Here is a 576716-nt window from a genome sequence, read left to right as displayed (position 1 = left end):
TAGCCTCTCTGTAGTCAGTGAGACTCTTTTGTAATGAGCAATACGCTCTAGGCAGTGTGACTTCCTGCAAGTGCAGGCCCCTCATTGTATCGCATACTTTTTGTAGAAGTATCATCTAATTGTGGGTAGGCTTCCCATCATGGTTTTCCCCTTTCCAGGTTTTCCACATACAAATCATGGTGTTATGTGGTATGGTTGTTTTGCATTGATTATCTGGTTAATTGTTAAGTTGTATTGTTTACTGGTATCTGATCCTACTAGCATCTGTATGTGCTTTACCGATACTTGATTTGTTTAAGGTTGTATTGTGGATTAAAAGTTATAATCTGTTAACAACTGATTCACCACCCCCTCCCTCTCTCAATTTTTCACCAGTTATCCTAACACCTACCAAATAGCTCATTGCTTCAAACTTGGAAATTAATGCACACAACCTTAGGAAATATACAAAATTAGGACTTGCTCTACTAAAAATCACTTCTTTAGGGAAAGATACAAACTTTCACCGAGGGAATCACTATCAATCAGCAACAAAGAAAATAATTGAATTGAAATTGAGAAGGATTATCCTTAAATAACTAGATCAAGTGACCAACATCATTGAAAACATCTCTGATAACTTCTTCTATGACACCACATTGTCTCACTAAATATATCACCTTCAAAGCTCTTCTCAAACTAACTTTTGCACATTCACAATCTCATATCTTCTTGCATACCATTCACATACGCTTCACATACAATTCACTTTTCCATCACTACTCAACTCATCCATTTGTACATCTTAAATATGAGATATTTAACATTGAAAACCTAATTAAGGGTCAGCCAAAATAGAATAGGCAATATTATACAAAATAATCCTCGTGGGCCAAGACTAACAAAATGGTCCACTCAAGGAGACAAAGGGAACCAAAACATATTACAATAAATTCTTCCAAGTTTAATTCAACAAACTACACACAATAATACATTCTCCAAGTCTTTACCAAACTTAACGTGTAGATATAGCAATCAATCAGCGAGAGAACATCTTTTGATGCAAAATATTCTATGCAGATCTCCACACATCAAGGTGAGACCCATAACTATATCCAAGTACAACTTCAAACTCATATCTGAACCAAAATAATATGATCCAACTAAGATAACTTAATTGGACATATTGAGTCACAACATAACTAAGTATATTGAACATAAATCAACAAATCTATTTTGTAGAAAAATGAAATCATCTAAGAAACATACTGACAATATTGTTTATGCCATGAAGAAACATCCATAAAAATGAAACATAATCTACAACATATAAGGAGGGAACCAAAATCTTTTCAGAACACTTTGATAGACACTCTCTGCCAAAGAACAAGGATAACTATCCAAAACAAAATGCCACAACTAACACCAAAAGTACTAAATTCAATCTGCAACACAAAGTACAACTACAACAACCAAAAGAATATTTGGACCAACATCCATCCAAATAACATTTTTTTACATCAATAAAAACTATACAAGCTCATGCTTCCAACAATATCCTCTTTTGTCATTGATGGCAAGATTTGATTACAACTCTTGAACAGCTTGAACAAATCTAGAAAATCTCACAACTCTCTCTGATAATCTCACAACAACTCTCTCCCTCTTTGACAAAAATTACAAAGGGTGTTTCATAACATACTAGCCAACACACACCACTACTCCCCCTGAGAGCAGCAACAACATCAATCGAGGATATAAAGGATAAGCATTAAATCTCCCCATGCAAAGATGCACCACTAAAATGCATCGAGAGGCAATAACTTGTAGCTTCTTCCTAAGATAAGTTTATACTCAAAAGTATCATTTGCCAACACCTTATTAAAAAAAAAATCTACTTGTTCTTTTGTAGAAATGTATTCCAATGTGACTTCTTTCTTTGCAACCTTCTCTCTGAAGAAATAATAACGAATTGAGATATGTTTTGTCTTGAATGCATAACCAGATTCTTTGAAATATTTATAGCACTGGTATTATCACACATAATAGGAATAGCTTCATCATATATCACTTTGATATCCTTAAGAGTTTGCTTCATCCAAATAACCTGAGTACAACAAGATGCTATTGTAATGTATTATACTTTTGTGGTAGATAATGACATTGATTTTTGCTTCTTACTAATCTATAAAACTAATCTATCCCCCAAAAAGAATGCGCCACCACTAGTAGTTTTTATTTCATCAATTCTTATGGCCTAATAAACATATGTATATGCTTTCAACATAAATCTATATCTTCTTTGTACCATAAACTAAAATTTTGAGTTCCTTTCAGACATCTGAAAATCCTCTTCACTGGTTGATCATGAGTGTACTTTAACTCTAATAATGGGAAGGATTAACCTAATATAAATTTATTCCATTTAGGATTGGATCAATGAAATTCCCTTCCCTTAATGTAAGGTTGGTCCCAAGTGAAGTTAGTGATTTTATAAATCTAGACCTAGTGAAGCCCTAATTCCAACATCTTACAATATCCAATGGCATATATAGTATGTATGGTTATCTCATGAGGAAACTTTAAATATGTGTGGATAACCGAAGGAACTACATCCATATAAACCAACCAAGGGATGCCTACTTTCACTTGGAATAAGCTAGACTTGAGAATGACCATAAATGTAGCAAAAACTACCTTGGGTCCTACAAGGACCAACAAGGTAGTGTATCACATAGAGGAATGGAGAGACCATCATGTGTACAAATAGTGGCTTTACACTCATCATATCTCACCTTGTAAAAACAATTAACGAAGAGGGCCTCTTCCATAATCACATTGGCTCTTAAAGAAGGATCAACTATAGCGCCTGTGATGATATACCATTGATCTTAGCCAAGATGTAAAGAGCAGAAGCCCCTCCACAATACAGTGAGTGGCTAGGTATGAATGAGATGTCAATAATTCTAACCTTCTAACTTGGGGGAGAGATTAAAAATGCACCATATTAACGTATGAGAAATTAGTTGGTGGAGAATAAGATGATACATAGATGAAGCTATAATATTGTGGATAAAAAGGATTAGTGTGGATCTACAACTCACTATTAGCTTAAGTGACAAACTTATTAGAATTTCAATTCTTATATCACCAACCTAGATAGTACCATTATCTATGTGATAATGGATGATATATTGCATACACACATAATGCTCAGTTTCATGTCTAGTTACACAATGATACTAAGAAAATTTTGATGCATTATACCAATGAGGGTATGGTATGTTGTCTAGGAGTGGTTAGATCTCCAAAAAGGTTACCAGATTATCTCTTAGTAACTTTTGCAACATAGGTAAGAATTAGATAGTTTGGTAAATGCCTGATCATGTTGAGGCCCCTGTGTGTTATTTTCAGATGCCTAAAGAATATTTATGACATTAACAGGTTCCCTATTTTCATTGGACCCTTTGGAAGAGGATGCAACTCCTAGGTTATCAATATGAGAATTCTAAGTAGAAGTCCACAAGTATGTAACTATTAATGAAATTATAAATATTTTGTGTAAATATTTTAACCTTATATGTCTAGTATTCTTGTAGTGCTCACATTGGATGTTGAATAGGCTAATGTTGGGACTTCAACATTAACAATTGGTAGTGGAGGTGAATGTTAAACTTTTAATTGAGTAAACTTGTCTATTTTTATTCATTGACAGTGTTGTAAAATAATGTTACGTAGTTTCGATAACTGAATAATATTTGTTGTTCCATTTTTAAATGTTGATAATATATACTCCTTGTGTTCATGCTGTAATGGAGCATGGTGTTGCTACAATAGTAGAAACTTTGATTCCTTTGGCAGAGGTATGATGAAGGTTAGTAAATTTCACATTATATTTATTATTTTATCTATCTATTTTTTTTAGAATTTAATGATATTCATTTGTATTTCAATTGTTATCTTGATACTCTTTGTAGAGCTTTGTGACTCTAAATTGTTAATGTTCCCTTGTTGTAGATGAACATAGTGATTATTTGCATACATGTTGTAATCAGTGGAAATAAGGATCCACTAATTTATCTATATAAACAAGGAATCAACCCACTTCCAATTAGAATTACATTAAAAGGGAATGAAAACAAATTTTCCAACCCCAATTATTTGAAAAGGGATAAATGCTTATTCAGTTCCAATCCCTCTTTAATTGAGTTGAAAATGATCCATGGAAATTATTTGGCTTGAATGCAAGATTGAAGGTTAATGATGTAGAATTGATAATAATCAGCATGCACTGACAATTTTAGGCTAGATATGTAGATGTAATGTATAGATCTAGATATAGAAAGAAGAGAGGAACTTGTGTCTAAAATATGGACTCAAAAATGTGGGATAATGGTGCTTGGGTTCCCTTGTCCTGGAGCTTAGATATAGACAACAAAGATATTCTTGGGATTAGGATGCTACTCAGAATCTTTCCTTAGATTTCCATTGGAAAACTGCCAGACAATGGTGCTTGGGTGACCTTGTCCTCCACTTTTTGCCTCTATAAAAGATAGTTATGTGCACCTCTATCTTCTCTTCCCAAATTTGTATATCTTCTCTAGATCATGTCAGCTGCACATACAAAGGAGGAAAATGGTGTTTCTTTATAGTCGTTTTCCTAGGTCAAACCTCAAGTTGGAATTAACCCTTGAATGAAATTCAAAGAAGAGATATGAAGTAAAATATTGAATATTATACCTCAAGCTTGGTGTAATTGATGATGCAATTCTCTTTGAATGTGATCACAAGTGTTAATGTAATGGTATGACATGAAAAGACATAGATGAATCAATCATAAACATGTGTTTGCATGAAGATTGTTCTAACATGTTGCTCCATGATGCTTAGATCTAAAAATGGTTGAAGGATATGGTAGGATGAAATGTTGCCTTGATGCTTGATGAATGTGATGGAATGTGAATGCTTATGATGTGAGTGGATGGATGATCAAAATATATTGAAAGGACACTCTTATATAGGTTTCTCAAGGTATTTCATAAATTAGGCTAACCTCCAATAGTCATATTGATATTTTGGGATCAAGAACCAACTAGTGGTAACTAAGCACCGACATATCCAAAATTGGGCCCATATTAGGGGTACAAGGACACCCAAACAACATTTTCCAACCAAGAAAAAAGGTGAATCAAGTGTGAACTTAATGTATTAAGTCCCAAGATAGAGATTCAAATTACCATATAAACATATGACTTCAGTTTTATACTATAAAGGCTAGAAATACACTTGAAAGAGAGCTAGGGGGAAACTTAATAAGGTAAAAGTACCAAAAAGTAGTGTAAATTTGTAAAGGGTTATAATTTATGATGCTACATTTAGCCCACTTTAGCAAGAGTATGAGAGTACATTCATACTTAGGGTAGAGAGAGAGAGAGGGGGGGAGGGGAGGGGGTTACAAAGAGATAAGAAATCATTAAATTCAAGGGAACAAGCCCCAAATCTTAGGATCTTAATTCACATAATCACATATAAGGACACCCAAAAAAAAGTAAAAACAACAAAGGAAAAAAGACAAAGGCAAAAGACACACAAAAGGGGTTAGAACTAAAAACAAAGACTCCAAGTTAACTAGTTGAAGAGACCTCAATAATCAAAATGTCTCAACCATTAATATCATTCTCAAAGTGATATTTCAAGGGCACAAGTGGTTGCATGAAAAGAGGAACAGCATACATTAATTCATGAGAAAATAAAACATGATCCAATGAATAGAAAAGTGTGTTATGATATGGGTTCATGGGGAAGGACAAAGGAAACAGGTATTCCATAGGCTAGCAAGTTGTGTTATGCTAGGTGATCCATGAAAGAATGAATTCTACGAGACAACCTTTTTTGTATGTTGTACATGATCTGTGTGGAAAAGAAAGGAAGAGTAAAAAGGTCTAGCAAGTTGTGTTATCCTAGTCAACTCATCCTAAATAAAGGGCAAATTTCCAAGAAAATCTTTCTTTTTACAAGGAAATCAATCAGTGCAAAAAGAAGACTCAAAAGGTCTAGAAAGTTGTGTCATGTTAGTCAACTCATCCTAGGATATGGTGCAAGGACATTCAAAAGGTCTAGCAAGTTGTGGTATTCTAGTGAAATCATCCTAAAATGGGAAGGATGCTACCAAGAAAAACTTTCTTTTTACAAGGCAAACAACTGAAAAGGGTGCTATTAGGACATTGAAACAAGAATAACCAAACAAAATATTATGTAAAAAAATACACAAAATAATATAATTGCAAATGAGAAACAAGGAGGTCACATATATGCCTCCCCTTAATATGTAAACATACCTCCATGTTGATGTCTCAAGGTACAAAGAAGCACAAAGATAAACACCTTCACCTTTGTGGAGATATCCTTTAGGAAATAATGCACATATGCTCCAAGCTAAAGAAGGAATAGTTCATTGAAGCAAGGAAGCAATATTTGTAAAAGAGATATCTTGCAATAAATTTAAAGGGGTCATTTCAAGGGATGCATAATGTAAGGAGGTAGAGATATTTGTTCCAAAGACACCTACCTCCAAGAGGAGATATTTTAACGAAAATAACATCTCTGACTAAGGAGAAGAAAGAAAAAATGATTCAATTTCAACACCTAGGAGAGATCATTTATAAAAATGTGGTCAAGCAAGGAAGAGGTCCTAAACCAAGGATACACACCTCCAAAAAAGGGTAAAATCCATGTAAAGGATAAACAATTCTATGTAAGAAAGGCTATGTATGTAAAATATGCTACTTGATAAAGGGAAAAGTATATCCTTGGAAGAGTGAATATTGAAATATTGTCCTTTCCCCCAAATCATGAAGATAAGAATAAGAAGGCTCATGTTTCTAGCCACGTATGATTGCACATGAAATTGTACCTCCATGAATTACAAAGATCCCTCAAAAGGTAAGCTACTAATGTAACATAGTGAGGAGCATCATAATAGGTGAAGGCAGTGCTAATGAACTACTTTCATATTTAGATTGAGAAAATGTATGATATCCAATGTAATATGAATAAGAGCTTTATCATGTAAATATTGAACAAATTATTTGAAAACTCTACAATAAACAAGAGATTGAGAATGAGTGTGATGAAATGGATAATATATATTGTAATTACCTTCCTTGAGACTTTTTTGAAGTTTCTACGAGGGAGCTTAACATTCTTGTCATCTTTAAGTCTTTAATAGATTATTTGTACTATTTCCAATCAATCATCAATAGAAATAGATTTTATCTCTTATAGTAAAATAATTGATAAGGAAGGGGAGGATTTTCCTAATGGAACTCTTCAAAAAAAATTGCTTAAGTAAATTTTGAAGGTTCACTCGGATGAATGGATGAAGGTGGAAGGATCTTACTAGGGAGATTCTTACTCCTATCATCATTATTAATGTGCACTTTTTTAGTTTGGGAGTACTCTCATCATCTAAACCTTCATATTTAATCAAATTAGAAGACATATCATGAACAAAATACATTACATCTTTTTATAACGTTTGAAAAATTTGTTGGCATGACAAAATGAATTGGAGACTTAAAAATTGAGAGAGCCTATTATGGAGGAAACCTAGTGACCCTATAGATTCATACAAAATGTTCCTACATGCCACAAATTCAAATACAAGTTTGATATTTATCAGCACTTAGGGATCTTAAGAGAAAGGGTAATGCCTACCAAAATAACCTAGAGAAATTAACCATATAACATACAAATAGGGATTTAAAAAAAATTAAAAACATTACTTAATGCAACATATTTAGCTAACTTCTTATATGCATTTAACATTCATTTACATGATGAACACATGCCTATCATGAACATAAACATAAAAGCACTATACGCAAGCAAAAATATACACACTCTATATTTAATATTTCCCTAGGGTACCTCAACATCATTACTTGCAACCTCATCAAGATCATATCCATATAAGCATAACATCATATTTACTACCATGATCCAATACATTCAACTCAACTAACCTTCCTCTTCTCATGCATACATAAGTTACCTCACAAGTTAATCTATCATGAATACATCCATTAATAATGCAAATCCCCTTAAACTCCTAAGATTCATTTTAAGAGCACCAATCCAAATGTTCCTAATCCCAATTACTTATTCAACATCCTAGCATCATTACTCCATTTCTAATACTAATTACCACATTACTAATCTATTTCCTTAATCAAAATAGACATTCACATAACACTAAATGCATATCCATAGAACCAATTCCATTAATGAGCATTATCTAAGTTACAACAAGATACAACATTACATTCTCTTACAGGTACTACATATGATCTTGGCCTAATACATCATCTACCATTACATATACATCAACTATTTTACATCAAGGAGCATAGATCTCAACTGCAAATACAATTACATCATGAATTATACACATACATATGCTATATGAATCATATACATCAATCTTCTACAAAAATCCATCCATAGTTGAAGAGATAAGAATCCACATCACACACAAGAACATCCAACTAAGAACATCCCAATGGAAGAAGGCATCAAACCACCCGACCATATGGAACCATTAGGAACCACCCTTCATGCTAGGAGATGACACAAGATCCCACATGCACTCTAGATATAGGTTGACACCTAACAACCAAAGGATAACACTCCATACATCACACGGCTAAATCAAGGCTCAAGAATCATAATACCTCTAGAGGCTTCTCAACAAATCAAGACCCAAGGTGCTAGGACCTACATGAAGGGAAAAAGTGTCATCTCATGCAATCATAATGGGAACCTAGGAACCCATCCCGACATCCATAATGCCCATGTGGAGCCATCTCAACCTTGAAGGAGTAAGGGAGATTAGTTTACCTGAGTCACCAAGGTCTTCCCAATCCTATCTCGGATTACCACCCTTGGGCAAGGCATTGGGGCCACCATAACCATTTCTTATCTTATTATGGTGAATTACTAATACCCAAACTCTCCTAGAATCAATTAATTAAATTATGACCTGATTACAAGGTAATCTCCCAATGAGATATTCTAGGAGTCTAAACCTCAGGTAACCTAATTGTCTACTCCCCATGACCCCAATAACTCACTTGGAAGCCCACTCCCCCTAGCATGCACCTAGACCTTAGGGTGACAACAATGCATATCACATAAATATAGGATCTCAATACATCATAACTGAATAACCAAGGTTATACATCAAATAATAATATCCAAGAACATGAACAACATATGCCAAAAACACAACCTTACATGGGCAACCAAGAATCATCAAACATCAAGAATCTCATTATCAAAATCATCCTATGTGAGCCCAAAGCATAACAAAAAGTCATTTTTCATCTTTCTCAATCCATTGGTGCAATTAATCATCTCAAATCAATAATTCATTCTCTGAAACAACATCAGGAAACTTAGAATAGTCAAAAGGACAACCTCTAGACTAGAAAAACTAAAAGAGTAGAAACCAAGATGACTCAAAATATCAAACACAACAATCTAGCACCTACACAGACTGTCTCAATGCATATAAAAAACAATACAACGCTTATGCTAATAAAAACCATGCTTTTGTTTATCAATTTAGCGCATATGAACAACATTACAGTGCATTCACAAACTTGTGCAGCACATACACAAGACTTTGTGATGCATATACTAATTTAAATAGTACACAAATACTAGACAAGGCAATGCATATACAGTGAAGACTAGTGCATATACCCAACAGGGTAGCACATACAATAGATAGAGTAGCGCATATACAAAAATATTTAGTGCATACAAGTAATACAATAGCACAAATAAGACAGAGCACAAAAAGGTCTCAAAAAGGCCTAGAAACATTCGGCCAAGTCCAAAAAATAAATTAAACACTTAAGCCAAAGTTGGACTTAACAAAAAATGAGGTGTAAATAAGTCAAAACATGAAATAAATTGAATTAACCAAAACAACACCAGCAATTCATCCATCCAAAATTCATGGAAAGCATTTCTAGAAAAGATAATCACAAAATACAATAGTCCCCATAATATATTACTAAACCATATAAATAATTTAATAGCAACATCAATTTCTTATCCTCATAAACAATCTTTTACAAACAATCAATTTCAATAACAAAAGAAGTAGATCTCCAACCTAGTATTAGAATTTATGAAAAAACAACAATCTGATGAAGCCCAATCCCAACTCCAAGCTCCAAAACCAAAAATCCCAAAATCTTCAAACAATGCAGAACTTCTCCAAGCAAGGCCACACCACAACAATCTCATAAAACTAAATAAATAGAATTCCATTCAAAATCCATGGAACATGTTGGCCAATAAAAAATAATTAAAAATATAATATTTCATACCAACCCCTACCCAAATTCGAGGTAAGAAAAAATATAAAATAATATTACTTAACTTACCCAAATATCTCAACCAATAATAAAATAGGGTCGCTAGGGTAAATAATTAAATAATAGATAAATAATTAAACCAAATGGGAAAATAGAAATTAAATAATAATAACCAATTTAAATAAAATATAAAGGCTAAGTAAAATAAGCCCAATAAATTAAAAGGCCCAAATCAAAATAATCCAAAATAATATATTTCTTACCAACCATCTCAAAAATTAAAACAACAATATTATAAAATAATATTATTACAATCTCCAACCTCACAACCAATAATGAGAGAGGGTAGGTAAGATAAATAATAAATAAATAATGGGTAGGAAGAATAAACAATAATAAATAATAAATAAACCCATTAACCAATAAATAAAATAGAAAGGGGTAATATATTTAAAAGTAGCAGTAATTGGCATATCATGGGTGAAAATTCTCACTTTAGGGTTTCTGAGGATAAGTGGCGTTGGGGTGAGGAGGCTCTCTGTGACCCTCTGTCGCCTCGTGATCCTTTCGAGAATCACTTTGGTCATGTCCCATAGTGGGTTTTTTGGAATGGCATTTGGGTGGATGTGTTATCAAGGGTTCATTCAGAGTGGCATCGAGGGCATCCGGGAAGACTGCGTTCTTCATATTTTAAGGGTTTCTTTGGGTCGCGGCAAAATTTTTTGAGGCATGCTAAGTCTCGTAGGATTGGAGGGTCTGGAAAAAATCCTCGGCTAAATCTTCACCATAGCCCTCAAAGAAACCCTGCTCACGTGGTTCGACCAAAATTTATTGCCCTTACTATGGGGAATAAACCTTTAGATAAAGGTTCCTCACCAAAGAAGGTTTGATCACCAATGTCGTGTATTTATGCGACTAATGCCCCATTTGATAAGAAAGCACGGGATTTGCATTCCTTGGTGGTTCTTATTTAGGTTTAGGGAGATAATGTTTTGCTTTTTAAGATCCATCACTAAATTCATTCTCTCTGGTATGGCATGCTATACTTTCAGGTTCTCTCTGCAAACACTTTCCTTGTTATTTTTTATTCTATGGAGGCTAAATAGAAGGCTTTGGAAAAATCATATTTGTGGGTAGGGCGTAATTTAATTTTTGTAGAAGATTGGAAACCTCTTTTTTCTGTATCACAAGATATTGTTAAAGTCACACCCACTTGGTTTTCGTTACCTGGCCTTCCCTATGAATTTTTGGATTTAGATATTTTACAAAAAATAGGGGATTCATTTGGGAAATTCATCCATTCACATTCAGTTTTTGAGGATGGGGTTTTTTTGGTAAAAATTTGTGTTTTGATTGCTTCATCTGTTGTGATTCCTTCTAACTATAATTTGAAGTCAATTGATGGTATTTGGCGTCAGAGTATTGTTTGTGATTCTGCGTGGTTTTCTAAGGCTTTTGTAACCATGGATGTCGGCCTTTTTGTTTCTCTTAGGGGTTTATCTTTTGTAGATAAGGTCTCGCGGCCTGGGAATAATGTTTCAAAATATAAATTTGTTCCTCTCACTTCTAAGGTTGATAAGGTTTGTCGGCCTAATCCCCTTCCTCTGCAAGTTGATGGTGATAACCCTTCAATTTTACAGAAGGATGGGGAAGGTGCAATAATGCTAGGTTTCCCTTCATCTATGTAGGATGGCCCGCTCATCAATTCACCGATAGATGTTGGCCCGATGGCTAATTGTATGGAATTTTTCCTTCTTGATGATGATTTAATTTCTAAAGTCCAGAAAGTGGTTTTTGATCATAACATTACTTTGAATTCAGATGCTACGGATAAAATAGTTGATGCAATTGATCAAGATTTGGTTAATTTAAACTCTTCTTTGGTTATCCCCCCAACTGGAAATCCTTTTGATATTCTATTTGATAAAATTTAGGATGTTGAAGTTGCTTTGGGTTTATCTGGGGATGGAGTTGGGAATGTGGGCTTGGATCCTATGATTAATAAACCCCTGGTCCAATTTCCTTTATCCCCTACTTTACCATCTCCTTCTCCTATGAAGAGGGGTACGAAGCTGAAGAGCTTTTACACACAGTTAGAAATTGATGCTCACATTCATTCTATACTCTTGAGCCCAAAATCAAGGTCTGGTATAAAAAAAAGAAATTAGTCCACCTTTCACTCGATATGTGGCTTCTAAGTGTTGCTTAAAGTCTGAGCTGGAGAATGTTGACTTAGTAATTGAGAAGAGGGGAGAGGATGCCTCCCCTCAAGGGAAATGAAGTTTGTATCTTGGAATGTTAGGGGCTTAAATGCCCCTAAGAAAAGACATCTCATTAAATCTCAATTGGATTTGATGAGGTGTGATGTGTTACTTTTGCAAGAAACTAAGTTAAGTTGTCAAGGTGTTGATTTGTTGTTTTCCAAATGGAAGCCTTGGAATTTTTGTGTATCCCCCTCGATGGGGGCATCTGGGGGTTTGGCCTTCCTTTGGAAGGATATGACTATTGATTTGAAATTGGTTGCTTCTACTCCCTTCTGGATGTTGGCTTTGGTCAGAAGTCATGTTTCGAATGTTAAACTCTGGTTGTTCAATGTTTATGGTCCAATGTCAATTGGGGGTAAGAAAGCTCTTTGGGATTCCTTATCCCTCACTCTTTCCCCCCTACATGGCCAGTTTGAGGTTTTTGGAGGAGACTTTAATGCCATCTCCTCTGATGATGAGAAGTGTGGGGGAATTCTACCTAATAAGCGTATCTTGGAGGATTTCTCTGCTTTCATTTTAAATAATGATTTGGTGGATTATAAAACTTTGAATGGGTCGTTTACTTGGACAAATAGGAGGAAGGATTTCTCACAGATTGCTAAGAGACTTGACCATTTTCTAGTGTCAGACAATTGGATCTCCTCTAATGTGGATGTGGTGGCTTCGATCTTGCCTTATGCTGGCTCAGATCATTTTCCAGTTGTGTTATCCATCTTTGATGACAAAGCCCCTGGTCATACTTATTTTAAGTTTGAACCAATGTGGTTTCATGATCCTTCCTTTTCTTTTCTCTTACAATCCTGGTGGCCGACAGCTCCTTATGTTTAGGGTACTAGGATGTTTCGGTTTGCTAAAAAACTCTCTTATCTTAAGCAAGAAATCAAGAAATGGAATATTTTGCATTTCAAAAATATTTTTTCTGAGAAGGTTAAGATTCAGAAAGAGCTTGAAGCTCTTAATGCTAGGGTTATGAATGGTGGCATGGATTCTGCTACTTTTCAGAAGCATAAGTCTTTCAATTCTCAGTTAGAAGAGATCCTTTCAAGAGAAGAAATCTATTGCCGACAAAAATCCAGAGATTTATGGTTGAGTGATGGGGATCAAAATACCAAATTCTTCCACACTTCAGCCAAGTTGAAACACCAACATTGTAGCATCTCTTATATTTAAAACTCTGATGGGGTTGTTTTCACTGAAGAATCAGAGATTTTTATTGAGGGTGTCCAATTTTTCAAGTCTTTTCTTTTAGAAGAGTCATCTATTTTTAACGATAATTGTGCCTCTTCCATTCCTAAGCTTATAACTGATGAGGATAATGCAATGCTCATGGCTCCTTTTTCCATTCAAGAAGTAAAAGATGTTTTCTTCTCAATGTTGCCTGATAAGGGTCCTGGTCCTGATGGTTTTACTGCTCTCTTCTTTCAAAAATGCTAGTCTTTTCTTGGGGAGGATCTTCGTTTGGTTTTTGAAGAAGCTGGGTGTAATAAGACTATGTTAAGGGAGCTTAACTCAACTTTAATTGCTCTTATTCTGAAATGTGAGAATCCTAAGTCTTTTGTGGATTTTTCCCCAATTGCGTTATGCAACACCTTATATAAAATTATTACTAAGGCTTATTCATTAAGGCTTGCTAAGCTCATTCCTAAAATTATCTCGGGTGAACAGGGGGGTTTTGTCCCTGGTAGGGAGATGGCGGAAGGGGCTATTGTGGCCCATGAGATTCTTCATTTTATCTCTCAGTTATCTATTCTAGCCATGATTCTCAAGTTGGATATGATGAAGGCCTACGACAGGGTAAATTGGCAGGCACTCTTGAATGTGCTCAAGAAATTTGGGTTTGGAATTAAATGGGTCAAATGGGTTCAGGCTTGTATTAGCATGACTAGGTTCTCAGTAATCTTGAATGGTTCTTCATGTGGTTTTTCTTCCCCGTCTAGAGGACTTAGGCAAGGGGATCCATTGTCGCCCTTTTTGTTTATCATTTTGGTTGAAGCCTTGAGTAGAGCAATTTCATGTGCCAGGGAGAGTGGCTTGTGGAAGGGGATTTCCATCCCTCATATGGCCATGAGTCATACTCATTGCCTATTCACAGATGACACATTGTTGTTGGGAAAAGCTATGATGGGGGAATCTCAGGTCATTAACAAGATCATTTTGGATTATTCTTTGTTCTCTGGACAAAAGGTTAATCAGACTAAATCAAAAAATCTCTTCCTTAATGTTTCCCCTCTGGTGTAGACCAGATTGTCTCACTTCTAGGGCTTCTCTGTGGGTCAATTTCCTTGTAAGTATTTAGGGTTGTTGTTTTATACTGGTTCAGAGAAGCATAATTTTTGGGAATGGGTTTCAGGGGTTATCTCCTCCATGATTCTTTCTTGGTCTCACAAGTGGTTAACTTTTTTCGATAAAATTGTGCTTATTAGAGTTGTTTTAAATGCGGTTCCTATCTACCTGATATCCATTTTCAAGGCTCCTAAAAAATATGTGGTTGCTCTTCAATCAATTGTAAGATCTTTTTTATGGAATGATAATGTTAATAAGAAAAATAGGATCTCCCTATTGGCTTGGGATAGGGTTTGTGCTTCTAGGGAAAAAGGAGGTGCTAGGGTTAAGGATCTAGGTAAGCAAAATTTGGCTCTTGGTGCTAAGTTAGGTTAGAAAATTTATAAGCATCCTGCTTCCAAATGGGCATCTATTTTGTCTGCAAAGTACCTAAATAATTTCTCTAGGGAGGCTATCTTTACTGCTTCTTCACTTCCCAAAGGGTCTGTGATCTGGAATTTCATGGTTGAGTGTAGATCTGTCATTTTTCTAGGATTGTCCTGGCTTATCCATAATGGTCATAAGGCTAGGTTTTGGGATGAAGTATGGAATGGCTTCCCTATATTATCTAGTCTTAGGGATTGGTCGCCCCTTATGTCCATCCTTAAATCCTCCTGGGTTATTTTTGTGGCGGATTATTTTTTTGTAGATTCCTCGGGCTCCCTGCCTGTGGCAAGATGGAAGTCAATTGATTCTCTTCCATTGGATCAAGATATTAAGTCTGCATTTTTTGATGAGCTTAATAAATGCCCATTACTCTTCTCTGAGAAGGATGATGATCTCATTTGGACTTAATCAAAATTAGGGGAATACTCAGTCAAATAAGGATACAATTATTTGTCTTTAGATGTTAAAAGGGATGAATTTCCATTTAAGCTATTTTAGCACGCTGCCTATTTGCCCAAAGCAGGTGCGTTTGCTTGGTTGGTTGTTCAAGATAAAATTCTTACTGGCATGAGGCTAGATAGGTTGGTTATTACTATGGTTTTTCCTTGTGTCATGTGTGGTGGGTCCCTTGAATCAGTGGATCATCTCTTCCTGCATTGTCCCTTTTCTCAACATTGCTGGAATTGGCTTTTTAATAAGTTAAATTGGAGGTCTACTCTTAGTAAGGACCTTAGATCTCACTTCATGAGCTAGCCCCTATTATATCCATCTTCATTTTATGCATTTCTTTGGATAATTGCTCCTTCTATTCTAATTTGGAAAATTTGGCTTGAGAGGAATAATAGGATTTTTAAGAAACACCCTTCCCCTCTTCAAGATGTGCTCTTTTGTATAGAGAAGTCTATTTCTGAAACTGTCCTAGCATTCATCTACAAAGGTTCTAGTCTACATAATACTTTCACACCATGGGATAATTGGCTGACCAAACATTGGGCAGCCTTACAATCACTCCCTTTGAGTGGGGAAATTTCTCAACCGCGCCCTTTAATAAATAGAGCAGAAGTGGTCTGTTTGCCTCCTCTGGCTTCAAAGGTTAAATTGAACTTTGATGGAACATCCCATGGTAATCGTGGCAAATTTGCCATTGGTATTGTGGTCTCTGATGACAAGGTTGGTATCATAAAAGCTCAATGTCAATGTATTGCTTATGGGACTAACAATGTGGCTGAACTTCATGCTCTTTCCATGGGTCTTGATTTGCTTCTTCAATACATTTGTTGGATGTTTTTATTGAGGGTGATTCTCGGGTATTTTTTTACATGGTCACTAATTGCTCATCCCACTTCTAGAATTTAAAGTATTGGTTGGATAGGATTCCTGAGCAACTCAATTTTTTTAATTCCTTCACTATGGTTCACTATTTTAAAAAAGCTAATAAGGTGGCAGACTTCCTAGATAATAAAGCATTAGATGATTATATCCAAAGCTTGGTTGAGGTGGCCTCTAGTTATTTACCTCCTCATCTGGTTTAAATGTTTCTAGGTCATTTGCAGAAGCACGGCCTTGTGCCTTGCCTAGTGATTATATTCAGGCATGCAACTTAATGTGGTGGTGTTGGTCTTTTTGGTCCTCATTACTTCGTTATCTCTACATTACTATGTGTAATCTCAGGTTGGGTTTGGTTTTTTGCCTTTCTCGCATTTGGTTGGAACTTGTGGTGTGTGGGAGTGTCTTATTATCATGCTATACACTTTGTTTTTACTCTGTGTTTGTTTGTTCCTAACTCATTTGCAGCAAATTGACCTTGTACCTCGCATGACGATTATATTTAGGCATGCAACAATGTGATGTTGATGTTTCATTATGACTACATTACTATGTAATATCAATCTTGGTACAGGTTTGCCTTTTTTGCAAATTAGCTGGGATTTGTGGTGTGCGGGGGCAATTATATTCTGCACGATTCAAATTTTCCCTACAATTATCATTATTGTCATATGGCATTTGCTTGTTTAATTCTTGATGATGGCACGGATTTCATGTGTTCATCTCATGATGACTATACTCTATCCAGATGGCTTGCTTTCAGTTTTATTGTGTCATTTACCTTCTTCCCAAGTGGTGGTAGATTTTTTGATTTATCTCGTTTCATATGGGAGATTCCGCTCATGTGGATATCTTGGTTTATTGTTTGGCATGTTTTTGATTTATGGCTATGAGCATCGTGTGGATATTGTCATCATTTTTTATAAAGGTGGCGGCTTGTCATTGCATTTTTGCACATATCTTTTTGGGCTTGCTTGAGGTAATATTTATTGCACCATCCTTTGGTGGTTGTGTTGCTCTCTTATTATGACATTTGAGCTCTTTATATTCCCATGCTTTCTCTTGGCTTTGCATTATCTTTTTGATGGAATCACTGGGCTACCGCATTTTGATGCCTCACAAACATTATGATTTCTAAGACTCTTATGCTTTGGATGATGAAAATCTTGGGCATCCGTTTCAAGTTTATTCACTGGATTTTTCTCTGGCTTTTTGCAAGGTTTTGGGAAAGCGATGGCTAGCGGAAAGCTCAGGTTGTTCTCTTTTTGATATTGCATCTCGTTTTCTCACTATCTGTATGAATGTGCTGCTAGATTCTGCTATGGCCAGGGCAATTTTTGATGCATATTTCAACTCCCATTTCTACACTACTGATGATTTGGATAGTGCATTATCTAATTACCATTTGGAATTTGGTGATTTTGAGTATGGTGGTTTTATTTCTCATTCTCAGTTATTATCTTCTAGTTGGCATGGGGAACTTCTTTCAATTTTAAGGAATGGTTTGATATCTAACTCATATGATGATACGTTGTTTGCTATGGTAGCTCTATTAGATCATGTATCACCAGATTGTTTGGTTGCAGCTGTCAATATATCTGCAGGAATTCACTTTCTCTTAGAATCAATGCATGTCATTCGGTCTTCACCAATGTCAGTTTTGCCTATCCAGATGGTGCCTCCTTCTTCTCCTCCATTGGAAGGTTCTAGCACATGGTATTTGAATTCTTTGTCATAAAGACACTTGGCTTTGCAGTATAGTAAAGGAATTATAGAGCAAAAGATAGAAGAAAGATTTTGGTTCACAGGTTTGGAACAGGGCTTTGAAATCGTCTGTCTTCTTCCATTGTTAGCAGCAGAGGAGTTTACTTTTTGAGAATTATCTGATGGGTCTGCTAAGTGCCATATGGCCTTTATGTAAAGTTGATCTTATAGGTGACCACATTTTGAATGTGGCAGATTGTATAAACTATTATGATAGTTTTATAGGTTTACTTTATGAGCTGTGACCAAAGGTTTTCTTTCCAGGGTTCTTTCCTCCAGTATGCTCTTTGAGTCTTGTGTAAAAAAATTTTAAAAAATATATATTAATAAAAAATTTATGGAATATTCCACTTTTATCAAAAAAAATAAAAATAGAAAGGGGTAATAAATAAATCAAAAGCCCAATAAATGTTAAACCATAAAAAATAATATAAATAAATAATATTATCTCACAAACACAACTCCCAAAAAGGTCAATCATCACAAGAGGTAAGTAAATAAATAGATAATAAACAAATAATAACAAATAAATAACCAATAAATAGATAAGCCAATAATAAATAAATAAATACACAATAAACCAATAATTAAATGTATGGATAGATATAAAAATACTCCAGCCAATAAAATTTAAACTCAATACCATTACTATCTCCCATATACATATAAAATATAATAAATAAATAAATAATCTTTCATACATAATTATAAATATCAAAATTATAATCCACAAAATAACATTAATAAATAATAACCCTAAATAATTAATTACACAATTATATTTAAATACCAATGCCATCTAATAATTTAATTTGTTATTAATAAACTATATAAGCTAATTAATTAATTAATAATTTAACTAACCAATAATCACAACTCCTCAAGACAACCCATCATAGGGTAACAAAAATACCACAAGACAACTCTAACCACAAAACTAAGACTGACAGGGTACCAACTTAGACCTAGAGTGTAGAATGGGATTTCATGTCATCTCTAATCAGCTTCCCATTGAGATGAAGACATGCTCAGGCATGCGAAGCCATGTGGAGTCAATGTCTAGTACCTATGAACCTGTCACCACAAATACACATACAACATATATCATGAAATAGGCAGACAAGTGAAGGGGAATCGCAATGTCATATTGTGCTCATGAATGAGTGGTATGACATTGTCCCTATCACAAATGCAGTAGAAGACGGCCACAACAACCAAGCACTATCATAATCATCATCATATCCAATATAATCATGAAATAGGGTTAGTACATAGTATGATATCATAAAATCATCATAAAGTAGACTAATTTATATCAATATGGTTTATTGATGTACAAAAAGGCAAGATGAATCAAGGAGGGACACTATAGAAAGAGTTGACATAGTGTAGTCTAGAATGATTGGGCAAGTTGAAGTGCAAAATAGGACCATTCCTAGTGTAAACTCACCCAATCAAATGTGTTGGCACTGTCAGTTTGGCCCTATAATGCATGAAACAAAATTTATGCTTACCTGCAACTTTTCATTGAATAGAATTGACATTTTTTGTAATGTTTGAAAACTTGTCAACATGACCAAATGGATTGGAGATAAAAAAAAATGAGAGAGGTTATTATGGAGGGACCCGACATGACCTTGTAGGTTTAGAAAGAATGTTCTTAGATGGCATAAATTCTTAGATACAATCTTTCAAAGTTTAGCAATTTTTTGCACTTAGGGCTAGTGTTATCATAGTGTAGCCTAAAACAATCAAAAGAGTTGGGGTGCAAAATAGTACCTTTTTAGTGTAAACCACCCACTTAGACATGTTCACTATCCATTAAACCCCTATGTGACCCTGTAGGTTATTGTGGAGGGACCCTATATGACCCTATAGGTTTAGACATATTAATGTTCATAGGTGCCATGAATTATGTGATACAACTCATCATAGTTTGTATTTTTTTTCACTTGGGGCTCTCAAGAGACTGCATCAGTATATTTTATCTTGGAATGATCAAATATATTTGGGAATGAGTGTAAGCCTTCTTTATAATTCACTTCCATGCCTAGATGCATTGGCATAGCCAATTTTACCATGTCATGACATATGTAACAAAAAAGTATGCTTCCTGCCCCATGATGCATGAAGACAATCAACCTCTAATGCTATTAATGAGCATTTTATAATTATTGTTAGTGGAAAACATATTTTCTATTCAGATTTTACAATGTGCAAACAAAAAAAATTTATGTCTTGTAAGAAAAATACATTTAGTAAATAGCTTGTTAGTGGTAGAATTGCTAGTGGTGGAATCTACAAATTTTGTATTAATATTAGAGTTTGGTTGGTAATGGGAAAAAAAATTTAAATACACATGAATAAATTTTCTTCTCAACAATTTATGTACCTTAATTATTGTATATATATAATAATCTAAGGATGATTAACCATGTAAACCACAAACAATGGAAAAAGGAAAAATCTTATTTTCATTGTTTTCTCTTATTTTATATAACTTAATTGTGCATGCCCAAGTGTAGGACTAGCTTGTAGCATAAGAAGAATGAAAACTATCTAAAATAGGGCAAGGTGTTTGGTATAAGTGTGATAAATTCATTAATAGAGTGCATGTATTTGAGTATGTGTGTATAAGGGTGAATTGGGGGTTAAGTATGTAGTAATATATGTGTATATGGATAAGTAAAGGCTTACACAATGAGCACATAGCATGAGCATAAAAATTTCACCATTACATTTTTATTCTATATTGAGGTAGGAAAAATAATTGCCTACATTGACACATTTACAGGAGTATTTCACTTAAGTATCTCATAAGACATATAAGTGTAGAGAAGGAAAACAAAATTACTCATATAAATATACAAATCAATTATACATATCTTCAAATCAGCTTGATATCACAAAGTTATTTAATTTATAATCAATTCAATGAACTATCCATATCTGATCTGCTATCTACAAATCAGCTTGATATCACAAAGTTATTTAATTTATAATCAATTCAATGAACTATCCATATCCGATCTGCTATTTATTCTGTCAAGTATTTCCTTATAGTCAGACTCATGAACCTTCCACAAGTTCTTGTTCAATGGTCTATACCCTTATTTAATCAAATGAACGTTTGATGAGATAACAAGATTACAATAATAAAGAATCTTTGTATGTTTTTCAAAACCTTTGAACAACCACACATCAAACTTCTTCAATGGGTACCTTCTAAGCCATGTTCTATTAACAACCACTAATCTTGCATAGTGCTTGATTTTTATCCATCTACAAAAGGGCCTCCAATTTCTTTTTGCCTCAACAAAATGACACAAATTGAATAATTTTTTCCTTCATTGTCTTCAACTACAAAATAATTGCATATGCATGCACTGCATTGATATGTGCATTTGATGAGATAAAATATAGTCAAGAATACAAAAAACTACAAAATAGGATAGAACATTAAATTTAATTATATTTGTATGTGCGTAATACCTAGTTCAACTAGATTTGATATATGATCAAATCTAACTAAGGATTCCATCCATGTGAGTTGTAGTGCTATTGGGAGCTAGTATGTCTCAAGTGGGCTTAGTCTTCTTGTACATCATTCATCAACCCACTTTTTTGACTCATACTTATTCCAAAGCTTGATCTGTATATGAAGAACAAAAGTATACCATCTACCATATATGAATATTTGAGGAACCTGCATTAGAGTTTCTAAAAGAGTATTTCTCACTTGATCTTGTCAATGTACAACAATCCTCATATTTTAAAATATTAGTATCAGCTACCAATTGAAAAAGTCTATATGAGCTACAGACTTACCTTCATTACCTACAACCATTGTAGTATTACACCATTTGACAATAACTTTTACATCTATCAAATTTTCATTGTCTCTATACTTCAACTTTTCTTGTGTAAGGCTCTTTTGATAAATGGTACTACACCATCATGCTCCCCATTTCCATGCCCAATCTTACAGAGATTCTACATATGCTAAACACTAGTGATCTTATGCTTCATGTTCAATAAATAGAACCTTTGTGAGTTCTTGATTGTGATTCACAATTATCTAACCATATGATATGTTATCCAAAAGATATGCTTCTACTAGCCAAATCACCAAATAAAATCTAAAAGCAACCTTGCACGAACTCTATAAAACATGTGTGATCACCACTGATATAAAAATGATATTCCCTCAAGATCTTCATATCAACCTCAATATTGCCACATGCATGAATGAACAATATATGCACAAATATAGAAACATGGATAAAATTGTAATACAATGACTGCACCTCATTGTGTGTCTATACTATGTAGTTCTTTGAAAATTCAACAACTAAAATGATTATATCAAGTGGAAACATATTCTTGCATAACTTGAATTGTAATTCTAACCGTTGACTTTGTGTGTATGTCTTGCATACTCATACACTATATTCATGAAAAATAGACATAAATTGATGCACTAAAATATTTTAACTAACCAATTTACACCTTTTTTCTTCTTTGTCATCTTTTAGATTATATGCACTATCTTATATTTGTCAAAACTTACTAGTTCATTTACAATAGCATGTGTATTCTCTATATATGCTTACGAATTGACAAATATTTCAAGCCACTATAATGATCACATATGGTATCCAATCATAAGCTCTTGTAGAATAATTGATTAAACAATCTTTGACATAAAATCTATTGAAGATCATTGGTATGCAAATATACACATATATGTTGAAAAACATCATAATTGTAAGAACAATCAATATATACTCTACAACAAAAAATTGTGAGTGTACATGATTTATTTTAACATAAAAAGCTTTTCCATTTTAAAATAGCTTTGACTAATCTTAATTTGAGGATAAATTTCTTAAAAAGGGAAAAATTGTTTGTCATATCCAAAAAATGCTTTAGATATGGATCATGATTTTGATTACCGATTCTCCTTCATAAAACATATCTTTGACTAGGAGATACCCTTGTGTTATTTTTCCAAAATTATTCAGATAGAGACCTCAAGGCTTGAACAAACTTTGGTTTATCTTTCTATGTAAGTCTACTAAATAATTCTCATAATTCATTACTGTAAGGGTCCTCTACTCTTTGGCACCTTTCCATGGCTCATTATATTTTTCTACTTGTTTAAACAATGCTTGACTTGTCTTTCTAATGACATGAGATTTGTTTGTTTGGTTGCTTACTATTGTTAATGTAATGACATGTCATATGAAATTATAATCCTTGGTGTGTGAGGTGTAACCCACACTCACATGTGAACTCATTATATTTTTTACAATTGATTTTTCCCTTTAAGCATCAAATATTATTAAGCCAAGGCTCTTCATAATGCACCTAAATTTTAGATTTTTAATCGTTTCAACAAACAGTTGACATCTTTTAGTTTCCTTTAACTTCTCAAAAATAAGCTCCATATCCTATTGTCATATCTTTGAGAAGTATGCCTAGGATCTTATCAACCATTGGTTTCAAAAATTTCTCATCAATATCAATGAAATGCATAAGCTTTCTATGCAAAATTCTAGGAGGTTTTCTCAAAGGTATAATTTATTCAATATTATAAATTTAATTAATATTTTATTGAGATTGGATAGATGTAATACCTTAAATTAGAGTTGGAAAAGATGTCATACATTAAAGTTGAGATGGAAAAAATGGTGCATCTCCAGCTTGAGATGTGTAATATGATGTGCCTCCAACTTGAGGTGTGAGTGATGATGTACCTTCAATTTGAGATATGAAAGATGACATTCTTCTAAGTTTACATGTGGTAGATGAGGGTCCTTCAACTTGAGATGTTGAAAATGGCATACCTCCAAGTTGGCATGTGGTAGGTGACACTCCATCTTCAAATATGAAAGATGGAATGCCTTGAACTTGAAGATTTAGTTTCCTCATTTCATGAAGGCTTTTCATTCATTGTCTTTGTTCCACCAATTTAATCTAGCTCTCTTAGCTTGAGTGGATGTTTCATGTTCTTCTTTAATTGGAAACATTTGTATGTCTACTTATAAGGTGTGCAATTTCCTACTTTCACAAAGTTGCTTCATTCCTTCTCTTTACTTTTGTTGTCTCCTTGACATGATGATAAATTATATATCTATTATTATTAAGTCATAGAGATTAATTTCTTCATGGTAATAAAGAGTACAAATCAAACTCATAAATAAATCTCAAAATAATCATATAATTAAAGTGAGTAAATTATTAAATAAAAAATTTAAATAGTTTCATATGATAGTCAAACCCCCCAAAAATAGAGATGTGGTCTCATTAGGGCTTTCATAGGTCTCTTAGGATTGTCATATGTTTCATAGGATAATCATAGGTATATCATAGGTCTCTTAGGACTGCCATAAGTTTCTTAGGATAGTCATAGGTCTACTAGTATTTTCATAAATCTCTCAGGGTCCTACCACAAGTTTCTTAGGAGAATCATAGGCCACATAGGATAGTCATAGGTATCTTCATAGGTTCTTTAGGACTATCATACATCAAATTATGTAAGTGTGTGTTCAATAATTTGTGTATGAATTGTAAATGAACTTGAGAGATGTAAGTAAAGGAGAGTCACCAAGACAATGGTCAAATTGCAATTTGGCAATGACCTTTGATGCTCCAATTGCATGTGGTAGGTGTGGTTAACGAAATGTTGTGATCGAATTCAATTTATTTTCATGTCAAGAGGAAGAAATGTAATGGATCTTTAAACTATATGGTACATGTGATCTAAAACAATTAGTATTTTTCTCTTTATGTTTATTATAAGATGCATAGTAAGGGCATGAGTTTAAAGAGAACAAGGTGGTGACTTGGTAACACTCATGAATAAAAAGAATCTAGGTAACATTCCATCCACTCAATTGAAACCAATGGAAAAAGATAAAATTTAATAGAAAAAGTGCTTGCTCAATAAGTGACCACTTGTGTGAACATGAACCACTTAATGTGTCTTCATATCATTGACATAATTTAACAACAAACATGGTAATATATGCATGCCAACATGGACCAATGTAGGAAAGTGAGACAAAAATACACAATATGTTCACTTCTATCAACATGGACCACTTCAAAAAAATGTGAAAACATACTAAAAATATTCTTAAATTTATATCACTTAGTTTAATCATCATATTACCTAACCTTGACAATTTCGAATACATGATGTGCTATGGATGGGGTGTGTAGTAGTGATCTCAATGATTTGTTTCTTTAAAATTGTTTGTACATGTTAATTATCCAAGTCAAAGATAGGTTGAGTTGTTGTAGGATTCCAAAATGATGGCTTAAGCAAAAAACATTGACTACATGGTGGAAAATCAAGGACAAAGGCTTAATCCCCATATATGCAAAGTATTGTGTAAGGAACATAGCACCAATACATATCTTCTAGTGTGATATTTTGGACAATTATTTCAATTTTCCATAGATGAAACCCAGCCTTATTTCCAAAACATAAGTTATGAGAGGTGTGACATACATATATTATGGTAGTTTTGTAATTATTTTGTTATTGTGCTAGTAGTTTCTAAACCATCTCATTCGCTTGTTAAATGAATTTTTGAAAAAGCCTTCATCTTAGCCACTTCCTTATCCCATGTGTATGACTAAATTCTTGACACAAACTATTAGATGGTATGATGGGGTCCAACTAGCTACAACTGATGGAATTTATAAAATGTATTGTGCCCCATAGAACCCAAGTCAATAGAATAGGTTTGGATCTAGGTTAAGGAAAAATATTTTGGTTTGTGTAGTGTCCCTCTTAGACTTGCATTTTGATTTATGCATCGATAGACATATGTGGACTCTTATGTGATGTTTTGACTCATGATTATGACTCTATTTCTATCTCAGGTGATATTGATGTTGGCATTTTGGCATTAATTTGTCATTGATGTCAACCAGCATGATAACAATTCACATAAGAGTGAGAAGACATAATAAAAACTTACCGGTAAGGCATAAATCAGGATGAAGGTTGTGTGTGTGTTAACATGTTGAGAAATAAAATGGTCTGGAGGTTGGTTTCCTATTTATGATGAAGAGGTAGAATGTTAAAGTTATCACAAACCACTGGAGGTGAAGATGTGTTATTGGTATAGTGTGAAATGCCAGTTAGTAGAAGAAGAAGGCCTTACCAGTAAAGGTGTGTATCGGTATGATTTTTCTGAATGTTCAAGTTTGAACTGACTGTGTGTCAGTGAGTAGAGTGTTTGACCATGATGATGCCATGTGGAGCTGAGGTGGAAAATATGTTGTGGTCGATGAAGCCTCCATCGACACGGTTGGTGAAACTATCAGTCGATATATGTGAAACAACCACAAATCATAGGATTGTAACTAACTGATGCAGCTCGAGGAAGATCAGGGAGTAGTTGGTGCATAGATCAATGCAAAGGAAATATGATCACAAGAAGATCTTGAAAAGGAAACAGCAGTGTTTTATGAGTCAACCAATTTCAAAGTAGGAAATCTTGTATGTGATTGCTATCCTTAGCAAGTATGCATTGGGTAATGGGAAATATGTAAAGATGCATCCCTGGAGTACAGGAGATCAACCCATGATAGACTGGATTAGATCTCATGTAGATTATGTCATAAAAGGAAAACCCTAACCGCTTTGAATTTGAATTACTTTTTGGCGGGAAACCAGGGTATAAAGAGAAGAGCTTGAGACAGAGTAGGTTTGATGTTGCAAAGAAGAGGAAGAGAAAAGAGAGATTAAGTGAAAAAGAATAATTGCTAGAATTAGAAATTATTCTAAGAGAGTTGCAAAGTAAGTGAGCAAGCATACCGGTGAGAGGGTTCTATCGGCAGTGATTGAGTCTGGTATAACTTTAGTTTCATAGTTAAGCTAAACCGGCACGGTGTGGTAGAGTAGGAAGCATCCAAGTGAGACAGTGTGTTGAGAGACTGTGTGTGTGAGAGAGAGAGAGAGAGAGAGAGATAACAGAGGTCAAGAATCAGAGAGTGTAATCTCACAACTGGTAGTGTGAGATTCAGTGAATGAGTAAAGACTGTCAACCAGGAGTAGGATATTTAATCAAGAGTTGCAGAATTGATTTGCAACAAGAAGCCTTAACTATATTCAAATTGTATTTCAATATACATCACCAAGCTAGAGCTTGGTGCAGAGGTTGGTGCTCCTTGGGTTGGTGCTCCTTGGTTTAGTGCCCTAAATCTTTGTAATTCAGTGTTTTACCTATGAGGCTGGATTGGAGCAGTAGTCTCCAGCAGCTTTTCTCATTGAGGTTTTTCCCATATTGGGTTTTCCTCGTACATCTGGTATTGTGAGTTGCATTTGTGTGATTGATCTCTTTGGATTTCCTTCTTTCTTTACCAATTTTATTGTTTAGTGCTTAAGTGGTTAACTGGTATTCTGAAGTTGCATTGAAAGTCAAAAGATTTAGGAACCACTAATTCACCCCCCTCTTAGTGGTACTTTGTGTTCAACAATCGGTATCAGATCCAAGTTCCTAGTTATCATTAAACCTTGGGTAAATTCTAGACTCTAAACACAATGGCAAGAAATGAGTCTGCTTCTTCAAAAGCCCCCATGTTTGATGGTTCTAATTATACCTTCTGGAGCAGAAGAATGGAGATCTACACTTCCTCTCCAAGATTTGATGTGTGGATGTCTATAAAGAATGGTTATGTTGTTCCTAGTATTCCTCCCACTGATCTAGATGCCAAAAAGGAATATGAGAACAATGCAAATGCCAAACATGCTATCTTGAGTGGGCTATCTGATAATGAGTTTGTCAAAGTCATGCACTGTATTTCAAAAAAGGAGATTTGGGATAAATTGCAAAGGTTGTTTGAAGGAGATGCAAAAGTCAAAGAGGCCAAGCTGCAAGCACTAAGGGACCAACTTGAAAGTATCAAGATGAAAGATGATGAAAAGGTTGGAGACTATCTTCACAGATTCAATGAAACTGTGAACACCATCAGAGGACTTGGTGAAGATATTGCAGATGAGACTCTTGTCAAGAAGGTACTTAGGTCTCTCACACCCAAGTATGATAATAAGGTGTCTTCCATAGAAGAAGCCAAGGATTTGAAAACCTTTACAATAGATGAGTTATTTGGATCACTGGTAGCCTATGAGATGCGAACAGTCGGTGACACATCCTCAAGGAAAGAAGTAGAATTCAACATCACCAAAAAGGGGAAAGAAGAAGCTACTCATGAAGAATCGAGTGAAGAATCTGATGCAGAAGTAGAAAACTCTTTCAGGAATCTCAAAAGAGGATTTGGCCGGTATAAAGGAAACCTACCACTTAAATTTTTTAACTGTGGGAAGGCCAGACACTTTGCTGCTAATTGTCCTCACAAGGAAACTGGTGGAGATGAGTCAAGAGAGTTCAAAAAATCTACCAACAAAAATAGAGAAAGAAACAACTACCAGCAAGGAAGGAGAGGCTACCAAAGTCAAAATAGTCTATATATTATTGAGGATGATACAACAGATGAAGAAAATGCATCATAGGATGATTACCATCAGAATGACAGAAAAGTCAATCTCTTCATGGCACTTGGTGAACCAGTTGATGAAGATGAGGAAGAGGAGGACATTGATGCTGAAGTGGACTTGGAGGGTGAGTTTATCAGTGCTCTTGAGGAATTGAGGAAAACAAGAAGAGAACTCAAAAAGGTCAAGTTTGCTACAGTAAATGAACAAGATCTCTTGAAGCAATCCCTAGATGAGTCTGGTCAAGTTATAGCTAGCTTGAAATTGCATCTGGAAGAAAATAAGAGGATTTGTGAAGCTACATCCTCTGATCTGACAAAGAAGGAAAAGGAGCATCAAGAGTTGGAAGTAGAGATAGTGAATCTTGGAAAGGAGCTTGAAGAAAGTAAGGAAGAAATAAAAATAAGGATCAAATATGAAGGCAGTACCGAGGCCTTAGACAAGATGTTGAGAGAACAGAAGCAATCCAAAGACACTGGTGGTTTAGGCTTTGAAGTAGGTCAAAGTTCAACCCACAAAGATAAATCTAGCAAAGAAATAAAGTTTACCTCTTCTTTTGAAGGTGAAGAAAGAAGACATTCACTATAGGCAAGGATACCGACAAAAAGACATATGCAGATGTTGTTGGAAATCGTCACTCAAATCGGTATACAGAAATGAACCGGAGGCCACACTTCTTGTATCAACATGCAGATCCAAGGAGAAATGCAAGGGTTGATCATGAAGGTTTCACCAAATCCAACAACACGAAGGGAAGACCCTCAATGAGGCAGTCCCATTCAGGACCAAGCCTACCTAACGGGTATGTTTCAAACTTTCATGGTTACTGTTACCAATGTACCAAATTTGGGCATAGAATGGCTAACTGTAGATTAATCAACAAGCCCCCTATGAGTTATGAAAGTAGAAATCCATTTAATGCACTCTATGATATGAATGTTGTTTTCTATCAGTGCAATGGATATGGTCATAAGAGTTTTGAATGTAGGAATAATAAACCAGTTTCCCAAAACAATTTTAAGGATGTTCCCTTATATGAAGATGTAAAATGCTATAACTGACAAGAGTTTGGACACATAGCAAAGTTGTGTAAAAACCTGAAGATCGAACAGAAGAAGACAAATCATGATCAAGAACTAATAACTGAATATGTGCACAATATAGCAACTAACAAGAAGAAGGAAACCAAACTGGTTTGGATTGAGAAAGAAAATGAAAAGGCAGAATCAAGTCTCATAATACAAATTGCCTTACATGCTGAAAGAAAAAATCTATGGGTTGTAGATAGTGGTTGCTCAAACCTAATGACTTGTGACAAAAGGAAATTCATCAAACTTGAAGACTAGAATGGTGATTCAGTAAGGTTTGGAGACAACTCTTCCATCAAAACAAAGGGAAAGGGCACTCTAAGTATTGATGGAAAGTTGAAGGCACATGATGTATATTATGTGGAAGGCCTCAAGCACAATCTTTTGAGTGTGAGTCAGATGTGTGACAAAGGTTACAAATTCACCTTTGACTCAACCGATTACCAGATAAAGAAAGACAGTACCAGTCAAGTTGTGGTAGAAGGAAAGAGAACAAATGGAAATGTTTACGATCTGAAGGAGTGCTATGAGTCCCAATGTATGTTAGGACAAGTAGATGAAATTTGGTTGTGGCACCAAAGGTTAGGTCACATAAACTTTGATAACCTAGTTGCAGTAAGCAAAAAGGGGTGTGTGACAAATATTCCACCCATCATCAAACTGGTAAGCACATTTTGTGATGAATGTGTGAAAGGTTAGCAAACTAAAGTAAGCTTCAACACAAAAGAGCACAACACCTTAAGACCACTTGAAATTGTTCATATAGATTTGTGTGGTCCAACTAGGACAAGAGCACTTGCATGTGAGACATACTTTATGCTCTTCATTAATGATTACTCAAGAATGACATGGGTCACCTTCCTGCAAGATAAATCATAAGCATTTGAAAGAGTCAAGATCTTTAGGAAGATGGTGGAGAAAGAAAGTGGGTGTAGGTTAAAATGCCTAAGATCAGACTGGGGTGGAGAGTTTACTTCAAATGAGTTTGAAGATTATTGTGAAAAGCATGGAATTAGAAGGCAATACTTAGCTCCTAGGACACCACAGCAAAATGGTGTGCTAGAAAGGAAGAATGGGACAATCAAGGAGATGGCCAGAACCATGTTAATGAGGCCAGACTACCAAACACATATTGGAAGGAATTTGTTCATACTTTTGCATATACTTTGAACTAGGTTCAATTAAGAACAAACAACAAAATGACACCTTATGAGTTGTGGTATGATCGAAAGCCTTCGGTCAAATACTTCAAAGTATTTGGAAGCAAGTGCTTTATCAAGAAATATATGGATGGTCTAGGAATTTTTGACTCCAGGAGTGATGAAGGAATCTTCCTTGGTTACTCATCTCACACAAGGCCTACAAATGCTACAACAAAAGACTAAGAAGAGTCATTGAGGGTGTGCATGTAAAAGTTGATGAGGATATGCACAAAGGATGTCAACCACAGATCAACTGGTATGATAACTCCAGTGATGAAGATGATGAAGCTCAGTCAAACATTGAACTAGATGAAGCATCCAAGAAGGCCCCTAATCGATATGTACAACTGAATCACCCAGAAGAGAAAATTTTAGGAAATAAGAGTGATGGTGTGCAGACTAGAAGAAGACTTGCTCGGAATGATCAACAAGTCAACCTTTGCCTCATGACTAAAATTGAACCCAAAACATTCAATGAGGCCAGCAAAAGACAAGAATGGATGGATGCCATGGAAGAAGAACTACAACAGATTGAGAAGAACAAGACTTGGGAATTAGTCCCTAGACCGGAAGAAAAGAACATCATTGGCACTAAATGGGTCTACCGGAACAAGATGAATGGAGAAGGTAAGATTGTTAGGCATAAAGCTAGACTAGTGTGCAAAGGATACTCTCAGGTAGAGGGGATTGACATTGAAGAAATATTTGCACCGGTAGCTATATTAGAAGCAATTAGAATGTTTCTAGCCTACTCTACCTACAAGGGTTATAAAGTATACCAAATGGATGTAAAATCAACCTTCCTAAATGGAAATTTGGAAGAAGAAGTGTACATGGAGCAACTGGAATGGTTTTTGTTGCATGATGATGAGACATTTGTCTATCAGTTGGAGGCCTTCTATGGTCTAAAGCAAGCTCCTAAAGCATGTTACTCAAGATTAGATCAGTATCTAAAGGAGCAGGGATTCAAAAAGGGAAGTGCTAATAGAAATTTCTACATAAAGAAAGATGGGAACCACATGATCATTGTGGTTGTGTATGTAGATGACATTATCTTTGGAGGCAACAAGGATACCTTTTGCAAAGTATTTGCTGATCAAATGCAGTCATAATTTGAAATGTCAATGCTTGGTGAATTGACTTACTTCCTTGGTTTGCAGATATTACAAAAAGATAAAGGAATCTTTATCTCACAAATTAAGTATGCAAAGGAGATGTTGAAGAAATTCCAACTGGAAGATTGTAAACCGGTAAGTACCCCCATGGTGACCGACAGTAAATTGAACAAGAATGATGAATCACTAGTGGTGGATCAAACTCTGTACAAATCCATGATAGGCAATCTACTGTATCTAACTACTTCAAGACCAAATATACTTCAGGCAGTATGCATGGTGGCTAGATTGCAAGCTCCACCAAAGCAGTCACATATGAATGTTGTTAGTAGAATATTTAGGTACCTACAAGGGATGCTTAGCTATGGTTTGTGGTATCCTAAACAAGGAGATTTTATCTTGGAAGCATACACTGATGCTGATTGGGTAGGTTGCATTGATGATCAAAAGAGAACAAGTGGTGGTGCATTCTTTCTAGGTGACCGGTTGGTCTCATGGCATAGAAAGAAGCAGGACTCGGTCTCTCTATCTACTACTGAAATTGAATACATTGTTGCTGCTACATGTTTCTCTAAGGTGCTTTGGATGAAGTAGACTCTCAAAGACATATAGGTGGACATCACTAATCCTATTCTCATCTGGTGTGACAATTCGAGTGCAATCAACATAGCAAAGAATCCAGTCATGCATTCCAGAACAAAGCACATTGCTATCAAGTATCACTTTCTCAGAGAGAAGGTTGAAGGACAGGAGGTAAGGATGGATTATGTCCCTACTAGAGAACAAGTAGCAGACATTTTCACCAAATCATTACCAGTAAGAACATTTGAGTACCTCCAACACAAGTTGGGAGTTGTGTCATCTGTCAAGAAAGGCTTTATGTGGTTCAAGGGGAGTTGATAGTTGTCGAAGGGGGAGCTCGGTATGGATCAAAGGGGGAGTGTACAGTACCCTTTGTCATTGTGTCAAAGGGGGAGAAATGTACCAGTATGAAGTGTCTTGTGAGAAGTTGACATCAATGTCAATGGGGGAGATTGTTGGCATTTTGGCATTAAGTGGTCATTGATGTCAACCAGCATGATGGTAATTCACATAAGAGTGAGCAGATAGAATGAAAGCTTACCGGTAAGGCATAAACCAGGATGAAGGTTGTGTGTATGTTAACTTGTTGAGAAATAAACCAGTCTGGAGGTTGGATGCCTATTTATGATGAAGATGAAGAATGTTAAAGTTATCACAAACCGCTAGAGGTGAAGATGTGTTACCGTATAGTGTGCACTGCCAGTTAGCAGAAGAGGAAGGCCTTACCAGTAAAGGCGTGTCCCGATAAGAGTTTGCAGAATGTTCAATTTTGAACTGACTATATGTCGGTGAGTGGAGTGTTTGACCATGGTGATGCCATGTGGAGCTGAGGTGGAAATTATGTTGCGGTCGATGAAGCCTCCATCGACACAGTTGGTGAAACTGTCAGTTGATATAAATAAACCCATCGACCCATGACAGACTGGATCAAATCTCATGTAGATTATATCATGAAAAGGAAACCCTAACCACTCTAAATTTGAATTGTTTTTTGGCGGGAAACCAGGGTATAAAGAGAAGAGCTTGAGATAGATGAAGTTTGATGCTGCAAAGAAGAGGAAGAGAAAAGAGAGATTAAGTGAAAAAGAAAAATTGCTAGAATTAGAAATTATTCTAAGAGAGTTGCAGAGTAAGTGAGCAAGCATACCAGTGAGAGGGTTCTACCAGCAGTGATTGAGTACCGGTATAACTGTAGTTTCACAGTTAAGCTAAACTGGCAAGGTGTGGAAGAGCAAGCAACATCCAAGTGTGACACAATGTATTGAGAGACTGTGTGTGTGTGTGTGTGTGTGAGAGAGAGAGAGAGAGAGAGAGATAATAGAGGTCGAGAATCAGAGAGTGTAATCTCACAACCGGTAGTGTGAGATTCAGTGAAGGAGTAAAGACTGTCAACCGGGAGTAGGATATTTAATCAAGAGTTCCAGAATTGATTTGTAACAAGAAGCCTCAACTGTATTCAAATTGTATTTCAATATACATCACCAAGTTAGAGCTTGGTGCAGGGGTTGTTTCTCCTTGGGTTGGTGCCGTAAAATAGAAGAGGTTGGTGCTCCTTGGTTCAATTCCCTAAATCTTTGTAATTCGGCGTTTTACCTGTGAGGTTGGATTGGAGCAGTAGTCTCCAACAACTTTTCTCACCGAGGTTTTTCCCATATTGGGTTTTCCTCATACATCTGGTGTTGTGAGTTGCATTTGTGTGATTGATCTCTTTGGCTTTCCTTCTTGGTTTACCAATTTTATTGTTTAGTTCTTAAGTGGTTAACTAGTACTCTGAAGTTGCTTTGAAAGTCAAAAGATTTAGGAACCACTGATTCACCCCCCTCTGAGTGGTACTATGTGTTCAATAATTGATGGTACTAGATACTTTATATGGACATATTCTATTTGATGACTTACGTGGATGATTGATACATCTTAGACTATATTGATGATGGACCTATATTTGATGATTTATATGCATTCATTATTCATGTTGGATCATATTTCTTATGGGATTCTATTGATATTATGATTATGCTAACCCTACTCTATGATTATGATGATTGAGTTGATTGTCCGAGGTGAACTCACAATGTTGGTTCCCACTTTTTGGTACATCCTGATTTTTGCTGAAATCATACATTTTTTAGATAATATAATGATTTAATTATTAAGAGGTCCCATTTGAAGCAAATAACTGAAGAGAGTTAGATCAAAGGCTCTTAGAGAAAAATTGCTTGGATAGAACCTCTCTACTTCTAAATCACACTTGCAATGGAGTCTCTGTTGCATCTATCAAATGTTGATAAAAAAACCAATTTTACATTAGCTTTTGGGGGGTCAAATGAATTCATTTATAAGTTTGTTTGTTTTTTTGTATTTAGTCCTTATTATAAGCTTTCCAAATAGTATAATTTTTAATATATTTAATTTCATTAATATATTTTTATTTTATTTCTTATGAATGTAGGTTTTTCACCGAACATGAACTTCTTTGTTCAATGCATTGGGAAAAATAGTAAACTAATTCAAAAAACTTCTAAAAAATATCTATGCAATAGTTATTGATGTCTTCTTTCTAACCAAAAAAATAAAATTGGATTTTGATATATATATATATAGAACAAGTAATGTGTTCAAATGTACAACTATATCTAAATTATAATTAGAACTTCAAAACTTAATAGAATGAAAAATATTCAACATATCAGTATCAAACCAAATGCATGCTATGGATATTGATGTTACAAACCAAAATTCAAAATAATTAAGTTTTTATCATTTATAGAAAAAAAATATGCATTTGGGGATGCACATCACTCTTAAAAAAAGTTGTTTGCTATAAAAAACTACTTTTTTGAGGGAGATGGAAAAATCAATAGAATTTTATTCAAAAAAATTGAAAAAAATTATTATTTAGAATCTACAAACAAGATGCTACAAATCACTACTTTACATCATCTTCAAATTCTTAACAATTTAAAAGTTATAGGTGTCGGAAAGTGAAGGTTTTTTTCAAAATGTTCATCTAAGTGTCAAAGGTGGTCAAAAACTGGGAACCAGTATTGTGAGTTCACCCTTTGATGATTTTGATTGTCTTCTAGTGTCTCAATGATAGGGATGATGTCATACCACTCATTGCAAGCAGGATATGGCATTGTGATTCTTTATCACTTGCATGATCATTTATGATGCATATGTGTTGTATATATGTTGTATTGTGTTTATTGGTGGATGCAGGATTGCAGGTACCAAACATCGACTCCACCTTGTCTCACAAGTCTGAGTGTGTCTCTATCTCAAAGGCAAGTTGTTGGATATGGCATGTGTTTTCCTCTTACACACTAGGCTTAAGTTGTTCACCTTGTCAGTAGTGTCATGGCGCAAGTTGGTGGTTAGAGTCTTGTGTCATTGTTAGACCCTATGTCGGGTTGCTTGATGTGTTGTGAGTGTGTGACTAATATTTAATTGGCATTTGATTAATATAGTATTAATACTATAGTTGATTTATCTAATAGATTGATTGTTTGGATTATTATTTAATAGTTATTTGTGTGGGCTTGATTAATGATTAATTGAGCTTGATTTATTTAATTAAACTGATTTATTGTTTATTGGCTATTATTAATTATTGATTGTTTACTAATGTTTTCTTATGTTGGTCGATTTTATATTTAATTGGATTTTATGGTGTTAGCTTTTTTTATTTAATTTGTTATTTATTAATTTGTTTTGATTTATTATCTATTATTTATTTATTTGGGCCTTTTGGATTATTTAAATTAATTTATATAGAGGCTTTGATATTTATTTGTAATTAAATTATTGAGTTTTTATATATTATTCAACCATAAAGCTTATTTTATGTTTTCAATGTATTAATCCTCTTTTATTTTATTTTTTTTCTATAAAAGTGGATGAACCACTGAAATTATATTAAATCTTTATATTTTTTTTACATGGTGTCTGGTTCAACGAGCACTGAAGGGAAAGAACCAGTAAGAAAACCCTTCAGTATTGCTCAAAAAACAAAATCCTATTTACCCATTACAAAAGCCCATAGGCAACCTAGATACAACCCCTGATTACAATATCAATCACATTAGATATAAAGGAAGCTTGGAAAAAGCTTATAGGAATCAGTGAAGAAGATGGCACCCCAAAATGAGACCACCATGTCCACAAAGTGTCATCACCCAAAAGGGACCAAACTATCTATGCACCGCATGACTCCAAGGCCCTGTAGAGAACAAACCCACAGCTAAAAGGGAACCAAGTAAAAGCAGTCCTGACAACACTAGAATAGTTTACCTACCCTTTTATCTAATTGGACAATTTTGTGGGGGTAAGTACATAAAACCATTTTATAATACTTACCTTAAAACTATGCAAGGTAGGTAAATAATAAATTTTTTAGGAATATTTTAATTGGCGAGTGCATTTGTATAGTTTTGGTTTAATTTTTATGTTTATTGGTTTTTGTTGGGCGTTGTCGAGGTTGGCATTTCTGCAATTATTGCTTGAATATTTTGGATTCTTGATTGCTTGAGCTTAGAATTTGATTGTTTGAATTGTATTAGATTGGTTTGCACTTCTTCAATTTTCATTACCATCACTTCTAGATCTAGGTTGGAGGATCTTAACCTTCTGCAAATTATTTTCTAGAAAAACATTGTTTTATTTGTGTTTGCATTCAATTTGTAGGAATGGGAGGAATAAATTGTATATGGATGTAGTGTCATAAAATTGCAACCCTAGCAATTTTCAACTATATTAGGGTCCTCACGCATGCAAGATCAAATCCTCTAGCCTGATCGAAGACCGGAGACTACTCAACCCTCGGAATCATCTTCTTTCTTGGCCTCCACATCACCCTATTTGCACTCTGCCCTGGAGAAAGGGGTAGGACAGTGGTGTGGAGCCCCTATTCCCATAGGACAGGGGTGTGGTGCCCATTTCCTCCTAGAATAGGGACATAGCACCCCTGTCCCTATCCTATTTTGGGGTAGGACCATTCCTAGGGTTGCATAGAAGGTTGTGCAGTGAGCGGGAAAACTACCCCGATGTCAGCTTGTAACGAAAATCAAATTCAGTAAAATGTATTTAAGGGGAATTCGTCCTCTCATTTGATAAGTTCAACAAGTTGGATGAGTGGGAAGTTTACATGAGATCATGCATTCAAAAGCATTCAAGCATTCAAGCATTCTTTTCCAGCATTGAGCATTCTCAAGTCTCCCTTCAAGGCTAGGTGTTGCATTCAAGTCAAGGATTCAACCATTGAAGAGGAGATTGATTCCAACATTCAATTCCACACAAGCACTTCTATTAATATTGCTATCACAATCTCCCTTGAGGTGATTTATAATTCAGTATTTCTTTTACATCTACTTGCAAGTACTTTCTTTCATTACTTGGTTAATTCTAAAACTGGGGTTTGACCTAAAGGCAAACCCCCAATCCCAACCCATTTTTCTCTCTTTACTGTGTGTAGGTTGCAGGTGTGCAGTTGTAATTTCGGATTCGGGCTCCATATGTAGAGGCGAAAAAACCATTTTTGTTTCATGGATTTTTCAGAGGACCGTGTACTTTTCCTCAAATTTGAAGGGCAACTTCATCTCGACATATTACTAGTAGATCCAGGTGCACAGCTTCATCCCATGTTTCGATATTAATTTCTAATCAGTTCTTTGTCATTTTTGCATAACATATTTCAATAAATTCCTTTCCATTTCAAATAAGGAAGAGGGGATCAACTTATCATTCCCATTTCATTCAGAATTAAATCTTCATCCTTGAAGGTTGAATCTAGTGAATTCTCCTCTCCTCTTCCAATGTAACTAGGTGAAAAGTGTTTGAAGGGAACTCCATAGTGAAACTCGCATCTCTCCTTGGAGGGAAAGGGAAGTTTTTCTCTTGATCTCTCATTCACATTTCACCCACATTACAATGGGAAAGGAATAAGGATATGAATATTTATTTGCAAATATTGAAAGAATTGGGAATTGGTTTTATATATATTTCCATTTGTTTTATTTGCATTGGTTTATGTGTATGAGAATTTTGTTGTGAACAACTCTATGAGCCAATTGTGATTTCCATGATGGTTGGATGTGTATATGGGAAAATGTGGTGATCACAACAAATAAATCAACATCAAATGACCTACATACCAATGAAACTTGTAGTGCAAGTATAAACTAATTTAAACTATAATATAGATGAATGAAACTTGGATATGCATATTAAGGAATGAGAACATATTTATAGGGAAAATATGGAAATGGAGGGTTAATATTGAATAATCTTAACAATGGATAGGATTGAAAGTTACTCAATCCATGTTTACAATATTCATCAATGAAATGGTGGCAATTTTCAACAAGAGGTTGCTTGAGAGTAGATGCAAGAGGCATCAACTGCCTGAGGAAACATGAAAGTTACCTTAGGAGAGAAGGTTATGGTTAGGTTAGGGTCATCCATTGGATAAAGCTTTTACCCAAGGGGTAAACTCTTGTGCAAGGATTAATATGATAACTAGGGTCAAAGCCATGAGTGTTTGATGAGACCCCTGGGTTAGATGAGGGTTAAGTTAGAGAGAAAGTCTCTAACCATGAAGGGAAGGTTGAGTTAACCATTAATGGTTTGGAAGACCTTGAGAACAAATTTGTAAGATTCCTTCCAAATTTGGGGGAACTCAACAAGTTATCTTGTTGAAGAAATAAAGTCTTTAATGCATTTAGAAAACTTTTTTCCAAATTTCAGAAGCGACCTCCTCAAACTTAGGGAAATGACATGATTAGAGGGATTAAGGCTAATTGATTAAGATTAGATGGGTTCTAGAAGAATTATTAGGAGGCAAGTGGGAAATGTAGGAGAGGGCAAGTGCGAGAAAAGGAATTTTAATTAAAATAAAATGTTTTATTTCAACAAAAGTAGATGCAACTTGCATAAATACAAGTGGGGGGATTTTTATAAATAAATTAGATTTATTTATATGCAAGGGTCAATTTAATGAAAAGGAAGAAAGGGAAATTAATTAAATAAAGTGATTTATTTAATTATAGGCTAGAAAAGGTTTAGGTAAATTTAATTAAATAAATTGAATAATTTATTTAATCAAATAGATGAAAATGAAGAAATTAATTAAATAAGATTTAATTAAATAGGGGGGATGGGGTTTAAAATAATATTAAATATTTATTTAAGAAAGTGGTCAGATTTATATGTCTACATTTTGTCCCTCTTTGAAGTGGCGTGTGTGCACATGTTGACTCAAAGAAAATCGCTTGATATTGTTGCCAAAATTTTATCGATATGATGTCGTGTGTCAAAATGTTTGATATGATTCTCTGGATATGAAAAGTTGATTTTGATATGAAGCGTTGATGTGATTTTGTTGATATGAAGTTGATATGAGACCAATATGGAGATTCGATATGATAATGTTGTCGTCAAAATTATCGATATGATGCCTCAGATATGAAGAATTGATTCGATATGAAAAGATGATATGAGACTGGCATCGATATAAAACTAATATGAAATTGATGTCGAGATTCGATATGAAGTTGATATGAGACTCATATTGAGATTTGATATGAAGTTGGTGTCGATATGAAACTGATATGAAATTGATATGGACATTTGATATGATAATGCCCCCTGAGGAGATCGTTCGTGCACTAAAGGCATGAAAGATCTCTCGAAAGAAGAAGAATGTTATTTGAAAGATAGAAGAGTAGATGGTTGATGACATGCATGGGTTTGATAAGATTGATTAGATTGATTAGATTGATAAGATTGGGATTAAGTCTAGTTTTAGGAATGACACCTCCTATATAAGACAAAGATGATTAAAACATCTAGTTTCAGGAACGATATATCTTATATAAGACATTATCAAAACATTTGGTTTCAGGAAAGATACATCCTATATAAGACATGATAGAATAGATCAGATGAAATGGATTGATAGAATTGATAAGATTGGGATCAATATCGATTTCAGGAATGACACCTCTTGTATAAGATAAAGATGATCAAAACATCTGGTTTTGGGAACGATATATCCTGTATAAGACCTAATCAAAACATCTAGTTTCAGGAAAGATACATACTATATTAGACATGATAGAATGGATCAAATGAAATGGATTGATAGAATTGATAAGATTGGGATCAAGTATAGTTTCATGAATGACACCTCCTGTATAAGACAAAGATGATCAAAATGTTTCATTTCAGGAACGATATATCCTATATAAGACCTGATCAAAACATCTGGTTTCAGGAAAGATACATCTTGTATAAGACATGATAGATGAGAGTTGGATGAATGATGAAGATATGAAAGTGAAGAAGGATTCCATGTTGATGTGATAGATATGCATGTGAAGGATGCAATGATGCATGTGACTATATGATGATGATGAGATGTATCTTGAAAATGAGATGTATGATGTGAGATGTATCTTGAAAATTATGTGTATGATGTAAGATGTATCTTGAAAATGATATGTAAATGATAATGATAATTATAATTATATGAGATGTATAAATGCAGCTAAATGAATGGAACTGAGTATGAAATGCCACTAAATGATCATTCTAATCTTGTCATTGTCATTCATGTTAGTGACTTGTTTGTGCTCTTTTTGTCATCATTGAGCTTTTGATATGTTTAAAATTAATACAAGCATCATGGTATAATTAAACCATGATGCCCTGAGTATAACTTACATGATTTTTGGTATTGCAAGATGATACAAGCATCGAAGTATAATTGAACCATGAAAACCTGAATGTTGTTTGCACAGTACACGTTAGAGTTATCTTGTATTAGCTAATAATTATTTATTTAATTGTTAGTCTATTATACTCTACGCTTAAGATAAACTTAGAGTTATCTTGTATTAGCTAATAATTATTTATTTAATTATTAGTCTATTATACTCTACGCTTAAGCCAAACGTAGGCATTTCATAATTATTAAATACTCTTTATCTCTTTAGGGTTACACATTTTTAGGGTTTCTAATTCTCCTGTCAGAAGGATTGTATTGTAACTTTATTTTTCATTCCCTCTCTGAATGATAATCTCTCTTTCAGAGCCTTTTTTGTGTTTAGTCTCCAATCTTCTCTTGTGACAAGTATTCTTGCATACAGATGCTCTTGGGATCTTAGAAGTTGTATTTTCTCAAATTCTTCATGGTATCAGAGTTTTCATCTACTGCTTCTTGTTCTTGATTTCTTTTCAGAAGATTTTTTTCTAGAGGCAAGGGTTTCAGTTCTTTTTCAAAGGTTTTAGTTTGGATCTAGGGTGTCTTTTTTGTTTTTGGGAATTTTGAGCTCAAAAGAACCCCACCATTGAGCTCAAAACACCCAAAAACCCCCATTTTCATATAAAATTTGTCCATTTTGGACAACTTTAGCTCTAGGAAAAAAATATTTGAGTTTGCCCTTTGTAGACACATTTTCTGAGGCAAAAAAAACCCCTAAAAAAAAAATCATTTTTTTGGCAGTTTAATGGGCTGCCAAGGTTGAGTCATCACGTGATAGTCTGTGGAGCGGAAAACGGTCTCCAAGACCACCACCGCCCACTGTCAGTGCCCACCACCGCCCGAAAAGACTAGCCTACGCCACCACTGCTCTCCCTTCTACACCGCCCAACCTGGCCGCCGCCCACCCAAAGCCGCCACCTAGCTAGCGTCCCACCTCCCTGCCACCAGCAGGGGGGCCTTTTTTTTTCCTTGAAGGGTTTTTGACAGCGTATTGGTTTTTTTGCCATAACTTGGGCAAATGGAGTTGGATTTTTGAAAATGAATAGGTACTGAAAATCTCTTTTTGATCTCTACTTAGATCTGGAGGTGAGATTTGCTGATTTTTTTTCATTTAGTACCTGTTTTTGTGTCATCCACGTCAACGCTCTTTTCTACACTCCGGGAGCCATATCTTGGGCAAACGGACTCCGTTTTCAGAAAACGAATAGGCATCGAAAAGGTCTTGGAGAGCTCTTCTCATATTTGGAGTTATCTTTTCCAGAACAATCACTAGGTATGCAAGATAGTGTTTGACGCATTTTCCTTTCTTTTGTCTTCTTTTCTAGCTCTCAGATTGTACTAGTTTTTTGTTTTACATATTGTGGGGGGGTGTTATTTTTTACTATTTTCTGGAATTTAATTCAGAAAATCAGAACACCTAAACTCAAAAAAAAAAAAAGCCCCTTCTACATCTTTAGTCTAGTATGAAAGATCACTTAATTAAAAAAAATCAAGAGCAGGTCTAGGTTCAAGTCCAGGTACACATGACAAATTCTTCAGTTGAGCTTCTTACATCCCAAAACTATCACCTCTGGAAAGCTCATATGATGAGGCTTCTTTGATCAAGGGGGTTGTGGTCATGTTTGGATGTGGATCATTCGATGTTGTAGCGTCCTTTTGAGATTCTTCAGTACCAAAATAAAATGGATGAGGCTATGGGTGTCATTTCCTTACATGTTTCAGACAGCTTTCTTTTTCACCTTTATGGTTTGCTCACTCCTCAGGCTATGTGGTCCAAATTTGAAACTCTCTTTGGTACTATCAATGAGTTCAAAGCATTACAGATTGAGGCAGAGCTCTCTTCCTTGTTACCTGAGTCTTTTCCTCACATTGAGGACTTTCTGAACAAGTTCAAAACTACCAAATCTATCCTACACAGTTGTGGAAAAAATAAGACAAACCCAGAGTGTATCTACCTGTTCTCTCTAAGCTTTGAGGTCCCTATTAGATATTTGCTTTTACCTTTTATTCTACTATGGATGCATTGGATACACGCTTCACCATGCCTACTTTTGATGTGTTATGTGATCACTTGACTCGTGAGCAAGCTCACCTCTCTCAATTGGACACTTTCACAGGATCAAAGCTGAAAGCATTGTTTGCTCAGACCTCTAAAGAGAACAATATGCAGAAACTGAAGCCTGAGAAGGGTTTAGCTAGCAGTGAGCATTCCTCCAAGACACCACCTAAGTCTGGTTACAAACCAAAGTCTTATCCCAAACAAGAGCACTCTTCTAAGTCTAGTGAGTCTTCCTCCAAGACTAAGAAGAAGTCAAATAAACTTTGTAGTTTCTATGGCAAAGAAGGTCATCTAGTTTCTCGTTGTTGGAAACAATTAGAGCCCTTGGAGGCAGCCATGCAGTAGCATCATATTTCTACTCCTCAGCCTCCATCTTCCTCTTCTACTAGGAAAGGACATACTCTTTCTGCACGAGTTATTCCTTCTGCATCCACTCAAATTATTGATTCTAGGGCTTCTCATCACATGACACACTCACCGCAGCTTGTTACCTCACTTGCTCACAGTAATACTTTACAAATTGCAATTGGTGACTTAGCACAACTTTCAATTTCAGGTTCAAGTTTTGTTCTATTGACAAGTGATTGTTTTTGGGATGTTCTTTTGGTTCCTGACATTTCTAAGAACCTCCTCTTTGTTTATCAGATTTGTCATTCTAGCTCTGGTAAAACAGTTGAGTTCTCACCACATGATGTGGTTATTCAAGAGCTCCATGATCTTGATTTGGTTGTGGCTATTGGTAGTGTTGATCCTGATTCTTGGTTATATCAGTTTGATGGCTTTGAGAGTCCAAATGGTTCAGGTGTTTCTCTTATAGCCCATGCAGATTCAGTGAGCAGACTATGGCATGAGAACTTTGGCCATGTCAACTATAGATACTTACAACAGATGAGCACATAGGCACTTGTTATTGGGCTCCCTCAGATATCCTATACTGATGGTGTGTGTCGAGGTTGTGCACTTGGCAAGCATCACCATGATCCTTTTCCTACAGGCAGAGCCACCTATGCTAAGGCACCCTTGGATTTGATCCACAGTGATCTTATGCCATTTACAACTCCATCTTTTTCAGGGTCCAAGTATGTGCTCACTTTCATTGATGACTTCTCCAGACGCACATGGGTGTACTTTATTAAGTACAAGTTTGTCATCTTTGATTCATTTTGAGCCTTTAAGATATTTGTAGAGAAGTAGTCTAGTCTTTCTATAAAGAGTATATGCACAAATAATGGGAGAGAATATGTGAATCAAGCTTTTACAGATTTCTACACAGAGCATGGTTTATAGCATCAGTTATCAGTTCCTCACACTCCTTAGTAGAATGTTGTTGGTGAGAGAAAGAACAAGAAACAATATGAGAGATGGCCAATTGCATGCTTTAGTCATGTTCTATGCGGCCTCCTTTTTCGGCTGAGGCTGTTAATTGTGCCACTTATATTGAGAATCAGATGCCTCATAAGGCATTGTGCTAGTTGACTCCTAAGGAGGTTTGGTCCCATGTCAAGCTTGATGTTTCTTCATTCTGAATTTTTGGTAGTGAGGCTTGGGGATTTATTCCAAATGCTCAGAGGAAAGCCAAGGAGAGGAAGAGCTGACCACTCATTTTTGTTGGCTACTGTGAGGATGTTAAGGTGTACAGGTTGTTTGATCCTGATTCCAGAGAATTCCTGTTTAGGTGGGATGTCCAGTTTGATGAGCACCTTCCTTAGATGGATTCTCCATCAGCAACTGCTTCCTTACTACCTCCTCCTCCCTCTTCATCTTTTGAGGATTCCTTCTTCCTTGAGGATGATATAGATGATGGTCCACCTTGTTGTCGCTGTTTTTTAAATTTGGGTTCTTTCACCATATTTGGCTATGGTTTTTGAAAAGTTTGTATAAGATGTGGCCCCAAATGCTTCAGCCTTATTCTAGACCTAGAGGGTTTAAGGCTTTTCTAAGTTTTGCGCTTTATCTTTTGTTTTGAATCTCCTGGTTTCTATTCCGTCGTTACTTTATTTCACTTAAGTCATGGGTCGCGGGGTCGTAAGAAGTGTTCCCCCCTTTCTATTTCCCTAGGCGGTCATGTTAATTATTTGAAAAATTTTCACCTTTTATTATTTCCTTCTAAAGTGCCGGGCCCAGTAAACACTGATCAACTTGGGGAAAGATCTGATGGTTGGCGCTATTTCGCAAAGGCTAAGTGCTTGCCCTTTAAGGCTGCAAAATAGCGAGGATTAATATCAGCCGTCCATGTGTCATGCGGAGGAAGTGAAGGTTGCGGCTGTCAAGAAGGTGGGGCCCCCTCTACGTGGTTTTCTCTGGCGTATTAGAGGGCAGCACATGGCACAGGCCACCACAGTCAGCATTTTAAGATTAAGGATCAAAGTGGGCCCCAAAGATGAGTCAGCTCACAGGTGGAGGCGACCTGGCAGGGATAGCTCTTACAATTCATTGAGACCCCGTGGCTCCTTCCAGCGAATGAAAAGTTGACAGGTCAGCTTCGAAGATGACAGGGCGCCAGGTGTCCATGATGTGTCCGTGGGCCCACCACCTCTGAGAGCTCCTAACAGGGTTTAAATGCCGAGCAAGTCGAGATAAGATCTAATGGCTCGTGCTATTTTGCAAGGGTAAGATGCTCACACTTTAAGGCTGCGAAATAGCGAAAGTTAACCTCGACCGTCCACGTGTCTTGATGACACGCGGTCTAAAAGGCAGCTGTGGGTCCCTATAGTGTATGTTTGACAAATGAAAAGTTGACAGGTCAGCTTCGAAGGTGACAAGAAGCCAGGTGTCTATGGCGTGTCAGTGGGCCCACCATTCCTGAGGACCTGTTCGAAGGATTAAAAGGTGATTAAATTGAAAGATAATCCAACGGCCCGCGCTATTTTGCAAGGGTTAAGTGCTTACCCTTTAAGGCTGCGAAATAGCGAGGATTAATATCGGCCGTCCACGTGTCATGATGATGACATGGCAAAAAGAGAAAGGCACGGGCCCGCCACAGTATAAAGGGCGACATTCAGCCAGTATCAAAATAGAATGTGAGGGGATTTTCTAAGCCAATGGTCGGATGCCGCGTGGTATTATGTAGCCAATAAAAGACAGGACTTAGACTAAGGACAAAGCCGTCAAAATGAAATTCACAGAGAGACACTTGCAGAAAGACTGCGGCCCGTTGGAGCTAAAATATGAATTCTCGTATGAATTCGATTTTGAAGGGACGGTCGAAGCATGCGGAATCAATGTTACAGTTAAGGCCCAGAGTACAAGCATTTGATTTCCTAACAACCAAGTAAGGATACCTCTTAAAAGGATTTTTGCAGAGGAGGCAAACGCAGAGTTATCTTTTACAAATACAGAGAAGGCGAATTGGTTGCAGAGCGAATTTCTTCGAGCAAGCATCAGGTTTTTTCTTATTTTGCAGCCGTTCTTGTGTTGTGATACATGAAACTGTTCTCGTATAGCAGAAATAGTTTCAGAAGTAATATTTATCTGGTTGTATTGCAAATGGCTCCTAAAAGGGAATTTTCTGGTAAAGTTGATTATCTTGAAAGAAGTGTGTGTGATGACTTCTTAGAGCAGTTGACGCTATCAACCAACCAGGCATCTAAGGCCAAAGAATTAGTACCCAGGGCTCCCCGACTGAGAATTGGAGAAGGATTGTATGATAAGGGTAATTGGTTAAGAGACCCACAGGTTGGGCTGTCTGGGTTGGGGTTATTTAAAATCGGTTTTGGAATGAGGAATTCTCCTGCTCCTCAAAATAACATTTGGGAATTAGATGTTGGGAGATTGGTAGTCCCAGGGGTGTTCATGGATACAGATTTGTTAACCCAAATGGCATTAAATTATGATTCAGTTACCAGGTGTATCCGGGATGTGAATGGAAAAACCCTCGTGGAGATAAATGCAGAAGAGCTGAGAAAAGCGTTTGGGCTTAGTGAGTTTACCAATTTCTTGGAACCTATAAACTTCACACAATTAACTCAGGTATACAGGGCACAAAGGACTCATCTCAGGAATGGGCCTCTCAAAGAACTTTTTCTGAAAGTGGGAGGGTTAGCAGTTGTAGGGCCCAATACACAAGAGCCCTTTTCACTAAGTATGTTTACCTTAAGGGCAAAAGGGATGTACTGGGCACTTTGCCAAGTTCTAGGAGAGGATGCTGAATCTAATATGCCAAATCATTATCTGTTAATGATTGTTCAAATTCTGAATCCTTCTCTTGCTATTACATTTGATTATGCCTCCTATATTGTTGATGCTATCCATGGAGGACTGATGGGGATAAAGAATGGGAAGGTGGATAGGCCATTTGGGTGGTATTCACTATTGATGCACCTCTTCCTCTTCAAAGGTGGAGATTATTTTGCCAGTGGGATGGACCTGGTAAAGGAAAAGGAGAGAGAAAAGATGTCGGTACAATTATGGAGTACCGTATTGTCATGGGATAGAGAGGATGCAAGTTTTCTAAAGTTTGATAAATACTTTGCATCCAAGATAAGGACTCTTCTTTGCTCTGACAATCCACGAGTCCCCAAGATTCTTCTGGAATTCTTAAGACCAAAAGAATTCGCAGAGAATGTCAAGATTGTTCATAACTGGGGTGATATGTATTTATATCCAGTGTCCACAGTGTTTAGGGTTTTTGGTTTCAGAGGCACCCCATTTTTGTTACCATACCAGGTTCCCCTCAAAGTGGGAATAGCTGAGATTCTCAGACAAATTGGTGACTTGCAAGAGGCAGAGTTAACAGGCCGAGGTAAAGGGACTATTTTCCCTACAGCTACAGTAGCCCACCAATTTGTAATCACCAAGGGCGGCTGGAAATGTTTTGAGGATTTCCTCAAACCCTACCATTTGTCCACTGCAGTGTCAAGATGTGCTGATCCGGAGGACTTCTACAATGGTGTATTCCGGAAGAAAGTAGCATGCAGAGGTAGGCCCCATCAATTCCACTTTCCTGAAGACCTCATCAGGAATGAATTTGATTTGGATGAACAGGAGTTGAGGAAGGAAAAATGGGTAGCTTACAGGAAGGCCCTGGATTTTGTGCATCAATTTGATGCTAGCTATGACCCATTGTCTAGCTTCTTCCCATTGGAAGAAAAGATAAAATTTTTGATTATTTGTTTTGAGGATGTGATGCAGACAATAAAGGAGAAAAGGGAAGTTGTAATTAAAAACAACCCTGAGAAAGCAAGAATGATTTTGGGGAAATTAGATCCTATTAAAGCCATCCCTCTTGGTGATTACACCCTGCATAAGAAAGCAGGTTACAGTGTGTTGGTGTCTGCAAGAGGGGAACCCTCTTCATCCAAAGGGAAGAGGAAAGCACATGAAGTCATTCACATACAAGACGGCCCAAAGAAGCAGAGGGTGGGGAAGAAGGTGCAATCAGATACACCCTTATATTCCCCATCCCAATCCCCTCTCCACATTGGAGATGAACAAGCAGCAACTGAATACCTATCTCAGTTGGGCAGTTTGGGGGAGATTGCGTATACATATGATGAAGTGGAAGAGGGGATGCCAGAAGAACCCACTGAAGCACAAATGGACATCACCTCGACTGAACTCAAAGGCCAGGAGTGGGATCCTGAGATAAAGAAGGCCACTAGTGCTTTTCTAGCAGATGATAGTTTTGTGACATCTGAAGCATTCATGCAGTTTATATGGAAACAACATATAGATAAATATAATGCTAGATGTGAAACAAGAAAGGCAGAACAACCAAATAAAGATCCAGCCTCGGTGGAGGAAGAAATAAAACAGGAGATGATGGAAGAATTCAAAACCATCACTCCTGAACAGGGGAGAGATTTAGTAGCACAAGCTGGAGTGCTCATTTTGCCAGAATGGAATATTGCTGATGCTCTGGTGCTGGATGCAGTGAGGAAAGAAACCAAACCCATGGAAGGGGTTACATTCAGTAAAGACAATGCTGCTCTAGTCATGTGGTCCCTTAAGAGAAATGAGGACAAAAAGGGTAAAGACACCACAGGGACAAGTCACATTGGCGGATTGATGGTCAGGAGAGTAGAAAATACAGGGGTAGTAGAGGCTGCTAGCACGGTGTTGGAGACTGCCAAATTTAGTGTTGCAGTAGCTGAGAAGGATGCTAAAGAAAAAGAGGCTCTCCAGCTCAAATTGGAAATAGTCTTGAAGGCTTATGACAGTGCCAAGGAGGAAATAAGAGGCAAGGAGAGTATTATTGCCAGATTGCAGAGCCAATTAGCAGGACAACGTCAACAAGGTGAATCTTCAACATTAATGATCACCTCTTCTCCTGCAAGACCTCCACCTACTAGCCCCATTATTGAGCTCCCACCATCTCCTGCACCTTCCAGCTCTCAGATGATAGAGATAACTCCCCAAGAATTAGAGAGTCTTAAGCAAACTCAGGCCTATTATGCAGGGAAGTATGAAGAAAAGATCAAGGCCACAGTCTCCAGTTTTGCAGACACTATAAATGCTTCACTCCTTCACAATAGTGTAGGAAAAGTCATGGAGATATGGACTGAGTTGATAAGAGATAAAATCATATTGACACCCATTTTTGACAGATGGAGGCCTAGGGAGCAGGATTTGGAGTTCATGTGTGTTTCCTGTGATGAAGCAAGAGCTAACCCTATTATCAAATCCACTTCTGATATCACTAAGAGTTTATTGCAATTGGCGACAGAGGTGGATAATGTGGAAAGAAGGGTTAAATTGCTTAAAAAGGAATACACTGATCAGGTTTGTGAGTTACTTCCAGGAATTTTTGCCAATCCAGATCAGCTGAAAGATAAGCAGATATGGCTCAATGAGATAAATGCTAAATTGTCAGCAAGGGTCAAGGGAATTATTGATCTGGATGATACCTCATTTTTTGTTATAACCATACAGGAAATAGAGAGAATTAAATCACACTACAGTTTTCTTAACTCAGAAGTCAACAAACTGAGGAATTCTTGGAAAGGGTTGACTAAGGTTAAAAGTGATGTGATTAATTTTGTATGGCCGACCGAGGAGACGTATGGTGAGTGGGGAATTAAATATTCCACTCGAGATCCGGAGCAGTTAGAGAACGTCCCTGAAAAGCCAGAGGAGGTTGCAACTGAATAACCCGTCCAACAGACTGCTGAAGAAGCTGAAAAGAGCGCATAACTGAAATTGTAACTTCTTCAATTTTTTGAAGTAATTGTAACAAACTTTCCTCAAAGAAGTCCGAAGCTTTGTGCATCCATATTGTTATAAATGGATACCAGGACTAGAGAGAAAGGGATCACACAATTTTTGTAAGAAAACGCTGCAGAAATGTTATCTGAGCTTTTCCAAAGTTTAATGGAGAATCAGACTTTTGTAAAATCTTTTTTCAAATGAATATCAATATACAGACCATCAGTTTTGAGTAAAGCTCTGTGTCATCTTCAAATTTGTCCTTAATCGTATTTATTCTTTTATTCAGAATAATCTAGGATTTTTCTGTTTGAATGGAATTGTAAGGCAATCTCAGTATGGGTGTTTCTAGCTTTTCTCTTTAGGAGGGAAATTAAACAGGCATGACCACTCTACCAGTAAATACTTCAGGATGAACTTTGAATTTTGAGGACCTTGGCTTATTTTGAAGTGATTAAATTCTTGTTGATGCTAGGCATTTACAGGGATAAATGGAAACCAAGTTGATGGGAAGTATAGAGATGTTTTATTTCAGGAGTTTTATTTGAGTTTGAGTGACTCTGTAGCCTTGGATAAAGCACTGGTACTAATCGAAGCTGTTTATTGCATGCTTTGTTGATCAAATATACTGAAGTTGAATATTGTTTCATTCTTTGTTTTCAGTTGTTTTTTCAAGGTGAATAAACTCACTGGTTTTCTGGACTGGTTTGTTGTGGGTTTGTTGCTTAAGAATGTGAAGTTAATTCACAAAGGGTATACCCGCCTGGGCTTAAGGAAGAGCCCGAAGTGTAGAAGGTCTAACCAAACCTTGTCATATGTTGTCTCTGAAATCCTTTTATCCTTGTTGTCTTCTCGGCACCCATTTTAGATTATATTATTAAAGGCATTGAAGGATAATCAGATTTTGAGACCAACACACCTTCCCCACCACCATCATCACCACCACCACCACCCGTTGATCAGCCTTTGCCCAAGTGGGCCCGGTTTACAGTTGATGCTCCTGGTTCTATGGCAGGTGATCCTACTAACACTCATCGTACTCATGCATAGACATCTGATTCTAGTCTTCTGAGTCATGCCATTTCAGATGATCCTCAAAAAATTTCAAAGGTGACAGATCACCCAGAGTGGAATAGGGCCATGGATGAGGAGTATTCTTCTTTGATGAAGAATCATACTTGGGATCTTTGTACTGTTCTGAAGGGAAGAAAGTTGGTTTGGTGCAAGTGGTTGTACTATACCAAGTATGTTGCAGATAGTTCTATTAATAAGTATAAGGCTCATCTTTTTGCGAAGGGGTTTTCTCAGGTGGAGGGTATTGATTACTCTGAGACCTTTTCTCTTGTCACCAAGATGAATTCTATTTGCTTTGTGCTTTCTCTGGTAGCTTCACGAGGATGGACAGTTTTTTAGATGGATGTGAAGAGTGCTTTCTTACATGGAGACCTTTGTGAGGAGATCTATATGGAGTAGACTCAGGGATTTGTGTAGGATTCCTTTTTGGTTTGCATACTTCAACATTCATTATATGGTCTCAAATAGACTCCTCAAATCTAATATGAGAAGATGGACTCTTTCTTGCTTTCCACACTCTTTACACGTTGTCATTTTGATCCTACAATATATATTCAGCATCAGGGGGATGATATAGTTATTTTTGTGCTCTATGTTGATGATCTTATCATTATCGATAGCTAATCCTCCTTGATTTAGGATATTCAACAAGCCTTGATGGAGCAATTTGAGATGACAGATGTTGGCCTTCTGCACTATTTTTTGGGCCTACGGGTTATTCAGTCTTCCGATGGGATTTCCATACTTCAGCAAAATTATGCTCTTGATATGCTTCACAGATTTGACATGCGTACTTGCAAACCTACACCCACACCATTTTAGTCAGGTGTTATTTTGTCTACCACTTGTTCTACACCTTCTATGGATTCTACCTTATATAGGGAGTTGGTTGGCAACTTGTTGTACCTGACACATAAGCACCCAAATCTTTCTTTTGTGGTTGGTCTTGTCTCTTGGTTCTCCCATGATCCTCATGAGAGCCATGGCAAGTAGCCAAATGTATTTTGAGGTACATCTGGGGCACTACTTAGTTTGGCATTCACTATACTTCACGATCCCCTCACATTGTTGGCTTCACTGACTCAGATTGGGCTGGTGATGCTCAAGATCAAAAGTCTACTTTTGGCTTTGCTTTTTGCCTTAGTTCTGGTCCTATCACATGGTCTTGCAAGAAGAAATCTACTATTGCATTATCATCTACAGAGGCTGAGTATCGAGCAATGGTGTTATCTAGTCAGGAGGTTTTATGGCTTCGGCAGTTGATGACTAAATTTGGGTTCCCTCTTGATAGTCCCACTATTCTTTGGTGTGATAATCAGAGTGCCATTCACCTTTCCCGCAACCCAGTGGAGCACCAGAGGTCTAAACACATTGAGCTTCACATGCACTTCATCAGAGAGTTGATTCAAGATGGCTTTCTCATCTTGGAGTGCATTTCTACAGAGGAGCAGGTTGCTGACATCTTCACTATACCTTTTGCATCTTTGCGTTATCTTTAATTGCACTCTATGATTGGGGTGAAGGAAGTTGTCCTAGGGGGGTGTCATTGAGGCCTTCCTTCCTTCATTTTTTTTCTTTACATTCTTTTTCCCATCTCTTTTTGTAGTAGAGTTTTTTCCCATGTGGTTTTCTCTATTTCTCTGTTTCATAGAGATTTGGTTGTGATTGGGCACCTCATCAGGCCTTGTTGTCAAGACCCAAATTTTGCCATTCTTCCTATAGTTGCATTTTTCCTTTCTTGCGTTTCATTTTTTAGCTACTCCCTAAGTTCATCTTAAGGGGGGTGTTAGAGTTATCTTGTATTAGCTAATAATTATTTATTTAATTATTAGTCTATTATACTCTACGCTTAAGCTAAACTTAGGCATTTAATAATATTGTAGGTATTTAATAATTATTCTAATTATTAAATACTCTTTATCTCTTTAGGGTTTCTAATTCTCCTATCATAAGGATTTTATTGTAACTTTATTTTGTATTCCCTCTTAATGATAATCTCTCTTTCAGAGCCTTTTTGTGTTTAGTCTCCAATCTTCTCTTGTGACAGGTATTCTTGCATATAGATGCTCTTGGGATCTCAAAAGTTTCATTTTCTCAACTTCTTCAGTACGGATGATCGCCTTGCATGTTTCCAATCATGTCTCGAGACAAACTTGCACAGTATAGATGATTGCCTCACAAATAGAAAACCAAAGAAAAAATTAGATTTCTTCATTGCTTCTCTAGCTTAGTGCATCCTTGAGTAGCTCAAGAGATCTGATGATTCAAAAATCAAGATACAAATAGTCAAAAATTTATGCTAAATGTAAACAAATCATAATTCAAAATATATCATCCATCATGTGTGTGTTGTAGTTGGATAATGACCTTGTTTTCTAGTCTGGTGAGTAGTTTTGACATTGGTTTCCTTAGTATGCTACGATCCTTGTTTATTGTCTGAATGTTAAAGCGAGATGAATGTTGCCCCCAGTTATGGACACTTGTCAATGTGGATATACATTTATCATCAAGCCATGGTGGGATATGATATGGATAACTATTTAGATAATCAAGGACAATGACTACGCCAAGTATGTCTGGGATAATGTTGTATGTATAAGTGTTCTGTAGTGGCTATGGGCTTAAATCAGATGGATTAAAGATATGAATTGAGTATTGATAGATAGAGGAGTTGTTCTCTCATAAATAGTGTGTGTTGCTAGGTTTTCATGACTTGTTTTTATTGCACTTTTTGATTTGTTTTTTATTGTTTTTGAAAGATGAAACATGTACTACCATCAATTTGATAAAGATAAGGCTAACTAGGACAAAATTCAGTAGTCATATTGATCTATGTCATTGTTTTGATTTGTTCGATGATTGATAAGAATGTTTGGTTTCAAAGAGTGAGTACCCCATATAAGATTGATCTGTTTGGTTTCAAGTGTACCTATCCCTATATAAGACATTTTTGATGTTGATGTTGATTTTGAGTGATGAATTTATTAACAAGACATGTGATTAGTTTGATTGTATACTTTGAGAGTTTTCCTGTTGTTGATTTGATTTGATCGACGGTCCATGCTTTCATGTTTTGATTTTCAATTTTTATTTGATTTTGTCAATTTTTTTATTTTTAGTTTTTGGATATTTTGATTTTTGGAGTTTTTTGGATTAGAAGAAATATGTATTTGGTTTCCCCAATGTATAGCAAGACAAGGAATATTGTGAATGGATGACTGAACCATTGAGGTGGAAATGGATAGGAGAAAGACGAAGGTAGCTTATGAGGAGACATGTCAAGAGATTTTTGAAAACATGTTTTTGTCCTTAGCTTTGATCAAGATCAAGGATAGAAAAGGGGATATGGATAGAGATAGGATATGGATAGGAGAAACAAGATCATATATAGCATTGGATGATGGAAGCAATGAATAAGTAGGATAGATGGTATAGATAAAGTGAATAAAGATCATAGATAGCGTTGGATGATGGAAGAAATGAATAGGTAGGATAGATGGTATGGATAAAGTGAAGAAACATCATAGATAGTGATGGATTTAAATAGGGTAATGGATATTGGAGGAAGGATAATGGGAGATATGGTATGAAGAATAGAGTGGATGAACTTTTCCCCCAAGCATAGAGGTTTTCATTTGTAAAAAGGCAATATGTAAGATTGTCACAACATCTAGCACCACCCAAATAAGTATTCTTGAACTTTTCAAAGATAGAGACCCAACCCACACTTAGAACCCCCAGAAAAATTCAACCGAACATATCTAGCGACTAGGAAGCATACTCAAAAGGGAAGAAGAATCCCAAACTGGATCAAGGTATTTTGTCTTTCATTACCCATGTGTGTGCAAGTGGGCTCATTCTGGCTCATATGATCATTGTAATCTTTAGAATCCAACGTGGCTAGCTACATGAGTTACCCTGACTTCAAAAGTATCCTAGATAGAGCCTCACTGCCAACAAGCATCCGTAGCCCTGATGAGGTTATTGTTGTAATCTCACAAATATTTCTCCATTGCCAACCAGATGTCCATAGCCCCGATGGAGTTACTCGCATGTTCCCATAGCCAAGAATTTTGATATTTCATTTTATTGCATTTTTCTTTTCTTCATATTTATTTTCTTTCTCTTGCTTTTGATATTTTGATATTGACTTTTTGCTCTTTTTTTTTTCTTGCATTGGCTTTTGAGTGATGAAACTTACATAAATCTAATAATTACAATGGAGCTGAAGCAAAAAAATTTATTTTTCACTAGCCATGTCTTCGACTAAGAGATCACAATGATTTAGAGCAATTGATTATGTGAGATATAGTAATCAAAAGATGTCGATACCAAGATACGATAAGTGGTTCTTTTCTGGATTGAGTGTGTATCCCAACCAAAAGAAAATGATAAAGGGAAACAACCACAAATTCTAAAGCATTTCATGAATAGATATCTAGGAAAAGAACTGGACATGAGATTCAAGAATGGTCAAGCATGTGATAAAATGACACCAATTCCTATTTCACAGAAGAAGGATTCATGCAAAGGATTGAATGGGAGAGATGGAAGGATGGAAAATAGGCGTCGGATAATAAATAAATGTTTGAAGATTTGTGCGATGATAGATGGAAATGTATTCAAGATGAGTGTTGGTACACAACCTGAGAGGTGATGAAGTGATGGAGGAAAATTGCATTTTGGGACATAAGGACCCAAAATAGATAGAGGAAATGAAGGAAGAATAGATTTGGAAAGTGGGAGATATTTAGATAGATGGTTGAAGGAATCTTTTGGAATAAGTCTAGATGCCAATTTTGATTGTTCTTTGGATTATAATGCTTTTATGGGCATCCACATTGATTTTGATTTTTCTTTTTGCTTGAAAGGTTTTTGTAGCCTTTTCGATATTGATTTTTTCTTTTGGATTAGATTTTTCTTTGATTTGACATGTCTTTTAGATTGAACATGTATTTTTTTGGATGTGTGTGGATATTTAAACTTGTGGATTTTATTCTTGACATCCAAATTTCTTCCAAAAGAAATGGGATTCATGGATTGGTGGGAATGATATGGAGGTATTTTAGATGGGTGGATGTAAGGTCCTAATATGGATAGAAGGAAGGAAGGCTTTGACTTTGGAATGAAAGGACCTAAAATGGATTTTGATGATGAAGGGATACCTTGATCTTGACTTGGAATAGGATCATTTGTGCTTTTTTCTATATTTTCAATTAGATCAGTGGAGGATATAGAAGGGATATCATGCTCTTTCTTAGGAGGTGGATGTTGAATGGGACTGTGCTCTTGAGATGAAAGGGGATCATCATGGATGGAATGCCAAAAGATTAGGGGATCATCATAAGATTCTTGGCAGGTGGGATCTTGATCGAAGATGGGATTAGATTGGAAATTCATGATATTGTGATCTGGATTTATAATAGGAATCATTTCCTTTGGCTGAGTTTTGTTTTTTCTCATCTTGATAATGAATGGTCATACGAATGATCAAAGTTGAAGTTTTTGAAAGGTTGACTTCATAACAAATACCTTGTTTTGGACACCAAAGCTTACTAAGTCAAATAGAGGGTTTGATATTCCCCTATTGATGTGACTAACTACCTCAAATGATATGATACAGTTTCCCAGATATTGGAAACTAAGCTGATTTGACCAACTGTAGAAAACTAACTTGGTATTTTGATGTTTGGATTTGTTGATTTGAAACTTGTGATCACTAACAGATATTGTGTTGATACAATTTCTCCTGTATACATTGGATTTGTTAGAAGACCAAAAAGGGTATCTGATAGTTCTGATACTTAATGTAAGTATAGATCCAATAGCCAACAAGATGAGAGGGGGGGGTGAATCATACAATCTTAATCTTCCATAAAAACATCAGATTCAACCTCGGTAACATATACTTCAGTAATAAAACCAAAACTGTTAAACATGCAAACTCAAAAGCATATAAACATCATAAACCTCATAACACCAGATTTAACGTGGAAACCCAGATAGGGAAAAACCACTATGGGATTTCGGACCCACTAAGAAATATACTCTTCTAGAGTATGCTCGGTTAAAAGCAAATCTTGTTAAACATTACAAACACATTACTAGATGTGACCCGGTTAAGGGATTTCCCTCAGATCTGTTAGGATCTTCACCTTGTTAGAAGTGACGTTATTACAGGATTTCAAACACTCAATCAGAATGTCACCTTACTAGAGGGTTTTACAAATAAGATTGTTAAGTCCACTCGGTTAAGAGATTTCCTATCACTTTCACAAAATAACAGTAATAAAAATCTATCTGCAACTTCACATCTAAAATGCTAAAGCAGATTCCTATTTGTTCAATACAATCTAGACATAGAACTAATCTTGTCCATCTGATGGGCTTCAATACTCTGTTATTCAAATAGGTCTTCAAGCTTCTATGCTCAGTAATCACTATGTAGCATCCCTGTGCACACACTTGCTCGCATACATTGTTTATCAACAGTTTCCTATTTATAAACAATTAGCTAACTGCTTAATCTCCTTGATCACATTTCCCATGATCAATCATAGTCGTCAAATCTTCAATCTTGTCCAGGTTCAATGTATCTTTCGATCTGAAAACATTTTACCCTGCCTTGGAACTTGCATACATTTCTTGGAACTTGTGCCAGGGTATTGCGGTTCAATCTGAGCTATAGATCTTCATGCTGACTTTCCTTTGCCTTAGATTCATTAACAAACTTCATCCATAGCTCACCAATCATTTAATCAGTTCCATCTCATCAGCTTCCTTCATTAAATATCGTATGTAAACATTTAATGCATTCTGTTATAGCTTGGTTACAACTTGGTAACAACTTGGTGAATACTAAACTTCAATCGGTAGACATTCCACCTTCATTAACTGATAGCAATAACCTTAGGGTTTATCGACTAGGTTCCTTAGGGTTTATCGACTAGGTTCCTTGTTTGGTAACATAGTATAGTATTAACCTTTACAATTTACAACATATGTATGATGTTAAAACAATCTAAACATCATGATTTCATCATTATCTGACTTGGTAATAGTTGCCATTGAAATACCTTATTCATCCCCTTATTCATCATATTCTTTTCTATGTCTTTTACCGACATCTTTATAATCTTCAAATCATACTTCTCAAGATATGGCAACATCATACTGAATTAGAAAATCAATTTCTTGATATCAATAACAAAATAATAATATCAAGACAGTAAACATCCTTAATCAATTATATCCATAATCATCAACAACCTTCTTAATATCCTTATTGAAATGTCAACAATCTTTCATTGTCTGTTATAATGCTATATTGCTAACAATTTCCCCCTTTGGCATTGATGGCAAAACCAATTGATTTGACCTTAAAAGATTCGGATTGTTGTGATTCTCAAATTCTCTCCCCCATACATTAGACTTCTCCTCAGTTCTTCAGTCTTCTTTCCAATCTGTAGTCTTCTCAGTCTTCTTTTGGTCTTCTCTCCTGATATTAGTCTTCTCCCCCGATATTAGTCTTCTCCCCCTTTGACAACAATGCCAAAAAGTAAAGAACTAAAACATAATTTCTTTCTATATGAAGTGATTTCCTATTGTTGTGTATCAATTGAGTCACAGTCAAAGCATTTTGTCTATAATTCCTATTCCCTATAATATTTCGTGTACACTTTTAGAAAACATCCTAAAGTGTATAAATCAGCATCAACTCCTAAAAGATATTCGATAGAGTCATCGGATTGATGCTTTCACCGAACTCGGTCAGTGAGTAGAAGATAGGGGTAGGACCCCTAACTTACTTCTGAGATATTCAAAAGTGTCCCTTAGTAGTGGCTTGGTGAAGATATCTGCTATTTGTTCCTTTGTGCTAACATACTTCAACACCACTTTCTTCTCTTGAGCTTCTTCTCTAAGATAATGATATTTGATAGAGATGTACTTTGTCTTAGAGTGCATAACAAGATTTTTTGAAATATTAATGGTACTATTATTGTCACAAAATATAGTTACTGGCTTGGTAACTTTCTCATTTATACCTTCCAATAGTTGTTTGATCCATGCAATGTTGGTACAATTCAGTGTTGCAGCAACATATTCAACTTCTGTTGTTGACTGTTAAACACATCCTTGTTTCTTGCTAAGCCAACTCACTTGTCTTTCTCCTAAAAAGAAAGCTCCTCCACTTGTGCTTTTTCTGTCATCAATGTTGCCTACCCAATCAGCATCAGTATAAACTTTTAAATCAAAATCATTTCCTTTATGATATACTAAACCATAATCCTCTGTGCCTTTCAAGTATCTAAAGATTCTTTTGATTGTTGTCATGTGTGTTTCCTTAGGATCTACAGAGAATCTTGCAACTATACCTACTGCATGTGCTATGTCTGGTCTGTTGTGAACAACATATTGTAGCTTTCCAATCATGGATCGGTAAAGTGTCTCATCAACAGATACAGATTCATCATTCTTTGATAATTTATAGTTGGTAGTCATAAGAGTACTTACTAGTTTCGAATCCTCCATTCCAAATTTCTTCAAGATTTCCTTTATGAACTTGGATTGAGTAATGAAAATCATATTTTTCATTTGCAGTATCTGTAAACCTATAAAATACTTTATCTCACTAATTAATGACATCTCAAATTCTTTGCTCATTTCATTTCCAAAGTTCTTGCATAAAGAGTCATTTCCACAAAATATAATATCATCAACAAATATGGCTGAGATCAGTATTCCATTTTCATCATTCTTCATGTACATGTTGTTGTTCTCACTTGTCCTTATAAAACCAATCTTAATCAAATAAGAGTGCAATCTTTCATACAATGCTCTTGGTGCTTGTTTCAAACCATATAAAGCTTTGTTCAATTTACATACCTGATCTTTATTATTATCTTCAACAAATCCTTCAGGTTGTTCAATAAAAACTTCTTCTTCTAATATTCCATTCAGAAATGCAGATTTGACATCCATTTGATATACCTTGAAATTTTTGAAAGCAGCATATGCCAACAATGTTCTTACTCCTTCAAGTCTAGCAATAGGTGCAAAAGTTTCACCATAATCAATTCCTTCTTCTTGAGCATAACCTTTGCAAACTAGTCTTTCTTTGTTTTGAATGACCTCTCCTTTTTCATTTAGCTTGTTTCTAAAAATCCACTTTGTACCAATTACATTTTTGTCCTTTGGTCTTGGTATTAGTGTCCATGTGTCATTCTTCTTGATTTTATCAATCTCTTATGTCATATCATTTATCCAATCTTCACTGTTAAATGCCTCTTTCACTATTCTCGGTTCAAATTCAGATATCAAACATGTGTTGTGTCTTAGTTTGTTCCTTGTCATCACTGGATCATCCTTATCTCCTATAATATGACTTGATGCATGATGTCTTCTGACATACTTGGCTAATACAGGCTCAACAAGCTCTATATGATCTTCTTCATCACTCGGTAACTAGATATTCTCTTCATTTTCTTCAATAGCCTTCTCGATAAGACTTCTCGGTTGAACATAGACAAATTCATCATAGTCTTCTGGTTCCTTGGAATTTCCTTCATCATTTCTTTCTACAAATTCATCAATTTTCACATTTGCACTTTCCACTATTTTGTTAGATGATTTGATCAGACATTTAAATGCTTTGCTTCTAGAAGAATAACCTAGAAATGTTCCTTCTTCACTTTTCTGATCAAACTTGCCATTTCTATCATCTTTATGAACATAATATCTACTTCCAAAGATTTTAAAATAACTTACATTAGGTTTCTTATCATACCAAATTTCATATGGTGTCTTCAAAGTACCTTTCTTCAATTGAACTTGGTTCAAGGTGTAAACTGTTGTGCTTATTGCTTCTCTCCAAAATGTTTGTGGCACCTTCTTTTCAATCAACAGTGTTCTAGCACAATCCACAATAGATCTGTTTCTTCTCTCAGCTATTCCATTTTGTTGTGGAGTTCTTGGTGCAGAGACTTGTCTTTTAATAACATGATCATTGCAGAATAAGTTGAACTCATTAGATGTGAACTCTCCTCCTCTTTTTGATCTAAGACATTTCAGTTGTCTTCCTGTTTCATTTTCAACTCTTGCCTTGTACCATTTAAACATTTGAAAAGCTTCTGATTTTTCTTTTAGAAACATTACTGACGTCATCCTTGAATAGTCATCCACAAATAATATGAAATATTTATCACCATAATAACTTTGAACTTTCATAGGACCACAAAGATCAGTGTGCACTAGATCTAAAATTCCCTTAGAAGTGTAAGACTTACTTGTAAAGCTTGATCTTGTCATCTTACCCATTTGGCATCCTCGGCACATAGCATTCTCAGGTTTTTCAAGACTCGGTAGACCTCTTACTCGGTGCTTCTTACTTATTTTGTTCAGATTATCAAAATTTAGATGACAAAACCTTTTATGCCTTAACCAGGTATCATCTATCTTTGCATGCAAACAATTATTACAAGTTGAGTCAAGGTGGAATGTGTTATCATTTGTTTGTGTCCCGGTAGCAGCTAACTTTCCATTCTAGTCATGAACTTTGACAATTCCCTTTTGAAATTCTATTGGGTAACCTATGTTGTTTAGCTATGCTACACTTAACAAATTATATTTCAAACCTTCAACCCAATAAACATCATTGCATTTTGCATTATCAAGAAGTGTTATAGATCCTTTACCTCTTACCAGACATAGTGCATCATTACCAAATCTAACATAGCCTCCATCATAATCTTCTAATATAACAAACTTGTGTTTATCTCCTGTATATGATGTGAGCATCCACTATCTATGATCCAAGAATCATTAGTGTTTATGTGAGATATTAGGGCTTTTTCTTCATACTTTTCTTCATCTGATCCATCTTTGATAGCCATATAAACTACTTCCTCTGTATCAGTTTCATCTGTTTTATCATCATTGGATTCTTCATCAGCTATTAAGCATGTCTTTTTATCTCTTCTTCTGAAGTTTTGGTGTCCTCTGTAATGATTATCTTTTTGTCTATCATCTTGGTAATCTCTCTTTTTAGTAGAATCTTTGTCAGGATAGTTAGAAGCCATATGTCCTATCTTATCACAATTGAAACATTTCAAAGGTAGTTTTCCTTTATACTTACCTTTGCCTCTCGGTAACCTTTTGGCTAGTAGTGCTTCAAACTCTTCTTGCTTTCTGATTTCCTCATACAGTTTGTGTACTTCTTCCATGTTCTTACGAAATCTTTCACTTGCTCCACTGTGATCTCCTTCAGAGTACTTATACTTTCTTTCATTGTAATCATTAGATTCATCAAGATGAAAAGAACTAAATGCAGATTCAACTTTATTTACCGAAGATCCACTGTTATCAAAGTTACTTAGCTCAAATGCATGTAGCTTACCAATAGTAGCATCTAAAGAAACTAGCATTTTAGGTACAGACCTCAATTCATTGATTGTAGAGACTCGGATTGCATAAGTTGGTAGAAGGGTTCTTAACAAATTACTTGTTATATCCTTTTCTTCAATAGTTCCACCTGCTGCTTTGATTTGATTGACAATCTCCTTTAGTCTTGTACTATACTGAGTTATGTTCTCACCTTCATTCATCCTCATAGATTCAAGTTGTCCTCTTAGACTATCTACTTTTGCTCTTTCAACATGTTCATCTCCTCCATACACTTATATGAGCTTATCCCACATTGCCTTTGCATCATTGCAGCCTTCTAGATCATTAAACTCTGAGTCGGTCAATGCAGATGTTATTTCAATCATTGCTTGAATATGTTCTTGATTTGTCTTTATCTCTTCCATAATCAATGGATAGGTGCTCAATGTGACAAAATCATTCTCTAGATAGTATACAGCATATTCTCCAACTCCTGATAGATGTAGCTTCATCCTTTTCTGCCATGTAGAGAAACTTGAATTGTTCAGCTTTGGTGCATCCCTCTTATACATCTTCGAATCTTTAACTCAAGTGCCGTTAAAATTTTCTTCCGGAGTCCAAAGCTCTGATACCAATTGATAGTTCTGATACTTAATGTAAGTATAGATCCAATAGCCAACAAGATGAGAGGGGGGGTGAATCATACAATCTTAATCTTCCATAAAAACATCAAATTCAACCTTGGTAACATATACTTCAGTAATAAAACCAAAACTGTTAAACATGCAAACACAAAAGCATATAAACATCATAAACCTCATAACACCAGATTTATCATGGAAACCCAGATAGGGAAAAACCACTATGGGATTTTGGACCCACTAAGAAATATACTCTTCTAGAGTATGCTCGGTTAAAAGCAAATCCTGTTAAAGATTACAAACACATTGCTAGATGTGACCCGGTTAAAGGATTTCCCTCAGATCTGTTAGGATATTCACCTTGTTAGAAGTGACGTTGTTAAAGGATTTCAAACACTCAATCAGAATGTCACCTTGCTAGAGGGTTTTACAAATAAGATTGTTAAGTCCACTCAGTTAAGAGTGTTGGCAATATAGCATTATAGCAGATAATGAAAGATTGTTGGCATTTCATAAGGATATTGAGAAGGTTGTTGATGATTATGGATATAATTGATTAAAGTTGTTTACTGTCTTGATATGATTATTTTTTCATTGATGTCAAGAAATTGATTTTCTAATTCATTATGATGTTGCCATATCTTGAGAAGTATGATTTAAAGAATACAAAGATGTCGGCAAAAGACACAGGAAAGAATATGATGAATAAGGGGATGAATAAGGTATTCAATGGGCAACTATTACCAAGTCAGACAATGATGAAATCATGATGTTTAGATTGTTTTAACATCATACATATGTTGTAAAGTATAAAGGTTAATACTATACTATGTTACCAAACAAGGAACCTAGTCGATAAACCCTAAGGAACCTAGTCGGTAAACCCTAAGGTTATCACTATCAGTTAATGAAGGCGGAATGTCTACCAACTGAAGTTTAGTACTCATCGAGTTGTTACCGAGTTGTAACCAAGCTATAATAGAATGCATTAAATTTTTACATACGATATTTAATGAAGGAAGCTGATGAGCTAGAACTGATTAAATGATTGGTGAGTCATGGATAAAGTTTGTTAATGAATCTAAGGCAAAGGAAAGTCAGCATGAAAATCTACAGCTTAGATTGAACTACAATACTTTGGCACAAGTTCCAAGAAATTTATGCAAGTTCCTAGGTGGGGTAAAATGTTCTCAGATCGAAAGATGCATTGACCCTGGACAAGATTGAAGATCTGATGGCTATGATTGATCATGGGAAATGTGATCAAGGATATTAAGCGGTTACCTAATTGTTTATAAATAGGAAATTGTTGATAAACAATGCATGCAGGCAAGTGTATGCATAGGGATGCTACATAGTGATTACCGAGCACAGAAGATTGAAGACCTGTTTGAATAACAGAGTATAGAAGCCCAGCAGATAGACAAGATTAGTTCTATGTCTAGATTGTATTGAACAAATAGGAATCTGCTTTAGCATTTTAGATGTGAAGTTGCAGATAGATTTTTATTACTGTTATTTTGTGAAAGTGATAGAAAATCTCTTAACTGAGTGGGCTTAACAATCTTATTTGTAAAACCTTCTTGTAAGGTGACATTTTGATTGAGTGTTTGAAATCCTTTAACAACGTCACTTCTAACAAGGTGAAGATCCTAACAGATCTGAGGGAAAACCCTTAATCGAGTCACATCTAGCAATGTGTTTGTAATCTTTAACAGGATTTGCTTTTAACCGAGCATACTCTAGAAGAGTATATTTCTTAGTGGGTCCAAAATCCCACAGTGGTTTTTCCCTGTTTGGGTTTCCACATTAAATCTAGTGTTATGAGGTTTATGATGTTTATATGCTTTTGAGTTTGCATGTTTAATAGTTTGGTTATTACTGAAGTATATGTTATCGGGGTTGAATCTGATGTTTTTATGGATGATTAAGTTTGTATGGTTCACCCCTCCCCCCCCCTCTCATCTTGTTGGCTATTGGATCTATACTTACATTAAGTATCAGAACTATCAAAGAGATTTCTTGTCACTTTTACAAAATAACAGTAATAAAAATCTATCTCCAACTTCACATCTAAAATGCTAAAGCAAATTCCTATTTGTTCAATACAATCCAGACATAGAACTAATCTTGTCCATCTGTTAGGCTTCAATACTCTGTTATTCAAATAGTTCTTCAAGCTTCTATGCTCAGTAATCACTGTGTAGCATCCCTGTGCATACACTTGCCCACATACAGTGTATATCAACAGTTTCCTATTTATAAACAATTAGCTAACCACTTAATATCCTTGATCACATTTCCCATGATCAATCATAGCCATCAGATCTTCAATCTTGTCCAGGTTCAATGTATCTTTCAATCTAAAAATGTTTTACCCTACCTTGGAACTTGTGCCAGGGTATTGCAGTTCAATCTGAGTTGTACATCTTCATGCCGACTTTCCTTTGCCTTAGATTTATTAAAAAACTTCATCCACAGCTCACCAATCATTTAATCAGTTCCAACTCATCAGCTTCCTTCATTAAATATCATATGTAAACATTTAATGCATTTTGTTATAGCTTGGTTACAACTCAGTAACAACTCGGTGAATACTAAACTTTAGTCGATAGACATTCTGCCTTCATTAACCGATAGCGATAACCTTAGGGTTTATCGACTAGGTTCCTTAGGGTTTACCGACTAGGTTCCTTGTTTGGTAACATAGTATAATATTAACCTTTACAATTTACAACATATGTATGATGTTAAAACAATCTAAACATCATGATTTCATCATTGTCTGACTCGGTAATAGTTGCCCATTGAAATACCTTATTCATCCCCTTATTCATCATATTCTTTTCTATGTCTTTTACCGACATCTTTATAATCTTCAAATCATACTTCTCAAGATATGGCAACATCATACTGAATTAGAAAATCAATTTCTTGACATCAATGACAAAATAATAATATCAAGACAGTAAACATCCTTAATCAGTTATATCCATAATCATCAACAACCTTCTCAATATGCTTATTGAAATGCCAACAATCTTTCATTGTCTATTATAATGCTATATTGCCAACAGTATCTAAAACTGGTTATGAAATTTTCAAAAGGTTGATAGATTGCTCTCTATTTTTAACCAATTTTGGTCATGCGCTAAAACAGAGCCCTGATGCACTAAATGATGACCTCAAAATGCTACAGAACATTCCAAATGCGCTTATGATGTCCTTAAATGTGTTATTTCTTAATGTCTACAATCTCAAATCTTGAAAATGTTATGCACTAATATGTCCCTCTGAAGCGCTAATGATTGGTCTAATACGTGATACTATGATTCAGATGTGCTAGTCTGATGTTCCTATGCACTGCAATGATGTTGGCAAGTATTGTCTAAGTTTTCACCAATATTATATTGATGATGTGCTAATGTGAGTGATGGAAGCGCTAATTATTGGTTGAAATGTGCTATTTGATGGTTGATATGTGCTAGGGTATTGCTCCCATGCACTAACTATCTTGATAACTTTGTCTTGATGATTTTGCTGAGATGTTGAAAAATGATTTATGTGTTTGACGGATGATATTTTTTAAAATGACTTGAAAACATAGTAGACAAAGAAGTAACAATTTGCCTATGCAAACAAATAGTGTATGTTCTTTTGAGGATGTTTTCAAATCCTCGATGTTTTCTCTAGTTTGGATACAATAAAAGACATATCAGATAGACTCTTTATTCAAAGGTCATTGACAATATCATATCCCACTAGTCTCAATACTCCATCAGCTCAAATAGCCTTGTCAACCCCTAAGGGGCACCCATTTTTTTGCCTTTGTCCAACAAATAACCCAAATTGAATTGCTTCACAACTGGATAGTTATCTTAGGAGATATATGGTGAGTAATCTTGGGGGTAGATTCTTCCCCACCCTTGCACTATGATATTGCCAATGTTTGGTAACTGGTCGGCTCAAATCTTCTACTTCTATGGATTTTAATCAGGCTTTTGTTTGGTCTTCAGTGATAAATTCCCTCAAGAGGCTTCCCAACCTTTAGAACAAAGGCTTTATGTATCTTAAAGATACTAGAGAAGGCTAATCGCTAAGCAAAACCGTTGGAGGGTATTTTCATCAACCTTCACATTTGATTATAGTGCATTGGAATACTTGGCAATAAATATGTTTCCCACTTGGATTGTACCCTTCACACTAGCCCTTTCGAGGCTTCGGGAAGGTAGGCCCTCTAAAAGATGTAAGATACTTGAAGTAAAGAAAGAATTTAAAGAGTGGATTTGGCTTTTTGATCACCCAGTTAAGGGGAGATCATATGCCTACCACTTTCGAGACATGAAATACATACTTTCTTTTTATCCAATATTGCAGTTGTTTTCTAAAAATCTATCTTGGAGATGTTGCTCCAAAAAGACATGTTGTTCCTTTTAACCCAATATAGAAATATGTGAAGATAGCAAAAAATTTGAACTTTTGAAAGTCAACCCTTGTCAACAAAATGAATCGCCAATATAAACAACAACGATCTTAATTTTGAAAGATTTTAAAATGGAAATGTGAAGGTTTCTTTTAAGCTTCCAAAACAAAGGTGAATTTCATTTTAATAAGCACCAAAGGAATGTGATATTCAATTTTAACTTTGTGCAAAAATTTGAAAAAAAAATTGTTCCTTTTAAAGCCCAAAGAAAGATGATCCTATCTTGCATAAACGGGAAGATTTGAATTTGTTGTTCTTTTTATCCATGCAAGAAAGAGAGATGAGTTTTATTTAGGCACCAAAAGAAAACATGAAGTTCATTTTAAGCATCCAAAAGAAAAGTTGAGATTCATTTTAAAATTTTACAATAAAAGAAAAAGATGAGTTATTTTTACTAACTTGAAAGAAAGAAAAGAAAGATAAACTAATTCCTTCTATTCCTGCACAAAACTTGTTAGAACCTGCACACAGTCGATTAGCAAAAATCTAATTTTTGATGGTGGGCTTCGCAAGCCTAAATTTTGTTTCTGTTACAAATTTTTTGCTCTTTGTTTGGTCTATGCACTAAAAAATGGTGCCTATGTGCTAAAAGATGGGATTGATGCACTAAATAATGGTGCCTATGCGCTAAAAAATGAGCCCTATGTGCTACTCTGGTGCCTAGAAGTGATAATATGATACTCCTATGCGTTGAGATATCAGATAAGGTTATGCGCTAAAAATAAGTTTAAACACACTAAGAGATGGTTCCTATGTGCTAAACAGTTGGATGGGTGCGCTAAATTATACCACAGATGCACTGCAGAAAGTCCGTGATGCGCTAAAAGAGTGTTCCAACGTGATTGCAATCTTTAACCTGCATAAAAATGAATGTAATTTTTTGGGACGTGCCCCACGGTAGGCGCCAAAGATGTATGCAGGAAAATGTGTTGATCAAAATGAATAAATCAAGATCAGATGACCTACATACCAATGAAACTCTTACTGCAAGTATAAACTAATTTAAACTAGTTTAACTTCCCAAGGGGTGTCCCATTGTTCTTTGTTTTTCTCTCAGATCATTGAGCAAATGACTTAGGAATGACAACACCAAGAACTAGTGATATTATGATCTATATGCATGAATGCATTCTATGATCTATATGATATGTTAACATCTATGATGATTAAGTTGAGATGAAGATAGTGATATGATAAAGATATTGATAAATTATCCTAACATGATATACTAGCATGGATATACTATTGATATGAAAATGCTTCTAAATGCTATGATGATATTCTAACAAAGAGGCTAAAAATGCTTTATACAATTAGACTATAATGTAGATGCCTGAAACTTAGATATGGAGAATGAGGAATGAGAGCTCTATTTATAGGAAAAATAGGGCAATTGAGGGTTAAGATTGAATAATCTTAACAATGGCTAGGATTGAAAGTTACTCAATCCATGTTTTATAATTTTCATCAATGAAAAGGCGACAATTGTCAACAAGAGGTTGCTTGAGAGGAGATGCAAGAGGCATTAAATGCCTAAGGAGACATGAAGGTTACCTTAGGAGGTAAGGTTATGGCTAGGTTAGGGTCATCCATTGGATAAAGCTTTTACCCAAGGGGTAAACTCTTGTGCAAGGGTTAATAAGATAACCAAGGTCAAAGCCATGAGTGTTTGATGAGACCCTTAGGTTAGATGAGGGTTAAGTTAGAGAGAAAGTCTCTAACCATGAGGGGAAGGTTGAGCTAACCATTAATGGTTTGGAAGACTTTGGGAACAAATTTGTAAGATTCCTTCCAAATTTGGGGGAACTCAACAAGTTATCTTGTTGAAGAAATAAAGTCTTTAATGCATTTAGAAGACTTTCTTCCAAATTTCAAAAGTGACCTCCTCAAACTTAGGGAAATGATATGATTAGAGGGATTAAGGATAATTGATTAAGATTAGATGGGTTCTAGAAGAATTATTAGGAGGCAAGTGGGAAATGTAAGAGTGGGCAAGTGGGAGAAAAATAATTTTAGTTAAAATAAAATGTTTTATTTCAACAAAAATAGATGCAACTTGCATAAATACAAGTGGGGGGATTTTTATAAATAAATTAGATTTATTTATATGCAAGGTTAAATTTAATTAAATGTAAATTTAATTAAAAGGAAGAAAGGGGACTTAATTAAATAAAGTGATTTATTTAATTAAAGGCTAGAAAAGGTTTAGGTGAATTTAATTAAATAAATAGAATAATTTATTTATTAAAATAGATGAAAATGAAGAAATTAATTAAATAAGATTTAATTAAATAGGGGGGATGGTGTTTAAAATAAATATTAAATATTTATTTACAAAAGTGGTCAGATTTATGTCTACGGGATGCATTGCTTTGGGTCTTGTTGGAGTAAAATTGGATTCTTTCACAATTCCTTATAAGTTTTTAGGAATGGTTGCTTTCTCAATTTGTGATTCCATTTGTTGATTTGGGAGTTCTCTCTCTTTGAGTGTTGTTGGGAGTTCAGTGGTGAAATTCGAATGGATTTTGAGTCTACGAATCAATTGATTGATTTAGTTTTCTACTTGATAAATATGTAATGGATGCCATTGCATCTTTCTGGATGGATTTGGGGTCTAGTTTTATTCCTCAATATTTTTCCTATGTCAGTCGTGAGTTTATCCTTTCTATTTTTTTAGTTTTTAACTCTCTAAGTCATATGCGCAATTATGGGTGTCATATGCGCAATTCTGGATATCATATGCGTTATTTTTTCATATGTGCAATTAAGGGAATCGTATGTGCTAAAGTATGAATTATATGCACTAAATTTTGAAATCATATGCACTAAAAGGTAGGTCATATATGCAAAAAAATAGGTCATATGTGCTAAACTATCTAGTTTTGTTAGTTTTCTCAGTTTGGTCTAGTGAGGTCACTTTTTCGTATTTTATAATTTTACCAGAGGCTTTTTATGAATTCTTTAAAGTTCTCAGAGATGTCTTTGAATTTTTGTTGATCATTTCTTGTTGATTTGAGCTCCTATATGATGGTTTATGCCTTACATTTGAGGGTTTTGTATATGTGTTTGATTAGCTTTACCAAGAGGATGAATACCTTATTGTTGAGAGGTGATTTATGTGAACTCTAGTGAGAGGATTTGCCTCACTATTGAGGATTTGATTGGTTATGTTTGAGTAAAGATAATTCATGCATTCCCTACTCTTTTTTTTTGTTATTCTTTCACTGGTGAAGGCTCTTGTTTGTGTGTTGGCCTTATGGTTCATATGTGCTTCAATATTGTTTCAGCTATGTTATGATTTTGGATTCATCTCTTGTTGAGCCATCATGATGTTGTTGTGATGTTATTGTGTTTCATGTTCACCCTAAGTTCTTGGTCCATGGATAGGGAGAGTGGGCTCTTGCATGTGTAGGACTGAGGTCATGAGCAATCGGCTTGAACTAATAAGTTCCTGGAGTGGATGCTTAGGGTCTAGACTTGTCATGGGACACATGAAGAGTTTATGTTAATTGCACTTGTGATAACCATAATAATTGATTAGTGGGAATGGGTAATTAGGATTCACACAATCAAGATAATGAATAGTTGTTGTGCCCCACTCATAGCCCTTGACGAGATACTCGGGATGGCATTGGGAAGACTATTGCAATGGTAAGCCAAACTCCCTTGATTTCTCATAGGTTGAGATAGCTCCACATGTCTAACAAGGTGTGGTGTGGCCCCTTCTTTATGAGGATAGCATGTGATGACACTCCTTCCCTACATGTGTCCATGATCCTTATGCCTAAATTGTTGATTATGCCTCTAGGATATTGATTTATGATTAGCCTTGTGATGTGATTTGATTGGTTGAACTCTTGGTTGTTAGCTTGTGGATGTCTTGTTGAGTCCCTTGGTTGTTAGGTGTCAGCCTAGATCTTGAGTGTGAGTTAGAACCCCATGTCATCTCCTAGCATGGGGGGTGGTTCCTATTTGGTTCCACATGGTCGGGTGATTTGATGTCTTCTTCCATGGGGATGTTCTTCATTGGTTGCTAGTGTGTGTGGTTGTGGAATATTATCTTCTCTTCATGTGGATGGATCTTTGGAGAATTAATTATGTAAATGAGATTGATATCATGTATTTGTATCATGAGGAAAATTTAATTGTAAGAAAGATCGTGTATCTAATATCTTGTGATCATATGTAATAGGACTTGTAGTAGGTTGAATTCATGATGTGTTGTAATGGATTATAAATATTGCAATTGGATATTTGTTGTATGTGTAATCCTATATTGAAAAGTAAAACCAAATGGATGAGTATTGTTACTATAATTATCTTATGTGCATCTATGATCATGGTGAAAGTGTTAAATGAATATGTTGGTAATAGAAAGTATGTTCTTAATGAAATCTTTAGAATATGGAAATGAGCTAGAGGTGCATTAGGTGATACTTCATATGGAATATGGTAATATCATGTTAGATGGTTTAAAAGGGAATTAGGAACATTTAATTGGTGCTTTTTAAAGAACCTAAGAGTTAATGGGATGTGTTAGGATATGCATTGATAATTAATGATTCTCATGATAAGGAAGATATTGATTGATTGGGAAATGAATGTAATTGAATATAATAGATGTTAATGGTTTATGATATGAATGTGTTATCTAATGGTGATATTAAGTAATGACATTGAAGTACCCTAGGGAACAAATGAGTAGATGAATGTATGTAATAAGAAATAATTTCTATGTTGTTATTTTTGCTTGCATTATATGTTGTTGTGATTATGGTTATGTTCATGATGTTATATGCTTTCATGTAGATGTTATTTTATGATCATGAGTAATGATAGAATATTATGTTGCATTTGTATTTGTTTTTAAAAAATAATTATCTCTATTTGTATCTTAGATGTGTTTAAGTCTCTAGGGTATTTTGGAAGGCATTACAGTTTGAGAGTTTCTCATTTTTTTTAACACTTTGGCCCTATTTTTAGATGTGTAGCATCCAAGATAGAGAGACATATGACATATTTTCAATTAGATGTGGAAACTAAGTCTAGAGTTGCTAAAATTGCAACACTTAGTAGAATCATAACACCAAATAAATATGCTAACATATCATTGACATATTAACTAGGAACATGCTAACATAATAATAAAGTGAAGTAAAGAAATATAAAAAGAATAAAAAGAAAAGAAATTTATTGCAATTAAATAATGGCTATGTGTTCAGGTCAACAATTATATTTCAATGAAGTGAATTGATGCTATAATATATTGAGCATAAAATATATTGACAAGGTGACATGCACAAATGCAAAAATACAAAGAGAACATGCCTTAAACATTGAAATTTGATTGACCAATTGTACATTATGTCTAGTTTAATTTTGGCTTAAAACACCTCAAAAATTTGAGCTTTTTGCCAAGTTCCTTCATATTCAAATTTCAATTCTATATAAATCTAAGAGGATTAGTAAAAACTATGAAAAGAATGAATCTTTATTATCAAAATAAATTAAAGAAAACATGATAATTAGCATTCCAAAACTGCCATATGAAAATATTTAAAGATATCATATAATCAAATTCATTCTAAAAGCATTCAATTTTCTTCTTCTATGTTAACAAAACAAAAATAATTAGTGGAATATATAATAAATTATTTTGGTTTTGTCAACATATTGAAAAATAATGTCTTTCTTGGATAATATATAATATCAAAGCATGTGCACTTGAAACATGAGGTTCACATGAATTTTAACCATGTTTTAGTTCTAAACATGATATGCTCATATTATATCCTCAATGAACACTTATAACAATTGGAGATGGGGATAGCTACTAAAACAAATGAGAGAGAGAGAGAGGATAGGGATGGAAAGAGAGAGAGAGAGAGTGAAGGAAGTCAATCCTCAACCCTAAACTTTATCCCTTAATCCTAGGCCCTAAAACCTATACGCAAAACCCTTAATCCTATACCCTAAAACTTATATTGTATACCCTCAACCCTAAACTATATCCCTCACCCATAGAGCCTAATGCCTATATGAGAAATCCTCAACTCTATACTCTATACCCTAAAACCTATATCGTATACCCTCAATCCTAAAATTAGGTTTTTTGTTGATTTCACTCTCAAGACTACAAATCTACTAAATTCTTGGAGATACTTTTTGGAAAGTGATATCTAGGCTTTACAAAAGAAGAAGAAGAAAGATAAATTATACTTGTAGAAGAAAAAAGAAAAATAAAGAAGTGTATAATACCCTTCTATGTTTGCTTTCTATTTTGCTTTTGTTGGACTCATAGTTGACTCTTTTGTGTGTGGTAGTCTGTTGGATGTGTATGTGGACATACTTATTTAATTCATTTTGATGGACTATTCATGATGTTTCTATGTTTCAGGACATGTTGATGTTTATGATAATTTATGCACATGTTGATGATATTAGGCTTTGATGTTTATGAACTCTTAATGACTATATGTGAGATGATGTATTATTTTAATGATAGATTATGATGTACTATGTTAATGATGGATTATGGTGTACTAACAAATGTTTCAAGTGATTTTGTTTGAGGATTGATTATGGTTACTAATGTTATTGTCAAATGTATACATGGATATATATGTTGTGTAGGTGTTTTTTGTTTTGGTTGATGTAGGTACCAAACATCGACTCCACTTGGCTTCACAAGTCAGAGTGTGTCTAAACCAATCCCTGATGGTGATACATGGAAAAATCATTAATGCCCAAATTCACCTAGCACTAGTCATTGTCTCGAATTACAGTAGTCACCATGGTCTTGAGTTTACCTATTGGGATTTCCATAAGGAAAGGTTTGTAACCCTAAGTTAGCTGGCTTTGGTTGTGTGGTGTTTGATGTTTTAACCTTGGAAATGTTTATGTGCATTTATATGTTATATTTTTAATAATATTTATGTTGTTAGTAATATCATTTATCATGTAAATATTTCCCACCCATACTCCTATTATTATTATTATTATTATCATTATTAAATTATTAATATTATGTGATATAATTATTTATATATAATATTGATTTATTTCCCCTATTGTGAATTTGTGAGCATAATTAATATGTGTACATAGGAAAATGTGGTGATCAAAATGAATAAATTGAGATCAAATGACCTACATACCAATGAGACTCTTAGTGCAAGTATAAACTAATTTACACTAGTTTAACTTCCAAAGGGGTGTCCCATTGTTCTCTATCTCACAAGATCCCTAAATCCAATGTTTTTCTCTCAGATCATTGAGCAAATGACTTAGGATTGATAGATCCAAGAATGAGTGATATTGTGATCTATATGCATGAATGCATTCTAAGATCCATTTGATATGTTAAAATCTATGATGATTAAATTAAGATGAAGATAGTGATATGATAAAGATATTTCTAAATTATCCTAATCATGATATACTAGCATGGATATACAATTGATATGAAAATGAAATGCTTCTAAATGTTCATGATGATATTTTAACAAAGAGAGGCTAAAATGCTTAGTAAATTAGACTATAATGTAGATTCATGAAAACTTGGATCATTATTGAGAATGAAGAATGAGAGCTCTATTTATAGGAAAAATAGGGCAATGGAGGGTTAAGATTGAATAATCTCAACAAGGGCTAAGATTGAAAGTTACTTAATCCATGTTTATAATTTTTACCAATGAAATGGTGATAATTGTCAACAAGAGGTGGCTTGAGAGAAGATGCAAGAGGCATTAAATGCCTGAGAAGACATGAAGGTTACCTTGGGAGGTAATGTTATGGTTAGGTTAGGGTCATCCATTGGATAAATATTTTACCCAAGGGGTAAACTCTTGTGCAAGGGTTAATAGGGTAACCAATGTTAAATCCATGGGTGCTTGATGAGACCCTTGAGTTAGATAAGGGTTGAGTTAGAGAGAGTCTCTAACCATGAAGGGAGATTGAATTAACCATTAATGGTTTGGAAGACTTTGGAGACAAATTTGTAAGAGTCCTTCCAAATTTGGGGGAACTCAGCAAGTTAGCTTGTTGAAGAAATAAAGTCTTTAATGTATTTAGAAGACTTTCTTCCAAATTTGAGAAGTGACTTCCTCAAATTTAGGGAAAGGACATGATTAGGAGTTGATTAGGCCAATTAAGATAGTTTAGAAGAATCTAGAAGGCTCTAGAAGAGGTTTAGGAGGAAAGTGGGAGATGTAGGAAAATGCAAGTGGGAGAAAAAGAATTTTAATTAAAATAAAAATATTTATTTCAACTAAAATAGATGCTACTTGCATAAATACAAGTGGGGGGATTTTTATAAATAAATTATATTTATTTATATGCAAGGGTCAATCTAATTAAATGTAAATTTATTAAAAGGAAGAAAGGGGGATTAATTAAATAAAGTGATTTATTTAATTAAAGGCTAGAAAAGGTTTAGGTGAATTTAATTAAATAATATATTTAATCAAATAGATGAAAATGAAGAAATTAATTAAATAAGATTTAATTAATAGGAGGGATGGGGTTAAAATAAATATTAAATATTTATTTAAGAAAGTGGTCAAATTATACGTCTACATTTTGCCCCTCTTTGAAGTGACGTGTGTGAACATGTTGATTCAAAGAAAATCATTGGATATGTTGCCAAAATTTTATCGATATGATGTTTTGTGTCAAAATGTTTGATATGATGCCCTAGATATGAATATTGATACTTGATATCAAGTCGATATGAAGTTGGTGTTGATATGAGACTGATGATGATGTTGATTCAATATGAAGCTGATATGGAAATTTGGTATGATAATGATGATATGATGCCCCAGATATGAAGAGTTGATTTGATATGAAAAGTCGATATGAAGCTAGTGTCGATATGATACTGATATGAAATTAATGTCAAGATTCGATATGATGCCCCAGATTTGAAGAATTGATTTGATATGAAAAGTCAATATGAAGCTAGTGTCGATATAAGACTGATATGAAATTGATGTCGAGATTCGATATGATAATGCCCCCCTCAGGAGATTGTTCATGCACTAAAGGCATGAATGATCTCTTGAAAGAAGAAGAAACTTATTTGAAAGATAGAAGAGTGGATAGTTGATGACATGCACATGGGTTTGATAAGATTGATCAAATTGATTGGATTGATAAGATTGATAAGATTGAGATTAAGTCTAGTTTCAACAATGACACCTCCTATATAAGACAAAGATGATCAAAATGTCTGGTTTTAGGAATGATATATCATGTATAAGACTTGATCAAAACGTTTGGTTTTGGGAAAGATACATCCTATATAAGACACGATAGATGAGAGTTGGATGAATGATGAAGATATGAAAGTGAAGAAATATTCCATGATGATGCGATAGATATGCATGTGAGGGATGCAATGATGAATGTGACTAGATGATGATGATGAGATGTATCTTGAAAATGAGATGTATGATGTGAGATATATCTTGAAAATGAGATGTAGATGATAATGATAATGATAATGATAATGATATGAGATGTATCTTGAAAATGAGATGTAGATGATAATGATAATGATAATGATATGAGATGTATCTTATCATTCTTGTTAGTCATTTGTTTGTGCTCCTTTTGTCATCATTGAGCTTTTGATATGTTGAAATTTGATACAAGTATCATAGTATAATTAAACTTATGATGACCTGAATATAAATTACATGATTTTTGATATTGCAAGATGACACAAGCATTGAGGTATAATTGAACCAAGACGACCTGAGTGTTGCTTGCGTAAAACAGACAAGAGTTAACCACTTATATGCAAAAAATGGAAAATGTCTTCAATGATATACTTACAATCATGTCTCGAGACAAATTTGCACCATATAAATGATCGCCTCGCAGACAGAAAACCAAATAAAATATCAAATTCCTTCGTTGCTTCTCTAGCTCAGTGCATCCTATTGGTATTTTGGTATGGTTTTGTCATTGATGTCAACACCTACTAAACACTTATCAACTCTGGCACTTTGGAGAATCAACAACATTCACCGGCAAGATATAATGATCACCAGCACTTGGAATGATATGGAAAACACTTGGTTATGTTGAAGACATCGTGTGGACACTTTGTCTTGGAGTTTTATTTATTGGCATATTAGCATTTGCATATTTGTTGTTACCGACAAATAGGCCCAAGGTTACACCGGCAGGTTTATCTTTTCCAGATCAGCACGACATGCTATGGAGATGATTAATTATTGTTGTAAATGCATTAAGCCAACATGTTGAATCGGTTATTGCATCGGATATTGTATTGTTTGTAAAATGCTTTTATTGTAAATATCTTGTAGAGCCGACCTACTAAAATTGGTCTTAGGTTATGGTATAAATGTAAGATCTTATTTGTAAGATCAAATTTGGAATGTGAAAAAGGATTGTGTGAAGGTATATGCGAGAATAAGTAGAGCTATACACGCAGACATCATTTGAAGATTGAAGGAGGGTTTTTGTGAAGACAATCAGAACTACACCGGTACTGAATCCAGCATATGAAGATGCTATTTTGTGCAGTAAATTCTTATTGGATTTAACCATCCAGCTGTAGTCAGTGTGACTCCCATTTTGTGATTGAGCAGTGAGCTCTAGGCGCTTGGCCTTTCTGCATGTGCAGACCCCATTTATGTACACTTACTATCTACAGTAGTATCATCTATTTGTGGGTAAGGTTTCCCACCGTGGTTTTTCCCCTTATAGGGTTTCCACATACAAATATTGGTGTTATGTGTTGTGGATGACTTTGTCTTTATGCTCCATGTACTAATCCTTACCGATATAGCAATTAACTATTAAAACTATCTACCAGCATATTAAACTAGTTTACTGGTATTAAGCATTAAGTTGGTTAAGTTGTTTTTGGTTTGAATTTATTTGACAACTGATTCACCCCCCCCCTCTCAGTTGTCTCTGGGACCTAACACATCCTTGAGTAGCTCAGGAGATCTAATGATTCAGAAATAAAGATACAAAATAGTTAAAAATTATGCCAAATGTAAACAAATCATAATTCAGAAAATATCATCCATCGTGTGTGTGTTGCATTTGTAGTTGGATAATGATCCTGTTTTCGAGTCTGATGAGCAGTTTTGACATTGGTTTCCTTAGTATGTTGTGATCCTTGTTTGTTATTTGAATGCTAAAGCAAGATAAATTATGCCCCCAGTTATGGACACTTGTTGAAATGGATATATACATTGATCACTAAGACATGGTGGGATATGATATGGATACCTGTTTAGAGAATCAAGGACAGTGACTACGCTAAGTATGTCCAGGATAATGTTGTGTGTATAAGTGTTTTATGATGGCTATGGGCTTAGATCAGATGGATTAAAGATATGATATGGGTACCTATAGATAGAGGAGTCGCTATCTCACAAATAGCACCTGTTGCCAGGATTTCACCACTTGTTTTTATTTTTTTTTACTTTTTGATTTTTATGGATTTTTTTTTGTATTTTTTATGTTTTTTTTTTTAAAGATGAAACATTTGTAAAGTTCTGATGCCAATAGCTAACAAGATGAGAGGGGAGGGTGAATCATACAAACTTAATCTTCCATAAAATCAACAGATTCAACCTCAGTAACTTAAACTTCAGCAATATAACCAAAAATTGCTAAACATGCAAACTCATAAACACATATAGCACCAGATTTAATGTGGAAACCCAAATAGGGAAAAACCACTGTGGGATTTTAGACCCACTAAGAAATATACTCTTCTAGAGTATGCTTGGTTAAAAACAAATCCTGTTAAAGATTACAAACACATTGCTATATGTGACCTGGTTAAGGGATTTCCCTCAAATTTGTTAGGACCTTCACTTTGTTATAAGTGACCTTGTTAAAGGATTTTAAACACTCATTTAGAATGTTACCTTGCTAGAGGGTTTACAAATAAGACTATTAAGTCCACTCGATTAAGAGATTTTCTGTCACTTACAAAATAAACAATAGCAATAAATATATCTGCAACTTCACATCTAAAATGCTAAATCAGATTCTTATTTTCTCAAAACAATCTTGTCATAGGACTTATCTTGTCCCTCTGCTAGGCTCCTTACTCTATTATTCAAACAAGTCTTCAAGCTTTTGTGCTCAGTAATCACTATGTAGCATCCCTGTGCTTACACTTGCCCGCATACATTGTTCATCAACAATTTCTTATTTATAAACAATTTGCTAACCGCTGAATCTCCTTGATCACATTTCCCATGATCAATCTTATCCATCAGATCTTCAATCTTGACTAGGTTTAATGCATCTTTCGATCTGAAAATGTTTTACCTTGCCTTGGGACTTGCATTCCTTTCTTGGAACTTGCACAAGATTATTGCGGTTCAATCTACGCTGTAGATCTTCCTACCAATCTTCTATTGCCATAGATCCTTAACAAACTTCATGCATGACATACCAATCATTTATTCATCTCTAGCTCATCAGCATCCTTCATTAAATAATGCTTTTATCCATTCAATGCAATTTGTCATAACTCGGTTGCAACTCGGTAAATACTAAACTTTACTCGGTAGACATTCCACCTTCATTAACCGATATCAATAACCTTAGGGTTTACCGACTAGGTTCTTTGCTTGGTGACATAGTATAGTATTAACCTTACAATCAACAACATATGTAGGATATCAAAACAATCTAAACATCATGATCTCATCATTGTCTAACTCGGTAATAGTTGCCCATTGAATAACTTATTTCTCCCCTTATTCATCACATTCTTTCTGTGTCTTTTATCGACATCTTATTTCTCTTCAAATCAATCTTCTTAAGATATGGTAACATCATACTGAATCAGAAAATCAATTTCTTGACATCAATGAGAAAATAATGTTATAAAGATAGTTATCATCCTTTTTCAGTTGTATCAATAATCTTCAACAACCTTCTCAATATCCTTAATGAATATCAACAATCTCCTTCTATTGAAATGCCAACAAGCTCCCCCTTTGGCATTGATGGCAAAACCAACTTTTAAATGGTAATACCAACAAGATATTCAAATTGATTCGGATTCAGATTGCTGTTAGACTTCTCCTATTATCCCTGAGCTGTTAAAATCTCCTGAAGTCTTCTCCCTTTTTCATTAGGCTTCTGAGTTGTTGTCTTGCATTTAGTCTGCTCCCTTTTGTAATCTTCTCCCCCTATCATTAGTCTTCTATTATCTTCTTCATTTAGGCTTTTACCATTTAGTCTTCTCCCCCTTTGACAACAATGCCAAAAAGTGAAAGAACTAAATCATGATTTCTTCCTCTGTGAAGTGATTTTCCTTGTTGTGTATCATCTCAGTCTCGGTCAGAGAAACTTATCTCTATTCACTATTTCCTGCACACCTTTAGAAAACCTTCTAAAGTGCATAAATTAGCATCAATCCACACATATCATTATGTAGATTTATTGAATTGATGCTTTCACTGAACTCTGTCAGTGAGTAGAAGATAGGGGTAGGACCCCTAACTTACTTCTGAGATACTCAAAAGTGTCCCTTGGCAGTGGCTTTGTGAAGATGTCTGCTAATTGTTCCTTTGAATTAATGTATTCCAGCACAACTTTCTTCTCTTGAACTTCTTCTTTGAGATAATGATACTTTATAGAGATATGTTTTGTCTTAGAGTGCATTAACAGATTCTTTGAAATGTTAATGGCACTAGTATTATCACATAATATAGTTACTGGCTCGGTAACTTTCTCATTTATACCTTCCAATAGTTGTTTGATCCATGTTATATTTGTGTAGTTCAATGCTGTAGCAACATATTCAGCTTCTGTTGTTGACTGTTAAATACATCCTTGTTTCTTGCTAAGCCAACCTACTAGTCTTTCTCCCAAAAAGAAAGCTCCACCACTTGTGTTTTTCCTGTCATCTATGTTGCCTGCCCAATCAGAATCAGTATAAACTTTTAAATCAAAATCATTTCTCTTTTCATATACTAAGCCATAATCTTCAGTGCCTCTCAGGTATCTGAAAATTCTCTTGATTGTTGTCATATGGGTTTCCTTGGGATCTGCAGAGAATCTTGCAACAATACCTATTGCATGTGCTATATCCAGTCTACTACGCACAACATATTGCAACTTCCCAATCATAGATCGATAAAGTGTCTCATCAACAGATGTAGATTCATCATTCTTTGATAGTTTACAGTTAGTAGTCATAGGAGTACTTACTTTTTTAGAATCCTCCATTCCAAAGTTCTTAAAGATTTCCTTTATGTACTTGGATTGAGTAATGAAAATCTCATCTTTCATTTGTAGTATCTGTAAACCTATAAAATACTTTATCTCATCGATTAATGACATCTCAAATTCTTTGCACATTTCATTTCCAAAGTTCTTGCATAAGGAGTCATTACCACAAAAAATAATATCATCAACAAATATGGTTGAGATCAGTATTTCATTGTCCTCATCACTCTTTATGTACATGTTGTTGTTTTCACTTGTCCTTATAAAGCCAATTTTGATCAAATAAGAGTGCAGTCTCTCATACCATGCTCTAGGTTCTTGTTTCAGACCATATAAAGCTTTGTTTAATTTACATACTTGATCTTTACTCTTGTCTTCAACAAATCCTTTAGGTTGTTCACTATAAACTTCTTCTTCTAGTATACCATTCAAAAATGTTGATTTAACATCCATTTGATATACCTTGAAATTTTTGAAAGCAGCATATGCCAACAATGTTCTTACTCCCTCAAGTCTAGCCACAGGTGCAAATGTCTCACCATAATCTATTCCTTCTTCTTGAGCATAACCTTTGCAAACTAGTCTTGCTTTGTTCTGAATGACCTCACCTTTTTCAATTAGCTTGTTTCTAAAAATCTATTTTGTACCGATTACATTTTTATCCTTTGGTCTTGGGATCAGTGTCCATGTGTCATTCTTCTTAATTTGATCAATCTCTTCTATCATAGCATTTACCCAATCTTCACTGTTAAATGCCTCTTTTACTATTCTCGATTCAAATTCAGATATCAGACATGTGTTATGTCTCAGTTTGTTCCTTGTCATCATTGGATCATCCTTATCTGATATAATCTGACTTGATGCATGATGTCTTCTGACATATTTGGCTAATATAGGCTCAGTAGACTCTGTATGATCTTCTTTATCACTCGGTAACTAGACATCATCTTCATTTTCTTCAGCAGCTTTCTCGGTAGGACTTCTCAGTTGAACATAAACAAATTCTTCATAATCTTCGGGTTCTTTGGAATTTCCTTCATCATTTCTTTCTGCAAATTCATCAATTTTCACATTTGCACTTTCTACTATTTTGTTAGATGATTTGATCAGGAATTTAAATGCTTTACTTCTAGAAGAATAACAAAGAAATGTTCCTTCTTCACTTTTCTGATCAAACTTTCCATTTCTGTCATCTTTTTGAACATAGCATCTACTTCCAAAGATTTTAAAATAACTTACATTAGGTTTTTTGTCATACCAGATCTCATATGGTGTCTTCATAGTTCCTTTCTTCAGTTGAACTCGGTTCAGGGTGTAAATAGTAGTGTTGATTGCTTCTCTCTAAAATGTTTGAGGTACCCATTTTTCTATCATCGGGGTTCTAGCACAATCTACAATTGATTTGTTTCTTCTCTTGGCTATCCTATTTTGCTGAGTTGTTCTCGGTGTAGATACTTGCCTTTTTATACCATGATCATTGCAGAATAAGTTAAATTCATTAGAAGTGAACTCTCCTCCTCTATCAGATCTAAGACATTTCAATTGTCTTCCTGTTTCATTTTCAACTCTTGCCTTGTACCATTTAAACATTTGAAAAGCTTTTGATTTTTCTTTTAAAAACATAACTGACATCATCCTTGAGTAATCATCCACAAATAATATGAAATATTTATCACCATAATAACTTTGAACTTTCATGGGACCACAAAGATCAGTGTGTACTAGGTCTATAATTCCTTTGGAAGTGTAGGACTTACTTGTAAAGCTTGATCTTGTCATCTTACCCATCTGGCATCCTCGGCATATAACATTCTCAAGTTTTTCCAAACTTGATAGACCTCTTACTCAGTGCTTCTTACTTATTTTGATCATAATATCAAAATTTACATGACAAAACCTTTTATGCCCTAACCAGGTATCATCTATCTTAGCATAAAGACACTTGTTCCGAGTTGAGTCAAGATGAAATGTATTACCTTTTGTTTGTGTCCCAGTAGCAGCTAACTTTCCATTCTTGTCATCAACTTTGACAATTCCCTTCTGAAATTCTATTCGGTATCCTGTATTGTTTAGTTGTGCTACACTCAACAAATTGTATTTTAAACCTTCAACCTAATATACATCATCACATTTAGCATTGTCAAGAAGTGTTATAGATCCTTTACCTTTCACTTGACATGGTGCATCATTACCAAAACTTACATAGCCTCCATCATAGTCTTCTAATTTAACAAACTTGTGTTTATCACCTGTCATGTGATGTGAGCATCCACTGTCTATGATCCAAGAATCATTATTATTTATGTGAGATATTAGGGCCTTTTCTTCATACCTTTCTTCATCTGATCCATCTTTAATAGCCACATAAACAACTTCCTCGGTATCAGTTTCATCAGATTTATCATCATTGGATTCCTCATTAGCTACTAGGCATGTCTTTTTGTCTCTCCTTCTGAAGTCTCGGTGTCCTCTATATTGGTTGTCTTTATGCCTTTTATCTCGGTATTCTCTCTTTTCACTAGATCCTTTCTCAGGGTAGTTAGAAGCCATATGTCCTATTTTATCACAATTGAAACATTTTAAAGGTAGCTTTCCTTTATACTTACCTTTTCCTCTCGGTAACCTTCTGGCTAATAATGCTTCAAACTCTTCTTGCTTCTTGATTTCCTCATACAATTTGTGCACTTCTTCCATGTTCTTGTGAAATATTTCACTTTCTCCACTGTAATTCCCTTTAGAGTACTTACTCATTCTATCATTGTAATCATCAGATTCACCAAATATGAAAAGAACTGAATACAGATTACCGAAGACCCACTGTTATCAAAATTACTTAACTCAAATGCATGTAGCTTACCAATAGTAGCATCCAAAGACACTGGCAGGTTAGGTACAAACCTCAATTCATTGATTGTAGAGACTCGAATGGCATAAGCAGGTAGAAGGGTTCTAAGCAACTTACTTGTTACATCCTTTTCTTCAATAGTTCCTCCTACTCCTTTAATTTGGTTGACAGTCTCCTTTAACCTTGTACTGTATTGGGTTATGTTCTCACCTTCATTCATTCTCATGGATTCAAGTTGTCATCTTAGACTATCTACTTTTTCTCTTTGGACATGTTCATCACTGCCATACAAAGATATGAGCTTGGTCCACATTGCTTTTGCATCATTATAGCCTTCTAGATCATTATACTCTGAGTCAGTCAATGCTGATGTTATTTCAATCATAGCTTGAATATGTTCTTGCTTTGCCTTTATCTCTTCCAAGGTCATCGGGTTGGTGCTTGGTTGTATGTAATCATTCTCCAAATAATATGTTGCATATTCTCCAATTCCTGATAAATGCAGCTTCATCCTTTTCTGCCATGTGGAGAAACTTGACTTCTTCAGCTTTGGTGCATCCCTTTTATACATCTTCGGATCTTTGCCTCAAGTACCTTTAAACTTTTCTTCCGGAGTCCAAAGCTCTGATACCAATTGTAAAGTTCTGATGCCAATAGCTAACAAGATGAGAGGGGGGGGTGAATCATACAAACTTAATCTTCCATAAAATCAACAGATTCAACCTCGGTAACTTAAACTTCAACAATATAACCAAAAACTGCTAAACATGCAAACTCATAAACACATAATCATCATAACACATATAACACCAAATTTAACATGGAAACCCAAAAAGGGAAAAACCACTGTGGGATTTCAAACCCACTAAGAAATATATTCTTCTAGAGTATGCTCAGTTAAAAGAAAATCCTATTAAAGATTACAAACACATTGCTAGATGTGACCCGGTTAAGGGATTTCCCTTAGATCTGTTAGGATCTTCACTTTTTTAGAAGTGACCTTGTTAAAGGATTTCAAACACTCATTTAGAATGTTACCTTGCTAGAGGGTTTACAAATAAGACTATTAAGTCCACTCGGTTAAGAGATTTTCTATCACTTACAAAATAAACAACAGTAATAAATATATCTGCAACTTCACATCTAAAATGCTAAAGCAGATTCCTATTTGCTCAAAACAATCTTGTCATAGGACTTATCTTGTCCCTCTGTTGGGCTCCTTTATTATTCAAATAGGTCTTCAAGCTTCTGTGCTTGGTAATCACTATGTAGCATCCTTGTGCATACACTTGCCCGCATACATTGTTCATCAACAATTTCTTATTTATAAACAATTTGCTAACCGTTGAATCTCCTTGATCACATTTCCCATGATCAATCTTAGCCATCAGATCTTCAATCTTGACTAGGTTCAATGCATCTTTCAATCTGAAAATGTTTTACCTTGCCTTGGGACTTGTATTCCTTTCTTGGAACTTGCACAAGGTTATTGCAGTTCAATCTGCGTTGTAGATCTTCCTGCCGATCTTCTATTGGCATAGATCCTTAACAAACTTCATGCACGACATTCCAATCATTTATTCATCTCTAGCTCATCAGCGTCCTTCATTAAATAATGCTTCTATCCATCCAATGTGATCTATCATAACTCAATTGCAACTTGGTAAATACTAAACTTTACTCGGTAGACATTCCGCCTTCATTAACCGATATCGATAACCTTAGGGTTTATCGACTAGGTTCCTTAGTGTTTACCGACTAGGTTCTTTGCTTGGTGACATAGTATAGTATTAACCTTACAATCAACAACATATGTAGGATATCAAAACAATCTAAACATCATGATCTCATCATTGTCTAACTTGGTAATAGTTGCCCATTGAATAACTTATTTCTCCCCTTATTCATCACATTCTTTATGTGTCTTTTACCGACATTTTAATTCTCTTCAAATCAATCTTCTCAAGATATGGCAACATCATACTGAATCAAAAAATCAATTTCTTGACATCAATGACAAAATAATGTTATAAATATAGTTATCATCCTTTTTCAGTTATATCAATAATCTTCAACAATGTTCTCAATATCCTTAATGAATATCAACAATCTCCTTCAATTGAAATGCCAACAACATGTAATGCCATCAATTTGATAAAGATGAGGCTAACTAGGAAAAAATCCAGTAGTCATACTGATCTATGTCATTGTTTTGATTAGTCGATGGTTGATAGGAATGTCTAGTTTCAAAGAGTGAGTACCTCATATAAGATCGATCTGTTTGGTTTTGAGTGTACCTTTCCCTGTATAAGACATGTTGATGTTGATAGATTTTGAGTGATGAATTGATTAACAATACATGTGATCATTTTGATTGCAAACTTTGAGATTTTTTATTAAAAATAAATATTGAAGAAGTGAGGAAGACTAATGTGGGTATAGTGCGTACATGCCCCACACGTCCATCGAGGTTGTGTTTGTATGAATCATGATTGTTGATATGGGTCAATAGGTCAATATGGGTCTTGATTCAATATAAGTTCTAATTTGATATGGGTCCTGATTCGATATGGGTCGTGACTATTGATATGGGTCTTGATTCGATATGGGTCTTGATTGTCGATATGGGTCCTAATTTTGTTATGATGCTTGATTTTGATATATTTTTGGATTTCGATATAATTCTTGATTGATTTGAATGATCTTTGATATGATACTTGTGTGAATGATATGAAATGTAATTTCATTATGGGTCATTGATTGTGATATGATACTGAACTTCGATATGTTGCTTGATTTTGATATGGGACTCTGGTTGATTGATATGGTACTTTATTTTCGATATGAGTCATGATATGATGCTTGGTTTTGATATTTTTCTTGTTCTGGTTTGTGATGGGACTGATTGATTGAGTCTTGATATGAAGCTTGGTTTTGATATGGTTCCTCTTGTCGGTTTGATGGATGGGCCATGTGTTCATGCTTTGATTTTCAATTTTTTCCTCAATTTTTTTTATTTTTAGTTTTTGAGACATTTATTATTTTTGAAGTTTTTTTGGATTATAAGAAAGATATATTTGGTTGCCCCAATGTATAGCAGGATAAGGAATATTATGAATGGATGACTAAATTATTGAGGTGGAAATGGATAGGAGAAAGATGAAACTAGCTTATGAGGAGACACCTCAAGAGATTTTTGAAATCATGTTTTTGTCCTTAGTTTTGATCAAGATCGAGGATGGAAAAGGGGATATGGATAGAAGAAACAAGATCATAGATAGTGATAGATGATGGAAGAAATGAATCGTTAGGATAGATGGTATGGATGAGAGGGTATGGATAAGGTGAAGCAAGGTCATAGATAGCACTGGATGATGGAAGCAATGAATACATAGGATAGATGTGTAGTATTATAAAATTGCAACCCTATCAATTTTTGACTGCATTAGGGTCCTCACACATGCACACATGCAAGTTTGAATCCTCTAGCATGATCAAAGATTGAAGATTGCTCAACTTGCAGAAACAACTTCTTCCTTGGCCTCTGCATCACCTCGTTCACACTCTTCTCTGGAGAAAGGGGTAGGAAAGGGGTGTGGAATCACTGTCCCCCCTTGGACAAGGGCGTGGCACCATTGTCCCCCCTTGGATAGGGGTGTGGCACCCTTTTACTCCTAGGACAGGGGCGTGGCAACCCTGTCCCTACCCTATTCTGGGGCAGGCCCCTTCCTAGGGTTGCATTATTGGTTGTGCATAAGGTGGGAAACTCCCTCAATGTCAGCCCATGATGAAAATTAGATCCACTAACATGTATTTAAGGGGAATTAGTCCTCTCATTTGCATAATTTGAATTTTGATAAGTTAAAGTTCAATAAGCTGGATGAGTGGGAAATTCACAAGTGATCAAGCATTCAAGAGCATTCAAGCATTATTTTCCAGCATTGAGAATTCTCAAGTCTCCCTTCAAGGATAGGTGTTGCATTCAAGTCAAGGATTCAACCATTGAAGAGGAGATTTATTTCAACATTTAATTCCACACAAGCATTTCTATCAAAATTGCTACTACAACCTCCCTTGAGGTGATTTACAATTCAGTCTTTCATTTACATCTACTTGCAAGTACTTTCTTTCATTACTTGATTAATTCCAAAACTGTGGTTTGACCTAAAGACAAACCCCCAATCCCAACCCATTTTCCTCTCTTTTATGTGTGTAGGTTGCAAGTGCGGAGCTGTACTTTTGGATTTGGTCTCTATTTGTAGAGGTGGAAAAAACCTTTTCGTTTCGTGGATTTTTCAGAGGACCATGTACATTCCTACCATGGTCCGAGTAACTTTTCCTCAAATTTGTAGGGCAACTTCATCTCGACATTTTACTACCATATCCAGGTGCAAAGCTTCATCCCATATTCTGATCTCAATTTATAATCAATTATTTGTCACTTTTGGACTACATAATTCAATCAATTTCCTTTCCATTTCAAACAAGGAAGAGGGGATCAACTTATCATTCCCATTACATTCAGAATTCAATCTACCATCTTCATGTGGAGAAATTGGATCTAGTGAATTATCCTCTCTTCTTCCTAATGTAACATGGTGAAAAGTGTGTGAATGGTAACCAATAGTGAAAATCTCATCTCTCTCTAAGGGAAAGGGTAGTTTCCTTCTTGATCTATCATTCACCATTTTACCACATTACAAGATGATATGGATAAAGTGAAGCAAGATCGTAGATAGGATAGATGGTATGGATAAAGTGAAGCAAGATAATAGATAGGATAGATGGTATGGATAAAGTGAAGAAATATTGTAGATAGCATTGGATGATAGAAGCAATGAATAGATATGATAGATGGTATAGATAAGAGGGTATGGATAAAGTGAAGCAAGATCGTAGATAGGATAGATGGTATGGATAAGACGGTATAGATAAGGTGAAGCAAGATAGAAAAAAGGTAATGGATATTGAAGGAAGGATAATGGGAGATATGGATAGGAAGAATAGAGTGGATGAACTTTGCCCCCAAGCATAGAGGTTTCTATTTGCAAAGAGGTGATATGTAAGATTGTCACAACATCTAGCACCACCTGAATAAGTGTTCCTAAACTTTTTAAATATAGAGACCCAACCCACAATTAGAACCTCCAAAACAATTCAACCAAACATATCTAGCAACTAGGAAGCATACTCAAAAGGGAAGAAGAATCCAAAACTAGATCAATGTATTTATTCTTTGATTACCCATGTGTGTGCAAGTGGGTTCATTCTGGCTCATATGATCATTGTAATCTTTAGAATCCAGTGTCGCTAGCTACATGAGTCACCCTGACTTCAAAAGCATCCTGGATAGAGCCTCGCTGCCAACAAGCATCCATATCCCCGATGAGGTTATCAGTGTAATCTCACAAATATTGCTCCATTTCCAGTCGGGCATCCATAGCCCCGATGGAGTTACTTGCATGTTCCCATAGCCAAGCATTTTGATATTGCATTTTTTTTCTTTTCTTGATATTTCCTTTTTTTTGCTCATGCTTTTGATATTCTTATTTTTCTTGCATTGGCTTGTAAGTGATGAAACTTACATGGGTTTGATCATAACAGTGGCGCTAAAGAAAGATTTTAGATTTTTCATTAGCTATGTCTTCAACTAAGAGATCACAATGATTTAGAGAAATTGACTAAGTGTATGAGATATAGTTATCAAAAGATGTCGATACCAAGATACAATAAGTGGTTATTTTCTGGATTGAGTGTGCATCCCAACCAAAAGATAATGTTAAAGAGGAACAACCTCAAATTTTGAAGTGTTTCATGAATAGATATCTAGGAAAAGGACTGAACATGAGATTCGAACATGGGAAAGAATGTGACAAAATGACACCAATGCCTATTTCACAGATGGAGGATTTATGCAAAGGATGAATGAAAGGAGTGGAAGAATGGAAAAGAGGTGTTGGATAATAGATAGGATATTTGAAGATTTGTGAAAGGATAGATGGAAATGTATTCAATATGAGCATTGGTACACAACTTGAGAGGTGATTAAGTGATGGAGTAAAATTGAATTTTGGGATATAAGGACCCAAAATAGATAGAGGAAATGATGGAAGAATAGTTTTGGAAACTGGGAGATGTTTAGATACATGGTTGAAGAAAGCTTTTGGAACAACAAGTTTACATGCCAATTTTGATTGTTCTTTGGATTGTAATGCTTTTATGGGCATCCTCATTGATTTTGATTTTTCTTCTTTCTTAAAGGGTTTTTGTAGCCTTTTGGACATTGATTTTTTCTTTTTGATCATTTTTTTCTTTGATTTGACATGCCTTTTAGATTGAACATGTTGGTCTTTGGATGCATGTGGATATTTAGAGTTATGGACTTTATTCTCGATATCCAAATTTCTTCCAAAAGGAACGTGATTCATGGATGGGTAAGAATGATATGGAGTTATTTTGGATGGGTTGATGTAAGGTCCTAAGATGGATAGAAGGAAGGAAGGCTTTGACTTTGGAATGAAAGGACCTAAAATGGATTCGAAGGATGAAAGGGGATGTTTATGTGGGGGTTTAGAAGAAGGGATACCTTGATCTTGACTTGGAATAGGATCATTTGTGTTTTTTTCTTGATTTTTAATTAGATGAGTGGAGGATATGGAAGGGATATCATGCTCTCACTTAGGAGATGGATGTTGAATGGGACTCTTCTCTTGAGATGAAAGGGGATCATCGTGGATGGAATACCAAAACATTAGGGGATCATCATAAGATTCTTGATAGGTGGGATCTTGATCAAAGATGGGATCAGATTGGAAAGTCATGATATCTTGATATTGATTTATGCTAGGACTCATTTCCTTTGAATAAGCTTCTTCTTTTTCAAGCGACAAGGGATAGTCACATGAGTGATCAAAGATTCATTTTGAATAGGTTGATGTTTTTGACTTGATGGATACTTCATTTTAGATACTCAAGCTTACTAAGTTGAATAGAGGGTTTGTTCAATAGGCCCCTATGACAAAGCACGTCAAATGATATGGATAAAGTCTCTCGATATGGAAACTTGATTTGACTAACTTGAATACCTAGCTAGGTATTATTTTGATAAGATTTGTTGGATGATGGAACCTGTGATCACTCTATCTGATACTCCTTAATCTTGTTGGATGAAATCTGATCTTAAGATGGTTGAAGATTTGATATCCCTTTCCAAGTGTACTTAGTTGGATTTGGAAATTTTCTCACTTATGATCCCTCCTTGTTTGCTACAATTTTTCCTATTTGTGTTGGATTTGTCAAAAGACCTAAAAGGGTATACAAAATTGTTGATAAAATTTTCAAAAGGTTGTTGGATTCCTCTCTGTTCTTTTGCCAGTTTTGATAATGTACTAAATAAGAGCCCTGATGCGCTAAAAGACAACCCCAAAGTGCTACAAAACTTTCCAGATGCACTATGTTCTCCCTCAAATGTGCTATTTATTACTATCTGATAACACAAAAGTTGAATATGTTATGCGCTAGTATGTCCTTTAGAAGTGCTAATATTTGATCCATATGCGCTATCTTATGGTTGAGATGCATTAGGTTGATGCTCTGATGTGTAGTACCCCTACCTTGTTCAGACCCTTTTTGGCCTCGTTGACCAAGGTTGACTTTTGAATGGCTTATGTGGATGGTTGATTTATTGTGATTTTAATGTGTATTTTGGTATTACGCTTTGGAGTATGTTTGGTGAATATTATTATACATTATAGTTCATTGAGGAATAGATATTAAATATACATTATTTCTTATTGATGAGTAGTTGTTAACTCTGCTTCTACATTGTATTTTATTAATGATGAAATGTTAAGTTTATTTATGTCTTACTAATGATGGAATAACACATTTACTTTATGTACGAGTTGCTTCATGTATATGTTTTCATGTTGTATGGAAGTGTATGGGGTGAGAGGAAATGATTTTCTATCACTCATTTTGGTGAGACATGGAACATCACGATTCTCCTTCACTAGTGTGTTTATCGTGTTTGTGTATATATATGTATGTGTGGTTCAGTGATGCATCGAATTGAAAGTACAAGTTTGTTAAATTTTGGATCAGATTAGTTTTGTGAGTATTTTTTTTATTTTTTTTAATACCTGGTTCACACTAAACTATATGACAATGAACTCTTGAGTGCAAGTTGTTTCTTATGTGAAGGGAACACAACTTAATGCATAATGTATTTACAAGACTGCTAAATGAAGGAGGTCGATATCTAGAGGCTTGCACTTTTGATTACTGTAATTACCTATTAGAATCAAACTCCATCAAAATATATACCTTACGGTATAGGCACATCAATGGACAGACATGCCTCTACGTACGTGGAGACATGTTGATGAATAGACATGCCTCCACGTACATGGAGACATGTCTCTTCATTGAGATGCCTCTTAACATACCGAAAGTAATAATCCGATTTGCAAGACAACGGTTCTCCTAATCATTTGTTATCAATTTAACAATAGACAATGATTCTCCTAATCGTTTCTTATCGATTAACAATAGATAATGATTCTCATAATCGTTGGTTATCACTATTATCTACAAGTAATGATTCTCATAATCATTTTTGAAATGAGATCGACTATTGTCGATATACACAGCGATAAATGATATCGAACTATAAATGTGGAGAATCAATTTATATTGATCATTTTATTTGATCAATATAATCGATACTCATATAGATACGGTGCTCATATTCGATTTAGTATAAACAATATGATTAATGTAAATTATGTATATATAAATATTCATATATATAATAATAATAATAATAACACTTATTATTATTACATATATTAATATGTATATATTCATATTAACTATAATCAGCATTACTTATATGATTTTATGAGACTACTCTGACCAAAGCTATAAATCATCAACACTCCCTCTTAGCTAGGGAGGAGGATCACAAGGTACTCATAGAAGAACTACAAATAGTGTAGTAGATATCATTATATGATATCAAGAGCAATGGTCTACAAGTATCAACACCTATGATACTCACCAGAAATCAACATATCCATTATGTTATGTGCACTAGAATCAACCATATGATGCCTACCATAGGAATGTATAAAAATCATGGCATACTCACAGATATTAAGCACTTAATATCCACCATGACATATCTCAACAATTAAAGATATCAACCTTATGATATATAGTTGAAATTGTTTTAAGAGATATGCACTATCATGACATGTTCACAGATATCAACCATGTGATATCTATCATGATAGACTGTAGAGTTATTATAAAGTTGTCACCTTCCAATAACTAATAGAAGTGCAAGTGATTATCATTCAGAAGTCATCACTTCTTAATGATGTACACAGGTGCCCATAAAGTCATGTAATGACAAAAAGAGTTTATATTAAATATCTTTAGAATGTATTAGTACAATAATAATGTTGAGACTTAAAACTCAGAACTTACATTTCAATCATACCAAGCTTACCTCTGAAGTGTTCTACCTTTGTTTTCATGAGAGGCTTGGTGAGAATGTTTGTTGTTTGATTTTCAGTACTAATATACCTCAATTGAATTACCTTTCTCTCCACCATGTCTCTAACATAGTGATAAGGTATTTCAATATGTTGGGATCTGTCATGAAATACTGGGTTTACGAAAAGCTTTATACAACTCTGGTTATCACAATGGATGACAGTAGGATCTAAGGATTGTCCAAACAATCCTACAAGGAGTTTTCTTAACTATACTACTTCTTGTGCTCCCATATATGTCGCAGTGTACTATCCTCCTATGGAGCTCTGAGAAACTGAAGATTTATTTCTGCTAAACCAAGATATCATAGTTGATCCTAAACTGAAGCAGCACCTTGATGTTCTTTTACGATCCATTACACATCCAGCCCAATCTGATTTTGTATATCCATATCAGTTTAGATCTACATCTTTATACATTAAGCCATATCCAATTGTTCCATGAAGATATCCTCAAGATGTGTTTTGCTGCAACTATATGTAACTACTTTGGTTCACACATGAACTGATTGAGTGCATTCATGGCATAACAAATATCATCTGTTGATTCAGAACTTGCAGTTCCTCTCTTAACTTGTGTAAGTTTGTTTCCATGGGAGTGGACATAGACTTACAATCCATCATTCCAAACCTTTTTAGAATTTCAATAGTGTATTTCCCTTGATTTAGAATAATCCCATCAGTCTGCTGCCATACTTCTAAATTGAGAAAATAGTGTAGAAGCCCTAAGTCCTTCATGTCAAATTCGGCTGCAAGGTCTTGTTTACATTGTATGATGAGATGTTCTTCACCTCTTATTAACAAGTCATCAACATAAAGGATATGAATTAACAAATCTCCATTTATTACCTTGAAGTAAAGGTTCAGATTTGCATCATTCTTTGAGAACCCAAGTCCTGGTAGATAGTGATCTATCCTTTCATACCAAGCCCGAGGAGCCTGTTTGAGCACATATAAGGATTTCTTCAATTTGTAAACATGAAAATGTTGTCCATGCACTACAAATCCTTTAGGTTGTTCTAGATATACTTCCTCATCTATTACACCATTTAGAAATGCAGTTTTTGCATCCATTTGATGGATTTTCCATCCTTTTGATGCAGCAATAGCAATCACAGCTCTAACATAAGTGTATCAGGAAACAAGAGAAAATGTTTCTTCATAATCAATTCCCTCTTTCTGAGAGAAACCTATGGCGGCAAACCTTGCTTTGTATTTTTTAATACTTCCATCTGCAACATGTTTGATTTTGAAAAGCCACTTAGAAGACACTGCTGATTTGTTCTTAGGCCTAGGCACAATGTCCCAGACATCATTCTTGAGAATAGACTTATACTCTTATGTCATGGCTTCTTTCCAGGCTTGATGTTGGAAGGATTCCTCAATAGTAGAAGGCTATGAATTTATGATTTCACTCATTAGAGTAATATAGTTGGAGAATCCATTAGGTCTTTTACTTTCCCTGAAAGTTCCTTTTGGAGCTACATAATTTTCAGCCTCCTTAATTATCTTCATGGCCCATAGTGGTCTTTTCTTAGTCACATTAGTGTCCCTAGGTTCAACCATATAGTCCATAGGTTCAATGTGATTTTTGCCTTCAATTGATTCATGAGTCTCACTTGGAATCTCTGAGGAGTAATCATTTTCACTGTATTGAGGGGATTCATCCTCTGTTTCATTAACATCCTTAGATCTTTTGAATGCAACATCCTCTTCAAATATTACATCCCTCCTTAGTTCAATTTGTTTTTGACCTTGAATATAGACCCTATAGGCTTTATAAGTTTCACTATACCCAACAAAGATTCCCTTTTCCCAAAGGGTTCTAATTTAGATCTTTTCTCCTTAGGGATGTGAATGTAAATAGGACAACCAAAAATTCTTAAGTGACCTATGTCAGATTTGATTCATGTGAATGTTTCTTCAAGAGTTTTGTTATCAAGAAAAGAATGTGAACATCTATTTTGGATATACACAGTAGCACTAGAGGCTTCAACCCAAAATGAGGTATGAAGGTTTTGGTCATGCATCATGGCTTTGGCTACTTCTACTATAGTTCCATTTTTCCTTTCTGCTACCCCATTTTGTTGAGGGTTGTAAGGAAAAATGAACTCCCTCTTAATCCCAACATTATTACAAAAAAAATTAAAGTTTTCAGAGATGTATTCCCCTCCATTATCTGATTAAGGGTCTTTATACTTTTACTTGATATATTTTCTACTAAAGCCTTGAATTCCTTAAACCTTTTAAGGAATTCATCATACTCTTTACACTTTAGAAAATATATCCATGTCTTCCTCGAATAATCATATACAAAAATAACATAATACAAAAATCCTCCTAAGGAGGGTACTGACATAGGTCCACATAAATCAAAATAAACAATTTCTAATCCATTTTTGGATTTACTTTCACTATTATGAAATGTGCCCTTGGTATTTTTGCCTAAGGTATACCCTTTGCAGATTCCATCATGTTCTTGAGTCGGCTTAGGTATCCCTATCACCATTTTCTCTATAGAGGGTAGAGCATGAAAATGAAGATGCCCTAATCTTCTATGCCATAATTCACAAGTGTTAGAAGATTCATGAATAAGTTCTTGTGAAGGAGAGATGCAAAGTTTGTACAAGAACCCATGTCAAACTCCAATGGTGTGTTCCTTCTTGATGTTTGAGTTCTTACGCCAGGCTAAGATTTTTCAATCCATGAAGGTGATTCTATATCCTTTATCTTCAAGAGTTGATATGGAAATTAGGTTGTGTTTGATGCCTGGCACAAATAGTACACCTGTTAATTGAAGGCCAATGCCTAATTTTAGTTGAATGGTATAGGTTTCAATCCCATTCACTAGGTAGTTTGAATCATCCCCAATTGTGACTTCCTCATTAGACTTTTCTATCACAATGTCTAAGTGCTATTTGAATCATGTTATATGCCGAGATGCCCCACTATCTATTACCCAGTTGTTAAGGCTAGCTGATACTTGACTGGATAGAGCTGAGTAGAATACAAGTCTTTCAGAGCTAGTGTTGGCCTCACTGACTTTAGCAATCGAGGCTTGAGTTTTAGGTCTGTCATGACACTTTATAGCAATGTGACCATATTTATCACATCTAAAGCATTGTACTTTAGATAGGTCCTTCTTCCTTTTGAATGATTGCTTCCTAGTTGAGTCCTTACCTCTCCTCTTCTTGGAGTTATTCCTCTTTCCTCTTTTGTGAGACTGAGAGTTTAGGGCTTGTATATCTTCATTTTGGGAGTTAATTCTAGTCCCTCTAGTGATCAATCTGGATTCTTCATGTATACAATCAGTCTTCAGCCGATCAAATTTGGGGAGTTTGGATCGAGCACTAATTCCTTGAATAAACGATTCCAAAGAAGTAGGAAGTCCATTGAGTGTCAGCATAGTCAACTCCTTGCTATCGAATGTGTGACCAATAGTAGATAATTGGTTTCTTATCTCCATTATCCTCATGAAATATGAAGTGATGGTTTCACTTTGGTTCATTTTGATGTGGTGTAGTTGTTGTTTTAGAGCAAGAACCCTACTAGTGTTATTTATCTCAAACATGTTCTCTAGTGTTGAAAACATTAGATAAGCAGTATCTAATTTTGAGATAATAGGAACAAAATGATCTTTTACTCCATCCACCAATAGTTTCATATCTTTATTATTATTTCTTGTCCATAGGAGTTTTTCGTCTTCTTCGTCGGGCATGGGTAAGGCCTTTTCTACAAGAGTGTTTAATTCATGTTCCTTTAATGCGAGCATCATTCTAAACTTCCAAGATACAAAATTTGTAGCTCCTTCAAGTCGGTCCTCAAGTCTAACTCCATTCACCATTTTGTCGAATATAGAATTCTATAACTTTTAATGGAGATTGGTTGTTTCCCTTTTACAAATCTAATTGGATCTTTTCTTCAAACTAGCTCTGGATACCATGTTAAAGTTTGGATCAGATTAGATATGTGAGTAGTTTTTATTTTTTCTAATACTTGGTTCACAATAAACTATATGACAATGAAATCTTGAGTGTAGGCTGCTGCTTATGTGAAGGGAACACAACTTAAAGCATAACGTATTTGCAATACTGCTAAATGAAGGAGATCGATATATAAAGGATTTCACTTTCGATTACTATACTTACCTATTAGAATCGAACTCCATCATAATATATACCTTACGGTATAGGCATGTCAATGGACAGACATGCCTCTACGTACGTGGAGACATGTCACTAAATAGACATGCCTCCACGTACCTAGAGACATGTCTCTTCATTGAGATGCCTCTTAACATACCAAAAGTAATAATCTGATTTGCAAGACAATGATTCTCCTAATCATTTGTTATCGGTTTAACAATAGACAATGATTCTCATGATCGTTTGTTATCAATTAACAATAGATAATTATTCTCATAATCGTTGGTTATCACTGTTATTTGCAAGTAATGATTCTCATAATCATTTTTGGAAGGAGATCGACTATTGTCGATATAGATAGCGATAAATGATATCGAACTATAAATGTGGAGAATCAATTTATATTGATCATTTTATTTGATCAATATAATCGATACTTATATAGATACGGTGCTCATATTTGATTTGGTATAAACAATATGATTAAAGTAAATTATGTATATATAAATATTCATATATATAATAATAATAAGAAAACTTATTATTATTACATATATTAATATGTATATATTCATATCAACTATAATCAGCATTACTTATATGATTTTATGAGGCTACTCCGACCAAAGCTATAAATCATCAACAAAGGTATCGTCTCCACCTAGCTCCATAGGTCTGAGTGTACCTAATTAGCCTAATGGAAGTGGATGAGGCAGTTCTAAGGTCCTAATTTCATCCCTAGCCTTACTCAATTATGAGTGTCGCCAATCTTTTGTTTTCCCTATTGGTTCACCAAGTAGGCCACTTTTTCGACATTGGTATGTGGGTCATGTTCTATTTTGGTTTCAGTTGAGTGTTGTGTGTGATGTGTTTTGTGTGTTTAATTATTCTGTTCTTGAGTAGTTAATGAGAATTTAATATGTGACGTGTTGATTAAAGAGAATTAAGAATAAATTATATTAGAATCATTTTTGTGGTTAATTAATTAATCGATTATTTTTAATTGTCTAAGTTAGAGTGAATATTGAATTATTAGTCAAAGTTAAATTATATTTGGCTTGAGTAATTGTTTAAAAAATAATAATAATAAGACCATTGTTTTTATAAATTGATAATTCAAATTCTATTAAGCTGGAAAAATTAGAGTATTTATTTATAACCATATGGTGGAATTAAATATGTGTTATGCATTTTGAACAATTAGTATTATTTTCCAAATTTTGGAGATTTCCAACCCTACAATGGATTTTGAAATTTTGATTGGGAAGGATTTGTTGGCATTTGCATGAAGATTGCATTAATGATATGTTATGTTGTCATTGATGTCAATTAACCAGTAATGATATTATTGATATTGTTGTAATATTATTTTGTAACCAGTAGGAAGAATTTGTGGAGTAAGCCGGTATTGCTATATATTGGAGAGTTGAACCAGTATCCGATAAACCCTACCTGTTGTTTTTTATAAACCCTAACTGATTAAGTTTGGTAAATTGGTTATATTGGTTTACAATCTGATGATGAGTGGCAATGATTATGACATATATGATTATTGTAAGACGACAATTTCAAGTGATTTTGGCGAGTTGGTGTAACGGTTTTTGTCTAGGGAATGAGAAAGTATATTGCATATAATGCAAAGCGTGTGATGAGTTACTAAGTTCGATGAAGCGGTGATCAAGGAGCGATCGAGGCTTTCTTGATTGATGTGCAGAGTTTTCTATGGAATCTAACGGTCATACTTGAATCGACTTGCTTGTAATCTCTATGAGATTTAGGTTTTTTGTTGTGTTACCGACCTAATTGATTTGTTTATAAGGTCGATGAGTTGTCTAGTTTAAGAGTTGGCAAAGATCAGTTGAGTGTGTGGTTGCTGAACCGGATGATGTATCTACAGTTTGAGTAAAGGCAAATAGGAGCATGAAAAGGATCTAAACAAGAAAGTGTAGTGTTATTCAAACAGATCAGCAAACTCCTATTGTTTTCTAACAATTATAGCATAATTGAAATCCCCTAATTGGGTAAGCTCTAACAAGGTGATCCATTAGCTTGGATTTTCAAATCCTCTACTGGGGTTACTCCTTACAAGGTATTGCTTCTAACAAGGCATTCTGGTCAATCCCTTAACCAGGTGGTCCCTAATAGGATATGTTCTTAACATGACTTTTGTAAAGCTTTAATAGGCTAGGCTCCTAATAGGGCGAACTTCAGAAGAGTTCAGATAGTTATCTTGTGATTCTCATCTCACCATGGTTTTTCCCATTTGGGTTTCCATGTCAAAAATATTTGTGTCAAGTGGTGAATGCTTTTGTGGTTATGTTCTTATGGTTGATTTACTTAACTACTTTGATAAGTCATGATAAACAGAAGCATTGAGAAATGAAGTCTGTTGACATATGAAAAAACATTTGGATGTTAATGAGTTTGAAGTTGTTTACTATTAATTTGTTGTAATAGTCAACCGATTTATCTTATGAGTTTTTATCTTGACAGTGGTATTATATTGATAGTTCTAAGTTTACATTGAGAGATTGATTTTGAGATTGGTGAAGTTAGTATCAGTTTTTCTATCTACTGATTCACCCCCCCCCCCCTCGATAGTTGACCAGATACTTATTCTTTCATCATACCATCAATTGGTATTAGAGAATATCAGGTTCTCTAAGGTCTAAGCCTTACAGCTTGAGGTAAAGCTCTTGCAGAACATGATGAAGAAGGAAGGTCCGAAGTTTAATAGAAAGAACTATAGGATATGGAGTGACAGAATGAAAATTTATATCAAGAGTCTAGGAATCCAGTATTGGGAACATGTCAATACTCAATATTTTGCACCTATTGGGATGTTGACTGATGATCAGAAGAAAGAGCAACAAGACAATCATCAAGCATTAGAGGCCATTATCAATTCTTTGTCTGATTCAGAGTATGTAGATGTTCATGGTCTAGAGACTGCATATGAGGTATGGAAAAAACTTGAAGAGATTTATAGCAGTGATTTTCATGTTAAGATTGCTAAAGAAGAGAGTCTAAGACGAAAGTTTGATGACATGTGGATGGTTGAAGGTGAGGTTATCCAACGCTATGGTCAAAGGATAAAAGAGATAGCCAGTGAAATTAAGAGTGCATGAGGTAAAGTGGAAGATGCCACAATGATCAGTAAGGTACTGAGAACCCTACTATCAGTCTACGCTATTCGAGTTGCATCCATTCTAGAGCTAAAGTCCATTGACAAAACTAAGGTAACTCTTGACTCCATCATTGGCAAGCTTACTGCTTTTAAATTAAATGGTTATGATGGTAGTGTACAGAAATCTGAGTCTACATTTAGAGTTTTTTTTTCTAACCCATCTGTGAGGAAAAGTAGAGATGCCTGTCATAGTTATGAATCTAGATCCAATAGAGAAGCTGATGATAAAGACAATTTAGTTGAGCTTGAAGCATTGTTGGTCAAGCGGTTGCCCAGAGGCATAGGTGAATATAGAGGTAAATTACCTTTGAAATGTTTTGCATGCAACAATATTAGACACATAGCTACTAACTATCCTAATGGTGATAATAAGCACAAACGAGAGAAATTCAAGAAGTATAAGGGTAAAGGCAAAAGAGATTGTCTTATTTCTATTGATGGTAGTATCACTGATGAGGAATCTGATGGTGGTGCTAATGAAGATATTGTGTTTGTAGCCATTAAAGAAGAGATATCAGACTAGAAGGCATTAGTATCTAGGATGGATAACTTTGATGATTGGATCAATGATAGTGGTTGTTCAGATAGCATGGTTGGTGATCGGAGAAAATTTATTTCTTTGAATGAATTTGATGGCGGAGTCGTAAGATTTGGTAATGACTCACCCTGCATGGTTAAAGGTAAGGGAACTATTTCTCTTAATGGAAAGAGCAATGCAAATGATGTCTATTGGGTTGAAGGTTTAAAGAATAATCTTTTGAGTGTGGCACAACTCAATGACAGAGGATACCCATTGGAATTTAAGAACGGTATATGTAAAGTCTATGGCAGAAAAGGTGAACTAATTCAAACCGGGAAGCAAACCAAAGGTAACCTGTTTCACCTTAATCCTAAAGTCAGCAATTGTTTAATTATAAAGATAGATGATAGTTGGCTTTGGCATAGGAGATTTTGTCATATAAACTTTGATAACATTGTTAAAGTGAGTAAGTCCAAGACAGTCAGAGGTTTGCATCAGTTGGAAAAACCAATTAATGCTCTATGTAAAGGATGTTAGCTGGGAAAGATGACATCCTTAACTTTCAAGAGAAAATCTTTTTCAGCGGAATATTTGTTAGGTTTGGTTCATAGAGATCTTTGTGGACCAATAAGGACAAAAAGTATTCAAGGTGACAAATCTTTTATGATCTTCACTGATGATTACTCAAGGATTATGTGGGTCACATTCTTGAAGGATAAGACTGAAGCTTTTGGTAAGTTCAAGGCATTCAGGGCCTTAGCTAAGAAGGAGAGTGGTAAGAAGATAAAGTGTTTGAGGACAGATCAAGGCGGTGAATTTACTTTTGAGGAATTTACTAGGTATTGTGAAGAAAATGGTATCAAACAACATCTTTATGCACCGAGGACACCACAACAGAAAGGTATCACAGAGAGAAACAACCAGTTAGTTGTTGAAGCTGCTAGGACGATGTTGATACAAGGAGGTGTAGCGAAAAAATTTTGGAGAGAAGCTATCAGCACAGCTATCTACACTATGAACTGGATTCTGGTGAAAAGAGGTAAGGACAAGACTCCTTATGAATACTAGTATGGAAGATCACCTGATGTTAGTCATTTCAAGATATTTGGTAGCAAATGTTTTATTAAGAGAGGTGATTATATCAGCAAATTTGAAGCTAAAAGTGATGAAGGTATATTTCTTGGCTATTCCACCAAGAGTAAGGCCTACAAGTGTTTTAACAACCAGACACGGAGAATTATTGAGAGCGTTGATGTTCTAGTGGATGAATATCCTGAAGTATCAGAGGGAACCAGTTTGGAGAAAAAGGATGAAGATCCTTGCATTTTGTTTTTGGAACCAGAAACTGTGAAATCTGAAACTGGTAGAGCAAATACTGTTGTACCAATTCAACCGGAACAGATAAATTCAAAAGAAGATGATGAGAATGAAGAAGCTGAACCTGAAGATAATGATCATGTTATTCCAAGATATGTGAGACTGGATCACAATCCTGAATAGATTATTGGGGATACGGATGCTGGAGTACTAACCAAAAGAATAATTAGAGAGAATTCTTGCATGATCTCCACTATTGAACCAAGAACTGCTAAGGAAGCATTTGGTGATGATCATTGGGTTAAAGATATGTAGGAGGAATTATATCAAATTGAGAAGAACAACACATGGACCCTAGTACCCCGACTGGTAAATAAAAATGTGATAGGTACTAAGTGGGTATTCAGGAAATGAAGATGGTGTTGTAGTTTGCAACAAAGTTAGGTTGATTTGCAAAGGTTATGCACAAGAGGAAGGAGAAGATTATGGTGAGACTTTTGCACCAATGGCAAGACTGGAAGGTGTCAGAACTTTACTTGCATTTGCAACACATAAGTAATTCAAGGTATACCAAATGGATGTTAAGTCAACATTTTTGAATGGGATACTGGAAGAAGAAGTATACATTGGGCAACCAGATGGTTATGTTTTGACTGATGAGAAAGACATGGTATGCAAATTGCATAAGGATTTATATGGATTAAAGTAGGCACCAAGAGCATGGTATGAAAGACTTCATACACATCTGATGAAGATAGGATTTATGAGAACCAGTGATGATAGTAACATGTATCTCAAATCTAAAGGAGATAAAATATTGGTCAACAAAGTTTTTGTAGATGATATCATACTTGGAGGTAATGATGACATGAGCAATAGTTTTGTAGATGAAATGAAAAATGAGTTTGAAATGTCTCTAGTGGGAGAAATAAAAAATTTCATAGGATTGCAAATACAACAAATGAAGAATGGTATTTTCATCACACAGTCTAATTATGTGAAATAGGTCTTGGAGACATTTGACATGAGTGACTATAAACTAGTTGGGACACCAATGGTTATAGGTTGTAAGTTGTCTAAGAAAGATGAATCCATATATGTTGATGAGAAGGAATACAAGTCAATGATTGGAAAATTGCACTATGTTGTTCACAGCAGATTGGATATAGCTCATGCAGTTAGGCTAGTTGGTAGATTCTAGAAGAATCCTAAGGAAACACATCTAATAGAAACCAAGAGGATTTTTAGATATTTGAAAGGTACTGTTGACTATGGATTGTGGTATCCATATGAAGGAAATTTTGACTTGAAGGTGTACATAGATGCAAATTGGGCAGGAAATGTTGATGGTCGAAAAAGTACAATCGGTGGAGCATTTTTTCTTGGAGGAAGAATTGTTCCATGGAGTAGTAAGAAGAAAAGTTGTACTTCACAATCTAGTGTTGAAGCTAAGTATGTTGCAGCATACATGAATTGTACTCAGGCTGTCTAGAAGAGGCACATTTTGCAAGGTTTTAAGATGAAGATTTCAAAACCTATAAAGATCTTATCTGATAATACAAGTGTCATAAATATTTCCAAGAACCCTGTTTTGCACGCATGAACCAACCATATTGAATTGAAGTATCATTTCTTAAGGGAAAAAGTGCAGAGTACAGATGTGATCTTGGAGCATGTTTCTACCAAGGAGCAGCTTGCAGAAATCTTTACTAAACCTCTACCTAAGACTACTTTTGAGTATCTTAGAAGTCAACTAGGGGTTGTACCTCTTCATGAGGTCAGTTAAGCATGATGTAGATTACATCAGTCTCGGAGCTACATGCAAAATTTTACAGAAGGATTGGTGTAGAAGTGGAGTTATTCCACAAGGGGAGCATCAAGTTGCAAGTTGTTGATGTTGCATAGTGAAATTTGACATTACATGTTTTACTTTCAATTTGGCATTGTTGTCAAAGGGGGAGAAGAATTATGTGATTATGGGGAGAAGAACCAATGACAAGCTGAAGACATGGAGAGCATGGTGAATACTTGGTAATGTAAACCAGGATTCCTATTCACAATCACAGTCGTAATCAATGGTATTGATATTTGTATTACCATCAATGCCAAAGGGGGAGATTGGTGGCATTTGCATGAAGATTGCATTAATGATATGTTTTGTTGTCATTGATGTCAATTAACCGGTAACGATATTGTTGATATTGTTGTAATATTGTTTTGTAACTGGTAGGAAGAATTTGTGGATTAAACTGGTATTGCTATATATTGGAGAGTTGAACCGATAACCGGTAAACCCTACCTGTTGTTTTTTATAAACCCTAACCAATTGTTTGGTGAATTGGTTATATTGGTCTAAAATCTGATGATGAGTGGCAATGATTATGACACATATGATTATTGTATGAAGACAGTTTCAAGTGATTTTGGTGAGTTGATGTAACGGTTTTTGTCTAGGGAATGAGCAAGTATATTGCATATAATGCAAAGCACGTGATGAGTTACTAAGTTTGATGAAACGATGATCAAGGAGCAATCGAGGTTTTCTTGATTGATGTGCAGAGATTGCTATGAAATATAACGATCATACTTGAACCAACTTGTTTGTAATCTCTATGAGAATTAGGTTTTTTGTTGTGTTACCGACCTAATTGATTTTTTTATAAGGTCGATGATTTGTTTAGTTTAAGAGTTGGCAAACAGTTGGCAAAGATCATTTGAGTGTGTGGTTGTCGAACCGGATGATGTATTTGTAGTTTGAGTAAAGGCAGATAGGAGCATAAAAGGATCTGAACAAGCAAGTGTAGTTCTATTCAAATAGATCAGCGAACTCTTGTTGTTTTCTAACAATTACATCATAATTGAAATCCCCTAACCGGGTAAGCTCTAACAAGATTGGTACTATTCAAATCCTCTAACAAGGTGATCCATTACTCTACTGAGGTTACTCCTTATAGGGTATTGCTTCTAACAAGGTATTGTAGTCAATCCCTTAACCAGGTGGTCCCTAACAGGATATTTTCTTAATAGGACTTTTGTAAAGCTTTAATAGGCTAGGCTCCTAACAAGGCAAACTTCAGAAGAGTTCTGATAGTTATCTTGTGAGTCTCATCTCACCATGGTTTTTCCCATTTGGGTTTCCACATCAAAAATATTTGTGTCAAGTGGTGAATGTTTTTGTGGTTGATTTACTTAACTACTTTGATAAGTCATGATAACCAGAAGCATTGAGAAATGAAGTTTGTTGACATATGAAAAAGCATTTGGATGTTTATGAGTTTGAAGTTGTTTACTGTTAATTTGTTGTAACAATCAACTAGTTTATCTTATGAGTTTTTATCTTGACAATGGTATTGCATTGATAGTTCTAAGTTTACTTTGAGAGATTGATTTTGAGATTGGTGAAGTTAGTATCAGTTTTTTTGTATACTGATTCACCCCCCCACCCCCCTCTCAGTAGTTGACCGAATACTTATTCTTTTATCATACCATTAGGGTTTTCTTGGAGATATTTTTTGGGTAGGAGCTTGTTGGATTCGAGTGGGAAAACTCTTGTTGCTACTCGGTTTTCATGAGTTCTTTCAGAGTCTTTGGCTCCATGTTTCATTTTGAAATTCTTCAACTTGAAGGTGAGTTTTATTTGATTTCTCCCTTGATTCTTTATGAAATTGTGTAATTCTTGTTGAAAATAGATAGTAAATGGATTTAGAACCTTTCTCCAACTTGAATTTTGGATTTTAGTTTAGATATGTATTTGTATGTTTCAATTTTTTTAAATGAGAGTTGCTTTAGGGAATTGCTGGCCAAATTTTTATGTATGCCCAGAAAGTGAATTTTATTTCAAAAGTGTGATGTTGTTCACCCATCAACCAATGGGTTTTAAAAAAATTTTGATTTGGCAAGTTATAATTTTTTTGAGTTTTTTGAGGTCCATCAATGGTGGATGGCCTCCAAAACCTAGTTATTGGTCTCCTTAGACTTTTTTGAAAACTGTAAATCTGATGTTTTATATGTAAAATTATTATGTGGAATAATGATAATATATATGAAATTTTCATTTGTGGATTGAATTAGATCCATTCTCTTAGCGTTAGGGCCAATTGAGTAATTGAATACATGTGCTAGAAATGCATTGTTGCCATGAGTTATTTGTGTGGGCCAATTGAGTAATTGAATACATGTGTTAGAAATGCATTGTTGCCATGAGTTATTTGTGTGAATTTAAAAAACAACTCAATCAATACAAAATCACAGTAAATGTTATTTCCTGTGCAATGAACAATATATATATATATACATACATACATACATACATACATACATGTATGTATGTATGTATGTATGTATATATATGCATATATACATAAATATACATACATATGTATATGCATAAATATACATACATATGTATGTATATACATATATATGTATGTACATATATATGTATATACATACATATATATATGTATGTATATTTATGTATGCATATACATATACGTGTGTTTATATATATATATATATATATATATATATAATTTGTAAATTTGTAATTTTTATTTGGAATATAGTGTTAGATGAAATTCGATTTTAAAAAAGAATTATCTGTTTAGTAATCAATATATATATATATATATTTATTTATACTATGTATTTTGAATTTACTATATGAAGAAAATGTTAAATTTCATTATCTTGATTTGAAATTCAAGTGATATTTGTTATAGCCAAATTGGCTTAAATTGAAATTATTATATATTTGTTTTTAAATGATGTGTCGTTCCCTAATGTAGATTTTATTATCGTGAAAGAGTCAGTTATTGAAATAGCTGCAATTGGAGGTTGTTAGTTTTAAGTATATTTTGAGTGATTGTTTTGATTTCTTAAAATGGATGAATTTAGAGTGCAAGTAGATTTGTTTGAGTGTTTACTCTGATTGGTGAATTTTTGGTGTTGATTTGGTAAAGTCATTCTCATGTCATGATGGCATTTTGTCGAATATCAGCTTATTGTGCAAGTTGATTTGGTTAAGTTTCGGTTGTCGCCATACATGATTTATTGTGGTTTTGGTCTTGTTTTGTTGATAGACCAGTTATTTGTTTCACACCTCCAATTGGTTTAACCATGGTAGAAGGTTTGTTTAATCATATTGTCCTTCAGTTTTGTTTTGTTTTTAACTCCTTATGTTAGTTGGCTTTTGTGTTTTGCCTTGGGGTTCTTTGGAGGTTGTGTAGTGTCATAAGGAAGAGTGGCTTTCGAGTGGGGGCCACGCCCAAAGAGGTAGTAGGGTAACCCATCAAAAGTTGAGTAATGAGTGATAACTTAATTAAAAAATAGGGGGTTGGGTTTTACAAACACTAATCAAGATAAAGTGTGCCTCGCTCATGGTTGAGTGCTAGTACAAAATCAGGATGCAGTGGGAAGGCCTCGAATGAAAAAATAACTACCTTATCCTCACAAAAGGTTTGTTGGGTCCGCATGAGACATGGATGGGGGCCAGAGGTTCGGGAGAGGCTACCAGGATAACCCAGGATTGGGGCTGAGGCCTATGGAGGCCTTCCAGGGTAACCCATACCAACTATGCGATGACACTCTTCCCTTATGTTCACTAGTGTGTAGTCATGTGTTGGATTTTCTTAGAGCACTCTTGTGAGAGGCATGCTTGTATGCTTATGTCTTGTGTAAGTACCTGATGTTCAGGTGAGACCATGTGATGCTTTGTTGTGGCTTGATTGAGGGCCTTAGTACTATCTCCTAACATAGAGGGGTGGTTCCTTATTGGGCGACATGGTTGGGTGGTAGTGCCACTTTCCATTGGGTATTTTGTTTGTGCCTTCTTGTGATGGATTAGCTTCACAAGTGCTCTAGATGTTTCTCTTGGATTCATTTCATTTGGTTGTTCCAGTTGGATCCTATTTGATGCCTTAGATCATATTTGTATATCTTGGACCCTTATGTGGTCGGTTGTATCATTTGTTTATGTACGCCTTGATGGAATGTTGTAATTGATGTAAACCTTATGTATTTTTCATCTTTTATTTTATAGAATGGTCTTGCACTTGAAGCAGACCTAGAGACATAGCCCATTAGGGGTGAACTTTGTTATCAATTGGTGTTGTATGGTGTATGTGTTCATCTAGTTCCTTTTAATTTTGGGTGTATGAATGGTATAATGGTTAAATTGTATAATGTAATTTAGGTGATATTAATCTTAATTGTATGTATGAAGCTATTAATTTAAATGCACTAATATGGATTATGATGAATATAGCTTTAGTGATGTAATGTAACAAATGATAGATGTATATATTAAATCATTCTTATTTTAATCTCTAATGGAGTTTAATTGCTATGTGCATGTGGTAATCATTATATCATGAGTAGGTTTAATCAATCTCATTGTTAATTAGATTAATACACCTTAATGTTCATTGGATTAATCGAGGAATCTTCATTGGAAACCCTTAGGATTTTGTGTTGTCTTCCGCTTGTGCAACTTCTATTTCAATGTATATCTTGTACATTAATGTGTTCTTATTAAAACAAAAATTATTTGCACTCTTTTTTAGTGTTTGTAGTTGTTTTCTTTAGGGTTTCTTGGTGATGCATTACATGATGCGCTAAAATGATGTTTGCAAATGCTATCTAATTTTTACCAATGTTATACGGATCATGCACTAATTTGAGTTATGAAAGCGCTAAGTTTTGGTTTGACCATGCTATCTTATGGTTGAGATGTGCTAGGTTGATGCTCTTATGTGCTAATTGTCCTAATTCCTCTATTTTGATGATTTGGTTGAAATTTTGAGAAATGATTTTTGTGATTGATGGATGATTTTCTAAAAAATGACTTGAAAACATAGTAGATAATAGTAGTAACAATATGCCTATGCTAACAAATAGTGTATGTTCTTGTGCGGATGTTTTCAAGTACCCAATTTTTTCACTGGCTTGGATTACAAAGAAGACATATCAAGCAGACTCTTTATTCAAAGGTCATCAACAATATCATAGCCCACTAGTCTCGATACTCCATCAGCTCAAACAACCTTGTCACCCCCTACAGGGCACCCATTTTTTTGTCTTTTTCCATAAATTTACCCAAAGTGAATTGCTTCACAATTGGGTACTTATCTTGGGAGATATATGGTGAGTAATCTTGGGGGTGGATTCTTCCCCACACTTGCACTATGATATTGCCAATGTTTGGCAACTAACTTGGCTCAAAGTTTTTAATGTTAAGGTTCTTTATCAGGCTTTCATTCGGTTTTCAGTGATAAACTCCATCGGGAGACTTCCCAACCTTTAGAACAAAGGCTTTATGTATCTTAAAGATACTTGGGGGAAGACTAATCATTGAGAAAAACCATTGGAGGGGATTTTCATTAGCCTCCACATTTGATTATAGAGGGTTGGAATACTTGGTGATAAAGTCATTTCCCACTTCAGTCGTACCCTTCACACTAGCTCTTTCGAGGCTTCAGGAAGGCAGGCCCTCTAAAGGTTGTAAATGTTTGAAGTAAAGAAAGCATTAAAGAGTGGATTTGGATTTTTCATCACCCAATTAAGGGGAGAGCCTATACCTACCACTTTCTAGACATGGAGTACACACTTTTTTTATCCCATATTGCAGTTGGTTTCTAAAAGCTATTCAGAAGACATGTGGTTCTTTTATCCTGATATAGCAATGTGTAAAGACTGCCAAAATTTTGAAAAAGAGATCCTAGTCAACTACAGTAAATTCACCAAATGAATAACAACAGTTTTGCAATCTTGAAAGATTAATGATGTGAAGGTTATTTTTAAAACTCCCAAATGAAAAATGAGGTTCTTTTTAATCAACACCAAAGGAAAATGATGTTTAATTTTAGCCCTTTGCAGAAATGGGAACATTTGTTTTGTTCTTTTTAGAGCCCAAAGAAAGATGATCCTATCTTGCATAAAAGGAAAGATTTGATTTTGTTGTTCTTTTTAACCATGCAAGAAAGAAAGATGAATTTTATTTTAGGCACCAAAAGAAATCATGAAGTTCTTTTTAAGTATCCAAAAGGAAAAGTGAGATTCATTTTACTTTTGCAATAAAAGGAAAAGTGGGGTGAGTGCACCAAGATGGTGAACAGAAAAGTGGCCACATACAAAAAATAAATGGAATTTTTCATAATTCGTGCATGTACTATGAAATTCAAAAATGTGCTAGGCTTGGTAACACCAAGCCTAGCCAAAAATAATTAAAAAAACAAAAAGTTCCTCAAAACCCGTACGAGTTTTGAGGAACAATTTCTCATAACCCGTACCGGTTATGCAAAACTAGAAGTTTTGGCCTTAGTTATACACAATCCGTATGGGTTATGTAGAAATAGGAACCAAAGAGGAAGTGGAGAGAGAGAAAGAGAGAAAGAGAGGATGAGAATAGGATTAAGAGAGGGAGAGAGAAGGGGAGAGAGAGAGAGAGAGAGGGGGGGGGGAGAAAGAGAAGGGAGAGAGGGTGATAATAGGGTTGAGAGAGAGAGGTGGATTACAAGAGAGGGAGATAATATGGTAAGGAGAGGGGGAGGGGGAGAGAGAGAGAGAGAGAGTAGGGGGTAGGAAGAGAGGAATAGAATAGGATAAGGAGAGGGGGAGGGAGAGGGAGTTAGAGACAAAGAGAGGAGATAGGAAGAGATTGAGAAAGATAGGGAAAGAAATAGAAGGGAGAGACAGTAAGAATAGGATTGAGAGAGAGAGAGAGAGAGAGAGATAATAGGATAAGGAGAGGGGGATGGAGGGAGAGGGAGAGAGAGGGGGATTGGGAAAAGGAGAGGGGGGGAGGGAGATTGGAGAGAGAGAGAGAGAGAGAGATAATAGGATAAGGAGAGGGGGATGGAGGGAGAGGGAGAGAGAGGGAGATTAGGAAAAGGAGAGGGGGAGAGGGAGATTGGGAAAAGGATAGAGAGAGAGAGAGAGTAGGGGATAGGAAGAGAGGGAGAGAATAGGATAAGTAGAGGGGATTAGAGAGAGAGTAGGGGGAGAGGGGGTAAGAGAGAGAATAGGGGATAAGAAGAGAAGGAGAGAATAGGATAAGGAGAGGGGGAGAGAGAGACAGGGTGAATCTTGGGAGAATAGGATAAAGAGAGGGAGAGAGGGAGAGATAGAGAGAGAGAGAGAGAGAGAGAGAGTAGGGGGAGAGGGGGTAAGATAGAGAACAGGGGATAAGAAGAGAAGGAGAGAATAGGATAAGGAGAGGGGGAGAGAGAGACAGGGTGAATCTTGGGAGAATAGGATAAAGAGAGGGAGAGAGGGGGAGAGAGAGAGAGAGAGAGAGAGAGAGAGAGAGAGAGAGAGAGAGTAGGGGGAGAGGGGGTAAGATAGAGAATAGGGGATAAGAAGAGAGGGAGGGAGAGAGAGAGGGGAGAGAGAGGATATTGGGAGAGAGGGAGAGGGAGAGAGAGAGGGTGAGGGAGAGAGAGGGGAGAGATGGGGAGAATAGGATAAAGAGAGAGAGAGAGAGAGAGGAGGAGAGGGTGAGAGACATGAGGTAGAGAGAGAACAAGAAGGAGAAGAGGATGAGAGACTCGATAGAGAGAGAAGTGTGAGGGTGAGAGAGATGAGATATAACTAAAGGAGGATAATTAGGGCTCAGAATAGACAAAGACAGTGATGGGGGAAGCAAGACAAGATAGAGGAAAAGAAGAGAGACATGCATGTATACAAACATATATACATATATCTATATAAATATATGTATATATAACTATAGATATGCATATATACATACATAAACAAATATTATATATGTATGTCTATACATATGTGTAGTAAATAAGTTACAAGCATACATTTTGATGTCTTCATAGCCCATATGGGTTTTGTGAAACTCAAAATGATGTTTTTCATAACCCGTACTGGTTTTTTGAAACTCAAAATGATGTTTTTTCATAACCCATACGGGTTTTGTGAAACTCAAATTGATGGTTGTAGTTCTACATAACCCGTACGGGTTATGTAGAACTATGAATGGTACTTTTTGTTTTTTAAAAACTGAGCGGGTTATCTTGCACATCAAAACCCATTCGGGTTTTGGCTTGGTAAGAGGGTTGGAAAATGACCCTAAGGCTTGCAAGCTCATTTTCCCTCCATTTTTGTCCCTTTACATGTTTTTTCATCTTCCAACATGATTTCTTGACTTAATCATCATCGGGTTTATAAATGATCAAAAGGGTATCTCTAAAATTACCAACATAATCTCACACGTCTTCTCAGCTTTCTGACCATATAATTTTTTCTATTTTTGGACAACATTAGCATAGTAAACTTTAATTTTCTTTACTAGTGCCTTGACAGTCCTCACAGACATACGTCTATCATTTTTTTAATAACTTTTGATATATTTGACCAAATTCAAAATAAATTACATATTATTGTTCTACACTAGATTATATACAATTTTTAAAAAAAAAAAGTTTTCATTTTCAATTATTTTGATGCAAGTTATGCCCAACACACGAACAGGTACCAAACTTTCAGGATGTTGTCACTTCAAAAATCATAAAAAAAAAATACTCAATGAAAAATTATAAAATAATACACAACTTCTAGATCTCAATCTTACCTATCATCCTACCAAAGGGTTTTGCAAAATACTAAATCTAACTATATACTTTATGCAGCGCATGAAAACAGCTATGTTATGTTTTTCTGAAAAAATCAGGAACAGTTTTTCGTGCGAGAGAGGTTTGAACCTCTTAATCTTATCCAATTTTAAAAAACTTTAATAGTTTAGAAACTAGATTTAGAGTACTACAATTCTCATTCTTTTCTCAACTCCTAGTTTTGAGTGTGTGACCTTCAAATATCTCTTTGAAGTTTAGGTTTACCTATTTTCAAAAAAAAGAAAAAAAAAGTGGCCACTTATACCCCGCTTTTTGTTCACCATCTTGGTGCACTTACCCAGTGAGTTCTTTTTACCAACTTTACAAGAAAGTAAATAAAACTAACTAACTCCTCCTGCTCTTGCACTGAAAAAAGTTAGAACTTGCACATAGCTAGCCAAAAAAATTAAATCACGATGGAGGGCTTCACAAGCCTAAGATTCTAACTCTGTTACAAATTTTCTATCTCTGTCAGAGCTATGCACTAAAATTTCACACCGATGCGCTAAAGTATGGTGCATAAGCGCTAAAACACAACACCTAAGCCCTACTCTGAGGCCTAGATGTGCTAAAATAGTCCTCCTATGCATTGAACAAATAGAAAGGGGTATGCACCAGAAAGATAACAGAATGCACTAAGTTATGGTCTCTATGCACTAAATAGTGCCATGCATGCACTAAAGTTCACCACAAATGTGCCAAAGAAAGTCCCAGACATGCTAGTTTACAATTGTGATGTGATTGTTGTCTTCAACCTGTATGAAAAACCATGTTATTTTTTGGGATGTGCCCCACGATGGGTGCCAAAGATGTATGTAGGGAAATGTGGTGATCAAAATGAATAAATTGAGATCAAATGACCTACACACCAATGAGACTCTTAGTGCAAGTATAAACTAATTTACACTAGTTTAACTTCCCAAGGGGTGTCTCATTGTTCTCTATCTCACAGGATCCCTAAATCCAATGTTTTTCTGTCAGATCATTGAGCAAATGACTTAGGAATGACAACTCCAAGAATGAGTGATATTGTGATCTATATGCATGAATGCATTCTAAGATCCATATGATATGTTAAAATCTATGATGATTAAATTAAGATGAAGATAGTGATATGATAAAGATATTTCTAAATTATCCTAATCATGATATACTAGCATGGATATACTATTGATATGAAAATGAAATGCTTCTAAATGTTCATGATGACATTTTAACAAAGAGAGGCTAAACTGCTTAGTAAATTAGACTATAATGTAGATGCATGAAAACTTGGATCATTATTGAGAATGAAGAATGAGAGCTCTATTTATAGGGAAAATAGGGCAATGGAGGGTTAAGATTGAATAATATCAACAAGGGCTAGGATTGAAAGTTTCTCAATCCATGTTTACAATTTTCACCAATTAAATGGTGACAATTGTCAACAAGAGGTGCCTTGAGAGGAGATGCAAGAGGCATTAAATGTCTAAGGAGACATGAAGCTTACCTTAGGAGGTAAGGTTATGGTTAGGTTAGGCTCATCCATTGGATAAATCTTTTACCCAAGAGGTAAATTCTTGTGAAAGGGTTAATAGGATAACCAAGGTTAAAGTCATGGGTGCTTTATGAGACCCTTGAGTTAGATAAGGGTTAAGTTAGAGAGAAAGTCTCTAACCATGAAGGGAGGTTGAATTAACCATTAATGGGTTGGAAGACTTTGGGGACAAATTTGTAAGAGTCCTTCCAAATTTGGGGGAACTCAACAAGTTAGCTTGTTGAAGAAATAAAGTCTTTAATGCATTTAGAAGACTTTCTTCCAAATTTGAGAAGGGAATTCCTTAAATTTAGGGAAAGGACATGATTAGGAGTTGATTAGGCAATTAAGATAGTTTAGAAGAATCTAGAAGGCTCTAGAAGAGGTTTAGGAGGAAAGTGGGAGATGTAGGAAAATGCAAGTGGGAGAAAAAGAATTTTTATTAAAATAAAATGTTTTATTGCAAATAAAATAGATACAACTTGCATAAATGCAACTGGGGGGATTCTTATAAATAAATTATATTTATTTATATGCAAGGGTCAATTTAATTAAATGTAAAATTAATTAAAAGGAAGAAAGGAGAATTAATTAAATAAAGTGATTTATTTAATTAAAGGCTAGAAAAGGTTTAGATGAATTTAATTAAATAAATTGAATAATTTATTTAATCAAATAGATCTAAATGAATAAATTAATTAAATAGGATTTAATTAATAGGAGGGATGGGGTTAAAATAAATATTAAATATTTATTTAAGAAAGTGGTAAGATTTATACGTCTACAATATGTTTTAATGCATTTATTGTGATGGGTAATTAATAAATAATGCTTTTAACATATGCAATTGCACATGGGTGGTGGTAAATAATATTTATTTGTTGTTATCCATTTGGTGGGAGTTAGTTGAGATTGGGAATTAATTAATTGAATGGTTTATTGAATAATCTTGGGTTTTGTATAGATTTTGATGGTATTGTTTCCCATACAAGTTTTTGGAAGGGAATTATTATTTTTGTTCTTTGGTTTTTGGGAGAGAGTTTACAAATATTGGGATAATATTTTGAGAGGAAGCTTTGAAGTTTTTTTGGAGAGGATTTTTAGAAGGAATTTCTTGCATTATTGAGGGGATTTTCAGATAAGATCTTTGGTGATTGGTTTTGTGTGGTCGATTGAGAATTAGTTATAGTTTTTGTTCGCTACATTTTTCTTATTTTCAAGTTGGAATTCACTATTGTTCATGGGAGTGTTGTTGTGAAAACTTCTCCTTCTTTCTCCTTGTTTTAATAGGATTTGAGGTACGGTTTATTACCCTCCTATTTCATCTTTGGTTATTTGCATTTGAAATGGAACTTAATGTGAATTAGTGTCGTTCATTACATTCTAGAGATGGTTTTCAATTATAATTGTAAATGTTTTTACATTGAAATGCTATTTTTTTCCTTGTCCTTTTTGGGGTTGTTTTTAGGGTTTTAAATCATGTTTTCAATTTTTGAGCCTTGGAATTAAATTGAAGGGTTTTATAGAAGTAAAATAGGCATCCCTCAAATGGGTCTTCTCCAAATTTTTCTTTTAGGGCTTGTTCAATGCCCGATTGTGAGCTTTTTGTTGTCATCTCCAATTACACAGGTTTTGGCTCAATTGTGCAGTAACAATGATCAATTGCATAGATTCAATCCTAAATTATGTATCCTAAGCCCTCAATTGCATAGGTCTCAAGCCAATTATTGTGGGTATTGTGTTTTGGCCCTATTTGGCCTCGTTTGCTCAGTTTGGTTTCCCAGGGTGTTCCAGAGGCTTGGGTTGAGTATCTACTCTATTGTTTATGTGCTTTGAGGTCTGTATGGACTAATTTGGATTGATTCATGTTTACATATGCTTCTCTATGCTTGGATGTGAAAGAATCCTATTTTTGTTGCATTGAGAATGGTTTCATTGATGAATACTTGATGGTTAATGTCAAGAGAGGCCCTGTGTAGTATTATAATTCAATTTTCAAATCATGGATTCATGTATGCTTCATTTGAGATATCTATGTTATTGATGCTTATCATTCCTTTGAATTTAACCTTATGTTAGAGGTATCTAGGTGCAATATACAAAAAGTGGCTCTCAATGGGGAGCAAGGCCCTAAAGAGGTTGCTAGGATAACTTATTGTGAGTTTCTTAATCAAGTGATAATTGAATAAATGAGCTGGGGGGAAAACATGTATTGAGAAGGCCTGGCTATCATAGGGGCATTGATTTGGCATGATTGAACCTCCTTGTCTTCATGAAAGGATTGTTTAGTTCTGCATGAGTTATCAAATGGGGGTCAGGGCCTAGAGAGGCTACCAAGTGTTAGTGAACAGATTTTCTCTTTATTTTTAAATGATTGATCTTAAACTCTGTTACCTTATTCTAAGAACAAATGATTCACTGAACAGTTGGGTAAGTGTTGTTCAAATCACTTCCCTCTGAATTTTTGCATAGGTACAGCTCCCTATCTTGGTTTTTCATGAAATGTGTTTTGTTTTTATCTGAATGAAAGCTTTTAACCAGAAAGCATGTAAGGCTACCTATTTCATTCTTGGATGAAAGGCTGAAATTTTCCACATGTCTCACAAACAATGTAAGTTATTTTCCTTAATTTTTCAATGCATGCAACAACAGCAACTGAAACAAAGTTCAATATACTTTCTTCACCTAAATTAACAAAAGACGAATAGATTCAAGGAAAATAAATCCGCCCTCAATCATGAATCTTTTCTAGAGTAAACAACACATTCAAAGGAAAGAACATCAAAGGAAGAATGAAATACTATAATGAAATGATCAATTACTGTTACTTGATCAGATGAACATATGCAAAGACATGTTATCTATTCGGATTCAAAATACACAGATCTTCCTTCTCCCCAAAAACAATACGATCAGATTTCATATATATATCCTTATGCAACAATGACACAAAAATACATCTGCCAATCTTTTTTCATAACAGATCTCAACCATCTGATTCTTCCTTTGATTAAAAACAGAAAATGCCAAAGCAAAAATTTGAGTCAAAGCTCACAAAATTAGTTACTAAAATCTAACCCTTCTACCATCTGTTTTACTTAATTTATAGTCTAAACGGGGGCGGTCTCCCTGAAAACTCGACCACTCCCCGGTAAAACAGTTACGAAACCAACAAGAAGTATTTTGGGACAGATGTCCTGAAGTCTTTGCATAACTATGAGAAATGTTTTAAAAATAAAGGAAACTAGTCCTAAATTGGTGCATTATGTCATATTCCATCATTGTCATCTTCTCCATCTTCATGGGTGTCATGAGCAGTTGTAAGTTCTTGAACCATGGATTGGCTCGGGACTTTCATTGCATTGAGTTTCACCTTTGCCACCTCTTTATTCCACCTATGTTGCACCATCTTCTCTGAGTGTTTCGGCAGCTGATCATTCCCAATGAAAATCATAGATTCGATTCTAGCCACCTTGGTTATATCCTCCGACGTGAAGCTACCCTTGGCTCTGATCTTCTCCATGTTCAACCAAAAAGATTTGATTGCTTCCTGTGTGCTTGAGTCATAGATTCCTAACTCCCAGTCATGATCAGGATTAACCACCTTATTATCCTTGACTATACTACTTTGCAGATCCTGGAGTTCATAAACAGAGGTCCTTGCATCTATAATTACCGACTAGAAGGTAAGCACTCACCACATGATAGTTTTCTTTAGCACGAAAAGCTGACATTCATCAGCCACCAGCTTAATTGAATGTTCTGTTAGAAACCTGGTAGTCCCATATTCTTCCATTTTGGCAAACAGAGGCAGGACATTCTGCCATTTGTGCTCTTCTTTCTCCCATGACACAAGCTGGTTTTGAATTTCAAAAATAAGGCTCTATATTTCATCACACAATCTCTGGGAGTCAGTAATGTACTTCTCACCATCTTTGATTATTTGTTCAATCCACTTCTGAACCACTTCAACAATGCTCTTAGCCTATTGAACTTGGTTCATCAACCTCTTATTTTTTGGAGAAGTTGGGTCGAATTTCTCAGTGGCATGGGATATTGGAATTGCTCCAAGGCAACCAATACTATCGATGAACTGAGCCAAAACACTTATGTGTCATTTTAGTTCTCTTTTCTCCCATCCATCCTTCTCTAACCTGGTAAGCATTTTCTTTGTTGACACTTGGAAAAAATGGTTGTCTATATCTTTGCTCATTTTTCCCAACTCTACTTTTGTGATCTCAAAATCATCAGGACCAGCCTCTCTATTTTCATCTTTCGATTTGTATGAGGCAATTTCGGCCATCCATTTTCCAGTTTCTTCATCATTGTTTAGGTGAGCGGTGGTCTTGAACCTTTTCAGCTTTGGATTCTTCTCTGTGTACTTAGCAACCATTTCCTGAATCAGAATGGTCATAAGAAGAAAGCTCCTTTTCTTGTTCACTGAGGTTGTTAACCATTTAGGGGTCACAGCGGAATGAGTAGCTCCTTCAATCATCTTTGGTGGTGGCGTCATAGCCATGGTCACTGTTTGGGAGTCCAGAGCACTAGCGACTTCACCATCCAAATCTTCAATTTCAAAAATCTGAGCCTCAAGCATAGCATCCTTTACTCCCATATCCTTAACCTAGTCCATCTTCCTCTGGGCGACACTACGTGATCGAGTATGCCGAGGGGTACTAAAATCCAGAGTTGGACTAGACCTGTGTCTAGGCTGAGATGACTTGGTATCCTTACCTGCATGAACAGGAGCACTGTTAGAAGGATGTTTTTGTGAAGATAGAGGATCCTTATTATTCCTTGCAGAAAGGGACTTGGTGCCTAACTTTATTGCTTTCTTTTTAGCCACCCATGCCATGGTTTTTTCTAGAACTTGTTTGGTCCTCAATTGTATGTCATCATTTTCCTCCTCATCCCAATTAATTGGGGGCATTTCAGTCTTTGCATGAGCTAAATATCCTAGTTCAAACAATTCAAGATAATCCTCTTCAAGCCCTTTAATGTCTAACTTTATTTCCAAAGAGACAACCTGTTCTAGCACCAATCTCATGTTTTCCCTTTTGAAAACTTCAAGTTCATCTATACAATCTTCCCAAAAATCTTCTAACTGTGGCATGGGAAGATAAGGTATTAGGCCAAGGCTTTGAGAAAATCCCTTATTGTCAAACCCTTTCCTTTTAGAATACAAAGACAAATTAAAATTCCTAAGGTCTGCTCCTATACTTAGTGCATCGGACATTGAATTACAAGACAACACTCCCAATTGTATGGGAAAATGACCTTCCCACTTGTCCTTAGGTTGTGCTTTCTTGATCACAGAGGTCAGTTGCCTGCATACTTCTGCTAAAACAAAACAATCAAAATAGAAGTGAGGGAGCTTGAAGGGTTCCTCTTCAAAGCCTCCTACCCGTATATAGCAAAAGCGTGGGAACTGGATGTAAACACTACCAAACTTCTTAATCAAAGTCTATGCATCATCTGAAATCCGTTTAGCTTTTGTACTCTTCAATTCATGACACATATCACCCAAGAATGCATTGTGTATCCTTCTAAAATCTTGTAGGGTGTTGTCTTTTTGTAGCATAGGATAGAACTCATACACGAGAACATCTTCCTCAGTGAGCTGCTTTGGTACACCCGTTAACTCTTTAACACAAGCTAGACAATACAAGAGATATGAGGACATGAAGAAGTTTTGTTGAAACTGCTTGGCTAGACTCAACTGCTCTCTCATTGAATCAGCAATTAACTCTGCCCAATCCAAATATTGTTTTCCTTCTAGAACTAATTGCACATAGAAATAAATCCAATCATCAAAACTAGAAGCTTCGGTGGAACCTTTGGCTTGATGCAACAGAAGCATCACATCATGGATATGTGGCAACATGTGGTTCTTGTTAGGATTTCTGGGTAACCTAGAACCACCTCTCTGAGGGACCTTCAACCAGAATTTCACCACATTATTTCGGTGTCCAGCTCTATCTTCATTGAACTCACTGATTGACTGGGTAGGAGAAAAATTAGAAAACTGGTAATCCGGTATCTTAAAAACTGAAGCAATCACCTCATGATTAATGGAAAGAAGTGTTTCGCCATTATCTCTCTTAATAGTTTCAAATACTGGGTCGTATCTAGCAATACATTCCCAAACTAACTCTGGGCAAGGAATTGTTGGAGGAAAGGCTACGGCTTCTAAAAGTCCACTACTCAAAATCTCTATACAAAAAGACTTATCAATACCCTTGAACACCCTTTCTTTCAACTCTTCAAGGTTCTCTCCTTTCAGGTCAGTATCACTAACTATGGCTTCTGTGGATGCCAAGCTAAAGATGTTTCCAAACAAATGCAGAGAGGACTTCATAACTTCAAAACAAGAAACCTAAATTTTATTGCAGTGAAACCTTCTGTATGAGAGAAAATGCAAGGGAAAACACTGGAGAAAATAAGGAAAGACTCACCTTCACAGTTGTACAATCAGACGACAGTTAGCAGCAAGAAAGACTCCTATCCAGGGATAACATATACAAAGATGCAGTAGCAAGTAACAAATGCGGAACACAAATAATTTTCATACCTTACTGGGAAAGGTAATGATACAAATACATTAAATGCAATGATTTCACAATTTCAGTCTACACGTGGCAAGTTGGCGGATTAGACCTTTGCACGCATGCATTGAATGCATGGTGGCATGCTTTAAGAAATTGCCAGTTACCGAAATGTTTACTTACTTTGAAAAAGTCAAAGAATGACATCACTTTAAGATATGGTTCTGCCTCTCTGTATTTAGCAATGAATGCACTTCCCAAAACATTAGAAACTGCGAGACCCACCAATATTGAACCCATATGAACATCTTGAACCGACTTCTTGAGTGTTCAAGTTGTTCAAGATGTACGTCGCATCAAACTATTGACCACTTGTTGTTTTGAACACGTTGAGCATATTTGAACCCTTTGAACTCAGTTCAATAAGTTCAAATCAAATGCTATATCACCAAACAGAAGGAACTTTTGGAAGAGCCGCTGCAAAACACTTAGAGAAAATGTTAGTACGAGAAACATTTTCTGAACACCTTGGAACCTATGGAACCTAATGAACCTATTGAACCTGTTGAACCTAGTTCAAAATGGTTCGACATGTTCAAAGAGTTAAATCAATTGTCTGAACTTGACTTAAATGACTAGAAAAAGGATTTCAAGACGCATTAAAGACTTGAACCAAGGTAATATAGCATGAATTAGGACTCCAACATAAAAAGGGAAAGATGACCCACTCTTGCCATGAGGAATAAATGACGCGGTAACACCAAGATAACCCTTGTTGATGCTATGTGATGACAACCTTTCCTACTTATACCCTTGAACCTATAGGGGAGGAAATTTATCACCTCCAAGATGATGAATCTTGGAGGACAAACCAATCCACCACTACCTCACTTGAACTAGCGCCAAGGTAAGCTAGCGGATAAAAATGAGAAGCTAAGCTAATAGACTATGGATGAGACTCCTAGACGATTATGTTGAGTCCAAGTCCTTAGGATGAATGTGGAGATATGGGACACCAATGTGGATCTATGACACCAGTGTGGATCTGGAAAACCAGAATAGATCTGGGACACCAGTGCAGTTCTGGGACACCAGCATGGATCCAGGACACCAACGCGGATCAAGGACACCAACGCAGTGCACTGTCATCTAGTATGGAAAAAACACGGAAATCATACAAGGGTAGAAAATAAAATTATAATATTAAATGAACATGGAAAAACAATAAGATAAACTAATAATGCAAAATGAGAAATATTAAAATGAATTAGAGAAAAGGGAAAAGAAGGAAGCTCACATCCGGTCCACGATTGAAGCCTCTTGTTAAATGACCTCCTTCTTATGATTATAAACCTACACACAAGCAAGAAGGAAAATTTTGGGGGTTGTGTTTTGGAGTCTGCCTCATCTAGACCCCCATTTTGGTGTTTCCACCTCCACGGACAACCCAGATAGATATATACATAGAATAAAAGATAAATGCAAGAGAAGATAAATGATAAATGATAGAAGAGGGATGTAATAAATCCCAAGATGCTCAAAGATAGGATAAATAGAGTGATGGAAAGATATTACCAATGAGGCTTGAGAAAGCCAAGAGAGTTACAAGAGATTATTGTGAGAGCTTTAGAGTTTTGTAGCAAACTGGAGACTGTTGTAGCAAGAGTAAGAATAAGAGAAAGTTGTGAGAGCCAAGCGAGAGGCCAAGAGAGTGTAAGAGATTCTGAGAGAGGTTGAATAACCAAGAGAGCTTGTATGGAGAGAAAAGATAGATTTAAAAGAGAGAAGAGGAGGGAAAAGAGGGTTGGTGATTCATTTGAAAGTTTCAGAGCTATTTCCGTTGACATATGCAAGTGACAACTGGAAAGGTGTGCTCAGAACCGTCATTAAAACATTAAGATGTTGTGGGACAAAAATGTTGCACGTAGACATCTACGAGGCATGCTAGTGTCCAAATGAATCACACTCGACAACAACATGAGACAAGGGAGACACGCGACTAACAAGACTGACGCCACGAGGGAGCTACCAAAAAGGGGGATCTCGAGCATCTTGAGAGGGAGAAGGCTGATACAAGGGCTGAAGTGAGCCTACTCAAGTGCTAGGGAAATGGACACCAAAGTGGTTATAAAAGATGTAAGTTGAATTACAAAGGGGTATGTAATTTTCGATACTACATTTTGCCCCCACTTTAGTGGGATTATGAATGAACATGAATATGCACACTAAACGAAATCTATTGAACAAGAAATAATATCATGATACCAAAAGCATACTATACAAGAAGCAGATAAATCTTTGGGTGAAGGAAGCATACCCCCAAGCTGAAGACCTACAAAATGGATGCATTAGATAGAAAAACCTACACGAGAGAACAGGGTTAGAGAATAAGAAAATCCCAAGACAACAGGGTTAGAGAATAAGAAAATCCCAAGACAACAGGGTTAGAACATGATAAAGAAAAAGATGATACACAAACTATGATTTTGAGTCAGCAAAGTGAAAGAGACCTCAATGTAAAAGGTTGTCTCAATACCATCCATCGTCCCCAAAATAGCAAGAAACAACAAATGGAGGAATTATAAAATGAAGAGAAGAAAGTAAGGATTGATCAATTCAAGGAGGAATGCACCCAGAAGCCAGAGAAGCAATCAATGTTGAACATATAGTACATGACCTAGATACTAGTTTGATGCATCACTAGTGATCATGATGATGATAAAAAAGATAGATCTAGCAAATTCTGTTATGCTATATGATCAAAGATAGGTAGCACCAACCTCACTATGAAGTAAGGCCACTACCAAAAGATAAGATAAATAAGATAGTCATGATAGGGAGGCAAATTTTCATTGATCAGACAAGGTTTCCCGTAGTGAAATGAATCTAAGATTTGAAATAGATATTGTTACTCGATACATCACAAACATGCTAGTTCTAGACTAACATGTCAGATGATAGGATAAAGGATAGAGATAAAAGATAGACAAGACAGCATAACAAAAATGAGCCTCACTTTAGAGGAAAGCCCCTTGTTATGAAAAGATACAATATAAGTGGCCGCAATTGGTATGAGATACGCCAGTATGGATAGCAAAGTGCATTATGCTAGATAGCCATATGATAGGGCTATTAGATATGTCGGTATGGATAACCATAAGATGGGTAGTTAGATATGCCAGTATGAATAACCATACAATAGGGAAATGAGATAGATAGGTTTTATCGGCAAGGGTAGAGACACTCTAGATAGCCATGCAATTGGGTGATCAAAGATAGATTTTTTAGCATGGGTAGTGATACACTAGATAGCCATGATATAGGGCAGATGAAGATATATTTGTTGGCATGGCTAGTGACATGCTAGATTGCCATGCGATATGGCAAATGAATTTGGTAAGTAGTAGTTTTCCCTCCATGTAGGAAAGTTTTGGAACAGGTCAAGTGTATTTTTCCCCCACCTAGGCGATCTTGGAAAAGAAAAAGATGAAGTGGTTTGGCCCCCATCAAGGCGATCTTGGAAAAGAAAAAGATGAAGCGGTTTGGCCCCCACCTAGGAGATCTTGAAAAAGAAAAAGATCAAGTGGTTTGGCCCCCACCTAGGAAATCTTGGAAAAGAGAAAGATTGAGTGGTCTGTCCCCACCTAGGCAAACATGAAAAATCAATAAAAGAGATGGTCACCATGACAGGCGAGAGATACAAACATGATAAGAATACAAAGCAAGTTGAAATATGATAAATAACAAGATAGAGATACACCTCAACGTCACTTTCTATGTAAAGAAGAACAAGGAAGCATATTAATACATGAAAGATTGATGACACCTGATTGATGAAGTTGTTGAATCTTGTCCCTCAAGGCCTTACATTCACTAGTGGAATGACCAAGCACTTGATGGTATGCATAGAAATAATGATTCTTAGGAGACTTCTTATGTGTAGGTGGGGGAAGAGAAATCGAGCGAGCTTTAGGAAGCCGCAACAAGAGATGTTATTGCTTAGATAAAGGATGGGGAATAGGAAGCAACCCTTTCTCTTGGGGAGAAGAGTTTGACTACTCACAAGAAGAAGAAGACATAGGAACATTAGAAAATGAAGGGGATGAAGATGAATGAGAAGCTTTGTAACCTAAACCTACTGCAAAAGAGTGTAATTTTGATTCCAAAGGGACCTTAATTCCTTGACCAATGCACCCAAGACCATCTCCTTTGTATCCATACTTGGAAGCAATATTGAACCCTGGACCATAACGTGATTTTGACTCCTTCAAAGGGGGACGATCACCTATAATGTTGTAGCTAATGGTGTTCACATGATCCTACGATACAGAAGAATAATCATCTTTGATAGCGGGTGTGAAGGATGCTTTTAGAAAGTTAAGTTGTATAGGGTCGACTTTATATTATCCAATGAAGGATCTCATAAAGTCTAATGAATGCCAATCATCACCAAGAAATGCGTTCAATTGAGAAGAAGATGAATTTGAAGGAGATAGAGCCTTAGATTGTGCATATGTCTTAAAAGGATTAGGTGAGTCACTTTCAAAAGGAACACCATGAATAGATTTTATCTTCTTTGGAGAAGGACTAGCTGCATTCACATGAATGATTGGTCTCTTAGGCCATTTGAGGGCAACAGAGACATAAATGACATTCAAAGACCCTTCATTTTTTCATGAGGATGTCGTGGAGGATGACTCACCCTTTACATCTCTTTTAGGAGAAGGTACTTTAGGGAAGTCATCCAAGACTTCATCCGACATATCAAAATTATCCTTCGAGAATGCCTTATCAAAGGCATCAAACTCCAAAAGGAAGAGATCCAACATTAGGCATTCACGTCAGGTTCACCAAAAAGTAAGGGAGAAAATTTGTCACCTCCATAATGATGAATCTCAAAAGACAAACCAATCTGCCACTACCTCACTCAAACTAGCGCTAAGGTGAGCCAGGGGATAAAAATGAGAAGCTAAGCTAATAGACTACAGACGAGACTCCTAGACAATTCTATTGAGTCCCTGTCCTCGGGATGAATGTGCGGATCTAGGACACCAATGTGAATCTGGGGAACCAAAGCGGATATGGGACACCAGTGCGGTTCTAGGACATTAGAGCGGCTCTAGTACACCAGTGTGGATCTGGGACACCAGTATGGATCTAGGACACCAGCATGGATCTAGGACACCAACACAAATCTGGGACACCAATGCGGATCTAGGACATTAGAGCAGATTTGGGACACCAGTGCAGATCTAGGACACCAGTGTGAATCTGGGACACCAACGTGGCACACTGTCATTCAGTATGGACAGAACACAAAAATCGTACAGGGGTAGAAAATACATTTATAATATTAAATGAACATGGAAAAATAATAAGATAAACTAATAATGTAGAATGAGAAATATTAGAATGACTTAGAGAAAAGGGAAAAGAAGGAAGTTCACAATCAGTCCACGATTGAAGCCTCCCATTAAATGACCTCCTTCTTATGATTATAAACCTACACACAAGCAAGAAGGAGAATGTTGAGGGTTGTGTTTTGGAGTCTGCCTCAGTCAGACTCTCGTTTTTGGTGTTTCTACCTCTATGGACAACCTAGATGGATAGATAGATAGATAGAATAAAAGATAAATGCAAGAGAAGATAAATGATAAATGACATAAGAGGGATGTAATAATCCCAAGATGTTCAAAGATAGGATAAATAGAGTGATGGAAAGATATTACCAATGAGGCTTGAAAAATCCAAGAGAGTTGCAAGAGATTATTGTGAGAGCTTGAGAGTGTTGTAGCAAACTAGAGACTGTTGTAGCAAGAGCAAGAACAAGAGAAAGTTGTGAGAGCCAAGCGAGAGGCCAAGAGAGTGGAAGAGATTCTGAGAGAGGTTGAATAACCAAGAGAGCTTGAATGGAGAGAAAATATAGATTTAAAAGAGAGAAGAGGAAGGAAAAGAGGGTTGGCAAGCCTTTTGAAAGGTTTGGAATTGTTTCCATCAACATATGCAGCTGACAAGTGGAAAGGCATGCTCAGAACCATCATTTGAACATTAAGATATCATAGGACGAATACATGGTACATAGATGTCTAGGCGGTGTGCTAGTGTCCAAATGAATCATGCTCAACAAAAACAGGAGACAAGGGAGACACGTGGCTAACAAGAATGATGCCACGAGGGAGCTTCCAGAAAGGGGAATCTCGAGCATCTTGAGAGGGAGAAGGCTGATGCAAGGGCTGAACTGAGCCTACTCAAGTTCTAGGGGAATGGACACCAAAGTGGTTACAAAAGATGTAGGTCAAATTACAAAGGGGTATGTAAGTTTCGACACTACAAAGCCCTCTCCTATGTAGTTGCATATAGAAGCATTTTGTGGAACCTTGTTGTGTATTTTACTTATCGTTGTGTATATCATGTTTCCTTCGCATTGGTATTGTGTTTGTAGTTGGCCTAGTTTTCTTGTGTTTTGGGGGCCTTGTGTCTATCTCCTGAGCATGGTTGAGTGGACCTAAGGGTTCCACATGATCGGGCGATCGTTGTCAACCTCCATTGGGGACAGATGCCTTTTTTGTGAGTGTTGGATAGATCTTGTTATCTTCTTTCATGTGCATCTTTATTCAAGATGTAGATTATTTAGTTATTGTATTGGCATATGTCATATATCTTTATGAAGCAATGTAATTGTAATTATTGTTATTATGTTTTTAACACTCCATATAGAGTATAATTTAAATTGGATTAATGTAATTAGTATTCATGTAATCCTAGAGTAGAGTTTACGTGGTTTAGTGTTGGTACTAACTACTCTTATATGGATGGATTATTTATCATATCTTAATGAACATAGTGATAGTTGTAGTTGTTCATGTTTTATGTAATGTTATCATTATCTTAGATATGGTTTATGAATTTTAGATCTTTCTTAAAAGGCTTTGCATAGTAGTGACATTAGGGAACCTATAAGAGGATTTTCTTTCTTTGTATATTTATCTTCCGCTTGTGCATATGTAATGGTTAATTTTGTGATGAGTTTATAGATGTGGTGCATTATTTTATTTTTTTTAATTATTGGTATGTTATTTCAGTTAGTTAGTTGTTAGTCCTTTGAGGTTCCTTAGTGGGATGTTACAACATGTATCAAAGTCCATGTTTCCACACTGGGAAATCTAGTGCATATGCACCCATTATGTTGTATTTATGATTGGTTTCCTTGGATCATGTTTATTGAAGCCTATCTTTCTAAGTCTCTTGCTTTAGTTTGGCCTTTAGTTCTTTACTTATATTATGTTATGCTTGTGTTAGGAGAGATACCTCTTAGGTGTAGGGACCAAGGGTGAGGTAATCATCTAGGAACCCGATAGAACCCGGATCAAGAGGAGTTCTCAAAGTACCATTAGGGGGAATCCCAAGAGAACTATTAGGAAGAGAAACAAGATGATCATCAAAGTGATCAAAGGGGAGAGGATCATAATTATTATTAGAATGATGGGTTAGGAAGTCCTCAAGTGCTTCATCTCTTGCAAGAGATTATTGCTACACTAGGACCTAGGTAGGAGGGATTTGAACATGAGGAGTCTCGTCATTCCCATCATCAAGAAAGGGAGAGGACTTGTACCCCTCCTCAAAGGAGAGACTATGAGTATACTCATTGGAAAGCTATAGTAGAGGATGAGGATACCATTTTGACAGGACACATGAGAGACCTTCTCAATTCTCAACTACCCACTTTTGATGGTTCTAGCAGTGGTTTAGAAGCCAAGACTTGGCTTATTGAATTCCAGATAGGTGCTTTTCTATACACCCTTATGGAAGTAACACTAAGGCCAGATGTACCATCATGCATCTCAGAGGATTGCCTCCACATGGCACATGGAGGAGCAAAAATTCCTTCTTGATATTACTTCCATATCTTGGGAGATGTTTCTAGAGAGGTTTTGAGCCTACTTTCTATCAAATTATTGGAGGAAAATGTCAAACTTGTGTGAATATTATCATTGTTGTCATTGATGTCAAATATGGTTATATAGTTTGGACCGGATGGTGTATGTTGTTGGAGTTACAATTTTTGGTATTGCTAGAAGATAGGTATGTATGAGAAGTATAAGATATGATCTACTAGAGTCATTTTTGGAAGATCTTCATCTCTAGAATCTTGAGTTGTGCTTATTTTGGTTTATATTTTTTCTTGACATCAGTTGTGTGTTCTGACATCAGTCATGTCAGTTATATCGGTTGTATCTATCATATTTTGTGATTCGACATCTCTGGTATATGTGGTATCTATATTTTAGAGTTTAGAGTTGTTGTGCTTGGATTTTTATGCTTATGGGTCAATATCTATGGGTCTAGTTGACCCTTGTTCTATTTCAATAATTAAGGTGCAATAGTAAATGAATTGTGTAAAGGAAACGTGTAGAGATCTTGCAGAGGCCGACTTCGTTATCATGTTTTTGGTTAAGGCTTTATTGGATAATGTGTTGTTCTGACTAGCATATTACTTATTCTTGGCCAACATATTATCCCGGTGTGTAAAATTTCTAGCATATATATGGAGGTATGGATGATGGATGGATGTGTATGTAAGATTTGAGTGAGTGAATGAGAAGTGGCAATCAAGGGTGCAGTGTGTGAAGTGCGAGTTGCAGACAACAAAGCAATTGGAGCAGAGTCAGAGTGTGAACAACATTACAAAATCCTTTACCAGATCTTCTATAAGTGATTGGTTCAATAGAGTAGTGTAGTAATCCTTCATCGAACGTGTTGCATGTGTTTGTGGATAGTGGTATAGAGATCTTTTACTGGATATGATGTAATTTTTGTGGTTTATGATCTGAGCTTAATCTAGAACTAATTTCATGCATTTGGAGATGCAACTTTCTTGAGTCCATTTATATCTATTGCAATGAGCATTCCAGCAATGAGTCATTTTTGTAATTTGGCGATGAGTCATCCGATAGCGAGCCACCCATTTTGTAAACAACATATAACTAGTTATATTATCTTAAGAGTTAATACACTCTGTGGTTTTCCCCATTTGGATTTTAAACATATATAATTCGGTGTTCTATTTGTGGTCATATTTCTTGTTTATTATGCATTTGTTATTTCATGTTGATGAGCTTAATTGATGGATTTGATATATCAATAAAAGGTTTAGATATTGTGAGAAAGTTTTTGGAATTTGTGGGAATGTTGATTCACCCCCTCTATATCAGTATTCCAGTCCATTCAACCAATCCAACAATTGGTATCAGAGCTTTGGTCCCTTGCTTGAAAGCTTAACCACTTGAGGGAGATCCTTGTTGGTTGAATCATGGCACTAATGAGTATGATCGAAGAATTTCAGTTGGATGAGGAATTGCAGACAACTCTTGAAGATCTGGAAAGAGTTGAATCTGAGAATGAGGAATGTAGCATCGTAAATTGTACGCACTTGCTAGGGTGGTACAATTTCACACCTAGTTTAGCACCCGCCTTGGTGCATTTTACATTTTGCATTGCATTTCTCCTTTAGCACTTAATTAATGAAATTAATTAGGTCTAAGGTCCTATTTCATCGTCCTCTACATCATAAAATTGGGCCCTTTCGTTAAAGTGTGCCCTTTTCATTTTATTCCTCCTATACATCACTCAATCAAAAACCCTAATTAAGTCTTATTTTGAACTTGGGGGCTTGGTTTCGGGGGTCAAAACATCTCGAAATCACCTGTAACTTCGGGATTCTCTCTAAAATCATCATATCCGACGGCCTCGAAAATTTGGTGAAAAGTTGTCGGGACCATGGCGCCCGGAGTGCACATGGTCCCGGACATTTTTCCCAAAATTTTAGGAGCACAATCTAATCATAAAATAAAGCTTAACCCCAAGAAATTGGCAGGAAATTCAATCTCTAGGTCGGCCAAAAGATGAAATTACGATCTAGGGTTTCATACATAAGAGCTCTCTTTCTTCATTTGAAAGGATCCGATTTTTGTTTTCAGGAACCTCATATGCAGCGAAAGAGCAGATCTTTTGAAGACTTCAACAAAATTCAACATCCCTCTATCAAGCATTTATCAATTTCATTCATCCATTTAGGGCTTGGAGGACATTGAAGAACAATAGGAGATTACCGACTGAAGATTGGCTTGTACCCCTCCCTTGGGGGTTGAGTATGATTTCATGTTGTTTTCATGTCTTTGCATAAGCTTCAATATATCCTTTATTCATGCTTTAGATCACTTTGCATCTTGATTTAGAGCATTTACATTGTCATTTACAAGCAATTAGGGTTTACTTTCTAGGTTGCTCTAGTTTGCTTGCTTGCATTTTAGGATCTTGCACACACACAAGGTCTGCACACACAATACATTTTACAATACAACTTGGCTATTCGTGGAGGTGGAAATCACCGAAGCGGGGGTTTGACTAAGGCAAAACCCTATATAGCCACCCATACCCTTTTCAGATATAAGTGCAGGTTTCGGGACTCGGACGACGCCGCAGGTTACAGATCCGGGAAAAGAAGGTCGAGACAGCACTTCATACCAAATTGCACTGTATCAGGAGCAGTTTCAGGAGCAGTTTCAGGAGCAATTTTTGGCACTGTATCAGGACAGTGGTACCCACGCCCCCGTCCCGAACATTTTCAATCAGATTTTGACTCTGGGTATGCATCTGCATTCTTATTTCGTCCTTGTATTTACAGTTGTTCATTGTTTAATCTTAATTTTGCAATCTTGTTATTCGTTTGTACATGCATTTTGGGATTAGGACTTGAACTTGCATCATTTTATCTTTCAATTACAACAAAGGAATAGAAATCCTAATAGGTAGCCCATGGCTCTCTCTTTCACAAAAAGAAGTAGCCAATTGTGTGATACCTCTAGGCTCTTTAGTATTCCGTAATGTGTGTCAAAAGGTACGATTAGGGCATGTTAACCTAGTCTCACTTTTTCCCCTACACATTTTGGTGAACCCGACGTGAACCTATCATTGCTTCCTCTTGCATTGAATTTGTTAGATCTAGATCTAGATTTAGTGTGTTTTTCATTTCATTTTCATTAAAAAGAAAAAGAAAAAAAAAGAGTGTGTTTCTTTGCATTGTGTGTTTAAATTTTATGCAACCTTTATTTCAAAATGTCAGATTTTTATTTGCAAAATGTTCATGCTTATGATGATTATTATGAGTATAGCCAAGATGAATTAGATGAAGCTTTAGATGAGTTTTTGAACCCTAAAGATGCCAAACCTTCATTTTACCAAAAACTCATAAACCTTGTTACTATGCCATTTAGGTGTGATGAGAAAGATAAGTTGAATGGTTCCTCTCAAGGGTACATTCCTATCAACTCTTCCACTAAATCTAGTAACATGGTTGTTTTCAATAATCCCCTCTATGAAGAGATATCTCCTTTTGAACCAAAAGATAAACCTTTTGATAGCTATGATCATGCTTTGTTGGATGATGCTCTTGATGACTTTGTGGCTTTATCGAAATCTTTAAACAAGAACAAGACTTCTAAATTGGTTAACATGATAAACTTGAATGAGCATAACAAGCCTCTCTTTGAAGTCCAAGGTGCTTATCCTTCTCCCACCTTTCAAGTTCCTAAATCACCTCTCCTTACTGTCCAAGGAGGGTATGATCATGATTCCTTTTGTACTCCGAATAAACCAATCATCGTTGTGCAAGGAAGAAAACCTATAAGTCCTTATAGTTATGCCAAGCAAATAACTAGAGAGAGTTATCATGCGGTTGCCCATACTTATCACACCAGAAATAATAGGCAGCCTAATCCTCCTCCTATTATTCCAGTTTCTCTTCCTAATCCTCAACCAATTCTTCCACAAGCTCCCCGTATTTCGCAAGTTATGGGTAAGGAATATGATCTCATAGAACAACTTAAAGCTACCCCTGCTAAAATATCCCTCTGGGATTTGATTCAAACTTCTTCCGCTCATCATGGAATGTTACAAGATGCCTTGAAAGATTTGAATGTTCCTCCACCGAATACATCTAGTAATATAGCATCTTTTGTTAACTCTGTGATGAATCCTAAGGCTCAAATTGTGTTTACCCAAGATGAGTTGCCTACTAGTGAAATTCAACATCAATATGATCCCTTGATGATTGTGGTTATCATGAAAGACACTGCTATAAGACGAACACTAGTAGATAATGGCTCTAGCCTTAATGTGTGTAGCATTAATCTATTGCATAAAATGAATGTGGATACATCCCTCATTGAGCCTGACTCTCATCCCATTCAAGGCTTTGACAATGTGGCTAAGACTTCATTAGGTATTATCACCTTACCTCTCACAGTGGGACCTGTTACTTTGCCTACTCCTATCCATGTTATGTCAGGAAATTTAACATACAACTTGTTATTAGGAAGACCTTGGATTCACAGTATGCAAGCTATCCCCTCTACATTGCATAGACAAGTTAAATTTGTTTATAACAATAAGACATATACCTTGATAGGTGATACTAATTTCCAAGCTTGTCTACAAACATCTACTTCTAAAGGGGGTTCTTCTAAGCCATCCTCGTCTAGTGATGACTCTTTAAACAAGATACCTATCAATGAATCCTCGCTCTCTGATGATCAAAATTCTTTTGATGAGTCTGAAGCTCCTGAAGAAGATTCTTCTCGATTTGAATCTACACATAAGAAGGATTTTGATCCTGAGAAGGTTCTCGCAGAAGACGATTGGGGATCTCTTGATTTCAATCCCACCTTTGTAGGTGAATATAAGGTTCCTTCCAGAGAGCTTAAAGTTGAAAAGAAGGAAGAAGCTAAAAATCAATCAATCTTCCCTCAATCTATGAGTAATAATTTTGTGGCCGCTTCTCAAACTTCTTCTTCTCACACCTCTAATTCTGAAGAGTTTGATTCTTTGTCTTATGAAAAACCACCTTCTCTTTCTGAAATGGCTGATCATTATGGTCGTGGTTTTCGCATTGTTGCTAAGCATGGGTATCATGGAAATGGTTGTGGTGCTCATGAACAAGGGATAAAGGTTCCTCTAGAGACTAATTTTCACAATTATGCCTTTGGACTTGGCTATAATCCCTGCAAATGCACTAAAGCTTCTAAAAGACCATGCATTAGTGTTAATGCTATTTCTACATCTCTATCAATGCAACACCCTGAGTATATTGATGGGGATCCTTCGTGTGCCTATGCTTTGGATGTCTTCCCTACCGATGATGCTTTAGCTGAATTCTTGGGAGCATATGACACTCTTCCTCGTTATCATCACAATAGGGGACTGCCTTATTGTTTAAATACTGAAGCCTATTTTGGAAAAGAGATCGATAATGATGAGATTGTGAAAGAATTCCCTCAATTAAAGGGTACTCCTCAACAAAGTAATCTTCTTATAAGTGACACCACTGATGTTAAGATGGATCCTTGCAATAAAGAAAGAGTCATTAAAATTGGAAAATGTTTGGATGAAGAGGAACAAAAACAATATGAAGATTTATTGCACGAATTCCCTGAGATCTTTGCTTGGACATACTCTGACATGCCTGGTATAGATCCTAAGATTGTCACTCATAATATTGTCTTAGTTCCCGATGCTAAGCCCATGAAACAAAAGATTCAAAAAATGAATCCTAAGGTGGCTCTGCTTGTTAAGGCTGAGATTGAAAAGTTATTGGAGGCTGGATTTATCCGCCCTATTGACTATATCCCATGGATTTCAAATATTATTGTTGTGGCTAAACCAGACAACAAAATAAGAATGTGTACCGATTTTTGAGATTTAAATAAGGCTTCCTTGAAAGATGATTTCCCTCTTCCAAACATTGACATGATAGTTGATTCTACGACAGGACATGCCTTGTTATCCTTCATGGATGGTTTTTCAGGATACAATCAAATTTTCATTAACCCTCAAGATCAATTCAAAACCGCTTTCACCACTCCTTGGGGTACGTTTTGTTGGATAATGATGCCTTTTGGACTTAAAAATGCTAGTGCAACTTATCAACGAGCAATGGCCCTTATCTTTCATGATTATATGCATAAGATTTTAGAAGATTATGTTGATGATATTTTGGCCAAATCCATTCTTTGCATAGATCATATTAAAATCCTTCGTCAAATCTTTGAAAGAATTCATAAATATCACATGCGCTTGAATCCCCGAAAATGTGTTTTTGGTGTGGATAGTGGAAAACTATTAGGATTTATAGTTTCGCATCGTGGGATTGAGGTGGACACTAAGAAAATAGATGTTATTGTCAACATGCCACCTCCTAGAAATGTGTCTCAACTTAAAAGCTTACAAGGAAAGATTCAAGCTATTCATAGGTTCGTATCTCAACTTGCGGATCGTACCTTTCCTTTTAATCAACTTCTCAAAAAGAATATCACTTTTCAATGGAACGAAGATTGTCAGCAAGTATTTGAAGATTTAAAAGTGTATCTGGCTAGTCCTCCTATTCTTCAACCTGCCGAACCTTCTAAACCTTTCCTTCTATATACAGCTGCTTCCTCTCATGCTCTCGCAGCATTGTTGGCACAACATGATAAAGATGGTAAGGAATGTCCGGTTTATTACATAAGTCGTACCTTACTCGATTATGAGACCCGATATTCTGCGATAGAAAGACAATGCTTGGCCTCGGTGTTTGCCACTCAGAAATTGAGACATTATCTTTTAAATTCAGAAGTCCACGTCATGGTAAAGTTTGATCCTTTGAAGCATCTTTTCTCTAAAACTGATTTATCAGGATGCTTAGCTAAGTGGGTTATGATGTTAACTGAATTTGACCTTAAATTTGTTTCTCAAAGAGCAATTAAAGGGCAAGCATTGACCGATCACTTAGTTGAGGCCCCTTCACCTTTCTCCTTCCCTAATTCTGAGTCTTTCCTCGATGACTTCATTCTTTCTATAGAGAAAGATGAAACTTGGGAATTATACTTTGATGGTTCTAAGTGTCGTACGAGATCGGGGGCAGGTGTTGTTCTGATTTCTCCTACAAGGAAATCTATTCCCTTATCCTATCGTCTAAATTTTGCGTGTACCAATAACATTGCTGAATATGAGGCTCTTATAGCGGGAATAAAAGCAGCCTTAGCTCTGAATATAAAGCACATACATATTTATGGAGATTCTCAATTGATTATAAGACAAGTAACAGGACTGTATCAAGCAAAACAAGACAAATTATCACAATATAAAGATCTTGCTATCTCTTTATTACAAAAATTTGATTCTTATACCATGGAACCTGTTCCTCGAAAAGATAATCGACATGCGGACGCAATGGTATGTGTGGCTTCTCTTGTATCTTTAGAGGACCCTGTGGTTGATCTTAAATTTGTTATTCACAACCTTATTTCTCCAGCTATCGTAGATGATTCTAGCTTGGTAACATGTTGTGACTTTATAGACTCAGATGAATGGTATTCACATATCGTAAGATATTTGACCGATGGTACCTTTCCTGATTCCACCAATAGGAACACTAGGGCTAGAATCCGCAAGCTGTCTGCTAGGTATATCATTCTTTCTAATGTCCTTTACCGAAGGGGTTATGACGGTCTTCTCCTTCGCTGTCTTAACAAATCGAAAATCCCCATTGCTCTTGAAGAGGCACTTTCAGGTGCCTGTGGGGGGCATTTCGAAGGCAAATCCTTGGTTCAAAGATTGCTTCATATGGGATACAATTGGCAAACTATGCAGAAGGATTCTTTTTCATTTGTTAAGAAATGTCATCAATGTCAACAACACAATAATCTGATTCATGCTCCTGCCCAAGAACTTCGTTCTCAAGTAGCTTCTTGGTCTTTCTCCGCATGGGGTTTGGATCTCATTGGTAAAATCTCTCCTCCTTCATCTCAAGGACACACCTTCATTATAACTGCAACAGATTACTTTACGAAGTGGGTAGAAGCTATTCCCCTTCGCTCTACTACTGCTGAAGTGATTTGTCAATTTCTTCTAGAAAACATCATTTCTCAATTCGGGATACCTTCCACTATAATCTTAGATAATGGGACATCATTTAAGAACAAGGACGTGAAGAAATTCCTCGAGAAGTATCATATCAAACATCGATTTTCTACACCATACTATCCTCAATCAAATGGTCAAGCCGAATCATCCAATAAGATAATTGAACAAATTCTTCTCAAAACCGTGAATAAGCATGGTAAGGATTGGAGTAATCAACTAATCTATGCTCTTTGGGCCTACCGAATGAGTGTACGAATTGCTACAGGAACTACTGCTTAGAATCTTGTTTATGGTGCTGACGCTATTATGCCTTTAGAGTTAGAGATTCCATCACTTAGGGTTTCTCTCAAAGGTATAGTAGATGATGACTCTTATAGAGAACAACGACTTCAACAGCTTGAGATGCTTGATGAATAGCGTATAAATGCTCTTGACAATATTCAAGCGTATCACAAAACTCTACAATGAAGCTATAATGATAAGGTTATTCAACATTCCTTCTCGATAGGTGACTTAGTCCTCTATGAGAAACAGCGCAATGTGAATGCCTTACCTGCAGAAAAGGGAAAATTTAGTCCTAATTGGCTTGGACCATATATCGTTATTGAAGATTATGGATCAGGTGCTTACAAGATAGCGGATGTAGATGGTATGCCTCTTAAAGAACCTATAAATGCTATGCACTTGCGTAGATATTATGCTTAATTCTTCATTCCTTATTTATCTTCTTTTCAGTTCTTCAACATTGGGTAATATGTTAGTATCTCCTAATTAGAGCAAAATAGAATTAAATGTTATGATGTTTAATCTATATTGCTTCGTTCTTGACAAGCGTGTTTCTTTACTTTATAGTTTGTCTTGAATTCATTTATGTAAATTGTAAAAGATTTACATTTCCATTATGCTAGCATATTCCGCAATGTCTTATGCGTTAAGTAGAATCGTATCATGTTGTGTTTAAGTTCAAAATTAAATCACATTAGTTATATGATTCTCAGACTTAATGCATATTTCTTCCCTATCATCAATGTAGTACTTGATTAAATAATTTAATTAAGTCACACATGTATCAATTTAATCATGGAGCATTGAGAAATCAATCACATGGAAATTAAATCCTGAACATACATGTACATCTACCAAATATATTAGATTTAATCAAAGCAAAATATACATTGTTTTAAGAATTAAAGATAACACATTTGCGACAAAAGAGAAGCATGTATATATATATATATGTGTGTGTGTGTGTGTGTGTGTGTGTGTGTGTGTGTGTGTGTGTGTGTGTGGATCGTATACAAATATAGGTCACTGTACATCCAAAATCATCATAAAATCATCTCCTATCCCTAGGGCTGGTGGCTGGAGAGTGATGACTAGATGCTCCCTCCTAATCCGGCCGTGCAGGTGGACCCATAGGTGTGTAGCATGATATAGACCGTGAGTGACTCCGAGAGGAACTCCTACGATCCCTATCCATAAGGATCGCGCGATAGGAGGAAGCCTCGGCCTGAGCTGCTGCTAGATCTCGCTGTGCTCGCTGAAGGTTCTCCGATAGAACTCTCTCTCTCTCCCTCCATATGTCTACCTGTACTCGGAATGGGAAAAACAAGTCCTCATGCCGACCCGCGCTCCCCTGAGGCCTATAAGCAATCTGTGAGGAACTGGGGATCTGTGCCATCGTGGAAATGTCTGTCACTGCTTGCTGAATCAGGGAACGCCACTCCTGCACATTAGCTGTAGCAGTAGAACAGATTTTTGTATTAGTACCATTCTATACCATCAAAACATTAATCAATCAATATAAACCTACTATACCTGGATCTCCCTCACGCCAGTAGGGATCATGGTATGGTAGCATCTGTGACTAGGAACTACTAGGCTCCCCTCACTCGAATAATCTGTGCATGATGGGTGTAGGCTGGATGGTACTAGAAACAGGTCTCTGTATCACCTCGTATTCTCCCTTTTGGGGAATAAGAGGAGGATCCAGAGCTATGGTATCATCTCCTGAATGGTGGGGAGTTGCATCTGACCCCTCCTCATCATCTCTATCCTCCTCCTCCTCCTCCTCCTCCTCCTCGGCACTAGGCTGATCTCCTGTGGGTGGATCAGGATCTCTTGCCTCCTCATGACCCTCTCCCTCCTCTAGCTCCTCTGACCTGGATCCCTGGTCCTCATCTCGGTCTCCATGTCTCCATGGGCCTGGATGGCCTGTCGGGTGATCTGGTGGAAAGATAGGCCCTGGATATGATCTCATAAACCATGAGACATACCTGCGCTATGCTCCAGGCTCTGCAGAGTAATCAGTGACTACATCCTGATCAAATCCCTCTATATCTGTAGTCTCAATGTCATCTATCATCGGCCTCACTACTGCTCTAGGTCTGGGAAGGACTCGTGAGTGTCGAGTATAGATGGGTACATCGGCTGGAACACACTGCTCTAGCCCAAACTACCTCCATACTCGATCGAAGTAGAATGGGACTATGATATGTGAATATCGTCCCCGCAGTAGGCGGTTCCTCTGTAGGCATGCTAACTGTCTCTCCATCCCATCCCATCTATGCATCCATAGATAGGGTCTCCATACGGTCACCTCGGCTGTCAATCTATCAAAAATCACTCTCCAATATAACAGATCTCCAAATCTCCACTTGTTGGTAAGTGGATAAGCAAACACCCTAGGTCGCTCGCTAGCTGTACTCATCGGAAAGCCGACAGGCCTGGTGCATGTGAAGTGCTCAAATATCCACACCTGCAGAAGTGTGCATGTCATCAAGCTGCAACCCTATCCAAACACATACTCCTCAAGGTCGTGATAGAGATGTGCAAGCATACTCCGACCCCAAGCATATACTCTCCTGTGTCTCTCCATAGCTCTGATGCACCATGTGAGACCTCCATGCATGTGCGTGCCTCGCCCATTAGGGCAGACAGCTAGTGCTATGATGGCGATCATAAGACGTCTCATAAGGGGCACCTCTCCTGTAGGATGTAAGAGCCAGCTGACCATGATGCGACCTCTTGTCTCGCTCGACATGACTCTCCCTATGCAATATACCTACTCCCTCTGATGGTCCTTCGCAGACCGATCAGTCGCGTATGTCACAGTAGCTCCTCTGATAGGAAGACGAAGTATGTGGTACACATCCTCAAGTGTAACCGTCAGCTCCCCTACTGGAAGATGGAAGGTGTATGTGTCAGGATCCCATCGCTCCTTCAGTGCCATCAGCATCGCAGGATGGAACCGAATGGCTGGCATGAGGATCGCATACCATAAACCCACGATCGACAATGTGTCTCTCTCTGCCTAAGTTAGCCGCGGAATCTGATCTCGCAAACTACGAAGAATCTGTCCTGCCATATGCTCTCTCATGTATGGGAGACCCTGCAACACAAAAACATAACTATAATCAGTACTCAATCATCAAAATCATTCACGCAAACTGTCGAACATCGTATGCTAACCCTGATGTCTCTCGCCAAGTCCTGATTGGGACCATGGCACCCTGTCAGGGACCATGGTGCCTTGTCAAGGACCATGGCGCCCTGTCAGTGACCATGGCACCCTGAAGGGACCATGGCGCCCTGAAGGGACCATGGCACCCTGGGTGGGACCCATGGTCAGATTCTAGGGCCCGCAAACGATCACAAAGAGTCAAAATGTAGAAAATCAAAAGTCAACGTTCAGCCAACTCACCTCGTCAAGTGGCTCATCGTCGATCACGGCCTGTCGAAGGATCTCAATCCTCGTGGGACGCTCCGGTCGTCGTGAAGGCATGATGATGGCTATGTGGGCTCCGTTGCAATGAACAGTATTTCGAAATCAACAAAGTGACAAATGCAAATGTCACTTTCAAAGTATATACTTTCATTCCTTTACCCTTACTTTCGAAACCCTAATTTTCCTCTATCACTCATTTCATCATAACTTGAGTTTGGGAGATGCGATTTTCGAGCCGTTTGTTGCGTAGGAATCGTATTTTCATTCCCCTACTCTCGGGATGTTCTAAAAAGTGCTCTAATGAAGCCTTTTTAGTGAACATCCCTCATCAATACTCTCTTACACAATTTGTCGTAAGTAAACATGCTACCCTATTTCACCTCCCTAATAAGCAAGTCGAAACAGGGGGGCATATAGCTACTCACAAATTTCATCACTTTCCTTAGTAAGAATTAGGTGATTTTGTGATCTAACGTGTGTTTTGTAGGGTGCAGTTCCTAACTGTGTACTGCAGATACCGCTGTGGGCTTCGTCCGACAACTTATGGATATATCCTTTTTCAAATGATGTTTACTTTTCTGTACTTTAGCTTGCATATGCACGTAGTACTCATATGACCGCTAAAGTGGGGGCTAAATGTAGCATCGTAAATTGTACACACTTGCTAGGGTGGTACGATTTCACACCTAGTTTAGCACCCGCCTTTGTGCATTTTACATTTTGCATTGCATTTCTCCTTTAGCACTTAATTAATCAAATTAATTAGGTCTAAGGTCCTATTTCATCGTCCTCTACATCATAAAGTTGGGCCCTTTCGTTAAAGTGTGCCCTTTTCATTTTATTCCTCCTATACATCACTCAATCAAAAACCCTAATTAAGTCTTATTTTGAACTTGGGGGCTTGGTTTCGGGGGTCAAAACATCTCGAAATCACCTGTAACTTCGGGATTCTCTCTAAAATCATCATATCCGACGGCCCTGAAAATTTGGTGAAAAGTTACCGGGACCGTGGCGCCCTGAGTGCACATGGTCCTAGACATTTTTCCCAAAATTTTAGGAGCACAATCTAATCATAAAATAAAGCTTAACCCCAAGAAATTGGTGGGAAATTCAATCTCTCGGTCGGCCAAAAGACAAAATTACGATCTAGGGTTTCATACATAAGAGCTCTCTTTCTTCATTTGAAAGGATCCGATTTTTGTTTTCAGGAACCTCATATGCAGCGAAAGAGAAGATCTTTTGAAGACTTCAACAACATTCAACATCCCTCTATCAAGCATTTATCAATTTCATTCATCCATTTAGGGCTTGGAGGACATTGAAGAACAATAGGAGATTACCGACTGAAGATTGGCTTGTACCCCTCCCTTGGGGGTTGAGTATGATTTCATGTTGTTTTCATGTCTTTGCATAAGCTTCAATATATCCTTTATTCATGCTTTAGATCACTTTGCATCTTGATTTAGAGCATTTACATCGTCATTTACAAGCAATTAGGGTTTACTTTCTAGGTTGCTCTAGTTTGCTTGCTTGCATTTTAGGATCTTGCACACACACAAGGTCTGCACACACAATACATTTTACAATACAACTTGGCTATTCGTGGAGGTGGAAATCATCGAAGCGGGGGTTTGACTAACGCAAAACCCTATATAGCCACCCATACCCTTTTCAGATATAAGTGCAGGTTTCGGAACTCGGACGACGCCGCAGGTTACAGATCCGAGAAAAGCAGGTCGAGATAGCACTTCATACCAAATTGCAGAGCAAAAGACTTGGACAGGGGCGTGGGGTGCCTTGGTTCTACCAGGACAGGGGCGTTGGGCACCCTGGTCCCTGGGACAAAGGCGCTGGGTTCCCTGGTCCCTGGGACAGAGGCGCTGGGCGCCCTGGTCCTCCTGACAGACAACATTTCCGACAGTTTCCAGAGTGCAAGATAGCAGTTTCAAGAGCAGTTTTCGGCACTGTATGAAGACAGTGGCACCCGCGCCCCCGTCCCGAACATTTTCAATCAGATTTTGACTCCGGGTACGCATTTGCATTCTTATTTCGTCCTTGTATTTACAGCTGTTCATTATTTAATCTCAATTCTGCAATCTTGTTATTCGTTTGTACATGCATTTTGGGATTAGGACTTGAACTTGCATCATTTTATCTTTCAATTACAACAAAGGAATAGAAATCCTAATAGGTAGCCCGTGGCTCTCTCTTTCACAAAAAGAAGTAGCCATTGTGTGATACCTCTAGGCTCTTTCGTATTCCGTAATGTGTGTCAAAAGGTAGGATTAGGGCATGTTAACCTAGTCTCGCTTTTTCCCCTACACAAGGAATTAAAAGAGAATGTGAAGGTAGTGAATGAATGTTTGCAGAAGCTGAGAGAGAAAATCTAGAAATTCAAATGAGGCATAAGGAAGTTTTTAATTAGTTGAAGTAGGTGAATGAAACCGTTAAAGATCTGATGCAAAAAGTAGAGGAAATCCTGAAAGAATCAATCAAGCTGAAGATTGAAGAGTGTGAGAAGCTAGAGCAAGAGGTGAAGAAGTTGAAGGTAGAGAATAAAGTTCTTGATAGCAGTAAGCTCTTGGAAGAATTGATCGATATGTAGAAAGCTCATTTGGACAAGGTTGGACTTGGATTTCAGCCTAATGAATGTTCAAATTAGAATGATAGAGACAAAAGCAAGGAGGTTAAGACAAAAGCAGAGAAGAAATCAGAAGATGTCAGCAAGACCCATAATCAGAGTATTGTTGTGACGTTTTCACACATCTCCCCATTGCAAATGGGGACCCCCACTTTTTTTTTGCTTTCTAGGTTAGCTTTCAAGTCTTTTAGCTATTAGCCTTGCATTTGGAAGAAGTGTAGTATATCACGTGGCTAAGAAGTAATCAAGACGAGTCTCTCTCTTTAGGATGAAATCAAGCACAACACTTCCTTTGCTATCCAAGTTGTTGACCTGCCTCTCCCAGTATTGCATGTGGATACCCAAACCTGATCGCTTCCCATCCATCTCCCCTTTTCATTCCACCTCACCTTCTCCTATTCTCAATCTATCCTATATTTAAAACTTGCATCTCCTTCATCTTCTACCCCTTCCCCCCATTTCAACTCTTCCATTTCGCTTTCCTACCCTTCTCTACCTTCACTTATCATTATCATCTCACCTATCTCCACTATCTTTTCATCTCCCACTTCCCACATTACCCCCTTATTCCCCTATCCTGTCGTCCTATACTTCCTCACTATCATTTAAACACCAACCCCATATTAACCTACTCCCTATGCTCACTAACCTTTTTCTTTAGCCTATCCCTTATACCTCCCAATCTCCCATCACCCACCTTACATCCTACACCCTTACCTTTCCTTACTTTTTATAACCTTCCAACCCCTATACTCCCCCTATCTCCTAACCTCCTTACCACCTATAGCTATCCCTTTAACTACTTCCCCTACCTTTCTACCCTTCACCATCACCCATACCTTCCCATTATACCTCCCAACTTCTCATATCTCTCATATCCTTTTCTTCATTCACATCCCCTTACTTCTTACCACAACACCCCTTTTCACCTTACTACCTAACTCCCACTCCCTTCTACTACCATGCCACATATTATTGGGCCCTCACCACAAAATTCAAACTTGGAGATTTTAAAAGCTTTTTAAAGGCATTATGATTTCCTTCACATCCCCCACATAACATGCTTAGGCCCACAAACTTTAAAGCTAGAAATGGAAATGTTTTTTTAAGGCAAACTCATTGCCTTTGACCCCTTCCTCACCACCATAGCATGTTGACCCCACAAGGTATTATGGAAGAAATTGCAAATGTTTTTTAAGGTATTGATAATGCCACTACAACATAGAGTGAGTAAGAGTCATTTTGTATCAAAAATCAAAAAAAAAATTAAAAATGAAAAATAAAAAAAATTGGCTAAGGCATGAGATGAAGTTGAGATGTTCTTGTCAAGAATCTCGTCCTTCGACCAAACACCCTATCCTTGCTTCAATTAGCTCGTCCAAATAAGACGTTCAAGTCTAGACCTGTGTCTATGCAACACCCATATTGTAGCATTGACCATGTTTTTTAATTAATTAATAATTAAATTTTAACTAATATTTATTTATCAATTAATTATTAAAAATGGTTAATGGTACAATATGGATGCTGAATAGAAGTTGCCAAGTCTAGCGGAACGCGTCCTTTGAACACATGCCTCGTCCTTTGAACAATCAAACTGCTTAAGTAGAGATGCTATTCCTACAAGGCTAAGAACATTAAGTGGTTCCAATACCAACACGTCATCATTTGACCTAAAGACGCATCCTTTGACTTTGATGTTGTTACTATCGATTTTCATGAGCAAGTACAAGTTCGAATTGATGGGTAGAAGGTAGTTGTGCTTTGATCAATACGATGTAAGCCATTCAATGAATATGGTAAATGAAGAGCAGGGTACGTGCAAACTAGACATTTAATAATGCTACTTCAATATTGCATTCAATGCCAAGTTTTAAAACTGGAAGAAGATTACAAGTATCGAGTGCAGAGTTCAAGGGGAATGCATGGCTTTTAATTCAATGGTTTTATGCTCAAGGTCAAATTACAAATGAGTGATTACAATGCATTTACTGAAGAACGCTCGTGTTTAGGAGATAATTTCAAGAGTATCATAATTGGGCGACAAAAGGCAAAATCAATGCAATTCACTCATAATCGACCAAGAGACATTATATGAATGTGACAAGCATGGTAAAGATGAGCTTTCAGCGATTGAATTTAGGGGCCACGATTTTGAAACAGGATATTGAATGAGGGTGACGATGCAATTCTAATTGGAACTCATTTATTATATGATCCCTCATGTATTTTACCGATTAAGGTGGCAACTCAATTTCAATTGAGCAATTTTTTAAAAAAGGCATCATGACTTGATCGAATGATATTAAATGCAAGTGCCCAGCGATTTGAAATATCAAGAATGTCATTAAAAATTTGTGAATTGATATTCGATAAGAGTGGTCGAATTGTTTATCATCCCAATCGAAATTCATTTAATGAAATCATCAAAGGGTTTTGATGGTGTATCGATTATTATAAGCATCAAATTGAACACTTTGTTTGATCAATTTGAAATCGATTTTGTCTCTGTTTATCAACAATTGAACTTCAACAGCAAACAATCAATTCAGCAATCTAATTATGATCAGATTTTGATCAAATCAAGGGGGCGATTCTGATCAGCGATTCATTTTGCACTTATCAGAAATCATTATTAAGTGCAGCAAATTTAGTTCCATGCAGATCCGTCTATACTTCATCCAGCGAACTCCCTTTAATCAGCGAATTGAATACACTTTGGGTAGCAGGGTCGATTTTGTCACTATATCACAACGAGTCCATTTTTTTTGTGTGGTGAATTTGTCACTGATCGATATTATCAGGCCAGTGATTTGATTTGGTCACAAGGAAGCGGCATTATTTGTTCAGAACTACAAACTGAAGCAATCATTATAACAATCTTTGGAGCCAAGATCGATTCTGACAGGAAGCCAATACGCTGAGTGTGTTCAAGGAGTTTGGAAAGAAGATCACTGTGCGCTGAACAAGAGTTTTTCAAGATCAGCAAGCAATCAAAATATATATTTGGTTAGACACACAATTTGATTTAAAAACGCAGAAATATGGATATATTAGCTCGCCTGGGTTAGATTGCAAATCTGAAATAAAGTTTGTCCACACCATTTTTGTGTGGAGTCATGCCTCATGTCTTGACTAATTTGGTTTCTTATTTCATTTGTAAGGGTTTTGTTCATTAGGGTGATAGTGTTCAATCAATGATTAGGAATGCATTTTAAGTTCTTTAGCTTAGGTGATCGATTTTCATGTACAAATCTATTGTCATATCACAAAACTGATTTAGACATCTTTTACAGGGAGAGTATGGCAAGAGCACGATTGACCCTCATCAAGCATTCAAGAGATGAAGATCAGCTCCAGGATCAAGGATGACATTCCATCATGTCAAAGATGAGGTCCGTCCAAGATAAGGATAAGGTGTCCAAGGCAATAACAAGGTTTGATGCAAGCAATCATCATGAGGAGTAATGAAACACAACGTCAAGACAAGTGACAGTTTCAGAAGAGTTAATCAAAGTTAGAAGATTAACGTGAGTGAGATCATCATCACATCGGGAGCTTGATAATGTCGAGTATCAAGAGATATACCTCATTCATCCGATTACAACTTACAAAGGACAAGCTGACGTGGTGCATAGTCATTAGTTATCCAATCATATTATTTCATGATAAGGTGTCCAAATTCAATGAAATTGACTCATCTATCAAGAAGATAACTACCTCACATGGACACAAAGTTCAATGTGCCTACTGGCATCACCTGTTGGTCAAATTTTCTAAGAACATGTGGCCCATCAAATGTAATCACATCATTGGTCAAGCATTAAATGCTTTGCAATGGGTTTAATAAACCCTAATTAGGGTTTCTATCTTTTGATCTTGGTCATTGATCTCAAATTGATCTAAGCCATTGAATGTAATGAAAGCACTATATAAGGCCTCACTTCTTCATTTGTAAAGTTAATAAAATAATAGCGAATAGAGAATAGTAATAGCAAATAGCAATTAGAGTAGAGTAGGAAGAGAAGGCAAAGATTGTTGCCAAGACATGTAAACTTCATTGAAGATATGTTGAAATTGATATGTTGATTCAACAATTTGTATGATCTCTACTTCTCATTTTATTTTTATGTTGTTTAGATGAATGGAAAACTTTGTGTATGATCAATAGTGAAATTCTTATATCCATACTACTAACACCTTGCCCATGGTAAAGTGTCTTGCGTGGTCAATTGGAATCATTCAGCTAAAACTTAACTTCAATTATTGCTTCTTCATTGATATGCAACAACCTAATGGTGTCTATGCTTGTGGTGGTGATTTGAAAACCATAAAGCTATCCTTAGGAGATTGTACTAGCCTTGTGATGATGTTCATAGCATGTCAAAGCAAGACTTAGTTCAATTCCACCAAAGATTGTCCTTTGCTCTTATGTTCTTAGAGTTAGAATAGCCTTCTAAACCCTATCCTTTTTCCCCTTTTTTAATCAAGTGGAATCCTACATGTTCTAGCATCATTCAAGCATTCAGGCATTCAATGTAAGGCTACCTTGTGATACCCAAAAAATCACATCATACACCATTGAAGCTATCCAACAAGCCAAGAACTAGTTCATAAAAGAACCTTGAAGTTATCTCAAGTGATCCTTATGTGAATCTTTAACATTTGAGAGTTTTTATTCAAGAGAGGATAGAGTATTCAATACTTTATTTTGTGTTAGATAGTGCATCCAAACACCATCAACAAGTACTAATGTGAGAAGACTACCAGTTCCTCAACCTAATGCACAAAGGTACCCATCATTTAATGGTTATTGTTTTCAATGTAATAAATTTGGTCATAAGGCTACAAACTATAGAAGCATTCAGTGTTATAATTGCAAGAAGTTTGGCCACAAAGCTAATTACTATTAGAATCACAATTTAGTTGGAGCAAATAAGGTGAACAATGACTTTCATGGATATTGTCATGTATGTAATGGTTATGGTCATAATTCTAAACAATCTAGATCTATGACCCTTCCGGTAAATATAGTAAAGAAGAACATTGGTTGTTACAAGTGCAAGAAATCCATACATTATGCTAATCAGTGCAAAAATGGAAATATGGATAAATCTACTGAAAAGAGTGTAATGAAGGGTAATGGATAAAAGAAAAAATAAATTTTGATTTGGAGAAAGAAGGAAGTGAAAAATGGAAGTGAGCCTTGTATACCGGAAACCGGTTTAGGCACCTCTACCTCTGGTAACTAAGCATATTACTTCAGCTCAAGGGGAGTTCTTGAAAAAAAATCTTTATTTCCCCCCTTTTGATTGGATCATTTCATTGGTCCGACATGACTATGGTAGAGAGGCTATCCAAAAATTAGAGGTTTGTGCTAACATCATTGACAAGATACTTTTTGGCGGCAAAACCCTAAAGGATATTTTTGGCAAGAGGGTAAGTGCAAGAAGTTGTGTCCACTTTTTGGCCAAAAAGTGGAAGTTTTTTCCCTTTTTTTTTCGATTTCGTCCCATTTGACCTAAATATTTGAGGCACTTAAAGAATGAATCTTGAAAAAATTCAGTAATAGAAAATGTAGTGCTCGAAGTCTACTTTCCAAATATGTAATTTATTTTAATACCTAGATCTTATAAATGAAGTTTGAATAGGCATTACTAAAACCTATAGTTTAAAAGTCACTTTTCAGGACCATACCATGCCCGTGTATGGCAAGCATAATTTGACCTATATTAAAAAAAATTTATAAATCCTTTTGGGAAAAGATCTATAACTCACTCACCTTTGATGAGAATATTTTTTTGTAATTTTTTTCTGCATATTTTTTTTTGGTTAATTTTTTATTGGGCATAATCATTGTTTTGAAAAATTCTTGTGTACGGCAAGCATAATTTGACCTAAACTTAACATTTTTTGGTTTTTTTTTTTTTTTAAACTATATAGAATTGTCTCTAGTTTGATGCCATATAATATTTTTTTCAAAAAACTTAGAAACAAAAAAGTTATTAAAAAACAAAAAAACCATGTTATTTTGAGTTTATAGACCTCTTTCATTAGTAATTATTTTAAAAATAAAAATATTGATCAATTTTTTAAAAAAATTACATGTTTAGAATCTAGACAGTCTCTACTATAATGGGTTTTCATTGTTTAAAAAAATTCTGAAAATTTGGTGTTCAGATATATTTTTGAAGTCATTATTTTATATGAAGATTGATTTGGCCTTCAAGTTGCAGGTCAAACCAGGTCCAAGCCTAAGGGTCGGCTTTCCAAGCCATTTACCAAGCCAAAACCGAAGCTACAACCGAACCAAAGTTGAAATACGGGATCCCGTTTTGTTTTTTAAAATAATTTAAAAAGTTTAGCAAACGGGATCCCGTTTCCCTTTTTAAAAAAAAAATGTAAATTTTTTTTTTTTTGTTTTAAAAATTTTTTAATTTAAAAAAAACAAAAAAAACAAACTATATATACATGAAATATTAAATTTAAGTTTAAGTCATATTTCCCTTTGTCTTTTTCCTTTTTTATACTTTAAGTTATATTTTATGTATATATTAGCAGGATGTTTGAGAATGGTTTCAGATCTCTAGGAGTTATAATATACAAATTCTAGATTTTAGAAGATCTTATAAATTGTGACGTAATAGGACCTATAATGTCATAATACAACCTATCATGTCATAATAAGTCCCATTGGTACATAATAGGTCCTAATGTTTCATAATAGGTCATATTATGTCATAATAGGTCCCATTGTGACATAATACGACCTATTACGTCATAATAGGTCCTATTATGTCATAAGACCCCTCAAAGGGACCTATTATGACATTATACCTCTTAATAGGAACTATTATGACTTAAGACCCCTTAGTAAGACCTATTATGTCATAATAGGTCCTATAATGTCATAAGACCCCTTAAGAGGATATGTCATGTCATAATAGCTCCTATTATGTCATAAGACCCCTTAAGAGGATGTATTATTATATTATACCCCTTAGTAGGACCTATTGAAAGGTATTATGTCATAATAGGACTGATTATGACATAATAGGACCTATGATGACATCATAATAGGTCATATTATGTCATCATAGGTTCTATTATGACATCATAGGTCATATTATGTCATAAAATCCCTTAAGAGGAACTATTATGACTTTATACCCCTTAGTAGGACTTGTTAAGAGGTATTATGTCATAACAAGACCTATTATGACATAATAGGACCTATAATGTCATAATACGACCTATTATGTCATAATAGGTCCTTCTGTGACATAATAGGTCATTTTGTGTCATAATACCCCTTAAGAGGACCTATTATGACATTATACCTCTTACTAGGACCTATTATGACATAAGATCCCTTAGTAGGACCTATTATGACATAATAGGATTGATTATCATATAATAGGACCTATTATGTCATATAGGTCCTATAATGTCATAAGACCCCTTAAGAGAACCTGTTATGTCATAATTGGTCCTATTATGTTATAAGACCCTATAAGAGGATCTATTATAACATTATGCCCCTCAGTAGGACCTGTTGAAGGGTATTATGTCATAAAAGGACCAATTATGACATAATATGATCTATGATGATGTAATAGGTCCTATTATGTCATCGTAGGTCCTATTATGACATCATAGGTCATATTATGTCATAAAACCCTTTAAGAGGACTTATTATGACTTTATACCCCTTACTAGGACATGTTAAGGGGTATTATGTCATAATAGGACCTATTGCGATATAATAGGACCTATAATGTCATAATACAACCTATTATGTCATAATAGGTCTCATTGTGACATAATAGGTCCTATTATGACATAATACGACTTATTATGTCATAATACGACTTATTATGTCATAATACGACCTATTATGTCATAATACGACCTATTATATCATAAGACCCCTTAAAAGGACCTATTATGACATAAGACTCTTTAGTAGGACCTATTATGACATATGTAGAGAAAGATAAGTTGGTTAGAAGAGAGAGATGGTATGGGGTGTGTGCACAAAGATGGTGGTCAGAAAAGTGGACACAACCCAAAAAAAACTCAAAAAAACAGGAAGCACGTACACGGTTTTAAAATTTCAAATTCCCGTGCACGCGCTTAGGTTTGTTCTTCCCGAGCCTAGAAAAGGTAGCGCGTATGCACTGAGCTTAGGAAACTTAGCACGTACGCGCTACACCTAGGAAATTAGCGTGTGCGTGCTACTTATAGCAAAATGAGCGCATACGCGCTAATAATCCTAGTAAAACCGTGTACGTGGTGCCTGATGAAAAAAGTTTTAAAAAAAAACTAGGTCCTCATTTACCCGAAAAGCGCATTTTTTAGTTTGTTTTTTTCCCATTTTCTAACCTAAACCATGAACGGGGTGCGAAATTTGTCCTCAAGCTATGGATCAAGGTTAGTTTTTGTTTTTTTTTGTCTTTCTTTCTCGTTTATGCAATTTGTTTTACATTTTGAATTTAATTTCATTAATTTTGATTAAGTTTTTTCATTTTTTGTTTCAAAAACCAGATTCTTCTAATCCAGAACAAGAACAACCAAATGCACCTCTTGAAAACCCACAAGAACAACCAAATGCACCTCCTGAAAACACACAAGAACAACCCCCAATTCCTCCTTTTGAACGCACAGCCGAAACACAGGAAGAATTAATTAATCAGTTAGGGCAAAATACATCCAAAATCAATAGACTGATTGTAAAATTGAAAACTTCTGAACTTGACCATCATCAATCCCTCGCCACTATCCTAGAAACATTAGCTAGTGGTGCCATAGTTGTTTCCACAAAAATTACCAAATGGGGAAGCTTTAGGGATAGGTGTCGTCAATTCTATGCCAATGGGCTATCATACGATGGAGTTAAAAACAAAAATATTTCTAAACAACAAATATGTGCCCTTTTTGTTGACCCCAAAACTAGTCAGTCGTTACCTCCTAATGCAAAGAGGTTTCCCATACATTGGTGTACCAATGTGCAGATGAAGAATCTTTTTTGGCAGAGGTGGCGGATGGTCTTTGACGATCCACCTTGTAATAATTATGAGGTGCCATTATATTTTTTGAGAAAAATATATTGTGAGTTTGTGCTCAATGTGCGCCCAAATTATTTTGACATGAGAGAGTTTCATGGTAGAGGTGGTGGCTTTGCCCAAGATAGACATGGAGCCCGTAGGCGATTAGCTGCGGAGAGTCGCCACCCCCTAGCACCCAAACCCAAGGTGCATTAGGCTATCCCATTAGAGCTGAAAGAGTCTATGGAGCTACAGACTCTTCAGGCGGCCACAGCATTGACTGGTGCCATCATCCAGCATGGGACATCATTACCACACCCTATTGTATTGGATGATGAGCCGTTAGAGGGCGATAGAGAGCCCATCGAGCATATGTGTGTCATTTGCTCAGGGATATGCTCGGGGATAGATGATGTAGCCTGTGCAAATGGATACTCATATCATCTATGCACGATTTGCGGTTTAAATTTCAGGCTCACACGGTTGAGGATGTCGCACTGACAAATGAGTTGATGGACATGGTGTTTGCCCATGAGCCACAGACATAGGTGTGTTGATTTGAATTCATAACATTTTATTTATCAGTCACTTTAATTTTGTAATTACAGAAAAATGTATTTTCATTTATACATCAATTTAAATTGAGACAAATAATATGCATTTTAGGATGCAGCAGCGGTATCCCATACACCTCCCCAGTTACCACAGCTGCAACTTCGACCCCTGAGGTATAAATTTTGTAACATGTTAAAATAGAATAGTACACTTTGAATTCAAAAAAATACAAGATATACTAACTATCTTTAATGCTTGGTCCAATTTCTGGTTTGTAGGTGTTGACAGGGGACAAAATGTCCCAGATTGATGACATCATGCTGTCGGTGATCAATTTTGGCCTACAAGGCTATACGGTATCATATTTTGTACAACTATTTTTATGTATTGTTTTGATGGAATATGCAAGTCATTTCATTTTAGATTTTTTAAATTATGTTTAATTTATTATCTGTACTAATATCTCATGTTAATTTTCTATTTTTAGGGCACCCCCTCCGCGTCAAGGGCTCGTCCGAAGAAAAAGAATATCTTGAAGACGCCAAAACATGTGAAGAAGGTAGTTGAACACATTTTTAGTTGTACAATTGTTTGAAAATGTTGAAATCAAGTATTAGTTGGGGTTTGTAGATTGATTAGTGTTTTTTGTCTATTTTACATGTACAGCGGTCATTGAGCTTTGTGGATATGTTGAATGCACCTGATTCACCCGCGAATCAAGAGAGGGTGGAGGTATGTAGATCTCTACTTTATTTTCTTGATTTCATGATTATATGCACGCGTACATGTGAACTTGTGATATATTATAATCTTATATTTTTTTCATACAAGAAATATCCATACCTATTTCATCAATGGCGAACCCTCCTCCTTGCACTGGAGAAGCATATCAGGATCCGATACACTTTTGTTTGATATGTAAAATTAATTGTTTTCAACCTTCAATACTTATCATTATATTAATTGTATTTAATCTTTGTACATTTTTTGTATAGGTAATAGCGACCGTTTCTACATCAATGGTGAGCCATCCTCAGTCCATTGGAGTAGCATCTGAGGCACAGGTACGTCATTGTTCTCTATATTATAACTTTTAAGTGTTTTTGATATATTTATGTTAGTACATTGTATTAATTGTACATTTAATCTACAATAGACTCCTTCGCGGTACGGCCATTACGTGGATCCATTTAAGTATGTCTTCAAGAAAACTCCTAAGAGTGACAAGGAGAGGAGAGCGAAGACATTATCTCCTGGATCAGCTGATGAGGTAATCTACATTTCAATTGCAAAGGAATTAAATTTAAATGCATAGTTATGTTCTTAATTGTGAACTATTTTCTACAAAATAATTCTAACTTGGCTTTTGAATTGCGGTTTTGCGGCCATCTACAGAGCCGCGTACTATGCCGAAGAGGCTTGATTTTGATGATCCACCAGAAGTTTAGGATCATATAGTGTTATTTTTGGTCATAAAATGACCAATACATGTAGATATATTCTACATTTTTATTGTATATCGATTTGGACATGGCATATGCCACATTTTTGTAATACTTGTATTGACTTGGCAAACATGCCTTTTTTATATATATAAATATCGATATTTGATCCAATAAATGTGTAATGAGTTCATTATTTTGTATTCGTTGTATTTTGTGGTTGTCCTTTTATAATTTTAAATGAATATTTGCATATGTAATCAACAATATGAATATGAACAACAAAAATATATGATATTAAGCATTGTAATCGTGGAATATGATTTGATAAAATTTCTAAAATGTTGAATTAACCCTACAAAACTCCTTGTATTTAGTTCATTATTGTGTATTCGTTGTATTTGGTGGCTGCCCTTTTATAAATTTAAATGAATATTTGCATATGTAATTAACAATATGAATATAAACAACAAAAATCGACAATATGAATTTAAACAACAATGTGTTTGGTGCGAGAGCACCCTCACGCTCATAATGGTCAAATTTTATTCCTCATATGCACAAACCGACATCGCAAGCGCATCTATGTGGGCATGTTTACGCTAGGCATGCCCCTGTCGTGCATCCCAAAGCATCAGAACGTCGAGAGTCATACCCTACCGGTGAGATCTCTCAAGTGCCCTGAGTCCAAAAAATTGTCAAAATTTGACGAACTGTTTCTTCCAATCCACGATACATATGATCGATCTGTTTGATCTCGTGTGGTCGCGTGAGGCTCGTCTACAATGGCCTATCTCGGTTTTCGATGACTCAAAGCCATTTTCAATTAGTAGAATTTTTTCGCCTGCTCAAAAAAACCGTTAGTTGCTTGCAAGGAAAAATTGCAAGATTGGCTAGAATTGATTATGTTTGTTGTGTGCACAAACCGACGTTGCGAGCACATCCGGGTGGGCATGTTTACGCTAGGCATGCCCCTGTCGTGCATCCCAAAGCACCAGAACATCGAGAGTCATACCCTACCAATGAGATCTCTAAAATGCCCTGAGCCCAAAAAATTATCAAAATTTGACGAACTGTTTCATCCAATCCACGACACATACGATCGATCTATTTGATCCCGTGGGGTTGCATGAGGCTCCTCTACAATGGCCTATCTCGGTTTTTGACGACTCGAAGCCATTTTCAATTAGTAGCATTTTTTCGCCTGCTCAAAAAACCGTCAGTTACTTGCAAGGAAAAGTTGCAAGATTGGCTAGAATTGATTATGTTCCTCATGTGCACAAACTGACATCACAAGCACATCTGGGTGGGCATGTTTACACTAGGCATGTCCCTTTTGTGCATCTCAAAGCACCAGAACTTCGAGAGTCATACCCTACCGGTGAGATCTCTAAAGTGCCCTGAGTCCAAAAAATTATCAAAATTTGACGAACTATTTCTTCCAATCCACGACACATATGATCGATCTATTTGATCCCATGGGGTCATGTGAAGCTCCTCTACAATGGCCTATCTTGGTTTTCGATGACTAGAAGCCATTTTCAATTAGTAGCATTTTTTCGCCTGCTCAAAAAACCATTAGTTGCTTGCAAGGAAAAGTTGCAAGATTGGCTAGAATTGATTATGTTCCTCGTGTGCACAAACCAACATCATGAGTGCATATGGGTGGGCATGTTTACGCTATGAATTCCCCTTTCATGCATTCCAAAGCACCAGAATGTCGAGAGTCATACCCTACCGGTGAGATCTCTAAGTGCCCTGAGTTCAAAAAATTGTCAAAATGTTACGAACTGTTTCTTCCAATCCACGACACATACGGTTGATATGTTTGATCCCATGGGGTCGCGTGAGGCTCCTCTACAATGGCCTATCTCAGTTTTTGATGACTTGAAGCCATTTTCAATTAGTAGCATTTTTTCGCCTACTCAAAAAACCATCAGTTGCTTGCAAGGAAAAGTTGCAAGATTGGCTAGAATTGATTATGTTCCTCATGTGCACAAACCGACGTCGTGAGCGTGTCTGGGTGGGCATGTTTACGCTAGGCATGCCCCTATCATGCATTCCAAAGCACCAGAACGTCAAGAGTCATACCCTACCGATGCAATGTAGAAGTTGCTTGACAACTTTTTGACAATTTTTTTAACAACAATGACAATTTTTGTTCAAATTGTATCTAGTCTCAATCTATGACCCCTATGACCCGATAATGACTCAAATAATTATCCATGATTATACAAGAATCAAGAATGCTCATGATTGACCAGGGACACATCACATATACTCAAAACATAGACACAAAACATTGACACACAAAATAGTCACAAAACATTGTCACATATTATTCAAAAAAAATCCTCTAAATATGGTCAAATCAGCTCTTGGCTATTTGATTATACAAAAAATTGTCTTACAAATCATCTCATGGGCTTTTATACAAAATTTGGCATTACAATATGTGTGATTCAGCTCATCGCCATTTTAATATACAAATCATCTCATGGGCTTTTATACAAAATTTGGCATTACAATATGTGCAATTCAGCTCATCGCCATTTTAATATACAAAATTTGGCATGTACATATGTGCAAATCAGCTCATTGCCATTTAAATATACAAAATTATGCCCCTAAACATGTAAAAATCAGCTCATGGGCATTTATATATACAAAAAATGAATATAGAACAATTCGTCGATGATTTATACAAAATTCTCAAAATCATTCTACTCTGAACCGTAGAATCAATCAAGTAAGCCTTCAGGATCGGCTCTAACCCGTATTGTGTCAAGTATTGCCTCGTGGTCAGATTCATGAACTTTTCATAAAATCTTGTTATGAGGTCTACCACGATACTTCATCAAATGAATATTTGTTGCAACAACAAGGTTAGAGAAATGAAGAATATGTCTGTGTGTTTCCAAGTCCTTGAACAACCAAACATCAGAATTCTTGATAGGGTATCTCCGAAGCCATGTTCCTGTCACGACAACAGACCCTATTGGGTACTCAATACCCTCTCTGTCAATGATTGTGGTTGTCAATTTTCTTTTAGGCTCAACACAACGACACAAATAGTAATATGTTCCTTGTTCATTGTTCTCTTCTGCACCAACTGCATACACATTACCTGCATTTTATAAAGTGTTAATTAATACCAAAAATAAAGTATGATATACAACAAAATGAACCAAAAAGAATACTAGCAAAAAAATTAACTCAAAAAATCACCTAAATCCACTAGGTCGGATACATGGTCAAAATCCACTGATGTCTCAATCTAGCTCAATTGTAGTGCTTTGGGAATTTGATATGAACCAATGGGAACAAACGGTCTACAAGACCATTTGTCAACCCACTCTTCTGATTCACATTCTTCCCACAAACAATACATGCATGAAGAGAAAAAACATACAATCTGTCTCATATAAATTACCAGTGAACTTGAATTTGAACTCATAAATGAGTGTATGTCACTCAATCCTACAACTGTACAACAATCTAGATAGTTTTCAATGTTAGATTCAGTGATCAACTAAAAATATCTACAAACTAATGACGTACCTGGATTACCTAGACCCATCGTAGACTTACACCATCGCACAATTATTTCTGCATCTACCAACTCAGTGCCACCTTCGTACTTCAATTCTTCCCTGCTAGGGCTCTTTTCACACATGCTCCTGCACCATCGTGCTCTCCCTTACCATGTCCAACCTCAGTGAAATTCCAAAAATGTTGTACACCACTTGTCACATGCATCCTTGTCAACCAATAAAACATCCTTGCATTCTTGAATTGTGCGGTGCAATTATCTGACCATATTAAGTGTCGGTTGTATCGTATGTTCCTTTCCCTTAAACTATCATAGAAAACTTTAAAGCATCCTTGTACAAACTCTGATGAATGAGTACGATCATCACTTATGTAGAAGTGATACTCTCTTACAACCTTTCTATCCTCCTCTGTGCTATCATCTGCATGCATGAATGCTATGTGTACAAAAATAGAAACTTGTGTAGAGTGATAATACATGGATTGCACTTCATTTTAAAGTTGTAGTGTATAATTTTCAGCGAAATCAATGATAGAGACAATGGTGCCAAGAGGAAATGTGTCCTTACACAACTTGAATTGATCATCTAACCATCGAGCTCTATGTGTATGCATTATGTACTCATAAACTAGTTTCTCTTGAAACATTTTCATAAATTGAGCTACACATATATCATTTTTCACTAGCTCACATCTCTTCAAATCTTTTCCATCTTTAACTCCATATGTGACTGTCTTGTATTTTCCAAAATAAACTAGTTTCGTACCAATTTCATGTGTGCTCTCCAAATGTATGCATCTTGGTAAACATTGCAAACCACCACATATAGCACAAAAACCTTCCAAACAAGGCATCTTATAATAAATGCAACCATCATGTCTATTACATAACACACTTGAAATAAATTCTCTTGCCGACTTAGGAGGTGCTTGTATATTACATTCCTGCAAAACATTGTTAGTGTGCAAAGTAGAACAAATATGACGAAAATTTTCATAATGCATGGAAAATTCAATATGCATCCTACAACAACACGTGGTGCGTACATGATTAATCTTAATATAAAAAGGTTTTGCCATTTCAAAAAATCTTTGAGAAATTTTTATTTGAGGAAACTTTTGAAAGAATCTTTCATAAAATTTAGTTTGAGTCATATCCAAATAGTGTTTCGCATGTGGCTCACGATTTTTAGACCCAATTCACCTTCTAACAACATCTCTTTGGATGGTGGCGATACTCTTGTGTTGTCATGCCAAAAATTTTCAATTAGTATTTTTAGTGTATCTACAACAACCTTGTCTTTGCATGGTAGTCTACCCGAGAATGCCCAAAGAGAATTATTGTTAGGTTCCTCTATTTGTTCTCACCTCTTTAATACTTTACTTAATATTGTTCTACTAACGTTCAATGACTTACTTGTTTTGCTTATCAAAAGATCTTTTTTTATTTTCTTGCTCATTATGGTTGATGTAATGACACATCGAGTAGCATTAGAATCTTTACTACGTGATTTTGAACCAATAGATTGATATGCATCAAATAGATTTCTGACAATAGTTCTTTCACTGTTACTTTCAGATGATCTTAGGCCTAGAACTTTCATTGTCTCTCTAAAATTCAAATTTTTAATCATTTGAACAATTAATTGACATCTTGCGGTTTGATTTAAGTTTTTAAAATAGTTTTGCCATATTCTTTTAACCATTCTCCTACAAGTTCATTCATTCATTTTATTGGCCATTGACTTCAATATATTCTCATCAATGTCAATTAGATACTTTGGTTTCATATGAATGATTCTAGGAGGTGTTAACATCGGTGCATTATGTACATTCAATTCATCAAGTAAAGAAGGTGTAATATGTTCATCATTTAATTAATTATTCAATGCGGTATCTTCTTCAATTGCATTAGGTTCAAACAGTAAATTATCAAATGTTTCTTCTTCAATTGCATTAGGTGCATTATATTCGTTTGGTAAATCTAATTGAGATGTTGAGGTTGACATACCTTCTTCTCCCATTGTTCTAATGTCACGCAATTTCTTCATACGTTGCCTTTGTCTTTCCTTTTGAACCTCTCGTTGTTCCATCGTTCCTTGCTTGTTCTTTCCCATGGTTGAGATCGGTTGACCTAAATAGAATCATATTACATATATATGTAAAGAAAAGTTCAAAAATAAATAAATAACCATAAGTATGCATCTTATCACTATTTTTTGGAATCAAACTATTAAACAATCACAATTTAATCATTTCAAACCATGCAAAAACAAAAAACTAATAAAAACAACAATTTAATCATTTGAAATCATGCAAAAAACAAAAAATTCACTTACTTTTATGTATACAACAGTGATAGAAGTGCAGACACAGTTCCAGTGGGGCCTTCAAAGATGTCAAAAACTTCTTTTGAGGCCGTTGAGGCTCTTGGGCAACTAAAACTATGTCTATAAACCACGTACACGCTACATTGGTAAACGGTATTTTTGGCTGATAAGTAGTGCGTATGCACTAATAAGCCTAAAAATGTTATCCCAGAGTATCGAATAATGGGAATAGTACCCCATACGCGCTTATGAGTAATAAGTACTGCGTACGTGCTACTAAGCCTTTAAAAAGTTATGGAAGGGGTATAGAGGAAGGGAGAGGGAGAGAGGGAGAGAAGAGGGGGGGAAGGGAGAGAGAGGGAGAGGAGAGGGGAGAGGGAGAGAGGGAGAGGAGAGGGGAGAGGGAGAGGGAGAGAGAGGGAGGGAGAGAGGGAGAGGAGAGGGGAGAGGGAGAGAGAGGGAGAGGAGAGGGAGAGAGGGAGAGGTAGAGAGAGGGAGATAGGGAGAGGAGAGAGAGGGGAGAGAGAGGGAGAGAGGGAGAGAAGAGGGGGGAAAGGGAGAGAGAGGGAGAGGAGAGGGGAAAGGGAGAGAGAGGGAGAGAGGGAGAGAGGTAGAGGGAGGGAGAGAGGGAGAGAAGAGTGGGGAGGGAAGGTAGAGAGAGGGAGAGGGGAGGAGAGGGGAGAGGGAGAGAGAGGGGAGAGGGAGGGAGAGGGAGAGAAGAGGTATGTGTAATATTTGTATTTTGGAGTTTAGAGTTGTACTTAGAGTTTTGTGCTTATGGGTTAGTATCTATGGGTTCGGTTGACCCTTGTTCTATTCTGGTAATTAAGGTATATGCATCGATGAATGAATTATGTAAAGGAAGCGTGTAGAGATCTTGTGGAGGAGACCGACTTGGTTATCATATTTTTTGGTTAAGGCTTTATTGGATAACATGTTCTTCTGAGTAGCATATTACTTATGCTTGGCTGGCATATTATCTTGATGTGTTATCTTTCTGGTATATTTATGGAGGTATGGATGATGGATGGATGTGTATGTAAGATGTGAGTGAGTGAATGAGAAGTGGCAGACAAGGGTGCAATGTGTGAAGTATGAGTTGTGAACAACAAAGCAATTGGAGCAAAGTGAGAGTGCAAAGAATATTTCGATAATCCTTTCTCAGATTTGCTACAAGTGATTGGTTCGATAGATCAATACAGTAATCCTTCACCAAATCTGTTGCACATGTTTGTGGATAGTGATATAAAGATCTTATACTGGATCTGCTATAAGTTTTTTGGTTTATGATCTTAACTTAATCTGGAACTAATTTCATGCATTTGGAGAAGCAACTTTCCTCGATTCATTTATATCTATTGTAGCGAGCCGCTTTTGTAATCTAGCAGTGAACCATTTTTGTAATCTCACAGTGAGCCACCCATTTTGTAAACACCATATAACTAGTTATATTATCTTAAGAGCTAAGACTCTTTGTGGTTTTTCCCATTTGGGTTTCCCACACATAAAATCTGGTGTTCCATTTATGGTTGTTTTTCTTGTTTATTATGCATTTGTTATTTCATCTTGATGAGCTTAATTGATGGATTTGATATATCAGTAAAAGGTTTAGATATTGTGAGAAAGTTTTTAGAATATGTGGGAATACTAATTCACCCCCCTCTCAGTATTTTGATCCATTCAATTAATCCAACAGTAGAGAAATATAGATGAGTTCCATGATCTACATCAAATGACCATGTCAAAGGAGTAGTATGAGCACCCATGCTTTGAGCTTAAGCAATATGACAATATCGTAGATGATGAGGCCATATTGGTACAACATTTTGTTAGGGGCCCCAATGTTCGCATTAGTGGAGGAGTTCATGTCTTTGAACCCAAGACCATGGAGGTTGCGATGGAGAAGGAATGGTTGGTTGAGGAATCTAGCCATTTATCTTGGACGTTAGACAAGTGTTTAGATAGGTAGTACCCCTCCCTCAGGATCACTTGCTAGGGGTAATCAGTCTCAAGCAATAGGTTCTTCTAGGAATAACCCAACACCCTCTAAGGGTGGGTAGTAGAAAAAAAGGCACAAGAATACTTAGGGCTATCAGAATTCCTATGGTGGTGGTTCTCAGTCGGGAAAGGATCATAATTAGCATCGCACCAAGAGTAATCATTCTAGCCAACCTACTCAGAGTGAATAATAGAATTATAATAGAGGTAGCTTCCATCAATCCAGTGCACCTTTCGCAGGTAGAGGTTATGGCAGAGGAGGTTGTTATTTTTGTGTCCAGCATGGTCATATCACAATTCAGTGTCCTTAGAGGACTTCATATTGTATGAGGGAAAAGTGGTGCAATGAAACAAAATTTATGAAATCATGACTAGTCCACACACCAATGGGACTCTTGGTGCAAGTTATGGAGCTATATGGAATAGATCAACTTCCCAAAGGATGTTCCATTGTTCTCTATCTCACAAGACCCCTTAAGCCAATGCCTTTGCTCTCAGATCACTGAGAAAAGTGACTTAGGGATGAAAATCATGAGAATGAGGGATGTTTTGATCAATCTAACATGAATGTAATCCTAATGTGCATGATATTAATAAAAAGATGAACTAAACTAGCATGCATATGATGATAAGATGAAAGGATTAGTAACAAAACTATCCTGGCATATCACACTAGTCTACCATGATTATAAATTAAGATGTTGTGATTATTTCTATCAAAGAGAGGCTAAATACTAGATAAAGATGGTTTAAATGCTTAGTAATGGATATGACATGGAGGAATGGGAGCTCTATTTATAGGAAAAATAAGGCAATGGAGGGTAAAGATTGAATGATCTTATCAAGGGTCGGGATTGAAAGTTATCAATCCATGTTTACAATTCTCACCAATGAAATGGTGATAATTGTCAACAAGAGACTGCTTGAGAGGAGATGTAAGAAGCATTAAATGCCTGAGAAGACCTCATGGTTACCTTAGAAGGTAAGGGTTAAGGTTAGGTTAAGATTACCCATTAGATAAAGCTTTTACCCAAATGATAAATTCTTGTGCAAGGGTTAAAGGAATAACTGTGGCCAAAGCAATGACTGCTTGATGAGACCCTATGGTTAGATGAGGGCTGAGTTAGGCAAAAAGTCTCTAACCATGCCAAAAAGGGTTAGCTAACCATTAATGGTTTGGAAGACTTTGGGGATAAATTTGTAAGAGTCCTTCCAAATTTGGGGGAACTCAACAAGTTATCTTGTTGAAGGCATAAAGACTTTAATGCCTTTGGAAGACTTTACTCCAAATGTGAGAAGTGACATCCTCAAAATTAAGGAAAGGGGATAATTTTAAGGGTTTTAGGCTAATTGATTAGGAATAAATGGGTTCTAGAAGAATCTAGAAAGAGGGTTAGGAGGCAAGTGGGAGATGTAGGAGAATGCAAGTGGATGGAGGGTAATTTTAATTAAAATAAATTGCTTTATTTCAACAAAATAGATGCAAGTGGGGGATTTAAATAAATTAGATTTATTTATTTGAAGTGAACAATTTAATTAAAAGGAGAGAGAAGGGGTTTGATTAAATAAAATGATTTATTTAATTAAATGACATGAAAGGCTTAGGTGAATTTAAATAAATAAATTGAATAATTTATTTAATCAGATAGAGGAATGTGGATGATTTAATTAAATTAGATTTAACTAAATAGAGGAATGAGAATAAAATGAACATTAAATATTCATTTAGGAAAGTGATCATTTTTATATGTCTACATTTTGCCCCTCTTTGAAGTGACTTGTGTGCACATGTTAATTCAAAGAAAATTGATGCGTTGCCAAATTTGATCAGTGTGATGTCATGTGTCGAGATGTCAATGTCGTGCCCCAAATATGATAAATGGTATTGATAATGCCCCCTCGGGAGATGAATCAAAAAAATTGGAAATTTGGGTGTTGTTGATAATTGTTGTAGATTTTGTCGCATTTTTAAAATTCCATCTGTGTTTAATGCACGCCAATTGATTCATCTCCCGATAATGATGTTGGGTAGGGTTACAAGTGAGGGCATGAGAAAAATACATGCCCCACCTACTAACCCTAATTTCTTTTTACCCTATAAAAAGGTGAAAAGTGATTTCATTTGTATCATTTGTGCTTTTTGACTTTCGGAGATAGTGACATTTGGAGAGTGACAAAATATCGGTTCCCTATGTTTCACATCTATTCGAGCGCATTCATCAATATTGGAGGCCCGCCACGTATGGTCCACCTGTAAGTCATCTAAATTTTGCCCCTTTTGCTTTTTGTTTGGTCGATTTTGATCACATTTTTTATTTTTGTCGGATTTTCATGGTTTAGCGCATAGGGTCAATTTCGTAGCGCATACGATAAAACCTTTAGCACATAGGGTTAGTGAATTAAGGTAGCATTAGGGGGTTATTGGGTAGCACGTCGCAGGGTTAGGGTAGCGTCTAGGGGTAGGATAGCGCATATGGGTAACAGGATAGCACATAGCGAGAAAAAGGGAGCGTATAGGGTAAGTCTAGTGCGTAGGGGAAAGATGGTGGCACATGGGTGGAACAGGGTAGCGCATAGGGTAAGTCTAGCACTTAGGGTAAATTTTGCAGTGCGTAGCTGAGTTTAGCTAGTGCATAGGTGGCAGCTTAGCGCATAGGGAAGATGTCTTAGCGCGTGGGTAGAAAATGTAGTGATTTAGGAGGAAAATATAATGTTGCAGGGTAAAATTACATGAAGGGAGACAGGTTGGGGTGAGTAGGTGTCTACCAAGTGTTCCTGGATGGGTGTTGTAGCCAATCTTTGTGTCTGTTGTGCTGATGTGTGATTTTTTGATAGATTTTGAAATTGTCTTTGTTGTTGAATTTCCAAGTTGATTGATTGAATGATGATCCTGATTGTCTGTTGGGTTAGATCTTTGATTTTTTTGTTGTGAATATGATGTCTGATATGAGTTTCGATATGGTTCCTAATATGAGTCTTGTGATATGGATTTGATTTCTCGATATGGATTTGAGTTGATTTCTCAATATGGTTTTGATAGATGAAACTTGACTTGATTTGGATTTGTTTCAAGTTGATATGAATTTTGATTTTGATATGGGTTGGATTTTCGATATGAAACTTGTTTGATTTTCATTGTTTCAAGTTGATATGAAATGTTTAATTTTGATATGGGTTTGATTTTTGATATGAAACTTCATTAGATTTTTTATGTTTCAAGTTGATACAAAATTTTTGATTGGATATGGGTTGGATTTTTGATATGAAACTTGATTTGATTTTTGATGTATCAAGTTGATATGAAATTTTTGATTGGATGTAATGGATTTCATGTGGGAACTGATATTTGGACATGTTTTGTTTGTTACAGGAGTGGCTTGGGGTTCTTCAGTCATGACAGCGATTTCCAAGGCCATGGTCTTTGATTCCGCGATTGACACAGGCGGATAGAGATATTATTGAGAGATGTGGGTTGTCCTCTTTGTTGGACATGCCTCGGTATATTATTAACCAGGTTTTACTGACAGCATTGGCAGAGAGGTGGCACAGTGACACCAACACCTTTCACTTGGCTACGGGTGAGATTATAGTCACTCTAGAGGACAGTTATCGGATTCTATGTATCCCTATGGTAGGTGCACTATTGCCTTATGAGCAGACCGAGGAGGGTGGGACAGAGGCACTTCACTGGATTTTTCATGATGATCTGATTTGTGGGTATGAGATCCCTTGGCAGGAGTTCATAGATTTTGATTATGCCCCACTACCATTAGTACTGGCAGGTTTTGTAGGTGGCTTCTTGTGTCTTGACCGTAGTTCAAAGGGACTAGCAGTGGGATGGGGATTGGTTCTTGAGGATATGGTGGCACAGTGTCACCGGTTTGCATGGGGGTTCTGCATGTTGGCCCAATTGTACAAATATTTGCATTAGGTTGTGTACTTAGGATACAATAGTTTATCAGTCAGGGTCACATTATTACAGGTGTGGGCTTGGGAGTACATTCCCGCAGTGAGGCCACTTGCAAATAGGGATAGGCCAGTTGGTAACACTTATGTTTATGGATATACAGGGATAGTTGTCCAACGTAAGTTGGGCAAGCTAGAGCATTGGAGGAGGGTGTTGGATGACATTGATATGGTTATTTGGAGACCATATATGGAGTGTGAGGTGTGGACTAAGGATGGGCTAGAGATGCCCTATGTATATATGTCACGATTCCTAATAGGGCAGATGCCTTTTGTGATCGAGAGGTTCTTGCATAGCCGAGTTCAGTGGCAGTATGGTCTACAGCAGGGTATACCATAGGGAGCATGCTTATATGCTCGTCAGAGGCAGGATGTGCCAGAGTGGAGTCCGACTATTAATAGTGTTGCGGCGGTGGAGGAGTACATGCATTTGGCTAGACAGATATGGGACTATGCCTACGGGGTGGTAGATATGGGGATGACGAAGGTGTTTGCAGTACTCTTCGTGGCCCATATCGTGGCATGGATATTGGATCCAGTGGAGATGATTCTCGCTTTTGATGATGATGAGGATGAGCAGCCTGAGAGGCTAGGGAGACAAAGAGATGCGGGAGAGGAGTTGGAGGAGGGATATGGGGATGGTGGACGAGATGACGGGGGAGATGGTAGGGGAGGAGGTTGAGGGAGATGTGGAGATAGAGGAGGGAGAGGAGATAGAGGAAGGAAAGCAGATAGAGGGATGAGAGGAGATAGAGGGATGAGAGTAGATAGAGTAGTGAGGCGAGCAGTTGATGAGAGAGGGAGGGGAGGTTTGGTGGATGGAGTTGGGGGAGTGGGTGAGATTATAGCAGTTGTGGGTGGGATGGATGAGTTTAGGCAGTTGACCCAAAGGAGGAGATCATATGTGTTACCACCACCGACGCTAAGAACAGGGACAAGGACAGGGGTAGGGGGTACCACGACATAGGTACCCCTCCAGATTCAGATACCCACCCACCGAGAGGATGCATAGATTAGGTCCTTACAATTGTCAGTGCAGTAGTTACAGGCATAGGTATTGGCCCAGCAGCGTCAGATTACGCAGATTATCGTAGAGTAGGATACAGTGTTAGAGCGCTTAGGTCAGGTAGAGGCTCGAGCAGATAACCTGGAGAGAGTGGTGGTTGGTGGTTCTATGAGAGACACATTGAGAGAGATGCAGTATGTAGCCAAGGAAGCTGAGTACTATAGACACTTATATGAGGAGGTGGTTCCTAGAGATCACAGAGCTCCTAGTTATGTTGCGGTGAGATCCAGTCGATCCATGCAGACTCATTCGAGGATGGAGAGTAGAGGTGTGACCGGGCCACCTCGTCATGATCCACCTAGAGATCCAGGTGCTGGGACATCTACTGCGAGACCATCAGCCTCAGAAGATAGTCATACCTAAGAGACTTGCCTCCATTGCATTTTGATCATTGTGTTGTATTTGGACAACATGACATATTTTGTATATTTGACCATTTTTTAGATATATATACAACATTGATTTTCCGATCCACATGTGATGTGCTTTTATGGATGATTATTTATGCATTGATGTGATGGTTCTATGATGACGATGCAATGTTTAGATAAATTCTTTTCATTGGATATTGATTGATATGTTTGGATGATTCATCATGCAATGCTATGATTGGTGAGATGTATCTTGAAAATGAGATGTATGATAATGATATGTTGTGAGATGTATCTTGAAAATGAGATGTATGATAATGATATACTTTGAGATGTATCTTGTATGATAATGATATGCAACTAATTGTAAAATGATATCCAACTAATTGTAAAATGATATGCAACTAATTGATCATCCTCATTCTTTCATTTGTCATTCCTGTATAGTCACGTGTTGTTGCTTCCTTTGTGTTTATCATCATTGAGTTGTTTTGATATGTTGAAAATTTATACAAGCATAATGGTATAATTGAACCATAATGACCTGAGAAAAATTTACATGAATTGTGATATTGCAAGATGGCACAAGCGTCAAGGTATAATTGAACCAAGATGACCTGAGTATTGCTTGTGTAAAAATAGACAAGATTAAACCATTTGTATGCGCAAAGTGGAACAATGTCTTCAGTGATAGGCTTTGAATAACGTCTCGAGACAAGTAGTTGCATAGTAAAAGTGATTGCCTCATAGACAAAAAATTAAAAAATATTGGATTCCCAATCACTTTCTCTAGCACGATGTATTGTTGAGAAAATTTAGGGGATCCAATAGTTCAAAAGAGTTCAAGTGAAAAAACAATCAAAACTTCTTGCAAGATGTAAACAATTTATACTTCAGAAAATCATCCATCACGTGTTGTGAATTTGTTAAGTGGATCAATGTTTTGTTCTCTTTACTGCTTTGAGGTGATTATAGGCATGTTGTCACTTTTCATCTAGAAGTTATAGCTCTTGTAGTCTTTTTACTCGATACTCCTCATCTGGAATGAGGTCTTTCAAAGATACTCTAAGTGAGGGAATTTCTACCTCAAGAGGTAAAATTGCTTCTGATCCATACACCAATGAATATAGCGTAGCTCTTGTAGGTGTCTGGATGCTAGTATTGTATGCCCAAAGTGTCAGATTGAGTTGCACATGCCAATCCTTTCCTACATCATTTACTGTCTTCTTGAGGATTTTCAATATTGTTTTATTTGATACCTCTGCTTGACCATTCCCTTGTGGGTAGTAAGGTGTAGAGAAACGATGTTGGATTTTGAATCGTTCACATAGTTCTCGCACATCTTGGTTTTTGAAGGGACATCCATTATCTATGATGATGGAACTAGGAATGTCATATCTGCAGATCAGATAATTAAGAATAAAAGAGGCAATTTGTTTTCCAGATACTATGGTCATGGGGACTATTTCAATCCATTTTGTGAAATATTCGATTGCAGTGATAATGAACTTGTGTCCATTTGAAGATGAACTAGGGTGTATTTTTCCTACTAAGTCCAACCCCCACTGATAGAAAGGCCAAGATGTTGCAAATGGCTACAATTCCTATGCTAGTGCATGTATAAGATTGCCATGGATTTGGCATTTAGGACATTTCTTTGCAAAATGATAAGAGTCTTTTTCCATTGTCGGCCAGTAATATCCCATTCTTAGAATTTTTTTAGCAAGAGTAGGACCACTTGAATGTGTGCCATAGATACCTTCATGAAGCTCTTGTAAAGCAGAGTCAGGTCCATTACAATCAAGGCAATGAAGAAGAGTACCATCTAGACCTCAATAGTAAAGAGTATCAGCAGTTAGAGTATACCAAGCGGCTTGTCGGATAAAATTGCATTTTTTATTTTGAGATAGGTCAATGGGTAGGGTATTGGTTTTGAGATACTCATATATTGTTCTGTATAATGGAAAGTTTGAACCGGTTAAGGCATAGATAACATGGGATGTGGAATTGTCATAAGCTGGGGAAAATAGTTGCTCTACCAGAAACTCATAACGACTCTGTTGTTCTGGAATTTGTAATAGTGAAGCGATAGTAGCCATTGCATCGAATAATCTATTATCCAACCTTGGTATTTGTTCAAAGGTGATGTGTACAAAATACTATTTGAAATCATTCACCATTCTTTTGTATGGCAGCATCTTGTCATCTTTTGTTTGATAGTCATTATTGATCTAATTTATGACTAGCTGGGAATCTCCATAGGCTTTCAATTATGTGATTCTCCATTCCATGACCATTTTGATTCCTGTAACCAGTGCCTCATATTCAGCAATGCTATTTGTGCATTGAAACATGAGTCTATATGATCTTGGTATGGTGTGTCCTTCAGGAGTGATGAACAAGATGTCGACACCTAAGCCATGTTGAGTGTAGGAACCATCAAAGTACAGGGTCCATTGCTTGGTGGTAACAGTAAGGACATCCTTATCTAGAAATTTGATCTCCATTGGTTGTTTATCTTGTAGTGGTGTGTCACCTAATTGATCTGCAATTACCTGTCCTTTGATAGCTCGATACTCTATGCAGTGGATATCAAATTCACTGAGAATCATAACCCATTTAGCTAGTCTGCCTATGAGAGCTGCTTTGCTGAGTAAATAATTGAGAGGATCAATTTTGGCTACTAGCTTGATTGTGTGAGCTAGCATGTAATGTCAAAACTTTTGAGAAGCTAAGACTACAATTAAGCAAGCTTTCTCAATGAATGTGTAATTGAGCTCATATCCATTTAAGGTTCTGTTGATGTAATAAATAGCTCATTCCTTGCCTTCTTGATCTTCTTGTGCTAATAGTGCCCCCAATGATATGTTTGTTGTTGATATATAGAGAATAATTGGCTTTCCTTCTATTTGTGGTACCAGAACTAGTGGGTTCATTAGATATTGCTTGATTTGATAGAATGTTTCTGCACATTTGGCTTCCCATCTGAATGGTACATTCTTGTGTAGCAAATGATTGAATGGTATACTTTTATCTGCTAGTTGGGTGATGAATCACCTGATTGAATAGAGTCATCCTTGTAGAGATCTGAGTTGGATAATGTTCTTGGGAGGTAGCATTTCCATGATGGCATGTACCTTTGCTGGATCTACTTCAATGCCTTTTTCTGACATGATGTAGCCTAAATATTTGCCTGATGTTACCCCAAAGACACACTTCTTAGGGTTGAGCCTGACTTGGAATTTATCCAATCTTTCAAAAAATTTCTCTAGTATACCCAAATGTTATGCTTGGGTAAATGATTTAGCCAGTAAATCATCCACATAGTCTTCTATGAAGGTATGCATCATATCATGAAAGATTGTTGTCATTGCTTGTTGATAAGTTACCCCAGCATTCTTTAAGCCAAAAGGAATGACATTCCAACAATATGTTCCCTAAGGATAGGTGAACGTTGTTTTATCTTGATCCTCTGAAGCTATCTTGATTTGATTATAGCCAGAAAAACCATCCATTAATGATAGCATTGCATGGCCTATTGTGAGGTCTACAGTTATGTCAATGTTGGGCAAAGGAAAGTTATCCTTTGGACAAGCTTTGTTAACATCCCTAAAATTTGTACATATCCCGATGCTTCCATCTGGCTTTGAAACTGGTACAATGTTTGAAATCCATTCAGCATAGTTGATAGGTCAAATAAATCCGATGTCTAATAGTTTCTTTAGTTTACCTTTGACCATTAATGCCACATGTGGATTCATCTTTCTCAACTTTTTCTTGATTGGCTTAGCTCCTAGAGCAATAGATAAGTGATGCATTATTAAGTGTGGATCAATCCCGGGCATATCTGCATAGGACCAAGCAAAATTGATTTGCTTTTCTTTGAAGAATTTGATAAACTCTGGCTTTTCTGCATCTGTCAGAGATTCTTCTAGGTGTATATTTTTGGTTGTTTCTTTTGTACCAATGTTGATGGATTGAGTGGGCTCAATCAATATGGTCGATCGCTCTTGATAGTGTTCAGGAAGAGTGTCAAGTCTCCCATCCTTAGGTGCCTTAAAAAAGGTTTTCACCCTCATATGCATTCTTTATTTTTACTTTTTTGTGATCTAGTGCTGCCATTGACTGGTTTTTAGTAGTAGATCCTTTATTTCTTTCATTTTTGCGACTGAGAGACTTGGCACTCCCCTAATTGTAGATGTTGTTACTTTGTTCACTAGTAGAGTCTATTTTCAAGTTGACAGTACATAAGTAATGGATAATGGAGCCATCATCTAGGAAAATAGGCATGTCATGGTTTTCAAGTTCATCCCAATCTATGAGATCGAGAAAGATGCGAGATAAAGAGTCATTGGGTGGATCAAGTTCGGTTGCAGTCATTGGGTGGATCAAGTTAAGGTTGGTTGGGATATTGAATAAGTTAATGATATTATCGAGGTCCTCAATGGTATCATCTTCTATGTAGGCTTGCTTGTAATGATGTTGTTCATTTTCTTTGGGTTCATAGATATTTTGTGGATCAAATTCATGTAGTCTAGACTCTGTGCCTTGTCCTTCTTGAGAAAGGGATGTATGACTAGCATTTTCAGGAATCTCTTCAGTAACATTTGAACAACTGCCCTATTCATAGTCATTAGAATCAATCTCAGAAGTATTGTCCCAGAGTTTTTCAGTGTTGCTGACAGGGGTGTTGTAAGGTGAAAAGAGATCTTTGATGATTGATACCAATCTGATAGTTTTCTTTGATTTCGTATCAGATCCTACTTGTACTTTTTGCATTTGTTCATATAATGTTTCCCCTTGGGGAGTAGTGATGTTTTCAAGGGGTGATTCTTCCTTGTTTGGAATAGGTCCTTGAATGTGATATACTTCTGCATAAGATGCTTCCTCTCTTTGAATGGCCAACTCCTCTTGTTGTTTCTCTTTTTCCTAGTGTTCATGTTCCTTTTGTATTGTTTTTGTTGATTCGTGTAGTGCCTCCTGCCATGAGTCCTCCTTGTACTTCTTTTTTGCTTTCCACTGAGGTTTTTTATATTTATTTGGTTTCTTCTTTGGGGGTAGAGTGTGTCCATAGCCCAATCCTATTTTGTCTCAAGAAAACTATGAAGGAGGATCCAATGGTTCTGTGATGCCTTCTTGATGCTTGTCGATAGGTCCTTTGCCATTGTACCCCATTCGTTGCATGATCAGGTAGCCTTTACCATAAATTTGTGTTGGTATAGCTACTTCCATAGTAGTAGCTTTGACTTCTTCCTCATCCTTGTATAGCCAACTAAGGATGTACTTCTATTCTAATTCATGTGCTAGTGTGCCTAATTGGATAAATTTGCCATCAAACTTGGTGATGGGATGTGTTGCTTGATGTGTTAATGCAGAAGGTTGCCCATGATATTTAGGCGATGCTGGTAAGTTGGTTAGACACATAGGTTCCAAAGAGTATTCGCCCATGCCTTGCTCTTTGATTTTCATCTTTTGTTTGAAATCCATGGATAAAGATTTGAGCTTTTCTTGTTGATGATCTGGTGCTGAGGAAGTTTATTTTTCCCTATTATGTGGAACCAATCTGTCTTGGGTTGCCCCCATAGCATTACAATGTTGAAAAGGGTTATTATCTGTTGATATAGAAATCTCCTGCCCATTGTAAGGGAATTTAACACACTGGTGATAAGTCGAGGGTAGTGCTTGCATTTCATGTATCCAAGGTCGACCCAATAAAATATTATATGTGAGGTCTATGTCTAAGACTTGGCACATAGTGTCCCTCTGTATCGGTCCCACTTGAATTGGTAGTGTCATGGTTCCCTTGGATGATCTTTCTTCATCATCATATGCTTTGATAGTGATATTTTTGCATGGATCAATAGACTGCTCAGAGAAGCCTAATGCACAGATAATTTTTAAGGTACAAATATTAAGTCCAGCTCCTCCATCTATTAATACTCTTTTAACTCAATGTTTGAAGACCAAGACTTCAATGTGCAGGGGAGTATTGTGTGGATGGATCAATGAGATATTATCATGCTCAGAAAAGGTGAGATTATGAGGCCCTGTCATGTGAGATACCATGGCTTGAAATTTGTCAATATCCAGATCTTGAGGTACATTTGTTTCCAATAGTGCCTATTCCAAGATGTCTTTATGTTTTAGTGAAAGTTTTAATAACTCAAGTATGGATATTTGAGCAGGAATTCTACGCAGCTGACTTACCAGATCATATTGAGTCTTGGGGATAGTGGTTGTTGTTGATGTATTCCCTTTCAAAACATATTTCTGAGCTCTGGTGGTTACATTGATTGATTCATGTTCGTGTTTGTCCTTGTTTGTAATGACATTTACTTGATTGTTATCTGTTGATATATGATTTATGGTGTTATTGTATATGTGATTGATACGAGCTCCTCGTGTATCATTTGATGATGAAGCTCCATCCTTGTTGTAATTTGGAAGAGGATTTTTAAAGGCGCCATGATCACTATTTGTCTTGAGACCATTGATCGTTAAATCACCTCTATCAATCATGTCTTAAATAATGTTTTTAAGCCTCATGCAATCATTTGTTTGATGTCCTTTGTTTCGATGAAAATCACAAAAGTGTGAGTCATTCCACCAAGGTGGTTTGACATGGGATTCAAAGTCGTTTATAGTTGGTAATGAGATAATTTTGTTTGCTAGGAGTTCTCGGAATGTTGATTCTAATGATTTCCCCAATGGTGTGTAAATGTGTTTATTTGGAAAGTTGTTGGTGTTACCCCTTGAATTTGGATTAGGTCCTTGATTTGTGTTGTTGTTTTGGGTATTGTTGGTGTTGTTTGTATTTGAAGATTCTGGATTGGTATTCAGTGCATAAGTGTTAGTGCCTTGGTTAGCACCCTTTTGATTCTTGGTAGCCCAAGGATTACCTGATAAGGCCAATACGGGTTGTTTGAACTTCACATCATTAGCCTCGTTTCCTCCTTCATTTCCAGTATTTTTGTTTCTAGTCCAGAACCTGGATTTATCTAAGTTGTTGTTGTTGTTCTAGTTGTTGAAATGAGAGTTGGATGAATTAGTTCATTCTTTGAAGAATTTCAACGTTCATTTTTTAATACATGCCTCCTCCACTTGGATTCCATTTTCGATCAACTTGGCAAAAGATGGTATGCATTGGAGCTTGAGTATGTAACTCATCTCACTATTCAAATTGTCAATGAAAATTACCATCTTTTCCTTTTCGGGAACATCCCGAGGATATCTCAAAACCATTTGTCTCCAACGTTGAAGAAACACCATGAATGTTTCATTATTTTTCTGTTTGGTATTGCATACATCTAGCATAGTGATTGCATGTTGAATATTGTAAGAGTATTGAGTGATAAATTTGTTGACTAACTCATCAAAGGATCTAAAAGGAGGTGTAAGTTTGGATAACCACTCCATTGTTTACCCTCCCAAGCTTCTTGGGAATAGCCTCATCAAATAGGTGTCATCATGGGCAAATTCAAGGCTCATGGTACAAAATTCTTGAACATGATCACGAGGATCACTTTTACCATCATATTTGTCAAATTTGGAAATGTCTGAATTCGGAGGAAAATGTATTGTGTTTACCTTCTGTCAAAAGGGTAAGGATAAATTTCATTTAAGGAATACCGTATTGTTGTCCCCTGTTGCATGTCTTGTATTTGTCTTTGCAACATTTGCATTTGTTGTGTGAGAGCAACCAAGGGTGCATTTGTTTTCTGAGGGAAGAGTTCTTCCCTCCCATTATCCCTAGTTTGGGTAGGTGTGTGTTGTGGTATGTCTAGATTAGGTATGTTTTGCTCAAGGTCACATGCTTCTTCTTCTCTTTGTTGTTCCTGATAAGTATAATGTTGAAACCTTGTTCTAAAGGCGTTAGCATCAAAGTCTTTAGGAATCCTAACTCATTTGCTTGTTAGCATGAGTAGGTATTTTTCTTTGTTGGCCTCTATGAGTCTTTCCATGTCTTTGAAATGAGGCACTTTCTTGACATTCTTGGAGGAGTTCCTCAGTAATCTCTATGTCTTCTAGATTTGGATACTGGAAAGGATTTGATAATCTTCGACCCAAACTGGACTCTGGTTGTGGTTCGCTTTGCTTGTTTCGTTGAGAGCGAGTGACAACGGGCATCTAGTAGAAACTTTATGTGACAAAGGGGATGAATTCCTCTTCTATGTTTTTCTTGGGAGTTGGTGTTTCCAATTGAGGTATGATGTAAGTGATGCAAACTTTCAGGAAGAAAGCTGGGTTGATCTTTCCTCCATGATTTAAGCGTTGGCTAAATGCTTCTTTTTGGCAAAATGCTTTACTTCTCAATGGCTCTTTGTCAAATTCGTTTGACTTGTTTTGAAGATATAAGTGCATATGACGGAGAAATGTACAATGAGATTTGAAGAGTTGGCGATTGATGTAGAGAAATCTATTCCTTTTAGCAAGTTTCTGGGAACTAGGTTGTTGTTTCCTTAACTTAGTGTTATGATGAAGACTTTTTCTTCTCAAAAGATGAGGATTAGTCATACACAAGTGATCAATGGTTTCCTTTGATTTGATTGGATTATGACACTTTGTTTGAAAACTTAAGCCTACTTTATCAAGCAGAGGTTTAGATTCGCCCCCATGACAAAGTGTGTCAAATGATATGGAATAAGAGATTTCCCAATATGGAAACTCGATTTGACAACTTAGGTTTAAAGTAGGTATGTTTTGATTATGGAATTTGTTTGATTGGTGGACCTTTTGATAAGTGTGATGATGTAGCCTGATTTTGATAGGAAAAAGTGTTATCTTTAGCTAGTTTAGGATTTTTGACAACTTTTGTTTTAAGAATGACTTGTTGGATTTTTTGGAATAGTTCTAATGTTCTAATTCAAGTTTTTCTTGATGAAGTCAACTGAGGATCCAAAAGGGTGTTTGAAACTGTTGTTTAAAATTTTCAAAAGGTTTTTGTTTTTGCTCTCTATTTTCACAGTTTTATCTATGCGCTAAAGTCTAACTCAAATGCGTTGTTTGACACCACCAATGTGCTAAGCTACCCCTGTGACGCGCTAAAACAATGTTTTGACTTTTGTTGCTTCAGGAATGCTTATACGATAATCTGGTCTAAGTATGCGCCAATGTTTAGACCTAGAGCGCTATTGTTTGCCCCCAATGCGCTAGGCTGATGCTTCAATGCACTAATATGTCCCTAAGAGGCACTACTGTTTAGATGTCAAATGTTGTGATGATTTATGCTCTATTTCTTGGGATGGATGCGTTGATTTTAAGCTCAGACGTGCTAAGATTTGCTTCAGATGCTCTAAGTTTTTCTTCAGATGTGCTAGGATGTTGCTCCTATGCGCTAAACTGCCCTATTTGGTTTGATTTGTGGGTTTTCTTGGAAATTTTAACACTTTCTTAACTTTGATAGATGATTTTCTAAAGTATAAAATGTAAACACGACACGAAAAAGACAACCATTTTTGCCTATTCTAAACAAAGAGTGTATGTTCTGCGAGGATGTGTTCAAATATCAAATGTTTTAACAGGTTTGGATACGAATAATACAAATCAATCAGACTCTTTATTCAAGGGTCATCAACAATATCATAGCCCATTAGTCTCGATACTCCGTTAGCTCAAACAGCCGTGTCACCCCCTAAGGGGCGCCCTTTTTTTTGCCTTTTGCTAGAAATTAACCCAAAGTGAATTGCTTCACAATTGAGTAGCTATCTTGGGAGATATATGGTGAGTATTCTTGGGGGCGGATTCTTCCCCACCCTTGCACTATGATATTGCCAATGTTTGGTGACTGACTTGGCTCAAAGTTTCTAATGCTAAGGTTCATAATCAAGCTTCTTGTTCATCCATCAGTGATAAACTCCCTCAGGAGGCTTCCCAACCTTTAGAACAAAGGTTTTACATATCATAAAGATACTGGGGGAAGGCTAGTCATTGCGCAAAACCATTGAAAGGGACTTTCGTCACCCTCCACTTTTGATTATAGTGGGTTGGAACACTTGGCGATAAAGTCGTTTCCCACTTAGGTCGTTCCCCTCACACCGACCGTAATGGCTTTAAGAGTTTTTAGCTCCTCGGGAGGGCATGCCTGCTAAAGGATTTAAAATGCTTGAAATGAAGAAATCATAAGAGTGGTTTGGCTTTTTGATCACCCAGTTAAGGGGAGAGCATATACCTTCCACTTTCGAGACAAGGCAAATAAGGTTCTTTTTAGCCTTCAAGACAATGATTTGCTAACTTCTATTTGGAGATGTTGCTCCAAAAAGCATGATGTTTATTTTAACTCTCAAATCAATGATTTTTTATAATTTAAGTAAATGAAATCCTGGTCAACAAAGAAAATTTTTCGTTTATGGTCAACAAAATGAATTCGATAAAGGGGAAGGACTTCCCTCTTTTGCTTTGCTTCAAAATTCTTGGAAAAATGAGGTTCTTTAACTTGCAAAGTAAAGTGAATCCTTTTAAACACCAAAGGATGGTGAAGTTCCTTTTAAAATGTTTGCAAAAGTAAAGTTTGTCTTGTTCCTTTTAACCCTCAAAATAAAGTGTTTTCTTCCTAAGAAAGCAAGAAAATAGTTTTTATTTGTTATTCTTTTTAGGTACTCCAAAATGAAAAGTGAGTTCAATTTTACTTAACAGGGAAATGAAGAAAACTTTTAAATGACTAACTTAACAAAATTAGAAATTAAAAATTTAGTCAAAAGCCTAATATTTAGTAAAAGACAATTCTCTCAACCTGCAAACAAGCATTAGTTACCTGCAATAAGAAAAACCTGTTAGTGATAAAAAATTTCACAGTGGACTTCTACAAGTCTAATTCTCTGTCTCGGTTACAACTATGTTTTCTCTCCGTGTTTTCTATGCGCTACAGAATGGAACCTATGCGCTGTAGAATAAGACCGATATGCTAGCCGAAGGCCCAAATGCACTAAGTTGTTTTTTGGATGCGCTAGACTGATGTACTAAAGCGCTAGGACCTATAGGAAATAACATAAATGCTATGCGCTAAAGATAAGTTTTGATGCGCTAAAAGATTGTTTGAACGCGCTAAACAGTCTGCCAGATGCGCCAAAGTAACGACCGAATGCGCTAAAAGATGCTCTCCACGCATTGATTTAAGTTTTCCACGTACCTGCAAAGTTATTCCTGTATCAAAAATGATTTGAGAAATGGGGTTATGCCTCACGGTGGGCGCTAGAAATCTATGTGGGAAAAGTGGTGCAATGAAACAAAATTTACGAAATCATGACTAGTCCACACGCCAATGGGACTCTTGGTGCAAGTTATGCAGCTATATGGAATAGCTCAACTTCCCAAGGAATGTTCCATTGTTCTCTATCTCACAAGACCCCTTAAGCCAATGCCTTTGCTCTTGAATCACTGAGAAAAGTGACTTAGGGATGACAATCATGAGAATGAGGGATGTTTTGATCAATCTAACATGAATGCAATCCTAATGTGCATGATATTAATAAAAAGATGAACTAAACTATCATGCATATGATGATAAGATGAAAGGATTAGTAACAAGACTATCCTAGCATATCACACTAGTCTACCATGATTATAAATAAAGATGTTATGATTATTTCTATCAAAGAGAGGCTAAATGCTAGATAAAGATGATTTAAATGCTTAGTAAAATATCTATAAGTTTGATGCTAAAGACTTGGATATGAAATGGAAGAATGAGAGCTCTATTTATAGGAAAAACAAGGCAATGAAGGGTAAATATTGAATGATCTTATCAAGGGTCAGGATTGAAAGTTATCAATCCATGTTTACAATTCTCACCAATGAAATGGTGACAACTGTCAACAAGAGACTGCTTGAGAGGAGATGTAAGAATCATTAAATGCTTGAGAAGACCTCATGGTTACCTTAGAAGGTAAGGGTTAAGGTTAGGTTAAGATTACCCATTGGATAAAGATTTTACCCAAATGATAAATTCTTGTGCAAGGGTTAAAGGAATAACCATGGTCAAAGCAATGAATGCTTGATGAGACCCTATGGTTAGATGAGGGTTGAGTTAGGAAAAAAGTCTCTAACCATGCCAAAAAGGGTTAGTTAACCATTAATGGTTTGGAAGACTTTGGGGACAAATTTGTAAGAGTCCTTCCAAATTTGGGGGAACTCAACAAGTTATCTTGTTGAAGGCATAAAGACTTTAATGCCTTTGGAAGACTTCACTCCAAATTTGAGAAGTGACATCCTCAAATTTAGGGAAAGGGGATATTTTAAAGGGTTTTAGGTTAATTGGTTAGGGATTAGATGGGTTCTAGAAGAATCTAGAAAGAGGGTTAGGAGGCAAGTGGGAGATGTAGGAGAATGCAAGTGGATGGAGGGTAATTTTAATTAAAATAAATTGCTTTATTTCAACAAAATAGATGCAAGTGGGGGATTTAAATAAATTAGATTTATTTATTTGAAGTGAACAATTTAATTCAATGTAAATTTAATTAAAAGGAGAGAGAAGGGATTAAATTAAATAAAATGATTTATTTAATTAAATGACATGAAAGGCTTAGGTGAATTTAAATAAATAAATTGAATAATTTATTTAATTAAATAGAGGAATGTGGATGATTTAATTAAATTAGATTTAACTAAATAGAGGAATGAGAATAAAATGAACATTAAATATTCATTTAGGAAAGTGGTCATTTTTATACGTCTACACATATATATCTGGTCAGAGGTAGGCTACTTTAGAGCCTGCAGTGGGTGATGTAGGTAGATCTCATAGGGTGTTTGTGGTGATTGATAACCATCAAGAAAATCATCAAGGAACTATGGTTGAGACATCAGGTGTGTTAGGCGGTATTCCTATCTATATCTTGTTTGACTTTAGTGCTTCCAATTCATTTATATCTCCTTCTCTTGTGGAGAAATGCAGGCCTGTGAAGTAATGCAAGTTGATAGGTGGTAGGTTGAGTTGGCTATTGGTTCTAATGTGGTTGTAGATTCCCTTGTTTGTGGTTATGTGTTGGAATTAGGTTCCTTCACCATCATAGTTGACCTTCGTATTCTTCCCTTGGGGTCTTGTAAAGAAGTGTTGGGAATGGATTGGTTGGATGCACATCAATATTACATTGATTGCCAATGTAAGACAGTGGAGTGTTTAGGTGAGTGTGGTGGGAGAGTGGAGTTAGTAGGGGTCCAGAGACCCATCTCCCTTCGTATGATTTTAGTTATGCAGTTGAAGTGGTGTATGTGGTAGGGTTGTCAGTTGTTTCTCATCTTAGTTAATGATCTGGATTAAGGTGTGTGTTGGGAGATTTCTCTTGATAGTCACCCTATCCTTGAAGAGTTTGTAGATGTATTTGTAGTGATATTTTAGGCATGCCACCTAAGCGTGACATTGATTTTTGTATTGATCTTATACCTAGAGAAAAGCCTATTTCTAGAGCACCCTATCATATGACCACTCAAGAGGTGTAGTTGGAAGATTTGATGGCTAAGGGTTTAATTCGCTCTAGTGTTTGCCTATGGGGAGAGCCTATCATTATTGTTAAGAAGAAGGACGGATCCCTCTGCTTGTGCATCAACTATCGATAGTTTAATAAGGTGATGATGAAGAACTAATATCCCTTGACGAGGATTGATGATATTTTTGATCAGATGAAAGAAGCCAAGGTGTTTTCAAAGATTGACCTCAAGTCAAGGTACCATCAACTTTGCATTCATGAGGTGGGCATTCATTGAACAATATTTAGCACTCGTTATGAACATTATGACTTAAAAGTTGTCCCATTCAAGTGAACTAATGCACCTCCATTGTTTATGAGTTTGATGAATGGGGTGTTTTGTACCTATCTTGATCGGTTTGTTCTTGTGTTTGTTGATGATATACTGGTATACTTGAGGACTATGGAGGAACATGAGGACCACTTGCATTAGGTTTTGTAGTGCATTTACGATAATCATCTTTATGGCAACTTGACCAAGTGTGAGTTCTTCCAGATAGAGGTGAATTATTTGGGTCCATGTCATTTCAGGTGAGGGTATCATAGTGGATCTCTCTAAGATTCAAGCTATTATGGATTGGCTAGCGCCAATAATGTCTTTGAGTTTTATAGTTTCATGGGCTTGGTAGGCTATTATCAGTGTTTTGTTCAGGGTTTTTTGAGGATAGCTCATCCTATCACTTCTCTTTAGAGGAAATGGAAGACATTTGTTTGGACAGAGTAGTGTGAAGCAAACTTTTAAGCTCTTAAGTAGCTCTCGACTAATAGGTGACTTTGTGGTGTGTATTGATGCTTCTTTAGAGGGTTTGAGGGTAGTTATTATGCATGGTGGATGTGTGATTACCTATGAGTCTCGAAAAATCAAGGATCACAAGATAAACTGCCCTATCCATGATTTGGAGTTAGAAGCAATTATTCATGCTCTTGTCCATTGGAGGCACTTTCTTTTGGGTCATCAATTTGAGTTGCACAAAGATCATTGTAGTTTGTAGTATATTTTTAGACGATCAAACCTAAATTCTAGGCAACGTCATTGGATGGAGTTCCTTTGTGAGTATAATTTTGATGTACGCTATATTTAGGGTAAGGAGAATGTGGTAGTAGATGCTCTCAGTAGGAGGAGGCATGAGATTTCTATGTTGACTCCTGGTGTTGATTTGTAGAGTCTTGGAGAACTTCCTATGGATACTTGGTATCAAGAGGTGAAAGAATTGGAGGTTAGGTTCTAAGGTTATTCCTTGGAGTCAAATGGTCTTTTGTGCCATGTTTGTTGTATCTATGTTCTAGCCACCAAGGGTCTTCGTACTTTGATTTTGTTGGAGGCCCATCATGCACCCTATTTTGTACATCTCAATGACAAGAAGATGCATGTGGATCTTAGGCAACTGCATTATTAGTCAGGGATGAGGTGTGACTTTGCATACTTTGTTTGTAGGTGTTTGGAGTGTTAGAGGGTGAAGGAAGAGCATTAGCATCTTGTAAGACTTTTGCAATTGAATATAGTTCTAGAATGGAAATGGGACATCATATCGATGGATTTTATAGTGGGGTTATTGATCTCTTCATGTTGACATGATTCTATCATGGTCACCATAGATAGTTTGACCAAGGTGGTACATTTATCACCTATTCGATCATCTTATACTACTATCGTGGTAGAACATGTGTTTGTGGAGGACATTGTATGTTTGCATGGTATTCCTCACAAGATTATTTCATATCAAGATCCTATTTTCACTTTTTCATTGTGGACATCACCTCAAATGCTTTGGGAGCTTAGTTGAATTTTAGTTCAACATACCATCCTCAGATTGATGGATAGACAAAGATATTTAATCATGTGTTGGAGGATATGCTTCGCATGTATGTTATTGATCAATAGTCTCGATGGGAGAACTATTTGTACCTAGTTGAGTTTGCATATAACAATGGGTATTATAGTTCAATTGGTATGTCTCCTTTTCAAGCTTTGTATGGTCATCCATGCCATACTCCTTTGATTTGGGATCATTTAGAGGACTGAGTTCTTTTAGGTCTTGAGATGCTTCAAGAAATGAAGCAGCAAGTGGTTCACATTCGAGAGCATTTAGTTGCAGCATAGGATCATCAGAAGAAATATGAAAATGCTCATAGAGTGGATCACCATTTCTCAGTAGGGGATTGTGTATTTTTTAGAGTGCACACAGGAAAGGGTCCCACCCGTTGTGGAAAGGGTTCTAAGTTGACGCTATAATTTGTTGGACCTTTTGAGATTTTGGAGAGAATTGGTCCCACTTCCTACCATCTTTCTTTTTTGCCAAGCCTATCTCACATCCATGATGTATTTCATGTTTTTGTGCTTAGACATTATATTCCTAATGTGACCCATGCTCTTGATTAGAATTATTTGTAGGTCAAGGATGTGCAACTTTCTTTGGATCCCGTATTCATTCTATAGCATCAGAGGCTAACCCTCAGAGGTTGAGATATTGAGCAGGTAAGGGTCCAATGTGACTTGAATGATGAGGCTTCATTGACGAATCCCTTACGCTTAAGGTCTAGAGAGGCCTTGTGTATGATTACGATTCAATTTTAAGATTATGGATTCATGTATGCTTCACTTGAGATATTTATGCTATTGATGCTTATCATTCCTTGGAATTAAACCCTAGGTTAGAAGTGTCTAGGTGCAATTTAGGGAGAGTGGCTCTTAATGGGGGTTGGGGCCCTAAATAGGTTGCTAGGATAACCCATTGTGAGTATCTTAATCAAGTAATAACTAAATAAATAATCTTGGTGGGGGAAAATGTATATTAAAAAGATGATATGATTCCCCACCCATGGTCTTGAGTGCTCATACAAAATAAGGATAGGATTGGGAAGGCCTGGTTGTCCTAGGGATGTTGATTTGGCATGATCAAACCTCCTTGTCTTCATGAAAGGATTGTTTCTTTCCACATGAGCTGTCAAATAGGGGCAAGGACCTATAGAGGCTACCAAGATAACCCATGTTGAGGCCATGTGATGACACTCTTTCCTACTTGTACCCTAGAACCCTATCCTATGTGGTTGTGTATAGAAGCCTCTGGTCGAACCTTGTTTTGTATCTTACTTATCATTGTGTATATCTTGTTTCCTTGGTATTGGTGTTGTGTTTGTGAATTGGCCTAGTTTGCTTGTGTGTGTTGGTCCTTGTGTTTATCTCCTAAGCATGGTGGGGTAGACCTACAGATTTCTCATGGTCGGGTGGTTGTTGCCAAGCTCCATTGGGGACTAGTGTCTTCTTCATGAGTGTTGGGTGGATCTTGTTGTCTTCTTTCTAGTACCTCTTTATTTAGGATGTAGATTATTTAGTTATTGTATTAGCATATGTCATGTATCTTTATGAAGCAATGCAATTTTAATTATTTTTATTGTATTTTGGAGACTCCATATGAAGGATGATGTAAATTGGATTAATTTAATTAGTATTCATGTAATTTCGTAGTGTAGAGTTTAAGTGGTTTAGTGTTGGTACCAACTATTCTTATGTGGATATATAATTTATCATATCTTATGATAAAAGGTTATCATAGGAACATTTGGTTTGTTGTTTAAAATTAACATAGTGATAGTTGATGTAATTTTATCATTACCTCAGTTATGATTTATTTATTTTAGATCTTGTTTAGGAGTGTTGCATAGTAGCGATGTTAGGGAACCTGTAAGAGGACTTAGTTTCTTTGTATGTTTACCTTCCACTTGTCCATATGTAATGGTTAGTTTTGTGATGAGTTTATAGATGTGATGAATTATGTTAAATTTAAAAAATAATTACTATGTTATGTTAGTTAGTTAGTTGTTAGTCCTCTGGGGTTCCTTAGCTGGGCGTTACGAAGTAGAAGAAAAAGAGTAAGTGAAGAAGAAAAATCAAGAGCAAGCACTAGAGAGAGAAAGAGAAAGAACAAGAGAAAGAACAAGAAGAACAAGAAAAAGAGATGAAGAAGAAAAAGAAAATGTTAGCATTGAGGACAATGATTTTGCAAAGAGGGGGGCAATGTTACGCCCCTAACCCTATAATGTGTATTGGGATATAAGTAATCGACTTATATCTACCTTAACTCTTAAATAAGTTACATAATTATTATTATTATAATAATACACATGTATTTAGGTCATCCTAGGAATCATATTTAAGCATCTAAGTCATCCAAGGTGGTATCCAAGACATAATATGGTATATATATAGGAGATATATGGTATCCAAAACATAAGGATCATTCTGAGTAGAGTCCATGGTGATAAGATGTACCTGGAGAGAACATATGATATCACACCACAGACAATTCATGCAGTCACCAGTTTCTTCAACACAGGGGAAGTGCCAGCCCTAAGGACGGTAAGCAAAACTGAAATGTCCAAGCTCACCAGTTTAGTGAGCGACTCACGAGGCATGATAGTCAATTCTATCAAGGATGATCTGGTTAAGTATGCCTGCATGGTGATAGGCTATCAGACATTCTCGGCCAACAAAATTAACTTTGTATCTGCTACTGCGGTAAATGCCACTTACCGGATGATAAAGGAGGATGCATCATTTGACCTATGCACCGCTATGCAGAGACAACTCCTGTTGAATATGAAGTCGACAAAATAGGATAATGCACTAAGGTTCAAGTTTGGAAAACTACTGGTTGGGTTGTTCTTCTATTTCCAAGGCTACTTTCCAGGAGTAGGAGATGTCTAGTGGTCTGCTGACCAATTGGTGACCAAGCAAATCAAGGAAAGCATTCAAGCAATTAGAATCGGTTACCCTGATGTTCTGAACAAGTATTTTGATGAGTTTAGATGGAAAATGAGCCAAAGAATGAGAATATTAGGTGACATCATCAAGAAATATGAAGACGATATCTGTTTCACCATTAAAGTGGATCAATGCATAATGGATGTTGTTGAGCCCAGAGAAGAAGAAGTGGAGCCAATGGGCTATGAGGTGATGAACGATATGTTGGACGGGTATGCCTCTACCCTTATTGCCTCACCTCTTGATCCTAAGGCAAAGAGGACCGAAACCTATTTGGAAAGGGTTACACCGGTCGAGGAACCCTCTGCAAAGAAAGGAAAAGAACCTGCAGTGAAGAAGGCAAAGGTAGTGCTTGTAGCATCTGCACCAGTTGCAACAGCAAGTTCTAAAGTGACCAAACGGTCACCAGCCAAGAAGAAACCGGAAGCAGCATCGGCTAAAGTCTTCGAAAGGAAAAGGAAGACAAAAAGCAATACACCAGACTTTGAAGAAACTGTGTCTGAGGAACAACCCAAAAAGGCAAGGCAGACAAGAAAGAAGACAAAGAATGAACCGACAACATTTGCACTGGTAAATATAGATATCTCCTCCTACAAACCTTTGACACATTGTCAAAGGACAATAAAGAATATTAATAGAAAATTACTACATGATTTAGTAGATTACTTTGATGATTTTAGTGATGAGGAAAAAGAAGAGGTAGAACAGGAGATCATCAAGTATTTGTGCACCTATGATCGGTCGCCCTCAGAGATCAAATCTCAGACACCGGATTCTTTATACAAGTCATTAGATAATAAATGGTGCATTGCCATAGAGAAGGAACAAGAAATTAGGGAGAAAGTTTTTGCACAATACTTTCTCAACCTATTAAATTCTAAATTATTTGATGTTATTGACCAAAATAAAGGACTCTTCTTCACTAGAAGAAGAAGACTCTGGATGCTAGAAGGAAGAGTTGATGTTGTCGAAAAGGACACTCATAAGTATATGGCAACTGCTATCTAGACTCACAAAGTGCGTCTAGCCAACCGGGAAGCTAAAAATGAACCAGTTATATCCAAACCAGACGAAGCATTTGATGATGAAGGAAACCCAGTTGATGAACCGGTCGACACTATTTATGTCGATGCCCTAGACGAAGAAGATGTTACTTAGGAAACACCATATGAGGCAACATGACAGGAGCAACAGGCTGAACAGGTTGATAAGCAAGCCAAGGATAGACAGGAAGCGACAAAGGAACACGCTGAGAAGAAAAAGAAGGATGAAGAAGAGAAGAAGAAAAAGGATGAAGAAGAGAAGAAAAAAGAAAGATGAAGAAGAGAAAAAGAAGCAAGAAGATGAAAAGAAAAAGAAAGAAGAGGAAGATAAGGAAGCAGAGAGGAAGAAGAAGGAAGAGGAAGATAAGGAACAGGAGAAGAAGAAGGAAGCATAAAAGAAAAAGGCTGAGGAGAACAAAGAAGAGGAGAAGAGAAGAGAAGCGGAGAAGAAGAAAGCTGAAGAGGACAAGGAAAGAGAAGCAGCAAAGAGCACCCAGATGGAGACTCCGAAGGCAACCGACAGTCTAGCCAAACCGGCTGACCTCACTAGTCCTGTCATAACCCCTCTTTGGACATTGGATTATTGTGATTAAATAAATACGATAATTAAAACATTTATTAATTAACATTTAATAATATTGGAAAATCATCTCATTTATGAGACTTCACGATTTTCCTCTAAACTGAGAGGGTTGTCATAACCCCAAATCCTGGAGATGTAATTAATAATAGACTTTGTGATTCTTCATCATAATAATAAATTATCATTTATTATGTAATTAATTATTGATGTTAATAGTAATATTAATCATTCATTAATACAAAAATTAATTAAAATATAGAAGAATAGCTTATGATTAGAAGCCGTCTTGATTAAAAGGACATTACAAAGTGATCTTTTTATGGAAAACAATGATTAATTAATTAATCAAAAAAAAGCATCGATTATAATGGCAAAGGGTGTGATTTAATCAAGACAAGTCAGCAATTTACCAAGACTTCCAAAGGAATGATTTACAAAGGAATTAGTTGGCATACGAGAGGTGCGATTTGCAAAAAATAATGGAGAGTCGCAACCATTCGTATTCATATCCCTTTGAAGCGTATTAAAGAATAAATATATTCACTCATAATAGAATACCTTTGGCCTCCTGGACTCAGACGAATAATAAGAGTGACTTCAAAACATACCCGGTGCCTGGCGTTATCATTATGATAGGGAAACTTGACCAGATATAAGTATAGTCGTCATTGCAAAACCATTGGGGAAATACAGAATCATTATTAAGAAAATTCAATGAAGAATAATGAATGGAATGGTGTGATACTACCCATATAATTATTGGAAAGGGTCGACAGTAGCTAATTGAATATGAAGACATTCGACAACGATTGGAATGTTATTGAGTTATTGATAGACAAGTTAGAGAAGCCTAAATGATGATAGAATGGTTGCCAAACATCATAATTCGATGGCAACATCAATGAAGAAGGGAACAAATATCGGCTAAGGTATTGTATAGACAATTTGCATAGATCGATGTCCGAACTAATACAATCCCAGCTATCAAACGGGTGACAATTAATATCTATATTTGGGGAAGTAAAATATCATCTAAGACAATAACGATCATTAATAACTACTAGGTGCATGTGCGAGCCCAATTAGGATTAAGGCAGCGATTAAGAGAATTATGGAGTGATAGAAGTATAAATGGACATATGATGTGTCTTTCACGAAGTGTCATATCATTCCACAAATAAGTAATAAAAGGAATTCACAATCCCTCAACGGAAGGTGGGGGGGAGTATATAAGAGGAGATATTGGCATTTATAAGGGGGGGAATATACAACAATTCGATTCAATTATGTATTTGTGGTATTGATTCTCCATACATGACATAATGATTAGTTTATATCGGTATACTACTGACTAGTAACACAATGCCGTTTATGATTGTTTAATATAGCCTAATGAATGTGGCTTAATCTGTTCATTACTGATTCGCATTATAATATTGTTTATAGCTGTCTAATATATAAAGGTATAGGATACGTGACACAATATAGGATGTTCTATATATGCTCTGTCTGATTATTATACCCAGACATTGTTGGGCAAATTGGGGAGATAGATAGGAATAGAAAAAAGATCGTTCCAGAGTAGATCAGAACCGTTACAGGCAGTAACATCCTTGTTAACGGCAGTATGCATAGGGGATGTGTTGAATAAAGATTGCTTAATATATATAGCTCAATAATGTTTGTATGTAGAATTTAATAATAATAGTATTAACATAAACTACAATATGTAATACTAATATAAAGGTATTCAAGCTTAATTTCACATATTCTGGCAGACTAGATCTGACACATGTCAGATCTGTCTACCACTACAGCTACTAGGTGGAATAATGATTGGTGTTTACTAAATGGGCAGTGTTAATAATTTATATTATAGGGAATAAAATCTGTTTTATGTACTTATATATATACACATATAAGGGTTGTTCAGTCCAAATAATATTTTATAAGGAACTACTCTGTAGTAAAATGTATAGTGTAATACTATCTGAACTTATACATACATACATATATATATATATATATATATATATATATATATATATATATATATATATATATATATATATATATATATATAGAAACAGTAATTTGAATGAACAAGTAAATGGGAGATTATAAATCTGATTGAATTATCAGTTCAATATCAGGAAGAAGATTATGTTATCACCGATTGAATTTCGGTTAAGATGGTTTTGTCTCCTAATCAATGTAGTTTAAGTCATAAGTATGTTCAAATGGATTAACTATGGTTAAAATAGACCTAAACCTAGTAGGGGACATTACAAGTCCTATCGACCTCCGGTCTGCAAGTGAAATGGAGCTAATGCAAAGCATCAAAGTTGCTCAAGAATGCCTTGAAATCATATAGAGACAAAAGGAGCAAGATGTGATTCAAGTGACTATGGACACTCTTACCAGTTTGATACTCGGTACAAACCTTCCCAGCACTGAATCATCACTGGCTAAACTAAAGCTCCTATGCATAGTAGTAGATGATCAGGTGCAGAGCCTAGAAGAGGCAGCAGAGGCAAATGTCAAGAAGGAACATCAAAAAGCTCTAAATATTACTCTGGTGAAAAAGTTAAATGAGCTCTGGTCTGAACTACAAAAAGCACAAAAGGGTATAAGGGACGCTCCGGATGAGGGGAATTTGCTACTCAGCAAGATCTGCCAACCCCATCTGTTCTAAGATGATGTGCTAGCTTAGAAGCAAAAGCTTCAAATGAACTTGCAGTCCTACATGAGCACATTCAAGCCACCTTATAATTCCTTTACAACTTATGGGCAAACCGTTCACCGATTTCACATCAAATCAACAAAAATGGAGCAAGAGATAAGCACTCGGTCTAGAGATTTGCAGGAGCTACAACTGGTTCTACTTCCATGATTGCAAATTCTTCAGAAGTGCTATCTAAACCTGGATGCCTTAACAGTGACACAGGAGATGAGCACAATCGATGCCATGGAAGAACAGGTTTCCCAGATGCAGACAGAGAAAGAAGTAGCCACCTCCCTACTTGAGTCTTGGTCTTTGTCGATGAAACAGTTCTTACAGGACTTTAAATCTGTTTTTGACAAGTATCATTCCTTATTGTCATAAACTTTTATTATTTCAATATCGAATGAAAATAGGGTTGTTTACTTGTACTTTGTCATTGTTGGCAAAGGGGGAGAAGAATTCTATTTGGGAGAAGTATTTGGTAATCAAAATTTTGATATATGCTCTGAATATCTCAATGTTTATGCTCTTTATGCAAAATTATTATACACTGTATTGACAAAGGGATAGTGTATATGCTTAGGGGGAGCAATTTTGCTAATGGCATGATTTTGTTGTAAAAAACTTAGATGTCAAAATTTTATTTTCCTAAGTGTTGCCATCAATGCCAAAGGGGGAGATTGTTGGCATTTTTGATGTTTATGATGTGATTGTCATTGATGGACACACACTTGCATTGAGATCTCCTTTATATGTATGAGTTAGAGCACAACCGGTATTTGTTCCAACCGGTATGTTGTATTATAGTCTTTAGACTATTGATGTTTTGCAGAATGTGTTTATCGGTCTGAAGCAGCATGTCGACCCCAAGCGGTTCGTGGATTTCAAGCGGTACGAGGGATCAAAGCGGCATAACACATTTTTACCAGTCTTCATTTTTGACAAACCGACAACCGATATTTTGTATGAACCGGTAATACTTTGTGATGAGTTACCAACCGACATTTTGTGATGAGTTACCATCCACCGATTGTTTGACGGTGCCGACACTTTAACGGTGCTTTTGCATTGTGTTACTAGAATATGTCTAGATGCATTGAACCTAGGAAATTGTATTGTAATCCTATTGGACCGACATGAAATCAGATTCCTTTATAAGGACATCATGTCTAGGGTTTTAGGTTGTTGTTGTGGTCAATGCTATTGCTAGGGTTTAAGATGGTTGATGAGATAGAGAGAGTCTAAATGTGTAGAAGACTGAAGTAATGCTAGAGTGCATTAGAAATGAGCTATCAAGGATCTAACCAAGCAGTCTGTGCTATTAGCTAGATCAAACACTTGTTGATTACTCACATCTTTAACAAGTTTGTAGCCCTTAACCGGGTAGGCCCAAAAGCCTTTTGTAAATCCTCTAACAAGGTGGTTCACATCTGTGGATCTAAAATCCTCTAGCAAGGTAGTCTTTAATCGGACTTATCTCCTAATAGAGATTGAGATTCCTAACAAGATCTGTTCTGGTAAAGAACATTGTAAGACCTTAATCGATTTGGTTCCTATTCTGCAAATAGTTACTTGTGAGTTCCATCTCACCATGGTTTTTCCCATTTGGTTTCCACGTCAAAATCTCTTGTGTTATGGTGTTTTTGCTTCTATGGGTGAATGCATTATTAGCTATTTGGTTTGCTTGTGTGTTAACCGGTTTGTCTGCTAAACTGTTTTACCGGTTTACTGTTAGACTAGTAAAGAGTTTTAATGCAAAGATTTTTGGCATACTAATTCACCCCCCCCCCCCCCCCCCCCTCTCTTAGTATTCATCAACTACACCCTCAACCCTAAATCCTATACACTAAACCCTCAACCCTATACACTTATCCCTATACCCTTTACCCTCAACCCTGAACCCTATCCTTCATCTGTAGGCCCTAAAGCCTATACACTCAACCCTCAATCCTAAACCATTTGCCCTCAACCCTAAACTCTATTCCTCAACCCTAGGCCCTAAAGCCTATACGTTAAACCCTCAACCCTATACATTCAACCTTAAACACTAAATCCTATACCCTCAACCCTAAACCTCCCGCTCTAACCTAGGCCCTAAGGCCTATACACTAAACCCTCAACCATATATACTCAACCCTATTTCGTCAAACCTAGGCCCTAAAGTCCATACAGTAAACCCTCAATTGTATACACACTCAGCCATGTACCCTATAACCTCAACCCTATACCATATAAAAGAAGAGTTGACATTATTAGTAGAATAAATAAAATCAACATAAAACACATCATTATGATAACCTTAATAAATAGGTAGTCCTAATGAGAAGATATAATAAAGAGTATCAACAAGCAAAAAATAATCAACAAACACATCACTAGGCTTCTCAAGGAAGAATGTAACAAGAGAAGCATATGTAGGAGAGTCCATAGATACAAGGGAATGACTACCATGATATGTAGAAAGAGTATGCTCATTAGGAGTAAAATCATCACATTAATTAATATCTCTAGATGCATGAATAAAATTTGGAGTTGTATTTGAAGCATAAAAGTTATGAAGAAAATGTGGCTAGGAAGGTAGAAAATTCATCCATAACAAAAGGTTTCACAATGATATACAATGAAAGGCAGAGAAGATGGGTAAGGATAAAAGAAATAGTAAATATATAAAGCTAAACACCTAATAAAAATAAATATAAATCAATGAAGAACAAAGTCAATAGAAATTACATATGAAATACAATATGAAGCATTTAATAAATATGTGGATATAAAATTAGAAACAAAAAGAAGGTAAAAAACTCACCCGGGGTTCAAATGTTGGGTTCATTAATATATAAAAAATAAAACCACCCTATATAAATATACAAGTTAAATAAATGTAAACAAACAATAATAATATATATGAGCTAGGACATAAACCAATATAGTATAAAAATACAATAAAGTAACAATAAATGTGTACCTTGGGTTTAGATACAAGAGGATATTGAAATAATTGTGATATACAACTTAAACCTAAACTTTGGTACTAGATTTTTAGATGAATATGTTGAGTTGAATAAGTTTTACAAGTTTTGAAATAGCATGAAAGCTTGGTTCAATCCCATAGCAATAGAATGATCTCCACGTTTATGAATTTGTCCTTTTATGTGGCATCAACCTTCTATTGGAGGTCTAGCCCTATGATCAAGTGCAAAAAGTATGGTCTTATAACTTGTTGGCGAGGAGGTTGATGCAATTCAAATAACTAACATAAAATGATGCTATGATAATGAGATGATTGATTTTGAGAGGTGTCAATGCTAGAAATGAGTGATTATGAATAATAGAGATTAATCTCAAATGATTAGTGCTGATTCAAAGGATCTTTAAGTGATGTTCTTTTACACTTGTTATAATGCACAATTTTAAAATTAATGGCACAAAAGTTAACACACAATGACTAGTTGAAAGTGAGTTCACTTAGACTCAAAATAAAATTTGAATTTAAAAAATTCATGTTATTTTGATAAATTGCAAAAATGACTTAATCAATTCTACAACTATAGTTTTGAAACATACAAAATAATTACACAATTTAAATTTGAAAATTTTATAAAGAATAATTAAATTTTACTTGTAAAAATCAAATTAAACTAAAAATCAAATTAAACTAAAAACCAATAGAAGTCCCAAACGAGTCAAAATCATGTATTAAAACAATATACATAAAACATTCATATAAAATAATATAAAAACACAAAATGTACATTCTAAATGGTAAACGACATTAATAAAATCTAGTCTCCTAATAAAATAAAATAATTATGTTTTCAAAGGAGAAAGTTAAAGAAGCGGTCCACAGAAGGCTTACATCATTAAGCAAATTAAAAATTGTCTGGATGTCAAATCAAAATTTCCACATTTCGCAGAAAACTCTAAAAAGGTTTATACGTAACTCACATTCACATTACCCTTTCGTGGAAGACACCTGGTCCCAGCAAGGCTTGTGCCTGGATGAGATTCATGAATATGAAGTAAATTGAGAAATCCTCATAGACTTGTTCGATTTCTTCGTGTCAATTTTGTCTTGTGCGGATCCTGTCAACTTCGAGTCAAGGCCGTAATGAATACTTTAACATTGTCCATCGCAGTAACCTGCCACTTCACATTAAATACTTTTCTGCAATTTCGTCGCACAGGACTTTTGAAAAGCACAATACATTTCTCGCATGTATGTCCTTTATGATAAATTGGCAAAGCGGAATTCTCTGTTTTCTTGTCTTCTCAACTGCAGGTCATCTGAATCAGGATGGGAGAAAGGACTTCCCCTGTTAAAGAAGATGTTCTTCAACTGTTGGAGGAATTCAAGGAGGAGCTGAATTCAGTGGAAACAGAGGAGAATTTTGCGTTCACGGATGAGGAATGGCTGTCTCATTTGGAGCTCAAATTCTTTTTACGCGCTCAACGTGTGAGATTGTTACGATCATTTGTGAAAGGATTTGAATCGCTGCACAAGCCGTCTTCCAGAGCTCGCCTGTGAGTTCATATTCCTTCCAGACTTTCAATGCGCGGCTGGTTCACCTTATCTTTATTTTTAATTAGTTGTTACATACTGCAGATGCAATTAACTGGCGGATTATAGTTTAATTTACCAATAGTTCTGCCGTCTTTACATTTTTTCTACATGAACCGGCTGAATTATTATTATGCTTAATCAGTGCATTTTTGCGGCAAAAAGAACAGTTAGTGTCCTCACCCCTCTCCTCAAAAATTGGATGTCAAAAACCCAGCAAACTTCTTATTATATTGATTATTTCCTTTGAAAACCTGTTTTCAAAGTATGGTCTTTGCGCAGAAAATGAGGTTAAGAGAGCGGAATAGCAGGAAGGGTTCAGACCAAAGCACTCTATAATTGACCAAATGCATTATTCTTGCAAGATCGGAGTGATTTTTATGATTGGAAGGGATGAAGGAAAGCATGCTCTATCCGTTGAATATAATTTGGAGAATCAACACAAGATGAAATCAACCCAAAATCAAAAAATCGCTCTTGATCCTCAGAGAGGGCCCACAGCGAGAAACCTAATATGGGAACTTTTCATCCAAGTTTGAGGAAAGACAAGTTTAGGCATGGGTTTGAAACGATGTTTGAAAAGCCTTGAAGTGAAAAGAAATCGTTGAGAATCAAAATTTTGAAGGCAATTACAAAAATCGCTCCGGACCCTCAGAGAGGGCTCATAGCGATTTTCCAGGATTCTCTCCTTGGTTTGAAGAATTGAGATAAAATCTTGCTTGGACAGGAGGAGAACGTGATGTGTTATGCCTTGGAGGTGATTTGAAGATTAAAAGATAAAGGAGTTTGCCTAAAACCAAAAAGTTGCTCTTGACCCTCACTGAAGGTCCAGAGCGAGATTTTCAAAAAATGCATGTTTTCTTCAAAATGGTGCTAAGGCAAGGTTAGGATAAGGAGAAGAGACCTCCAAAAACATGATGAATATTATTTTGCCTTTGAAACTTGATGATTTTGGTTAGAAAATGAAAAATCGCTCCTGACCCTTAGAGAGGGCCCACAGCGAAAAATCGCTCCTGACCCTCAGAGAGGGCCCAGAGCGAAATTATTGAAAATCCTCATTCTACCTTGCAACAACAAAGCGAGTTTGGATGAGATGGATGAAGGAAGAACATTGCCAAGTGATGAATGAAGTTGCAATGAAAAATGGTGGATAATCAAGCTCAAAATAAAAAAATCGCTTCTGACCCTCAAGGAGGGCCCAGAGCGAAAAACACCAAAAACACACCTTTTCCCCAAAATTTGACAAAGCTAAGTTTGCAAGTCAGTGAGGGGGCCTAGTTGAAATGTCTTGAAGAGATTTTGGAGGTTGAAAAATGCTAAATTTAAGCAAAAAATGAAAAATCGCTCCTGACCCTCAGAGAGGGCCCACAGCGAGATTTTGATTTCTTTCATTTTGCAATGAAAAGAGACCAAGTTTTGATCATAAATGGAAAATAAAGGACTTTCTCCACCCGCCTGAAGAAGTCTTGACTAGAAATGATGAAGGACTTTGTTGAAAACAGAAAAATCGCTCCTGACCCTCAGAGAGGGTCCAGAGCGAAATTGCCTCCAAGGACATTATTTCCTTCAAAATTATTGATGAATTAACTTTATAGTGCAAGGAAATGGATTTTGGAAGTGACATTGTGAGTTTAACAAACAAGTTGAGGTGGATTTTAGCTAAAAAATGAAAAATCGCTCTTGACCCTTGCTGGGGGTCCAGGGCGAAATTTACATTTTCACCTATTTTTCCTCATAAAAAATGTCAAATTTGAAGTGCAACGCGTTAACTGGATATCAATTTACCCTCCAGGAGATTTTCAAGTCAAAATGTGAAATATTCAAGGCTAAAATTCAAAAATCGCTCCTGACCCTCAGAGGGGGTCCAGGGCGAAATCATCATGGAGTTTAATCAAGCCTTGTTTTAAAAATTAACATTCTCCAATTTGCATTTTGATCGCCAAAATTGCTAATTTTGAGGCATTTGGAAAATTAAAATTAAATTAGCATTAAATTAAAGGCATTTTGGCATTTAATAAATTGATTTTAAGCCTTAGAAAATCGAACTTTTATTTTGAAGGCATTTAAAATTAATTTTTATTAAATTAAAATTAAATATAAAACGCTCAAGGCACTATTTTGATTTGTTTTGCCAAGTCGACCCCCCTTTTTTGGAATTTTATTTATTTTTAACCTCCATTTTGCCAAGTCGGCCTAGAGGGAGCAAAGGGGTGAGCGCTCTATATATTGGAGGAGTTTTTTCCACATTTCAAATCATTCAATCATTGCCTTAAGTGCGAAATTGGAGAGCTAATTGGAGGTGCAAAATCCAAAAGATTGGGAGCGAATTTCTTTCAAGTGTTGAAGGCTAGAAGGAAGTGGAGTTCATTCTTTTCAAGCTAGAGGAGGTGCAATTCATCCAAGAGAGGGCTTTGATCTACACTTTGCCTAGCGAAATCTATTTTTACATCATTTCTTAGAGTTTAATACTCAAGAGGAGGTATGGCGAAATCATCTTAACACCCTTGTTCAAGGTTTGATTTTTAGACTTTTTTTTTAGAAAAGTCTAAGTATTGCATGGTTAATTAGGAAATGATAACTCTAGATTTATCATGAGGTTTCCTAATTAAAATCTTAAATCTTCCTTTTAAGTCTAAATTCTACACTTCAAAATATATTACTAATTGCGAAATGTTGTGTAGGTGTCAAGATGGCGACTCCAAAGGCAGGAGCATCTACTAGTCGCCCGACTCTCACCAAAGAAGATCAAGCAAGGATAAGGACGGCCTTCTTCGGTCAAGCATCATCATGACTAACCTCTTCCAATCTAGCATTCCAAGGCGAGGTACATCATCATCCTGCACATCAAAGACAAAAGAAGTTAGAGCAAGGGTTTGTTGAAGAAGCAGGTAGTCTCAGAAGAGTTAATTAAAGCTAGCTTCTCAGCAACATCAAATTGGCATCAACCAGGTGTCAGACGAGGTGGCATCCTAGTCATCACTCCTCCAGTCGGATAGGTCCACCTCGACGTGTCCAGATTCAATGTACCTAACTCATGGGAGGTGGCACAAACTTCTATGTACCTACCCCAGCTATCCATTGGTCGATTTTTCCAGAGAAGACGTGTCCTAAAGATGTAATTTTATCATTGGTCAAGCATTAAATGTTATGTAATGGTTGTAACAAACCCTAATTAGGGTTTTCATTATTGAATCTTGGACATTGATCTCAAATTGATCTTAGCCATCGAATTGTAGTATGAGCACTAAGCCCTGACTCTTCATTTGAAAAAGCTAATATAGAAAAGAGGAATAAGAGAAGAAGGAAGAGAAAGTAGTTAGTGAATATTCAGTAGATAGAATAGCAATTAGAGTAGAATAGGAGGACAAGGCAAGAAATTGTTGCCATTGATTGTAAACAAACTCCATTTTCATTGAAGTAATGGTGAAGTGTGTCGTTTCTTGCAATATGCATGGTTTCTTGTTGAATCTTCACTTCTAGATGGTAGATGATTAGATCGAATGAAGGAAATTGTTGAATGCACCTGTGTGGAATCTGTTTAATCCATACCACTAGCCTCTTACTGATTGTAAGGATGCCTTGTGTGGTCAATTGGAATGAAATGAGCTTAATCATAAATCGTTACACGTCTATTGTTTCATGCATTTTCTTGAATGGTGATCATTGTCAAATGATGTACGATTTAAACATATTGGAAGCATCTCTTAGAAGATCGCACTGAGTTGGTGTTGAATTGTTCAGCCTGATGGTGAGACCCAGCCCAATAGGAATCCACCCAGTCGTTCATCCATCTTCTCACATTCTAGGTAGTAGAGTAGACTTCCTGAACCTTGTATCTTTTGCCTTTTGTTTGTCTTCCAGTTAGTTAGTAGGACTTGTGATTCCAGCAAATCAGATGTTCAGTCATTGAGTGTAAGTCCCCTTGTGATTCCAGCAAATCACATCATACCACAGAGAGCTTATCCACACGTAGAGATCCTACATACAAGAACCTTGAAGTCATCCTGATTGATCTTTTTCGCGACATCTTCAGCATTCGGAGGCTTTATTCAAGAGAGGATAAGGTACCTTTAGGTATTTTATTCTGTGTTCGCATGTGCATAAAAAACACATCAACAGGATCTTCTATTGAAGATGGAGAATCAAGGAAATCTTTTGGTCTTTGCATGAGCTGATTGGAGTATTGCCTGGGCTCAGTTGAAATTTATTCATCATAGTATCATGCCCCTGACTAAGCAACTTGGGCAAACTATTTGGAAGGTGGATGATTCATTCCGATAAGACATTTTTTATCATGTACATTTGTGGATAAGTGTGTGAAACAATTTTGGTCTTCAATTTTTGAGGGAGTATTGTAGATAGGGGAGTTGTATATGAATTGTTTGGTTTGTTGTATGAAGACACCTTTGGCTTTGATGTCAAAGGGGGAGTGTTTTTGGTGTTGGCACAAGTGTTTCAATCAATGATAAAGGGGGAGATTGTTGCAAATATGTGCTCTTGTTGTCATTGATGTCAAACTTATTGACCCGGATGAGCATTTTGGTTATATTCTATGGCCTCGATGTGGTATGATTCAATACAGTTACAATGGGATTTCAGCATGGTCATGCGAACATATAGAATCTATTTGTGATGGTTCCAAAAGGCTTAAAATGAAGTATCCTGAAGTCTTTGGAGCTTTGATGTTGGTTTATTGGATCCACAGTTGGTGGATAGTTACATGTGACTACTCCGATGTTAAGTGTATAGGATTGCGTTGCATTAGCTACTAGTACTTTGGTGATGTGGTTCAGTTATTTAGTGTTAGAGGCATAGTTGGACTACTCACAACTCGACTTGACTCGCCAAGCCCCTGGGGAAAAAACTCGAGAAAAACTCGGAAAAACTCGGCGAAAAACTCGACAACTTAAAAACATGCTTAAATTCAATAAAAAAATGCATTTTTTTTGCAAAATTTAATGAGAAGATGCATCCAATGATTCAATAAATGATAACAAAAAAGAAACAAGCTGATTCTAGATATATTTAAATGCAAAGTGTCTACAAAATCGCATCCTCATGAGGAATGTTGATGGCTGGAAGCCTGAAAGCAATATAGTAATTAGTTTTTGTAAAACCAAAAGTAAATACATCATTACAAATTACAATTACAACTTCCTCTTCCCAGCTCTAGCAAAAACTTGGGGAGAGGTAGAACTAGAGGGTCTAGTCCTATAAGTCTGCTGTGGGCGTGACTGTGCCTCCTCGCTTGGTATGGCTGGCTCATCCTCCATCTTGGATGAAGCTATGTCTCCACCTGCTTCTGGCACTGGCAATGAATCCTCATCCTCATCCTCTTCCTCCTCAATGTCATCCAGTGTGAAACCAAATCCACCCCCCTCCTCCTCCATAGCCTGCCTCTCCAAATCAGTGATGTCAGTGTCAGAAAACAATGGAGGCTGCTCCTGTGATGTCCAATCACTGTAAGGATCTATATCATCCAAGTCAATTGGACCACCTTCTAGTTCCTCTACCTTCCTTACGCGCAATCGAAGATTATATTGCACGAAGACAAGGTCATTGAGCCGTTTTTGCGCTAACTTGCTCCTCTTCTTCGTGTGGATTGCTTCAAACAAGCTCCAATTGCGCTCACAATTGGATGAAATGCAAGGCTGACATAAGACTTTGAGGGCAATTTTTTTGAGATGTGGGGTGTTTCCACCCCAATTTTGCCACCAAGCATCTGCAAAGTAAATAAAATGGAAAAGTTAGAAAGCAAAGAGAAAAGAGAAAACATAATTTATCAATCATTTTAGATCCCAAAATCCAAATGGCAAATGTTATACCTGGGGTTTGAGTGGTTTTTCCTCTCCTAGCCAGCTCTGAAGAGAATAGCTTACCCCTTTCTCCCTCATAATTTTGGAGCTCACTCACAATGAGGTCTCTCTCCTCAACATCAGGTACCATCCTCTCAATGCATGTATTGAGGCCCTCCATGACCTCTCCATTCGGTTTAATTGATGAAACTTCAATACATGTACACATCTTAAACCTAATTATTGTCCCTCTTCACGCTATTACCTCTTTGGTGATAATATATTTTTTTTATGCTAAAGTAAAACTGGTAGATTTTTATGCAAAAAATAGAAAATTGCAAGTCTACAAGTGTAATTCTTTAGTTCTTTAAGCTTTTGTCAACCACATGCCTGCATTTTAGTAAAACCTACTGCAATATATATGATGTGTTTGAGAAATATCTATAGGAAGTTTCCCAATTTTCGCAGGATGCTTCTAGGAGACCTATATAAATGGAAGGAAACTTCATTTGAAGTCTCCTATTGTTTGGAGATGTCCCCATTTGGGTCTACGAGATGGGGCATATGTTTCCGAGATAGAAGACAAGTAGTAAGGGTTAGAGTACAAGTCTTTGGATAACAACAATGAACACTGAAGTGTATAGGGTTTGAGTCAGAAGGACTTCATAGGAATGCTGTGTTGGAAGGTGGTGTCCTACTGCATGTCATAGGGTGCAATTTTTTGTATGTATTTGAGTTTGTTGATATAAAAATATCATATTTTGGCAAAAATGCGAGTATATATTTTTTTTCACAAATTTATTGGTAGTTTAAACTAATACAATCTTGAACATTTAGCATATATAAACATTGTGTTTGTTGATTAGGAACTGTGCTTCATATTTTAATTCTGATTTTTATGAAAACATACTGTAAGAGCTTTGACATATTGTTAAGTTATACATACATGTTTTCTTTCTATTTCTGAAATCTATCTTATGTATCATAACAAGTGATTGAATTCATTTCCAGGAAGGAGGCACTTTCATTTGTGCAAGAGTTACTTGAAAAGATTGAAATAAAATCACAGAATCGTATTTTGGCAACTGAGCCTGGGTCAATTCCAATAGTATTGTCTTTAGCTCAGCGGTACAAATTATCAGCCAATGAGACAGATTTGTTCCAACTCCTATTTGTTCGTGGAGCTTCTAAATCTACATTAGTTCGTACTTCAACAGGTTCAGACAATTTACCAGATTAGAAGGATTTTTCTTAGAGGACGAATGAAATCTTATTTCAACTGTTTGAATATACTTTATTCTCCATCTTTATGTTTAGTCAGAAATTGTTGTAAAATATGTAAATTTTTATTCACAGCAGCAATAATTGGAGGGAAAGATGATAAAGAGATGGTCATAAATCTTTGTGGTATGAGCTTCATGGATTTGCAGGACTTTTTGCATGACAAAAGAACTCATATATCGGAGGGAATCATTATACAGGTGTATTTTTGTTGCCATTCGCACATATGGAGAGTTTTGAGTTAGCTTTGTTCACTTCTTGGTGTAATCAAGTTTTGATTTGGCATAAACCAGACACTTTTCATAGCCAGAATGAAATCATTTTATAGTTGTTGAGCTTATAGATTTAAATTCCTCAATGTGATTTCCAAAAGTTTGTGATATTTGTTTCATTATGTGTAGTCAAGGGAAACACCAAGACCTGCATCTGTTTCAAAGAAAATTGTAATTCTGCTCTGGTGAAGATTTTTTTTAACTGCGTAGTATGCCTTCTATGATGTCTACTAAGAAACTGATATTTTTTCTTGACCTTTTAGGATGATTATGATGGGAAGCTAATCATGTCCAATGATGCTATATCTGCATTATTGTTGCGGCCTTTGAAAACGGAACAACGCTTGAAATTGAATAAAACAGAGCTTTTAAATATTTTGGAGTCTAGAAAGGTTTGATTTCTTCTTTTTGGCTCTAACATACACAACAGTTCAATTTGTAGCTATTCTGGAGAGTGATTTTTCCACAGTTAAAAAGCCCTATTTTATTGAAATGTTCTTCACATAGAACTTTCTTTTAAGTTGTGTATTTACCATCCTTAAAAACTCATAATTATGTCTTCCATATGAATTGTGTGTCCACAGCATGCTTGTACAATTTGTTCAAATTAGACTTTCATGATGACCATTTTTTTTGTTGAAAACATTATCTTTAGAATTGAATTAAATTTTGGGATGCTCATTTGAAGTAATATTTCATGATAGCATGCTCTTGTTTAGTCTTTCTTCTTGTGAATTTCCATTTCTGTGCAATTTGCATTCTCAGTAATCACTCACATTAGCATTTACTGCCATTGACAAAACTTCTTGAAGATGAATAATTAGACATGTCAAATCGTCTAATGATATTTTTTTTACAAATGGGAGAAGCAATCTCATTAGCAGTAGCAGTCTTCTATGAAGATTGGCTATAATTTATGCATTTTCCATTAAATGGGAAGACAATTCGGAGTATCCATGAATATATCATTTCTTGTTATCATTGTTGATTTTATGCCCTTTCAATTCTAATTTCCTTAATCTTCTTTGCTTCTATTGCCCTGTTTTGTTTGTGTTTGTATAGAAGCAATTTTACGGGATGATGTATGCAAGTTTGTGGCATAAATTGAGTAAATTCTATTATGCTAAGTATGCTGATATAATAGAGAGAACACAATATAAGTTTAAATATTTGTTTTTTTACCTGATTCTTTGATTTTTTTGACTGTGGAAAATCTTATGTGTCGTGTACATCCTATAAAAATTATGCTATGGCCCTTAACTGACCTAGATTTCATTAAGAGGATCTCAATTGCATTAGCAATCTCATTACTGTTAACATTCTAATTTATCCTTTTTAAAACATCTGAAGTTGGAATAGTATGTATGGTAAAACTCTTTTTTAGATTGTAAGGAGAAGCTTTTTTGAGAGCTAACTAAACTTAAAAGTAACAGAATTTACAAGTATGCACACTGTACACGACATCATGGTTTTTTTTGCTTAAATGTAAATATCTAATTAATTGACTATGTTCTTACTCTAGATGCAAGTGTTGGACTGTTAAAAGTCAATCCTTGCAGCAAGATTTTTAGATTAAGGAGATCAAACTAATTCAAGCACAAATGAGCACGACTTTTTATTGGCTAGAGTAGAGACCAATACTCAATTGCAACATGAATTCAAGGGAAAAACATTGATGAATGCATACTGCGGGCTAAACTAGACACTAGTAAATCTACATCAACAAGAAAGTACTAGACAAGTGAATACCATATGATTTCATGAAGGAAATAGTTAAATTGAATCCAAAGTTACAATTTAAATAGACGGACTTTGCCAATTCAAAGTTTGACTCAAAACAATCTACTTTCAGTTTACCTCAAGAAATTAGAAACATAGATTCAGCGATCACTAAATAATGGCTTTTCTAGTATAAACATGACTTCCACAACATTCATTAACTTTAGAAAAAGTAAAATAACTTGAGTGATAACTTCTGCATCATAGGGTCAATATCAACTATCATTCATTCTCTAATCGAAACACACAAACTTGACTTCACAACTTGAATGAGAATTTTTATAGGATGAGTTTGGCATCAACTCATTATATGTGCTCAAGGCACTTATTTAAAAGATCATTAGAGGAAGCCTTATAGGAATCAAATTATATTAATACAATATTTTCACTAAAGCTATGCTTTAAACCAACCCTAATCTTATCCACTTCAAAGGGGAAATAAATCACTCAAATAACCAGAATAGACTTTCTTTTTCTTAACAACTTTGCTTTCTCCTTAATGTAGTCTGCTTGGTGATAAGGTATAGTTATGTTTCATTGATTTTTGTTTTAAAACACTTGACTTAGTGTTGAAAATCTTAAGTTACTGATTTAAGAAGGATGGCAGAGTTATCATGTGGTGTGCCATCTCAAAATGGCACCTAACTCACTTAAGTTGCTTTTTTTCCTCATTGTTGGGATTTCCATGTGGCTATGCTACTCAAAAAGTGTGAAATTTTTTAATCTTTGCTAGGTGCAATTTTAACATCTTTGCCCTTGGAGTCATCCTTTTGAGTTGGCATTCGCCAAGCAAAAAGTGTGACTACTTGCCTTTGTCTTTAAATCATTTCATGTTGGTTGGTATTTTAATCACCACTTGGCACAATAAGTTACCATTTTCTAATGGCATGACCACTTGAAAGTTGTCATATTCTTGGTCACATTGTTTTATTGGCTTTGCCACCTTAATTGGAGTTTTAGATTAGCATTAACCCCCATTAAGTGTGCCATTTACACTTAGTTGAATGGAATTCTTCCTCATCACACTTTTGCAACACCTATGGCACTTAATTGTGGGTTAAGCCATTGCAAACATGTGCTTTTGTCAGTCATTTGCCATGCTTAGGCAAATATTTTATGTGGTTCAATCACTCTAAAAGTGTGCCACTTTAGCGATGTAATCTCCTCTTCTTAGGTCTAGTCAATGTGGTGACAATTAGCCTATTTCTTGTGTTCTCATAGACTTATTGGTAAGGGAAAGGGGACCCCAAAGTTCTTGGAGGATGCAAGTTTCATATTTTAGGATTTCTATTTATGGCAATGAGCCTAGTTAGTAGTATGGATCGCAATGAGACTTTTAGAAGTGTTTTTGGACTCCTAGGGTGTTCTGCAAATTTTTGGAGAGCACATCTATTTTTGGTAAGTCTCTGAGTTGGCTCTAATCATCTCCCCACTGCTTTTGTAATGTCCTCGATATAATTAAATAGTTCAATTTAAATAAATTATTCTATGGCACTGTACTTAATAATATCTTTTGGGCCCTTTTTATTTATTAGTTAGTTATAAACTTTTTTGTGTCGGCCTATTTGTAACCCTTTGGGAAACTTCCCAGAGCCCATTTATAAGGCCGAGTTCGACATAGTTGTAGGGGGGGTGAATTTGATGTTTTCTTTGTATTTGCGAATTCCAGTTGGAGTTCTGTTTTGTTGCAGTTTTGGAGGTGCAAGATCCTCCCTATTCTGTATTTGTAGTTTCGGTGGGAGTACCACCTCACCCTATTCTACTCGTGGTTTGAATTTGTAATGCCTTCATTTGATGACATGTGTCATCGAGTTCTAGATGAAATACTTGTTCCCAGATCTTTCATTCCGTGCACTAAACTAATATAAATATATATCTGAAGAGTAAGTTGCGTATTCAACATCAAATTCGAAAGTGTTTCCAGAAGATTGCCGTACGCAGGACTTGATAGAACCATTCGCGCAAGGTGATAAGGGTGAACGTACTACCCGTGGTCAGGAGTTGTAACATACGGATACACCGTAGGGAGGTGCAAATAAGACTTCACCGTATGGGTGGAGTGTAGCCACCGTACAGGCTTGTTTGCATAGTCACCGTACGGAACAACACATCACCCGTATGCTGAGTTATTAGCCACTGTGCGGGGTGAGAGTATGGGGTGCCGTACAATTGGGAGAGCCATCGGGACATTACAGTGGTATCAGAGCCTATAATTCTACTAGCCTGTCAGGTAGTGGATGCAGAGCGAGCTCAAAGTATACACGAGAAGGAGATACCGTTTTGTGGATAGAATGAGGGATCCCGATGCTGAAATCATGACATTGTTGAGGGAGCTAGCTAGAAGTCAAGTTGAGCTCAACGAAGCTATGGTCAAAGGGGAACAATGACAAAAACTCATGGAAGGGACATTGCAAAAATTGGCAGAGGGTAGAACAAATGGAGAACACAATGGACATGGCGATAATTCCGGGTCTAACACACAAAGCTCATATTCTCGATCGTTGATGCCGACATTACCCCAAAGAACAGAGTTCCCCACTTTTCAGAAGATGCAAAGGCATTTGAGACAAGATTGGAGAGATGCGGATCTCGGGGGAGATATATCCTTCAAGGATTACATAGACCTACGAATGAAACATTTGGATGGCAGGAGTCGTGGCTACTACAATGATGACATCAAACGAAAAATTGGCAAGATACACTTATCATCCTTTGATGGGATCGGATCAACATTTGCGTGAGCATGGGTACAGAAAGCATATACCTACTTCTAGCTCAACCTGATGCCTAAGGATGAGGTGATCAAGTTTGCAACGCTTCACCTAGAGGGAGTCACTCACAAATGGTGGCATCATGTGATGGTCACCCTTGGTCATGATCAAGTAACTTCATATGTCGATTTCACAAAGAGACTTATAGACCGCTTTGATGGAAAGGATCCAGAGCTCAACTTCAAGGAGTTGGCTCAGTTGAAGCAGTCTAGATCAGTGGATAGTTACATCACAGAGTTTCAAAGACTGTCAGTGTTGGTAATAGACATCTCGAAAAGGAGACTAGTTGTGTTGTTCATGGATGGGCAAATGGAACCCTTGAAGGGTTGGGTCAAAGGTTTCAACCCTAACATGCTCACTGAAGCGATTAAGAAGGCTCGTGACATGGCCACCTCATCTTGTTCCTCCAAGAGTTACTCGCATGACAAACCACCCTTGGCCCCGAAGGAGAAAGACAACAAACCCTACCTGAAGAAGCCATCATTGGATGAGACCACAAGGCAAGAATTCAGGAGAAGGAAACTCTTCTTTACTTGCAAGGAGCCGTGGGAACTAGGGCATCGATGCTTAGGAATTGAAGTGGTGTCTAACAACAAAGAGGAGAATGAGGAAGATGGTCAACAAGGCACGGAGGAGGCTAAAGAAAACATAAATCGTGCAGAGAGAATTTCCATACTTGTTCAGAGGGGAGGTGCCATTGCCGCTCTGACCAACACTCCAGGGTGTAGTGTGTTTCGGGTTCGCGGTACACTCTAGGGGCAACGGGTCGTAGTCATGTTGGACAGCGGGGCCACTTTCAACTCTATCAACTCGTCACTTGTCACTAGGAGGGGTTTGCGTACGAAGGAGCATGAGGGATTCAAAATCAAGGTGGCGGGAGGAAATCTATTGTCGTGTACTCATCTGGCTCCACACCTCATCATCACCATGGGGAACTACACAGTGATAGACAATTTCTTCGTGGTTGATTTGGATGATACAAATGTCATCTTGGGCATTCAATGGATGGAGACCCTCGACCAGTACACACAAAGCTTCAAGAGGATGGAATTCTCATTTGAAGTGGATTGCAAGAAGGTGGTACTAAGAGGAATGTCCAATGGCGGCACGAGGGAAATTTCGACCAGATGGATGGAAGCAATTTTAAGACATGATGACATCGTTTGGGCGACACACTGTGTAATGTCCCCTTCTCAGTAAGGAGTAATCAATGGTCCATTGGCCTATTCTGGAGACCTGTACGCAGTTTGGAAATAGGAATTAGGGTTTCCTATTTTCTAGGAGGATTCTTCACGGTTTTTCAGGGATGTTTTGGTTGGCATTTGGCAGAATGAATTGAGGATTCCTTTTAGGTTTTTCAAGAGCTACATGATGGTTTAACGTGCATTCTGTTTCAAAGTGATTTTTGAACTTACTTTTTTTAGTAAGTTGGTGGCAGCTAACAGGATTTTGAGGTTTTTCTGGGTTTTCCGAGCTCTCTCATAGGGTTCGACGAGCATGTCTTTCGGAGATGTTTTCATGCCTTACTATTTACTAAGTGCCAGTTCAGGTAGTGCTATTTTTGGCAGTCTTAAGAAGAGCTCCAATCTAGTTCAGAATTAGCATCTTTTGCACTCCAGTTCATATGGTTGATTTGGCAACAATCAGTGGGCAACTTATAATTGTTTAATTAAATATTATTACTTTACTCTAAAGTTTAATATTTAATTATTTCGCTGATTATATTTTGAGGAATGACTTAGAGTTAGGAAGGAAAATACTATGTTATTTATCCTAAGTCCAATTATATTTCCTAAGTCAGGTGGGCATCCAAATGAAGTCATTCTACACCTAATATTATTTCCTCAAATATCAAACTTATGCACCTTGTTAAAGTTCGACTAGGGAGGCTGAAAAGGGGACGCCATGTCTTGAGGAGGACATGAAATGATATGAAGTGAGTTTCAAATGTATTTGGGCGACATAATAGGTGAATTTGAGTTTCAAAAATCTATAAATACAAGGGATGGGCTCCTCATTTGGTTATCTTGAGAATTTACACCATTATATTGTCGGAATGGTGAGTGATTGAACTTCAAAGTTGGAAGAGCTTCCTAGTTGCTTCAGTTTCGTAACACAGTACCTAGCTGGATAGTAGATTTTGGTGACGTTTTGGAGTGCTTGATTCAGTTTTCAGTGTGTGTTTTGGAGTTTCTATGTTGCTGGTGCGTACTTGGTTGGAAGTGAGTTTTATTTGTAGCTGCCTGTGTGTTTAGAGCATCGTTCTAGGTATTGGCTCTATCTATCTGTACTCCCTGGGCGATAAGGTCTACAAATTTGTAGATGGAGATTTGGAGATTCAGATTGCATTTTCCAGCTTGGCCGTACCATTTTGGTTGTGCCTCAGTTTGCATGCTAAGTGTTTGTGGTGTTCGTGTGGTTTGTTGAGGTTTGGATCTCATCGTCTATGCTATACCTTCTATTTGCTTCCGTTCTCGTGCAATTAAGAGTTAATTTGTAAGCATATTAGTGTGTCCATAGCTTGTTGGTTTGGTGAGTTTTCTGTGCATTTTCAGAATTTCAGAATTGGTCTTAGTAGTGGTTTTGGCTTGTCATCTCCGTAGTTCTCATTGTAGCGGATTGGGATCATTTCTTTTGATAACATTGAGAATGTAATGCTTCTTGGATGCTAACAGTGTAATGTAGGTACATTTATTGTAAGGCTGATTTCAGTAGTACTGAATAGTCAATTATTCCTACTTTATAGTTGTATTCCCCGCAGAAAAATAGAAGAGGCTGGCTTGCTGCCTACATTGGATAATTGTAATTCTGTCCTCCTGCTGCATAAGTGGTCGAGTGATATTTGTTTGTAATGGTCCTCCCGCTACATAAGTGATTGAGTTGAGCTTTGTTGTTGTGTTCAGTCCTCCCGCTAAAAGCCTAAAACATTGCGGTAGAGTGTGCTCTTGTTGCCTTGGCTGGTTTACCGCCAAGTATCTTGTTTACTCGCTGGATAAGCAGAAGGGGATGGCTTGCCACTCATTATTGTAATCAGTACTTTTAGTAGTTTGCAACTAATGATTCCCTGCTACAGTATGCTCTCACCCTCCCAGTTTGGGCTCTCGGTGATCAAAAGGTGTAGGGTTCCTTTCGGTTGTTTGGATTATATTATTCTAACCCTAACCGGTGATTGGTGTGATTGTGATCTTGTTGTAAAAATAAATAAAAAATTAAGGGGCATATTACACATTGCTTGGTCTCGACTAGACCATTCTATGGGCAACATGCATACTACCATGATGACGAGCTTCAGGTGGTGTTGGGCAAGCACAATTTGGTTTTCACAGACATGCCACTTGGTATTTCCCCACACCGAGGTTTTGAGCACACCATCGAGCTGGAGGAAGGAGCCAAGCTTGTTATCACCATGCCCTATCGCCACCCTAAGAAGTTTAAAGATGAGATAGAGAGGACGATCCAGGAACTCCTCGACAATGGTGTCACGGTTTCTAAGGAACTCCCAGCCATTGATGATGAAGGAAAACATTTTTGGAGCCCACAAAGATCATCGATGTAAGAGAGAAAAAGACGAGGTAATGCACCATCAAGGAGTACCTTGTCCAATGGAAGGACCTGCCGATTGAAGATGCCACATGGGAGAACGAACAAATCTTGGAACATTTGAGTCTGCAATTGTTTGAGGGCAAGCAATTCTTGGGCCAGGAGGACTGTAATGTCCTCGATATAATTAAATAGTTCAATTTAAATAAATTATTATACGGCCTTGTCCTTAATAATATCTTTCGGGCCCTTTTTATTAATTAGTTAGTTATAAACTTTTTTGTATCGACCCGTTTGTAACCCTTCGGGAAACTTCTTGCAGCCCATTTATAAGGCCGAGTTCAACATAGTTGTAGGGGGGCTGAATTTGATGTTTTCTTTGTATTTGTGAATTCCAGTTGGAGTTCCGTTTTGTTGTAGTTTCGGAGGTGCAAGATCCTCCCTATTTTGTATTTGTAGTTTCGGTGGGAGTACCTCCTCACCCTATTCTGCTTGTGGTCCGAATCTGTAATGCCTTCATTTGAAGACACATGTGTCATCGAGTTCTAGATGAAATACATGTTCCCAAAGCTTTCATTCTGTGCACTAAACTAATATAAATATATATATTCGAAGAGTATATTGCGTATTCGACATCAAATTCGAAAGTGTTTCCAGAAGATTGGCGTACGAAGGACTTGGTAGGACCATTCGCACAAGGTGATAAGGGTGACCATACTACCCGTGGTCGGGAGTAGTAACCATACAGATACACCGTACGAAGGTGCAAGTAAGACTTCACTATACGGGTGAAGTATTGGATCCTCTCACCGTACGGGTGGAGTGTAGCCATCGTACATGCCTATTTGCATAGTCACCATACGGAACTATATGGAGTAGCACATCACACCGTGCGCTGAGTTATTAGCCACTGTGCGGGGTGAGAGTAGGGGGTGCCATACGGCTGGGAGAGCCGTCAGGACATACATCTTCAGTTTTATTGCGGTGTAGGTAAAATTGGATTCTGAAGACTTTGCAGTTTTTTCCACAACTCAAATGAATATTTAAAATATCCATTTAAGTTTCTAATGTTAATTGATAAAATGTTTTCTTAAGTGTTATATTTAAATAAATATGTTTATGCACCCCCTCAAAAGTGGATGCCTAGGGAAAAGGAAGGGGGTTTGCACATAAAAAACTATTTTATAATTCAAAATGGTCTTTTGAGGGATAAATGAATTGTTTTAAATTGGTAGTTGGTTATTTTCTTTCCAAAATCTATAAATGAGGTCGAGGGGCCCCATTTGCACATATGCTGATAAATGACACTGTTATGTTGTCGGATTGAACTTGGGTTCTTCCAAAATTATCAGTGGATGAAAACCCTCTTTAGATTTCTAATTTCAGATTTGAGAGATAATTCCTTGCTAGACCAGTGTGGTTTCATTCAGGATTCACCATTGTGCAGATTTAGTTTGTTGTAGCCATCATAGTGATATTGATGGGCTCCTTTGCAAGCTGTACCATTCACTTTTATCTGGTTGTACCTCTTGTTTGGATTAAGAAAACTCATTATTATCATCTATTGACAGTTTCAGCAATTGTTGTGGTGGATTTCCTTCAGGCCATACACTTCCTAGGAGGTATCTGTTGCTGTTTGGATCTGCACTTCACCCCAGTTAGGCTGTACCATGATTTTGAGTGCTTAGAACTAGGCATGTGAACATATTTACCCAAGCACTGCATTTTGAATGTTCTTTCATTGCTGGATGGGGGTGCTTTGACTATTGGAGACCATTTACACCTGTTTTGGGTTGCACTTTGAGTTTTTGAGTGCCTTTTAATGGGTCGTACAACCATTTGTTACCGCTGTACCAGGAAGTTTCAGATTTGCATATGTCTGATATGCTTTTCTAGTGTGACGTTACATACTTTCCATGAGAAAAGTGTGTGTTGGGGCTGATGTTTAGGTGTAAATCTAGCTGGTGATCATTTTAGGTGTGCTGGGTGTGTAGTAGTAAAGATTTTGATTTCTTGATTGTTGTTGAGCTCCATTGCAGCTCATTATCCAGTGTTTTCACACGTTTACCACTGATCTTCATTATCTCTGAGGTACATTTTATCTGCCCAATTTTCGATTCCTTGATTTCCGAGCCTGTCTCTCTTGTTGATTTGCAGTCGGACAAAAGTACCCACTTGCAAATAAGTGAAATTGGCAGTTATGGTTGGATGACAAAGGCCTTGCTTGAGAAATTGTTGATAGAGGGATTGGAGACAATTGACGAGGCTATGAAAGTTCCTCACAAGTTGATAACTGAACATGGTAATATCAAAGAGGAGGAATTTAGGTACATAGATGAAATCACTTCCTGGAAAGATGTCATCCTAGATCTCAACAAAATGTCTGAATTTATTGGAAAATTACCTGTCTCCATGGGAGCTTTCCCAAATAGGGAAGAAAACAACTCTTATGAATAGTATGAAGCAATCAAACTCATGGCGGAGAGTTTAGAATCTAGATTACTTTTTAGCCTCAAATATGCCACATGGCTGCATGTAGTCTTCCCTCCTTTTCTATCAGTATTTATCTTCAAAATTTGGTAATTAAAAAATAATTGAAGTTTATTAATTACTTAAATTTAAGAAAGGCAAAAAATCATGGGAACATTAGCTCCAAAAATATCTTTTAAAAGATTTGAGCAGTGCCTGCTGAATTTTTTTTAGCTAAGTGGCTTCATTGGACCCTGCTGTAAGCACCTTAAGATTCCTTATCTCTGAAACTTTGGAACCTCCTTTTTTGCCCTATTTGATAATAGGGTATTTGGCAAATAAAATTTAATGCTTTTGGAGTTTATGTGCAATTTATTCTCTTTGTAAGTATATCTATGTAATATTTTTTATTTTTTGTTAAAAACAAACCAGTGTTAGTATTAAATATGTTTTCATGAAATTGGAAACTGTGTTTAATTAATCTGGAAGCAATGGCCCATAATTAATATGTAAGGCTGCTAACTATATGCTGAGATCGAAAGTTGAAGTTCTTCAAAGCTGTTTTCAAGAGATAACTAATAGGTTATGCAAATATCATAGTTATTGTGTCAATTTTTTATTCAGTTTCTAATAAGTAGTTTTTCACATGTCCTGTAGTTTTTTTAAGTCAAGCCTGTTACATGGACCTCCTATGTTGATTCACCTACTTGATGACGTCAACTATCTCTGGAGATATGAAGTGGGAATTTGTTTTCACGTACTTGAGGGTTAATAATATTCAAACTTCAATAAAAGATTACAATAAAGGATGTTGAAATGCATTATAGTAAAGGATTTCATTTACATCTTATTAGAGGATAAGCATTATGTCAGATTCTTGAGATGTGTAACTGCACCTTTCACTTCTTAGTAAAATGTTTTGGGTACCCAGGCATATTTCTTAACACAAATTTGATGTTTTTCCTTTCTCATTTTCCTGAAGTAGATTTCTTTCTTTGCAGATTCAAAACAAAATACCTAGGCAAACAATTGAGCATGTTCCACTTGAGGTTCCTGGGATAATGGCAACTAGTCCAGCATCCTTGCCTGGTTCAGAAAATACCAGTAAGAGCATGCCAGATGATAAGGCAACAGGTGAAGTTGCTAACGGATGTCTAACAGAGGATATCGTTTCTGAAGTGGTTGACCCGTATACATTGATCAATCAAATACAAACATCCACCCCTAAAAAAAACCTAGATTTTGTTACCTCTGAAATAAAAGGCCCTGATGTGGCTCACCAGATCAAAAGTTTAGAAAATGGCAAAATTTCTGGATCTTCCTCCACCATTTGCAATGAGAAGGCAAAGGATTCAGATAGTGAGCTTGATCCTTATAGTTCAAGTCTTGAATATTTGGATGATGCATTCCAAGTCTTGTCTCTGAAACTTCGTATTTCAAAGGCACGCCATAAAGAGAATTTGAAAGAAGCATTTAACAATGAGCGTTCTAGGCATCGGTCCTCCCGATTAATCAATGTAAGTTATGAACTAATTCCAGAGTGAAACCTGTTTTGTGCAATGGAAGAAAATTTGAGGCTAGGTCATACTTTGTAATTAGAGTTAGATATTTGTATTATTTCTTTTGAATATCAAACTTTCTGGTCTATATTAATAAAGGATATTTAATATAAACCTTAGATATTTATAAAGGATGTTTATTGTAATTAGAGTTAGATATTTATATTAATTCTTTTAAATATCAACCTTAGATATTAATAAAGGATATTTATTATTTAGTTCAGTTTTGGTCACATTTTGCTCCGGTTCTAGATTGTTATTTGTTCTTAATTTTTCATATTGTAAATAAGGATAAAAGTCTTACAAGGAAAAGAGCATATCTGGATTTCTATTTTTAAAACTTTTGGATTATGTTGTCTTTGTGATTTAACAGAAATTAGTGAATCCCCCAGAACAACTATTAGATTTACTTGGCCAAATCCTGCGATTTTCTCTTGTCAATAAGTACATATGTATTAAAAGAAAAAGAGGATTTCTGGTTTTCTACCTTAAAACTTTTTGATTATGTTGCCTGTTCGAGTTAATAGAAATTATTGAAACCCCCATAACAACTTCTATGTTTACTTGACTAAATCCTGGATTCTGCTGTTACACCCTTTCCATCAAACTCGTTGATATTTATGGAACTAAATTTTCTAAATTAATACATCTTTTTTCTCTTTATACAAGTGTTTCATAATATCATATTAACATGACAGCACACTAAAGAAGTACTGGCCTGCAAAAGTTATACTACTAATAAACAGGTGGCCAACTAGGAATTTGAGAAATTAGAACAGGGAATAACTGTGTGGGAAAAAAATAAATATCAGAATTATATGGTCATCTCCTTAAGATCACCCTTCCCTACTAACAAGAATGTAGCAAACCAATCTTTGAGATGATAAAAGGACAGTTTGTGGATGGCATGTAGAGACAAATGACAAGCCCACAACAGTGCATAAAAAATGTGCTGAAATACCCTTTTTCGAGCTTTAGAAGTATCCTTCACAAGTGTAGGTAACATCTGGACATCATGCAAACTTTAGAATACATATTCAAAGTGATTGGAACTCTTGCATTATGAGCCGGTGAACAAAGTGGATCTCCAGATGCCAAATTCAAAATAGACAAGGCTTCCAATTTTGCCTTATTTCACACAGTGAACAAATATGAATTTTCCTAGACAAAAGGAAACCATTCCTGTAACCATATAAAATCACCTACAACTTTGCAATAATAAAATAGTGAAGGCAAAATTATCAGAGTCACCATCAATGCAATTGAGATAACATGAGAAAATAGAAACCATAGCATTCTTCACTGCAAGAGCATTATAAAAATATCTCTGCTATCCTCTAAAGAATTCATATCTGATCTCTCAACCAGGCTTCACCTTGCTTCAATCTCCACTAGCAACATAAAGATCCCTTACTCTCTTTGGAAAAACACTAATGAAGTTTGACACTGGAAAACATATTGACGAGAGGCAGATTGGAGCTTTGTTTCTCTCCCTCTCAACTTTGACAATTCAACATTTTGAATTAATTTATCTAATACCTGCCTGCCTTTGTTGGTTAAATTGACAGATTTTTTCATTTCTAATTTGTCCCCAAAACTTCACTTCTGGAGCATGCATTAGTTGTTGTTAATTCCTGTCATAGATATATGCCTTTTTCAAGTGGAGCAAGTAATTTTTTCTAACTATACATTCTTTCATGTTATTCATGTTTTTATACAAGGACACGAGTATTCGTGAACTGCATGCAAAGTTAAAGTTTGTGCAAAGTCGACATGAGGAAAGAATCAAACTTACTGAGGAAGCATTCAAACATGGATACACAGAGCTTCCTCGATTGGAAGTATGCTAACATGCTCATTATTCAAATCAAACCCAAACATAGGGTGATTTCAATTGGTAGGTTGTTGATGAAGCTAATTATGGTGGTAACAAGAAGTTGCTGTGGTTTCCAGGTGCTTGCTACAAAGCTTGGATTGGATACATTTGAGAAAGGGGTTATCCTTATGCTCACTGGTAAATAGGAAACTTTTGTTTTAGATGTTTTATGATTCAATGATAACTTACAAATCAAAGGTTCGCATTGCAGCTGTGTCAATATCACCAGTTGTGAAAAGTATTTTTCAAGGTGATGCTGGAGATGGGCTTTATTATTCCAGTAAATGTTTGCAGGCATGTTGCGTCATCTCTTCAAGCTTTCCAACTTATTCTCTAGGTTACTCTGTGAATAAAAAGTTATTAAATTGCTGTACTTTGGGGTTATTTATGTGAATAAGTTTTATCATTAATGTTTACTTTTGTGTTGACTAGGTGAAAGATTTTCTATCAATCTTCTTTGAATCCTTCAAGGAACAGGTACTTTGGGTTCATTTTGAAAACATAGTGGTACATTATTTGATGAATATTGACTTTGAGCACATTAGCAATATGAAATGAAAAAGATGGCTTCTGATTTTAATGTTAATGTTTAAATATTTGAAGAATTTTGTGTATTCATCAGATTAAGATCTCCAACTCGAATGAAATTTAATTCGGAAGCTTCTAAGGAGCACAAATGCTATTGCATATATTGAAAATTAAGTTAAAAAAAGACACTGATATTGTTAGAAATGGCTTTGGACTTAAATTGTAATGGGATGGCTATTTTTCTTTTTTTTGTTTTTGTAATTTTGACAAATATTTGACAAAATGCCAAGATGCGGATTATTTACTTGCTTCAAAATAAGACAAGTGGAATATTAATCAATGTGTGCTCTCTACCATCACCCTGATGATGGATCACAGAGTGTGATCCGAAACATTGATGCAAAAATTCCTACACAATCAAATCCAGAAGCATTAATCAGGTAAACTGGACTATTTTCTCAATACAATTTTCACCAAAACACATTCATCAATTTTCGATATATGAATAGGGTTGAAGCAATATAAATTTTGATTTCATATAAAAATAAAGACTATTCTGAGACTGCTGTTACAAATAGAGATAAATTTGCATCTGTACCTATTTAAATTGTCCATTTTATTTGATACATCTGCTGGAAGAATAATGTAGATGATGAAGACCAAGTTTGCAGCCTGAATTACATAGAGTAATTCAGAACTTGTATGACAGCTGATGTAGAAGGCGCTAGAAACTTAGATCCCCTTAAGAGGCAGCACTTCCTCCTAGAAATCTCATGACTCCCTTCAGATCCTCACGTCACCTTCTCTGAGTAATGAACAGCAATTTGAGTGTTGGTGGCTGGAAAATTGGGGTTCCAAAACCTTCAAAACCTGAGTTGCCTTTCGCCCTGCTCCGCATGTCCCACTCCCAATGGGATTCAAGCTTCATTCCACCTCATATGGGCATCCAGTCAGCATACAATAAATTAATATAATTAGCCACTTTATCTTATCTCGTTCACCCCCTTCTACTTGCATTTGGTCTTTTCAAACTGAAGCGGCCAGATTATGCTAAATGTGCAGGCACTAATGCTTTATTCAAGTAAATGAACTAGAATTTGCTTGCAAACACATTAAATCTCCAATCTTCACTGACTGTTAATCTCCAAGAATCCGGAATAGATACTTTGACACTTCAATGTAAATCTTCACAATCACCATACCCTATTTGTATGCTTGCGAATCCTGTATGATTCCACCTTGAATTAGTTAGGAGGGTTTTCATCCTCAAACCAATCTTGCCATAGGGTTTCTGTCCTAAGGCAGCAGATGAACAATTGGTCACTCTCCAAACTAGGGTTTTACAAAATGATTTGTCAGGAATGAACTTTCTCCACGCAATTCTCCTTTTTGTACACTTTTTGTTCCATAACTTTTTATTTTTCTCAAAAATGAGACTTTATAATTTAACTTTATATTTTGGCCCCATAAAGTTTTACATTTTTAATTGAACGATCCAACTTTATAAAAAATAATTAATTAAATGTAAGTTTGGAAATTTAGACACTTAAATTTTAATTAAGTAATTATTCCATTTTTATGTCCCAAATAGCCTATGAGAATTAAAATAGGCAAAGCGTCTTCACTAGTTTCTTATGTCTGCGAAGGGAACATTACATACCTTGCTCCTTAAAATTGCTTGCCCTCAAGCAATTGTAGATTTGGATGTTGTAATATTTGTTTTTTGTTTACTTCCAAAAGTATCTACTTTATATTACGTAGAGTAAACAGGTATGAAAATATATCACATAACAATATATCATAATAGGAAATAACATCAGATCATGCCCAGAAAGATGTCTTTATTTTCAAAATATGTAATGTGTACAATTTAGAATAGTCCCAGTTTCCAAGACAACCATGAAATATATTGTACTTGGCAGTTGGTTGAGAGTACCAATCGTCGGCAACTACCAACAACTCAGAAACAAATTGCTCATTACATGGCCAATTATTATTAACAAAACATTATTTATTTTTTACGACAGTTTTGCTGACTACATCAGCCCCTCCAAACAAGAAGTTGTCTTCTAGACAACAAAAACAAAATGGAGCTATGCAACACAAAATTACTGAGAAGTAGAAGGGTGTGAGGACGTCCCTGGAAGTACAAAAGATATTGGGGTGGATGGTTGAGAGTGCTGCTGCTGCAAGCGCTGGAGGTGTTGATTCGCCATCAACTCCCTCTTCTGAGACGCCTTGACCATATATGCAACTTCCATCAACTTCTTATGCATCATCTCTAACTCGCCGCCTTTCTCTCCCAACTATGTGGTCAACTGAGTGATTTGCTCATCCCTCTCTGCCAACTGCATGTTCTTTTCTTCCACCCATTGATCTCTCTCAACCAACGGCTGCTCATGTTCTCCCACGATCTTCTTGAGGTAAGTGACTCGAGAGTGCTCTTGGGCCAATCGGTCTCTCGTTTTCTGTACTTGCTTGGTGAGAAGTTGCTGAACATGTTATGCCTGGTGGAGGGTCTGCACCTGTTGTACAACAACCTGAGAGTGTGTGATTGCAAGTCGTTGATGGTATAGGAACAATTCCCTGAAGACAAGTTGCATGCCATAGAGTGCTCAAAGCACCCCACCATGGTGGCCTCATATAGAACGCCTTATATTGGAGACTAAGAAACTCTCGAGTTTTGTCTGAAAGGTACACCGCTCAATTATAAACCTTCCCTATGCTTAGGCCAATCATTAAGGAAATCATCTAGACATTAAGGAAATCATCTAGATGACAATGTGTCATGACCATTGGAAAATGAACTTAGAACATTCATGGAAAACAATGATAGAAAAACTCAAGCTCTAATGGAGCAAAATGAAAAAACAAGTTAGGCTTTGCTTCAAGCCTTACAAGATATGAATACCACCATGAACACTCTTAGAAATCATTCCAATGGCAGAGAAGAAAACTCTAATCATTCTGAAAACACTCATAATACATCTTCCAGCTCCAGAATACAAAAACCCAATTTCCTACCTAGAGAGGGAAATAATAGGGAAGAAACAAATAACTCCTCCATGACTAACACAGAAGAAATAGCCATGGCCTATGCTAAATTAGGGCCAGAAGTAAGAGAGATTGTATCTTTTAGGGAGTTTTGTGAAGCAAAGAAAAATGAGACCCCTAGGAGAAAACCATTCAGCAGGGATCTAAAACACAAAGTAAATAAACTATCAATACCTAACTTTGATGGCTCCGGAAAAATATCAGCCCAAGCATGGATACAAAAACTTAATACATACTTAAATCTCAGCCCCATGACAGAAAATGATGCAGTTCAATTTGCCATTTTACACCTAGAAGGTTTAGCCCATGAGTGGTGGTATCATGGCACCCTCACACAAGGTCATGATGGTATAACTACATATGACGAGTTCACTCAGAAACTCATTAAGAGATTTGAGAGGAAACACCCACAAAAAGATTTCAAAGAATTAACCCTCTTAAGACAAAAGGGAACAGTGGAGGAATACATCACTGAATTTCAAAAAATTCCTGTAAGGGTCTCCGGAGTGGATGAGGACAGGCTCACCTATCTTTTTGTGGAGGGACTCAAAGACTCCATTAAAGGATTGATGAGAGCATTAAAACCTCCTACTCTAGACGATGCCATAGATAAAGCATTGGGCCTAGAAGACACTTCAACTTGGGAGAAACCCTCCAAAACATTCACTAAAAATACACATACTAAAGAATGGCCTAGGAAGGGAAACACCTTTAAAGAAAGGGAAGAGCTTAAGAGAAAGAACGTATGTTACCATTGTCATGAGAAATGGGAATATGGTCACAGTTGCAAAGAAGGAAATGAAATAGATATGCTTAAGAAAAAAAGGCTATGCTTTAAGTGCAAAGAAAAGTGGCAACCGGGTCACATATGTGGGAGGAAGAGCCAAGCCCACAACTTGGAAGCCTTATCTAGTGATGAAGAAGAAGAACTCAATGAACCCCCAAGCAAAAGAGAAAAAATTACTGAAGATGTGCAAGTATCATTAGCCGCAATTTCCGTAGCTTCAAGACACCATCCATTCAGAATCAAAAGTGCGATCAAAGGGCAGAGAGTAATTGCGCTCCTGGATAGCGGGGCTACCCACAACTTTATTGATAAAAGCTTGGTAAAAAGGTTGAAGCTGACAACACAAGAGTTTAAGGGTTTCCAAGTAGCTCTTGCAGACGGATCCACTTCCTCATGTAACAAAAAGATCCCTCAATTAAACATAACATTAGGGAAACACCCTACCAAAGAAGATTTTTATGTGGTAGAGTTAGGGGATTCAGATGTGATCCTAGGAATTCCATGGATACATTCCTTGGGAAGATTCTACCTCGATCACCCCAAATTGGAGTTATGTTTCACTCAAAATGGACAGGAAGTACTAATCCAAGGGTTGCATGATGGCACAACCAGAATGGTAACTTCCAAAAAGATGGAAAGGATTTTTAGACGTAGCCAAGGAGAGTGGGCTGCCCAATGCATGGTACTAGACAAAAATTCAAACCAAGGAGAAGCCATTCATGTTGATATTAAACCCATTATTAAAAAACATAAAAAAGTGTTTGAGGATATCCCAAAAGGACTGCCACCCAAGAGAGGATTTGAACACACTATTGAACTTGAAGAAGGTGCAAAACCAGTAATCACCACCCCTTATCGCCATCCAAGGGGCTATAAGGAAGAAATTGAGAAAGCTATCAAAGAGCTTCTAGAAATGGGGCACATTCAACCTAGCTCCAGCCCTTTCGCCTCCTCTGTTGTATTGGTGAAAAAGAAGGATGGGACCATGCGGATGTGCATTGATTATAGAGCACTCAATAAGAAGACTATAAAGAACCGATACCCTATCCCTAGGGTGGACGAACTTATAGATGAATTACATGGAGCAGTATACTTTTCAAAAATAGATTTGAGATCAGGATACCATCAGATAAGGGTAAGGAAGGAAGATGTTCCCAAAACAGCTTTTCGATGCCACTATGGCCACTTTGAGTTTTTGGTCCTTCCATTTGGCCTTACAAATGCCCCTGCCACCTTCCAGTCATGCATGAATCACATCTTCAGGGGACAGTTGAGGAAGTTCCTGTTAGTATTTTTTGATGATATATTGATTTACAGCAAAACTTGGGAAGCACACTTGAGGCACATAGATGAAATATTGGGCCTACTTGAACAACATTCTCTTTTTGCCAAAATGTCAAAATGTGAGTTTGGGATGGAAGAAATTTTGTATCTTGGTCATAAGATCAGCACCCATGGAGTTAAGGTGGATGAAGAAAAAATTGAAGCCATCAAAAATTGGCCAAGGCCCCGAACCCTCACTCACCTCAGAGGTTTCCTAGGTTTATGCAGTTACTATAGAAGATTTGTTAAAGGATTTTCAAAGCTAACTTCTCCTTTAACCAATTTAACTAAGAAGGGAGCATTCTTATGGTCAGATGAAGCCCAATCCGCATTTGAAAATCTTAAAGAGGTTATGAGTACTTGCCCGGTTTTAGCAATTCCGGACTTTTCAGCACCTTTTGAGCTTTATTGTGATGCCTCAGGAGAAGGCATTGGAGCTGTCTTAATGCAAAAGAAACATCCTATAGCCTTTGAAAGCAGGAAACGTAGAGACACAGAAAGAACCTATTCAGTTTATGATAAAGAAATGCTAGCTATTATGCATGCATTAGAGAAGTTCAGACAATACCTGATATGTGGGAAGTTTATAGTTAAAATTGATCATAACAGTTTGAAGTTTTTTCTCAATCAAAAAGATTTGAATGATAGACAACAGAAATGGGTGAGTAAACTTCAGGCATATAATTTCGACATAGAATATATGAAAGGGAAATATAATGTTGTGGCAGATGCTCTTTCAAGGAAACCTTACTTGGGGTCTTTATCAGTCCTGTCTATAGATTGGAAGACAGCCCTAAGTACTGAATATGCCAAAGACAAATTCTCTAGCAACATCCTAGAGGGAAAAGAAACAGATGAAAATTACCGGGTAATTGATGACCTCATTCTCTACAAAAATAGAATCTATGTTCCATCAGGGTCAAATATGAAAAAAGACATTATAAGGACTTATCATGACCTTCCTTTAGCAGGTCATCAAGGGTATTATAAAACCTACAAGCAGATCAGAGAAAGTTTTTCATGGAAAGGGTTAAAAGAAGATGTACTGAAACACACCCAAGAATGCATGGTGTGTCAAAGAAATAAAGAAGAACACACTTTCCCTTCAGGATTACTCCAACCACTACCAATCCCAAATCAAAAGTGGGAGAGTATATCTATGGACTTCATAACAGGACTTCCAAAAGTACAGAATAAAGACTGCATTTTTGTAGTAGTAGACAGATTAACAAAATATGCACATTTTATGGCCATTCCTTCAAGTTTTGGAGCATCTCACGTAGCCAACATCTTCTTTAAAGAAATCTTCAAGCTACACGGTTTACCCAAAAATATTGTGAGTGACAGAGATAGACGATTTCTTAGCATATTTTGGCAAGAACTATTTAAACTAGCAGGGACAGAGTTAACTCCAAGTACCAGTTATCATCCACAGACCGATGGGCAAACAGAAATAGTAAACAAATGGATAGAAGGTTATCTAAGGAATTATGTTTCAGGTCAGCAGAATGCTTGGGTCAAATGGCTGCATCTTGGGGAGTATTGTTACAACACAACCCATCATATGTCAATTCGAATGAGTCCCTTTAAAGCCCTCTACGGGTATGAAGCAACATCCCTTGGGGATCTCATCCGATCAGAAAGTCATGTACCAGGTGCAAAAGATTTCCTCCAGCAAAATGCAGATATCATGAATGCCCTTAAAGATAATCTTCACCAAGCACAGAACCAACAGAAACTGTATGCGGACAAAAAAAGGATTGAAAGATCATTTGAAGTAGGAGACTTGGTATTCTTGAGACTCCAACCTTATAAGCAGTCATCCATTAAAATCAGTGGAGCTGAGAAATTGAAACCACGATTCTATGGTCCTTATAAAATTTTGAGAAGAATAGGTGAAGTGGCCTATGAATTAGAGCTACCAGATCACAGTAAAATACACAATGTATTTCATGTATCCCGACTAAAAAAGGTTTTAGGTCAACACATTCTCCCTTGTACCGAACTACCCCCAATTGATAATGAAGGGAAGTTGATTTTGGAACCTGAACTTATCCTTGACAAATGAGAAAGAAAATTAAGAAGGAGGACCATAACAGAGTATTTAGTCAAATGGAAGAACCTTCCTAGGGAAGATGCTACATGGGAAGGAGATGAGACCATTAATCATCTCAATCCCAGATTGCTTGAGGACAAGCAATTTTGAGTGGGGAGGGCTGTCATGACCCCACATTTTGTAATTATTTATACCTTCCATTTATAAGAAATGATTCATTATTTAATAATTACGCTCTAATTTTTAAATTAACGTTGCTATAAAATATTATTAAAAATATAATTGTTAATACATAATTTTTATTATATATAATGGGTGCTATAAAATAATAAATATACAATACACAAGACTAATAATTATTATTAAAAATATAATAATAATTATTATTATTAATACATAATCTTTTATTATATAACGGGTGCTATTAAATAATAAAAAATACACAAGACTAATAATTATCACCATGCGATAAAATGCGATATTAACATATTTTAAAAAGGATGTTTATTAAAAAGTTAAGACACATTACAATATCAATAACACCTTAAACTATCGAGTATGGGCAACTCGCGTGGCAAACAACGAAGGGATAAACGGACAACGACGCGTCGTTTTAAGACGCCAAAATGGGTTGCGGGAGAACAAGGGTGACTCCCCGAAAATGCCACCTCACCCTCAGGGGTCGCGACTCTTGGAGGGGTCCACGCGAACCCTCACGTAGGGTATTAAAAGACTAATGCGTGGCGAAAAACAGGAGAGAAGAAAAAGGCGCGGAAAAAGGAACGCAGGCTGAACATGCTACGAGGGTAAATCGGGCGGAAAGGACTGCGCGCAGGAACCAGGTAAGACCCGATAACCACTAAGTTTATTTCATAGTAAAAAAATAAATTTAGAAATGGTAATTCAGATAGAAAGTGTATAGAATGTTAATGATAAATAATAGTATAATGTTTTGTATGTTATATTAAAAGTAGACAAATATGATGGTTAAATAAAAATAATAAATATATATATATATATATATATATATATATATATAAACGTATATATGTTTGCACGAAATGAATAAATCATCATGAATGAAGAAGTTATTAAATAGTTTAATAAGCGAACTAATTAATAAAACCACAACTCCTGACTAAGGAAACAACATCATTATGTAATTAAGGGTTAATAGATATAATATGCATCACTTTAAAATTATGAATAATATGAATAAAGCAATTATAAATTTAAACCTAGTGGGGTAGATGAGGAATTAGGCAACAGGGATAGCAGGAACTAGGCCTTTGTCAGGTAGCCCACCCACTGCAGTTGACAAAGGACTTCTGGCAGGAGGGCCAAGGGGGTATGTACCGTCCTTGGGCCTGATAAGCGCTACGGGCATCCTAAGGTAGCTTATCCCTTTTATTCCACTAGGAATTAAATATGGAGTTGACTTATTGATAACTAATAAACTCAAATGAATTTAGACAAATTATACCCTAGATGAGTTAATCAATCATTAAAAATCATTGTTTACGTGTTTTTCTTAGATTTGCGAAGTTGGGACATTACACAATGTTGGAGGCTTGACTGGCTCCATGAGGTGACTCTTTATCATGTCCGGAATGCATTTCCACTCTGTCGTCACCAAGAAGGTATTCTTGACCCCTCTGTGTCAAGTCATCATGGCATATACCCATTTCAATACATTATCCTTTTGCTCCATTGTCATCTTGCCTCACTGCTTGGCCACCTTGGCACCTCATGATGGGATTTTGAATGCCTGCGTAAACTCGACCGACTAAAAGGACAGTTACATCATATCCATTGTAAGGGATGGTGAACTTGTGTGTGCACCCATTATAACGCACTACCAAAGCCTTTAGGGCTTAAATTCTCGTATATTGAAAAAGGGCATCTGAATTGCCATGTCCACCTCCGCATGCTTGAGGATCATCTTGAGGTTGTAGTTCTCGTCCATCTCCTACCATCATGTGCCTCAATCAATTTTGCTCAAACTCTCCAGGGTGAGAGTATCAGCTATAATCCTGTCATCCCTAATATGAACATGAGGCCTGCTCTTCTTTCTTTTGCTACTGCTGCCTATTGCTGTGTTTGAAATGGATACTAAATGAGGTTTTGGGATTTTATCAGTTGTAGGCTGGTCGTTATTATAACTATCACCTTTCCTTGCTTGCCCGGGGTTTACAAAACTTGTTCGAATCATGTGTGATTGAATGCTATTGTGCGGCTTGGCAGATTTTTCTCCACTGAGGTACTTATGTCTTGTTTCACCGTACAAACTTGTCTCTTTGTGCTTATGTCTTGTATTTGCATACAAACTTTTGTTTTATGGACCTCTTTCTTCTTTCCCTATGTATGGCATTGCTTCCAGTTGTTTGTACGACATTGGCTCCAATCCTCTAACATGTATGGCTGAGTAGTCTAGCTTTGTTGTTTGTATGACCTCGTCCTGTACTGCTTGGTGATGTCCTTTTGCGTACAGCTTATCTAGCTCCCTCGTATATCTTATATGTCCTCCTTACGGTTTGTCTAGCTCACCTATATGGTTTGTAATTCCTTCCTCATATGGCTGACAAGGAAACCTCAAATGATAAATGATTTTATCAAATAAGGCTACCCCAAGGTTTCTTAGTTAGGTCTTGACATGCAAATTGGATAGACTTAGTTGAAATGATGTGATTTGCTGGTATCACAAAGGGACTCACTTTGTGGGAGCTAGAATACTAAACTAACTTCTACCAAACAAAGAAAGATTAAAAGGGATAAAGGGATAGGAAATCTAATCTAAGATCTAAGGACAATGATGATAATGGATAATGCTTTAGATAGACAAATTCCTTATGGAACTACTTTCTACTTGACCAAAGATAGCTCACAATTCCATAGAAAGAGTGCAATCTTCTAAGGTAGTGAAAGATATTCATGTTACAAAAATTCATTCAAATACCCTACCAATGCAATCCAAATGAAACATTGACAACAATTGAGCTATTACCAATTACGAGGTGCAAACTAACCATGCAAAGAAACTTTCAATTAACAAATCACCAATGGTATGAACCAAAGAATTCATCAAACATCTTCACATATCACCATCCTAACCAATGAACTTCAATTAAATTTGAGAAGTAGAAAGAAACGATGCAAAATGTTGAAACAATACATAAAGATCTACCATTTCTTCAATGAAAATCCTGTATCAATTTCACCAAAGTCTTAGCAATAATTTCTTGCCCTCCTACTATTGCTACTGTTTCTAATTATCTCTTATTAACTATCCACTATTAACCTTTACAAATGAGGTCAAGCCTTTTATAGACTTCCCATTACAAATGAAGGGCCTAGATTGATTCTAAATCAATGGCCAAGATTTGGACAACAAAACCCTAATGCGGGGTAGTTGCAACTACCACCACTTTCATTTAATATTGACCAATGAGAGATGAGTAAGGTACAATAAATAATATTTAAATGTGACTGCACATGTTACTCGCTCCTCTTGAAATGAGTCGGGTTAAATGCATTGGACATGTTGAAGTGACACCACTTGATTGGTTGAGAATGATTAGGCGTCACATCAATGTAGATATCTCTTGATACTCAACATAATCCAATTGTTTGATGTGGTGGTTCATATTTCCAAATTGCATCATCTTGATCAAGTCTCTAACTTTGATTAACTCTTTTGGAACTATCTTCTTTCCTTGATCATTCCATTTTCACGTTTGGGAATCCTCCTTGTTGAACATTTCTTGATCTTGTCATTCCTTGGTGTAGTTCCTGAATTCATGTTGTAGAATTCTTTTTGTTCACTATCCTTGACTTTGATTTTCTCATCCTTGTCATGTCTTGAACTTCATTTGTTCGCCATCATTGTGAAGTTTTCTTCATGTCTTGAGCTTGAGGTGTTGATGTCCTCCTTTGCATTGTGAAGTTCCTCTTCATGTTGTTGTGAACTTCCTTTGCATGATTGAATCCTTCATGATGAATTGATCTTCTTTATGTTGTGGTATCTCTCTTCATGTATCATCCTTTGCATCCATCATTCCTGACAAAAGAAGCATAAAACACCTTATATTGTAATTGTAACTGAAATCCAACAAAATTACAAAGGCTATGATGAATGGAAGTTCAAGTCCTGCATTATCAATTCATGTGAAACAATACCAACAACCATCACCGATTCATACAAAATCACTCTACAAATACCTCCCTTCATCCCTCAATGTCAATCCTTCATAATCCGAAAATGACATTTCATGTTTAGAGTTCTTGTTTCAAATCTGGAAATTGCTTCCAATTGATGAGGAGATCAACTTATGTCTGTTTGTGAATGACCAAATTTCCTTTCAAAAACCATCTGTTTCCCTTTTCACCCACTTGACCTGATTTGAAATCTGATTTTCATGCTCAGTTTCATACTTTTCTGCTGTAACTTATTCCCTGATCTGTCTCTTATTTGCTGGTTACATTATTGAATTTGCTCTCCTTGCACAAATTTGCCTTCATGTCATGGAATAAATTAAATAAGTAATAAATATTTATTTAATTAATGGCTAGGATAAGGTGGGATAAAATGATGGGTAATTTAATTAAATAAGTTTGTCCAAGTTGTTGCTGATCACCTTTGCCCAATTCACCATTTTTATTGCATCTATCACCTCCTCAATGAAGTAAAACATCCATGGCTCAAAGATGAATGCCTGTGGACATCCCATGATCCGACTCATCATCAACTCAAGATCACTGTCTCTTGCTTGAAGTCCACGCTAGTGAGCTGCTTGGGCATTTTTGAATGGTGAGGCTTTGGCTTTTGCATCCATTTTCTGTTGATGATTCCTACGCATTCATCAATTCTGGAGTCATAGAGCATGGTCGCTCTTTCCTTTGTCTTGAACACCATGGATTGAAATGTGGGGATTCCAAAAGCCTCAACAATCACCTTGGCTGTGAGGTTCGCCAAGAGTTTTCCATCAGGAGCCACGATTGCTCCTCTCGGAGTTGTAGTGTTTTGCACATTCAATGATTAGCTCTGGGCATTGGATGGCAGGAGGGAAACTAGCTGCCACCACAATTCCACTTCTGGCTATCTTCTTGGCTATGGTTAACAACGGATGTCCATCGTGACCAAATATTCTTTTCTTGAATTCTTCCAACTTGAACGTTCCCGAGTTGGTGTCACCGACTTCCCTCACTTTGAAATGATCTTTAACTCAGGGAGGAATCCTTTTTGTTCATTTTTGATCTACGTTTGCATTGAAGTACTTGCCACCTTGGTTGATTCTGCCATCTAATTTCCTACAAAATAAAATAACTAACATTAAATTAATGCTAAGGAAATTGAAAAATCCGTTATGGGAAGAATTCAATGCAGCATGTTCCAGACTTGGAATAAATAAAACTTTCGAAGATTAGAATTCCTGATTGAAGAAGAACCATGCCTTTGTCACTTTTCATGCCTTGCTTCTAACTTGAATTCTCCAAAATGCATTGTGAAGAATGAACTCTCATGTCTTGTTTAAATAGGAAATTCGTCCATCAAGTTGCCAAGTTGGTACTGGTATAAATTTAGCAACTGCATTAATATTTTCTAAAACACTTTTTCGTGTTTCCATTGTGAGGGGAGATGACTTGTCATTTTGGTGGACCTCGCTTGTCATACTTGACTTCAGAAATAGAAATTTCCATTATGTCTTGAGTTATGCCCCATTAATGGAGAATATTCTTATTTAGGCGTTCAAACTTGCTCTTCTACATCACCTTCTTTCTAGGGCCCATACTAGATAAAAAGGAGGATTCTAGAGTGTTGGTGCCAATTCCATTTTCGGTGGAAGACTTCTTCTTACTAGGGCACATACGAGATAACCAGAAGGATTTTCAAACACTTAGTAACATTTCATCTTTTCCATGCTTGCAAACTGCTTAAGTCCACTTGGAGGGGGAAGGAGGAATTTCTAAACACATGACCATTTTTCATGCCCCTCTGAGACTTGGGCGTATTTTGGAGATAGAGGAGGAACTCTCTGATACTTAACCGTTTTCACACTTTCCAAGACTTGGCATGCTTGGGTGCATTATGGACCTGTTGTGACCATTTCACACATCGCCCCATCGCAAATGGGGACCCCCTCTTTTTGCTTGTCTTTTGTTCGTTTTCGCTTTCGTCTTTAGGATTTTGTTAGTCAGTTACTTGTCTGGATTTAGGGTCAAGCCTTAGGGTTTTATTTTTTTCTTTTCAGGCCAAAATCCAGTCGTTTTTGAGAGCTTTTGAGCTTCCTTTTCTAGGATGCAAATTTTGAATGCAATGAGTTCGCTAGAATGGTCTAATGTTCAATTGGAATGTTGATGCAGAGCTTAAATTTGTCTAAGTGTTGAGAGTGAAGTGTGAATTTTTGTCCGATTGAATATTTTGACTAAATTTTGACCTTTTTGATTTTTGATCCTGGGCATTGGAAATGATTTGTTTTTGCCTTGTGAAGTGTTAAAATGTGAAAAATCATGTTATTTTGGCCTGTAGGAGCAAAATCGCTCCTGTCCCTCAGTGAAGGACGGGAGCTCATTTTCAAATATCTCACTATTCCTGCAGAGTCAAGACGAATTTCAAATTGGAAGTGATGGAGAACGGCGAAATCTTTCCATTGAATATAAATTGAAGATTTTCATGAACACCGAAACGCCTCCAGGAGGAAAATCGCTCCTGTCCCTCAGTGAAGGACCGGAGCTACAAATCAAATTTTGCCTTGTCCTTGTCAAATTTCGACGACTTGATGATTTGAAGAGGTCCAAAGGAAGATGCTTTACCAAATGAATATAATTTGAAGTGCTAACACAAAGGAGAATGGTCCAGAATGCAAAGTTCGCTCCTGTCCCTCTCCAGGGGACCAGGGCGAAGTACCTTATAGCTCCCGTCCCTCTCCCAGGGACCAGAGCGATGTCCTTCATTGGGCAAAATCCAGGCAAAAATCAAGACAAGTTTACGTCCAAAGGCAAGGAAGAGCGTGAGATGAACTCATTGAATACGAATTGAAGATTTTTAAACGTCCACAAGGGTCCCAAAATGTCCAGTTCGCTCCTGTCCCTCAGGAAGGGACCAGAGCGATTTTTGTTATAATTAATTTTCTTGCCAAGTTGCAGACGATATCAAGGTATGGATGAATGGAGTAGAGCATGATGAATCCGTTGAATATAAATTTGGAACCTGACAAAATGAAATGAAGGCCACAAGAGATGGATCGCTCCTGTCCCTCTCCAAGGGACCAGGGCAATACAATGGTTATATTGCCTTTTACTTAAGTTTGAAATCGATCTAAGTCAAGACGAAGGGTGGCAAGAACATCTTAAGGCATCTTCATCGAGCACAAGCACTTAAAGGTCATCACAATGAAGAAATTTGCACCCTAAGACCTAGTTCGCTCCTGTCCCTCAGGAAGGGACCAGGGCGATGTTGGATATATTGGCCATTTCATGCAAGATTTACGTAAGATCAAGGGTTTGCAAGGTCTTAGAGGGTCCATGGTGCCTTTTGAAGGTAACACACAAAGATTTTGAACGTAAAATGATCACCAAGATGTACATAGGGACCATATCGCTCCTGTCCCTCTCCAAGGGACCAGGGCGATTTGCCTTGGACTCTTCGTTTTGTTTCGAGTTCATGCCAAGTCAAATACTCCACAAGATCATACAAGGTTTGAGACATCGTTTGAAGATCACATGCAAGAGTCTTGAACGTCCAAACATCGTCAAACATGCTAAAATGCTCACATCGCTCCTGTCCTTTGAACAAGGACCAAGGCGATCCCATCAAAAGCACTCATAATCCTTCACAGTCAAGGCAAGGCGAAGATGAACAAGGTAAAGGACGACGTTTGGAAGACATCACAACGAAGATTGAAGTTTAAAGTTGGTAAGATTATGGAGAAAGACATGGATCGCTCCTGTCCCTCTCCAAGGGACAAGGGCGATGATCCCTCTAAATGTCCAAACACCACATGCAAACAAATGGAACGAGCATAGAAAGAACGAACAAAGATGTTATTCGCTCTACAATGAAGGATCGAAGATCAAAAATGCAAGGTCTACGTGAAAACATGGAGATCGCTCCTGTCCTTTGGACAAGGACCAGGGCGATGAACACCCAAAGGCACTTATGCGCACATGCAAGGCAATCAAATTCGAAGGACCCATCAAAATGATCGATATTGAACGTGGAAAGGAAGGAGATGAACGTTGAAAACATGACAAAATCATGGATCGCTCCTGTCCCTCTCCAAGGGACCAGGGCGATGAGGTACGTCCCTTTCGTTTTCATAATTTTGGCGCCAAATAAACATTTCAAATTTTCCTTAAATGCTAAGTTCGATAAAATTGAAAATCCTATTTAAATTAGCATTTAATATGGCGTTGATCATTTATTAATTATTTTGCCTTTATTAAAAAATCGAAATTTATAAATTAAAACGAAAGGCATTTAATTAATCATCAATTAATTAATAAAAAAATCGAATTTGAGCGCTCATATATGGAGGTCGGCCTTGCTATTTAATTAAAAAATCATTTTAAAAAATTGTTTTATCTCCAAGTCGGCCTAAGGGCATGGAGAGGTGCAAGCGCTATATATGGAGGGTGAAAACTATTGTTTTCACATCATTATTTTTATCCCTCTACATGCGAATTAAGGAGAAGGAAGGAAGTGCGAAGTGTGGGGTGCGAATTCCATTCAAATCCAAGGTGGCGCTATTACATCAAAGGTGGTGCGATACTTCATTTGAGCGAATTTGAAGACCACGCCAAAGGCGAATTTGAAGACCACGCCAAAGGTGAACTTGAAGATCACGTTCAATCCAAAGGTGGCGAAGTTGATCTTTTGAGGAGATAACTTTGAAGATCATTTATACATCAATTTTGCCTAGGCGATCTTTTGTCTTTTTGCATTCTAGAGCTAGCTCTCTATTGAGGTATGGCGATTTGATTTTATTGCTTTATTTATTCATCGTCATATTTTAAGTTTTGAAGTTTTGAATTTTGAATTTCATTGCTCAATCTTTTGTTTTTAGGAAATGATAACTCTAGAGACTTATCATGAGGTTTCCTAAAAACTTTATCTCTCTAATCAACGTTATTCATTGCAAAATATGGTTCTCATAATGAAATGTTGTGTAGGTATGGCGACCCCAAAGGCGGGAGCATCCACCAGTTGCTCAGCTCTCATGAAAGAAGATCAGAAGACCGAAGAAGTGGAGACCAAGATCGTGTCGAAGTGGAGCAACATTGGAGATACAAACTTGGGGAACTTTAGCACGAAGAAGTTTCGAGAGGTCCCCTACATTGGCAAGCCATCACCTGTCGCCCAGAGAATAATAGAGAGTGGCATCATCAAGGCGGCCAGTTTTTCTCCAGCTATTCAGTGCCACGAGTTGATGATCGAGTGTGCCCGTCGCTACAATCCACAGTCCAGGACAATTGTGTCCAATGAGGGAAACACTTTGGCGTACCTTTCAGAGGAAGCTATAAGTGAAGCTTTCCATCTTCCAGAGCACAGGGACATGATATATAAGAGCATTGAAGGAGCCAGATCAGTGTACGATGATGATCCAGATGCTTGCCTAAGCATAATCAACAAGAACTGGCTACTCAAGAGTCGTCCCCGTCTAAGCAAGGTACCGAACACACCGCACCGGATTGATTTCCAGGAGGAGTACAGAGATTTGATTACTATGCTCAACCGACTTACAGGAGCACCTCATGCCTTCTATTTTGAGAAGTGGATGTTTTACTTCATCCAGGTGATTGTTCAAGGAAAGGGTACGATACATTGGGCTAGGATGATTAGCCATTGCTTAGACGTACAGTTGAGGAGACTCAGGGCTACTAAGTCCTTCCACATGAGTTCATACGTCATCTATGCTTTGATCAGGAGTGTTGAGTACGCAGGACTACCTCACAGAGGAATGATTGGAAGAGGACACGGCGAGGTCAGAGCTTGTGATTCCTATGCCTACTTGCATCATCCGCCAGGGAAAAACTATAAGTTAGTTAATGATACTTTCACGATGAACATCACAAGGACGTTGCAAGGAGGGATTCACAATAGATTATCTCAGGATGCCCAGGAATTCATCAAAAGGTACGGTGCTTGGTTCATTCAGTTTCCCAAGTTCACTTACATTAGAGTGCATGGATGTCCTTTACCTCCATACATGTTGCCGAGGTATCCGACAGACAAAATTGTGTTACTTGAGGTAACAAGGCAGTTGGCAGCATATGTGAAGGCATTCAGACACAGACATCAGAATGGAGTTCAGGTACCTATTATTTTGGGTAATTCAGTTGAGGTATGTCCTAATGTCTTAGCCATGGATGACGCAGAGAAGGAGTTAGCCTTGTATTCTTTTTCATCTTTTGCTTGGAGAAATAGTTTTGATCCACATGGACATTTAGAGGAGACGGTCGGTAGAAGATTTAAACATGAGCACCAAATTGAAGATTTTATGATGAACCTCCTAGATGATCTTGAAGTGAAACGAAAGATACATTCTAGATTGCCTTTGGATTTCATCAGGAAATGCAGGATTTACAGAGTGGCCGACCAAGCTCAGGACAATGGCAGGCACATCCAGTCTTCCTATGATAGAGAAAGCAAAACAATAAGGTTGGATTGGAATGAGCCCGAGGTCGTGGATTTAGATGATTTGATGGCACCAGTCTTGTCTTGTACTCGCAGATGGGTAGACGTTCAGCATCAGAAGTTGAGAGAACAAGGCATAGCTATGTCTTTTACTTTGGAAGAGAAACCAGCCGAAGGTGGAGCAAGTGTGAGTGAAGGCAATCCTAATCCTAGGAATTCAGGTGAAGGTAACCTTCGATGTGCCAGTGAGGGCAATCTCCATCCGAGAGGTTCGAAGAGAAAGGAAAGATCAGAAAAGAAAGAGCCTTCCAAGAAAAAGCAAGGTGCCAACAAAGATCAAACACCAGGTACTTCTTCCAGACCAGAGGATAGAACAATTCGAGTGGAAGAGTCCATGGAGTTGATGGTACATAATGACAGGTAGGAGGAAGGACAGGCACAGCATGTTTCATCAGATGGATCTCTCCAAGACTATGATTTAGAAGAAGATAATGAAATAACATCTCCTCCCAGACAAGAAGAAATAGTACATAAAGAAATTCAAGTTCAAGAGACAAGATCGAATATCCCAGATTGGTTGAAGGAAAGATTGACTAGGGTGATCGTAGTTGAGGACGAGGACAATGCAATTGATTTAGAGAGCCTTGTTGGACGTTCACATGAAGTAACAGAGAAGAAGAAGGCTACCAAGATGTCTAAGATGATTCGAGATGAGACTGGATCTAGGAAATTGCAGATAGCTACACCGGCAGCAGATAAATATGAGGGTGAGATCCTAGCAGAGGATTATGATATACAGACTATTGAGTTAGGACCATCCACAGCAGAGCAAACTTTAGATGATGCCACCAACACATTTGAGGCATTGAAGGACACGCTTAGAGAAGAAGTGGAAAAGAATAGAAAGCTTGAGAGAGAGGTCGGTGCATGGAGGACATATTTCAGTCACATCAATGAACCTTTGGGACGTCAGGATCCAGTTAGATCACCAGTGCAGGCATTGCCCCTTCAATCGATCAATGAAGCAGAAAGATTCAGGAACCTGGTCCAGCGTACATGTAGTTGGATGGATAGATCTCATACAGTGGCCATAGAGTTTGTTACAAGGATAACGAAGATTATTCATCAGGCTATCCAAGTTCTTGAGATAATCCACAGGTTGATGGTAACAGTAGCTGCATTTGCCCATACCAAGGACGTTATCATCCCTGTCTTGAAAGTAATAAGACATACATCCAGAAGAATTTTAGCGCAGGAGAGGATCTTGGAAGGTGATTCTCACAGTTTATTTCAGTGGTCAACCTTACTCCATATAAAGAGTGTTCTCTTCGAGGACATCAGTGTTAGATGTAGTCAAGTTGAGGAGGTGATCAATCCGATCCAGGACAGAGTATTTGAGGTACTTCGTACCATTCTTGGCAGAAGGATCGAGGTCAAGACAGATGTGGATATGCAGGAATTTGAGGATAGAATCAAGATCATCTTTCGCAAGGACGCAGATGTTACAGATGAGCAGTATGATCAGATGTTTGCCACCATGCTCCTGATTGATAGAACGAAGGAACTTGAACCTACTTGGGACGCAGCTCTTCTAGATGCATTCGATCAGGTCATCCACTTAGAAGAGAGTATCAAGAATCTTCCCGAGATTCCAATCACAGAAATCGAAGCAATCGTGACAAAATTCATTGCATATGCTAAGAAAGAGAATTGGAAAGGGAATAAGATTCTAGATGAAAGGTTGTTACAGATGACATGACATCTTATTTCTCATTGGTTGATACCTCCTAGGTTTTTGTGCCGAATTTAGTATTTGGCTATGTATTTAATATTGTTCAGTAAAAAGGAGGTCATTTGTAACAAACCCTAATTAGGGTTTAGGTGTCATGATCTTGTCCGTTGATTTACTTTCAATCTGGACCTTTCATTGTAACTGGGGATGCTATTTATACCCCCATTTTTCATTTCATTGGGTAATAGATAATAGAGTAATAGTCAGATAATAGTCAATAGTTGATGTAAGAGAGATTAGAGTTAGAAGCAATTTTATTTTGTAGCAAGATTGAGTCTTGAAGAGAGAAATTCAAGCAATTGTTGTACATGATGACTTGGAAATCAATAAAATATTGAAGTTATGGTGTTTTGTTGCAAATTTCTTGAGTTATCTTCATGGTTGTTTGATACACTTGAATCGTGCTCAATCGAAGTAGTTTGTTAATTTGAAAGACTAAGTGTGAGATTTGATATTTGGTAGGATTCGTAATCCAAACCACTAGCTTCTTGCTGATTGTAGGAACGCCTTGTGTGGTCGACTGGAGAACACTTTGAGTCCTTAATCTTCAATTATCATTGTGTCTTGGATATGTACCTTCGTAGTAGTGTCCTTGATCTTTGATGCATTGAACACCATTATATTACCTTAGAAGATCGCACTAATTTCAATTGAGTTGTTATCTTATGGCAAAATTGAAGTTGGTTGAGTCTTGCCAAATCTCGTCCATACTAAGTCATTCATAGGGTTAGGCTAGATTAGACCTCTTTAAACCCTATCTTTTTGCTATTTTTTGAAAGTTCCTTTTAGTTTAGTAAAATCTTCGAGCTTTAGAATGCGTAAGACCCCTTGGAGGAAACAGCAAATCACATCATACCACTAAAAAACTTGTCCACACGTAGAGACCCTACTAAAAGAACCTTGGAGTCTACCTAACTGATCCTTTTTGCAGATCTTCAGCAGTTAGAGACTATTTTCTCAAGAGAGGATAAGATGCCTTTAGGTATTTTATTCTGTGTATGATTGTGTATAAAATACACGTCAACAGGACCTAAAGAAGGATTTTTGCGTGCAAGGAACATTCCTCCTTGCCTTGGAATTTGCACCCAAGGAGGTAACCTTGGAGCATTTGAGGAGGCAAGAAGGATTTTTAAAATGAAGGAATAATCCTCCTCTTATTGGGATTTGTGTGAAAACCCTTACTAGATCTGAATGTAAATACATTTGTATTCCCAAAATATAGTGTTGTGCTATTTCATTAAACTGGTTGATTTCGAGTTGTCTATGATTTCTTTCAACAGTTTATTCCATACATCTAAGATTTTCAATCAATCATATATTCCATGCAACTATGATTTTGTCTCAATAGTATGACCCATGCATATAAACTAACTTTCATGCCTTATTTTACCAACATAAACTTGATTAAATAATCAATGTTTTATTTCATATATTTGACACTACAAGTGCACCTGTTGGTTCGCAACTGTATTGCCAGACTTATGCTAAAGTCTCCCCGGAAGCATCACCTCTTGCTCATAGGTTGACAGTGTGTGGAACTCAACACCATTTGTTTCTGCTTCCCTCTGATCCTCAACAATTACGATTTGGTTGCTGGACCCATTCACGTGCTCTGTTTGATGACTTCTGTTATTGCCTTAGGCCACGGGTTCTGATGGTGAAGAAGTCTTCATCTCGTGTTCTGGAAACATTCCGTCACTGCAGTTGATAACCACAAACTCGGGTTATACGGTCTATCTTATTTATATTCTGGAAGCCTTTGGTACTGTTGTCCTCATTTTTGTTTTCAAAAATGAAGGACCATTACATGAAATTTTTGTGAAAAAATGAAAAAAATTTACTCTATGGCACGCTTCCCGAGGCAGAATTTCGACTAATCCTTGGACTGGCTTAATCCTCAGTCCATCCTCGAACTACTTTTCGAATTTCATCAAATTCTGGGTTCGTTTGCTATGTCTTTCCTTCAGTCGGGTTTTAAAACCCCAACTGCAGGTGGAGAATTTTCTTCAAACTGCAAGTTTTAATGATATTCATTGTTTTGGTCTTTATAGGGGAATTTTTGACCAATTACATGTGCACTTTTATTTCAAATATGTTACTTGTAATTTATTTTAAGTTTCCCCTTTGTTGTTTTTATCTTTTTATTGTTTTTTGGTTTTTTTAAGTTAAAATAGGGATTTTTTGGCTCAACTGCAAGTAAACTTGCAGTTTGGTCAAAAAACCCCTACTTTAATGGTTTTCACATGTAATAGGGATTTTAAATCCCCATTACATATGTGCAAGTGTTTCTAACTTGTTATAGGGATTTTATTTCCCTTTTGCAAGTAAACTTGCAGTTTGGTCAAAAAACCCCTACTTTAATGGTTTTTGCATGTAATAGGGATTTTAAATCCCCATTACATATGTGCAAGCAAGTATAACTTGTTGTAGGGATTTTATTTCCCATTTACAAGTATTTAAAACTTGTCATTTGTCCAAAAAATCCCGATTTTGACTTGATAAGTGAAAAAGTAAAAAATAAAACTTGTCATTTGTCTTAAAAAACCCGATTTTGCTCATAAAGTGCATTTTTGACATTTTAAACTTGCTATTTGGCCAAAAAATCCCGAATTTGCCTAACATGTTGAAAAAGTGAAATTTTAAACTTGTCATATCCTCCAAAAAACCCGATTTTCATTGTTTCATACATTTTAAACTTGCTATTTGTTCCAAAAAACCCGAATTGCAAGGAAAAACATGTTTTTTGAAGATTTTTAGCAAATTTTTGTGGAGATTTTTTGGGAGATAGAAGGCGTTTTGGATTCCTCCCTATTTTTATGCATTTTCAAACACCTTTCACGCCACATAGAGGTTAAGATTGCTGGTTTTTAGCTTTATAACAGCAAACACGTTTTTGCCAAAAAACCACGTTTTTCTTCATTAAAAATGCCACGAATCAGCAATGTTATGAATCGTTTTGGCTTGGTATGCTAAGGTATTGAGGTTAGAAAGAGTCTTGGCCATTTTCCATGCCATTTCTCATGCATTTGCTGCCACGTTTTTCAGTTTTGGGCATTTTTTCAAAAACGTGGCTAGGGTTTTGGAATACGGTTAATTTCTTTTTAAGAGATATTCTTCTTTATTTCAAAGATTGATTATCTTTTGGAGAGGCATTTTCACATTGGAGCAAGGTAAGATTTATTTTCTTCTTGTTTCTTTTTTCTTGTTTTCTTGTTTTTCCCTTTCTAGTTGTAAATTTGTAAATGGTTGGTTCTTCCCCAAAAATCAGATTTTGTGAGAGAGAATTTCCCTTTTGTAAAGCAATTTTAGAATTGCATTGTTCTTCCCCATTTTCCCTCTTTACTTGTATTCGGGATTTTAAATTCCGATTACAAGTTGGATGAAAATCATTGTTCTTCCCTTACGGATAAAAGATTTAACCATCTTTTGTTGAAATTCCAAGTTGCAAAGATGAGAAATACCCATCCTTTCAAAATGGGGTTTTTTTTTTTTGAAATTCGGGTTGCAAGTTGAAAGTTCTTCCCGTTTTTGCATTGGCAAAGTTCCAAGTGATCTTCTTGAAATTCATTTTTACCTATCCGCTTCCAATTCCCTCATCCATACATACCATTTCATCCACTCATTTCACACATTCATTCGTTTTCCCCATTTAAAGTCTACTTGCGGTCAGCCATCCAGAACCCGAAATTGGTCCAAAATGCACTCAAAAAACACTTGAAAATGAGTTCTAAAGGTCCAATTACAAGTGCAAACTTGTGTTTACCCATTACACATATGAAGTTGCATGTTTGTTCCCCGCAATTGCAAGTAATGCTCTTGTTTTTCCCACACATGTAATGCAGCTTCCAAAACCCGAAATTCACTTGTGAGCCCATTTTTGCATCAATTTATCCCTTCCCTTGTCAGTCCGGTTTGCACACACGATCTACCAAATCAATGGATTAAGGCATGGGCCTTATTTTGCAAGCAAATTTCAAGAATGGATGACGATACGAAGAAGAGATACAACGATTCATGGTTGAGAGCATGGAATGCTTTCAAGACAAAGATGGTCGTGACGTGAAAAGAGGAAAGCAACCCTTTCCCTCCTGAAAAGATAGTACTACCCCAAGCAAGAAGACAAGGATGCAAGTTCCCGTTCCGGTTCAAGATGTCTTTACCAATCCAGAATGCTTCAAGTTCTTGCATCCCGAAGCAGCATGAAGATCATCACAGTCAAAGGATGATGCAGTTAGAGTCGTGTCTTTAGACACATGGAATAATTTTAGTTATGCATTTGTAATTTTGTTTTGACAAGTTACATGTAAAAGTATTTTTTGTAAAATGCAAGTTACACATTACTTGCACTTTTGTAATTACATGTAAGACAACTACAAGTTGTGTCTGATTAGGACTGTAGTTGGAATAAGTCTTAGTTAGTTGGAGTAACTCTTAGTTAGTTAATGAAGTCTCAGTTAGTTATTGAATGAGTCTTGGTGGTTGAGAGAATCTCTCAAGTTAGTTAGGATCCTCCCACCTTTTTCTCAAGGCTCCTCTTCTATAAATACTGGAGGAGTCTATTGTAATTTATATCTTTTTGGAAAGCAAGCAAAAACTCTGCCAAATTTACAGCAAGAAGTCTTTGAGCTTATGAATGTGAATTGAAGGTTTTGGAAGAATATTAAAGAAGGATTACTCAAGTTTTGAGTCTTTGAGCTACATGTTTGAGTTTGAATCTTTTTATTTCTTCTATGCAAAGTATTTCTAAAGGAGCTTAGTCCAATCTGATTTGAAGTCTTTGAGCTGCAAGTAGAGAAGATTAATTAAAATAGGAAACTCTCTTGTAGGAGCAGCAAGTCTTTGAGCTTGCGTCCATTCTTGAGAAAAATTATTGTTTGATAAGAAATAGCAACAAGTCTTTGAGCTTGCATTAGTTCTTGTCTTTGTGTTAAAAGAATAGATTATTTCAGTCTTTGAGCTGTTATCTTTTATTTGTTGTAAAATTTAGTATAGCAAAGGGTAGATAGGACTTCCAATAGTCAAGTCTTTGAGCTTGATATTGCTGTCCCGTTCCGAAGGAAGTGACGGGAGTCTTTGAGCTTTCAGGAAACTTCATTTCCTTTCTCTCATTTTACTTGAAAGTGGTTACTGCTGTTATTCAATCGCTATCCTTTTCTGTGAAGAGAAAAGGATATTGTCTTTCTTAAAAAAAGAAGGAAGACTGCTGTCCCATCTTGTTTTTATTTCAGTTTTAGTTAAATAGGGGGAGCCTTCCCTTAATTAGGAGAGTTTTTACTCGTGTGCTGTGGTTGAAACCACAATTTTGTATATTTCCTCAAGTGTACAAAATTTTCAACCAACAGGTACGTGTACACGATAATCACAAGTCATATGTATTGTAAACCTTCCTCTCGATACCATAGTAGATGTTCGCACTTGTGCGGAGTTAATTCCCGACGCCGTGCTTTGGTAATGCTCTGTCTCAGACATGGGTTGGTGCAAATCTTCGGAGCCTTTACGCTACTGCAGAGTACTTCGGTATTCGCCTGACGAACTGTACTGCTCACATCTCCCGTCGCCACCAATAGGCCAGGTTGTTCCTGATGAAAGGGGATTCAATCTTCCATGGTTGATATCGTGCAGATAATCAACTCCTATCTTTGGTTTGAAAATGTTTGTAAAATTCTCCTCCCCTCCCCGTGGCTATCATCCATCCTTTTATTACTGTAGGTAGTTGGAATTCCCGTAATAGTTAGACACTATTTATGGTGCTAATCAAAAGATATACGTTAATGTCTTTTACTCAGAGAGCAAGGGTATATTAATTATTTATATAAACGAATGGAAGGATTTATATAATATAATTAATATATTTTTTTATACAATTGTCAATCATTTAGGGTACATGACAATTTGCCCCCAAGGAGGCTATCTTGCTGCATTTGGGGTCCAGAGAAGGATTTTTGCACATATGGATAATTCCTCCTCTCCTTGGGATTCACACCCAAGGAGGTTGTTTGGGCGCACTGGGAGCCTGGAGAAGGATTTTTGGAATGAAGGATAATTCCTCCTTGTCTTGAGATTTGTGCCCAAGAATAGATTTTGTCATGTCATTGCTTCCAAGGAGTATTTCCAAACTTAGCTAAAATTTGATCACTTGCTTGGTCATTCACTTTTTCGGATTTGGAACTAGATGCTTAGGATCTCTTCGTTTGTTGCCAAGGATAGACCTTTTAAAAATAGACTTACTAAAAATAGAAAGTTCTTGCAAACACAAAATTAGGGCAAACGGGGAGACAATGAAACTGACTAAAAATAGACACTGCTAAAAATAGTTTGTCCAAACTCAAAATTAGGCCAATCAAGGCCACATTGAAACTTAGTAAAAGTAGACTTACTAAAAATAGACATTGTTAAAAATAGTGAGTTTGTCCAAACTCAAAATTAGGCCAATCGAGGCCATAGTGAAACTTACTAAAAATATTAAGTTCTCAAAAACAGCTCAAATCATTGGTAGGCCCTTTGAGGGATTCTCTTTTCTACACTTAGCCAAAATTTCACTATGCTCAAGGTTACTGACTTCTTTTCTAAGTCTGTGGGAAAGAAACCTTAAAATAGACAATGATTGCTTCAAGACTTAGCCAAAATTCATCAAAATGCTTCCAGACTTAGCCAAAATTTACCAAAACACTTGGGGACTTGAGGAGATTGAGGAAATTGCTGCTAGACTACCAAAAAACTCACAACCAAAAGACCGAGCGGACAAAAATGTAGGGGTCTTGTTGACGTGTATTTTGTACACTATCAAACACAGAATAAAATACCTAAAGGTACCTTATCCTCTCTTGAGTAAAGTTTCCGAATGCTGAAGATATCGCGAAAAGGATCAATCGGAGAAACTTCAAGGTTCTTCATTGTAGGATCTCTACGTGTGGATAAGCTCTCTGTGGTATGATGTGATTTGCTGGAATCACAAGGGGACTCACATTTGATGATTGAACTTCTGATTTGCTTTGAATATTGCTGGAACACAGGATTTCATTGCCTTAGATTTGAAAAAAGGGAAAAAAGACGAGGGCGAGGAGAGTATCTAATCCTAACACTAAGAATGTAAGAGCAATGAATGATCTTTGATGAAATTCTAACTAAGTCTTGTTTTGACATCGCAGGACCATCTCCACAAGGCTAGTGCGATCTTCGAAGGAAAGCTTTATGATGTTCAAATCATCACTACAGGCATAGACACCATCAGGTTGATGCATATCAATGAAGAAGCGACAAATTGAAGTTGAGCTTAAGCTGAATAATTCCAGTTGACTACACAAGGCAAGTCTGCAATCAACAAACTGCTAGTAGTATGGATATACCAATTTCACCATCAATCAAGCACATTTCTTCCATTCATCTAATAACATGAAATCAAATATGAGAAGTATAGAGACCATGCAAATTGTCGAATCGACCCATAAATTTCACCATTTCTTCAATGAAGTTTTACAAGTCTTTTACAACAACATCTTGGCAACAATCTTTGCCTTCTCTCTCTACTCTACTCTACTTGCTACTCTATCAACTAGCTAATCACCTTCTAACTACTCTCTATCTGTCTTCTAACTGCTTCCAACTGCTATTCTATTCTATTGCCTTTACAAATGAAGAGCCAGGACTTATATAGTGCCCTCAATACAATTCGATGGCTTAGATCAATTCGAGATCAATGGCCAAGATTTTACAATGAAAACCCTAATTAGGGTTTGTTACAACCATTATATAACATTTAATGCTTGACCAATGATAAAATTGTATTGCTTGGACACATGTCCTCTCTTGGAAATTCGACCAATGGATAGCTGGGGTAGGTACATCGAAGTTTGTGTCACCTCCCATGAGTTAGGTACATTGAATCTGGACGTGCTGAGGTGGATCAATCCGACTGGAGGAGTGATGACTGGGATGCCAACTCATCTGACACTTGGTTGATGCCAATTTGATGTTGCTGAGAAGCTAGCTTTAATTAATTCTTCTGGAACTATCTGCTTCTTCAATGAACCCTTTGCTCTAACTTTTTTTTCTTTGATGTGCAGGACGATTGATGTACCTCGCCTTGTAATGCTGGATTGAAGAAGTCGCCCTTGATGACGTTAGTCCAAAGAAGGCCGTCCTTGCTGATGCTAGACTGGAGGAGGTCGCCCTTATCCTTGCTTGATCGTCCTAGAGGAGACTGTCCTTGATCTGGCTTGATTTTCCTTGATGAGAGCCTTTCGACTTGTAGATCCTTCGAGCTTGGGAGTCGCCATCTTGATACCTACACAACATTTCACAATTAATAATATATCTTGAAGTGTAGAAATTAAACTTAAAAGGAAGATTTAAGATTTTAACTAGGAAACTTCATGATAAATCTTGAGTTATCATTTCCTAATTAACTATGCCAAACTTAGAATTTTCAAAAAGCTCAAAATTCAAATCTTCAACAATGGTGTTTAGGTGATTTTGCCATACCTCCTCTTGAGTATTAAACTCTAAGAAATGATGTAAAAAAAATAGATGAATTTTGCTAGGCAAAGTGTAGATCAAAGCTCTCTATTGGATAAAATGCGCCTCCTTTAGCTTGGAAAAGAACTCCACCTTCCACTAGCTTCTTCAAGATCTGGATATTTGCCTTCAAATGTCTTCAAAAATCTGGAAATTATCCTCCAAACTAGCAAGAAATTCGCCTCTCCAATAGCCTTCAAAATTCGCACTTAGGAAAGAATGAATGAATGGTTTGAAATATGAAACAAACCCCTCCAATATATAAAGCGCTCACCCCTCTTCCCTCCAAGGCCGACCTAGCAAATAAAAGGTGAAATAATAAATAAAACCTTAAAAGGAGTAGGCCGACTTGTCAAATAAAGGCAAAATAATGCCTTGTGCGCTCAACTTTTAATTTTTAATTTCACAAAAATTAATTTTAAATGCCTTTATAATAGAAATTTGATTTTTTGAGGCCCAAAATTAATTTATTAAATGCCAATTTAATTAATTTTTTCAAATATTCCAAAGTTAGCAAATTTGGCATCTAATGCAATTTTGGAGGATATCAATGCTCAAATGAGGTAAAAAAATAATGAATGCCATTAACTTCGCTCTGGTCCCTTGGAGAGGGACAGGAGCACTTTTTCATTTTTAGGCTAGGATTCTCAATTTTTTGAAGTCAAACCTTTGTTCACCATGCTTTAGAAGATCTTTCCCATCTCACACAACTTTGCCTGAGCATAATCTTGGAGGGAATTTGTTGTTTCATAAAAAGCGCCCTGGTCCTTTAGTGAGGGACAGGAGCACTTTTGAGTCCATTGCACAAATTCTTGATCACATCAACTTCAAATTACCCTCAAGGCGTAGAATATCACATTTCACTCCATCTTGAGCCTTGGTAATAAAAATATCCTTTCAAAATGCAAGATAAATGGTCATATTTGGAAATTGCACCCTGGTCCCTTGGTGAGGGACGGGAGCACTTTTGCCAGTTTGTCGTCAAAATTTGCAACTCTCACATCTCAATTCCACTTCAAGGCATTTTAAACACTTTTTCAAACTTGCGCCTTGGCCTCAATTTGTCCAAAATTGGTGAGAAAGGCTAGATAACATATTAAGCGCTCTGGTCCTTCAGTGAGGGACGGGAGCACTTTTTCAATTTCAAGCTTATCCGTCCTTTGCTAGCTTTCCAAATTATCTTCAATGGGCTAATTATGTCTTCTTCCATTCGTTTCAATCACAAACTTGCCTTGTCTTTTGCAAGAAATTTGCACTTTCTTGGAAAATTGCTCTGGACCCTTGGAGAGGGACGGGAGCACTTTTTGGAAAATCGCTCTGGTCCCTTGGTGAGGGACGGGAGCACTTTTTACATCTTGGCATACTTCTTTGTTCTTTAAACCTCTCAATTGCGTCCAAGGCATAAAACATCCTTCGTCCTTCCCATCCAAGTCAGGTTTTGCCTCAAAATCTCAAACAAAGAGGAGAATTTTGAAAAAACGCCATGGTCCTTCAGTGAGGGACGGGACCACTTTTTGAAAATCGCTCTGGTCTTTCAATGAGGGACAGGAGCACTTTTGTCATTTGGGTTGATTTCCTCGTTTGCTGACCATTCAAATTATATTCAATGGACAAAACATGCTTCCCTTGATCTCTTCAAATCGTAAAATCATTTTGATCCTGCAAGAACAGTGCAAATTTGAAATTCAAGCTCCGGTCCTTCAGTGAGGGACGGGAGCACTTTTTGCCCTCTAGGCCAAAACGCTTCATCTTTCATTGTTTTTAATCAAGTCAGGATGTTCTATCACGTTCATTTTGCCGTCCACCATGCCTTTGATGTTTCAATTTGACCAAACAAGGCCAGGAATGACTCCGCTAAGCCTTTTCGCTCTGGACCCTTGGTGAGGGACAGGAGCGCTTCGCCTTGGACCCTTGGAGAGGGACAGGAGTGCTTTTCGCTCTGGATCCTCAGTGAAGGACAGGAGCGCCTTTTGACTTTTTGAACTCCCTCTCTTATACTTTAAGTTATATTCCATATATACTTTCAGGATGTTTGAGAGTGGTTTCAAACCTCCAGGAGTTATATTGCAAAATCTAGTTTTTGGAGGTTTTTCAGTTTCCAGACTTAGTCAAATTTCAGGATCAGGACATCACTCACCAACTTGACCTAACTCAAGCAGAACTTGCTATCCAGGTGATCCCCTTGGCGACACTCAAAATGCAAAGGCCAATTGACAAAACCCTAAAAGACCTAGAAAACAAACCCTAAAAAACAAAAGAGTAGGGGTCCCCATTTGCAATGGGGCGATGTGTGAAATGGTCACAACAGGTCCCCATTTGGAGTGGGGTGATGTGTGATTAGGTCACAACAGGACCAAGTTTGATTTGCTGTGCACTCTTCATCATATTTGGCCGTTGAGTTTAGTGATTGAAGCTGCTGGGTAAACTATAATGCAGTAATATCAATCTCAATCTGCAAGTAAAGGTTTTCACTTTTCAGTTGTTAGTATTGATTGCTAATGTCATGTAATGTCCCCTACTAGGTTTAGGCTTGTTTTAACCATAATTAAGCTATTTCAATATATTTATGACTTAAACTAAGTTGATTAGGAGACATATCTATCTTAACATGAATCGAATCGGTGATATTCCATAGTTCAATCGATCAATTTGCTACCAAGTAAATTGTTCATCTACCCCAATGGATAATTAACTCTATCATACTAGATAATTAATTTTATTCTGATTCATTATAAATCATTTACATATTTATTAATTACTAATTGTATGAATTATTATGCATTACTGCAGATTAGTTTCTAAAAAATATTATAATAATTATAATTATTATAGTAATATCTATATTTATAACTATTATATTACTATCTACATTTATATTATTATTAAATTTTGCTTAAGAATATTATTGGACTTCATATATTAAGGAAACATATTAAGCACACCCATGCATACCACCAAGAACAAGGATGTAACTGCATGTAATTAATAATAGTTCTGATTTGATTTGGATAGTTCTTTTGTCTTTTTATTCTGTTGTTCAATTCATTTATTCCTCTGTCTAAATTATATTATTGTTGGTTGAAAATTTTGTACACTTGAAGAAATATACAAAATTGTGGTTTCAACCACAGCATGTGAGTAAAAACTCTCCTAATTAAGGGAAGGCTCCCCCTATCTAACTACAACTTTGAAAATAAAATAGGATGGGACAGCAATCTTTCTTCTTCCTTCAAGAAAGACAATATCCTTTTCTCTTCACGGAAAAGGATAGCGATTGAATATGAACAACAGTAACCACTTTCAAATGAAATGAGAGAAAGGAAATGAAGTTTCCTGAAAGCGCAAAGACTTCCGTCACTTACTTCAGGACGGGACAGCAATATCAAGCTCAAAGACTTGATTATGTGAAGTCCTATCTACCCTTTTTTATAGTAATGCTATAAAGAACAAATTATAACAGCTCAAAGATTGGGATATCTTATTCTTTTCTATTTTAAATAATGGGAAGTAGTATAAGTGCAAAGACTTGCAACTATTTCCCACAAAATCTACTCCTAAATTCTCCTAAGAACAAGTGAAAGCACAAAGACTTGCAGCTTCTCTCAACAAAATATTTATTTTAATCTATATTAAACTCAACTACTTGCAGCACAAAGACTGCAAATTAGATGCGATTAAGCTCTTTAGGAACACTTGCAAGAAAGATAATATAGAACACTAACTCAAGAATGTAGCACAAAGACTCAAAGCTTGAGCAATTTCCTTCAATTCCTTTCAATTCTTGAATTTACACATGAAAGCTCAAAGACTTCTTTGCTGTAAATTTGGCAAAGTTTTTGCTTGCTTTCCAAAAGATAAAAATTACAATAGACCCTCTCAAGTATTTATAGAAGAGGAGCTTTGAGAAAAAGGTGGGAGGATCCTAACTAACTTGAGAGATTCTCTCAACCACCAAGACTCGTTCAATAACTAACTGAGACTTCAATAACTAACTAAGACTTATTCCAACTACAGTCCTAATTGGACACAACTTGTAGTTGCCTTACATGTAATTACAAAAGTGCAAGTAATGTGTAACTTGCGTTTTACAAAAATACTTTTGCATGTAACTTGTCAAAACAAAATTACAACTAAAGATTACAAAAGCGGAAAAATACAACTAAGTGTTGAAAAACACTTAAGTTGCATTACGTGAAGACACGAATTCTCTAAACTTCTGGATGCCCATTTGTAGTTCCTCAGAATTCGGTTAATGGGTGTTCTTGGCAACAACCATGGTCTTCACAATAGTGTCATGACATCGGAGGAGCGCAGAGTTATTTTTATCTAGGATAGACTGGATTTCATGCAAAAAGGCTTGGTGTTTCATCAACGTCTGAATTGAAGCGGCCGTGAATTGTTCGCTCCTCCATTCATCATGAATCCTCATCTGTAAATCAGCAAGAACTTCTTCTTCAGGAATCAACTCTCCATCCTGATTTACTATGTCGCAAGAGGCCCTTTCACAATGTGAGACAAAATCTTGGAAAACTTCACCCCAGAATCTCTTTGCATCATCGATCTCCTCAATGAGGGATTTAAGAACAAGGGTCTTGTTTTCCAGGAGTTCTTCAAATTCCAAGTACATGATCCTAGAAGAGATGATGGCATGCTCTTGCAAAACACTCAGCTATTGGTGGGGCATGGAAGGCCAGATCGTCAAACTTTCTTCAACATTTTCCAGATTCTTCTTGAAAGTATTAGAAGTTTGATCCAATTTCTCCTCAATGGTCTCTAACTTCGACATCATCTGAAAAATGTCTTTCATTACCTGTGCACATAGATCATGAAGCTGATCAACCCAGGAATCTAGTGCTTGTGCCTTCTGAGCAACCCTTTCCACTCCACGAATTGATTCTTGGGAACCAGAAGAACCTATGGAGTTACTTCCTTTTGCAGCAGGTTTTGTAATTTTATAAACGGCTGCCATAAGTTGTCAGTTTTCATCTTCTAGCTTGTTTTTCTTTGCCAGAAGCTCATCACACCTTTGCACCAACGAAGCAACAGAAAACTGAGCATCATGTTTAATGACCTCGTGTGTTTGTTTGCCCAGCTCTATCCTTGTAACCTTATAATCAGCAATTGACATTTCTTCAAGTGGCTTATCTGCAATAGGTTCCACAATTTCAGCTACCTTCATCTTGTTGCTATCAACAGTTACCCTGGAGATAGTCTTGGCCTTCTTAGCAACTTTGGATCTGGACTGTTTCAGTTGCTGATAGTCGAAAGCATTAGGTGAGATTTCTTGCTTTTTCCTTTTCGGGGTAAAAGAACTAAGCCATGGAGGCAAAGTCATCAACTCCCCTCCCGTAGCAGCTGTAGGCAAAGGAGAAGCAGTTTCTGTTTGAATCACCGTGGTCATCCTGGGAGGAATATCTGTTTGGACAGTGACCACGGTTTGTTTAGTTACCAACGGGCATGAAGATTGCCTCATGAATTCATCAAAACCAGAAGTGGAAGTATCAATTTCTGACAGCTGGATGCAAGTAGGAATATCCTCAGGAACTTCCAACACACTTTCTTGTTGATGATCAGGAGATGGCTCATATGCTGAAATGGGAATAGCATTCAGAGGCTCATCCACAAGCAAATTAGGAGGAGAAAGAGGCGTCTCAATGGAAACTGGGGAATGGTCTCATGAGGCGAGTCTGAAACTGGAGACTTACGAGCATCATCAGATTTCTGCCCCTCTTTTGGATTATCTAGATCGATTACTTGAACATGGAATCATGATTTTTCCTTCCCACGAACTGTTGTCTCCTCAGGAGGAAGCACTACTGCACAACTGACTCGCAACTTGATCCTTGTGCTCGAAGATGATGCACCCTCCTTGTTGTCAACCTGAATCTCAGACTTACGTCCAAGAGGTTTTGTAGAATCATCTTCTTTTCCAACCTTGATTTTTATAAGTCTAACAACATTATTTTTCAACCATGCGTTAGTGTTAGCCAAGATAGGCTGAAATCTCTCAAGGATGGATATGCACTCTTTGTGTGCCCATTGGATCAAAGGAAGTGGAGCTTCCTCAACCCTCCAAGAAATGTATTCAGGATTGATGAAATATCCCATACCAATTTTTTCAATTTTTCAATTACAAAAAGTAATGCAACACACATCCGTTAGGGTTAGCACTTAAACCAAAACGATGCGGAATACAACTCTAACCAAGAATGTACACTAGGATCCCGGGTTGGGCAAGGCGTGAGCATATGGACAGAGGGTCTTAAAGCATTCTGAAAGTGACTCTAACCAAGAATGTGCCCAAAATGGACTAACATGTGGTCAGAGGATCTTAGTGCATGCTGAAAGCAACTCTAACCAAGAATGTGCCCAAGATGGACTAACATATGGTCAGAGGATCTTTACAATTACAACTGTTGAAAGGAAAACTTGACACCAAGCATGTGCTTTCAAACCAAGGGTGGGAATGGAGCTACCATATGGCGGAGATGCTAACAACTTAGAAATGGAATTAAATGTAAATAACAAGTGTGAAACGAAAATGAGAAGAAATGTTGCCAGTACTACTGTTCAACTTACAATTTGATAGTGAATGCTTGCCAAGATCATAAGATTAAGACGATACAATGCTGCAACAATATAGAAGACTCTCCTGGGCTTAACAAAAATGATAAGTCAAAGAAATTCTACTCAAGGATCAATCTTAATATTCTGATTTATGACAGACCTGCACTTGAAATGCTTAATCAGCAACACATGGAATCACTAAAATGCTCATTACTCTCTCAATACTAGTCGGAATGACCCAAAACCAAAAGCAATGGCTTCCTATGAAGGAGGTGACCAAACCAATACCAAGAAATCAGACATTAACCCAACAGATTATTTAACACGAACCCCAAGGCAATTCCTAGCAGTGACGCCAGGCAAGAATGGTGATTCTTTTCTATAAAATAAAACACTTCATATTAGAGTCTGCAAATTTGCACAAAGGAGCGCCCAACCAAAACAAGAGGAAATATGCAATACCCAGAATGAATATGTTTTTATTCTGAAATATATGAGTGAAACTACAAATCTGCCTTGCTAACCACGACTCCCGAAAATGAAATGAAATGCAAATAACTGAACTTCCAGCACAACTCGAGCTACAATGCAATCCTCATTACAAACTCTCACAACTACACTAAATCACCACTAGTTGCTATCTTTCAAGCAAGAAGCAATGCCAAGGCTAGGAGGCATTCATTCCTCGAAGCAACCCCAATACCATTCCGGCAGAGTAACACTTCAATAGACATCAGATCCCAAATGAAGGGAAGAGGCCTCCATTTATAAGCTTAACGAGGAATCTCTAGAGGCTTCTAGAAAGTGCGCCCTAATTTCACATTTGAATTTTCCTCCAAAAGATGGCGCCACTTTTAAAAGCTTTAATTAACCTTTATTTTAATTCACTTCTCTTCATAAAGTTGGCACCCCTTTTCATAAGCAAGATTTTAGACCTTAGGAAATATTAAATCCCTTCCATGATGCGTCCACCCTTGAAGACCACTTCTTAAAACAACTTGAAGTGATGAAGCTAGGCCAAGGGGTCAACTTCAAAATATAACATTAAAACATAACATTATTTAAATGAAATGAACTTATCTCTCCAAAAACATCCCAAGGCCAAAAGTGACGAAGCGAACTGAACCAACTGAAGAAGAAAACCAACTGTGTCGAAATAATCAGGATCATTGCCAGAAATAGAATTTACTAAAAATAGTAAATTCCAAAAAGTGCTCAGAACGCAAAGCCGGACATACCACTGTGAAGCCCTCTGAAAACCCAGAAAGAATCCGCGATCCAAACTCTAATTCATGAGCAACAACAACCTCCAAAATTGGAAACCCTAATTTTACCCATTGAGTAGCCTACGGGTCTCCGAAATAGGCCATCGGTCAACTGAAACATCACGCCTGAGAAGGGGATATTATAGTCCGCCCTCCCCAAGATTGCTTGTCCTCAAACAATTGCAAGTTTGGATGCTGCAAAATCTCCTCATTCTCCCAAGTTGCATCCTCCAAGGGCAAATTCTTCCACCTCACCAAGTATTCCTTGATTGTTCTTCTTCTCAAAGAACGTTATCTGGAATCAATACTCTCTTTTGGAATCAAAATCAACTGCCCTTCTTCGTCCAAAGGTGGTAATTGTGAAGAAGCAATAACATTATGTCCAAGTGCCTTGAGGCGAGACACGTGGAAGACATTGTGCACTTTACTACTCGAAGGTAGCTCCTACTCATAAGCTACTGCTCCAACCTTTCTGATGACTTGGAATGGCCCATAGAAACGAGGCTTGAGCTTCTCAGCTCCACTCTTTTTGAGAGTAGACTGTCTGTATGGCTGTAGTCGAAGATAAACCATATCTCCAACCTCAAAAGAGCGCTCAACGCGTCGTTGATCAGCGTACATCTTTTGCTGATTCTGAGCAATCTGCAAGTTGTTCTTCAAGGATTTCAAGATGTCTTGACTTTGCTGCAACAAATCCTTGTCTTGAGGGGCTTTTCTATGACCAAACACCAAATCAGCAAAGCTAGGAGCCTCATAACCATAGAGAGCCATGAAGGGAGACATCCTTATTGACATGTGAAAGGAAGAATTGTAACAATACTCGCCTATGTGGAGCCATTTCACCCATGCTCTTTGCTGCTCTGAAACATAGTTTCTTAGATAGCCTTCCAACCACTTGTTCACTATCTCTGTTTGTCCATCGGTTTGGGGGTGATAACTAGTGCTTGGAGTAACACCGTACCACTCATCCTGAAGACTTCTTGCCAAAAGGTGCTTAGGAACTTGCTGTCCCTATCACTCACAATGTATTTCGGCAACCCATGCAATCTAAACACCTCATGAAAAAACAAATCTGCAACTTGAGCTGCTGAAAAAGAGCTCGTGATGGCAAAGAAGTGAGCAAACTTTGTCAATCTGTCCACTACAACATAGATACAATCTTTGCCTTGGGCCTTTGACAACCCAGTGATGAAGTCCATTGATATGCTTTCCCATTTTTGGTTGGGAATGGGAAGAGGTTGCAGCAGACCAACAGGTAGAGTGTGCTCATTCTTGTTCATCTGACAAGTAGGACATTCCTGGATGTAGCGTTGAACTTCCCCTTTCAGCCCTTTCCAAGCAAATCTTTCCCGAATCTGCCTATATGTCTTGAAGAAACCTTGATGACCAGCAAGTGGAATGTCATGGAATGTCATCAAAATCTTCTTTTTGAGCTTAGAATCAGCCACCACAAAGATTCTACCCTTGTAGTGTATCAGCCTGTCAACCACCTTGTACCTTTCGTCATGAAAAGTACCTTCAATGATGCTGATTGCCAACTGATTTTTGGCATAATCAGCGAGCAACATGTCCTTCCAATCAGCAGTAAGCTCACACAATGAACTCAGATGAGGTCTCCTAGATAGAGCATTAGACACAATATTGTTTTTCCCTTTGACATACTCAATGTCAAAATCGTAAGCTTGAAGCTTACTCACCCACTTTTGTTGTCTCTCGTTCAAATCCTTCTAATGCATGAAGTGCTTGAGACTATTGTGATCAGTCTTGACCATAAATTTGCTCCCCACCAAATACTGTCTGAACTTAGCTAATGCGATTGCAAGCATTTCTTTGTCATAGATGGAGTAGGTCCTTTCAACACCTCTTAATTTTCTGCTCTCAAACACAATGGGATGCTTGTCTTGCATCAAAACAGCCCCAACACCTTCTCCAGATGCATCACACTGTAGCTCGAAGGGCTTGGAGAAATCTGGAATTGCCAAAACCGGACAAGAGCTCATGTTCTTCTTAAACTTATCAAAAGTAGTTTGAGCCTTTTCTGTCCAACAAAAGGCTCCCTTTTTCATGAGGTTAGTAAGAGGAGCAACGTTTTGTGAATAGCCCTTCACAAATCTTATGTAAAAACCACAAAGACCCAAGAACCCTTTCAAATGAGTCAAGTTCTCTGGGGGTGGCCAATCAACTATTGCCTTGATCTTTTCGAGATCAACCTTCACTCCATCAGCACTGATTACGTGACCAAGGTAAAGTAGCTCCTTCATTCCAAATTCAGATTTGGATTCTTTGGCAAACAGACTTTCTGATTCAAGGATGCTAAGCACTTCCTCTACGTGCTTGAGGTGTTCTTCCCATGTCCTTCTGTAGATCAGAATGTCATCAAAAAAGATTAACACGAAGTTCCTCAACTGCTTCTGAAAGACTTTGTTCATACAAGACTGGAAGGTAGCAGGAGCATTAGTCAACCCAAATGGCATGACTAAAAACTCGAAGTGACCATAGTGACATCTAAATGTTGTCTTCTCAACATCAGACCCTCTCATCCGAATTTGGTAGTAGCCCGACCTCAGATCAATCTCTGAGAAGAACTTGGCTCCATGTAGCTCATCTATGAGCTCATCTATCCTTGGAATGGGGTATCGATTTTTGATGGTGCTTTGATTCAAAGCACGATAATCCACACACATGCGAATGGTACCATCCTTCTTCTTCACAAGAACAACTGCTGAAGCGAAAGGACTCTTACTTGGACGAATGAAGCCCATCTCCAAGAGCTTCTTAATGTTTTTCTCAATCTCATCCTTTTGCTTCTTAGGGTATCGATATGGAGTTGTGATAACTGGTTTAGCCCCTTCCTTAAGCTCTATGACATGCTCTGAGCCTCATTCGGGAGGTGGCCCAGGAGGTAAATCAGCAAACACTTTACTCTTCCTGGTGAGTAAGGACTGGATATCAGGAGGGTAGTCCCTCTTTGTTTCAACCGGACTAGCTAGGAGAATCATACATTCCGCAGCCCACTCAACTTGATCATGTCGAATCAACTTTGCCATTCGCTTGAATGACACAATCCGAGGTCCATTGTTAGACATTCCTCTTAACACCACCTTCTTCTCATCGGATTGAAACTTGAACTCCATGGTTTGCAGATTTAGGGAGATCTCTCCAAGTGAACGTAGCCATTGAATGCCTAGGACGACATCTGTATCTCCAATGCTGACTACATAGAAGTCATCCTTGACTTCGTAGTTGCCCAATTGCATAGACATATTTGGGATCTTCTTGGTACAAGAAATGTGAAACCCATCAGCAACCATACCCTTGAAGCCTTCAAAATCTTCTGTTTGCAGCCCTTTCTTTGCCACCACCACTTCATCAATGAAGTTATGCGTTGCTCCAGTATCAATCAAAGCAACTGTTCGCTGCCCCTTAATCATCCCTCGAACCTTGAAGGATTCATTTTTTTGAAAGCTCGAAAGTTGAGCCAAGGTACCCCCACTTCCTTTTTCACCTTCAGATTCTTCGGGAACTCTTTCCACTTCGCTGTCATCACAATCTGATTGCTGGTCTGAAGAATCAGAATTGCTTTCTCCAATTGAATAGTATTCAATTTGATGAATTTTGACTCCCTTTGGGCAAATATGATCTTGGGACCATTTTTCTCTACACCGGAAACATAACCCCTTTCTTCAGAGTTCGTTAAGTGTCTTTGGATCCAGCCTTGTGAAATGAGTGTTATGCTGTTTGAACTTCTTATGGTGAGGTCCCTTTCTTTTATCCTTTTTGTGAAATAATGGCTTGGATTGAATTTTTGCCTTAGGAGTAGCCCACTCCATATTTCTTGCTTTTTTCATTGCCTCTTGTAAGGAGGGTGGATCGAAAGCTTTAATCCAACCCTTGAGTGGTTCCATAAGCCCTTCATTGAATAGGATCACCAACTGCCTCTTGGTGATTCCCGTGACCATTACTGAAAGCCTCTGAAATTCAACTATGTAAGCATCGACTGTGCCATGTTGTCTAAGTTGTGCCAATTCTTTGAAATGCACTTTTGGATCCTTTTTCTCGAATCTCTCTGTGAGCCTATTGGTGAACTCATCATAGGTAGTGATCGACCGATGCCTCAAGGTGACTAGACCATGGTACCACCATTCGTGTGCTACCCCATCTAAATGAAGCGTAGCAAACTTGATTGCCTCCTCTTCTGTCATGGGTCTAAGAGCTAGATAGTTGTCGAACTTCTGTATCCAAGCTCTAGCTGAACTACTGTCACTCCTGTCAAAATGTGGAATCATAACCTTGTTGATTGCTTGATGCAAATCCCTCTGTACTCTTGCTTCCCTATGTTCATGATGTCTCCCATGTCCTTTATTCTTCCTTTTATGATCCACGAAATCATTGTAAGACATGTCTAACTTGATTTCATCAGGAAGAGACTCATACTCAGCACGATCAAGTCTCAACTGTTCCACAAATGATGCATTCTCTCCCGGATCAGGTTGAGGATTCATTGGTGCCAAGAAGGTGGGTTTAAAAGGCCTGGAAGAAATGTTTGTTCTATTTGAGGTATGCGGAGCAGCATGTTCACTATGCTGGTTGGAGCTGTTGTGTTCTCCGGTGTGCCCTTGATTGTTCTATGAATTAGAACTCTGACCCATTTTCCCCATCATGAGAGATACCATATCCATTAAGGCATCCATCTTCCTCTTGAACCTCCTTCCCGGACTTGGTGTTCTTTCCCTTCCTTTTCCACTTTCATCCCGACTGCTTGTAAAGCTCTCAGTACCACCCACTGACCTCTCACTGTCCCCCATTTTTGTTTCCGGAGAAGAATCCAATGAGCCCTCAAAACCTCTGATGTTGTCTGACCTTCAGGAACCTGATACCACTGAAACTGAAACTGACTTGCAGCCTTCTTATCTTCCCTTGCTAAGTATCTTCTTTCTCTGTCACTCATAGAAGGTTTGTTTCATAGGATGGCAGGATGTGAAGCTCTGAGACCACTGAAATATCCCAAACCAATTTTTTCAATTTTTCAATTACAAAAAGTAATGCAACACACATCCGTTAGGGTTAGCACTTAAACCAAAACGATGCGGAATACAACTCTAACCAAGAATGTACACTAGGATCCCGGGTTGGGCAAGGTGTGAGCATATGGTCAGAGGGTCTTAAAGCATTCTGAAAGTGACTCTAACCAAGAATGTGCCCAAAATGGACTAACATATGGTCAAAGGATCTTAGTGCATGCTGAAAGCAACTCTAACCAAGAATGTGCCCAAGATGGACTAACATATGGTCAGAGGATCTTTACAATTACAACTGCTGAAAGGAAAACTCGACACCAAGCATGTGCTTTTAAACCAAGGGTGGGAATGGAGCTACCATATGGCGGAGATGCTAAGAACTTATAAATGGAATTAAATGTAAATAACAAGCGTGAAACGAAAATGAGAAGAAATGCTGTCAGTACTACTGTTCATCTTACAATTTGATAGTGAATGCTTGCCAAGATCATAAGATTAAGACTATACAATGCTGCAACAATATAGAAGACTCTCCCGAGCTTCATAAAAATGATAAGTCCAAGAAATTCTACTCAAGGATCAATCTTAATATTCTGATTTATGACAGACTTGCACTTGAAATGCTTAATCAACAACACATGGAATCACTAAAATGCTCATTACTCTCTTAATACTAGTCCGAATGACCCAAAACCAAAAGCAATGGCTTCCTATGAAGGAGGCGACCAAACCAATATCAAGAAATCATACATTAACCCAACAGATTATTTAACACGAACCCCAAGGCAATTCCCAGCAGTGACGCAAGGCAAGAATGGTGATTCTTCTCTATAAAATAAAACACTTCATATTAGAGTCTGCAAATTTGCACAAAGGAGCGCCCAGCCGAAACAAGAGGAAATATGCAATACCCAGAATGAATATGTTTTTATTCTGAAATATATGAGTGAAACTACAAATCTGCCCTGCTAACCGCGACTCTCGAAAATGAAATGAAATGCAAATAACTGAACTTCCAGCACAACTCGAGCTACAATGCAATCCTCACTACAAACTCTCACAACTACACTAAATCACCACTAGTTGCTATCTTTCAAGCAAGAAGCAATGCCAAGGCTAGGAGGCATTCATTCCTCGAAGCAACCCCAATACCATTCCGGCAGAGTAACACTTCAATAGACATCAGATCCCAAATGAAGGGAAGAGGCCTCCATTTATAAGCTTAACAAGGAATCTCTAGAGGCTTCTAGAAAGTGCGCCCTAATTTCACATTTGAATTTCTCTCCAAGAGATGGCACCACTTTTAAAAGCTATAATTAACCTTTATTTTAATTCACTTCTCTTCATAAAGTTGGCACCCCTTTTCATAAGCAAGATTTTAGACGTTAGGAATAATACAGATGCAAAAGCATATGGATTTCAAAGAAGCGATGTTGTTTAGTTAATCAAGGAGACAAAGCTCCTTTAAATAGAGTTACAAAGACTATGTTTCTAAAATAAACAATCGTTAACTGGAGGCGAAATTAGAAACAACTTAAATGACCATTAATAACACGAAGAGAAAGATATTATTCTAATAGCCTCCCTTAATGGTCATCGTTCTAACTACCAAGAGAAATAACAGAGAAGGTTGCCCCCTTCTTCTCAGAACACGCTGCAACAGAAGACAAGAGCCTGCCACTAACTTTGCCACTTGAGATGAGTCTGCCACCAACCCTCCCAGAAACTGCAGAACTTCTGGAGATACCCAAAACAACACCAACCGTCGAACCTGATGTTGGAGATCTGTCCCTCCTTGTAACTAGAGACACACCAAGAACAACCGTCACGATTTTGAGGAAAAAATCAACAAACCCTCCAAACTATTGCAAATGAGCAAGATGCCCGAAAATAGATTGCAAAAAAGAGACTAGTGCAGATGTTCGCACAACAACTCTAGGTGCGACTAAAAACAAATTGCAGCAAAGTACAATTTTTGAGGAAAAAATCATAAACCCTCCCATGAATTTTTTTTTTACAAGGACAAAAAATATTTAAAATCCCACAGATAATTTTTTTTAGGACAAAATTATTAAAACCCATAGATTTTTTCAAGGGAAAAAGAATACTAAAACCCACCGGATTTTTTTTAGGTAAAAAAATATTAAAAACTGAAACAAACATCGATGCCCATAGGCCATCTTCATGCTTTTCGAGGCACAAAAAACGAGGTACTAAGAAGATGCTAAGTGCACAAAACCTGACTGCCTTCCAACATTAAGTTGGTCAATGATGCCATCTTGCACGTTTCCCAATGCACAGAAAACGAAAAAAATGAGAAGAGGCGTTGGCTCGGAATTCAAAAAATTTGAATCCCAATGCAGAAATAGAGGCAGATGTGGGTACAGACTTCAAAAAATGAAGTACGACAGGCACGAATTTCAAGAAAAAAAATTCCAGCTGACCCAAAAAAATCTGAAGACAACCCAGAAATCCTTGCGAAAAACCCAAAAAGAATTTGCTATCGGAATTTGGATCCGCTGGCTCGAAAATTGAGGCACGAAAATCGAGGCACCCAAAAATGACAATGACCCAGTGGAGATCTCGAAAAACCCACCACAAATCTGTAGTCAGAAAATTTTTTCGATTGAATCTGGAGGGTCAAAACCCTAGCCGAAAATGCAGATTTCTGTCCAAAATTGGCAGAAAAAAAAATCTGTAGGCGGGAAAGTCGCGTGGTTGCGCGAAATGCAGGAGAGATGGGTCGCGGGAGAGGGCAGAAAATAGCGAGAAAACCCTAGTAGCTACAGCCAAAACGAACTGCCATAGTAGCAATTTCGAATAAACAAATAAATTTTTCAAAAAAAACTGTTAATTGAAAAATTATTTCGAAAATAACCAAGGCTCTGATACCATAATACAGATGCAAAAGCATATGGATTTCAAAGAATCGATGTTGTTCAATTAATCAAGTAGACAAAGCTCCTTTAAATAGAGTTACAAAGACTATGTTTCTAAAAGAAACAATCGTTAACTAGAGGCGAAATTAGAAACAACTTAAATGACCATTAATAACATGAAGAGAAAGATATAGGAAATATTAAATCCCTTCCATGATGCGTCCACCCTTGAAGACCACCTTTTAAAACAACTTGAAGTGATGAAGCTAGGCCAAGGGGTCAACTTTAAAATATAACATTAGAACATAACATTATTTAAATGAAAGGAACTTATCTCTCCAAAAACATCTCAAGGCCAAAAGTGACGAAGCCAACTGAACCAACTGAAGAAGAGAACCAACTGTGCCGAAATAATCAGGAGCATTGCCAGAAATAGAATTTACTAAAAATAGTAAATTCCAAAAAGTGCTCGGAATGCAAAGCCGAACATACCACTGCGAAGCCCTCTGAAAACCCAGAAAGATTCCGCGATCCAAACTCTAATTCACGAGCAACAACAACCTCCAAAACTGGAAACCCTAATTTCACCCATTGAGTAGCCTACGGGTCTCTGAAATAGGCCATCGATCAACTGAAACATCACGCCTGAGAAGGGGACATTACAATCAAATATGTGCCCATCATCAATCATCCCTTGTGGGATATCCACCAAGTTCAAATCAACAATTTGCTCAATAGTGAGCTTGCAGTAATCCATCTTCAGAACTTCGGCTTCTGTGCGGAGATCTACCCAGATGTCCTCAATGCGATGCACATGCAGAAAGGATTTCTTGATCTTCTCTTTCATACCCCTGTAATCAAAATCAGCTCTAGGTTTAAACCTTTTGAGCTTGATTTCCTGCATTTCAGTCTCCATGGCCTTAGCCTTTACAGATGTGACAAGGGAATACCGGCCAATTTTCAATGGGTTTGTGGTGGAGATACCCATTCCAACCTTGTGTCTAGCAGACTGAAAAGTGTGGACAGCCATGATCTGTCTTCCCAACTCCATAAGAATGATCTTATCAGTTGGGTATCTGGGAAGCATATATGACTGACCGCCATAACATCCGATCCTCATATAGGTGAAGGTGGGAAACTGCAGAAACAAACATCCATACTCGCACACCCTTGCCCATGCCTCGTCTGATACTCTTTTGTTCCTGAGATTTGTGTCAAATTGACACATGAAATATCCAAAGAATGCATCTTGGACTCTTCTGAAGTGCAGTCTGTTGGGTCTCAACGACAACTGGTCATAATATTCTCAGACTGGTATAAGTGAGTGATCACCCTTGATAGAAAGACCCAGAAAGTGTCTAAGTGATGCTGCCAAATATACCAAATAAGAATTCATGAAGAAGGTCATGGTGGTAGGAACTATTGCAAGTTGTTCGCACAAGGCATCGCTAATGACTTCTCCCTATGAAATGTGATGAGACTGCCTTATGAACATGATGAACTGGTACATCCATGGCTCAAAGACATTGGAATGCTCAAGGCCCATCATCCTATTGAGAAGGGTTATGGTGTCTCCTATCTCCCATTTGAAATCGCAGCGGTACAACTTAGCCCACCTTGAGAAGGAGGCTCGTGGCTCTTGGATCCACCTATTGATGTGTCGTTTGCAATCTTTTTCCCTCTTCACATAATACACTGCTGCACTTTCTTTGGAGATTTCCATATAGACTGGTGCAGGAGGTATTCTGAAGACCTTCTCGATTGTATCTGTATCGAGATGGATTATAGCTTCACCATCATCATTTTTGATGACTCTTGTCTCTTTGTCAAAATGATGGGCGCAGGCAAGAACAAACTCAGGTTCTAGGGCAGCCACCGGGAAAGAAGACGCATGGTGGATATGGCTGTCCAACAGTTGTTGCATGTTATTATCTTGTGGATCTTCCACCCTATTAACAAATTCTGACATATCCACGTTCCCTATTTCCATGTCTCTGATGCGATCCAAAGGAGAAGAAACCTAGGAAGGTGCAACCTCGTTTTGATATTTGTCATATTTGTACTTCATCTTTTTTGAAGCTGGAGATGCTAGCAAATTTGACATTGATTGTGAACCTGGAATACTTTCTTCAAACTGAAAATGCTTCTCCAAAAATGCAACAATCTTTGGAATGAAGAAGACAAACTAACAAATAGAAGCAAACCGCAATCCCCAAACCCTTGCCACGTTTTTGGAAAAACGTTTTTAGTTGCAAAAACGTGGTAATAGATGCAAGTAAATAGGGCCAAATCCTTAGGATAATATCATGCATGAAAGTGTCAAAGCCAAACGCCCAAGGAGGAGATGAAGAAATGGCATTAAATCCTTAAAAAACGCAGCCAAAAGAGGGTCACATGAAAAAAACATGGCAACCAATGCATCTTTGATGGCTTATTGAATGACTGAAAGCTTATCACAAACTCCACGCCTAGGTGAGGTGAAATCGAACTAGGAGATTGCAGCTTGATGAAGTTTTAAACCCCCAAAATGTGGCATTTTGGAAACACGTGGTTGCTGATTTGGAGCAAAAAACCAGTAAATGCAAACCCCAAATGGCGTGACAAGTGGTTTTAAATGTATAAGAATAGGGTAGAAACCAAAACGCCTCTCCTTCCTAGAAGATCTCCACAAAAATCGATTGAAAATTTCCACAAATTTGCTTTCAATTGAAAACTGGGTTTTTTGGAAGATATGACAAGTTCGAATTTGCATATATGTGAAAATCGGGTTTTGTGGAAACAAAGACAAGTTTTAATTTCACTTTTTCCTCATGTTTAGGCAAAATCGGGATTTTTTAGCCAAATAGCAAGTTTTATTTTTCACTTTTTCACTTACAAAGCCAAATCGGGTTTTTGGGAACAAACTGCAAGTTCAAAAATTGTTAAAAATGCACTTTATATGTAAAATCGGGTTTTTGGGAGAGAGATGCAAGTTTTAATTACTTGTAAAAGGGAAATAAAATCCCTACAACAAGTTAGAATTGCTTGCACACATGTAATGGGGGTTTAAAATCCCTATTACATGTAAAAACCATTAAAGTAGGGGTTTTTGGAGAGAACTACAAATTTATTTGTAACTTAACCAAAAAATCCCTATTTTAACTAAAAAAGACCAAAAAACAATAAAAATAATAAAATCAATAAAAGGGAAATTTAAAACAAATTACAAGTAACATCTTTTAATAAAAGTGCACATGTAATAAGCCAAAAATTCCCCTACAAAGACCAAAACAATGGACATCATCAAAACTTGTAGTTTGAAGAAAATTCTCCACCTGCAGTTGGGATTTTAAAACCTGAAATTGAAGGAAAGACATAGCAAACAAACCCAGAATTCGACGAAATTCGAAACGTAGTTCGAGGATGGACTGCGGATTAAGCCAGCCCAAGGATTAGTCGAAATTCTGCCTTGGAAAGCATGCCGTAGAGTAAATTTTTTCATTTTTTCACAAAAATTTTATGTAATGGTCCTTCATTTTTGGAAACAAAAATGAGGACAACAATTATTCTCTATATCCTCCCTTACTTGGGACCGAAATCTGAATGTATACATATACTCTTCCTTACCTTTTCACGAAGAGTCGAGTCCCTTCTAACTTTTCTTTTCATAAATGCATGGCCTCTATTCATAGCTACTAGTAATTAAAAAAAACGATTCATAGAATGATTTGTAATTATTACTGCATAGGAGAAAAGCAACTTCAATCTTATGAGATTTATGTTTTGACCACGATAAGTATATTTCCTTTGTTTTTATTGAAGATCTTAGACTTTGTTTTTTGGTAACCACCGATCTTCAACCAACTTTGACCACGTTAATACTCTTAAGACGTAGCTTTCCACTGTTTCCATGTCAGTTTTGGCAGTCTTTGCATGCACCGTAGAAAGTGAAGAGTAATTACCCACGGACAGTAATATGCGCAAGTTTTTAGATATTCAAATGTCTTATTTATATGAATATCTTTTAAATATTATGAAATATATTATTATTTGTTTTTGTCACCTATATTTATCACTTAGTTTGACCACTGTTTGCTGTTATCATTATACAGTATACTGATTTTATCACTGCATATGTACTTCCAACCTCATGATATATTCTGTGTGCATCTATATTACTGGATATATAGATTACTGTTTTTAGATCACTGTCGTACTGTCTGCATCTATATTTTTAGATTAGGATCACAATCAGACTGCTGCATATGTATGTGTAAGGCATACTAATGTAAGGCATCCTTGGAACATAGTAAGCATACAATCTTCTTTGTCATCAATGACAATTTTTCCATCAAATTATGTTTATAATATAATATTAATTTATTTTTTATTTGAATATTTCAAGATATTACTAGTAATAAACATAAATAAATATTAATTAAATAAATAAATAAATTTCAAATAATCATTATTTGGTAATTATTATATTAATAAATAATAATAATTGATATATATATGACGATCAAGGAGGGGACATGACATGTCAGATATCGGACCTCTTTCCTCTGTATTTCTGTAGCAGCATTTAGAAATAAGAGAATCATGTCATTCTTATATTCTAGTCATTGGATATGAAGTGAATAGTGTGTTTAATGAGCTGGTGTTAAGCATGTATTGGAAACTTCTCAGACCTGTATATGCAATTAAAGGTTAGCATTTGTCTCTCTGTCATGTGAACGATTTCTCTCAGCAGTGATCTACTTTGGAAATGCAAATTTTGATTATCGGATATTTCAAGTTTCTGACATCTATGAATGCAATACAAAATGAATGTTAATGAAGTTAATACAAATAAACCTCAAGCATGCAAACTGTTGGTGTTAATGTTTATTCACTATATTTGGAATAGACATTTACTTGGAAAAGGAAAGCAAAAAAAAATAAAAAAATCATATTTTGGGGTGGGATACTACACAAAACATAATGGGTTGGCTATAATAAAACATTTCTAAATCAATGGTCTACAACTAGAGCACTCTTTAATTGAATATTTATCTTTTTTTAGCCTGAAGCATGATGAGAGAGAATGGGTGTTTGGATACAGTAATAGAGATATACATTGTATTATATAATATCAATATATACACAGTTCTGTTGTAGATATTACGTTTTTTCTATTTTTTTAGTGACATACAAATTTGTTATGAAAAGTCTTGTTTACCATATCTAATAGCATAGTAATATTTTAGACCGATTTAATTTTAAAGTTCTTATGGTTGTTCATTTCGATGTCTGCTACTGTATTGTTAAATGGTGAGTTTTCTCCTAAGTTCAAAACTACTATTGCTTTGATATTGTCTTGTGCCTATATATCCATCAACAGGTTGAGTGATCAAATGTTTTGTAAACAAGATTCAAAATATCTCTGTATTAAAAGGAGATGCATATATGCAGGACTTCAATTTAATTTGAACGCTTATTGTCAAACTTTTTGTTTCTTTGCTTTTGTCCTATAGTCTAAACAAGAGAAAGTTAAAGCTTTTTTTTCCCATTTTCTTTTTCCAGCCTGTTTGAGTAGTGCATACAAAGAAGAACATATATGATAACTTTTCTACAATTTTTCAAGATTCAGTAAGCTGATATAAATATCTTATTTCATATAGTTCTCTCAGTATTTGGCTCACTTTCAAAGATTCATCATAATATTATTTTTTGTAGGTTTTGGCTCGTACACATTTCCATAAATCAAGCATACTTGTTTCAAGAGGAATGATTAGGCTTAGGGCTGTCAATTACACTCGTGGAAGTGGGGATTTGATGGATCAGCAGGTAGATCTAGATCGTCGTATTTTGGATTGGATTGTAGGTCTTGATACTGAAATTGATGAGCTCATTGAAGGAAGCCATTTATACAAGCCCAAGGTATGCCTCATATCTATTGTGCTTATATATATGGCTCTATCATACACATACATTTTGGTACGGATGTGTTACAGTAACATCCTAATAACATATATCTGGTTTTCCAGATGTGTCATTACATGCCCTTGGTGCATATTTTGCAATTGTACAAGATAAAATTTAAACAAAGGCCTAAAGATCAATTCTGTTTTCTTATTTGTACTTCAACAGGTGTCAATGCAACAAGTTGTTCTTCCAGATGAGCAGAAAGAAATGCTGTTGAGGAACATTGACAACTTTTCAAAGTTCAAGAGTTTCAGAAAAGAAGTTGGTCTTGAAGATGTTATCACATATGGTGCAGGATTAGTGATTCTTCTATGTGGTCCATCAGGAACAGGGAAGACTATGACAGTTGATGCTGTTGCTCATCATCTAGGTTTGTGTTACTCTTGACTGTCATGTTCCATGTTATTTTTCCTTAAGTGTTAATAATGGCAGTGGCATGATGTGCAGAATAATGTAGGAGATTATATCAAATATTTGAAATCATATTGAATGAATTTGCATGTGGCCAGGGAAACGTGTTCTTCTTGTAGATTTTCATTCACTTGAATCAGTATTTGGGGGAAGTAAACATGACGATCATTCTGTTGATCTACGTGGACTCTTTCGCGATGTGGATATGAATGATGCAATTATATTTTTTGATGAATGTGAGGCTCTCTTTAAAAAGGTAAAAATGTCAAGAAAGAATTGCTTAAATGATTAGAACTTGCAGGAAATGACGAATTCATTTTAACTTATGTAATTGGTGCTTTATTTGCTAATGAACATGCCATTGTTTGCAGAGAGAAAGAGGTGGTGATAAATTGTTCAATGCATTGCTGACTGAGATGGAACGACATGAAGGGATTATTATGCTAGCCACTAACCGCCCTTTAGACCTTGATGAGGCAATGCATAGACGTATTACGTATATATATATCGTTCCTTTCTCAAACTTCAATTTTCATTATATTGATTTGCTAATGAGGGTTAATTTAGTAAACATTTATTTGATGTTTCCTCTCGTGATTGTACCAATGTGTCATGAGGTTCCTTGAATTTCTGATATTATATATACATAATGATTTGATGTATCTTGTTATCATCAAATCAGTAGTAATATATTGACTTGACATCTTTATATACAGACTTGTGGTCTCAAAGGTTGTTTTATTGATTTTTCTATCATTAAAAAAATCATAGTTACAACTCGGACTCGCCATGGACATGGCAAGCCGATTTTGGACGTAGACCTAGACTTGGTGAACAAAATTGGCAAAAAATTGGTAGAGTGAAAAGCCCAAGAAATTTAGAGATTCTTAAGGATTTAAAACATGTTTCTACACCTATTATTAAATAAACCTTAAAGACACAATAACATCATAAAATAGAAGCTAATTTGATCACATACACAAGTATACATCGATCACACAAGTATAAATGCAATTGTAGCTGAAGGAAATAACACTTAGATATATAAATATTGTCAAATGTATACAAAACTCATGGAATATGAAATCCATGGCATCAAAAGTTCCAAACAAATTCAAAACAAAAACTAGAAGTCTATGGCTCAGAGGATCTTGCATCCTTCCTATGAAGGCATCTAAGGTAGGCCTCAGATGATTTTTTAGCCACAATCTTTGTCTCTATCCACCTGGTCAACCCAATTGAGGTCCTCATCCCTAAAGATAGGATCCTCAACCTCAATGATGCACTTAGATTGTAGATCAACCTCCTCTAGCATGATGGGGATGGAGTCAGTGCCCAAAAATCTGTTTGTGGTGAAGACAAAGGTTGTAATGAACATACTTTAGATGATTTAATATCTCCACGGACAATCTATTCTTCTTCTTGGAGTGTATGAGATCAAACATGCTCCAATTTTGCTCAAAACCCAAAGCACTGCATGGTTTTTTTAATATGCGAATAGCAACTTGTTGACGTGTCTTTTGTACATGACAAAACACAGAATAAAATACCTAAAGGTACCTTATCCTCTCTTGAGCAAAGTTTCCCGACTGCTGAAGATCTTGCCGAAGGATCAGTCGAGACAACTCCAAGGTTCTTGTATGTAGGTTCTCTACTCGTGGATAAGCTCTCTGTGGTATGATGTGATTTTGTTGGAATCACAAGGGGACTTACACTCGATGACTTGAACGTCTGATTTGCTGGAATCGCAAGTCCTATCTACTGGTTGAGATATAAAGAAATATCAAAAGATGAAAGGTTCAGAGCGCCTACTCTAAGACCTAGAATGCGAGAAGATGGATGAACGACTAGGTGGAATCCTACTGGGCTAGGTCTCACCATCAGGCTTGAACAATTCGACACTAACTCAGTGCGATCTTCTAAGGGATGCTTCCAAATATGTCCAAATCGTACACCATCAGATGCTGATCACCATTCAAGATAATGCGTGAACAACATAGGTGCTATGATTCGGAATTAAGCTCGTTTTATGCCAGTTGACCATGCAAGGCGCTCTTATAGTCAGCAAAAGGCTAGTGGTATGGATTAGACGGATTCCACACAGGTGCATTCAACAACTTCTTTCATTCAATTTAATTATCTATCATCTAAAATGAAGATTCAACAAGAGACCATGCATATTGCAACGAAACAACACACTTCACCATAACTTCAATGAAAATGGAGTTTGTTTACAATCACTAGCAACAATTATCAATTTCTTGCCTTGTCCTCCTAATTTGCTCTAATTGCTATTCTATCAGCTGACTATTCACTATTTCTAACTATTCACCCACTATCAACTATTGACTCCCTATCGACTATTAGCTAACTATTAGCCTTTACAAATGAGGAGCCAGGGCTTATATAGTGCCCTCAATACAAATCGATGGCTTAGATCAACTTGAAATCAATGGCCGAGATCTTACAATGAAAACCCTAATTAGGGTTTGTTACAACAAACTCAACTCTGGCCAATGAAATAATTGCATTGTTTGGACACATGTCTTCTCTGGAATATTCGACCAATGGATAACCGGGGTAGGTTCATAGAAGTTTGTGTCATCTTTGATGAGTCAGGTACATTGAATCTGGACATGCTGAGGTGGACCAAACCGACTGGAGGAGTGATGACTGGGATGCCACCTTGTCTGACACTTGCAACTTGGTAGATATTCAATTTGATGATGCTGAGAACCTAACTTTAGTTAACTCTTCTGAAACTGTCTGCTTCTTCAACGAACCCTTGCTTTAACCTCCTTTGTCTTTGATGTGCAGGATGGATGGTGTACCTTTCCTTCAAATGCTGGATTGGAAGAGTTCATCCCTGATGATGCTGAACCGGAGAAGGCCGTCCTTGTTGATGCTGGACTGGAGAAGGTCGTCCTTGTTGATGCTGGACTGGAGAAGGTCGTCCTTGTCTTGGCCTGGTCTCCTTTTAACTGCAAGACAAACCAAAAGATGATTAAGGACATAATAGATTCATTTCAACATAGTATTTCACACCTTAAATCATCAACAAAAGATAATAAAATGAAGCTTGCTCAAGATTTTCCCCAGGGACAGGCCCTATAAGAATTTTGCCCTGGACCCTTTGGAAGGGTCAGGAGCGAAATTTGCTATTTTTCCCAATTTAGACCTCTTTTTAACATTATATCACAATTACCTCCTCGCCTAGCCCCAACAAGGTGAAAAATAGCAGTTTCAAAGGATTTCGCCCTGGACCCTCAGGAAGCTTCAGGAGCGAATTTTGCATTTTTGGACAAATTCCATCATGTCTCTACTCCAAAATGCCTTCTAAGGCAAGCATACGCTATCCTTCTCTTCACCAAAGGCTAGGAATCCACAAGTTGACCTTCCCCATGGGCAAACTAGGTGATTTTGGGAATTTCGCTCTGGACCCTTTGGAAGGGTCAGGAGCGAAATTCACCTTTTAGGTCACAACTCTTCATTTCCTTCACTTTAATTCATCTTGCAGGGCAAAGTAACATCATTTCAACCTCAACTACACCTTAGGACTCCAAGTCTTGACACAAGGAGGAAATAGGTGGATGAAGAATTTCACTCTGGACCCTTTGGAAGGGTTAGGAGCGAAATTCATCTTTTAGCTCAAAATTCACACTTTTGAAGGTCAAATATCTCTCCAAGGCATTCCAAATAGCTCTTCTCACCCTAGTCTAGGCCTGACTTAGCACAAAATTTGGAGGATAAGATGGTTTTTAGGATTTTCGCTCTGGACCCTTTGGAAGGGTCAGGAGCGAAAATCTTATTTTAGGCTCAATTCCTTCACATTTGATAATCATTGATAAGTCAAAGCTATTTCTAAGGACCTCTCCCATCAAAACTCACCTTAGTCAGCACTAGGCTTGGCACAAAATTGGGAAAAAAGGTGGTTTTGAGAAAATTCGCTCTGGACCCTTTGGAAGGGTCAGGAGCGAAATTCTCATTTTGAGCTCATTTCTTCATATTTGATGACTCTTGACAATTCAAGGACATGCCTAAGGACACCTCTAATCTTGACCCACACTAGACTTGGCATAAATTTGAGGGAAAAGATAGGTTTTGCACAATTTCGCCCTGGACCCTTTGGAAGGGTCAGGAGCGATTTTCCTTTCTAGCCCAAAATCATCATTTCTGGAGACAACAATCAATTCAAGGGCAATCTCAAGGGCATCTTTCACCTTGGACTAGGCATGGTTTAGCACAAACTTGAAAGGAATATGTAGATTTTAGGATTTTCACTTTGGACCCTTTGGAAGGTTGAGGAGCGAAAATCTTGTTTTAGGGTTATTTCTCCATCCTTTCAACTTCAAATCACCTCCAAGACTTAGAACACCTTGCCTTATTTCTCTCTAGGCCATAAAAATCAAAATTTTAACTTGGCTTGCAAAGAAAGTAGGTGGACTTGGGATTTTCGCTCTGGACCCTTTGGAAGGGTTAGGAGCGAAAATCTTGACTTGGCTCAATTCCTTCAACTTCAATGGTTTCTAGCAACTTGAAGTCATTCTCAGGGGCAACTCCTTTTTGATTTTACCTTAGCCCACACTTGATCTAGCACAAAGTTGATATCAAAAAGAGATTTTGAGAAAATTCGCTCTAGACCCTTTGGAAGTGTCAGGAGCGAAAATCTCATTCTTGACCAAAAATCATGATTCTTTCAACTTGAAACTTGATTGCAAGGTAAATCTCATCTATCTTCGCCCTAGGAACAAGGTTTTAAGTCCAAGAAAGGTCAAAAAGTAGGCTTGTAAGGAATTTCGCTTCACCCTTTGGAAGGGTCAGGAGCGAAATTTCCTTTCTTGGCTAAAATCTTTCATTTTCATAGCTACCAAACACTCTCAAAGGCAAGATCATGTTCATTCTCCTTCTCATCATGCCTTGGACACCAAATTTTAGCCAAACAAGGAAAGAAATGCATCTTAGGGAGATTTTCGCTTTGGACCCTTTGGAAGGGTCAGGAGCGAAAATCAAGATTTGTGTTAGATTCTTCATTTCTCCAATTCAAAAACCACCTCAAGAGGCAAAGACATGCTATCTCACTTCCATCCACGCCATAACAAACCAAGGATTGGACCTCCTTCAATGGAAAAATAGGTGTTTTTAGGAATTTCGCTGTGGACCCTTTGGAAGGGTCAGGAGCAAAATTCATCTTTTGGTCCAAAATCCTTCACATTTCAATGCTTTCAAACATTTCCAAAGGCCACAAGATGTCTATCCTACCTTTCAAGATACCCTGCAAATCAAGATTTGGTCAAACTGAGGAAATGAGCTTTAGGAGGATTTTTGCTCTGGACCCTTTGGAAGGGTCAGGAGCGAAAATTTCATTCTAGGCTAGATTACTCACTTTTCCAACTTCAAACCACCTCAAGAAGCAAACTTAGATCATTTTCCACCTAAGGAACAAGGTTTCAAGGTCAAACAAGGTAGCAAATGAAGTTTATGATGAATTTCGCTCTGGACCCTTTGGAAGGGTCAGGAGCGAAATTCTCCTTTAGGCCAAAATCTTGTTCTTCAAAATCATCGAACTCCACCTCAAGGCAAAAACATACTAGTTTATCATCCAATGTGCCTTAGAAACCAACACTTAGTCAAAATTAAGAAGGAAATGAGAGCTACAAAGATTTTCGCTTTGGACCCTTTGGAAGGGTCAGGAGCGAAAATCATGTTTTGGGTTTGATCCTTGACTTTTCCAACTCTCACCCTCTTTGGGAGGCAAACATAGATCCTTCCTCATGCATCTCCACTTAGGTCCTGACTCTTGCTGAAGGAAAAATGAGTGTTTTCAAGAATTTCGCTCTGGACCCTTTGGAAGGGTTAGGAGCGAAATTCACATTCTTGGCTAAAATCTTGACCTTATCCACCTTTACTCATCTCCTAAGGTTAGAACATGTCAAGACACCCCCAAACATGCCTAAGGAACTATGAAATTGGTCTTGACAAGTGATAAATTGAGGTGCACAAGGATTTTCGCTTTGGACCCTTTGGAAGGGTCAGGAGTGAAAATCATGTTCTTGGCCAAGATCCTGACTTCATTTTCACATTTCTTCATCCAAACAAGTGTTTTGCCTTCACAAATGCCTAGGAATGAGCTAGTTCATGACTTTGGGCAATGTAGAATGTCTTATGGAGAATTTCGCTTTGGACCCTTTGGAAGGTTCAGGAGTGAAATTCGCTTTGGAGCCTTTGGAAGGGTCAGGAGCGAAATTTGACATTTTGGTCTCTCCGTTAGGATTCATGTATGGAATATAACATTTAAGTATAAGTGAGAGTGGTTTCGGACCTCCAGGAGTTATATTGCAAAATCTAGTTTTTGGAGGATTCTTCAGTTTTCTAGACAGTCAAATTTCAGGATCAGGAAGACATTCCAGACTTAGCCAAATTTCAGGATCAGGACATTCCAAACTTAGCCAAATTTCAGGGCATTTGAAGATCACGATGACATTCCAAACTTCATCACTCACCAACTTGACCTAGCTCGGACCTTCAAGAATGATACTCACCAAGCAAGACACAATTAGCAACAAGAGCAAAACCAGGCCCTAAGGAAGACTTTCAAAGAAACCCTAATTCTGGGGCCCCAAAGACTCACCTCGGCTCAAGCAGAGCCTGCCATCCTAGTGATCCCCCTGGCGACACTTGAAAAGCAAAGGCTAACAGACAAAACACTAGAACCTAGAAAGCAAAACCCCACAAAGCGAAAAAAGTAGGGGTCCCCATTTGCGATGGGGCGATGTGTGAATATGTCACAACACAACCCTCTAAAGGTTTGGTACCTTAGCATCAAACGATATTATTATCCAACTTTAAGTTTTAAAATTTAATAATAATATAAAGAGAAATTTTTTATTGCATATTTAAACTTAAATTATGTCCTTAATATTTTTTACCCGGTTGCAATGTCATCTGATTATCTTTGCACATGTGACAAGAAAAAAGCTCTCTTTGTGCATGACTAAAGGTTTCAATCTCGTGGGCTTTTGTATTGTAACACCAAGCAACATCCGCCCTATCATTGAGTAGAGCCCCTTCAAAAAATCCTCATCCACCTTGAAATCAAAGCAGTATCGGAATCCTGGATTGAGGAAATAAGTGACTACATGTAGGGGCTTATGAAGCTCAAGGTGCTATTGCCTATCAATGATCTCCCAAATGGGACGATACTTACCCTCAACTCTTGCATAGATGGATCTAATGGCCTTCTTGGCTCTATCCATGCCTTGATATATGTAGCCCATTGTGGGTTCTCCCCATTATCAACTTGTAAACTACTAAAGGCTTAGTGAACTGAAATTATTGTGTTACGTTAAGTTAAACAAAAGTGTGAACAAAAATAAGAAAATAACTGAAAAATATGAATAAAAATTAAAACATAACGTAGAATTAGATTTTCATTTACCTTCACAATCTCCACAGTAGGTACCCAAAAGCCTGGCTCATCAAACATGCACCTCAAAGTTCCCTTTGACCAAAGCAAGGATTGTAATGTGATGAAATCTGTAGCAAATCTGGTTATGCCAAGATGAGCCAACTCCTTCTGCCTTGTGTATTGCCTCATTTGGTTGAGGACCTGTGTGTGATTATATACAAATTTACAAATGTTTATGGCCGACTCCACACATGTTTTGATCCATGGAAGCTTGCCAAAATCCTCCAATATGAGGTCAAGGCAATGGGCAACACATGGAGTCCAAATTAATGTTGGGTGCTTCTCCATCAATAGTTTACCTACAGCAACCTAATTTTATGCATAATATGTCACCACTTGCACCACATTCTCTTCACCCATCTCAGCTAGGACTTTCTCTAAAGCTTCACAAAGGAATGTGACTTTTTTTGCATTTCTTGAAGCATCAGTTGATTTGATGAATACGATGCCTCTTGAAAAAGAAACAAAATCAATGATTCAATAAAGCTTAAATTAAAAATATTACTAATTAAACTAATGCATTGAGGGAAGCACATTCACTTGAGGAAGAAACAAGAAAATTCAACAATGTCCTATTTCTTCTATTAGTCCAACCATCAGTCATGATGGTGTAACCCTTCTTCCTCCATATCAACCATTGCTCCTCTATTGTGGCTTTACATCAGCCACCTTTTGTGTCAAAATCGGGCCCTTTATGTTATCTTCACTAAGGGCTTTGAACCCCACCTACAAATAGTAATGGCATCAACCATATTTGCCAATAAGGAGACCTAACACATGTCACAAATAAATTAAATAAAATAAGTATTGTAAAATTTAGAGTTTACATTTGAATTCGACATATGTCTAAATATAAAAATTTAAGAGAAAGAATCAAGCTATAAATTTTAAAATGATCAAACAAAAAAGAATTACTTGTCCGCATGGAATGGAATGGTGCAATAGTACCAAAAGTGACCAATTGCACGTTTAGCTGCATCATGTATGTCCTTGGTCCAACTAATGCTTGCAATCGACTATTGGGAACTAGGAGTAAAGCATGGCAAAAAAGTTGAATCCATCCTATATTTATGGATTCTAGATCCAAGGCTAACATTGTTACCGTCATTGGCACTAGGGTTAGCACCAACACCAGCAATGCCACCAACATTAGCATTACTAGATCTAGCACCTAAAGAAGGACAAAATGGAGGCATGGAAGTAGAATCTCGATTATCACCAGTGCCTTCCATCTCTTATTTTTGCCTCTTTTTCATTCCTTTTTGCAGCTGAAATGTTTCTAATTGCACTTGCACCTCACGAATAACGTTAGCAACCGCTTGTGGGCATTGCATAGCATCATGGGTGGGTATGTGTGCAAGATGGTATTTTAACCTATTAGTGCCTCCTCTTTGATAAATTGTTTTGCAATAAGAATAGTTTACCTCTTGTTTTTTTTCCTAGGGAAATGTTCAATATGTTTCCAACATGGGTCCCTTCTAATTGGTGTGAAAAAGATAAAAATCTCAATGCCGTTGTAGTAACATATAAATACAAAAAAATCAACATTTGTGAATTGTGATTTATAATTATTAAACTACTACAAAAAATGTAGGGTTCGGAACAAGAAAATTAGATTTTTCTCACAAAAAACCCCTGGGGGTTGTTAAAATAAATTCAAAGACACCTAGGGTTCTTTGATCAAGTAAAATAAAATAGAAAGAAGAAATGAAATGCAAATAAAAATGCAATTTTTGGTAAAAAAAAAACAAAAAAACCTTCAAAATTGAAGCTTACCTTTTAGATCAAACTTGAAATCAATTAAGAACTCCTTCCAATTGTTGGTAGACATCTCTTGATGCAGCAAATGATCTACAAAGCTGCCCAAATGCGATTCAACAATGGATTTTTGCTCTACCTCCTTGCTAGTTGCCCTACAATGCATTCTAACTTTTGCTCACAACACTCTCTTCTCCTTCTATTTTGCCTTCAAAATGAAATGATATTGCTTTTAGGGTACAGGGTCAAACATAAGTGAAACAATAGCAACTTAAAACCTTTAATTTTATGCTATGTAACACTTTACTTGTCCCTACCGCATGATAGAGTCTAGGCATCGAGCCTTACCTAGACTTGGCGAGTCTATCGAGCCTCTGGACTATGCGAGTCTTCACAAAACTCAGTCGTGTTTGAGTCTGGGGCCCGTAAATTCACTAACCATGACTTACCGAGTCCAGACAAGTCTTGTTATAGTGATAGAAATATTGTCAAGTTGGTCTTATTGTCTTAGGGTTTTCCTTCTAGTTGTGTATATACAGGTCAAGCCCACCATTTTCTAAGGTGACATGTATAAGTCATGTTGTGAGGTCTTCACACATCGCCCCATCGCAAATGGGGATCCCCACTTTTTCTTGCTTTCTAGGTAGTGTTTGATGTCCTTAGCTATTAGCCTTTGCATTCGAAGGGGAATATATGGTCAGGAAGCCAGGAGTCAGGTGAATAGCCTTGTGTGAAATGTGAAGTAAGCTTGTAAAGTCTAGATATCATGAGAGTCAATCATGAGTGAAGAAAGATTGCTAGTTAGAGGGTCACTTCAAGTACTCTTCTTGAGGAGTGAACTTCAATTCATGCGCATCCGTTGTAGAGTGAACTTCTTATACCTCTCCTATAGAGCAAAAATTCATCCCAAGACTACATGATGAGCATTGCACGATGCATCAAAGTTAAGAGAGTGAGCGAAAGAAAGCAAAGTTGAGTCAGGGCCTTCACTTTAGGAACATGACCTCAATAGCATACTTCATTATCATCACTTTTGGAGCGAATTCCTTTGAAAAGCCTTGTAGTGATTGAATGAAGATAGTGAGCATGGTTTTGATTTGAGATCACCTCTTCTTGGGACCAAAGCAAACTTCACGAGTTCCATGATAGGAGTGAATTTCGCATTCATGAGGAAAATTTGACATGTTTTTGTTAATGAAGACCTAAAAAACCTAAGGATTGAGTTCATGTAGCAATGAAGTGATTGAGAGGAAAGTTCGTTTTAGTTTGAAATTAACTTCATGAGTTGCACTTTTGGAGTGAACTTCATGACTTGCACTTTTGGAGCGAACTTCATGACTTGCACTTTTGGAGCGAACTTTATGACTTGCACTATTGGAGCAAACTTCATGTTTGAAAGATTTGGAGCAAACTTCATGTTGGGGACATTGGAGCGAACTTCATGACTTGGCAATTTGGAGCGAACTTCATGACTTGGCAATTTGGAGCGAACTTCATGAACTGGCAATTTGGAGCGAACTTCATGACTTGGCAATTTGGAGCGAACTTCATGAACTGGGAATTTGGAGCGAACTTCATGACTTGCACTTTTGGAGTGAACTTCATGACTTGCACTTTTGGAGCGAACTTCACCTTCAAGTCTACATGAGAAAAATTGAGAGTAGAGGAGTGAAGGATGTTTGATAGCACTTACCTTGAATGGATTCAATTTGAAATGAACTTCACAAACTCAACAACGCAAGCGAACTTCATGAGTTAAGAAATTGGAGTGAACTTCATGAGTTGAGAAATTGGAGCGAACTTCATGTTTGAGAGATTTGGAGCGAAATTCTTCATGTTGAAAGTGGAAGAATGAGGGAAATTTGAGAGCACTTACTTCACGTTCAAACGTTCAAGGGAAAACTTCATGAGTTTGAAGATTGGAGCGAATTTCATGAATGTGCACACATGAACGAATTTTAATTTCATGAACTGGGAAATTGGAGCGAACTTCATGAGTTGAGCTTTTGGAGCGAACTTCATGAGTTGAGAAATTGGAGCGAATTTCACGAGTTGAACATTTGGAGCGAACTTCATGAGTTTAGGAAATGGAGCGAATTTCATACAAGCGAACTTCATGAGTTGAGAAAGATAAGTGAACTTAATAAGCAAGGTGAGAGAAACAAACTTCATGTGCACGCCACTTATAGTGATCTTCATGCTCAAGCCCACATGAGCGAATATCAACTTCATGAATCAAGCTACATGAGCGAATTTTAACTTCATGTTTGAGATAAGCAAACTTCATGTAGGGGGCTTCAAGGTAAAATTCCAACTTTACAAACCAAGGGATATGAATGAACTTCAAGAATTAAGACATGAGTGAACTTCATGAATTGACCTACATGAGCGAACTTCACAATTTGAAGGATATGAGCGAACTCCACAAATTGAGCTTCAAGAACGAATTTCAAATAAGTGAACTCTACTCCATGTATTCTCAATAGAGGCGAAGTTGCAAGATTTGGAAGAGCCATTTTGAGTTGAGGGAAAATGAAGGAGAACAAGTTCAAAAGACAAGGGCAACTTAATGAACATCAAGGGTGGAGTAAACTTCAAGAACTCCTCTCTAAGAGCGAAAAACAACTTCAAGTGTCCCTTCATGAGGGCGAATTTTCTTTATATGCTGTTATTAAACCTATATATCAATTGTATTTGATACTTGTTTGTTTTGTAGGAGACGAAGAAAGAAATCAAGGAAATCGCATTGGAGAAGGGATGAAACAAATCGCTTGAGGATCAAATTTCAACATCAAAATTAAGATGCAAGGAAGATATCCTCAAGGGAACTTCATAGACAAATACAAGAAAGTGATTACACAAGATGCATTCACTTACATAAAGACATGATCTACAACATCAATGACATGAAGGGAGTCACAAGAGAAGGAATTCCGAAAGAAAAAGACAATGTTGACATCAAGAGTTCGTTCCAAGGCACATCGATACTTCAAAACCAAGATCTATACCTTGCACCTCCATGTTTGAAGCCCTCAAGAGGACAGTTTCAGAAGAGTTAATCAAAGTTAGAAGATCATTGTCATCATCGCTGAAGCTGGATAATGTTGAGCATCAAGAAATTTTCCTTCATGATGATCTATCAAGCTTACAAAGTGTGAGTTGAAGTGGCATCCTAGTCATCATCCCAGTCACCACTTACCAATCAGGGAATGTCTACCTCAGCATGTCTTGATTCAATGTACCTGACTCGCCAGTGATGGCACAAACTCCGAGGCACGTACCCTTGTTATCTATTGGTCATGCCAAAGTGTTGTAATCATTTCATTGGCCAAATTGAGTTTGTTGTAACAAACCCTAATTAGAGTTTTCATTGTAAAATCTTGGCCATTGATGGAGATTCAATCCTAGCCATTCATTGTAAATGAGCTCTCTATAAAAGCTCAGGCTCTTCATTTGTAAAGGTTAATAGATAGCTAATAGTTAATAGCAATAGAAGAATAGATAGTTTTGGAGAATAGAATAACAATTAGAGTAGAGTAGGAGGAGAAGGCAGAAATTGTTGCCTAAGTTGTAAATGAACTCCATTCTCATTGAAGTTATGGTGAAGTGTGTTGTTTCTTTACAATGTGCATGGTTTCTTGTTGGACCTTCATGTTAGATGATAAATAAATTAAATTGAATGGAGGAATTTGTTGAATGTATTCATGTGGAATCCACCTAGTCCATAGCACTAGCCTCTTGCTGATTGTAAGTGTGCCTTGTGTGATCAACTGGAATGATATGAGCTTAAATTCAAATTGTTATGCATCCATTGTTTATGCGTTAACTTGAATGGTGAGCAATGTTTGATGGTAATGATTTGAAAATCTTCGAAATATCCTTAGAAGATTGCATCGAGCTTGTGTCAAATTGTTTAGGTTGATGGCGAGACCTTGCCCAGTAGGATTCCATCTAGTCATTCACTCATCTTCTTACATTCTAGGCTTTAGGAGTAGCGTAGACTTCTCAAACCCCAGCTCTTTTGCTCTTTTTTATCTTCCAATTGAGTAGATAGGACCTAAGTTCTAGCAAATCAAGCATTCAGGCATTGAAATGTAAGGCCCCCTGTGATTCCATCATAATCACATCAACCAACTGAACTTATCCACACGTAGTGACCCTACATTCATGAACCTTGGAGTCTTCTCAAGTGATCCTTAAGCTAATCTTCAACATTTGAGAGATTTTGTTCAAGAGAGGATAAGATACTTTTGGGTATTTTATTCTATGTTCGCATGTGCATAAAAAACACATCAAAACAGCCCTAAGGGTCAGTTATTTGAGACATGGATGTATTATTTCATGGATGAAATCACTTCAGCAACCAAGTTATTCAACTGGTCCCGCATAATCAGTGATAACCTTCATGAACTGTTGATGAACCTAGAAAGGACAAATACATTCCACATGAATTCTTACATAATTTATCTGCTAGCTGCAACCTACAGATATTCAAGATTGATTTGCAAAGGCATAATAGGTGGTGAGAATGAATTCCGATCATATGGTTGTTATCCTCAGCTGCAGCTTAAGGAGAAAAGTTTTCGAGCCTATGACGCATTCCTGATGTACATAACAAGAACACTACAAGGAGGTACTCATAACAGACTTTCTCATGAATCTAAAAGTGTGATCAGCCGATATGGATCCTGGTTTATCCAGTTTCCGATGTTCACCTATATCAAAATCCAAGGTTTCACTGGCCGCCCTTACCGATTGCCAATTTACCCAACCAACAGGATGGTCTTGCTGGAGGTTCTCAGACAATTGGAAACATATCAGAGTTTCAAAAGACTAAGGCAGAAGGCAGCCATATCTTTTCCGTTCTTCATTGGAAATATGGAAGAATCTTGTTCAACTGCACAGGCAGCTGAAAGTACTAGGCTTAAGATGCAGTGGTACCCTTTCACCTTCTACCAATCCAGAACCAATTATGATCCTCACAATAACATCATATCAGTAAAGGAGGAAAGATTCAAACATAAAATAGATATAGAAGATTTCTGGGCAAATGCTGCTGATGAGTATGAAATCAGGAAAAGGTTATATTCCAAGCTATCTGTAAATTTCATCAGAGAAACTCAACCTTTTCTCGTACCAGATCAGTTAGAAGGTAATGGACAACATGCTCAACTTGGTTTTGATGAGCATGCACCTCTTCCTCCTATCAAGTGGTTAGAGCCAGATCATGCAGACTTAACCACCCTAATGCGGCTAGTCATGAAATATACCAGGTGGTGGGTTAATCAGCAGTGTCACAGGCTGAAGAAGAAGAATATAACTTTGACTTATAGTCTAATGGGAGTAGCAGAAGGATATTCTTCAAATGAAGAAGCAACACAAAATGCCAGACCAAGCAAGAATGCTAAAAGGAAGCGGAAGGCAGTTGAGAATGAAGAACCTGCTCAGAAGAAGCAGAGGATAGAACCATCTCGTTCCGCCAAATCAAGGAATGAAAAATACATATTTAATATTGATGAGTCATTGGCTGAAATAGAAATTCCTTCTTTAGTTCACAAAGAAAATGTAGAATCAGTCCATCGGGAAGATGAACAGCCACCATGTCCTACTGACATAGAAATCCTAGAATCAGAGCATGACATAGATATTGAAGAGGAAGATTTTCAAGAAGGGATGATTTCTGCTCTCTGGGGAATTGCACGTGATGTAGAAACAAAGGATGACCAAAAGGTAGAAGGCATCGAGCAGCCCACTGTTTCTGAATGGCTAAAGGAGAGCTTGAAGATGAATACACCAGTAGTAGAAGAACAAGAAGATGATGACATGGCATATTTCTTGGCCAGATTAGAGCAAACTGCTGTGAAGAAGCCAGCCAAGAGATTTTCTATCATCCAGAGAGATGAGATAGGCAACCGCACAGTGCATATAGCTATGGCCAAGGTGAACAAAGCAAAGGGAGACATTGCTCCTCATAAGTTTGAGATCACCACTTTTGACTTAGGTGCAAGCACAAAGGCCCAAGTAAAAGAGGACTTAGACAATTTAGTTGCATCCATGAAGGCAAAACTGGATGAGGAGACAAGAAAAATGAACATCAGAGAGAAGTTGAGCGGTTGGAAGAATATATTCGGTAGCTGGCCACTAAGCCGCTTAATCAAGCCAACCTAGAGGTTCTCTCACTTTTAGATTCGCAGCAGGTAGTCAAAGGTTCCGAAGAGGATATGCAATGACAACCAGAGAAATCAGGGACTAGATAGAAAGTACAAAAGAAGAAGTAGTCAAGTTCATGGAAGGAATATCATTAGCATATGAGCAAGCTTCTTCTTTGCTTTCCAGGATTGACAACATGGCAGAAATGTGGGCTGACTTCCACGATGTCCAAGAAAGAATCATTCTGTGCCTTCGAGAACAAGGAATATCATCCCAAGAGTTGGATGATCAGAAGATAATTGAAGTAGGGGCTGCTTATGATTTCCATAGTTGGCACTGGACATTGGTTGCATGGAATGAGGTCTTGGAAAAGGTGAAGATTGATGCTGATAAAATAGAAGAACAGATAAGGGCCATTCAAGACAAGATTTTCCTTATAGTTGCATAAATACTTGAGAAAGAAACCATCCGAGAAAGGGATATGCAGTTGGAGAATCTGAAGATCAGAACACAAGACATCTTCTTTGCCATCACAGGACTGGTCTTCAAGAGCAACTTGGCTAGAGCATCGAACCTCCTTTCCATCAGAGATGCCTTTCAGAAGCAGCAACTAGATTGGGAATTCACCTTTGCTCTTTGTGCAGATGACTTAGAAGGATTGGAATTCAAGGTCAACCTGTTGCCACATGTCACGATGGAGGAAGTGGACCAAATTGTGTCCAAGTTCAATGAATATCAAAAGAAAGGGATACAATCCTAAAAATAGCATCTTGCACCACTTATCTCTTTAGTAATTAATCTTTGATATTATTTTGGGAAACTCTATCTAGGGTTGGGTTGTTTAGATCTCAGCCGTTGATCTTAGATCAATCTCGGCACCGTTTATTTTTCTTTTAAAACTCTATATAAACCCCCATTCTCTCATTTCATTGGGTGGTAGAGAGATTTATGAAATTGTTGCACGGAGCTATTTGAGTAATAAAATATTCATTATCAGTATCGTTTTGAAATCTTTTTATTGCTAAATGGTTGCATGGTTACATATTCCCTTCAACAATTAGATTAGATTTGCTTAAGTAATTTGTTTTAAAGTTGTTAGATGAATGATAGATCTCAGCCGTTGATCTTAGATCTGATAAGTATTGATTGGTCAAAGTTAGCTTGAGCTTTTAATATGGATGTTTAACTTCTACTTGGAATGATATTGTTCAATTGTTAGTATTCTTTCTAAGTGTGAAAATCTTAAGTATAACCCTAGAAGATTACACTCACTTTGCGTAGTTGTCCTAGTGTGGCGAAACAAAGCGTCATTACCAGTTTCACCCAATCTTTATCGTCTCTTGAGCTCATAGGAATAGCTTAGGAATCACATAGAATCCCTGAACCCTCATCCTTTTTATTTATTTATAATCCTAAACCAAAAAATCCAAAAACATAGAGCATAAATTGTCAAATCTGCCTAAGTTCAACTCGTGAATGATACCAGTTGATAAGCGTAAGTCCCCCTTGATATTTTCAGCAGACACTACCCAAGAAGCTATCCCACTAAAGTCGCTTGTTCGCTGTAATGTCCCCGATATAATTAAATAGTCAATTTAAATAATTTATTGTATGGCTGCGTACTTCATAATATATTTTGGGCCCCTTTTATTAATTAGTTAGTTATAAACTTTTTTGGTGTCAGCTCGTTTGTAACCCTTTGAGAAACTTCGTGGAGCCCATATTTATGGCCGAGTTAGTCATTGTTGTAGGTATGCAAATTTGGTATTTCTCTTGTTTCTGCGAATTCTAGTTGGAGTTCTGTTGTCCACCATTTCGGAGGTGAAAGACCCTCCTATTTGGTATCCTCAGTTTCGGTGGGATTCATCCCTCACCCTATTCTGCTCTATTCTTAGTTCGACATTATTGAAATCTGGTATTATCATTATTAATCTGAAGTGCTATCTTGCCTTGGTTACTTTTTGTTCATCATTTCTTCTCGACGCAACACACCATCTCTGTGACCTTGAACTATATTACTTCTGGCAATTATATTATCGACGAAGGCAAATACGTAGCGAAAGGTTGTGTAGGTGTAAGGCACGTCGAAGAAGGAGAGAAGCCACCGTATGGGTGACCCTAGTCACCGTACGACTACCAGACACGGGTGACCCCAGTCACCATATGAGTGACCCTAGTCACCGTACGGCTACCAAGCCACCGTACAGGTGACCCTAGTCATCGTACGACCCCCAAGACACGGGTGCCCCTAGTCACCGTACGCCCACCCAACACCGTACAAGTGACTCCTAGTCACCGAATGGCCACCCAACCACCGTACGGGTGTCCCTGCCACCATACGGTAGATCAGCCTTTCGGCACCATACAGGTCCAAAACATTACAGTGGTATCAGAGTTAGTGATCTTGCCAGCTTGTCGGGTAGTGGATGCAGGTGTACACCAAAAGGAGGTACCGTTCTGTCGGTAGAATGGGGGAACCACAGGATCCTACCAAGGAAGTTATGGCACTGTTAAGGGAGCTAACTAGAAGCCAAACTCAACTCAATGAAACAATGATCAGAGGGGAACAACGACAAAAAATCATGGAGGATACATTGCGACAATTGGTCGTAGGTAAAACAAATGGAGATCAGGCGATAATTCGATCACTGGAAGGTCAAACCCACAACGCTCCCATTTTCGGCCACTGATGCCGACATTTCCCCGGAGAACAGAAGCACCCCGCGGGGATCTAGAGGCCACTTTCTAGGATCTGCAAGAACAGCTGAATCAAGATTGGAAGGATGTAAATCTCGAGGGAGACATATCCTTCAAGGATTATGTTGAACTCCGGATGAAATACTCGGGCGGTAGAAGTCGTGGCTACTACAACTATGATATCAAACGAAAGGTTGGTAAGATTAATTTGTCATCCTTTGATGGGATCGGAGCAACCTCGGCACAAGCTTGGGTACAAAAAGCAGATACCTACTTCCAGCTCAACCCGATGCCTAAAGATGAAGCTATCAAATTTGCAACACTTCACCTCGAAGGAGTTGCTCACGAATGGTGGCATCATGGAATGGTCACCCTCGGCCATGATCAAATAATTTCATATGCCGAATTCACGGAGAGGCTTATAGACCGTTTTGACGGAAAGGACCCCGAACTCAACTTCAAGGAATTGGCTCAATTAAAGCAATCTAGGCTTGTGGACAGTTACATTGCAGAATTCTAGAGACAATCCATGTTAGTAACGGATATCTCAGAGAGGAGATTGGTGGTTCTATTCATGGATGGATTGATGGAACCACTGAAGGGTTGGGTAAAAGGGTTCAATCCCAACACACTCTCTGAAGCGATTAAGAAGGCGTGTTACATGGCGACCTCATCTTCTTCCTCTGAGAGTTACTCGCATGACAAACCACCCCTAACCCTGAAGAAGCCATCATTAGACGAAGCCACAAGGCAGGAACTCAAGAGAAGGAAACTCTTCTTTACCTGCAAGGAGCCGTCGGGACTAGGGCACCGATGCTTAGCCATTGAAGTGGTGTCCGACAGCGAAGAAGAGAATGAAGAAGAGGGTCAGCAAAGCATGGGGGAGGCTAAAGAAAACGTAGATCGTGTAGAGAGAATATCCACACTGGGTGACCCTAGTCACTGTCAGCCCCTTTGAAACAAATCCGATAAGTCAAAATAGATATTAAAGGATTAATATAAGTTATAGATTGATCAAATGTGTAAGACCAATAGGCCATTCACACATTTGATCTTGTTGAGTCGGCCTGTAGGATTTCTACTGATGCTATATAATCAACACTCCCTCTTAGCTAGGGAGGAATTCTTCTTAATCTCTACAAGTCACATCACCTCATCGTGATGACTAACATAACGACTACTCTCGTGTGAATGAAAGAAGCTTATCACCTCATTGTGATAGCATATCACCTAATCGTGATGTTTGACCACAATGGCTACTCTCAAAGGGTGAATACACACAAATGCTAAGTCATGGAGTCTCTCACATGATATCCACCATACCTACTTGCAGAGGGTGGAACAAGGGCTGACACCTCAAACTTCTCTCACAGAGAAGAATGCACAACAAGGGCTGATACCTCAAACTTCTCTCACATAGAAGAATGCATAACAAGGGCTGAAACCTCAAACATATCTCACAGAGAAGAATGCACAACAAGGGCTGAAACCTCAAACTTCTCTCACAGAGAAGAATGCACAACAAGGGCTGATACCTCAAACTTCTCTCATAGAGAAGAATGCATAACAAGGGCTGATACCTCAAACTTCTCTCACAGAGAAGAATGCATAACAAGGGCTGAAACCTCAAACTTCTCTCAGAGAAAAATGAATTAACAAGGGATTGCACCTCGAACTTCTCCTCACAGAAAAGAACTCATTAACAAGGGATTTCACCTCAAACTTCTCTCTCTCAGAGAAGAACTCATTAACAAGGGATTGCACCTCGAACTTCTCTCTCACAGAGAAGAACTCATTAACAAGGGATTGCACCTCAAACTTCTCTCTCTTAGAAAAGAACTCATTAACAAGGGCTTTCACCTTAAATTTCTCGATCACAGAGAAAAATGCATTAACCACATCTTCATGATGACGTGGCTCCCTCTGAAGCTGAAATGTCAGGCTCCCTTTGAAGCTGAAATGTTTTGCTCCCTTTAAAGCTGAAAAACAAGCTCCCTTTGAAGCAAATATCAACCTTCTAACCTCTTCGTCCAAGGTTACTTCTGACGATATGTTAGACTCCCTCTGAATGCTGATTCTTCCTCTGCAAAGAAATACAAGCAATCTTCCTTCCTTGAATAGATATTCGTCAGTGCCTGATCCTTGGGTAGAGTGACCGCCAATGAAAAGCATAATTCTGGCAGCAGTACCAGACACACAAACCCCAACCAACCCCGCGGCCATGCTGAGAGCAGTGCCAGTGCAACGTGCAGCTCTTGCATCCGTTTGTGCCGCCCATGGATCCTTCTACAACGCTTCTAAAACCAAATTCAAAGTGAATTCACAGTGGGAAGCTGGCAACAAGAATCGGGCAATGCTCTGAGCAGAGAGGCCATCCTTGACGTTGACTACATTGTCAACAAATTTGTAGATAGCGTCAAGCGTTCTATCAATCTGTTGCCGGAAATTAGGATTGGGAGCAATACTAGACATACTGAGCCAATAATGCCCGACCATGCAGCCCTCGTCCGGATTGGCAATCGAACCAGCCTCAAGCCCTTCCAAGGCCTTAAAAGTGCTTTGAAACTTGGGTTCCATCGACTCCACGAATTCATCCGTAAACCCCATTCGGCTGACATCGATATACAATCTGAGCTCCTTGTGCTGATAAAGCCAATCCAAGTACCTATAAGCACATTTCAAAGGATTTTCAATCCTTGCAGTAGATATCAAACCGACAAGCACTGGAGAGGTTCACACAGGCAAAAAGAGCTACATTTGATCAAGTGATTGAGTCTGAGAGGAAGAAGATTAATGAAAAGTTAAAATTGACAGATAATGCATTAAGACGGTGTACTAATATCTACAGAGTATGCTGTAATACAGGTTTGCTCATAGCTGAGACAGATAAAAAGATTAAGGATGTTCAGGAGGAGATTGCAGGTATAGCAAATTCTTTTGATGGATTGAATTCATTAAATACATCTATAGATGGTCAGATTTTGGTTTTGGAAGCCCAAGTTTTTGTTCTTGAGAAAGAAAAAGAAAAAATCATAAGGAGAGCCAGAAGTCGTAGAGGTTTGGTGAGTCCCCGATTGGATTCATTAAGTGTACATAAGGAGTGTATAGATCTGGCTGATAAGCCCACACCGACAGAGCTTAATGGGAAAGAGTCATTTGCCCATATGCTAAATGGACTTGTATCTATTTTTGACACTTTCAAATTAGGTTGGGATACCTATCTTGAGCTATTGGAGAAGGGCTATCCGGATATTTTCAAATACATCCAACTCCGGTAAGGTATATTGAGACATATTCATTGTACAGTCTTTCATTCTTCGTCCCGGTTTTTGGTATTCTTTTTGGTATTTTTGATGGCATTGATGTCAAAGGGGGAGTGATATAGATGTGAAAAAAAAAAAGGGACTTGTATATACATTAGGAGGAGTATAGGTGAAAAATTATGGAGGTATGGAGTATTTTGTATTGATGGATATTCAGCTCAGGGGGAGTAGGCTCAGGATGAAACCGATAGATGGAAACCATGACCATTTTTCACATGAGTGTTGCCATCAATGCCAAAGGGGAGATTGTTGGCAATTGACACTCAATTGGTTGGTTTCACTATGTTGTCATTGATGGCAACATGGCAACTTGTTCCGGCTTCATATTTTGGTTCATTTGTGTACGGACAGGCACTTCATAGAAACTTCACTGACACTGACACCGACAGGTTGGAAGGAATTCTTTGGATACCGACAATGCAGGCCGACATGGTTTAAAATCAGGTTATCGTTATTGGAGGCCAACATCTTTTGGATCCGACATCAGCAATTGTTTTTGATATTCATGTATTTATGCTATTGAGTTAACATGTATATTCATATTGTAATTATATTTGTAAGCGGAGATAAGGCATGATGAATTGTAAAGGGTTATTCCGGTATAGGGTTAAGGGTCTCAAAGCGGAACAGACAGAGCTTAACCGAAATTGTATTCAGGCATAGAAGATGCTATATTTGTAGTTCAATCATTTCTCCGGATTGTAGTCTGGAGTTGTATGTAGTCAGTGAGGCTCCTTTTGTGATTGAGTAGTGTCCTCTAGGCTGTAAGCCTTCTTGCAAGTGTAGGCCCCTATATTTTGTAATATCTTTTCATATGGTCAGTGGATTGATATTGTGGGTCACAAATCCCATTGTGGTTTTTCCTCTTTGAGGTTTTCCACGTATAATTCTGTGTGTTATGGTATTCATTTATGTGATTGGCTTATTGGTTGCTTTACTTCTATCAATTCTATATGTACCGGTATACCGGTTGATGTATGCATGTTTTAATAAGGGTAAAATTGATCATTCTGGTAGAACACTGATTCACCCCCCTTCTCAGTGTTCTTGGATTCCAACATATCTTTCTTCCTGAATCTGACCATCCATAATCTCGCATGCGAACTGATTCTTAGAATACTCAATTAAAAGTTGAGACTTCCGATCTGCTGAAATCTCACTCGTGGAGAAAAGTGTAGCAACTGTAGACCTCTTGGATAATACATGAGCAGCAACGCTGTTCTTCCCTTTGACATACTCAATGTCAAAATCATACGCCTATATTTTGCTGACCCATTTTTGTTGGCACTCATTAATCTCTTTCTGCTTCGAGAAGTATTTCAAACTGTTGTGGTCAGTCCTCACCACAAACTTCCCACCTACCAAGTACTGACGAAACTTCGCCAAAGCATGCATAATGGTGAGCATCTCCCTGTCTTAGGTGGAATGCAATCTCTCAATATCCCTCAATTTCCTTCTCTCATAGGCAATGGGATGATGATTCTGGATAAGAACCGGTCCAATACCCTCTCTTGATGTGTCACACTCTAACACAAAGGGTTGAGATAAGTCTGGAAGAGTTAGAACTGGACAAGTGCTCATGACCTTCTTGAGCCTATCAAATACAATTTGTGCCTTTTCAGTCCATCTAAATGCGCCCTTACATGTGAGATCTGTCAAAGGATCTGCAAGCTATGAATACCTCTTCACGAACCTCCTGTAGTATCCACATAAGTGTAGGAAACCCTGCAAGTCAGTAATGTTCTTAGGAGTGGGTCAATCAAGAATTTCCTGAATCTTCTCCTGATGTACCTTGACCCCATCAATGCCAATCACATGCCCCAAGTACAAGATCTTGGTAAGTCCAAACTCACATTTGGAAATCTTGGCAAATAGAGACCGTACCTCCATAATGCCAAGTACCTCATCCAAATGCCTCATGTGTTCCTCCCAAGTCCTACTGTATATCAATATGTCATCAAAGAACACAAGCACATACAACTATTTATTGAATATATGGTTCATACATGATTGGAATGTGGAAGGTGCGTTAGTAAGGCCAAATGGCATCACCAAGAACTCATAGTGCCCATAATGACAACAAAGTGTTGTCTTATGTATGTCCTCATCACGAACATGTATCTAATGGTACCCCGATTGAAGATCAATCTTCGAGAAATACACTACACCATGAAGCTCATCCAATAACTCATCTATGCGAGAAATAGGATACCTATTCTTGATTGTTTTGTTATTCAATGCATGGTAGTCAATGAACATGCGCTTAGTTCCATCCTTCTTCACCAAAACTACAGAAGAAGCAAAGGGGCTAGAACTACGCCTTATATGTCCCAAATCCAAGAACTCATGAATAGCCTTCTCTATCTCATCCTTAAATGCCTTAGGATGACGATAGGGAGTAGTGATGACGGGCTTGGCACCCTCCTCAAGCTCTATCACATGCTCAAAACCACGATCCGGTGGTCTACTAGGAGGAATATCACCGAATACAACACCATGTTTAGCCAACACTGCTTGGACATCAATATGAAACGGCTTCTCATCAGGTGAAGTAGGTGATTTGGACGAAATGAAACACTGTGCCACCTAAGCAATATCATTATGTCTAAAGAGAGACTCCATCCTATGTGTTGAAACTACCCTAGGCCCTCCATGTGAAAGAGCCTTCAGCACAACCTTCTTGCCATCAGCCATAAACTTTAACTCCATCCTCCTAAAATCCTAAATGTACTTGCCAAGTGACTACAACCATTGGATACCCAACACTGTATCAATCTCACCAATACCAACATAGAAATCATTGGTCAAGGTGTAATCACCCATCTATATACTAATCCGTGGGACCCTCCCGGTGCACCTCATAGTAAAACCATCTGCTATGGTCACACTAAAACTAGGGAAGTCCTCTACATGTAGTTCATGCTTAGCAACCAAACCCTCATCAATAAAATTGTGTGTTGCACCACTGTCAACAAGGCAAGTCACACGTTGTCCCTTAATTACCCCCTTCAAACAAAAGGGATGGTATCTAGGGACTCCTGAAAGAAAGGCAATGGTAACATTGGATGTATCCAATGTATCATTACTACCAAGCTCAACCTATGGAGCATCCAATTCAGCCTCATCATCACTGCCCTAAAAAACTGTATCTTGTATATGCTCATCATCCACATCTAAATAAACCTCAATGAGATGTGCCTTGCCTTTCCCAAGGCATCTGTGTCTAGGCTCCCAAGGCTCCTTATACGTGAAGCATGGCTTCCTCAACTCATTACGTGTCTTTTGAGCCATCCTAGGAGGCGGTGGTGCACTCTTGTGTTGCGTAGAAAACCTCTGAAAAGGCTTGGAGCCCTCGAGAAACTTCCTATTCTTCTGATAAGAAGTAGGTGGTGGTGAAGTGTCAAGGTCTAAGTAGTTTGAATAGCCTCATGTAATGTCTTCGGCTTAAGAGCCTTGACCAAACCTCGTAACCTGTTGTGTAAAACCTCAATGAAAAGCATCACCACACATCTATCTGGCACCATAACAACAATGCGTTGAAACTCATTAATATAAGTTTCAACATGTCCAGTCTATCGCAATTGTGCAAAATCTCTATAGTATAACTGTTGACGTGTATTTTGTACACTATCAAACACAGAATAAAATACCTAAAGGTACCTTATCCTCTCTTGAATAAAGCCTCTAATTGCTGAAGATATCGCGGAAAAGGATCAATCAAGATGACTCCAAGGTTCTTCGTTGTAGGATCTCTACGTGTGGATAAGCTCCAGTGGTATGATGTGATTTGCTGGAATCACAAAGGGACTTACATTTGATGATTGAACTTCTGATTTTCTTTGAATATTGCTGGAACACAGGATTTTACTGCCTTAGATTGGAAAAAAGGAAAAAAGACGAAGGGCGAGGAAAGGATCTAATCCTAATACTAAGAATGTAGGAGCAATGAATGATCTTTGATGAAATTCTAACTAGGTCTTGTTTTGACATCGCAGGACCATCTCCACAAGGCTAGTGTGATCTTCGAAGGAAAGCTTTATGATGTTCAAATCATCACTGCAGGCATAGACACCATCAAGCTGATGCATATCAATGAAGAAGCGACAATTGAAGTTAAGCTTAAGCTGAATGATTCCAGTTGACTACGCAAGGCAAGTTTGCAATCAACAAACTGCTAGTAGTATGGATATACGAATTTCACCATCAATCAAGCACATTTCTTCCACTCATCTAATCATCTACCATCTAGGATTGAAGATTCAACAAGAAACCATGCATATTGCAAGAAACGACACACTTCACCATTACTTCAATGAAAATGGAGTTTGTTTACAATCAATGGCAACAATTTCTTGCCTTGTCCTCCTATTCTACTCTAATTGCTATTCTATCAACTAGCTAATCACCTTCTAACTACTCTCTATCTTCTTTCTAACTGCTTCCTATTGCTTCCTACTGCCTTTACAAAATGAAATGCCAGGGCTTATATAGTGCCCTCACTACAATTCGATGGCTGAGATCAATTTGAGATCAATGGCCAAGATTCAACAATGAAAACCCTAATTAGGGTTTGTTACAACCATTACATAACATTTAATGCTTGACCAATGATAAAATTACATTTTATTGGACACATGTCTTCTCTGGAAAAATCGACCAATGGATAGCTGGGGTAGGTACATCGAAGTTTGTGCCACCTTCCATGATTTAGGTACATTGAATCTGGACATGCTGAGGTGGACCACACTGACTGGAGAAGTGATGACTAGGATGCCACCTCGTCTGACACTTGTAACTTGGTAGATATTCAACTTGATGTTGTTGAGAAGCTAGCTTTAATTAACTCTTCTGAAACTATCTGCTTCGTCAACGAACCCTTGTTCTGACTTCCTTTTCTTTGATGTGCAGGACGATTGATGTACCTCGCCTTGGAATACTGGACTGGAAGAGGTCGCCCTTATCCTAATGATGCTGGATTGAAGAAGGTCATCCTTGTCGATGCTAGGCTGGATGAGGTCGCCCTTGTCCTTGCTTGATCTTCTTGGAGGAGACCGTCCTTGATCTGGCTTGATTTTCCAACTCTGGGATCTCCATTTGATGCCTACACAAAATATTAAAGTTAGTCTTTTGAGCATCAAACCTTAAAGTATGAAATTTAAGACCTTTCAACGGTAAAACTTAAGATATTAATTTGAAAAAAGTCATGATAAATCATGAACTACACATTTTCAAATTAATAATGAATGGAATTTGGATCTTCAAGACTTAGATTTTACAAAATTGCAATGGGATCACAATAAGTCTTGAATGAGATCTTCAAAAAAATAATTCTTCATACCTCCTCCTTTGAGTGTTTAACTTACAAAACCTTGGCAAAAGAAGGAAGAAAACCGGATTTTGATGGACAAGCTTAGATTATAGTCCTCCCTTGGATGAATTATGCCTCCTCTAGCTTGGAAAAGAATAAACTCCACTAGCCTCTTCAAAATCTAGAAATTCGCCTTCAAATGCCTTCAAAAAATCTGGAAATTATCCTCCAATCTAGCAAGAAATTCGCCTCTCCAATAGCCTTCAATATGAATTTCGCTCTCCTTAGTCTCCACACTTGGTAGAAATTCGCTCCACTCCAGCTAGATTTTGCACCTTCAATTAGCTCTCCAAACTCGCACTTGAAATGATGATTGAATGATTTGAATTGTGAAAAAACACCTCCAATATATAGAGCGCTCACCTTCCACTTACCCATGAGGCCGACTTAGCAAATAAAAGGTGAAATAATAAATAAAACCTCAAAAGGAGTAGGCCGACTTGTCAAATAAAGGCAAAATAATGCCTTGTGTGCTCCGTTTTTAATTTTAATTTCACAAAAATTAATTTTAAATGCCTTTATAATAAAAAATTCGATTTTTTGAGGCCCAAAATTAATTTATTAAATGCCAATTTAATTAATTTTTTCAAATATTCCAAAGTTGATAATTTTGGCATTTCATACGATTTGGAGGATATCAACGTTGGGATATGGCAAAAATAAAGAATGCTAATGACTTCGCTCTGGTCCCTTGGTGAGGGACGGGAGCACTTTTTGAAAATCGCTTTGGTCCCTTGGAGAGGGACAGGAGCACTTTTGTCAATTGTCATCAAAATTTGCAACTCTTGTATCTCAATTCCACCTCGAAGCATCATAAACATCATTTCGAACTTTTGCCTTGGTCTAGATTTGTCCAAAATTGGCAAGAAAGACAAGATAACATGTTAAGTGCTCTGGTCCTTCAGTGAGGGACAGGAGCACTTTTTCAACTTCAAGCTTATCCGTCCTTTGCTAGCTTTCCAATTTATCTTCAATGGGCTAATCATGTCCTCTTTCATTCATTTCAACCACGAAACTTGCCTTGCCTTTGCAAGAAATTTGCATTTTTAGAAAATCGCTTTGGTCCTTCAGTGAGGGACGGGAGCACTTTGTCTTGGTCCCTTGGTGAGGGACGGGAGCACTTTTTGACCTTTTGGCATACTTTTTTGCTCTTTAAACCTCTCAATTGCGTCCAAGGCATAAAACATCATTCGTCCTTCCCATCCAAGTCAAGGTTTGCCATAAAATATCAAACAAAGAAGAGAAACTTGAAAAAGTGGCATGGTCCTTCAGTGAGGGACGGGAGCACTTTTTGTCATTTGGGTTGATTTACTCCTTTGTAGACTGCTTAAATTATATTCAATGGACAAAACATGCTTCCCTTAACCTCTTCAAATCATAAAATCACCTTAACCTTGCAAAGATAGTGCAAATTTGAAATTTAGTGCTCGGGTCCTTCAGTGAGGGATGGGAGCACTTTTTGCCCTCTAAGCCAAATTGTCTCACTTTCCACCTCAAAATTCCTTTGCTAGGGAAGATTTCATCTTACTTCATGCTATGAATAGAAGTTAATGTCCAATAAAGGTCTAAAATTGTGCATATAAAGAAAAGTGCTCTGGTCCTTCAGTGAGGGACGGGAGCACTTTTTACCTTCTAGGCAAAAACTTCATCATTTCTTTGCTTTCAATCAAGTCTGGATGGTCTATAATGTTCATTTCGTCCTTCACCATGCCTTTGATGTCTCAATTTGACCAAACAAGGTTAGGAATGACTCCAACAAGCCTTTTCGCTCTGGTCCCTTGGTGAGGGACAGGAGCGCTTCGCCTTGGACCCTTGGAGAGGGACATGAGCGCTTTTCGCTCTGGATCCTCAGTGAAGGACAGGAGCGCCTTTTGACTTTTCGAACTCTCTATCAGGATAATTTTTATGGAATATAACATTTAAGTATAAGAACTTATACTTTAAGTTATATTCCATATATACTTTCAGGATGTTTGAGAGTGGTTTCAGACCTCCAGGAGCTATATTGCAAAATCTAGTTTTTTGAGGTTTTTCAGTTTCCAGACTTAGTCAAATTTCAGGATCAGGACATTCCAGACTTAGCCAAATTTCAGGATCAGGACATCACTTAAGCAGGACCTGCTATCCAGGTGATCCCCTTGGCGACACTCAAAATGCAAAGGCTAACTAACAAAACCCTAAAAAACCTAGAAAACAAACCCTAAAAAGAAAAGAAGTAGGGGTCCCCATTTGCAATGGGGCGATGTGTGAAAATGTCACAACAATAACTCAACATCCTTACAGTCAAATCTGGCAATCAACTGATCTGTAAGAATGAATGAGTCCATGGTTCTGGGTAATCAAACCATGATACCACCAGCCATAAGCCACACCATCCAAATGTAATACTGCAAATTGAATAGCCTCGTCCTCAAGCATTGGCTTAAGTGAAAGGTAGATGTCTAGCTTGTGCACCTAGGTTCATAAACTGATCTTCCCAATACCATCAAAGGAAGATAAATTGAGCTTACGAGTAGCTCACTTGAGGTCACCACTCTACTAATGTCTAGGCCATCGATCACCCCTAGCCCTCAGACTGTCTTTGTGTTGTAGACAATACTAGTGTAGAGGTAAAGCATCCCTAACATGTTGTGGAAGGCATGCCCATTCATCACCAGCCGCCATGACTACATCCTAGAACTCAACGCCCTCTTGTGGGTCTACTGGTGGTGGCACATCTCTAGGAGGAAAATGAGGCTGTGTTGGCCTATTTATTGTCTATGTATGAGTCCTATCACGCCTAGGAGAACCAAGAGCACTATCTATCAATGAAGAAGCTCTACTACTCCCATGGCTGCCTGCAACTGAAACAAACCTATTAACCCTGTCATGTCTACCATGCCTATCCCTAGGCCAGTCCATATCCAATCTATCCAGTGTTCCACTTATCTGCTCTAATGCTCGTGTAATTTGTGGTTGGGTATTAACGAGAGTTGTAAATAACTCCCTGTCAGGGTCTTCCTGCTAAATCTGTCTATTCCTCTATTGAGGACTCCTATTACGATTGTGATGTCCCCATATGGGCAATCGACAAGCCAATACTGATCATAGCTTCAAGATATCAAGCATACATGGAGACAATATAACCAAGGATCCATAGATGTCAATATAACACTGGCAAGTATCAATCAAGAATTAGTGAATCAGAAAAGTATAATAACTATTATCGGATTAGTTTAAACCAAAGACTAGTCATCACGAGTGGATGAAACAGCAGCACATACATAAACTGTTATATATCAAAGATTAATAAGGAATCGATTATGGAAAGAAGCATTTAAAATGAGGATACAACAGTCACCATAATTCGTGATTAAAGGAGGGAGAACTAATCAATAAAGAAGTAATTATAAATTTATAACTAACCACTTAACTACTAAGGGGCACGATTATAACCTTAACAAATAAATCTGTCTCTATCTCCTAATGGGCACATCGGATGGAATGTATGAATTGTTGGCATTGTGTTGTCATTGATGTCAACCGGTATGGGATGACTACCGGTATAAGAGATGTATGTGCAACACTGTCATGAAGGAGTACAAAATGAGATATCTTTGATATCACCTTGTGTTGCAGAACACCGGTAAGGTAAGGAAGAGAATGTCATTCAGAGGAATGATCACTGGTGTCACCGGTACACAAGTTAGTGCCTAACTTGTGTGGATGAAAGGGCAAGGCTATCGGTACAATGTTCCACTGTTTCACCGGTAAGGAAAGGATGTCAACTGATAAGTGTTGTGTTGACAGGATGTAGTTGCCTACTTGCAAGATTATGACCAGTGTACAAGCAGGATGAGCAAGATGCTTGAGCTGTTGTTTGTGATGAAGAAGCAAAATGTTACCTAAATCACATCAACATTGGAGGAGAAGAATGAATAGGTCACCGTTATGCTATAAGGTTGCAGAACTACAGGACTCCCACCGGATGAAGATGCAGTCACCATGAGAAGAGATGACTGCCAGTGAATGTGCCCACACCGGATTGCATGTGCCTAGTTGAAGACATGCTGCACAAATAGGGAAGTCACATGAGTGCATTGTAGGATGCAGATGACATAGGTGTCACTCCACCGGTAAATGGAGCCTATCTCCTATTATGTATAGTGTGCATCATAGGTCTATGAGATAAGGAAGAAGAGGTAAAGGCAGGTATTTGAAGGATCACACCAGATCTACCGGTGAATCAAAGGAATTCCTCAAGTGCATGAAATCGGGGATATGCACTGGATTGACAGAGAAGGCATGTTAAGATGCCGGAATAGATGAGTTGTGATGCGTTGAGATATGGTCTGAACTGATCAGGAAGAAGGCAGGGCTGAGCAAATGCAGACAGAGGAAAATGGCCGGATTGAAGATTGAGTTTGCTGAAGGATTATGACATAATGTCATCAGGATGACTATCGGTAAGCCTGAGAACCGGTAAGGAAGCGAAGAGGCTAAGAGTTGTGACTCCCATCTGATGGAGAATGAGCATGCTATGGATAGACATGTGTGGCGACCGGTTAAAGTGTTCCACCGATAGTTGAGCAATGTGTAGACATGAAGGTTAACCTGTAAAGTGTTAGATACTAGCAGGGTTAGTAAATCGGCAGAAAAGAAGAACTGGTTGAGTGTTTGGTCGGTGATCCTTGAACCGAAACATCAATCCAAGCTGGTAGTTGGTCGACATGTAATATATTTATAAATGTATTACACTCTTCACTTTAAAGTTGGAATTGTCGTCTCAGGACAAACTGAAGGCAAATCCCAAATGGGGACATTACAACCATCCTGCATATCACCCATATCTGCACCAGCTGGAGTACCCGTATCAAAATCTAATTCCACTTGTGCTCTCCTGCGAGTATAATATCTGTGTGGTCCAATCCTTCCAGTCCTTCCAAGAAACATAGGAATAATCACAACACCCTCAGGCTCGCAAGATCATAGCTTTGATACCACAGAAAGATCCCCAACCAAATTTGAGCTAATTTTTTCTAATTCTAACGTTTGCTGATTGGAGGTTTTGGGATTGCTTTTAAGTGTTTTTGTTTGAGTTTTGATGCCAATGTTTGAACAAGGTTTTAACATGAAGTATATGCCAATGAAACAATGCCTTTGAACTTAATTGGTAAAAACATAATTGACTGATTTAAATTTCTGAGTTTTGATTTTTAAGGACAAAAAAAGCAATTATTCAGTATTAAAGAATTGAATCACCAAGAGCAAGATTTTACATACTGTTGACGTGTATTTTGTACACCATCATACACAGAATAAAATACCTATAGGCATCTTATCCTCTTTTGAATAAAGTCTCCAACTGCTGAAGATTCGCATGAAGGATCAGTTAGGGTGACTCCAATGTTCTGGTTAGTAGGGTCTCTACGTGTGGATAAGCTCCAGTGGTATGATGTGATTTGCTGTGTCCTCAAGGGGCCTTACACTCCGAAGTTCCATGCTAAACTAAAGAAGCTTTTCAAAAAATAACAAAAAGATAGGGTTTACAAGAGGTCTAATCTAATCTAACCCTAAGAATGACTTCATGTGGACAAGACTTGGCAAGATTCTACCAACTTCAATTTCGCCATAAAATAACAACTCAATTGAAATTGATGCGATCTTCTAAGGTAACGAAATGATTTTCAACGCATCAAAGATCAAAGACACTACCACGAAGGTACATATCCAAGATACAATAATGATTGAAGGTTAAGTGATTCAAATATCTCCAGTTGACCACGCAAGGCGTTCCTACAATCAGCAAGAAGCTAGTAGTTTTGAAAGCGAATCCTACCAAAGATCAAGTCTCACACTTTGTCCTTCGAATTAACACACTACTTTGATTGAGAATGATTCAAATGAATTGAACAACCATGAAGATAACCAAGAAAGTTGCAACAAAACACCATAACTTCAATATTTCATTGATTTCAAAGTCATCATGTACAACAATTGTTTGAATCCCTTTCCTCAAAACTCAATCTTGCTACAAAAGTAAAATTGCTTCTAACTCTAATCTCTCTAATACATCAAATTCTCTCTCTAATCTCTAATTTTCTGATTACAAAATGAAATGAAAATGAGGGTATAAATAGCATCCTCAATTACAATGAATGGTCCAGATTGAAAGCAGATCAACGATCAAGATCATGACACCTAAACCCTAATTAGGGTTTGTTACAAATGGCCTCCTTTTTTACTGAACAATATTAAATGCATAGCCAAATATTAAATTTGGCACAAAAACCTAGGAGACATAAACCAATGACAATTAAGGTGCCATGTCATCTATAACAACCTCTCATCTAGAATCTTATTCCCTTTCCAATTCTCCTTTTTAGCATATGCAACGAATCTTGATACGATTCCCTCGATCTCAGCAATTGGAATCTCGGGAAGATTCTTCATACTTTCTTCCAAGTGAATGACCTGATCGAATGCATCTAGAAGAGCTGCGTCCCATGTAGATTCAAGTTCCTTAGTTCTTTCAATTAGGAGCATGATGGCAAACATCTGGTCTTGTTGTTCGTTTGTGATATCAGCGTCCTTGCAAAAGATGACCTTGATTCTATCCTCCAATTCCTGCAAATCCACATCTGTCTCGACCTCTATCACAATCACCTTAGTTAATCTTTCCTTCAACCAATCTGTGATGGCCGATCTTGTTTCTTTGACCTGAATCTCCTTATGCACTACTTCTTCTTCTCTGGGAGGAGATGTTATTTCGTTGTCTTCATGTAGCTCATAATCTTGGAGAGATCCATCTGGTGACCCTTGCGGTGCCTGTCCCTCTTCCTGCCTATCATTCTGTACCATAGACTCCATAGATTCTTCTACTTGAAGTGTCCTCTTCTCTGGTCTAGAAGATGTACCGGATGAACGATCTCGATTGGCCCCTTGCTTCTTCTTAGAAGATTCTCTCTTTTCTGGCCTTTCTTTCCTCTTCGAACCTCTTGGATGGAGATTGCCTTCACTGGCACATCGAAGATCGCCTTCACCTGCATTCCTAGGATTAGGATTTCCTTCGCTTACACTAGCTCCACCTTCGGCTGGTTTCTCTTCCAAAGTGAAAGTCATAGCTATGCCTTGCTCTCTCAACTTCTGATGCTGTACGTCAACCCATCTGCGAGTACAAGACAAGACTGGAGCCATCAAAGCATCTAGATCCACGACCTCAGGCTCATTCCAATCTAACCTTACTGATTTGCTCTCTCGATCATAGGATGACTGGATATGTCTGCCACTGTCCTGTGCTTGGTCGGCCACTCTGTAAATCTTGCATTTCCTGATGAAATCCAAAGGCAATCTAGAATGCATTTTTCGTTTCACTTCAAGATCATCTAAAAGATTCATCATAAAATCTTCTATTTGGTACTCATGCTTAAACTTCCTACCGACTGTCTCCTCTAAATGTCCATGTGGATCAAAGCTTTCTCTCAAAGCAAAGGATGAAAAAGAATACAAGGCTAACTCCTTCTCTGCGTCATCCATGGCTAAAGCATTAGGACATACCTCAACTGAATTGCCCAAAATGATAGGTACTGGAACTCCATTCCCATGTCTGTGTCTGAATGCCTTCGCATATGCTGCCAACTGTCTCGTTACTTCAAGTAACACAATTCTGTCTATTGGATATCTCGGCAACATGTATGGAGGTGAAGGACATCCATGTACTCTAATATAAGTGAATTTCGGAAACTGGATAAACCAAGCACCGTACCTCTTTATTAATTCCTGTGCATCCTGAGATAATCTGTTGTGAATCCCACCTTGCAACGTCCTTGTGATGTTCATCGTGAAGGTATCATTAACTAGCTTGTAGTTGCTTCCTGGCGGATGATGCAAGTGGACATAGGAATCACAAACTCTGACCTCGCCGGGTCCTCTTCCAATCACTCCTCTGTGAGGTAGTCTTGCATACTCAAAACTCCTAATTAAGGCATATATGACGTATGAACTCATGTGGAAGGACTTGGTAGCCTTGAGTCTCCTCAACTGTACGTCCAAGCAATGGCTAATCATTCTAGCCCAATGAATTGTTCCTTTCCCTTGAACGATCACCTGGATGAAGTAGAACATCCACTTCTCAAAATAGAAGGCGTGACGGGCTCCTGTAACTCGGTTGAGCATTGTAATCAAATCTCTGTACTCCTCTTGGAAATCAATCCTATGCGGTGTGTTTGGGATCTTGCTCAGGCGAGGACGACTCTTGAGTAACCAGTTCTTGTTGATTATGCTTAGACAAGCATCTGGATCATCTTCGTACATTGACCTGGCTCCTTCTATGCTCTTGTATATCATGTCTCTGTGCTCTGGAAGATGGAAAGCTTCACTTATAGCTTCCTCTGAAAGATACGCCAAAGTGTTTCCTTCATTGGACACGATCGTTCTAGACTGAGGGTCATAATGACGAGCACACTCGATCATCAACTCAAGGCACTGAACTGCTGGAGGAAAGCCGGCCGCCTTAATGATGCCACTCTCGATTATTCTCTGGGCGACAGGTGATGGCTTGCCAATGTAAGGGACCTCTCGAAACTTCTTCGTGCTGAAGTTGCCCAAGTTGGTATCTCCAATGTTGCTCCACTTCGACACGATCTTGGTCTCCACCTCTTCGGTCTTTTGATCTTCCTTCATGAGAGCTGGACGGCCGGTGGATGCTCCCGCCTTCGGGGTCGCCATACCTACACAACATTTCATAATGAGAAACTAGATATTGCAATATATAACATAGATTAGAGAGTAAATTTTAGGAAACTTCATGATAAGTCCTTGAGTTATCATTTCCTAAAAACGATTGAGCTAGGGGAAATCAAAATTTCAAAATTCAAAACTTAAGCTATGATGATCAACATTCAAAATCAAAACAATAAATCCATATCGCCATACCTCTCTTGAGAGCTAACACTAGAATGCAAAACAAATGGATTCGCCTAGGCAAAATTAACGTTTGAAGCCTCTTCTACGTGATCTTCGAGTGAAAGTCTTTCCTATCAATCTCGCCACCTTTGGTGATGTCCTTGACGTGTTTTTCAATGTCCTTGGCAAGTTCGCTCAATATAGAAACTAAGGTTCGCACCTCCTTTGATGATGCTTGCGCCTTCCTCTGCTAAATTCGCACTCTCTAAATACAATTCGCACTTCTCCTTTATGAAATTCGCTTCCTCTTTGTATACTCCAAATCGCATATAAGAGATGATAAATGACGATGTAAAAAAATGAAACTTTGACCCTCCCTTTATAAGCGCTCACCTTCATATTCACCTCTAGGCCGACTTTTATAAAATGAGGCAATTAAAACGATTTTTTAAATAAATAATAAAGGCCGACCTTACAATCCAAGCGCTCCATTTAATTTTTAATTAATTAATAATTAATTAATTAAATGTCTTTGTTTTTTAAATAACAAACTCGATTTTTAAAAGGCAATATTCAATTAATTAATATTTTAGCGCAAATTTTAAATGCTAATTTAATTGAATTTTCAAACTTATCGATTTTTAGCATTTAAATAAATTCAAAAAAATTGTTTGAGCGCCAAAATTGGAGAAGTGGGAAGATTCAAACCTTATCGCTCTGGTCCCTGATTGAGGGATAGGGGCGATCTACCATTTTAGCCTGGAATCTCGTGCTTCTGACGTTCAAAATCTCCATCCTTACGTTTAAATCGGCATTTTTGCTAAGAATTTCAAACTTAACTAACTTGTTTGTGCGAATGAGTGCCTCTTGATGTGATATCGCCCTGGTCCCTTGGAGAGGGACAGGAGCGAACTTCCATTTCTAGCTCAAATTGGTAACATTTTGATGTTCACTTCTTTTGTATCGCCTTCCAAATGATGTTTTAAACCTTTTGCAACTTTGCTTTGACATGATCTTCAAAGGATAATGAGTGGTTTAGCCAATATCGCCCTGGTCCCTTGGAGAGGGACAGGAGCGATCCCCATGTTCTTAGCCAAAATTCTTCGTTCTTAACATCAACTTCTCGTTCATTGCCTTCGGAATGATATCTTTGATCTTGTGGACCTGGTCTTTGACGTGATCTTTGAAGGAAATGAGTGTTTTTAATGAAAATCACTTTGGTCCTTGTCCAAAGGATAGGAGCGATATAGGTTCCTTGGCTCAATTGATGACCCTTTGACGTTTGAAACCTTTGCCTAGCATCTTCTTAAGATCACTTAGACCCTGTGCAACCTTATACAACCTTAACTTGTCGTGTTTTTTGAAGGATTTGAGTGATATGGTAAATATCGCCTTGGTCCCTGACTGAGGGATAGGAGCGATCTTCAATGTTCTGGGCTCATGCTTGCTTTCATCAACTTGCCATTGCTTTCATCGTGTAAAATGAAGTCTTTTGATCCCTCTTGGTCACTTGATACTTGATAAACCTTCAAAATCTAAGCCTTTGTGAAGATTTCGCTCTGGTCCCTGGCTGAGGGACAGGAGCGAACTTGGACATTTGGTGCAAATCCTTCAATTTGGTGGTCTTTGTAACTTTGTTCATCATCGAGATACCTCAAAAATGTCCTCACCACCTTGTACTTCATCTTGGAGTGTCTTAAACTTAGGTAGAAAGCAAAATAATCATCATTTCGCCCTGGTCCCTGACTGAGGGACAGGAGCAAACTTGCTCTTGTAGGCTTCATCTCACTTTGCTAACCTCAAAAATTATCTTCAACGGTCTTGTTGTACCTCCTTTCATTCATCTTTGGCTTGGAAATCATTCAAACTTGGCAAGAAATTCGTCTAAGGCAAAGATCGCTCTGGTCCCTGACTGAGGGACAGGAGCGAACTTGGGCATTTGGGTCCCTTGTTGATGTTTTGTAATCTTCAATTTGTCTTCAACGAGTTCAATTCACCCCCCTTTCTTGCCTTCAAACCTAAAACTTGCTTGTTTTTACTTGAATTTTGCCTTATGAAGAATTTCGCTCTGGTCCCTGGGAGAGGGACGAGAGCTACAATGGATTTCGCCCTGGTCCTTGGCTGAGGGACAGGAGCGATTTTGCATTTTGGTCCACTTTTCTTCATGTTTGTGCCTTCAAATTATATTCAATTGATAAAATGCACTTCTTTGGACCTCTTCAAATCGTCAATTTGTTAAAATCCTGCAAGGACAAAGCAATATTTGATTTTGAGCTCCGGTCCTTCACTGAAGGACAGGGGCGATTTTGCTCCTACAGGCCAAAATATCATGATTTCACAAGTTTAATGACTTCACGAGGCAAAAACAAATCATTTCCAATGCCCGGGATCAAATATCAAAAAACTCAAAATTTGGTCAAAATACTCAATTGGACAAAACTCACAATTTCATCATCAACACTTGGACAAATTTAAACTCTGCATTCAAAATTCCAATTGAAAATAAACCATTCTGGCGAATTCATTTCATTCAAAATTGCATCCTACAAAAGGAAGCTCAAAAAACTCTCAAGACTGACTGGATTCTGGCCTGAAAAGACAGTAACGGAAACCCTAAGGCTTGACCCTAAATCCAGACAACTGACAAACTACCAAAACCCTAAAAAGCAAAGCGAAGAAGAGGCAAAAACGAGCAAAAAAAAAGGGGGTCCCCATTTTAATGGGGCGATGTGTGAAATGGTCACAACATCTGGCGACACCACTGACAAATGTTGAAAAACATTTGGGAATCAATCCTTCTAGAAGAAAACTCAGAAAATCTCCTTCAACAAAACCAGGAGTTAAGAAACACTTACAAGAAGAGATCGTCATATTGAGACAAAGTATCAAGTCCACAGTTACCCATGTGTGTGCAAATGCATTAATTCCCCTCAACAAGACAATCATGATCCTCAGGTTCCCCTGTGACAAGCTACATAGTTTGTCTAGACTCCAAAAGCATCCTGGATAGAGCCTCGCTGCCAGTCAGACGTCCATAGTCCTGACGAGGTTATCGCCGCAAGCTCACGAACATTGCTCCATTGCCAGCCAGGCATCTTATAGCCCCGATGGAGTTACTCGCAAATTCCCTTTAGCCATTTTGATATTTCCTTTTAGCTCAACTTCTTTCATTTTTTCTCTTTCTCATTTTCTCATTTTTTCATCTTTTCTTTTTGATACTGCTTTTCAGTTCCGTCAATTCTTTGGCTTGTGAGTAGTGAAACTCACTAGGGTTTGAGGATTGCGGTGGCGCTGAAGTTAGACTTTAGATTTTTCACTGATCACAGCTTCGCCTGGAAACCATAATGACTCGGAGATTATAAGTGCGAAAAGATATAATAACTGGAGGACAAAAATACGTGAGTTCAATAAGCTAATCTTACTTCAATGTAAATACGTCCTGACTCAAAGCTTTATTAAAAGAAACTCCCTTTGTAATTCTAAAAGGCCTCATGATTTTCCAAATGCAACCAACAACCTAGCGGGAAGTCAGAGCGTTACATAACAAAATCACCCAATATCAAATGGATACCCCTCTGGACAAAACAACTAACCTAAAACAAAACACCTAAACTAAAAAAACGAAAACAAAACAAAAGGCAAACCAAAACGAAAGAAAAACAAACAAACGAGAAAAAACAAAAGCAAACTAAACTAACTATGTACAAGGGAAGGCCCGGGCATTTTAGGATTGGAAATAATGTTTGAGATACCTCCCATTGACAGGCAACGGGATGTCTTCTCCAGTTAAAGTCTGCAACCTAAATGCATTTTCTCCCAATATCTCCGAAATTTGATAAGGGCCCTTCCAAAGCTTATCAAACTTATCATGTTCTCCTCTTTTCTCATGTGCCTTGTCCCAATACAGGACGAGATCTGAAATCCGGAACGCCTTGACTCTTGCTTGTCGATCAAACCATCTCTTCACCACTCCTTGGTGTTTCGCAAAGTTTTCTAATGCTTGATCTCTCTTTTCTTCCAGATTCATTAACTGCGTTAATCTAGCTTGAACAGCATCAGTGTCTTCCATGTATTCCTGAATAAATCTTAAAGTCGGAATCCTGAGTTGCATGGGGAAGACTGGATCTTGGCCATAAGCCAGAAAATAAGGTGAAATGCCTAATGCGTTTTTAGTTCTGATTCTGTCCGCCCATAAAGCAAATCTCAATTGGATGTGCCATTCTCTCGGACTTCTTTCTAGCAATTTCCTGATAACGCTGAGTAAGTTCTTGTTGGTAGACTCAGCTAACCCATTACCCTGAGGATAATAATTTGATGAAAACTTGAGGGTAATTCCATATTCAAAAGCCCAATTCGAGAATCTCAATGATGTGAATGCCGAGCCATTGTCGCAAACCAACGCATAAGGGCATCCAAACCTTGTGATTATGTTTTCCTCTAGGAATTTGATTACAACTTCAGTAGTGCAAACTTTAAGTGCTTGTGCCTCTGACCATCTGGTACAATAATCTGTAGCTGTAATGATGTACTTATGCTGTGCTGAGGATGCGGGATTGATGACCCCAATAAAATCCATTCCCCATTTGGCAAATGGTCTAGCTTCAATTACTGGATTCAGTGGCATGGCAGGATTCCTTTCTCTAAAAGCTGCGACTTGGCATGTGTGGCAAGTCCTGATGTGATTAAATGTATCTTTGAAAAGTGTAGGCCAGTAATATCCTGCTCTTAGGATCTGGTGAGCCGTAGCGAGGTTGGCTCCATGTCCGGTTCCAAACTTGGAATGGAAATGCTCGATTATCTGTTTTGCTTCATCTTTGCCAACACATCTCAGATATACTCCTTCATGATTTCTGCGATATAGAACAGATCCTTGAAGCATGTAATGTTGACACTTCATTCTTAGTGCTCTCTTCTGCGTGGGTGTCATGCGAGCAGGACATCTGTGATTAAGTAAGTATGTCACAATATCTTTGTACCATTCATCATGTGTGACGTCTTCCAATTCATAAATTTGCTGGACTAATCCTGGTCCATCGATTGCCAATGTCTGCGCCAAAACTTGTCCTCGAACAAGTTTCATGGGCTGTATTTCAATATCAAATTCTTGGATAATGGCGACCCACTTACCTCTTCTTTCTCCTAATTCATTTTGCATGAGAAGAGTCTTGACTGCTGCATCAGGCACTATTGCATAAATCTTGGCCCTCAGGAGGTAATGTCTGAATTTCTTAACTGCTTTTACTAGGGCGTATGCTTGCTTTTCAATGTTGGGATATCTGAGTTCTGCATCTTTCAGCGGAGTACTCATGAATGCAATTGGATTTTCATCCCTTTCTTCACTTCTCTGGGTGAGAATAGCGGCACAAATGTAGTCAGAAGCGAAGGAATATAGATAAAAGGGCTTGAGATAATCAGGACTGATTAATACTGGTGCTTCTGTGATTGCGGTTTTTATTTCTTCAAATGCCCTTTTGGCTTGTGGAGTCCATTCAATCTTTGCGTCCTTCTTCAACATTTCATTCAAAGGTCTGACAATCTCGGCAAATCCGGTGATGAATTTTCGGACAAAGTTGATCTTGCCGAAAAATGATTTAAGTTCCTTCTTGCTAGCTGGCAAATTGATAGTGGATATGGCCTTCACTCTTTCAGGATCGATGGATATTCCCTTTTCTGAAATGACATGTCCTAAAAGCTTTCCTTCTGTTACTCCAAATATACATTTCTTTGGATTGAGGGAGACACCAAAGTCCAACCAGAAGAGGACTTTTTATTGAAGAATTCAAAGAAGTCACAGTACAAGAGCATCCAATGTGGTGCAATGGCTCCAACTGACTTTATTTACATCAACCATAATTACCAAAAACAAATATTGACTGAAACAATAGAAATGCTAAGTACCACGCATGGCCTCTAGGCAAGATTATTAAATTTAATTGAATTTCCTCGAAGAACAAACAATCAGAACCACAATTACCCCCAAATGCCTGGTAAAATCACAAAGTCACTACTAATAAACGCTGGTCAAGAGGTCTGTATCAATTCCCAAACCCTTCCTGAGTGGTGCGGCCTGATAGAGCAATTATTTGGCTAAAAGATGGTCTAGCGAGCCCTAGGAAAGGTACGGCTGATCTGAGAGAGTTCCAAACCCTCCAAATCTGCATCTTGGACCCCTGGTAGCAGCTGAAACCAATTTCCCTTAAAGCATTTGTAGAAGATTCTACCGAACAGTGACCAATCGAACTCCTGGAGGCTTAATTTATTGGAGAATTTGCTTGATCTAATGCACCAAATTCTTGATGCTTATTGCTGGAAGGAAAACCTGTAAAAATTGCCTATAACTCATTTAATGGTGCACAAATAGAAACCCTGTATGGCTTTCCCTCAATAGTGAACTGGGTTTCCATCCAATTCACAATCCTCTAAAGGGTTTCGTCCTCAGAAGAATACCTGGCAAAAGTTGTAGGAGAGATCTCTTTGGAAAACAATCTTCATAATCAACATAATGAACAAATAGAATGAAAAGAATCCTTTTAATTAATCGCTAACACCTTGGATCCCAGCCCCACCTTTTGCAATGTTTAATTTTGTTTTGAAATCCATAAGTGGCGTCCAAGAAGGTGTACGCCCAAGTTAGGGGCCATAAAGTAACTTTATTAATATAATAATTTAACAATATAAAGTTACTTTATAATTTTATTTTATATTTGCTTTTCTAACTTTATAACTTAATATTATAAAGTTACTTTATGATTTCATGATTGCTATAAATAGCCACATTAATGAAAAATTACCCGTTTTAGCCATGGGTATTTTTTATTTTAAGCAAAAGGTGACTTAATCATAAAATATCATTATTTGCTCATGAAGAAGTCCACCAACTGATGATCTCTAGCGCATAAAGTCCTCCCATGCCAGGAATAACATCTCCTACCTACTGAATTCACCTACAAAGATGGATAATAGGCAAATCTCGCCTCCTGAGTGATCGTCTAGGAAAGAGGGGACATTACAATGTGAAATACAAAACTCTCAAACCAAGATCAAGAGACTTATCAAACAGTTACTGCTTCCATTCCCTCGCAATCGCTTCATAAATTGTAATTGTGGTGCTTCAAATGTCGGTGGAAGGATTGGGAATGGTTCCCATTTCCCAGATACCTCTTTTCAAAGTTACAAGTCCTCCAAGTGCTAGCTATCCCTGCTTGCTAGCTCTATCCCTACTTGCATATGGTGGATCAAATTAATTTCTACTAGTAGTTGCATTCTTGTGGAATTTGGAGAAAAAGATTCCAGGGTGTTTGGGCTGCTATTCTAGAGCCTAAGTTGTCTCACTCTTCTTGTGTTTGTTGTACCAAGGTCTTCCTATGGGGACTCGTCTCACTCACATGGGCATTCCCACTTCGACTTTGCCCTTTTATTGGAAATGTTGAGTCTATGAATCACCTCTTTTGGTTTTGTCCTTGAGCTCAAGAAGCTTGGAATTGGATCCATGACTTCTTTAGGCCCTTTAGGGCTACTCTGTTCTCATGGCTCATGATTCTTCTTGGAGGCATATCCTCCCTCACAAGTTTACCCAAATATAGGACACTTTTAATGTGGAAATTTTATTTGGCATATGGAAGCATAGAATTGCTGCATTGTTTAATTGTAGTACTACTGATAAAAGTTTTTATTTGTATTCGAAATCTATCATTTTCTCTAATGTTCTCGTGTAGATTTAGGTGTAAGATAGTAAAGTTGCACTTGAAGTTAGGCATCTCCAAGAGTTGTTGGACCAGTGGGGTTCTGCCCTTTGCAGGTTGTTGGGTTCCCTCCCAACTCCACTTCTCATGGGCGTCAGTCTGGACGTAGCCACTCTACCACACATGATAGTCACTGAGATTGTGGGTCTGATTATCGTGGTCTTGTGCCTAAGAGTCATAGGGACTCTGTTGCTCATGGAGGATGGTCTCGGCCCTTGTGTCCAACTTCTTCTTGGTTGGACACTAGCTGATCGGATACTAGAAATTTCCTCGTGTGCCACTTGCCATCTCTCTGGTTCACACTTAGTTGCCTCTGGAGGAGAATGTTAGTGTAAAGCGGAAAATCGCGAGCGAACCCTAAGTGTTCCCCCCACCCCTCCAAGGAGAGAGAAAGGAGGTCACTAGGGTTGACGGTTTTCACTTAGGGGAGACTTTACATTCAAAAGAGGGGTTGAAACCCACAAGATCCAATCCCACACAATGCAAGATTGGATTCTAAATGAGTTTCAAGGGTTGTGACAGCAAGGCTACCCTCTTTTGTAAAGAATGTAGATAGAAGGATTGAGCTAAGAATGCATGAAAAGTGAGAAAGATTCACTTACAAACAAAGATAGGAATATGGGATGAAGCTGTGGACCTGGAATTAGCAGTAAAATGTTGAGACGGTGCTGTCCTGCAAATTTGAGCGAAAGTTGACGGGACGATGACGCCCGGCGTGCACACGGTCCTCCGAAAAATCAGCGAAACGAAAGGGGATCTGTTCGTCTATGCGAAGGTGTAAATGTTGTTGTATGTTGTATGTTGTATATGATCTCCTCTTCAATGGTTGAATCCTTGTCTTGAATGCAACACTTGGCCTTGAATGGAGACTTAGAATGATCAATTGCTTGAAGGAATGCTTGAATGCTTGAATGCTTGAATGTTTGAATGTCGCTTCTGCCTTTTTTTTTCCATCTACCAAAATGGGAGAGGAAATATAGTTTATATACTTGTCAATTAGGGCTGATAGACTGATTTTTCCGACCTTAGGCCGACCAGGAAACATTATTTTCCAATTTGCAAACTTAAAGACCCGAAGCCCCATAAGAGACTGGGCCCAAAATAGGGCCAGGGACCAGGGCGCTGGGCGCCATGGTCCCACCTCCAGGGACAGCAGGGTGCAAGGAGGATCAGGCCAGGGTGCTGAAAAATGCAGTTTTTGATGCTATGAACAAGTTTCGGGGTCTCCATTCAGGTTCAGTGTTGTGTCGCCATCGTGAAGACCCAAATGCAGTCGAAATTGCAAGTGTCGCAATTTTAGGACGCTACATTTAGCCCCCACTTTAGCGGGAGTATAAGCATACGCCTATACTTCCGGTAAAGTACAAGGAAACAACATTGAAAGACTTTCACCACGTCAAGGAGGCAAGACACACCAAGCCCCCAGTGGACTAAGGATCTTACGACTTCGATTGACAAAGTAAAAGGGAAGATCACGAGGGAGAACCATGACTGTCAGTAGTAAGGTTCCCTCACTATGAGTCATGCAAGAGAAATACCAAAATTTTTCAAGGCAAAGCTAAGTTCGCCAAGAAATTTTCGAGTATCCTGAAGGGATAGACGGGGTGTATGCCCCCCTACGTTAAAGCGATCGCACACGTCTCAACGGGGGTGATTGCTTTAAGGTAGTGATACATGTAGAAAATGAGAAGGGAAAGGAGCACGTTATCACAAAGATTTAGCCCCCAAGTGTGAGATAAACCCAAGGATAATAGACACAAAACACAAAGCACGAGGTGACTTCGCTTTCCTCAGGGTCAGTATGCTGTATGATAATTCATGTATATCATATGTATGTATGCATAATTGTTCTTCATTCCCCAATCAAGGAAGGTCACCTAGAAGAAGGGAACACATGTGTCTTTTGAGTCAACATGAGAGAGACCAAAAGAGATCTCAATGCTTTGCATCGTCCTCCAATAGACAACACTAAGGACAACAAATAGAAGAATGAGAATAACACATAGAAGAAGTAACAAAAGAAAGAGAGGAGGAGAGAATCTGCTATGCTAATGAAACTAGTCTAGCACGTCATCTACCCCCCGATCTTGCTGATCAATATTTCGGGAAGACGGGGAGCACGCTAGAGGAGGAACATCCAACACAGCAGATGGAGCTATCACAAGATCCAAACAAGGGCTATGTTCATATTTCAAGCCACATTGTTCTTGTTTAGGAGCTAGGATAAGTGCTTTAGAAAATTCGTTAGATAGATGGTTATCAACATCAACAAATTCATATTCACTATCAGAAGCAAGAGAAGTAACATTTTCATCTATATCATCATCAAGATTTATAAAAATAGGATCTTTAACTCGCACAGGATCAAAACCATCATGCATCTTATGTTTAGGAGATTTTGGCTCAATTTTCGGCTGAGGAGAAAATGGAAGAATACTAGCTGAAGGTGTCTTTGGAGATTGCAAAGTTTGAGAAGCAGCTGCCTGAGCTCTAAGACGACGCTTTCGTCGGCGTTCACGCGCAGAATGATTTTGTCTAGTCTTAGTAGGAAGTGGAGAAGATTGAGGAAGAGGAATGTTCTCATCCTTATCACTTGGGTGTTTAGGTTGTGGTCTCTTAGGCTAGATAATAGGAGAAGAGGAAGGTCTCTTCTCTCCATAAGAGGAAGGAGGAGGAACTGCTCCATATAAAAGAGGAATATTTGGTTTAGGAAGGAGACCAAGTCCATCATGACGAGGAGGTATAGGCCTACTTTTAGAAAGTTTATTAGACATAGACATAGTCACATCCATAGGAATGGGTTGGGAGTCTTCTTGAGGAAAGACATTAGTTTTATCTTTCAAAGGAAGAACTTCCTTCTCAAGAACGAGAGGAATGTCAAGTTTGGGTGTTCTAGGTTCACTTAGAGATAGGATCATATCTGTTTTCCACTTTTGATAAGATTAGAAAAGATGATCACTTCGCGGAGGAAGAGATTGGAATTGTTTAGGCCAAAAATAATCAATAGGAACGCTAGAAGTTCTTTCAGTTGGTTTAAAGAGACTATGATTGACAGTAACAACTTCACCATTATGGGGAAATTTCAAACACTTGTGAATAGGAGAAGCAATAGCTTTCATGGAAGATAGCCAAGGATAGCCTAGCTTCACACGAAATTGTTCGGATGAAGGAATAATAGCAAAGTTCACATCAAGGGATTTGTTATGGACCTCAATAGGTAATGTAATAGAACCAATTGCAAGAGAAGAAAATGCATCAAATAATTTCACAATCACATTTGTTTTGTCATAGATCACTTGATTCAATTGCAAAGTAAAAAGAAATTCTTCAGTAATAACATTAACCATGCAAGCAGGATCAATAAGCACTCCACGGCAAGGTGTATTCTTGACTTTTGCAACTATGTATAAAGGACCATCAGGTGCCCTGATAGTTTCACTACAATCAAATGTGATGGAAGGTTCTTTAGGGTTTTCTTGCTGCTCTACAAAGTTAATCACATTCGGAGTCATAGACACAAGACCATCAGATGAGAAAGAGGAATCATTAGCCTCAATCGCATTAGAGGTATGAGAAGGTAATGGATCAGTAAAAATCTTAAGATTTTGGTTAGGAGGAGCTACAGATGTGTTGCCTTTATCATTCACTCCTGAAACAGAGATAGTATTATTATCAATCAAATCTTGAATTTTACCCTTTAAAGCAAAACATTTTTCAGTATCATGCCCAGGTTGACGATGAAATTGACAAAAAGATTTGTTATCAAAATAGGGTGAATTAATCTTTGTAGGATCGATTTGCTTTATAGGAGGAAGAGTAAGCACATTTTGTTCCAATAACTTATTCATAATACTATGCAATGATTCATTCAAAGGAGTAAACTTTCTTTCTTTCTTGAAAAACTTAGAAATAGGAGGCACACCTGATGCTGCATTCACATTGTTGTTGATGATGTTTTCATTGAACTTAATGGACTCTCTGTTCGGTTTAAACTTCCCAAATGGTTGTTGACTACTATCACCCTTATCACTCGGAGCCATAGGATTTGCTTGTTCCATTTGACTCACAGTCAGTTGATAATTGTGAAGAGTTGCACACAACTGTTGGAAAGAAGTAAACTCAGAAAACAAAAGTTTTTCTCTAATGTCTTTTTGTAAATTAGAAATAAAGATTCTTTGAATATCATTGTCAGGCACTGGAAAAGAAATTTGAGCATACAAATGCTTATATCTACCAATGAAATCAGTCACTTTTTCTTTAACACCTTGTTTACAATGCATTAAATCAATCAAAGTAACTTTAGGACTTGTATTGTTTTGAAATTGTTGAATAAAAGCATTTGCAAGTTGTTCGAAAGAAGTAATAGAATAAGAAGGCAATGAGCAATACCATTGTAGGGCTTTATCTCTTAATGTCCTAGTAAACAGTTTTGCAAGCAACCTTTGGTCATAAGCAAAATCGGTACATATTGTTTGAAAAGTCTTAACATGTGTTAGAGGATCACCTTTACCATTATAAAGCTCGAAATGCGGGATTTCAACATGCTTAGGAGGGATAGCTCGAACAATGTCAAGAGAAAGTGGGATTGCAACATCAAATGTGGGCACACTAAACTTAGATTGATTCATAGAGGCAATTTGTTGTTGTAAAGAAGAGATAGTTTGTGCAAGATTGTTAATGGTTGCTTCAGTCGAAGAGTTCATATTAGACGTGTTAGATTGTGATGGAGGTATTATGTTATTGAAAGAAGGTATTGATTGAGAGTAAGGTGGTGGGACACTATGATAGTTAGTCATAGGAGATGATTGGAAAAGAGGAGCACTACAAGGAGGAATGGAATGGTTGAATGAATTGCCCCCTTGTGTCATGTTCATTTGTGGAGATGTAATAGGGACACTCATTGAAGGAATGAATGAGGAAGTCGGATTGAATGAAGGAAGAGGGTTAATTGAAGAGGAAGGATTGCCCCCATGACTGGTGATCATAGGCGGAATGTCTTGTATAGAAGTAGTCATTATGTTTGATGTAAAGGTAGGTATGCTAGCAATAGAAGTTGTCAAAGGAATAGAATAATTGACTTGAGTGGGAGGTTGTGTATAACCTAAAGTTTTAGCACAACTCTTCATAGGCATCACATTCGAATCCACAATGTGTGCAATACCACGCAAAATATCAATTCCATTCTTATCACTTTGAACCATACGTTTTAGACCCTCAATTAATGAAAGAGCTTGACTATCGGGATACTCTTGAGACATCCATTGCTGAAAATCATCAAATTGGTTATCCAATTTCGAAAGTTGTTCTACAGAAACCTCATGGAGAGCTTCTTCATCATTAGGAGGATTAGAGGAATTACCCGTGTCCTCATTAAAAAGGCTATTCAAATTAGGTTCCATCTCCTCAGTAATTAAACCTTGGAAAGACTTAATTCTAAGGCTTCCTCTAATGGGAATAGTGTAAGTAGGGCTTATTGTTGTAAAACTCATGCACTAGAGAGGGAGAGAATATTTTGAATTTAGAGGTAGCAAATTTCAATAAAATCAGCCAATCTCCTAGATTTAGGTTGTTAAATGCAATCACGATAATCTCCTGAAATTTCGGAAAAAATGTCAGGGACCGTGGCGAACGGAGTGCACACGGTCCTCGCAACTTTTTTCGAAATTTTCAGGGATGAAAGTTATGATGATTTTAAAGCTAATCTGAAAAAATTGAGTGATTTTACGATCTGTAGATAGGCCAAATTAAAGTTGCAATCTCAAAATTGAATCCTACCAAGATTGTTGGAAAATGCAAAATTTGAATTTTGAAAAAGAGATGGAAACTGAAATTTTGAATTTTTATGATTTTAGAGGGAATACTAAGAGCAATGCAAGCTTTGAAATTTAAAAGTTGACTCAATTTCACGCAAAATTCAATTTTGAAAGTGGAAATCAAAGTTGGTGTAATTAAACACTTATTTCAAAAGTCACAAATTGCAAGAATTTGAATAAAGCACTGAAATTTCGAATGAATACCAACACACTTTTCAGATTTAGGACAGTAAGAACACAATTTCGACACAAAATTTCAATTTCAACAATTTTTGAATGATTAGGAGCCTTAATCCAAGCAATCACAAGACCAACTTTGACCTTAATTTTGAAAGTGTTGTAATTGATAAAATCAGCCAAAATTCTGGATTTTAGCAGAAAAATACAGTAAGATCTAGCTCTCGAAATTTCGAAAAAAATGTCGGGGACGATGGCGCTCGGGGTGCACACGGTCCTCGCAACTTTTTTCTAAATTTTTAGGGATGAAAGATATTATGATTTTGTTGCGGAATCCAAAGTTACAACTGATTTGGAGATGTTTTGATCAGTGAAATTGTCGGTCAAAGGTTGAATCAAGAGGGTTTTAAAAATTAGGGTTTTGACACTTAACCACTTAATTTTCAGAATTAAATCACAAATATGAATTGACAATTTGCAGTAGGAAGGTAGATCTGAAACAAGCATTAACAATTAAACATTTCACAAGCTTAATTACTAAAAAGAAAATTTAGGGTTTTTATGCAATTAACCTCTAAAATTTGTAAAAGATCAAACATGGAAATGTAATCAAGGCATCCAATTTTCAGATCTAACCATGAATAATCAGAAAGGATGTTCACGTCGGGTTCACCAAAATGTAAAGCGGAAAATCGCGAGCGAACCCTAAGTGTTCCCCCCACCCCTCCAAGGAGAGAGAAAGGAGGTCACTAGGGTTGACGGTTTTCACTTAAGGGAGACTTTACATTCAAAAGAGGGGTCGAAACCCACAAGATCCAATCCCACACAATGCAAGATTGGATTCTAAATGAGTTTCAAGGGTTGTGATAGCAAGGCTACCCTCTTTTGTAAAGAATGTAGATAGAAGGATTGAGCTAGGAATGCATGAAAAGTGAGAAAGATTCACTTACAAACAAAGATAGGAATATGGGATGAAGCTGTGGACTTGGAATTAGCAGTAAAATGTCGAGACGGTGCTGTCCTGCAAATTTGAGCGAAAGTTGACGGGACGATGACGCCCGGCGTGCACATGGTCCTCCGAAAAATCCACGAAACGAAGGGGGATCTGTTCGTCTATGCGAAGGTGTAAATGTTGTTGTATGTTGTATGTTGTATATGATCTCCTCTTCAATGGTTGAATCCTTGTCTTGAATGCAACACTTGGCCTTGAATGGAGACTTAGAATGATCAATTGCTTGAAGGAATGCTTGAATGCTTGAATGTCGGTTCTGCCTTTTTTTTTCCATCTACCAAAATGGGAGAGGAAATGTAGTTTATATACTTGTCAATTAGGGCTGATAGACTGATTTTTCCGACCTTAGGCCGACCAGGAAACATTATTTTCCAATTTGCAAACTTAAAGACCCGAAGCCCCATAAGAGACCGGGCCCAAAATAGGGCCAGGGACCAGGGCGCTGGGCGCCATGGTCCCACCTCCATGGACAGCAGGGTGCAAAGAGGATCAGGCCAGGGTGCTGAAAAATGCAGTTTTTGATGCCATGAACAAGTTTCGGGGTCTCCATTCAGGTTCAGTGTTGCGTCGCCATCGTGAAGACCCAAATGCAGTCGAAATTGCAAGTGTCGCAATTTTAGGACGCTATAGTTAGAATACAACACTCACTAGTTGGGAGTCAATTGGTGATTTTACCTTGGTAATGTTTCAGGGAAACTTGATGACAATGATCCTCCTCCATTTGACATAGTCACATCTAGCAAGGTTTTTGTGGGCTTGGCCCCTCCTTGTTTTTGTAATGCTTTTTCAGCACTAGGCCCTTATGTGGGACTCATTGGTGTGCCTCTCTACCACTGGCCCCCTTTTTGTGAATATTGTAACTATTTCCTTAAAATTAATGCCAAGTTTAATAGGATATAGACATAAAAAAAAAATTACAAAAAAAACATATCAACTCAAAACAATCTACAACTGGATGTGCAATTTTGTAAGTATTTTGAGTTTCCAAAATATGAATAAACAATAAATAATTGACACTAATTTTTTATTAGAAACTAAAGCTTGTGTTATGGTAAATAAAAATTACAAGACATATAAACTCAAAACAATATAGAACTCAATTTGCTATTTTATATCTATTTGATTATGGAACAACATTAATAATCCACTTATAATAATAGTAGTTTATATAATAGCTGGAGTGAAGATAAGGAAATGTAGAATAAGTAAAAAATTACTGTATATATAAAACTAGAATAATTCACTGATACTATTGTATTTTGAAAACATGACATCATTCTGTTTTATTCTGAGATAGCATATGCTTCTCTTTATGAATTAAACCTTACAATCTTTGTAGTTAGTAATTAAATCTTGTGAATGCAAATATGCTTTTTTCATACACAAACTAACATTGAAATGTTATTGCTTAGACAAGACAATTTCCCTTAAGCTAGCATTACATTTAGAATAAACTGAAATCTCATAGGTAATCAACTGTAATCAGTAGGACTGAAGATGTGTTGATTTATTGAAAGCCCCTTTTCCTGCCCTAAGGTCAAATCTTATTATTAGGGAATCCAACAAAAAACTATTTGACATGTAGCATTTGTTGTCGGGAATAATCATTATGTTATGTTATCGTCGGTAATTATGGGTTACGGCAGTTAGTTAGTCGTCCCGAAGGGCAGTTGGGCGTGACGGTTGGTAGCACCCCTTCGGGTATTATATATTGCATACCTTTCCTTCTTAGTAGCAGCAGGATAGTCGTATCAGATGTGATGTTATAGCACTTGATGTACATGGACTGTTGAATTAATACAGAAACTGGTTATTTTAAAATATTTCCATTATGTTCTGTGTATTTACTTTCTGCGTTTAATCGTTTACCCGTATGTGGCAAACATTTGGCGCCGTTGCTTAAGTAAAAACCTGGGAGCAACGGGGAAAAGGACGTACTACATGGCACACGGATAATGGGACAACCATTACCAGAACGAACGAGTGACCTTGACAAAGAACCCGAAGAATTGTTCGAGGGGGAAAAGACACTCACGAAGGATTTCTCTTGCATCCTACAGGTGGCAATCAAAACACACATACGGAGGGAAGCCACCACCGAAGATGTCCCAGAAGATGCTGTGTGGAGTTTGCTCGGAGTAAGCCCCGCTGTGAATCTGTTGATGAGCAAACTGCCTAACCTTTTGGCACAAGGATTTTTGGCTCTCCAGAACCGTAGGGAAGACATCTACTGAGAGAACCGATGGTAGCAAATTCTATGGGAATTTAGGGAGCGCCAAGAAGATGAGCGCAATACATGAACTCTGACGGTCAGAGAGAATAAATAAGAACACTCCCATTGTAATATGTCAGTGACATACATTATGTACGAGGGATGAAGTAATAAAAGTGTTCTGTTTTTTAATTTGATGTCTTGTTTTAACCCATGAAGAAAGAGTAGAATTAATGCCCAATCAGTTAAATAAAGACAAATACAAAAAGGAATACGTAGGGGACGCGGAAGCTGCCCAACGAGCACTAATTCTTGAGCAACAAGCCGAACGACGGAGAAGATTCAAAAAGGTCGACAAGGAAGGAAGTGGTGAAAGTGGCAGCCATGGTTTTGGCAAGGACTAAGAATCTCTGCTAATCGAAACCATGAGGAAACAGTTGGGGGATTTGTCCCTCACATTGGAAGAGATCGGCGACGAAAGTACGGTGGACACGTACACACCGTTCAGAGGAGACGAGATGAAAACCGAGACCGAAAACAGGGAGACTGAGGGAATCGTTGTGGCTGAAGGTGTCTGGGAGACACAAGGGCACGGTACGAGAAGTAACTTGTTCGGTTCAGAGGCATCAAACCTTGCCAGTCAAAGTAACCCGGGAGGGGTAGGCTCGAGAGGCGGAGGCTTAGTAGGCACAGGTTTGGTAGGCACAGGCGCAGGAGGCTTAGGAGTAGCAAAACCCAAAGGGGGGATGGCAAGTAAACATAAATTGCCAAAGTTCACAGGGGATGACAAGGAAGACCCCGTACGGCACTGCCGTACATGTGAAACTATTTGGTCCGCCAACGGAGTGACGAACCAGGATGATTGGGTACAACAGTTCCCAGCCACGTTACGCAGAGTTGCCATAGATTGGTACTCCGATGTTGACAAGCAAAAAGTGGCCACATGGGCCAATCTACAGAAGGAATTCAAGGAGGAGTTTCGGTTGCTCCGTGATGACAATGAAATCGTAGCCGAGATATACAGTACCAAACAAGGTACCAGGGAGACAGTATGGGCATACGGCCGGAGGCTGAAAGAATTGTTGGAAATGGAAAGCCAACTGACAGATGGATTGAAGAAACGATGGTTCGTTGAAGGGTTGAAATCCTCCTTACGAAAGAAGATGAAAATTGTACCCCCGACGTCATATGACGACCCCTATAATAGGGCGATGGACCTGGAGAGCGAACACAAAACGTCAAAGAAGAAAAGTAATAAATCCTCATCCGACAATGACGAAGACTCTGTCGGGGAAAGCAGCAGTGGTGGCGAATCGAGTAAAAAGGTGCACGCGCTCCAAAAGGATATGGAGCGAATGTTGAAGGAATTCAAAGCCATGAAGGGGAGTACAAGTAAGACTGAAGAAAACGACGCATGGTGTGTTGGCAAATGCACACTCCAATGAGACATTGTAGGTGATTGAAGATTTTGTCATTGATGGCAACCTTGCAATCCTATGACACCAGCAAGACAATTTACCGGCACTAGCAAAGACAGACTCTACACCGGCACAGAGACCACCGGCATTGAAAGGAAGCATACTGGCACAGAAGCCGACAGGAATTTTGTTTATATTATATTTTGTAATTTAGTGTAAAAACAGTGTAATCCTACACTTGGACATTTACAAGAAATTTCTAATGCAAGTTGTAGATGAATTATTGACAGAACTGTTCAAAAGACTTGAAGCTAGAAGGCAAGCTGTTGTAGAGCTTGATAAGAAAATAAAAATTGAAAAACTTCTTGCTGTATATCCTGTCAACTCACCAAAAGAGATAGATGATCTGATCTCTGAGGCTAACCGGTCAGTGTTTTCAACTGCACACCGGCATGTAGCACTTATGGTTGGTAGAGTGAATGAGGTTGCAGAGGAAACTGCTAATGCATGGGACATATTCCTTGTAGAGAAGGAAAAGCAGGAAGAATATAGAAACCCTAAACCCATCAAAGTATATCAAAAGGATAAGGGAAAAGGCAAGGTTGGTGGACCACCTAGCATAAAAATAACAGATAACTTATCCCCACTGCCTCTAGATACTCCACCGGTAGTTACTTCTGACAATAAACTGGCTAGTGAGAGTATGGACAAACCACAGGAGGACACAAATCCTGACTCTGAGGTGTTATATACAGTGGATATTGACACTCAAAAAGTCAATATTGTGGTAGATAAGGATTCAATAGGGAAAACAGATATGGCTAATGAGCCACCGGTAACAGATAGTACAGAAGGTAAACTGGTAGATGATAACACTGAGAAACAAACAGAGCAACAGGCTCACTCAGAGCAACAGGCTCCCTCTCAGCAACAGGTTCATACAGAGAGTGCCATCGGCATCATCTGAGCAATCCAAACCTTTGCTTAAAGAAATGGAAACACAAACTGACCTACCAGAGGTCACCACAAGCAAGGAAATTGCTCCCACCGGTGGAATATAGATTGTTGGTTCATCAAATGCAGAATTCAAACCAACTAATGTGACATAAGTTCTTCTGGATTCCATCTAAAGGATAACAGAGTGTAGCTCACAAGCTTACAAAGCAATAGATGATACCATTCCAATTTTGAAAATGATAGCACCTAAGTGTAATATAGATAATAAAGATTCTTTAGGTCAACTTGACACTTTGTCTAAGTATATTACTGACAACACTGTGACAGTTGAACAAATAAAAGAGGAAGCATTCAAGGAGAGACTACAGAAGGAAAAATACAAATTCTTTGAGGAGGAAATAAAGAAGTGTACAAGACAATTTGACACTCTTTTACCGGAACTGTGTAGTACACTGAAGGAATTTAAAACTTTGTACAGGGATACATGTAAAACTAACTTTTTGACAGTTGATACAGCAAGGTACAGGAGGAAATAAATCAACTAGCTGATAATTTCATAAATTCATCTGGACCACTATCAGTTTTTGAGAAGAAAATAACAGGTTTTGAGGAAGAACTACTAAAGTTAGAAAGAGAAAAGGAAAGGATAAAAAGTAAGGCACAAGATCTAAAATGGAGACTTAGTCTAAAATTGGACTACCTCGCCTCCTTAAGAAAAGAAATATCTGATGCTTTGATTCAAGGACAGAAAACACCGGCAGAGCAAATGCAACACCTCATCGGTACAGTTTAGAGGACTGAGGCCGCAATAAAAGACAGCAAAAAGTTCATTGAGAGCCTGAATCTGGTTTTGGCAGATCTTTTTCAGATTGTAACCAACCGGTTACAAGGATGAAACAGGAAACCACACTCATTGACACTTTGACAACCTTTGTCATTGATGCCAAAGGGGGAGTAGTGGTATGAGAAAAATGATCAACAAATGACTCATCAGCTCAAGGGGAGCACACATTCTTCTGCTACACAATTTTGGTAATTCTGGCAGATTCTTTTTGGATGACATTTTTGGATTTTTCTCATGAGTGTTGCCATCAATGCCAAAGGGGGAAATTGTTGGCAAATGCACACTCCAATGAGACATTGTAGGTGATTGAAGGTTTTGTCATTGATGGCAACCTTGCAATCCTATGACACCGGCAAGACAATTTACTGACACCAGCAAAGACAGACTCTACACCGGCACAGAGACCACTGGCAATGAAAGGAAGCATACCGGCACAGAAGCCGACAGGAATTTTGTTTATATTATATTTTGTAATTTATTGTAAAATCATTGTAAGTCGACTTGGCAAGTTGTAAAATGACTCATATATGTATGAGATCATTATAGAACATTTATAAGGAAGTAGATAGGTGAAATATAAGCGAAATAAGGTAGACCTATTATGCGAATTATAGGTTAAGGGTTTATGTATGAAGCAGAGCCATAAACCGTTACTGGATCTGGCATAGTAGATGCTATTTTGAAGCAGTACAAGACATTGGATTTATATAATCCATTTTGTAAGTTAGTGAGATTTTCCATTTTGTAATTGAGCAGTGAGCTCTAGGCACTTGGCCTTCCTGCATGTGCAGGCCCCTCTTGTAGCAGTAATATTCTCTTATTGGCCAGTAAGTGAATATTGTGGGTCACAAATCCCACCGAGGTTTTTCCCACACTGGGTTTCCTCGTTAAACTACTGTGTTATGGTGTGATTTCTTGTGGATGTTGTTATTCTTGTTTATTGCTTTATTTCTGGTTTACCAGTATACAGTATTGATATGCTTTACATGTTTTAAGTTAAGAAAATCTTACAACCGTTTAGATACTGATTCATCCCCCTCCCCCCCCTCTCAGTATCTATGGGAATCCTAACATGGTGTACGGAGTGTATGAGTGATGGACACACCAAGGGGTCCTACCCCAAGAAGGCTTTCTGCGACATTTGTCAGATTGCCGGACATTTGACAAAGGAATGCCCCTACAATATGAAAACCAGGAGCCAACAAGTTCTCTTCACACAAGAGCAGCCAGCTGTCGAAACTTTGCAAACCGCCAACAATAATGCATCATCTGGTGGATACCGGAACAACCAGCGAGGGCGGAAGACCAATAATAACGATAATAATAAGAGCCGGATCCAGTATGATGCGAAGGCATGACCAATGATCCACTGCCGAGCCTGCAATCAATGGGGCCACTTTGCTAGGGAATGCACCTCAAAAGAAACTCCACAAAAACTATGCAAATGGTGTGGGCCTGGAGACCACGATGATGGAACTTGCCCAAAGTTTGGAGTGAACCTGCTTAACATTGACAGGATGGAGGAACGGGTATTGGCAATCACATGGTCACAGGCAAAGAAGGCCACATACCCGGACCCTCGCACGGAGAAGTAGCGGGCGTTGGAGGCGAAGGCTGAAGTGGTGAAGGAAATGTTGGCACAAGGGAACACTCAGGAAGCGGCAAGTATTTCCTGCTCTGAGGCTAAGGAAAATATCCTGAATCAAATGCTGTAGATTGAAGCACCTGTGAAGATAAAGGACCTCTTGGGAACGATGCCACAATTACGTACGACACTCCTACGTATGGTGCAAGTAACCCCACAGAGTCGGGTGACCTGGAATACGGATGTTCCTGGCAGAACACTAACAGACCCATTGGTCCTGACACTATATAGTGGTCGGCACCCCGCGGTGGTAGAAATGGGAATACTTGGCACCATTTTGACTGACACCATTGTCGACGGGGGGTCGGGAGTGAATGTGCTTCCAGAAGAAACCTGGAAGAAGCTTGGCAAGCCAACACTGTGGCCGTCAACCTTCAACTTACTGGGAGCGGATCAACATGGTATCAAACCTCTTGGAACGCTCATGGCGCAACAAGTTACCATCGAGACACAACCATTTGTCCTCAACTTCGTGGTGATTCCGCTTGCGAAGAAAGGATACGACGCCATTCTTGGCAGAGGGTGGTTGGTGGCGGCCAGAGCAAATCACAACTGGAAGCGTAACATGTTGTCCATGGAGAAAACCGGGCGAAAATTTATTATCGACTTGAAAACACAACTCGTGAGTGAAGAACTCATGTTAGAATCGGAATCGGATGACGAGGGCGGAGTTGACGAAGGAAAGTATGGAAGGGAATCGGATGAGGAAGGCGTCTTGGGAATCCAAGGATGTTCGAAAGATGAGACCGATTCCCTTAATGGGCTCTTCCACTGGCAAATGGAAGACTACGAGCTGTTGTATAAGTGCAACATGTTGTAGGTTGACGAGGAGCCGGATGAAAATGAATTTCCGTCAGCATACGGGGAATACATGGAAGGGGATGCTCCTGTCAACGAGGCACCAGCACATAGGTTTGACATGACGAAACCAATTCGGTATGAAGAGTCTGTAAAACCTACAAACCTTGGCACGGAAGCAGAGTCAAGGAACATCCTGGTTGGCGACGATTGGAATCCAGTCCTGAAACCGCCGCATTTAAAATATTCATGGAATACAAGGATGTATTCGCTTGGACGTACAAGGACCTCAAAGGGGTGCCGCCTGAACTGTGCGTACACCAAATTTCACTCGTACCTGGGGCCATACCTGTACGAAAGAGGCCGTACAAAATGAATAAAAACTATGCTGCGAGAGTGAATGATGAAATCGAACGTATGCTCGAAGCCAAGATTATTTTTAAAGTGCAGACCAGGGAGTGGGTGTCACCCATAGTGATATCCCTTAAAAAGGAGGCAAACCAGATCCGAATTTGTGTGGATTTCAGATGCCTTAATGCGGTCACCATAAAGGACCTGTTTCCAATACCATTCACGGATAGCATCCTGGAGGAAGTGGCCGGTCATGAAATTTATTCATTTATGGATGGATTTTTGGGATACAACCAGATATCCATTGCCGACAAGGACAAATTAAAAACGACTTTCATAGTGGAAGATGGCGTGTACATGTATAACCAAATGTCATTTGGGTTCTACAACGCGCCAGCGACATTCCAACGGATAATCCTTCACATATTTGACAAGATGTCAGTAGGGAACTTCAGGGCGTTCCTTGACGACTGGTCCATCTACAGTAACCAGGATGCACATCTGGCCACACTTGGTGAATGCATGGAGAAATGTAGGTGAGTCCGCCTAGCACTCAATCCCCAAAAATGCAGATTCATGGTGCCTCAAGGGAAGCTGTTAGGACACATAGTGTGTAAGGCTGGACTCAAGACTGACCCGGACAAGATTCGGGTGATATTGGAAATGGAGGCACCGACAGATGTCACGGGAGTCAAATCCTTCCTAGGCCACATAGGGTATTACAAGCGGTTTATCAAAAATTTTGCTCAAGTATCCTGCTGACGAGGAGAGGTGAACAGTACGCATGGAGGACGGCTCAGGAAGAAGCCTTCCAAGAACTGAAGTCACGATTGGTAGGTGCGCCAATCTTGACATATCTGAATTGGGACAAAGAGTTCCATGTACACGTCGACGCATCAAATTTTGCCATAAGGGCCACATTGGCGCAGGTTGGCGATCACGGGCTAGATCACTCGGTGTACTTCGCGAGCAGACTCCTGTTAAAGGCGGAAAAAAACTATAGGACGATAGAGAGGGAAGCCCTGGGGATGGTGTACTTCGTCCAGAAGTTTAGACATTACTTACTGGCCACGCCGTTCACATTCTATGTGGACTACCAGGCGTTAATGTACCTGGTAAATAAGCCTATCATTTAGGGGCGAATCAGCCGATGGCTACTGCTGCTGCAAGAGTTTACATTCAACATTATTGTACGACCTTGGAAAAGCCATGTGATAGCCGACTAGCTATCTAGAATCAAGTTAGGGGAACTAGCGGAAGGAGTAAATGAAGACTTCCCGGACGCCCACTTATTCCACATTGCCGTTCTTCCTACCTGGTACACAAGCATTGGGGAATATGTGTCGACATCACAGTTCCTTAGAGAGATGCCACCAGGGGAGCATAGGAAGCTCGTGCTAAGGAGTAAGACGTTTCAACTCATTAATGGGCTTTTGTATAACATGGGACTTGACTAGGTCCTACGGGGATGTGTCCTGGAGGAAGAAATTCAAGGTGTTTTATGGGAAGCACATGAAGGCCCGGTAGGAGGGCACATGGGGCCCGACACCATGGCCAAAATGTTCTATTGGTAGAGCTATGGTGGCCGACACTGCACAATGATGCTCGGGAGTGGGTGACGAGTTGTGACACGTCCCAACGGGCAGGGAGGCCGTTGAAGAGGGATTTTATGCCCCTCAAGCCGTCCAATGCCCAGGAATTGTTTGAATGATGGGGGTTGGATTTCATCGGACCTTTGAAGGCAAGTTGAGCCCGACGGTGCAGATACATTGTGGTGGCCACAAAATATTTGACCAAGTGGGTCGAGGCACAGGCTCTGCTAGACAATTCGGTCGTTAGTATGACAAGGTTTATCTACGAGCAAATCATTACACGGTACGGGATTCCAATCCAATTGACAAGTGACTGGGGAGGACATTTTGTCAATCACATAATCCGGTTGCTCACGAGGGAGTTAAAGATATTCCACTCCTTATCAAGCCCCTTCTATCCGTGAGCGAACGGGCAAGCCAAGGCGACAAACAAAATAATCGTCTCTGTGATTTACAAGTCTTGTAGAGTGGAGAAGAAAGATTGGGAGGAACGCTTACTGTGGGTATTGTGGGCGTACCGAACGACGTATAAGGTCACCACAGGACAGACCCCCTTCCAGTTAATGTTTGAGCAGGAAGCGGTGGTGCTAGTGGAATTCATGGTGCCGAGTCTTCGGATCGCCATTGACAACAGACTAGGTGACATGGAGAGTCTCCGAGAGCAATTGTACACCTTGAACAAATTGGATGAGTGACAACTGATGGCTCAGTGGGCAACAGAGATGGCACAGCAGAGGCGGAAAACGTGGCACGAGAAACACCTGTGAAGAATGCGGTTTACTCTCAGACAACTTGTGTTGAAGTTTAATGGACGCAATGAAATAAAGCTTGGCAAGTTCAAGGTAAAGTGGCTGGGTCCATTTAAGGTTCGCGAAGTCGGCGCAAACGGAGCCATTAAATTGTGGACGCTTGATGGCAAGGAAATACCTGATGCGGTCAACGACTCGAAATTAAAGGTGTATCGGGAACGACGGGAAGGCCCAGGCCATGGAAATTAAAAAAAATAAAAAAAAAAATAAAAAAAAAAAATATATATGAAAAAAAAAAGTTTGAAAAAAAATAAAAATGAATAAATATATATTTTTTGCAAGTGGTGGTGGGACCACTGTTCGGTGGAACCACCACGACCGACCACCGTGCGGTGCACCACCGTCTGAGGGCGATCCACCATACGACCTTCCCAGCCACCGTACGAGAGACTAATCAATGTACAACACCAAGCTTCTGGTGACCCCAGTCGCCGTATGGCTCAACCACCGTATGACAGACCACCAGATAAACTCTGTACAGGCTCGGGACATTACAGTCCATAGGCCTGAAGGAGAACGGCGGCGGCGGTTTAAACAAGGGTGAAAAGAAAAAACGGCAAGGATAAACGGTGGTGATGGCACGTGAAAAAAAATTAAAAAAACGACGATCAGATTGAAAAATCATTCGATGGAGCTAGGACGCTGAAAAAATGATGTGCGTGAGGGACTTCCATGTGGTGCTGAAGGACCCCGCTGAGGTGCTGCCCCAGACCCCCAGTTTATTTTTGAGCAATACACTTTTGAGTTTGGCGAAGGCATCAAAGAAGCCACGGTAAGTGTTGGGGTTGTTCTGTACTGTGAGAAAGAAGCCTGAAGCTAAGCATTGGTGGGGAAGCCATAAGCCATAGAGGGAGACAGATTTGGAGGTGGCAAACAAACAGAGTTTGAGGGAAGGCATTGCAAGAACACGAAGTCGTATGGCACCAGGGAGTTATTCAATTCAATTATCAGCCTTTGGGGAGTGTGATGGAGGATTTGAGGCGTCTCCTAGCCTTTGTGCCCAAGGGTTGTGGCCACTTCCAGACATGAATGGTACGCTTTGAGGAACTCGAAGTATGTCTTGGCTGGACGTGAGGTTGCCTTGGTGGGTGCACAGAGGGCTCGGGAGGAGCTGACCACCAGGTTGGAGGCAGTAGTAGCGTGAGACTTAGCTCAGCGTACCCAGGAGTTGGATGCCGCGAGGGCAGCGTGGTGGCTATCGTGGACAAATTGGCTAGGGAGACAGTATCATTTGAGTAGCAGTTGGTGGAGGCTGAGACTGAAAAGCATGTTTTGCAGACAAATTTGGTTTAGGCACAGGAGGGCTGTGATGTCAAGGAAAAAAAGAAAGACCTCCTTGCAGAAGCAATAATGGTGAAATCCGCACTTGAGCATTGGATGGTAGCAGAAAAGGGTTTTCATGCGAGGACGCAGTGGGTGTATGAGTTCCAGGCTCGATTGGCGTCAACAGTTCCTGCAGTTCTATACCTTGATTCTATTTGATGTATGAACATCATCTCTATTTTGTATTAAGTCGTCTGGAGACGACTTCTTTTTTGGGTTGGATGATGTTGTCGGGAATAATCATTATGTTATGTTGTCGTTGGTAATTATGGGTTACGACAGTCAGTTAGTCGTCCCGAAGGGCAGTTGGATGCGACGGTTGGTTGCACCCCTTCGGGTATTATATATTGCATACCTTTCCTTCTTAGTAGCAGCAGGATAGTTGTATTAGATGTGATGTTATAGCACTTGATGTACCTGGACTGTTGAATTAATACAGAAACTGGTTCTTTAATATATTTCCATTATGTTCTGTGTATTTACTTTCTGTGTTTAATCGTTTACCTGTATGTGGCAAACAACATTTGTATAACATAATTAAGCAATCATTCATTTTGTTAAAGAATAGGAGAGCCTAGTGGCAAAGGACATGTTTTTATGAATTGTGTTATTCTGATATTTTTTTCATATATTTTTTTTGTTGTAGATGTGTGATTGAATTCTATGCACCAGATCATACACAACGGCACAAGATATGGAAACTTGCATCTGAACGCCTTCCTGTTGAAGAAGACATTGATTGGATGAAGATTTCACTAAGGTGGGGATATAAAAATTGACCCATTTGATGTAATCTTACCCATTTCTACTCTATTTAGACTTTAGACTAATCTATCAATTCATGTTTGAGATGTTCCAATTATCCTAATTATAAGTTTCAGGTATGAGTTGACTGGAGGCTATATAAAAAATGCTTTGGTAAGCTCTTTGCTAATGGCTATTTCACGAGATAGCAATAACCCAAGGATCACAGAAGATGATATTATTTCAGGGTGTCGATTGCAAATGCGTAGTAGCTTGCAGGTATTTTGTCAAATCAACCTTCACGAATATTTTTTTCTACAATTTTTATGTTTATTGAAAAATATTCTAGTTCAATTTCATCCAGGGATTTTGTTTCATGATTTGGATTGATATGACTAGTTGTTACTAAGTACTAAGCTTGTTCGTTCACATTAGTATTGAATCTTTGGAGTTAAAAGACAAAGGTGATTGCAATAAAAAAAAGAAAAGAGTATATACGTCCAACATACCCAACTATTGTATTTATGAAGGAAATTTTGGGAGAACAAAATTTTATAGGTTACATTGAAATAACATTGGAACATATAGATATTCTTAGCTTTTTTACATACATGAGAGTATTCAGGCTTTAATAAATTAAGACCATTTAATCTCTTAGTGTTCTTTATGGACTTCTTCACAACCCGTATTATCTCATTAACTTCAATTTTTTTCACTTTTGAATATAAGTATTTTTTCTAATAATGATTATGTTGTATATGTTAAGGTTTATCATCAAAGTGTTAATTTAGAGTTACTTAATATTGTTTGTTTAGTAATTTATGGTTGTGTTGGGTAGTCAATAGCTGGTTCCCACACAAAATGTGGTTGTAAAAGTTAAAACAGTGAAGGCCTTTATAAAGGTCACGGAATAATGTAATCTATATAAAAAACCCAAACATTATATAGTTTTTGTGTTCTTTTATATTATTTGCCAATGTAATTCTCAAAATTATTTCCATGTTTGATCCTAGAACCAATATTGGTATCAAAGACCTAATGAAAATGGGCTGTGAAAAAATAAAAGGACGTTGAAGAAAGTTTTGTTGGAGCTGCTGTCAACATTTATGTTTTCATTTTACCTCATCCATGTGGAGTCAAAAAGATATTTTGTGAAAAATGGAACTGATCTATCCATCCAAGCTTATTTTTATTGTTTGATGTGTGTGATGTTAGTGGTTGTGTTTTTTTTCAAATATAAAGATGACTTTGAAGATCTGATCCAAATACAAAAGTTAATTATCTGTTGAAGTCATTGAATATTGCCAATTATTATTTAATGCTGGAAGTTGATTTCAGTTCATAGGAATTGAAATTGTTGTTTTTAGCATTAAAAGTCAATAGCATTGGGGAGTGGCAGGAAAAATGGGGTGAGTTTTTGAGATTATTATTGCAGTTAATAAGTCCATAACATAAACAATAAATAGATGTGTTTTTATTTTTAAAGTTACAAATGCTGAAGACTGTCATAATGATAATGTGAGGCACTAAAACTGGTTGGAGGAATGTATTTTTGGAAAATATATTCAGTGTTCGATGGGGATGCATTCCCCTCGAAAAACAATGTGTTTCTGGAACAGGGATGCCCTCGAGATGTGGAGACACCACAAGGACGTCCCTCTACCATCCTGTCACCTCCACCACACCCTCCTTGCCATCCCCAAGACGTCTCTGAGGCATTTCCAAAGGAAACACTTGAAATGGGGATGCTGGGATGTCCTCAAGATGCCCAGATGCCCCTTGAGCCTAGCAGAGATGTGCAGATGTTTCCTGCATCTAGAAGAAAGCTTTTGAGTTTTTTTTTAAAATACAAAATAAAAGAAAATGATTCAGAAGTGCATGACCTAACCCTAATCCGACTCAAACCCCCAAGACCTTCCAAAAAACTTATAAAGAGACATATGGTCTCATTCCAATCACACAAAATGAGTGCAAAGTCTGAAATGTAAGACACTATAGTAGAGAGGTTCAGTTGGAAGGAGAGGGAGAAAGCTAAGAGGGAGATTCTTTATTCTTGCAAGAGGAAGAGGACATCAAGATTCAAGACTAAAGGTAGGCATTTGAAACTTCATTTGTTAATTGTAGCTGTTATGAATGATTGAAAACCCTGCCATTTGAGATTGAAAAGTGAAAACTGCCCCATTTTGTCACAAAATAAAAACAAATTGTAAATCACTAAAAAAACTTGTTGCTATCATTTTGATGATCTTATATCTCAGTTCCTACAAACAACAAGTTCTATTAGGAGTCAAGATTATAATTGCCCTTCTCAAATCCTACAAAAATGGACCAAGAGCTCCTTTGATCTGAAGTCACCTTTAAAACAATTTACATGTAATGTATCAGCAAAGCCTAGGACAATTGAGGGCACTAGGTGTCTTAGTTTTAGTTCTTTCAAGCTTGGCGATAGTTTCTTAGCTTTAGTTCTTTGCTTATGGGAGGGATGGTTCTTGTTAGTCAGAGATAGAGTTTTTTTTGAGTCAAATAGGTGGGATCAAGTTGGGAGGTCTTGTTTCACCTCCAAAATCATGATTAAGTGTCAAGACTTAGAATTGAAGGGTGGGAGGTGAGAGTTGTCAAATTTAAACATATTGCAAAAGCTTGTTGAGTTTGAAAAATTGTTGTTGAAGTTGTCAAAGTGCAGCAAATGTTGCAAAATTGTCAGAGGACAATATATTGTAAGAATTGAAAAATTGAGGTGCTTTGATTATTTTTGGGGTGAAATTGCAATTTCACCCTATATTGCAATACTCTCTGCTTGCCCCTGTCAATTTATGCATGATCTTCATGGTGAAAATCAGACCTTTGCCTTGCAATCAATCCATGACAAGCATCAAAATCTGACCTTGGCTTGATGATATATGCATAATCACTTACCAGACCTGCCCTTTGGCTTTTATTGCACAACTACCTCTAATTTCTGCCTTGCATGTACAGTTTTGTGCATGACAACATGGAATCTCTGCCCTCCTTAATGCATGCACAATAAGAATCCTTACATTGGTTTATGCATGACTCATAATCTCCACCATGCATTGTATGAGCCTTGAACTCCACCTTAAAATTCAAAGGTTGCTCTGATTTCCGCCACACATGCATGCACACACACACACACACACACACACACACACATATAGAAAGGGTGCAAGGAAATTATCAAAATGCGCTGCCTTGAGTGTGTAACAAGATACAAACATGGAGAATATAGCCGACTTGGGCTGATGAAGGGTAAAATGTGTGCAAAAGAGCATGTGAAATGACCACCCCTATTTTCATTTTGAAAGAGACTTGCAAACTACTATGTGATATCAATTAAATTGCTTAATAATCAACAGGCATTTTATCAAACACTTGACAAACATACAACAATATATGCAAAACCCGAAACTTCTTATTTGTTGTTAAATACTGATTTGCAATATCAATGTGCACATTCAACTGCCTTATGGGTTGCGACAATGATTCAGGTTTGTATTCAACAATTACAATGCTTAGTTATGAAAATATGATAGAAAAAACGTGGAATTGAATGTTGTAGTGGTCTGCAGATGTAATGGTAGCCTTCCAAACTTCTAATCAGCAGGAAAAACAAGTAAACTTCATACCAACATTGTTCATGCACTATAGCCGCACTATTCATGGGACTGTAGCATTTTTACTATTCATGTGGCACTGTAGCAAAAACACTATTCACGTGGCATTGTAGCAAAACACTATTCACATGGTACTGTAGCAAAAACACTATTCACGCGGTACTGTAGCAAAATCACTATCTTCAAATCTGCACTTTCAAACCCCTGTAAAAACTTCATGCGAGAGCACCAGATGAAGCCCAATGTGTTTCTTGAATGAAAACACCATTAATCCTCCTGACTGTGTCTCTCAATAGCGAAGAGAATGCTAGCAAAGAGGGATTCCGTCCTCCAAGCCCAATAATCAGATCTCTACGAAATCCAACAGCATAACATTAATCTCATCCAAGCATACCCCAAAAGAGAGCTCTCAACCTCAATTTATATCTTCTTCCTGGATGCAAACACTTCATTTCCTAAATGTGGGATAATACATTTTAGAATAAAATATTATTTCCCACAATGTACACATTAAAGGGAACTTTTAATATTTTAAACATTACTTTATATTCCCAACCTTATAATATAACGATAAAGTTAAATATTTAATTTAACTTTACACTTTATTGTTAAATATTAAAACATTGTTGATAACCCCTTTAAATCATTGTCACCTTCAAATATTTTTTACTGATAATTATACCAACCAGGGAAACACTAAAAATTTCAAGTCACTGCTTGGAGACTAACTTACTATAAATAGTAAGTGTCTAGAAACCCTGTCAGAGCAGCATTGATTGGCCTGAAACTGAAAACACCTAGGCCAAAACACCTCAGGATCCCACCAATGTCCTTGTTAGCCTTCAGGACCGTGTCAGAATAGGCTAACGACACCCATATCATGTTGCCCTAAAAAGGGGATATTACAGTCCGCCCCCCTTGAAATTGCTTGTCCTCAAGCAGATTCGGTCCTGAATGTTGCAATACCTGCTCATCCTCCCATGTAGCATCCTCATCTGGTAGGTCTCTCCATTTCACCAAGTATTCTTTAACGATTCTGTTCCTGAGTGTCCTTTCCCTGACATCCAGAATAGCTTCGGTACTAACACAAACTTCCCCTCCTCATCCAAAGGGGGTAAATCTGCAGAAGGCACTACACTCTGACCAATGGCTTTCTTAAGCCTAGACACATGAAACACATTGTGCACTCGACTGCCCTCTGGAAGCTCAAGCTCATAGGCGACTTCGCCCACTCAGCGAATCACCCTGTAGGGACCATAAAATCTAGGCTTCAACTTTTCAGCTCTGCTCTTCTTGAGTGATGACTGTCTATATGGTTGTAGCCTCAAGTAAACCATATCCCCTACCTCGAAACTGCGCTCTATTCGGTGCTGATTAGTGTACAATTTTTGTTGATTCTGGGCCTGTTGTATATTCTCCTTGAGCACTTTCAGGATGTCCTGACTATCCTGCAATAAGTTTTTGGCTTTGGGCACTTTGCTGTCCCCCAAAACTAAATCCATGAAGCTAGGTGCGTCATAACCATAGAGTGCCATGAAAGGAGTCATCCTGATGGACATATGATAAGTGGTGTTATAACAATACTCTCCCATATGCAACCATCTGACCCAAGCCTTTTGTTGTGCAGTTACATAGTTCCTCAAATATCCCTCCACCCATTTATTCACAATCTCTGTTTGCCCATCTGTCTGCGAATGATAACTAGTGCTAGGTGTAAGATCTGTACCACACATCCTAAACAACTCCTGCCAAAAAACACTCATAAACTTACTATCCCGATCACTGACAATGAATCTGGGCAACCCATGTAACCTGAATATCTCTCTAAAGAAAAGATCTGCCACTTGTGCTGCTGTGTAAATGGACGGAATAGCAAAGAAGTGAGCGAACTTCGTCAAGCAGTCCACCACCACATAGATGCAATCCCTTCCCTGCACTCGTGGTAAACCAGTGATGAAGTCCATCGAAATACTTTCCCATTTCCTATCAGGAATGGGCAAGGGCTGTAATAAACCTGCAGGAAATGTGTGCTCTCCCTTATTCTGTTGACAAACCGCACACTCCCTGACATACCTCTGAACATCATCCTTGAGCCCTCTCCATGAGAACCGCTCTCGGATTTGCCTGTAGGTCTTGAAGATCCCCAGATGCCCAGCTGTGGGTGCATCGTGAAATGCCTTCAGTATCACCTCTCTCAAATGTGATGACGGAATCAAATAAACCTTATCCTGAACTCTGATCAATCCATCTATCACCTCATAGCGATCATCCTGTATAGTACCTAAAATCAATCTAGAAGCCCAAGCATCTCCGACATACTCTGCTATAATCCGATCTCTCCAATCTCCTGAAATCTCTGCCAGAGCACATAAGTGAGGTCTCCGAGATAACGCATCAGCCACCACGTTTTTCTTACCTTTGACAAACTTTATGTCAAAGTCATAAGCCTGCAATTTAGTAACCCATTTCTGTTGCCGGTCATTAAGATCACGCTGGTTCATGAAGTATTTAATACTGTTGTGATCAGTTTTGATCATAAAATGCCCACCTACCAAATATGATCGGAATTTGGCCAATGCATGCATTATGGCCAACATTTCCCGGTCATAGACAAAATAACTCCTCTCAACTCCCCGGAGCTTCCTACTCTCGAATGCAATGGGATGCTTCTCCTGCATCAATACTGCTCCAATCCCATCACCCGATGCATCACAATGAAGCTCAAAAGGCTTCGTGAAATCTGGTAGAGCTAGAACTGGACATGAAGACATTACCTGCTTGAAATGCTCAAAACACCTTTGTGCTGCCCCTGTCCACACGAAGGCCCCCTTCTTGGTGAGATCTGTCAAAGACGTTGCCGTCTGTGAAAAACCCTTAACAAACCTTTTGTAGAATCCGCAAAGACCAAAGAATCCCTTAAGCCGTGTGAGGTTCGTAGGAGTAGGCCAATCAACTATAGCTCTAATCTTTTCAGGGTCTACTCGAACTCCATCTGCACTAATAATATGCCCAAGGTATAGTAATTCTGTCATACCAAACTCACACTTAGACTCCTTGGCATACAAAGACTCTCTCTCTAGGATAGATAATACCTCCTCCAAATGCTGTGAATGTTCCTCCCAGGTCTTACTGAAGACCAAGATGTCATAAAAAAAGATCAAGACAAATCTCCTCAACTGCTCCCTGAATACCTGGTTCATACAACTCTGAAATGTAGCGGGTGCATTGGTTAGTCCAAATGGCATAACCATAAACTCAAAGTGGCCATAGTGACATCGGAAGGCAGTTTTCTCAATGTCCTTTGCCCTCATCCTAACCTGATGGTATCCAGACCGTAAGTCTATTTTGGTGAAAAAGCATGCTCCATGCAATTCATCAATCAACTCATCAATCCGAGGAATGGGATATCTGTTTTTTTAATGTTTTCTTATTCAATGCCCTATAATCGATGCACATGCGCATTGTTCCATCCTTCTTCTTTACCAGAACTACAGCTGAAGCAAAGGGGCTTTTGCTAGGCCTGATGTGCCCCATTTCCAACAACTCCTTAATTGCCTTCTCTATCTCATCTTTATGTTTCTTAGGATGACGATAGGGAGTGATCATCACTGGTTTGGCTCCCTCCTCGAGCTCAATAACATGCTCTGCACCCCTGTCAGGAGGAACCCTGTGAGGAATATCACTGAATACCTTGGCATGTCTGTCAAGAATCTCCTGTATATCTGGTGGATGACTCTTCACTCGAGGCTCCGGTGAAGATGGCATAACTAAGCACTCTGTTGCCCACTCTATGTCATTATGCCGAAAAAGTCTCTCCATTCCCCTCAAAGAGACTACCCTGCAACTCCCATCTGAAAGTCCCCTGAGAACAACAGTCCTACCCTCATGCTGAAACCTCATTTCCAACTTCGCTAGGTTGAAAGTGAACTCAACCAGCGATACCATCCATGTCATATCGAGGATGATGTCGTAATCTCCCATGTCCACAACATAGAAATCATCCTCCAACTCATAGCCATCTCCAAATCTAATGTGAAGATTTGAAACCTTCTGAGTACATAATAGCTTTTGGCCATTAGCCACCATGACTCTAAAACCATCATGCTCCTTTGTCTGTAAGCCTCTCCTGGCTACCAACTGTGTATCTATAAAGTTATGTGTAGCCCCAGTGTCAATGAGAGATATCACTTTCTGCCCCTGGATAGTACCCCTGACCTTAAATGTGATTGCCTTTTGGGCCCTTGTCAAGCGTGCCAACGATCTATCATCCTTAGGAATGCTGCTCTCCTCTTTCGTGTTACCCTCATCTGAATCGGAGTGCTGATCCTCCCCCTCTGACTCTGACTCCTCTGCTGAAAAATACTCCATTTGATTTGCCTTAGCCTTGAGAGGGCATTTATGAGATAAGTCCCAAGGCTCTCTACACTGGAAGCACAGTTTCTTCTTTCGAAGTTCATTCAAGGTTTCACTGTCTAGTCCTTTTGATCCTTCTTTGGGTTTGTTATACTCTTTCTGAAATGGTTTTTTGTCTTTGTCCTTGCGGTAGGAAGAATCTGTTGAATGGTATTTTCCTTTGTATACCGAAGGGGCTAAATCTCGTGCCTTTTTAGTTGCTTCTGCTAAGGTGAGTGGATCATGTCCCTTCACCCAATCACGTAATGGATCAGCAAGCCCATCACAAAATAACACCACCAATCTCCTAGGAGAGATATCAGTAACAAGTACAGACAAACGCTGAAACTCGGCGATGTAAGCATCCACAGAACCTGACTGTTTTAACTGTGCTAGCTCCTTGAAATGTAACTCGGGATCCCTAGTGTCAAATCTCTCAATCAATCTTTCTATGAATTCCTCATAGGATGTAATCTGATTATGCCCCAGAGTCACCATGCCATGATGCCACTATTCATGCGCAACGCTGTCCAAATGCATAGCCGCATACTTGATAGCCTCCTCCTCAGGCATAGGATTTAGCTGCAAGTATGTATCTACCTTCTGCACCCAAGCTCGTGCAGTCATCATCCCTGAAGCATCATAATAAGGCAAGGAAAGTTTTCCAACTTTCTTTCTCAACTCAAAATTCTGATTCCTCCCTCCTGCTCTAGGCATATGTCTCATCCTCAGGTCCATATAATCTCTGAGGGAAATATCTGCCTGAAACTCGGGTCCACTGGCCTCCCAGTCCCTCCTGAACTGACCCTGTAACTCAATAATATGCGGTTCGTTCACTAGTTGAACCGGATCCCTAGGTGGGAAGGTGGGTAGAAGAGGTCTCGAGCTCGCTGTTCGAGCTGGGCGTGCAACGTGTCTAAAGTTATCTGCCTCATTCCCATTGTTGCCATGTCCATTATTACCATTAATGTTATTCTCAGGGCCATTGTTGTTGCCTCAGCCTCCATTATTATCATTGCCCCTATTGTTATCGTTTCCCCCATTGTTATTGTTTCCATTGTTGGCATCACTTGGATTAATATTGACGCCCATCTGTCTAGCCATAAGCTGCAACATCATGTCCATTCGTCTATTTTGCTCCTACTGCATATGTTGCCCTTGCTCTAACGTACCCCGTAACTGTTTGAACATTACCTCCCCCTGATCTGGACCGGTATTCCTATCATCTCGGTCACCCATACTGCTGTCCTGATCAAAGAATATCTCCTCTATGTCTGTATGACTAGATTCTATGTCCACCTTCCACGGATGAACTAGACTGCTCGCTCTGTGAGTTCAAATTTCTGTTTTGTCTTGCTTTGGTATGGCGGAAGTTATAAGGCCCCTGTTGCATGCTTAAACATACATGCTTAGCATGTTTTTTAACTCATTAATTTCTGATTTTAGTGTTTTGATATTTTGTCAAACACTTTTCCCTCTATTCGGCTGTTCCAAAGTCTCTGTAAGACCTCCACAAGATGGCAGGACTTATAGCTTTGATACCACTGAAATGACCACTCGTATTTTCATTTTGAAAGAGACTTGCAAACTACTATGTGATATCAATTAAATTGCTTAATAATCAACATGGCATTTTATCAAACACTTGACAAACATACAACAATATATGCAAAACTCGAAACTTCTTATTTGTTGTTAAATACTGATTTGCAATATCAATGTGCACATTCAACTGCCTTATGGGCTGCGACAATGATTCAGGTTTGTATTCAACAATTACAATGCTTAGTTATGAAAATATGATAGAAAAAACCTGGAATTGAATGTTGTAGTGGTCTGTAGATGTAATGGTAGCCTTCCAAACTTCTAATCAGCAGGAAAAACAAGTAAACTTCATACCAACATTGTTCATGCACTATAGCCTCAGTATTCATGGTACTGTAGCATTTTTACTATTCACGTGGCATTGTAGCAAAGCACTATTCATGCGGTACTGTAGCAAAACCACTATTCACGCGGTACTGTAGCAAAAACACTATTCACGCGGTACTGTAGCAAAATCACTATGTTCAAATCTGCACTTTCAAACCCCTGTAAAAACTTCATGCGAGAGCACCAGATGAAGCCCAATGTGTTTCTTGAATGAAAACACCATTAATCCTCCTGACTGTGTCTTTCAACAGCGAAGAGAATGCTAGCAAAGAGGGATTCCGTCCTCCAAGCCCAATAATCAGATCTCTACGAAATCCAATAGCATAACATTAATCTCATCCAAGCATACCCCAAAAGAGAGCTCTCAACCTCAATTTATATCTTCTTCCTAGATGCAAACACTTCATTTCCTAAATGTGGGATAATACATTTTAGAATAAAATATTATTTCCCACAATGTACACATTAAAGGGAACTTTTAATATTTTAAATATTACTTTATATTCCCAACCTTTTAATATAACGATAAAGTTAAATATTTAATTTAACTTTACACTTTATCATTAAATATTAAAACATTGTTGATAATCCCTTTAAATCATTGTCGCCTTCAAATATTTTTTACTGATAATTATGCCAACCAGGGAAACACTAAAAATTTCAAGTCACTGCTTGGAGACTAACTTACTATAAATAGTAAGTGTCTAGAAACCTTGTTAGAGCAGCACCGATTGGCCTGAAACTGAAAACACCTAGGCCAAAACACCTCAGGATCCGACCAATGTCCTTGTTAGCCTTCGCGACTGTGTCAGAATAGGCTAACGACACCCCATATCATGTTGTGCTAAAAAGGGGACATTACAGCATGAAATAAAACTTAAATGGGAAATGGCAAAGCCGACCTGAAGTTAAGGTAAACTAAAATATGAAAACTAAAATCAAACCTAGGTCGGCCCTTAGTCAAGGAGATTTAATTTTCTTTTGAGCACCTATTCATACAAAGAAGAAAGCAATCATTTTTTCAAAATATTTTGAGGTAATTCAAGTCAATTCAAGGTGAGAGTAAAGGCAAGGTCTGATCAAAATCAGGACCAAACATAGTGTTGAACCTGCCTAAACTCTGCCATCGAACTTGACATAATGCAAAAACTTGACAAAGTTTGATCAACATATTGCAAAAACTTGTCAAAATCTGATCCAAATATTGTAAAACTCATTGCAACTCCGATCCTGTAAAATGCTGATCTTAAACAAACTCCACCCTCACTAAGGCACAAATGCAAAACCTCTCAAAATTCCAAACTGCCATGAGAAACTGCAAAATGGTTACAAACTCCGATCTTGCATAATGCACAACCTATCCAAACTCCGACTTCACATTGCCAAATTGATTAAAAGTCCAACCAGCCAAGGGATAGTGCAAAACATGAGTGAACTCTAATCTTTATAAGTGCACAACTTTTTGAAACTCTGATCCAACAATGTAAAGCTTGTGATCTATATTGAGTGTGTCATTGGAATTTTATAAGTTTCCATAAATTTGCTTTCTAAAATGCAAAAATAGATCTTTCAAATATTTTTATGTTTTTTGGAAAGTCTGTTAAAATTCATTTTATTTTTGTTATATGTATTCTTGGTAATGAGGCCAACAACATTATTTAATGATCGGGTCAAAGCTTGGTCATGTAGATATGATAGAAATGTGATCTATTGATAGAATCTCTTAAAACCCTAGTTTCAATGGGGTCGCCTAATTTTATGGTAGTGTAGATGCATTAGAATTGTGGCCGCAATTTAAAAGGACTTATGGTCGAGATAAATAATGAGAATCATGGTTTGATTAACATTTAAGGGGTCAAGCTAACAATTGGTATGCGCCATTGTGCAAGACATTTCTTCTTTGGATGAGCTAAAACAAGCTTCCTTAGATAGATGGGCATTAAAAGTAATAATAGAAGGATAAGAGAAGAAATAGAAGAGATTGATGAAGAGAAGATAAGGATACAAGTTCATGAACTCTAGCTCCAAAGAAGGAGATTCAGTTCTTCAATTTCATTGATGTATTTAAAAGACAAAGGCTATGTTTTTTTGTAAACTTTGGCATCAAGTATAACTTCATCAGCATGTAATTAGCCAAGGAATTTCAGTACAAGAAAAACAAATCAAAGACAATCAAAGAGAAAGTACAAATATTACAATTTTTGAGCTCTCGATGGATGAATACATTGTTTATACAAATTTTTATTCTTTGGATATGGATGAGTTGGATATTGTTCTTGGTTATCCTTTGTTAGAATCTTTGGGAACAATAAATGTTATTGTGCGAAAGAAGCTAACGAAGTTTTGTTATAGGAGAAAAAAAGTTACAATACAAGATATTAGACACAAAGACCAAAGGAAAGACAAGGTAGATCAAGTTCAAGAAGCTATTAAAGAGTGCGCCAAAGAATCAGAGAATAAACAAGATGAGATGGATATAAAGAAAACAGAGGAAAAATTTGTTACCATTCTTGAGTCAACAAAGCAAACCACATATAGGCATCCACACCATTGTGAGAGGCAATAATCATGGATCAAGTTGTCATGGAGGAATCTGTTGATGTGTCTGAAATCGCATTGCTGCAAACTCCATACGGCCAACGCAGAATAGAATAATCTCGCTGAGCATCCTATCCTCTCTTGAGATAAGGAAATCCCTAATGCTATTTTCTACGTTTGATCAAAGGGGACAACCTCAAGGTTTTGTTTGTTAGGTCTTGACTGCGGGATTGCTCAGTGGTTTGATGTGTTTATGTTGGAAACACAAGGGGGACTTACGGTGAGATAAGCGATTGCTGGATGAGTTCCCCAAAACATTAATGGTCTTGCTTATCAAATGGTTTGAGTTGGGTTGATACTGTCTTCAAAAGGACTGCGGATTCTTCTTGGTAAAAAAAAAGAAAAGGAGGGAAGGATAGGGAGAGAGAGATGTATAAAATATAAATTTTAACTAAGATAGCAGATTTAGTAAACAGACGGACACCTCCAAATAACTAGACTAAGCATCACCAGCTATTTAAGCACAATACTTGCATAAATCTAGTGCAATCTTCAAAGGAAAATAGGATTTTCATGTTATCAAATACAACATTAGAACTTTTACATTCATTCAGTGAGCATTCAATAACCGAACTAAATACATGAAAGGTTCAGATTAACCATACAGAAGGAAGTGCAATCAGCCATTCCTGAATGGTGTGAGTTGCGAGGATTCTATCGGATGTTTATTTGAAAATGCTATATAAAAGAAATAAGCATAACTGAAAAAAATCCTAGATTAATGAAGGAGACCATGCACTCACAAGGAAACTTGGAAACAGTCTTAACTTTGCATTAAATCCTGTAAATTTCGCCAGAGTTATTGCAACAATCCAAGAACTTCTTACAAAAAAGAGGGAAAACCAGTCCCTTTAAATAGGCTCCAAAATTGGATGAATGGCCTAGATCTAATCTAAACAAGTGGCCCAGATTCATCCATAAACATGGCTGCCCATACCCATAAATGGGAGGCAAATATCAACAACCACCCTGTTGATGTGTTTTTTATGCACATGCGAATACAGAATAAAATACCTAAAGGTACCTTATCCTCTCTTGAATAAAGTCTCCGAATGCTGAAGATGTCGCGAAAAGGATCAATCGGGATGACTTCAAGGTTCTTTGTATGTAGGATCTCTACGTGTGGATAAGCTCTCTGTGGTATGATGTGATTTGCTGGAATCACAAGGGGACTTACACTCAATGACTTGAACGTCTGATTTGCTAGAATCACAAGTCCTACTAACTAACTGGAAGACAAATAAATGGCAAAAGATACAAGGTTCAGGAAGTCTACTCTACTACCTAGAATGCGAGAAGATGGATGAATGACTAGGTGGATTCCTACTGGGCTGGGTCTCACCATCAGGCTGAACAATTCAACACCAACTTAGTGCGATCTTCTAAGGGATGCTTCTAATATGTTTAAATCGTACACCATCTGACAATGATCACCATTCAAGAAAATGCATGAAACAATAGACGTGTAACGACTTATGATTAAGCTCATTTCATTCCAGTTGACCACACAAGGCGTCTTTACAATTAGTAAGAGGCTAGTGGTATGGATTAAACGGATTCCACACAGGTGCATTCAACAATTTCCTTCATTCGATCTAATCATCTACCATCTAGAATTGAAGATTCAACAAGAAACCATGCATATTGCAAGAAACGACACACTTCACCATTACTTCAATGAAAATGGAGTTTGTTTACAATCAATGGCAACAATTTCTTGCCTTGTCCTCTTATTCTACTCTAATTGCTACTCTATCAACTGACTATTCACCTTCTAACTACTCTCTATCTATCTTCTATTATTCGCTTCTCCAACTGCCTTTACAAAATGAAGAGTCGGGGCTTATATAGTGCCCTTAATACAATTCGATGGCTAAGATCAATTTGAGATCAATGGCCAAGATTCAATAATGGAAACCCTAATTAGGGTTTGTTACAACCATTACATAACATTTAATGCTTGACCAATGATAAAATTACATCTTTAGGACACATGTCTTCTCTGGAAAAATCGACCAACGGATCGCTGGGGTAGTGTTGTGACCATTTCACACATCGCCCCATTAGAATGGGGACCCTCTCTTTTTCGCTTTTGTTTTGCCTGTTCTTTGCTCTACTTTTAGGGTTTTGAGTGAGTGAGTTGTCTGTTTGGGCTAAGGCTAAACCTTAGGGGTTTCTTCTGATGTTATTCAAGCTGAGTCCAGTCAAATTTTGAAAGTTATTAAGCATCCTCCCGAGGATTGAGATTGTTGAAGTAAGGTGAGCCTGTCAGGAAAGTCAAATAGGTCTCAGGTTAGGTCTAATCAGGGTTTTTTTAAGGAAAAATTCAAATTTTGTCTAAAGTGTTAGCATTTTTGAAAAAGAAATTGTGTTTTTGCCTAGGTAAATTTTGATCAAATTTTGGAGGCAAGATGATGCCTGAAACTAATTGGTTCCTAGCCTTGAAGATGATCTAACTCTGCCTGGTGAAGTGATTGGAAGCTTAAATTTTGGATAGATTAGCCAGAAAGGGTGAAATCGCTCCTGTCCCCCTCCAAGGGACGAAAGCGAAAATATTATTTAATGCATATTTGTCACTGACTTTTCTATTTTGTTTTGTGCAGGGTCTCCAAGAGAGATAATTGGACGTATTTTGATGCTTTTGAAGGTTTGAAGGCATGGAAATGAAGAATTTTGAAGGATTAAGGGAAGAATCGCTCCTGTCCCTCACCAAGGGACTAGGGCGAAATTTTGAATTCCCTCATCTTGCAGTGAAAATAGGCCAAGTGTTGGATATGAATGGAAAACAAGTGATTTTCTCCACCCACCTGAAGGAGTTTTAGCTCGAAATGATGAAGGATTTTGTTTGAATCATCAAAATCGCTCCTGTCCCTCATCAAGGGACCAGGGCTAAAAGGCTTAACACAGTTACTCTTGACCTTGTTTGATCAAATTGAAACATCAAAGGCATGGTGAAGGACGAAATGAACGTGATAGAGCATCCAAACTTGATCAAAGACGATGAAATGATGGAGTTTTTGTCTAGAAAGGTAAAAGCGCTCCTGTCCCTCTCTGAAGGACCAGAGCGATTTTCTTTAGATACATATTTTTAAACCTTTCTTGGGCTTGAACTCTTATTCATGGCATATAACAAGATGATATCTTCCCTAGCAAAGGAATTTCGAGATGAAGGATGAAGCACTTTGGCCTAGAAGGCAAAAAAGCACTCCTGTCCCTCACTGAACGACCGGAGCTTGATTTTCAAATTTGCACTGTTCTTGCAGGATCAAGACAATTTTATGATTTGAAGAGACCAAGGAGAACATGATTTATCCATTGAATATAATTTAAGTGGTCCACAAAGGAGGAAATCAACTCAAATGACAAAAGCACTCCTGTCCCTCACTGAAGGACCATGGCGTTTTTTCAAAATTCTCGTCTTTGTTTGAGATTTTAAGGCAAAACCTGACTTGGATAGGAGGGAGAAATGATGTTTTATGCCTAAGGTGCGATTGAGGGTTTAAAGGACAAAGAAGTATGCCAAGAAGTAAAAAGGCGCTCCTGTCCCTCACCAAGCGACCAGAGCGATTTTCTAAAAAGTGCAAATTTCTTGCAAAGTCAAAACAAGTTTTGTGATTGAAATGAATGGAAGAAGGCATGATTGGCCCATTGAAGATAATTTGGAAGGCTAGCAAAGGACAGACAAGCTTGATTTTACAAAAAGCGCTCCTGTCCCTCTCTGAGGGACCAGGGCGAAAAACATATTATCTAGCCTTTCTCTCCAAGTTTGGACAAATCTAGGCCAAGGTGCAAGTTTGAAAAGATGTTTAAGATGTTTTGAGGTGGAATTGAGATGCAAGAGTTGCAAATTTTGATGACAATTGGCAAAAGTGCTCTTGTCCCTCTCCAAGGGACCAGGGTGAAATCTCCAAGTATGCCCATTTACCTTACATTTTGAGATGCTATTTTTGTTTCCAAGGCTCAAGAAGGAGTGGGGAATGATGTCCTACACTTGGAGGGTAATTTGAAGCTTGAAACAATCAAGAATTTGCACAAGGACTAAAAAGCGCTCTTGTCCCTCACTGAAGGACCAAGGCGATTCTTATAAAATCAACAATTTCCCTCCGAGATTATGCTAAGGCAAAGTTGAGCAAGATTGGAAAGGTCTTCTAAAGCATGGTGAACAAAGATTTGACTTTAAAATTTAAGAATCCTAGCCTAAAATACAAAAGGCGCTCCTGTCCTTCACTGGAGGACTCGGGCGAAAATCTTTAGAACATCAATTTTGCCTTGCAAAAAACGAGCTAAGCATGCATAAAATGAACGAAAGGGATCATTGCTTACCCTACAATGAGAATTGGCAATTAAAAGATGAAGGATTGAGGAGAAAGGGAAAAGGCGCTCTTGTCCCTCTCCAAGGGACCAGGGCGAAAATGTCCTAAGGCACGTTCCTTCTAGAGATCAAGTAAATTAAACTCAAGACTCCTATTGAAAATGCCATTTCAAAATGCCTAGATGAAGTTTTGAATGTGAAAACGAGGAATGCAAGGCTTAAAATACAAGTTCGCTCTTGTCCCTCTCCAAGGGACCAGAGCGAAGTTATTCGCATTCATTATTTTTTACCATACTTAGGTGTTAATATCTTCCAAATCGTATTAGATGCTAGAATTGCCAAATTTTCAAAATATTTGAAAAAGAAAAATTAATTAAATTGGCATTTAATAAAAGACGCATTGGTATTTAATAATTAATTTTAAGCCTTAGAAAATCAATTTTTTATTATTATTAAGGCATTTAAAATTAATTTTTATTAAATTAAAATTGAAAATGGAGCACTCGGAGGTTTATTTTCATTTATTTCATCAAGTCGGCCCCTCTTTTTGCAATTTTATTTATTTTTTTTGGCCTATTTTGCCAAGTCGGCCTATGGGGAAGTGAAGTGGTGAGCGCCCTATATAGTAGGGGTGTTTTGAGCAATTTTAAACAATCATTCACTCATTACTTCAAGTGCGATTTGGAGAGCAAGAGGAAGTGCGAAAGCTGGTCTATTTGGAGCGAATTTATCCCAAGTATTGAAGACTAGAGGTGGTGGAATTAATGCTTGTGAAGACTAAAGAAGGTGCATTTTGCTAAAGGGAGGACTTCGATCTACATTTTGCCTAGCCAAAATTCACGTTATTTTTGCATTATTTCTCAAAATTAATTCTCAAGTGGAGGTATGGCGTAATCACCTTGACACCATTAGTGAAGATTTGAATTTTGTGCTTTGTTTTGAAAATTCTCAGTTTAATGTAGTTAATTAGGAAATGATAACTCAAGATTTATCATGAAGTTTCCTAATTAAAATCTTGAATCTTCCTTTCTACTCTATATTCCTACGCTTCAAAATATGTTACTCATTATGAAATGTTGTGTAGGTGTCAAGATGGCGACCCCAAAAGCAGGAGCATCCATTAGTCGTCCGGCCCTCATGAAGGAAGATCAGAGGAATGAAGAATTGGAGACCAAGATCATGTCCAAGTGGAGCAACATCGGAGATACCAACTTGGGAAACTTCAATGTCAAGAAGTTTCGAGAGGTCCCTTACATTGGAAAACCATCACCTGTCGCAAAGAGAATAATTGAAAGTGGCATCATCAAGGCAGCCGGTTTCCCTCCAGCAGTCCAGTGTCATGAGCTAATGATCGAGTGTGCCCACCATTATGACTCGCAATCGAGATCGATAGTGTCCAAGGAAGGAAACACTTTGGCTTACCTATCAGGAGAGGCTATAAGTGAAGCTTTCCATCTTCTAGAGCATAAAGACATGATTTACAAAAGCCTAGAAGGAGCCAGGTGAATGTATGAAGATGATCCAGACACTTGCTTGAGTATCATCAATAAGAATCGGTTACTCAAAAGTCGTCCTCGCCTGAGTAAGGTTCCCAACACACCACATAGGATCGACTTCCAGGAGGAGTACAAAGATTTGATAACTTTGCTCAATCGAGTTATAGGGGCTCCTCAAGCCTTCTACTTTGAGAAGTGGATGTTCTACTTCATCCAAGTGATAGTTCAAGGGAAAGGAACGATTCATTGGGCTAGAATTATTAGCCATTGCTTGGACGTACAGTTGAGAAGACTAAAGTCTACCAAGTCGTTCCACATTAGCTCATACGTCATATATGCCTTGATCAGGAGTTTCGAATATGCAGGACTACCTCACAGAGGAGTGATCGGAAGAGGACCCAGAGAAGTGAGAGTTTGTGACTCTTATGTTCATTTGCATCATCCACCTGGAAGTGACTACAAGTTAGTCAATGATACCTTCACGATGAATATCACTAGGATCTTGCAAGGCGGGATTCACAATCGACTATCTCTGGATGCCCAAGAGCTTGTAAAGAGGTATGGTGCTTGGTTCATCCAGTTTCCAAAGTTTACATATATCAGAGTTCATGGGTGTCCTTCACCTCCCTACATGTTGTCGAGGTATCTGACAGACAGGATAGTGCTACTTGAGGTGACTAGGCAGTTGGCAGACTATGCGAAGGCATTCAGACACAGGCATAGAAATGGAATTCCCGTGCCCATCATATTGGGGAATTCAGTTGAGGTATGTCCTAATGCTCTAGCCTTGGATGATGCAGAGAGGGAGTTGGCCTCATATTCATTCACGTTCTTTGCCTTAAGGGAGAATTTTGATCCTTATGGGTATATAGAAGAGACATATGGTAGAAAGTACAAGCACGAGTTTCAGGTAGAGGACTTTTGGATGAATCTCTCAAGTGATTTAGAAGTGAAAAGAAAGATGCATTCCAGATTACCTTTAGATTTCATCAGGAAATGCAAAGTTTACAGAGTGGCCGATCAAGCTCAGGACAGTGGCAGACATCTCCAGTCATCCTATGATAGAGAAGACAAAGCAGTAAAGATAGATTGGAACGAGCCTGAGATTTCAGACTTGAGAGCTTTGATGGCCCCAATTTTGTCATGTACTCGCAGATGGGTGGATGTACAACATCAAAAGTTAAGAGAACAGAACGTACCAATGACTTTTACTTTGGAGGAAAGACTAGAAGGCGGAGCAAGCGCAACTGAAGGCAATTCTCATCCTAGAGGCACGAAGAGGAAAGAAAGACCTGAGAAAAGGGAACTCTCCAAGAAGAAGCAAGAGGCCAATCGAGATCGCTCATCAGGTACATCATCCCGACATGAAAAAAGGACAAGTCAAGTTGAAGGACAAGAGAAGACGGTGCCTGAGGTTGATGAATCTATGGAGTCAATAGTACAGAATGATAAACCTGAAAAGGGGAAGGCACCTCAGCATTCATCAAGTCAATCTCCCCAAGTCAATGAGCTACATGAAGAAAGGAATGATAATGAAGTGACATGTCCTCTCCGAGAAGATGAACCATTGCTTAAGGAAATACAAGTTAAAGAGACAAGATCTGCCATTCCAGATTGGTTGAAGGAGAGACTGACAAAGGTGATTGTGATTGATGATGAGGATGATGTAATTGACTTAGAGAGCCTTATAGGAAATTCTCAAGAAGCAGTGGAGAAAAGGAAGGCCACCAAAATGTCCAAGATGATCAGAGAGGAGACAGGGTCCCGGAAATTGCAGATAGCTACACCAGTAGTGGACAAGTATGAAGGTGAAATCCTTGCAGAAGAGTATGATGTAGAAACGTTTGAGCTTGGTCCACTCACTGCTGAGCAGGCACTGGATGAAGCAACCGATTCATTTGAAGTACTTTAAGACAAACTTAAGGAAGAAATGGAAAAGAATAGAAAGCTTGAGAGAGAGGTCGGTGCTTGGAGAGGTTACTTTAGCCATCTCAATCAACCCTTGGGACGTCAGGATCCAGTAGTGTCTCCTGTGCAAGCACTTCCCCTTGAATCAGTTGGCGAGGCAGAGAGAATCAAGAGCTTGGTTCAGCTTATGAGCTCTTGGATTGACAAATCCCACACATTAGCCGTTGAATTTGCAACAAGAATGATGCAGACAATCCACCGAGCTATCCAGGTCCTTGAGATCATCCACAACCTAATGATAACTGTAGCCGCTTTCGCTCATACTAGAGATGTTATCATTCCTGTTCTGCAAGTAATCAGGCAAACACCAAGGAAGATGCTAGCACAAGAAAAGATAATGGATGGAGGAGCTCATAATTTACTTCAGTGGTCGACTCTACTCTAGATGAAACAAGTTCTTTTCGAGGACATCAGCACCAAATGCAATCAAGTTGAGGGCGTCATCCATCCAATTCAGGACAAGGTGTTTGAGGTGTTGTGTACCATTCTTGGCAGGAGGATCGAAGTTAAGACAGATGTAGACCTTCAAGAGTTGGAAGAAAGAGTTAACGTCATCTTTTGCAAAGATGAGAATGTCATCACAGATGAGCAGCGAGATCTAATTTTTACTACTATGCTCTTGATTGAGAAGATCAAAGAACTCGAACCTGGATGGGATACGGCTCTTCTCAAGGCCTTTGATCAGGTTATCCACTTGGAGGAGCGAATGAGGAATCTTCCCGAGATTCCTATTGCTGAGATTGAAGGAATTGTGTCTAGATTCATTGCATATGCTAAGAAAGAACATTGGAAGGGGAATAAGGTTCTAGAAGAGAGGTTGTTATAGAGTGATGTGGCATCTTAATTATCATTGTTCTATGTTCCCTCGAGTTTTGTGCCAATTAAATATTTTGCTATGCATTTAATAATGTTCAACCAAAAAGGGAACTTTTTGTAACAAACCCTAATTAGGGTTTAGGTGTCAGAATCTCAGCCGTTGATCTTCTTTTGATCTGGGCCATTCATTGTAATTGAGGATGCTATATATACCCTCACTCATTTTCATTTTGTCATTAGATATTAGAAATTACCAGTTAGAAATTAGAAGATTAGAGCATTTGGAGGGAAGAAAGTTATTTTGTAGCAAGATTGAGCATTGAAGAGAGAATTTCAAGCAATTGTTGTCTATTTTGGCCTTGAGATCAATAAAATATTGAAGTTATGGTGTTTTATTGCAATTCTTGTGGCTATCTTCATGGTTGTTTAATTTCTTGAATCATTCTCAGTAGTATTTAAGTTTGAAGGACTAAGTGTTGGGCTTGATCTTTGGTGAGATTCACGTTCCAAACCACTAGCTTCTTACTGATTGTAAGGACGCCTTGTGTGGTCAACTGGAGATATTTGGATTGCTTGAACCTTCAATCATTATTGAACTATTGATATGTATCTTCATGGTAGTATCTATAATTCTTGATGATTTGAAAATCATTAAAACACCTTAGAAGATCGCATCAATTTCAGTAGAGTTGTAATTGCTTGGCAATACTGAGATTGGTAGAATCTTACCAAGTTTAGCCTACATTGAGTCATTCTTAGGATTAGATTAGAATCCATCCCTTGCAAACCCTATCTTTTGATCTTTTTGAGAACCTGTTAGTTTTAGGAAAAAATTGTTCCTGCAGTTCGAAAACGTAAGGCCCCTTGAAGAAACAACATTTACAACGACCACTGGTGCTTATCCACACGTAGAGACCCTACAACGAAGAACATTGAAGTCACCCTGATTGATCCTTTCTCGCGATATCTTCAGCATTCAGAGACTTTACTCAAGAGAGGATAAGGTACCCTTAGGTATTTTATTCTGTGTTTGATAGTGTACAAAATACACGTCAACAGGTAGGTACATCGAAGTTTGTGCCACCTTCCATGAGTTAGGTACATTGAATTTGGACACGCTGAGGTGGACCAACCCAATTGGAGGAGTGATGACTGGGATGCCACCTCGTCTGACACTTGGTTGATGCCAATTTGATGTTGCTGCGAAGCTAGCTTTAATTAACTCTTCTGAAACTATCTGCTCCTTCAACGAACCCTTGCTCTGACTTATTTTGTCTTTGATGTGCAGGATGATTGATGTACCTCGCCTTGAAATGCCGGATTGGAAGAAGTTATTCCTGATGATGCTTGACCGAAGAAGGCCATCCTTGTCGATGCTAGACTGGAGGAGGTCGCCCTTATCCTTGCTTGATCTTCTTTGATGATACTGAGCTGGAGGAGATCACCTTTGTCCTGGACCGGATCTTCTTTGATGAGAGCCTGCCGACCTGTAGATCTTCAGCCTTAGGAGTTGCCATCTTGATACTTTTGAGAATTTTGCTCTGGGCCTTCAGAGAGGGTCAGGAGCGATTTTCTCTTTGTTGCCCAAAATTCACCATTTTTCAAACTTTCAAACTTTCAAATGTATCCAGTAACGTCCAATCTTCTCTCTGGGAAACCCTGCACAAAACAAGTTAGCCAAAATTAGCGAGAAATAAACTTGAACAACATTTTTGCCCTGGACCCTCAGCAAGGGTCAGGAGCGAAATTTACAATCTAGGCTAAATTGCTCAATCTTCAAGTTTCAAATCACTTCACAAGGCAAGGTAAGATCGTTTTCAAGGCCAGGAAAAAGGTTTCAAGTTCAATCAAGGTGGCAAACGAAGTTTATAATGAATTTCGCTCTGGACCCTCAGCAAGGGTCAGGAGCGAGATTCGCTTTGGACCTCCTGAGAGGGTCAGGAGCAAAATTCGCTTTGGACCCTCAGGAAGGGTCAGGAGCGAAATTTGACTATTTGAACTCTCCGTCAGGATAATTTTATGGAATATAACATTTCTTATACTTTAAGTTATATTCCATATATACTTTCAGGATGTTTGAGAGTGGTTTCAAACCTCTAGGAGCTGTATTGCAAAATCTAGTTTTTGGAGGTTTTTCAGTTTCCAGACTTAGTCAAATTTCAGGATCAGGACATTCCAGACTTAGCCAAATTTCAGGATTAGGACTTTCCCGCAGGACCTGCTATCCAGGTGATCCCCTTGGCGACACTCAAAATGCAAAGGCTAACTAACAAAACCCCAAAAGACCTAGAAAACAAACCCTAAAAAGAAAAAAGCAGGGGTCCCCATTTGCAATGGGGCGATGTTTGAATACGTCACAACACACCCCAAAATGGGCAATAACTACCCAGAAAAGGTAATTAGAATCTATCCAAAAGAATCCAAAAGGTGCACACATAAAGTTTTACAATTAGTTGACTTGGAAGTCAAACATGACCTTTTGGTCCAAAGTGCACTTTTCAAAATTTAAAAAAGGAAAAGCACTTTAGGAGAGCACTTTTTCTTTTTCAGCTTCACATTCTTTTTCTAGGAACTCATCTTCACCATGCAGATGCTCCTGCCAAAGATCCCGACATGCGGCGCGCTCTCCGCGAACATATTCCTGGAACCTGCGGCACAATTGGAATAGCAGACTGAATGAAGCCATAGGAGGATGACGAATTTTATATTGCATGCCCTCGAGGTACTGGTCTACCTACTTCAAACCATCTCGCCAGCTAGAACGATTACGTTCGAAGCACAACAGATCTAAGTGGAATCGACCGGCAAAGCTTAGGTCCTTAGCAGAATAGGTGATCTTATTCGTTCCCAATCTTTCCTCCCAGTTTGGCTATATCACTTCGTCGGATTGGTCATTTACCCATCTCGAAACCATTGATCGGAGGATTATCCTGCCAAGCTCTTGCATGGTTTTCAGAATTGCCTCGCATGCATTATGTTCTCTATTAATGATTTCCTTCGCATCATTCTTCATGTTAACAGTCCGGTACCACTCTTTGAAAATGCCGATACCATGAGGGTGCAGGATGTCAGAGAGTGCAGGGATCTGGGTTTGGGTCCAGATGAGAGCATTCATGAGGGGGAGAGTAGTGGCAGCTACTTCATGCATTCTAAGTGATTCCCTTTTTACCTCCAACAGCTTGACCAAGGTGGTCTCCCGATGGTGGGCCATCTCTTTTACTTCTTCAAGGATTTGCTCTCCCCTTCCTTTGATGTCCTGTATCCATTCCCTTATGGCCCTTGCACTATCCCGCACTCCTTCAAATTTCGTAGTGGTTCTCTGTGCTAATACTGTCGGGGGAATATGGGATTCAGAAGCATTGTGTAATGGTCTCAGGAGTTGATCGATATATCCTTCGGCCTACTCAGCACGACCTCGATATATATCCTTCTCTGCTGTTATCTCTTCAAGTTGCCAGAGTATGTTCTGCACTGAATCCTTGAATTCCTCCTTTTCCTGTGCCTTAGTGGCTCGTCCGATGGGGATGGTTGTGATGCTATAATCTGCCAGTGTAATGTGATCTGCTGGCTTGTGTACAGGCGGGGTGGCAATGTGAAGAGTGTGGTTCCTTTGCTCATCTTTAGTCATTCTGGAATATGCCTTGGGCTTTTTCTTCCCCTTAGCTTTAGCTTGGTCTATGCATGAGAATATGTCCTCGAGGTTGATAGGTGGTTTGGTGGCGGCCTTGCATTGGGCTCTGGCAATCAACCATTCTTGAGGCACAGTCTGGGCTGACGCTATGGTTATATTTGCACTTTGTTCCTTGATGTTCTTAGCCGTCTCATCACAAATTTGCAATTGTTCAGTTACCGGAGGGGTGGAGGAGGTGCCAAGTTCCTTACTTGCAGTTGAATTTTCTCCCACTTCACTGAACAACTGTCTGATGCCTTCGTGTGATGGTCGCTCTTCAGTCCTTTCGAGCTCGCGGGTCTCCTCTGTCCTTTGCTCTCCTTCAACGGTAGAGTCATCTTTGGTTGTATTATGGAGCAGTAGTTCATGGCGGTTCTGTTGGGTGGGTTCATGCACTTCGATCCCTTGAATGGATGGAATCCCTCCTTCCTCTATTTGGTTACCCGGTTCGGTTGATTCGATGGCCCTTAGCTCAGCTTCTAGCATGTCAGGTGCGGGAGGATCATCAGCTTCAAACGCATCAATGTCACTCTGGGAAGGCGGAGCAGGTATATAATCTAATTCCACTACATCGTCGAACGAACTGGGGTCGTTTGATGATGAAGTGACCTTTGGTCTCCTAATGGGGATTTTTTCCCTTCTTGTTCTTTTGGATGTCCGAGCCCCTCTGCAAGCCTTAGCCTTCTTTCTCTTCTCGGGTTTATCAATTTCTTCTCTGAGTGCACTCGAAGTTCCCTCATCTTCGGAAGACTGAGAATCAAAGCTATTTATTAGGTGGTAGGTGAACTGGACTCCTTCATGGATTAGTCTTTCAATCTACTGATGCAACCATTGGTCTATATATCTTGCTGGAGCTGCCATGACTGCCTCAAAATCAGTGATAGGGTCCTGTGACCAATCTATGCCTGGCAGAAGATGCCTCACTGCCTCAAATTCTTGGACTTGTAAACAATTCCCTGAATCTGTGATCTGATCCGGGACCCGGCGGTATTCAAAGAGTCTCATTTGCTGCACACTCAGCCTAGAATATTCACGCCTCTGGACCTCATAGTCATTAGAGTAGTTTTTCCAATAATCCTCAACTGACTCCTTTGCTCTGTATCACCTGCCATAGGCTCTCTTTGCCAGATTATCGTGATCGAAAATTTTTTGCTTGGAGTCTGGCTTAAGTGGTATGGTATGAGTTATCACTGAAGTGTCATAAGTTTTGAGATCCTCATACCCCCTAGCGATGATATCTGGGAATTCTCTCATGTTCTTGAGGATTCTGTCTCTTTCCTGAGATGTACATACCTTGCCAATCAGCACGTTCTTTTGATTTTCCTGTGTGCCAACATTGATTTTATCGCAGGCGTCTCCTTCAGAAGTACCTTGCTTGCGAGATTTGAGCTAGTCCTAGTCGAAAATCCTTTCCAACTGTACCATACCTCTAGGAATGGTATTTGTCCTGAGATTCAGGACTCCTATGTCGATCTTGGCTTCTTGAGGTTCTTCCTCATCAATAATCTGTGTCGCAAACACATCTGAGCTTGTAATGAAGTCAATGATGTGCTTATCATCATCGAACACCTGAAAATTAGTAACATTGTCCGGAACTGATGGGACTGATGTTAACTCCATTGTGAATTTTTTCAAACTTTGCATTGATAGAGGCTCGAGCGTACTTGCGGCCTGTGCCAATGAATCAACAATGTGATTCTGTGATCTGAATATGGCTTTGATATTGAAAGCATCAAAACTCTCGATTATATCCCACACCCGGTTGTGATAAACACTGAGTCTCTTGTCATGGCAGGTGTATTGTTTTTGAACTTGCCGAACTACCACCTCTGAATCTTCGAAACAGTGCATGATCTGAGCTCCCTTCTTGATGGCTAGTAGCAAACCATGAATCAAAGATTCATACTCTGCTATGTTATTAGTACAGTGAAACTGTAGCCGGTAGGAGGCCAAATAGGTTTCGCCAGTAGGACTTATCAGTTCTACCCCTGCTCCCGCTCCTCGCTTAGACTTTAAACCATCAAACCTTAGAGTCCAAGTCTGATTCAGGTCGAGAAGCTTGCTAGTTGTGGTTCCCGGGCTAATTACTTCGTTTTTTCCTTGTTCAGGGGGTCTTTTTTCAGGAATCTCGGAGAAAGCAGTGTTTTCTGGCCTAAGAGTATGGGCTTCCAGCACCTCTGAATGTCTTTTCCATACTTGATTCAAAGTTGTTTTGCATAATGAACATGTTATTTCTGAATGGGAGGCATTGTGAACTCTATACTAGCCGGTTAAAAGTAGATCTTTGATACAATCTTGATGGTTTAGATGTTGCATGTGTTCCGTGTATTCACAGAAAAACTCTTTAAAGCTGCTGAACAACTCACTTTCCTCTGGTGACGGGATCTCTTTATCGTAATCCTATGCAATTCCTTCGAGATTTTGGATTGGATTTGAGCATTGTACCAACAAAACTTCGTTTGCTGAGTCTGTGCGGGCCTTGTAGGTGCCCATGTCTGATTCTAGGAATAGGGTCTCATTAGCCTGGTTATATTCTATAATCATTAGTTTAAGCCTAGGTTCGGACTCAATCCGGATCTGGTTCGCTGATGTAGAGGTATGGTTCCAACAACTTGAAAATGCTCCAAGTTGCTCACTTGCTCAACTGGCAACCCAATCCCTTTCAATTGGGATTTTCCCAACCAGACCTCACACCTTAACAAGAAACAAATCAATGTCTCATTTCAATTGTTTTCATCCCCATAATTCCCCACTGAAACATTTTACAAAGGTTATCAACTTTGGTTTGTCAACCCCACAGGCAAAGTGCTCAAAAGTTGCTCAAATGGCTCACACCCCTCCAAAATGGTTCTACAAGTCCACAAAGACTCAAATCAAGTTTATTAGGATCCAACAACCTCCAATGATGGTAAACAACCCTCAGATTGGGTTGATCAAGTCTCAAAAGGGTCAAAGTGCAAAATGGCTATTCTAGCCAACTAGCCCTCAAAAGTGACTTTTTGGTTTCTCTCCCAAAAACTACAAAGGACCAAGCAATTTTATTTTATATTCACCATTAACAACCTAGGACAACACTTTTTCCAAAAGGGTTTGATCTAGAACCTTCTACAAATACCATTTCTAGTAAACCCTCAACTAGGCTAAATGGGGCTAAATGAGCACTTTAACAAAGGAACTACCCGTAAAATTGGAAATTTCTCAAGGGCAACAATTGGAACACCTTGGGGAACTCAAAAAAACACCAAATCCAAAGTTACAAGTCTTGGTTTGCATCTGATAAAAAAATTATGGGGAAATGTCAAAGTCTTCTTCACCACCGTATGCCAGTCACATGGGGATGCCTGGCTTCAAACTTGAAGAAAATAATCTCCAACTGCATTCTCCTGGTATGAAACCTCTTGAATATCATAGTACACTCCCAGATCTTCCATCCAACCAAGTTTTAGACTTTTGCCATGATTAGATTGGAAGAAAAGGGAAAGAAAAGATGAAACCCTTGGTTTATGCCCTTTTCACAGGCTGTTTTGGACTGTTACACAATAACTTGCTCAAAACTCCACTTTAGAACCTCTGGTGGACTCAAAAGAAAGGTATTTCACCCCTCTAACTCCCCATGAAAGAATTTTTCAGTTTGGAGGTCGAGAAATTCTGTACCAACGAAAAGAACAGCAAATTTTCTGGAAAATACAGTTTTTTTATTGATTTCAAATGTCAAGTTTCACAAATTTCGACCACACCAACCCCCAAATGAGTTTGTTGAGGCATTTTATAGTTTTCACAACATGTTCAAACTGATTTTAGATGGTTATGAACATTGGTAAACTAATTACAACAACTTTTTGAAAAGTTGCTTTACAAATTGACAACTTTGTCAATTTTTGACAATTTTTGACAATTTTTGTATTTTGCCATTCAAACTAATTTTATCAACTTAGGGACCTAAACACATTGAAATGGATATAAATAGACCAAAACAACCTTGACTCCCTAAATCTACTCATCCTAAGTCGCTTTGACCATAGTTGACCATAGGGTTTATAATGCACCCTAGGCCACTAGGCCTTACAAAATGGACAATTAGGACCTTATTACAAAACAAAACATAAACAAAGGATTCTTTGATCCTTCCCAACACCTTGCTATCAAAAACATTAAGTTTTCAATCAATAAATTATGAAATTGAGGCTTGTGGCCCTGCACCATTCGCTACCCCTCTCCATGGTAGCCATATATGAGTGAAACTAGAATGCAGCCAGCCGTTAAGGATGCGGGTCCAGTCTCGACTAAGCAGCATGCCATATGCTCCCGGTATGTCTACCACTTGGATATCAATATACATCTGGATACGCGGATCTGCTGTCAACTGCATGTGTATATTGTTCAACTCCCCCACTACTGTCACTTCAGTTTTATCTAATTGAGTAACCTTTCGGTTAGTCTTGGTGGGGGTTAGGCCTAGAGCGCTGCACACTGATAGAGGCATAACATTAGCTGAAGCTCCTGAGTCTATTAGAGAATTGTGCAAGTTGTTACCAAAGATTTTGAGAGTTAATAGGAAAGGCAGGGGTTCTAGCTTCTCAGTGAACAAACTAATAGTAGGCTCTGATGGCAGGGTGTCATTGTTCATGATCGAGATGTCTTGAGTTCTTCCTCGTGCATGCATTCCAAAACCAGTTTCCATAGGCTGATCATTTGAGAACTCAGGCGGTGCAGCGTAATTTACTGTTGCACCCCTAGGATTTGTTAGTGCTCTTACTTCGTTGCTGACCTTTTGGGGTTGTCCTGGCGGTGCTCTCTGTCCGGAGTTCTCATCGGTCCCTTTGGACTGAATTTGCAAGGGTTCCCTAAGGCTGCCCAAGACCACGTCCCTGACTTCGGAGACTCTCATCAGTTTAGCAAGGCATAAGCTGACTTTAATCTTCTTGAAATCATTTGCCACCAACTGGCCTAGTTTAGTAATCTCTATATTGCTAGATGGCTTATCGCTGGAGCCCTGAGTTGTGGCAGCGGTCGGCTGATTCTGAGGAGTAAGTATTCTGGGAGGGGCTTTCACCTTTTGCGGCTGACCTTGGCCTGCATACTGTTGTGATGCCCTAGGATAACTTGGGTTGTTGTTGGCATTCTGATCTAGAGGAACTTGAATATCCTTGGGAGGCGTGGAAGTAGTGTAAGGGCCACTATTGTTGTTCTGGTTATTGTTGTTGTAATATCCCCGATTGCCGCATTGGTATTGCTGAAATGCATTCACATCAGTGGGCTGATTTGGGTCTGGCACCTCATTTTCATCCTGATTAGGGAAGAAGAACGGGGGAATGTAGGTTTCTAAGACAAGTGCTGTGTCATACCTTGGTGACGGCACTATTTCAAATCCGGTGGGAGGAAGCATTGGTTGAGGCATTGTGTTTTCCACTTCTCGTTGGAATATATTTGCTGTAACCTGAAACTCGTCACATTGCAGCTCTGAGTGCTGGTTAGTATTATGCAACCTGCACCAATTAGAAAGAGCTGCCTTTGCCAAAAATACCCTATCTGTTGGCCTGTTTTCTGATGCTGGCGGGTTATCAAGTGGAGTGGGGACTCCTCCGTTGTTGCGATGGGTGTTCCACGTCCTTGTGGGTTGTTGATATCCTTGGTTTTGGTATTGACCTTGGTGTTGACCTTGCTGTTGGTTTCTCTGACTATTCTGCAATTGGTTAATCTGATTTCGCAGATAAGTGACTTCAGAGGAAAGCTTCTTCATCTGGTCAGTCAACTCCCGCATCTCATCCTTCTCCTCTTGGGTTCTAGATGACACTGTAGTATTTTGCAGATGTATGGGCTGTTTAGGAGGGATCTGGGATATAGGTGGTCCCGGAGGGAGCACTAGCTGATTGGTAGATTGATGAGGTTGATATGCCAATTGAGGAATCAGATTCATAATAGGCGTTTGGTGAGCCAAAGCCTGGCTGATTTCTTGAATTTGGTTAGGCATAGCAGGAGGTCCTAATTGCACCAATGGTCCGGCGATATTTTGGCCTAGTCCTTTACTGATCTCCATAGCCTTAGCATAGGCTTCAGTTAATGTGGTTGGTGCGGGGTGTGGCTGTCGGACAAACATAGCTGTCAAATAGTCCAGAGCTGAATAGTAGATTTCTCTTGCTGAAGCATCACTTACCACATACGGATCTTGCAATCGGGTAAAGGCTTTATGGAACTTGTTGTTGAAGGAACTGATTGGCTCATGTCCCTGTCTTTTGACTTCTACAAACTATCTGTATAGCTCTGTAGGGGTTATAGGGATACCATACTTTCCTGTGAAAGTTGTCTTCAACTTCTCCTAAGAGTCAATAGAAGATACCAGCAAGTGGATAAACCAGTAAAATGCGTCTTCCCCCAATGAATAAGGGAAAAGTCTACATGCAACGTCTGCATACTCAATTTGTCTATTGCGTAACGCATCTTCAAATATTTTAATATGTTCTTTTGCCGTTCTGTTTGGATCATTTGCATGAAAAATAGAACAGAACCTGTCCAGGCTCTTAGGCATATCATGGTTAGCTAGGAAAATGATGGGTGACGGATTGTCTACCAACCAAGTGGCACCATTTGGAGCGGGTGGATTATGCACCATCTGTTGCTGATTTACTTGAGTTACAATTGGAACTGGAGCTGTAACTGTTGGAGCTGTAAAAACTGTATTTGCTGGGACAACAAACTGCTGATTTGTAGAACTGGACTCACTGAGATCTGCAGCCCGTCGATAACTCTTGCGTTTGTAGAACTGAAATCTAGCAAATCTTTCCCGCTCTGGGCTTGACCTTAGGACTCTTTCGAATCTCTCCGGATAGAAAGATCCAATTCGTTCCAGCGTGAGTTATTTTCAATGTCAATTTTGTGGATGCGGTGCAGGAGCTAGATTAGCCTCTTCTTAATCTCTCTAATTTTGTGCATCGATATGATCAGCAATCTCTTGTTCTTCCTCAAGGATCAAGCACATCCGAGACCAGTTTGGATAATTTCTTTTTACTGACCAGGCCAAGCTATAAAATTCAGTGATAAGGCTTTCTTGTTCGTCACTAAAATCCAAATTTGGTTGTATCACTGGTTCGGGGTCTCTTTCTGGCTGAGGAGGATTAATGGGTAGACCCATTGCTCACCACATTAGCGGACCGGAAAGAAAACTATTGGGTTTCCTTAAGAACTTGCTTATGAAGGGCAGCAATCCTTTGTCTTTCTAAATTTTCCCTGATCACAATCTGTATTTGCAAACCCTTTTCTTCTTCCTGATTAATAGTGCGACTTACTCATCTGAAAAGAGGGTGATCTGCTTCTGATTTCCAAGCCAGAGATCATAGCTGGTCTGCAATATATGACTAGTTCAGTCCTTGATCAGGCTGTTCAAGTGGAAGGTTGGGCGGGAATTCATGCAGCAATACCATATTGCATCATGGCCCTCCTTCTAGCGCCAATTCTGTTGTGCGCGGAGGGTGGTAAAAAAAGCTATAGGGTTACTCTTCACAAATATAGATTGATATGATGCAGATTTAGCTGTTTAGACATTCATCATACTGCCCTCCTAGTGCCAATTCTGTTGATGCGGAGGAGGGTAAAAAAAGCTATAGGGTTACTCTTTACAAATATAGACTGATATGATGCGGACTTAGCTGTTTAGACATTCATCATACTACCCTCCTTCTAGCGCCAATTCTGTTGTGCGTGGAGGAGGGTAAAAAAGGTATAGGGTTACTCTTTACAAATATAGACTGATATGATGCGGATTTAGCTGTTTAGACATTCATCATACTACCCTCCTTCTAGAGCCAATTTTGTTGACGTGTCTGAAATCGCATTGCTGCAAACTCCATACGGCCAACGCAAAATAGAATAAACTCGCTGAGCATCCTATCCTCTCTTGAGATAAGGAAATCCCTAATGCTATTTTCTACGTTTGATCAAAGCGGACAACCTCAAGGTTTCGTTTGTCAGGTCTTGACTACGGGATTGCTCAGTGGTTTGATGTGTTTATGCTGGAAACATAAGGGGGACTTACGGTGAGATAAGCGACTGCTGGATGAGTTCCCCAAAACTTTAATGGTCTTCCTTATCAAATGGTTCGAGTTGGGTTGATACTGTCTTCAAAAGGATTGTGGATTCTTCTCGGTAAAAAAAAAGAAAAGGAGGAAAGGATAGGGAGAGAGAGATGTATAAAATATAAATTTTAACTAAGATAGCAGATTCAGTAAACAGACGGACACCTCCAAATAACTATACTAAGCATCACCAGCTATTTAAGCACAATACTTGCATAAATCTAGTGCGATCTTTAAAGGAAAATAGGATTTTCATGTTATCAAATACAACATTAGAACTTTTACATTCATTCAGTGAGCATTCAATAACCGAACTAAATACATGAAAGGTTCAGATTAACCATACAGAAGGAAGGGCAATTAGCCATTCCCTAATGGTGTGAACTGCGAGGATTCTATCGGATGTTTATTTGAAAATGCTATATAAAGGACTTCCCTCCACTTTTCTTATCAATATAAGCTAGCTATCGACTAACTTCGATTAAAACATAGCTATCCAAAACATACCTGGGTAACCTGAAAGGTTCACCCTGAAAGCTGCCAACTCTAATATATGTGAATTGAGCAAATTGGATAAAGAAGCTACCAAAAATACCAATAAATTCCATTGCTTCCGTTGACAACCTCCTATTTGTGTTTCCCTGCAATTCGTAAACCAATCTTCCTGCAAAAATGTCATTCCATCTCATGAAATTTTCTGCATATCTCTATTCCTGCAAGTGAGGGTGATATTCATATACCCTTATTCCATCAATCCAGGGTTCATGATGCAAGCCATTCCAATCCCGGGTACAAGCAAGCATATAAAACAAATAGGAAGACATAGAAACCACTCATTCCCGCAAATTTGTTTAGACTCTCATGCAATCTCTCTGCAACTTGTCCCCAATCCAGGTAGGCGCTTCCGTTCAGCATGACTTGGATGTAGAAATACATCCAGTCTTCCTAGTAAAAGGCATGGGCATTTCCTTTTAACCTATTCAACAGAACAACCATATCCCGTACCTCTGTTATCAAGTGCTCTATGGTAAGTGGCCTTGGTATTTTGGAACCTCCCTTTTGAATTTTCAATAACCAATTCCGGGCAATCACACTATTATAGGTGCTCTTTTTCTCAGAAAAGAAGGAATATGGAGCACCAATCGTCTAGTCTTCATATGGTTCCTTATGAGGAATACCCATAGCTGCCATTACAGTCTCCCTGTTTATTTTCAACACCACTTCACCATTAATGTTCTTGATACACCTGTGCTCCGCATCATACCGGTTCATACATTCCAAAACTAGCTCCGGGTATGGTGCAGTGATGGGAAATGCAATGGCCTCAACCAAACCACTCTTCACAATTTTCTCCATCATAGAATTTTGAGCTGGGTTTTTAGCTCTCTCAAGAAAATCAGAGAGATCTGCCTGTGCGAGTGAAGTATCCCCCATCTTTGGAAGCGAGGTAACTAAACAAGAAGTGCACCCCAATTTCCGCAGAGTTGGCCTCATGATGGCCCCTCTCATATTTATTAGACAATTTCAGGAATGAAATGAACTCTTCTACACAACAAAGAGAACGAACAATAGCTAGCTTCTAGAACAAGTAAATATAGCAAAAGAGAGAACAATTGAAACTAACCTGGTCTCAACAGCAAATTCTCGAAAATCTTTTGAATGCAGATACAATACCTCCAACTTTCCTCACTTTCATAGCTACTGAGAAGATTCTAGAAACAAATGCTAGCTTTTGCAACAAAAATGGACAAAATCACACTCAAATCTTAGCTAGCTGTACTAATTAAGTAAGCTAGTGTGAGCTGACGCCTGATTTGATGTATAATTGGCATGCATTTAATTTCGGGTCATTTCATCACACGACTCACAAATTATCATGATTACTTAACATAATTTAGAAACTAACATTTTGAAAACCCCGGAATATTCTCTTTTCCCGCCGCCATATTCACTTAATGATGCATGTGTCAATTCTACATGGAACTTCAGACTTTAAGAATTCAATCTTTGAACCTTGAACCAAAAGGTTCAAAGGTTCAAGTTCAATATTGAGAAATAACATAGAGCAACACATAACACAGAACAATGAACGAGCAAAGACATAACCGACGCATGATCGACTTTGAACCTTGAACCTTGAACCAAAAAGGTTCAAAGGTTCAAGTTCAATACAAACTGCAACAAAGCGCTCGCTTTTACCATAAAACAAAGTTGTGAATAAAATTCTTTAAAGTGCGCTTTGAACTTTGAACTTTGAACTTAGAAAAGGTTTAATGACTCGGGTTCAAAGAGAAGAAATACATGACCGAAAGGAAAATAAACATCAAAGAGGCGACCTTTGAATTTGAAATTTTTAATGAAAATAGGGAGGACTAACAAGTAGGGATGGCATTTTATGTACCTAATGACATTATTTTATAATGTATATAAGTTGATAGAGGTGTCAAGATTTGGTGCACATCGTTTCAGTTATAAATATTTTGTAATTAATTATACTAGGTAATTAGGAGGCTTACATGGGTTGAATGGTTTACTCTTCTATTATGTAATTAGGACCTGAGGTCTACGTAAAGAGGGTGAATATCATTGCAAAAATATGTGAAGTTTATGATATGTGTTTGGGATGTCCTAAAGCTATCGTGTGGAATGGCTTCTTCCATAAGGAGTATCATATGGTGTTACACTAATTAAAAGGGTTTATTCTATTTCTGCATATATTGGATATTAGGGGATCTTGACCTACACACATATCTTGTGGTATGTGTGGTCTATCTTCTACATTGTATTATTTTCATTATTATATGTGTGGATTTTACTCGATGAAGAAAGATGTGGCAACAACAATGCACCCATGATATTCGTCGAAGGATTAATTGTTTTCATAGATATACTATGACCATATTGGACCATTGTTCATACTTTGCCCACTTCTTGGAAGTAATTTTCAGATTGATGAACTTAATGTTTCAAGAACTTCACCTTTGCAAATTTCAATATTTATGTAGCAAAGATCTTTCTTAGTGATAGAAGTTGAATTTGATGTGGATGTGATTTTTTCATTGGACAAGATATGATGAAATTCATCTTTTTATTGGTAATTTGGTAATAGTAACTTAAAAGTTCTTATTATAGTTTGACTATCCATGTTTTATTATGACTGACATTGTAAATTTAGATTCACAATTTCAAGCGATTTGATTGTGGACTCTAGCTGCAAATAGATGATTTATTGATTTGAATTGCATTGTTAACATGGAAATGACCTTAAGTGGGTTTCAATATAGTTTGACAAACACCTAGTTGAAGGGAATAAATTATAGGCACATGATTCTTTCATTTGCATCATTATTTGTCTTATAATAGATTTAAAGTTGCTTAGAAATTTGTGATGAAATGTACAGTAGAGATCAATGCGTCCTTACCTTGGGTTGGCACATATTTAGATAATGTGTAATTCCAATTGATAGAAGAGAAAAGTTTAATTGATATTCATTAACACTACAATTCTCAGTCCTTGGACATACATAGGAACTAATATTTGGCACTATTTTCTGCATATTGTGGTAATGGGGGGAAGTCAACATGCAAGGTAACAATCTAATTATAAATGTAATTAAGGATTCAGTGCTGAGAATTAGATGTGGGTCTCTATAGGAAGTTTCACTAATAATATCATGCCCTACACGGAACCATTTCATTCCCTTGTTATTTGAGTATGTAATTCATTCTTGAGAACTATATGACGCCAAATCTTGTCTTGATATATTTCAAGTGTGAAAAGGTAATCCATGTCTTTCTACAAGATTTGAAAAGTGATACTTGAGAAAAAAACATAAATTCTAGTTCTTTGCTACAATATGTTTTAATTTACTAATTTATGTTAAATCATGCATCACTATACTATATAGGTGCAACTTATGTATAGTCTCAATATTTATTTTATAAAATATCTTTACTATAAACCTTGTTGTAATCTATGAGAATGACTTTAGGGAAAGCGTTAATGTCCTTATAAATCTAACTAGGGATTTTTTTGCTTCTTTTTGGGATGGTGAAGCTTTCTTTTAACTTAGGGTCTATCATGTTGTGAAATGAAAAATATTTCTTAAATTAGGCCTATATTGTTGTTTTTGCTTGAAATAATTTATATTTTATTTATTAATTTTGTATTAAAGATTATAAGGAGTTGTATTATTACATATGACATCTTTATCCTTTTGTAATTGAACCATCACTTTCATCATCTTATTATCATGTGTTAGGAAATGCCCTTTCGACCTTAATTTTTGTTCATTTTCAGATGAAATCACTCAAACAAAGGATTGTTCCAAAGACATCTATGGATGAACTTGTACTAAGCACTACTTTGCATGAACGTCTAAATGCTATTGTGGAATTCGAAAAGGCGAGAGCTGTCCTCCTTGGGCAATGGGGGTTCCAACAAGAGAGGCTTGGAGCTACATGCTTTTTTTGGGGTCCTCATGGGGCTGGCAAGTCTTCAGCTGCAGAGGTGAGGGAAAATATGATTATTTCCTAATATTCTACTTTCAAGGGCAACAGTTATAAACTTGTATTCATTCATATATATTTTTTTGTTGTAATTTTTCCATATCCAAATTGTGATTGTCAAATTGATTTAAGTTTTAGCACCATCTATGATATTCAATGCTTTTGTACTCTTACCCAAGCCATTTCATTTGTATCATCTCCCTATTTTAGCAACTTCAAACTTTTACATCTTGAAATCCTATTCCTTGAAGGCATAAGACTACTTGGAAAACAGAAGAAATGACACTCCATCTTATTTTTCTGATATTAATTCAGTGTATTATTATTTACACATTCCTAGTCAATCAAAGGTATGCAATAACTATGTCTTTTGTTGAATGGTCGTTCTTTTCAATCTTTATTTATTTTTGTTGATTGGTAAATTTCTTGTGTGTAGTGTCCTTTGTCTTAGATACCATGACTAAGGGATATCTCTTATATTAAATTCACCTCAGGCTTGACATGTCTTTTTCTGTTGGGGTTTTTCATACCTAAAATTGGATGTGGTAGTGTACTCAATTCAACATTAAACTTTTGTGCATAGTCATGTAACATGTCTCTTATAGATTTGAACAAATAGAGAGTCAAATGAAACATAAATAAACTTTCTTTTTGGGGAGCTCCAAGAATAAAGCCACATTATTCAAATGGGTCATGTAATAGTATAAACATTTGAAAATCATTGATACTCCAAACTGGAGTGACCCACTTTATGCTGACACAACTCTTACCATTGTCTTTTATGTGCAAGTTTATGTTGCACCCCGATACCTGATTACTAAGGGTAGAGCCTAATGGCTCCAATCCTAATGGTCCAGACATTTCTCTCTACCTTTGATTCTGAAATGTCCCAGCCAAGATATTTAGTGATCAATTTCAGATCCAGAACAATTTTCAAAAATCTTTGTTAAATGCTAAAATTTCTTTACAATTTCTTCACACCAATGCAACAAAAATTTGTCAATTCAACTTTTATTTAACTAGAAACTTCACTGAAATTTGTGGACTGATTAATAATATCTATACAGAACATAAAACACCACATCTTGTTGGAAAAATGACAATAAACAATATCCACACAACTGATCATAAATTTTATAATCAATCCTTGCAAAATGTACACAACATTGGCAATCTATGCAAATAGATGAATAGATTTTCCACCCGAAATTGAGGAAATATTTACCAGATTTGTAGCAATGATGATCCTATAGCAAGAAGAGCAGAAAACCAATAACAACAAAATTTCAAAAAAAACCACAAAATCTACTAGCAACAGGGTGTCTCCAATGCCTAATATTCATTAGGGTTGTGCCCTTGGTGAGCTCCTTGTCATGATACAAAGGCAAGCCATCATTTTCAGAGTAAAGTTGCCTCTTCAACAAAATGCATCTTTGAAAGAGAGTTTGTTAACCCTTCTTTCATCTCTTCATCTTTGGAAAGAGGCACTCTCCCAATACTTTGTGCATGCAATTGTAATGTCCTCATTTTTTGGTTATTCTAACACCTTTGACAACTCCAACTTTCTTGGAGAGTGCGGATCAAGAAAGATGAGTTTGTTGATTCTTTTCTGGGGTGGTTTAAACATTTTAGGTGCATTCCAAATTTCTTGGAGGAGTGTTCTATTTTTGGAAAGTATCAATTTTAATTAAGTTGGATCTCTACTGAGCTGCAAAGTATGTTGGCATAATCAGAACTCACTTTTGGGCTATTTTATTATTTTTTTGTAGCTTTGGGTGGATGTGGGGGAAATAATTAAAATAATAGATAATTAATATAAGTTGTGAAAAGGATGAATTTAAGGACAACTTATATAGTGATTTTTAAAGTGACTTTAAGGCTCAAAAGAAAATAATAAAATAAAGTCACTTTTATGGAGCTGAAGGATTATCACTATAATGTGATTTTAAATTATAATTTTTTAGAAAGTTCCAAAAGGGCTTGTAAACGGGAAATTGGAAAAGAAGATGTTCATTTGGAATATTTCATCTTACTCTATTTTCTCTGTGAGGTTGAATGTCGTTCATCTCTTTTACTTTAAATGAAACCTTAAGGTAAGACTGGTATTGGTGGTGAAAGATTCTTCCCTAGCTAATATGGCATGATTCATTTATGATCATAGTTTCGACGGAACATTTTACCATTGGATTTTGTAGCGTTTTGGGTTTAGGAGATTTTGATTTTAGATTTGCAGGGTCTGCAATTTACAAATCCATAGAAGTTGTAGGCAAATAATTATTTTGTTGGGATAGTTGATTTTGGTTTCATGTTATGCCTATCATTTCATTTTACATCTCTATGAAAATTGCTAGCCATTACTGGTAGGAGGATGCTTGGTTGATGTTGAAGATTTTTACAAAAAGATAAATATATATTTGAAGTGATTATTTAACTGCCATAGTTGAATTGTCTTAGCATATTAAAGAAATGTGGCAGTCTCAAATAGCCGTTCACTATTTTTGCTTTTGGGGATGCATAAAAGTAAAAATTAAAGATTCCTATTGATTTTAGGACTAAAGAAACTTGCTGTTAGCCTTGGTCCAAACTGAAGTCAAAGAGTCCTAGTTCCTTTTGGAGACTGTCGTACTTTTAAGTGTTGTGGAGTTTATGGAAAATGCCCAGCAGTTGGAAAGGGGGTAATGTGGGAGTTGAAAAGGTGTAAAATTGAGAGTCCTAGTGAAATAAGAACTACCTTTGTCTCTACCACCAGCTCACAAGGCAAAGGGGCCTGACACATTGAATCGTTGAGTGTAGAAACCCTATCGTGTGAAAACAAGGAGACTCCTATTCCTGTTGGACTCTTCCAAAGCTTATGCCAATGTCAGAATAGGGGTGCGGGGGTTAGGATTGCCAGCTGTCACTTATAATAGAAATCTCATTGATCGCCCAACACTTAGGAGGGATTGGATTTTATGGAAAGAGTTCAGGGGTTATCTGGTCTATTTAATTTACTCACTCAATAAAAAGGTACTTCTTGGAAAGACCTTCTACAATCAGGACTTGTGTCATAACTATTCCAATGGAGACATACAATCATAAAGGTTTGTCGGAAAGGTGTAGAAACTGTAAATTTAACAGTCAGCAAGACAAAACTTTGAGAAGCCTTTTATTAAAGGTTAGAATATTATTTTAGCATTGTAAATCTGAATATTTCCTTCAACACTTTTATGACAAGTGTTTATTAAAGTGTATCTGCATTATTCCATGTATGCAATTTTTTTGTGAGATCGTCTATGCTGATACATGAAATTTGCAGCTGCTCTTTATTCTAAAAGTCAGAGATATCGTCTAGTTTGTAGTTATGTAAAGTTTTTGACGAAATGTCTGCAAACTAAAATTGTGAACTACAAGATTTAGCATAAAATATTCTACGTAGTGTTATTAGTTTATTACAGGCAGTTGCAATTTAGAGAAAAGGTTGCCATATAAAGTGGGATGTTCATGGTGTTTCACTAGTACATAAAATGGGTGGGATAAGCTTCTCATGTAATCCCAAATTAGGATCCTTGTTATGAATTTCTGGCTTTATTTGTCTAAGAATTCTATCAAACATCTTATAAATCTCTCTAACTCTAGGAGAATTTGTATTAGCATATCTAATGACAGTTGCAATACTTGAGATGGAGAAAATATATCTACAAACGAAAATTAAAAAAAGAATAATATTTTAAGACTTGAATGACAAAGAGTGAATGCTAATACAAAAAATGAATGATTATTAAGATACAATTATTAATAAATTAATAATTTAATCAAAATTCTCTTAACTCATAGTGGACTGCCTATTTTCAAATCAAGGATATTTGTTTCACAACTTTTCTTTAGCAGTTCTCACATTAGTCCATTACTTGTAGAGTCTCTTATACCTCACATTAGTCCATCACTTCTAGAGTCTCTTACACCTCAAGCGTCCTATTAAAAAGATGAAGTAATTGACACATCTAGTAACTGACACATCCAGTCTCCAAAGGTTTGACAGATTCCTTCAATGAAAAGTCTCGAAGAGAGGAAGTTGCGGTGTGTAATGTCCCTTTTTGTAAATTCTTTGGAATTAGGGACCATCGACTCACATATCAATTTCAAGAGACTTCTTCTAATTAAAAATCTTATCAAACATGAAATTCCTTAATAAATCTTTTGAGAATGATAATTATGATCTATATAGTTATATCTGATTATATGTTATCAATATCAAAATGATCTTCAGGTATTATTTGATGTGATGAGAGTCTTGACTATTGATATATGAATCTGCAATGTACAACCTTGAATGATTAAGATGGAGTATCTTGCTGGCTCTGATAATTCTTTGAAGATTTATGTGATGGAAAAATCTGATTTGTATGCTACTGCAATCTGCAATTAGAGAGTTATCACTGCTATTCCTGATATGGCGATGTGCAATATGCTGTGAGCCTTCTCCTTGTTATTTGTAGCAATAATGCCATAGTGTTGTTTCTGATTTTGCTATGAATACATGCAAGTGTGATGGTGCTGTTCAGATTTCCGATTTTGAATATATACAACCTTTATCTCCTAAGATCGTGTCCTTTTGGGATAGCTATTTCTCGAAGGGTCATGTATTGTCCTTCAATGACCATTGTGTTGTTAACATAGAAAATTGTCTCAATGATAATCATTAATAATATCACACCCCTTTAGATAATTGTCGTCCATTGTAATGTCTTAGTCATAATTAATATGAACCGATGCTATGTTTGCTTGACTAACAGATCATACAATTGGATTTCCACTTATGGTAACATTGATATGGATTGATATGGTTTTTGCGAGAATTATAATGACAATTGACTTGTATAATGATGATGGTTTCTTCGTTCAATGAGTCTGATGCATAAGGATTCTTTTTTTCTTGTATCGATTTTAGACTATTCAATATTAAGAGATTACATAGATAACCAGATATCAATCCAATATAGACTAAAAATATATGAATGATATCTCTGAAATATACTGGTCTTTATCTGATTTAAGAGTAATGCTTCTCCTAATAGTGCTGTATAAATATGCAAATGGCTCCCTTTGATCAACCCGATTGTTTATTTGATGCGTGTCTTGTGTAATTACGATATACTACTTATTGGTCGATCAATATTAACTGGTATTGCTTTATCACTATGCAAAGATGAACTTGTTTGGGTCTGGTAAGACCTTCCGACTTGTACGAATGGGCCTGATATGCCCGATTATAATGGCAATTCTATGTGATACTATTTCTGAGTTACAACACTAGTATTTGTGTGTCCAAGCCAAAGAGGCTGCTGCTCAACTGGAGTGCTCCATAAATGGATATGAAGTAGAAATAAAATCCCTTCGATATCCCTATTCCTTCCTCACAGTGCCTTTTAATATCTGCGGGGGGGGGGGGGATATGTTGGAGCGCCCCTCCAAGAGTCGTGGCCGCTGAAGAAAGGGTAAGCGGTGGTGATTGTTGGAGCCACCGCTCCCTGTTTGAACCGCAATCACCCTTGGTGTCTTATCTTCCCCGCGTTTTAACTCGATGCTTTTGTTTAACGAGTCATTCGCTCTTCCTTAGTATGATTAAGGAGAGCGTTTAATTTGTAGTCATAAATAGTTTATTTTGTATATAGGTTTCTATCAATGGTATCGTATTAATACGATATTAGTCCAAATAATAAATATAATGTATTTTGACAAATTTATGTTATATTTTATATTTATTTTATATGGTAAGTGTAATATTATATTATATTTTCAATATATCTATTTTATATTTATTTAATTAATAGTATTTTATGGTAAAACTTCTTAATAGTTAATATAATATTAATAACGTTATATTGAAATAAAATAATAAATAATAATCATATCAAATAATAAACATTAATAATCATATATTAGAGGAAAATCGTGAAGTCTCATAAATGAGATGATTTTCCAATATCATTAAATGTTAATTAATAAATGTTTTAATTATCGTATTTATTTAATCCAATGTCCAAAGAGGGGTTATGACACGGTGATTGCAAACGAAAAATTTGATATCTCTAGCTTCTGCCACAATTCTCTTCACCCAATCTATCTTTTCTCTGTCTTTCAATGCATTGTTCAACACATGAACACAACATGGGGTCCAAAAGATGTCCTTTTAAGCATCCTCCACCATCATACCGACTAATTTGTACAACGTTTGAGGCCCAAACCTCCTCTATGGCCTCTTATAAAACTTGAAATTAGAAGTTCACATCCTTGTGTTTCCTTGACTCCATGCCCCCTTTCCAAAATTGAAAGAATTAGTTGAGTTCCCATAGTTTTTTTGTTATTTCTTGTAGGCTAAGGGATAAAATAAGAGAAATAATTTATTATTAATATTTTAACTATGACCTAGCCACTTTATTACCAAAGGACAATTTATATATTATTATTGATTTAGTAAAGTGGCTATCTAAATGAGACATTATAAGGCCTATAAAATATTTTATTTAAAAATGTGTTTTTAAACACTTTGAAGGGGAAAAAGACAATTCAAATTGATGGTCTCAAACAAATTTCTAAAAGGAGGGTGAATTGATCATTTGCATCATCCTTTGTCATTGTTCCCAACTCCATTTTTAGGAATTGTCAAATTGAGCATTCAAAGATGAAAACCTTTGGTATAAGAAATTCGGAGGATTTGTTTTCATTTTTAGATTTAAGGATGAAAGCCTTCTAACCCATATGAGGCAAATTCCATTTGAGGATTGTAAATGTATATCAATTTTCAATTCAAGGTGCAAGTTATATTCAAGGTTATTTTTCTTTTCAAGTATATGTTAATTCACAATATAATAAATCTGATTATTATCTGGTATGTTGCAGATGGGGAAGGAGCATTTATAAATTTCTATGTTCTTCTCACAATCACTGATCGATATATATATATGCCAATAAGGAGGATCAAGCAATACCTTGACCGGTCATGTCTATTAGACATGACCGATCAAGATATTACTTGATCGCACCTCTTCAACCATAATTGCATTTAACCGATACCAATTGGTGTGCATATAATTAACAAGTAAAACCGATACCAATCGGTATTCGGTGCTTTACGATTTGCAACCGATATTAATTGATAGTTAGGCATTGGTTAAGAACCCGAGTTTGATCGGAATTTGCATGCAAGGTTATATATATATATACATTGAAGAATACGATCATAGCAAGATCGTATATATGTGAATATCTATATGATTATTGATATAAGAAAAAACGAACATAACATATCAAAGAATAATCATCAAATAAAAGAATGATAATTGAAGTCTTATCATAGTCTATCGATGAGATAGATGATTGAATGAGAGACTTCATTTATCTCTCATTCAATCATTTATCTTACCGAGGCTATCATGTATCAACACTCCCTCTTAGCTAGGGAAGATAAATGAAAGACATATCTAGCATCACATTTCTCATGATGGTCAATATTCCGTACGTAATCTTACTCTCTAGGAGATCATATCACTTAGACATGTGACATGAAGTATCATCAATCATTTGATACAAGAAATCACATCACCTAAGCACGTGACATGAAGTATCACCTAAACGCGTGATACAAACGTTCATCACATCAACTTGTGATGACAAGATATCACCGAAGCATGTGATATCAGTATTGCCTAAACACGCAATACTTTAAGAATAAGCACATGAGAATAGTTAAATTCTCAACTTATCCAAGTTGTGGTATGTGCACTAACATTTTATCCAAATGTTTTACCACAACACAATCATGGCACATCCATGGCATATCAGAGATCCAACATGATAACTGGTTTGAACATCATAAGATCGTCACCTTATAATGTCTACATACAAGTGTTCATTATCTGAGAGATCGTCACCTCTTAGACATGAACACAGGGGGTTAAACCCATAAAAGTCCTAACATGACAAAGAAGTTTACACATAAAACATATTAATAAGTATAGGAGTACAAAGCAAGTTAAATTTCAATCATACCAAGACCTTTTTTGAAGTGATCAACTTTCACCCTTGAAAGTGGTTTGGTAAGAATATCTGTTGTTTGATCTCCTGTACAAATGTATTCCAACTGGATCACATTCCTATCTACCATGTCTCGTACATAATGATATGGAATCTCAATATGTTTGGATCTATCATGAAACACCGGATTCACTGAAAGTTTTATACAACTTTGGTTGTTGCAATGAATAACTGTAGGCTTCATTGGCTCACCGAATAACCCCACAAGCAGCTTCCTAAGCCATACTGCCTCTCGAGAAGCCATGGAGGCTGCAATGTATTCGGCGTCAGTGGAACTCTGTGCTACTGATGACTGTTTTCTGCTAATCCAGGATATCATGGCTGAACCTAAACTGAAACAACATCCTGAGGTTCTTTTCCTGTCAATTACACTTCCAGCCCAATCTGAATCTTAGAATCTGTGTAAATCTAGTTCAACTCTCTTATATTTGAGACCAAGTTTTAGGGTACCTTGTAGATATCTCATGATATGTTTTACTGCTACCAGGTGTATCTCCTTTGGTTCACACATAAACTGACTCAAGGCATTAACTGCATAACAGATATCTGGTCTCGTATTTACAAGATACATCAGGGACCCAATCATTTGCCTGTATAGAGTAGGATCTGAGGGTTGTGATTCTGCTACTGCTTCCTTAAGTTTATGAAGGTTTGTTTCCATTGGAGAGGTCATGGGTTTGCAGTTTAGCATTCCAAATCTCTTCAAAATGTCCAAGGTGTATTTACCCTGGTTTAGTATAATGCCATCAGAATTCTGCCGTACTTCCAAACTTAGGAAGTAATGAAGGAGTCTCAAGTTCTTCATGTCAAATTCTTTAGCAAGGTCTTTCTTACACTAATCTATGAGTTGATCTTTCCCTGTAATTAACAAGTCATCAACATATAAAATCAATATCAGTATATCACTTTTGTCTTGTTTATAGTATAGATTTGGATCTGCATCATTCTTTGAGAAGCCTAGCCCTGAGAGATAAGGGTCAATTCTTTCATACCAGACCCTAGGAGCTTGTTTAAGCCCATAAAGAGCTTTCTTGAGTTTACATACATGAGATTCTACATCATGAATCTCAAACCCTTCAGGTTGCTCTAGGTATACTTCTTGTGCAATCTCTCCATTAAGAAATGTTGTCTTTACATCCATTTGATGTACTTTCCATCCATTTGTTGCTGCAATGGCTAAGAATGTTCTTACGGAAGTATATCTGGCTATAGGTGCAAAGGTTTGTTCATAGTCAATTCCTTCCTTTTGTGAGAATCCTCTGGCTACAAATCTAGCCTTGTGTTTCTCAATGTTGCCATCTGCAGCATGTTTGATTTTGAAGAGCCATTTGGAGGTGACAACAGATTTTCCAGCTAGCCTAGGAACAATCTCCCAAACATCATTTTTCATAATGGACTGGTATTCCTCAAACATGGCATTCTTCCATACTGTTGGTTGAAAATTTTGTACACTTGGAGAAATATACAAAATTGTGGTCTCAACCACAGCACACGAGTAAAAACTCTCCTAATTAAGGGAAGGCTCCCCCTATCTAACTACAACTTGGAAAATAAAATAGGATGGGACAGCAATCTTTCTTTTTTTTTCAAGAAAGACAATATCCTTTTCTCTTCACAGAAAATGATAGCGATTGAATAATGACAGTAACCACTTTCAAGTGAAATAAGAGAAAGGAAATGAAGTTTCCTGAAAGCGCAAAGACTTCTGTCACTTCTTTCGGGACGGGACAACAATATCAAGCTCAAAGACTTGACTATTGGAAGTCCTATCTACCCTTTGCTATACTAAATTTTACAACGAATAAAAGATAACAGCTCAAAGACTGGAATAATCTATTCTTTCAACACAAGGACAAGAATTAATGCAAGCTCAAAGACTTGCTGCTATTTCTGATCAAACAATAATTTTTCCTCAAGAATAGACGCAAGCTCAAAGACTTGCTGCTCCTTCTAGAGATTTCCTATTTTAATTAATCTTCTCTACTTGCAGTTCAAAGACTTCAAATCAGATTGGACTAAGCTCCTTTAGAAACACTTGGCATAGAAGAAATAAAAGATTCAAACTCAAACATGTAGCTCAAAGACTCAAAACTTGAGTAATCCTTCTTTGTTATTCTTCAAAAACTGTCAATCCACATATATAAGCTCAAAGACTTCTTGCTGTAAATTTGGTAGAGTTTTTGCTTGCTTTCCAAAAGATAAAAATTACAATAGAGCCCTCAAGTATATATAGAAGAGGAGCCTTGAGAAAAAGGTGGGAGGATCCTAACTAACTTGAGAGATTCTCTCAATTGCTAAGACTCATTCAATAACTAACTGAGACTTCATTAACTAACTAAGAGTTACTCCAACTAAGACTTATTCCAACTACAGTCCTAATCGGACACAACTTGTAGTTGTCTTACATGTAATTACAAAAGTGCAAGTAATGTGTAACTTGCATTTTACAAAAAAAACTTTTACATGTAACTTGTCAAAACAAAATTACAACTAAAGATTACAAAAGAGGGAAAATTCAACTGAGTGCTGAAAGACACTTAAGTTGCGTTTTGTGAAGACATGAATCCTTGAAATTTTCAGATGCTCGCTTGTAGTTCCTCGGGATTCGGTTCATGGGTGTTCTTGGGAACAACCATAGTCTTCACAATAGTGTCGTGACAGCGGAGGAGCGTGGAATTGTTTTTATCCAGGATAGACTGGATTTCATGCAAAATGTCTTGGTGTTTCGTCAATGCTTGAATTGAAGCTGCCGAGAATTGTTCGCTCCTCCATTCATTATGAATGCTCATCTGTAAATCAGCAAGAACTTCTTCTTCTAGAATCAACTCTCCATCCTGACTTTATTGCAAGAGGCCCTTTCAAAATGTGAGACAATACCTCGATAAACTTCATCTCGGAATCTCCTTGCATCACCGATCTCCTCAATGAGGGATTTAAGAACACGGGTCTTGTTTTCCATGAGTTCTTCAAATTCCAAGTACATGACCCTGGAAGAGATGATGGCGTGCTCCTGCAAAATACTCAGCTGTTGTTGGGGCATGGTACGCCAAATTGCCAGACTTTTCTCAACACTTTTCAGATTCTTTTTGAAAGTGTTAGAAGTCTGATCTAGTTTCTCCTCAATGGTTTCCAACTTAGACATTATTTGAAAAATGTCTTTCACTACTTGTACACATTGATCATGAAGCTGATCAACCCAGGAATCCAGTGCTTGTACTTTTTGAGCAGCCCTTTCCACTCCACGAATCGATTCTTGGGAACCAGAAGAACCTATGGAGTTACTCCCTTCAGCAGCAGGTTTTGTGATTTTATGAATGGCAGGCATAAGCTGTCGGTTTTCCTCTTCTAGCTTGTCTTTCTTTGCAAGAAGATCGTCACACCTTTGCACCAGTGAAGCAACAGAAAACTGAGCATCATGTTTAATGACCTCATGTGTTTGCTTGCCCAATTCTATCCTTGTAACCTTATAATCAGCAGCTGACATTTCATCAAGTGGCTTATCTGCAATAGGTTCCACAATTTCAGCTACTTTCATTTTGTTGCTATCAACAGTTACCCTAGAGATAGTCTTGGCCTTCTTAGCAACTTTGGATCTGGACTGTTTGAGTTGCTGGTAGTCAAAGGCATCAAGTGAGATCTCTTGCTTCTTCCTTTTCGGGGTGAAAGAGCTAAGCCATGGAGGCAAAGTCATGAACTCACTTCCAGTAGCCGCCGTAGGCAAAGGAGAAGCAGTTTCTGTTTGAATTACCATGGTCACCCTGGGAGGAATATCTGTTTGGACAACAACCATGGTTTGCTCAGTTACCAATGAACATGAAGATTGCGTCATGAATTCTTCAAAACCAAAAGTGGAAGTATCAATTTTTGATAACTGAATGCAAGTGGGATTATCTTCAGGAACTTTCAGCACACTTTCTTGTTGTCGATCAGGAGAAGGCTCATATGCTGAAATGGGAACTGCATTCTGAGGATACTCATCTACGAGCAAATCAGGAGGAGAAAGAGGCGTCTCAATGGAAACTGGAGGAATGACCTCGTGAGGCGAGTCTGAAATTGGAGACTTAGGAGCATCGTCAGATTGCTGCCCCTCTTTTGGATTATCCAGATCGATCCCCTGAACATGGAACTGTGATTTCTCCTTCCCACGAATAGTCGTCTTCTCAGGAGGAAGCACTACTGCACGACTGACTCGTAACTTGATCCTTGTGCCTGAAGATGAAGTACCCTCCTTGTTATCAATCTGAATCTCAGACTTTCGTCCAAGAGGCCCCATGGAATCATCTTCTTTACCAACCTTAATTTGATAAGTCTAACAGCATTACTTTTCAGCCATGCGTTAGTGTTGGCCAAGATAGGCTGAAATTTTTCAAGGATGGAGACCCACTCCTTGTGTGACCATTGGATCAAAGGAAGTGGGGCTTCCTGAACCCTTCGTGAAATGTATTCAGGATCAAGTATATGCCCATAATCAATCATCCGTTGTGGGATATCTGCCAAGTTCAAGTCAACAATTTGCTCAACAGTGAGCCTGCAATAATCCATCTTCAGAATTTCGGCTTCTGTGCGGAGATCTACCCAAATGTCTTCAATGCGATGAACATGCAAAAAGGATTTCTTGATCTTCTCCTTCATACCTCTATAATCAAAATCAGCTCTAGGTTTGAACCTCTTAAGCTTGATTTCCTGCAATTCAGCCTCCATGGCCTTAGCCTTCACAGATGTGATGAGGGAGTATCGACCAATTTTCAATGGGTTTGTGGTAGAAATCCCCATTCCAACCTTGTGTCTAGCAGACTGAAAAGTATTAACAGCCATGATTTGTCTTCCCAACTCCATAAGAATTATCTTATCAGTTGGGTATCTTGGAAGCATGTACGGCTGACTATCATAGCATCCAATCCTCATATAGGTGAAGGTGGGAAATTGCAGGAACAAACACCCATACTCAAACACCTTGACCCATGCCTCATCTGATACTCTTTTGTTCTTGAGATCTATGTCAAACTGACACATGAAATATCCGAAGAATGCATCTTGGACCCTTCTAAAATGCAGTCTGCTGGGTTTCAATGGCAATTGGTCATAATATTCCCAAACTGGTATAAGCGAGCGATCACCCTTGGTAGAAAGACCTGGAAAGTGTCTAAGTGATGCTGCTAAATATACCAAATAAGAATTCATGAAGGTGGTCATGGTGGTAGGAACTGCTGCAAGTTGTTCGCACAAGGCATCATTGATGACTTTACCCCATGAAATGTGATGTGAGTGCCGTATGAACATAATGAATTGATACATCCATGGCTCAAAGACATTGGAATGCTCAAGGCCCATCATCCTGCTGAGAAGAGTGATGGTGTCTCCTATCTCCCATTTGAAATCACAACAGTACAGCTTTGCCCACCTTGAGAAGGAAGGTCATGGCTCTTGGATCCACTGATTGATGTGTCGCTTGTAATCTTTTTCCCTTTTCACATAATACTCTGCTGCGTTGTAATGTTCCTAGTTGGGGATTGGATTATTTGGCGTTCAAGTCCTGCAAACAAACCTTAGTATACAAACAATATGAAAGATAATTAAACATATATATTTATTTGTGCAATTATACAAGAAAGAATGCTCTATGTTGTTCTACATATTTAACAAATAATGTTAATTGATTTATTGTATCTATAAAAAAAGATACAATACTCAGTTGGACCTTACCTGGATTGACCCAACCCTCTATTGAGAAATATTTCTCAGTTAGGAGCAACCCAGGATGTCATCCTCCTAAGGTCTCTATTTGGGATCTCTATTAATGAATGAAATCATTAATGTTCTCAAAGCTTGGCAGAGATCCCACCCCTGCTCAAACTTCTCTATCTCTAACATATGCATATGGTTAACCTCTACAATACAATATATATTGTCTCTAAGAGATTCCCTATGAATCTCTCTCTGGATTCGTCTTGGAATCTTGGCATTCAATTATGCCCTCTGGTCTCTATGGCTCCTTTAAAAGGAGCAATCATCGTAGACATTATCAGGGACTTAAATATAATTCTGCTCTGAAATGCCTCAATGATCCCTAGCTCTGTAAATTGCCTCTGAAGCAATTTCTATTTCCTCTGTTTTAATTCTGAGTGTATCTCTACAATCTTATGGTAATTGTTATTTAATATCACTAATATATCACTATTATATTATAATCCTGAGTGTATCTCCATCTCTAGAAGTGTCATTACAATTCTGAGTGCATCTCTATTATGCTAATTCTGAATGTATCTCTGCAACATTGATTCTAAATGCATCTCTGATATATTAATTTAGAATGTATCTCTGTTATTTACCGGCTATTCTGCTTTAATTTATCTTACGGTATGATTCGAATTCCACGGCATTATTCATGAAGTATTTCCTACGGTTTAGGGCAAACCACTTACCGTTCACTTGCAGGTGGTGTATCTTGGATATGCTAGGTACGCTCTACTCCTTCCACGGTTTTTGCTTCCAACGTGGCTATCACTGTTAGCACTATCCCCCTTTTTTCTTTATATCTCTCAATGTGAGAGAGAGGTCATACCTCTTCATCATGTATGTCCTTTGGCAAGGGACACACCCTTTAGCCATTAACACCCTTTGAAAGTGTGCAACTCCTCATTATTTCTGCCCTTTGAAAGGGACACAACCTTTCACAATCAGACCTGCACTTCTTATTTAAATTAGATCTGCACTTCTGATTTCCTAGTTATCCCCCTCCCAAATGAGGTTCTCTTCTCCCTTTTATATCTTATTGTTGAGGGAGTCACAACTTTTCCTTCCATGTCTTTTAACCATTCATTAACTTAATTAAATTTTAATTAATTATATTCTTTATATTATAATTTAATTTTTAATATTTTAATTTTATTATTATTATTTATTATTAAATTCTATTTCAAAGGGGGGACACTACATGCGCTTTCTTTGGTGATTTCCATATAAATAGGTGCAGGAGGTATTCTGAAAACCTTCTCGATTGTATCCGCATCAAGGCGAATTATAGCTTCACAATCATCATTTTTAATGACTCTTGATTCCTTGTCAAAATGATGGGCACATGCAAGAACGAACTCAGGTTCTAGGGCAGCCACTGGGAAGGAAGATGCATGATGGATATGGCTGTCCAACAGCCGTTGTAAGTTGTTATCCTGTGGATCTTCTACCCTGTTGATGAATTCTGTCATATCAACGTGCCCCATCTCCGTGTCTCTGATGCATTCCAAAGGAGAAGAAACCTGGGAAGGTGCAATCTCATTCTGATATTTGTCATATTTGTATTTCATTTTCTTTGGAGTTGGAGATGCCGACAAATCTGACATTGATTGTGAACCTAGAATGCTGTGATGAAGACTTAAAAGAGTTAAAGCAACATCATAGTCAGCTGCAAATATCATTCTTCCTTCTTCAAATGGGTAAAACTTTGATTCTTGAATTTCACGATTTTGTGAAAGGAAGAGGGGAAATATGTAGAAATGGGAAAATCTTGACTTTGACCAATTTCGGATCTTGGGAGAATTTTCGCAAGTATACAAGTTGGAAAGGACATACATGCAATCGGGATTTTAAAACCCGAATACAAGTACACTTGTAAATTTGAAAAATGGAGAAATGGACGAAAAATGAGATTTTGACTTGCGGGAAATGATGGAAATGGAAAGGACGGATATGGGGAACATGAATGGATAGAAATGGGAAAATCCGGGAAAGTCATTTTCATGAAAATGGGAAGAACTCTTCAACATGTAATCCGGTTTTTAAAACCCGAATTTGCAAGGGAGGGGTATTTCACACTTTTCAACTTGGAATTTTAACTAAAAATGGTTAAATTCCTTAACCGTAGGGGAAGAACAAGAATTTCCAGTGAACTTGTAATCGAGATTAAAAATCCCGAGTACAAGTAAAGAGGGAATTTTGGGAAGAACAATGCAATTCAACAATTGCATACCAAGGGGAAGATTTCTTTCACAAAAACCAATTTTTGAGGGAAGAACAACACATGCCAAAAATGCAACTAAGAACGAAAATAAAGAAAACAAGAAAACAAGAAAATGAAGGAAAGAATGGAAAGAGAACATACCTTTCTTAAAAATGCAAATGCTTCTCCAATAATGCAACAATTCTTGGAATGAAGAAGCAAAACCGGTCAACAAACCCAAACCGCAATGCCAAACTCTTTACACGTTTTTGCAAGAATGTCTTATATGGCAGCAAAATGCAAGCTTGGAGGCACAAGAAGAGGTCAAATCTTCCTCAAATCCCAACGCCTTAGAATGGAAAGCAAAAACGATTCCTCTTATCAAAGATTCGTGGCATTTAAACCCTTCAAATTTGCAGCCAAAGGAATCACGTTTTTGCAAAAAACGTGGTATTCAATGCATCATCAGTGGATCATTAAATGGCTCGAATCGTATCCCAAACTCCACGCCTAGGTGAGAGAGGGAAAAACGCTTTAGGAGATTGCAGATTTGTGGAGTAAAAAATGCCCAAAATGTGGATTGAAAGAACCACGTTTTTGCTGATTTAGCTCCAAAAACTAGTAATAATAAACTCTAAATGGCGAAAAATGTGTTTGTAAATGCATGAGAATAGGATAGAATCCTAAACGCCTTGCATCTCTAGCAAATCTCTCCAAAAAATCGCTTTGACATCTTCAACAAATCCATTTTTCATGCAAATCGGGTTTTGGGAGACAAACAACAAGTTCGAATTACCCAAAATCATGCAAATCGGGTTTTGGGGAGAAAATAACAAGTTTTATTTTCACTTTTTCCACTTACAAGCTGTTGACGTGTATTTTGTACACTATCAAACACAGAATAAAATACCTAAAGGTACCTTATTCTCTCTTGAGTAAAGTTTCCGAATGCTGAAGATATTGCGAAAAGGATCAATCGGAGAAATTTCAAGGTTCTTGTATGTAGGATCTCTACGTGTGGATAAGCTCTCTATGGTATGATGTGATTTGCTGGAATCACAAGGGGATTTACACTTGATGATTGAACGTCTGATCTGCTTTGAATATTGCTGGAACACAGGATTTCACTAGCTTTGATTTGAAAAAAGGAAAAAAGATGAGGGCGAGGAAAGGATCTAATCCTAACACTAAGAATGTAAGAGCAATGAATGATCTTTGATGAAATTCTAACTAAGTCTTGTTTTGACATCACAGGACCATTTCCACAAGGTTAGTGCGATCTTCGAAGGAAAGCTTTATGATGTTCAAATCATCACTGCAGGCATAGACACCATCAGTTTGATGCATATCAATGAAGAAGCTACAATTGACGTTAAGCTTAAGCTGAATTATTCCAATTGACTACACAAGGCAAGTCTGCAAACAACAAACTGCTAGTAGTATGGATATACGAATTTCACCATCAATCAAGCACATTTCATCCATACTGTGATTTTTCATCTCTTTCAATTTGTCGGGATCGAATATTCTTTCTAACTCCACCATTCCTTTTGGAATAGTGTTTGTCTTCAAATTCAAAACTCCTTCTGCATCCAATTTTGCTGCCTCCACCTCTTCTTCATCAATGATTTGAGCTAAGAAGACATCTGTGTTGGTCAAGAAATCCAGTATGTGCTTGTCATCTTTAAAGACTTGAAAATTGGTGATGTTATCCGGGACTGAAGGCACTGATGTTAATTCTACTGTGAATTTCTTTAATCCTTCCATTGCCAATGGTATCAAAGAGTTGGCGGCTTGTGCAAGGGAATTAGCCACTTGATTTTGATGCTTGTATATAGATTTGATGTTGAAGGCCTCAAAACTCTCAATGAGGTTCCAAACTCAATTTCGGTATCTGGTTAGCCTTTTGTCATGGCAGACATATTGCCTTCTAATTTGCCTTATAGCTATTTCCGAATCTCCAAATACTTGCAATATTTTTGCTTTCTTTCTGATAGCCAGCAATAAACCATGAATCAAGGATTCATATTCAGCTACATTGTTGGTGCAAGGAAATTGTAACCTATGAGCAGCAAGATAAGTTTCTCCTGTCGGGCTAATTAATTCGTAGCCTGCTCCAGATCCTTGTTTGGACTTAGATCCATCGAACCTTAATGTCCATATTGCATCTCCTTGGTCTTCCGTCCCTTGGTCCTTCTGGCTTTCGGTTGATGTGTCGGATAGAGTTTCATCCTCTGAAGAGCTTTCAACCTCTGAATGTTTCATTTCTTCTATAATAAATGTTTGTGGGACTCTTTTGTATACTTGCTCTAATGCAGTCTGGCACAAAGCACAGGATAGTTCTGAATGGACGGCATTATGTATCCTACACCAGTTGGGGAGGAGTAAATCTCGAACGGATGCCAAGTTACCAAGTTGCATACTTTGTTGTATGTTTCTATGGACGAACTTTCTAAAATTTTCAAACATTCCATCATCTTCTTGGTCGGATCCTTGGTCACTTTCCACGACAATTTCTGTAGATTCCATCACTTCTTGTTGACCATATTGTCGGTTTTGTATCATCAGGACCTCTCCCACTTTAGGTTTGTATGTCCCTAAATCCGATTCTAAGAACAGGACTTCATTATCTTCCCCATACTCAGTTATCATAAGTCTCAATCTTGGAGTACTGTCGATTTTGATTTGATTTGGGACTCCTCTCCAGGGTAACCACATATGTGCAAAGTCGGTTGACACATACCCATTCAACTTTCATGACCAATCTCTACTTAGAAGCATCCCATATGAATCAGGAATATCTACGACTGATATGTCTATAAAATTTTGAACCCTTGGGTCTGCAGCCAATTGCATGTGGATATTGTTCAACTCTCCCATGACTGGAACTTCTGTCTTGTCAAGTTGAGTGACTTTTCTTTTGGTAGGAGCGGGAGTTATACCTAGTCTCTGATAGACAGCTAGGGGCATCACATTACTGGAAGCTCCTAAATCATATAGGCAATTGTGTAGTAATTTCCCGAAAATTCTGACTGACAGCAAGAACGGGGCTGGTTCATCTTTTCCTTGGGAAGGGATCGAGGAATCCCCACTGTGTTCTTGATGTTTTACTTCATTGATCCTTGGATTGTTATCTTTTTTTGGGCTCTCTTCTTTTGAGTGATCCGTCTTGTTCGGAGATTTCCCTTTCTTGACCACATCTTTTTTAACGGTAACTCCTTTCTCTGGAGGAATTTGACTGGTAGTGAGGCTTTCTTTTATGGCGGGTTGAGTTTTCTTAGTCTCGCCTCTTTTGAGTAATACTTTGCCTTCCAACATATTTTCTTTTTTATTTGGGAAGGCTATGGTCTGGACCATGCATTCGTCTTGTTCAAATTGCTCTTTGTTATTAGCTTCCTCTTGGGTCATATTGATGGTAGCTTGAGCTTTGTTGGTCGGGTTCTGAACATTCGACCTTACTGTGTTTGACTCACTCAAGCTATTAATCACTGCATCTTTAATTTTTGAGACTTTGAGTAGCTCATAGAGTGGTAGGCTAACTTTGACTTTCTTGAGTTCTTCCAATACCAACATGGCCAACCTCTTCATTTCATTGCCCATGGGAGGTGCAATATTCTTTTGCCTGTATTCTTGCGTATGTTGTGGATACTCTGGATTATTACTAGCATGTGGATCTAGAGGACTAGAGAAATTGTTCGGAGGAATCGATGTAGTCAGGGGTTCCTGATTTCTCTGATTTCTATGATATACTCTTTGATTCACGCCTCCTGAGGAGTGGTGGAATACCTCTTTTATCCCTTCAACTAGGACACTGTTATTTAAGGGTGGAAAATAATACTCTGAGTCTTCAACAGGTTCATTTGCTAATGTAGGTGGGAACTGAGAACTTGGAGGTACCATCGGTCCATTAGCAGATTCTGGTGGGAATCTCCCATTTCGAGCCTGGTTATCTTCTTCTGGTGAATGTTTGTAACTTTCCACAATCATGGCTTGATCATACCGTGTAGTTGGGACCATTTCATATTCTGTTGTGGGCGGATTTTCAGGTGGATCGTTGTTGCGCATCTCCTGCTGGAATATGTCGATTGCGATTTTGAATTCAGGACACTGCAACTCAGAATGCTGGTTTGTATTGTGGAGTCTACACCAACTGGACAAGGCCACTTCTGCTAGAAAGACTTTACTGGTAGGATGATTTTCTTGATTCTGAGAACTTGATGGATTGTCTAACGGTGTCACCACGTTTCCATTATTAGGAGCAGTATTCCATGGTCTCCTCTGAAAGCCTTGGTTGTTATTTCCCTGATAATTGTTCCTGAAACCTTGATTATTATTTCCTTGGAAATTTTGATTATTTGTATGTTGGCCATGGTTGACCCTTTGCATGCTTTGAAGTTGATTATTCTGATTCCTTAGATGGGTTACTTCGGTTGACAGCTTCTTGACTTGTTCAATCAACTCTTTCTTTTCATCCTTTTCTTCCTGTGATCTTGAGGAGTTTGTTGCGTTTTGCAGGTACACAGGTTGTGCTGGTGGGGCTTGTGAAAGTGCAACTCCGGGATGAAGTACCAACTGGTTTGTCGGCTGTACGCTAGGATATGTTGCTTGTGGAATAGGATTCATAACTGGAGTCTAGTTGGTCAATGCCATACTAACTGCTTGCATTTGATTCGGTGCTGCAATAGGTCTTATATGTAGTAGCGGCCCAGTAATATTCTGTCCCATGTGCTTACTGACTTCAATAGCCTTTGCATATGCTGTGTTTAGATCATTCGGGATAGGATGTGTCCTTATGAACATGGCCGTAAGATGATCTAGGGCTCCATAATAAATTTCCCTTGGGTCAGCAATGAGGTAGGGATGTCGTAACATCGTGTATGCACGGTGGTACCTGTTGTTGAAAGAGGTGATTGGCTCATGTTCTCTCCTTCGGATTTCAACAAATTGTCTATATAGCTCAGTTGGCGTGGTCGGTATACCAAACTTTGCAATAAATGCATCCTTCATTGCGTCCCAGGTCCTGATTGATCCTGTAGGCAAGTGAATGAACCAGAAGTATGCCTCTTCTCCCAATGAGTAGGGAAAAAGCCTACATGCTACATCTCCATATTCAATTCGTTTGTTACGAAGATGGTCTTCGAACATCTTGATATGATCCTCTGCGGTACGATTGAAATCACTGACATTGAACTTAGAACAGAAATGCTCTGGGTTCTTTGGCATATCGTGATAGATTGCAAATTCCAATGGTGATGGGTTGTTGATTAGCCAAGTAGCGCCGTTAAGCACATGAGCAAGAGGAGGAAGAGGAGCATTGTGAGCCATCGTGTTCCCTGAAGTTTGAAAGCTTGACAAGAGACTTGATGAACTAACCTGGCTTGTTGGTTGGGAAATCGCTTAGATACTTGCTTGAATTGCCGCTTGTACTTGTTCTTGAAGAGATGGAGCTTGTGGTGACTCAGGAGATTCCTCTAATCTTAGTTCAAATTCCTTGGGAGTATCTTCTCTTTTGACTCGCTTTGACCTTGAAGTGAACTGGAGCTCATCCAGATTTTTGACGCCTGGTGTCGACCTCAATATCCTTTGATGTTTCTCGGGCGAGAAAGAACCAATACGATCCAGCGTGAAGTTTTGTCTTGCGGAGATTACTATAGGTTCCTTTGATTACGAAGCTCTCTAGCGACAGCTCTTTGGTGTTCTTCAGCTCTGTCTTCTTCTTGTTCCAAGATGATTCTCACTCTGTTATACTCAGCTTCACTTCTCCTTATGTTCCACGCTAGGTGATTCAACCCAGAAACGATATCTTCTTGAATGTTGCCTATCTCCAAATTAGGTTGTGCTACATGCGGCAACACCATCGTGATACATGATAGTAAATGTTCCTTTAATCCTTCGGATTTATTACGGAGCCCTCCTTCTAGCGCCAATTCTGTTGAGCGCGGGAGGAGGGACAAAAAAAGTCCTGGATAACTCCTTGCGAATTGATAGGATCAGTAGTTCAAACAAATATCGCGATCATGCCCTCCTTCTTTGTATCACTTCTATCGAGTGTTTGAGAACAGGCTTTCCACTGATCTTCCTTGGATTCAAGAGTTCGCGTTCACTCACCTTTCTTCTGCTTCATGTGCGACACAATCAACATGTGCGACACAATCAACATAGGTGATGACATACAAGTTAAGAATGTGTTCATTGGGAAGGCCTGCACCGCACCGGAAAGAAATGGAATCTTGAAAAATATGAGAGATTTCCCAGAAGTCATCGCTTGGAGTTATGAAGATCTCAAGACTTATGACACTACAATTATTACTCACACAATCCCTTTGAAGCCAGGAAGCAAACCATTTAGGCAGAGGCAGAGGCCGGTTAATCCTTTGTTGGAACCCCTGATATATCAAGAAGTTAAGAAGCTACTCTCAGCCAAAATTATCTTTCTAGTAAGACATTCGACGTGGGTCGCCAACCTGGTTCTTGTCAAGAAAAAGAGTGGAGAGATCAGATTGTGTGTTGATTTTAGAAATCTCAACCGAGCTTCAGAAAAGGACAATTATCCACTACCATTGCTGGATGAAGTATTGCAGATTGTCAACGGGTCACAGATGTCTTTTCTGGATGGATATTCAGGTTATAATCGAGTTTTGGTCGAGCCTGAAGATCGACTAAAGATCGCTTTCACTACCAAGTGGGGAACATTTGCATACAAACGAATGCCTTTCGGACTTATCAATGCCGGGGCCACATTCCAGAGAGCCATGGATATCGCCTTCAGGGATTTAATTGGGAAATGCATTATTATATACATGGACGGCATCACAGTTTTCTCCCGAAAAAGAGAAGATCATGTGGATGACTTAAGAAGAGTCTTCCAAAGGTGCAAAAGGTATGGTGTTTCTCTCAACCCGAAAAAATGCATATTTAGGGTAACAGAAGGAAAACTTTTAGGGCATGTCATTTCAGAAAGAGGAATCTCCATCGATCCCGAAAGAGTAAAAGCTATATCCACTATCAATTTGCCCGCCAGTAAGAAGGAACTCAAATCATTCTTTGGCAAGATCAACTTTGTCAGAAAATTTATCACTGGATTTGTTGAGATAGTTAGACCTTTGAACGAGATGCTGAAGAAGGATGCAAAGATCGAATGGTCGCCGCAGGCCAAGAGGGCATTTGAGGAGATAAAGACGGCAATCGCAGAAGCACCAGTATTAATCAGTCCTGATTACCTCAAGCCCTTCTACCTGTATTCCTTCTTTTCTGACTACACTTGTGCTTCTATTCTCACTCAGAGAAGCGAAGAGAAGGACGAAAATCCAATTGCATTCATGAGTACCCCGCTGAAAGATGCAGAGCTCAGATATCCCAACATTGAAAAACAGGCATATGCACTGGTCAAGGCCATTAAAAAGTTCAGACATTATCTCTTAAGGGCCAAAATTTATGCAATAGTACCAGATGCGGCAGTCAAAACTCTCCTCATGCAAAATGAACTAGGAGAAAGAAGAGGCAAGTGGGTCGCCATTATCCAGGAGTTTGATATCGAGATTCAGCCTATGAAACTTGTCCGAGGACAAGCTTTAGCACAAACATTGGCAATTGATGGGCCAGGATTAATCCAGCAGGTTTATGAATTAGAGGACATCACCCCTGATGAATGGTACAAAGAAATCGTGACATACCTACTTAACAACAAGTGCCCTGCTCACATGACACCCATGCAGAAAAGAGCATTAAGAATAAAGTGTCATCATTATATGCTTCAAGGATCCGTTCTATATCGCAGGAATCACGAGGGAATATATCTAAGGTGTGTTGGCAAAGATGAGGCCAAACAAATAATTGAACATTTTCACTCCAAGTTTGGGACCAGACATGGAGCCAACCTAGCTACAGCTCATCAGATCCTGAGAGCAGGATACTACTGGCCTACACTTTTTAAAGACACATTTAATCATATCAGGACTTGCCACACATGCCAAGTTGCAGCTTTCAGAGAAAGAAATTCTGCCATGCCACTAAATCCAGTGATCGAAGCAAGACCATTTGCCAAATGGGGAATGGATTTTATTGGTGTCATCAACCCCGCATCCTCGGCACAACATAGGTATATCATCACTGCTATTGATTATTGTACCAGATGGTCGGAGGCACAAGCGCTCAAGGTATGCACCACCGAGGCCGTAATTAAATTTTTAGAGGAAAATATTATCACAAGATTTGGATGTCCTTATGCATTGGTTTGCGACAATGGCTCCGCCTTCACATCATTGAAATTTTCAAATTGGGCTTTTAAGTATGGAATAACCCTCAAATTTTCATCGAATTATTATCCTCAGGGTAATGGGTTAGCTGAGTCAACTAATAAGAACCTACTCAGTGTTATCAGGAAGCTGCTGGAAAGGAGTCCAAGAGAATGGCACACCCAATTGAGATTTGCCCTCTGGGCAGATAGAATCAGGACCAAGAACGCATTAGGGATTTCACCTTATTTTCTGGTTTATGGCCAAGACCCAGTTTTCCCCATGCAACTCAGGATCCTGACCTTGAAATTTATCCAGGAATATATGGAAGACACTAATGTTGTCCAAGCCAGATTAACACAGTTATTGAATCTTGAGGAAAAGAGAGATCAAGCGTTGGAAAACTTTGCAAAACATCAGGGAATTGTGAAAAGATGGTTTGATCGACAAGCTAGAGTCAAGGCGTTCCAGATCTCAGATCTTGTCTTATACTGGGATAAAGCACACGAGAAAAGGGGAGAACATGACAAATTTGATAAGCTTTGGAAAGGCCCTTATCAGATTTCAGAGATTTTGGGAGAAAATGCATTTAGATTGAAGACTTTAACTGGAGAAGACGTCCCATTGCCTGTCAATGGGAGGTATCTCAAACATTACTTCCAATCCTAGGATGCAAAAGGCCTTCCCTTGTACATAGTTAGTTTAGTTTGTTTTCTTTTTCGTTTGTTTGGTTTGTTTTGTTTTGGTTTGCCTTTCGCTTTGTTTTGGTTTTAGTTTAGGTGTCTTGTTTTAGGTTAGTTGTTTTGTCCTGAGGGGTATCCATTTGAAATTGGGTGATTTTGTCATGAAGCACTCTGACTTCGCACTAGGTTGTTGGTTTCATTTGGGCAATTATGAGGTCTTTTGGAAACACAAAGAGGTTTCTTTTGATAAAACTTTGAGTCAGGCCATATTTGCAATGAAGCAAGATTAGCTTATTGGACTCAGATATTTTTGTCCTCCAGTTATTATATCTTTTCACACTTATAATCTCCGAGTCGTTGTGGTTTTCAGGCAAAGCTGTGATCGGTGAAAAATCTAAAATCCAGCTTCAGCGCCACCGCAATCCTCAAACCCTAGTGAGCTTCACTGCTCACAAGCCAAAAGAATTGATGGAACGAAAAGCAATATCAAAATGAGAATGTGAAAAAAAAAAAAAATCCAAAAAAAAAGGAGAATGAGTAGGAAAGAAAATATCAAATTGGCTAGAGGGAATATACGGATAACTCCATCGGGGCTATAGACGCCTGGCTGGCAATGGAGCAATGTTCGTGAGCTTGCGGCGATAACCTCGTCAGGACTATGGACGTCTGACTGGCAGCGAGGCTCTATCCAAGATGCTTTTGGAGTTCAGATAAACTACGTAGCTTATCATAGGGGAACCTGGAGATCATGACTGTCTTGTTGAGGGGAATTAACTCATTTGCACACACATGGGTAACTGTGGACTTGATACTTTGTCTTAATATGAAGATCTCTTCTTGTAAGTGTTGTTTAGCTCCTTGTTTTGTTGAGAGAGGTTTTTTGAGTTTTCTTCAAGAAAGATTGATTCCCAAATGTTTACCAACATTCTCAGTGGTGTTGCCAGATGTTGTGACCATTTCACACATCGCCCCATCAGAATGGGGACCCCCTCTTTTTCGCTTTTTGTTTTGCCTGTTCTTCTCTCTGCTTTTAGGGTTTTGAGTGAGTGAGTGGTCTGTCTGGGCTAGAGCTAAACCTTAGGGGTTTCTTCTGATGTTTTTTTTTAAGCTGAGTCCAGTCAAATTTTGGAAGTTATTAAGCATCCTTCCGAGGTTTGAGATTGTTGATGTAAGGTAAGCCTGTCAGGAAAGTCAGATAGGTCTTAGGTTAGGTCTAGATTCAGGAATTTTTGAGGTAAAATCCAAAATTTGTCTAAGTGTTAGCATTTCTGAGGATGAAATTGTGTTTTGCCTAGGTAAATTTTGATCAAATTTTGGAGGCAAGATGATGCCTGAAACTAACTGGTTCTTGGCCTTGAGGATGATCTAACTCTGCTTGTTGAAGTGATTGGAGACTTAAATTTTGGATGGATTAGCCAGACAGGATAAAAGCGCTCCTGTCTCTCTCCAAGGGACCAAGGCAAAAATGTTATTTAGTGCATATTTGTCACTGACTTTTCTAATTTTGTTTTGTGCAGGGTCTCAGGAGAGATGATTGGACGTGATTTGATGCTTTCAAGGATTTTGAAGGCATGAAAATGATGAAATTTGAAGGATTAAGAGAAAAGTGCTCCTGTCCCTCACCAAGGGACCAGGGCGAAAAGGCTTATTTGAGTCATTCCTGGCCTTGTTTGGTCAAATTGAAACATCAAAGGCATGGTGGAGGATGAAATAAACATGATAAAGCATCCAGACTTGATCAAAGACGATGAAATGATAGAGTTTTTGTCTTGAAAGGTAAAAGGCGCTCCTGTCCCTCACTGAAGGACCAGAGCGATTTTCTTCATATACACATTTTTAGACCTTGTTTGGACTTGAACTCTTATTCATGGTATGTAACAAGATGATATCTTCCCTAGCGAAGGAATTTCATGATGAAAGATGAAGCATTTTGGCCTAGAAGGCGAAAAGTGCTCCTGTCCCTCACTGAAGGACCGGAGCTTGAATTTCAAATTTGCACTATTTTTGCAAGAATCAAGACAATTTTATGATTTGAAGAGATCAAGGAAAGCATGATTTGTCCGTTGAATATAATTTAAGTGGTCCACAAAGGAGTAAATCAACCCAAATGACAAAAAGTGCTCCTGTCCCTCACTGAAGGACCATGGCGTTTTTTCAAAATTCTCCTCTTTGTTTGAGATTTTAAGGCAAAACTTGGCTTGGATAGGAGGGAGAAATGATGTCTTATGCCTTAGATGCGATTGAGGGTTTAAAAGACAAGGAAGTATGCCAAGAAGTAAAAAAGTGCTCCTGTCCCTCTCCAAGGGACTAGAGCGATTTTCTAAAAGGTAGAAATTTCTTGCAAAGTCAAAACAAGTTTTGTGATTGAAGTGAATGGAAGAAGGCATGATTGGCCCATTGAAGATAATTTGGAAGGCTAGCAAAGGACAAATAGGCTTGGAATTGCAAAAGCGCTCCTGTCCCTCTCCAAGGGACCGGGGCGAAAAACATGTTATCTAGTCCTTCTCGCCAATTTTGGACAAATCTAGTCTTTGACACAGGTTTGAAATGATGTTTAAAATGCTTCGAGGTGGAATTGAGATGCAAGAGTTGCAAATTTTGATGACAATTGGCAAAAGTGCTCTTGTCCCTCTCCAAGGGACCAAGGCGAAATTTCCAAATATGCCCATGTACCTTACATTTTGAGATGCTATTTTTGTTTCCAAGACTCAAGAAGGAGTGGGGAATGATGTCCTACGCTTGGAAGGTAATTTGAAGCTTGAAACAATCAAGAATTTGCACAAGGACTAAAAAAGTGCTCTTGTCCCTCACTGAAGGACCAGGGCGATTTTTATGAAATCAACATTTTCCCTCCGAGGTTATGCTAAGGCAAGGTTGTGCAAGATGAGAAATGTCTTCTAAAACATGGTGAACAAGGAATCGCCTCCCAAACTTGACAATCCTAGGCTCAAATGCAAAAAGCGCTCCTGTCCTTCACTGGAGGACCAGGGCGAAAATCTTTAGAACATCAATTTTGCCTTGCAAAGAACGAGTCGAACATGCATTGAATAGACGAAGAGGATCATTGCTTACCCCCACAACGAGAATTGGCAATTAAAAGATGAAGGATTGAGGACAAAAGTGAAAAGGCGCTCCTGTCCCTCTCCAAGGGACCAGAGCGAAGTTATTGACATTCTTTATTTTTTACCATGCTTGGGCGTTAATATCCTCCAAATCGCATTAGATGCCAAATTCGCTAACTTTGGGATATTTGAAAAATTTAATTAAATTGGCATTTAATAAAGGCGCATTGGTATTTAATAATTAATTTTGAGCCTTTAGAAAATCGATTTTTTTATTATTAAGGCATTTAAAATTAATTTTTATTATATTAAAATTAAAAAATAGAGCGCTTGAGGTATCATTTTTAATATTTTATCAAGTCGGCCTCTTCTTTTTTTTAATTTTATTTATTTTGGAGCCTATTTTGCCAAGTCGGCCTATGGGGAGGTAAAGTGGTGAGCGCCCTATATAATATGGGTGTTTTGAGCAATTTTAATCAATCATTCACTCATTATTTCAAGTGCGATTTGGAGAGAGAAGGAAGTGCGAAATCTGGTCTAGTTGGAGCGAATTTACCTCAAGTGTTGAAGACTAGAGGTGGTGGAGTTGATGCTTGTGAAGACTAAAGGAGGCGCATTTTGCTAAAGGGAGGACTTCGATCTACATTTTGCCTAGCCAAAATTCTCCTATTTTTGCATTGTTTTTTTAGAATTAATTCTCAAGTGGAGGAATGGCGTAATCACTTTGACACCATTATTGAAGATTTGAATTTTGCACTTTGTTTTGAAAATTCTAAGTTTAATGTAGTTAATTAGGAAATGATAACTCAAGATTTATCATGAAGTTTCCTAATTAAAATCTTGAATCTTCCTTTTTACTCTTCAAAATATGTTACTCATTATAAAATGTTGTGTAGGTGTCAAGATGGCGACTCCAAAGGCAGGAGCATCTACCAGTCGTTCAGCTCTCATGAAAGAAGATCAGAGGAATGAAGAATTGGAGACCAAGATAATGTCCAAGTGGAGCAACATTGGAGATACCAACTTGGGAAACTTCAGTGTGAAGAAGTTTCGAGAGGTCTCTTATATTGGAAAGCCATCACCTATCGCAAAGAGAATAATTGAAAGTGGCATCATCAAGGCGGCCGGTTTCCCTCCAGCAGTCCAGTGCCATGAGTTGATGATCGAGTGTGCCCGCCATTATGACTCACAATCGAGATCGATCGTGTCCAAGGAAGGAAATACTTTGGCGTACCTTTCAGAGGAGGCTATAAGTGAAGCTCTCCATCTTCCAGAGCATAAAGATATGATTTACAAAAGCCTAGAAGGAGCCAGGTCAATGTATGAAGATGATCCAGACACTTGCTTGAGCATCATCAATAAGAATTGGTTACTCAAAAGTCGTCCTCGCCTGAGCAAGATTCCCAACACACCACTTAGGATCGACTTCCAGAAGGAGTACAGAGATTTGATAACTTTGCTCAATCGAGTTACAGGGGCCCCTCAAGCCTTCTATTTTGAGAAGTGGATGTTCTACTTCATCCAAGTGATAGTTCAAGGAAAAGGAACAATTCATTGGGCTAGAATTATTAGCCATTGCCTAGACGTGCAATTAAGAAGACTAAAGCCTACCAAGTCATTTCACATGAGCTCATACGTCATATATGCCTTGATCAGGAGTTTCGAATATGCAGGACTACCTCACAGAGGAGTGATCGGAAGAGGACCCGGAGAAGTGAGAGTTTGCGACTCTTATGTTCATTTGCATCATCCACATGGGAGTGACTACAAGCTAGTCAATGATACCTTCACGATGAACATCACCAAGATATTGCAAGGTGGGATTCACAATCGACTATCTCTGGATGCACAAGAACTTGTAAAGAGGTATGGTGCTTGGTTCATCCAATTTCAAAAGTTTACATATATTAGAGTTCATGGGTGTCCTTCACCTCCCTACATAATCCGAGGTATCCGACAGACAGGATAGTGCTATTCGAGGTGACTAGGTAGTTGACAGACTATACGAAGGCATTCAGACACAGGCATAGAAATGGAATTCCCGTGCCCATCATATTGGGGAATTCAGTTGAGGTATGTCCTAATGCTCTAGCCGTGGATGATGCAAAGAGGGAGTTGGCCTCATATTCATTCACGTTCTTTGCCTTAAGGGAGAATTTTGATCCTTATGGGTATATGGAAGAGACATATGGTAGGAAGTACAAGCACGAATTTCAGGTAGAGGACTTTTGGATGAATCTCTCAAGTGATGTAGAAGTAAAAAGAAAGATGCATTCCAAATTACCTATAGATTTCATCAGGAAATGCAAAGTTTACAGAGTGGCCGATCAAGCTCGATAGTGGCAAACATCTCCAGTCATCCTATGATAGAGAAGACAAAGTAGTGAAGATAGATTGGAACGAGCCTGAGATTTCAGACTTGAGAGCTTTGATGGCCCCAGTTTTATCATGTACTCGCAGATGGGTGGATGTACAACATCAAAAGTTAAGAGAGCAGAACGTACCGATGACTTTTACTTTGGAGGAAAGACCAGAAGAATGAGGAGCAAGCGCAAGTGAAGGCAATTCTCATCCTAGAGGCGTGAAGAGGAAAGAAAGACCTGAGAAAAGGGAACCCTCCAAGAAGAAACAAGAGGCCAATCAAGATCGCTCATCAGGCACATCTTCTCGACATGAAAAAAGGATGAGTCAAGTCGAAGGACAAGAGAAGATGGTACCTGAGGTTGATGAATCTATGGAGTCAATAGTACAGAATGATAAACCTTAAAAGGGGAAGGCACCTCAGCATTCATCAAGTCAATCTCCCCAAGTCAATGAGCTACATGAAGAAAAGAATGATGATGAAGTGACATCTCCTCTCCAAGAAGATGAACCGTTGCTTAAGGAAATACAAGTTAAAGAGACAAGATCTGCCATTCCAGATTGGTTGAAAGAGAGACTGACAAGAGTGATTGTGATTGATGATGAGGATGATGTAATTGACTTAGAGAGCCTTATAGGAAATTCTTAGGAAACAACAGAGAAGAAGAAGGCCACCAAGATGTCCAAGGTGATTAGAGACGAGACAGGGTCCAGGAAATTGCAGATCGCTACACCAGTAGTGGACAAGTATGAAGGTGAAATCCTTGCAAAAGAGTATGATGTAGAAACATTTGAGCTTGGTCCACTCACTTCTGATTTGGCACTGGATGAGGCAATCGATTCATTTGAAGTACTTAAAGACAAGCTTAGGGAAGAAATGGAAAAGAATAGAAAGCTTGAGAGAGAGGTCAGTGCTTGGAGAGGCTACTTTAGCCATCTCAATCAGCCTTTAGGACATCAGGATCCAGCAGTGTCTCCAGTGCAAACACTTCCCCTTGAATCAGTTGGTGAGGTAGAGAGAGTCAAGAGCTTGGTTCAGCTTATGAGCTCTTGGATTGACAAATCCCACACAGTAGCCGTTGAATTTGCAACAAGAATGATGCAGACAATCCACCGAGCTATCCAGGTTCTTGAGATCATCCACAACCTAATGATAACTATAGCCACTTTCACTCACACTAGAGATGTTATCATTCCTGTTTTGCAAGTGATTAGGCAAACACCAAGGAAGATCCTAGCTCAAGAAAAGATAATGGATGGAGGAGCTCATAATTTACTTTAGTGGTCAACTCTACTTCAGATGAAGGAGGTTCTTTTCGAGGACATCAGCAGCAAATGCAATCAAGTTGAGGGCGTCATCCATCCAATCGAGAATAAGGTGTTTGAAGTATTGTGTACCATTCTTGGCAGGAGGATTGAAGTTGAGACAAATGTGGATCTTCAAGAATTGGAAGAAAGAGTCAAGGTCATCTTTTGCAAGAATGAGAATATCATTACAGATGAGCAGCGAGATCTAATGTTTAATACTATGCTCCTGATTGAGAAGACCAAAGAACTCGAACCTGGATGGGAAGCTGCTCTTCTGAAGGCCTTTGATCAAGTTATCCACTTGGAAGAACGAATGAGGAATCTTCCCGAGATTCCTATTGCTGAGATTGAAGGAATTGTGTCCAGATTCATTGCATATGCTAAGAAGGAACATTGGAAAGGGAATAAGATTCTAGAAGAGAGGTTGTTGTAGATGATGTGGCACCTTAATTATCATTGGTCTATGTTTCCTATATTTTTGTGCCAATTAAATATTTGGCTATGCATTTAATAATGTTCAACTAAAAAGGGAACTTTTTGTAACAAACCCTAATTAGGGTTTAGTGTCAGAATCTCAGCCGTTGATCTTCTTTTGATCTGGGCCGTTCGTTGTAATTGAGGATGCTATATATACCCTCGCTCATTTTCATTTTGTCATTAGATATTAGAGATTGGATAGTTAGAAGTTAGAAGATTAGAGCTTTTGGAGAGAAGAAAGTTATTTTGTAGCAAGATTGAGCATTGAAGAAAGAATTTCAAGCAATTGTTGTCTATTTTGGCTTTGAGATCAATAAAATATTGAAGTTATGGTGTTTTATTGCAACTCTTGTGGCTATTTTCATGGTTGTCTACTTTCTTGAATCATTCTTGGTCGAAATAGTATTTAAGTTTGAAGGACTAAGTGTTGGGCTTGATCTTTGGTGAGATTCACGTTCCAAACCACTAGCTTCTTACTGATTGTAAAGACGCCTTGTGTGGTCAATTGGAGATATTTGGATTGCTTGAACCTTCAATCATTATTGAACTATTGATACGTACCTTTATGGTAGTATCTATAATTCTTGATGATTTGAAAATCATTAAACACCTTAGAAGATCGCATCAATTTCAGTAGAGTTGTAATTGCTTGGCAATACTGAGATTGGTAGAATCTTACCAAGTCTAGCCTACATTGAGTCATTCTTAGGATTAGATTAGAATTCATCTCTTGCAAACCCTACGTTTTGATCTTTTTGAGAACCTGTTAGTTTTAGGAAAAATCTGTTCCTGTAGTTCGAAAATGTAAGTCCCCTTGTGATTCTAGCAAATCACATCATACCACTGGTGCTTGTCCACACGTAGAGACCCTACAACGAAGAACATTGAAGTCACCCTGATTGATCCTTTCTCGCGATATCTTTAGCATTCAGAGACTTTACTCAAGAGAGGATAAGGTACCTTTAGGTATTTTATTCTGTGTTTGATAGTGTACAAAAAACATGTCAACACAAGCCAAAATTGGGTTTTTTTAGACAAATTGCAAGTTTTATTTTTTACTTTTTCATTTATCAAGCCAAAATTGGGTTTTTTTGGACAAATGACAAGTTTAAAATTGTCAAAAATGCACTTGCAAGGCAAAATCGGGTTTTTGGAGCAAACTGCAAGTTTAAAATACTTGTAAAAGGGAAATAAAATCCCTACAACAAGTTAGAAACACTTGCACATATGTAATGGGGATTTAAAATCCCGATTACATGTAAAAACCATTAAAGTAGGCGTTTTTTGACCAAACTACAAGTTTCCTTGCAGTTGAGCCAAAAAAATCCCTATTTTAACTAAACATGACCAAAAAACAATAAAAAGATAAAAACAACAAAGAGGAAACTTAAAACAAATTACAAGTAACATATTTGAAATAAAAGTGCACATGTAATCAGTCAAAAATTCCCCTACAAAGACCAAAACAATGAATATCATTAAAACTTGCAGTTTGAAGAAAATTCTCCACCTACAGTCGGGGTTTTAAAACCCGAAATTGAAGGAAAGGCATAGAAAACGAACCCAGAATTGGACGAAATTCGAAACGTAGTTCAAGAATGGACTGAGGATTAAGCCAGTCCAAGGATTAGTCAAAATTTTGCCTTGGGAAGCATGCCATAGACTAAATTTTTTTATTTTTTCACAAAAATTTCAACGTAGTGGTCCTTCATTTTTGGAAACAAAAATGAGGACAACACATACTTGATGTTTAAGTGCATTTGATGCATTAGTAGGTTCAGCTTTTGAAAGATCATTCATGAGAGCAACGTAGTTGGTAAGTTTGTTAGGCCTTTTGCTTTCTCTGAAGGTTCCTGAAGGGGCAGCATACTTCTGAGCTTCTTCTACAGTTTTGGTGGCCCGTAGTGGTCTTTTCTTGAAATTTTCTCTAGGTGGGTTTTGAGTTTCAACTTCATTTTCCTCAAGACTCTCCCTTTGAAGCTCAGGAGCAGGGTCTTCATCTATGCTAGGGGTAGGGACATAGACTTCAGGTTCTATTGAGGTTTGGGCTCTTTTGAAGGCTAAGTCTTCTTCAAAGATTACATCCCTACTCAGTTTAATATTCCTTTGACCAGGTATATAGATTCTATAGGCCTTGGAGGTTTCACTATATCCTACAAGTATTCACCTTTTTCCAGAAGGTTCTAATTTTAATCTTTTCTCCTTAGGTACATGAATATAGACGGGACACCCAAATATTCTAAGGTGGCTGATATCTGGCTTTGTTTTAGTAAAGACCTCCTCAGGGGTTTTATCTTCAAGATGGGAGTGAGGACATCTATTTTGTATATATACAACAGTGCTGGTTGCTTCTGCCCAAAGATTGGTATTTAGATTCTGATCAAGAATCATGACTTTGGCATCTTCTACAATTGTCCTATATTTCCTCTTAGCTACCCCATTTTGTTCAGGATTATAAGGTATAGTAAGCTCCCTCTTAATCCTAGCATTTTTACAAAAATCTTTAAACAAATTTGAGGTGTATTCCCCCCCATTGTCAGTTCTTAAGGTTTTAATTTAAGACCTGAGTGTTTTCTGTTAGTGATTTAAATTCCTTAAACCTATTAAGGATCTCTTCTGATTCTTTACACTTTAGAAAGTAGATCCAATTTTTCCTAGAGAGTCATCAACAAATATTACATAATACAAAAATCTCCCAAAAGAAGGTACGAACATAGGTCCACATACATCAGAATGAACTAACTCTAAAACTTTGCTTGTTTTCCTAGTACTATTTTAAAAAACACCCTTAGCATTTTTACCTAGGGCACATCCCTTGCATGCCCCTGAATGATATTGCTTTAACTTAGGTAGGCCTGTGACAAGGTTTTCCATTGATGATAAAGCTCTAAAATTCAAGTGACCTAGTCTTCTATGCCAAACTTCATTAGCATCTATAGTTTCATGAATTAGGGCTATGTTGGGCTATGTGCACAACTCATACAAGTAGCCTTGTTTTTGACCAATGGTTTTAGCTTTCTTGATAGATGAATTCTTTGGCCAAGCCAACACTTTGTTGTCCATGAAGGTCACTCTGTACCCATTATCCTCTAGTGCTGATATGGAGACTAGATTTCTCTTGATGCCTGGGACATATAGTACTCCTTTAAGTGGCAATGATATGCCTGACTTCAGTTTGATGGTGCAGGTTCCAACTCCTCTGACTGGATGTGTGGAGTCATCTCTGATAGTCACTTCCTCATCATTCTCCTCTATCGTGGAGTCTAGCACTTCTCCAAACCTTGTAATGTGTCTGGATGAGCCACTGTCGATCACCCAGGAGTTAACCTTGTTTGATGCTTGGTTTGTAAGTGTTCAGTAGAGTACATACTTCTCGGAGTCATCTTCCCTTTTAGATTTTCCTGCTTTGGTAAATGTGGCTTGTTATTTGGCTCTTTCCGAACATTTGGTCACGTAGTGTCCGAATTTGTCACATCTGTAACATTGAATCTGTCAAAGATCCTTCTTGAAGGTGTTCTTGCCATGACAACCTTTCCTCTTCCTAAATTGTTTCTGCTTGCTTTTCTTATTGGAGTTTGTATTTAGGACTTGAAGATCTTCATCTATATTCTTTTGTTTGATCCCTTTCTTATTTAACCTTGATTCTTCTTGGAGACAGTCTGTCTTTAGCCTTTCAAACTTTGGAAATTTATCCCTTGCACTGATGCCTTGGACGAATGTTTCCCATATACTAGGCAACCCATCTAGAGCAATGAGTGTTAATTCTTTGCTTTGGATCTCATATCCAAGGGTTACTAGCTCATCCCTTAGGGCTGATATCCGTATGAAGTAGGCATTAACTGACTTCCCTTTGATCATAGCTATATGATTTATTTCTCTCTTTAAAGCCAAGGTTCTACTTGCATTGGATATCTCAAATGCATCTTCAAGTGCTTTGAACATGTTGTAGGCCATTTCATGTTTCTTTATGATGGGCATAATATTATTCCTCACCCCATCAACTATGATTTTGATGGCCTTTTCATTTCCCGCTATCCAAGTTGCTTTGTCAGGTTCAGTCTCAGGTTCTGTAGTATTAGTTTTTACAAATGATTCAACTTTATTTTCTCTTAGAATTATCTTAATTTTGAACTTCCATGCTGAGAAGTCATCGCCTCCTCCGAGTCTATCTTCGAATCTGATAGTGCTAGCCATTTGAAAAGTGTGATGTTGAATATATGCTTGTCTTGAATTTTCCACAAAATTGAATAGCCTCAGGTTCAAATTAACCTAGCTCTGATACCATGTAAATGTATATCAATTTTCAATTCAAGGTGCAAGTTATATTCAAGGTTATTTTTCTTTTCAAGTATATGTTAATTCACAATATAATAAATCTGATTATTATCTGGTATGTTGCAGATGGAGAAGGAGCATTTATAAATTTCGATGTTCTTCTCACAATCACCGATCGATATAAATATATATATGCCAATAAGGAGGATCAAGCAATACCTTGACCGGCCATGTCTATTAGACATGACCGATCAAGATATTACTTGATCGCACCTCTTCAACCATAATCGTGTTTAACCGATACCAATCGGTGTGCATATAATTAACAAGTAAAACTGATACCAATCGGTATTCTGTGCTTTACAATTTGCAACCGATATTAATCGGTAGTTAGGCATTGGTTAAGAACCCGAGTTTGATCGGAATTTGCATGCAAGGTTATATATATATAAATCGAAGAATACGATCACAGCAAGATCGTATATATGTGAATATCTATATGATTATTGATATAAGAAAAACCGAACATAACATATCGAAGAATAATCATCAAATAAAGGAATGATAACTGAAGTCTTATCATAGTCTATCGATGAGATAGATGATTGAATGAGACTTCATTTATCTTACCGAGGCTATCATTTATCTTACCGAGGCTATCATGTATCAACAAGGATTGCATTGGTGCTAAAAGTAAACAATTTATTTTTAGCATCAGTTTGCTACAGTGCTGCAACAATGATGCGGTGGTGTTCCTAAAGTGTGAAAGCAAATCTAAATTCTCATATTTGAAGTTTATTCTAGCTTTTATGTAATAGCTATCCCTTACTTTTCTTCTTTTTTGCAATTTTTTACCAATGAGATTTACAACAAGAACATGCATTTGATGTTTTTCTGCTATTGTCACTCTGAATTTTTAGATGCATAAACTTCTGTCATAGATTTCATAAGGGAAAGAGAAGCAAGTTTGAAGTTTTGAATACGAAGAAAACATAAACATATTTTTTTTCCATATGAAAGTACTTTTAGATTGTTTACAACTGAGCTGCTAGATTCATCATATAGCAAGGAGGCTGAGGTCAGTCTTCTGTTCTTAAATCCGCAGGATGTGGCAGTCTGGTAAACACTTTGAATTCATTCCAAAGGATGATCAACACCTCCAGCCCAAGGAAAACAACAAGGTGCACTTCCAGTCCTTAAAACAGTCCCAAAATGCAAATGCAAGGAGTAAACATCACTCAGGTCTGTTTTCTCTGATCAGCAACTGCTGGACAGTCAACGAACCATGGCACTTGGATAGGGGCCATTTGCGAAATCAATATAATTTGCTCCAAACTGAATTAGTTCAACTTCCCTTCATCTGGAAGTATTAACATAGTCCTTGGCACCTCCAATGAAGCTAGGATACCCTCCACAATGTAAGTGACCAGTTCTCAATTTCTCACATTTGATCTAGTATTTCAGCTACAACAGATATGAATGACTGTATTGAACACTTTGATGAAGTTCAAACCCGCCAATGTTCAATCTCAAACAGGTTCCAGTGTCTTCTCATGGTCTTGGCACCACCTATGAGCGAGGAAAAAGCTCTGAGTGAGCAACGTTTGGTAGAGATTTCACATACCCAGCCAAGTATTAGTTCGACCTGCACATGAGATACAACCCCTCAAATAAATCTCAACCTGCAACATAGAATTTGATAAATGGTTCTAACTTGGTTGCCCATTCTTGTAGAAGCAAACCTAGAAGGGTGTTGAAGATTTGAGACACCCATTGAAATTTCCTTTGCAAACTATGTGGTATAGCCTTCCCTGGTCAACTGTACCAGCAAGCTGAAACAAACCTTCTGAAGACACAACTAACTAAACAAAAAATACACATTAAAAGCTCCAAAAAATCTTCATAAAATAAAGAAAAACCTCACCAAAATCTACCAATCAAAACACCATAAAAACTATCATTTTTTATGAAAGCCCGCAATCCAAAACTCTTTGAAACCAGTGTGAAATCACTCTGCCAGCTAGGAACCATCTCTCAGGCTCGAAATTAGTGATGCAATTAAGGTTTTTGTCCTCAATCAATCCCTGAAAGAACTCACTATTTATTCCAACAGCATCTTGTTATGTGTGCATACTTGATTACTCCAAATGAGAACCAAAATCCTCCTTATATAGAGTTGGATGGGAAAAAGAGCAATTATAAATTAAAAAATATTCATTTTCCCTCTAATGGCCTTTTTGAATGATTTGAAAACTCATGACCATGTCCCCCTTTTTCCTAGGTGTCCATTTGGGGAACATAATGTCTCTTTATAAAATATAACACTAAAGTAAAATAATTAAACATTATATTAAAATCTTAGTGCATATTTTAAATATTCCTGAACAAATTGTGGAAAGCACCACCAAGACACCAGAAACTAAACTGAACACACCATGAGGTAACTAAAGATCAGGAAAGATGTTGGATGCTCAATCAGGAACTTACTAAAGATAGTCATGTCCTCCAAGATTTATGGAGAACAACCAAAAAGGTCGGAAACACTACAAAGAGTGTCACAACAAATTAGAACATCAACTGATTAAGAAAAACTGGTACCGAGCTCTCCCAGATTATTGGACTCCCCTAAGCATCTCCAATTAACCTTTGGGAACCCAGGAATAGGTTAATGGTCACAACAATTGACTAGGTCCGAGAAGGGGACAATACATTTTAGTTTTGTTTGAATATTTCCAGTATTGTCGAGATTTTAGTCAAGTTCTACGTATTCATTGTGGAGAATTTATAGTTAATAAGATTAGATTATCAAGTGTAGAGCACCAAATCTTTATGGCTGGCTTTGTGGGTCAGATTGTACCTTTTTAGCTTTCCATATAGTCTACAAAGGGCAAAGCCAATCAGTATTTTCACTATTCATATCTGACGGTGTCATACACTTTGCCGAAGCTGGTTGTACAACCTGCAGGCTTCCATACCACTTGCACGCCCAGCCACATCAACTTTTCTTTACTCTAGTAACAGTTTTAGCATCAGTAACCACACCATTTGTTGGAATTTTTGATGTTATTGTTGAAGGTTGACCATTTATTTGTCAATATCAATTAATAAAAGTGTTTCAGCTGTAACTATGCATTTTTATCAACATTTAATAAATATTCAGCTGGTTGCCAGAATTGTTTCATTTGTTGTGCAAAAGTGTTTCAGTTAAAATATTGGTGATTTATTGTTGCTTCTTTATATACCACTTCTATCATTCCATCAGATTGCTGTCATAAGGATTTGAAACACATTTATTCAGATTGCTGTTGAATTATTAGAGTTTGATATATGAGGATTTCAGTGATATATTTATTCCGATGGCTGCCAAAGCATTAATATCTAATTTGCAAGGGTTTATATGAAATATTTGGGTCTTCTAATGCTGCTGTTCTATATTTCATAATTGCTCAAGTATTTCATAAAAGGAAAACACAAAAAATTGTAGGGTTCATGAAATTTCCATTACACCTTGGCAATCAAATAGCTCTAAGAAAATAAGAACCAATTGCACATGTGACTATGATGTTGGTAAGTGCTCAATGTGTAATATTGGTCCCCGTTCAACCATTCATGATAAGAAGGTAGTTGAACCTCAACCAAGTTTACCATATCTCCTCCACCACAAAATTCACCTTAGAATATTCTTTTTCTAGGAGGTTAGTGTTTAGTTTATATTCTCCAAGGTGTTTACTGAGAGACCAATAGAAATTGCACTTTTGTGGTAATGGAAGACTTTGCCTCTTCACGTTATTACATATTGAACATACTTACAACTACACCCTACATCTTACAACCATAAGTTTTCCTCCTTTCTCTTGTGAGAACTGTTATCACAAAGCTTGCACCCTTGCTGAGCTATCAACTCAGCAACCTTGTGAAACATGGAAACAACCTCGAAGTGTGGGACCTTGCGCAAGGAGGTTGAATCTTCGGAGAAGGCCGACTTCCTTCCCAATCTAAGTGCAGGTATTGAACCAACTCAACACCTCAAATTTTACTTGTAAACTACCCTAACAGCTTACAAAGGAAAAGGGAAGGGAGAAATGCTTAAAATGAAAGGAGGTGATGCACCAAGATAAGAGATTGTTCCTCTCCCCACCCGAAATGGCACAAGGAATCAACTGAAATACCCAAGAGATGCACAAACTTCAGTTGCATGAGTGACCCAAACGCATGTAAGGAGGTTAGAATTTGCTAAGTGTCAAGAGGGGAGAAGGATTCCCACAAGTCACACTCAGAAAACAAGTTAACACAGCATATATGGAGAGAAGAGCCACAAAACATACACCCATGATGAAGGTAAGGAAACATACACAGCATGCATAAGTTGAAGGAAGGTAAGAATGTAATTTCAGTTCATTCAAAGGCCAAAGGCCAAACTTACAGTTGCAGAAATGCACAAATAATTACAAGTCCTCAAGAGAAGAGAAAGAGCATAGGAAAGATCAAGGCAGCAGGGAGAGAACCCTTTACAATGAGGCTTTACAGCCTTATATAAAAAAATGGCTACAAGAGTGATCATGACCCCTGCATGTTAGTCTGGGAGTGCAGGGAAGTGCATGCACTTGACCTCAGTACTTGCAAGCAACCTAGCCATACCCACAAAAAGAAACCCTGAGAAGGTGGATTGATTGACCTTCCAAAGTCAGAGTATGTAGACATGACATAAGTCATCACAACAAGCATGGCCTCGTACCTCCCTTGATGGAAATCCTGCCAAAAACATTAAATGCACCCCTGTGGCTCAACAAAAGAAAGTGCATAAGTCACCAAAACTGTCGGAGATTTTAAAGCTTTGAATGTTGATCACGCCATCCAGAAGTGTCGCCAGTCGGAAGGAAGTCTGGGGACTTAGGAAAATCGGGTTCCCAAAGTGGGGAAGACAAGGAAGGAACTTCGGAACCTCGGGGTTTCGGAGTTCCTATAATGTCCCCACTTTAGCAGTTGACCAAGTGTATGTGCGTTAACCTATCTCTACATGGTCCCGAGGGTTAATGAAGGGTTTAAGGGGATCCTGGAGTGTTTTGGCCTAGTCATTTCCAGTTTGGGCCAAAACGGAGTTGATTTACTTAGTTTCAGGCATACTTACTATTTTTAGTAAGTTAGCAAGACACAACGGAGGCTAGTTTTGGTGATTGGATTCGATACTCCTTGGCAAGAGCTTTCTGACGAGCTATCACTCGTGCTATTCGGAGTCCGATTGCTAATATATTTTAATGCCTGAAGTGTTATTACAGTAACATTTAATTTAATTGTAAAATATTAAAGTGTTACTTTAATTTTTATTTTATGGGGATGTGTGCAAATCAAAGGGGCACCCAAGGGAGACATAATTGAATATTTTAATATGTTTTATATTGCACATCTTTTATCCCACATTGCTCAAGTGAGTTGGGTCGACCCTTGGAGAAAGAATAAAAGGAAGCTTTTGTGGCTTCATTCAGCATGTTGAATATGAGAAGAAATTGATGTGTGAGTTGCAGATCCGTTCTTGGCATTAGAGGACGTCTATCCTCTCTTGTGACATTCTAGACGTCATTCCCTTGGGGTTTGGCCTTTGGAATCCATTGCTATCAGCTTCATTAACAGGCAGATTGGGTGCATCTCTAGCTATAGGTAGATTTGGTGTTTTGCTCATACCTTCTCCACTTCTTGACCAATGCTTATGCCATTCTAAAGGGATGATTTTATGATGATATTGGACTGATTGAAGACTAATTAATAATATAGTAGCACTATAGTGCAGCACTATTCACGTTACTGTAACACGGCACTATTCACGCTACTGTAGTGCGACACTATTCACATTACTGTAGCATGGCACTATTCATGTTACTATAGCAGCAAGATGGGAAGTCATTGTTGGAATATTATGTCAAAAATGCTGGAGTATTTAGTGAGTTAAAAAAATCTGCTATGTATTTGATTTTAATAATTTTGGAAATAATATCATTTCAGCAGTAGTTCAATCTTCATGTTGCACATTATTGTAATTTCCTTCTAGTTCATGTTATATGATTTCAAATCTATGCAAACACTAAAAAACAAACAAACATTTCATTTCCGAAGCCATAAGAGGTTTAAACATTAAACGGAGAAATAAGGAGTTGAATGCAAACTGTTTGACTTAATTTCTATCAATAGTTGGTTTAGTTTTTGAGCATTCTAGGGTGTCCATTACAATTCTGAGGAAGAGGAAAGAGACACAGCAGGGAACTTCGGAACCTCGAGGTTCCGGAGTTTCGGAGAGAAGAAAGGAAAGGCTAAGGAGGGAACTTCAGAACCTCGGGGTTTCAGAGTTTCAGGGAAAACTAGAGAAGGCTAAGGCAAGGAGGGAAGGAACTTCGGAACCTGGGGGTTCCGGAGTTCCAGAGAAGGGAAGAAGAAAAGAAAGGAACTTCGGAACCTCGGGGTTCCGGAGTTCCGGAGAAGGGAAGAAGAAAAGAAAGGAACTTCGGAACCTCGGGGTTCCGGAGTTCCGGGGCAACTAGAAGGAGGCAAGGAAAAGTCAGAACTTGCGCAAAGGAAAGAAGGAGAGGAAGCAAAGGGAAGGAACTTCGGAACCTCGGGGTTTCGGAGTTCTGGAGAAGGAAAAGCGAGAGAAGGCAAAGAGAAGGAACTTCGGAACCTTGGGGTTCCAGAGTTCCGGAGAAAAGAAGGAAGAAGGCAAAGGGAGGAAGGAACCTTGAAACCTTGGGGCTTCGAGGTTCTGGGGAAAGAGAACAGGAGAATGCAAAGGGAAAGAACCTCGGAACCTCAGAGATCCGAGGTTCTAGGGAAGGAGAATAGGAGAAGGCAAAGGGAAAGAACCTCGGAATCTCGGGGAAAACTAGAGAAGGCCAAGGGAGGAACCTCCTCCATACAAGGCAACACTTACACTTAATGATTCTTTTGCTTTCTCTTTGATCAACTACAGAAACGGTGGTCCATGGATCGTATCTCTAATCAGTTCTTACTGATGGACCAAGGTTGTCATAAAATGACACATTTTTTGGTGATTTCTGCAGGATGCTTGCCTGCTTAGCATGAAATCCAGAAGCCTTGAGCATCCGTTGGGCATTGAGTCATTGAAAAGACCCAAAACATGTGTGTGCCATCACTTGGAGGGAAACTAGAACTAGAGCGCACACCCTCTTAAGGAGAATGTGGTAGGTGCACAAGCACTTATGAAAGCAAAACAACTTCTAGTCTAATATTTACATAGTTATCAACACCATCTTTAGAAGCAGGGCTTGAGATGAATCCCATTCACTGGGATTGGAAGAACTTCGCCATCAAGCTTGGAGAGATGAAATGCATTGGCCTCCTTGCAACTAGTGATGACATATGGACCACTCCAGATAGCATTAAATTTGGAGTGTCGCCCAACTTTGGCTCTGTTTGCATCCCACTTGAGAACTAGATTTCCCTCTTTGAAGACCCTATTAGTCGCCTTTTTGTCAAAAACTTTCTTGACCTGCTCTTGATGAGTCTCAAGTGTATGCATAGCCTGACTTCTAACCTCCTCCAGCTCCATCAGCTCAGCTAGCCTTACTGTCATGGCATCATTCTCTGTTAATTCCAGTTGATGTGCTAGTTCAAGAGAGGGTAACTCTAGGGAAGTTGGGAGTCTTGCTTCCTTCCCTATACTAGCATGAAAGGGGAGTTACCAATCGCCCTCTTGGGTGTGATCTTGTCAGCCCATAAAGCTATCCTCAACTTAGTATGCCATGCCCTCTGATTGTCTTCAATTGTCCTTTTGATTATCCTGATGAGGTTCTCGTTGGAAGATTCAGCTAAGCCGTTACCCTGAGGGTAATAGTTGGATGATGTTTTTAAGTATACACCATGCTTAGCTGCCCAAGAACTGATTTGGGTTCCAACAAGTGCCCTGACATTGTCTGATATGATGGTGGAGGGGATACCGAATCTTGTCACAATTCCCTCAAGGAACTCCAACACTGAGGCCTCAGTGGCATTCCTCAATGCAACTGCCTCTGTCCACCTAGTGAAGTAATCTGTTGCGGCCAAGATCCACTTATGGCCAGCACTAGAAGGTGGGTTTATCATGCCAATGAAGTCTAAACCCCATTGGGTGAATAGTTGATCTACTTGGATAGGATGAAGAGGTAGGGCAGCTAGTCTTTGCTTCCCCAAAAAGGGAGCACATTTCTTGCAATTCTTCACCCATCTATGTGAGTCACTGAATAAGGATGGCCAGTAATAACCAACCCTCATTATTTTGATAGCCGTAGTCCTTGCAGAGAAGTGGCCCCCTGAAGAGCCATCATGAAATTCCTCCAACAATCTGCTGACTTGGTTTTTCTCGATACATCTTAGTAAGACTTCATTGGAGTCTTTTTGAAAAAGAGTGCCATTCACTAAGACATAGGGAATGGACTGCAACCTGAAATGCCTTCTTTTGGTCCTGTCCAGACCTTGGGGGTATCTACCTTCCATTAAGAAGGTGGTCATGTCACTTACCCAATTGAATTGAGTGTTGTTGCCAGTTGGTTGATCCTCTTGTAACACAAGGGTGACCTCTAAAGTAGTCTCAGAAGATGAGACAAGTTGTTCACATAGGCCCCTTCCTCTTACAAGCTTGGTGATCTTGATGTTGATGTCATACTCCACGACCTTGGTTATCCACCCAACCCTCTTCTCATTGATGTCTTTGTTTAGAAGGAAATCTTTGACACTTGCATGCAGAACTAAGAGATGGATCCTATTGTTGGACAACATGTGTCTGAACATTTTTAACGCCCTTACAACAGTGAGGACCTACTTCTCTACATAGCTATATTTAAGCTCATAGTCCTTTAGCCCCTCACTAAAGAAAGCAATAGGTTGCTCCAAATTGTCATCATTCAGCTGTGTTAGGACAACTGAGATGTTGGAGTCTCCTCCGAAGGCATAGAGGATAAAATCCCTTTCATAATTAGGATTGACAAGGGTAGGGGCTTGAGCAATTGCTTGTTTGATCTCTTCGAAACCAACCCTTCCCTCCTTGGTCCAGCTGAAAGCCAAGTTTTTCTTCAACATGGAAGTGAGGGGTTTTACCATGGTGGCAAGGTTGGGAATGAACCTCCTCGCATAGTTGATCCTACCAAGGAAACTTTGCAATCCTTTCTTGTGACTAGGAGTGGAAGAGAAAGTATAGCCTCCTCTCGCTTTGGGTCAATGGTCAAACCCTCCTTGGATACGACGTGTCCTAGCAATCTTCCTTGATCAGTAGCAAATACACACTTGCTAGGGTTCAAGGACACACCATACTCCCTGCATTTCATGAACACTTGCTCAAGATGACCAAGATGGCCAGCTACATGCTTCGAATAAATAGTTATGTCATCAAGGTATACAAGCACAAACTTTGCTAATACAGCCTTGAAAGCCATGTCCATTGCTCTTTGGAACGTGGCACCTGCATTGGTTAGCCCAAAGGGCATTTTACAATAAGCATAGGTACCCCACTTAGTAGTAAATGCAGTCTTGTATTGGTTTGATTCTTGGACCAAGATCTGATTATATCTTGAATACCCATCCAAGAATGAAACTCTTTCCGGGCCACTGACCTTTTGGAGAATCTTCTCCATAGAGGGAAGGGGATAGTGATCCTTTAGGGAGGCTCTATTGAGATCCCTAAAGTCAACACATTGTCTGATTTCTCCATTCTTCTTCCTTATAGGGATGAGGCTGGCCAGCCACGAGGAGTGCTTGATAGGGAAGATGATATTGGCTTCTATGAGCTTGGTCAACTCCTTCCTCATTAGTAGCTCAATTTTGGGGTTTATTGGCCTTTGCTTTTGTCTAACTGGCTTTGCATCCGGGTTTAGCTCTCTAGTATGCTGGGCCTTTAAGCTAGGGTCAAAACCCTTCAAGTCTTCATAGGTCCAAGCAACTATGTCATCATATTTTTGGCAAAACTCAACAAAGGCCTCTTTCTCGGTGGAGGAACACACCTTGCCCAAGGAGGAAGGAACCTTGGAGGTTTCGGGGAAGGAGAACAGGAGAAGGCAAAGGGAAAGAACCTCGGAACCTCGGGGCTTCGAGGTTCCGAGGAAGGAGAGCAGGACAAGGCAAAGGGAAAGAACCTCGGAACCTCAGGGCTCTGGGGTTCCGAGGAAGGAGAACAGGAGAAGGAAAAGGGAAAGAACCTCGGAACCTCAGGGCTTCAAGGTTCCGGGGAAGGAGAGCAGGAGAAGGCAAAGGGAAAGAACCTTGGAACCTCAGGGCTCTAGGGTTCCAGGGAAGGAGAACAGGAGAAGGCAAAGGGAAAGAACCTCGGAGCCTCGAGGCTCCGGGGAAGACTAGAGAAGGCCAAGGGAGGAACCTCCTCCGGACAAGGCAACACTTCACACTTCATGATTCTTCTGCTTTCTCTTGGATCAACTAGGGCAATGCTGGTCCATGAATCGTATCTCTGATCGGTTCTTACTGATGGACCAAGGATGTCATAAAATGACATGAACATCACCACTTACAACCATGGATAGGAGGTCATGTAGACTCTATTGGCATTTTCATACCCTTAGACCTTGGTTCACTATAAACAATCTATTAACTTTTCCCTTTTCGATTGTGTTTATTTGTAATGCCCAAGAAGTGACTATTGCCTTGGTGTGGCTCCCTCTAAAATCTTTATTGCAAATATGATACAACAAATATCTAGTCCCCCCTAAACTCTGTCTGTTTGTAGATGTTACAAATTGCAAAAGAGTTTAGAGGGTTTGAATGGGTCCTTTGCATATTTTTACAAGAGAGTGGAAGGGCATTTAAAAAAACTAAGGCTGCCCTACTTTTTCTATGTTGGTTTGATGAGGGATCAACAAAAATTGCATGTTTGAACATTTGTTTGAAATAGGGAGAAGTTTCCATATGAAATGGGATGGCATGGGCAAAGAAAATCTGGCAATGGAAGACGGTGCCAGCTCTCATGATTGCATATTCAGCATACCCAAAACTGCCCCCTGCCTCTTTCTATTAGTCTTCCTCTTTCCTCTTATAGAAACATCACCACTAGTAACCATGGATGGCATAGCAAAGTGTGTAGATTCTACTGCCATTGGCATACCCCTAGACCTTGCTTCACCCTCCATAAACAATCTATTAACCTTTGCCTTTTCAGCCATATTTATTTGTGGAATACATACCTTGGTGTAGCTCCCTCTAAAATCTTTGCTGCAAATGTGACACAAACAAACTGTACCCCCTTCAAATTTTTCCTTCAATTTTTTCTTTTCATTAGTCTATAGATGTTACAAATTGTAGAAGAGGTTTAGAGCGTTTGAATGGGCCCTTTGCATATTTTTTCAATAGAGTGGAAGGGCATTCAAAAGGGTAATGAGGTTGTCCTACTTCACCCACACCTTAATAAACCCCCACCTAAAATCTTATATGTTCCTTGCCAATTGTTTCATGTTCACTTTCATTGCTATTGCTCATTTTGTTTTGTCTTATGAAAAAATGGAGTTCACCTTGCAAGTGCAAAATGAAAATGGATTAAAAAGGAAAAAAGAAAAAATAACTTTGAAACTTAGGGAAGAAAAAACTAATAGTAGCAATGCTTACCTTTACAATTCTTCACCTTAAGTCCTCCATTGATGCTACTGCCCACACACTACCATTAATCAATAATTTCAAACATGAACTGAACTTTAATTGTAATTGTTTTCAATCTCCCTCAACTTCAACTGACTTCAACTTGATGCCACTCATTGGGATGAAAAATTCGATTCAAATGAATAAGGGAGATGTGTCAAAAAGTGTGACTGTGGTGTGGGGGATTTTTATTTTTTATTCAAACTAGGTGAATTTTAATTTCTTTGGCTTTTAGATGGTGGGGCCAGCCAGCCATACTATATGTTTATGTGGCATTTCTTGTCCCTTTCAGAGAGATTTCTGAGGAGAGGAGAGGATTAGGGGATGGTAGGGAAATGTTTCCAAGGAGTCCTTTCATCCTTAGAATTTCCTTGGTATAGGGAGTCAAGCAATAGGTCCCCATGTACCCTGGGTTATTCTTTGTGTTTTCTTTATTTTATTTTTGATTTATCGATTAAATCCAAACTAAATGATTAGATCAAGCTTTGAATTAATGTTGTGTTGGTTGAAAATTTTGTACACTTGGGGAAATATACAAAATTGTGGTTTCAACTACAGCACATGAGTAAAAACTCTCCTAATTAAGGGAAGGCTCCCCCTATCTAACTACAACTTGGAAAATAAAATGGGATGGGACAGCAATCTTTCTTCTTTCTTCAAGAAAGACAATATCCTTTTCTCTTCACAGAAAAGGATAGCGATTGAATATGAACAACAGTAACTACTTTCAAGTGAAATGAGAGAAAGGAAATGAAGTTTCCTGAAAGCGCAAAGACTTCCGTCACTTCCTTCGGGACGAGACAGCAATATCAAGCTCAAAGACTTGACTATTGGAAGTCCTATCTACCCTTTGCTATACTAAATTTTACAACAAATAAAAGACAGCAGCTCAAAGGCTGAAATGATTTATTCTTTTAACACAAAGACAAGAACTAATGCAAGCTCAAAGACTTGCTGCTATTTCTTATCAAACAGTAATTTTTCCTCAAGAATAGACGCAAGCTCAAAGACTTGCTGCTCCTTCAAGAGAGTTTCCTATTTTAGTTAATCTTCTCTACTTGCAGCTCAAAGACTTCAAATCAGATTGGACTAAGCTCCTTTAGAAATACTTTGCATAGAAGAAATAAAAAGATTCACACTCAAACATGTAGCTCAAAGACTCAAAACTTGAGTAATCCTTCTTTATTATTCTTCAAAAACTTTCAATCCACATACATAAGCTCAAAGACTTCTTGCTGTAAATTTGGCAAAGTTTTTGCTTGCTTTCCAAAAGATATATTTACAATGGACCTCTCAAGTATTTATAGAAGAGGAGCCTTGAGAAAAAGGTGGGAGGATCCTAACTAACTTGAGAGATTATCTCAACCACCAAGACTCATTCAATAAATAACTGAGACTTCATTAACTAACTAAGAGTTACTCTAACTAACTAAAACTTATTCCAACTACAGTCCTAATCGGACACAACTTGTAGTTGCCTTACATGTAATTACAAAAGTGCAAGTAATGTGTAACTTGCATTTTACAAAAATTACTTTTACATGTAACTTGTCAAAACAAAATTACATCTAAAGATTACAAAAGAGGGAAAATTCAACTAAGTGTTGAAAAACACTTCAGTTGTATTTTGTGAAGACACGAATCCTTGAAATTTTCGGATGCTCACTTGTAGTTCCTCGGGATTCGGTTCATGGGTGTTCTTGGTAACAACCATAGTCTTCACAATAGTGTTGTGACATCGGAGGAGCGCGGAATTGTCTTTATCCAGGGTAGACTGGATCTCATGCAAAAAGGCTTGGTGTTTCATCAATGCTTGAATTGAAGCTGCCGAGAATTGTTCTCTCCTCCATTCATTATGAATCCTCATCTGTAAATCAGCAAGAACCTCTTCTTCTGGAATCAGCTCTCCATCCTGACTTACTATATTGCAAGAGGCCCTTTCACAATGTGAGACAATACCTCGATAGACTTCATCCCGGAATCTCCTTGCATCACTGATCTCCTCAATGAGGGATTTAAGAACAAAAGTCTTGTTTTCCATGAGTTCTTCAAATTCCAAGTACATGACCCTGGAAGAGATGATGGCGTGCTCCTGCAAAATACTCAGCTGTTGTTGGGGCATAGTATGCCAGATTGCCAGACTTTTCTCAACACTTTCCAGATTCTTTTTGAAAGTGTTAGAAGTCTGATCCAATTTCTCCTCAATAGTTTCCAACTTAGACATTATTTGAAAAATGTCCTTTACTACTTGTACACATTGATCATGAAGCTGATCAACCCAGGAATCTAGTGCTTGTACTTTCTGAGCAGCCCTTTCCACTCCACGAATCGATTCTTGGGAACCAGAAGAACCTATGGAGTTACTCCCTTCAGCAGCAGGTTTTGTGATTTTATGAATGGCTGCCATAAGCTGTCGGTTTTCCTCTTCTAGCTTGTCTTTCTTTGCAAGAAGATCGTCACACCTTTGCACCAGTGAAGCAACAGAAAACTGAGCATCATGTTTAATGACCTCATGTGTTTGCTTGCCCAATTCTATCCTTGTAACCTTATAATCAGTAGCTGACATTTCATCAAGTGGCTTATCTGCAATAGGTTCCACAATTTCAGCTACTTTCATTTTGTTGCTATCAACAGTTACCCTAGAGATAGTCTTGGCGTTCTTAGCAACTTTGGATCTAGACTGTTTGAGTTGCTGGTAGTCAAAGGCATCAGGTGAGATCTCTTGCTTCTTCCTTTTCGGGGTGAAAGAGCTAAGCCATGGAGGCAAAGTCATGAACTCACTTCCAGTAGCAGCCGTAGGCAAAGGAGAAGCAGTTTCTGTTTGAATTACCGTGGTCACCCTGGGAGGAATATCTGTTTGGACAGCGACCACGGTTTGCTCAGTTACCAATGAACATGAAGATTGCGTCATGAATTCTTCAAAACCAAAAGTGGAAGTATCAATTTCTGATAACTGAATGCAAGTGGGATTATCTTCAGGAACTTTCAACGCACTTTCTTGTTGTCGATCAGGAGAAGGCTCATATGCTGATGTTTACCTCACTGGGTAAACAGGAAGAATACAGAAACTGAACAGCAATGCACAATGCAATTACAAAGGAAGTACCAGAATGAGCTTTTCATTAATGTCAAAAGATGTTCATATTATAATCTGTCGTCCATATTACATGTCCTCCAACACCTGGAGGTGGTACAATATATGACAGCTGAAGGGGTGCGACACAACTGTCGCGATTCCAACTACCTACCTGTCGGCTAACTAACTGACTGCCGTAACTCATTATTACCGACGACAACATAAACATAACAACATAACATAATGATTATTCCCGACAACATCATCCCCCCCAAGAAAAGAAGTCGACTCCGACGACTTAATACAAAATAGAGATGAACGGCAGGAACTACTGACGCCAGTCGGGCTTGGATCTTATACACTTGCTGCGTCCTTGCCTGAAAACCCCTTTCTGCTACCATCCGATGCTCAAGTGCGGATTTCACCAATATGGCTTCCTTGGCCATCACAGTCCTCCTGTGCCTAACCCAAACTTGTCTACAAAACACGTTTTTCAGTCTCAGCTTCCACCAGCTGCTACTCAATTGATATTGTCTCCTTAGCCAATTTGTCCTCAATAGCCACCCGTGCTTCTCTCCTGGGTACGTTGAACTAAGTCTCACGCGACTATTGCCTCCAACCTGGTGGTCAGCTCCTCCCGAGCACTCTGTGCATCCACCACGGCAACCTCACGTCCAACCGAGACATACTCCGAGTTCCTCAAAGCGTACCAGTCATGCCTGGAGGTGGCCACAATCCGCTGGCACAAATGCTAGGAGACACCTCAAACCCTCCATCATACTCCCTAAAGGCTGAAAACTGAACTGAATAACTCCCTGTTGTCGTACGACTGCGCGGACCTGCAATGCCTTCCCTCAAACTCTGTTTGTTCCCAACCTCCAAATCCGTCTCCCTCTACGGCTTATGGCTTCCCCGCCAATGCTTAGCTGCAGGCTTCTTTCTCACAAGATCGACAACCACAACACTTCCCGTGGTATTCTGTAGCTCAAAAATAAATTGGGGGTCTGGGGGCAACGCCCCTAGCGGGGTTTGGGGCAGCGCCCCCGCGGGGTCGAGGGGCAGCGCCCTTCGCGGGGTCCATGGCGCACTGCATTTCTGTGATATTTACAACCTTCAGAACCCCACGAAAGTCCATGGCGCACTGCATTTCTGTGATATTTCAAGATGCCAAAAACCCTTCTTTTCTACTCTGAATTTCTAGTGTCCTGGCTTCAAACTCCAGCAAATCATTTGAAATCTGGCCGCCGTCGTTTTTTTTTTTGGATCGGGTCGTGCGTTGCGTCTTCCTCCTCCTTTATCCCTTGCTGTGCGGCGTGGTGTCTCCTGCGTGCGGTGTCTCTTCCTTGCCTCGGCGGTGTGCGGCATTTTATATCCTTGCGCGGCCTACGGTGGCTTCCACCGCACGGTGGCTCCACCGTCGGTGGTCCCACCGCACGATGGTGCCACCGTCGGTGGTCCCACCGCACGGTGGCTCCACCGTCGGTGGTTCCACCACACGGTGGTTCCATCGTGCGGTGATGCCGCCTTTGGTGGGCCCACCGTACGGTGGCCACTTTTTTCTTTTTCTTTTTTGACCGTACGGTCACCTGTCATACGACCGTACATTTTTTATGTTTTTTTGAAGTTGTCTAGAGAGTCTTCGGCTCAGGTCCCATGTCTCTGGGATCGCCCTTCATCCTTCTCGGTTTGCCTCGCCCGAGAGTCTCCCGTTTTGGTCCTATGCCTGGCGAGTCGCCTGCTCGGCCTCTCGGGTCCCCTACGCGCTTCTTGTGGTAGGGTTTCAATTTGAACCTATTGGTGGCAAGTTTATTTTCCATGGCCATCCGAAGACCTGGAACCACAAATTCTACAGGGGCCACAGTCTCCTTCCCGTACATAAGAAGAAGGATAATAAAGAGTTTGAAGACTGCGGTCTTCCATACAAGGTTCCAATCATTGCCAACACTCTTCGGATTATCTACGTCGCCAGGGTTTGGGGCGTCTCCCTTCCAATATTCTTTGTATTCCGGCAGGTACACCTCTGTTGGTTGCTCTGGTTCCTCTACTTCTAGCCTGTAGCTTTGGAACATTTCGTAATCCTCCATTTGCCAGTGGAAGAGCCCGTTAGTCGAGCATACCTCATCTTCAGAACATCCCTCCAATTCTAGCACCCCTTCACTGTTCGGCTCCATCGCGTTCTTGCCCTTACTTTCATCGGGACCCCCTTCCCCTTTATTAGAGTCCTCTGAGTCCGAGTCGGAAGAGGCGAGTTCTTCGCCGACATCTTGGGTGTGTAGGTCAATGGTATATTTCCGCCCTCCCTTCTCCACGGAAAGTGTATTTTTCTTCCAGTTGTGGTTTACCCTCGCGTTGATCAACCACACTCTCCCCAGGATGGCGTCATAGCCTTTCTTTTTCGAGGGAATGACCACGAAATCTAACAAGAATGGTTGCGTACCAATTGTCACTTGCTGGGCCATCAACAAGCCGAGTGGCTTAATGCCGTGTTGGTCTGCTCCCACCAGGTTGAATGTGGGTGGCCACAAGGTGGGCTTCCCCAGCCGCTTCCATGTTTCTTCTGGTAGTACATTCACCCCAGATCCACCATCCACAATGGTGTCCTTCAGAATGGTCCCACGGATACCCATTTCTACCACAGCTGGGTGTCTACCACTGCTCACGGCTAGTAACATCGGGTTAGTCGAAGGGCTGACGGAAACGTCCACCTGTGGTGTACTCTTCGTAGCGGTGGCGGGAACCCCTACCTGTGGTGCACTCAACGATGCAGTGGCGGGAACCCCTACCTGTGGTGTACTCGATAATGCGGTGCTTTGCACATTGGTGAGGATGGCAGTCCTCAATTGTGGCATAGAGTCTAGAAGGTCTTTTACCTTTATCGGCACCTCCATCTGCAATATTTGCCCAATGATGTTATTTTCCGCTTCCGTACGGAATGATGTACTCGCCACCTCGTTGTCCTGTCGTTCGGTCATCATCTCACGTTCAATATTGGCCTTTGCCTCCCGTAATCTCTCCTCCGTACAGGGGTCGGGATAAGTGGCTTTTTTCATCTGGGCGCGGGTGATTGCCAGTACTTCTTTCTCACCAGTCTTCTCAGCCTTCTCAATGTTGAGGAGATTAACCCCTGCCTGCAGGCAATTTGCGTCCTCATGGTCGCCTGGCCCACACCAACGGCAGAGGTGTTGAGGGGTGGCTTCCTTCGTGCAATCACGGGCGAAGTGCCCCCACTGATTACAGGCCCTACATTGGATAATTGGCCGGCCCTTGGCATCATACTGGATACGGCTTCCGTTATTGTTATTGTTGCTATTCCTTCCGCCGCCGCGTCTGTTGTCCCGGTATCCTCCAGATGATGCCATTGTGTTAGTATGTTGGCCAATACCCACTGGTGCGGATGTTGTGGCCTGCTCCGTGAACAGCACCTGGTTCATTTGCGCACTTCGGGTTTTCATGTTGTATGGGCACTCCCTGGTGGAGTGTCCCATCACTTGGCAAATCTCGCAGAATGCCTTCTTTTGGCAAGTACCCTTTGTGTGACCTTCCTCTTTGCACTCAGTGCACCATATGCCCCCTTCGTTCCGACCAGTGTTTCTCATTATTTTGAATTCCTTTCTCATTCGCTCCATGTCTTTCTAGAGCGCTTGCACCCGTTTGCCAGCCTCGTCATCGCTGCTGCTTTCCTGTGAAGAGTCATCATCCTCGGATGAGGATTTATTATTTTTCTTCTTCTTTGATGTTTTGTGTTCGCTCTCCAGGTCCATCGCCCTATTATAAGCGTCGTCATATGACGTCGGGGGTACAATTTTCATCTTCCTTCGTAGGGAGGATTTCAACCCTTCAACGAACCATCGTTTCTTCAATCCATCTACGGGTTGGCTTTCCATTTTACCCAAGAGTTCTTTCAGCCTCCGATTGTATGCCTGTACTGTCTCCCCGGTACCTTGTTTGGTACTGTATATCTCCGTTACAATTTCATTGTCATCACGGAGCAGCCGAAACTCCCCTGTGAATTCCTTCTGTAGATTGGCCCACGTGGCCACTTTTTGCTTGTCCACATCGGAGTACCAATCTATGGCAACTCCTCGTAACGTGGCTGGGAATTGCTGTACCCAGTCATCCTGGTCTGTTACTCCGTTGGTGGACCAAATGGTTTCACATGTACGGCAATGCCGTAAGGGGTCTTCCTTGCCCTCCCCTGTGAACTTTGGCAATTTTTGTTTACTCGCCATCCCACCGCTATGTCTCGCTCCTCTAATTCCTTGTGTGCTTGTACTTGGCGATCCTCCGCCTCCTGCAACTGAACCTCCACTCGTGGGTCCTCCGAAAAAAGTTCCTGACACCGAACCAAACAAATTGCCTCCCGTACGGTACCCTTGTGCTCCCTCGGCACCTTCGGTCGTATCGTCACCTTCCGGTGTCTCCCTCCTGTTGGTTGTCTCCCTCCAGTTGTCCTCTGAAATGGACAAATTTTTTAGCAAGTCTCTGGTAGCGTCGATCAGGTTTAGACTTCGCCTTGTTTGTTCCACCAACTCTTCGCGGCTTCTTACCCTATGGTGGTATTCTGGCGAACTGTAGAGTTCTCCTTCGGCACCCTCCGTGACTCCTTCTGGCAGCCCTACAACAGTGTAGTTCTCTCCGTCTATCTCTGCCTCCGCAACCTCCGTGACACCTCCTGGGTTCCCTTCGGGAAACCCCTCGGCCGGTCGTCCCTCGGCAAGCTGCCTTAGCCTACGCCTTCGTTCTATCTGCTGTCTGAGATTCAACGCAGTTTTTGCCACTTCCCATTCGTCACCCTGTATCTTTTTATTTTTGTCCTTATTTAGTCTATTGGGCATAAGTCACTTCCATACACAGCAAACACACGCCATGTACACAAAAAAACTTTTATTATTTTTATTTTTTTATTTTGCCTCTTGGCCACCATTTATATCAGCAGTTCAATTTCCCCTTCGCCTCTTGCCATCACGCTCTGCGTCCCACGATGATTGTTCCCTTTGCGTGTCGTTGGCCTCCGGGTTTACTTCACCAACGAGTGGGCCCATTGTGTCTGTGCGCCATCCGTGTCTTCCGTTCCCGAGTTCGTCTAGGCAACGGCGCCAAATGTTTACCTCACTGGGTAAACAGGAAGAATACAGAAACTGAACAGCAATGCACAATGCAATTACAAAGGAAGTACCAGAATGACCTTTTCATTAATGTCAAAACATGTTCATATTATAATCTGTCGTCCATATTACATGTCCTCCAACACCCGGAGGTGGTACAATATATGACAGCCGAAGGGGTGCGACACAACCGTCGCGACTCCAACTACCTACCCGTCGGCTAACTAACTGACCGCCGTAACTCATTATTACTGACGACAACATAAACATAACAACATAACATAATGATTATTCCCGACAACAGCTGAAATGGGAACTGCTTTCTGAGGAGACTCATCTACGAGCAAATCAGGAGGAGAAAGAGGCGTCTCAATGGAAACTGGAGGAATGACCTCGTGAGGCGAGTCTGAAACTGGAGACTTAGGAGCATCGTCAGATTGCTGCCCCTCTTTTGGATTATCCAGATCAATCCCCTGAACATGGAACTGTGATTTCTCCTTCCCACGAATAGTCATCTTCTCAGGAGGAAGCACTACTGCACGACTGACTCGTAACTTGATCCTTGTGCCTGAAGATGAAGCACCCTCCTTGTTATCAATCTGAATCTCAGACTTTCGTCCAAGAGGCCCCGTGGAATCATCTTCTTTACCAACCTTAATTTGATAAGTCTAACAGCATTACTTTTTAGCCATGTGTTAGTGTTGGCCAAGGTAGGCTGAAATCTGTCAAGGATGGAGACGCACTCCTTGTGTGACCATTGGATCAAAGGAAGTGGAGCTTCCTCAACCCTTCGTGAAGTGTATTCAGGATCAAGTATATGCCCGTCATCGATCATCCCTTGTGGGATATCCGCCAAGTTCAAGTCAACAATTTGCTCAAAAGTGAGCCTGCAGTAATCCATCTTCAGAACTTCGGCTTCTGTGCAGAGATCTACCCAGATGTCTTCAATGCGATGAACATGCACAAAGGATTTCTTGATCTTCTCCTTCATACCTCTATAATCAAAATCAGCTCTACGTTTGAACCTTTTAAGCTTGATTTCCTGCAATTCAGCCTCCATGGCCTTAGCCTTCACAGATGTGACAAGGGAGTATCAACCAATTTTCAATGGGTTTGTGCTAGAGATCCCCATTCCAACCTTGTGTCTAGCAGACTGAAAAGTATGAACAGCCATGATCTGTCTTCCCAACTCCATAAGAATTATCTTATCGGTTGGGTATCTTGGAAGCGTGTATGGCTGACCATCATAGCATCCAATCCTCATATAGGTGAAAGTAGGAAATTGCAGGAACAAACACCCATACTCAGACACCTTGACCCATGCCTCATCTGATACTCTTTTGTTTCTGAGATCCACGTCAAACTGACACATGAAATATCCGAAGAATGCATCTTGGACTCTTCTGAAATGCAGTCTGCTAGGTTTCAATGGCAACTGGTCATAATATTCCCAAACTGGTATAAGCGAGCGATCACCCTTGGTAGAAAGACTTGGAAAGTGTCTAAGTGACGCTGCTAAATATACCAAATAAGAATTTATGAAGAAGGTCATAGTGGTAGGAACTGCTGCAAGTTGTTCGCACAAGGCATCGCTGATGATTTCACCCCATGAAATGTGATGTGACTGCCGTATGAACATAATGAATTGATACATCCATGGCTCAAAGACATTAGAGTGCTCAAGGCCCATCATCCTACTGAGAAGAGTGATGGTGTCTCCTATCTCCCACTTGAAATCACAACGGTACAACTTTGCCCATCTTGAGAAGGAAGGACGTGGCTGTTGGATCCACCTATTGATGTGTCGCTTGCAATCTTTTTCCCTTTTCACATAATACTCTACTGCATTTTCTTTGGGGATTTCCATATAAACAGGTGCAGGAGGTATTTTAAAGACCTTCTCGATTGTATCCGCATCAAGACGAATTATAGCTTCACCATCATCATTTTTAATGACTCTTGACTCTTTGTCAAAATGATGGGCGCATGCAAGAACAAACTCAGGTTCTAGGGCAGCCACTGGGAAGGAAGATGCATGATGGATATGGCTGTCCAAGAGCCGCTGCAAGTTGTTATCTTGTGGATCTTCTACCCTGTTGATGAATTCTGCCATATCAACGTGTCCTATTTCCGTGTCCCTGATGCGATCCAAAGGAGAAGAAACTTGGGAAGGTGTAACCTCATTTTGGTATTTGTCATATTTGTATTTCATTTTCTTTGGAGTTGGAGATGCCAGCAAATCTGACATTGATTGTGAACCTAGAATGCTGTGATGAAGACTTAAAAGAGTTAAGGCAACATCATAGTCAACTGCAAATATCATTCTTCCTTCTTCAAATGAGTAAAACTTTGATTTCTGAATTTCACGGTTTTGTGAGAGGAAGAGGGGAGATATGTAAAAATGGGGAAAATCTTGACTTTTCACAAGTATACAAGTATACAAGTTGGAAAGGACATACATGCAATCGGGGTTTTAAAACCCGAATACAAGTACACTTGTAAATTCGAAAATGGAGAAATGGACGAAAAATGAGATTTTGACTTGCGAGAAATGATGGAAATGGAAAGTACGGATATGGGGAACATGAATGGATAGAAATGGGAATATCTAGGAAAGTCATTTTCATGAAAATGGGAAGAACTTTTCAACATGTAATCCGGTTTATAAAACCTGAATTTGCAAGGGAAGGGTATTTCATATTTTTCAAGCTTGGAATTTTAACCAAAAATGATTAAATTCCTTAACCGTAGGGGAAGAACAAGAATTTCCAGCGAACTTGTAATCAAGATTAAAAATCTCGAATACAAGTTAAGAGAGAATTTTGAGAAGAACAATGGAATTCAACAATTGCATTTCAAGGAGAAGATTTCTTTCACAAAAACCAAATTTTTTGGGGAAGAACATCACATACCAAAAAATGCAACTAATAACGAAAAATAAAGAAAACAAGAAAATAATAAAATGAAGAGAAGAAAGGAAGGAGAACATACCTTTCTTAAAAATGCAAAATGCTTATCCAATAATGCAACAATTCTTGAAATGAAGAAGCAAAACCGATGAAAAGGAGCAATCCGGAATATCAAACCCTTATCACGTTTTTTGTAAAAATGCCTCAAATATAGCAGCAATCTTAAACTTGGAGGACCAAAATGCCAATGAAAGTGTGCATCGAAGTTTATTAGAGCAAAACGCCTAAGGTAGAAGAAGAAGCAATGATCCAAATGATTGAAAACGCTGCCAAAGGGAGAAAACGTGGCCAAAGGGAATCACGTGGCCAAAGGGAATGAAATGGCCACCATTATAAACTCCAACGGCATCATCAAATGGTGCGAAAATCCTCTCACCCTCCATGCCTAAGTAGGAAAGGGCAAAACGATTTAGGAGTGTGCAAATTTATGAAGTAAAAAATGCCCAAAATGTGGGTTTAAAGAACCACGTTTTGCTGATTTAGCTCCAAAAACCAGTCAATATAACCTCCATTTGGCATGAAAGATGTTGATGATTGCATGAAAATAGGGTAGAAGCAAAAACGCCTTTCCTCCCTAAAAAATCTCCACAAAAAATTGCTTTGAAATCTTCAACAAATCGATTTTTCATGCAAATCAGGTTTTGGGAGACACATGACAAGTTCGAATTGCCCAAAATGAAGCAAATCGGGTTTTAGAGAGAAAATAACAAGTTTTATTTTCACTTTTTTCATTTACATGCCAAAATCGGGTTTTTTAAGACAAATAGCAAGTTTAATTTTTCACTTTTTCACTTATCAAGCCAAAATCGGGTTTTTTTTGGACAAATGACATGTTTAAAATTGTCAAAAATGCATTTGCAAGGTAAAATCAGGTTTTTTGGAGCAAACTGCAAGTTTAAAATACTTGTAAAAGGGAAATAAAATCCCTACAACAAGTTAGAAACACTTGCACATATGTAATGGGGATTTAAAATCCCTATTACATGCAAAAACCATTAAAGTAGGGGTTTTTTGACCAAAGTGCAAGTTTTATTACATGCAAAAACCATTAAAGTAGGGGTTTTTTGACCAAACTGCAAGTTTACTTGCAGTTGAGCCAAAAAATCCCTATTTTGACTAAAAATGACCAAAAAACAATAAAAAAGATAAAAACATCAAAGGGGAAACTTAAAATAAATTACAAGTGACATATTTAAAATAAAAGTGCACATGTAATTGATCAAAAATTCTCCTACAAAGACCATAACAATGAATATCATTAAAACTTGCAGTTTGAAGAAAATTCTCCACCTGCAGTCTGGGTTTTAAAACCCGAAATTGAAGGAAAGGCATAGCAAATGAACCCAGAATTGGACGAAATTCGAAACGTAGTTCGAGAATGAACTGAGGATTAAGCCAATCCAAGGATTAGTCGAAATTCTGCCTCGGGAAGCATGCCATAGAGTAAATTTTTTCATTTTTTAATAAAAATTTCACCGTAGTGGCCCTTTATTTTTGAAAACAAAAATGAGGACAACATGTTGTTTATTCCTCTAGCTCCATCTCCCCATGTGGCTGCATAAGTGTGGTTTTTGCTTAAATTTGAGCAGCTGGATATTCCCATGTATATTTTTAATTGTGAGAAAAATATAATTTGGAATCTTTCTCTAGTTTAATGGGGCAGCTACTTTTTAGGAATCGAAAATAAGCAGTGGAACAAAGGAGGGTCTGGAAATAAGTAGCAAATGCATATTGCCCAAAATGCTACATGGATCCACTAATTTTTTTCCCTCTCTTTTAACATTTGTCTCCAATTTTTTTTTTTAAATTTTAACTGCACAACTTGTTATTAATACTATTAATATAAATTTAAAATATTTGCTTAAAAATGATAAGCAGAAAAATTAAATATTCATAGAGCCACCAATACACAAATAATTCCTTAAAAAGTTGAGTAGAGGCTGCTAGCCAAAATAAGCTAAGCAGCTGAATGGGGACCTACCCTAACTGGTAGATTTGCATGCAAATAAGTTGTTTAGACCTTGAAATCTTGTGTCATCCAATATTGAAGTTGTTCCTTTCAGAATCTTGTTTGCATTAAACATGTGGTCGCTGATTTAGCCAATAGGAAGGTGCTGTTGTTATGCTTTTAGATTAGTTGCTTTCATTTGTAAGATCTAAAAGTATTGCTTTTCAGACAATTTGTTTCCAATCTCGTGCTCATATTTGAGGCAAAAAATTGTGTGGATAGTTATTTTATTCATGCAAAATGCCTAGATGAATGTTGTGTATAATGTGAATAACTATATATTTTATCTATAGCTTAGTGTCTGTGGTACTTCTAGATATGTGGGAATTTCCCCTTACAATTTGAAAAGAGGTTTTACTTAACAACTTTTTTCTAGTTTGAGTTGTCTCCAAAGAGAAATTGCAACACTTACAAGAATTGAAAAAGGGTGAATTTTTTAAATTAATCATAAATTAAACAACATGCTTAAACCTAGTTGACAATTTTGCTTTTACCACCCACAATCCTTATTTCCTGTATTTAATTTATCAGATATAGCAGTTAACACCTACCTTTTGTAACTTTATAATATTTTTTGTTTAGAACCATAACATTTAACTATTCATAATAGTTAACTATTTATTCAAACTAGTCATTTTTTGGAATAGCCTAGTTAATTTAAAAATTCTAATTTTATTGCACGTAATTTTGCAGGCAATTGGATATGAATTAGGTCGTCCTCTAAAAGTAAGTAAATTCTTTTCATTGGAGAATAGTCTAAAATTACAGAAAGACTTTGTCTTCCTTTTTTTATATTAGTTAATAGAAATTAGAAATTGCAAATTGGATTTTCATAGTTGAATATAAACAATTTGATTTACAGACATATTTATGCCTAATTAAACACAAGAAAGATGATTTTGTTTTTTTCATTACATGTAAAATTACATGGGCAAGCTAGTGATCTTCTTGGCATTAAATAGAATAGCCAACGAGAAAGCATTGTCCATTCTTTCTTTTATCTCTATATACTGCTATATTTGATAAATTAAATATAGGAAATAATAATACAAATAACCATGCATCCCAGATACAAGAGTAAAATATATCTTTATTCACACGTGAAATTATTACAAAGAAGAAGACTAGAGATGGTTGGCCAAGGATTACAATTGATCCGACTATATCCTACTACCTTCCTTGATGATACACAACATATTTGAAGGACCCAATGGTTGCCAAGAAGAACACAACCATCAACCAATCGACACATTAACTACCCAAGAGTGAAAACAAAGTTAATTTGGACAATTAATAAATTGTCGGATAACCAATATTATCAAACATAACAATGGGCATTTTATGCCAACTACATCATCCCCCCCCCGCAAAAGAAAAAGTCATCTTCCAAACAACAAGTATAGATCAAGTAATATTCAAAAAGACTAATGACAAGAGTGTAGACAATGACTTGGACTGGACAACCCCAACTTGTAGTGTACTTGCCAAATCAAATGGGGGTTTGGGGGCAATGCTCTCATCGGGGTCAAGGGGTAGTACCTGGTATAACCTCTCCATTGGGATCTAAGAAGGAATTTGAGAAGAAAAAATGAGGATTGAGGAAGTATCCTGCTGCATGGATGGGTTGGTGGAGTTGATTGTACCACCTCCTATCAATAATCTCCCATATGGGATCAAATTTGAGACAGTCCCCCTACTAATAATTTTTGATAGACTTGTTACCTATTTTTCACTTCTAGTTGAAAAATATTTTAAGATATGCTTGTTTTTACAAAATGGAACAAGTACATATTACTACTGCTATATTGCATTCCAACTGCATTAAGGAAAAATGAACTAAAGATTACATTTTAATACTTCTAGTTTGTAACAGCAAAAGAGAGAGACATCTCATCTAAAAAAGGAAGTATTTTTATTGATATTCAAACATGCGTCCCACACAAAGAGCCGTGAGACTAGCATGTATTACACGAGTACAAAATAAAGAGAGCATGTTGAGAGTGGAACCAGTCATTGCCTGAATGACTGGAACGGTTAGAGTAGCCTTGATGTTGTCTTTGTCTTGCTGCTTCGTCCTTGTTTGCATCTGCCTTCCTTTTGGTATCTGCAAAGGAGTTAAATATGCAATGGGTTAGAACATTTTGTTCTAAGCAATGGCTGATAACATTCCTAACATGTATACTAACGCATGCATGTATATATAGTCCCTACATGCATCAGGTGCATATAGTCAGCATCACAGAAGATCTCAGGAAGAGCAAATATCAGATCGAAAGAAAATCATCATACATGCATATTATTTCTAACATGTTTGCTTCATGTGCAGGACTAGGAAAAGGTAGCTTGCTGGTCATAAACTTCACAAATGAGTGGGGGTAAATGAGGCTCCCACAAGGGTTGAGCCCAGCTCATATAAATTCAACAAAGGCACGCAGTCATATCTCAAAAAATGATGCAGACAAGAATCAAAATAGGTATGAACAGCAATATGAGTGGTTCTGTATTTAAAGGCTAAAAGCATTATGGCAGTTGACAACTGCAAAGGGAATTTCATGATTGTAATAACTCCTATGTAAGACGGGCTCTTCAAACATCAAGATAAAATGGATTCCTTTGTTAAGAGGTTAAGGCAATCATCATAATGCAGTCATAATACCTTTCATTTATTGTTGCATGATAAATTTTAAGAGTTACATCAAGACCAAATGGACAGATGCAAATAAAATCAAGCATTCACAACCGACAAAGACAATTATTTTCAAAGACTGCATGTGCAGCACATATTATTACACAATAGCAAGGTCTCAAGCAACCAAGTTATATCAAGATCAAATAAGAGAAAGAGCAGTAAATGAGCCAGTTGCTGTTATATACAATAGATGCAAAGATTGCAGGAGTTGAAGAGTCATCAACAGTGAATGAAGAGCTGGGAGCAACAATGAAGAATTTAAAAAAAATACAGTCATTCGACAATGACAAAATACATCCACAATGATTCTAAGAAGCGGGAAGCAATCATATCGCAATTACAGCAGTAAAGGAGCAAAATATACAGCCAACAAATCGTAAAAGTTCAGTCAATTAGAGCGTCTATTAGAAAGATCAAAATCTGATGTAATGTTAGGGCAGTAAATGGCGCTTGGTCTGCTGCAAATAAAGGGTGATTAAGACATGTGAGAGTTCAGGAGCTCAAACACATTAAGACAGAGATGGTTGGGAGGTGATATAAAGGAATCGGGGGATAATTTGAAGACATTTTCTGCAATCTCAATGGTTTCAATCAAAGACAAATACTGATATAATGATCTCTCAAAGGAATCACCCAAAAACCCCATGGCAGTTCAGCTATTGTTTGCAAATATTTTTCAAAAAATCGAAAATATCTTCCAGTCATGAAGGAAATTATTTTCTAAGAATTGACTTTCAAAATCGGCCATATGAAGGAGAAAATTTGTGCTACAAAAAATCAAAATAGAACCATCATGACAGCACATCGCGCATTTTTCAGTCATAAATCAATAATGGCAAAGAGGTGTTGCTTACCACGATACCCTGAAACTGAAAGTCTGTGGGTTTTCCTTCAAGAAACCCAATAAACTCGCGAAAAATCACGCCTAGCATAGCAGATCAGACATGGCGGCTAGAGAAGAAACCCAGTAAACTCGCGAAAAATCATGCCCAACACAGCGGATCAGACATGGTGGCTAGAGAAGAGACCCAGTAAACTCGCTAAAAATCACGCCCAGCACAACGGATCAGACATGTCGGCTAGAGGATGATGCCTAAACTCGCGAAAAATCATGCCCAGCGACAGGAGTGTGCAGAATATTGCATATGCCCTTCATTTTTTTTCCAGTTCAAACCCTAACATGGCGGCGCCCAGAGGTTTCCGCAGCAGCAAGGAATGAAAATATCGCATGAGGAGAAGAAATGACTTTTAGGTTTTTCATTTTTCCTAAATATGCATCGATGGCCTAAGGCATTTGTTTTGCCTTATCTCTTTTAGTTTTATTTCCTCTCAAACAGCCTCGTGGAAATGCCTAAAGGGATGGTATTATTCCCCTTTACATCTTTATTAAATGATTATGTTAATATCACTTAATAATTATTTTGTAATACTCATATTTATTAAGTGATATTAACATAATCTCTTAATAAATATGTTTGAATATGTCCATTAGAGTTTTAGGCATGGTTTGTAAAAAGAAAAATAATTCATTAAAGTATTTTAAAACTATTTACTTAAATAAATATTTGTTTTATTTCATTTTTATATTAAAGGTCATCAAAATTAATAAATGTAGTAAGTTAAATATTTATTTAAAGTGATTAATTTAAAAACACTTTATTAAATATATTTTCTTATTACATTTATTGATTTAATAAATAGAAATAATAATATTACTTATTAAAGTGATTTACATTATTTAATCACTTTAAATAAATAACATTATTATCTTAATTTTATTAAATTGTGACTTTAAATATTAAAAAGGAAATTAAACAAATATTAAATTAAGTAATAGATTTTAAAATCACTTTATAAGATTATTTTTCATTTTTATTTGATAAAGTCAAAAGGGAGATATTTTTTGCATTAATGAGGGCTTGCAAGCCTGTCAGTGATATTTTGGGGCCATTTATGGTGCTTTTAAGAGCTTTTATGGTTGCAGCATGGGTTGGCTTGACTTTTGACCCAGCGTTTCCCCTTTCAAACCTGTTTCAGTTCTTTTGAAGGTGGGTTTTTGTTTCTGCTCGCCCAAGAGGAGGTGGATTATATTATTCATTATTTGCTTTTTGGAAAGCATATATACTACCTTCCTTCTTCATTGTAAGGGTTCTTGATCATTCATCTTTTGGCAGACTGTAATTTCTGAGATCATTCTGCAAAAAGGGAATGTTTTTGTAACACTTTTTCAAGAGCAAGAGAGCATTGTAACAACTTTGAGCAATAATAAGCAGTCCATGCCTTACCATATTCTTTTGTTATAATGAGTACTTGGTGTTTATGCAGTTTTTTGTGACATTCTTGTCCTTTAAACTGTGTTTTCATGTGGGTATCTTATGCAGGAGCGTAATTATTTGCAGGTTATAAGTTGTGAGTGAAATAATAGTCTTAGGTTGTGAGAAGTGTTTTTCTCCTCTAAGGACTATGATTTTAGCCTTCTTATAAATTATTTATGCAAGGGTTATGATTTACTAGGTTGTGCAGGTGAGTATTATTGCCGTCATACTGTTTGTTGTTTGTTGTTTCCTTCCCAAGACACTCAGTTTGGTGCATCACCTGTTAGGCAGTAGGTTCATCTTTCATGTTTTCCTTCTCTTTTCCCAACAAAATCATTAGGATAGTCAGAATTAGGTGATAACCAGTTAATAACCAGCTTTCTCTAGAGGTTCACTCCAAGTTTTAGGCAACCCACAGGCCTAGGAGAGTTCCCATGTGTCACAAGTTTGTTGAGTTAAGAGCTTAGCAAACAGGGGTGCAAGCTTTAGTGATAACAAGACTTGTTGGCCCTATTCATGGCCTCATAAAGATACCTCATTGGGGTTTGTTCCCCATCTACCAAGCAAATAACTCTAACCAAGGGCTCTAACACCTATAGTTTTAAAATACAAAAAGAATAATCATTAAAGTTACAAATTTATAATGAAAGACTTGAATTAAAAAAAAATGAATATTCAAATTTGAATTTAAATTTGAAATTTTGAAGTTACCTTCACAATCTTTGTAGCTCTTTGTGCAAATAGGTTGTCGAGGATGATGCATGCAACACTGTCTCCTTCAAGCTTCTTTGAATAAGTTGAGTCTAGCCATGTTTGACTCACAAACATTTGTTTCTAAGTTGTTAATGAACCAAGAATGCTTTGCAACGTTAAGAAAATCGTTGCAAACCTTGTGCACTTGATCTTACCAACTCTTTCCCTTGGATATGCTCTCTCATCAAGTGAATAACCCAAGGGTGATTGTGGATATGTTTTGTGATCCTCCTTGCATCCTCTACAATTGGTGTCACCCAATCAAATTTGTCTGTGCTCCAAAAAAAGGTCAAGCACATGTGTTGCACAAGGTGTCCACAAACATGTCTTGTGTTTCCCTTGGAGGATTCTACCAGTCGCCACATATGCTGTTGCATTATCAGTTATTATTTGCACCACATTTTCAATTCCCACCTCCATGACAACTTGCTCCAACATTAGAATGAAAGGTTCTACATTTTTTCACCGATTTCAAGACATTATTTTTGCAAGCTACCAAAAAATTAATGATGGTGTGGCTTTACTCATCTGTCTACCTATCAGAAAGAATATTGCAGCCCTATTTTTTCCATTCCCATCTTTGCTCGTCCACCACTTGTCTTGCCCTATCAGTTGCATTCATGAGCAATCTACAAGTACAAAGTGAAATTAAGTACATAAATTTAATTTTTAAACAAATAATAGCTTAAATTCAACATAAATTACTATAAATAAAAGAACATATATTTACTATAAATTTTAAAACTCAACATAAGTTATTAAAAAATTTAAATCAACTAAACTAACCTTCCATTCAAGTCTGTGCGAGAAAGCACCTTGTAGCCTTTTCCAGCAATTGTGGTAACCAAATTATGCCAATAAGAATTATCTAACACATTGAAAGGGATGTTAAAGTACCAAAAATTAGCACATGCAATGTATTTTAAAACTCAACAAAAGTTATCAAAATGTTTAAATCAACTGAACTAACCTCACTCAACTTTGTGCAAGAAGGCGACTTATAGCCTTTTCCCGCAACTGTCAATGTAGTAACCAAATTATGCAAATAAGGATTATCTGCCACATTGAAAGGGATGTTAAAGTATCAAAAATCAACATGTAATGTCTACATGCTCATGCACCTCCCTATTTGACCCAGTTGCCTCCAATGATGGTTGTGCTTCAGGTGTGTTTTTCGGCACAAAATAATTATGTATAGATGGTGGCACTAATGTTAGTGCTCTACTAGAAGTAGATGAAGTGGTGACTGAGGTGGTAGTGGATTTACGAATATTTTGGCCACGAAGAGAGCCTTCTATGCTAGGAAGTGCTTCTTCATTTGAATCAAGGTTGACTGGAGCACCTTGAGAAGTAGCTATTGATGTTGTCATGGATAGCATTGACCTCTCCCTCTGCAATTTTTTCTCTTCCGCAGCTGCATGTATGACATCATTTCTCTCTTTGTTTCCTCAATAGTCCCAAGACAACCCCTAGCATCATGTTTAGTGATGCCTACAAGGTGGTATTTGAGGTGGTTTATGCCTGCACGAAATGCTTTTTCACATTTAATGCAAAAATCTGACCCATGTTTCAATCCTTGATATGCATACTTCCAAGCAGAGTCTCTGGTTCCTTTAGGACAAGTGCCTACAAATGATGATGGTGGCATCGACATTGATGGGGTAGACCCTAAAGCTGAACCAAATGTAGAACCTTCTCTATCTGCCATTATAAATTAACCTACACATACAAAGTGAAAGCACAAGTTGTTCAATTTTAATACAAAAATTATCAAACTAACTAGATTAGTGTAAATAAATATAGATTAGTTGAAATTAGTAAAAATTTAATCTAATCCAAGATTCTAAACATTTTCTTCAAAAAAGGGATTCAAATTAAAAAAAAAATGGTAGGGTTTGAAAAAACTATGAAAACAATGAAAAAGTCAGAAAAAAAAATTGTCAAAAAATGGTGAATAATCTTGTTCTTTGGAATCTAAATCTGATTTAGAATACTTAGCTAATACATTGATGATTTTTTTTAAAACCTAGAAGCAACAAAAAATAAACTAATTTTTTCTTAAAAAAAAAGAAAAAAGAAAAAGAATATCAGAAAACCTACCTAGAAATCCAATTTGCTGTTGAAACTCACCAAAAACCTCTTCAAATCTTCAATCTTTGGTGAAAAATAGCTGCAAAAAGGCTGTTAGAAGGTCTGGGGGATTTTTGTTGGTTGGAGGGGCAAACACAAACAAGAAAAATAAAATGAAAATACCTTTTTGCCAGCCACAAGACTCTTATTTTTTGATGGCCAATTTTTTCTCACAGGCTTGCCAAGTTTTTGGAAAATCTTGGCGAGTTTTTAGCTGAAAAAATTGCAAAGCAGAAAAACTTGCTGAGTACCCTATGAGTATTTCTTCGATGGGCTAGATTGTAATGTCCCCACCTTGAAATAAAATAATAATGATAAAATTGAAATTGAATATATATATATCATACATAAATATATATATATAGAATAATAATATAAATAAATAAATAATAATAAAATATAATAATATTCATTAAGCGAATTAATTTGAAGACGATAGTGTATAATCGTAGAAACACAATAAATATCGATAGGGTAGAAGACTGAAGGAAGCTTTGGTGGGAGGATTATAATGCTTCTTAGGTCAATAGCGAACCATAAGAGCTCTGGAAAGAAAGAAAAAATGCCACACTAACTATGGAGCATGAATTTAGGGCCTTTATGGAACAAACTGCCCAAACCCTTCAAAACATAACAACAACCATAAGTAACCTTGGGCCAAGCCAAAGAAATGAAAGAGAGAAATCCCCAAGTCAATTAGAAGGCGATGATAGGACCACCCAAGAGTCTACCCATAGAACAAACATACACTCTTTTCTAATTAGGGAAGAACCATCTGAGGACAATAGAGGAGCTCATGTTCTAGGATTGAGGGAACTTGCTGCAGAATATGCAAGACTAGATCCTGAAATCAAGAGAAGTGTCCCTTTTTCTGAAATTTGCAAAGCTGACTCAAATAGAACCCATAAGGAAAGGAGGACACAACACAACCAGGAAATACAAAATAAGGTAGGGAAAATGACCATCCCCAATTTTGATGGGTCTGGAAAAATCACAGCTCACTCATGAATTCAGAAATTAGAGACCTATCTCACCCTTTTCCCATGAAAGAAAAAGATGCTATCACATTCGCCATTCTACATTTAGAAGGAGTAGCACATGAGTGGTGGCACCATGGCCTAGTCACACAAGACGATAAAAATATTAAGACCTATGATGTCTTCAAAGAGAAACTCATTGAGAGGTTTGATCACACCCATCCTCAAAAACACTTCAAAGAACAAAGAACTCACAAGAATAAAGCAAAGAGGAAGTCTCGAAGAATATATTTCAGAATTCGAGAGGCCAGTTGTTATGGTCCCCGGAATATCTGAAGACAGACTTATCTACCTATTCATAGAAGGGTTGAATGATGCAACCCAAGGGCTAGTAATCGCTTTTGAACCTCCTACTCTCTAAAAGGCAATTCTTAAGGCCACAAGGCTTGACTCTGCCCAAACAAAGGAAAGAAGTCACCACAAGAGAGTACCACCAAAAGATAGTCACTTTAAAGAAGAAGATGAACACAAGAAACCATATCTTTCTTACAATGACCGAGAGGAATTGAAGAAAAAGGGCCTTTTCTTTGATTGCAAAGATAAGTGGAGAGAAGGTCAAACCTACAGTCGGGATCAAGGAAGGACAATATAGGGAGAAAATGTTTTGTATGCCATGAACAATGGAATGCAGAGCATCAATGCCAAGCAAGAGATGAACTAAAGAAGAAGAGTCTTTGTTTCAAATGTAAAGAACCATGGAGTTATAACTATCAATGCAAAAGAGGACACATACATATGATAGAAGAAGGTTGTGATGGGGAAACATCTAGCAAGAGATCAAGTCATTCTTAGTGAATGTCAGGGGCATTCTTAAGTGAATGTCAGAGCCATTCTTAGTGAATGCCAGGGGCATTCTTAGTGAAAGCTAGGAGCATTCTTAGTGAGTGCTAGCAACATTCTTAATGAATGTTTGGGGCACTCTTAGCAAGTGCCAGGAGCATTCTTAGTGAGTGCTAAGGACATTCGTAGTGAATGTAGAGGATACTCTTAGTGAGTGTCAAGAACCTAACAATGTGTTCTCGTGTGTATGCTGCGTGTTTACATATGTTTGGTTTATGTTTTATGAGTATTCTCTGTGACTGTTTCATGTTTGATGTATCTTCAGCATGTTTATTCCATGTGTATTTCCAAAGCCACTTCATATTGAGAATCATTTTGAGCACTCCATGATCATTGCTTGAGGACAAGCAATCTTGGGTGGGGGAGACTGTAATGTCCCCACCTTGAAACACAATTTAATGATAAAATTGAAATTGAATATATATATATATCATACACACACACACATATATATATATAGAATAATAATATAAATAAATAAATAATAATAAAATATAATAATATTCATTAAGTGAATTAATTTGAAGACGATAGCGAATATATCGTAGAAACACAATAACTATTGATAGGGTAGAAGACTGAACCAAGCTTCGGTGGGAGGATTATAATGCTTCTTAGGTCGATAGCAAAATCCATCAGATTTTAATGGACAGTGACTAACATAGGTGTTACCTCGGAGATCATCCAAATTTGAGGAGTCTCTCATGGAGACGAATTTGTAAAAAAGATTCACAAAAGACCAAACAATCTTTACAAGTCAAAACATCTATTGACTTTGAATAGCGATTAGTATAAGTAAGATTATATGTGACAGCGATAAAGGAAGACGACGATTATCTGGTGGTAATGCAGACGATGTTATATCTTCCACAATAATATCTCCATATGGTAATATGATTCGGATGCTAGACTTTGAGGCGACTTAATGTTTCGAGCCTTCTAAGCACATAAACTTCTGTTACTTCCGTTGATGGAGTAAAAGAGTACAGCGCCAACGAAGGATGCATCTCTCCACCAAATGTGATAATATTTTAATGACATATTGGATCAAAGACCTCAAGACAACAAGTGACAAACTAGAACGCGAGGGACAAGCCAATTAGGAAGATGGACATGATCGTATGGGGTTCGGAATTAATCCATTAGAAATAGTGAAGACAGTGTTATCATCAGCGATTATTAGTCACATAACAAATGGAAGTCATCTATGGCTAGAAGAACTAAGTTAGATCGGGAACTAACTAAATAATTAGTTAATATTAGAAAAAAGGTGCGATATGGACTTAGGTTGCAACCCTTCATTCATGCATCTTCTTGACGTATTATAGGGACATCCACCGATCATTCCAAGGTATCGGACAATTCTATTTCTCATCCAGATTTGTATCGCTCTAATTAAGCAGCAGAAAAAATAATGCCAGAGAAAAGAAATCCAACAGCCCAAAGAAATTGAATTAAAAATAAAAGTAAATCCAGCTGCATCAAATATCTAACTCAAACATGTCAGTTATATTAGGTTTGAGACAACTAAACTTAAACATGAAAACAAGGACATAAGAATCCAGTTGGCCTAATCCCAAAATTGTAGAAACCGGGATTTTGCTTTCACCCTTTAGTAGTATTGTATCTTTATCTTTCTCTTTCCTAATGATAATAAGAGTTTGGCAGGGAATGATGTGCTTCTGAAAAATTAGAAGTTTTGGTATATTTACATAATAGTTGTGTAACTAATGTCCTCTATAGACAAGCAAATGCCCTAGTAATAATCATAGATGTTTTTAATCTCATACACATTTTTCTTTAGTACATTATATTTGATGTCCAAGATTTTTGTGAATAAGAAGTATTGGTTGTGTTACCTTTGTTGAAAATGTTGTCATTGATGTCAAGATCACTCTGTGGAGATTGATTAGAAAGATTGTTATTGATGTCAAAATGATTGAAATGATATATTTAAGTAACAATAAGACATGACTAGAGTTTCCGAGAAAATAGTAACTACAAGATTTGAAATCTTCATCCATGATGCTACAGCAATCTAAATAAGAGATGCAATGACTATTCTATGTTTCTAATGGCAGAGACTTGGAGTACATTGAAGATTTAAGTCTAAGAAATGAGGCATTAATTACCAATTTACAAGGCAGCGATCAAAGTGCAGAATTTGATTAGTAATTTGTTCTCAAAAGTATGATTGCTAATATAAAGAAGTTTGTTTAATGAATAAGTGAATAGGCCGTGATTATAGAAGACACGAAGGACAACAAAAAAGTTAAAATGAAGATTGTTTAGAGAACGGTGATCAATATAAATGATAGCCATTACAAATATAAGCAGCGACTCATTATCCGAGTGCGATTTATTAAGAGGTTGACAAGGTCGACTAAGACAGCGATTGATAAGAAAGCCTGACTATGCTTGTTATTTGTAGGTTGAGCATCGATTTAATTAAAGAAATACATAAAGCGGTGAACTGTTCATTAAGAACAAACAATCATGATGATTTTATCAAAGCCCTCAAGAACGGCGACTAAGAAGTCTTTTTTTTTAAAGACTTCTAAATCAACGAAGTATTAGAAACAGCTATTCTAATTGAAATGACAGAAATTAATTATGGATCAGTCAAAATAAGGTAGACAGCGATCAGAGGTTTACATAAACACTCATTACCATCAGTGATCTCTTATGAGCAATAATCGGTTTATTAAAAAGCAACATCATAAGAAGAGCAGCGAACTACATAGTAAATGCAGTGACTTCATATATAAGATAAATAAAATATGAACCGTACTTGATAAGCAATGATAAGGATCAGATTTGTTTGATCTTTAATTCTTCTATAGTTGGCGACTTTATGAAGAACAATAATTAAATGATATATTCCATTAGCAAGGATTCTGTATTACGAATAAGCAGCGACAGACATAAATAACTGATTAATAATGAGAAAAGGTGTGCTTCATTAGAGAATACAATAATACATTATACAAAGGCTAACTATGTATTGTAGCGACTACACTATTCAATAAGCTAATAGAATGTGCAGTGACTGGTATAAAGGTGGAAACTTCAAAAGAAGACAGCAACAGCTGATGTCAGTGATGATGACTATATCATTATGCATAGCCGATACCTGTACAATGACTCACAGACATCATGAAGAAAACTTACAAGCACGATTCACAAGTCAGTGATTGATTGAGGAAGTGATTTGATTATGAGATTTGTTTTGGTTAGGAGTTGACCATCGATTCATGAAAAGAAAATAATATCTTTTTCAAAATGGTGCAATCTGTATATAAGAATGATTTGCATGATAAAACTAACAAAGTAATATTAATCCTATGTTAAAGGTGGCAAACTAACTGAGTAATTTGCAAAGTGGCAGAACAAACACAATGATCAAGAACATCGATCCAAGTCAAGACGACAATCAGATTTGTTGAGATAATAATAGAATGATGCTTCAAAGATAATACTTGGTTTACCAGAAGATAGCCGACATGATTAAAGAAAAGGAGATTAAGTATTTATGTTCACGGAAATAGAAGACAATAAGTGAGTCAGCCCGATAATAGCCAAGTTAACTAAACAATGTGATGCAAGAAGAAAGTATAAAAGCAAGCCTTGACGAATGAAGGGGTGTGATTAATGTCCATTCAAACATTATTAAGTAAACAAATGGAAAGTCGATTCTCTATAAAGTGGCAATTAGTAAATAAAGTGTATCGTACTTTTATTAAGAAAATTGTGACTATAAATAATTATGGTTTGTTTAGAGTCACAACCGATGAATGAAAAGATACAACCTTTATATGAAAGCTTATGGTAGAGTTATATGAAGGAAAGAGTGTGTTGGAGGTGTGTGTAGAGTATGTATAAAAAGAAGACCTTTGAGATGTAAGTGTGCAGTATATGAGAAGTTTATATCACATGCATATGAAGTTTTTTGAACACTTCATGACAGAGATAAAGCAGACTTTGGAGCAGCATCATAAAGTATATTGAAGCAAAGGTTGTGAGAATTAGTATGGCAGATTTACAAGAGTCTTATGAGAAGATTGTAATCAGTTTTGTGGCATGTTCATTGTCATAATAATAGCAGATTGGAGAAAGAAATATACTCAGATTCGTGAAGAGAAATAGTATCCATCATCTGTTGTTATAGCAATATTGTCAAGGTGGAGTTTCAGATTTAAGTGAAGTGGGTTGGTACTCACGGATTTTGAAGTGGGAGTTGGTGCTTCCAGTGGGTTGGTGCTCACAAAATTCAGAAGTGGGAGTTGTTGCTTCCAGTGGGTTTGTGCTCACAAACAAACTTGGGGGTTGGTGCCTCTAGTAGGTTGGTGCCTACAAACATTGTAAAAGAAGAATTATATAAAAACATTAATTTGCCGTGGTTTTCTCCCGTAAGGGTTTCCACATATATATCTTGTGTTCTACTTGTGTTCATTTTGTTAGATCACATATGAATGTTGCAATGCAATGAATATATTAATTAAATAAGTTATATACTTGTGATTGAAGTTGAAAAAGTTGAAATTGGTTGTTATGCTGATTCACCCCCTCCTCTCAGTATAACCGTGTGCTCTTCAACCTTTACTAGATCTATCTGAATGCTAAAAAGTTAATCTCAATATAGGATTTTATTTCTATGTTGAACATTTTTGTTCTCTAATTCTCAAGGATCTCAAATGATGATTAGTCATTAATTTCTACTTTTCTACTTATTGACTTATGATGGCACAATTTGAGACTTTGTTCATTTATGGTGCATGATAGATAGTCATTTATCTACCTCTCATTTAACTATCAGTCCTTGCATGATGTATCTATGCATTCCCTAGTTAATAAGTGATTATTGTGTTAATATAATCTGTTATGACTTGTTAGATTGGTCCATAAAAAATTATAATGACTTAATCAATAACTGTGAGTCTAGGTTAAGTGATCTTTTCTCCTTGTGAAACATGGCACACGATATGTTTCAAATTTTTTGGAGTCATATGGAATCAGATTTGTGGTATGTCATGTGAGGATTTACTGTTTAATGACATCTTTGTTACTAACTTGTATTTCACATTAATAAAACTCAATACTGCAGCACAATAAACTTCCATCGCTATTTTCTGTGCATCTTACACACTACTATTTTTTTATAGATTAGTATCCATAGATATTCAATCTTATCTAGCAATCTTTGTTTTCTCTTGCTTGATTTTTGTATTCATCTTATTAAATTGGAATAGCATATGATTTGCAAATTTCAGGTTATAAACTGCGCTCAATTGGTTTTGAAAGAAAATAGCTCAAACACTAGCTCCAATGTTCGTTCAGCATTTAAAGATGCAAGACTTATGGATGCTATTCTTGTCTTCGATGACTTTCAGGTTCAAAGTGCTTCACTTTATTATCTAATAACATACTATATGTACCCAATTTTTTTTTACCTTCTTGTACACATCAATAGTGTGATACAACTAAAATGGTTTTTGAATTTTTTTGCAGATATTAAGCTCTGAAACTGGCTCTTCTAAAGGAAACAGCAATAGTATCTCAGAATGGTCAAATGGAGTCATAGGTTCCCTTTTACATGAGTTAGGGAGTTTCCCAAGCATGTGTATCCTTATTGCAAATATAAAACAGGTTTGATAATAATTTATAATTTAATTTATTGTAATAGTGTTCTGTAGCAATTTCTAGCATCTCATGAATGGATACATGAAATATTTTTTCTTCACTAAAAATTTTCTACATTGCCAGTTTAGTTTGAATCCTAGCCTGGGTTCACAGATTTGCTTTGTGAGTCTAAAAATCAAACACACACACACACACACATTTCATCTTATTTCAATCCAAATTCTCATTATTATATAGGTTTTATTGTAATGTCCCCTTTTTCTGCTCTAGCTTGTTTTGGGACTGTTGGCCAATTCTAAGAGTCGTTGGTTAGTCAGAAGTAGAAATTAGGGTTTCCAACTTTTGTGGAGGTTTGCGGGAGCCGTTTGATGATTGATGAGTTGGAATTCTACAATTCTGATTGTGGATTCTTTCTAGGTTTTTAGAGAGCTTCGCAATGGTGTGACATGCAACTGAATCTGAGGACTTTTCCAAACTTACTATTTTTAGTAAGTGGGGGTGAGGACAACTTACTTTTTTGGGTTTTTCTGGGTTTTCAAAGAGCCTCGTGATGGTGTGACATGCAAATGAATCTAAAGACTTTTCTAGACTTACTATTTTTAGTAAGTTGTGGCAGCTACTCAATAAGTGGTTAAATTGCATTTGGACACACTATTTTTAGCAGTATGTTATTTTTAGTAAGTGACAGTTGCTCCCCGGTTTGTGCCCTAACGGAGTTTGGAGACACTATTTTTAGTAAGTACTATTTTTAGGGTTTTGAGTTGAGCCAGTGCAACATAGGCTATTTATGGCAGTTCAGCTTGGCATGATGATCCAAAGATTCAGTTCTATTTTGAGTAGGCTAGGTCAGATGGCTATTTTCGGCAGGCCAATTTGAGCAGTTTGTCTTCCAGCATTCCCAAAGCTATTTTGGGCGATTTATGCTTGGGGAAAAATATTTTACAAGTGAATTATTTTTAAGGCATGATGGATGCCTTAGAAAGAAATATGTTAATTTTATGAAAATAATTCACTTCATTTCCTTGGACGTTATATCTCACTTTATGAATATTTCATAAAGTATATTTGCTACCTTGAGGGGGTCGATTTGAAGAATTAAGAATCTTTTACTTAAGTTGGGTTGGACGTCCCTTTTGAGGTCTTTTCTCATTAAAATTATATCCTAGCAATTGACTCAATATTTGTCTAAATAGGGCGGCCACTAAAGGGAGAAAATACTTTGGTTCTAAATGAAATATTATTATCCCTTGGGCGATTTGTGGAGGAAGTGAAATGAGTGCAAATTAAAGGAGATTTGAATGTGGATGTTTAATCCCATATTGGAGGGAAAGGAAGTTCGACTTGAGGAGAAAGCTATAAATATGCACCTTGGCCCTCATTTTTGGTATCCAAGAATTTTTTATAATGAAATGTTGCCGAAATGTAGAGTGAAAGCTTTGGGGAACGCTTACCTCCTAGCCATAGCTTGATTTCTTGCTTGCAATACAACAACTAGTCGAGCCAAAGACTTGTTGTGCGTTGCACACACTCCCTGTCGCCGACAGGGTCCCCCTTCCTGTTTTGAGCTTTTCGTCATTGTCCTGCTAGGTTCCAAGCAGAGTTTCTCGCGTCTCTTCAAGCGAGTTCGTGACCGATCCGTAAACTGATTGATGTTGAAGTAATGGGCTGATGAATCCTCCTGGCTAGTCTAGCTCTCGGGCGTGAACGCCAAGAGCTTTGTTCGAAGTTTTGAGAATCGCCTTAGATAGGCATAAGGTAGTAGGAATTGGTGGAGCCCGCCAAGCAAGAGCAGTGTGCCTAAAGGTCGCATGAAGACCAAAGTCGACATTTTTCGCACAACAGCTGTGGGGCCGATTGCATAAGGTTTATCACCCGATGTTTGTAAGGTTTGAACGAGAGATAATTTTCACCTGCTGATGAAAGATCGAACTGCTTGGCCAAGTGCCTTGGTATTCTGATGCCTCCTAAATCCAGATTTGTGGAACCTGGAAAAAGGCTAGTAGGAGGTCCGATGTTTTGTGCAAGTTTTCAAAATTGCCTAAAGGGCAGATTTCGGACCCAGAGGCCCGAAGGGGGTCAGAATTTCACTAAGTTAATCTTGCCAAAATCGCCCAGGGGATTGAATTTTAGACCCTCGGATGAAAATTTCAAAATCTGATGCTCCCTACTTGGTCCGAAAATAATGCAGAAGTGCTTTTAAACATTGCAAAGGTAGCTCTAGGTCTGAAAATCATTTAAAGACGCTCAAATTCGGACCTTGGGGTGAAACTAGAGTCTGTAAGAGGCACGTTTTGGTCCGAAATTCGCCTCAAGTTCCCATTTTCGGACCCTGGGGGGCTAAATGGGATAATGTATCAAGTTTGCAAGGTCGTCCCCTAGATCCGAGGTTTCTTTTAGAGTTCGCCAAGCATGTCAAAATCCGAGAAATCTCAATACGCCCAATTTCGGACCATTGAGATTAAAAGATTAAAACGCGAAACGTCCAAAGGGGGCTCGAGGTCCGAAATTGCCTAAGGCGCCCAAATTCGGACCTTGGAGCGATTTGTTTTAAAAAAAAATAATAGAAAGGGTGCAAAATGTTCCAAGGACTCTCCTAGCCCCGAAAATCGCTTAAGTTCCAAATTCAGACCTTGGGTTGAGTTTAAAAGAAAAGAAGCGCATTGAGGTCCGAAATCACCTAAAGCGCTCAAATTCGGACCTGGAGTAAAATTAGAAAATTGCAAAGGGCGTCGAGTAAAAAAGAAAGAAGCGCGTTTGAGCTCCAAAATTCGCCAAAGCGCTTCAACCCCCCCAAAAAACCTTCAAGCATCTATTTTCGGACCCTAGGATAAAACAGCAAAATCGCAAAAGAATGGCTAAAGTGCTTTAGCCTCCGAAAACCTTCAAGCGTCTATTTTCGGACCCTAAGAACGAAATTGAAAAGAGTAAAAGGCGTTTAATTTTGTGCAGTTTTGAAAACGCAAAATGTTTCAAAAGTGCTCCCAACTCCGAAAAAGCACTCAGAGCTTATTTTCGGACCCTAGCTCAGAGATGTGAGATAATAAAAAATCGCGAAGGATGCTTTGGGGTCCAAAAATCGTTTGAAGTCTTGAGGTCCTCATTTTCGGACCTGGGAGCAAGAATTAGGAAAAGTGAAAGTGTTATAACTTGCAAGAGGCGCTCGAAGGTCTGAAAAGGGTGAATGCTCCGAAATCATTTAGGACCCAAAACCCCCTCTAGCTCCTAAGTTTCCGCGAATAAAGGCGTCGTGACTCTTGAAGTCGCGAAAATCGCGAAGGATGGCATAGTTTAAAGGTTTGTGCAGCTTGCAAACTCATTCAAATCCTCCAAAGTCATCGCAAAATACTCTCCAGGAGGCCTGAAGCCGCAAAAGGTTAAAATCACCAAGTATACCGAAAACCTCTAAGCTCCGAAATACAGAAGCGCGTTGAGGTCCGAGGTTAGTCTGAAGCCACCAATGATGAGTTAAGAATCCGTAGTTTTGGCGAAACTGTTGAAGTCCGAGAATATCTCCAAAGTGGCGAGAGCACCCCAGCTCCAAAATTTGCAAGATCGTCTTTCAAGTTCGAGGTTTTACCTCCAAAACAGTGTCGGTGCTCTGAAAACCGCCAAACGCCCAAAACCCCTAGCAGGTGGAGGTCGCAAAGTTTCCAAGTTTGCAAAAGAGGAAGCGAAAGGTCCGAAATTCACCAAAAATGGGTCAGACCTCCGAAATTCGCCAAAGGTGTGCAAATCGCGAAGTGGAAGATGCGAAATTTGCAAGACTCGCAAGGAGGAAAACGCAGTTCAGAATTTGAAAACCATCCAAAGTCCGAAAACAAGAAGGTAAAGTGTTGCATTGAATCCTCCTGATCATCTAAGCTCAGATTGCCAATTACCCAGGGTAAGAAGGAAACCATTTAAAATGATAAATTCTCTTTGTCCAGCGACCACGTAAATTTAAAACAAAAAGATAACCGTTGGAATTCAAACTTTGCAGGAGCGTCCATTCATTTCATGCGACAAGGTTGGCTAATCTTTCGCCATCCGCTCCCATTAGGTAAGTACGCTTTGTTGCATATAATCATTTGAAAAATGCTTAAATCGAATGGGCAAATCGTAAAATTTGATCACAATGCTTGAATTCTTGAAATTTGTATCTCTTTTGCTCATAAACATTGTTCAAACGCTCGAAATTTAGAAATCCACTCTTAAGGCTTCGCCAGAAATTGCACCTCTTTTCAAACTTAGGAAAATTTTCATGCTTTGCCTCTGTTGTAAATTAATCCAAAATCCAGAAATAGTAAGTATAAATGCGTAGTCAGGAATCTTCATGAATATCCTGGTTTCGAGATTGATCAATTTACTAGCTAGAAATATTGCTCCATGTCCAAACCAAATTTTAAAATTAATCCCGGCATGCTGGAGCATTTTCTTATCTATCCTGCATTACCTTTCTTGTATCACCTCATAATCCGCATCCGGCTGTGCAAGATAGATGCCTAAATCGGCGGTGGAATCATAAAAAATGCCCACTGCAGCCGAGACCTCACGAGCATCCAAATCAGACATCTCGCGTAAGGTTGAAAAGATGAAGTACCAGTATCAAAGGGCAGGATTGAGGGAGTTGAAAGTTAAGAGCGTCTGGGACAACATTGGTGATACCGACCTTGGCCATATTGATATTCAAGACTTCCGGAATCGGGTCTTCTCACCCAACGCATATGGCCGGCCTAGGCAGATGGTGGAAAGTGGCATCACCCAAGCAACAATTTTTCCTCCAGCAATATAGAACTATGAATTAGTAGTGGAGGCTACTCGGCATTACGAACCAAAGTCCAGACTAGTGCTTTTGGAGAATATGACTATTGCCGACTTCTCCCCTGAGGCTATTGGTGATGCATTTGATATCCCCTTTCCGAATAATCCCATAGCTACAACCATAGATGAAGCACAAGGGGCATATGATATGAATCCGGCCCGATGCAAAGCATTGATTAACGAGGAATGGTTCAAGGAGAAAAGGCCTTCAAGCACCAGGATTGTGAAAAAGACCCCCAGGAGTGATTTTCATAATGAACATGGGGATATGGTCACCTTACTCAGCCGAGTCATGGGACTTCCTAAGTCCAGCTACTTTGAAGAATGGATGTTCTATTTTACAGAGCAGGTCTTCGCCGAAAAGTTTAAGTTTGACTGGGCCCAGATCGTAAGCGATAACATCCACACTCAGCTGATTGAGCTCGAAATGAAGAAGTACTTCACCATGACCTCCTATTTGGTCTATATGTTCGCAAAGAACCAGTCACTGCTAGGATTGATAATGAAAGGTGAAATCGGGAATGGGCCCGGTCAGGTGAAAGTCTATGATTGTTACCCACAGCTGCACTACCAGGATATAGCTCAGAGGGAAAAGAACAGCCTGGCTTACGCAGTTGGTCAGTATGAACGCGTCAATGACGCCTTCACGATGCGCCTGGTTAGGCTAATGCAGGGAGGGTTACACATAAGGCTCTCAGAGCAAGCTACTACTTTAGTGCAGAGGTATGGAGCCTGGTTCATTCGGTTCCCAAGGTTTTCCTACATCCGAATAGCTAGCTTTGATGGTGCCCCCCTTCGACTTCCACGGTATCCAACCGACAAAGTAATCCTTATGGAGGTGGCAAGGCAGTCACGCCCTGCCGGCATCTTACTTCGAGAAAGCAAGCAGGCTGGATTTGCATTTCCTATGATCATAGGCAGCCATGATGTCCTTTTGAAGACCCCTACCCTAGCAGAGGATGCCCTTGCAGAGTTGGCCTCTTATGGCCTATAGGACCATTTCCCAAGAAAACACTTCGATCATGATAATCTGGCAAAAAGGGCCTATGGTCGAAGATACAGAGCAAAGGAGTCAGTTGAAGACTATTGGAAGAATTGCTCTGATGACTACGAGGTCAGGCGACGGGAATATTCTAGGTTGAGTGTGCAGCAGATGCAACTCTTTGAATACCGTCAGGTCCCAAATCAGCTCACAGACTCAGGAAATTGTCTCCAGGTCCGAGAATTCGAAGCAGTAAGACATCTCTTGCCAAGCGTTGATTGGTCTCAGGACCCAATCACAAATTTCGAAGTAGTTATGGTAGCCCCAGCAAGGTACACAGATCAGTGGTTACATCAGCAGATCGAGAGGCTAGTCCATGAGGGAGTCCAGTTCACTTACCATTTGATGGGCAGTCTCGATTCTCAGTCTTCCGAAGACGAAGGAACATCTAGTGCACCCCGGGAAAGAACTGAGAAACCAGAGAAAAGAAAGAAAGCTAAGGCTTGCAGAGGAACTCGAGCGTCCAAAAGAACAAGAAGGGAGAAGATTCCTATAAAGAGGCCAGAAGTCACTTCATCTTCAAAAGATCCCAGTTTGTCCGACGATGCCATAGAATTGGATTACGTACCTGCTCCACCTTCCCAGAGCGACATCGATGCATTTGAGGCCAATGATCCTCCTACGCCTGATGTACTGGACACTGAGTGAAGAGCCCTCGAGTTGACCGAACATGTAACCAAATAGAAGAAGGAGAAATCCCATCCACCCAGGGGGTCGAAGTGCATGAACCTACCCAGCAGAGCCGTCACGAGTTGCTACTCCTCAATACAGCCAAGGATGACTCCACCGTCGAGGGAGAACAGAGGATAGACGAAACTCATGAGCCCGAGAGAACTGAAGAACAACCTTCACATGAAGATGTCAGACAGTTGTTCAGTGAAATAGGGGAGAACTCAACTGCAAGCAAAGAGCTTCCTACCTCTTTCACTCCTCTGGTGGCAGGGCAGCTACGAATTTGTGGCCAGTCGGTTGAGAACGTAGGAGAACAGAATGCTGACTTGACCCTATCATCGACCCAGACAGTGCCTCAAGAGTGGCTGATTGCCAGAGCTCAATGTAGGGCCGCCACCAAAGCACCCATCGATCTAGAGGATATCTTCTCGCGAATGGATCAAGCAAAGGCTAAAGGGAAGAAGAAACCAAGGGCATATTCTAGAGTGACCAAGGACGAGCAAAGGAACCGCACTCTTCATATTGCCACCCCGCCCGTAGACAAGCCAGCAGATTAGATAACACTGGCAGATTATAGCATCACGATTGTCCCCATCAGACGAGCTACCAAAGAGCAAGAAAAGGAAGAATTTAAGGATTCAGTGCAGAACATACTCAGACAGCTCGAAGAGATCACAGCGGAAAAGGATATGTATCGGGCCCGTGCTGAACAAGCCGAGGGATACATCGATCAGCTCCTACGGCCATTGCACAATCCTTCCGAATCCCATATTCCCCCAACGGCATTGGCACAGAGGACCACGACTGAATTTGAAGGAATTCGGGATACCGCAAAGGCCGTCAAGGAATGGATGCAAGACATCAAGAAAAGGGGAGAACAGATCCTTAAAGAGGTGAAAGAAATGGCTCTCCATCGAGAGTTCACTCTAGTCAAGCTGTTGGAGGTAAAGAGGGAATCCCTTCACATGCACAAAGTGGCAGCCTCTACCCTTCCCCTCATGAGAGCTCTTTTTTGGACACATGCGCAAATTCCCACATTGTCTGACATCCTAGATCTTCATAGCATCAGTGTTCTCAAAGAGTGGTACTGGACCATCACCATGAAGAACGACGCCAAGTAAATTATTGACAAAGAAAGTGACGCATGTGAGGTAATTCTGGGGAACATGCAAGAACTAGGTAAGACCATCCTCCAATCAATGGTTTCAGGATGGATAAATGACCTGTCCGACAGTGTAATCCGGTCGGACTAGGAAGAAAGGTTGGGGACAGATAAGGTTTCCTATTTGTTGTGACGTTTTCACACATCGCCCCATTGCAAATGGGGACCCATGTGTTTTTTGCTCGTTTTGTTCGTTTTCGCTTTGCTTTTTCTAGGGTTTTGTTAGTTGGTTGGTTGTCTGGATTTAGGGCCAAGCCTTAGGGTTTTAAATTTTGCCTTTTTAAGCCAAAATCCAGTTGTTTTTTGAGAGCTTTTGAGCTTCCTTTTCTGGAATGCAAATTTTGAATGCAATGATTTCGCCAAAATGGTCTAATTTTCAATTGGAATGTTCATGCAGAGCTTAAATTTGTCTAAGTGTTGAAGATGAAATGTGAATTTTTGTCCAATTAAATATTTTTGACCAAATTTTGACATTTTTGATTTTTTGATCCTAGGCATCTCAAATGATTTGTTTTCGCCTTGTGAAGTGATAAAATGTGTAAAATCATGATATTTTGGCCTGTAGGAGCAAAATCGCTCCTGTCCCTCAGTGAAGGACGGGAGCTCGTTTTCAAATATCTTACTATTCTTGCAGGGTCAAGATGAATTACGAATTGGAAGTGATGGAGAAAGGCGAGATCTTTCCATTGAATATAAATTGAAGATTTTCATGAGCACAGAAATGCCTCCAGGGGAAAAATCGCTCCTGTCCCTCAGTGGAGGACCGGAGCTACAAATCCAATTTTGCTTTGTCCTTGCAGGATTTTAAACGTCTTGACGATGTGAAAAGGTCCAAAGAGGTACATTTTATCAAATGAATATAACTTGAAGCACTGTCGGGGAGATCAACAGGATAACAAGTCCGGCTTGAGTAAGGTCCTGATCCTGAAATTTGGCTAAGTCTGGAATGCCCTGATCCTGAATTTGACTAAGTCTGGAAACTGAAAAAACCTCCAAAAATTAGATTTTGCAATATAACTCCTAGAGGTCTGAAACCACTCTCAAACATCCTGAAAGTATATATGGAATATAACTTAAAGTATAAGTGACATTTCCTTCTATGTTTCTTCTCTTATACTTGAATGTTATATTCCATTAAAATTATCCTGATAAAGAGTGCGAAAAGTCAAATTTCGCTCGTGTCCTTCTCCAAGGGTCCAGAGCAAAAAGCGCTCCTGTCCCTCTCCAAGGGACCAAGGCGAATCGCTCGTGTCCCTCACCAAGGGACCAGAGCGAAAATGATTAGTTGAGCCATTCCTGACCTTGTTCGGACGAATCGAGACATCAAAGGCATGGTGAAGGACGAAATGAGCATGATAGAGCATCCAAACTTGATCAAAACAATAAAATGCTTAAGTTCGCTCCTGTCCCTCAGGAAGGGACCAGAGCGATTTTTGTTATAGATGATTTTCTCGCCAAATTACGACCGATTCCAAGGCATGGATGAATGGAAGGACGCATTATGAACCCGTTGAATATAAATCTGGAAGCTAGCAAAGTGAAGTGAAGCATACAAAGCCAAGATCGCTCCTGTCCCTCTCCAAGGGACCAGGGCGATATGATGATTATATTGCCGTCCCTCCAAGATCAGGACACTCCAAGGCGAAGAACAAGGTACCAAGGACGTTTCGAAGCATCTCCATCAAGCACAAAGTTACAAGGATCGCCACATTGAGGGATTTGCTCTAAAATATCCTAATTCGCTCCTGTCCCTCAGGAAGGGACCAGAGCGATATCTACATAATGGCATAAATTTCAAAGGACAAACAAGTTTCGAGCAACCAAGAGGGTCGAAAGGACATCATTTCACGTAATGAAGATGGTTGCAAATTGGTAAAAACAAGAACAAGCTCACAATGATGAACTTCGCTCCTGTCCCTCTCCAAGGGACCAGGGCGATTTGCTTTGGACTCTTCATTTTGTTTCAAATGTGTGCTAAGTCAAGACTTCATAAGATTATACAAGGTCCAAGGCGTTTTTTGAAGATCACGTGCAAGAATTTTGAACGTCCAAACGTGGCTAATCAAGCTTAAGAGCTCATATCGCTCCTGTCCTTTGGACAAGGACCAAAGCGATCCCATCAAAAACACTCATACTCCTTCAAAGTCGAGGCAAGGCAAGGATGGACAAGGTAAAGGACGGCGTTTGGAAGACATCACAACGAAGATTGAAGTTCAAAGTTGTTAAGATTATGAAGAAAGACATGGATCGCTCCTGTCCCTCTCCAAGGGACAAGGGCGATGATCCTTATAGACATCCAGACACCTCATGCAAGCAAGTGGAACGAACGTAGAAGGAACAAGCAAAAATGTTATTCGCCTAACGATGGAAGTTCGAAGATCAAAGATGCAAGATGAACGTGAAAACCTTAGGATCGCTCCTGTCCTTTCCACAAGGACCAGGGCGATGTTAGGCAAAACTCATGATATTCTTTGAAAATCACGTTAAGGTAAGGACACACAAAGTTTTAAATGGTATTTGAAAGATGATACAAGGAAAGGTTCGTGTCAAAATGGAGAATTTTAAGCAAAAACCTTAGGATCGCTCCTGTCCCTCTCCAAGGGACAAGGGCGATGAACATCCAAAGGACACTTATGAACGCATACATGACAATCAAATTCAAAGGACCCGACAAAATGATCGATATTGAACGTGGAAAGGAAGGAGTTGAACGTTGCAAACGCAAAAAATCATGACAAAATCATGGATCGCTCCTGTCCCTCTCCAAGGGACCAGGGCGATGAGGTACGTCCCTTTCATTTTCATAATTTTGGCGCCAAATAAACATTTCAAATTTTCCTTAAATGCTAAGTTCGATAAAATTGAAAATCCTATTTACATTAGCATTTAATATGGCGTTGATCATTTATTAATTATTTTGCCTTTATTAAAAAATCGAAATTTATAAATTAAAAACGAAAGGCATTTAATTAATTATTAATTAATCTATAAAAAATCGAATTGGAGCGCTTTGGCATGTAGGTCGGCCTTGTTATTTAATTAAAAATCATTTAAAAATCGTTCAAAATTGCTATATTTTATCAAGTCGGCCTAAGGGATGAATTGAGGTGCAAACGCTATATATAGGGGGGTGAAAACTATTATTTTCACATCATTATTTTTATCTCTCTACATGCGAATTAAGGAGAAGGAAGATAGTGCGAAATGTGCTTGAAGGGGTGTGAATTCCATTCAAACCAAAGGTGGCGCTAATACATCAAAGGTGGTGCGATACATCATTTGAGTGAATTTGCCAAGAGTTGAAGACCACATCAAAGGCGAACTTGAGGATCACGTCCAAGACTTGAAGGGTGGCGAAGTTGATAAGAGGAACGTTCTTTTGAAGATCACATCAAGACTATCGAATTTTGATTTTTGCCTAGGCAAATTCCTCATTTTGCATTCTAGAGTTAGCTCTCTAGTGAGGTATGGCGATATGGATTTATTGTTTTGATTTTGATTGTTAATCGTCATAGCTTAGATTTTGAAATTTTGAAATTTTGTTTTGCCTTAGCTCAATCTTTTTTAGGAAATGATTAATAAAGGACTTATCATTAAGTTTCCTAAAAATTGCTCTCTAATTTATGTTATGTATTGCTAAATCATGTTACTAATTTTGAAATGTTGTGTAGGCGTCAAATGGAGGTCTCTTCAAGGAAAATCAAGCCGGATCAAGGACGGTCTTCGCCGGGACGGTCTTCGCCAGGACGGTCTTCGCCAGGACGATCAAGCCAAGACAAGGGCGACCTCTTCCAATCCAGCGTTCCAAGGCGAGGTACATCATCCTGCACATCAAGGACAAAAGGAGTTAGAACAAGAGTTAATTAAAGATAGCCTCTCAACGACATCAAATTGAATATCTTGCAAGCTTCAAGTGTCAGATGAGGTGGCATCCCAGTCATCACTCCTCCAGTCAGTGAAGTCCACCTCAGCATGTCCAGATTCAATGTACTTAACTCATGGAAGGTGGCACAAACTTCGATGTACCTACCCCGGCTATCCATTGGTCGATTTTTCTAGAAGGGACATGTGTCCAAGCAATACAATTTTATCATTGGTCAAGCATTAAATGTTATGTAATGGTTGTAACAAACCCTAATTAGGGTTTTCATTGTAAAATCTTGGCCATTGATCTTGAATTGATCTAAGCCATCAAATTGTATTGTGGGCACTATATAAGCCCAGGCATTTCATTTTGTAAAGGTTAATTTTAGATAGAATTAGAGAGAGTTGTAAATAGTTGAAAGTAGTTAGAGAATAGAATAGGAGGACAAGGCAAGAAATTGTTGCCATTGATTGTAAACAAACTCCATTTTCATTGAAGTAATGGTGAAATATGTCGTTTTTCTTGCAATTTGCATGGTTTCTTGTTGAGTCTTCAATCTTAGATGGTAGATGATTAAATGAATGGAGGGAATGTGATTGATTGATGGTGGAATTCGTACATCCATACTACTAACAGTTTGTTGATTGCAAACTTGCCTTGCGTAGTCAACTGGAATCATTCAGCCTAAGCTCAATTTCAATTTGTTGCCTCTTCATTGATATGCATCAACTTGGATGGTATCTATGCCTGCGGTGATAATTTGAACATCATAAAGCTCCCTTAGAAGATCGCACTAGTCTTGTGTAGATGTTCCATTGATGTCAAAACAAGATCTAGTTAGAGTTTCATCAAAAATCAATCATTGCTCCTACATTCTTAGTATTAGGATTAGGTCCTCTCTTCGCCCTTATCCTTTTTCCATTTTTTTTAATTTAAGTTAGTAAGAGCCTGTGTCCAGCAAAGCAGATCGGAAGTTCAATGTAAGTCCCCTTGTGATTCCAGCAAATCACATCATACCACTGGAGCTTGTCCACACGTGGAGACCCCACTAAAAGAACCTTGGAGTCCATCTAACTGATCCTTTTTGCAGATCTTCAGCAGTTAGAGACTATTTTCTCAAGAGAGGATAAGATGCCTGTCGGTATTTTATTCTGTGTATGATTGTGTACAAAATACACGTCAACAGAATTGGCGCTAGAAGGAGGGCTGAGCATTTGAAAGTCCGATCTTGTCAAGAACTTTTACCCTCGTCCACGCTCGACAAGATTGAATTAGGAGTGCCTGACAACAAACACGAACTCTTGAATCCAAGGAAGATCAGTGGAAAGCTTTTTCTCAAACAAAGAAAGAAGGTGATCGCTGGATCGTCAGTTGGACTTACGCGAGAAGAAATCAAGCTGGAACCAATTGAACGTTCAAGTTGAATCCGAGATATTCAAGATCTCTCTTATTCCAGAAAATCCAAAAAAAGCGAAAAATAGAAAATCCAAAAAAAAGTGAAAAATAGAAAATCCAAAAAAATCAAAAAATCAAAAAATCAAAAGGAAAGATTTCTCATGGAGCGGCAACAGTTTCACGAGGAGCAACAAGTTGATTTTCCTGAACTTTGGTGGAGATTAGATACACAACTTTATCCACGCAGATTGTCCGAGTTTGCAAGACCAGGGCAGTGTCGAGTTCACGAGACAGAGGAACATGATGAGATGCATTGCTTGAAGTACTTATCAAGGATGGAATCGGCAGCACAGGGAAAAATCTTCTTTTGGGATGTCCCAAGGCCAGAAACGGAAGAAGGCAACTTCAGTGTCCCAGAGACTAAAGATCCTCTTCTAAGCTTCATGTGGATGATCGAGAGTCAACTCGTTTTGGATGGTGAAATGCGTCTTGAAAACATATTGCTACCATTGTGGTGTAGAATTCACAACTCACCTCACTCGGAATTTACTTGCTCAGTATGTGAAATGGCTATCAATCAAGTCAGAAACCAGTTTGGAATGCCGACTTTGTCCGAGGAAGAATGCATCATGAACAGATCTTGGGGTGCACATCTCGCAGCCGAATTCAGGAGAACCTATGAACAGGACATTGCTCCAACATCTGAATGTGAGAAGGATCAAGTGTACGTTGACGATACCAATGCACCTGATGATCAATGTATTACAATGGATAGCCTGCCATGCCTTGCACCTGAAAAGGAATACTATGAAACAAAAGTTGAAGAATCAGTTGAGAATATTCAAGCAATAATAAAGGAAGATCCAGGAGTTGAACAAGCAACTAAAGGAAAGGACGACTCATTCCTTGAAGAATTCTCACTTATGCTACAAAAGGAGATCCTTGAAATTGAATTGCAAGAGTTTTCGAATGGCCTCATTGAAGAAGACAATCAAGTTGACATATTGAACAAAGAGATACAAATCATCATAAGTGAGCCCAGATATGAAGAACAATTCAAAGGGGCGCTTGAAGATTTCATCACCATTATGCTATTTGAGGGAGCATTGAAGGATCTTGTAGAAGAAACACAAATGGAATTACTACCAAAATTTTTTCTAGATAAGCAAGTTACTGTGAGTGATATGATCCACCATCAGCTCCGACCTCCCGAGACTATACTTGAAGAAGAAAGGCCACCTGAGATTATCTTTGATCCACTAGAGGAGATGTTTGAAGCTCAATCCGTCAAGGAGACTCTCATTTTTGAAGATATGCTAACAAAATTTCATGAAGATGCTTGGTTTATGCAAGATATCTCAGTGAAAACAGAGAATCTTGAGCTATTCAAAGGGGCGCTGAGCTTGTTTCAAGAACTTCCTAATCTAGATCAACATGTTGTGGATGCTCGTGGAATAGTTCATCACCAATGGCGACCTCCTGAAGCAGCTGATGACCTCGCTTCCAACAATACAGTGTCGTCTGAGCCTGAAATATGTCAGGTCGTCTCTTTCCTTAATCCTAGCCTTGAAAGTTATTATGATTTTGATTATGGGGATTTTGGGAAAACAACTTGCATCTGGATTGATCATGGTCCTAATGAATTACCTCAGTTGATCATTTTGAGTGAAAGTTTGCTTGAGTATGAGAAATGCATGGTGAGAGTTTGCCTTTCTATATTTAAGGATGAATTTGCTAGGTTGAGAACCATCACGTTTGCCATGCTCCTGTTGCACAACCTGAGAAATCATGTAAAGTCATGTATATATTTTGCTTCTTTGAGTCGTGTCGAGTCTAGGACTCTTGTATATAGGTTTAGAGTAGGTTTTCTTTTCGTGTTTTTAGGTTAGAGGTCTTTTGAGCCTTGTTCTTGATTTGCCTTGAGTCATTTGACTCATGATCTAGTGTGGCTCAGGTAGTTTAGTTGTTTGCTTTCTTTAGTTTGCTTTTGGTGTGCGTTTTAGTTTAGTTTGCTTTGGGTCGGTCTGTCGGTCGGTTTGCTTTAGTTTAGGTGTCTTGAGTGGGAGTCTCCATCTTGTGAGAAAGGCGTTTGTGTTGTTGCCCGCACGCTGGCAATATCCTGGATCTTATGTTAGACTCATTTCTTAGATATCTATTCATGAAGTGCTTGGAATCCGAGGTTGTTCCTCTCCAGCTTTATCATCTGATTAGGACCTGTATTTGACTTGGAAGGGAATCATTTTCTGTGTCTTGATGCCGACATCTGTTGATTACTATATCTCCACACATTAATAGACTCCGAGTCATTATGGTTTTCAGGCAAAGCTATGATTGGTGAAAAATCTAAAATCTGGCTTCAGCACCACCGCAATCCTCAAACCCTAGTAAGCTTCACTGCTTACGAGCCAAAGGAATTGACGGAGAGAAAAAGGCAATATCAAAAGGAAAAAATAAAAAAAAAGAGAAAACGAAAAAGAAAAATGAGGAGAAAAATGAAATGAAATGAAATATCAAAATTGGCTAAAGGGAATATGCGAGTAACTCCATCGGGGCTATAGACGCCTGGCTGGCAATGGAGCAATGTTCGTGAGCTTGCGGCGATAACCTCGTCGGGACTATGGACGTCTGGCTGGCAGCGAGGCTCTATCCAGGATGCTTTTGAAGTTCAGATAAACTACGTAGCTAATCACAGGGGAACCTGAAAGTTATAGTTGTCTTGTCGAGAGGAATAAATACACTTGCACACACTTGGGTAATCAAAGACTAAGTGTCTAGATTTGGTTAAAGATTCTCCTTCTACTTTGAGTGCATTTTCTAATCTCTTGATGAGCTCGGTTGAATTTTCCAGAGGTTCTAGGTGTCGATTGAGTCTTTATCTCTGAAATGTTTTTCAACATTTATTCAAGGTGGCGCTAGATGTTGTGACGTTTTCACACATCGCCCCATTGCAAATGGGGACCCATGTGTTTTTTGCTCGTTTTGTTCGTTTTCGCTTTGCTTTTTCTAGGGTTTTGTTAGTTGGTTGGTTGTCTGGATTTAGGGCCAAGCCTTAGGGTTTTAAATTTTGCCTTTTTAAGCCAAAATCCAGTTGTTTTTTGAGAGCTTTTGAGCTTCCTTTTCTGGAATGCAAATTTTGAATGCAATGATTTCGCCAAAATGGTCTAATTTTCAATTGGAATGTTCATGCAGAGCTTAAATTTGTCTAAGTGTTGAAGATGAAATGTGAATTTTTGTCCAATTGAATATTTTTGACCAAATTTTGACATTTTTGATTTTTTGATCCTAGGCATCTCAAATGATTTGTTTTCGCCTTGTGAAGTGATAAAATGTGTAAAATCATGATATTTTGGCCTGTAGGAGCAAAATCGCTCCTGTCCCTCAGTGAAGGACGGGAGCTCGTTTTCAAATATCTTACTATTCTTGCAGGGTCAAGATGAATTACGAATTGGAAGTGATGGAGAAAGGCGAGATCTTTCCATTGAATATAAATTGAAGATTTTCATGAGCACAGAAATGCCTCCAGGGGAAAAATCGCTCCTGTCCCTCAGTGGAGGACCGGAGCTACAAATCCAATTTTGCTTTATCCTTGCAGGATTTTAAACGTCTTGACGATGTGAAAAGGTCCAAAGAGGTACATTTTATCAAATGAATATAACTTGAAGCACTGTCGGGGAGATCAACAGGATAACAAGTCCGGCTTGAGTAAGGTCCTGATCCTGAAATTTGGCTAAGTCTGGAATGCCCTGATCCTGAATTTGACTAAGTCTGGAAACTGAAAAAACCTCCAAAAACTAGATTTTGCAATATAACTCCTGGAGGTCTGAAACCACTCTCAAACATCCTGAAAGTATATATGGAATATAACTTAAAGTATAAGTGACATTTCCTTCTATGTTTCTTCTCTTATACTTGAATGTTATATTCCATTAAAATTATCCTGATAAAGAGTGCGAAAAGTCAAATTTCGCTCGTGTCCTTCTCCAAGGGTCCAGAGCGAAAAGCGCTCCTGTCCCTCTCCAAGGGACCAAGGCGAATCGCTCGTGTCCCTCACCAAGGGACTAGAGCGAAAATGATTAGTTGAGCCATTCCTGACCTTGTTCGGACGAATCGAGACATCAAAGGCATGGTGAAGGACGAAATGAGCATGATAGAGCATCCAAACTTGATCAAAACAATAAAATGCTTAAGTTCGCTCCTGTCCCTCAGGAAGGGACCAGAGCGATTTTTGTTATAGATGATTTTCTCGCCAAATTACGACCGATTCCAAGGCATGGATGAATGGAAGGACGCATTATGAACCCGTTGAATATAAATCTGGAAGCTAGCAAAGTGAAGTGAAGCATACAAAGCCAAGATCGCTCCTGTCCCTCTCCAAGGGACCAGGGCGATATGATGATTATATTGCCGTCCCTCCAAGATCAGGACACTCCAAGGCGAAGAACAAGGTACCAAGGACGTTTCGAAGCATCTCCATCAAGCACAAAGTTACAAGGATCGCCACATTGAGGGATTTGCTCTAAAATATCCTAATTCGCTCCTGTCCCTCAGGAAGGGACCAGAGCGATATCTACATAATGGCATAAATTTCAAAGGACAAACAAGTTTCGAGCAACCAAGAGGGTCGAAAGGACATCATTTCACGTAATGAAGATGGTTGCAAATTGGTAAAAACAAGAACAAGCTCACAATGATGAACTTCGCTCCTGTCCCTCTCCAAGGGACCAGGGCGATTTGCTTTGGACTCTTCATTTTGTTTCAAATGTGTGCTAAGTCAAGACTTCATAAGATTATACAAGGTCCAAGGCGTTTTTTGAAGATCACGTGCAAGAATTTTGAACGTCCAAACGTGGCTAATCAAGCTTAAGAGCTCATATCGCTCCTGTCCTTTGGACAAGGACCAAAGCGATCCCATCAAAAACACTCATACTCCTTCAAAGTCGAGGCAAGGCAAGGATGGACAAGGTAAAGGACGGCGTTTGGAAGACATCACAACGAAGATTGAAGTTCAAAGTTGTTAAGATTATGAAGAAAGACATGGATCGCTCCTGTCCCTCTCCAAGGGACAAGGGCGATGATCCTTATAGACATCCAGACACCTCATGCAAGCAAGTGGAACGAACGTAGAAGGAACAAGCAAAAATGTTATTCGCCTAACGATGGAAGTTCGAAGATCAAAGATGCAAGATGAACGTGAAAACCTTAGGATCGCTCCTGTCCTTTCCACAAGGACCAGGGCGATGTTAGGCAAAACTCATGATATTCTTTGAAAATCACGTTAAGGTAAGGACACACAAAGTTTTAAATGGTATTTGAAAGATGATACAAGGAAAGGTTCGTGTCAAAATGGAGAATTTTAAGCAAAAACCTTAGGATCGCTCCTGTCCCTCTCCAAGGGACAAGGGCGATGAACATCCAAAGGACACTTATGAACGCATACATGACAATCATATTCAAAGGACCCGACAAAATGATCGATATTGAACGTGGAAAGGAAGGAGTTGAACGTTGCAAACGCAAAAAATCATGACAAAATCATGGATCGCTCCTGTCCCTCTCCAAGGGACCAGGGCGATGAGGTACGTCCCTTTCATTTTCATAATTTTGGCGCCAAATAAACATTTCAAATTTTCCTTAAATGCTAAGTTCGATAAAATTGAAAATCCTATTTACATTAGCATTTAATATGGCGTTGATCATTTATTAATTATTTTGCCTTTATTAAAAAATCGAAATTTATAAATTAAAAACGAAAGGCATTTAATTAATTATTAATTAATCTATAAAAAATCGAATTGGAGCGCTTTGGCATGTAGGTCGGCCTTGTTATTTAATTAAAAATCATTTAAAAATCGTTCAAAATTGCTATATTTTATCAAGTCGGCCTAAGGGATGAATTGAGGTGCAAACGCTATATATAGGGGGGTGAAAACTATTATTTTCACATCATTATTTTTATCTCTCTACATGCGAATTAAGGAGAAGGAAGATAGTGCGAAATGTGCTTGAAGGGGTGCGAATTCCATTCAAACCAAAGGTGGCGCTAATACATCAAAGGTGGTGCGATACATCATTTGAGTGAATTTGCCAAGAGTTGAAGACCACATCAAAGGCGAACTTGAGGATCACGTCCAAGACTTGAAGGGTGGCGAAGTTGATAAGAGGAACGTTCTTTTGAAGATCACATCAAGACTATCGAATTTTGATTTTTGCCTAGGCAAATTCCTCATTTTGCATTCTAGAGTTAGCTCTCTAGTGAGGTATGGCGATATGGATTTATTGTTTTGATTTTGATTGTTAATCGTCATAGCTTAGATTTTGAAATTTTGAAATTTTGTTTTGCCTTAGCTCAATCTTTTTTAGGAAATGATTAATAAAGGACTTATCATTAAGTTTCCTAAAAATTGCTCTCTAATTTATGTTATGTATTGCTAAATCATGTTACTAATTTTGAAATGTTGTGTAGGCGTCAAATGGAGGTCTCTTCAAGGAAAATCAAGCCGGATCAAGGACGGTCTTCGCCGGGACGGTCTTCGCCAGGACGATCAAGCCAAGACAAGGGCGACCTCTTCCAATCCAGCGTTCCAAGGCGAGGTACATCATCCTGCACATCAAGGACAAAAGGAGTTAGAACAAGAGTTAATTAAAGATAGCCTCTCAACGACATCAAATTGAATATCTAGCAAGCTTCAAGTGTCAGATGAGGTGGCATCCCAGTCATCACTCCTCCAGTCAGTGAAGTCCACCTCAGCATGTCCAGATTCAATGTACTTAACTCATGGAAGGTGGCACAAACTTCGATGTACCTACCCCGGCTATCCATTGGTCGATTTTTCTAGAAGGGACATGTGTCCAAGCAATACAATTTTATCATTGGTCAAGCATTAAATGTTATGTAATGGTTGTAACAAACCCTAATTAGGGTTTTCATTGTAAAATCTTGGCCATTGATCTTGAATTGATCTAAGCCATCAAATTGTATTGTGGGCACTATATAAGCCCAGGCATTTCATTTTGTAAAGGTTAATTTTAGATAGAATTAGAGAGAGTTGTAAATAGTTGAAAGTAGTTAGAGAATAGAATAGGAGGACAAGGCAAGAAATTGTTGCCATTGATTGTAAACAAACTCCATTTTCATTGAAGTAATGGTGAAATATGTCGTTTTTCTTGCAATTTGCATGGTTTCTTGTTGAGTCTTCAATCTTAGATGGTAGATGATTAAATGAATGGAGGGAATGTGATTGATTGATGGTGGAATTCGTACATCCATACTACTAACAGTTTGTTGATTGCAAACTTGCCTTGCGTAGTCAATTGGAATCATTCAGCCTAAGCTCAATTTCAATTTGTTGCCTCTTCATTGATATGCATCAACTTGGATGGTATCTATGCCTGCGGTGATAATTTGAACATCATAAAGCTCCCTTAGAAGATCGCACTAGTCTTGTGTAGATGTTCCATTGATGTCAAAACAAGATCTAGTTAGAGTTTCATCAAAAATCAATCATTGCTCCTACATTCTTAGTATTAGGATTAGATCCTCTCTTCGCCCTTATCCTTTTTCCATTTTTTTAAATTTAAGTTAGTAAGAGCCTGTGTCCAGCAAAGCAGATCGGAAGTTCAATGTAAGTCCCCTTGTGATTCCAGCAAATCACATCATACCACTGGAGCTTGTCCACACGTGGAGACCCCACTAAAAGAACCTTGGAGTCCATCTAACTGATCCTTTTTGCAGATCTTCAGCAGTTAGAGACTATTTTCTCAAGAGAGGATAAGATGCCTGTCGGTATTTTATTCTGTGTATGATTGTGTACAAAATACACGTCAACACTATTTCGCTGGGGACTTGAGTTTTGCTGGTCAGTTCCATTCGGACATATTATGCTTTGAGCGCAATCGCTCCAGCTGGAAGGATGGTTTAAAGCACGTGGACCAGTATCTCAAGGGCATGCAGTACAAAATTCGCCACCCTCCCATGCCTCCATTCAGTCTACTCTTCCAGTTGTGTATCAAATTCCAGGAATACATTCACGAGGAACGAGCAGTAGGTTGTGATCTATGGCAGGAATACCTGCATGGCGAGGACCAGTTTCTAGAGAAAGAGTGTGAAACCGAAATAGAGAAAGTAGTTTCTCAAAAGTGCTTTTTTCCCTCCAAATCTTAAAAATACACTTTTGTCCAAAAAGGTGACAGTTGACTTTTGATCAACAAATTGTAAAACTTTTTGTGCACCTTTTTGATTTCCAAATTGTTGTAATTATCCCTTTTTGGGGTAGTTGTTGATATTTGCCTCCCATTTATGGGTATGGGCAGCAGTGCTTTATGGACGAATTTGGGCCACTTATTTAGATTAAATCTAGGCCATTCATCCTTTTTGAAGCCTATTTAAGGGACTAGTTTTCCCTCTTTTTTGTAAGAAGTTCTTGGATTGTTGCGAAAGCTCTGAAGAAATTTGCAGGAATTAATACAATGAATTAAGACTATTTTCAAGTTTCCTTGTGAGTGCATGGTCTCCTTCTTCATTTAATTTAGAAAGCTTCCAGTTATGTCTATTTATTTTACATAGCGTTTTTTTTAATCAAGCATCTGATAGAATCTTTACAGTCCATACCATTAGAGAACAGCTGATTGCTTTTCTTTCCGCATGGTTAATCTAGACCCTTTCATGCTTAGTTCGGTTATCAAATACATACTATGCATGTAGAAGTTCTAATATCGTACTTGATAATATGAAAATCTAGTTTCTCCTTTGAAGATTGCACTGGATTTATGCAAACATTGTGTCTAAATAGCTGATGATGTTTAATCTAGTTTCCTGGAGGTGTCTGTTTGCTTGACTGAATTTGCTGTCTTAGAGTTTGCAGTTCGTGTCTCTCTCTCCCTCTCTATCCTTCCCTCCTTTTTCCCCTTTTTTTATAGAAAATCCGTAGTCCTATCAAAACAACATCAAATTAACCAATATCATCCAATGGAAAGATCGTAAAAGTTCCAGGGAACTTATTCGTAAATTGCCAATTAAACGTAAGTCCCCCTTGTGTTTCCAGCAAAAAACACATCAAACCATTGAGAGATCCCGCAGTCAAGACCTGACAAAAGAAACCTTGAGGTTGTCTCCTTTGATCAAACTTAGAAAACAACATTAGAGACTTCCTTATATCAAGAGAGAGTAGGATAATCAATTGGCTATTCTATTCTGCATTGGCCGTATGGAGTTTGCAGCAAGTGCGATTTCATCCATGTCAACAAGACTGCTCTTCATTCAGAGGAGTGGATTGAAGATAATGTTGCAGATTTATGTATTAATTTTTTGATTCTGGAGTGCTATGTGTGGATTTTCAGTTTGCTGGTTTTGGTGTAGCTGTAGTGTGTTTTCGCTCGTAGCTCCTTGTGTGTGTGTCATCTCATTCTTGGTGTTTGCTAGATCAATTCCTATGCCATGGGCGATTCATCCTATAAGTTTTTGTTGAATATTTCGGAGTATGGGATTTTATATTGCAAGTCGTACTTTTCAGCTGTAGACGTTTTTGCTGGAGGTGTTTGGGGTTGTGTGTTATGCTGATTGTGTTTTGTTGGAGTCATTTCCTTAGTGTTGCCTTAATCGCTTTATGCCTAGGGTCTTTAGAGTGTGTTTAGAGATAATTTGGGTGTGTTAAGAGTGATTTAGAAGTGTTTGTGAGGATTTTCATGTTGCTGGTCTGTATTGCCAGCTTGCTGTTCATTTATATCAGATTTAGTTTTGGGGGGTTGAAGCTGGTTTTTCAAGTGTGTGAATCTATTGGTGTGGTGTGAAGAGTCTTGGTAATAAGTTGCAGCTGTTAGTTTGGGTTTTGGCATTTGAATATCCATGATGATTCATATTGTAATGCTGGTTAGTAGTACTAACAACAATTTATTTGAACTCTCTTAGTCCCATTGCATAAGTGGAAGAGAGTGGCCTTGTCGCCTAGTTTGGACAGTGATTCTAGTAATTTTGTAATCCGTGATTGCATTGTAAAGCTGATTAGTAGTACTAACAGCTATATACTTGGATTGTTGCTCTTTGTCCCACTACATAAGTGGAAGAGGCTGGCTTGCTGCCTTCTTATCTATTGTAACACTGTCCTCCTACTGAATAAGTGGTTGAGTTGATTGTAATCTCATTTTCAGTCCTCCCGTTGAATAAACGGTTGAGTTGATTGCTATTTCATTTCTAATCCTCCCGCTCCATAAGCAGTCGAGTGATTGTTGTTCTTCAGTTTGTAATCTTCTAATTGGTTGGTTGTACCGCCATACTATTGTAGTAGTTCTTACACCCGCTGGATAAGCAGAAGGGGATGACTTGCTGCCCAGTATTGTATTTGAGATTTCATTTCTAGCATTTTATTAAGCTAACGATCCCCTTGACACCATATGCTTTGACCCTCCCATATTGGGCTCTCGGTGATCAGAAAGTGGAAGGGTTACAATTTCAGCATTATTGTATCTTGATTTCCTAACCTTAACGAGTTCTTGTTGTGATTGTAACTGGAAAAAAATTGAAAATTTTTTTGGGGATATTACATTTATATAGATCATTAAATCAAAAAATTAAATTAAAAATATTAAAAAATAAATATAAAAACTTTAATATAATATAATTTTAAAGTCAACATAAGTTTTTGATATTGGCCTAGAGAATGCGTAATGGAAGCAAGCCCAAGGTAAGGAGGTGTGACTTTAACTTTACAAACAAGGTTTTCTAGCATGAGCTATTACTCGAACCATCGAAGGGTAGAAGCTATTGCATATAGTTGCAAATGAAATATTATGGTAACCTCACAAGCAAGCAAGTGTACACAACTTAGGCTCTCACTCACTGATTCAAAACACAACAAGATGACTACTATTTGGTTCATCTCTCACAATCAGTGGAGTATTTCTTCTCTTTGAAATGCTACCATAACTTATATTGGGGTAAGATGCCAAATGTAAACAGAACTGAACCACAATCTTACTCTGGTACGAATTGGACATGGATCTAGTTACATACCTAATGGATCTTGTAATATGGAAAATTTCAATTGAACAAGAAGTCTGGTCTCTAAAGATCCAGAAAGCAGTTCAATAAACATTCCAATAAAAAGCATGTTAATGTGTAACAATGTATTGCATGATATAGCTTCAGGATTTTTCTTTAGTTTCAATTCAAGCAACATCAACCCATTTGAGTAGTGAATCAGAAGAACCCATCTCTCTTGGACATCAGTAGTCCACTTGGGACTCGCTGCTTGTAGCTCATATGCACTTATTACAAGCTTTCTAGATATTCCAAATGACAAAGCTAGTCCATTCTTGGATCCTTTTTAGTAAGCAACTTTGTTGGGTCTTTATAGAGAAACATTTGGGCTATATTTGTACCAGAGTTCCGTGATTCGCCAAAACTCGGCAAGTCACGAGTCGAGTGACCCTTGGCGAGTCCTAGGTGGCTCGGACCCGGACTCGGCGAGTCATGGCGAGTCATGGATTAGACGCCTTTGTAGGAAGGACCCAGGCTCCTCTGAGCCATAGACTTGTAGTTGTTTTACTTTTGATATATGCGTGGAACTGGAACATTTGAATTTTGATGTCATGGATTTCATATTCCATGAGTTTTGTAATATTTTTACATTTGACACTATTTATATATCTATGGTTATTGGTTGCTATTTCCTTCAGCTACAATTTGCGTTTATACTCATGTGATCGATGTATACTTGTGTATGTGATCAAATTAACTTCTATTTGATGATGTTATTGTGTATTTAAGGTTTGTTTAATAAAGGGTGCATGAAACAAGTTTTAAATCCTTAAAAATCGCTAAATTTTTTGGGTTTTTCACTTTGCCGAGTCCTGCCGAGTCTTGGCCGATCCGAGTCCCGAGTCAAGTCACCCTTGCCAAGTCCGCGCCGAGTCCGAGTCCCGTTTCTATGATTTGTACAAGCAAAAAGTGGTACCACAATCCTGGCTTCAGAAAAGTAGTTGAGGCAAATATTCAGGCCTATCCAATCACAATTTTGAAAATGATCAAAATTGAGGATTTTACCCTTAGGATTAAAAAAGATGAAAATTTGCATTTTTTAGAAGATTGGAATAACCTAAAGATCTTTCCAGTTTTTGAGCTCATTTGGTTATGCTTAGATTTGAGGATTTTACCCTTAGGATTAAAAAAGATGAAAATTTGCATTTTTTGGAAGATTGGAATAACCTAAAGATCTTTCCAGTTTTTGAGCTCATTTGGTTATGCTTAGATTTGATATTTTTGAGATTTCTCTTGCTTGTTGAACTTGTTCATCCTATGACTTTGTAAGGATGAAAACCCTTGCAAGGAACATCTTCTATGTTGGTGAAAGATCCAATTTGGAAGATTAATGGTGGTTTCATTCAAAGATCACAGTGGAGCTTCATTGTTGGTTTGATCTCTACAGTTTACACAAAGATAACCTAGAGCAAATTTGAGGGAGATTACAGAGTTTATTGCTTTTACAACTCTTTTTGCTAGTTGTACCTTTTCTAAAGCTGGTCATATCTCTTTGTGGCTGTCTGTACAAGAAAATTTGGGTGATTGGGTTTCCTAGGAGGTTGCAATGAGTTTTTCAAGGAAATTTCTTCAAGCAATTTGGGCAACTAAGGTTTGGCAACACTATGATATTAAGTTTGCATCATTTGGAGGACAATCTTGGAGGTCGCATCCAGGTTTTCTGTGCACCAATTTGTTAGGTTTTGCTGTTATTCGTTGTTATTCTGTAATCAGCAAATGGGTATGTCTGACTTTGCATTGTAATGCTATTTCACCATCAAGGTATCTTTGAGTTTGATGATATGTTGTATTTTCAATTATATCCTGGTTGTGGATATTTCAATATATTGCTATTTCAATTCATTATTATTGCAATATATATATCTATTGTGAAACATACTTGTTGCATCTCCATCTTCTATTAAACACTTAAAAATAAAAAAACAAACAAAAAAAGCCAAGGTTGTATGTTACAAAGTACTCTAGAGGGACATGCTCCGAATGATGAAAGAATTGAAGGTAGAGACAAAAACAAACAAAGAGACTAGCAAAATATGGTATACTAAGTGCAAATTGAGGGGTACCAAAAGGTAAAGTAACTATCGTAGAAATATTTTTTGTGAGATTTGTCAAGTTATTGGACATTTAATAAAAGATTGCCCATGCAATTTCAAGAGAAGTACATAAGTACTCTTTATGCAAGGAGAGCAGTCCACTCCATCAAAGCCACAAAATACATCTCCAAGTAGTTATTGAAATCAACAAGGAAGGCGAAATCAAATAGAGTACAACTCCAAAGGACATCCTATCATACTATATTGACAATGTAGCGAATGGAGACACTTTGCAAGAGATTGCCAAAACAAGAAGGAAAAAATGTAATTATTGTGCAAATGGTGTGGACTCGGAGACCATGAAGACACGAGATGTTCAAAGCAAAAGAATAGCATCAACCTATTTGATATTGATAGGAAAACAAAGTAATGGCCATTATTTGTTCCCAAGCAAAGAGGGTTTTGTACTGAAAGCCACATAGAGAAAAAGAAAGGCTTCATGAAGCAAGGCTGCAAGTGGAGAATGCTATGAATAATGAATTTCACTACTCAAATGCAAATGCAACTACAGTAACAAATCAATTACAATCTAAGAAAAATATGTTGTCCTCCTTTTTGTTTCCAAAAATGAAGGACCACTACGATGGAATTTTTATGAAAAAATAAAAATTATTACTCTATGGCACGCTTCCCGAGGCAAAATTTTGACTAATCCCTGGACTGGCTTAATCCTCAGTCCATTCTCGAACTACGTTTCAAATTTCGTCCAATTCTGGGTTCGTTTGCTATGCCTTTCCTTCAATTTCGGGTTTTAAAACCCAGACTGCAGGTGGAGAATTTTCTTCAAACTGCAAGTTTTAATGATATTCATTGTTGTGGTCTTTGTAGGGGAATTTTTGATCACTTACATGTGCATTTTTTATTTCAAATATGTCACTTGTAATTTATTTTAAGTTTCCCCTTTAATGTTTTTATCTTTTTGTTGTTTTTTGGTCATTTTTAGTTAAAATAGGGGTTTTTTGGCTCAACTGCAAGTAAACTTGCAGTTTGTTCAAAAAACCCCTACTTTAATGGTTTTCGCATGTAATAGGGATTTTAAATCCCATTACATGTGTGCAAGTGTTTTTTACTTGTTGTAGGGATTTTATTTCCCCCTTACAAGTATTTTTAAACTTGCAATTTGTCTTTTAAAACCCGATTTTAACATAAAAGTTCATTTTTGACAATTTTAAACTTGTCATTTGTCCCAAAAAGCCCGATTTTGGCTTAATGAGTGAAAAAGTGAGAAATTAAACTTGTCATTTGTCTTTTAAAACCCGATTTTAAGCATGAAAGAGGGAAAAGTGAAAATCAAACTTGTTGTTTTCTATCCAAAACCCGATTTGCTTCTTTTTGAATAAATCGAACTTGTCTTTGGCTCCCAAAAACCCGAAATGCAAGAGAAAAACGATTTTAGACCTTTTCAAGGCGAAATTTGTGGAGAAATCGTTCGATGAAGGAGGCGTTTTGGGTTTGCATCCTATCTTCATGCATTGTTGGACATCTCTCACGCCATTTGGAGGATACATTTGCTGTTTTTTACCCTAAATCAGCAACCACGTTTTTTCCTAACGTGAATCATTAATGCCACGTTTTGAAGGGTTGAATCTTTAACATCTTGCAATCTCCTAAGGCGTTTTGCCCTCTCTCTCCTAGGCGTGGAGTATGGGATAGGTTTTGAGTCATTTAATGATGCCATATCCATTATGCAACAAGAGCCACGTTTTTTCCCTAACGTGAATCATCATGGCTGCGTTTTAGAAGCATAAAATGCCACGCATCTTCTAGAACATGGATCGTTTCAGCTTGAAGCATCAAGGCGTTGAGATTTAAGAAGCATTCAAACATTTCACATGACATTTTGCTCTTGCTTGGTATCACGTTTTGCCATATTTGGGGGCATTTTCACAAAAACGTGATAAGGGTTTAATAGTCCAGTTTTGCTTCTTCATCTCAAGAAGTATTGCATTGTTGGAGAAGCATTTTGATTTTCTAATCAAGGTATGTTCTTCCTTTCTTCTCTTCTTTTTATTATTTTCATATTTTCTTCATTTTTCGTTATTTGTTACATTTTTCGCATGTGTTGTTCTTCCCCTAAAAATTGGTTTTCATGAAAGAAATCTTCCCTTTGAAATGCAATTGTTAAATTGCATTATTCTTCTCAAAATTCCATCTTAGCTTGTATTCGGGATTTTTAATCTCGATTACAAGTTCGCTGGAAATTCTTGTTCTTCCCCTACGGTTAAGGAATTTAATCATTTTTGGTTAAATTTCCAAGCTTGAAAAGTGTGAAATACCCCTCTCTTGCAAATTCGGGTTTTAAAAACCGGATTACATGTTGAAAAGATCTTCCCATTTTCATGAAAATGACTATCCCGGATATTCCCATTTCTATCCATTCACGTTCCCCATATCCGTACTTTCCATTTCCATCATTTCCTGCAAGTCAAAATCTCATTTTTCATCCGTTTCTCCATTTTCGAATTTACAAGTGTACTTGTATTCGGGTTTTAAAATCCCGATTGCATGTATGTACTTTCCAACTTGTATACTTGCGAAAATTCCCCCAAGATCCGAAATTGGTCAAAGTCAAGATTTTCCCATTTCTACATATCTTCCCTCTTCTTCTCACAAAACCGTGAAATTCAGAGATCAAAGTTTTACCCATTTGAAAAAGAAAGAATGATATTTGCAGCTGATTATGATGTGGCCTTAACCCTTTTAAGTCTTCATCACAGCATTCCAGGTTCTCAATCAATGTCAGATTTGCCGGCATCGCCAACTCCAAAGAAAATGAAATACAAATATGACAAATACCAGAATGAGGTTACACCTTCCCAGGTATCTTCTCCATTGGATCGCATCAGGGACACAGAAATAGGGCACGTTGATATGGCAGAATTCATTCACAGGGTAGAAGATCCACAGGATAACAACTTGCAGCGGCTGTTGGACAGCCATATCCATCATGCGTCTTCTTTCCCAGTGGCTGCCCTAGAACCTGAGTTTGTTCTTGCATGCGCCCATCATTTTGACAAAGAGTCGAGAGTCATAAAAAATGATGATGGTGAAGCCATAATTCGTCTTGATGCGGATACAATCGAGAAGGTCTTCAAAATACCTCCTGCACCTGTTTATATGGAAATCACCAAAGAAAGTGCAGCAGAGTATTATGTGAAAAGAGAAAAAGATTGCAAGTGCCACATCAATAGGTGGATTCATGAGCCACGTCCTTCCTTCTCAAGATGGGCAAAGTTGTACCGTTGTGATTTCAAGTGGGAGATAGGAGACACCATCACTCTTCTCAGCAGAATGTTAGGCCTTGAGCACTCTAATGTCTTTGAGCCATGGATGTATCAATTCATCATGTTCATACGGCAGTCGCATCACATTTCATGGGGTGAAATCATCAACGATGCTTTGTGCGAACAACTTGCAGCGGTTCCTACCACTATGACCTTCTTTATGAATTCTTATTTGGTATATTTAGCAGCATCACTTAGACACTTTCCAGGTCTTTCTACCAAGGGTGATCGCTCGCTCATACCAGTTTGGGAATATTATGACCAGCTGCCTTTGAAACCTAGCAGACTACATTTCAGAAGAGTCCAAGACGCATTCTTTGGATATTTTATGTGTCACTTTGACATGGATCTCAGAAATAAACGAGTATCAGATGAGGCATGGGTCAAGGTATCTGAGTATGGGTGTTTATTCCTGCAATTTCCCACCTTCACCTACATGAGGATTGGGTGCTATGATGGACAACCATACATGCTTCCAAGATACCCGACCGATAGGATAATTCTTATGGAGTTGGGAAGACAGATTATGGCTGTTCATACTCTTCAGTCTGCTAGACACAAGGTTGGAATGGGGATCTCCAGCACAAATCCATTGAAAATTGGTCGATACTCCCTTGTCACATCTGTGAAGGCTAAGGCCATGGAGGTTGAATTGCAGGAAATCAAGCTTAAGAGGTTCAAACCTAGAGCTGATTTTGATTATAGAGGTATGAAGGAAAAGATCAAGAAATCCTTTGTGCATGTTCATCGCATTGAAGACATCTGGGCAGATCTCCGCACAGAAGCCGAGGTTCTGAAAATGGATTACTGCAGGCTCACTGTTGAGCAAATTGTTGACTTGAACTTGGCAGATATCCCACAAGGGATGATCGATGACGGGCATATACTTGATCCTGAATACACTTCACGAATGGTTGAGGAAGCTCCACTTCCTTTGATCCAATGGTCACACAAAGAGTGCGTCTCCATTCTTGACAGATTTCAGCCTATCTTGGCCAACACTAACGCATGGTTGAAAAGCAATGCTGTTAGACTTATCAAAATCAAGGTTGGTAAAGAAGATGATTCTACAGGGCCTCTTGGACGGAAGTCTGAGATTCAAATTGATCATAAGGAGGGTGCTTCATCTTCAAGCACAAGGATCAAATTACGAGTTAGTCGTGCAGTAGTGCTTCCACCTGAAGAGACAACTACTCGTGGGAAGGAGAAATCACGGTTCCATGTTCAGGTGGTCGATCTGGATAATCCAGAAGAGGGGCAGCAATCTGATGATGCGCCTAAGTCTCCAGTTCTAGACACGCCTCACGAGGTCATTCCTCCAGTTTCCATTGAGACGCCTCTTTCTCCTCCTGATTTGCTCATTGATGAGTCTCCTCAGAATGCAGTTCCCATTTCGGCATACGAGCCTTCTCCTGATCAACAGGGAGAAAGTGTGTTGAAAGTTCCTGAAGATATTCCCATTTGCATTCAGTTATCAGAAATTGACACTTCCACTTCTGGTTTTGAAGAATTCATGAGGCAATCTTCATGTCCGTTGGTAACTGAGCAAAACATGGTCGCTATTCAAACAGATATTCCTTCTAGGGTGACCACGGTGATTCAAACAGAAACTACTTCTCCTTTGCCTTCAGCAACAGGAAGTGAGTTGATGACTTTGCCTCCATGGCTTAGTTCTTTCACCCCGAAAAGAAAGAAGCAAGAGATCTCACCTGATGCCTTTGACTACCAGCAACTCAAACAGTCCAGATCCAAAGTTGCTAAGAAGGCGAAGACTATTTCCAGGGTAACTGTTGATAGCAACAAGATGAAAGTAGATGAAATTGTGGAACCTATTGCAGATAAACCACTTGATGAAATGTCAGCTGCTGATTATAAGGTTACAAAGGTAGAATTGGGCAAGCAAACACATGAGGTCATTAAACATGATGCTCAGTTTTCTGTTGTTTCACTAGTGTAAAGATGTGACGATCTTCTTGCAAAGAAAAACAAGCTAGAAGAAGAAAATCGACAGCTCATGGCAGCCATCCATAAAATCACAAAACCTGCTGCTGAAGGGAGTAACTCTATAGGTTCTTCTAGTTCCCAAGAATCGATTCGTGGAGTGGAAAGAGCTGCTCAGAAAGTACAAGCACTGGATTCCTGGGTTGATCAGCTTCATGATCAATGCGTGGAAGTGATAAAAGACATTTTTCAAATAATGTCTAAGCTGGAAACCATTGAGGAGAAATTGGATCAGACTTCTAACACTTTCAAAAAGAATCTGGAAAGTGTTGAGAAAAGTCTGGCAATCTGGCGTACCATGCCCCAACAATAGCTCAATATCCTGCAGGATCACGCCATCATTTCTTCCAGGGTCATGTACTTGGAATTCGAGGAACTCATGGAAAACAAGACTCTTGTTCTTAAATCCCTCATCGAAGAGATCAGTGATGCAAGGAGATTCCGGAATGAAGTTTATCAAGGTATTGTCTCACATTGTGAAAGGGCCTCTTGCAATATAGTAAGTCAGGATGGAGAGCTAATTCCAGAAGAAGAGGTTCTTGCGGATTTACAGATGAGGATTCATGGTGAATGGAGGAGTGAACAATTCTCGGCAGTTTCAATTCAAACATTGATGAAACACCAAGCCTTTTTGCATGAGATTCAGTCCATCTTGGATAAAGACAATTCCGCGCTCCTTCGCTACCACGACACTATTGTGAAGACTATGGTAGTTGCTAAGAACACTCATGAACCGAATCCCGAGGAACTACAAGCGAGCATCCGGAAATTTCAAGGATTCATGTCTTCACAAAATTCAACTTAAGTGTTTTTCAGCACTTAGTTGAATCTTCTCTCTTTTTGTAATTTCTTAGTTGTAATTTTGTTTTAACAAGATACATGTAAAAGTAGTTTATGTAAAATGCAAGTTACACATTACTTGTACTTTTGTAATTACATGTAAGGTAACTACAAGTTGTGTCCGATTAGGACTGTAGTCTGAATAAGTCTTAGTTAGTTAGAATAACTCTTAGTTAATTAATGAAGTCTCAGTTATTTATTAAAAGAGTCTTGGTGGTTGAGAGAATCTCTCAAGTTAGTTGGGATCCTCCCACCTTTTTCTCAAGCCTCCTATTCTATAAATACTTGAGAGGTCCATTGTAATATATATCTTTTTGGAAAGCAAGCAAAAACTCTGCCAAATTTACAGCAAGAAGTCTTTGAGCTTATGAATGTGAATTGAAGGTTTTGGAAGAATATTAAAGAAGGATTACTCAAGTTTTGAGTCTTTGAGCTACATGTTTGAGTTTGAATCTTTTTATTTTTTCTATGCAAAGTATTTCTAAAGGAGCTTAGTCCAATCTGATTTGAAGTCTTTGAGCTGCAAGTAGAGAAGATTAATTAGAATAGGAAACTCTCTTGAAGGAGCAGCAAGTCTTTGAGCTTGCGTCCATTCTTGAGAAAAATTATTGTTTGATAAGAAATAGCAGCAAGTCTTTGAGCTCGCATTATTTCTTGTCTTTATGTTGAAAGAATAGATTATTCCAGTCTTTGAGCTGTTATCTTTTATTCATTGTAAATTTTAGTATAGCAAAGGGTAGATAGGACTTCCAATAGTCAAGTCTTTGAGCTTGATATTGCTGTCCCGTCCCGAAGGAAGTGACGAAAGTCTTTGCGCTTTCAGGAAACTTCATTTCCTTTCTCTCATTTCACTTGAAAGTAATTACTGTTGTTCATATTCAATCGCTATCCTTTTCTGTGAAGAGAAAAGGATATTGTCTTTCTTAAAAAAGAAGGAAGACTGCTGTCCCATCCTGTTTTTATTTCAGTTTTAGTTAGATAGGGGGAGCCTTCCCTTAATTAGGAGAGTTTTTACTCGTGTGCTGTGGTTGAAACCACAATTTTGTATATTTCCCCAAGTGTACAAAATTTTCAACCAACAAAATATAACAAGGCAAGTACGTCAAACTAAAGTACCAGTCAAAGTAGTGGATTTATTACCAAGTATTCTTAAACTCTTAAATATCATGACAAATACTGTATTGGGGGAGAATGAAATGATGCATGCTATGGCTCAATTGGAATCTATTGAGACTGAAGATCCAATAACCGAACCTTTTCTATTTAGTGACCAAGTGATTGATCCAATGTTATTGACAGTTAACATGACAAAGAAACCAGTAAATGTGAATATGAAGATCCTTGGAGGGAATCTCACTGATATAATTGTTGAGGGCGCGGCTAGTGTGATTGTACATTTGAAAGACACTTGGAGAAGTCTTTGTAAGATAACCATTGGGGCCCCAATTTTTCAACTAGTGGGTGCAGATCAACAAGGAATTAAGGTACTTGGAGTTTTGATGGGACAAGAGGTAATTATTGGAAACCAAGCATTTTTGTTGAACTTTGGTCGATGTTGGTTGATAGTAGCCAAATTCGATCACAATTGGAAAAAGAATACAATCTCCATTGAAAACAAGGGTTGGAAGTATGTAATTGATTCAAAGAACTAAGTTGTCAATGAGGAAGTAGCTTCCTCAGCTTCAACAGATTTAGACTCTAGAGAAGAATGTATGGAGATTCATGGTCACATGGAACCAAACAATGAATGAATTTTGGAGTTATGATCACGTTTGAAGGATGAATCAAATCCTCTCGATGGCCTATTTCATTGGAAAATGGAGGATTATGAAGTATTTCCATCAACTTGTAATTTTCTCGAAGTTACAACCCTCAATGAAGAGCAACCAATGAAAGAATGCCTATTATTATGTCCACTAATATTGATTAACCAACAACGTATTAATTGTTGGTATTAATTGTCAGTTATAAGCATCGGGTAGCTATATGTGTCGGTTGGTTTACAGTTGTGTTCCTATTGGCAACTGTTGAGTTTGTTAAATATGTTATGTATCATCAAGGAAAGTAATATGATGTAGTCAAATAAACTTTGATCCTTGGTTGATCATCTTTGGCCTTCTTTTGTAACAATTTAATGTGTGAATAAAGACATATTTTACTCTTGTATATGGTTTGAATTGTCACCTTTATTATTAATTCATGTATTTAATTGATCAAACATAGTAGTTTACATTTGGCGTCGTTGCCTTAAAAGAAATCGGGTTGGATTTGAGCGATTCATGCCCTTAGATCCAAATAAAGGTGAGAATAGGCCACAAGGTGGTCAAGAGTAAGCAATTAGGCGATCTTTAAGGATTATAGAACAAAGAGAACAAAGAAGAAGATTACCAAGAAACATTTGAGGAAAATCTAGTCACACAATTCCCAAGTCAGAGCTCTTCTTGAGAATGAAGTAAAAGTCGAAAAACTCTTGAAGGGAGAGTGGGAAGAAATTGTTAGACACTTACTACTCCCTAATGAAACATGCTAAGACCTTGCCAACCAAGCAGGGCAATCATCCATACAGACAACATCGGGCGACAAAGAAGAAAGAGACCCTATATATGAATTAACCGAAGTATTTGAGAATAACATATATTACATCTGAGAACTATTCATCTTGGGAGGAGAGCCAAGAATTGGAAGATTCACCAAAGACCTCTAGACAGGAATGCAAAAATGATCCTCAAGATAATTGGAGTGCAAAGGATGCTATAGGTGGACGGTTGATGGACTCATATGTGGCCATGAGTGCAAGATAGGCATCGAAACGTATAGAACACACAAGGACAAAATTAGGAGAGAAAAATGGTGACTCCCCCAGTGAGTACAAATGTGGAAAGATAGAAACCCTCGAAGTTCACAAGGAACGGGTCTGAAGATCCCATGAGGCACTGCAAGATGTGCAAAACCATTCTGGATAGCAAGTGGTCGAGAAGACAAAGACTATTGGCTAAGAGCATGTTTAGCAATGCTACAAGGTATAGCCTTAGACTGGTTCATGAAAATGAAAGCAGAAGCGACAACCTCATGGAATGTGTTGAAGAAAGCGTTCGAGGCAAAATTCAAACTATTACGAGATGACATTGAGATTATGAACAAGATCTATTATACCAAACAAGGCAAACGCAAGAAGTATAGATTTATAGTCTCAAGCTCAAGGATTTGCCAATGAAGTTGGAGAACCAACCAACTGATAGGGCTAAAGAAGCAGTGGTTCATTGAGGGATTGATCCCCTTGTTGCACAAAATGATGAAAGTGGTGCCTTTGTCCTCGTACATTGATGCTTACAATTGGGTAATGGATATCAAGAGTGAAAACAAAACATCCTCCTAAGGGAAGAGGAAGACAAACAACAATGAGAGCACCAAAGGTAGTAGCGACAAAGAATCGAAAATGGTTTAGGCTCTCGATAGGATATGATGAGAATGATAAAAGAATTGAAGGTAGAGAAAAAGAACCAATAGAGAAACTAGTGATCTATGGTGTATTGAGTGTAAAATTAAGGGGCACATGAAAGGTAATTATCCTAGAAAGATGTTTTATGAGATTTGCCAAGTGATGGGTCATTCAATAAAGGAGTGCCCATATAATTTGAAGACCAGGAGTACACAAGTGCATTTTACACAAGGACAATCATACACTCCATCAAACTCACAAAATACATCACTAGGTGGTTATCAAAATCAATGAGGGCGAATCAAATACTATATGACTCCAAAGGACATCCTATCATACAGTGGCATCAATGTAGTCAATATGGACACTTTGTGAGAGATTGTCAGGAGCAAGTAGGACAAAGTGTAATTATTGTGCAAATGGTGTGGACTAGGTGATCATGAAGACACCGATTGCTTGAAGCAAAAGGGTATTAATATGCTAGACATGGATGAACAAGATGAGGCAGTTTTGGCAATCACCAAAGCACAAATGAAGAAGGCAGTGTATCTAGACCCTTGTATGGAGAAGGAATGACTTCAAGAAGCCAAAGAAGTAGAACATGCAATGATGAAGGGACGAAGAACCTCCAACAAAACTGCAAGTACATCATTGCGATTGGAGTTAGAGAACATAGTATGGTAGGTGCTACAAACACCCATACCAATCAAATTAATAGACCTTCAAACCATACTACAATTGAACTTTAATGTTGATTTATATATGAAGGAAATAAATAATGTGTGTTTCAAAAGATCTTTTTTTTAATTTTGTACTTTTTATTGTTTGATAAATTTCCCAAGTTATTGTTGAGTCCCAAGTTTTTAGATATTTTGGGTCAACCAAGTTATTGTTGAGTCCCAAGTTTTTGAATTTTTTGGGTCAACCAAGCTATTGTTGAGTCCAAGTTTTTAAACTATGCCTCACATAGTTGGATCCATTGATCCTCCTCTAGTGCTTGTTGATGATTTAATTTTAGATGATGATTCTATTCACACTTGTGACTCTACAATTGGCAGAGTCGATAAATTTCAGAATTTATTTGATGGGTCATGTTGTGACGTTTTCACACATCGCCCCATTGCGAATGGGAACCTGTTTTCCCTTGTGCAAGCCTGGTTATATTCCACCAAAGCTATATCTTGACACAAGAATCTTGAGATTGTCATGCTTTACACGCCTAATCAATTTCTCTAAGTCCTTTAGATTTCTTGGGAGAAGTTATGGCTTGTGAAAATCCTACATCTTGCTTCAATGCCACTGAAATTTCAAAACCCTTAGTAGGATACATTGCTTAGAAGCCAAAGGAATTGACAGAAACAAGAATGCAATATTAAAATGAAAGAAAAGATGAAAAAAATGAAAAGAAATATCAAAGTATTGGCTTTGGGAATATGCGGAATACTCCATTGAGGCTATGGACACCCAGCTGGCAGTGGAGCAATATTCACAGGAATTTCAAAGACAACCTCGTCGGAGCTATGGATGCTTGACTAGCAGCGAGGCAAGTCCAGGGTTCTTTTGAAGTATAAATACCTTTAGCTTGCCATGACTAATTCTAAGGGTCTAGATGGTCTTGTGAGATGGAATTAATGCATATGCACACACTTAAGCAATCTCAGATGAATGTGCTTTAATATGGGTTCTTGCCTTGAAGTGTTTTTCAACACTTACCTCGTGGATTGGGTTCTTTCTCATCTTTGAAATGTTTGGGAACATTTATGCGGTTTGGGGCTAGATGTTGTGACATTTTCACACATCGCCCCATTGCAAATGGGGACACCCTACTTTTTAGGTCCTCTTGGTCTTTTGTTTTTGGTTTTTTGGGTCCTTTCGCAACAGACTCTTCGGTTCCTTGATTTGCAAGTGTTTTGGGTGAAATTTGATCAAGTCTACAAGTCGTTTGAGTAAATTTGGCTAAGTCTGGAACTTGTTTGGTCCATTTTAGGGTTTTGCCCTTTAGAATTGGGTTTGTAGTCATTTCCTTAGGGTTTTGAAAAAACTGAACATTGCATTGGAATCAAGACCCTTCAAGGAAGCTACGAGTGAAATTTGAGCGAATTTTGAGCAACTTTCTATTTTAAGAAAGTTCCTATTAATTAGGGAATTTCACTGCCTCCCGGATTGTCTTTAGTTTGCCAAAAATCAAACTTACAATTTTTAGTAGTTTCTATTTTTTAGTAAGTGTTGTCTCGTCCTGATTTGCCCTAATTTTGACATTTTGAAGTACTTACTATTTTTAGTAAGTCTATTTTTGGCAGGTTTAGCACAAGAAGGGGTCCCGACATTGAAGACTGAGTATTCCTAAACATTTGTCTAAATCTGGAAAGTTTGAAAAGGCAGATAGTTGATCAAGAAACGGCTAAGTGTGGAATTCATTTCAGAAGTGAAAAGGCATCGAATAATCTCCCTAAGGCACGAAAATCCACTTCAATCCAAAATGGCATCCCAATGTGGAAAGTGCAAAGAAATAGCTAAGTCTGGAGAAAAAGTCAAGTAGGAATCCTTGCATCAAAATATGCATATAAAAAATGGTTGGACACTAGATTGGGGTCATAGAGGAATTCTCCTCCATGACCAAAATTCCTTCACCAAGTCTTTTTCATGCCCAAGCATAGTATGGGAGCGCTAGATTGAGGTCATGGAAGAATTTTCCTCCATGACCAATATTCCCGAAGCACATGGAAATAGCGCCCAATTAGGAGGTGGGGCGCTAGAAAGGGGTGATGAAGGAAGAAATTTCTTCCAATAGCAAATTCTTGCAATGGGTGGATTTAGCGCCCATGTCAAGGTGGAAAGTGCCAAAGCTAGGTAAGGAAGGATTTTTCCTTCCAAGGTAAAATTCCTCCATGCCTTGCAATTAGCACCCAAGTTAGGTATCAGGGCACCAAACTGGGGTCCTAAAGGATTTCATTCCAAAGCCAACTTTCCTCCACAACATTGAAACTCTGCCCAAGTCTTGCATTAGGGCACCAAAATGGTGTAAGGAAGGAATCTCCTTCCAAAGGCAATAAAATCCTTCCCAAGGTCAAAATTCCACCCAATCTAGGAGAGGGGCACCAAATGGAGGTCAGGAAAGAAAAGTCAACAGAAGTTAAATTCATCCATGACAATGAATTAGCGCCCAGTCAGAGAATGGGGCCGGCGCCAAATAAAGGAAGGAGTTTTCCTTCCAAGAAGAAATTTCTCCACCACATGAAATTAGCACCCAAGTTGGAGATGAAGTGCTAGACAAGGGTAAGGAAGAAATTTCTTTTCGGATGAAGAATTCCTCGACGACATGAAATTGACATTGGAAGAGAAGTGTGGAAAGCCCAATCAAGGAAGAAATTTCAAAATTCTTTCTCAGAGAAGAAAATTTCACCCAAGATGAAGAAATTTCAAGGCAAAAAAAAATAACGATCAAAGAGAATTTTCTCTCATAGATTCCGGAGCTCAGAAATGAAAATATTCCTAAAAAATAGGAAAAGTAACAAATTGATCAAAAACCCCCCCTTCAGGACGATGAACACAAAAACACAAAAAAAAACTTTCAAGATAAATTTTTCTCTCTCCAAAATCCAGGTGTACAGAAATCCTTCAGAAGTGGAAAAGATTGTTAAAATTCTTCCAAAATGTCTTTTGTGAGCTCGAAATGGAAAGATTCTCGTCAAGGATGGGTTGGTGACATGCAAAGAGAATATTCCGTATTAATGAAGCACAACCCAAAAATTATAGAAGTTCCTATGACGGTAGGGTCCACTTGCATGGCGAGAATCAATTGAACGCATGGCAGCATGGTGCTGCATTCATTGCTTGAATATTTGACCAAATGGTGGTTGAGTCAATGCATGGCAAGAATCAATTGAACGCATGGCAGCATGGTGGCACATTCATTGCTGGAATATTTGACCAAATGGTGGCTGAGTCAATGCATGATGAGATAATGGAGCATTTATTGTATGTGGCCAATTTTGGAGATGGTGGAGCATTCAGAACATTATGGACAATTTATTGCATGACGGAGCATTGGGCGAATTTCAAAGATAGTGGTGCATTTAATGCACAATGGATGCCATTTTTGGTAGGAATGTAATCAATTGATAATGGACATGATGGGTCATTTAATGTTTATTCCCACCTTGTTGCATCTTGTGTGTGGAATCTTTTGGGTCAAACCCTAATTAGGGTTTGCATGTAACCAAGGTTGGAGGCCTATATAAAGGGGTGATCCCCTCATTTGTAGAGGGAGATTTTTATGAAATTGTTGCGATAAGTTATTGAGATAATAATAGTGATGCATTGTTCTCTGATAGTGTTGACTTAAGTTATTTTCCAAAAATTGCATGGTTTCACCTTCCTCACTTAGAGTAAAATTTTTTTTTTTAAGCATTTAGATGATTGAGGTTGATTGCAATTTGTTAAGGAGAAGATCGATTGCTCATACCTTTTGTTGCTAGCTGATTGTTATCAACAATGCAAGGTTGGATTGAGCTTTCGATGTGTGCACTTAAATCTGAGTTATTGAATGAGTTTGTTCACTGATGGTATTCATTAATGATTTAGAATCTTTAAACACAACCTTTGAAGATTGCACCTACTTCATGTAGTTGTCTCAACATGACGAAGTGAAGTTTGGTTGATCCTATCCTAGACATGGCCATCTACTAGGTTCTTAGATTTAGAATAGTTTTCCTAAACCCTTTCCCCTTTAATTTTAGTTCATTCCAGTTCAGTTCATTTGAATCAAAAGCATCACAAAATTGCTCTATCTAATGATGAAGTTCTAGCCACAACAAAGAAGTGAAAGAATGATCCAAACATAAGTCCCCTTCAATTACCAACAACATCACCACACAAGCCTATATCTAGATAAAGTAGCTAGTACGCAGTTGGAGCCTTGGAGTCATCGTATGATCTTCCTATAATCTTAGCAAACATTTGACTTTGATCAAGAGAGGATAAGGTAGTCATTTGGAAACTTTATTTTGTGTTGGTGTGGTCAACAGGACCCCCTACTTTTTAGGTCCTCTTGGTCTTTTGGTTTTGTTCCTCTGGGTCTTTTTGTAGCAATCCCTTTGATCTCCCCACTCTACAAGTGTTTTGGTGAAATTTGATCAAGTCTGCAAGTCGTTTGAGTAAATTTGGCTGTTTGGAACTCGTTTGGTCTATTTTAGGGTTTTGTCCTTCAGACTTAGGTTTGGGGTCTTTTCTTTAGGGTTTTGGAAAAACTAAACATTGCAATGAAATTAGGACCCTTCAAGGAACCTACCAGTGAAATTTGAGTGAATTTTGAGCAACTTTCTATTTTTAGAAAGCTCCTATTGTTTAGGGAATTTCACTACCTCCCGAATTGTCTTTATTTTGCCAAAAATCAAACTTACTATTTTTATTAGTTTCTATTTTTAGTGTCATCCTGCCCCGATTTGCCCTAATTTTGACGTTTTGAAGTACTTACTATTTTTAGTAAGTCTATTTTTGGCAAGTTCTTCGTAGGCAAGGATCTTGACATTGGAGACTAAACATTCTTGAATATTTGTCTAAATCCGGAAAGTTGAAAAAAGGGCTAAGTGTGGAATTCTTTCCTGAAGTGGAAAGCATTGAAAATCTCCTAAGGCAGAGAAAATCCACTTCAATCCCAAATGGGCATCCAAATTTGGAAAATGAGCAAAAATTGGCTAAGTTTGGTGAAGGATCAAGGAAAAATCCTTGCGTTGGCAAAATGGGTTCCAAGATGGAATTTCCTCGAGGATAGAATTGAGAAAAGAATCCATGGTCAAAAAAACAAATTTTCATTTTTTTCCCAAAGAGAAAATTACACCCAAGATGAAGAAATTCTTGGAAAAAGTGAAAAATTGACTTAATTGTTGGAAATTCCTTCCTTCAGGACAGTATTCTAGGAAAGTGAAAAATTGACTAAGTGTTGGAAATTCCTTCCTTCAGGACAGTATTCTAGGAAAGTGAAAAATTGATGAAGTGTTGGAAATTTCGTTCTTCAAGACAGAATTCCAAGAAGTGAAAAATTGACTAAGTGTTGAAATTCCTTCCTTCGGGACAAAATTCTTGGAAAATGTGAAATTTGGCTAAGGATTGAAGAAATTCCTTCCTCAGGGGTAAAGTAGAATCAAAGTCAAGATTGGGCACCAAAATGAAGTTAAGGAGGAATTTTTCCTCCACATCAAAAATTTCTTCCTAGAAAAGGAAGAATAGTAAGTGCCAAAACTAGGTGAAGGAATTCCTCCTCCAAGGCAAAGTTCCTACAACATGTGAAATTAGTGCTCAAGATTGAAGAGGGGGGCGCTAGAATGGAGTGATGGAGGAATTTCCTTCCAAACGTACTTTTCCTCCACAACATGGATTCAGCGCCTAGAATTGGATGGTGAGTGCCAAAATGGGGTCATGGAGGAATTCTTCTCTATGACATGAATTCCTCCATAGCATCAAAATCCTACCCATGCATGGAAGTTGGGCGCCAAAGTAAGGGAAAATTTTGTAAGGCAAAGAATTCCTATAGGACATGAAATTGGTGCCCAGGTGGAGATGGAGAGTGTTAGATTGGGGGTATGGAGGATTTTTCCTCCAAGTGCAATTTTCCCACTCAGGGTGAAATTGGCGTGCAGTTTAGGAGAGGAGCACTGGACAGGGGTAAGGAAGGAATTTCCTTCCAGGTGAAGAATTCCTCCTCCTGATGAAATTGGTATTGGAAGAGGGGCGTGGAAATTAAGTCAAGGAAGAAAATCAAAATTCCTCTCTCAAGGTAGAAATTCGCCCAAAGAGGAAGAAATTTCAAGAAAAAAGGAAAAATTGGCCAAGGAAGAGAATGGTCCCTCCTGAATTCTGGAGCTCAAAATTGAAAAATTCCTAAAAATTAGGAAAAGTGATTCATTGGTCAAAAATATCCTTCAAAACGAGATAAGCACAAAAACATGAAAAAAAATCGTTAAGGATAAAAAAATCTCTCTTCAAGAATTTTGTCTCTCCTGAATTCCAGATGTGCAGGATTCCTTCAAAAGTGGATAAAACTATTGAAATTCTTCCAAGGAGACCAAGTGTGAAAGGGATATTTCATTCCTAGAATTCAAGCTACGGACTATGCCAAGTGCCTCCGTAGGAGAGCTAGAAGTCATCATTGCCGGATTCGATGCATTCGCCATAAATGAACAAGATAATGGTCATATATTTTTGGACGAGAATCTATTAATTGCATGATGGTAGCATGGTGGCGCATTCATTGCTGGAATATTTGACCAAGTGGCAAATGAGTCAACGCATGCTGAAGTAGTGGAGCATCTTTTGCATGCAACCATCATATTTAGGAAATGATGGAGCATTTATGACATCATGGGCGTACTTGATAGATAATGGTGCATTTAATGCACAGTGGACGCCATTTTTGGCAGGAAGGAATTTATTGTAAATGGGCATAATGGGTCATTAATATTTATTCCCACCTTGTTGCATCATGTGTGGAATATTTTGGGTCAGACCCTAATTAGGGTTTGCATGTAATCAAGGTTGGAGGCCTATATAAGGGAGTGACCCCTTCATTTGTAAAAGCGAGGGAGATTATATGAAATTGTTGCGATAAGTTTTTGAGATAATAACAGTGATGTAATGTTCTCTAATGGTGTTCACTTAAGTTATTTTTTAAAACTTGCATGGTTTCACCTTCCTCACTTAGAGTAGAAGTAGAGTAGTGCTTTGATTTCAATGGAGAATGTAATGGTGTTTGATGAATTTCCATGGTTCATACTTTTTGCATCTTGTTGATTATAAGTTGTAGTGTAAAGTTAGCCCGAGCCACTAAATTTGTGCTAAGTTCGATTGTGGATAGTCGTTTGGATTGCGTTGTTTTGGGTATTCAAATGCACTTTCTCGATGTGAAAATCCTTCAACATCCTTGGAAGATTGCACCAGCTCTTGTGGAGTTGTAGTTAATCTTGGTGAAGCAGAATTTGATTTGTTTGGAATTCGACCATTAGAGCACTATCTATTGATATCACTGCCCTTAGGAGTAGATTTAGATCCTTCTAACCCTTTCCCCTTTAATTCCAATCCATTCTAGTTCAGTTTGTTCAAAGCATAAGCATCATAGAATTGCTATATTTGATGATGAAGTTCTGACCACAACAAAGAAGTGAAAGAATGATTCAAACATAAGTCCCCTTGGATTACTAGCAAACATCAAAGCCAAACGAGTCTATATCCATAGCAAAGTCGCTAGTACGCAGTTGGAACCTTGGAGTCAATGTATGATCTTCCTGCAATCTTAGCATACATCTGATTTTGATCAAGAGAGGATAAGATGACCATTGGGAAACTTTATGTTGTGTTGGGCGTGGTCACAAAACGCACGTCAATAGGTCCCTAAGATTTTGATCCTTTCCTGGCTCAAAATTTTAATGATACAATTGTTTTGAAAATTTGATTACAAAGTACTTCTATTAAGCTCAAACTTGGGGCTTAAACTTTGTAAACGTTTAACCTGAATATTACAAAATATGTTTGGAAGTAGTTAACCTCGTAATATAATTTGAAATGTCCTTAACATGTTGGTGTATGGTGCCTACAATTTCTGTAAATATCTTTTCTTTGCCATAATATGCTTATTGACCCCATAAATAAAAAACAAACATACAATCTTAAATTCAATCTCTAATATGGTTCTTTCCATAGCATGAAGATAACTTGAGCTTGTAGATTTTGTTCTTTCATAGTTGTATCATTTCAGCCAATAATTTTGAAGTATCACAGAGTGTGATCCGAAACAACAAAAATAAAAAATTACATAGTTTATTACCCAAAAGCTTGCATAAAAATTCATGGACTGTGGAAAAATCATGCCATCTAAATTTGAAGAAGTTGAGAAATGACAAATCTTCAAATACAAATATTGCCTGATAGCATAACCACTGTATCAGTGAAACAATTCAAACAATTAAGTCATTGAGGCACAATTTATGAGACTAGTTTGGAAATTAAATTCCCTGTGGACACATTGACCACCAAGCCTCTTCTTTTTTATATTAATTTTCTTGTACATAACTGGCATTCATGTCAAATATGGGATCTATTTAATCTAATTTGAAGATAACATTAATTGCTATATTGTTACCAGTGTTCCACGGTCATTGGGGACGGGGAGACGTGGGGACGGGTTTCGGGGATGGGGGGACAAAGGGCCTAAGTTTGGGGATGGCAGGGGGATGGCGCCGGGGGGGGGGGGGGGGGGCGGTGGCAGGGTGGTGGTGCTGATATAATTATACATATACTTATAGTACTTGAAAAACTAGTTGTGAAAAGAAGTATAACAGTGTAAGAATTAAATTTTAAATGAACTATAGGAAGTTAGTAAAATTACAAAATAGCAAAATTTGAAATATTAAATCTAAATACAAAGATTTCTTGAATGCTAATTGCTAAATAAAATTTGACAAATGAAATTGTCAAATTGCAGATTTCTATTATTAAAATATCCTATTAATATCTAATATCACAAAGTCTATAATGATGATTACATGATACACCATTACAATGAGTAGCAAATAGCAATAGCATTACAAAAGACAAAATGGCAAAATGCTCAAATCACTCAAAATTGAAAAAAAATAAGGATTTCAATTGCTTTTTGAGTTTGACGTGTTCGAATGAGAGACTCCCGCGAGTCTCCTTGCCCCTCAAGAGATGCCTGGGAGTCTCTCAAGGAGTCTTGGAGACGTTGGATGGGAGATTCTTGCAAGTCTCCTTGCCCCTCAAGAGACGCCTGAGAGTCTCCCAAGGAGACTTGGAGATGCCTGGGAGTTTCCCAAGGAAACTTGGAGATGCCTGGGAGTCTTCCAAGGAGACTTGGAGACGTCGAGATGTCTCCCAAGGAAACTTTGGGAGAAACTTGGAGACATGGAGACGTTTCCCCGTCTCCGGTGGCAAGACGGCAGGAGACGTCGCGTCCTCGTCCCAGAAACGTCCCCGTCTCCGAGATGCGGCCCAAAAGGGGGGGAAACGCGTCCCTGTGGTACACTGATTGTTACCTTCCATCATATCCTTTCTATTCTTTGAAGATCACAATTTACCTTCCTTGTGATGTCCCCATCTTTAACCTAGAAAGTTAACCAACAATAAACAATTATGTGATCAAGGGTGGCAGCCTTGATTAGCATCTTCAATTAGCTAGGAGTTAGAAGATAACAATTTGTAAGTAGTACGAATAGTTAGTTGCATACTTATATCAATTATAAGATAGAAGCATTGTGGAAAATCGTCTTATTCCAAAAGACTTCACGATTTTCCTATCAGATCTCCAAGAGAAGTACAATAGGTCAAGATGTAATGAAGACAAGCAAGTCGATATATTATCCATCCATCAAGGGAGAAAAGATTCATGAGCATGCAACACACCAAGTACATGATGTCAAAAATGATCCATACTGAAGCAGTAATCAGAATACTAAGGATACACAAGTAGTGATGAAGATCTCTTATATAAATCCCTCTTCACCCTGAAGGCAGCACGTATCAATGACATACTGATCACATAAGGAGATCACTTCATAGCATCTATCATTGATCATATATGAATCCTTATCACACAAAGATGAACAACAGTTGGCAAGCATGTCGAGATTATTTCTATATGTATCGCTCAAATGATCATTTACAAGAGGTATCGGTTAAGAAGATCAACCATATATGAAACTCAATTCTCATTGATAAACAGATATTATCAGATTAAGGAAGTATGTCAAAGACATGAATGATATATCACATTCATACCAAGAAGAAAATCCTCATTTTGATGAAAGCAGAATTAGATCAGCAAGTTATCGATCAACAAGTAATGATCAATCTTATATGAAGACAATACAAGCGATCAATAACCAGTTAAGGATCGAGCAAAGACTGCAATCAGAACCCTACTAATCGGACAACCAATAGATATCGATTATGTAAGCCATCAGCAAAAGTCGAAGGGTATCATCACCACAGAAATATCAATCCAATAGACTTCGTATCGATGTAGTAACAGACATCAAATCATATGATCACAATCAGCAATCACTGATCCCATAAAGATAATCATTAGTATCAACATAATGATCAGATAAGCATCTGTCTACTTGAGATCAATTATCACTACTGATCATATATGAAGACAATATATTATGCCTTGATCGATCATAGCAAGACATACTACCAATGCATAAAATATAAGGATGATTAGAGAATAAAGACTAATAAATAACAATTAGTCTAAAGATAATATACTGATCTGAGATTACAATTGTTAACTGTGATTAAGATTGATGATAAACATCGATAATGACAGAGGTTAGACAAGGGTTAACAAACAAAGATTAATCGTTAAGGCAGTGATCAATATTATTTGTATAACAAAACCAGAGAAGCAGTAGTCTGCAAAAAATCATGATTATACCCGATTAATCCTGAATCTTGGAGCCAGCCAATTTATTTTCCAATTCGTGAAAAAATTATTGACCAATCATTGACAAATCAGTTTTGTTGATTTGTTATGTAGTATGATTTGCATATTATGATAAGATGCGATTATGGAGAGGCATGGGGCATGTCTCTTAAGAATACAACCAATCCCTTCAATCTGCAAGGTATAAGACCGGAATCAAACTCACTTAATCAAGGATCATCGAATTGAAATTTGTCTTGTTTATTTGTATCCTATTTGGATTGGCTCTCTTGAACATTTTTCCTTTGGCATATCGGTTGCATACATCAAAGTTTATATCAGGAATAGCACCAGGACAATTGCATATTTACCAAGTATAAATCTGAGACAGCAATTCATCCTTCATCAATATAGGTTAAATGGAAAGTTTATCAGCATAATACCATTGTCAAATCAGACACAGCTTGCAAACATTATTGATATAATTCAAGGAAGAGATTTGAAACATATATTCAGCAATTGCCATATCAGAAAGAGCAGCAATCTGATCTAAATCTGCACATTGAAACATCTAACCTACAGTATACTTTACACTGTTATATCAGACACAACGGAGTTCCAGATGAGAGATCATCTTGCATAAAAATCATCAAATATATTAGGAAGAGCAGAGATAATCCATTGATTGTATTGCACCTAGTGCATATACATATGCATATATATTGATCAAGATCATTCTGCATACACTTAATTGCTAAATCATCAATAGCATTGATATTGACTTCATATCATCATATTATAAGTGGAAATCATTGTATATGAAATAATTCTTGCATTGATTATCCTTATTTATAAGCTAAGTTCGGGTTCGGATTCGTGGATTCGGCAAAAAAGAAATTCTTGGATACGGGTATGGGTTCGTCCGTACACACACACACACACACACACACACACACACACACACACACATATATATATATATATATATATGTTCAACTATCAAAATTATAAAATATAATTATATAATTTATAAACTATCACTACCATTATTGATTATTACAATGATACAATCCATACAAAAATGAAATATACAATGTGACTGCTGCAATGATATATTACAGCAGTTATAAACATATCAGATATTACAGAGAATAATGTAATACAACATCATTCAACCATGAAAAAAGGATCCTAAGTTGGAGCACGACAGAGATGAATAAGAATAGCATTAGGACAGAAGGATGAACAGAATAAGGACATAAATAAAAGCAGATTTGCAGTAGTCTAGAACAGCTTGGTGCGATAGAACAAGAGAATATATGAGCAGCCTTATGTAGAGGATAAGAACAGAATTCAGAGCAGACCGGTGAAGCATATTGGAAAGGATCAGAGAGACATGGGTTTACATGTTAAAAAAACTATTTAAAAGAGTATTTTTTAATTGGTTTTTGTGTTTTTATGACCCATGGGCCCTGTTTTTGGGAACCCATGGGCCTGGGTTCTCCTAGATCTGCCCGGGTTCTCCCTGGGTTCCACCCGAGTCCTTCCCAAGTGGATCGGACCCACAAAGAACCCATCCATCTGGGCAGGACTCGGGTGGAACCCAGGGAGGACTAGGACCGAGCAAGAACCAGGACCCGAACCCAGCCTAAAATGCCAAGAACCGGTATCTTAGTTTATAAGTATTAATAGTGAAATTGAGGAAAAAATTCTCTTGCAATTGATTCTTATGAGTTAAATGTTCCTATTTCATAAGTAATAACTGAGGGGGACATTACATTCCTTTCCATGGAATTTGTTATGCTTATCTCAAAAATTGTCTATGATCTAATAATCTGTCTAATCCAAGTGATTCCATAGCCCTTCCCTTCCCTTGCATTTCTCTCATGGCAAAATCTTCAATGAGGTAAAGATACATTTGTTTTAATTAATTAAAAGTGCATCCCTGTTTTCACTTGAGAACATTGGCCTTGAGATATCTGCTTACAATGCATGGGATGAATAATTGAAATTAGAGATTTGAAATAATAAAATTTGATTTTAATCAACTAAGGGGGCTCTACAAAACACTAGGACCTACAAGCATCTTCATGCATCTCTCGATGAAAGTTATTCTAATATCTTACCTAAAAGGTAAGCATGTATGGAACATTCACTTTTCTCCTTTTTTGTTAAGACCATAATTTCAATGGTTCATTCTCTAATGAATTTTGTGGGAATTATGATAATGCGATTATTTTCTTAGTTGTATCCTCTAACATATTAATTTTTTCTACATCAATAAAATCATGAATAATTATCTGATTCTTAATAAATTTTACTAATATGCATTGTACAGGGAAGCACAATTGTTAGGTTGGATCATGAATTATTGCGTAGATTGAAATTTGTTGTGGAATTTAAGATGCCAAATGCTATCATGCGGTCCCAAATGTGGAAGAAAATGATACCTAAAGAGGTAATTCTCTCGGTTGTATCATGTACCCTATTGGATAGATATGCTGATTATATTTTCAATGCCTACTTAGGCCCTTAATGTGCACTAATTATCTCATATTTACATTGTCATCACCCTTTCTCAATCCTTCCATTGTACGTTGGAATTCATGTTAAGGAAAAAATGTATAATGTTCTTGCACCTTATTACAAATTTTTATTTAGAAAGGAAATGTAAGATTATAATGTAGGTGAAACTCCAGATTTAGAAGAGGAGTCAGGACACAATTGCTTAAAATAGAGAAGATTTGAGGAACTGATGATAGCATCTCTAATAAAGAAATTTCTTGTTTATATTAGAGTGCTTTTCTGTCAAATATAAGCGTGCCTCTATGGAGTTTTAAATAAACCAAAAATCATGAGTAGCATTACAATGCATACAAGATCAGTTGATTTATATAAAACTTAGCTCCAACAGACATCCTTTGGAGGAGCTCATATTGTACTGTCTTTGATAAAGAAATAAAAGTATAATAGAGTTGAATATTATATTTTTTAGCGATAAAGTAAATTGTTATTGATTTGTATTAGCTAGGAAGGTTTATCCTATTTTTTTGTGTGCACATTCTAATGATAATGAGCATTGCTCCATGCCATTGGAGACGTTATCATGTGAAATATGTGCAATGAATTGGGTATGTATCTTTTAACATGTGAAGTTGGTGTACTTTGAGATCAATAAATTATTAAATGTGATGACGACATTTTCCTTTGCTTTATGCACTGTCATGTGTTATGATACAATTTGTATCATGTGTAAATTGGATAATTTGTTCATGATAAGAAATTTCTGCAATGTTTATGGTGTCAATACATAAGTTTTTAAGTTCAGTTTTTTTGTGACATGGAAATGGAAAAATACTAAAAATGGAAAATTTTGAAAATTAATGAGAAATTTTGATGCAAGCAAAAAAAAAAATGTCACTTGAATTCAGGTTGCTGACATACATATTCCCCCCATGTCAACAATATTATCTGGACTGTGTACATCAATAGATGTTTCTTAGCAACCAAACTTTCATTGTTTGTCACGACCCGGAATTGGAGAGCTGCTGCAAGAGGTTGAGAGAGAGTGCATTGTTAAGTGCTCTGACAAAGTACTAAAGAGATAAGAAGAATTTGAAATAGAGAACAAATGATACTGTCTGGGGGATTTATGAATGTTGTCATCCATTCTTATATGAATTGGATGTTACCAATAGTGAAGAGCACTCCAAGACAAATAACACTTAAGAGGTTTCCAAGAATTGTTGAGAGAGAGGAGATAAAATTTATCAAGGATGGGCTCAACATGATAACTAGTGACTCATATGATGGTGCCGAAGCTTGATAGGAAGGATAACATAGTCTCCATCCTTGGGAAATAAGGAACAAATTAAGAAACAAATCAACAGTCCCTCAATGAAGGATTAATTACAGTTGTCCAAGGGTGGACAAATAAAAGTAGATGCAAGGATGGTGAGAACATTGAAAGGAATAGTGGAATAGATGACGACATTGGCAATAGGTGCATCATTGTAGATGAGTATGATCATACTAGTAGTGAGAAGACTATCAAAGGTATGCAATTCCAAGGTGGCGAGGTTTGAGAAAGATTACAAATGATTGATGTATAGAACAAGATAATATGGACGTCGCCACTTGGGAAAAGTTGAGGAAAATCTCAAAGAAATAGTTCAAGTTACTTTGCGATGAAAATGAGATAGTTGCAAACAATAAAGGAATGACACAATCTAAATATATAAATCAGGATTTACGCCTTACTTTTTTGGGGGATTTAGGTGATACTCACATGGAAGAATCCTTGTGGACAAAGTTTATCTATACTCTATAACAACCCACCCTACTTTCTATTTTATTTTTTGCAGTATAGAAAAAGTATATGCAATGTCTTCAACACTTTCTGATTACCCAGATCTCATAGTGGGAAAGGTGAGAGCATACAGTACTTCCAACCACACAACTATTCTAAATGAGTGCAACTAAAATAATATGGCATAAAGCTGACCAGGACACACAGGCGACAAAGCCAGCCTAAGCAACACCTCTTTGGCAGGTTGTGTAGAATGACAGGCAAGTGGTAGAACCAGTCATATCAACACCTCTTTGACAAACTGCATGTATACAATGCAAGGCATTGACAAAGTGTCTAGGCTTGACTAAAAACAAAATGGTCGATAATGCCAACTTGTTCAATGCCAAAACAGGCTAAATAATATGCTATAGTGATTGGCAGTAACCTGTCCAATCTTACAATATGAATTGCATACAAAAAGAGGATCCTCCAATGATACTACAATTAAGGGTATACAAAATATACATGAGATGCATTACAATATAGAAAATTAACAAATACACTACTGAAACAAGCTGATATATGTTCTGATTATAAAATCAGACTGCTGTAACAAGAAAAATTAACTTGAAAAATGCGTAATAAGAATAGAATAACATTCCCACAATAACTAAACATATAACCAATTGAAATATACCACTTATAAATGATGTAAGGAGCTAATGCAAGTTTCATAACAAACTGATATAGCTGTCACACCATCAAATATATGACCATCAGAATGCGTAATATATGTTCTGATTATAAAATCAGACTGCTGTAACAAGAAAAATGAACTTGAAAAATGCGTAATAAGAATAGAATAACATTCCTGCAATAACTAAACATATAACCAATTGAAATATACCACTTATAAATGATGCAAGGAGCTAATGCAAGTTTCATAACAAACTGATATAGCTGTCACACCATCAAATCTGGTCTGATACAAACTGAATCATGCTGCAAACACTACTATATGCTGATACAACAACCCCAAAATTAAGGAAACACACCCCAAACTGAAACACAACTGATGAAGGTTGCATAAATGCATCCCAAACTTAAACACAGCGCTGTGAACTCCCTCTGTGGTTGATAAACATTGAATAACAGGTTTGAATGAAACTGATTACACTCCGAAATTTTGCAAAGAGCATGTCCAACACACTACTCAACGTTTGAAAACTGAAATCTACTCCAAAACATGCCGAAATTAAATCTGAAGCACCATGAACACAATGAACATCAAACATAATGAGAAATCAGTCACTCTGTAGGTCTGAAACTGAACTAATGCAGCTGGTACAGAAGAGCAAAAATTCATATAAATCACTACAAACATCAAACCCCAACTCCCCAACAAGTATGAGCATCTATGCTGCTCAAAAAATATCATAAACTAACCCCAAACACATGAATACTAATGTATATCAGGTTGGGATAGTACTCAAATTAATTGCAAGATTGAAATGCACTATTCAGGTTCAACTTATTTTTGCTTGCTTTCAAGAAGAAACCTCCTTTGATCACTTCACAAGCCCACAAACTCTTAAATCTGCACCATAAATCCTTGCATGCCAGAAAAAAATGTCAAAACACATAAAAAATCTTCATTGAAACACAACTGGAAAAATCTTAACTTTGCAGCACAAACTGGAACGCCTTTACTTTCAACATCAAGGTAATCTCCATATGGAATTGTTCCAATGGATGTTGAGGGGTTTTGTCCCCAAAACCCAATATTTTCAGCACACAAACGACTGTTGGATGAAATCACTCTTTCCAGCTGGGAGGGTTTTCATCCTCAAAACTGGTATTCCAAGAGGGTTTTTGTCCTCAAGAAATATGAGAATTCATGTTCTCACTTAGAGAAAATAGAAAATGCAACATTTGATCTAACACTTCTTCTCTCACAAGTCCTTAAATAGGCACTTAACTGGATAATTTCCCTTTTTAAAATTTTTCTTTTCCCCTAAATAACAAAATAGATTTTTAAAGAACTTTTATTTAAATATAATTTTTAAGCCTCCATTTCAATGTCACTTTAAATAATAACCTTTGAAGTCACTTGTACCCCATGCTTAGGGCAACTGGATAATTTCCCTTTTTAAAATCTTACTTTTCCCCTCAATAATAAAATAGATTTTTTAAGAACTTTTATTTAAATATAATTTTTAAGCCTCCATTTCAATGTCACTTTAAATAATAACCTTTTAAGTCACTTGTACCCCATGCTCAGTGCTAACGCTTTTTTATCCTCTTTTAAAAAATACTCTATGACGTAGGACACCCTTCTTTAAAATAAATAAACATAATCAGGCGACCAGAATACACAGGCAGCAAAGCCAACCTAATCAACATCTTTTTGGTGGATTGTGTACTATGACAGGCAGCCAGCAAAGCCAGTCTATCAACACATCTTTGACAGACTACATGTATGCAATGGAAGCCACTGGAAGAAGTTCTAAACTGGACTCAGACCAAATGGTGGATATGCTAGCTTGTTCATGCCAAAATGGGCTGAATGTAAAATACTATAACTGGTGGCAGTAAACCGTCCAACTTAGAAAATGAAAATGCATTCAAATGAAGGCCTCTAGTGGTACGACCATCCAAGGGTTACGAGATTATATAAAATGCATTGCAAATCATTATTTGGGAAAAATAAATTGTTGATATAAGTTCATACAAAGTTTTGATTACAAATTCTGATTGTTGCAGTACCCAAAATAAACTACAATTGATAAACAGCACAATCAAGCACCCATTAATGCAAGAAGCTGATGCAAGTTTGACAGCAATCTGATACTGCTTTCTCATAGTCAATACAAAACTGATACACACTATAACATGCTGCAAAACTGCTATAGGAAATACCTAGATGAACACAACTCCAACTAGGACTGAAACACCATTGGAAACACACTTATTTCTCCTTATAGTTGATGAAGGTAAAACTTATGAGACCAACTACACTACAGCAAGTCTAAAACAAGGTATAAGGGTTTCTGATACAAGCAAAAGGTCATAAAAGCTCACTCAATCTTTTTTTGTTGACCATAAAATGACTAAGACTTTGCAAACTAGTATAAGGCGCCTCCAGAATGAATGATAAAGACTTCCTAAATGTTGTCATGCCCTTCTTCACTTCACATGGTCTACACCAACTTGTATGACCAGTAATGGAAGTACGGCCCCTGCAATAAATTCTAACAAATTGTGCAGTCAACTTTTGGCATCTAGTATCAATGTGAAATGAGCAGATTCTACCATTAGAAGCAGCAAACACAAATACTTGCAGTCAAGGTGATTCGAATAGGTGGTACAGCTACCCTAGGATGGTATGGCCAGCTTGGGATTAAATGGTATGGCATACCAGCAAACACAACTCTAAAAAATAGCTGTAAAATACTCAACAATTCATGCCAAAATCATCAGTCATTCAAAACACACCAAAAGTATCCATCTTCAACAATAATCAAGAAAATTTTCACTTGTAGGCATAGCTGTGATTTCTAAATTAAATCACCAAGTCCAACTAGGAGAGTTCCGTTTAGATTGGTATTTCGAGAGGCTTTTCATCATCAAGAAATAAGAACTCTCAAATTTCCTCAAAGCAACACAGGGTATGAAAAATGGTAATCCTTTTCTCTTTGCAACTTCTTTTATAACTTTTACTGGTGAATAAAATAATAATTTCTCTTTTTGGCTCCATATTCTTTTTAATATTTAAAAAACAATTTAACATGTGCAAAATAACCACCTTTCTCCCCCTTGAGCATAACGCCTCCATTTTGTACAACTTAAATTCACTTTCTACTTTTTAAATAATTAAATGAGTTGTCAATCTAAAAATATAAAAATATTACTTTTGATAACTTAACTATATATTACTTTTTCTTTTTTTGACGCCAATTAGCTTACAAGAAAATATGTGAAATAAGTTAATGGCCACCAATTCACTTACATGCAAGAAGAGGACATTACAATATTGGGTTTTAAGTGTGTTAGGTGTGTAGGAATCTGATAGGACGGAGTGAGCCTAAAACAGGGATTCATTGCATTCTTGTCTTGATCCTAGCCTCCCTTTTAATATTTCTTCTTTTCAAAATACATTTAGTCTAAAACCTCTTGGCATGAATTATCGCAAATCGTATGAGTCTTGCATTCTCAAAGGAGACTTATATACCTAGAATTCTTAGACTTATGAATGGGGTGTAAATCTACTAGTCACTTAATCATACAACTATTGGAATCTAGTCAATCCATGCCACCCAAATCCATCCCAACACTATTATAAGGCTTCAAACACTCTACTAAATCACTTATTGGTCACTCTTATAATTTCACTAATGTATATATGACTTTAAGTTGCGACCATATGTGTATTTATGATTCACTATGTCAAAACCAAGTTTTCTTATTTATTAATATTTTTTTAGTTAGTTGATGATGAGCACAAGGTTATACTTACCAATTTAAACTTTATTAATCACAATAGCATCATTTACTCAATTTCAATAATCATGCACAAGAGAAGAACACAAAAGCGGAAAATTTATGTGGAAACCCTTACTGGAGAAAACCACGGCAAATTACTTGTAGCCCACTAGAGGCATCAACCTTTCATTCAAATTTCCACCTTGTCAATGTTGCTTCTACAACGGATGATGGATAATCTTTTTCTACACAAATTTTGCTATAACTCTCTTCTTTGAACTGTTATAATCGTCTTCTCAAATCTGCTATAAATTGATCATAAATCTAAAAAAGACTATGATCTTAATCTTTTCAATTAAATTTTCTATATACTTCTTATACTCTTCTTATCAAATCTACAATCTATCTTCTCATACTCTTCCCATCAAATCTGCAATCTATCTTCTCATACTCTTCTTATCAAATCTGCTATAAATGCTTCACAAGTCAGCTCATACTTCCTCTTTAATTCTGCTCATATGTTTCCCTTTGATTCTGCTCATAGATACACCCTTTTACACAAATCTGCGTCTTATGATTTCTTCGTTTAAATTTTTCCTTGAATGTATATATATTCTTCATAAATAATTCACTCACTTCTATTTCTCATGCAAGACCAATGCTGGTGTATTAAGACGTTACTCTTTATTTAACACTCTTACTTCATCCTCATTCATCATCTTTATTTATACCTTCAAATCTAAGAGTCGTACTCCTTTGAATAGATACTTCTTGAAGAGACATTCCTCCTATTTATTGATCGCTTCTTTTCTTCATAATAATTATTGTGTTTTACACAGCAACAAAATTGTATCCCTTCACTAATTCACTGCCTATAAAGAGTTGCTATGTTTAGAATGAAATCATACTTCTAAAACCAATCACATATTCTCATTAATCAAGACACCACTTACATAAGATATTAATTCCTTTGCTTATCTTAATGGAACGCTATTAGTTAGCCAGCATATGAATATTTTTGCATAAGACCTTATTAATCGCATCTTCTCCCTCATAAAAGATCGCTGCTTCCAAACAAATCGTTGTCTACTTTTGTCATTTTCTGTTTTTTGTATTTTTTGTCTCAAATGTTCTCTTTATTGCTGTTTTAAAAATCACTGTACATATATATGAGTCTTCAACTATTTAAGGAAGTATGTCAGCAAGCATACATATTTACCTTTTATAGTTGGCTATCTTCAATTTGCCTTGTATATATGTCCAAACGGAATACTATAGTCCATAACTATCTTTAAGTCTTCTATGTATGTTGGCTTGCTACTAACCATTGTTTGCCCTCTCGGGTGAATAACTTAAGACATAAAGGACATAACGAAGAATAATGCCGTAAATATCAGACAAGTGTAACAGATGTTCTATTCATCACAAGTGTGTTTTACAAGTTACATTCCGGAGTATAAAAGGGTACCGAGGGGGTGCGAGCGCCAACCGTCGCACCGCAACTTCCACCCCTCGGTTGCCAACTAACCAAAACAATTACACATAATTAACTAATGTTATTCCCGTGTACAATAATGCCGCCAACATCATCCCCCGCAAAAAGAAAAGTTGTCTCCAGGCGACTTACAAAAATGGAGATAATGCAACCTATACAAGATATCGGAAAGACTAGGGAGGGGGCTGAGAAAGCGTCCCTGAAGGAGAAGTGTGAGATGGTGGTGTCTGGGCTGCCAAGCGGGAACGAAGCTCGTACACCTGCTGAGTGCGTGCAGCCACATCCCGTTCCGCCACGAGGACCTTCTCTAGAGCTGTCCTCACCATGTGTGCTGCCTCCAGTAACTCCTTCTCCTTGGTATCCACTGCCTCCGTCGCGCAGGCCAACCGTGTCTGCTCGGCTGCCAGACGGCCCTCTGCCTCGGCCTTCGCTATCCGGATCTCAGCCGTCTCTGTGCGGGCCACCTCTAGCTGTGCCAACAACTGCACCCTCTCGGCTGCCCATGAGGCCTGCTGACTGGCCACCTCGCTCTCCAACGCTACTCGGGAAGCCTCCATGATTGCAGACTCCTGCTGTGTGCACCTCAATGTATAATAGGCATCCCGATAGACCTGCTCGATCTCGCGGACAACTGTCGTCACCCGACTCTCCACAACGGGCTGACGCAGCCTCCAGGCCTGGAGCATCTCCGCTGTCTCTGTAGTCGGCCACCCCTGAGACTCAAAGCAGGTAGCAAAGGCTGTCAGGCAGTCCACCCGCATAAACTGTAGGACCTGCTCGAGCTCCACCACCACCTGCTGCAATGCTTGCGTCTGGGCGGCGGCCACTACCCGCCTACCCCTCGTTACCATATCAGCCATGTCCATGAGATAAGTCTCAACATCCTCTCCCACCTGTGCCGAAGACTGGGAAATCCCTGGTGGAGCGGTCACTACTGTATCCTGCTGCGAAGGTACCACATCCGCCATCGAAGGTGCACCATCTCCTGGTGCCTGCCCAGAGGCGACCTCCCCTGCCTCGTGCCCAACTGTGAGTCCATGTGCCTCCCCTGACGAGTCATCCAAGTGGACTACCTCCGCTCCCGTCTCTCGACGCGGTGAAAATACAAGAGCTCCCTCCGGCTGTGCCAGTGTCATCTGAAACCGCTGTGTGAGCCAGCTCTGCATAGCCTCGAGGTCAGCATGCATCTCTGTGACTGGGGGATGGGTTGCTGTGGTCGGCTCCTCCAACAACGAAGCAGAAACAGTCACCACGGCGTCACCACCCACGACCTCCAACCGCACGTGAGGCTTAGTAGCCTCCACCTCCATCGGCCCCTGCTCGACCACTACCCGGTGCGGTGACTCCTCTGCCATGTCCTCGGTAAGTGCCGCTGTGGCTGGGCCCGACGGTGCTCCCTATTGCTCGTGCTGGAGGGGACCCAATGTAACAGGCGTATGGCTCTGCCCGAAGGCCGGAATACAAGTGCCGCCTACACCAGATGCTGGCACAGTCGTGCCCATCGGTAACAGAGGTGGGGCAAACCGGACGCGTACAGGCTCCTCCGTTGCCTGACTGCTATCGTCCTCCTCATCTTCCTCCTCTGAATCCTCCGTGCTGCTGGACTCCCTCCCGCTGTCGGGCTCCCCTGAGGCCGAGGCCGTATCCACCACCCGTTTCCGCTTCGCGGAAGAGTGCCCAATGTCCAAGTGCCTCCAATACATTATTGGAGGCTCTCCCGCTGCCAACGGTCCCTGCGGCCGTACCTCCAACTCATCCTCTGGCACTACTTCCCGCGTGGCCTCCAGGAATAACCCTATAGCATAATGAGGCATGTAATGCTGGAGCATCAAAAACTCATACATACGCTCTGCCAGTAACACTGCCCAGTCATACACGATGCCATTCATCAGCCCATTCATCAGCATAATTTGAGGGAGGGCAATGTCTGACGCCCTGCCCGACCCTGTCAATCTGCTCTTGATAACATCCATGATGCACCTCCAGTGGCCCTCCGCAACAAAAGTCTTGCGGATTCCCTGACTCTTCGTGGCTCTAGCCACGCTGTCCAACTCCGTTGTGGTCAAATTCCAGGAGACTAATTTAATCCACCACTCCTTCTCCTCCTGTGTCATCTTCTTGGCCTTCAGGTCTATTTTCTTGCCCTGGCTGCCCGGAATGCCGAATACCCTCGTGAAATCCCTTGCTTTGAAGGATATAGTGACATCCCTCCAGAGGTATTCAAACATGCTGGTGCATGTATGTCTGTCGAAGGTGTCCACCATGAAGCGTAGGGCACCCTCGTACTCCCGGATAGGGAACACGGGCATCCGAATAGCCCACTCTACTTGTGCCTTCCGAAGGTTTTGCTTTACCAGGTCATTATCAGAGGTATCCTGCCACCATTTGCGGCATTCCAATCCATTCAGGCCTTCGAAAGTAATATTCTGTGGCGTCACTGCGTTTTTCGCACTTGTGGCAACCTGTGGTGTTTTCTGTTTTTGTTTTTGCCGAGCACTGATGTCCATGGTGCTACCTGCAACACGCACTCCTGAAGCTAAAATCCTGATATTGCTACCTCTATTCTTCTGGCTGCTGCTGGAGGAAGCGTGCAGTTGTTTCTTCCAACTCCTCTTCCCTGCTGAATCCATCGTTTTCCTTGTAACTGATTTGTTTAGAAAAATCTACCCTTCATAACCGCCCTCTATTTTTGGCTGCCGCCGTGCGGCTGGTCTACCTGTGGCTCTTATTCTTCCCTTTGTGCCCGCTGTGCGTAACCCTTGCTGTTTGGTCTACCTGTGGCTGCGTGGGACTGCTGTCGTTTCTTTTCAATCTTATTGCTATTTGTGCTTGGTTCCAGTTTGCAATTTAAACGGCACAAGATTGCAGGTTCTTAACCAATCTGGATGTTCACATTGACAATGGATGCCAATATAAATAGATGAAGCCTGCGTGGGAAGTCGCAGGGCACAATCAACCATAAATTCCCTTCGTGCGGTGTCTCTTCCTTGTCTCAGCGTTTTAACCTTGCGGCCCTTCAGCGGTGTGCGGCGTGTCTTCTTTGTGCGGCGTTTTACACTTGCGCGACGTGGCGTGGAGGTGGCGTTTTACACTTTATCGTGGCCTTCAGTGGTGTGCAGTGTGGGCTTCTTCTATCCCCGGCGGTGTTTTGTTTCCTTCGTTCGGTTTATAGCTTGGGCGGCCTTTTTATTTTCGCGGGCCTTCGGTGGCTTCCACCATCGGTGGTCCCACCGTCGATGGTTCCACCGCACGGTGGTCCCATCGTCGGTGGTTCCACCGCATGGTGGTGCCACCGTCGGTGGTGCCACCGTCGGTGGTTCCACCACATGGTGGTGCCACCTTCGGTGGTTCCACTGCACGGTGGGGCCACCTTTAGTGGTTCACCGTATGGTGGCCACTTTTTCCTTTTTTTTTTTTTTTATTTATATATTTTTTTCAATTTTCTTATATATATATATTTCGAATTTTCTAATTTTTAGCCGCGGCTGTCTGACTGGGGTTTCCCGGTTCCCTCCGTTCGTGATAGACCTTCAGTTTCGACCCGTTGACTGCGTCTGGTATCTCCTTCCTGTCCAGCATCCATAACTTTATCGCCCCGTTTGTATTGACCTCACGTATCCGGACTTTGAATTTCCCTGGTTTAATTTCGTTCCTCCCGTTGAATTTTAACACCAGCTGTCTGGGGGTAAAATTCATTCGCCGGAGGTGCTTGTCGTGCCACACCTTCCGTCTTCGCTGGGCTGTTTCTGTCGCCCACTGAGCCATCATCCTTTGCTCGTCCAATTTGTTCAACGCATACAGCCTCTCCCTCAGGCTTTCCATGTCGCCAAGGCGATTATCGATGGCAATCCGCAGACTCGGTACCATGAATTCAACTGGCACCACGGCTTCTTGTCCATACATCAGCTGGAAAGGAGTTTGTCCAGTAGTTTCTTTGTAGGTCGTTCGGTATGCCCAAAGTACTGATGGCAGGCGCTCCTCCCAGTCATCCTTCTCCACTCCGCAAGACTTATATATCACCGACATTATTATTTTATTTGTGGCCTCCGCCTGGCCATTGGCACGTGGGTAGTACGGACTTGAGAATGAGTGAAAAATCTTGAAGTCTGATGTCAACCGGTGTATGACATGGTTCACGAAGTGGCCTCCCCGGTCATTGGTCAACTGAATAGGTATACCATATCGTGTAATGATTTGTTCATATATAAACTTCGTTGTGCTTACTGCCGAATTATCCAGGAGGGCCCTTGCCTCCACCCACTTGGTCAAGTATTCTGTCGCAACTATAATGTATCGGCACCGTCGTGCGCGATTGGCCTTAAGAGGACCTACAAAGTCGAGTCCCCATCGCTCAAAAAGTTCTTGTGCATGCGACGGGTTGATGGGCATGAAGTCCCGCTTCAGAGGTTTGCCCGCTCGCTGGCAAGTGTCGCACCTCACGACCCACTCCCTGGCGTCGTGATATATTGTTGGCCACCATAGTCCTGCGAGAAGCACCTTTCAGGCTGTGGTGTCTGGACCCATGTGTCCCCCTGCAGGCCCTTCGTGTGCCTCCCTTAGTACACTCGAGACTTCTTCTTCCATGACACAACGCCTTAATATCTGGTCCGGCCCCATCTTGTAAAGCAACCCGTTGATGAGCGAAAAAGTCCTGCTCCTTAATGCGAGTTTTCTTCGTTCCCCTGGAGGCATACCCTCCGGAAATCGGGACGTCGATAGGTACTCTCCAATCTTCTTGTACCACGAAGGGAGCACGGCTATTTGGAACAAGTGTGCATCCGGGAAATCATCATTTACTCCCTCTGGAGGTTCCCCCGACTTAATCCGCGACAGTTGGTCAGCTATGACATGGCTTCGCCCTGGTCTCACCACAATTAAAAATGTGAACTCCTGTAGTAGCAATAGCCAACGACTTATCCTCCCCTGGATAATGGGCTTGTTCACTAAATACATGAGTGCCTGGTGGTCTACGTAAAATGTGAATGGTGTGGCCAGGAGGTAATGACGGAATTTTTGTACTGCATAGACCATACCGAGTGCTTCACGTTTTGTGGTACTATAGTTTTTCTCCGCCTTCAAGAGCAATCTGCTGGCAAAATAAATGGGGTGGTCCAGCCTGTGTCCTCCTACTTGGGCTAATGTAGCCTCGATGGCATAGTTTGAGGCATCTACGTGAACGTGGAATTCCTTATCCCAGTTCGGGTATGCCAGTATGGGCGTTGCCATCAACCTTGTCTTCAGCTCTTCGAAGGCATTGCTCTGTGGCTCTGCCCAACTGTATGGTTCCCCTTTCCTTGTCAATTGATCCAACGGGTGGGACACCTCCGTGAAGTTCTTGATAAACCTCCTGTAGTACCCCACATGACCAAGGAAGGACTTTACCCCCGTGACATCCGTCGGAGGCTCCATTTCTACTATTACCCGAATCTTGTCCGGGTCCGTTTTCAATCCTTCTTTACACACAATGTGTCCCAGCAATCTCCCCTGTGGTACCATGAATCTACATTTCTTCGGGTTGAGGGCCAATCGTGCCCTCCGACACCTCTCTAAGCACTCTCCCAGAGTTTTTAAGTGGATGTCCTGTTCACTATAAATAGACCAATCATCCAGGAATGCTTTGAAGTTCCCCACCGACATCCTTTCGAAGATGTGCAGGATGATGCGCTGAAAGGTGGCAGGCGCATTGCATAGACCGAAGGGCATTCGGTTGTATGCGTACACACCGTCCTCCACCACGAAGGTTGTTTTCAGCTTATCTTCCTCCGCGATGGATATCTGGTTGTAACCAGAGAACCCATCCATGAAGGAATAGATTTCGTGTCCAGCTACTTCCTCCAAGATGCTGTCTGTGAAGGGTATGGGAAACGGATCTTTAACGGTGACAACGTTTAGGCATCGGAAATCTACACAGATCCGGATCTGATTGGCCTCTTTCTTGAGGGAAATCACAATGGGGGACACCCATTCGCTTGTCTGCACTCTGAAGATTATGCCCGCTTCCAACATCCGCTCAATTTCGTCGTTTACTTGTACAGCATAATTTTTGTTCATTCGGTACGGCCGCTTCCTCACTGGCTGGGCTCCTGGTACCAACGTTATTCGGTGCACACATAGCTTTGGGGGCACGCCCTTCCTTCAAGTCCTTGTATGTCCATGCAAAGACATCCTTATATTCCAAGAAAATTTTGAAGGCTGCAGCCTTCAACACTGGATTCCAATCATCTCCGACCAGGATGAGCTTGGGGTCACTTGTCTCCCCGAGATTCATTTCCTTTAGCTTGGCTTCCTGATACTTAATGGGCTCCCCATCTAGAAATTGGTGTGCCGGTGCCTCATTCACTGCTGCCTCCCCCTCCTTATACTTGCCATACTCTGGGGGAAATATATCTGGTGCTTCTTCGATGCTCAATACGTTGCACGAGGGTGTAAATAGTTCATAATCTCCCATTTGCCAATGGAAAAGGCCATTCAAGGAGTCCCCATCGTCCCCTGAGCATGCCTCTAGTTCTAACACCCCTTCATCATTAGGCTCCATGGGCATCTATTACCACCCTCCGCTAACTGGTGTCCTTCAGATTCTGAGTCGGAGGAAGAGGCTAACTCTTCGCTCACCATCTGCGTACAGAGATCGATTACTTACTTCCTCCCGACGTTTTCCAAAGAAAGGGTATTCCTCTTCCAGTTATGGTTCGCTTTCGCTGCAATGAGCCACCCCCGCCCCAAGATGATGTCATATCCTTTCTGCTTTAAGGGGATTACCACAAAGTCCAGCATGAATGGCTACGTGCCGACCATCACCTGCTGGCCCATGAGGGTACCAATGGGTTTAATCCCATGTTGGTCTGCCCCTAGTAGGTTGAACGTAGGGGGCCACAACGTATGCTTTCCCAACTTTTTCCATGTCGCTTCTGGGAGTACATTTACTCCTGACCCTCCGTCCACAATCGTGTCTGTTAGGGTGGTCCCTAGTATACCCATTTCTGCCACCGCCGGGTGGCGTCCGCTGTTGACTACCAACAACATGGGATCAATCGCGGGACTAGCGACCTCCTTAAACACGGGGTTGGTTGTGGGGCGTACGACCTCCTTCGTTTTTACTTGTGGGGGTACAGAGTTTAAAATAGCCGTTTTTAGCTGCGGCATACTCTCGAGGAGGTCTTGAATTTTCACCGGTACTTCTGTTGGTTGAAAATTTTGTACACTTGGGGAAATATACAAAATTGTGGTTTCAACCACAGTACACGAGTAAAAACTCTCCTAATTAAGGGAAGGCTCCCCCTATCTAACTACAACTTGGAAAATAAAATGGGATGGGACAGCAATCTTTCTTCTTTTTTCAAGAAAGACAATATCCTTTTCTCTTCACAGAAAAGGATAGCGATTGAATAACAGCAGTAACCACTTTCAAGTAAAATGAGAGAAAGGAAATGAAGTTTCCTGAAAGCTCGAAGACTCCCATCACTTCCTTCGAGACGGGACAGCAATATCAAGCTCAAAGATTTGACTATTGGAAGTCCTATCTACCCTTTGCTATACTAAATTTTACAGCGAATAAAAGATAACAGCTCAAAGACTGAAATAATCTATTCTTTTAACACGAAGACAAGAACTAATGCAAGCTCAAAGACTTGCTGCTATTTCTTATCAAACAATAATTTTTCTCAAGAATGGACGCAAGCTCAAAGACTTGCTGCTCCTTCAAGAGAGTTTCCTATTTTAATTAATCTTCTCTACTTGCAGCTCAAAGACTTCAAATCAGATTGGACTAAGCTTCTTTAGAAACACTTTGCATAGAAGAAATAAAAAGATTCAAACTCAAACATGTAGCTCAAAGACTCAAAACTTGAGTAATCCTTCTTTATTATTCTTCCAAAACCTTCAATTCACATTCATAAGCTCAAAGACTTCTTGCTGTAAATTTGGCAGAGTTTTTTGCTTGTTTTCAAAAAGATGATAATTACAATGGACCTCTCAAGTATTTATAGAAGAGGAGCTTTGAGAAAAAGGTGGGAGGATCCTAACTAACTTGAGAGATTCTCTCAACCACCAAGACTCATTCAATAACTAACTGAGTCTTCATTAACTAACTAAGAGTCACTCCAACTAACTAAGACTTATTCCAACTACAGTCCTAATTGGACACAACTTGTAGTTGCGTTACATGTAATTACAAAAGTGCAAGTAATGTGTAACTTGCATTTTACAAAAAATACTTTTACATGTAACTTGTCAAAACAAAATTACAAATGCATAACTAAAACTATTCCATGTGTCTAAAGACTCGACTCTAACTGCATCATCCTTTGTCTGTGATGATCTTCATGTCGCTTCAGGATGCTAGAACTTGAAGTATTATAGATTGGTAAAGACATCTTGAACCGGAACGGGAACTTGCATCCTTGTCTTCTTGCTTGGGGTAGTACTAGCTTTTCAAGAGGGAACGAGCTGCCTTCCTCTTTCCACGTCATGACCATCTTTGTCTTGAAAGCATTTTATGCTCTCAACCATGAATTGTTGTTGTATTTCTTCTTTGTATCATCCTTCATTCTTGAAATTTGCTTGCAAAATAAGGCCCATGCCTTAATCCATTGATTTGGTAGATCGTGTGTGCAAACCGGACTGACAAGGGAAGGGATAAATTGATGCAAAAATGGGCTCACAAGTGAATTTCGGGTTTTGGAAGCTGCATTACATGTGTGGGAAAAACAAGAGCATTACTTGCAATTGCGGGGAACAAACATGCAACTTCATATGTGTAATGGGTAAACACAAGTTTGCACTTGTAATTGGACCTTTAGAACTCATTTTCAAGTGTTTTTTGAGTGCATTTTGGACCAATTTCGGGTTCTGGATGGCTGACCGCAGGTAGACTTTAAATGGGGAAAACGAATGAATGTGTGAAATGAGTGGATGAAATGGCATGTATGGATGAGGGAATTGGAAGCGGATAGGTAAAAATGAATTTCAAGAAGATCACTTGGAACTTTGCCAATGCAAAAACGGGAAGAACTTTCAACTTGCAACCCGGATTTCAAAAAACCCCATTTTGAAAGGATGGGTATTTCTCATCTTTGCAACTTGGAATTTCAACAAAAGATAGTTAAATCTTTTATCCGTAAGGGAAGAACAATGATTTTCATCCAACTTGTAATCGGAATTTAAAATCCCGAATACAAGTAAAGAGGGAAAATGGGGAAGAACAATGCAATTCTAAAATTGCTTTACAAAGGGGAAAATCTCTCTCACAAAATCTGATTTTTGGGGAAGAACCAACCATTTACAAATTTACAACTAGAAAGGAAAAAACAAGAAAACAAGAAAAAAGAAACAAGAAGAAAATAAATCTTACCTTGCTCCAATGTGAAAATGCCTCTCCAAAAGATAATCAATCTTTGAAATAAAGAAGAATATCTCTTAAAAAGAAATTAACCGTATTCCAAAACCCTAGCCACGTTTTTGAAAAATGTCCAAAACTGAAAAACGTGGCAGCAAATGCATGAGAAATGGCATGGAAAATGGCCAAGACTCTTTCTAACCTCAATACCTTAGCATACCAAGCCAAAACGATTCATAACATTGCTGATTCGTGGCATTTTTAATGAAGAAAAACGTGGTTTTTTGGCAAAAACGTGTTTGCTGTTATAAAGCTAAAAACCAGCAATCTTAACCTCCATGTGGCGTGAAAGGTGTTTGAAAATGCATAAAAATAGGGAGGAATCCAAAACGCCTTCTATCTCCCAAAAAATCTCCACAAAAATTTGCTAAAAATCTTCAAAAAACATGTTTTTCCTTGCAATTCGGGTTTTTTGGAACAAATAGCAAGTTTAAAATGTATGAAACAATGAAAATCGGGTTTTTTGGAGGATATGACAAGTTTAAAATTTCACTTTTTCAACATGTTAGGCAAATTCGGGATTTTTTGGCCAAATGACAAGTTTAAAATGTCAAAAATGCACTTTATAAGCAAAATCGGGTTTTTTAAGACAAATGACAAGTTTTATTTTTTACTTTTTCACTTATCAAGCCAAAATCGGGATTTTTTGGACAAATGACAAGTTTTAAATACTTGTAAATGGGAAATAAAATCCCTACAACAAGTTATACTTGCTTGCACATATGTAATGGGGATTTAAAATCCCTATTACATGCACAAACCATTAAAGTAGGGGTTTTTTGACCAAACTGCAAGTTTACTTGTAAAAGGGAAATAAAATCCCTATAACAAGTTAGAAACACTTGCACATATGTAATGGGGATTTAAAATCCCTATTACATGTGAAAACCATTAAAGTAGGGGTTTTTTGACCAAACTGCAAGTTTACTTGCAGTTGAGCCAAAAAAGCCCTATTTTAACTTAAAAAAGCCAAAAAACAATAAAAAGATAAAAACAACAAAGGGGAAACTTAAAATAAATTACAAGTAACATATTTGAAATAAAAGTGCACATGTAATTGGTCAAAAATTCCCCTACAAAGACCAAAACAATGAATATCATTAAAACTTGCAGTTTGAAGAAAATTCTCCACCTGCAGTTGGGGTTTTAAAACCCGACTAAAGGAAAGATATAGCAAACGAACCCAGAATTTGATGAAATTCGAAACGTAGTTTGAGGATGGACTGAGGATTAAGCCAGTCCAAGGATTAGTCAAAATTCTGCCTCGGGAAGCGTGCCATAGAGTAAAATTTTTCACTTTTTCACAAAAATTTCATGTAATGGTCCTTCATTTTTTAAAACAAAAATGAGGACAACAACTGGCTCTGACTGGGGAATTCTTTCATTTATCCTTCAAGATTGTGAGAGAAAAGAATCCAGAACTCTAAGTGGCTTCCTCTTATCCATTGGGCCACAGAGTCAATCAAAGCAAAAACCAAAACAAAAAGACAAAAGACCAAAAGTAAAAGACGCAGACGACCAAAGGATGATATGACTGACGCAAAGCAACTAACTAAGACGCTAACTTGTGCAACTGCACTTATTGCAAATACAAACCTACCTATCCTAAACTAGCCACAATGAAAACTTTTCAAATGAAACCATTCACTGGCTCAGCAAAATAATTGCCTTTTTTCAACAACTTATAGTACCTTGCATGATCATGAGCAGCCACAACCAATTGAAGAATAATCGATTGCACCAGAACTTGATGCGACACTCCTTGGAAAAGATGAACAAATTCACCTTCCTCTTGAAACGAATCATATGTATTGCTGCTCCAAAGTAGATTTTTGATGCCAGACTGCTCTTGCTTAGCTGAAAATGCACGTTTGGACTCTTCAACAAGTGTATCTACCAACTCAGGAACAAGTGAAACCTTTGTCCTCCCATTGGCTTCCAACCAAGAAAGATGTCTGATTGGACATCCTCTTGATGGGACAAAAACATAATTCTTCTTGTTGATTACATCTTTATCATTTGCTTCTTCAACCATAACCTTATGCTGAACAGAGAGATCTTCATGTGATTCAAATGAAACCATGACTGCATTGCATTCCTCAGTATGTTGTTTACAAACTTCAGATTTGAGAGAATCATAAACAAGATTTAAACAAAACTCTTCTATAGTACTCATGAAATGATCCTCATCAAGTTTTGGGGTAGATCTCTTATGCATGATATGTCCAAGTTCATGACCTTGGAACACGAATGCATTCATTTCAACTTGATTGGGATCTTCATGTATGCTCGTACAAAAAGAGAATTCTTCTATAGAACTTTCTTGGGGACTTGAACCAATATCAAAACCTCCATCTTCGAAAATAGACTCTTGATTTTCATCTTTCTCAAGCTTCTCATGATCTTTTAACTTATGAGATACTGATTTGACATCAAAGCTTGAACAAAATAGTTCCATCTCATCCCAGAATGTATCCTCTTTAATATCTTCTTTACTCTTTTGAATAGGAGAGTTGAAATTTGCTTCATGACAACTCTCATCAAACTTTCCAAAATTCAAAATAGACTTGTCTTTATGTTCATAAATCATCTTTTCACATACCATGACATGATTGTCCTCCTTTATTAGCACCTTGGATGAGTGGCCTTCAACCTCTTGTTGTGCATTGTCCATGGTATCCGACATGGTCCATTCTTTTTGTTCATCAACTTTCTGGAACTGCATAAACCAGATTTGAGAGTCGCCAGCTACGTCTGCTTCCTCATCTTCTTGGAAGAGACCAGCAAGATCACTTTGTTCAAATTCAGAATCCTCCACTGCTGCATTTTTTGGTGGTGCCTCAATAGCAAGCCCTTCTGGTGATGAAGGAAACTTATCTTGATTTTTAGTTACATAACTAGGAGCAATATTTGGGTATGGACTCCTTGGAATATCTTCATAAGGGGAAGAGAATACACCTTGAGCTATTTGTCTTTTGAGGGCAATCAACTCATTAGCCAACTTCTGTACCATGGGATCTGTTCTCTTGGTAGCCCATGATCCCAATGAAGAGATTTCTTTGGACCCATTTGATTCTATCTTTATCTTACCAGCAAGGATAAGATCATCTTCAATATCAATTGCCAAGGCTTGTGCTACTGCAAGGTCTCTTGGGACTTCCCTTCTCAACAAAAAACATACTTCTGGCACTTGAGCATTGATGAAGAAGCACTTCAAATTTGCAGCGGTAGGCTGAGCAACAACTGGAATTTTGTTACACAACTTATTGAATTTAGCCACAAAATCCCGCATGGGTTCATGTGACTCTTTTTTCATTTGAGCCAACTGAGCTAATAATGCATGCACATCTTCTATAGGCTTGAACCTCTCTTCAAACTTGACTTTAAGTGTGGCCCAAGATGCTATCGAACCAGCAGAAAGGTTATAAAACCAATCAGCTGCAATACCTTGGAGAGTCTCCACAAATAGCCTTACAGATACATCTTTGTGTTCAACACCATGAACACCACATGCAATGTAGAAAGCAACAATGTGTTCATCAGGGTGTTGCTGTTCATCTCCAAAGAACTTGGGAAAGTTCTTCCTCGAACCATCAAGAAGAGCATGCAAAGGCGGAGTCAAATTCAACGGACCAAAAGCATTCCCCCAAGGACCTTGAGAAGCCATTTAACAAATCCTTGGTGAAAGCTTGAGAAACTGCAAGAACAGGAATTACAATGAATAGCATACCGGTATACTTCAAACAAAAGCATGAGGCTATTGGATGCGTATTGGTATTTCCAGCAAAAACCCAAGAAAAGTTATTCTGAAAACAACAAGACACTAGACTTCAAACGAAAGCGTGAGGCTTCCGAATGCGTTTGATCCCCAGCAGAGTCGCCAAAAAAACTGTTGGTTGAAAATTTTGTACACTTGGGGAAATATACAAAATTGTGGTTTCAACCACAGCACACGAGTAAAAACTCTCCTAATTAAGGGAAGGCTCCCCCTATCTAACTACAACTTGGAAAATAAAATGGGATGGGACAGCAATCTTTCTTCTTTTTTCAAGAAAGACAATATCCTTTTCTCTTCACTGAAAAGGATAGCGATTGAATAACAGCAGTAACCACTTTCAAGTAAAATGAGAGAAAGGAAATGAAGTTTCCTGAAAGCTCAAAGACTCCCGTCACTTCCTTCGGGACGGGACAGCAATATCAAGCTCAAAGACTTGACTATTGGAAGTCCTATCTACCCTTTGCTATACTAAATTTTACAGCGAATAAAAGATAACAGCTCAAAGACTGAAATAATCTATTCTTTTAACACGAAGACAAGAACTAATGCAAGCTCAAAGACTTGCTGCTATTTCTTATCAAACAATAATTTTTCTCAAGAATGGACGCAAGCTCAAAGACTTGCTGCTCCTTCAAGAGAGTTTCCTATTTTAATTAATCTTCTCTACTTGCAGCTCAAAGACTTCAAATCAGATTGGACTAAGCTCCTTTAGAAACACTTTGCATAGAAGAAATAAAAAGATTCAAACTCAAACATGTAGCTCAAAGACTCAAAACTTGAGTAATCCTTCTTTATTATTCTTCCAAAACCTTCAATTCACATTCATAAGCTCAAAGACTTCTTGCTGTAAATTTGGCAGAGTTTTTTGCTTGTTTTCAAAAAGATGATAATTACAATGGACCTCTCAAGTATTTATAAAAGAGGAGCCTTGAGAAAAAGGTGGGAGGATCCTAACTAACTTGAGAGATTCTCTCAACCACCAAGACTCATTCAATAACTAACTGAGACTTCATTAACTAACTAAGAGTCACTCCAACTAACTAAGACTTATTCCAACTACAGTCCTAATTGGACACAACTTGTAGTTGCGTTACATGTAATTACAAAAGTGCAAGTAATGTGTAACTTGCATTTTACAAAAAATACTTTTACATGTAACTTGTCAAAACAAAATTACAAATGCATAACTAAAACTATTCCATGTGTCTAAAGACACGACTCTAACTGCATCATCCTTTGTCTGTGATGATCTTCATGTCGCTTCAGGATGCTAGAACTTGAAGTATTATAGATTGGTAAAGACATCTTGAACCGGAACGGGAACTTGCATCCTTGTCTTCTTGCTTGGGGTAGTACTAGCTTTTCAAGAGGGAACGAGCTGCCTTCCTCTTTTCACGTCATGACCATCTTTGTCTTGAAAGCATTTTATGCTCTCAACCATGAATTGTTGTTGTATTTCTTCTTTGTATCATCCTTCATTCTTGAAATTTGCTTGCAAAATAAGGCCCATGCCTTAATCCATTGATTTGGTAGATCGTGTGTGCGAACCGGACTGACAAGGGAAGGGATAAATTGATGCAAAAATGGGCTCACAAGTGAATTTCGGGTTTTGGAAGCTGCATTACATGTGTGGGAAAAACAAGAGCATTACTTGCAATTGCGGGGAACAAACATGCAACTTCATATGTGTAATGGGTAAACACAAGTTTGCACTTGTAATTGGACCTTTAGAACTCATTTTCAAGTGTTTTTTGAGTGCATTTTGGACCAATTTCGGGTTCTGGATGGCTGACTGCAGGTAGACTTTAAATGGGGAAAACGAATGAATGTGTGAAATGAGTGGATGAAATGGCATGTATGGATGAGGGAATTGGAAGCGGATAGGTAAAAATGAATTTCAAGAAGATCACTTGGAACTTTGCCAATGCAAAAACGGGAAGAACTTTCAACTTGCAACCCGGATTTCAAAAAACCCCATTTTGAAAGGATGGGTATTTCTCATCTTTGCAACTTGGAATTTCAACAAAAGATAGTTAAATCTTTTATCCGTAAGGGAAGAACAATGATTTTCATCCAACTTGTAATCGGAATTTAAAATCCCGAATACAAGTAAAGAGGGAAAATGGGGAAGAACAATGCAATTCTAAAATTGCTTTACAAAGGGGAAAATCTCTCTCACAAAATCTGATTTTTGGGGAAGAACCAACCATTTACAAATTTACAACTAGAAAGGAAAAAACAAGAAAACAAGAAAAAAGAAACAAGAAGAAAATAAATCTTACCTTGCTCCAATGTGAAAATGCCTCTCCAAAAGATAATCAATCTTTGAAATAAAGAAGAATATCTCTTAAAAAGAAATTAACCGTATTCCAAAACCCTAGCCACGTTTTTGAAAAATGTCCAAAACTGAAAAACGTGGCAGCAAATGCATGAGAAATGGCATGGAAAATGGCCAAGACTCTTTCTAACCTCAATACCTTAGCATACCAAGCCAAAACGATTCATAACATTGCTGATTCGTGGCATTTTTAATGAAGAAAAACGTGGTTTTTTGGCAAAAACGTGTTTGCTGTTATAAAGCTAAAAACCAGCAATCTTAACCTCCATGTGGCGTGAAAGGTGTTTGAAAATGCATAAAAATAGGGAGGAATCCAAAACGCCTTCTATCTCCCAAAAAATCTCCACAAAAATTTGCTAAAAATCTTCAAAAAACATGTTTTTCCTTGCAATTCGGGTTTTTTGGAACAAATAGCAAGTTTAAAATGTATGAAACAATGAAAATCGGGTTTTTTGGAGGATATGACAAGTTTAAAATTTCACTTTTTCAACATGTTAGGCAAATTCGGGATTTTTTGGCCAAATGACAAGTTTAAAATGTCAAAAATGCACTTTATAAGCAAAATCGGGTTTTTTAAGACAAATGACAAGTTTTATTTTTTACTTTTTCACTTATCAAGCCAAAATCGGGATTTTTTGGACAAATGACAAGTTTTAAATACTTGTAAATGGGAAATAAAATCCCTACAACAAGTTATACTTGCTTGCACATATGTAATGGGGATTTAAAATCCCTATTACATGCAAAAACCATTAAAGTAGGGGTTTTTTGACCAAATTGCAAGTTTACTTGTAAAAGGGAAATAAAATCCCTATAACAAGTTAGAAACACTTGCACATATGTAATGGGGATTTAAAATCCCTATTACATGTGAAAACCATTAAAGTAGGGGTTTTTTGACCAAACTGCAAGTTTACTTGCAGTTGAGCCAAAAAATCCCTATTTTAACTTAAAAAAACCAAAAAACAATAAAAAGGTAAAAACAACAAAGGGGAAACTTAAAATAAATTACAAGTAACATATTTGAAATAAAAGTGCACATGTAATTGGTCAAAAATTCCCCTACAAAGACCAAAACAATGAATATCATTAAAACTTGCAGTTTGAAGAAAATTCTCCACCTGCAGTTGGGGTTTTAAAACCCTACTAAAGGAAAGACATAGCAGACGAACCCAGAATTTGATGAAATTCGAAACGTAGTTCGAGGATGGACTGAGGATTAAGCCAGTCCAAGGATTAGTCAAAATTCTGCCTCGGGAAGCGTGCCATAGAGTAAAATTTTTCACTTTTTCACAAAAATTCCATGTAATGGTCCTTCATTTTTTTAAAACAAAAATGAGGACAACAACGTCTACCTGCAAGATCTGCCGTAAGATTTCCTCTTCTCCCTTCGTCCGTGGTGGACTCACTGTCTGGTGACTGTTTTGTCCTTGTGCGGCCATCTCCTTCGTGATCTCGTCTCTGGCCTCCCGCACTCTCTCGGTCTCCATGTGGGGATTTGGGTAGGCAATCTTTTTAGCCTGTGCCCTTGTGATTGCCAATACTTCTGCCTTCGTAGGTTCTATGTTTAGAAGGTGTACGCCAGGCTTCAGGCAATTTGCGTCCTCATGGTCGCCTGGCCCGCACCATCGGCAGAGGTGCTGAGTGTTGGCTTCCTTCGTACAATCGCGGGCGAAGTGTCCCCACTGATTGCAGGCCCTACATTGAATCATCGGCCAGCCCTTGGCATCGTACTGGATCCGGTTTTTGTTGTTGTTATTGTTATTGTTTCTTCCGCCGCCGTCGCGTCTATTATCCCGGTATCCTCCAGATGATGCCGTTGTGTTAGTCTACTGGCCCGTACCCGCTGGTGCGGATGTTGTGGCCTGCTCTGTGAACAACACCTGGTTCGGGCTTCGGGTTTTCATATTGTATGGGCACTCCTTGGTGGAGTGTCCCATCATTTGGCAAATCTCACAGAATGCCTTCTTCGGGCAAGTACCCTTTGTGTGTCCATCACTCCTGCAGTCTGTACACCATACTTCAGTTTCTTCCATCTTACTTGTACTCCCTTTCATGGCCTTGAATTCTCTCAGCATTCGTTCCATGTCCTTCTGGAGTGCGTGTACCTTTTTACCTGATCCGCTACTGCTACTGCTCTCTCCGTCAGAATCTTCGTCATCGTCAGATGAATATCTATTACTCTTCTTCTTCCTTGATGTTTTGTATTCGCTTTCTAGATCCATCGCCCTGTTATAGGCGTCGTCGTATGATGTCGGGGGTACAATCTTCATTTTTTTCCGTAGGGAAGATTTCAGTCCTTCCACAAACCATCGTTTTTTTAAGCCCTCAGCTGTCTGGCTCTCCATTTTACCCAAGAGTTCTTTCAGCCTCCGACTGTATGCCCATACTATCTCCTTAGTACCTTGCTTGGCACTATATATCTCTATCACAATTTCGTTGTCATCACGAAGCAACCGGAACTCCTCCGTGAATTCCTTCTGTAGGGTAGCCACTTTTTGCTTATCTATATCGGAGTACCAATCTATGGCGACTCCTCGTAACGTGGCTGGGAACTGCTGTACCCAGTCATCATGGTCTGTTACTTCGTTGGCAGACCAAATGGTCTCACATGTACGGCAGTGCCGTAAGGGGTCTTCCTTGCCGTCCCCTGTGAACTTTGGTAACTTTTGTTTGCTCGCCATCCCTGGTCGTCTTCCTGGAGGCGGTTGTGTCTGTGTCTGTGGCCCTGCGTTGCTACCTCCGGTAGTGTTGGTGGTGTGTCCTGGAGGTACGGTGTTTTGCCTGTCCCGTGTGGCACCTACACCCGTATTGTTGCCCTCCCCTTCGCTCGGACACGCTCCTACTCCTGCCTCCCGTTGGTGATCTTCACTCCGTGGTGTGAGGGATAAGTTCCTAAACTGATCCTGCGTCTCCTCGACTAGATTTCGCCTTAACCTTGTTTCTTCTAGAAATTCTTCGTGGCTCCGCGTCCTACGATGATCTAGCGACGGGTAGAAATTTCCATCGGCCTCTGCACCTTCCGTGGCACCTCCTTGGTTCCCCTCGGGCCCCCCTTCGGCAGGTCGTCCTTCGGCAAGTTGCCTCAGCCTCCGTCTACGTTCTACTTGCTGCTCCAGAATCAAAGCCCTCTACGCGGCCTCCCACTCGTTCGTTTTCGGTTTTCTATTTCTATCTTTATTCAACAAGTTTGGCATTAATTGTAACACATCTCCTTAACTCTCAATTCTTTAAATCAAAACATGTCTTTATTAATTCATCTGCTCAAGTACAACTCATGTCAATGACACTTTTATTTGAAAATAAGAAGTTCACATTTCAATTCCCTCCTGGCCTGTCGCCATCTCTTTCCGTGTCCTATCGGTTGTTCTCTTCGTATCGTTGCAGGATTTGTTGTCGTAACTCTTCCTGGGCAATCTCCTCCAGGCGGGCCTGTTGTGCCAGCGATGCCTGTGCAAGCAACCGGGGGAGGTGGTTCATTAACCGGTTCACTGCCGGGCTAACCTCCAGCGCTGTCCACACGGCACTTGGTGGGATTTCTGCCTCCGCTGCTTCTCGTCGAACGTATGTCTGAATGGCCACCTGGAACAAAATCGAGAATTCTCGTGTTGCCGTGTCTTCTCCTGTGTACAGTTCTGTCTGCGTGTCGTCGGCTTTCGGGTTCACCTCACCAACAGGTAGGCCCATTATGTCTGTGCGCCATCCGTGTCTTCTGTTCCTGAGTGCGTGTAGGCAACGGCGCCAAATGTTTGCCCTCTCGGGTGAATAACTTAAGACATAAAGGACATAACGCAGAATAATGCCATAAATATCAGACAAGTGTAACAGATGTTCTATTCATCACAAGTGTGTTTTACAAGTTACATTCCGGAGTATAAAAGGGTACCGAGGGGGTGCGAGCGCCAACCGTCGCACCGCAACTTCCACCCCTCGGTTGCCAACTAACCAAAACAATTACACATAATTAACTAATGTTATTCCCGTGTACAATAATGCCGCCAACAACCATAGATTATCTTGAAACATTTTCAACCTATCCAATTTGTAGTGTCTTGTGTGTGATCAAGATTTGTGTCATCAAATCTTAAATAAGAACACCCATTAAATCATTACTTTCCCTTTAACATCAATAACAAAATATTCAACAATCCTTCTTGACATCAATGACAACATGTCTAATTATCTATATACCGTTGACATCAATGACAACATTTCCAATAGATGATCAATAGGGTATTATTAAATATCATAATCATAGTTTGAAGACTCAGACTCAACAGCCCAAAATTTTGACTCGAACTCTAGACTCAACATGAATTCAGTCAAAAAAAAGCCTTACAAGTACACCCAAAAAATTGATGCATTTAGAGAACATAAAAGTCTAATTTGACTATCAATTTGTCATGAGTCAAACATTACACATGTCATATGATCCTCAAACTCTCAAAATTTGAAATTTAGTAATTTAAATGTATAGTATCATTATAAATTTATAACTAATTACATATGGTGATATGTCAAAATGAAAAAAAAAAAACAAATACAATCTACATCTTCCTCTTTACCCTCCTAGTGTAACTTAATTTTTTTGGGATGAGGGGAAATGAAATAAATTTTGACAATGTTTCCCCCTGATTTCTCAATATTTTCTTATTTTCAAATCAAGAAACAAAGAAAGAAAATAATGGCTACTTGTTTTATGATTTGATCAACTTTCAATCCTTAAAAGTTCTCTTCTCAAATCATCTTCTTGCTAGATTGATGTTTCATTGGGTGAAATGGGTGAAAAAGAGCAAAAATGACTGAAAAGCATTGAATGTCCACTTAAAAATCATGGCTGGGCATTTTTCATGCAGTTTAGGAGTTTGAACCTGAGACTTGCCGAGTCTTGGCCTTGGACTCAGCCGAGTACTTGACTATAGTCCACTCGTGAGACTGGTTGACTTAGCATGACTAGAAAAAGGTCTTATGAGTCTTCGAATTAGGAATATAATAATCTAATCTAAGGCATAGGGTGTTTAGCAATGGTTGGGGTTTGTGGTTTGCAAGAAAGGAAGGATGGCAAATCTCCAAGAGGAAGAAATGGTGGGATAGGCAATTATGTAGAAGATGGTAATGTGAAGTATTCCCCAAACCTCTTTTTAGAGCCTATTTGTGAATTTCAACCTAATAAATTTGATAAATAGGCTATGGCAATGGTTGTGGTTGAATCGAATAAGGATCCTATTCATTCTTACAAAGGTAAAGTCGCAATTTGATCTAGAATAGGAAAAGATAAGAAAGGCTTATGCAAGGCTTCTTGAATCTTCTGCTTCCCACCATTCATGCACTTAGAACGTTGTTGGCAAGGCTTCAATTAAAGGAATGGCCCTATTAATGAAGAATCCTTTGGGTCTAAATTTGGCCATAAAGGATAGAAAGAACCAATGGTTCCTAATCAATAGATAGATCATTCGACAAAACACTCGGTTTATAAGGAATATAGGCTATGAGTAATCGTTAATATTCCTCAATGCCGTTTGGATATTTGATATCCAAAGGAATAAATGGGTCTCTTCCTATGTTGAAGAAATCCTTAAGCAATATGGAGATGTTCTAACTATTATAGAGATAATCCTATAGACCCATCTAGGGCTTCTTGTTTCTTCTTAGGAGATGTTCCCCTTTTGTGGTTGAATCCCTCTGGAATGCCTTACTCACAAATGAGTGTGTGGTTAAAGTGTCTTTGCAATAGGAGGATCTTTTTCTAGTGGGTAAATTTATGGGCAGAAATATGGATTGAGCCAAACTTTCTAGCTGGATGGAATCTAGGTGGTTGAATATAAGGTTATCCTCCATCTACGTGTCAAAGGGTTTCTTTCTTATAGATTTCAATTCCTATATCATGAGTTTTTGTTTAGACAAAGAGATTGTAGTTTTTCAATAGATCTGGATATTCTTAAGTCCTTAGTTACCTCTTTTGATCCAAGTTACATATATTTTGCAAAAGTTCCCCTTTTGGATCCACTTCTACAACCTCCCTTTGGCACATAGATCAACAAGATGGTTTATTCATTAGCAAAACAAATTGGGAAATTTGTAAATATGGACTCTCGCCACTACAACAAGTTTACTAGAGTATTTGTGTATATGGATTTAACTTGCTCAATCCCCCACTCCCCCAATATCCAAATCCTCACATGGTACTTGGCTATAGTATGTGCATTATGAAGGAATGCCAATGAGATGCTTCAAGTGCCTTACTAATAGAGGATATGGGTTGCCTTTTGAATATGGTTAAACCCCAGTTATACTCCATAGTCCATACAACCCATTCAAAAGGCAACCCATCACTCCTAGACTGTTTATAATGCAACCCATCATACAACAATTGTTCAAAAGGTTTAAACTATACTCCTAGACTGTTCAAACTGCCTTACTTATAGTATAAACAGTCTAGGAGTATATTTTATAATGCAGCATTTGTTCTGAATTAAAAAAAGAAACTTATAGGCCCCCATCATACAACAATTATACCCACCTACCTCATTTTCGAGCTTACGGCACTTTAAATACAGTACGCATTTACATGAAAGGTCTGCTGTTTGTCTTTGTACATCCTTTTATTTGTTCATTCCGTAATTTCATCACGATCAGCAGCTTTCTTGCCTTCATTTCCTTTGGTTGTCTCCCTATAGCTCCCCTTCTTTAAACTCTTATTACTTGGGAACCAACTGTATCTTCAGGTTGAAGACTCATACAAAACTTGCCTTGGAACTTATTGCACACGAGGTCCTAGCATTGCTCTTTCACATTTTGACTGTAGATTGAGCAAATGGTCATCCTATGGACATGCTTCTATCTCCCAAAACATCTAGGTAACCATCAGCGGTGCTCTCTAGTTCTCTAGCAAAGGAGTCTATATACAGAATATATACAAGACGATCTTACACATCAGTTAGTGAGAATGCACCCCTCACTCTTTGCATTAGAACTCTGCTTTATGTCTTTGTCTATACCTTCTTCATGTGCCCTCATCAGCATCAAGAAAAACAAACTTGAAGTCTTCAACTTCTTTATCAATCATAGTCTTAATTCTAACATAAGCTACTTTATTCCTTCTAGACTCAACTAGTTTTTTTAATTTTGACTTCAAGACTAGATAGCAAAAGACTTTATGGTAATAGATGATGACTTAACTTTAACATTGAGCTTTGGACATTATTGAAAATAGTTGGAAACCTTTTTTGCGGGGATTTTACAAGAGTATCAAATTATACTCATCACTGTCTCCAACGATTGGAGGTCTCTTTCAACTCTTGGACGCCTTACAAACGGAACAAATCTGCTTCTTGGCTGCCTACTTCACATAAGCATAGTAGGAAATCTGTACCAAATGTGGTCAACTCCCATTCTTTTGACAGCACTCCCTTTAAGCTTGTCATTCTAATTCCTAAGGAGGGAAAATAATAGTACTAGTAGTTTGGCATTGTTTCTTTTAAGGGGTCAAATGGCATGCATTGAGGTCCCACAGAATATTAATCAAATCCAGGTTCATGTACCTTAATTTGGCCATTTCTTGTGTAAAGAACGGGGTAGTTATGGTATTAAAAAGGTAATGACTACATGCATATAAAATGCTGCCACAGCACCAACTTCTGGGTTCTCTTGCTCAAGAACCACATTGTCCTCAGCAGGAGCAACATCGGGGAAGCTTTTGTCTTCCATTCTGTTAGAGAGAATTAGGCTTTGCCTCATCTTATGATAGATGATTTGCCAAGCATTTTGGATGATAAACTGCCCTGCAAATCCCCCTGACTTTTGTGGGTTATGCTGTAGTCAACTGTGTGAATGAAAGACTAGCTTCCATAATGAAGATCGTTGCCAGTTTGGAAATGGCATTGGCCTTCTGGACGCAGATTTTGTTTTAGGACTTCAGCTCCAGTCCCATCTGTATACTTTTGTCTGAAAACAACCAGCTTCTCTTTTATTTGGCAAGGATTGGCTGTACAGTAGTTACACAAGTTGCCTCCTCCAGCATGTATGAGAGGTAGTTGCTTCATTTTCATGCCTTAACATTGTCGTTCTTCACTTTCACAAAAAATTCATTGCACAGTGCTTGGTGTTCCAGGGTACATTATTTGACACAATATTACAGTTTGGCTGTCATACCTTATTGAACTACAATCCAAAGGACCATGTTTTTTACTACTGAAGATATTACAGATATTTATAGTATATACATTTGCATAGATAAATAAGATTATAAGTTTGTGTGTCTCCTACTTCCTAACCGTATGCATAATTTTTTTTTTACCTCTTCTGTAATTGGATATTTGAGGTATTTTCTAACAAAAATATTTTGCTTTTTTATCTTTAAACAAACTGTCAATTTTTATTGTACATGATGACTTAGACTTGCTCTAGTTATTTTATTTATGATAGTGGGACTTCTACTTAAAGAGCCTCGATCCAAATGATATGGGATATATACAATTATGGTCAATATACTAAGAACCAAGACTCAAAATATCTACCTAATACTGTAACTTCCTCCATGCACCTAATGAAGGGAAGGGCAATCTAGCCATAAAACATGCTTAATTTGTGAAATTTACCTGTAAGACATCAGTATAAGAAGCAGATCTACCAACTAAATTAATTATTTTTTACGTACTGCTGAGAAGCATTATCTGGATTAAATTTGTCGATATATGCCTTAAATCCTAGTTGAGATGTTGAGTTTTTGAGATTGAAGTTTTGAACACAGGAAGTTATAAAAATATTTTCAAAGCACATAAATTATAAAAATGATTTTTTTTACTCGTAACCTTAGATTTCAAACTGCCTTACGGGCTTTATTCTTGGCTTACAAAGCGTTCCCTCATTGTTCATTCTCCTCTGCAGATTGTGCAAACTTGATTCTGAAAAGCAAATGACAAGAAACCCCTCTTAACCATATCTGAAATACTTTAATGGACATATTTCAAATTTTAGTTTCTAATGAAGCCTTAATTTCGTCAATCATCTTATTGTTTCTGAAGTACAAATTCTAGCTGAGTCATATCAGAGTAGTGTTGTTTTCCACGTAATGCCCTCAAAAAATGAAATCAGTATGTGCATTGGATTAGTATGTGCCTCATTAAAATACACTTCATTGGAATTGTCAACAGACACCGCTTGCTGAAGATATCAATTTTGAGGATTTGGGTCATCGTTTTGAATTTACCAGTGGATCCATCAACATGGCCATCATTCGGGCAGCTGCAAAGGTACTGCTTAGTTCCTGTTCCTTATCATCTGGTTTTAATTTTAGTTTATGCAATTGAATTGATTAATCAATCGCTTATTGTAGGCTGCACTACGGGACAACAAATCATTCTGCATTACAATGAAAGACATGGTGAAAGCTGCTGAGTCAGAACAAGAACACATGAACGATGAAGTCACTGAAATCATGAAACGTGCCTTTCTTTAAGAGGACATTGATATTCTTCAAAAATATATACGTAGGTGTCAAGAAGGCTGTCTTTTTCTGCAAATTTTTGTCCATTCAATTGCCTAATAATTGTTCAAGTAGCATTTAGGACAGAAAAATTATAAATGAAAATTTGATGTGAAAAATGTTGATCAGGGAAGTAATAATAATAATAGTGCGTACCACCTCTACTATTACTGGATCAATTAAATCAACATTTTTTAACGTTCTGAGAACAAAATTTAAAGAATTTGAAGACCATATAGACTGATGGTTCAATTTATAATTCAATTATGGTTTTTCCTGTTAAGATTTAATTTTCAAATTTTTTAAATTAAAAAAAAGTTTGTTTATAAAAAGCCTATAATCTACAATAATACAAAACTTTTATCAATTCTTTTTATAATTCTTATTGAATATTTTATTTATTATTAATTTTGTAATTAAGAATAATATAAATTTAGATCATGGGGGCTTCACTATCTAGGCAATATTATATCATATGCATTCATATTAGGGGTTTTAATATCTCAAAAATGAGGGTACAATATATTGTCTATCAATAAAAATGAGGTTTTTTAATTTGAGCTATGAAAAAATGCAATATTTGGTGAAAATAGAGGGGCTTTTAATTCAGCCTATGTATTGGGAGGGGGTGACAAAAAAAGAGTTTTAAGGCAATATTTTTCGGAAATATGGGGATTCTTTAGTATGCCATGAATGTATGTGCTATAACCTAGGTTCGCTAAGAGAAGCCCCCATGATTTAGATTTACCTTCTATTATTAAGTTTTTTTTGTTTATTTGTTAAAATTGAATTTTAATTATATTATTAAAATAAAGATATTGGCATGGAGTATAATGTATTCTTTTAATGAGAATAACTTAAACTTATTATTTTTCAATGGCCTTTATTTTATGTTATATTCTATGGAGTCTTGAAATGGTAGGACAACAATGATGAGTCTCAAGGATAAAGGGACTAAGGGCTTATATTTTAGGATGGTGAGGGGACAACAACAAGATAGAGATAGTAGTGTAAATATATATAGTATTCAAAAAATATATACAAGGAGTAACATATGAAAATTTGAAATACTCAATTATATTCAAAATGATGATTACATTAAAAAATATAATCGGTCAATGGCCGAATACCTCAAATCATCATTTATGCCCAAAGGTTGCCCCCTAAATCATTGCTCAAACTACTAGACTCTTCAAGGTCATGCTCTTCCAAAGCAATATAAACTAACTTGTGTATGATAAAACTTTATCAATTTGTGTCGACTCCTCTAGCTCTACAACCCATCAAATTAGTAGTCTCCTTGTACACAATTGTGTAGTAATCAATGAAGCGTAAGACATAATATACAACTACAAGCTTCTTCACCCTCTTAAAGGTAAGTCAGTTCCTATTAATAAAGTGGATGAAATTATAAGTGGACTAGTTTCTCTCAACATTAAAAGAACTAGAAACTTGAGAAAGTAAACAAATGACTAATGTGGCTGCCAAAGAATTATGCCCATGTATAATCCACCATAGAATTGGATCCTCTTGTGCCATAAAATCCTTATTCATTTTGACCTCTTCTAAATATCTCTTGAGAGGCAATTTTTGCTCACTTGGAATAAATAATGTTAGCTAATGTAGATTTAGGGATATTTTGAATGGTCTTTATGAACCCTACCTTCATCTTAACATCTTATATGGAAGTAAGTTTATCAAGCCTTTGCATATATCTCTTTGGGTTCAATGCATAGGTAATTGTACACAAGGGAATCTTGAGCTTCTCACATTAGCGATGAATGATTAGTTGAGTGTTCATTATAGAGTACTCTAATGTAAGGTAGTTCTCTTGTATGATATCTTTCATTTGGCTAAAATTACTATTAATGAACTCATAGACCCTTCCAATACTAGGTACATTTGCATCCCCATATATAATAACTCTAAAGGCTGGATTAATGATGACAACAATATATCTTACATCATCTTAAAAATTGTCACTTTTCACAACATTCTTCATGTTAGAGACTTGATTTATTGTGTCGTGTTGTCATTGATGTCAACTTGTATGGTGTTGTCATTGATGTCACTACGTGTTGTAGATGGTCTGAAAATGAACGTTCTAATGTTGTGTGGTTTGGCAGTTATATTGAGTAAATTTGAGGTCTTTTCGGAAGGTTGGTGTAGTGGAAGTTTCAATATATAGAAAACAATATTTATGCAAAAAAGAGTTTTTAATGTCCTAGATGGAAGAATGTTTTGCATTCGTCCAGTATGAAAATATTATAGAGTGTGGTTCTAGATATAATGTTTATAATCTATGTATGTTGAGCTATCAAGTTTATAAGTCCTATATTGCTCAAATGGTTGAATTAGTTGTTGATGTTTCTGACTGTGGGGTGTTTGTCAAAACTGGTTCAAAGAATTCTTGGCGGTTCTCTAATTTGTGGTTTTTAGCATTGCGGCTTGGAGGACATGTTCATTTGGTTTGTACAGTGTTCCAGTTTAGTATTCTAGTGATGGTTTGATTGGCAAGTGAAGTTATAGTATTCTGAGTTATGTGTTTTCAGTTGGCCTGTATTCTAGTTGATTGTGGTCATGTATCATATCTATATCATGTCCTTTTGGTCTAGATATGCTTTGGTGTTTGAGTTTGGGTGTTGATATGGTTCTCACCATGGAGTGTGTAGATTTGCAATGAGCTTTGTGGATTAGAGAATAGTTTTGGACTGACTAGTTGATGTGCTACATTGTTTATCTACATGTTTCACTTGATGTCGACTTTGGAGGATGTGTTAGTATGTGCGGTTCATTGGAATCCTTTGGAAAGGATGTGTTGTAATTTTTTTGGGTCCACTTTCTGTCCTAGAGTGGACCACAATGCATGTTATAGGTTTAGGTGGCCAATTTATGTAATATTGTATATTCTATTTGTGTTCGACCTAGTCGAAAATTTCAATGAATTATCTTGCAAATATAGGATTGTGGATGTATGAGTTGTGTATGGGATGCATGTGAATTGATGTGAAGTGGATGTGAATGATGTGCAAGCAAGTTTGGTATAGTAGAAGTACGGAAGATAGTCTGTGAAGAGTTTTGAGATAGTGTTTGTTGTCAGATGCATTGCCATGATATGGTCGCTTGACATAGTGGTTCAAGGACAATTTCATGATTAGAAGATCTTGTGCATTTCAGTTCATTTGATCCTCTACACCTGTTGGAAGAAGGTTTGTTCATTTTGGCAGTTTGTGTATCCCTGTGTATCTTTCCCTAAGGTTGTGTGCCTTAGTCTTGCAAGTCCTCCAGGGGTAGTGAGCTTCTTGGCCTTAAGATTAAACATTGTAATCAATTATTCAATGGTGAGTGTGATTCTCGTCATGGTTTTTCCTTGTTTAGGGTTTTCACGTAAATCTGATGTTTATGTGATTGTTCTTCTTTTTGCTTTCATGTTTTGTAATTGTAGTAATAATTTAATTGTTGTTTAAGGTTTGATAGATTAGAAGTAAGTAAACTATTTTGAGGTCTGAACTAATTCACCTCCCCTCTCAATCCTATGGTGTGTTCAACGATTGGTATAAGAGCTCGGTTCCTCTTAGAAAAGCTTAACCAGTTGAGGAAGATCCATAATGGCATAGGAAGTTAATTTTAAAGCACCAATTTTTGATCGTACAAGTTACTCTTATTGGAAGGAAAGTATGGAATGTCATTTGGAATCTCTGTAGACTTGAATATGAGAGAGTATTTAGAAGGGGTATACTGCTCTAGCAAATGGTCCTCAGACACCAGATGAGATTAAGGCACATGGGAACAATGTGAAGGCTAAAGATGCACTTATCAGTTGTTTAAGTGATTCAGTATTCGCTAAAGTTATAGGGTTAATGTGTTTTAAAGAGATCTAGGAGAAGTTGAGTAATGCATATGAAGGTGATCAAAAAACAAAGCAAGCCAAGTTGACAAATATGAAGCACAAGTTTGAGAATTTAAAATGTCTAATGATGAGAACATGGAAAGCTATATACATTGAGTAAATGAGATTGTGAGTGCAATTAAGGGTATTGGTGGTAAATTAGAAGTGAAGTTGTGAGAAAAGTGATGTTGTCGTTGCCTAAAAGATACAAACCTAGGCAGTTTGTCATTGAAGAAAGTCATGATATGGACAAATACACCTTGGATCAGTTGTGTGGCTCACTCTTTGCCTTTAATATTGTTGAGCTATATGATTTGCGAAAAGAGAAGAAAGAAGCAGCATTCAAAGCTACTAAGAAGATTGAAGATGAACCTAAAGCAAGTGATGACATGGATGAGATAGAGGAAAACTTTGTGAGAAGACTAAAGAAAGGATCCAAAAAATACAAAGGTAAGTCACCTTTCAAGTGTTTTAATTGTGGAACAATTGGTCATTATACATCTAGATGTATTTATAGAGATGACCTTGGTAGAAGAATTGATGATGATAACAAGGGAAGAGACAATCACAAGGAATAATAAAAACAAGAGAATAGATAGAAGAGACAAAACTACGAACTTTTGTTCAATGGAGACATATTCATCTGAACAAGAGGATGGTGATGACTCAAACGAAGAATCATTGTTTTTAGCTATAGAGGAGAGGAGTGATGAAAGGTCTGGTAATTTGGAAGATGCGAAGGACAGTGAAAAGCCAATGAATGTAAAGACTACGTTGCATGTGGAAGTAGAGCCTAAGGCATGGATAATTGACTCTAAATGTTCAAATCATTTGAAGGGTGATAATGGAAATTTCATTGATTTTGAGAAGTATGATGGTGGATTAGTAAAATTTCAAAGTGAGGAAATTGCAGCTATTTGTGGTAAAGGTACTATTTCAATTGATGGTAAGCATAAGATTGATGATGTTTATTATGTTAAGGGTTTGAGACATAATCTTTTGAGTGTAAGTCAAATGTGTAGTAAGTGTTATAAACTTAAATTTCATGGGTTCATATGTGAGATAAGAAAAGGAAGCCTTGGAAAATTAGTTGCAGAAGGTTTAAGAACTAATTGGAATGTCTACTATATAAAGAATAACAGATGAAGTAGTTGTATGCTGGCGTAGAGAAGTGAATGTTGGCTATGGCACAAAAGGATGGGACATATCAATTTCCACAATATGGTGAAGATTAGTTCTACTCATGTTGTAAGGGATTTACCAAAGATTATCAAATCTGTTGATATTGTGTGCAGAGAATGACAATTGGGAAAAAACGAGGAGATTCAAGAACAACAAGTAATCTATTACAAAACCTTTGGAGTTGGTGCATACAAATCTATGTGGACCTACAAGCACAAGAGGACTAAATGGTGAAATGTATTTTATGTTTCTTATTGATGGTTACTCTAGAATGACATGGTTTTCTAAGAGAAAAATTTGAAGCATTAGAAAAGTTTAAAATATTCAAGTCTATGGTTGAGAATCAAGTCAATGCTAATATCAAATGTTTAAGTTCTGATAGAGGAAGAGAGTTTTCTTCAAATGAATTTGATTGGTTATGTGAGGAGTATGGTATCAGAAGACATTTTTTAGCTCCTAGGACCCCCAAGCAAAATAGAGTTGTTGAAAGAAAGAATAGGATTGTTGTTGGAATGGCTACAACTATGATGAAGGATGTTATTCTACCTAATGTGTATTGGAAAGAGGTTGTGCATACTACTATTTTTATTTTTAACAAGGTTCAAATAAGAGTGAATCACACAAAGAAACCTTATGAGATATGGAATGGAAGACCTCCTATAGTCAAGTTTTTTAGAATCTTTAGAAGCAAATGCTAAATTAGGAGAGATGAGGAAGATCAAGGGAAGTTTGATGCAAAATCAAATGAAAGCATATTCTTGGGATATTCTACAAAGAGCAAGGCATACTAGTGTTACAACAAGAGGCTCAACAAGATTGTTGAGAGTGCAAATGTCAGAGTTTGTGAAGAGTGGAATTATATTGTGACAATATCTGAATTTGAGACTAAGATAGAAGTTGTTTTGGTGGTTGTAGAAGAGAATACCACTCTAAAAGAGAAAGATGAGATAAGTGCAGAAGAAAAGGAAACTGAACATACTCGTAAGACACCAACAAAGTATGTGTAGAAGAATCACTCAAAGGAACAGGTCATTGCAAAGAAGAGTAAAGGAGTTCAAACAAGAAGAAGACTTACAAAAAGTAGTGAACAAGCAAACTATTGTTTATTATCTCGAGTGGAACCAAAGACCTATGTGAAAGCTGGCAAGGATGAAAATTGGATTAAGGCAAAACAAGAGGAATTGAATCAAATAGATAAGAACCAAACATAGAAACTAGTACCTAGATTGGTGGATAAGAATGTGATGGGAACTAAGTGGGCGTTCCAGAACAAGCTGAATGAAGATGAAAAAGTCACAAGGATCGAGGCAAGATTAGTGTGTAATGGTTATTTAGAGGATGAAGGTATAGGTTTTGAGGAGACTTTTTCTCTAGTTGCAAGAATGAAGGCTATAAAGATGTTTCTTGCATTTGCTACTCACAATAACTTTAAAGTATATCAAATGGATGTCAAGTTAGCATTCTTCAATGAAGAAATTGAGGAAAAAGTATACATTGAACAAACAGATGGACTCAAGTTGTTAGAAGATCCAGATATGGTTAGCAGACTCAAGAAGGCACTTTATGGACTTAAGAAATCTCTTAGAGCTTAGTATGCAAGGTTGGATAGGTATTTGTTGCAGCAAAATTTCATAATAGGTACTATAGATAGCAATCTTTATTTGAAAATTGAAGGTGATAAACTATTGATTGTTGTCGTGTATGTTGATGATATCATATTTAGAGAAGATGATGATGTATGTAGGAAGTTTGCAAAAGAGATGGAGAAAGAATTTGAAATGTCTATGATAGGGGAGCTAACATTTTTCCTTGGTCTTCAAGTTAATTTTAAAAAAAAGCATTTTCACTTCTCAAGCCAAGTATATCAAGGACATGTTGAAGAAATTTGGGATAGATAATTCTAAACTGGTGTCAACCCCTATGGTTATTGGTTGTAAGTTAAGAAAGGATGATGGATCTCCAGATGTTGATCATAACCAATATATATCTATGATTGGAGGATTGTTGTATTTAACCGCTTCGAGATCAGATATTATGTAGGTTGTTTGTTTGGTTGCCAAATATCAAGGTAATCTTAAGCAATCTCATGATCAAGTACTAAAAAGATATTAAGCTATTTGAAAAGACTTTGGATTATGGATTATGGTACAAGAAGGATGATGATTTCACTCTGAAAGCATATAAAGATGTTGATTGGGATGGATGTGTCGATGACAGGAGAAGTACAAGTGGTGGTGCATTATTATTGGGAGATAAATTGATCTCTTGGTTGAGTAAGAAATGAGATTCAATGTCATTATCTATTATAGAAGGTATTACATTGCAGCAGAATCTTGTTGTACTCAAGTTATTTGAATGAAGAAAACTCTTAGTGATATTAAGGTGAAATATGATTAGGAAATTTCTATTATGTGTGATAATACAAGTTCTATTAACATTTCAAAGAGTTTAATAATTCTTCAACAATTGTTTAAACACACTGCAATCTGTTGTCATTTCCTAAGAGAGAAGGTTGCAGAGAAAAAATTCATATTGGAGTATGTACCTACTAAAGAACATATTGTAGATATCTTCACTAAGGCTTTGGTAAAGGATGCCTTTGAGTATCTCTGGCAGAAGCTAGGGGTTATGCCCCTCCTTTAAACTAGATGCATTTAGATGGTGTGTCTATTTAGGGGGGTTCTAAAGTTTATCTTTTGTTTCTGGATCAATGTGGAGGCTATTCTCAAGAGGAGCAATGAGTGTTGCAGTTGTCAGAGCTTATTAGAAAGGGGGAGAGAGTTTAGTAGAATTCCCTTTGTCCTTGATTTCAAAAGGGGAGAGATACAGATTGGGAGAGAGCTCAGTTGTTTGTTCAATTTTCTTTGTTGTTGGTGGTATCTCCATCAATGACAAAGGGAGAATGTTGGAAAATTGAGTTGTGTTGTGTTTTCATTGATGTCAACCTATCTAGTGTTGTCATTGATGTCACTATGTGTTGTAGATGGTCTAAAAAATTATTGTTCTAATGTTGTTGTGTAGTTTGGCAGTGATATTGGGTAAGTTTGATGTGTTTATAGAAAGTTGGTGTAGTGAAAGTTTTAATATACAAGAAATAGTATATATGCAGGAAAGAGTTTTTAATGTCCTGGTGGAAGAATATTTTGCATTCCTCTAGTATGAGAATATTATGAAGTGGGATTCTATATATAATGTTTATGATCTATGTATATTGTACTATCAATTTTATAGGTCCTTTAATGCTTAGATAGTTGAGTTAGTTGTTTTTGTTTTTGACAGTGAGGTGTATGTCATAACTAGTTGATTTTTTGTTTTTAGTGTTGGATCTTCGAGGACATGTTCATTTGGTTTGTGTAGTGTTCTACTTCAATTTTCTAATGATGTTTTATTGGCAAGTGATGTTATAATATTTTGAGATCTATGTTTTAGTTGGTCTAACTTTCGATTGATTGTGGCCATGTATCCTATCTAGATCATGTCCTTTCGGTCTAGATATGCTTGGTGGCTGATTTTAGGTGTTGATATGGGTTTCGTTGTTGTGTGTGTAGATCTGCATTACACTTTGTGCATTGTAGAATGGTTTTGGGTTGACTAGTTGATGTGCTACATTATTTATCTACACATTTCCTTTGATGTCGACTTTGGAGGATGTGTTAGAGTGTGTAGTTCATTGGAGTCCTTTAGAAAGGATGTGTTGTAATGTTTTTGGGTCCCCTCTATCTCCTAGAGTGGACTGCAATGGATGTTATAGGTTTGGGTAGCCAAATATATGCAATATTGTATTTTATGTTTATGGTCGATCTAGTTGAGAGTCTTAATGAATTATCTTGTATATATATATGAGTGGAGTTGTATGAGTTGTGTATGGGACATATGTGAATTGATATGAAGTGGATATGAATGATGCACAAGTATAATTGGTATAACAAAAGTGTGAAAGATAGTTTGTGAGAAGCTTTGAGATAGTGATTGTTGTCATATATGTTTGGCATGATATTGGCCACTTGACATAGTGGTTCAAGCACATTTTCATGATCAAGAGATCTTGTTAATTTTTATTCATTTAATCCTCTACACTTGTCGGAAGAAGGTGTGTTCCTTTTGGTAGTTTGTGCATCCCTTTGTATCTTTACCTAAGGTTGTGCAACGTAGTCTTGCAAGTCCTCCAAGGGTAGTGAGCTCCTTGGCCTTAAGCCTAAACATTGTAATCAATTATTCATATTTTGAGTGTTATTCTCACCATGGCTTTTCCTTTTTTAGGGTTTTCCTTGTAAATATAATGTTCATGTAGTTGTCGTGCTTTTTGTTTTCATATTTCATAATTGCAGTAATAAGTTAATTGTTGTTTAAGGTTTGATATATTAGAAGTATTTTGAGATTCAAACTGATTGAACCCCCCCCCCCCCCCCTCTCAGTCATATGGTGTGTTCAACAGCTTACCCTTCTCCCTTGCTCCAACTTAGAATTAGGTCATTGAGTATACTCTATTGGCATGACCATTAGTTTCAATGTCTCTCACAACTCAAGTATTTTCTCTAGGAGAATGAAGTATAAATACTTATCTAGTCTCTATAGGTTTTAAATATCCATTCTTAGAGAAGTTCCTAAAGAATGCATACAAAGTATGGTTGTTGTAGATAAATATTTGAACATCTCTAGAATTATTAACCACCTCTTTGATTCATATGGTTTTATCCATGTCCTTGAGTGCATTATTCATGGCATACACATAACAAGTCAACTTGTAGTAAATTGTATCACTTTAAAAGTTTACTCTATGTGGGCCCTTGCTTTAGTGTGTCCTCTCTTGGGTCATTTTTGTTGGATATTGTTGCTGCTAGGATATGTTGTTGTTATTGATGTCAACATATTCCCGTGTTTTGGTGTTGCAAAAAGTTGCTTTGATGATCCAATGTTTGCAGTGAGTTGATCTATGTTGCAGCGTTCTAATATTTGATTTGTTGTGCTCTGGTATGTTCATATCTTTGGTTGCAGATTTGGGAGAGCATTTGAGATGTTTATGTGTATCTTCAATTCAAATGGTTCATGATTTGGTTCTCTACAGGTTATCTTTCTTGTCTGAGTTGCTGTTGTTGAATGTTCTTGAGTGTCAGTGTGTTGAATGATGAAGATTTGATTAAGTGGTGTCAGTGCAGATATTGAGGTTGGTTCTAATGTGCTTGTTGGTGTTTCCTGATCATGACCTATTTGTTTTGGTGGTTCACATTGATCATTGTGCATGTTATTGAATATCTTATGGGTTCAGTGATATTCTTCGTGTTATGCGGTATTTTCGGTGGAGTAACATGTTGTGATTGATCTTGGCTAGATTTATAGTCGTATTGCATGTTCAAGGTGTTGATTTTGGTCCATGTTATGTCATCTATGGCATTGTATTGGTCTGGTGGATGATTTATGTATCTTGTGATGTAGTTTTGAAATTAGGTGTTGAGGATTAAGTCAACCTTGTAGTCAAGGTTGATGATTTATATAAATAGTTGTTATATTCATGTAATTTGGGTATCGATGTTGTGTCTGCATTATCAGGGAGTGGTGTATGTGCGAATAAGAGAATTTATCTTTCAGTATGGTGTATTGAGAAGAGAGAGTATTGCAGGGAAGACAAATGAGCTTAACTGGAACTATCATCAAACATTAGGAGATGTTATTCTTTTAGTTCATATTACCAGGATTGTAGTCTGAATTTCATTGTAAGGTAGTGAACCTTCCTTGAGGGTTGTAGCCTTTCGGGTCATTGTATATTGAGCAGTGAGCTCTAGGAAGTGTGCCTAAATGCATGTGCATTCCCCATTGTAATATTTACAAATACTACTATAGAATATCATCTTATTGTGTGTAGGTTCCCACTGTGGTTTTCCACATCAAAATCTTGATGTTATGTGTGTTGTTATTATTGTGTTTATCTTTATTCTTGTTGTAGTTGATCAAATTTGAGATTGTGCTTAAATTGCTTAATCTGGTGAAAACTGATTCACCCCCCCCTCTCTCAGTTTTCCCTCCTTGTTGTCGCCAATAATTGATATCAGAGCTAGATCCTCCAAAAGAATATTGATCACTTGAGGAGATCTGGGATGGAAACTTATGTGATCAAGAAAGAGAGTTTTGTTAGGATTAATGATAGTCCCAAAGATACTGAGAGGGGGGATGAATCAGTATCTAACCGGTTAGCAAAATTTTTAACCTTATTAAGAACTTTGCATTCCAAAATAGTGTACCGGTAAATAAGAATTAATGCAGTAAATAGGAACAATAAAGACAACATAGAAAACACACCATAACACAAGATGTTTAACGAGGAAACCCGGTGTGGGAAAAACCTCAGTGGGATTTGTGACCCACAATATTCACTCACTGGCCAATGAATAAATATTACTTACAATGAGGGGCCTGCACATGCAGGAAGGCCAACTGCCTAGAGCTCATTGCTCAAATAAGAGTCACATTGACTACAAAAGTGGATTATGAAATCCAATACAATGTGTTGCTTCAAATCAGCATCAACTATGCCAGGTTTAGTACCGGTTTAAGTTCATTCTATAACCAAAACCTTTGCTGTCACTTATATCACCTTATAAATAACTTTCAACTCTCTTTCTCACAAAGGACCTATAATATCTCATACATATATATGAGTCTTTGACAATATGCCTTGTCGGCTTTACAAAAGATAATTACAATTAAATACAATAAACAAAAGTTTATTCCCTATTGGCTGGGGTGCCAGTATGCATTGTTGTCGATGTCAGTGAAGTGTCTACTAGTGTATGCAGATATATATGCCGTTGTCGTTGCTTGCTAGTTGCTTTACCGGATGAGTGCAAGAAGGTTGCTAGTTGGTTGCCAGAAAGTTGCCATCAATGACAACACCATCATTCTCATAAGAGTGTAGAATGCTAACAATCTCCCCCTTTGGCATTGATGGCAACACTCATGAGAAAAATCCAAAAACTGTTTCCAAAAAGTGAAGTCCAAAAAATGTTACCAAAAATATGTGCTCCCCCTGAGCAGATGATTTGCTCTGATTAAACATTTTTCTCTATCCACTACTCCCCCTTTGACATCAATGACAAAGATTGTCAAAAATTGTCAAACGAGTGCAAAAATTTTACCTCAAAGTTTGTAACTGGTTGGTTACAATCTAAAATATGTTTGCCAAAACCAAACTTAAACTCTGCATGAATCTATTGTTGTCGTTTAAGGTTGCCCGAGTCTGTTGGATCGTGCTGGTGAGACGATGCATATGCTCTTCCGGTGATCTTTCTCCTTGAAGTAACGACTTAGAGATCTCATTTCTTAGAGAGATAAGGTTGTCCAATTTAGGACCAAGTTTATACTTGAGTTCTTTGATTTGAGACTTAATCCTTGCTTTCTCTTTCTCGTATTTCTCCAAGTTTTCCTCAAAACCCCCTATTTCCTGCTCAATAACTAATATAGGTTCGGATGAACCAATTATGTTATCATTTATGTCATCTATCTCCTTTTGTACTCTTATTTATTTTTCTATGTCCTATGTCAAAAGATGTGGTTTGCATGTTTCTTTGTACATCTCTTTATATTCCAAAATTGTAGTATTCAATGTCGGTAAAAGCATGTTTATATTCTATGTGCACTTCTTTATTCTGTCTTCAAATAATTTTTTCTTTTCCTTCTCAATTTTCTCTTTGAATGTGTCCTCATTTACCTAATCAACTGTTACTACATTGTTGATAATGAATTTGGACAATGTGTCCAATTGACCTAAAGAATCCTTTACATGATATATATTACATTTTGGTGCAATCAAATTAAGTATTGGTATTGTGTCATCAATTTCTTTGTAAGCCAATGCATTACAGTCAGTTAACTTCTTGATAGAGTCCAGGAGTACATCTGTCACATTAGTAGGCCTGAATTCAGTTAATGAAGTACTGGATGTCTAACCAACTGCCTTGATTACCTCTATGTTTCTAACATTTGTAACCATTTTGCTTGTATTATCCTCTGGTGGATTAGTCTGAGTTTGCATTTCAACTAGAAATGGTTTGGGTTTCTCAGTGATTACCTGTTTCACTACCTCAATATGTACCCGTGCCTCTGTTGGTTTCTATGTCGGTTTGTCTATGAGTTTCTCTGTGTGCTCAACTACTGGTATCTCTGTCTTAGTAGGTTTCTTAGTGTTAGCATCTATACCTTCAGTATTCATTCCAGTATCCAATGGTTGCTCAGTTTGCAATGTTTGCTCTGTTTGGATCTCAACCTCAACAGTCTCTGTCGGTTGCTCAGTGTTACCACTATCAGCAATGTTATCCTTGACCTTTGTATTGTCCTTATCCACAATAATGTTCACTTCTTGAGTATCCACATTCATGGTGAATAGAATTTCAGAATAAGAATTAGTGTTATCATGTGTTACACCTTCACTTTCAGTAACTAGTGGATCATTAGCATGTACTAGTACAGTATCCAAGGGTGGTGACAAGTTGTCAGTTATTTTGATGTTTGGTATTCCACCAACTTACCTTTCCCTTTGTCCTTATCCTTCTGATAAACTTTGAATGTTTTCTTTAGCCTTTTCAATTCTTCTTGTTTCTCTTTTTCAACAAAAAAGATATCCCATTTATCAGTCGTTTCCTTTGCAATCTTATTAACTCTACCAACCATCAAACTCACTTGTCGGTGACCACTAGCAAAAACGGATCTATTCGCTTCACAAATTAGATCATCAATTTCCACTTTAGAGTTAGCTGGATGTACAACTAGAAGTTTTTCAACCTTAAGTTTCTTGTCTGATTCCATTATTGCAATCCTCTTTGCATCTAACCTTCTATATAGTTCATTTGTAAAGTCATCGACAACTTCAATTAAAACTTTCTTGTATATGTCCAGATGTAGAATTATATTGTTTTCAATACTTTCCTTTTCTGAATCTATGAATGTGTTATACAATTTGCTCACATTATCCAAATTGCCATCATTAGTGATTTCATTCAGTAAATTATCCAATGGTGGTATAACCCATTTCTGTTTCTTCTTAGGTGTTAGTTTCTTTGTCGGTTGCCTTACCACTTGTTGTTTCTTTCTCAAGGTTCTTGTTTTCTTGGGTGAAGGAGAGGGTACCGGTGAGGTTTTTCTCTTCCTATCAACTCTATTGAATTCTGCTAGTACCTCACTATCAGAGGATGTGTCAACCGGTGAGATGTGTGCCTCCGGTTGCAGTCCTTCCAGTTCACTAGCCGATATACCAGTAACGTTCATAACATTTTCTTTTATTTTCTTTACCTTCTTAGAAGCGTCTCTTATGTATTTCTCTCTTTTCTTCCTTTGCTTCATTGTTTTCACTTTGCTTTCAATTGTTTCAGCACTTCCAAAAACTTCTTCTATTGGTTCTCTAGGTGCATCTAACAAGGCTTTTGCATAAGTCTCAATTATGTTGAGATCTACCTCATAACCCATTTCTGTTACCCATATAGTCCTAGGTAATACAACTTCCATCCATGTTTCATCCTTCTTGATTACAAAATAGATTTCCTTATCATATTTATCCACTACACTCTGCGGTAGTCTTTTTCTTGTTTTTATTTTGGCTTGAAAAGTTTTAAAAGATTCAATGATGTTGTTTTCCTTAGCAGTACCCATGTTGGTGAAAGCTTCTTGCAATTGTTTGCCTACTGGTATGTCATATCCAAAGTCTTTCTATCCTATACTAGGGATCTCCTTTGTGAAATACAACATTAAGCATACTAAGAGATTACCAAAATGAAATGTTCCTTTCTTGTCATCTTTTATCTTTTTCAAGTTATCTATTAGTTCATCCTTCAGCCATTCACACACATCTATTTTTGCATTATTGTTGACCATTTCATAAGCACTATTAATGCAAAGACTAGAAACTGAATTAAGTCTATTTGCATGAGTAGTTTTGTAACCTAAAATAATACTTATGAATCTCACATTGATGTCCTTGATGTCATTTACTCTTAGAGATCTACTGTCAGATGTTGCTTTGGTTAGGGTCATGACTTTGTTGTTAGGAACCTTCTTAGTTTTGTTTGGTCTGTTGTCGGTTGAGGGTAAACCTTTTACTGCCCTAATAGCTTGCTGATTTATTTTGTAGACAGAGTCTAACCATAGAAATTCTCCATGTGCCCTACTTAGGACAATTCTCACTACTTCCTCCGGAAATTCAGGGATGTTCAAAATTTTCACAAAACCTCAAGTCTCCACAATCTTGTGCTTAGGTTTGACAATGTCATTTTCATCACAAATTACGGTTCTAAACATTTTTAACAACTCCTCAGAACCTAGTTCTTCAATGTTGCAATGAATATAAATCCTAGGGTTTGCAGTGAATATAAATCCTAGGGTCTTCAACATAAGCTACACCTTTAGGAATCTTTGAAAATGCACCTATGGAATCATCTTGCTTAGCTATCTTAGGAATAATTTTGAATACGAACCTAGGGCATTTTATATTTTTCATGATAGTAGGGTTTGCAATAAATTCAAGAGCAAAAGAGGAAGCCATTTGAAAAATACCTTTGGTTGCCTGATAATGTCTGAATGCTTGAAAGAAATCGCTTCACACCTTTGCCTTGAATGTCTTTGCTCAAATTTCACGCTCTCTGCTAATTTGAATGCTCGGTGAATCAAAAATGAGGGAAAACAAAAGATTTATAATGACTTTTCCTTCAACAACTGCATTGAATGCTTGCCAATTAAGTGAAAACTTAACACATCTGCCAGTAGAGAACAAATCTATCTTCTCACCATCAACTGAGGCTAATCTGCAAGATATTCAACTTGCTGCAATACCCCCAAAGGGTTACTTCTCAGTTGGATGAATAATCTCCTGCCGGTGGAGTAATACTCTATTCTACCAGTGAAGAAATAGTCTCATCAACATTCTGATATGTCTTCCTAATCCATTGTTTTGAAAATTCTTGCTTTACCTCATCGACCTTTTCTTTGCCTTTCAAACTGGATCCTTTATTATTCACCGGTGAAGTCTTGCTTCTACAAAATTTTGCAATATGTCCAATTTTGTTGCAAGCATAACAAGTCACATTATTCTTCTGAATAGCCTTTCCATATCCTATGTCAGTTTGTGTTGTAAGCATTAGGTTGTCTTACCAGTTTACTGTGATCATGATTGTTTGCAGTACCAGAACTTTCTCCAACTTCAAATCCAAGTCCATTTGTATCTCCATTAGGTTTTTGACTTTTCAGCATGTTATCAAATTCCTTTGAGCTTTCCTCGAATTTCTCTTTGTGTTGATTTACAATAGCCAACTCCTTTTCCAGAATTCCCTTTTGTCTCATAAGTTCAATTTTATCATGTTGCATGTGAATCAGATCTGTCTTCAACATACCATTTTGATGGCTGAGTCTTAGATTTTTATTTCCAACATCATTGAGTCTCCTAGTCAAGTCATCTTCACTCTTCTTCATCTCTTCAATGTCTTTACAAAACCTCATAGTCATATCTTGCATTTCATTTTTCATAGTATTGTTTTCTTGTCTCAACTTGTTCACAAGTTCATTAAGAGTTTCTTTTTCATCATCATCACTTTGCATCTTCTCATGAAGTTCTTTTCTTTTATTTCAAGCTATAGTAAGATTTTCCTAAAGTCCTTGAATGAATTCTTGTGCAATCCTTAGATCATCTTCAAGTTTGATATTCTTCAACTTCTTTGCATCATAGTCTATAAGAGCTCCTTCCAATTGTTTTCTTAGGTTCTCCACCTATACCGGTGTCAGAATCTTCCTCAAGCTGTTAGGCTTTTGAAAATAGAGGACTAGGCTCTGATACCAATTGTTAGGATTAATGATAGTCCCAAAGATACTGAGAGGGGGGGGGTGAATCAGTATCTAACCGGTTAGCAGAATATTTAACCTTATTAAGAACTTTACATTCCAAAATAGTGTAGCAGTAAATAAGAATTAATGCAGTAAACAGGAACAATAAAGACAACATAGAAAACACACCATAACACAAGATGTTTAACGAGAAAACCCGGTGTGGGAAAAACCTCTGTGGGATTTGTGACCCACAATATTCATTCACTGGCCAATGAATAAATATTACTTACAATGAGGGGCGTACACATGCAGGAAGGCCAACTGCCTAGAGCTCACTGCTCAAATAAGAGTCACACTGACTACAAAAGTGGATTACGAAATCCAATACAATGTTCTGCTTCAAATCAACATCAACTATTCTAGGTTCAGTACTAGTTTAAGCTCATTATATAACCAAAACCTTTGTTGTCACTTATATCACCTTATACATAACTTTCAACTCTCTTTCTCACAAATGACCTATAAGATCTCATACATATATATGAGTATTTTATAATATGCCTTGTCGGCTTCACAAAAGATAATTACAATTAAATACAATAAACAAAAGTTTATTCCCTATCGACTGGGGTGCCGATATGCATTGTTGCCGCTGTCGGTGAAGTGTATGTCGGTGTATGTAAATGTCTATACCGATGTCGGTGCCTACCAGTGGCTTTACCAGATGAGTGCTAGAAGGTTGCCAGATGGTTGCCAGAAAGTTTCCATCAATGACAACACCATCATCCTCATAAGAGTGTAGAATGCCAAGAAGTTTGAGATTTGATGGAAATAATTACACTGTTTGGAAGGATCGGAGGGAAGTTCATTTGAAGTGCCTTGGAGATGATTATTGCAAGATTACAAAGAATGTCTACAATGTTCCTCATAATGGTCTCGTTACTATTGATGAGATCAAGGATGTTGAACATAACATAAAAGCTTAGGAAGCCTTGCTGAGTGCATTGACCGATTCAGAGATGACTAATGTGATGGTTTTGAGGATTGCACATGAGATTTGGAAAAATTTACAGACCTTGTATGAAGGAGATACACAAGTTAAAGTTGCTAAGTTACAGAGCTTGAAAGGAAAATATGAGACATTGAAGATGGGAGAAGATGAGAATATAACATCCTTTATGGCTAAAGTGAATGAACTTGTTATGAACATCAAATGTGCTTGTGGAACTCTTGAAGAAGTTGAGATTGTTGCTAAGGTGTTTAGATCCTTTCCTCTTGCTTACAAAGCTAAAGTTGCTGCTATTGATGAGATCCAGAGTGTGATGACTGTGACAAGAGACATATTGGTTGGCAAGCTTGTTGCATTTGAGTTGAGTAAATTTGGAGAATCACATGGTAAATCTAAGACTGCATTTAAAGCCTCTATATCCAGGAAGTAGAAGTATGATCCAGGAGAGAGTTCATCTAAGGTTTCTAGATATGAAAGAGAGATGAGAGAGATGGAAGAACAGGAAAAGGATTTGGATGATCTTGAAGCACTTATTGCTCAGATATTACCTAAGGGAACTGGTAAGTATGATGGAAAGTTACCTTTGAAATGTTTCTCTTGTAATAAGATAGGACATTTTTCCTCTAGGTGTCTTGAAAGAATGTCTAGTTATGATAAGAATGAAAGGCATGATAGATCTGATAAGAATGATAGATATGAGAAGCATGATAAGAACTATAAGCCTAATTGGAAGTACAGATACCAGAAGATATGTTATTATGTTGTTGATTAAGGTGTGACAGATGAAGAATTAGACAATGGGAATTTAGAAGAAGAATTTGTATTTATTTCTATCAAGGAAGATGATCCGATACTAGTGAATTCTCCAAGCTACATTGTTGAGGAGAAATTTTTGGCTCCTAAGATTGAAGAGAAAGGTAAATGGGTAATTAACAATGGTTGTTCAAATCATATGACAGGTGATAAAAGAAAATTTGTGAATATGGAGAGGTATGATGGTGGTATAATAATATTTGGAGATGATAAAGCTTGTGTGATTTATGGTAGAGGTTTTATTTCATTTGATGGTAAGCATGATACTGATGATGTCTTATATGTTGAAGGTTTGAAGCGTAATCTTTTGAGTGTTGGACAGATGGTTGACAAGGGATGCGATTTGCAATTCAAGAATGGTAAATGTAAGATTCTGAATACTTCTAGTGTAGAGATAGCATCAGGGACAAAGACTAAAGGTAATATCTTTCACTTGAATGTCGGTAAGAAATGTTGTTTGATTACTCAGATAGATGAAAGTTGGTTGTGGCATAGAAGGATGTGTCATGTTAATTTTGACTTCATGATAAGGATAAGTTCTACTCAAGATGTTAGAGATTTTCCTAAGATTGTGAAGCCTTCTAATCTGGTATGTAAAGAATGTCAGTTTGGAAAGCAAACAAGAACTTCATTTAAAAGTAAGTTGTATACATCTAATGGTTTATTAGATCTTGTGCATACTGACTTATGTGGTGCTAGAAGAGTGAAAAGCATATAGGGTGACAGATATTTCATGTTGTTGATTGATGACTACTCTAGATTGATGTGGGTCACCTTTTTAAGGGAGAAATCAGAAGCACTAGCAAAATTCAAAATATTCAAAGCTAAGGTGGAAACTGAGACACGGTTTAATTTGAAGTGTCTAAGATCTGACAGAGGAGGAGAATTCACATCTAGTGAGTTTGATACATTTTGTGAGAGGAATGAAATTAGAAGACAGTTATCTGCTCCTAGAACCCCTCGGTAGAGTGGAGTTATTGAAAGGAAGAAAAAAACCATTTTGGATGTTGCTAGGACTATGTTGATTGAAGGAAATGTCACACAAACCTTTTGGAGAAAAATTGTTAGCACTATTGTTTACACAATCAACTGAGTGCATATAAAAGGTGATTCCAGTATGACTCCTTATGAGCTATGGTTTGGTCATGTTCCCACAGTTAGAAATTTCAGAGTTTTTGGAAATAAATGTTATATCAAAATAGATGAGGATATAGGGAAGTTTGATGCAAGATGTGGTGAAGGAATCTTTTTGCGATATTCTACTAAGAGCAAGGCCTATTGGTGTTATAATAAGAGATTGAAGAAGATAGTAGAAAATGCAAATGTGAAGGTTGGTGAATGTCATGGAAAGCATATCATAGCATGTGGATATGAATTTGATTATCAAGATGTTACTTCAAAGTTTATGTAGATAGAGATCTTAAAGCAGAATGATCTGGTAGAGACAGTTAATCCGGATATTGTTGTTGTTGGTGAATAAGTTCAAGAGCCTACAAATCAGAACAATCAAAAGACTCTGAGACATGTAAGATTAAATCATTCAGAAAATCAAATTATTGGTGATAAAAACAAGGGTGTGATGACTAGAAGAAGGACTTTTACTGAAGAGATATGCTTGATTTTCAAGATTGAACCTAAAGATGTTGTAGAAGCATGTAAAGATGAGAATTAGATAAAGGCTATGGAAGAAGAGTTGAATCGAATTGAGAAGAATAACACATGGGAGCTTGTTTCGAGACCTAAAGATAAGAATGTGATTGGTACTAAATGGGTGTTCCAGAATAAACTGAATGAGGCCAGTGAAGTGGTAAGAAACAAAGCAAGATTGGTATGTAAAGGATGCTCACAGATGGAAGGAATTTATTATGAGGAGACTTTTGCTCTAGTAGCCAGAATCAAAGGTGTTAGATTGCTGCTTGCATATACTACTTACAATAATTTCAAGGTATATCAGATGGATGTGAAGTCATCCTTTTTTAATGGTGATTTGGAAGAGGAAGTTTACATTGAGCAACCAGTTGGATTTTCATTATCAGATGAAGGAGATATGAAATGTAGATTGAAGAAAGCATTCTGTGGACTGAAGCAAGCCCCTAAAGTGTGGTATGCTAGATTGGACAAGTATTTGATAAAGTTGGGATTGTGTAAAGGTATTGTTGATAGTAATTTATACTTTAAGGTTGATAATGATAACATTTTGATTGTTGAAGTGTTTGTGGATGACATTATGTTTGGAGGTGATGATGATTTGAGTATGAAATTTGCTGACGATATGCAAAAATAATTTGAGATGTCTATGATAGGCGAGATGAAATTCTTCTTAGGATTGTAGATTACATAGACTGGTAAAGGTATTTTCATTTCTCAATCTAAGTATGTGAAAGAATTTTTGAAGAAATTTGGGTTAGATAATTTTAAACCTGTTGGAACTCCTATGGTGACTGGATGCAAGTTTTCTATGAATGATGAATCTCAAAAAGTTAATCATACCTTATATAGATCTATGGTTGGTGGACTGATGTACCTGACTCAGACTAGTCTAGACATTATACATGTTGTCTATCTTTGTGCTAGATTTCAAGTTGATCCTAAAGAGATTCATTTTACTACTGTGAAAAGGATTTTCACATACTTGAAGGGGACAATTGACTATGGTTTATGGTATCTGAAGCATAGAAATGGGGCTCGCCTGGACTCACCTAAACTCGACGAGTCCGAGTCCGAGTCATGCTCGCCGTGTCTCTGGGACTCGGACTCGGACTTGTCTGAGTCTGGTGAGAAAACTCGCTAGACTCACCAAGTTGGCGAGTTTGGCTCAAACTCTCCAAACTCGGTGAGTCCCAAGCCCCAAACTCGGCTACTAGCTGGGTTAGTAAAATGACAAAAAAAAACATTTTAAAAAGTTTTTTTAAAATGAATGGTATCGTCTTTGTTCACTACAACCTCTGCCTAAGAATGAGAAAAATTAGGGTTACAACATGTCAGCCAATAGAAAAATAACACCCGACACCTTTATTAAATAATAGGGTTACAACATGGCTACCCCTTGACCCCACCTTGGGGGCACTGCCCCCAAACCCCCATCGAAAAATATGGGGGGAAACTACGTCAATAGAAGTAGGGAAAATTTAAGCTCCGAGTCTGACACTGATTGGATTGACTAGGTAGTTATAGAGGCTGAGACTATAGCCATGGCAGAGGAGGAGCAGAAAGCATGAGCACAGACAGGATATTCAGAGGCAGATAGTGACATGGATGTTCTTGATGTTGGTGAGCATGGTATGGTGTCACGGGGAGCGGCTATGGCTATCGAATCATCCAGGATCTACCTTAGATGCCTTCGCAGGGGGTCAGGGCCAGAGAGTGCAGGCTCCTCTGAGCCATAGGCTTGTAGTTGTATTTACCTTTGGTATTTGTATGAAAAATTTGATGATCATCATATGATGACATGGATTTTTTATTCCATGAGTTTTGTAATATTGTATACATTTGACAATATTTATATATCTATGTTTGTTATTTCCTTCAGCTACAATTTGTGTTTATGCTTATGTGATTGATGTATACTTGTGTATGTAATCAAATGAGCCGAGTTTGATGATGTTATTGTGTTTTTAAGGTGTATTCAATAAAGGGTGCCTGAAACAAGTTTTAAATCTTTAAAAATCTCTAAATTTCTTGAGTTTTTCACTTTCCTGAGTCCAGCTGAGTCTAACACTGAGTCCTGAGTCCGAGTCCGAGTCAGCCTTACTGAGTCCAACTCGAGTCCAAGTCTCATTTCTTTGATCCGAAGAATGATGATTTCATGTTGTGTGCCTATACTAATGCTGATTGGACAGGTGATATTGATGACTGGAAGAGCACTACTAGTGGAGATTTCTTTTTGGGAAAGAAGTTGGTTTCATGGGCGAGTAAGAAACAAGATGCTATATCTATGTCTACTACAGAAGTTGAATACATTGTTGTTGCTAGTAGCTATACTCAAGTAGTTTGGATGAAACGGATGTTGAAGGATATCAAAGTTGTTTATGATGAGCCTATTGTTAGATATTGTGACAATTCAAGTGCTATTAAATTTTCCAAGTATCTGGTACTGAATTTTAAAATAAAGCATATATCAACTAAGTATCATTTCTTGAGGGAGAAAGTCGGTGATGAAGAAGTCAAATTGGAGTATGTATCTACAAAGGATCATATTGTAGATATCTTTACTAAACCTTTGCTTGCAGATGCATTTGTCTATTTGAGAGACAAGTTAGGGGTCTCTACCCCTCCTAATGAAAACTAGATGCATTGAGATGCATCAGTCCGGTGGACTTCAGAGTCCTATCTTCTTATCTAGATTGATGAGTTGGTGCTGCTACTCAGCCGAAGTAGTTATTGAGTGGTTTAGTTGTTCAAATTTGTGCAAGGAGGAGAGAGATTGCCCTTCTTCGAGGGAGAGAAGCATGATTTGCATTTTTTCTTTGGTGTTGTTGTCAAAGGGAGAGAGAAGCATGTGAAAAAATGCCTTATCTTTGGAGCTTTGTGTGCATAATTTTAGGGGGAGTTTGTTGGTGATGATTTATTACTTTGCATTGATTGTTTTTCACATTTATATGTTTCCATAAATGCCAAAGGGGGACATTGTTGAATATTGCTATTGCTAGGATATGTTGTTGTCATTGATGTCAACATATTCCTATATTTTGGTGTTGCAGAGAGTTGCTTTGATGATCTAGTATTTGTAGTGAGTTGATTTGTGTTGCAGTGCTCTAATATTTGATCTGTTGTGCTCTAGTATGTTCATATCTTTGGTTGTAGATTTGAGAGTGTTGGCATTACAATAAGATTGTTGGTATGAGGATATTGAAAAGGTTGTTGGAGATTGTTGATATAACTGATAAACGATGATTACTGTCTTAATAATATTATTTTGTCATAGATGCCAAGCAATTGATTTTCTGATTCAGTATGATGTTGCCATATCTTAATGAGTATGTTTTGATGAGTATAAAGATGTCGGTAAGTGACACAGAAAGAATGAGAATGAAGGGGAGTAATAAAGTATTCAATGGGGAACTATTACCGAGTTAGACAGTGATGAGATTTTGTTGTTTTGATTGTTTTTAATATCCTATATTTGAAGATTGAATAAGGATGAGTAAAGGTTTGATACTATTCTATTTTACCAAGCAAGGAGCTAGTCAGTAAAATCCATGGTTATCACCATCGGTTAAAGAAGAAAAAAGTTACCAAGATGATATACATTGAGCTATGAACTAAGACGAATACAGAATGTCTACTGAGTAAAGTTCAGTATTAACCGAGTATCAACTGAGCAGTAACAGAACACATTGAATGAATAAATAGATTATTTAATGAAGGATGCCAATGAGCTGGAGATTTATAGAAGATTGGAATGTCATGCAAGAAGTTTGTTAAGGATCAATGGTATTGAAAATTCAAGAGTTAGATCTACAACACAGATTGAACGGTCATAACCTAGCACAAGTACCAAGGAAGGAATACAAGTTCCAAGGCAAGATAAAACATTTTTCAGTTTGAAGGATTCAATGAACCTAGTCAAGTTTGAAGATCTGATGGCTAAGATTAATCATGGGAAATGTGATTAAGGAGATTAAGCGGTTAGGAATTGCTTATAAATAAGGAATTGTTGATGAACAAAGGATGCGGGCAAATAGAAGAACAGTGATGTTGCTGAAGTAATTACCGAGTACAGAAGATTGAAGATCAGATTGAAGAATAGAATGAGAAGCCCAACAAGGAGAAAGATAAGTCTTATGACAAGATTATTTTGACCACATAGAGTCTACTTTAACATTTCAGATGTGAAGTTGCAGATATATTTTATTACTGTTATTTATTTTTGTAAGTGATAGGAAATGTCTTAAATGAGTGGACTTAACAGTCTTATTTATAAATCCTCTAGTAAGGTAACATTCTAGTTGAGTGTTTGAAATCCTTTGACAAGGTCACTTCTAACAAAGTGCAAGATTCTAATAGATCTGAGGGAAATCCCTTGATCGGGTCACATCTAGCAATATGTTTATGTAATCTTTAACAAGATTGGCTTTTAACCGAGCATACTCTAGAAGAGTTAATTTCTTTGTGGGTCCGAAATCCCACAGTGGTTTTTCCCTATTTGGGTTTCCATGTTAAATCTGGTGTTAAATGTGTTTTGATGTTTTAAGTTTATCAGTTTATGAGTTTGAATGATTTACAGTCATAGTTGCATGTCAAGTAAGTTCTACCAGGGTTGAATTTGATTAAAAGCTTATGTATTGTAGTTTATCTGATTCACCCCCTCTCATTAAACTAACAATTGGTATCAGAGCTTGGAATCCGAAAGAAAAGTTTAAAGGAACTTGGGGCAAGATCTAAAGATTTATAAAAGGGATGCACCAAAGTTGAACAAGTCAAGTTTCTCCACATGGCAGAAAAGGATGAAGCTGCACTTATCGGGAATTGGAGAATATGCAACATATTATCTGGAGAATGATTACACTGCACCTAGCACCTATCCTATGACAATGGAAGAAATAAAGGCAAAGTAAGAACATATTTAAGCAATGATTGAAATAACATCAGCATCGACTGACTCAGAGTTTAATGATCTAGAAGGTTGTAATGATGCCAAAGCTATGTGAAATAAGCTTATATCTGTGTATGGTGGTGATGAACATGTTCAAAGAGAAAAAGTAGACAGTATAAGAGGAAAAATTGAATCTATGAGAATGAATGAAGGTGATAACATAATCCAATACAGTACAAGGTTAAAGGAAACTGCCAATCAAATCAAAGGAGCAGGAGGAACTATTGAAGAAAAGGATGTAACAAGTAAGTTGCTAAGAACACTTTTACCTGCTTATGCCATTCAAGTCTTTGCAATTAATGAATTAAGGTTTGTACCAAACATGCCAGTCTCTTTGGATGCTACTATCAGTAAGCTACATTCTTTTGAGTTAAGTAATTTTGATAACAGTGGGCCTTCAGTAAACAAAGTTGAATCTGCATTCAGTTCTTTTCATCTTGGTGAATCTAATGATTACAATGATAGAATGTATAAGTATGCTAAAGGAAATCAGAGTGGAGCAAGTGAGACATTTCGCAAAAACATGGAAGAAGTACACAAACTATATGAGGAAATCAGAAAGCAAGAAGAGTTTGAAGCATTATTGGCCAGAAGGTTACCGAGAGGCAAAGGTAAGTATAAGGGAAAGTTACCTTTAAAATATTTTAACTATGATAAAATTGGACATATGGCTTCTAACTGTCCTGACAAAGAATCTAGTGAAAAGAGGGAATACCGAGATGACAGACAGAAAGCCAACCAATATAGAGGGCACCGAGACTTCAGAAGGAGAGATAGAAAGATATGCCTAGTAGTTGATGAGGAATCCAATGATGATAAATCTGATGGGACTGAGATAGAGGAAGTTGTATATGTGGCTATCAAAGATAGATCAGATGAAGAAAGGTATGAAGAAAAAGCCTTAATGTCACACAAAAATAATAATGATTCTTGAATCATAGATAGTGGATGCTCACATCACATGACAAGTGATAAACACAAGTGTGTTAAATTAGAAGATTGTGATGGAGGTTATGTAAGATTTGGTAATGATGCACCATGTCCGGTGAAAGGTAAAGGTTCTATCACACTTCTTGACAATGCTAAATGTGATGATGTATTTTGGGTTGAAGGTCTGAAATACAATTTGTTGAGTGTGGCATAGCTAAACAATACAGGATACTGAATAGAATTTCAGAAAGGAATTGTCAAAGTTCATGACAAACATGGAAATTTGGCTACTACCGGGACTCAGACAAGAGGTAACACATTTCATCTTGACTCAACTCGGAACAATTGTTTGTATGCAAAAATAGAAGATACCTGGTTATGGCATAAAAGGTTTTGTCATGTAAATTTTGATAACCTGATCAAAATAAGTAAGAAGCACCGAGTAAGAGGTTTACCGAGCTTGAAAAAACCTAAGAATGCAATATGTCGAGGATACCAGATGGGTAAGATGACAAAATCAAGCTTTACAAGTAAGTCTTACACTTCTAAAGGAATTTTAGATCTTGTGCACACTAATCTCTGTGGTCCTATGAAAGTTCAAAGTTATTATGGTGATAAATACTTCATATTATTTGTGGATGATTACTCAAGGATGATGTCAGTTATGTTTTTAAAAGAGAAATCAGAAGCCTTTCAAATGTTCAAATGGTATAAGGCAAGAGTTGAAAATGAAACAAGAAGATAGTTGAAATGTCTAAGGTCTGATAGAGGAGGAGAGTTCATTTCAGATGAATTTAACTTATTTTGCAATGATCATGGTATAAAGAGACAAGTGTCTGCACCGAGATCACCACAACAAAATGGGACAGCTAAACGAAGAAATAGCTCAATTGTAGATTGTGCCAGAACTTTGATGATAGAAAAGAGAGCACCTCAAACATTTTGGAGAGAAGCAATAAGCATTGCAGTTTACATCCTAAACCAAGTACAACTGAAGAAAGGAACTATGAAGACACCGTATGAAATCTAGTATGACAAAAAACCAAATGTAAGTTATTTTAAAATATTTGGAAGTAGATGTTATATTCACAAAGATGACAGAAATGGAAAGTTTGATCAGAAAAGTGAGGAAGGAACATTTCTTGGTTATTCTTCTAGGAGTAAAGCATTTAAATGTCTGATCAAATCATCTAACAAAATAGTGGAAAGTGCAAATGTGAAAATTGATGAATTTGCAAAAAGGAATGTTGAAGGAAATTCCAAAGAACCAGAAGATTATGAAGAGTTTGTATATGTACAAATGAGAAGTCCTCCCGAGGAAGCCGATGAAGAAAATACTCAGTTACTGAGTGATGAAGAAGATCATACAGAGCCTACCAAGCCTATATTAGCAAAATATGTCAGAAAAAATCATGCATCAAGTCAGATTATAAGAGATAAGGATGCTTCAGTGATGACAAGGAACAAACTGAGACAGAACACATGTCTGATATCCGAGTTTCAACCAAGGATAGTAAAAGAGGCATTTAGCAATGAAGATTGGGTAAATGCTATGACTGAAGAGATTGAACAAATCAAGAAAAATGAAACATGGACACTGGTCCCAAGACCAAAAGAGAAAAATGTAATCAGTACAAAGTGGATTTTCAAAAATAAGCTAAATGAAAAAGGTGAGGTCATTTAGAATAAAGCAAGGCTAGTTTGCAAAGGTTATGCTCAAGAAGAAGGAATAGACTATGGTGAGACTTTTGCACCTATGGGAAGACTTGAGGGAGTGAGAACATTGTGGGCATATGCTACTCACAAAAAATTCAAGGTATATCAAATGGATGTTAAATTTGTATTTTTGAATGGTACACTAGAAGAAGAAGTCTATATTGAACAACCCGAAGGATTTATTGAAGAGAAGAATGAAGATCAGGTATGTAAGTTGAAGATTGGATTTATAAGGACAAGTGAAAACAACAACATGTATATGGCCTAAAGCAAGCACCTAGAGCATGGAATGAAAGGTTGCACTCTTACTTAATAAAGATTGGATTTATAAGGACAAGTGAAAACAACAACATGTATATGAAGAATGATAAGGAGAATGGAATATTGATTTCAACCATATTTGTTGATGATATTATTTTTTGTGGAAATGATTCTTTATGCAAGAAATTTGAAAATGAAATGTGCAAAGAATTTGAGACGTCCTCAATTGATGAAATAAAGTATTTTATAGGTTTGTAAATACTGCAAATGAAAAATGAGATTTTCATTACTCAATCCAAGTATATAAAGGAAATCTTGAAGAAATTTGGAATGGAGGATTCTAAACCTGTAAGTACTCCTATGACTACTAATTGTAAACTATCAAAGAATGATGAATCTGCATCTGTTGATGAGACACTTTACCGATGTATGATTCAAAAGTTGCAATATGTAGTTCACAAAAGGCCTGATATAGCACATGCAGTAGGTATAGTTGCAAGATTATCTGCAGATCCCAAAGAAACCCATATGACAGCAATCAAGAGAATTTTCAGATACTTGAGAGGCACTGAAGATTATGGTTTAGTATATAAAAAGAGGAATGATTTTGACTTAAAAGTCTATACTGATGCTGATTGGCCAGGAAATATTGATGACAGGAAAAGAACAAGCGGTGGAGCTTTCTTTTTAGGAGAAAGACTAGTGAGTTGGCTTAGCAAGAAACAAGGATGCATTTCACAGTCAACAACTGAAGCTGAATATGTCGCTGCAACATTAAATTGTACCAATATAGCATGGATCAAACAACTGTTGGAAGGTATGAATGAGATAGTTACCGAGCCAGTAACTATATTTTGTGATAACACTAGTGCTATTAACATTTCAAAGAATCCAGTAATACACTCTGAGACAAAACATATTTCTATAAAGTATCATTATCTAAGAGAAGGAGTTCAAGAAAAGAAAGTTGTGCTGGAATGTTAGTTCAAAGGAACAAATAGCAGACATCTTCACAAAGCCACTGCCAAGGGACACTTTTGAGTATCTTAGAAGCAAGTTAGGGGTCCTACCCCTATCTAGTACTCACTAATAGAGTTTGGCGAAAGCATCAATTCTATGACTCTATAGAATAACTATTTATGAGTTGATGTTGATTTACACACTTTAGGAGGTTGCCTAAAGTTGTGCAGGAAATAGTGAATAAAGACAAGTTGGTCTGACCGAGACTAAGATGATACATTTGTATATGTTTTATCAGCTTGTAATCATGGATTAGTCTTACTTTTGGCATTGTTGTCAAAGGGGTAGAAGACTAATGACAGGGGGAGAAGGATAACAGGAGAAGTTTACAGCTCAAGGATAAATGGAGAGAAGAATTACAGCAATCCGAATCAATTGGAATAAATCAAAAGTTGATATTGCCATCAATGCCAAAGGGGGAGATTGTTGGCATTACAATAAGATTGTTGGTATGAGGATATTGAGAAGGTTGTTGGAGATTGTTGATATAACTGATAAAGGATGATTACTGTCTTAATAATATTATTTTGTCATTGATGTCAAGCAATTGATTTTCTGATTCAGTATGATGTTGCCATATCTTAATGAGTATGTTTTGATGAGTATAAAGATGTCAGTAAGTGACATAGAAAGAATGAGAATGAAGGGGAGTAATAAGATATTCAATGGGCAACTATTACCGAGTTAGACAGTGATGAGATTTTGTTGTTTTGATTGTTTTTGATATCCTATATTTGAAGATTGAATAAGAATAAGTAAAGGTTTGATACTATTCTATTTTACCAAGCAAGGAGCTAGTCGGTAAACTCCAAGGTTATTGCTGTCGGTTAAAGAAGAAACAAGTTACCGAGATGATATACACCGAGCTATGAACCGAGACGAATACAAAATGTCTATCAAGTAAAGTTCAGTATTAACCGAGTATCAACAGAGTACTAACATAACGCATTGGATGAATAAATACATTATTTAATGAAGGATGCCAATGAGCTGGAGATTTATAGAAGATTGGAATGTCGTGCAAGAAGTTTGTTAAGGATCAACGGTATTGAAAATTCAAGAGTTAGATCTACAGCATAGATTGAACAGTCATAACCTAGCACAGGTACCAAGGAAGGAATACAAGTTCCAAGGCAAGATAAAATGTTTTTTAGTTCAAAGGATTCAATGAACCTACTCAAGTTTGAAGATGTGATGGCTAAGATTAATCATGGGAAATGTGATTAAGGAGATTAAGCGTTTAGGAATTGCTTATAAATAAGGAATTATTGATGAACAAAGGATGCGGGCAAATAGAACCAAAGTGATGCTGCTGAAGTAATTACCAAGTACAGAAGATTGAAGAACAGAATGAGAAGCCCAACAAGGAGAAAGATAAGTCTTATGACAAGATTATTTTGAGCACATAGAGTCTGCTTTAACATTTCAGATTTGAAGTTACATATTTTTTTTATTACTGTTATTTATTTTTGTAAGTGACAGGAAATCTCTTAACTGAGTGGACTTAACAGTCTTATTTGTAAATCCTCTAGCAAGGTAACATTCTAGTTGAGTGTTTGAAATCCTTTGACAAGGTCACTTCTAACAAAGTGCAAGATTCTAATAGATCTGAGGGAAATCCCTTGACCGGGTCACATCTAGCAATTTGTTTATGTAATCTTTAACAAGATTGGCTTTTAACCAAGCATACTCTAGAAGAGTATATTTCTTTGTAGGTTCGAAATCCCATAGTGGTTTTTCCCTATTTGGGTTTCCATGTTAAATCTAGTGTTAAATGTGTTTTGATGTTTTAAGTTTATCAGTTTATGAGTTTGAATGATTTACAGTCATAGTTGCATATCAAGTAAGTTCTACCGAGGTTGAATTTGATTAAAAGCTTATGTATTGTAGTTTATCTGATTCACCCCCCCCCTCTCATTAAACTAATAGGGAGAGCGTTTGAGATGTTTATGTGTATTGTCAATTTAGATGTTTTGTGATTTGGTGCTCCGCAAGTTATCTTTCTTGTCCAAGTTTTTGTTGTTGAATGTTCTTGAGTGTCAGCATGTTGATCGATGAAGATTTGATTAAGTGGTGTTGGTGTAGCTATTGCGGATGGTTCTAATGTACTTGTTGGTATTTCTTGGTCATGTCCTATTTGTTTTGGTGGTCTGTATTGATCATTGTGCGAGTTATTGAAGATCTTATGGGTCCAGTGATATTCTATGTTATGCGGTATTTTGGTGTAACATGTTGTGCTTGATCTTGGTGAGATTTTTGGTGGTGTTGCATGTTCGAGGAGTTGATTTGGGTCCATGCTATATCCTCTATGGCATTATATTGGTCCAGTGGATGATTTATGTATCGTGTGATGTAATTTTGTAATTAGTTATTGAGGGTTGAGCCAACCTTGTAGTCAAAGTTGATGATTTGTATAAATAAGTGTTATATTCATGTAATTTGGGTATCGGTGGTCTGTCTGCATTATCAAAGAGTGGTGTATGTGCAAATAAGATAATTTATCTTTCGGTATGGTGTATTGAGTAGAGAGAGTGTTGTAGGGCAGACAAATGAGCTTAACCGGAATTGTCATCAAGCATTAGGAGATGCTATTATTTCAATTCATCTTATCCGGATTGTATTCCAAAATTAATTGTATGGTAGTTAACCTTCCCTAAGGGTTGTATCATTCTGGGTCATTGTATATTGAGCAGTGAGCTCTAGGCAATGTGCCTAAATGCATGTGCATTCCCCATTGTAATATTTACATATACTACTGCAGAGTATCATCTTATTGTGGGTAGGTTCCCACTGTGGTTTTTCCCTTGACCAGGTTTTCCACGTCAAAATATTGGTGTTATGTGTGTTGTTGTTATTGTGTTTGTTGTCCTCATTTTTGTTTTAAAAAATGAAGGACCATTACATGAATTTTTTGTCAAAAAAGTTTTTTTTTACTCTATGACATGCTTCCCGAGGTAGAATTTTGCCTAATCCTTGGACTGGCTTAATCCTCAGTCCATGCTCAAACTGTATTTTGAATTTCCTCACATTATGGTTTCATTTGCTATGTTTTTCTTTCAATTTTGAATTTTTTCTCCCTAACTGCAAGTGGGAAATTTTCCTTGAATTGCAAGTTTTAATGATTTCCTTTGTTTTGGTCTTTGTAGGGAAATTTTAGGCTAATTACAAGTGCACTTTATTGAAAAATAAAGAACTTGTAATTTTCTTTTTATTTCCCCCTTGTTGCTTTTTGGTTATTTAAGTTATAATAGGGATTTTTTGGATAAGTTACAAGTTAACTTGTAATTCTTTTGAAAAAACCCTATTTTAATGTCTTTTGCTTGTAATGGGGATTTTTAACCTCTACTACATATGTGCAAGTTCTAAAAACTTGTTGTAGGGATTTCATTTTCCCTTTACAAGTAATTTGTAACTTGCACATCTCTCTCCAAAACCTGATTTTGCCTAGAAATGAAATAAAGTGACATTTATAACTTGTTATATTGCTCCAAAAACTTGATTTTCTCTATAAAGTGCAATTTGGAAGATTTTAAACTTGTAATTGTATTTTTAAAACCTGATTTTTCCTTGTTGATGAAAAAGTGCAATTTTAAACTTGCTATTTCATCTAAAAACCCCGATTTTCACCCATACATGTAAAATCGAACTTGTTCATCTTTTTAAAAAACCCGACCAGCCAAGAAAAATGGATTTGTTGAAGATTTCAAAGAAATTTTTGTGGAGATTTGTTGGAGATGCAAGGCGTTTAGGATTCCTTCCTATTCTCGTGCAATTGCAAACATCTTTCACATCATTTGGGGTTCTTGTTTGTTGATTTTCTACTAAAATTGCCTTCCACATGGTTCCTTGAATCCATATTTTGGGGGATTTTTACTTCACAAATCTGCAATCTCCTAAATAATTTTTGCCTCTCTTGCCTAGGTGTTGAAGTTAGAGGGAGATTTGGCCACTTCTTGTGCCATTTTTCTTACATTTCATAGCATGTTTTTCTACCCTAGGCATTTTGGTAAAAATGTGGCAATGGTTTTGGGAGTTCATTCATTGCTTATTTAAGGGATTGTTTTCTTCATTCAAAGATTAATCATCTTGTTGAAGAAGCATTTTTCAAATTGGAGCAAGGAATGATTTCTTTCCTTTTCATGTTTCATTTTCTTGTTTTCTTGTTTTCTTATTTTCCTTTCTAGTTGTAAATATGTTGTTCTTGCCCCAAAAATTGGTTTTGTGAGAGAGATTTTCCCCCTTGATAAGCAATTTTTGAATTGCATTGATCTTCCCCATTTTCCCTCTTGACTTGTATTTGGGATTTTAAATCCCGATTACAAGTTGGATGAAAATCATTATTCTTCCCTTACGGTTGAAAATTTTTAACCATCTTTTGTTGAAATTCCAAGTTGCAAAGATGAAAAATGCCCATCCTTCCAAAATCGAGTTTTTAGAACTAGATTGCATGTTCAAATTTCTTCCCATTTTCATGAAAATGTCATTCCTAAAATCTTTCCATTTTTATCCACCCATAACGTCTATATCCATACTTTCCGTTCACGTCATTTCCCACAAGTCTAATTCCCATTTTTCACCCATTTCTCCATTCACCATTTTACAAGTATACTTGCATTCAGGTTTTAAAAATCCAATTGCATGTTCGCTCTTCCAAACTTGTATACTTGTAAAATATTCCCCAAGATCCAAAATTGGTCAAAGTCAAGATTCCTGGCATTTCCCATTTATTTCCCCTCTTTCTCTCACAAAATGGTGAAGTGCAAGGGTTGGAGTTCTTCCCATTTGAAGAAGGAAAAATGTTAGTTGTAGCTGATTATGATGTTGCATTAACACTTTTAAGTCTTCATCATAGTATACCAGGTTGTCCTTCAATGTCAGATTTGCTGCCATCTCCACTTCCAAAAAAGATGAAGTATAAATATGACAAGTACCAAAATGAGATTTCACCTTCTCAAGTTTCCTCTCCTTTGGATCACATAAAAGATACAGAGATAGGGCATGTGGACATGTCAGAATTTGTCAAAAGGGTAGAGGATCTACAGGATATCAAAATGTAGCGGTTGTTGGACAACCATATCCATCGTGCATCTTCTTTTCCAGTGGCTGCCCTAGAACCTGAATTTGTTCTTGCTTGTGCTCATCACTTTGACAAGGAGATAAGAACCATTAAAAATGATGATGGTGAAGCAATAATACGCATTGACGCAGACACAATTGAGAAAGTCTTCAACATATCTCCTGCACCTGTTTATATGGAAATCTCCAAAGATAGTGCAGCTAAGTACTATGTGAAAAGGGAGAAGGACTGCATACGTCATATTAACAGGTGGATTCATGAGCCACGAGCCACCTTCTCAAGGTGGGATAAGTTGTACCACTGTGACTTCAAATGGGAGATTGGTGACATCATTGCTCTCCTTAGTAGGATAATGGGTCTTGAACATTCTAATGTTTTTGAGCCCTAGATGTACCTGTTCGTCATGTTCATAAGGTAGTCCCATCATGTATCATGGGGAGAAGTCATTAGCGATGCCTCGTGTGAACAACTTGCAGCAGTCCCTTCCACCATGACTTTCTATATGAATTCATACTTAGTGTATTTGGCAATGTCACTCAGACATTTCCCTAGTCTTTCTACCAAGGGTGACTGCTCACTTATACTGGTACGGCAATACTATGATCAGCTGCCTTTAAGACCCAACAGATTACATTTTAGAAGAGTTCAAGATGCACTCTTTGGTTACTTCATGTGTCAATTTGATAGAACTCTGAAGAACAAAAGGGTATCAGATGAGGCATGTGAAAGAGTGAATGCATATGGATGCTTGTTTCTTCAATTCTTGACCTTTACCTATATAAGAGTCAGATGCTATAGTGGGCAGCCATACATGCTCCCTAGATACCCAACTGATAAGATCATTCTTATCGAGTTGGGATGGCAGATCATGGCTGTCCATGCTCATCAATCCATTAGACATAAGGTTGGAATGGGGATTTCTACAACAAACCCATTGAAAATTGGTCGGTATTCTCTTGTCACATCCATCAAAGCTAAGGCTATGGAGACTGAGATGCATGAAATTAAGCTGAAAAGGTTTAAGTCTAGAGCTGATTCTGATTACCGGGGTATGGAGGAAAAGATCAAAAAATCCTTCATGCACGTTCATTGTATTGAGGATATCTAGGTAGATCTCCATACAAAGGTGGAAATCCTGAAGATGGATTACTATAGGCTCACTATTGAGTAAGTTATTGATTTGAACTTGGTGGATATTCTATAAGGGATGATTGACGATGGGCATGTACTTGATCCTGAATATATTTCACGAAGGGTTGAAGAAGCTCCACTTCTTTTAATCCAATGGTCACACAAGGAGTGTATATCCATTCTTGAGATATTTTAGCCTATCTTGGCTAACACCAATACTTGGCTGAAAAGTAATGCTGTTAGACTCATTAAAATCAAGATTGGAAAAGAAGATGATTCTACAGGGCCTCTTGGATGTAAGTCTGAGATTCGGGTTGATGACGAGGAAGGCACATCATCTTCTAGCACCAGGATCAAATTGCAAGTTAGTCAGGTAGTAGTGCTTCCTCCTAAGGAGGCGACAGTTTGTGGAAAAGAAAAGTCATGGTTCCATGTTCAAGTGATTGATCTTGATAATCCAGAAGAAGGGCAGAAATCAAATGATGCTCCTAAGTCTCCAGCTTCAGACTCACCTCATGAGATCCCTTCCTCATTTTCCATTGAGACACCCCTTTCTCCTCCTGCCTTAATGGTGGAAGAGTCTCCTTAGAATGTCATTCCTATTTCAACAAGAGACTGTGCTGGAAGTTCCTGAAGATACTCCTACATGTATCCAGCTATTAGAGATTGATACCTCCACTTTTGGCTTTGAAGAATTTATGAGGCAATCTTCATGCCCATTGGTCACTAAGAAAACCGTGGTCACCATCCAAACAGACACTCCTCCTAGGATGACCATAGTTGTTCAAACAAAAACTGCTTCTCCTTTTCTTGCAGTTGTTATTGAAGGAGATTTGATGACTTTACATTCATGGCTTAGTTCATTTACCCCCAAAAGGAAGAAGTGAGAAATCTCACCTAATGCCTTTGATTATCATTAACTGAAACAGTCTAGGGCCAAGGTTGCTAAAAGGCCAAGACTATCTCCAGAGTAACTGTTGACAACAACAAGATGAAGGTAGCTGAAATTGTTGAGCCTATAGTAGATAAGCCCCTTGAAGAGATGTTAGCTATTGATTACAAAGTTACAAGGGTAAAATTGGGCAAGCAAACACATGAAGTGGTTAAACATGATGCCCAATATTCTGTAGCTTCACTAGTGCAGTGATACAATGAACTTCTAGCTAAGAAAGATAAGCTAGAAGAGGGCAAATGACAACTTGTTGCAGTTGTTCATAAAATCACAAAACCAACTGGTGAAGTGAGTAATTCTACAAGTCCTTTCAAGGTACGAGAATCAATCCAGGGAGTTGAGAGAGCTTCTCAAAATGTTCAAGCACTAGAATCTTGTGTTGATCAGCTTCAGAATCTATCTGCACAAGTCTTAAAGGAAGTTTTCCAAATGATGGCCAAGTTGAAAACCATTGAAGGACAATTGAACCAAGTTTCTAATACTTTCAAATGGAACTTGGAAAAGGTAGAAGACAACTTGACTATTTGGCTTAAAATTCCTCAGCAAAAGTTAAGCATTCTTCTATAACGTCAGGTAATTACTTCAAGAGTTGTATACTTGGAATATCAAGAGCTCTTGGAGAATAAAGCCCTTATTCTTAAGTCATTTATTGAAGGCATTGATGATTCTATGAGGTTGCAAATGGAAGTTTTTCAGGATATGGTTTCTCATTGTCAGAAAGCTTCTTGCACCATCATGGGTCATGATGGAGAATTGTTGATAGAAGGAAAGGTTCTTTCAGATCTATAGTTGAAGATCCATCAAGAGTGGAAAAGTGAACCATTTTTAGTAGCATCCATTCAAGCGTTAGTGACTTATCAAGTTTTCTTGTGGGAAATTCAGTCTTCCTTTGAGAGAAATAATGCCACAATCCTTCATTGTAGCAGTGTTGTTGTGAAAACCATGATCGTGGCTAAGAATACCCATGAACCAGATCTTGATGAGCTACAAATGATCATCCAAAAGTTCAAAGGATTCATGTCTTCACATACTGCAGCTTAAGTGTTTTTCAACACTTAGTTGTATGTTTTCCAAATTTGTAATCTTTTAGTTGTAGTTTTTCTTTTGACATGTTACATGTAAAATTCTTTTTGTAAATTGCAAGATAAGTCATTACTTGCACTTTTGTAATTACATTTAAGGCAACTACAAATTGTGTTCAATTAGGAATGTGGTTGGAATAAGTCATAGTTAGTTATTGAATAAGTCTTGGTGGTTGAGAGAATCTCTCAAGTTAGTTAGGATCCTCCCACCTTTTTCTCAAGGATTCTCTTCTATAAATACTTGAGGGGTTTATTGTAATTTTTATCTTTTGGAAAGAAAACAAAAACTCGGCCAAATTTACAACAAAGAAGCCTTTGAGCTTTCATATGTAAATTCAAGAATTGAAAGAAATATAAGGAAATTTTTCAAGCTTTGAGTCTTTGTGCTACATTCTTGAGTTTGTGCTCTATATTATCTTTCTTGCAGGTGTTTCTTCAAAGAACTTAATTGAATTTGATTTGCAGTCTTTGTGTTGCAAATATTTGAGGTTAATATAGATTAGAATAAATATTCTTTTGAGAAAAGTTGCAAGTCTTTGTGCTTGCACTTATTCTTAAGAGAATTTAGGAGAATATTTGTGAGAAATAGTTGTGAGTCTTTGAGCTTGTACTACTTCCCACTATTTTATATAGGAAAGAATAAGATATTCCAGACTTTGAGCTATTATAATTTGTTCTTCATAGCTTTAGTATAGAAAAAGGTAGATAGGACTTCACATAATCAAGTCTTTGATCTTGATATTGTTGTCCCATCCCGAAGGAAGTGACGGAAGTATTTGAGATTTCAGGAAACTTCATTTCCTTTCTCTCATTTGATTTCAAAAGTTGTTACTGTTGTTTTATATCGAATCGCTATCACTTTTCTGTGAAGAGAAAAGGATATTGTCTTTCTTGAAAGAAGAAGAAATATTGTTGTCCCATCCTATTTTATTTTTAAAGTTGTAGTTAGATAGGGGGAGCCTTCCCTTAATTAGGAGAGTTTTACTCACATATTGTGGTTGAAACCACAATTTTGTATATTTCCCCAAGTGTACAAAATTTTCAACCAATAGTGTTTATCTTTATTCTTGTTGTAGTTGATCACATTTGTGATTGTGCTTAAATTTCTTAATCCAGTGAAAAATGATTCACCCCCCCCCCCCCGCACTCACTCTCAGTTTTCCCTCCTTGTTGTTGCCAACAATTTCAATCCTATTTGGGTCTTGTCCTATCCTATTATTTACATATGCAAGGATTGAGACTAGATATTATGTCTTGGGTCCTAATACTTTTCCATCACTATTTCTATTCCCTTTTTGAGTGGTTTGGGTTCTTAACGCCCTTGTCTATCCAAAAGTAGCCCAAATTCAAACATGGGCAAGCATCGATTCCTGTCAAATGTGATTTGATCTTGGTATTTTGATTTGACCATTGGAAGTTAGCCTAAATTTATAAATACCTTGAGAACCCTACATAAAGAAAACAATCATCAAAATTCAAGTCCTAATTGCTTCATTCAAGAGAAAATATATGTACAAGGAGAAGTAATCTACAACCTATCTTCAAGTATGATTTCATGATGGATTATGTTGTCTTGTCATGTTATTGCACCAACACTTACAGGACTTGTCTAAAGAGCATTGCATCATCACCATTATCATTCCTAAGATATAATATTGTGAATTCAAAATTTCAATTATTATATAGCCTCTACCCTGCTAAGGGTAATATCTCTTTTTATATCATCATTGTTGTTGTGGAGGTGGAAACACTAACATGTGGTTTGACTTAGGTAATTTCATATACAACACAACCTTTTCTTCCTCTTTTCATGTTTGCAGGTATAGATCCAATAATTGAGTTATAGAATTGCATAGTCTATGCAATTCTTGCAAACAAGCTTATAGGACCACTTGATTGCATTTATCAACCTCTATTGTTCAACTCTCCTGAACCTAGTTTATGCTTCTAATGATATGCACAAATGGAGATTTGAGATCTTAACTTATGTCCATAAGCTAGGATCTTATTTCCTATATATCACAACCCAATATGCTTGTAGGATACCTCAATCAATTTTTATACAACATTGCATACATATGTTGCATCCATCACTACTTGCACCATATTCTCTAGCACAGCCTCCTTAATAGCATCTCTAACTATTTGGAATTAAAATTCAACGTCCTTGAGATTCCCTAAGCAAATAGTAGGCCCAAGGAATTAAGGGCCTTCTATACATATGGCCATAATGTTTTTTATATTAAAATCAACAAAACAAAGGTGCTAACCCTGTATACAAATAACTTATAGGCAAGAAAAGAAGGGTGTTGACCTTATAGAAACTCACGTCGAACAGGACATTAACTGTAGGTGGGAAGGGAACTCTTAACAAAATAAAGGCCAAACAAACCTTCAATGGCATAGGAACAAAAAGTTAGGATCCCAACTCAACATTAAGAATCATCCACAACTTGTCTGAAAAGAGTTTGGTGGGGGGAAGAATTACCTTTTCGCCTATGACAAACAATAGTTTAGGAATATTGCTATTAGGAACATCATTACAAGCATGATCAATGAGGGTAATCCCCTTAGAGTGTATATCAACACCTGGAGCAAACTGTTGCTGCAAAAAAAAGCAAATTGTTGATAAGAATAGGAGAAACAGGAGTAGAAACCTTAGGGCCATAGGAGGCCACAATAGTAGGAGTAGGATCAAGGGACCAATAGAGTCCACAATAGTTGTAAGATACACAACCTCATCCGAGGAGGAGCCATCATTAGCATGGGAAGATTCATCAAAATCAGAAGCATCGACAATCAAATGATCAACATTGGCTTCTTTCCACCAAGTAAAAATACTTTTACAGTGTGAGAGAGAACAATTTGTAAGTAAGTGACCAGTTGATAAGCATTTATGACAATGAAAGGTTCAAGGCCCTCATATTCTAGCGATTGAGTCCATGGCCTATCCCCAACCATAAGGACCACATCCCCAAGGAGACGCAAGATAATTCAATGTTGATTAGAATGAGAGAAAAAGTAGAATGACCCATGAAGGACATGCTATCATCCACTTTCAAGAAGCATCCAATAGAATTGCCAATGGGCTCATAACAAGAATGCTCCCAAAAATAAAGAGGAAGATTGGGAAGATGAACCCACATTAGATACACACTGAGTGGTTCAATAAGATGGTTAAAATAAGTTGTCCAAAATTTAACCATGAGAGAGTTAACTCCCTGGTGCAGTCACAGTAGGAGAGTCCTCAAGGAGAACAGTCTAGATCGTGCAACAAGAGTAAACACAAAAAAAGAAACATAATGTGATGGAGGAAATACATAATTAAACTTATATTATATCATCAAATTCAAATACAAATTGGTCAGCAACATGTGGGCTTTTAGATCTGGTACATAGGCCTAATTACAAACATGCTCAAAATATTGTATACGGCCTCAAGCAAGAGTGTGATCCAACTACAGATCTCTTAACCTTCTGATTATTCATCTATATACTAATAACTGACTACCATATGCTAGATTACATTGATTTATATGACATCCAAAGCTCTAGAGTGATCCACGTCGGCCCAAGATGAAAAAAAAAGTTGACGAAGAAGATGAAACGTGTAAAACAACTAATTCAGCTTCAATCAAAGGAATCCTCCAGAAATAACATAGAATGAAGTGTAGACTTAGGGGAAGGCCGACCATGAACCAAGGACCATTAGAGGATACACAATTAGGCTCCGCAAGCTATGGAAATGATCCGCGAGAATCTCCATTAGCAAATATGTCCAAATGGCTATGGTGCATAGGCCAGAAAACTATCCCACATTTCAGAAGCGATAACTTGTCAGAAAAAGGTCCAAACAACCTACAGACCTCGAATAAGGTAGATGAACATGTCCTCGAAAAAAATATATCTCTACAAGATCTGGTGAGCAAATGTGACAAAACGCAAAAAATAATGTTGAAATTGCAAGGATGAACTGAATAAGAAACAATCTAAAATGAAATTGTTTTTGGTTGATGCAAGATTGCCAAGAACCAAGGATGCTCCTACATTAGACATTTGAGGTTGATAAAAACAAGTGAGTTCCTCACTTCGTGAGGGATAAAGGAAAACCAAGATGGTCTACCTCAACCTGAGGAATCCATGATGAGTCTTCAACTGGTTTGTCTCTCCACTTCACAAGATACTCTCTATATTGCTTTCCTCGGGAGCGACACCCAATTTTATTGTGCAAAATCTCTGCAATCTAGTCTGGTACCCTCTAGGGCATCTACTTCTCCATGTCTATTACACTGTCTTCACCAGACTATGCCTCATCGTGTTGATGTAGGTTTGCAATGTTGAAAATAGGTGAAATACCCAAGGTATCTTGTAACTCCACTTCATATGCATTTCCAGAACTAAATTTCCTCAACATCTTACAAGGTCCAAACTTCCTTATCTTCAACTTACTATAGGTACCAACTAAAAATATTTCTTTTCTTAGACACACCATCACTTCATCTCCAACTTCGAATTACTCTTTTTCATCTGCCTTTTCCTTATACCTACTATTCATGTCCTCCAAATTTTGTTTAACCTGACTATGTATTGTCTTCATATCTTCTGCAACCACTTCTACTTCTACACTCCTTTTATCCTTGTTACCAATATCCCTCAACTTTGATATGCCTCTAGGGTGTATTCCAGTAACAATTTCAAAAGGTGTTCTTCCAGTTTTTCCTATTCACTGAATTGTTGTAGGAAAACTCTGCTTGTGCAAGAATCAAGTCCCAACTTCTAGTTTTCTCTCCAGCTAAGCATCTCAATAAATTTTCCAAACTCCTATTTACTAGTTTTGTCTATCCATGAGTCTATGGGTGAAAAGTAGAACTGAATTTCAAATCTATATTCATCTTATTCCAAATTATTCTCCAAAAATACCCAAAAAACTTGGTATCCCAGTCAGAAACAATACTTCTAAGTAACACATGCAACCTCACAACTTCCTTGAAAAATAGGTCTGCTACATGCATTGCATATGTTGTCCCCTTATAGGGTATGAAAATTGTAATCTTTGAAAACCTATCCACCACCACAAATGTTTAATCATTTCCTCTTTGTATCTTAGGCAATCCAAGTATGAAATCTATGCTTCCTCCCAAGGTCTCTTCGGAACTGTCAAAGGCGTATACAATCCAACATTTTGACTGCTACCTTTTGCAAGGTGATAAATTCTATAGCTCTAAACAAAGTTCCTAACATCCTTATGAATCTGAGGCCAAAAGTAGTTCTCACCAACCAAGCCTATTGTCTTATCAACACCAAAGTATCTTGCTAATCCTCCACTATGCTTCTCTTTTGTCATATTTTCCCTCATAGAAATCTGGGGTATACACAATTGATTTCCTCTTAACAAAATATCATCTTGAATGAAATAATCTGGCCACTTACTCCTATCCACTGCAACAGGTTCTATGAAATCTCTCCAAGGTTCTACAAAATCAAGGTCATTCTCATACAAGTTTTTCAATTCCTCAAATCCCAATACTTCTACTCTCATCTCTGTCAACAAATTCCTCCTTCTACTTAGGGCATCAACAATTTTGTTTGACTTACTACTTCTATGCTTTTAAAAAATGGTATGCAAGAACTCCACCCATCTCATGTGTCTTTGATTCAACTTACCTTGATTGGTCAGATATTGCAAAGCTTGATGATCAGTATACAACACAAACTCCTTAGTAAGCAAATAATTTCTCCACTTCTTCAATGCTTGTATTGGCCTAAAACTATCATACACAAAACATCTCCTCCTTGCATCATTCAATTTCTCACTGAAATAAGCTATTGGTCTTTCCTCTTAACTTAACACTTCTCCAATCGCATTCCCACTTGCATCACAATCCACTTGAAATACTTTGCTAAAATATGGTAAAACCAACATAGGTTGTTCTATCACTTTTTGCTTGAACAACTCAAAACTCTTATTTTCTCCACGTGTCCACTTGAAATCCTTCCTATCCCATCTCATGGTTTATGTCATAGTGCTACAAATTGAACTAAAATTTCTAATGAACTTCTGATAGAAACTGGTCAATCCATGAAATGATCTTACCTCTCCAATTCTTTCCAGTGTAGGCCAATCAACAATTGCTCTTACCTTCTCATGATCCATCTTCAATCCATCTACACATATCACAAATCCCAAATAGACTAACTCTTCCTTCATGAAACTTCACTTCTTAATGTTTATTAGCAACTTCTCCTCTCTCAACCTCTCGCTCATCAACCTCATGAAAGTACTCGACCTGCATTAGTAAGTCCAAAAGGCATCACCAACCATTCATACAATCCTTGATTTGTCTTGAATGTTGTCATTCAGTCATCTCCTTCTCTAATTTTGATCTAATGGTATCCACTCTTCAAGTCTATCTTTGTGTAATACTTGGCTTCACTTAAACAATCCATTATGTCATAGATCCTAGGAAAAGGAAACTTGTACTTCACTGTGATTTTGTTTATTTCTCTAGAGTTGGTACACATCCTCCATTATCCATTTTTCTTAGGTTTTAATATTGTTGGAACTAGACAAGGGCCCAAACTTTCTCTGATCAAACCTTTCTTCAATAAATCATGCGCTTGTCTATTTAAATTCTCATTCTCTACTGGTGTCATCCGGTGTGCTACATTGTTAGGCAAATTAGCTCTGCGAATCAGGTTCATGCAATGAGAGATACTTCTCATGGGTGGTAATCCATCAAGTACATTATCTAAAATGATGTCACCATACTCTATCAGCAACTCTTTTATCTACTTCAGATCTTCTTCTTCATGCTTCGGATGTTCAATCTTCTTAGGAACTAAAGAAACACATATTCTCATGTCTTATCCCATCCAAGAATTTATTTTCATCTACCAAATTAATTCTAGCATTAGTACAAAATTCACTCTTCAAAGGTTCCTCCGAAGGCAACAAGGTTTGCTTCATCCCATTTACAACAATAGTGTATATGTTCTATTGCAAGGTGTACAACCTTGGTCTCCTTGTGTTGTGCAACACAACACTCGGGTTTGTGACATGGATTAACCACCTCATGTGGATTCTATAAGTCTAGTGGTTATATTGGGCATTAACAGGTCAATCTTTTGGTGCAACAACAACAGCACTTGTAACAAGTGGTACCAGAGCTTGGTCACAGGTTCAAACCCCTCGCCTGCACTGGGGGGGACTATTGCAAGGTGTGCGCCCTTGGTTTCCTTATGTTGTGCAACATAATTCTCGGGTTTGTGACATGACTTAACTGCCTCCTATGGATTCTATAACTCTAGTGGTTGTATCGAGCATTAATAGGTCGATATTTTGGTACAACAACAACTGCACTTGTAACATGTTCCTCCTTCCATCATGTATTGTCTATCTATCATAACACCAAGGTCTACCCAACAAGATATGGAATACATCCATAGGTATAATATCACAAAAAAATTCATCATGGTAAGATCCAATCTTCAATTTTACCAAACATTGTTCACTTACCAATACCTTATGATCATCTTGAATCCATGTTATCTGATAGAGCTTAGGGTACTTCAACCTCTCCAAATTTAACTTATTCACCATCTCCTCTGAAACAAGGTTATCCACCACTATCAATTGCAACTTTACAACACTAACCAACTTCTTTGCATCTGGTCTTGAATAAATTCTTCCTCTATAAGGGTTCTTTCTCTCCTCCGGTATGGTAAATTGCTTTTCTTATCATCAACAACTCTCCATCCTCTGCTCTGTTAGTTGATCTGGTAGGTTCTGCATCCATGAATTCTTCTCTTCCATGGTTCTCTATCTTCTTACATTCAAAAGCTCGATGTCCTTCTTCTCCGCATTTAAAGAAGGTTCCTCTAAACACTCTTTTCATGTCTTTTGCCTTATTTTCTATAACCCTCATTCTAGTAACCATCATTTTCTTTTCTCTGGTAAAAATTTATGCCATCCCTCCTGTATGAACTACCATCTCTAGTACAAATTTATGTCATCCCTCTTATATGAACTACCATCTCTCCTAACTTCCTTGTCTTTATTCTGATTTGCATAGCTTCCTCTTCTCACTTGATGATCGATAGGTATGAACTTCGATTTCAACTTGCTAACCATTTGCTCCCAATATTTGATCTTCTCTTTACCTCTTCTCTGTCTATTTACCTACAAATGTTCCCACCATAGAGATGCATATCCTTTCAACTTAGTACAAGCATATTTCACCTTTCTGTCTTTCGCGGCAATCTCAAAATCAAAATACTTTTCCATCTTTGTGATCCACTCAAGCAATTATCTGAATCTAACTTGTCATCAAAATTCGGTGGATTAAAATGTGGTTTGGTATTCTCTCTGGTCAAAACCCTCAATAACCTCTCTTCTTTTGGATCGATCACTAGTTTATTTTCCCTTTCTTCTCCCACCACTACATCCTCTTCATCATCATGCACATCTTCAACATGTCAACCTCTTCTCTAGGTCATTTCAATAGCTTCCAATCGAGCCACAATTCCTCTCAACATTTACATCATAGTAGGGTCTACATTTCCATGCTCTTCAACACCTCCAACATTTCTCTGGGCCATCTTCATGCAAGTCCTCTACAACTGCAAGTCAGATCCTCAATTTTGCCACCCCACAAAAAATTCTTACAAGACTCTGCAATCTCTAGAATGAAAACTTGCTTGGATACCATTTGGTGCAATCATGATAGGAGAGTCCTCAAGGAGAATAGTCTAGACCATGCAGCAAGAGTAAACACATCACAAGAAACACAATGTGATGGAGGCAATGCAAAATCAAACTTATATTATATCATGGAATTCAAATACAAACTGATCGGTAACATGTGGGCTTTTAGATTCGACACACAGGCCTGATTACAAGAATGCTTAAAATACTGTATTTGGTCTCAAGCAATACTGAGAGCCAACTCTACATCTCCTAACCTTCTGATTATTCATGTATATTCTAAGAACTGACTACCATATGCTAAATTAAATTGATTATATGACATCAAAATCTCTAGCGTGATTTGCATCGAACGAAGATGAAAAAAAAATGTCGATGAAGAAGATGATGTTAGAATAACTAGTGGACAACTGAGAGGGGGGGGGGTGAATCAGTTGTCAACAGATTATATTAATCAAACCACTTTATAACCTTTAATCGAAGAACATAAACATTAAATACCTAAATAGAAGAAACGGATATCGGTAAGCAATAAAACTTAAGAATGAAACAGAGAATCAACACAATGCAACCATACCACATAACACCATGATTTGTATGTGGAAAACTCATTAAAGGGAAAAACCATGGTGGGAAGCCTACCCACAGTCAAATGATACTTCTATAGAAAGTATGTGATACAATAAGGGGCCTACACATGTAGGGAGGCACATTGACTAGAGTGTACTGCTCATTACAAAGGAGTCTCACTAACCACAAAGAGGTTATAACCACCTCAATTTAATTGGACAACAATCTAGAAGAATGAACTGCTAATGATAGCATCCACCATGTTTGATTACAGTCTCAGTTAAGCTCAATATCGAAGGCCTTTGACCTCTTACATAAACCCAATTCGATCACCTATGATCGACCAAATCTCCTTCACATATGATATTTCATTCTATGACCATTACCACCACCATCGCCATCTACAATGAGATCTTACATCAATTTATACAAACCCTAAGGCCTAAACCAATTAGGTCAGCCACCTAAAAGATATTGCAATAAGATCATTACATACGTCCACATTACAATGATATACCATGTCGGCTTTAGACCAAAACAACATTAACCAATCCATAAATCATCCCATTAATGTGTGGAGAACACTTAACATTACCGGTCCATAACCTGGACCCAAAGAGATTCACCACACCAAAGTGATGTCTCCAATTAGTTGAGGCACAAACAAAGACCACCTTCTGCATCCTGAATTCCATCTAGAAGCCACACCAACACCACTTATGCATCTTGTCAAAGATTCTTAGTAAAAGCTCTGTCAGTAAAACCTTAAACCCTTACCAATAAGGGTTACTAGAGTGTATGATAGCATTTGATCATCAAGTCAATACCAAATGACCAAAACATACTCCAGAAACATCAAACCAAACATATTCCATTGATCCAAACATGTCAATAGTATCCAACCGATAGTCCCTTCTGTCGGTAACACTAGTTCTTCTATCGGTAACCAAAATCCGTTTGCCGGTAACCAATCATAACAGCTAGTGTTTACATCAATGACCAAACATGAATGCAACACATAATAAATTCCTTCATATTTCCAACAATCTCTCCCTTTGGTATTGATGGCAACACTAGATGTGAAAAAGAAAACATCTAAGTGCCAAGAAATGCCAAAAAATTCTCATAGAAGATATAATAATGAAAAACTAAAAAATCCTAGCAACTCCCCCTGAGGAGTGCAGTCCAATCTGAAACTGATCTGAATCTTTCTCCCATATGACATATTATGAGATTATTTTTCACATATAACTCTCCCCCTTTGACATCAATGCCAAAGATATGACATAGATATCAAAATCTTGTGAATCTCAAAGCTAACTACTCCCCCTGAGTAGTAGCACCACTACATCATTCTAGAGAAAAGGAGAATCTGATGAAGCATACCAGACTAATGCGCTGCTCCATCGGTTAAGTTCTGTCAGAGGGGTAGATACCCCTAACCTGTCTCTCAAATATTCAAATGATTCCTTAGACAACGGTTTAGTGAATATATCTGCAATTTGCTCTTTAGTGTTCACATAAACCAATGTGACTTCCTTTTCCTCCATCTTTTCTTTCAGAAAGTTATATTTTATTGAAATGTGCTTAGTCTTAGAGTGAAATACTGGATTCTTAGATATGCCAATAGCTATAGAGTTATCACAATAGATACCTACCGGTTCATTGCAATTTACCTTGATATCCTTCAACATTTGCTTCATCCACAAGACTTGAGTACAATTAGTTACT

The 576716-nt window shown here is 37.7% G+C and overlaps 1 protein-coding gene across 3 annotated transcripts; it reads left to right on the top strand.

The window, feature by feature from the left end:
- The first annotated feature begins 196169 nt into the window (after positions 1-196169).
- On the top strand, positions 196170-528538 carry LOC131067212 (cell division control protein 48). Of its 3 annotated transcripts, none has more exons than XM_058002161.2 (22): positions 196170-196717; positions 203561-203766; positions 203909-204030; positions 204366-204494; positions 215663-216178; positions 217942-218061; positions 218174-218234; positions 218308-218390; positions 218529-218573; positions 268210-268413; positions 268624-268828; positions 268968-269125; positions 269241-269365; positions 331853-331966; positions 332088-332229; positions 369136-369345; positions 431221-431253; positions 445562-445681; positions 445800-445937; positions 495332-495451; positions 527924-528022; positions 528106-528538. In XM_058002161.2, exons 1-22 carry the CDS (start codon positions 196491-196493, stop codon positions 528226-528228), a joined length of 3300 nt encoding a protein of 1099 aa, XP_057858144.2. In that variant the 5' UTR covers positions 196170-196490; the 3' UTR covers positions 528229-528538. The 3 variants fall into 3 exon arrangements, with proteins under 3 accessions (XP_057858144.2, XP_057858143.2, XP_057858145.2); XM_058002160.2 differs by having other exon boundaries at positions 203906-204030; XM_058002162.2 differs by lacking the exon at positions 215663-216178 and having other exon boundaries at positions 196172-196717; positions 203906-204030.
- The last annotated feature ends 48178 nt before the right edge of the window (positions 528539-576716 follow it).

The sequence above is a fragment of the Cryptomeria japonica genome, chromosome 3 (assembly GCF_030272615.1).
Source record: "Cryptomeria japonica chromosome 3, Sugi_1.0, whole genome shotgun sequence".
Lineage (NCBI taxonomy): Eukaryota > Viridiplantae > Streptophyta > Pinopsida > Cupressales > Cupressaceae > Cryptomeria > Cryptomeria japonica.
This window is presented reverse-complemented; position numbering and strand designations above follow the sequence as displayed.

Excerpts from the sequence above, each read along its gene's own strand:
- LOC131067212 (XM_058002160.2), top strand. The coding sequence starts at position 196,491 with ATGGGAGAAAGGACTTCCCCTGTTAAAGAAGATGTTCTTCAACTGTTG. Across the intron at positions 218,391-218,528 it reads ATTCCAGTAAATGTTTGCAG|GTGAAAGATTTTCTATCAAT; the intron begins GCATGTTGCGTC and ends TGTGTTGACTAG. Across the intron at positions 445,682-445,799 it reads TTGTCTTCGATGACTTTCAG|ATATTAAGCTCTGAAACTGG; the intron begins GTTCAAAGTGCT and ends ATTTTTTTGCAG.